Consider the following 576,716-nt stretch of genomic DNA (forward strand, 5'->3'; position numbering starts at 1 on the left):
GTTCGGTTTTGAAACTGAAACTCTGATCCTGCTGTGCCCCACACCGTATATAGTGTGAACCCAGCCTGATTGACAACTGCATCCATATAACATTTTTATATATTTTTTTGAGACAGATATAGCTTTCTTTTAGTGGTATTAAATCACTCCTGGGTTTTTTATTTTTAAAAAAGTAAAAAAGAACAAACATTTTGAAAAAATAAGTTTTCCTTGCAATGATCTGGGCACTAGTAGGTGGCACTTATGGGCACTGATAGGCAGCACTGATTGGTGAAGGGACATGCTAGACAAGTTTGCTGCCATTATGATATATGCTGGGTGTCCAGTGTGCCCCTGTGCCTTTAATGAGGTGTGGCCTCCCTTCAGGCTCACCTGCCCTCTATCTACCTTGTACAAATGACCGAACATGTCCGCTGATACTGGTCCGTCGGACCAGTTTCCGCGGACATGTCTGACCGTGTGTAGGGCCTACTGGACAGTTTCCCGGCCTAGCGGACAGGTTTTCAGTGGACAAAAGTTTCTTAGCATGCTAAGAAACTTGTCCGCTGGAAGCCTGTCAGTCGGACATGTCCAATGGTTAGTACGACTCATCGGACATGTCCGCTGGCCCGAAATCCCGCACATGCGTCGAATTGATTCGACCTTCCGTGTCAGAGAACGTCGGTGTCGTCTACGTCACCGCGTTCTCTGTCCGCGGGGATTTTGGTCTGATATTGTGTACACACATCAGACCAAAACCTCCCAGGAGACGTGTCCGATGAAAACGGTCCGCGGACCGTTTTCATCGGACATGTCTGCTCGTCTGTACAAGGCTATAGAATGAATGTGCTTCTACCATGGAGCCTCTCATTCATTTATAAGAGTTAGGACTGCAGAAATATTGGGGTGCCTTGGAGCAGCTCTGCAGCTTATGCACGTATTTCCAAACTAAACCCTGGTTTTTAATGCAAACTGCTAGACAGGATAATTTGGTTGGGAGCAGACTGTTTGGTGAGTTGAGCTGGGAATTTTCTTTGGTTTTGTTTTGCTTGCACTGATTATCAGTGTAAATGTGCCCTGTAAGAATTGCTGGTTACCGTCTTTTCTCTCCTCACGCTGTGATTGGACACAGCTGATTACATTGTAAAGGGCCGCTGTGATTGGCCCTTTAACACAATCTGTGATCAGCTGTGCCTGAAGAACACAGTAATCACAAAGTGTGCCGGGGGGCACTCTGGGGGTGTAGTTCTGGGAGGACATCCACGGACGCCCTCTAAAAACTGGACGACTGCGCTGTAGCTGTCTATTGGCTATAGCACAATCATAAAGTGGTTAAAAAGTTCTGGGGGAAGATTGGACGATCATATGACTACTGTGATTGGTTTTTACAGTGGTCACATGATTGGAAGTCGGTACCATTGGCTAACAATCATTAATGGGATTTTGATTTGATTTTATTATTTGTAAAGCGCCAAATACAGTTCATGAACTGCGCCTAAGCGCTAGACAGACCAAATACATACTGTATACTGACATTCAAAAATAAGCATAGCAGATATTACATACAGGATAGATTAGTAATAAATAACAGCTGAGATAGCATAAGGAGGATCATCATAAGGAGGAACCAAAAACTGTCCAGCTTCTCAGCTCGAGCCCTGTGCTGAGAACGCACTGTGAGCGCCCTCTTAGCACAGAGAAATACGCAGCCCAGTGACGCATATAATGTGTAGGCGTTAAAGCCACCCTTTTGCCGTCACACATATGTTACACAGACAGCAAGAGGTTAAAGAATATCTAAACCCAAAGAACAGAAATGTAATGTATTGCAGCTTCCAAGTCCTTCGATAAAATGACTGCTTTCGTTTTTAGGCTAGATGAATTTTTCTGCAAGTACAGAAAACATCCAGTTGATCCTGCCAGAAATCCAGCGTCCTTGTAACTTCCTGTGTCCTGAAGAGACATCTCTAACAACATTATCAGCCTTCTCAGTTCTCTTCTATGAAACACAGAACACCTCTTCTTTATTATAAGGAGGAGGGGAGGCGTTCAGTAGTCAAAATCATTAGATCAGTTTAGGTTGACAACATTGTTCCTCTATAGAATACAGTACAGTGAATGGATTGTGTCACTCAAGGACAGGAAGTGTGTTACAGGCTGGCTCATCAGGTGAAAAATAAAGGAAATGAAGAATAAGCAAAAAAAAAAAACGAATGCAGTCATTACATCTAAGACCCCTTTCACACTGAGGAGTTTTTCAGGCGGTACAGCGCTAAAAATAGCGCTGCTATACTGCCTGAAAAACTCCTGCCCAGCAACCTCAATGTGAAAGCCCGAGGGCTTTCACACTGAGGCGATGCACTGGCAGGAAAGAAAAAAAAGCGGTGAGAGGAACGGTATGTATACCGCTCCTTCCCATTTAAAACAATGGGAAACCGTGGCAATACCGCCTGCAATACGCCTCTGCAGAGGCGCATTGCGGGCGGTATAAACCCTTTATCGGCCACTAGCCGCACCGCTAGCGGCCGAATCCTGCGGCAAATCGGATGGTATAGCGCCGCTATTTTTAGCGGCGCTATACCGCCACCGCGGCTCCCGCCCCATTAATAGCATCATGGGCCCCTGGGCAAAGTAGTGCAGGTAAACATAAATCAAGTAGGTAGGAGGTAGGGGATATCTAGTGTGTAGATGGGTCAGAGTGCTGGGGCAATACAGTATGTGGGATGTAGAGGGGCAGCCCGGGCTCAAGGACCAGCTTAGGGGAAAGGGCAGGGGCCTCCCATACAGCTGGGGCCCCTGGGCGTTGCCCAGGTGTGCCCTCTCATTAAGACAGCCCTGCATGCCCCCCTAGGGGACACGTCATCACATAGGCTGAGTTCACCATACTCTAGGACAAAAACTGGCCAGGAACTTATATTTATATATATATATACACATTTCTTTTTTCCATTCAGCCTGCAGGATGAAAGAAAGAAATCTAACAGATTCTTCCATCCATGCAAAACAGCACAGATGGACTAATCTCCTGCTGGGGGCTATTAATTGGATGCAGGCTATGTTTGGCCAAAACTTTTCCATCCAGCTCCTTTGAGCTGGGGGGTGGAGAAGAAGCAGCACACTGAGCTTCCCAATGAATGGCTGTCCGGGGGGGGGGGGGGGTGTCAAGACAAGTCTGATCATTGCGGGCTGGGTGTAACAAGATGTCCACTGCTGCTTTATTGAGGCCGAGTGCAGGGTGTACCAAGATGGGTGTCGCAGAGGCAGCATAGAAAAATAAATCCTCTCCTCAGTCACCTGCCTATAAGTGCCAACCATCAATCAGTGACATCTGTTATTGCCATCCAGCCAGTGCCACTGCCAGCCATCAGTGTGTGCCACCGATCAGTGCCCATCAGTGTGTGCCACCCATTAGTGCCCATCAGTGCATGCCACCCATCAGTGCGTGCCACCTATCGGTGCTGCATAAACGGTGCCACCCATCAGTGCTCATCACTCAGTACCAGCCAATCAGTGCTACCCATCTGTGCCCATCCATCAGTGCGTGCCACCTGTCAGTGCCACCCATCAGTAATGCTTAGTCAGTGCCACCTCTCAGTTCTCATCAGTGCTGCATATCAATGCCACCAGGTTTGAAAACTGTCACATGACATTAAAAATAAGTATCAGTAATTGGTATCGGTGAGTGCTTGAAAAAAAAGTATCGGTACTTGTACTCGGTCTTAAAAAAGTGGTATCGGGACAACCTTAAAAAATACCAAGTAGGGTTTATACCACAGAGGCATACAGGGGATGCCATTAGGAGAATCCTTCAGTGGCAGCACCTTGCTCATACCCGCTCCCTGCAAACTATGCTTTTGTCACTGGATGTGAATAAGGCCTTTGACCCCTTGTCCTGACCTTATCTCATGTCAGTACTCCGCCCCTATTTCTTCTATAGATTTCTATAGATTTCTTCATGTATTTATGATTTACTTTAATATAACCTAATATAGTGTATGTATATTTTTTTATCTATATTATAATTGTATACATTAATATATTTATAATATGCATTTATTTGTAATATACTTTTGTATTCTTATATACCTTAATGTATCATATATATATTTTGTATTATTATATTATGTAAAAAATGTATTTATAATATATTATTTTTAATTATTGTATTAGGTATATATATTTTTTTTATGTGCTATGTAGATTCCCTAATTACATTATGGGGGTAGATCCTCGTACAATGGCGCATTAATGCGCCGGGCGTAGCGCGTCTAAGATACACTACGCCGCTGTAACTTACTTTGTTTTGAATCCTCAACGAATTCGCGCCGTAAGTTACGGCGGCGTAGTGTATCTCTTGCGGCGTAAGGGCGCAGAATTCAAATGGATGTAATGGGGGCGTGTTTTATGTTAATACGTCTTGACCCGACGTAAACAACGTTTTTTTTAACTGCGCATGTGCCGTCCCTGGGGGTATCCCAGTGCGCATGCTTGAAATTTAACCGGAACAAGCCAATGCTTACGACGGTGACGTCATTCTACGCAAATTCCTATTCGCGAACGACTTACTCAAACGACGTAAAAAATTCAAAATTGTACCCGGGAACGACGGCCATACTTAACATTGAGTATGCCTCATAACAACAGCTTTAACTATACGCCGGAAAAAGCCGAACGCAAACAACGGAAAAAAAATGCGCCGGTCCGACGTATGTTCGTGGATCGCCGTAAATAGCTAATTTGCATACTCGACATACTCAGTAGATACGCCGGCGTAATCCTTTTGTGGATCTGCCCCTATGTATTTTTTTTTTTTAGATGTGTTATGCAGGTTTTGTAATTACATTAAGTTTATTTTTTAATTATCATCATATCCTCTGATATAATACATATAGGTTTTTATATTATATATTGTGTGTGATATATATATAACTATAGCAATATATTTATAATATATCCTGATATATTATACATTGTGTGTGTGTATATATAATTATAATTATATATCAATATATAGTGTGTGTGTGTATATATACTGTATAAAGTATATTGTAATTATTTTATTATACAGTATAATTACATTAAAACAAATATTGTAGTGTATAACAACTATATTAGAAACGATTTATCTATCTATATTTTTTAATAAAATATTTACAATACACTTTAATATCGATAGTAAATAAAAATATATATAAATATCTGAATGAATATTTCTCTAAATTCTAGTTTGCTGTGTACAATGTAGGAGTTGATGGATGAGTTGTGATGTTGGCCCCGCCCCCTTGTGACGTAGGTGCTGTGTCTGGGTTGGGCGGTGTGGTGACCCCCGGTGGGAGGTGATTGGCCATTCCCAGGAGCTGACCCTCCGCTGACCTATCACACGGACCGTGACATCTGAATGAACCCGGCCAGCCAAGCTCGTCAAGTTCACTGCTCGTCCCTCCCGAGCCGGGCCGGTAATTAGCGCAGGAAAGGCTTCATTATCTGGGCAGCCATCTATTTCACAGCCGTCAGTCGGGGGACGGTGACATGCGGAGCCATGAAAGGGATCATTAAAGACATCTTGGAAAAGGGTCAGGAGATGAGCGCCCCGCATGAACGGCAACATTCATTGCTGCTAACGAGAGGCTGGCACCGGGAGATGGCATGGGGGAGCCCCCTGCTCTTGGCTGGCACAGGCGAAGTAATGAGTTCACCCTCCCATCACCCATAGGAGGGGTGACAATAGAGACAGTAGCGGGACTGATTACACTCACTTATTGACCTTCCACCCGGGGTCAGGAGGGCACAGGCTCCGGGGTCATGGAGGGGTCACCTCCTCCTCATCCATTCTGTGCAGGAGCAGAGTGCCCCCACAATGGAGGGTGCCAGTCCTATGTCACCCAACACAGGAAGAAAAGGGGAACTCCACACATACAGGGTGATGGGGATCAAGGGTATGTCCACCTTTACAGTCACGTGTAACCACTTACCTACTGGGACATTTACCCCCTACCTGCCCAGGCCAATTTTCAGCTGTCACACTTTGAATGACAATTGCACGGTCATATAACACTGTACCCATAGGAAATGCTATTTTTTTTTTTTTTAGACAGAGAGTTTTCTTCTGGTGGCATTTAATCACCACTGGGGTTCTGTGTTTTTTGTTTTTTTTGCTAAACAAACAAAAAAATACCAACAATTTTGAAAAAAAAAAAAAAAGGTTTTCATAGTTTCTGTTATAACATTTTGGAAATAAGTAATTTTTCTCCTTCACTAATGTGCACTGATGAGGCTGAACTGGTGAGCACTGACTTGCATCACTGATGGGCACTGATTGGCATCACTGATGGGCACGGACTTGCATCACTGATGGGCACGGACTTGCATCACTGATGGGCACGGACTAGCATCACTAGTGGGCACTGACTTGCATCACTAGTGGGCACTGACTTGCATCACTAGTGGGCACTGACTTGCATCACTGATGGGCATGGACTAGCATCACTAGTGGGCACTGACTTGCATCATTGACGACTAGCATCGCTGATGGGCACGGACTAGCATCACTAGTGGGCACTGACTTGCATCACTGACTAGCATCACTGATGGGCACGGACTTGCATCACTGATGGGCACGGACTTGCATCACTGATGGGCAGGGACTTGCATCACTGATGGGCACGGACTTGCATCACTGATGGGCACGGACTAGCATCACTAGTGGGCACGGACTAGCATCACTAGTGGGCACTGACTAGCATCACTAGTGGGCACTGACTAGCATCACTAGTGGGCACTGACTTGCATCACTAGTGGGCACTGACTTGCATCACTAGTGAGCACTGACTAGCATCACTAGTGGGCACTGACTTGCATCACTGACGACTAGCATCACTAGTGGGCACTGACTTGCATCACTGATGGGCATGGACTTGCATCACTGATGGGCACAGACTTGCATCACTGATGGGCACAGACTTGCATCACTGATGGGCACAGACTTGCATCACTGATGGGCACGGACTAGCATCACTAGTGGGCACTGACTAGCATCACTAGTGGGCACTGACTTGCATCACTGACTAGCATCACTGATGGGCACGGACTTGCATCACTGATGGGCACGGACTTGCATCACTGATGGGCACGGACTAGCATCACTAGTGGGCACTGACTAGCATCACTAGTGGGCACTGACTTGCATCACTGACGACTAGCATCACTAGTGGGCACTGACTTGCATCACTGATGGGCATGGACTTGCATCACTGATGGGCACAGACTTGCATCACTGATGGGCATAGACTTGCATCACTGATGGGCACAGACTTGCATCACTAGTGGGCACTGACTAGCATCACTAGTGGGCACTGACTTGCATCACTGACGACTAGCATCACTGATGGGCACGGACTAGCATCACTAGTGGGCACTGACTTGCATCACTGACTAGCATCACTGGTGGGCACTGACTGGCATCACTGATGGGCACTGACTGGCATCACTGATGGGCACTGACTGGCATCACTGATGGGCACTGACTGGCATCACTGATGGGCACTGACTGGCAGCACTGACTAGCATCACTGATGGGCACTGACTGGCAGCACTGATGGGCACTGACTGGCAGCACTATTGGGGCTGCACTGATATTGAGCAATACCCTGATTATGTGTGTAGATCTCCCCTGTGAGGAAATCCCAGTGATCCGCTCTCCTCTCCTCACGCTGTCAGTGCCAGGGCACACCACATGCATTCCAGTGTGTTTTTTTTTCTGCATTAGAAACGCATGGAAAGTACGTTATATGGTTTCCATTGGCATAGTTCACACCAGTGCTTTCCAGTTCCAGAAGAAAAAGTAGAACATGTTGCATTTTTTCTGCACTGGGCTGTACTGAACGCATCAAAAATGCACCGAAACACAGCTCAGCGCGCCAGAACACACATGTCCTTATTTAAAGGGGTTGTAAAGGTACAATTTTCCCCCCTAAATAGCTTCCTTTACCTTAGTGCAGTCCTCCTTCACTTACCTCATCCTTCCATTTTGCTGTTAAATGTCCTTATTTCTTCTGAGAAATCCTCACTTCCTGTTCTTCTGTCTGTAACTCCACACAGTAATGGGAGGCTTTCTCCCTGGTGTGGAGTGTTGTGCTCGCCTCCCCTCCTTGGACTATAGGAGAGTCAGGACGCTCTCTACGTTGCAGATAGAAAAAGGAGCTGTGTGTTAGTGGGCATCCTGACTCTCCTGTAGCCCAAGGGAGGGGGCGAGCACGACACTCCACACCAGGGTGAAAAACTCGCATTACGGTGTATAGTTACAGACAGAAGAACAGGAAGTGAGGATTTCTCAGAAGAAATAAGGACATTTAAAAGCAAAATGGAAGGATGAGGTAAGTGAAGGAGAACTGCACTAAGGTAAAGGAAGATATTTAGGGGAAAAAATATGTACCTTTAGAGCCCTTTCACACTGGAAACGCCTATAGCGGAGCGTTTTTACCGCGATTTTACAGTGTTTTCAATTCATTTCAATGGAGAGGGGCGTTTTTGGAGCGTTTTTTTTCAGTGCTCAAAAGCTGCTCCAAAGATGCTGCTTGCAGGACTTTTCTCAACGCTCCTCCAGCGCAACGCATCAGTGTGAAAGGGTCCATTGAGATGCATGGGGAGCGTTTTAATAGCGCTATTTTTACCGCAAAAACGCACCCGTGTGATAGGGCTCTTAAGGTTAAGAAAAGAGAGGGGGGAAAAATGCCCTGGAACGCATCAAAAAAGCACAAAGACACGCAGAAAAGCATCCGGACTGCGTTTCTATGGTGTGAACTGACGCTCAGTGTGAGGACAGGAATGGCGATAACCAGCATGTCTTTGTTTACGTGTGACCAGCTGTAATTGGACACATAAAGTAACAATATGTCATACTTATCTCCACTGTGCAGCTCGTTTTGCACAGAGTGGCCCCGATCCTCCTTTTCTGGGGTCCCTTGGCGGCCGTCTCGACTCCTCCCCACAAGAGCTAACCCCCTTCATGGGAAGCTCTCTCCAAATGTAGCGCCAAATGTATAACTGGGCGCAGAGTCATTGATTAGATTGACAGCAGCGGAAGCCAATGGCTGCGCTGCTATCAATCTCCAATGAAGAGCAGAGAACAGCCTGAAGACAGGGGCGAGTAGTCAGCGCATTCACGACGCAGGACTTTCGAGGGCTCAGGTAAGTAATCTGGGGGGCCTGTAAGCATCGGCCTTTTTTTCACCGAGGATAGGATGCAAACGCAAAGCTTTACAACTCCTTTAAGCTTTAATTTATTGGTCAAATCCATCGAAATCTTCTAGTACAGCTAACATCCCCCCACGACTGACAATGCTGCTGTCCAAATGTGTTCTTGTTGCTCCTTCATCCAGAGTGGAGACACTCTGATACAGGAACCCAACTCTGCCCCCTACAGGCTGGCTGCAAAACATGACAGTAGAGGCTTGGTACAAGACCACCTTGTACAAGGAAAGACCGGTCTTTATTATAGGATCATCTATGCCCCCCCAAGCAGTATGAATCACCATTTAGAAAATATTGCTGCCAGTGATAGAAAGCAACCGGTTACAGTTAAAGCTAAACTTCCATGTCTGATCTATATTGTATACATGGGTACAGCATGGCACAATGGAAGTATGATGGACCACACACTGATCATAGGCGCTCCCTAGCTTGGCACTACCACCATTTATAGAACCCCTTTTTTTTTTATGAACGCAAGGAAATTTCTGATTGGATGAGGTGGAGATTGTGACTGCACCACCCCTCCACCTCATCCAATCGTAGAATACCTTGTATTCATTCATTATCATGCATTCATTCAAAATTACATTGCGCTACGCTAGACCAATGTAGGGATGCAATGCAAATTATTCCTGGAGTTTTCTCCACCTTAAAGCGGAGTTTCCCCTATTATTTCATCTTTGCTTTAATGACTAGAGTCCCACAAGTTCTGTGTTCCTTGTTGATAGGGTGTCTTCTTTTTTCTTCCTCTTACAGCGCCGCGGCGAGGTACGTCATATCCTACGGCACGTCATATCCTGCGGTGCGTCGTATCCTGCAGCACGTCATATCCTGCAGTGCCACGGCAAGGTACATCATATCCTGCGGCGCGTCATATCCTGCGGCGCGTCATATCCTGCGGCACGTCATATCCTGCGGTGCCACGGCAAGGTACATCATATCCTGCGGCACGTCATATCCTGCGGTGCGTCATATCCTGCGGTGCCACGGCAAGGTACATCATATCCTGCGGCACGTCATATCCTGCGGTGCGTCATATCCTGCGGTGCCACGGCAAGGTACATCATATCCTGCGGCGCGTCATATCCTGCGGCACGTCATATCCTGCAGTGCCACGGCAAGTTACATCATATCCTGCGGCACGTCATATCCTGCGGTGCCACGGCAAGGTACATCATATCCTGCGGCACGTCATATCCTGCGGTGCGTCATATCCTGCGGTGCGTCATATCCTGCAGTGCCACGGCAAGGTACATCATATCCTGTGGCACGTCATATCCTGCGGTGCCACGGCAAGGTACATCATATCCTGCGGCGCGTCATATCCTGCGGCACGTCATATCCTGCAGTGCCACGGCAAGGTACATCATATCCTGCGGCACGTCATATCCTGCGGTGCGTCATATCCTGCGGTGCCACGGCAAGGTACATCATATCCTGCGGTGCCACGGCAAGGTACATCATATCCTGCGGCACGTCATATCCTGCGGTGCGTCATATCCTGCGGTGCCACGGCAAGGTACATCATATCCTGCGGCGCGTCATATCCTGCGGCACGTCATATCCTGCAGTGCCACGGCAAGTTACATCATATCCTGCGGCACGTCATATCCTGCGGTGCCACGGCAAGGTACATCATATCCTGCGGCACGTCATATCCTGCGGTGCGTCATATCCTGCGGTGCGTCATATCCTGCAGTGCCACGGCAAGGTACATCATATCCTGCGGCACGTCATATCCTGCGGTGCGTCATATCCTGCGGTGCGTCATATCCTGCAGTGCCACGGCAAGGTACATCATATCCTGCGGCACGTCATATCCTGCGGTGCGTCATATCCTGCGGTGCCACGGCAAGGTACATCATATCCTGCGGCACGTCATATCCTGCGGTGCGTCATATCCTGCGGTGCCACGGCAAGGTACATCATATCCTGCGACACGTCATATCCTGCAGTGCCAGGGCAAGATACATCATATCCTGTGGCACGTCATATCCTGCGGTGCCACAGCAAGGTACATCATATCCTGCGGTGCTACGGCAAGGTACTTCATATCCTGCGGCACGTCATATCCTGCGGTGCGTCATATCCTGCAGTGCCACGGCAAGGTACATCATATCCTGCGGCACGTCATATCCTGTGGTGCGTCATATCCTGCGGTGCCACGGCAAGGTACATCATATCCTGCGGTGCGTCATATCCTGCGGTGCCACGGCAAGGTACATCGTATCCTGCGACACGTCATATCCTGCAGTGCCACGGCAAGGTACATCATATCCTGCGGCACATCATATCCTGCGGTGCGTTATATCCTGCGGTGCCACGGCAAGGTACATCATATCCTGCGACACCCCCTGGGAGATGTGGGTCATCATTCCCAGGAGTCAGTGGGCATCACCGCCTGTTTGCATTGCGTTATTAAAAAACAGGAAATTACGTGATGCAAGTCGGATCTAAGCGCCATTTTTCAAAAAGGGAAACAAGTTGTTTCTTGCCATTATCAGTTTTTTGTATACAGAAGAGGTGGTGGAGGTGTCTGGAGCGGCGATCTGTGTGCATATTTAGAAGAAGATTACTGCACCTTTACATGTAATTCTCCTTCAGACCATGTCTGATTGAACATTGTAATTACACTGTGTGAGATCGGGAGGTGCAGCCAGCAGCACCTTATTTTGGAAAAGAGTCCTAGTGGGCTTCACATGCCCACAATCAAGATGGAAGCGCTCAGCAAAGAGGAAACAAAGGTTAGAAAAAAATAAATAAAAATGTAATAGAACAGCAGATTTGGTAACAACATCCTTTAGAAAACGTGAATAATACCAGTAGAACAGGTGCTTAAAAAATAAAAATAAAAAAAGGTGGGTGGAACTCCGCTTTAATAATCAGGGCAGGTAAACTGTTCCCTGCTCCTCCCCCTCCCCTCCTATTGGGTTACAGTCACACAGCTCTAAGAATTTAATTGATCATATAGGCAAGGTTTTTCGAGAACAAAAGATCCTGTGTAAATGATCAGTTAAAGGGGATGTAAAAGGTTTTTTTTAGCAACATGTCATACTTACCCCCTAGGTGCAAGGGTTTTGCACAGAGGGGCAACAATCCTCCTCTTCTGGGGTCCCCCAGTGGCGCTCCTGGCTCCTCCTAATCTCAATTGCCCCCACAGAGTCCCTGGAAACACTCATACGGGTGCACTCCCAAGTCCTACTGCTGCGTTCATTGACACAGACAGCAGGACTCGGCCCCGCCCCCGACTCCTGTGTCACTGGCCTTGATGGACAGCATTTGGAGCCAATGATCTTGCTGCTATCAATCCAGCCAATGAGGACCCGAGACAGCAGCTGGAGCTGCTCTGCTCGTCCCTATCACTGGAACGATCGGGCTCACTACAGAAAGGTTTCTCACCTTAATGTATAGAATGCATTAACCGCTTTCCGACTGCCTCGCGCAGATTTACGTCGGCAGAATGGCACGGGCTGGCAAAGCAATGTATTTATACGTTGCTTTGAATCCTGCCCCCTAGCGGGCGCGACAATCGTGGTCACCGTGACCGTGCTCGCAGGACCCGCGGACTCGATGTCCGCTGTTGTCCCGCGATCGGGTCACAGAACGGGGGGATGTCTTTGTAAACAAGGCATCTCCCTGTTCTGCCTGGTGACAGGACACTGATCGTATGCTCCCTCTCATCGGGAGCAGCGATCAGTGATGTGTCACAGTAAGCCACGCCCCCTAACAGTTAGAATCACTTCCTAGGACACACTTAACGCCGACTAGTGGTTAACCCCTTCACTGCCAGTCACATTTATATAGTAATCAGTGCATTTTTATAGCACTGATTGCTGTAATAAATGTGAATGGTCCCAAAATAGTGTCAAAAGTATCCGGTGTCCACCATAATGTCCCAGTCACAATTTTTTTTTTATAAAAATCACAGATCACCGCTATAACAAGTAAAACAATAATAATAAAAATGCCATAAAACTTCCCCCTATTTTGTAGACGCTATAACTTTTGCGCAAAACAATCAATATACGCTTATGGCAATTTTTTTACCAAAAATATGTAGAAGAATACGTATCGGCCTAAACTGAGAAAAAAATTTGCTTTAAAAAAAAAAAAATGGGGATATTTATTATAGCAAACATTACAAAATATTGCTTTTTTTTTCAAACGGACACATAGTTCATTTCCATCTGACTTCCCCATAGGGAACAATGGGTTGTCTCCATTCTGCATAGCGGACCAGAGATGTACCTGTCATCCGCCTGCTCAGCGGTAGGGATGAGCTTTGAGTTCGAGTCGAACTCATGTTCGACTCGAACATTGCCTGTTCGGCGAACAACGAACAATTTGGGGTGTTCGCGGCAAATCCGAAAAGCCGCGGAACACCCTGTTAAAGTCTATGGGAGAAATCTAAAGTGCTAATTTTAAAGGCTAATATGCAAGTTATTGTCCTAAAAAGTGTTTGGGGACCTGGGTCCTGTCCCAGGGGACATGTATCAATGAAAGAAAGTTTTAAAAACTGAATTTTTTTCGGGAGCAGTGAATTTAATAATGCTTAAAGTGAAACAATAAAGATGAAATATTCCTTTACATTTCGTACCTAGTGGGGGTGTAAAGTTAGCATGTGAAATAGCGCATGTTTCCCGTACTTAGAACTGTCTCTGCACAAAGTGTCATTTCTGAAGGAAAAAAAGTCATTTAAAACCGGACTCGCGGCTATAATGAATTGTCGGCTCCCGGCAATTCAGACAGAATTCATTCATATAAAAAAAAAGCGTGGGGGTCCCCCCAAATTCAATTACCAGGCCCTTCAGGTCTGGTGTGGATTTTAAGGGGAACTCCACCCCAAATAAAAAAGGCGTGGAGTTCCCCCCCAAAATCCACACCAGACCTCTTATCTGAGCATGTAACCTGGCCGGCCGCAGAAAAGAGGGGGGGACAGGGAGCGCCCCCCTCTCCTGAACCGTACCAGGCCACATGCCCTCAACATGGGGAGGATGTCCTCATGTTGATGGGGACAAGGGCCTCATCCCCACAACCCTGGTCGGTGGTTGTGGGGGTCTGCGGGTGGGGGGCTTATCAGAATCTGGAAGACCCCTTTAACAAAGGGGACCCCCCAGATCCTGGCCCCCCCTATGTGAATTGGTAATGGGGTACATGGGGTTCCCGTTAATATCCATACCAGACCTAAAGGGCCTGGTAATTGAATTTGGGGGGACCACCACGCTTTTTTTTTTATGAATGAATTCTCTCTGAATTGACGGGAGCCGACAATTCATTATAGCCGCAAGTCCGGTTTAAATGACTTTTTTTCTTTCAGAAATGACACTTTGTGCAGAGACAGTTCTAAGTACGGGAAACAAGCGCTACTTTACAGGCTTACTCCCCCCCCCCCGGTACGAAATTTAAAGGAATATTTCACTTTTATTGTTTCACTTTAAGCATTATTAAATTCACTGCTCCCGAAAAAACTGCAGTTTTTAAAAAAAATAATTCATTGATACATGTCCCCTGGGGCAGGACCCAGGTCCCCAACACTTTTTAGGACAATAACTTGCATATTAGCCTTTAAAATTAGCACTTTAGATTTCAAACGTTCGAGTCCCATAGACTTTAACGGGGTTCTAAAGTTCACACGAACATATGGTGTGTTCGCAGGTTCTGGTGCGAACCAAACAGGGGGGGTGTTCGGCTCATCCCTACTCAGCGGGGGTCAGTGGAGATATCCTCTGCTGAGCAGGTGGATCTGCATAGATGGATTCTGCCCCGTGTGAAAGGGGCCTTCTAGTTCTTTAATAAAGCTTAAATGAATTTGCAAACACATTAATGTAATAATGGTAGATTAGCTGATCAGGAATTTTTAGAACGTTTTTTTTACAAACAAGTGAAGACTATGGCACAATAAAAATATTTACCACCCAGGGCAGATAATTCTTTTTAACACTCACAATTTGTATATGGAAGTTAGTGTAGATGTAACGCCTTACAATCATGGTCAATGGAAAATGACACCCTTGCGTTGGTGGTCAGTGTAGGTGGAAAATCAAATCTCTATTGCCCATTGCCTAATGACCCTCTGGAGGAACCCTAGTTGAGAAAGGCTGTGTTAGATCTTTACAATTACATTAACCCCTTGTTTACCAAGGTACTGTACATGAGTTTTGTATTGATTCTACAGGTCAGTTATAAGGTCTTTCCGATAAAAGTGATCCAAGTGCCTCTAGAGCTGCCTGATCACTTTTATGGGGCTCTGAAGATCCCAGATCCTCCACTGCGACTATTGAACCCAGAAGCGGCATATATGTAACTTAGTGTAAGATTCTTGGAGGTGGAGTGCTCCACACATTTCTGCATGGTGAATGAAGCGTGAACTAGATCAGTGGTTCTCAACCCTGTCCTCAAGTACCCCCAACAGGCCACGTGTTGGGAATTTCTCATATTAAATAGCTGTCCAAAATAACAAGCCATTGACTCTAATTTAAAGCACTTGTGCAAGTTGAAGGAAAAGCTGCAAACATGGCCTGTTGGAGGTTCTTGAGGACAGGTTTGAGAACCACTGAACTAGATGACCCCAGCCATATGGCAATATAGGCAAGTGATTTTTTTTTTCACCCCAGTCTTGCCTCACTCCCCCTCTCCGAGAGTTCGTTAATAAAGCTAAATGTATTTGCAAACACATTTACCATAAATACACAAACAGCAGCCAACCAAGTCTTAAGCCTGTTACCCAACCAGTGTTCTGGGTCTTGTGTTTAGAATAATTTGCTTTTGCTCTTGAGTTTTATGTGTATTATTTACCTCCTATACACATTCATCTGTACTATAATATAGTCATTTCATACAACGCAATGGGCTGAGGTCTACGTATCTAAAAGTCAAGCCCATCCTTGTACAAAAGCAGCTTCGACCTTTCAAACCGGGATGCCGCTGACCTCATTATAGAATCTTGTGAAAGAGCGCCCCTAGAGGCAAGGTCAAAAAGTGTCACATTTCATAAGAACAATGAAACATGCTTTTTTCAAAACAGATCTTTGTAGATAAAGAAATAAAACAAAATGTGTTACTGTCTCTAAGAAATATTCAGAAATAGTGTACATCCTATTAAAACGTCTTTGTTTTGGTCAGAGTGGGAAGGGTTAGAACTCATGGCAAGTGTTTACTATTACAGAGATTTACCTTCACACCTGACAACAGTTTCACCAGACAGGAGGTCAGGGTAAATCTTCAGCAGCAATACAGACAAAAAAAATATTATGACTATTAGTCCTGCATTGCATGCAAGGAGGAAAGCGTGTGACCATGAGCCAGTGAACCTTATGATTGGTACACAGGAGCAGTTTTTTTTCTCCATCCCAGCGGGCTGAACAAAAAAAGAGTTCCCCACCCCCACTAGAACACGCCAGTCAGTGCTCGCAGTCATTGGCTGCCAGCGCTGATCAGAAGCCGATTAGCTGCTGGTATTCCAGCAAGCCTGTTAGAAAGAGGACGGATAGGCTGCTGTACACACTGGCTAAATATTGGCTTGTTTCTGTTGAACCTGCTGATATTCGGGTATTGTATACCAGCCTTTAGGAGGTTGTAAAAAAAATCAGCCCCAAAAAAAGACCCTGCAAGACAATGGCATTATGAAATACTTACTGTAGAACAACGCTGTTGCAGTGGTCCCGGCACACTGCTGTCACAGCCAAGCTTCTTCTGGGTTCCCGGCTCCGGCACTGTGATTGGCTGGTATCACCGTTCACGGCACCAGCTCGGAAAGGAACGGCACTCGTGGGCCATTCCTTCAGGCTTGGTTCACAACTATGCGAATTGAATGCTCGTTTTCCACGCATCGAATTCGCATAGCAGGAGAATGTGACTGGCTCTCTATAGAGCCGGTTCACATATCTTCGCAGTGGGTCTGGTGCGGTGTGCCGTAAAAATGTGTGCCTTTTTGGTGCATTTCAGGTTGAAATTGGACCTGAATCGGTTAACCAGCACGCACCGGACCTGCTGTGTGCCGAATGCAGCGACAGTGTGAACCGAGCGGAGTGCATGCGCCATTGATGTCACTGGCTGCATGCACTGGAAATATCTCCTAAACTGTACAGGTTTAGGAGATATTTTCACTGCCTATAGGTAAGCCTTATTATAAGCTTACCTATAGGTATAAGTTTAATATCTCTTTAAGAGAGGGTTTTTAGGGAGATCAGTCCCAGCAATTGAGGAAGCCCGCCGGAACAAGAAACCAGGTACCGTATATACTCGAGTATAAGCCGACACGAATATAAGCAGAGGCCCTAATTTTACCACAAAAAAATGGGAAAACGTATTGACTCGAGTATAAACCTAGGTTGAGAATGCAGTAGCTACTGTAAGCGGAAAAGAGGGTCAACAATGCCCATTTGCAGCTTCACTATGCCCATTTGCAGCCTCACCGTGCCCATTGCAGCCTCACAGTGCCCATTCTCACTGTGCCCATTGCAGCCTTACTGTGCCCATTGTAGCCTGACTGTGCCCTTTGCAGCCTTACTGTGCCCATTCTCACTGTGCCCATTGCAGCCTCAGTGTACCTGTATTCTTGACAGGCTGCGGGCATCCATTTTTCAAAAGTTGCGGCTTCCTCCTGGTACCGTTCCGTGATAGTCAGTGTACCTGTTGGGTCGTCCAAAAGTCGCGGCTTCCTCCTGGTTCGTGATAGGCATTTGACACTGTGTTCCGCTACTGCCTATAACAGAGGTCCTCTCATCCTTGGACTCAGTTTCCCAGCAGACAGTGTTCCGCCAATCACGGACCTTCTTTCATCCTCGGACAAGAGGACGTCCGTAATAGGTGGACCACTGAACACAGTGGCCTGGATTCAAGAAGCAATTGCGCCTGTGTAACCATAGTTACACAGCGCAATTGCTTACTTGCCCCGGCGTAACGAATGCTCCTGATTCAGGAACCTCGTTACGCCGACTGCAGCCTAAGATATGCTCGGCATAAGGCTCTTATGCCTGCATATCTTAGGCTGCATTCTTGCGATGGCCGCTAGGTGGCGTTCCCGTTGTGCTCAGCGTATAGTATGCAAATTGCATACTAACGCCGATTCACAAGGTTACGCGAGCCCTGCGTACGCAGTTTACGTTGTTTCCGTACGGCGTCTTTCGCGTAAGGCTGCCCCTGCTATTAGCAGGGGCAGCCAATGTTACGTATACCCGTCCTTCCCGCGTCGTTTGCGTAAGTGATTCGTGAATGGCGCTGGACGCCATTCACGTTCACTTTGAAGCAAATGACGTCCTTGCGACGTCATTTGCCGCAATGCACATCGGGAAAGTTTCCCGACGGAGCATGCACTTTACGATCGGTGCGGGAACGCGCCTAATTTAAATGATTCCCGCCCCCTACGGGATCATTTAAATTGCGCGTGCTTACGCCGGGCATTTTGCCGGCGCGCCCACACAATTTACGGAGCTACTGCTCCGTGAATCAAGGGCAGCGCAGTAATTTTGCGGGGGCGCAGGGCAAAAACGTTGCCCTGCGCCTCCGTAAAAAATGCGCAATTGTACTTGAATCTAGCCCAGTGTCTGCTGGGAAAGTCTGAGGATGAGAGGACCTCCGTGATAGGCTGTAGCGGAACACAGTGTCAAACGCCTGTCACAGATCAGGGGGATGCCACGACTTTTGAAAAATGGACGCCCGCGACCCGACAGGTACACTGACTCGAGTATAAGCCGAGGGGGCCATCTTCAGCCCTAAAAAAAGGGCTGAAAAACTTGGCTTATACTTAAGTATTACACCTTATTCCTTTATCCATAGACTTAAAAGGCATTTAACCCTTGCAATGTTGTGTGGGGGGCTACAAAGGTTTTTTCATTCCTGTGCCCTGACCTGGTCTTTAAAGCTTCATCATCACAGAATTTAGCTAAATAACATTCTAAGCCCCCAGGAAGAGCACAGAACAATGGGCACCATCATGATGAAGCTCCAGTAACAGTAAAGTAATTACTTTTGGCCAATGTTCTTGTGACATCCCATAATATCATTGTAGAGCTTCCAGGGAGAAAGCTGTACATGTACTTCTAATCATGTATAATACACAGGCAACATTTTGGATTGGATTTCAGTTTGCCCTTTGCACCTTGGTTACTGTTTTGTGCTTTTGTTTCGCTGGCTTATGTGAATGGGTAATTAGATGTAAAGTAATTAGGATTATAGTACATCGTTTCAAACAGCAATTTCTAAATCCCCTTTTCAATGCACTGTGAGGCCGTTTCCCAGGGTGAAGCCGTTCCTTTCAAATGGACGGGGATTAAAACTTCTCCCCGGGGGAAGGGGCTTCTTAAAATATCGACTACAGCCCTTAAAGTCAAATTGTCTACTGGTGTACCGCAAAGTCCTAAGGAACCGCGAGACCTGCTATCCCGCACTTGTACGGATTATTAATATTAATGCCCAGATGGAGATACATTTCTAAGTTCAAAGGTTTATATCAAGTCCATGGCCCACAATGTCTACACCTGGGCACAAAGTATACATTGGAATCACATTTATCTCAGCACAAACACCATTTAAATCCTGCAGGACATTGACAACCCTTTTGCCGCGTACACAAGACCGTTATTTATGTCATGGAAAAAAACAAGGGGCTAGATTCAGATAGCCCTGCGTAATGTTGTGCGGGCGTAACGTATCTCTGATTCGTTACGCCGCCGTAAATTAGGGCGCAAGTTCCGTATTCTGAAAGAACTTGCGCCCTACAATACGGCGGCGTAACGTATTTGGATGATGTGGGCGTGTTTTAATCTAAATTTAGTGTGACCCCACGTATTTGACTTTTTTACGAACGGCGCATGCGCCGTTCGTAAAAGAATCCCAGTGCGCATGCTCGAAATTCCGACGCAAATCGTCAATGCTTTAGACGTGAACGTAACTTACGTACAGCCCTAATCGCAAACGACTTACGCAAACGACGTAAAAATGTCAAAATTTGACATTGTGTACGCCTCATATAGAAGGAGTAACCTTAAAGCGGGGGTTCACCCTTAGAGGGCACTTTTCCCCCTTAGATTCCTGCTCGTTATTACTAGGGGAATCGGCTATTTATTTAAAAATAGGTGCAGTACTTACCCGTTTACGAGACGCATCCTCTCCGTCGCTTCCGGGTATGGGCTTCGGGAATGGGCGTTCCTTCTTGATTGACAGGTTTCCGAGAGGCTTCCGACGGTCGCATCCATCGCGTCACGATTTTCCGAAAGAAGCCGAACGTCGGTGCGCAGGCGCAGTATAGAGCCGCACCGACGTTCGGCTTCTTTCGGCTACGAGTGACGCGATGGATGCGACCGTCGGAAGCCTCTCGGAAGACTGTCAATCAAGAAGGAACGCCCGCTCCCGAAGACCATACCCGGAAGCGACGGAAGAAGATGCAGCTCGAAAACGGGTAAGTACTGCACCTATTTTAATACAAATAGCCGATTCCCCTAGACCGAACGAGCAGGAATCTAGGGGAAGAAAAAAAAATTTTTTAGAAATGGGTGAACTCCCGCTTTAAGCCGGAAAAAGCCTAACGTAAACAATGTAAAAAAATGCGCCGGACCTACGTACGTTTGAGAATCGGCGTATCTACCTAATTAGCATATTCCTCACGTAAATCGACGGAAGCGCCACCTAGCGGCCAGCGTAAAATTGCAACTAAGATACGACGGCGTAAGAGACTTACGTCGGTCGGATCTTAGTCAAATCTATGCGTAACTGATTCTAAGAATCAGGCGCATAGATACGACGCCGCAACTCAGAGATACGACGGCGTATCTGGAGATACGCCGTCGTATCTCCTTACTGATTCTGCCCCAAAGTTTTTCTCGACGTGATTCCTCTCAAGCCTGCCTTGCATACACACGATCGTAATAAAAAAAATGCTCAAGCCTAAAGCGCGGTGACGTACAACACGTTCGACAGCACTATAAAGGGGAAGTTCCATTCGGATGGCGCCACCCTTTGGGCTGATTATGCAAATTTCCCTTCTCATAACTTGCTTCTGAGCATGCGTGTTTTTTTTTCCCGTTAAAGCGTACACACGACCGTTTTTCACGACGAGAAAAAATAGAGTAGGTTCTAAATTTTTTATGCCCATTTTTCTCGTTGAGGAAAGTGCTCTGGAGCCTACACATGATCGTTTTTCACAACCAATTAAAAAAATTGAATTTTTCTCGTCATGGAAAACAGTCGTGTGTACGCGGCATGTAGCTCTATGGAAGCCTTGTTTTTTTTTTAAATATTGTGATATTTATTAAATAAAAAAAATATTGAGTTTTTTTTTTCAAAATTGCCGCTCTTCTTTTGTTTATAGCACACAAAAAAAAAACGCAGAGGTGATCAAATACCAGCAAACAAAATCTCTATTTGTGGGGAATAAAAATGCCATAAATCTATCCCTTATTTTGTAGACGCTATAACTTTTGCGATTTTTTTTTTTTACCAAAAATATGTAGAAGAATACGTATCGGTCTAAACCAGTGATGGCGAACCTTGGCACCCCAGATGTTTTGGAACTACATTTCCCATGATCCTTATGCACTCTGCAGTGTAGTGGAGCATCATGGGAAATATAGTTCCAAAACATCTGGGGTGCCAAGGTTCGCCATCACTGGTCTAAACTGAGGACATTTTTTTTTTTTTAATTGTGATATTTACTAAAGGGGTTGTAAAGATTTGTTTTTTTTCTTTTCTAAATAGGTTCCTTTAATCTAGTGCATTGTTGATTCACTTACCTTTTCCTTCGATTTCCCTTCTAAATGTTTTTTTTTCTTTGTATAAATCTCTCACTTCCTGTTTCTCCTCAGTAAGCTTGCCCCCATCATCCGAGCACCTCTGGCTGGGGGTTAGTCAGCGTGGTCGCCCCCTCCCTTAGGACTACATCCCTGCAGGGAGACGGTGGGGAGATGCTGTGAACACAGCGTCTCCCCGCAGGGATGTAATCCCAAGGGAGGGGGGGCGAGCACGCTGACTAACCCCCAGCCAGAACTGCTCGGATGATGGGGGCAAGCTTACTGAGGAGAAACAGGAAGTGAGAGATTTAGACAAAGAAAAAAAACATTTAGAAGGGAAATCGAAGGAAAAGTTTAGTGAACCAACAATGCTCTAGCTTAAAGGAACCTATTTAGAAAAAAAAAAAAAACCTTTACAACCCCTTTAACCACTTTATTACTGGGCACTTAAACCCCCCTCCTGCCCCGACCAATTATCATTTTTTTCCCACAAATAGAGCTTTCTTTTGGTGGTATTTGATCATCTCTGCGATTTTTATTTTTTGCGCTATAAACAAAAAAAATTGAAAAAAAAAACACAATATTTTTTACTTTTTGTTATAATAATATCCCATTTTTTTTATATATATTTTTTTCCTCAGTTTAGGCCAATACGTATTCTTTTACATATTTTTGTTAAAAAAAGATTGCAATAAGAGTATATTGATTGGTTTGCGCAAAAGTTATAGTGCCTACAAAATAGGGGATATATTTATGATTTTTTTTTACTAGTTGACACTATTTTGGGACCATTCACATTTATACAGCGATCAGTGCTATAAAAATGCACCAATTACTGTATAAATGTGACTGGCAGTGAAGGAGTTAACCACTAGTCGGCATTAAGTGTGTCCTAGGAAGTGATTCTAACTGTTAGGGGGCGTAGCTTACTGTGACACATCACTGATCGCTGCTCCCGAAGGGGTTAACACCAGGGGGTGAGGAAGGGGTTAAATGTATTCCCTGGGAGCGATTCCTACTGTGGGGGGAGGGGACTGACTGGGGGAGGTGACCGATGCTGTGTCCCTATGTGCAAGGGGCGCAGCATCGGTCTCCTCTCTCCCTGACGGGACGCGGAGCTCTGTGTTTACACACAGAGCTCCACGTCACTGCCGATCGCGGCCGCCAGGCACGCGCATCGGCATCTCAGCGATGCGCCGGGCACAGTTTTTCCCTGCGGCGCGCATGGGGAATGCAAATAAAAGGACGTCCAGGGACGTGCCGGGTGGACGTCCCTGGACGTCCTTTTATTTGCATTCCCCGTGCGCGCCGCAGGGAAAAACTGTGCCCGGCGCATCGCTGAGTGGTTAAATAAAAAAATAAAAAATATTGTGTTTTTTTCAAAATTGTTGCTCTTCTTTTCTTTATAGTGCAAAAAATAAAAACCGCAGAGGTGATCAAATACCACCAAAGGAAAGCTCTATTTGTGGGGAAAAAAACAAAGATTTTATTTGGGTACAGTGTTGCATGACCGCGCAATTGTCATTCAAAGTGCGACAGCGCTGAAAACAAAAAAAAATTGGTCTGGGCAGGAAGGGGGTGAAAATGCCCTGTATTGAAGCAGTTAAAGGATGCAGTGCTAGGACATGCACAGTTATGAGTATGTATGCGTTTTACCGAATGCTATGATTTCATTGAGAATACTACAAAGTATAAGTCTTTCCTGATTCTGCAATGAGTTTTTTCCCTAATACCCTCACAGATATACATTTTATTTCTTTGTATCTTTTCATTTCATACCTCTTATGACTTTGTTTTAGTGTGATTCCTTTGAACCTGATGCTTTCCAACAAGTGTGCAACCAGAATTCAGAAGACTATTACTGAAAGTACATGCTAGGACTTAGCAAACCCAAAACAGTGCCCTGCAACCTGTTACATTGTAATGGGCATGGAAGTCTGACATGCACTGGGCACTCTAGGATTTAAAATTCCATGACAACTTGAAGGCAACTTCATATTTCCTGCCGCTGCGGAAATACAAGTCCCAACATCATGGCAGTCTCCTAATGGCATGGCATGCTTAGACTTGTAGCCGCTAAACATATAGATGAACACAGAGCAGACAAAGTACTGATAGCACTGGTAATTAGAGTGGCAGGAGGAAGATTTATTTAAAACTAGATTTTATCGCACAATTTGGTATTAAAAAATATTTACCGTATTTATCGGCATATAAAGCCGCGTACACACGATCGGTCCATCTGATGAGAACGGACCGATGGACCGTTTTCATCGGTTAACCGATGAAGCTGACTGATGGTCCGTCGTGCCTATGCACCATCGGTTAAAAAAACGATCGTGTCAGAACGCGGTGACGTAAAACACAACGACGTGCTGAAAAAAACGAAGTTCAATGCTTCCAAGCATGCGTCGACCTGATTCTGAGCATGCGTGGATTTTTAACCGATGGTCGTGCCTACTAACGATCCGTTTTGACCTATCGGTTAGGAAACCATCGGTTAAATTTAAAACAAGTTGGCTTTTTTTTAACCGATGGTTAAATAACCTATGGGGCCCACACACTTTCGGTTTTGACCGATGAAAGTGGTCCATCAGACCATTGTCCTCTGGTTAACCTATCGTGTGTACGAGGCCTGACACACACAGGCATATAACACGCACCTTAATTTTAAGAGGGAAGTTTTAGGAAAAAAAATTATAATTTTAAATAGAGACCTTTGAAGCAAAATAAGGGTCAGTGCCCATCAATGCAGCCTGATCAATGCCCATCTACAGCTTCACAATTGCCCATCAATGCAGCTTGATCAATGCCCATCCACAGCCTCACAATTTCCCATCAATGCAGGCTGATCAATGCCCATCTCAGGGATGATAGACAGAACTTCTGGTCCAATGCCGGCCCAGGAGACGGGACTTCTTATTACAGAGGCTGCTGAGTAAACAGGAGCTTCTTGCTGTATGTAATCTGACGACGCTCATCCCGCCCCCCTCTCCGTTCTCTCTAAGGCAGCCCAAATTGCAGTATCGGCATATAACATGCGCACACTATTTGCAACCGATTTGCAGGGTGAAAAAGTGATGCCGCGTACACACGATCATTTTTCAGCATGAAAAAAAAACTTTGTTTTTCAGCATTTCGAAAAAACTATGTTTTCCCAACTTCATCATTAAAACGATGTTGCCCACACACCATCGTTTTAAAAAAAATGCTCTAGCAAAGCGCGGTGACGTACAACACGTACAACGGCACTATAAAGGGGAAGTTCCAATCGCCTTTGGGCTGCTTTAGCCGATTCCTTGTTAGTAAAAGACGATTCACGCTTTTTAGTCTGTTACAGCGTTATGAATGTGCTTACTCAATTATGAACGGTAGTTTTACCAGAACGAGCGCTCCCGTGTCATAACTTGCTTCTGAGCATGCGTGGGTTTTTTACGTCGTTTTAGCCCACACACGATCATTTTTTACAACCCGAAAAACGACATTGTTTAAAACATTGTTAAAAAATGCAGCATGTTCAAATAATTTTTTTTTTGTCGTTTTTCAGAACCTGAAAAATGATGTGAAGTCCACACACGATCATTTTAAATGACATTTTTGAAAAATCGCATGTACGTGGCATGAGTGTTATATGCCAATAAATACAGTACATAAAAAAAAAAAAAAGAAATGGCTGTCTGGATCTAATGAATAGGCCAGGCATGTCCAAAGTCCGGCCCGCAGGCCAAATGCGGCCCGCGTTCCAGTTTAGTATGCCCCCCTGGTGATTTGGATATATATATATATATCTTTTGTGGCCCCCAGGGCCACAAAATATATATACCGTATTTATCGGCGCTGACTTGGAGGGGACAGGGAGGGGGGCAGGACGAGCGCCTTCAGATTATATACATGAGAATCTCCTGTTTACTCAGTGGCATCTGCAATAGGAAGTCCTGTCTCCTGGGCTGCCATTGGACAACTGTTATGTCTATCATAGGAGGCGGGACTTTGTATTAAAGAGGCTGCCGTGTAAACAGTAGATTCTCCTGTATGTAATCTGTTGGCGATCATCCTGCCCCCCTCTCTGTCCCCTCCGAGGCTGCAGATGGGCATCTATCAGGCTGCACTGATGGCAACGGTGGGTCTGCATTCATGGCAACGGTGGGTCTGCATTCATGGCAATGGTGAGGCTGCAGATGGACACTGATTAGGCTGCACTGATGGGCACTGACCGCTAATTTGCTTCACAGTTCTTTATTAAAAAAAATCCTGAAACTTCCATCTTAAAGTGAAGGTGCGTGTTATACGCTGATAAATACGGACTATCCAAATAACACGCTCAAGATCGTCTCTTCACCACACACAGCCACAAAGGCAAGAGAATTCTTGTTGGGCAGTGTATTAGTTGCTCGGACGAACACACTTAGACCAAATTTTAATGGTTCAAAGAATGTCAGGCAAAATGGTCGGCGGCCCTCAACATATTCACTTCATCAAATCTGGCCCTCTTTGAAAAAAGTTTGGACACCTCTGGAATAGGCTTACCCCCCGGTGTCCCCCAAAGAGAATACAATGGGAAAATTAGACCTGGAGGCAAAATGGGAAGGAACATTCCAGAAGAAGTACTGGTTGAAGACGTCTCCTCTTTTATCTCTTTTATCTTCCTTAGTGTAAGGGGTACTTATTGAGACCATGTATGTTGTTAGTTTATATGTTGTTTTTATGTTGTATTTATTGTATTGTCTGGAAAAAAAATAATAAAATAATTTTGATGGAATAGGCTTACCTGTACATTCATGGATCTTTGCTGCTGGCAAATCATCTCAACCCAAGTCAGATCTCGAAATTAAAAAGAGACCGGTGGAATGCGTATGAACTGATCGCCTACTAATTTTCATATGTGGATGGATTTGACCTTTAAATCCAGTGTTTCCTATAGGTAAGGAGAGATAAATGGCCACATGCCTTCAATTGTTCCTGTGCAGGCTCTCCGGGATATCTCAGTCTCCTGTACAGGGGGTCTCTATCATTTTGTCCCATTTGCTTATCTGTCTTCCAGGCAATGAGCAAACACATCAAGTCCATCCTTACATTTTACAGTTTGCTGTGGATTTGCACAGCAATTACTTTAAAGCGATTATGTCACATGTGAGACAAATTGACCCCACTTAGAGGGGGGGGCTGCCAAATACCTCCACAAGGCAGGAATAATACTCGAAGGCCCGTCTTTCCCAGATGTACTCACAATCTTTCCTCTTCAGTCATTTGGAATATTGTAAATAGGTGCCAAAACGTTTCTACTGCCATTTCCACCATTATAGCGATTATTAATATAGTATTCATCACTGTGATAAATACAAATACCAAACAGCTAGAAGGCAAGATGTGAAAGGCTGGTGGGTGGGTGGCGGGGGGTCATTTAAAATGCTTCTTTGGGGTTGTTTTATTAAAAAAGTAGGCTTTTCTCTTTGCAATTTCTATGGTAATTACAAGGTTATCTTGTGTCTGCTATGAAGACCCAACTGTGGAGGAAAACTAATTCAGTTTGAATGGTGAATGGTATCTATTATTTTAGTGAAGCAAACCCATTGGGGTCCTTACAGCCAGTTAGGCTTCATTTCCACTGGCGTTTTTACAGCCACTTTTCTGAGCGTTTTTTACAGCTTAAAAACGCCTGTCCATGTTATTCTATGGCATCATGCCCACATAGACGTTTTTGAGCTGCAAATGGCATAGGCGTTTTTGAGCTGTAAAAAAAACGCAGGACCAGGGCGTTCTGAAGCTCCAGAGTAGAGCTGTAAAAACGCCAGACGTTAAAAAACGCGCAAAAACGCTCAAAACCGCGACCGCGGCATTTTTAAAGCTGCAGCTCACAAAAAATTTTTTTTTTTTTTTTTTTTTTTTTTTTTTTACAAAATAAACATGGACAGGCGTTTTTAAGCTGTAAAAAAGCCTAACAACAGTGGCTGTAAAAACGCCAGTGGAAATGAAGCCTTAGAGGGCGAGTCACGGCTCAAATTTTGGCTGAAAAATGAGACATGGGTGGCCCTAAATTCACTGAGCTGGTTGGAAAATGATGGGCCGAACAGTGACCGCATCCTATCATATGCAGTCACTGTTCAGCAGCAATAGCTGCCGGCTTCCATTCACACAGTTTAGCCTGGATGGGCGACTCATTTGATTTTCTCTCATTCAATCTGAGAACTAAATATGAGAAATTGAGCCTTAAAGTGTAAGTAAACCCCCCCCTATCGTTTTCAGCCAAGGAAGCTGCCATCTTTGCCTCTGTTTAATCTACAACTGCCATGATGCTACAACACATGTGACCAGTTATGACATCAGCCATTGGATGGTTTGACAGTTTGGTTGAAAGCACAACCAGTGGGAGGAGTGTTACTGTCAGGGATGTACTTCCCGCTCTCATAGACGCGCGCCTACGCGCAAGCGCGAACCACGGACCTTGCACGCACCTATGCGCACGCGCGAATCACGGCCTTTGCGCGCTCATGTGTGCGCGTTAGACGCACCTTTGGCGCCCAAACAGCCTATAAAGGACGCTCTAGGAATGCTGCACCTTGCGGCTTGATCTGCGTCTGTTCCTTGTGTTCTTGTTCCTGTATGAAGCATTCTGTTCCAGTGTATGACCCGGCTTCCCGACCTTGCTTCCATCTCCAGTCCTGACTTCGGCTTGTTGACCCTGCTCAGTTCTCTGCTTGATTACCCGTTGCCAAGACCCAGCCTGGGCTCTGACTATTCTCCTGCCTATCGTTTATGCGGTTACCCTGAAGTATATGACCCGGCTTGTCTGACTCCGCTGTCCTGCATCCACGCCTCTGCTGACCTGCATCCGCTAGCTTGCCGACCTGCATCTCCTGCTTCCTGTCCAGCGGTTCCAGCTTCACCAGTAGCAACAACCAAAACAGGCACCCTTACCTCACCGTGCTCTTACCACCACTGTCTCCATTCCAGTGGTCTCCGAGCCGGGGTTGTACGGGAGGTCTCCCTCCACGCATCAGGCTCACACCTAGGTACGTAACAGTTACATTTCCGGCACGTGTTTTATGGATGGGTCTACTTCTGCTTTAAGAAGAAGCTTATTGTCCATCATGTCCAACAGTGTGATCACTAGATGGCAAGTCCACTGTTATCAGGAACAATTTGTCCCCTAATAAATCTATCTAGTAACATTTAAGTATAACTAAAGGCAATTATTTTTTTTTAGTTTTGGATAAAGTGTAGAGGGATTAGACCCATGTCAGGTTTTTATTCCTGTCTGTGTCCCCGGTTCGCACTCTCTCTTTTTGTCCTGTTTTTCCATTATCATTGAAATTGAACGTAAAAGATGATCCCAAATTTTGGGTTGTCCCCAGGAAAGTAATAGAGGGAAAATCTTCCAATGGGCACACCAGTTCTGGTGACCTGGGGGGGCCCTAATGAATTCCCTTAATTTGCAGGAATTTCCTCTCACTTCCTGATTTGGCTGTGGGACAGGAAGTGACAGTAAATCTCCCCAATGGGACGCAGATGGCAAAAATAAAACTGGCAGGGGTTATAACCCTCCCTTACTCTATTCAAAATGAAAAAAAAATAAAGTTTTGCATATAGTTCTACTTTACGTTTCAATATTCTGCTGCATTTTTTCCAATGCGGTCCTAAAGTTTGATTGGTGGAATCATTTTATCAATAACCTTGTGTTTAAGGCCCCATACACAGGACTGAACATGTCTGCTGAAACTGGTCCGCGGACCAGTTTCAGCAGACATGTTCGGTCGTCTGTACAGCCGAGCGGACAGGATTCCAGCGAACATTTGCCCGCCGGGCCTTTTTCCCAGTGGGCAAATATTTCCAAACTTGTTTAGAAACAGCCCGCTGGAATCCTGTCCGTCGGACATGTTCGGTCGTCTGTACAGACCTACCGTACATGTCCGAGCGGCCGCCATTCCTCGCATGCGTCGAATGACTTCGACGCATGCGTGGAAGCATTGAACTGGCAGGGCCGCGCACGTCGCCGCGTCATCGTCACGGCGACAGCGCGGCCTTGTCGCCGCGTATCGAGTACGCGCGGATTTCTGTATGATGGTGTGTACAGCCATCATACAGAAATCTCCGGGCAGACATGTACAGTGAAAACGGTCCGGCGGACCGGTTTCATCGTACATGTTTGCTCGTCTGTACGGGGCCTAAGATGTAGATGTAGAATTTACAACACCAGGAGCAATCACCAAGAGAGCGATATACAAGTAATTGAGTAATGTCTGGATGTCTTTTTTTTTGTTAGAATACGAAGCATTTAGCATGAGTAGCACTTTGTTTTCTCAAATCATTTTTGTTATTTTTTTCTATAAAGATGATCTAAATCAGGGGTGCCCAAACTTTTGAAGGCCGAAGGCCACTTAAGCAACTTGGTAACCAGTCGCGGGCTACAGTGAGTGGAGTGGGCAGATGACAGGTCTGTATCCAGTTTGCATATGCAAAGCCGACACAGCCCAATCTACTCTGTGGGCCCTCCGATCCAATCGGATAGAAGGGGGCAGATCCACTTCTGTTTTTTTTAGATCGGATTGGAGGTAGGCAGGTGTAAACGGACAAAAGTCTGTTTACATCTGCCGCTCCATAGAGGTGAATGGCACATCCGATTGGGTTGGACCGATCATGTGAAAGGGGCCTAAGGCTGCTTTTACACTGATGGTCTGCGGTCTATTGCGGCACAGTGTACCTGTGGTTTTCCCACCGGTTAGCTGCACTTTGCAATAGACGTCTATTATATCCTGCAGGTGTGGTGCACTTTCTGAAAAACACTTGCTTCCTCTACCGCCGGCTTCATTTACAACACTGATGATGTCGGCTGGCAGGTCGGCAACCTGCAATCTGGGCTTGCCAACCAGCCATCCCAGAGCAGGAGGTCGCGGGCCACATCAGAGGGCTCCGCGGGCCACTTGTTGGGCACCCCTGATCTAAATGATCTTTAGTACAGACCTTTCCTACAAAATATTGGTCCTAATTTATCAAGCTGTAATCTAACTTGAAAGATACATTTTCAGGTGTACTAAATAGTACTTAAAGCATGTTAAAATGATATACAATAAAACAGAATAAAAGGCACTTTAGAATACCTTTAGGTACTATGAGGCCTCGTACACACGACCGAACATGTCTGCTGAAACTGGTCCGCGGACCAGTTTCCGCGGACATGTTCGGTCGTCTGTACAGCCGACCGGACAATTTTCCGGCGGATCGGACAGGTTTCCAGCGGACAAATGTTTCTTAGCATGCGGACCGCGGACCGTTTTCATCGGACATGTCCCGTTGTGTGTACGAGGCCTTAGTGCAGTAAAGAGCAACTGAAGTAATTTTTTGTCTTATCTTACTATCCTGGGTAGAGTAAAAAGGTCCAATGCCAATCACTCCAGAAATAACTTGCAAGATTCCTTTTTTCTGTATTGGTGGAGCCATATTTACAGGAACTTTTTCCTGATTTCAAGCTTGTTCTTTGTATTGGGTGATGCTGTGTGCAATGGTAGCCTATAAACAAGCTTTACACCAAGCAAGGAACACGCGCCATGTGATGACCAAAATCTTGAGAGATTGTGGGATTTTCAACCACAGGTAGGAAGAAAAGAAAATTGCTACATTCAGTGTATGCTGTTGGCTGTATTTGAAACAATGAGAAGGGAGAGAGCTGATAAAGCCCCTGTGAAAGTGATTTGAACCCTGCACACTGTGCATAGCACACCCCTAAACTCTGCCCTCTGTATGTAGCGTACTCCTCAACCCTGCATTCTGTACACAACGCACCACTGAACCCTTTACACTGTGCATAGCACACCCCTAAACACTGCACTCTGTGTAGAACGCACCCCTGAACTCTGCACATACCTCACTCATAGTATTTATTGCCCCTTAAAGATCCTCCACTTGTGCAATTTGATCACACCAATCATTTTATGGGGGGGGGGGGGGGGTTGGCCCTGGTTGAGTTCCTGCACCTATTCTCTGAGGAAGAAAAGCCATGAAAACATTTATATGGTCTTACCAACTGGGCCTTCGAGGGCAACCATAATGCTGATGCGGCTCACGATGAAATTGAGTTTGATGCCCCTGGTCTAGGAGAACAGTAAAAGGAGATAAACGTACACCATCCTCTGCTCCTCCCCACAGGTAGACTGGTCCCCACAGCTTCTGCACCCTGTGCACTCTAGCGGTCTAGAGTCCTGATGTTATCAAGACCTGAGCAAGGTCTATAAGCCCTGCTGTGGGCGTGAGGACCCTGGAGGGTAAGTAAAAGCTATTTAAGGTCCCATACACACGAGAGAATTTATCCGCGGATACGGTCCTCTCAAAGATTTCCGCAGATTTCGATGCGATGGAGTGTACACACCATCGCATTGAAATCCGCGCGGAAATCCCCTGGCGATGACGTGTCGCGCCGTCGCCGCGATTATGACGCGGCGACGGCGCGACGCTGTCATATAAGGAATTCCACGCATGCGTCAAATCATTACGACGCGTGCGGGGAATCCCTTTGGACGGATGGATCCGGTAAGTCTGTACAGACGAGCGGATCCATCCGTTGGAATGGATTCCAGCAGATGGATTTGTTGTGCATGTCAGCAAATATCCATCTGCTGGAAATCCATCCCAGGGGAGATTTCTCCGCGGAAACAGATCCGCTGGCGTGTACACACCATAGAATCTATCCGCAGAAACCCATTTGCTGGGATTTATCTGCGGATGGATTCTATCGTGTGTATGGGGCCTTACTCTCCCCTAGAATAAATAGCAGTTAACCCTTTTAGTGCCGTCAAAGCCCCACCGCAAGGGATTTTTTTTCTGCTCAGTGTATGTCTGGGCAAAATAAAATATACATTCTTACATCTTTAATGTACATATAACCGTGGTTTAATCCTTCTGCAAATACAGAAAGGCCTATTGACCTTCCAGGAACCCAGCATGCCCCTAACTTCCTGTTTGAGCTGCTTCTTCTGCACCGAAAGTCCAAGCAAGCGCGGTCAGACCTTCTCGGTTCTCTTTCGCTAGACTACAGATGAACACTCTCTCTCTCTTCGTCTCAATAACATGCAGGTGAGGTGTTCTGAAGTTCTCAGTCAGTGTGCTGGGGGCGCTCAGTGAGCACACATTCAGCACACAATAGTGGTGCACTATGAACACGTATGTCATAGATGTACGCAGGGCACACCTTAGTCCGATACGCTACGCCGCCGTAACTTAGTGAGGCAGGTTCTGTATTCACCAAGAACCTACGCCCTAAGTTACGGCGGCGTAGCGTAAATCTGCCAGCGTAATTGCGCCTAATTCAAATTGTGAAGAGGTGGGCGTGTTTTATGCAAATAAAACATGACCCCACGTAAATGACTTTTTTGACTAATGGCGCATGCGCCGTCCGTGAATGTAACCCAGTGCGTATGCTCCAAATTAACCCACAAAAAGCCAATGCTTTCGACGTGAACGTAAATTACGCAAATCCCTATTAACGAACGACTTACGCAAACTACGTACTGAATCGGCCTATCTACCTAATTTGCATATTCGGCGCGTAAATATACGGAAGCGTCACCTAGCGGCCAGCCTAAAATTGCAACTAAGATACGACGGCGTAAGAGACTTACGCCGGTCGGATCTTAGTCAAATCTATGCATAACTGATTCTATGAATCAGGCGCATAGATACGACGCCGCACACTCAGAGATACGACGGCGTATCTGGAGATACGCCGTCGTATCTCTTACCTGAATCTACCCCTATGTGTAGTGCCGATTCCCCCTAATGCCCTGCCCCCCCTTGTTGGGCCTCCCACCCTGCAGTGCTTCTGGCTTCCCTCCTCTCCTTCCTCCCGGCTGCTGCAAGGGATGTTTCAGGATGGAGAGTAGGGGAAGGGGCTAGTAAATATGTAATTAACCAACCCCTTCCTTTTCTAAATGAACACACTCGCTCACTGTGTCAATTCATAACTGAAGTATAGCAAACTATGTTTACTATGCTCCAGTTTGTGCATGAACAGGAAGTGACTCAGCGCAAAGCATTTGCCATTCATTCATTCACTGCCCCGTGCAGCTGAGGCTGCAGAGAAAGGCATGTGTGTTTGCGCTTTGCAATAGGCTGCGCACACCTATAACATATATGTGCAGGACGTGGACGTTAAGGACCACCCGCCCTGCTGCCACGCGTATGAGTTAAGCTGTCGGCAAGCTATTTAATAGACGTTGGCATGTACTGCATAGATGTAGGCCCGGATTCAGAGACGAGTTACAACGGCGTATCTCCGGATACGCCGTCGTAACTCTAAGGCCCCATACACACCATAGAATCCATCCGCAGATAAATCCCAGCAAATGGGTTTCAGCGGATAGATCCTATGGTGTGTACACGCCAGCGGATCTTTTTCCGCGGATATATCTCCCCTGGGATGGATTCCAGCAGATCGAATATTTGCTGACATGCACAACATATCCATCTGCTGGAATCCATCCCAACGGATGGATCCGCTGGTCTGTACAGACTCACCGAATCCATCCGTCCGAAGGGATCCCCCGCATGCGTCGCAATGATTCAACGCATGCGTGGAATTCCTTATATGACAGCGTCGCGCACGTCGCCGCGTCATAATCGTGGCGACGGTGCGACACGTCATCGCCAGAGCATTTTGGCGCGGATTTCAATGCGATGGTGAGTACACTCCATCGCATTAAAATCTGCTGAAATCCTCGAGAGGATTTATCCGCGGAAACGGTCCGCTGGACCGTATCCGCGGATAAATCCTCCCGTGTGTATGGGGCCTGAGTGTGCGGGGTCATATCTATGCGCCTGATTCGTAGAATCAGTTACGCATAGATTTCCCTAAGATCCGACCGGCGTAGGTCTCTTAGACCGTCGTATCTTAGGCTGCATATTTACGCTGGCCGCTAGGTGGCGCTTCCGTAGATTTTCGTGAGGAATATGCAAATTAGGTAGATACGCCGATTCAGAAACGTACGTCCGCCCGGCGCATTTTTTTACGTCGTTTGCGTAAGGCTTTTTCCGGTGTAAAGTTACCCCCCATATTTTACGTTGTTTACGTAAGTCGTTTGCGAATAGGGCTGTACGTAAGTTACGTTCACGTCTAAAGCATTGACAGTTTGCGGCGTAATTCGGAGCATGCGCACTTGGAAACGTTCACGGACGGCGCATGCGCCGTTTGTAAAAAACGTCAAATACGTGAGGTCACAAGAAATTTATATAAAACACACCCACATCATCCACATTTGAATTAGGCGGGCTTACACCGACACATTTACACTACGCCGCCATAACTTAGGGCGCAAGTTCTTTCTGAATACGGAACTTGCGCCCTAAGTTACGGCGGCGTATTGTATCTGAGATACGTTACGCCCGCCGATAGATACGCAATTGTATCTGAATCCGGGCCGTACTGCTTTTTCCCTGCATATTTTAGGGTTAAATTTACACACTTCATATTTTTAGTTATTTCAAGAAAGATTCATAAAAAGTTGAATGGTTTATTATGGGGCTATTTCCTTATAATGGAAAAGAAAATACACAATCAAAGTATTTTTTTTTCTTTATATAGCTCATCATTACCCATTTCTTTTTTTTAATAGCTAGCTGACATATAAATATTACATTATAAATAATATAATCTCTCTTTAGCTACATTACAGATAGTACAGACACCCTGTTGGGAATCTCCAATAAAATAATTTAAGTGTTAGAAGCATTCCTGGACGTTGGTTGGGTGAAGTGATCATAAACTTTCTGACGCTGTGTTATTGTCACTGGAACGTAAAAATCGAAAGAAGAGCTGAAGTCCGTCTACGGGGTGCACTATAGGAACAGTCTGCATTTTTGGGAAATTTGGGGTGGCCAGCTCCCACTGGGCAGTGCCTACTAGCTCAATGGCAAGAATCTTCAGTATGATTTGTGCCAATTCTTTGCCAATGCAACTTCGTACTCCACCACCAAAGGGAATGTAGTTAAATCTGCTGGCTTTGCTTTCCTCCTTTTCTGCGCTGAAACCATCGGGGTTGAAGGATTCAGCGTTTTGATAAATTGCAGCAGTTTCGTGGGTGTCTCGAATACTATACATGACACTCCAGCCTTTAGGGATCTGGTAGCCCTATGTGGGAGAAAAGAAAGGAAAAAATATAGATTACTCAAAAAACAATAAAAAGTGTGTAAAAACAAAATCGTACCATTATACCAAAAATCTGATATATTAAAATAAAAACACAAGCAAAAATATAACACAACAATAAAAATGTAACATAATAAAAAATTGACAAAAAGTTATATAAAATAATGTATGGTAAAAGCAATATAATAATACAGAATAATATGTAAAATAAAACAAAAAAATAAATTATTTAATTTTGGGGAACGGTCATCCAATCAGTAATACCGAGGCCTTTTTTTTTTTCGAAACAGCAATACACTGATTGCTTCAAATCATTGATGATTGGCTTGTTAAAAGTGCCTGATTCCTGCAAGGTTCTTTAATTTGAAATACATTCTACTTTCTTCCAAAAGGGGGCGACCAAGGAACAGCCTTGTACTCCACAAGGAATTCCTTGAAATGTGAAGAAGACCTCCTGACGGATTATTACAGCAGGAGTCTTAACCTATCTCTGCCTTTGCTGAACTGTGTTTAATCCTTAGACGCAAAAGGCAAGAGACCCACTTTTACAATGCAAATAGGTGGTTAGATGTTGCATATTCTGCTGAAAGTTATAGAATGGAGGCTATTATACAGCAAGTGGGTGAGATAAGTATACTGTATGATGCTAATTAGATAGGATTAGTAACTGGTACAATGAGATCGTTGCTTGCTAGAGCTTACTATTATGCCGCGTACACACGAACGGAAATTTCGACAAGAAAAGTTTGATGTGAGCTTTTGGTCGGAAATTCCGATTGTGTGAAGGCTCCATCTGACTTTTTCTGTCGGAATTTCCGACAGCAAAAATTTGAGAGCTGGTTCTCTATTTTTCCGACGCGCAAAAAAACACGCATGCTCGGAATTAAAGCGGGAGTTCACCCGAATTTTTTTTTTAACATTAGATTGATGCTCATTTTGTCAAGGGGAATCGGGTAGTTTTTTTAAAAACTAAGCAGTACTTACCGTTTTAGAGAGCGATCTTATCTGCCGCTTCCGGGTATGGGTCTTCGGGACTGGGCGTTCCTATTTGATTGACAGGCTTCCGACAGGCTTCCGACGGTCGCGTCTATCGCGTCACGAGTAGCCGAAAGAAGTCGAACGTCGGTGCGGCTCTATACGGCGCCTGCGCACCGACGTTCGGCTACTTTCGGAAAATCGTGACGCGATAGATGCGACCGTCGGAAGCCTGTCAATCAAATAGGAACGCCCAGTCCCGCAGCCCATACCCGGAAGCGGCGGAGAAGATCGCTCTCTAAAACGGTAAGTACTGCATTGTTTTTAAAAAACTACCCGATTCCCCTTGACAAAATGAGCATCAATCTAATGTTAAAAATTTACATTTCCGGGTGAACCTTCACTTTAAGTCGACGCATGTTCGGAATCATCGAACTTAATTTTTCTCGGCTCGTTGTAGTGTTGTACATCACCGCGTTTTTGGCGATCGGAATTTTGTGTGACCGTGTGTATGCAACACAAGTTTGAGCCAACATTCCGTCGGGAAAAAAAAACACGGTTTTCTTGTTGGAATTTCTGATCGTGTGTACGCGGCATTAGAAGTCTTACTCTCATACATGCAAATGCTACTATTACACAACTTTTTATCTCAGACCCCAGACACCTGAGTGATTTGAAGCAAGTTTCAAAAAGTGTTTCAACACTCGAGACCAGATTTCCATGTTATTCCATTGTGCCTATTCACGTCTGAGTGAGTGTTGTCACTCAAATCTACAGCACAGGAGCTTCTTTGGGGCATGACTGCATGTTTTTAGCCCCAATAGACTTGAATTGGAGCGCCTTCTCCTCCTAGTAACTAGCTTACCATTGGCTAAAACTAAACAAAAAAATGACTGAAGACATTGATGGTCAAGTGTGAATGTAACCTCACTCTCAAGGCTTGTACACACGATCAGTCCATCCGATGAGAACGGTCTGAAGGACCGTTGTCATAGGTTAACCGATGAAGCTGACTGATGGTCCGTCACGCCTACACACCATAGGTTAAATAACTGATTGTGTCAGAACGCGGTGACGTAAAACACTGATGTGCTGAAAAAAACGAAGTTCAATGCTTCCAAGCATGCGTCGACTTGATTCTGAGCATGCGTGGATTTTTAACCGATAGTCGCGCCTACTAACGATCGGTTTTGACCTATCGGTTAGGAATCCATAGGTTAGATTAAAGGAAGTTGGCTTTTTTTTAACCTATGGTTAAATAACCTATGGGGCCCACACACGATCGGTTTTGACCGATGAAAACGGTCCATCAGACCGTTGTCCTCTGGTTAACCTATTGTGTGTACGAGGCCTCAGAGGACACTTCAAATTATATGTAGACAAATGTAGCTATGACTAAGCACTAGTTTCAGTGCGAAACGCGTCAGCAGTCAGGTTTTATTTTATTTTGCCGTGACTTGTAGTGCTGTCCTTCTTTTAATAAAAGGCTATAATTTGTTCAGAGTGCGGCTGTCCAGAGACAATCTTTGTTCCTGCTAGAGGAGAAATGGGGCTACATGTGTGCCAAGGTCCAGGTCCAGGGGACCTATGACCGGTCGGTACCGGGTCCCCAAAGTCACCGGAGAAATAACCGTTTAACATGGAAGTCTGTGGAAGGGGTGCCTGGCTTTGAAAAATCAGCGCTCCCTGGCCGTAGGTCCCCCGGACAACAAACTTTGCACACTTGTAGAGGAAAAGTGGGGCTACATGCGTGCCAAGTTTGGGGTCCAGAAAAAAAAAGTGCTGAAAAACTCGGCTTATACTCAAGTATATACGGTATATAAGATTCTTCATCAATGTGCATCATGGACTGACCATCAACAAATGTAAGCATAGTACATACAAGACATGCCCTATATATCTTGGGCTCTTATTCAGCTCTAAAAAGACGTTCTCAACTGAGTTCCAACTCCTAGTCAGCTCATAAAAGATATGTCCATAAAGGTCCATTTTTATTTTATCTATATTATTTGAATCTTTACCACTATGTCCACAGATCTCCAGCTCATACAACATACAATCCATAGACCTCCAGCTCATTCAACATATGCTCCACAGAGCTCCAACTCATAGTCCGCACACACAAGAAATGTTCCATCAAGCTCTATCTTATATTTGAATCTTTAACATGTCCTCAGATCTCCAGCTCACATAACATATGGTCCATAGAGCTCCAGCTCATACATCTGCTTATATTCAGCTCATACAGGGAAGGCTCAGTAGAGCTCCGACTCATATTCAGCTCATCCAAGATGAGCTCCATGATGCCCCATCTCATATTAAAGGGGTTGTATGGCTTAGTTTTAAAAAAAATAAGAAACATGTTATACTTACCTCCACTGTGCAGTTTGTTTTGCACAGAGTGGCCCCGATCCTGGTCTTCTGGGGTCCCTCAGCAGCTGTCTCGGCTCCTCCCCGCAAGTGCTAACCCCCTTCATGGGAAACTCTCTCCCAAGGGGGTAAGCTTTGTGGGCACACTTCCGTGATACAGCCGGCAGCTATAGCTGCGGACTGTATCACTCGGCCCCGGCCACCAGGCGCGCTGCGTCATTGGATGTGATTGACAGCAGCGCAAGCCAATGGCTGCGCTGCTATCAATCTCCAATGACGAGTTGCCTCAGGCAGGGGGAAACCATTGTGGGAACGAGCCCAAGAGTTTCATGGCCTAGCTAAGTAAATTGGGGGAGGGGGGTTGGGGGGCCTGAGAATGCAAAGTGTTTTTTCATCTTCATGCATAGGATGCATGAAGGTGAAAAAACACAAAGCTTTACAACCCCTTTAAGATTATAAGCGACATGTCCACATATCTCTAGCTCATAAGATATGTTTCATAGAGCTTCAGCTAATAAAGACATGCTTCACAGAGCAATCAACTCATATTCAGCTCATACAAGGCAAGCTCAAAAGAGCTCCAACTCATATTCAGCTCATACAAGGCAAGCTCAATAGAGCTCCGACTCATATTCAGCTCATACAAGGCAAGCTCAATAAAGCTCCAACTCATTATGATACAAGGCAAGCTCAATAGAGCTCCAACTCATATTTATCTCATACAAGGCAAGCTCAATAGAGCTCCAACTCATATTTATCTCATACAAGGCAAGCTCAATAGAGCTCCAACTCATATTTATCTCATACAAGGCAAGCTCAATAGAGCTCCAACTCATATTTATCTCATACAAGGCAAGCTCAATAGAGCTCCAACTCATATTTATCTCATACAAGGCAAGCTCAATAGAGCTCCAACTCATATTTATCTCATACAAGGCAAGCTCAATAGAGCTCCAACTCATATTTAGCTCATACAAGGCAAGCTCAATAGAGCTCTAACTCATATTTAGCTCATACAAGGCAAGCTCAATAGAGCTCTAACTCATATTTAGCTCATACAAGGCAAGCTCAATAGAGCTCTAACTCATATTTAGCTCATACAAGGCAAGCTCAATAGAGCTCTAACTCATATTTAGCTCATACAAGGCAAGTTCAATAGAGCTCTAACTCATAGTTAGCTCATACAAGGCAAGCTCAATAGAGCTCCAACCCATAGTTAGCTCATACAAGGCAAGCTCAATTGAGCTCTAACTCATATTTAGCTCATACAAGGCAAGCTCAATAGAGCTCTAACTCATATTCAGCTCATACAGGGAAGGCTCAGTAGAGCTCCGACTCATATTCAGCTCATACAAGGCAAGCTCAATAGAGCTCTAACTCATATTTAGCTCATACAAGATATGCTCCATAAAGCTCTATCTCATATTCACATCATAAACAACATGTCCACAGAACTTGAAGCTCCTGTAATATATAACTCATAGAGCTCCAGCTCATACAAGATATACTTCATAGAGCCCCATATTTAGACATACATCACATTTTCAGTATAGTTTTAGCTCATATTTAGGTCATACAAGGCATGATCCATAGAGGTCCAGCTCATATTTAACTTATATAAGACTTGCTCTATAGAGCCCCATCTCCTATTCAGTCCATACTACAATACATGCTCTATGGCAGTGGTCACCAATCTTTCGGACCTCATGGACCACTAAACTCACAATTTTAAATCCCCCGGACCACTAACTTGAATTTTACATTCCTTATACACACAATGCTCTAGATTTCTGCCCCCCTCCCCCTGGATCACACTGCTGCCTTATACACACAATGTTCTGGTGCCTTCTGGCCCCTGTGAACTCTGAGGAACTACAGAAGAGGCATTGGGTATCCATGCACACTATGGGCCAGATTCTCAAAGGAGATACGATGGCGTATCTCCAGATACGCCGTTGTATCTCTGAGTTCTGCCATCGTATCTATGAGCCTGATTCTTGGAATCAGTTACGCATAGATTGCTATTAGATCCGACCGGCGTAAGTCTCTTACGCCGTCGGATCGTAACTGCATATTTACGCTGGCCGCTAGGGGGATGTACGCTGATTTACACCTAGAAATATGTAAATCAGCTAGATACGCGAATTCACAAACGTACGCCCGGCCGACGCAGTACAGTTACGCCTTTTACATTAGGCTTTTCCCGGCGTAAAGTTACCCCTGCTATATGGTGGCGTACATGCGGCGTTCCAATGTTAAGTATGGACGTCGTTCCCGCATCAAATTTTGAATATTTTACGTAGTTTGCGTAAGTCGTCCGTGAATGGGGCTGGACGTCAATTACGTTCACGTCGAAACCAATACGTCCTTGCAGCGTACTATGAAGCAATGCACACTGGGAAATTCCACGGACGGCGCATGCGCCGTTCATGAAAAACGTCAATCACGTCGGGTCACAAGTTATTTACATAAAACACGCCCCCCTGTTCCAAATTTGAATTAGGCGGGCTTACGCCCACCTATTTGCGCTACGCCGCCGCAACTTACGGAGCAAGTGCTTTGAGAATACAGCACTTGCCCGTCTAAGTTGCAGAGGCGTAACGTAAATAGGTGACGTTACGCCCGCACAAAATTATGCCGAACTATGAGAATCTGGCCCTGACAGTTTTGACAGTGCACATTGAGGACAACACTGGAAACAACATTGGGCAGCACACATCCGCCAATGTTGATTTGCGTCAGAACCCCACCAAACTTTTGTCGTGGACCATGGACCATTGTTTTTTGGCGACTGCTGCCCTATAGAGCTCTAGCTCATACAAGAATTGCTCCATAGACCTCCGGCTCATATTCATCTCATATAACACTTGCTCCACAGAGCTCCAACTTATATATAGCTCAGGTAAGACTTTCTCTATTGAACTCCAGCACTATTAAACTTATACAAGTCATGCCCCATAGAGCTGCAGCTTATATGTAGCTCAGAGAAGACACGCTCTATAGATACTCAGTTGTAAATTCACATTATATTGTGACAAATGGTATGGTAGTTCTGTGGAGCCTTATCTTATATCCAGCTCATACAACACATGCCCCATAGAGTATCAACTCACATAAAACATTCTTGAGTGAACATTATATTTCTATAATAAAAGGTTCGTCTCACAGAGCCAGTAGTGTATTTGGGTTTTGTGCTGCCCAAGGCCTGACTAAACTCGTGCACCCCTAATTTAAATATGACCCACCCCTTCCTGTCAAGGTCACACCCCATTCTGTTTAAGACCCGCCCTGAAATATTGGAGTGGGGACACTAATCCTGAGGGCCTGGGGGGGGGGCATAGTATTCCCTTAATTTGCATAGATTTCCTCTCACTTCCTGTTTGGCTATAGGGCAGAAAGTGAAGGAAAATCTCTGCAATGGGACCGGGATGGTAAAAAAATAAACTGACAGGGGCTATAACCCTCCCTTACTCTATCCAAAAAAGGTGTTGCCTATTGTTCTACTTTAAGCCCAAATTTCTGATAATTTTATGGAGAGGACTAAGAAGATATAACCATGCCAATGGTGCAGCAGAAACATAGCACAGTGAGGAAGGTTTGTGGTCCAGGATGATAGGACAATCAAAATTTGAAGCAGCTTGTGTTACATACACTAAAAGTGTATCGTAAGCCGGTGGGGACTCTTTCTGTGCTGCCCCCCTGCAAAGAGCTGCCGTAGGCCTGGGCCTTGTTGGCCTAGGCCAGGATACAGCGTTGCACAGAGCACCAGCCCAATATTCCACTGCTCATGTAACATTTTTAAGTCACACCGATCATACCTAACCTATGGTATCAGGCTATACATGGATTTAGCCCTCCACTGAGCCCACCCAACCACCAATGAGCTGAACATTACTTACATCCAATTCAAATGTCTGCAGAGCAGTTCTGTAGCCTCCAGACACCGGTGGAAGCAAACGCAGCACCTCTTTCACCACACAGTCCAGGTAGTTGAGTCCCTTTATTTTCTCCAGATTCAGGTTTAGCTGACACGTGCAATCGCTTTTCCATCCCTGACACCCTCCTGGTAATCTGGCAGCACTTGAAAGGTATAGAGATGTGTCCTGCTCGTATGGTGCACCATTACATAAGTACTGGCGATGCACATCGTCTTGGCATCTCCTGGTCACAGAACATGTATGCTCGCTTTCATTCCTCTCCTCCATCGCCCGCTTGTTTTTTTCCCACTGTTCTTTCACTTGGCCATCTGGGTCTGCCAGGGTAGAGGCATGGCACCCTGCGGTTGTACAGTTCTCATCCATGGTATTGTTATTAGGGCTGTCTGGAGAATGAAGACACTGGCACTGTTTGTTTAACCCATGGGATGCCAGTTCCTGTCTCAGTTTCTGTACGGCAGATGGATGTTTGAGTAAGAGCAGGATGAGGGAGGTACTGGCACTGGCAGTCGTGAAGAAGGCAGCGAACATAAGTTCAATAGCAGATTCCTGCGTGACAAGAGACATGATTGATAAACATGTTATTACACATATGTTCACATAAATCCACAGTCATTAAAGCTATTCACTTCCTCTCCAGCTTGAAGGAGGGGAAAATACAGAAACCAACAGAGCTGGGCTAGGAATTACAACCATCCATGGTAAACCATTCTATTTTATTATGTGTGACTAAACCTGGTGAGCCTGGTGGACTAAGTGTGCCAGCTTCGTACCCATAAAGCTGAACTGCAGGTATGTTCTGTGTTGGATCCTGCTTGGCAACATGTAACTCTGGTTATCTTCACACCACAAAAAGTGCACCAGCCACCTTTGATCATAGAACAACTTACCAGAAACTCAGACCCCAACATAAAAGGAGGTCTGACAGCACTCTTATGACGCGTACACGCGATGATTTTTCGGCATGAAAAAAACAAAGTTTTTAAAAACGTCATTTAAAATGATCGTGTGTGGGCTTCACATCGTTCTTCGGCTTCTGAAAAACGAGAAAAAAAAAATTCGAAGATGCTGATTTTTTCACGTCGTTTTTAAAAATGTTTTTCGTGTTGTAAAAAATGATCGTGTGTGGGCTAAAACAACGTTTTAAACCCACGCATGCTCAGAAGCAAGTTATGAGACGGGAGCGCTCGTTCTGGTAAAACTACCGTTCATAATGGAGTAAGCACATTCATCACGCTGTAACAGACAAAAAAGCGCAGATTGTCTTTTACTAACAAGGAATCAGCTAAAAGCAGCCCAAAAGCAAATAGAACTTCCCCTTTAGAGTGCTGTCATACGTGTTATACATCACCGCGCTTTGTTCATCATTTTTCAAAAATGATGGTGTGTGGACAACATCGTTTTTAATGATGAAGTTGGAAAAACTTAGTTTTTTGGACATGCTGAAAAACAACGTTTTTTTTCATGCCGAAAAACGATCGTGTGTACGCGGCATTAGGGACAAATCCCAAATGGATGAATGGATGGTCACCACATTCAATCCCCTATTGTCGGCAGTAGCCTAGCCCTTTCTCTCTACAAAAGGACTCCCCATGTAACCACAGGATGTACCTCATACAAATGGCAAACACCACCAACCACACCAGGGAGGCAACAAGGAGAAGACAATAATAGTGAAGTACCTTTTTACACTGTTTATTTTTTAAAATCAGTATGTACTCACAAAAGACAGAGTCAAGAGCATATCAAGAACGCCCGCCAGCTCTCCAGAAATGCGTAATGATGTCACAGCTAAGCTCCACCCTAAGAGCTTTGTCTAATGGGACGTAATCCAGGGGGCAACAAAGTCATGACTAAGCGCTATATAGCATGAAATGCGTCAAACTTTTTCCCTGCTCCCACAGTGTAATTTTTTGCTGTTTTTGTAGTTTTTCTACACTGACAAAAAGGACATGACATGCGTTATGATGTCACAGCTAAGCTCCACCCTAAGAGCTTTGTCTGATGGGATGTAATCCAGGGGGCAACAAAGTCATGACTAAGCGCTATATAGCATGAAATGCGTCAACCTTTTTCCCTGCTCCCACAGTGTAATTTTTTGCTGTTTTTGTAGTTTTTCTACACTGACAAAAAAGTGGATGATTTATTGGAAGCACAGCTTGTTGGATCCTATTTGTTACTACTGCATATGGCTGGAAAAGCGGAGCTGGTACCCGATGTGTCCCAAGGTGGAGGGGATGTTTTAACAGACCGGCACATACTCTGGTCATCTCAAAATGTGTTTTAAAGGGGAAAGATCTGGCAAAGGGCCTGAGCAGGACCCAGAAGACCATGGCTATCACTGTAGTGATTTTCAGCTTTTCCAGCAGCCCATGAGATATGAGCAATGCATAAACACATTGTATAATTTAAGTATACAATAAAGATAATTTCTGGAGCTTAGCTTTAGTTTTTCCAGTGCAGAATGTGCATATTCTTTTGTGCACTATGTTATATCAAAACCGGTCTGATCAATCTACATGGGCACATAAATCAGCATGTAAAAATTCTTAGACAGCCTGGCAATGGCGAACCGCCATGCTGTTAGTACAACCCTGCTACAGTATTTATGGTGTGTGCTAGTGCCTCCAGTTCATTCACGATTAGGATGTATTGGTTAGTATCTGGTACATACTTATGCTTGGTGCTTCCCATTTTCTGGGGCCTTGTTTTGGGGGACATGTGTCAGTGCCTATTTAGCACAAGTATACAGGTAGTATATTATTCTCTGTGCCCACACAATAATCTAAAGGTTGAGGCTGGCTGGACAGGAGATGATGAGGCACACAAAGGTGGGAGAGACAAAATTAAAACTCTTTTGCAGACAAAACCAGGAATTATGAAATGAGACAAAATGAATTCACTTAGGGTCAGAGGGAAGATTGCCCCTGACATTGGTGGTCAGTGGGAAGCATGCCCCTTTACAGTTGTGTTAAGAATTTAACCCTTACAGACACATAAATAGATCACTGAGTTCATGCCGCTGGCTCTACAAGGTGGTGTTGAGCCTCAAAACTAACCACCATCAAATGGGAGGTCAATCAGCCACAGCTCAAGGAACCTCTAGCAAGCTCTGGGGCAACCCTACTAAAGAAAGGTTGCCCCAAGACATATAAGAGGCCTTGGGGTGAACTCCACCTTGTGAGTCCAACAGGCTCCATCCATAACTAAAATATCACTTTTGATCAAACTGACCTATAGAAGGTCAAATAAGGATCACAAAGGAAACACCTTCTATCTTCTGAAATACAACAATGCTATATTGTGTCTACTTAACTGGGGGGGTTGTTGAATTTTTTTTTTTTTTTTGAGAGAAAAAAGGTTCAATTAAAAAAAAAAACATTCCTATACAATTCCAATTCCATTCCTAATTCATAATGCCCTTAAATATAAGTTTTTAAGACCTTTTTGAAATATATATATATATATATATATATATATATATATATATATATATATATATATATATATATATATCGGGCTAGATTCATAAAGCCCGCCGTAAGTTTGTGTGGGCGTAGCGTATCTGAGATACGCTACGCCGCCGTAACTTAGTGAAGCTGGGGCTGGATTCACAAAGAATCTGCGCCCTAAGTTACGGCGGCGTAGCGTACATCTGCCGGCGTAAGCGCGCCGAATTCAAATTCTGAAGAGGTGGGCGTGTTTTATGTAAATAAAACATGACGCCACGTAAATGACGTCTCTAACGAACGGCGCATTCGCCGTTCGTGAAAGAATCCCAGTGCGCATGCTCGAAATTCTGCCGCAAATCATCAATGCTTTAGACGTGAACGTAATTTACGCAAAGCCCTATTCGCGAACGATTTACGCAAACGACCCAAAATTTGACGCTGGCCCGACGTCCATACTTAACATTGGTTGCTCCTCATATAGCAGGAGCAACGTTACGCCGGAAAAAGCCTTACGCAAACGACGTAAAAAATACAGCCGGGTGCACGTACGTTTCTGAATCGGCGTATCCAGCTCATTTGCATATTCTACTCTGAAATCGATGGAAGCGCCACCTAGCGGCCAGCGTAAATATGCAACTAAGATACGACAGCGTAAGAGACTTACGCCAGTCTGATCTTAGGCAAATTTCGGCTTATCTTGCTTTCTGAATATTATTATACAGGATTTATATAGCGCCAACAGTTTGCGCAGCGCTTTACAACATCAACAGTTACAATACAGGAGGGATCAAAGGGCCCTGCTTGTTAGAGCTTACAATCTAGAACTACAGAAAGAAGATACGCTGGCACAGATTTGAATTTACGCGGCGTATCAATAGATACGCCAGCGTAAATTCTTTATGAATCTAGCCCATAGTATATAAAAAAATTATATAAGCCAACCTTTTCACTGCTTTAATAATTAAGCCATTTTTTATTGCTTTTGTGGTTAATTTAATATTTTTATTTCATTGTACTTTGGGGCACATGTGAATAAAAGAAAGGTGTACTTGAATTCTTGAGAACGGATGAGCTGAGGTTATATCTAAATAATAAATTGCATAGGAGATCTGTCAAGGAGGAGCTGCTCACCGAATGAGCATGTAATGTATTTCTAAGGAGGATTCATTTACTTAAAGAAGAAAGCTGGCCACACACCAGTAGAATTTTTTATTTTAAACGTTCATACGGAAATTAAAAAAATTGTTCGTCAGAGCATTTTCGATCTTGCCATCACTGAGTCCGCTAATTTCATTCAAAAGCCTTTAACATTTTATCCATACCTACTACTTGAATCCAGACAATTTAAATTTGTGTCTAGAAAATGTGCATCACAATATGTATGATTTTTCCCAAATTAAATAAAAAGGTTATTTGTTCGAGAACATTTTTCCATCCCGCGTCTTTGAATTTCCTCAATACAATGGTCTAAAATGGTTGTCAATTTGAACCCTCTAACCATCAGAATATCAAGCAAACCTTTTCAAAATGAAACATTTCAAACAAAATTCTACTGCTAAACGACCCTCTGAACTCGTCCACACTGTATGGCATAGATGGAGGAATACATTTTTTTTTTTCAGCCTGCAGGGTACATGAAAAAAAAAAAACTATAATGTATGGTATGGCCCGGTGCTGTATGAATTAGTCTTCCTATAGGTGTCTTGCATTTAAAAAAAGAGAGATAACTGACTGCAGAAGGGAATCTACAATACCATAGCAAGCATGTAAAAATGCAAATATTACTTTTAATTAAATATTTCACCCCTTGGTATGTGTGCCGTGCACATGGAGGAGCGAGGAAGCCCATGGTGCACTTTATTTAGACTGGATGCTGGAAAGGATCCTCAAAGCAACACCATCCTTTGGGCAGCAGCTACGCCAGTCCTTTGAAACTGCAGCTTAAAGGAGATCTGCTTATGCCAACACTACAACTGCCCTCTGAAGGACGGGTGCAGTGCCAACAATACATACATACATTTGCTCTTCCCTCACATTTAGATCATTGCCAGTGGGTGCACAATCCAGGTATTTCCTCAGCGCTGTCCACTACAGATAAGCTTGGGTTTGGTCCAAATTCATGTTTTGCTGAACCCAGAAGGAAGCTATAAGTACTGGGCCAATCAATTGCTGCCGAGGCATTCCCTGCCCCACAGTTCCACTTACATAAAGCTTGTGACATCATTGACCTAATATGGTCACATGTCACAAGAATTCCTGCCCCTTTGTGTACGTGCGGCTGCAGGGCAGGGAATCCCCCACCCTCAGCTGATTGGCGCGGCACTGACAGCTGCCTCCTTGGTTCAGACCAAACCCAAGCTCATCTCTAGGCACCACCCATTTTAAATGATAAATTGTATTTATAAAACCTAGCAAAGCCAAGACAGGTACAGTAAAACCTTGGATTGCGAGCAGAAACATGCTTGTAATCCAAAGCACTTGTATATCAAAGCCAATTTCCCCATAAGAAATAATGGAAACTCAGATGATTCGTTCCACAACCATTTATTCATAAGTCCTTCAGTTTATAGTCCATAGAAAAAGATCATAGCAATGTGATGGGTTGTGTAACCATAAAATCTCCATCCACAAAGTAAAAATCGAGGGAATTTAGCAATTTTCTTTTCTTCCAGGTTAAGGAAAAGAAAATCGCATAATGTATGGCCCCCCCCTAACTCAGCAAATGTGCTTTAAAGAAAAACATGAAGGTAATAAGTGAAAAGCAGCACTGCAAGGTGCCTACATACACAAAGGCCCGGATTCACAGACAGCGGCGCACATTTATGCCGCCGTAGCGTATCTCCTGTACGCTACACCGACGCAGCGCAGAGAGGCAAGCATGGAATTCAGGAAGCCAGCGCTCTCAACGCTGCGTCGGCGTGGCGTAGATTTCGAAGGCGCAGGCCGGCGTAGGTGGAAGTGGGCTTGCCCCATGCAAAGCCATGCAAATGAGGCGTGACCCCATGCAAATGATGGTTTGAGAGCCAGACAAGTACGTTGAACGAACTGCGCATGCGTCGTGTCGTGGACGCATCCCCGTGCGCATGCTCATAGCCACGTCGGAACAACTACCTAAGATACGCCGGATCACTGCCTGCGCCATGAACGTAATCTACGCCGATCCAGACACACGTCCAACGTAAACTACGTAAAAACCGTCGGCTTCTTACGCGCACCTCTCGTAGTCTGCGTCGGGCGGGCGCAGGTTCGTGAATGGCCGTATTTTCCTCATTTGCATATTTGAATGGCTAATCAATGGCAGCGCCACCATGCGGCCAGCGTTAATGTGCGCCCACCCTACGCCGGCATAGGCAAGTTACGTTGGCGGGATTAAGCCTGTTTTTAGGCGTATCTTAGTTTGTGGGTACGGCGCACAGACACGACGGCGCATATTTGCACTTACGCGGCGTATCTGGAGATACGTCGACGCAAGTGCTTTGGGAGTCTTCTCCTGAGCGCCTTGGTACCCCCAACTCTAGGCTTTCTCAGTAGGTGTTTAGCATCTTTAGCTCCAACCCAGAGCTCTGCCAAGTCCCTCCTTATCTCATAATCCAATATTTGTGCTCATTGGCCTTAAAAAGACATACCTGCCTGTAATTGGGAAGGAATGCAAAAATGCAGCGTTACGTCACTGCTGGCATGCACACTATTGCCTGGTACCTTTAATTCCTGCATATTCAGCTCCTTGCCATTCTCCTTGGCACTGTCTATAAGGTAATCCAGAGCATCTTCACACAGCTCAGGGTCTCTTCTTGTGATTTTATCCTTGATGGCTTCTTCCATGTACTGATGTAATGTCTTACGCGCATTAATTCCCTGTGAAGAATGACTAATTAGTAAACTGCAAAAAACATTAATGTCGTTTCTCAATACACAAATGAGCCAGTTGTTGGGGTAGAAATCTTTCTTATATGCTGATAAGTTACAATATCGTTACTACATGATGATGATGATAAATAGCTATGATAGGTAAAGCTGATCCCGTAAAAAAAGAAGCTAAATACACCATGTAAATACATATATGAATTGTAATTCTGTTCAGCCAGTCTTGTGATCCAGGCAACCCCAATCATCCAGGACCTGATTTATGCAATTTTCTGCTGCTGTTAAAATGGTTCTAATGGCAGACGTTTTTCTTTTAATCTTAATGCATTCTATGCATTAAAGGGGTTGTTTCTTTGTTTTCTGTGTCGGAATTTCTCACTTCCTGTTCCTCCTCAGTAAGCTGTTCTGGCTGACTAACCCCCAGCCAGAACGGCTCGGATGATGGGGGCAAGCTTACTGAGAAGGAACAGGAAGTGAGAAAATCAGACAAAGAAAAAAAACATTTAGAAGGGAAATGGAAGGAAAAGGTAAGTGAACCAACAATGCACTAGCTTAAAGGAACCTTTTTAGAAAATAAAAAACAAACCTTTACAACCCCTTTAATGCATTTTAAAACTGGAACTTCCACTTTAAGTGATGGTGACCCCCTGACATGCCACATGGCATGTCATTTTTATTATGGGGGGGGGGGGTGGCGGATAACTTAAGAGGCATCCACGTCCTAAAACTATCCTCCTGGGGCTCTGCGGCGCAGGAAGGAAGTTCACCTCTCCCCTCTCTCTACTTGCAATCTTCTGGGACACGTCACAGGTCCTAGAAGATTGCCTGGCCAATCACAGTGTGCAGTGCGGCTCTGTGAACTCTCCACAGAGGTGTGGCACTTTTCCACAGGGAGCAAAGGTCTCACTCTACAGCATGCTGGCAGCGGACAGGCTTTTCTACTCTCAGGCTGTACCTGTTTTAGCAAGAAAATGAACATTGAACACCTTTTGTTTTGTGGCACCTGAAATGTATTTATCTGATTTAAAGCGGAACTTCATCCAAAAGGAGATGTTGCGCTTGTTTGCATCCTCCCCCCTCCACCGCCACATTTGGGACTTTTTTTGGAGGGGGGCAGTGGGTACCTGTTTTTCACAGGTACCCAATCCCACTGGTCAGAAGCGGCGCAGCTATCTGAGCCAGAGATCCGGCTCCCCTCCTTCCCCCGCAGCCTTCTGGGACACATCACAGGTCCCAGAAGACTGGGAGACCATTCACAAAGCACAGGGCAACTCGTGCATGCGCAGTAGGAAACCAGCTGGGAAGGCTTCATTGCCGGTTTTCCTTACTTACGATGCAGGTGCCTGAACCCGAAGCCAGCTGAAGAATCGGCTGGGGTGAGGACATCCCTGCATCCCTTGACAGGTAAGTGTCCTTATAATAAAAGGTAGCTGCTCCAGTATTTGTAATTTGTTGGGGGTGCCAGGAGCTTCTCTTTAAGCTTAAAATTTCATTGGCTTTTAAATTATCAGCTGTCGGAAAACACCATACTAATGATCCGAAAATCGTCAGATCATTCGCCGGGTGAATTTTGACTTGCGATTTTCACATCGTGTGTACAGGCCTTCAGCCGAGGTTCTTACTAGTGCATTGCGGGAAGCACCGCGATCTGTGCGCATTTCCTGCATTGCATTCAAATCACACTGCCATTGCGATCCACCGCGATCTGTGCACATTTCCTGCATTGCATTCAAATCACACTGCAATTGCGATTCACCGCGATCTGTGCGCATTTCCTGCATTGCATTCAAATCACACTTCCATTGCGATCCACCGCGATCTGTGCGCATTTCCTGCATTGCATTCAAATCACACTGCCATTGCGATCCACCGCGATCTGTGCGCATTTCCTGCATTGTATTGCATTCAAATCACACTGCCATTGCGATCTGAACGACACCCTAAACCAGTGGTTCTCAACCTTCTAGTGCCGTGACCCCTTGATAAAATTTCCCAAGTTGTGGGGACCCCCAACAATAAAATTATTTTTGTAGCGTGGGTTGTCAGCGCCCAAGGCAAGACAAGTAATTTGCACCCCTAACCCACAGATACTTAGCGCTCCCTCAGTCCCTTCCACTCGTACAATATTAAAACCCCTTATGGTACTCACTGTGTCTCCGTAGCAGTGACACCTATGCCAAAATCAGGAGATAGGGTCTCCTCCAGCCCCTCCCACTTCACATTCCTCAGCCCCTCCCACTTCACATTCCTCACCAGCCAGCTGACATCTAGTCTCTGCCCCCCAACCAATGTCGTGAACTGAATGGGTGGCTGCGAAGGGTGGGCCACCGCAAGCTCCAGGGACAGCCCTGCTTGGTAGCCATGAAAAGGCTGGGAGAGCGGTGCGGGATTTAGAAACAGCCCAGGATTCGGTGACCCCTGGAAAATTGTCATTCGACCGCCAGGTTGAGAACCACTGCCCTAAACAAAGGTTGCAAATGCAGTTTGTTTTCCGGAACCAGATCGCATCTTACAAGAGTACCATGCACTGCAGTTCCAAAATTGCTGTATGAATGAGCTGTAATCGCGCCACACTGATTCGCATGTAGATTGAATAGGAATGCGTTGTGGCTCTTGTGCGATTCTAATCCAGTTCATAGTGTGAACCGAGGCTAAATGGTTATTGATAAGCTGTGGTTAGTGTTTTGCATTCCTCTGGATTAACTTTGAAACTCCTAAATCTGATGGCATAATGCAAACCCCAATGGCGTGTGATGATCCCTGGCGGCCAATCACAAACAAGCTTTAATTAGGCTGGTCATAAGTAACTTGACATTTGCAAGTGATGTGACATATTTCATCAGGTACAGTAATAGGTAGTAGGATCTCTGGTGGGTCCCCAGCTTTGACAATTGGCTGACAGGTCTTCAGAGTGCCAAGCAGGGTGACAAATGCCAGGGAGGGAGTCATTAGGAGTCTGCCTGGAGCAGCTCTTTGTCTATCACTCAGCTGGACTGTCCTCTACAAGACAATGTGGTCCCTATTCTGAGCTCCTCCGTGTGTTTTCTCTCCCAGTGCTGATCCTACTGAACAATTACAGAGCACGCCTGTTTACTAAACGAGCGGCTGGAGAACAGCTAGTAGAGCCTATTCCGGATACTTGACTTACTAGGGGCACTCCGCCTGCCCCATTCAGCCTGTGATTTATAGACCCATGCAGGCTGCTTGCTCCAACCGTGTTTAATGTCCATAAATTATTTTTTTACAATGCAAAGTGCCGGCTAGTACATAGAGCCCATTCATGGGGCATCAGCAGCAGCTTGTGGGCAAATGACATTTATGATAACTTTGTATACAGAGTGTGTGGAGGGTCACCTAGGATGAAGGATGGGCTGTTTACAAGTCATATACAAAGATGCGGAGACGATATACATACACTATACATTTACACAAATACAGACGTGTATTTGTGTAAATGTTTGTATGTATACAGACCCATGTATATGTACATTTATTTCACACGTAGGAATAGCACTGTGTATTTCTTATCATCTAAAACCCCTCATGCCGCGTACACACGACCGTTTTTCAGGTTGTAAAAAATTACTTTTATAGCTAGATTCACAAAGAGTTACGCCGGCGTATCAGTAGATACACTGGGGTAGATTCAGGTAGCTTTGCCCCTTTTTTTACGGAGGCGCAGCGCACCGTTTTGCCGCTGCGCCTCAGTAAATTTCCTGCGCTACGCGCGATTCACGGAGTAGTAGCTCCGTAAATTGCGTGTGCGCTCCGGAAAACTGCCCGGCGTAAGGGCGCGTAATTTAAATGATCCCGTAGGGGGCGTGGATCATTTAAATTAGGCGCGTTCCCGCGCCGAACGTAGTGCGCATGCTCCGTCGGGAAACTTTCCCGACGTGCATTGCGGCAAATGACGTCGCAAGGACGTCATTTGCTTCAAAGTGAACGACGTCCAGCGCCATTCACGATTCACTTACGCAAACAACGTAAAATTTAAACTTCGCGACGCGGGAACGACGGGTATACGCAACATTGGCTGCCCCTGCTATTAGCAGGAGCAGCCTTACGTGAAACCCGACGTACGCAAACGACTCAAACTGCGTACGCAGTGCTCGCGTAGGGTTGTGAATCGGCGTTAGTATGCAATTTGCATACTATACGCTGACCACAACGGGAACGCCCCCCTAGCGGCCAACGTAAGAATGCAGCCTACGATATGACTGGCATAAGAGCCTTATGCTAGTCATATCTTAGGCTGCCGTCGGCGTAACGAGGTTCCTGAATCAGGAGCATTTCGTAACGCCGGCGCAAGTAAGCAATTGCGCTGCGTAACTATGGTTACGCAGGCGCAATTGCTCTTTGAATCTACCCCACTGTCGTAACTCTGAATCTAAGCCGTACATTTAAGTGTATTCTCAAATTGAGATACACTTAAATGTAGCTAAGATACGACAGCCTGCGCCGTCGTATCTTAGCTGTCTAGTTCCGCCGGCCGCTAGGGGCGTGAACACTGATTTACGCCTAGAATGCGTAAATCAGCGAGATACGCCTATTCACGAACGTACGCTTGCCCGTCGCAGTAAAGATATGCCGTTTACGTAAGGCGTTTTCAGGTGTAAAGTTAGTCGAACAAAAATCTGGCCTAGCCAATGTTAAGTATGGACGTCGTTCCCGCGTCGAATTTTGAAAATTTGACGTCGTTTGCGTAAGTCGTCCGTGAATGGGGCTGGACGTAATTTACGTTCACGTCGAAACCAATAAGTCCTTGCGGCGTACTTTGGAGCAATGCACACTGGGATATGTCCACGGATGGCGTCATGGTTTATTTACATAAAACACGCCCACCTCTTCACATTTTGAATTAAGCGCACTTACGCTGGCCCATTTACGCTACGCCGCCGTAACTTAGGAGGCAAGTACTTTGTGAATACAGCACTTGCCTCTCTGACTTACGGCGGCGTAGCGTAAAAACGACACGCCGGCTCAAAAATACGCCGCCCTACCTGAATCCAGCTATTAATGTCATTAAAAACGATCGTGTGTACGCGGCATCAGTTATTTATAGACTAAAATCTGGCTAAGAAAGGAAAATATTATAATATAACATAATGTATAATAAATTATAATATATTATAACAAAATGTATAATAAATTATAATATATTATAACAAAATGTATAATAAATTATAATATATTATAACAGATTATATAATAAATTATAATATATTTTAGTTTTTCTCAACCGGGGTGCTGCGACACCCTGCAGTGCCACCAATAGACCTCAGGGGTGCCACGGCAAAGGATAAAAAACTGCCCCAGCTAAATGAACCCTTCACTGCCGGCTTAAGTCTTTTTTTTTTTTTTTTTAACTGCAGTGTGTTTTAAACTGGCATGAAACCTTCTCTGGGACTCTGTGCTCTGCGGGACGCTCGCATTCCTCCTACCAACAAATGACATCATCGGTTGGTAAGAAGCACGTCAGGAGCCTGCCCACTGTCTTTGGTTTCCCCTCACTTGCCTCCACAGCTGAAAGGGAGGTACAGGTCAATGGGGGTCGGGGAATGTCTGTGGCACTCTCCTCTCCCTGGAGTTTATATGAAATTATCCTCCCGGGGGTGTGGCCACCTTATTTCCTCCTGGTACAGGAGGCTGCTATGGCAGATCCAGCAACTTAAGATGGGGGAGCAGTAATAGAAGCCCTGCAAGTTTCCCTTCTCCGTTAAGGATTTCATGCTTATGCTCACTTATGCTCAGTGGCAGCTGGTGCTCAATATTTTGGGGGCAGGAGAAGGATGGGGTGATCAGTGCCCAATCCCCCCCATGGGAGACGGATGGAGGTGATCAGTGGCCTTACCTTGGGAGGCTGTTCCTCGCTCCTTCCGGCTGTAACAGGCATTGCTTCCTCTTCCGGAAGAAGAAACAGGAAGTTTCTGAACAGGAAGTGGGTCCCGAGACTCCCGAGACTTGGCCAATAGGGTCTCAGGACCTGCTTCCTGATTGGCTGGGAGGAGAAGTAGGAAGACAATAGCGAATATTAATTTGCTATTGTCACACAACTGGGTGTGCTCAGGGCGCAGTGCTCTGCACCCTGAGGCCGCTCTAATCATGTGCTTAAAAAAAAAACCACACAAATGCATGTAGATTACTGGCCAGACGCATTGATTAGAGGGGCGGCGCCCCTGCTCCCCATATGGACGGGCCACCACTGATGGCACTACAAACTGCTCACTGACCACCCTACCACAACATACTGCCAGTACATACTTCTCACTGATTTCTACAGGTATAAGTCTGCGTCACAACCTACTGACCACGGATCCCTGCCTCAAAAACTACAATTTTGGGGCTTGTTCACACCAGGAGTGGTGCATGAACGGAAGCCAAATAGTGCATTTTTCTGCACTGCATAAAAACTGCTGCCTTTTTGCACCAGCACATGGGTGCCATTATTCTTACTGGCACCCCCACACATCTAGCAAATACAAGTGTGTGCATGGCCGCTAAAATGTGTGGCACCACAGTACCATGTCTTTCGGTGCAGTGCAATTTTAAAAATTGTGCTGACATCTTTTTTGCTTGTTTCATGCGCAAAGCACAGCCTATTGAAGAAGATAACAAGCAGAAACGCACAAAAAAAATGTGCGCACGCTCAGACGCACCTTTTGGTGCGCCTTAAAATTGTGCAGAATTCGAAAGCGTGACTTGACTAAAAAAAAGGCTGGGAAACACAGATATATTATAATATACCAGAAAATGTATATAATATAGCACAGCAGCATCATAAAGAATTGTGTGGCTTAATTATAAAGAGTAATTTGCTAAATTAATTAACCCATTGTTATATTTTTTTGCTCCTGCTGTTATTTCTTGAAAGGAGAAATCTGATTGGTTTAGCCATGTTACTGAACTTTTGCACCACACGTGTCCTATTCATTTTCTTTTAAGAGTTTTACACAGTGCAACTCACTCACATGGAATATCTACAAAAGTCTAAAAGATGGATAAATGAAAAGAGCAGACAAGGAATGCCGGATAGGTATTATGGTGTGTGATTGATCAATGAATAAGGAAGCAATATAAAAAATCATGTTTCATATAGAAACCAATCAGTAGTCATTGGCCCAGATTCAGGTAGAATGGAGCAATATTTGCGTGGGCAAAGAGCAAAGATTTTTCTCTGCGCCCACGCAAATATTTCCATTTGCCCAGCGATTCACGGAGCAGTAGCTCCGTAAATTGCGCGGGCGCTATGCTAATTAGCCCTGCGTAAGGGCGCCTAATGTAAATGATCCCGCCGGGGGCGGGAATCATTTAAATTAGGCGCGCTCCCGCGCCGAGCTAACAGCGCATGCTCCGTCGGGAAACTTTCCCGACGTGCATTGCGGCAAATGACGTCGCAAGGACGTCATTTGCTTCTAAGTGAACGTGAATGGCGTCCAGCGCCATTCACGGTTCACTTACGTAAACGACGTGAAATTTAAATTTCACGGGCGGGAGGCGCAGCTATACTTTAGCATTGGCTGCGCCTGCTATTAGCAGGAGCAGCCTTATGCTAAAGGCGCCGTACGGAAACTCCGTACCTTGCGTACGCAGGGCCCGCGCAACTTTTGTGAATCGGTGGTAGTATGCAATTTGCATACTTCACGCCGATCACAAAGGCCGCGCCCCCTAGCGGCCAACGCAAGAATGCAGCCTGGGATGTGAAGGCATAAGGAGGCTTATGTTTGTCACATCCTAGGCTGCATTCGGTGTAACAAGGTTCCTGAATCAGGAGCACTCGTTACACCGGAGCAAGTAAGCACTTGCGCCGCGCAACTATGGTTGCGCGGGCGCAAGTGCTTCTTGAATCTGGGCCATTGTAATTATTTTTGCTTATTCCATTGATAGGTGAAATCTGATTGCTATAGGTCATTGCACTTTGCACATTTTATTGCGCTGTCTACAGGACAGGTATTTATCAAAAGCAAACATTGCAGATGTCTGCAAATTTCTTGTATAATGTTTCTTTAGATTTACCAAAAACCATATAATACGAGGTCAAACCCAAACCCTTTGAACTTGTATCCAATTGGGCAGGCCCTTGCATAGCTATATAGTTGAAGGTAAATCTAAAGGACATTATACAGAAATTGTATAATGTATGGCCAGCCTTAGTAATATTGGAAGAGGGAGAGTTTAGAAAGGATCTACTTACTTGAGGGTATCAACTACTACTCTGATGACAGATGACATCCAATTGGATACTATGGATTGCATCTCACTATTTATTATGAATCCTATTTTACCTTTATAAATAAGCCACTGAGGAGGCGAATATCTGCACAGGAGGCATTCTATCATTGTGAACATCAGCATAAGTAATAGACGGGAGAGTAACACTTACCTTGCGGAGCCCACTGAATGGGATGTCCAGAGGCAGAGAGAAGAGGTTCTCCACCAGCTGCTCGAACACCCTGGCCAGGCCTTTATACTGCTTCTCCCCCAGGGTGAGCCCCAGCAAGATGCGGGCAGCGATCCGGAAAGTGAGTGCTTTAGCAGAGGGGAACATGGAGATGGGGCCGACCTCTCTGCACCAACCCTGGAGCTCCAGGCTCACTGCCTCCTGGATCCGGGGAATGTAGCTCTCCAGCGCCTGGTGGCTGAACACCTTGGCCATAACCTAAGAAGGAAAGTGAGGTACCATTAACTGAGCGATCCTGAGTGCACCCACTGTCAACCTGCCTGGCATCTCATCATTAGGTGACATCTCATCATTAGGCGACTTCTTTCTGGACCTTATTCTGAGGCTAAACATCTCCTGCATAGGCGTGCGCACAGGGTGTCCCGGGTGTGCCCAGGCACACCCTAATCATTCTGCGCAGCACAGATTCCCCCTACTGCCCTGGCTCCCCACTCGTTCCCTCTGTAGCAACAGCCGGCTTCCCTCCTCTCCTTCCGGCTTCCCTCCTCTCCTCCCGGCTGTTGCTACGGAGATGTTTTAGGATGAGCGAGGGAAGGGGCCGGTAAATATGTATTTATTAACCCCTTCCCTTTCCGAATGAACATGGTGAGTAAACGGTAGTGTGTGTTTGAGCTTTGGGGTGCACACCCTAATGCAATAGGCTGCGCACACCTATGATCTCCTGCATGCCCTCAACTGGGAAGAGTTCCACCCAAACACCAAGAAGTTTCTTAAACACCAAGTCCAGAAATCTGCCGGATAGAGGAATTAAACTTCCATGCTCTCTATTCTGTCTACTGAAGTTTATGTCTTAAATTCAGAACCTTTGGATGCAACAAACAGATAGATAGATAGTTAGATAGAAATATAAACAGATAGATAGATAGATAGATAGATAGATAGATAGATAGATAGATAGATAGATAGATAGATAGATAGATAGATAGATAGATAGATAGATAGATAGATAGAAATATAAACAGATATATAGATAGTTAGATAGAAATATAAACAGATAGATAGATAGATAGATAGAAATATAAACAGATAGATAGTTAGATAGAAATATAAACAAATAGATAGATAGATAGATAGATAGATAGATAGATAGATAGATAGATAGATAGATAGATAGATAGATAGAAATATAAACAGATAGATAGAAATATAAACAGATAGATAGAAATATAAACAGATAGATAGATAGATAAACAGATAGATAGATAGATAAACAGATAGATAGATAGATAGATAGATAGATAGATAGATAGATAGATAGATAGATAGATAGATAGAAATATAAACAGATATATAGATAGTTAGATAGAAATATAAACAGATAGATAGATAGTTAGATAGAAATATAAACAAATAGATAGATAGATAGATAGATAGATAGATAGATAGATAGATAGATAGATAGATAGATAGATAGATAGATAGAAATATAAACAGATATATAGATAGTTAGATAGAAATATAAACAGATAGATAGATAGATAGAAATATAAACAGATAGATAGATAGATAGATAGATAGATAGATAGATAGATAGATAGATAGAAATATAAACAGATAGATAGATAGATAGATAGATAGATAGATAGATAGATAGATAGATAGATAGATAGATAGATAGATAGATAGATAGAAATATAAACAGATAGAAATATAAACAGATAGATAGAAATATAAACAGATAGATAGATAGATAGATAGATAGATAAACAGCTTGTGAGAGAGAGATTGATTGCTAAATAGATAAAAAGATAGATATTTAGACAGATCGCTAGACAGACAGAGAAAGAAAGGAGAGAGAGATAGACAGACTTGCAGAGAGAGATAAAGGAGAGAGAAAGAGACAGACAGAGAGAGAAAGGAGAGAGAGATAAAGGAGAGAGAGATAGACAGACTGACAGACAGAGAGAGAAAGGAGAGAGAGAGAGATAGACAGACTGACAGAGAGAGAGAGAAAGGAGAGAGAGAGAGACAGACTGACAGACAGAGAAAGGAGGGATAGATTGACAGACAGAGAAAGGAGGGAGAGATAGACAGACTGACAGACAGAGAAAGGAGGGAGAGATAGACAGACTGACAGACAGAGAGAGAGCATGTGAGATAGGAAGCCAGTGAGAAATGAAAGGGATTTTTAGACGATTGCTTTTTACATATTTTACTTATTAAGATTATTTTATTGGCAATATATTAATAAGATAGCATAATATGTATATTTAATTATATTCATATGCAATTAATTATATCACTATATATAGATCTGGTAAATATATATCAAGTATTTAGAAATGATTAGTTGCATTAGATTCAGAGTTGCCTCCACACCCGGCAATCCCCCCGTAGAGAATAGAAGGTTGTGTAGGGATGGATAGGGGGTGTAACATGCTACAATGGAGCACAAGGCTCCGCACAGAGCCCCCCAGGGTACTCACCTTTCTCTTGTGTCTATGGAGATCCCCAATGGAGTTGACCAGTGTGTTGGAACCTAGGATGATCTGGGTGCTCTGGGGCCACTGGGCGCTCACCAGGTGGTGTTCCCCTAGCAGGATCTTGCGGATATTCTCAGCGCCGGTCACACGGATCAGTGGTTTTCCCAGCAGATGAGTTTTAAAAATGTTGCCATACTTCTCCCTCCTGGAGCTGTGGAAGTCTGATCCCTGCGATGGTGGAGACAATGACACGCAAGTAAGGAGAAGCCCCAACAATCCCCCACCTTCTATGTCACCTTCTATGTCTGGGAGATGACAGATGCTACATCATAGAACTGGAAAAATAACCACTTTACAAATGAAAAGTGTTTGTGGAACTACAGATCCAAGCATGAAAAGTCTCCAGATTGAGTATATTTGATATTTATTTTTTATAGACAATTTAGAAGTCAAGCTGCGTCTCTGAATTCTGATGGTAATAATCAGCATAAAAAGCAAGTTAAGGGAACTTGTGGTTAGGCTGGTCATACATTATACATTTTCATTTAGATTTACCAAAACCTTATGCACTATAATCGTTGACTGTAAGTCTAAAGGACATTAAATAATAAAATTGTATAATGCATGGCCAGTTTTAATCTCCAGAACTCTGATTGCACCACAATGATCAGCATATCAAACAAGCTAGGGGGGCTTGTGGCACATCTCCAGAATTCTGGTGGCACCAAAAGGTCCAGTATAACAAGCAAGCTAATGATACTTGTACTGTACATCTCCAGAACCATGTTGATACCGCAATGATCAGTATAAAAACAAGCTAAGGGGACTTGTGGTACATCTCAAGAACTCTGGTGGCACTGCAATGATCGGCATTAGACACAAGCTAAGGAGACTTGTGGAACATCTCCAGACCTCTGGTGGCACCCAAAGGTTCAGTATAACAAGCAAGCTAATAAAACTTGTACATGCCCAGAACTCTGGTGGCACCACAAGCATCCAAACCAAGGTAAGGGGAATTGTGGTACATCTCCAGAATTCTGGTGGCACCGAAAAGATCAGCATAACAAATAATGTAAGGCGACTTGGATAGTGGCATCACAATGATCAGCATATTAAAACAAGCTAAGGATACGTGTGCTACATCTCCACTCTGGTGGCACCACAAGGATCAGTATAGCAAACAAGCTAGAGGAACTTGTGCTATGTCACCAGAACGCTGGTGGCACCACAAGGGTCAGCATAACAGGCAAACTAAGAAGACTTGTGGTACAGCTCCAGAACTCTGGTGGCACCACAAGGATCAGTATAGCAAACAAGCTAGAGGAACTTGTGCTATGTCACCAGAACGCTGGTGGCACCACAAGGGTCAGCATAACAGGCAAACTAAGAAGACTTGTGGTACAGCTCCAGACCTCTGGTGGCACCACAATGATCACCATAACAGGCAAACTAAGGAGACTTGTGGTACAGCTCCAGACTTCTGATGGCACCACAAGGGTCAGCATAACAAGCAAGCTAAGGAGACTTGTGGTACATCTCCAGAACTCTGGTGGCACCACAATAATCAGTAAAGCTAACAAGCTAAAGGAACTTGTGCTATGTCGCCAGAACTCTGGTGGCACCACAAGGATCACTATAACAGGAAAACTAAGGAGACTTGTGGTACAGCTCCAGAACTCTGGTGGCACCACAATGATCAGTATAGCTAACAAGCTAAAGGAAGTTGTGCTATGTCGCCAGAACTCTGGTGGCACCACAAGGATCAGCACAACAAGCAAGCCATGGAGACTTGTGATTCCTTACTAGCTTGAAGTTGGTTCCTCACTTCAGATAAAACAACACAAAATAAAGATTAAAGAAAGCAGGCACATTGGTTCTCACCTGTACAAGCCAGTGTAGAGTTTCCCCAAAAAATGGCCAGCCCATGGAGCCTTTGGGAAGAGGCAGCTTGTTAGCCCTGTCCCTGGTGCTGTGCCATCTGAAGGACCAGAGCTGGTGGGACACTGCCAGGAGAAGCGCAAAGGACAAGACTGATGTGATCGCAGCTTCCAAGAATGATATGTAATTGAGGTCTGTACTCAGAAACATTTTCTTCCCTCCTGTGAGTTGCTTGAGGATCTTGTGGTGGGATTAGTGTCACCTCCAACTGTACAGTGATTAGTTGTGGAAAGAGCCAGTCACTTGGTGCTTCAATTGACAGTGGGAGGCGGATCTACACTTCGGGATGCTTAACACTTTGATTAGTCTTATGTAGAAATCTAAAGCATGCAAAAGAACACAAACATAACCATAACACAAATATAACACAATATATAAATATAATATAAATATAACACAAATATAACCATAACACAATATATAACTATAAATATAATATAAATATAACACAAATATAACCATGGACAACTCTACCTGCACTTCTTTTCAACAAATGTTAAAAAAATAAAAAATAAAAAAAATGTCCAGTGGGTGATCTATTTAGGTGGCCCCCTCCCAAAATGAGTTATTTTTAGTCTAGGAAGAAATAAATAGTCAGGGCTTAGAACGCAGCTATGATGATTATAAGGGCTAAAATTGCAGCTTTCATGTTTTTATTATATATTATGGCAAGAGATATATTTAGTCTTCTACAAAAAGAAAAAAAAAACTCTTATAAAGGAAGTTTTGACTGATAAGATTTATTCCTGAAAGATAAAGGGGGGTAGCTGCAGGCTATATAGTGCAATTTCCACTTTAATAAACACCCTGCTGTTTCCTTATTACTCCCAGGAAAAAAAAAAAAAAAGACTGAAGGAGTATAGGTAATAATCCATTAAAATAATAAATGACTTTGCATTCCCATTTGGAACTTCCTAAAGTTTCATACCAGGTGTTTTACAAAAAAAATAAAAAAATAAAATAAAATAAGCTTTTTTATTATTATTTGAGGCTGATAGTACTCACCATGCATAGATGTCACCAAGGCTGCTCCAGCACAATGGTTGATGTCTTCAATGGGCTTCCTAGTTGATCACTGCAGAGCTCAGCCTGCTTCTTGGCTAGATTTATATACATATTGGCTTAATATACGTTCCACCTTCAGGGGGTGACGTGCTAGTTCTGCATAGTTAAGTAGCTGGGGAAAGGGCTGGGATTGGGCACTGGGGTAGGTGATGGTATTGATTGAAGGAATGTGAGGACTAGGCAGGGAGCTCACAGGGACATCCAGCATTAGCCACACACACAATGCATATAGGGGGGGGGGGGGGGGGGGTCCTCCAGGTCTGAGGTGACTACAAGTCCCAGCCTGCCTGTCTGTAGCACATGATGTTTTTCTATATGGCTGCTTTATCTTTGTCTATTGAAAAAGTATAGTGAGTGATGATCTAAGGCTTCTGCCTTTAATTGAAGTGGCTGATTACAATTAACGCATAATTATTTTCTACACAGAAGTTTCCTCCATGCGCTGGCAGCGCTATTCATTGTAGGTCATGTCACTTTGTGCAGCTTCTTCTTCTGTAGGGAGCAGATGATCCCTAATATGCCCATGCCCATATCCCAACTTGTCTGTATAGGGAGATAACACGGTGACACCGGGGGGGACATCAGCAGAAAGGCGACCGCCTCCTCTTCTGCAGGAGGGATGCTTAACCCTTCACAGCCCGGGCGCTCATCTACACAGCCGGGCTGGTTCTACAGGAAACACCTGTTGTAGTGGATGAGAGAGTGATCTATGGGATAGAAAATGCCCAGACCAATGATGATCGCCCTTTGCCTGGGGGGACACTGTCCAGACACACATTAGTGGCAGTAATGTCACATTCCTCATAGTAATATGCACCTGACAATGACAACTCCGGATGGAAGGAAACAGATTCCAGAACAACAAAAATGTAATTACTATGCCAGGGTCAGGTATTGTGAGTGTAAGAGAGGCACAGCATGGGGGCATCAGGTAGATTATAGGGTCCAGGATTGGCATATAGGTGAAATCTACATAAAAGGTGCCACAGGAGGACCTGAAGGGTGACAAACTTTTCAGCTGAAACAGATCATAAACCTGAATGACCCAGAGGCATCATCTGCACATAGGTGCATGTTTGGAAGGAAGAAGAATAACTAGAAAAAGTGACAGAGAAGACTAGGGGGATAGATAGATAGATAGATAGATAGATAGATAGATAGATAGATAGATAGATAGATAGATAGATAGATAGATAGATAGATAGATAGATAGATAGATAGATAGATAGGGGCAAGGTGGGCAAGAGAGAGACTTGAATAGAGTGCTTGATTTATATGGAATAGAGAGAAAGACTGAGAGAGACCTGGACAGGGATAGAGAGTAATTTACATGGAATAGATAGGTAGATGAAAAAATAGAGAGAAAGAGGAGAAAGACACAAGATGGACAAAAGAGAGAGAGAGAGAGACCCAGATAGAGAGCTTGATGTATGTGGAAGAGAGAGAGAGAGAGATACATTAATATAGTTTTCTATTGGATAAATAGATAGACAACAGGCATAGAGATAGATATAGACAGATATGAAAAATAGATATCTGCATAGGGAGAAAGTGAGTTTAAGTGATTTACACAGGATAGATAGACAAATGAGAGAGATAAATGGGAGAAGGAGGGGTAGATGGGGGGAGAGAGAGAAAGGAGAGGAGAGAGAGAGGGGAGAGAAAGGAGATGAGATGAGAGAGAGAGAGAGAGAGAGAGAGAGAGAGAGAGAGAGAGAGAGAGAGAGAGAGAAAGTAAGAGGGGGAGAGAGAGGAAAAGAGAGGGGGGGAGAGAGAAAGGAGATGAGAGAGAGGGGGAGACAGGGGGAGAGAGAGAAAGGAGATGAGAGAGAGAGAGAAAGGAGATGAGAGAGAGGGGAAAGAGAGAGAGGGGGAGAGAGAAAGGAGATGAGAGAGAGAAAGGGGGAGAGGGAGAAAGGAGAGATAAAGAGAGAGAGAGAGAGAGAGAGAGAGAAAGAGGGGGAAAGAGAGGAAAAGAGAGGGGGAGAGAGAGAAAGGAGAGAGAGAGAGAGAGAGAGAGAGAGAGAGAGAGAGAGAGAGAGAGAGAGAGAGAGAGAGAGAGAGAGAGAGAGAGAAAGGGGGAGAAGAGAGAGAGAGAGAGAGAAGAGGAGATGAGAGAGAAATATAGATAGAGAGGGGGGATAAAAAGAGAGAGGGAGAGAGGGAGAGAGAGAGAGAGAGAGAGAGAGAGAGAGAGAGAGAGAGAAAGGAGAGAAGAGAGAGGGTAGAGAAAGGAGATGAGATGAGAGAGAGAGAGAGAGAGAGAGAGAGAGAGAGAGAAAGTAAGAGGGGGGAGAGAGAGGAAAAGAGAGGGGGAGAGAGAGAAAGGAGATGAGAGAGAGGGGGAGAGAGAGAAAGGAGATGAGAGAGAGAGAAAGGAGATGAGAGAGAGGGGAGAGAGAAAGGAGATGAGAGAGAGAGAGAGAGAGAGAGAGAGAGAGAGAGAGAAAGGGGGAGAGGGAGAAAGGAGAGAGAGAGAGAGAGAGAGAGAGAGAGAGAGAGAGAGAGAGAGAGAGAGAGAGAGAGAGAGAGAGAGAGAGAAGAGGAGATGAGAGAGAGAAAGGAGATGATAGAGAGGGGGGATAAAAAGAGAGAGGGGGGAGAGAGAGTTTTATATTGGATAGATAGATAGGCAACAGGCATAGAGATAGATATTGACAGATATGAAAGAGAGATACATGCATATGGAGAAAGCAAGTTTGAGTGATTTATATGAGATAGATAGATAGATAGATAGATAGATAGATAGATAGATAGATAGATAGATCAAAGGGATATAGAGCAAAGATATCTGCAGAGAGTTTTATATGGGATAGACAGACAGATACATTTTATGTATGAGATAAATACAAAACACATGGGCATTGCATATTAAACTTGCTATAAGAAATGAGGGGCACAGTGCTGGATTTTGGATGCACAATCATCAGAGAACGATTGGCATCATTAGACAATTCTCCAGCCTCAGTGGACTGGCATCCTACTGCTGATGTAGAATTTCTTACACAATTGTATCAGAACTATCTGTATTGTATGCCTGTCTTTGCATGGGTACTGAAGCAGGGAGGAGGAGAGACAGGAAATAATTGGCTTATTAGAGTATTCCAACTTTTGTATGCAGAGCTGTTATTAAATCCTTTCTAAAATGGAATCTTTTGTATTTTTTAAGCAGAACACTAGCCAGATGTGTCATATATAAGTATTAGAATACTGTCTTTATTTTAGCTTCCTGTAATCTCCTGCACAGCATCACCCAGATTGGGAGGTGCTTCAGCACTCTGTACTATTCAAGACCTTTTTTGTCAGTCTAACACTGGGAACATGGTTACAGGATGGGATAGGGATGATGTCATCAATGTTCTGCTTCTCCTTCATTGTCCAATTAGCAGTCAGGGGTGGATCCTTACCAAGATTGTTTTGCCTAACTGCAAGTCAGGGATCTGGTTGCGCTTTCTAGCAGGAGGCCCACTACACATGACTGGCCAAAGAGAATTACAAATCCTTTCACAGGCAACACAGTTCAGGTCTGCATTTCTATTGTGTATTTAGCAGTTTGGGATCAGCTTTAAAGTTCTTTGGATATACACGTGGATGTGATCAGCTTAATGTAAATCATCTCATTAATGTGTTAGAGAAAAACAGTTACAGAGTCTAGCTTGTAATAAAAGTGAACCCCACATATGAGAAAAGTATATGAAGCGTGTGGGTCAGCGAAAAGTCAGAGGTTTTATCTACATGCTTGTTCTGGGTCAGCGACTCCAAGTACTAAAATCAGAGCCCCCCATGAAGGCCGGGCAACTAGCATCAGTATATGAAGCAATGGAGGTCTCCAAGGTTTACATTAAAGCTGAGCTCCAGGAAATTTTCAAAGAGCAGGGATAAAGTGCTACTCTAAACTTGCATGAGCATGCGGATGTATACCCAATCCCTGAACTTATCTTAAAAAACCCACACTGATGTTCAATAAATATGGTGCATTTCTGTCTCACTGTGCAGATTGAAAATTCAAATAATGCTGCTTTTGTGTCCTTCTGCACCAAGGAATACATGTGGCAATATGTCACGGAACAATAAAAAAAAAAGACAAAAAAATAATTAGGGCTGTGGAAATTAAAGATTAATTTCTCGATTAATCGTTAATTTTTTTGATCTGCACTAGTGGTGCAACGGATCGTAAATGATCTGTGATCCGAACGGGTCACCATATGCGGATCGGCACACCACGTGATCCGCGGAGCTCCGCTGCTGCCTCGGCCATAGGAAAGGCCGTGGCTTCATCCTAGCTTCCGGAGCGGCGGCCATATTGGTCCGCCCGGCGGCGGCCTAGGTGAGCCTAGAGCGGTGCGTTGACGTCATCACCCGGCCTCAACTGCTCATGTTCGGCCGGCTTCTCTGGTAAGGCTAAGCAAGCACTAATCTTCCTATACAGCGGGGGAGATGTCTGTGGATATTACAGTGGGGGAGATGTCTGTGGATATTACAGTGGGGGAGATGTCTGTGGATATTACAGTGGGGGGAGATGTCTGTGTATTTTACAGTGGGGGAGATGTCTGTGTATTTTACAGTGGGGGAGATGTCTGTGGATATTACAGTGGGGGGAAATGTCTGTGGATATTACAGTGGGGGAGATGTCTGTGATATTACAGTGGGGGAGATGCCTGTGATATTACAGTGGGGGAGATGTCTGTGGATATTACAGTGGGGGAGATGTCTGTGGATATTACAGTGGGGGAGATGTCTGTGGATATTACAGTGGGAGGAGATGTCTGTGGATATTACAGTGGGGGAGATGTCTGTGGATATTACAGTGGGGGAGATGTCTGTGGATATTACAGTGGGAGGATATGTCTGTGGATATTACAGTGGGGGAGATGTCTGTGGATATTACAGTGGGGGAGATGTCTGTGGATATTACAGTGGGGGAGATGTCTGTGGATATTACAGTGGGGGAGATGTCTGTGGATATTACAGTGGGGGAGATGTCTGTGGATATTACAGTGGGGGAGATGTCTGTGGATATTACAGTGGGGGGAGATGTCTGTGGATATTACAGTGGGGGGAGATGTCTGTGGATATTACAGTGGAGGAGATGTCTGTGGATATTACAGTGGGGAGATGTCTGTGGATATTACAGTGGGGAGATGTCTGTGGATATTACAGTGGGGGAGATGTCTGTGGATATTACAGTGGGGGGAGATGTCTGTGGATATTACAGTGGGGAGATATCTGTGGATATTACAGTGGGGAGATGTCTGTGGATATTACAGTGGAGGAGAGGTCTGTGGATATTACAGTGGGGGAGATGTCTGTGGATATTACAGTGGGGGAGATGTCTGTGGATATTACAGTGGGGGGAGATGTCTGTGGATTACAGTGGGGGAGATGTCTGTGGATATTACAGTGGGGGAGATGTCTGTGGATATTACAGTGGGGGAGATGTCTGTGGATATTACAGTGGGGGGGTGTCTGTGGATATTACAGTGGGGGGGATGTCTGTGGATATTACAGTGGGGGAGATGTCTGTGGAGATTACAGTGGGGGAGATGTCTATGGATATTACAGTGGGGGGGGGGTGTCTGTGGATATTACAGTGGGGGAGATGTCTGTGGATATTACAGTGGGGGGGTGTCTGTGGATATTACAGTGGGGGGGATGTCTGTGGATATTACAGTGGGGGAGATGTATGTGGATATTACAGTGGGGGAGATGTCTGTGGATATTACAGTGGGGAGATGTCTGTGGATATTACAGTGGGGGAGATGTCTGTGGATATTACAGTGGGGGGAGATGTCTGTGGATATTACAGTGGGGAGATATCTGTGGATATTACAGTGGGGAGATGTCTGTGGATATTACAGTGGAGGAGATGTCTGTGGATATTACAGTGGGGGAGATGTCTGTGGATATTACAGTGGGGGAGATGTCTGTGGATATTACAGTGGGGGGAGATGTCTGTGGATTACAGTGGGGGAGATGTCTGTGGATATTACAGTGGGGGAGATGTCTGTGGATATTACAGTGGGGGAGGGATGTCTGTGGATATTACAGTGGGGGAGATGTCTGTGGAGATTACAGTGGGGGAGATGTCTGTGGATATTACAGTGGGGGGGGTGTCTGTGGATATTACAGTGGGGGAGATGTCTGTGGATATTACAGTGGGGGGGTGTCTGTGGATATTACAGTGGGGGGGATGTCTGTGGATATTACAGTGGGGGAGATGTATGTGGATATTACAGTGGGGGAGATGTCTGTGGATATTACAGTGGGGAGATGTCTGTGGATATTACAGTGGGGGAGATGTCTGTGGATATTACAGTGGGGGAGATGTCTGTGGATATTACAGTGGGGGGGGGATGTCTGTGGATATTACAGTGGGGGAGATGTCTGTGGATATTACAGTGGGGGAGATGTCTGTGGATATTACAGTGGGGAGATATCTGTGGATATTGCAGTGGGGACTATATATGGTGGTGATCTGAAAAATGTATGTGCGTTATAATTAAATGAAATTAGTCGATTAATCGAACACGAAAATTGTAATCAGTAACGGCCTTAAAAAGAATGTAAAAAGAACCACGACTGCTCACTAAGGAATGAAGTGTATGTATAAAATAAAGCAGCAGATCTTCTTTCAACGCTCTGTAAGAACAAGGGAGGTAACATACATGGGGTATTTATTACTAGACTCTGTATTCCAATCATCAGCATATGAAATTGAGTCCAAAAACCTTAAAGAAAATCAAATTTTTATTTTAGGCGTGCTGCTTAGCTCACATATGTTCAGATGCTGGAGCATAAACTCCCCAGTAAACCACGCTTTTGGTATATTCACTGCATGTACACTGTACCTGTGCGCATGTCTCCGCAAGGCATCTACGGACCTTAGTAAAAAACCCTTTCACACTTGTGTGACTTGTCCAGCGACTTGGGACTGCAAAGCCACATGATTTCCATTAAGTACCATTCATATCTGTGCGACTTCAAAGTAGTCCCTGTACTACTTTGGTGTGACTTTGATGCAAGTTACACAGGCATTCCCTGAAATCGCAGCAAAAATCGCACAATTTTGAAGTAGCAGTAGTGTGAAGGAGGACTAAGTATCATGAGGATATGATTTGGCTGCCTATGCAAATCGATGCGCTTTATTAATTCAGGGCTAAAGTGTTTACTGGTCTGGGTGAAAGCAATTCATTTTTGGTTTTACTAAAAGCAAATAGACTGTGAACTTTGCAAGTGCAGCTGCTCCAGAGCTTTGTAAATGAGGGGAAACTCTGCTGACTTCCATCATCCAATCACGTGCAAGTAAAATTGCTCTATTTTATTTTTATTTTCTCTGCATGTGATTGGGTATTATTTGCAAACTGAAGCGTTCCCATTACTAAAGCAGCTGCACTTGCAAAGTGTACACAATTACTAAAACGCTGTTATGTGTGCTGATTAAATGTAATTGAGATGCCCAAAACCCTTTGAAGAAGTCACGTGATCTGTGACGCAACGTGTCGGGAGAGGAGTCAGTGACATCACTTCCGGTGTCTCAGTTAGTAGTAGCGGTGAGGAGGAGAGTCTTCGCATTGTTGATATTATAACCCTGCTATATACAAGATGATTTCTTTGTGAGTGGGCAACTGTTATTTTTAAATAAATTAATTAGTTTTATGCAATTTTGCACAATGGAAGTTTCACTCCAGAGAAGAGTTAGTGTTTTCTAGCTTTAAAGAGACCAAATACAGCAATGCGGTCCTGTCAGGAACATTGAAGATTAATTATCCTAAAGGCACGACTAGACCCAGTGGGGCCGCCCCCTAAGGTGAGCGGGTAATTCGCCTGTTGGTGGAGGTGGTGTCACCTATCACTGAATCATTTATCATGAAGAAGCATATTAAATATTAAGTCTACACAAGGACCATTTATATATGGGACTTTTATTTTAATTACACATCATGTTTGTCACGTGCATTTAATTGTTTGTCACGTGCATTTTTATATGTTGTATATGCATATATGATTAATTGTCACAGCATTGTTTGGAATAAGTGCCCCATTCCCCAAAACTTGCAAAGTGCACTATCTATTTGTCTTTATTAATTCAGCCCCTCTTTCTGTCAATTTATAGTGATGAAGACCATGTTCCCTAGTCTATAGCTGGCCACTTGAAAGATATAGAATTTACATAAATATTCCTGTAAAAGTGGATGTAAAACTTCAGACATGAAAAATGAACAAAGCATATCCCTCAAAAAAACAAGTGTCGGTTCTATCCGCTGTCTCGTTCCTCTGATATAAGGATGAGTGACTTCTGATGAATTTTCCTGACACCAAGAGAATAATGGTGACAGGGAGGGAGCTCCAGCAGATTGACCATCTCAACTCTGTTCCTATGTGATGAGTAAAGGAAGGGGGTGTCCCTTCCCTCCAATCAGCTTTTAGAGCTCTCCTCACTGATGTACCTTTAGCTCTCTGCTCCCTTCTATTTAGAGCGGAGAGATCCTGTGTACTTTATGCACTTTAAATAGATATAGGGGAAAGATGGCTATAGATAAACAGGTACAACATATGCAAGAGGATTTGTTTAATCTCATGTTCATGTACAGGCCCGGACTGGGACAAAAAATAGGCCGGTTAATGATGGGATGTGGGGTTCCAGCACCTTGCACCTCTGGACCCCTTTACATTACACAGCCCCCCACAGTTTGTTACACAGACACCCCCCCCTAACAGTTCTGAACCCCCTGTATGTAACACTGGGGGGGGAGACGTGACATGCGGCCCACCGGGCATATGCCCGGTATGCCCTATGGCCAGTCCGGGCCTGTTCATGCATCACCTGAGGCCAGTCACTTCTCTGGGTATATGTAAGGGTTTACAACCACTTTAACCTCCCTGGCTGTATGATTCTTTCAGAAAAAAGGTGATGAAAGCGGTACCATTATTTGCAAGGAAATTTGGTGATTTGTACTGTAGGCCTGTAATTCTTAGGAATAACTCACTTAAATCTGACCAAACAAGAGTCTAGTAGGCATCCCGGGTATGACATTTTTTAAAAACAGAATTATAAATTATAATATTATAAATAATTATAACAAATAATAATATAATTATAATAAAAATTATTCAATAATGTAATCAACTCAAAATCACTGAAATTTGCTCAGTTGCAGAATTGTCGCTGTCATTTCTTTTTTTTTTTTTATGACGAATTTCCCCACAAATCGCTTTCGCACAATTCTGCAAGTGATTATAATTTATTATCGCTGTTTTCTAGCTGCTTTAAAACCATTTTTGACATAAAGGGACACTTTTGGTTGCTATGGACAATCTACAGTTTGCAGGCAGAAAGAACTGTTTTTATTATATAAAAGTACATGTAGGGCACTGGGCAGACCACTAGGGACAAGGGGGGGTGTATTTCTATAAGATTACAGTATACTGTATGTAATGTGTTTGTTTACGTTTTTGAATTTGGCGCCGTTCTTCGCTCCCGTGGGTCGTAACGTCGCAGGGAACGGAGATCGGCGGCACAGGAGGACGCTGTGTGAATTGAGCGAGGACCCGCTCGCTCACACAGCGCGGTGGCATCGCTGGATCCAGGGACAAGGTAAGTAAACACTGTCTGTGGATCCAGCGAGGCGAGCCCGAGTCTGACTCGGGGTTACCGTTCCTAGCACAAAAATCTAACCCCGAGTCAGACTCGGGAATACCGCCAGGGGGGTTAAGGGCCGCTTTAGGCCCATTGCATTGTGGTACATGTGCCAACATACATTACACAAGCTTCTGCATTGCGATACCATTAGTTCCATATGTCACTCCAACCTACCAAGGCTTTGCACGGCATGCACCATAGCATGTTGCATTGCACATTTCGTGACACATCTGTTTTGACATTTTATTCCATTGGCAGCCTATTATTTTCAATGGGCTGGCTTAGCACAGCACACACTGCAAAAATGTAAATAGCCCCTCAATAAATCGAACGTTTACTCGATAGAAATGCACTATAAAGAGATCCTAGATGTTACTGTGACATTGTTCTAGCCTCCATTGTATGACACTGATGAAAAGAGTTAACTGTCGGCCTCTTATCAGAGGAGAGGAGGCTGGAGGCACGCTGCCCAGGTCCCTGTTCCTGCAGTAAACGTCCTGGACATGGGCATATGAGCTCAATCAATATACATGTCTTCCTACATTCCCAGCATTATTGGTGGCAGCACAAACATGAAATACGCTTGCTAATAATTTATAGCGCCATCAGTATAAATCTCTTTGGAGTTGGAGTCCACTCTCTGATAATTTACGGCTTCAAATGTATCTCCCATGAAGGACAATTCCCCAGATCACAAACTGCAATAAAAGCAGAGTAGCTGGCCCTGCACACAGGAACGTGCGCTCATCTGCCAACTGCCATTTGGAAAGCCACCAAAGCCAATACTGGAGTAACGCTAAGTGATCGGAGCAGGTTTTATAGAGAACAAAAGAGGAGCATTACATCAAAATCCGGCTTGTAAATAAGGCCGAAGCAGTCATTTCTCTAAAGACTCAACAGAAGCCACTTCTAGGCTTGGACTATCTCAGGGCTTCCATGGATTGAGGGACTGCAAGTCTCAGCATGTGTACCAACCTGCGAGCAACTCTTTAAAGAGCCAATACACAGGCCTGTAACTAAGATCCCAATAGGACCATACCACCTCTGGGTCAACATTGAAAAATATACTGTTGAGATTTTTTAAAACAATGTTGAAATTTAGATGATTTAAACAGGTGTGTTAAGATTCTTCGAATTGACTGAAATGCCTAAATTATGCATGGTATTTTATGCAAGTTTAAAGTATGCTTGATTTGCCATAATGCATGAATTACACAGCCGGCCTAAATATAACGCAATTGTGGAAGAGATTGTATCTATACAAATACAATAAACGACTCTAATGTAGTCAAAATGTACAGTACTCTATATAGTCTACAGCACGGTTATACAGGCACAATCTGCACTCTATTCTCTCCCACACTTTAGCTTACAGTATACAGTGTACAATCTTGTTACATTTGAATCTTATTCTCTTTATATAATAATTATCATTTTGATTATAAACTGATTTTTAAGGATACTGGGGTTGATTGATTAAAAAAATGACGACTGTTCACCTAAACCTGTGGGGCCAGATCCACATACATGTAGAACGGCGCAGCGTATCAGAGATACACTACGCCGCCGTACCTTACCTGGCGCATTTTCGAATCCTCAGCGATTTCGCGCCGTAAGTTACGGCGGCGTAGTGTATTTCTGGCGGCGGATTTGAAATTGGGCGGGTTGGGGGCGGGTTTCATTTAAATGAAGCGCATCCCCGCGCCGAATTAACTGCGCATGCGTCGTCCCGAAAGTTCCCGCCGTGCATTGCGCTAAATGACGTCGCTAGGACGTCATTTTTTTAACTTAGACGTGAGTTACGTCCATCCCTATTCACGGATGACTTACGCAAAAAAATAATAATTCAAATTTCGACGTGGGAACGACGGTCATACTTAACATGGCAAGTCTATGTATACGCCGAAAAATACCAGCTTTAACTATACGCCGGAAAAAGCCGACTACAGACGACGTTAGAAAATGCGACGGCCGCGCGTACGTTCGTGGATCGTCGTAAATCGCTAATTTGCATACCCAACACGGAAAACGCCACCCAGCGCACGCCGAAGTATTGCATCTTAGACGTACACCTGTCGGATCTAACCCAGAAGCCGTCGTATCTTGGTTTGAGGATTCAAACTAAAGATACAACGCGGGAAATTTCAAAGTACACTGGCGTATCAGTAGATACGCCGGCGTACTCTCTCTGTGGATCTGGCCCGTGGTCTCCAAACAATGGTCTATTCTTGCCTTTATATGACCCTTGGGGCACTATTTCTCTCACTGATATGAAGCACAATTTCTTCACTGATAAGGCACTCTTCCTCCCACTGACAACAATTGGGCACTCTTCCTCACACTGACACCAACAATTGGGCACTATTCCTCCCACTGACAACAATTGGGCACTCTTCCTCCCAATGACACCAACAATTGAGCACCATTCCTCCCAATGACAACAACAATTGGGCACTATTCCTCCCACTGACACCAACAATTGGGCACTATTCCTCCCACTGATATGAAGCACTATTTCTTCCACTGATAAGGCACTATTCCTCCCACTGACACCAACAATTGGGCACTATTCCTCCCACTGACACCAACAATGGCGCACCATTTCTTCCACTGACATCAACAATTAGGCACGATTCCTCCCACTGACACACACCAATAATGGGGCACCATTTCTTCCACTAACACCAACAATTCGATGCTAATCCTCCCACTGACACCAACAATGAGGCATCATTTCTTCCACCGACACCAACAATTGGGCGCTAATCCTCCCACTGACACCAACAATGAGGCATCATTTCTTCCACCGACACCAACAATTGGGCGCTAATCCTCCCACTGACACCAACAATGAGGCACCATTTCTTCCACTGACACCAACGATTGGGCACTAATCCTCCCACTGGAAATCCATCGGTCAAAAATCCAGAATCAAGTCGACGCATGCTCGGAAGCATTGAACTTAATTTTTCTCAGCACGTCGTAGTGTTTTACGTCACTGCGTTCTGACACAAACGGATTTTTGACTAATGGTGTGTAGGCAAGACTGATGAAAGCCAGCTTCATCGGATATCTGATGAAAAAATCCATCGGATTAGATTCCATCAGATATCCGATCGTGTGTACAGGGCATTAGGCATACTTTGTCCCCACTGATGCCAGGGCATTTTCTACTCCCACTGGCCACAGTCTGGCACCCTAAAAGTGTGAATAACAGTAAACTGGCCCTTTGTTTAGAAAATTTAGAAATGCCTGACTTATGCCGCGTACACACGATCGGTTCGTCTGATGAAAACGATCTGATGGACCGTTTTCATCAGATGAACCGATCGTGTGTGTGCCCCATCGTTTTTTTTCTATTGGTGAAAAAACGTAGAACCTGTTTTAAAATTATCTGATGGTTAAAAAACCGATAGAAAAAAACGATCGTCTGTGGGGAAATCCATCAGTTAAAAATCAACGCATGCTCAGAATCAAGTCGACGCATGCTCGGAAGCATTGAACTTAATTTTTCTCAGCACGTCGTTGTGTTTTACGTCACCGCGTTCTGACATGATCGTTTTTTTAACTGATGGTGTGTAGGCAAGACTGATGAAAGTCAGCTTCATCGGATATCTGATGAAAAAATCCATCGGACCGTTTTCATCGGATGAACCGATCGTGTGTACAGGGCATTAGAGAATCTTCAACTTGCAAAGCAAATAAGGTGAAGCCATGTTCATTATAACTAATCAGTCCTTTGCTAGCAAAAAAAAAAAGTTTCTTTTTAATTTCTCTTAAACCTGGTTGGGGTATTGAAAGGGAGCACAGGTTTACAAACGTTACCTTCCTAAGAATTGGTTCACACTACTGTAATTCGATTTTGACACAATTTGCAGTGCTATTATGTAGTGCAACTTCGAATGTGTTTCGGATATTCTATAAAGCTAAATTGCACTGTAAATTCCCACAAAAGTAGCACAGGGCCCTTTCCCAAAGATGCATCGCAGTTGCATTGATGTGAACAGGCACCATTGGAAGCAGTGTTATATCCATTGTCATGCATCTCAGAAAAATCTCATCAGTGTGAACCATGCCTAAGTGAACAACCTCTACATTATTTCTAATTGAATAGCAGGATCCATCATTTATATTCATAGACTATAAGTAGGGTGAAAAAGCATGTACCATGGGACACTACTCTTCTAGCAGTTAGCCTTTCACTCAATGAAAATGCCATGTGCAGTACTTATTATATTGAACCTAGGAAACTTTAACTGGTCATGTTTCCAGTGTAGGCTATGAGACTTACAAGACTTGCTGACATGTGATCCAAAGGGTCTAGTATAATGGGATACCTTACAAGCAAAAAAAAAAAAGAAAGTGGTCCCTGGTGCCATCTTGCAGACCCTGTGTGATTGGTAAGAGCAGCCACAGCCAAGACTCCATCCAGGCCATACCCTCTATTGCATCTGGTTGCCCACAGAGCTTAATCATGGCCCTGTGGGTGGGCCAAAACGCGTCGGGCGTGACCTGGATGGAGTCTGGGCTGAGGCTGCTCTTACCACTCACACAGGGTCTTGTGAGATGTACGGCATTTGGGACCACTCATTTTCCTTTCTTTACATCTATTGAGCTGAAATGAGCTGCTTCCTTGCCTGCACTCACAGTGGTCGTTAGCGGGTGAGAACTAACATGAGCCTGAAGGGCAACCCTTATTCTTGTAAAGGTTTATAGTGGGATACCTTGGTTGGTCCTGGTTACCTATAGAGCTTTGATTACACCTATAAAGCCATGTTATTTTGGGTTTATTATATTTTTCGTCTTCAAAAATTTCGAAAAATTAAGAATTTAGAAAAAAGAAAATGGCGTGTTTAAATTTAGTGAGATTTTAGTTGCATGTTCATCTTCTGGAATGTAAACATGGAATAAATTAACTCACTTTCTTTTATTTTGAAATTTGTGCTGAAAGAATATAAATTCACTTGTTAAAGTGGAGGTTCACCCAAAAACCTTTTTTTTTTAACATTAGATTGAGGCTCGTTTTGTGAAGGGGAATCAGGTGTTTTTTTTACAATCGAAGCTGTACTTACCGTTTTAGAGATGCATCTTCTCCGCCGCTTCCGGGTATGGGCTGCGGGACTGGGCGTTCCTACTTGATTGACAGGCTTCCGACGGTCGCATACATCGTGTCACGATTTTCCAAAAGTAGCCGAACGTCGGTGCGCAGGCGCCGTATAGAGCCGCTCCGACGTTCGGCTTCTTTCGGCTACTCGTGACGCGATGTATGCGACCGTCGGAAGCCTGTCAATCAAACAGGAACGCCCAGTCCCGAAGACCATACCCGGAAGCGGCGGAGAAGATCGCTCTCTAAAACGGTAAGTACTGCTTCGATTTTAAAAAAACTACCCGATTCCCCTTGACAAAATGAGCATCAATCTAATGTTAAAAAAAAAATTTCGGGTGAACTCCCGCTTTAAGGGCAACATGGTCAGTTTTTCTATCATTTTCTCTCTGAGGCTAAATGCCGGTTCACAAAGGGGCAACACGACTTACAGTGCGACTTTGCAAGGCGACTTCAGCGCAACTTTGAGCGACTTACAACGTGACTTCAAGTCCCCTCCAGGACAGGCGACTTTGGCCAATCACAGAATAATCAGCTCTGTGGGAGGGAGGGGTTTGCCTGGGTAAACTATTTTCTTTTTCTGTAAAGTTGCTTCAGTTAAGATGGAGATCCGACTTCCATTGAAATCTATGGGTACAAGTTGCCTTGAAGTAGTACTGGAACCTTTTCTGAAGTCGGAGCGACTTCAGTAGTGTACATTAAGACGGCTCTCATCCACTATGATGGAATTTCGTATGTCAAGCGACTTGAGGTCTGACAAGTCGGATCCTTGAATTTTGAACCGGCACTAAGCGTACTCTCACAGTTTAAGTGCTTATTACAAAAAACAAACATACAGGGTTTTGTCAACATTCTTTTTTTATTCCCAAAAGAGAATAAAATCCATTATTTACAGGTATAGTTGAAAATCACAACCCTGAGAACCAAGAATATAATAAAAGTGGATAATGGCAGCCACGTGCTCAGATCGGAAGACATGTCCATTTGGAGGCCATTGATCCAAGTCTACAAGATAATGCCACATCGTGTCCGGTACCAATGCTTGCAGACAGTTCATCTCAATGACCAGCTCTGCCTTCGTCATGGCACTGAGGTCACATGACTCTGAAATCCCAGCATGAAACACCCTAGAAAAGTGGCAGCCTTTAGCAGCAATATTTAAAATACAATATTCATGGTCCGCTTTGTATATGTACACTTCAGTGACTTGAATTACCTGGGCAATGCTGAACCACTTCTGTGCAATGTATAAAACATATTCTTAAAACCTAAAAACAGGGTATCGCCCCACCCAAGCTAGCCAGCCTCTGATCTCCCTTCTTTACTCAGCATAACTGTAAAAACAGAAGCAAAGAGATGTGCTGATTGGGATATTTCCATATATACACTGTGCAGGAGAAGGACCATCACTAGGAGTGCTGTGACATCCCATTCACCAAACTTCGAAGCTGCTTTACTACGGTGTCAATTAACTTCTGTCTGTCCCGATCATTCTTCTTGAACTGGGCAAATATATTATTCTTCTTGTTGACGTCCTTCATCCTACAGGGAGTAAAGAAAAAAGTGAAAGCTTTCATTCCATGCCCCACAAGAGACTCTTGGCTGTGGCAGAAATTTCAGCATGCCCTGGTATTCAGTGGCAAGCAGGGAATTGTTATTCCTCCTTAACTGGGAAGATGAATGTTGCTTAAACCTTCCACATGCAATGATCTACAGGGCAGCCATAACTTTGTTGAAGTCTGACCTGTAGGTACAATCCTATGGTCCCAGGCTACAAAAAAGGAGTAAGCCCCGTACACACGGGCCGAATGTCGGAAGAAAACAGCTGGTTCAAGAAAGAAAATGACCTACATTCAGCCGTGTGCGGTCTGTTTGGAAAACCAGCATCTGACGACTCCTGATCACCACTCTCAGCCAATGGCAGAGGGCGCAGATTGGAGTGTTCTGGCGGGGGGAGCTGCCCCCCTGACAGAACACAACAGCTCAGCAGTGGAGATCTCTGAACTAAGAGCTGACAGTTTTTTTCATGTAACCCGCTGGGTTGAACAAAAAAAAGCGAATAGTGTATACCCGGCATACAGGAAGAGAGAGCCACATGTTTTTACAGTGGTTCTAAAGGCAGAAGATTTTCTTATCGTAATGCATTCTATGCATTAAGATAAAAAAACCTTCTGTGTTCAGCAGCCCCCTAATACTTACCTGAGCCCCATCTTGATCCAGAGATGTTGCACGAGAGCAGTGGGTTCCATTGGCTTCCGCTGCTGTTAATCAAAGTCAGTGAGCCAATCAAGACAGGAAGAGGGCGGGGCCGAGCTGCGGCTCCGTCTCTGAATGGACACACAGAACAGGGACTCACCTCGGGTGCCCTCATAGCAAGCTGCTTGCTGTGGGGGTACTTGGCAGGAGAGAGGGACAAGGAGCACCGGCGAGGGACCAAAGAAGAGGAGGATCTGGGCTGTTCTGTGCAAAACCAACTGCACAGAGTGGGTAAGTATAACATGTTTGTTATTTTTAAACTAAAAAAGACAAGACTTTAATATCACTTTAAAAAGTTTAGGATGGATTTTTTTAATCTTGAAAAAAGATCAGTAGGTAAAACTCAAAGCGTTTTGGGGGCTAGCAAATCCTCCTCTCTTCACAGCTAACAGACAAAACAACGTAAAACTATAACAAAATTAGAAGTGGATAATTAGCTAGGTAAGAAATATATATATAAATATATGTACTAAAGCATAAGCAGATCAATCAGTAAGAAAATTATACATACTGTACAGCTTAGAAAGCAAATCAATATTACATGCCCTCAATACAGTAAAACCTTGGTTTGAGAGTAACTTGGTTTGAGAGCGTTTTGCAAGACAAGCAAATATTTTGAATACATTTTGAGTTGATATACAAGCGATGTCTTGATATACAAGTAGGGCTAGATTCACATACATTTAGGCGGGCGTAGCGTATCTCCTATACGCTACGCCGCCACAACTTTGAGAGGCGAGTATGGTATTCTCAAAGATTTTGCGCCCAAAGTTACGGCGGCGTAGCGTATTAGGGCCGGCGTAAGCCCTCCTAATTGAAATGTTGAAGCTGTGGGTGTGTTTTATGTATATTAAGTGTAACCCCACGTAAATGACGTTTCGATCGAACGGCGCATGCGCCGTCCGTGGACGTATCCCAGTGCGCATGCTCCAAATGACATCGGCAAATCGTCAATGCTTTCGACGTGAACGTAAATTACGGCCAGCCCCATTCACGGACGAGTTACGCAAACGACGTAAAACTTGAAAAATTAGACGCGGTTCCGACGTCAATACTTAACATTGGCTGCGCCATCTTTTTGGTGGTTTATCTTTACGCCTGAAAACCCCTTACGTAAACGGCGTATCTTTACTGCGATGGCCGGGCGTACGTTCGTGAATAGGCGTATCTAGCTGATTTACATATTCTAGGTGTAAATCAGCGTACACGCCCCTAGCAGCCAGCGTAAATATGCAGTTAAGATAAGACGGCGTATGAGACTAACGCCGGTCGTATCTTAGCAATATTTAAGCGTATCTCAGTTTGAAAATACGCTTAAATACACGACGGCGGGGATTCGGATTTACGACGGCGTATCTACTGAACTGAGTATAAAAGAGAAAAGAAGCATTGTGTAGCAATATGGTTACATTTAACGAAGGTACAACATTTAACAACATATTGCTACACTGAAGCAATTTTATTTTCAAAATCAGAAAAAAAAATTTTTTTGTCATCCGATGATGCCACCATTGATTTTCGAAATTCGGCCGACCAAGCCTTCATGTTGCTACAGAAAATAATTTTCGTGGCCGGGAATCTTCTTTTCTCTCCGGGAATTTTATTTTCTTTCTTGCACGATTCTGCCATCATTGGTTAGAAAATCGTTAGTTTTTCCTCAAATTTGATTGCTGCACGAAAATTGTCTGTGCGAAATTCGTACGAACATTCTTAGAAACAATTTTCGAAAGACAATTTTTTCGAAATTCGAACCGTGTATGGCCGGCATTAGAGGCGCCTCTCTTCTATACTCTGTGGCTCCTGCTGGATTTTGCTTCTAATCCTCCCCTTGTGGATGGACATTTTATAGTTACACCACCTGGTCACATTGCTATAATCTTTTTATATGGTCTATAAACTGAAGGACTTATGAATAAATGGTCGTGGAACGAATCATTTGAGTTTCCATTATTTCTTATGGGGTAATTCGCTTTGATATACAAGTGCTTTGGATTACAAGCATGTTTCTAGAACAAATTATGCTCGCAATCCAAGGTTTTACTGTAATATAAATGAATACATGTGAAAATAAGAACAGCGAAGGCAACAGTGAACAAATCAACAATTATATACCGTATTGCATGCCGTAAAAAACACAAGTTTTATAACCGGCTAAAAATGTACCGTACTACTTTTAGATCCATCTATTGATAATTTTTTATGTTGTTATGTCTCATAGCCCTAATGAAGCAGGAGTTGGGAATCCCTGAAACACATTGGATTTACCTATTGATCTTGTATCAAGACTAATAAATCTATGGTGTACTTATTCTAAATTTTTGTCATTATCTTTCTTTACACTATTTTTGGGCTGTTCTGGGGACCCATAGGGATACCTTAAAAACTGTTAAAACAAGCCAGCAAATAGATACTTTGAAAATAAAATACAATACAATTTTTATACATAGTTAAAAGGTTTGGCACACAAAAATGATATTTCAGTTCTCTTGTGGATTCTGCTCCATGGTGTAGTCCCTGCCCACCCTACACAAATGTTCTGCTGTGTTCCTATTATGTATATATGATGACGATGGTCAGCAACTTCTTCTTGTGTCAAAAATTACATTTTAAAATGCAAAAAAGGAGGATAAATATAGGAATAGTAGAGGAATCTACATCAAAACAATGCTTTTTTAACACATATATGCACATTGCCAAAACTGAGTGTGACGTTATCGGTTATTTTCCTACCCTTCCTGTGGCAACACATCAGAAATCAACCAGGGGTAGAATGACCCATTAAAGTGGAGCTCCAGGCTCCTTCAGAATTTTTTTAATCAAAGTCAGAGGACTTTTATTGGCATTTACCTGCCCTCAAATCCAGTGGCATCCTCACCCGAGCTGATTTTTTAATTGGCTCTTGGGTGTTGCCGCCGCCATCTCAGCTAAGGATAACCGTCAGTGAAGCCTTGCCGCCTCACAGCCAGTCCCCTACTGTGCATGCACACTGCGCTTTGTAAATGACACGGCTGCAGGGGGAAAGAGGAGGGGGGCAGAACTTCTGGTTGAGTTTGCGGCGGCAAACTCAGGTGGAAGATCCCCATCAAAATGTGCCAAATGTGGCAGCTGAGGGGGGAGGAGGCAGACAAGCAGAGCAAGAGCAGAACTGGGGAATGCCTTTGTAAACAAGCCATTCCCCTATTCTGCCTAGTGATACTGTCACCGCTGACCGTTCCTCTGTGATCGGTGTCACGTGTAGCCACGCCCCCTAACTGTAAGAATCACTCACTAGTACTGACTTAACCCCTGCAGCGCCACTTAGTGATTAACCCTTCACTGCCAGTGTAATTTTTACAGGAACCAGTGCATTTTTATAGCACTGATCGCTGTAAAAATTACAATGGTCCCAAAATGGTGTCAAAAGTGTCCGCCATAATGTCGCAGTCATGATAAAAATCGCTGATCGCCGCCATAACTAGTAAAAACATTATTTTTTTATAAAAATGCCATAAAACAGTCCCCTATTTTGTAGAAGCTATAACTTTTGTGCAAACCAATCAATAAACGCTTATTGCGATTTTTTTACCAAAAATATGTAGAAGAATACGTATCGGACTAAACTATGGAAATTATAATTTTTTATATATTTTCATATATTTTTGGGGATATTTATTATAGCAATTTTTTTTTCAAAATGGTCGCTCTTTTTTGGTTTATTATAGCGCAAAAAATAAAAACTGCAGAGGTGCTCAAATACCACCAAAATAATGCTCTATTTGTGGGGGAAAAAAAGGAGCCAATTTTTTTTGGGAGCCACGTCGTACGGCCGCGCAATTGTCAGTTTAAGCGACGCAGTGCCGAATCGCAAAAAGTGGCCTGGTCTTTGACCACCAAAATGGTCCGGGGCTGAAGCGGTTAAAGAATCTAGGTGTAATATTATACCCATAAACCATAGGCTAAAGACTCATGTTTAGTATTTATGTCACTGGGCTCGTTAATGATGAAATATGAAAGTGTGTAATGCACTAGGGGTAACCCTAATTACATATGAAGAACTTGCATACACACTCTTCACACTGTACAGGACACCAGGGATCAGTCCTGAATGGGAGGTCTATTTTCCCACTATTTGGGTTGTTGTTCTATTAAGGGGGACCAATAGAAGAGTAGTACTCATGGGTTCTTCACTCATGCAGGGTTTTGGGTTAGTCCGGCTGGAGAGGATAGAACTGATTTTCAGTACTCTCTGGATCGTCCGTAGGGAGTGAGGGGTTCCTCCTAAGTGGGGTAGCACTTTAGTTTATTAGTAATATGGTGTATTACTTACCCTATTTCTTGCTTCAGTGCTGTTGTTCTCTTCTGCCCTTAACTGTGGGCTATGAGCGGTCCCTCATGCACAGTACAGGAAGACAAGAGATGAGCTTGCAACCAGGGTCTGAAGCACCTTAGAGAGGTCACTGCACTGGACTGGCTGGAATAAGGTAAGTATTGCGCCTCACCCCTGCACCCCTGGACTAAACAAACAAGGGTAGTTTTTGGCTAGTTCTTGCCGTTCAACTTCAGGAAAGGTCCCTTGATCTTTTTCCCACAGCCCGCTTCCATATTTTTCTTATAATAATCATTGTTTTTCACAACATAACTACTACTGCCATAACATAATGAACTCTTGTATCTGTCCTACCTTTTAATTGTATGCTCATTTAGATGGCACTTCTTGTTTCTGTTGCCTCATATCCAATTTTTTTTTTTTACACAATAATTATTTATTAAACAGTAATTTTGCAATAGCAGTATATAACCAGTACCAGCAAATACGATATATCAGGACCTGTGTAATTACATTGACAGTGTTACACAAGATATTGGAACAATATTTCCCATCAGTTATAATAATATGTACTCCCAGAGCTATATACTCACTTTTCCAGCAGAATTAGTGCAGTACTGGGATTCACCCTTAGGTATTTGGAGTTTGGTTGACCATAATCAGCGAGATAAGTAGACCAATCCCAAATCATGAACAAGTCAAGGAGCTAAAAGACACAAAACATTTGTTTGCATTAGCATAACATACATGCATGAATGGCAACTTTCGTAGAAAGGGATCTACACGGTCCAAGAAAGTTTTATAGTAATTGGAGCAAAACTAAAGCCAGCCAAGGTTCATCTTATCCAAATTAAATCAAACATCTGGTAGATAAGAGCTCTACTTCTGCTCCACTTTTCATAAATTCAGACTAACTGGGAAAGTATGTGCTACCATAGTTACTCCCCAAACTGTGTAGGACAGAGGGTGCGGTACACTGCAATGTGTGTATACACAGTACACAAATATTCATTATACACATGATAGGGGTCCTGGGGGTTCAGCTCAGTTTCTAAATTCTCTTTGTATTACTGTATTTATCTTTGGGTGATCGAATTTTCATCTACAACCCCAAAACTGTACCATACTGATAGTCTATTTGGCTTCTATTGGATATGCACTGTTAACGACAGTAGACCACATACATTTTTCAGGTCATGGGTGTAAATGGCCCATGTGCTTGTAATGCATGGCTAAATCAGCTGATGCTATACAAATAAATAAAATATATATTACCTTTATATGCAATTCTAGAAATTTGAATAGAGATAGGGCTTAAGGGACCCCAAACCCAAAAGACCAACAGCAAAAGCTGAGAAAAGAGGGGGGTAGTAGGACTGTAGCGGTACAGGTTAGGCAGGTAAGCCCAAGAGAAAAATTTATAATCAAAAATATAAATTTATTAACATAATATCAAAAGAATATATAAAACAACAAAAACAACATTAACAATGAATCACAGTACAGACAGTGCGACCAGCCATACAAATCACCAATGTTAGATTATCCCTTGGGGGGAAGATTCCGTGAAGGTAGGGGTCACGTGAGGGGGATCTCAGGATCCCCTCACGTGACCCCTACCTGCACCGTGATCTTCCCCCCAAGGGATAATCTAACATTGGTGATTTGTACAGCTGGTCACGCTGTCTGTACTGTTATTCATTGTTTATGTTGTTTTTCATATTCTTTTGATATTATGTTAATAAATTTATATTTTTGATTATAAATTTCTCTCTTGAGCTTACCTGCCTACCCTGTACCGCTACAGTCCTACTGCCCCCCTCTTTTCTCAGCTTTTGCTGTTAGTCTTTTGGGTTTGGGGTCCCTTAAGCCCTATCTCTATTCAAATTTCTAGAATTGCATATAAAGGTAATATATATTTTATTTATTTGTATAGCATCAGCTGATTTAGCCATGCATTACAAGCACATGGGCCATTTACACCCATGACCCGAAAAATGTATGTGGTCTACTGTCGTTAACAGTGCATATCCAATAGAAGCCAAATAGACTATCAGTATGGTACAGTTTTGGGGTTGTAGATGAAAATTCGCCAAATAGACTATCAGTATGGTACAGTTTTGGGGTTGTAGATGTAGCTCTATTCAAATTGATCTCCAGAATGATGGTACTATTAATTTTTTTATGATCTTTACTAAGAGGCTAACAAATAATTCAACTCTAGAAATTGTATTTTGAAAATCCGAGGTAATAATTTGAGAATTTAATTGCCATGTAGATTAGTGCTCAGAGCACAGCTCAATGAACAATTGTTCAGAAGGTAGGTCTGTCCCTGGACATGAGCCATACATATAGGGCACTGTCGTCATGTTAAGTGCCATGCCATTTGTAATACAGTACTTCCGTTTTCACTGTTACTTTAGCGACAGGGTGGGGTGTGTGGAATTCCAAGCTAATTTAAACCAGATCTTTACCTAGGCCTAATTAAGCACATTAAAACAGTCCCTTTCAGATTATCCTCGGTGGGGAATCCGTGGCTGAGAAGCTCCAAGCTTCAGCAAGACTCCAGGGATTCCCTCCCTCTAAAACAAAATAAAATGATACCCCCTCAGCTCCCATCGTTATTGTAAGATCTGCTACAGTGGTTGTTGGTCAATATACAAGTAATCTTTTAAAAGCTAATGTGTCTGAACTAAAACAGCCAAGCATTTATTAAGCTTTAAATCCGTAATCCCTTTAAGCCATTTTAAACCCACTTCCTATCCCGTTTATAATTGTTTGTAACACTTAAATACCATGCTTACAAACTTACTGGGCTTCGCTACAGATCTCCGGTACTCAGATCATATACACAGGGATCTATACATATGCAATCAATATACAACCAAAATCAGTGCCGGCAGGTGCCCCCTCTATGAAAATCATTATTTGTAAAGAATAAAAAAAATCACAGCTGACCTGTGAATATATCAGTAAGACATATAAGCTTCAATAATAAACAAATGATTATATATATATATATATATATATATATATATATATACACACACACACAGGCAGTTTCTGGGTTATAAACAAGATTGGGTCTGTAGGTTTGTTCTTAAGTTGAATTTGTATGTAAGTCGGAACAGGTACATTTTTTATGTGTAGCTCCAGGCAAAATAATATTTCTTATGTTTTTTTTGGGTAGCCACCCCTGTAACATTTGTTTTGTTGTCTGTGCCCCTGTTCAGAATATTTCACCTTACTTTCTCTCCCTATGACAATTGGATTTTAAAAATATTGGGTTGTTGGGGAAACACCACTGCAGAGCGGGGTAGACACTAGACAGAGAGGAATCTATCTCAGCACGGAAGAGCCATTGTCAAGTGACCCAGAGTGTGCTACACATGGATAAGAAGCCATACTGAGGCTTCAGGTAGCTTCACTCCTCAACCTACAGACATTGTAGACTACAACTTCTTTGTTGCATACGATTCCCTGTGATCATCCGGCAAACAAAAAAGCTTTCTTTATTTGAAATCATTTTACGATATTGGATGTTCTTGGTGGGCACCCATCGACGCCACCGTTGGTAGTACTTCATCTTTTTTTCAAGTTGCATAGTAGAACATTTTGCATGACAAATTATGACTGCACATACTCTTGTCCAATACCCCTGACGAAGGTGCTTGAACCAGAAACGCGCCGAGATATTATCTAAAAACCGGAGAGTATTTTTATACTACTTCATGCTAACCATGTAATATGTCATGTTTTTTGATATGTGTTTTTGATATGTCCTTTTATCGATCATCTCATGCTTGAATGATCGAATAATTTTATGTATAAACAATAAATATATTTTCTAATCTACTCATGTGTGGCAGTTGCCTATAAAGTCCCAATGAAGAGGAGTCCACTTTTTCCTTTATTTATATATATATATATATATATATATATATATATATATATATATATATATATATATATATATATATATATATATATATATTGCATGCATATTTGGACACATTAGAATATACTGTATCTCGTCATTGTTTATTACTATTTTATTTTTCTCCACCTAAAAAAAGGAATGATTCATAATTATATGAAACGCAGTGAATGTGAGATTTTCCCATCAATGGGCAGGCTTATGTTGAGTATGGGCAGCCTTACAGTAGTTGCCTATTTATACTCCCATGACACATTTGCCGACCACTCAGTAAAATCCGGACAGTTCCATCTGGCGCTCCCCTGTGTGACTGGCCATTCCTGAACACAGCGCAATATAAGTGGACATGGCGTATGCTCCAGAGGAAAGGCCAGGAGGGGCAGCCACCTTAAGTGCTGCAAAGTGAGTACTGCATCCATGATCCAGAGCGGCAACTAGCGGACCATGGCTTCTCTATAACTGGGATACGGCTTTCTGTCTGCTCTTACTATATCTGTCGTGCCATCCTGCATCATGCCCACTCTCTTCCCCCCTCAACCCAATTACCCACAGCTGATACAATAGATACACCATGCATGCACAACTGCCCACCCACCCCTAGTAGCTAGAAAGAAATGCTTTTGCAATGCAACCTCCATTCCAACTATGGGTAGCTGGAGCACGGGGTAGTGGAAAATAGATGCGCCAAAGCTAGTTACATAGTTACATAATTAGTCAGGTTGAAAAAAGACACAAGTCCATCCAGTTCAACCATAAAAATAAAAAAATATCATACAATCCCATATACCCAATTCTTTACGCACAGTTGATCCAGAGGAAGGTGAAAAACCCCAGCAGAGCATGATCCAATTTGCTACATCAGGGGAAAAAATTCCTCCCTGATCCCAAAGAGGCAATCGGATTTTCCCTGGATCAACTTTACCTATAAATGTAAGTACCCAGGCTAGTCCTACTTAATGCAGCAGCAGAAAGCGAGGAGGATGGAGTTTAACATCTTCCCTTTAGGTGCTGGACAATCCTATCCCATCACCGCTGAATACAGCAGGCAATTTAGCAACTTTCCATGGACAATAATGAGCAAACACATAAGTACATTAAATATAACGATATGCAGTCTTCTGACATTACTACCTAAAAGTACAATGCCACACTACATAAGTACGAACATTGCATTGCACATACGGACGATGTCCTACCATCTCTGTCTGAAACTGAAGGAACACCTATTAATTCTATTGTTTTGATTAGTTTAAGAAAACTGGGAACCCGTGAGGTCAAAAGAGTAATAAAACTGCCATTTATGGATTTAAGGCAACTGCACAAAATTGAAGTCCTGTGTATTTATATTGTGACCCCAATGTAAATTTTACCGCCTATCTAATTTAGCTGACGTTTAGTGTAAGGGTTATTGCTTCTCCCCTCCCTGTGTTAGGCGCACTGGGATGTAATATGTAACTCTGGAGACAAATTTATTGAAATAAGAAAGCATTCAAAGAGTGCTCGGAGCGAGGGTGGGGGTGCATCTGTCCTGTATAGGTCCTGCTGCAGAAAGACAGATTTGAGTCGACTGAATGGTGAGGCTCCTGCTGTGAGTATGTGATCAATCCTTCCATAGACACAATGGACCCCCTTCTGGTGTTTGCTGCCTTTCTCCATAAAACAGTTAGCTGTCTTTCACTGTCAATCAAACATTACAATTTTATTATTTCCTAAAATCCTTGCCCACACTGATGGCTCTTGTTTAAGAATGAAGTTCTTGCACAAACAATACAAAAAAACACAGTAGCACTGAGGTTGGGAACAGGGTCCCTTCATTTATATAAATGAATGTATATAATTGCCAGCACACCATGGATCTTCAAATATCATCCAAAAGGTTTTATTCAAAGCAGTTACATCACAGCAAAAAAAGTGCAATGTTTCGGGGCGGCACGGGACCCCTTCGTCAGTCATATAAGTGCATACCATAGTGCATCTTCTGCTGTGATGTGACTGCTTTAAATAAAACCATTTGGATGATGTTTGTGTGCTGCCAATAATATTAATTAAGCTGTGAAATTTCTCTTCAGCACCCACTATTCCGATATTATTGCTTCATTTATATAAGGAAACACAACAAAGCCATTAAAAGTCCAAATTCCTGGTTGTGATCACACTGCAGACGTAGCTTTAAAAGAAATCGAATGGTACAGTCTTTCCAAAATATTGGGTAGCTGTATTCATGTAATTCTTGCATTATTTGGAGGGGAATGTTTAAAAAACACAAGTATCAAATGTTTTTTCTTTGAGTTGTATGTGCCAACATTTCATTCTAGTGAGGTGTACCGGGTAATAGATTGGGGGATTTGGGAAGCAAATACTGGCGGGTATGGGATGGCATCTTTGATTAATATCTGTATTAATAAACTTAAAATTAAAGTGGTGAAATCTTGATGTGATAGATGCAAGAATCCCGTCAATAATGGTACCTCAATTCCTTGCTATGAGTGCACAAACCACAGCAAACATGTACTAACTATAGATACCTTTTTCAAAATAAATAATCATGACAAAATCCTTAGCTGTTCTACTTCTAGCCAACCCTATGTAAAGTAAGACCAACCTATGACGTCTTTTAAAGGCGTACCCAAAAGGTACTGGTGATGATGATTTTGACAGTCTGGCGAAGGAGGTATGGTGACATTTTTGGCAATCCTTGCAGGTTAAAATGAGAAGTATGGGAATTAAAAAACAAACAAACATGAATAGTCAACGCTATGCTGTGGCGTGATGCAGCAGCTGTCCCGCGTTGGCTCTAATGCCGAGTACACACACGATCATTTTTCAGCATGTAAAAAATTACGTTTTAAAAAATGTCATTTAAAATGATCGTGTGTGGGCTTCACATCATTTTTCGGTTCTGAAAAACGACAAAAAAAATTCGAACATGCTGCATTTTTTAACGACATTTTAAACTATGTCGTTTTTTCGAGTTGTAAAAAATGATCGTGTGTGGGCTAAAACGACGTTAAAAACCCGTGCATGCTCAGAAGCAAGTTATGAGACGGGAGCGCTCGTTCTGGTAAAACTACCGTTCGTAATGGATTAAGCACATTCATCACGCTGTAACAGACAGGAAAGCGCGAATCGTCTTTTACTAACACAAAATCAGCTAAAGCAGCCCAAAGGGTGGCGTCATCCGAATGGAATTTCCCTTTTATAGTGCTGTCGTACGTGTTGTATGTCACCTCGCTTTGCTAGAGCATTTTTTTTTAACGATCGTGTGTGGGCGACGTCGTTTTAACGATGAAGTTGGAAAAAACGTTGTTTTTTCTAGAGGCTGAAAAACATTGTTTTTTACATGCCGAACAATGATCGTGTGTACGCGGCATAAGACCCCTTTCACACTGGAGCGTATTGCAGGCGCTATAGCGTTAAAAATACTGCAATCCGCCCTTAAACAGCTGTCACATTCACACTGGAGCGTTGCACTAGCAGGACGGTAAAAAAAGTCCTGCTAGTAGCCGCATCTTTGGAGTGGTGAAGGAGCGGTGTGTTTGAAATCAATGGGATAGCGCGGCTATACCGCTGGCAATTCGCTGCTGCAGCAGCAGATTGTGGGCAGTTTTAACCCTTTCTCAGCAGCTAGCGTAGGGGGAAAATCGTCCCGCTAGCAGCCAAAATGCACCACAAATCCGCCCATAGCGTCGGCGGTAAAAATAGCGGAGTTTTACCACCGATGCTATGAGCTGCTCAGTGTGAAAGGGGTCCAAGACCGAGAACTGAGCGATCACATGACTGCTGATTGATCAGTTCTCGATCAAGCGTAGCGAAAGCCAGTGAACATCAGTCACCACTCTCTGCTCTGCCCCTCCAGCGCTCACTAGACCCTCGGGCTGGAGAGGGGACGGGTGCATCTGGCTCTGGCTCTCAGCTGCATGCTGAGAGTCAGAGCAAGCTGTAAATTAGACAGCTGATTTAGAAACCCGGCAATAGAGTGCTACAAGCTGACACTGGGTCACAGTCTGGGTCACTGGGAGTGCAAAAGTAAGTGCATTCCTGTGACCCAGAAGAAAAGCTTTGGCTATACTTCTCTTTTAAGAACCCCTGTTTAAGTGGGAACACAATAGTTTAAGTCTTGGAGCCAAATTGTTCTTTTGTACCCTCTCCATCCAGCCCACTGTTACATTCCCAATGCCACTCAGTATAATCACTCAGTCGCCTAGATGTGTGCCAACTATATTATTAATTTAGTTTTAGGCCAATTATTTTCCAAACAGATGCAAGATAATGAAAGGTCGTTCGAAATTGGTCAACTCATCAGCATAACAGCATGACATGCTGGTTAATAGGCAATTCCATAAGAACAGCTTTAGGCAAGGTGTATAGGGGAGGTTCTGGGGACTGCCTAATCCATTTCTGTCTCTGCTGTTCTCAATCCAAATGGGAGCAAGAGCAGTCCCTTGTTTGCTTCTAGGGTGCACTAAGCTCAAGGAGCAATGCTCCAGAACAGTAGAAAACATTTGGCAAGACTGCATTCATTCAGAATGGTCAAAGTGTACACTGCAGGGACACGGGGTTCGTGGCAGTCAGTAGAATGTACTACACCAGCCTCAGTTGGAGCTACATAAAGGGACTGGTGGGACTCCTCAGAAATACAGTACATGTACTATCACAATAAATTATTTTAAAAACATGCATTGAAGCTGGGTTTTTTTCTGGCAGAAAATTTGCAATGTATTGAACATATGATTTACACCAATACCTGCTGTGCAATATGGCCACCCAACTTTGAGTGACAACATTTTCCCCACCATTGCACAGTGTATACCACGCCTTGGCGCAAGCCTTATTTTAGAACTGCTAGAGAACTTAAGCTGGCTGTACATTAGTAGAATTTTGTTATAAAAATTTTGTTTTAAGAGAGTTTGTTTGATTATTTTAATGGTTAGTGGGGTCAAATTGACGTGTGTTTTCGACCGCGGTGAGGAGAAAGTTCATAAAGCAGTACAGAAATGTTTTCTTGAACGAATGAATTTCAAATGTGGTTTTGGTTGGGCAAAGTTAATTCACTCCATAATCTAAAGTTAAACGCAAACTTTTTTTAACCCCTCTCCACTGCCGCCCCCAGCTTTTTAAGTTAATCAAAATGCATAGAGACAGAGGAGGGCATTCTGATCACATGACTGCTGTGATTGGCTGTTACAGCAGTTACATGGTTGGAAGCTCCTGATTGTAAGTATGCATCGGGAACTTCCTGTGACATTTTAGTTACTGTGCCTGGAGCATTAAAAAAAAATATAAGTATACATATAAGAAAAACAGCCCTTAAATGTTCCATGATAAAAATCAATCACTGATTTGATGAGTGGTGATCTTACAGTATCTCACAAAAGTGAGTACACCCCTCACATTTTTGTATTTTTTTTATATATCTTTTCATGTGACAACACTGAAGAAATTACACTTTGCTACAATGTAAAGTAGTGAGTGTACAGCTTGTATAACAGTGTAAATTTGCTGTCCCCGCAAAATAACTCAACACACAGCCATTAATGTCTAAACTGCTGGCAACAAAAGTGAGTACACCCCTAAGTGAAAATGTTCAAAATTGGTCCAAAGTGTTAATATTTTGTGTGGCCACCATTATTTTCCAGCACTGACTTAACCCTCTTGGGCATGGAGTTCACCAGAGCTTCACAGGTTCCCACTGCAGTCCTCTTCCACTCCTCCATGACGACATCACGGAGCTGGTGGCTGTTAGAGACCCTGTGCTCCTCCACCTTCCGTTTGAGGATGCCCCACAGATGCTCAATAGGGTTTAGGTCTGGAGATATGCTTGGCCAGTCCATCACCTTTACCCTCAGCTTCTTTAGCAAGGCAGTGGTGGTCTTGGAGGTGTGTTTGGGGTCGATATCATGTTGGAATACTGCCCCGTGGCCCAGTCTCTGAAGGGAGGGGATCATGCTCTGCTTTAGTATGTCACAGTACATGTTGGCCTTCATGGTTGTCACAATGAACTGTAGCTCTCCAGTGTCGGCAGAACTTATGCAGCCCCAGACCAGGACACTCCCACCACCATGCTTCACTGTAAAATATAAAAATAAGTTTATCTTGGTCTCATCAGACCACAGGACATGTTTGTGGGCTTTCTTGTGCATCATCTTTAGAAGAGGCTTCCTTCTGGGACTACAGCCATGCAGTGTGTGGCATATGGTCTGAGCACTGACAGCCCCCCCCCCCCCACCCCTTCAACCTCTGCAACAATGCTGGCAACACTCATACTTCTATTTCTCATAGACAACCTCTGAATATGACGCTGAGCACATGCACTTCTTTGGTCGACCATGGCGAGGCCTGCTCTGAGTGAAACCTGTCCTGTTAAAGAGGAAGTAAACCCTCTAGATATTTTCCAAAAAAATAAAAAAACCCTGCAAGAGAAAGGCATAATGAGCTAGTATGCATAGCAATAATAATATGACTTACCTGAGATCGAAGCACCCAAAGCGCTCCTTGTTCCCCTCCTCGGCCCCCGCCGCCATGTCTCCTCCGAGTGCCTTCCAGGTATTGCCGCTCCGGCGATGTGAGTGAGTGAGAAACTTATATAGCGCAGCACATGCAAACTGAATCGCCTCAGGGATGTGACTGGCCGGAGCGGGGATGACGTCACTCCCGCGGGACCGGCAGATTCCCGGCAGATCCCATTCAGGACCCAACACGCTCAGTGCGCTTGCACCGTTGTCTACGGTGCGCATGCGCCGTAGACAGCGGTGCATTTTTTTGGGCAAATATCTCCTAAACCGTGTAGGTTTAGGAGATATTGCAAACACCTACAGGTAAGCCTTAATCTAGGCAGCAGGCAAATTAAAAATGTAAACTCAGGCCTGATGAACCTCAAGACGTGTCAGGCCATTATATGAGAAATAAAATGTCAAGATGCATGAATAAAATGAATGTCCTCTGCATGGTACGTATGCAGCATTTATCATATTGGATGCCTCATAGTTCCCAAATTCAGGACCATGTTCCAAGCAGGAGGCAGGAAAGATGGTGTCTGGTTTATAGAGCAAAACAGCTGGTCTGCACAGACAACATCTTCATTTCAGTCTATGTGTGTGTATCTCAAGCATGCTTTTTTTTTTAGGCCTTCTTTATACATGTGTACTTAAGCGCATATCAGTGAGAAGGGATGTGTTTGCCTGCAAGGGATGCAGAGATATTCTATGCATCCATGTACAGGCAGTCCCATTCATGTCCATTGGGATGCAGCAGCTACATGGACACAGCCGCTGCTCCCAATTTGATAGCTGTGTGGGTACGGGTCCTGAATGCAGACAGTGCCCTTCGAACGTATGTATGCTGAAGTAAGCCCGTGTGAACAAGGCCTTAAAAGAGTTGAAAATCTTCACTCAAATATTGTGCGAATGTTCACTTTAATTATCCACTCATGTGCAAAGCAAATTCTCGTCCACTTTGAATACCCAGCCATGGGCAGATGCTTTTCATATAATTAGATAACTGAAGTGAACAATGATTGTGAACCTCTTTAGTAAACCAGCACACATCTGTGCTTATATGTCCCCTAAAAAGGAATCAGAGGTACGCAACAACCAGACAAAATACATCAATAAAAATGACGTTTATAGTAGAAGTGCATTATTGAACCATATGGGCCAATAATCCAATTACACAAATTTCCTACAAGAAACCATAAATACTGCAACAGTATACTGCAACAGTAATATCAGTATTTTCAGATATAGCAATAAATAGTCTTAACCCTTTCATGCCCAAGCCTTTTTCTAACATTTGTTGCTTACAAGTAAATATCCGTATTTTTGCTTGAAAATTACTTAGAACCCCCAATCATTATTCATATTTTTTTTTGCAGAGACCATAGAGAATAAAATGGTGGTCGTTGCAATATTTTATGTCACACATTATTTGAACGACAGTCTTTCAAAGGCAATTTTGTGGGGAAAAAGACACTTTCATGGACTAAAAAAACAAAACAGTAAAGTTTTGTATAGTGTTATGCTGAGTAAATAGATACCCAACATGTCATGCTTTAAAATTGCGCACACTCGTGGAATAGCAACAAAGCTACGGTACGTAAAGATCTCCATAGGCGATAGTAAAATTACAGTGGAGGTCTTGTGCTAGAATTACAGGTCTCGCTCTAACTATTGCGGCGAAACCTCACATGTGTGGTTTGAACACGGTTTACATTTGCAGTCGCAACTTATGTATGCGTCCGCTTCTACACACAAGCATGAAGGGGTGGGTTGCTTTAAAAAAAATATATATTACATTTTTTTTTTTTACACTGTCCCTTTGAAAAAATTTAATCGGATCACTATTATTGCTGTCAGAAGGAATGTAAACACCCCTTGTGGCAATAATAGGCAGTGATAGGTACTCTTTATGGAGGGATCTGGGGTCTATAAGGCCCCAAATCCCTCCTTTGCACTTAAAAGTATTCAAAACACCAAGTTTGACTGTTTTAAATGCTGTCCTTTTTTTTTAAATTTGGCGCCTTTTGATCTTTTGTAAAACCGAAGTGATGTCATTACATCGCTTCCGGGTTACTAGATCTGAGACCCGTTCAAAGCCGATTCCAGCTTTGTTCGGATCTCACACCAGCTGGCGGACATGACGGCTGGTCGCTTGAGCCTCCTGGTGGAACAGGAGAACCCAGGCGAGCCACGGAAGGTGGCAGGGGTAACGTCCCCTCCTGCTGCTTGGATCGGTTGTTATTCCAAGAAAGCCAACCGCTGGCTCTAAAAAATGGTACCAGGGTGATGCTTGCAGCTGCAGGCATCACCCCATTACAACCCCTTCAAGCCGAGGCTGCATATTTGCATACGGTTGGCGTGAAGGGGTTAAAGTGGTTGTAAAGGCTGAAGGTATAGTGTAATGTAAGGTGGCTCTCTGATGGGGACACTTGATGTAAGGGGACACTGTAATAGGAAAACCTGATGAATGGGGGCACTGTGATTGGGACATCTGATGTAAGGGGGCACTCTGATAGGGATACCCGATGTAAGGGGGCAATGTGATGGGGACATCTGATGTAATTGGGGCACTCTGATAGGGATACCTGATGAAAGTGGGCACTGTGATTTGGACACCTAATGTAAGGGGGCACTCTGATGTTGATACCTGATGTAAGGGAACACTGTGATTGGGACACCTGATGTAGGGTGGCACTATGATGTGGAGACCTGATGTAAAGGGACACTGCGATGGGGAAACGTGATGTAAAGGGACACTGTGATGAGGACACCTGATGTAAAGGGACACTGTACTGAGCACACCTGATGTAAAGGGACACTGTGATGGGGACACCTGATGTAAAGGGACACTGTACTGAGGACACCTGATGTAAAGGGACACTGTGATGGGGACACCTGATGAAAAGGGACACTGTGATGAGGACACCTGATGTAAAGGGACACTGTACTGAGGACATCTGATGTAAAGGGACACTGTACTGAGGACATCTGATGTAAAGGGACACTGTACTAAGGACACCTGATGTTAAGAGACACTGTGATGGGGACACCTGATGTAAAAGGGACACCATGATGGAACCATCTGACGTAAGGGGGCACTGTGACAGAGACGCCTGATTGAAAGGGGCACTGTGATGGGGGTTTATTTTTTGACAGTCATAAAATGACTACATCTAAATAAATCATAGCACAAATAGAGATTCAGACCTCTACTGCAAGAAAAGTTAACTGACTGGTCCTCTTTGAATTTTAATTCAATAACCCTGTACAAGATCAAGGCTACTCTGCAATTCTTTCACTACTGACAATTAGTAATAATTTCAGCCCCTGCCTTTATTTGAATGGAATTAGTCACTGCAACAGAGGTCTGTTGAGCCACAATTGCAGCAACATTTTTGTTCTCCGCATTACTGTGAGTGCAGAATGCCTTGGTGACACACCCTAGGGAGCAGGTCCATGACACCCGGCACTCACAGGAAGTAGGGGGCAGGTCCATGACACCCTGTACTCATAGGAAGTAGGGGGCAGGTCCATGACACCCTGCACTCACAGGACGTAGGGGGCAGGTCCATGACACCCTGCACTCATAGGAAGTAGGGGGCAGGTCCATGACACCCTGCACTCATAGGAAGTAGGGGGCAGGTCCATGACACCCTGCACCCACAGGAAGTAGCGGGCAGGTCCATGACACCCTGCACTCACAGGAAGTAGCGGGCAGGTCCATGACACCCTGCACTCACAGGAAGTAGCGGGCAGGTCCATGACACCCTGCACTCACAGGACGTAGGGGGCAGGTCCATGACACCCTGCACTCACAGGAAGTAGGGGACAGGTCCATGACACCCTGCACTCACAGGAAGTGGGTTAAAAGATGCTGGGTGTTATTTAATCCTGAAGAGGACCAGGGCTGAACTGCAGAGCGGGTGAGTCTGTGGGGAACTGTACTGAAGTGGAGGCGAGTATTGCAACAAGATCTTTATCTCAGTTTCACTGAGCTATTTTAGCAAGCAAATGGTTACAGTCTACTTCTAGAGGCTTGACAACATTACAATACACAGTGGACCCCCCTGGAAGTGAGATTGTTAAATGATAGTCTATTGCCAATGGACATCTTTCTGCAGGGAGCTAATCTGTTCTCTCATTCTCAAAACTGAATGTGATCAATCCATACCTTGCACTACCCCATCTATCTCACTTGAGCAGATATCTTTAGGCTCTTGGCAGTCACAAGCTAGATGATGATCCATTAATGGCCGGGCGATTGTGTTATTTCACTGCGGTGCCTAAAATTCATTACAAGTATTTCTCTTAAATGCTTTGTTTGTTTTGTTGTGAGAATGAGAAAAAGCCTAATGCTTCAGTAGGAGACAGATTTTATCTCAGTTATCCTAAATTGTAGGTAAAGCTGTCTGTTTTTTTAAACCCTATTTAATTTCCATGTTGAAGTTTCCATTTTCTATAAGAACTCCATTTACTGTAGACCCATGTAAAGTGAGAGACAGCTCTTTATACAATAGAAGAATTATGTATCTGCTACAATAAGGCATATATATTAAAAGTAAACCAGGAAAATTCAAGCTAAGCAAATAAAAAAAAAAAATGAAAGCGGAGGCTGCTGTCACTCAATGTTGACCTTTCCTGTAAAATCCTTCTCACCCACTAGACCCTTCCTATTGGGCAATTGGAACATTTATTCCATTAAAAGGCCAAGCTTGACTTCTATAGGAAAAGTCACAATATGCACATAACTTTAGTCTCCTATATGTTTGGATCATCTGATCATTGTGGTGCATACTTTAAATGTAAAGCGACGCAGTGCTGTATCGCAAAAAAAATGCCTGATCATTAAGGGGGCAAATCCTTCCGGGGGGTCACCCCCGGAAGGATTTGCCCCCTTAATGATCAGGCATTTTTTTGCGATACGGCACTGCGTCGCTTTAACTGACAATTGCGCAGTGGTGCAATGTTGTACCCACACAATATTTACGCCATTTTTTCCCACAAATGGAGCTTTATTTTGGTGGTATTTGATCACCTCTGAGGTTTTTATTTTTTGCGCTATAAACAAAGAGCGACAATTTTGAAATATATATATATATTATTTTATTTTTTTTTAGCTTTTTGCTATAATACATAGCCAAAAAATATATATAAAAAAATTATTTATTCAGTTTAGGCCGATATTTTTCTACATATTTTTGGTAAAAAAAAAAAAAAATCACAATAGGCGTATATTGATTGTTTGCACAAAAATAGGGGATAGATTTATGGCATTTTTAATTTTTTTTGTAAATGACTTTTTATTGAAGTTTAAAATACAGGTACATTAAGCCGCGGCAACACAAACAACCAGGTCACATTAGGTTGTAATCAATTCCCAAAAACCAACCCCCCCCCAAACCTGCCCATACAAAGAAAAAAAGAAGGTATGCACTGTCTTTGAGCCCACGAAAGGAGGCAGATGTATGATCCGCTAGGGCAATAGCGCCCCCGTCAACCAGGGGAGATGCTGGATATATTACATTTTCAAACCCTCCACCTCATAAGGAGAAGTAAGGACCCAAACCCTTCAGTAGATTATAGCTTTATAATTTATTTATTTCAAAATCACCCTCCACCTCAGGAACTCAATCCTCCTGTTCTGTGGCTATAAAAAGGACCACCTGCCAAGTTGCCTATGGGTCTAATCAGAAACCGTGTCTGTGGATGCCATCCAACCTCCCCACACCAGTTTGGCCCCAACCCCCCTACTCAAATAAGTAGCCTTGTAAAAAGGAATTGCCTTGTTAATCAGGGACTTCCAAGAAGCCAGTGTTGGGGGAGTCATTTATGGCATTTTTTTTTTTTTTTTTTACTAGTAATGGGGGCAGTCTGCGATTTTTAGCGGGACTGCAACATTGCAGCGGACAGATCGGACACTTTTTTGGGACCATTGACATTTATACAGCGATCAGTGCTATAAATAGCCACTGATTACTGTGTAAATGTCACTGGCAGGGAAGGGGTTAACACTAGGTGATCAAGGGGTTAAATGTGTTCCCTAGGTGTGTTTTAACTGCAGGGGGGTGGGCATACTGGAACATGACAGAGATTACTGTTCCTAATCACTGGGAACCGTAGATCTCTGTCATGCCACCTGTCAGAATGGGGGAATCACCTTGTTTAAAAAGACAGTTGCCCGTTCTGCCTCTGTAATAGGTGATCACGGGTCGCCGGCCAACATCGAGTCCGCCCGACAGGGGTTGCGCGAGCCGCTGTATAGCTATGGTGGTTTGTGCTGGAGAGCCGACCTGCGGCTGTATAACGATGACTGCTGGTCAGCAAGCGGTTAAGACATATCTTTATTATATGCTAAGTTCAATTGTTCAATGTTTCGGACAGGTTTATTTTAAAGAGAATCTGTATTTTGTAAAGGAACGCTGGAATATGCACAAATTGTCAAATCAAAGTAACATTTTCACCAAGTCTCCCAGTGTTTGGATTAATAACAACTCATCTTGGGCTAATTAAATTAAACAATTCTCTGTCTACCTACACCTAATAACAACTGATACTTTTCTTTAAACTAAAAGTGATAAAACCACAGATTTTTCTTGGCCTGCTCTGCCACAACAAGGGACCAAATAGCTGTGTAGCCATATCTTTTGTAAAATGTTTTTTTATGGCTTTTTTTTGTCTTTTACAGTTCATCTTTTTCTAGCCACTTAACAAGCATTGTTCCAAAATTTTACAAAAATGCATCACATTATTAGAAGGTGTACATGAACTTTGGTAACAAACAATTGCCATGGTACATACAGTCCTATGATAGTGGTAACCACAATTACTTGTAATTTTGCTTCTCCCTTTGGCAGGCTTGTTCCAGTTTGGCAGGTCACTATTTTTACCAATTCTTAATGGCACCATGTCTTAACACATAGTTTAACACACAGCTTGCTATGTATTTTTGTAAATGGGCAGACTTTAATTATCATCACAAAGATTTTAAAAGAGAAGTATGGTGCTTAAATATCCATTAATGCCCTTGACCATCACTGAATAAAATAAAAAGAGAAAACAGCAGAAGCTTGAGGGGATGGCCTCCAAAGTCAGAGGTCAGATGGAAGGAGGAGGAGAAAGCTATGATTGGGAGTTTGATGGCCACATGGCCAGCTACCGTTTAACAAACCCAAGGAAGCAATGGGACTTGTGAAGTGGGGAGGAGGGATGCGCAGGAAACACACTGCAAATATATATGGGAAACAGCTATCCTTGTTAGCAAGGACTGGGAAGCAAGAGCCAATGGGTCTAAATAATGCCCAAAATGAGATAGATGAAGCTGTTGGGGCAGGATCAGAGTGAATATGGCAAAAGCAGTGTTCCCAGAGGAGAACTGACAAAATGAATGAAGGGTTGAAAACAGCAGCCCAGAGAAGAGCAAGACCCGGGAGGTAAAGCGCTGCGTAGACTGTTGGCACTATATAAATGTTGTATAATAATAATACTAATAATCAGGACAGTGGGGTGAACAGTACATATCTGAGGGACTGTGGACAGATGGGAACCAAAACATAAAACCATTAGAAAAGTAGTAAGGGTATGAACCCTAAAAATATCTGGTATAGGTGAGCAAAGCTGGGAGATAACTTTTAGCAGTCTGGCTGGGAAATATGTGATGCTGGTGGTGAGATAGGAATGTCTAAGTAAAATATTAACAATGGCAGCAATTTTCTAGCAGTTCTGGACCGCTCTTCTTTCACTGCAAAGATATGGCCCAAGAACCAACCACAACAAATGCACTGGATGTGCAGTGTAGCCAAAGATTCGATCTTTTGTGTTCAGATTGAGAAATGTCCAAATCGATTACCACATTGAGTAGGTCCCCCTTTTGCCACCAAAACAGCCCTGACCTGTTAAGGCACGGACACCACTAGACTTTTAAAGGTTGCCATGTCATCAAGCCATCAGCAGCAGATCCTTTAAGTCCTGTCAGTTGAGATTTGGGGCCTCCATAGATCTGACTTGTTTTTCAAGCATATCCCACAGATACTCAATTGGATTGAGATCTAGAGAATTTGGGGTCATCACGTCAAATTGCTGCTGTGTTCCTCCATACCATACCTACCATTCTTGAACCATTTTTGCAGTGTAGCAGAGTGATTATCCTGCTGCAAAAGAGGCCACTGGCATCAGGGAATATCACTTCCATGAAGGAGTGTACTTGGCCAGGAGCAATGCTTAGATAGGTGGTACATGTCAAGACCCATCCATATAAATGGCAGGACCCAAGGTTTCCCAGGCTTCATCCAGAACTGCATCCTGGTGCCATCTCTACCCCAGGAAAGCGACAGACATACACCCAGCCATCCACATGATATAAAAGAAAATGAGATTATTCCGAGCTGGCAACCTTCTTACATTGCTCAGTGGCCCAGTTCTGATGCTCATGTGCCCCTTGTAGGCGCTTGCGGCTAAGGACGTGGGCCAGCATGGGAGCACCCTGAACAGTCTGCAGTTATGTAGCCCCATACAAAACAAACTGTGATACCCATTTTTTTCTGCTTTCAACATATCATCGTCAGTGATAACATGTTTACTTGATGCCTAATATATCCTACCGACTTTTATATGCCATTTTAATGCGATAATCAATGTAATTCTCTTAACCAAAAAGAAAAAAACATAATAAAGTGTAGCGTACCAGTCCATAGATGTGTTTTCTTTTTTCAGACTTTTGTTTTACCTGGTGATCCTACTAGTAGCACACTTCATTCACTTGTACTATATGTATGGAAGAGCAGTGTTATCACCTTAGAACATAAGGATAAAATAACACCTTCCCCTCTCATCACCCTTATAACAGGGGGTGGGGTGGTCTGTAGTTCATAGAGATTGCTGGGAAGTTACCAGCTCTCAAAATTTCTGGCAGGATCAACAAGTAATTGCATCAAGTCCTTATAAATCATTAATTATTTAAACACAAATAAAACAATGGCTGCTGTTTCATAAGAAGCCTTTTTTTAATGGGCTGAATCAAACTTTCCTTACCTATGAGTAAACCCGTTCAAATGCTAAATATTTATTAAGCCCTAATCAGGCAGTCTTTGATTGTAGATGTAATTACCTTTTTGTAAGGTGCAATTTACTTGATAAACATGTTCGAACACTTGCTGGTGTTCAGTCTGAGCGGATAAATGTCATCGTTCCCCACCCTGGGGGCATCATTATCACAGAAAAAGCAGTTATAAAAACACATAGGAGCTGAATAGGGGTGCAAGAGAAAAAAAATAAAATCCCTTATTGACCTCTGAATAACCCAAGCAAGAGATTAGCCCATTTCCAAGCAAGTATGTTGTCACACTGTTAGGCCAATTGCTGCTATTGACACTTTGCATAAGCACCTTAAACTGGGTGCTTAAAGAGGACCATCATGCCATTAACTCATAATTATTTTTATACGGCCGGATTTAAGAGAATAAAAGAGTGCTGGAAAGTTTCAGCGAGTTGAAAAGGTCACAATGTTTGCGCAACAGGGCATTCAAAGGGCTTGCGGTAAAAAAAACATATTATGACTGTATCTAGGGTTAACGGTGTAGTCTTCAAAATAGGCTTGCTGGACTTCGAGTCTATATACTGTATTATTACGGGTGACAGAGGCGTACAATCTGTTTACTCACTACTAGTAATTGTTTCCTTTTATGAGGATTATACAGCCTGTGAACTCAAACTGATGACTGCAGAGAAAATAACATTTAATGGCTGCAATACATGAATGAGGTATGAGGAAATGCTGTTTAACAATAAGTTAGCAGTTGGTAAAGGGTGATTAAGACCTTCTAGCCCTGATTGCCAGTGGAAACCTAAGCTACAGAGGGCTTTCATATAAGAAGATGGTTTTATCCTCCTAAAATTAAAGTATCATGATGCACTTTTGTGCCTCGTACACACGGTCGGACTCTTGACCATGCAAAAGTCTGCCGTGAGTCCGTCGGAAGTCCGACGGAAAGATAGAGAACAGGTTCTCTATCCAAGGTCCGTCGGACTTCCGTCAAAAAAAGTCAGATTAAGGCTACACACGGCCTGACTTTCCAAAAAAAAAAAGCCGTCTGACTTTTTTCCTCGGAAAGTCTGGCCGTGAGTACGAGGCATTGCTTCCACTAGTTCAAAGAGGTTCTATATATCAGGAGTTAGGGACCCGCAAACCTAGAATAAACCTGTGTGGATACAAAAGCAACTTGAAGCAGTTTAGAACATCTTAAATGAAAATGAAGCACACTGCACTTGATTAGCAATTAAATCCTATGCTTTGTTGCTTTGTGTACATAATCTCTTACATCGGCCTCTGCACTTCCAATACAAAAGATTTTTAATTGCAAAGTTCAGGTCTTGGCACGCTTCTGCCTTATAAGCACCACTCTGAAGATGGACAGAATCATCTTTGGCTCCACATGTGTCAACAGAAACAGCTGGCCAGTTTAAGAGTGATGTGCAGATGGAGGCGTGTTGGAATCACACTTTGCAACTGAAGATCTGTGGATCAGGTGTATGGCAGGAAGCATTAGAATATGTTTTAGAGAAGTCGTATTCTATTTGTCACACACCTTATAGGCTCACCTACAGTTTATGCAGGTTGCTCTACTGAATCGGTGGATTGCATCACCATGTAATCACAGCATAATCAATCGCTGTCCAAATATTATATTGTAGATTTCATCTTCAAAATGCACCTCTTCTTGACCAATTAAACCACGTAGTTACTCCTTCACTTCCCTGTTATCTCTTGCCTTGACTATTGCAACTCCCTACTCATGGGCCCTACTCTACACAGGTTATCATTTCTTTAGTCTATCGTGAATTCTGCTTCCGGACTCATCTACTGTACAAATTGCTTCGTCACTCCTCTCTGCCAATCCCTTCAATGAATTCCAATTGCCCAACAAATAAAATTCAAAACGCTAACATACAAAACCATTTACAACTCAAGCTACATCACCAATCTTGTCTCAATACAGTATCATCACCCCATCCATCCTCAATATTCCTTCCAAGAAAGACCTCCTGCTCTCTAGCTCCCTCGTTACCTCCTCCCATGCTTGCCTCCAGGACTGCTCTGCTCTGGGACTCCTTAACTCAATTTCCCCAGCTATCTCCTACTCTGTCCACCTTTAGGCGATCTCTAAAAACACTTATCTTCAGGGAAGCCTATCCTGCCTCCACCTAAAAACTGAACTTTCAAGCTCATCCTTCTAACAGTTATTACATTTTGTATCATTGTGCCTATTAGATTGAAAGATTTAATGAGCAGAAATAAAGAACAAGATTATAACTATACTAAGGTGTACTCCAGATTTGTACATCTCCGTATTTATCAAAATAAAATTGACTTGTTTTCGGTGTATTAGATTTGATATTGTTTCACACTCAAACGCGAAACATTCATTCCCGAAAAACTAGCCCCACACCTTGTCCTTGACCCTTAATTTCCTAACCTGACTCCATTCCTTATCCTTATGCCTTGTACACACGATCAGAAATTTCGACAGCAAAAGTCCAATGTGAGCTTTTGAACGGAAATTCCGACTGTGTGTATGCTCCATCGGACTTTTGCTGGCGGAATTTCAGCCAGCAAAAGATTGAGAGCTGGTTCTCAAATTTTCAGAGGGAAAAAACTCCTATCGGAAAATCCGATCGTCTATAGCAATTCCGACACGCAAAATTCTGACGCATGCTCGGAAAGAATTTGACGCCTGCTCAGAAGCAGTGTTGTACGTCACTGCGTTCTTGACGGTCGAAAGTTCAGAGAACTTGTGTGACTGTGTGTATGCAAGCCAAGCTTGAGCGGAATTCCGTCGTAATTTTGTAATTCCAACGCATTTCAAATTTCTTCCTCAGGGGAGAGGAGACTCTTGTTTACTGTCTGGAAATGGACCATTTACAAAGTCAGCAATAAAATCATAAAAGTGCTTCAGGATGTTTGGCGTAGTTTGGAGAAGTCCAGGCGTGCTCCAGAATAAAAACGATTCCTCTACCAGTATATATGCCACCGGTGTAAGGCCTGTTTCACACCTATACAGTTTGTGTATGATCCATTTCTGAAGTGCTTTTTGTGGTATGATTTGCATTTTTGCATGCACATTTTTTATTTGTTTTCACACTTTTTTTATGCATTTTGTGTTTTTTTGCTTTTGTTTTGGCCAATTTGTTGTTGGGCAGACTAAAAAACAAAAACGGCCTATGTGCTTTTCTGCAGTGTCTCCATTGAAGTCTATTAACCATTTTAAAAAGTCCCAGATCCTATCCAAAAATTCAGCAGCTGAAAAAAGTATAGGTGTGAACATGTCCCAAATGAAACCATGTTAAATGGACTGTAGTGCGTTTCTGCAAAAAGCACCAAAAAACGCATAGGTGTGAACCTGGTCTAAGGATCCAAGTGGGGACCAAAGTCAAAGAGGATGCTCTGGTGCATATAATGGGCAGCCTTGATGTTTTTATCTAGCAACAAGCAATGCTTTATCTAACCATTACAATAAAACATTTTTGTTTTATATGTCTTTGTGTACGCACATTTGAATGCCTGAAAAGTCCTAGAATTTTTACCACTAAATCATACAACTGAAAAAAAAAAAAATGAAACAAGTATATATAAGATTACAAAATATGAGTGTAATGTGGTATGCAATGATACCCTTCTATTGTACTAACCTAACACTTAAAAGACAAGCTTTCAAGAGTTTTCCTTTCTTCCTCGGCTATTGCTTCAGACCGCAGAATGAGAGGAAAACTCTCAAAAGCTTTTCTTTATAGTTTAAAGCAATTTCAGCAAACACTAGGACTAAACGCACTATTAATACCCAGCATTGGTGTCAGCAGGCGCACTATTAACCCCCAACATTGGTGTCAGCAGGCGCACTATTAACTCCAGTATTGGTGTCAGTAGGCCTACTATTAAACCCCAGCATTGGTGTCAGCGGACACACTATTAACACCCATCATTGGTGTCAGTGGACGCACCATTAACACCCAGCATTGGTGTCAGTGGACGCACCATTAACACCCAGCATTGGTGTCAGTGGATGCACTATTAACACCCAGCATTGGTGTCAGTGGACACACTATTAACACCCAGCATTGGTGTCAGTGGACACACTATTAACCCCCAGTATTGGTGTCAGCAGGCACATTATTAATCCCAGCATTTGTGCCAGTGGATGCACTATTAACCCCCTGTATCGTTGTCAATGGACACACTATTAACCCCCAGCATTGGTGTCAGCAGACGCACTATTAACCTCCACCATTGGTGTCAGCAGACGCACTATTAACCAACAGGATTGGTGTCAGCGGACACACTATTAATCCCCAGCATTACCCCCCACACACTCCACAAATACCCCCCTCCCACATTCCACAAATACACCTTCTTCACAAATTTCAACCCCAGTCACATTGGAAGTGAATTAAAAACAGTCGGAAAAATTTCCAAAAGGCTAAATAGGACCCAGGTCTGAGAAATAGATGAAATAACAACCAGTGGCTGGTAAAGTCTACTTGCCCCCAAAGGAAGATGTCAGGGATAGGTCCTCGGCTGTGGCAGGAAGGCTGTAATGGTGGGACTGTGCTGGGCTCTTCTCAATTGCCAGTAGGCGGACTATGGGCCGTGGTGATGGCCGCCACTCAAGGCACTGTGATGGAAGCTGACCGGAGGAACCTGGAGTTTCCTATTTGGGGACACCAGGTAAGGGAGCAGGGTGACCAGCGATGATGTCACACACCGCGCCAGAACCGGACAGACACGATACACTTGGGAAGTTGGGAACCTAGAATGCAAAACGTAGGAAACTGCAGGTCCATCATAGTGCCGTGAGTGGCGGAAAGTAGGGTCTACCAGCCACTGGTTGTTATTTCATCTGGTTGTTGGACCTAGCAATGCCACTGTTTAATTGGGGGGGCACAATAAAACAGAGTCTGTTATACAGAAGACATGCTACACGCACCCTACTATTGCTTCATAGCTATAATGGGCAAATGAGCTGGTCAAACCTGTAAAACATTAGCACCTTGGGTTTTTAGGGTTCTAGGAAATTTGTACAGGGTATGCAAATACAAACATATCAATCTCTGCAGCTCACTGAGCATTTTAAAATGACCACAGACCTAAGTTTATTGTGAAAAAACTGTCAGACTTTTTTGTATGCAATAACGTATGATTGTGTGTGTATTCACTGCAACTCTAGAAGAGTACAGATCACCCATAACAACCAGGAAAATTATAATAATAGGAGGGCAAAAAGCATAATAATGTGAAAATTAAAAAACATGGGAGAAGAAAGGTAACTTGCTGTAACTGGATTAATGAACAAGACAATTTGATTATTTAATGGGTTGAAGTAGTACATTTTATTGCTACTAGTTATATATGTGTACTAATTACATTTAATATTATAAACATTTACAATAATTGCAATTACAATCCCCCCAAAAAAATTCACGCCGACTGAGCTATACTCGGCTTCAAATCTTTTCTAACGGAGCTGCACAATCCGTAAATAACACCTCCTTGCTTTGATCAATGATGCAAGTCTTTTTTTTTTTTTTTACAAGACTGGATTTAGAGTCCCTGCAGTGGACAGGGTATTGAAGATAATAGACAAATTCCTTAAATCAAGACATTTTGCCTAGATCTTTGCAAGTCACAGGATAATGATCTGAATAGCTCATGACAATGAGATTACAGGGACCCTGTTTTATTAGTATGGTGCTCATGGTCAGATTTCATGAACACGGATTATCGACTAAAGTTGCCAGAGGATGACATTCTTAGACCTAAGACCATTTCGTAGGAATCTGAACGACAAAGAAGTTCTAACATTGGTTGGGCTTACAGTGCAAACAGCAACATCTAAATTTTCCTAATTTGATGGTTATCAGGTAATACCATCCTCACATTACTAATACTTACAAAATTGCTTATACTCTTATTAAAAATGCTGCACTTGTAGACTGTATCTAGCATGATGGACAGGTAAGAGACTTAAATTTAAAGCAGAGGTTGAATCAGCATATTTTTTGCTTTAACTCCCCCCCTCATCAACATGTAAATACATATTTTTTTTAAATTAAACCTGTTTTTGTTACATTTTTTTTTAGACCCAGAGATATCTTCGCTGTGTTTTTCTATGCGATGCAGGCTGATCATGGCTGCAGGGAGGTGCCTCAGTAATCTTCTTAAGAGCCCTCAGACCTGATGCAAGCAGTGGGCTGGGCTCTTGGGATAAATCTTGGTGACAACACCCCCGCTACCTCTTGACTTCTTAACCCAACCACATCTTTTGACTTAAAGTTGTTATAAACCTGATTCATGAAATTTGAGCTGGGCACATATATCTGCAGTATTTTGTTATCTCTTTTCAATGAGCCAAGTCTTATAGCTCTCTTCTGAACGGTTCCTATGGCCTGAGAACTCCGGACATATTTTTTGACTTTTTAGACAAAAGCAGCCAGAATCTTTTGTCAAAGGAGGTTGCTAAAATAGATTAGCAGAGAGCAGCTCCTATTACAAAACAGCTCTGAGAGTCTCTGCCTATGATGAGAGGGGGTGTGTGCCTTTCCTCCAATCAGCAATTTGAGCTATCTTGGCTGTATGAGTGAGTGAGTGAGTGAGTGAGAAACTTGTATAGCGCAACACATGCGAACTGAATCGCCTCTGGGCGCTGTTTCCATTCCAACGGTATGGAAGCCCCCTTGACCTCAGAAGAGATGGGTTTTAATCCTTCTCCTGAAGGCCAAGTGGTCCGACTCCAGTCGGATGGTGGTTGGTAGCGCATTCCACAGCCGAGGTCCCTGGACTGCAAATCTTCGATCTCCTTTTGACTTGTATTTGGCTTTGGGTATTTGGAGTAGGTTTTGATTTGTGGATCGCAGAGTGCGATTGGGGTTGTGGGCTTTTATTTTTTGACATAGATATTGGGGGGGCGTTACCGTATGCCCAGACATCACACTGTGTTAACCAGGAATTGAAAATCTCCTAAAACAATCTCAACTTTCTAAATTGTATATAAATGTGAACACAGCATATACATATAAAACCTATGTAATTGGTTAATATCTGTGTATCATCTGAGGCTGTTCACTTCACTGGGTGGATGGAGGTTTACATCCACTTTAACACAATTGACACACACTGCTACTCATTCCGATGGCAACGCCTCTGATCTTGTATTTGCCTGTATCTGCTCGCTATGGAACCTATTCAACACCCATTTTCCTCTTTCTGATCACAACTTTATCAGTTTCATGATTACCCTGTCTTCCACCTCCTATCCTACTAACTAGTTGGCAGAAGACAAGGCTTGGCAGGAGGGGTACCCATGGTAACAAGAAATCTTATCTTAAAATCTTACTCCTCTCCTTCCCTGACCTGGCCATTATTGTCTACAACATCTCACTCTTCTCTTCTCTGGACATGCTTGCTCCCCACAGAATTAGACTCCGACCGTTACAGCCTTGACAAAGAAATTACACCATAAGTCTCAAAGGATAAAGCCGTGCTCTTGAGGGAGTTCAAAAACTAGATTCTTGCAAGACTTTACCCTGCAAAAAGCTGCCCTTCTAAAATATAGTTCCTCCCTCTCATCCAGTCATTGCCAATTCTTTTCAATCATTCAATTACGTGTGAGCAAATATCCTGTTTTCTATTATTTTTCACGTGCAGAGTTGATGCTGTGCTGGAAAGGAGGAGCCAATTGCTGCACAATTAAATGATATACACATTTTATGAACTTTGAGCCATGTGCCCAGTAGCAAAATGGCTAAAACAGAGGTGTCCGACCTCTTAACATTCCTGGACCACATTGGAAGAAGAGGAATTGTCTTGGGCCACACAAAATACACCAATAATAAGGATACCTGATGAGCAGAAGTCAAGTTAACACTCACTGATAGAGATAATGGACCTGAGTAATAAAACTTCCTTTTTTTGTAATATTTTTTATCATAAAAGTAAAAGAAGGCAACATAAAATTGCGATACTTGACACAGTTTTTGATAAACGAACGCACCAATATCTGGTTGGATGGATGTACAGTGCCTTGAAAAAGTATTCATACTCCTTTTACATAATTTGTCAAGTTACAACCAAAAACGTAAATGTATTTTATTGGGATTTCATGTGATAGACCAACACAAAGTTGGCACATAATTGTGCAGTGGAAGGAAAATGATAAATGGTTTTCCAAATAAATATGTGAAAAGTGTGGTGTACATTTGTATTCAGCCCCTCTGAGTCAATACTTTGTAGAATCACCGTTTGCTACAATTACAGCTGCAAGTCTTTTTGGGGATGTCTCTACCAGCTTTGTACATCTAGAGAGTGAAATTTTTGCCCATTCTTGGCAAAATAGCTTAAAGGAGTTCTCTAAGCTAAAACTTTTAACCCCCGCTGTGCCCGGGCTGTAAAACTATACAAAATAAACTTTCACTTACCTGCCTACGATCCCCCGTTGTTCCGATATCGCCGTCCCGTTCTCCGGTCCCGGTCTGTTCCACTTCCTGCGGGTCGGTGACTCACAGTGCGCTCAGCCTATCAGCGGCCGCAGCAATGTCCCGTCGCGGCCGCTGATAGGCTGAGCGCACTGTGAGTCACCGACCCGCAGGAAGTGGAACAGACCGGGACCGGAGAACGGGACAGCGATATCGGAACAACGGGGGATCGTAGGCAGGTAAGTGAAAGTTTATTTTGTATAGTTTTACAGCCCGGGCACAGCGGGGGTTAAAAGTTTTAGCTTACAGAACTCCTTTAAGCTCTGTCAGATTGGAAGGAGAGCATCTGTGAACAGCAATTTTCAAGTCTTGTCACAGATTCTCAATTGGATTTAGGTCTGGACTTTGACTGGGCCATTCTAACACATGAATATGCTTTGATCTAAACCATTCCATTGTAGCTCTGGCTGTATGTTTAGGGTTGTTGTCCTGCTGGAAAGCGAACCTCTGCCCCAGTCTCAAGTCTTTTGCAGACTCTAACAGGTTTTCTTCTAAGATTGCCCTGTATTTTGCTCCATCCATCTTCCCATCAACTCTGACCAGCTTCCCTGTCCCTGTTGAAGAAAATCATGATGCTTCCATGGTGGGTATGGTGTGTTTGGGGTATGTGCAGTGTTTGTTTTAAACCACACATAGCATTTTGCTTTTAGGCCACAAAGTTCAATTTTGGTCTCATCTGACCAGAGCATCTTCTTCCATGTTTGCTGTGTCCCCCACATAGCTTCTCGCAAGCTGTAGATTTGTGGAGTGCATGACTAATAGTTGTCCTGTGGACAGATTCTCCCACCTGAGCTGTGGATCTCTGCAATTCCTCCAGTTACCATGGGCCTCTTGGCTGCTTCTCTGATTAATGCTATTCTTGCCCAGTCTGTCAGTTTAGGTGGAGGTCCATGTCTTGGTAGGTTTGCAGTTGTGCCATACTCTTGCGATTTTTGGATGATGGATTGAACAGTGCTCTGTGAGATGTTCAAAGCTTGGAATATTTTTTTTATAACCTACCCTGTTTTAAACTTCTCCAAAACTCCATGCCTGACCTGTCTGGTGTGTTCCTTTGCCTTCATGATGCTGTTTGTTCATTAAGGTTCTCTAACAAAGCTCTAAGGTCTTCACAGAACAGCTGAATTTATACTGAGATTAAATTACACACAGGTGGACCCCAATTAATAAGGTGACTTCTGAAGGCGATTGGTTCCACTAGATTTTAGTTAGGTGTATCAGAGTAAAGGGGCTGAATACAAATGCACACCACACTTTTCAGATATTTGTAAAAAAAAAAAAATTGAGAACAATTTATAATTTTCCTTCCGCTTCACAATTATGTGCCACTTATTGTTGGTCTATCACCTAAAATCCCAATAATATACATTTAAGTTTTTGGTTGTAACATGACAAAATGTGGAAAGTTTCAAGGGGTATGAATACTTTTTCAAGGCACTGTAGTAACAATTCTCAATGAATTCTCAAGGTCCGCAACAGAAATTTTGGTTATAATTTTGCCCTTCGTATGCTTCATCCTTGAAAACAGTCGCTCACAAATCTAGGTGCTGCTGAAAACTGATGACATGAATAAGGCGCGTTTGTGAAGAGTGGGATATTCTTCTTTGGGAAGACAAGGCTTATAAAAAGTCCAGTAAAGAAACACTTTCAAATTTCCTTCAGACCACATGTTCTCTAATGCCACGTACACGCGATCGGACATTCCCAAAAGAAACATGGATTTTTCCCCTACGGAATTGCTGGCTCAATCTTGTCTTGCATACACACAGTCACACAAATGTTGTCGGAAATTCCGAACGTCAAGAACGCGGTCACGTACAACACTACGACAAGCCGAGAAAAATGAAGTTCAATGATTCCGAGCATGTGTCAAATTGATTCTGAGCATGCGTAGGATTTTTGTGCATCGGAATTGGCTACAGACTATCGGAACTTCTGACAAGAACTTTTGTTGTCGAAAAAATTGAGAATCAGCTCTCAAACATTTGTTGTCGAAAATTCCGACAGCAAATATTCGATGGAGCATACACACGGTCGGATTTTCCGACAAGCTCACATAAAACATTTGTTGTTGGAAATTCCAACCGTGTTTATGCGGCTTTAAAATGTAAATAGAAAAAAAAAAATCAACATTTTTAAGCAAGTTTACAATTTTGTGTTGGGCTGCATTTACAGCCTTGGGCCGCAGGTTGGACATCCCTGGTCTAAATTGTTTTATTGAATGTGAATCTGAATATTTAGATTCTTTATGATACTATCCTTTGATATCAATCAATGTTCAGTTAAAACTGAACTCCTAATACTAATAGCTAGATTCAGGTAGGAGAGCCTAACGTGAGGCAGGCGTATCGTATCGCATATACGCTACACCGCCGTAAGTTAGAGAGGCAAGTGCTGTATTCACAAAGTACTTGCGTCCTAAGTTACGGCGGCGTAGCATAAATGTGCCGGACTAAGCGCGCCTAATTCAAATTGTGAAGAGGTGGGCGTGTTTTATGCTAATGAATCGTGACCCGATGTGATTGACGTTTTTTAAGGAACGGTGCATGCGCCGTCCGTGGACATATCCCAGTGTGCATGCTCCAAATTACGCCGCAAAGACTTATTGGTTTCGACGTGAACGTAAATTACGCCCAGCCCCATTCACGGACGACTTACGCAAACAACGTAAAAATTCAAAAATTCGGGTTCGATGTCCATACTTAACATTGGCTGGGCCAGCTTTTTGGTGGAATAACTTTAGGCCTGAAAACGCCTTACGTAAACGGTGTATCTTTACTGCGATGGGCAAGCGTATGTTCGTGAATAGGCGTATCTCGCTGATTTACGCATTCTAGGCGTAAATCAGCGTTCACGCCCCTAGCGGCCAGCCTAAATAGAAAGCTAAGATACGACGGCGCAGGCCGTCGTATCTTAGCTAGATTTAAGTGTATCTTAATTTGAGAATACACTTAAATATACGACGGCTTAGATTCAGAGTTACGACGGCGTATCTACTGATACGCCGGCTTAACTCTTTCTGAATCTGGCTATAAAAGTTCACATGTAGGCCTACAGAGAACAATATACTGTAAATTAAATGGGTGGCAAGGGGAGGTACTACCACTATTTGTTATGAAGGGTGTTTTGCAAAAGTGATAATAAGCCTCACCTTGTATGCCGAAGCTCCAAAGCTCCATTCATATTGTGAATAGCTACATTAAGGGGATTATGAAGAGTTTGGTGTTTTGAAGTGTTGAATGACAGCTGAGCTTTCAGACCAAACTGTATCAAAGACTAACCTACTAGCTGACTTAGTAACAGGAAAGGAGTATGGAGTTACACATGACAAGACTGGCCTAAAGCTCAACTCTAGAAAAGTTTTATTTTTCTTTAAGTTTTGGGTGGCATGGATAGGGAAATCCTGTACATTCTAGTTCCCAGCCAAGGCCACAATATGCATTTCTATATCTGCTAAGCTGAAGGCCATATATGAAGTCTCTGGTTGTTTATGATGGGTTTCAGTTAAAAGAGGTCCTTTAAAATAAGTGTGCTTGTCTCAAAGTAGCTTCCACTGTCTCTATGACAGTTCAGTGATCACTAAGAGATTTTACAATATCCCTTCTCACATTAATCATAGCACAAGAAAACATTTCCTAGACATTCATCAGTTCAGATGTCATACAGAGTATATCAGTTATAGATTTACGAGAGAAATCATGAACAAAAACATTTCGTCTACATATGCCACAAATGGCTTCCTGTGGAATCTATTACTGGAGAGGGGGAAAGAATTGGAATTAAACAATTTCTAACCCCTGGGTAGAAAAAGATCTGGAAAACACACTTAAAACCTCACTCAGCAACTTGTGCGAGTTGAAGACCTCACCTGCTGGGCTGGGAATTCACGCGGTGCAGTGATCACCACTGCTCCGTCAGATGAGAGGTTAACCAGGAACAGGTTTGGTTGCCTATTTTCTGGCTTCCCATGATGAGCAAGAATACCACCACTAATAAGAGATGTCTGTCAAATTGCTAGGTTTAAAGAAAACCAAAAAAAAAATCTTGACCATTCAATAAACAGATGGAAGTCATATATCTAGGTGGTATGGATGTTTGGATGAATAGCAGAGTGGAGTATATAACGTACAGCACAGTATTTAGGACCAACTCACATTTGCTCTAGCTGACACATTTTTTTTTAGCAGGCCAAAAAAAAAAAAAAAACATCTCACTTATTTCTTCCAGTGTAGTACTTTACTGCATACATGCAGTGCCATGTGTGTTTTTTTTTTGTGCAATTTTTTTTTTTACATTTCTTCAGTTGGTTTCTGGCCTAGGTCAAAATGATGTCATAAATCCCATGAGTCTTAACCATGTGCCTACTGGGTACTTTTACCCCCTTTGCTGCCCAAGCCAATTTTTAGTTTCAGTGCTGTTGCACTTTGAATGACAATTGCACGATCATGCAACACGGTGACCAAACAAAATTGTTATCATTTTTTTAAGACATATATTGCTTTCTTTTGGGGGTATTTAATGGCCACTGTTTTTTTTTTGGTTAAACAAACTAAAAAATACAGATTTAAAAAAAAAAAATTTTTTTTTTTCGTTTCTGTTATAACATTTTGTAAATAAGTAATTTTTCTCCTTCACTGATGTGCGCAGATGAGGCTGCACTAATGGGGACTGATGGGGCTGCACTGACTGGTAGTACTGTTGGGGCTGCACTGATAATCAGGGTGCTCATAATCAGTGCCCTGAATATCAGTGCAGATGTCCCCTGTGTGGATTTGCTGGTTATTAGCTCTCCTCTCCTCATGCGCTGTCAGCGTGAGGTGAGGAATGCCAACAACTGGTAAATCCTGTTTAAACTGTGATCAGCTGTGATTGGACACAGCTGATCACATGGTAAAGAGCCGCTGTGATTGTCTCTTTACCACAATCTCAAGGCCACACTGATCACAGATGCGCTGCAGGGGGCACAAGAGAAGCGTGATCTCGGGAGGACGTCATGTGACGCCCTCCCGGCAATCTTCGACTGCACTGTAGCCATCATTCAGCTATAGCGCGGTCGTGAAGAGGTTAATGGCCATTTATTTCACCTGAAAGATAGGAGGAGTGGCTTTCTCAGCAAAGCACACCCTCCAAACTGTATGCCTGAACTAAGGGCAGATAGATTCCAGGAAGTAAAACATCTGCCCTTGCCACGGCTAGAAATGCTAAATGGGTGTTTTTGAAAGTGATTTCTCAAAACAATAAAGCATGGAGACATGGTTGGATGGTAGAGGGTGTTTTAAATGTTAAAAATCAATTAAACAACTTTTTTAATTTTGTGGTGCTCAGATACAGTTAAATTCTGCTTTAAAACTGAATTGCAGCACATACACTATAGCACACACAGAGCATGTTGAGGGAACAAATATGCAGCACACCTCACACTAAACTCTATCATGTAGGTGGGGCTACCTCTCTCTCACTTCCTGAGTTTACCTTTCTGTTTCATAAAGTTTTTATTTGAGATTTTAGAACATGTGACAAGATAAAGCATGTACAGAATAAGAGGCGTGTTACAAAGGGAACTTCCATATGGACAATCACAAACCCATGAGCCATTACACATGAAACAGTATTGGCAGACCACACACTTTTATTCCATGGGTGCCTATACCGTAAAATTGTGAGTATTTAGAACTTACAGTTGTGTTCATAAGTTTACATAATTTATGATTTCTTGGCAATTTTGTCAGAGAATATGAATGATCTGTTTGATTGTAATTAGTGCGTGTGTATAAAAGGTCAATGAGTTTCTGGTCTCCTGACATAACCCTTGCATCTTTCATCCAGTGCTGCACTGACGTTTCTGGATTCTGAGTCATGGGGAAAGCAAAAGAATTGTTAAAGGATCTGCGGTAAAAAGTAGTTGAAATGTATAAAACAGGAAAGGGATATAAAAAGATAACCAATGAAGTGAGAATGCCAATCAGCAGTGTTCAAACTCAAGAAGTGGAAAATTATGGGTTCTGTTGAAACCAAACCACGGTGAGGTAGCCCAACTAAAATTTCTGCCAGGAAAATTGTTTAGGATGCAAAGAAAAACCCACAAATAATTTAAGGTGACACAAAGGACTCTCTTAAAATATGTGGTGTGGCTGTTTCAAGATGCACAATAAGGAGGCACTTGAAGAAATATGGCTGCATGGTCGAGTCGCAGAAGAAAGTCATTACTATGCAAATGCTACAAATTATCCCAATTACAATACGCCAAACAGCACAGAGACAACCCTCAAACCCTCTGGCACAAAGTCTTTTGGAGTGGTGACACCAAAACTTAGCATTTTGGCCACAACCATAAACGCTACATTTGGAGAGGAGTCAACAAGGCCTATGAGGAAAGGTACACCATTCCTACTGTGAAACACAGAGGTGGATCGCTAATGTTTTGGGGATGTGTGAGCAACAAAGGCACAGGAAATAGGGTCAAAATTGATGGCAAGATGAATGCAGTATGTTATCAAAAAATACTGGAGGAACATTTGCATTTATCAACCAGGAACCTGCTCATGGGATGTACTTGGACATTCCAACATGACAATAAAGCAAAACACAAGGCCAAGTCGACCAGTCATTGGCTACAGCAGAATAAAGTGAAGGTTCTGGAGTGGCCATCTCAGTCTCCTGACCTCAATATCATTGAGCCACTCCGGGGAGATCTCAAACATGCCGTTCATGCAAGACAGCCCAAGAATTTACAGGAACTGGAGGCTTTTTGCCAAGAGGAATGGGCAGCTTTACCACCTGAGAAGATAAAGAGCCTCATCCACAAATAACGCAAAAGACTTAAAGCTGTCATTGATGTTAAAAGAGGCAATACACGGTATTAAGAACTGGGGTCTGTAAACCCTTTAATCGGGGTCATTTGGGTAGTTTCTGTTGCCATTATGATTTAAAAAGAGTAAAAACAGATGATTAATAATAAATGGCTTCAGAGAAACACTAACCATGAGTGAAAGAAAAGTTTTTCTGTTATCATTCATATTCTCAGAAAAATGGCCAAGAAATCATAAATTCTGCCAGGGTATGTAAATTTATGAGCACAACTGTATATGGTCATTTTCAAGACAAGGTTTGCAGGGGAAAGTAGCTGTGCCCAAGACTGTATATTCATACATAATATGTAAGAATAATTTAAGAAAGAAAACTAGAGTAAGATAGAAGAAGGGAGAGGGTAACATAAAAGGGGGAGTGGGGGAATGGGGTAAAGATGACGGGAGGACTGGCAATAGATCCAAGCTGTATCTCCACTGAAGCCATTGTCTGTGTATGAAACAAAGTAGCATGCCATGTCAGCGTACCATCAGCACAAAATCAAAGTCAGCAGGGAGATAATGGTCCCTCCAGGGAGTCTTGATCTATTCAAATTTAAAAAGTGAGTCCTTAAAGGATAACTAAAGGCATTCTTTTTTCAAATTTTGGATAGAGTGGAGAGGATTTAGAATGTTTTTCATGTTTTTTTTCTGCCGTTACTGATATTCCCCTCTCTATTTGTCCTCTTTACTGGTATCACAGAGAGTGAAAATTAAAGAAAATCCCTAATTATGATTTGTCACCAGGACAGTATTGGAGGGGGATATTTCCAAATGAGACACTAATTCTGAAGACAACCAGGGATTCCCTCACTTTGAATGGATTTCCTCTCACTTCCTGTTTTGGCTGTGGGGCAAAGGGATGTCTCCCTAATGGTTCACAGATATCAAAAAATAATAAAAAAAGACAGGGGTTGTGTTATATAACCCTCAATTAAGCCTTGTACACACAATCTGTATTTCTATATTGTTTCACATTAGCGCTACACTATATTTTCACTATTCACGTTAGACTTTGTTTTTTGAGTGTTAGCTGATTTTTTGTAATTAATTTTACTTTATTCTTGTGTTGGGTTCTAGCGCAGTTTTTGAATTTTTTCACAATTTATCTCTTGAAATTCCTTCTACCTTTTTACCATGGTCTTGTTAAGCATGGTAGGCCTTTAATCCCACAATCACATGTGTGAAACAGAAGCAGACCTAAAGGCAAAACTTTTTTTTTTCATATTGGATAGAGTAAAGCCCCGTACACACGGTCGGACTTTTGTCCGGCCAAAATTACATCGGAATTCCATCGGAGTAAAAGAGAACATGTACTCTATCTAAACTCAGATGGAATTCCTTGGAAAAAATCCAATGGGTATACATTTTTCAAATTTCGACCATGTGTATGCCTCATCGGATTTTTGCCATCGGAAATTCCGAGGAATTCCATCTAAGTTTAGATAGAGAACATGTTCTCTTTTACTCCGATGGAATTCCGATGTGATTTTTGCCGGACTAAAGTCTGACCGTGTGTACGGGGGGTTTACTCTATCCAATATGAAAAAAAAAAAGTTTTGCCTTTAGGTCTACTTCTGTTTCACACATGTGATTGTGGGGTTAAAGGCCTACCATGCTTTACAAGACCATGGTAAACAGGTAGAAGGAATTTCAAGAGATAAATTGTGAAAAAAGGAAAAAACTGCGCTAGAACGAACCCAAATCAAGAATAAAGTAAAATGAGTTACAAAAAATCAGCTAACACTCAAAAAACAAAGTCTAACGTGAATAGTGAAAATATAGTGTAGCGTTAATGTGAAACAATATAGTAGAGTGTAAAAATACACTCAAACAAATAGTAGTGAATAAACAAAAGGTGAATGAACACAACATATACAATAAAGTTCAATCAAGCCAGTGAACTTTGGAATATAATGTAAAAATATAAGTCCATTTAGCAAAAAATTAGTGAAGATAGATTCTTCCCATTCAGGTTACACCAAACAAAAGGTTGGAGCCTATGAGGAGTTACCCAGGTGTATAACAACTCTGACCCATCTGCCTCTGTGGTGTTCATCAATAGAGTAGTGGAGACCCGACATCTTGATCCACCAGACCACCTTTCCCTCACAGCAAGGATTCAGACCATCTATGCTCATAAGGATTCATCCAGCATTATTCCAGATCATCCAGGATTATAAGCTTGTATGACACGTGCGTCCATCCTATCTGGTAAGGGTAGCTTGTATATATATATGTTTGAAGATTAGAGTGACTACAGACAACTTGTCATGCTTTTGTTTGGTGTCACCTGAATGGGAAGAATCTATCTTCACTCATTTTTTGCTATATGGACTTATATTTTTACATTATATTCCAAAGTTCACTGGCTTGATTGAACTTTATTGTATATGTTGTGTTCATTCATCTTTTTTTAATCACTACTATTTGTTTGAGTGTATTTTTACAATCTCCTATATTGTTTCAACTTAGCGCTACAATATATGTTGACTATTTCAAGAGATAAAACTGTTAGGCCCGGATTCACGTAGAGCGGCGTATATTTGTGCGGGCGTAGCGCATCTCATATGCGCTACGCCGACGTAACATTGAGAGGCAAGAACAGTATTCACAAAGCACTCGCTCCCAACGTTGCGCCGGCGTAACGTAAATTGTCCGGCGTAAGCACGCCTAATTCAAAGTAGGAAGGAAGTGGGCGTGATCCATTTAAATGAAGCTTGACCCCATGCAAATGATGGGCTGAACGGCGCATGCGCGCGCATGCTCAGAATCATGTCGAATTTACTCCCTAAGATACAACGGCTCAATGCCTACGACGTGAACGTAACCTACGCCCAGGCCCATTCACGTACGACTTGCGTAAACGACGTAAAATACGACGGCTGTTCCGACGTCCATACCTTTGCATGGGATGCGCCTCCTTATATGTGGAATAACTTTAGGTCGGACGTACGCCTTACGTAAACGGCGTAGATTACTGCGACAGGCACAAGTACGTTCGTGAATCGGCGTACTAGGTCATTTACATATTCAACGCGTAAATAAATTGAAGCGCCCCTTGCGGCCAGCGTAAATATGCGCCCAAGATACGACGGCGTAGGAAACTTACGTCGGTCGGAGGAAGCCAAATTTCAGGCATATCTTACTTGCAGAATCAAACGCAGAGATAGGACGGCGCATCCGTGCACTTACGCAGCGTATCAGTGCATAAGCCGGCGTAAGTCTTTCTGAATCCGGGCCTTAGTTTCTACAAGTTCCTGGTTTTAGGTTTAAACCCTAAACTCTTCTTTAAAGCTTCCTTCTGGCTTTTCAGAATTCTTCTGCCAAGGAGCATATATATACTGGGTCTATCTTTTACTACAACGTTTATTTTACTGGTATTGCTAGCCTAAAATATTTATGTTGATTTGGTTCACGGGCAGGTGGCAACACCCCAGAGGACACATTTTGGGGGCACAAGAATACCCGCTTTAGCAGAGCTTGATTGACAAAAACGTGAATAGGCTAGAAATGAACTGGACCTTTATTGTTATTTTTTGCAGTGTGATTGCAAGCACAGTCCTTATCACAAGCTGGTTTGGATTCTACCCCTGACATTTCTTGGAATGAAGTTGTATTTGGACCTCCTAGCAGTGGTGTGGTGCTTCAATTTCCATTTCTGGTCTTGCTTTAAACTTCTGTGCATGTCGGTAGAGAAGAAGATCTGACCATTAAGTAGCCTGCCCAGTTCCCATCTGCAACTCAGCACGTGCCAGGTAGAGGCCATTATTTTCTATATATAGATCTGACTTCTGCTCATGCCTATGCCGACTTTAAAGCCTGGGCTATGCTGTGAGGTAGACTTTACAGTACAATACTTGCTCTCTGCTACATCACATAACAAAGTGCTTCCAAAAGTCTGAACAGGTAATACACAGATTGCAGCACTTCTTCAGGCAATCGAGCCATGCAAGTGTTAAATACAGTCATTATAAGCACAGCTTTTGTCAGGACCCAGGTCTGAACCTGCAATCTCTGCTGTGTCTGGCTGAACCACCTGGGATGCTGGACAGCAGCCTGGACAATTCCTTGAACACTCTTTGAACTTTGTTTCTCTTAAAGGGACACTAAAGGTACATGTTTTTTTCACCTTAATGCATCCTATGCATTAAGGTGAAAAAACATCCGACAATACCGCCCCCTCAGCCCCCAAAACCCGTTCACCTGCAGCGTTCGCCCCCCGATGTCCTCTTCGCCGCTCAGCCTGGTCGTTGATTGGCTAGAGTGGATGAATTGAAAGCAGCGCAGCCATTGGCTTGCACTGCTGTCAATGACATCCAATGACGCGCCGGGGGGCGGGCCTGAGTGATACAGCGAGCGGCTATAGCTGCTGCCGTTCACATCTTTGCCACCACTCATTACTGACTTTTTGCTTGTTTCTCCACCACGCTTCTGCTTGATCCCAACCTGCAACCACTTGTTACCAACCTGTGGCTCGTTAATGACTACGCTTCTGCTTGATGCCTACCTGCTATACCTGCTACTGGACACCGGGTTTGCTCACCTTTTGGGGGGCATTCCTGAGGACCATAACCTGGTACTAACACACAGGAAAATCCATCTCCACCATCAGGAGCTCTAGTGAACACTGCTTAGTGGTTAGACTCTGCATTTCAGGTGAGCCTTTGTCATCCGCCAGGGTGATCTGCTTCTGTACTTATCCAGCTGGTTGGTCTCGCTACTGCTATAGCTCCTGGCCTCTGCGCCAGACAGCTTTTCAGCGATGGCAGAATATCTCTGCAATAGCCAGTTGTTACTATGCCCACAAGACTGAAAGAAAAAGAGGGAGTGTAAGAAGACACAGGGCCACTCAATGAGATTGGAGAAGAAGCATTTTAACCTTAAAGTGGATTTAAACCTACGATCACCCTGTGTAAACTAAATGCACAGTATTAAGCTGCCCATACGTATAAAGCTGATGCATGTGCAGTCTTACCACCTTTAACTGTTGGAGCCCCGTAAAACTTAGGGCTCAGGGGGTGGAGTCATGGCGTCACATGACTCCCCGCCCACCCCCTAGCCAGGCAGCTTTGCGAGGCCAAACCCTGCGCCTGCACATTGAAAAGTGCACACAGATCATGTCTGCGTGCACAGAACAAGCAGAGCGCTCTCACGAACCCCGATTCAATGTGCGTATGTTTAATATACTCGGAGCTGAGGGAGGATTCCTGGCCACTAGCAGGAAAGGCACCACAACTTCAGCATGCACAATCATGCTGAGGTATGGAGCAGCCAATCCTGGGAGAGATTCAGATATCTTAGTAAAAAAAAGGCAAGAGGATTGCCCAGAGCTGGATTAACTCTTTGTGGCAAGACTGGGCACAGATTACTTGGCATCTGATACTGTACCAAGTATCAAAACATTTTTTCAGGTTTATATCAACTTTAAGCTGCACGATAACAATGTGGAACTCCCTTCCACAATCGGTGGTGTCAGCAGGAAGTATTGATAGTTTTAAAGGGACTCTTGGACGTGCATCTTAGTGAACACAATATACAGGGACATGAGAAATGATTATCGACATAAACACACATACACCAAGTACACAGGTTGGACTGGATGGACTAATGCCTTTATTCAACCTTACCAACTATGAAAATCCAATTCATAGCACTTATGCTGCATTGTGACACCGTGCAATGGTTGTGGGGGAATCCCTCAGCGTGTTCATTTGCGGAAGAACAGACATGTCCCCTTTCACTCACTTTTCGCCCTCTGTAATAGATCTGCCTATTTGAGACCATCATAACAATTCTGCATAACAGAAATATATAGTGCGGATGCTTTGCTGCAAAATGGTCTATACCTTGCTCACCGAGCAGTTCCCATATATTTCTCCAACACTTCTCCTTTCTGCTTTGTTGTTAATTTTATCAGTTTACAAGGAGCTTGTGTTTCATGGTGATTTAATACTGCTCCTCAGCAAGATGATTTATTTCTGAGAGCACACTTTTACTGCTCTCCAGTGGTGTAACATACGCTGCATATTTAATCAGGTCTACCACAATATATATCCCCAGCTACTTACAAGCACACTGCATAGAGCTGACATGTAATTTACTTCTATAGGGTAAAATCCTGTGTTCGGAATACAGTCCTGCACACATCTTTCAAATTGACATAATTGCTTCATTTGTACTCCCAGCAAGAATTTAAATAATTCCCCCACATTGTCCCTGACTGTATCTTTAGTATGTGTAAGAATAGCATTATTCCACTAACGGTTAGCAGCTTGGCTAAGGGCAGGACACCTGTAAGGTGTACAACATTGTCACTTTTCCATCTTACAGACAGAGCAAAAAATATGTCCTAATTTTCTCACATTTAGCTCATCCGCTGAGCTTTCTGGAAATATTTGAATTTTTCACAGTGCCATGTTGGAACTGTAGTAAATGCATACATGCTGTGTCTAACCTATTTAATGCAGACCTAATGCTAAAAACACACTCTCCATTAATCAATAAGGGCATGGGTCAATCTTAACAGATCACAATATTATTTTCAGCCAAAAATTTTTTTTTTTCTTGATGGGACTAAATAACAGTTCCCTTTGGGTGCCCTCATGTGACCTATAGCCTAGGCCAGGGGTCTCAAAACTGCGGCCCGAGGGTCAAATGTGGCCCTTTGCTAGCCTTCATCTGGCCCTTGGGGGACTATTGCTCCCAATGATATGAGGCACTATTCCTCCCAATGACACCAACAATGGGGCACTATTTCTTCCACTAACACCAATGATGGAGCACTATTCCTGCTCCTACTGACCACCAACACTGAGGCCGTGTTTATTCTCACTGATGCTTGGCCCGGGGCATTTTCTGCCCCCACTGGTCGGAATCCGGCCCCCCTGAAGTCTGAAGGACAGTAAACTGGCCCTTTGCTTGAAAAGTTTGGAGACCCCTGGCCTAGGCAAACATCACATTGCCTCTGGCAAACAGGAACATTGTGGGTATTTTACACCATTAGAGAATAGCTACTGTTCTTTGGCAGTTAGACCATGTCTAAGGCCGCGTACACACGATCGGTCAAAACCGATGAAAACGGACTGAAGGACCGTTTTCATCGGTCCAAACCGATCGTGTGTGGGCCCCATCGGTCAGTTAACCTTCGGTCAAAAAAAATGAGAACTTGCTTTAAAATTTAACCGATGGACGCCCAACCGATAGGTCAAAACCGATCGTTAGTATGCAAAAGCATCGGTTAAAAACCAGCGCATGCTCAGAATCAAGTCGACGCATGCTTGGAAGCATTGAACTTCGTTTTTTTCAGCACGTTGTGTTTTACGTCACCGCGCTCTGACACGATCGGTTATTTAACCTATGGTGTGTAGGCACATCAGACAGCTTCATCGGTTAACCGATGACAACGGTCCTTCGGGCCGTTCTCATCGGATGGATTGGTTGTGTGTACTCGACCTAAGAGACCTACAGGGCTTGTTCACACTAGCTTTGGCCTCTGATAAGAGATCTGCATTCAAATCGCTCTTCAGAGAGCATTTGATAGACAGTGGGGAGTTGTTATATCACTTCCTCACTGCCTACTTTAACCCAGTGAACCCTGCACTGGCGCATTGCAACTGTGTACATTGCACACAGTTGTGGGGTGATTGGCCAGAGCAGCCCCATTAACTTGCATGGCTTGCGTTCGGCAGGCGCTACGACACCAAAAGTGACACAGGGCGTAATTCCTGCTGCAAAGCAAAGAATGGTGGCCGCAGCATGTCGCTGCCTCAGAGTTTTGTGCTTAAAAAACAGCCTCCCCCACCTACAGAAAAAAATTGAAGCATGAAAATGCAGCAAAAATGTGAGTAAAAACATGCTACAAAAAGGAAATGGAAAAACGCATAACATGGCAGCACTAGTGAAAACCCAGGTGGAGAAGGATGAAATAAGCAGATAGAAAAATGGTTCTAACAATATTTGAATATCGTGCAAAAGTTCATTTATTTCTCTAATGCAACTTAAAAGGTGAAACTAATATATGAGATAGTTCAAGCCGTGATTTGTCATAATTGTGATGATTATGGCTTACAGCTCATCCACAATCTCAGAAAATTAGAATATTACATGCAATTAATAAAACAAGGATTGTACATAGAACAATATCGGACCTCTGAAAAGTAGAAGCATGCATATGTACTCAGTACTTGGTATGGGCCCCTTTTCAGCAATTACTGCCTCAATGCAGCGTGGCATGGAAACTATCAGCCTGTGGCACTATTAAGATGTTATGGAAGACCAATAGCGGCCTTCAGCTCTTCTGCATTGTTCGGTCTCGTGTCTTCCCTGCTGCTTGTGCACCTTTTTCTTCCACACTTTTCCCTTCCACATAACTTTCTAATAATGTGCTTCATACAGGCCTGTGGGAATGTCCAACTTCTTTTGCAATTACCTTTTGAGGCTTTTCCTCCTTATGGAGAATGTCAATGATGGTTTTCTACACAACTGTCAGATCAGCAGTCTTTCCCATGATTATGATTCCTACTGAACCAGACTGAGAGACCATTTAAATGCTCAGGAACCCTTTGCAGGTGTTATGGCTTAATTAGCTGATTAGAGTGGGACACTTTGGGCCAGATCCACAAAAACCTGACGTAACTTAAAAAATCCAATTTAAGTTACACTGCCTTAAAGTTTCTACCTAAGTGCCTGATCCACAAAGCACTTATCTAGAAATTTCAGGCTGTGTAACTAAAATTCCGCCGGCGCAAGGCATTCCTATTCAAATGGGGAGAGTCCCATTTAAATGAGGCGCGCTCCCGCGCCGGCCGTACTGCGCATGCGCGAAGTTACGTTACGCCGAGTTTTGAGGATCGCGACGGCTTAAAGTTGCGTCGGGGAAAAAAAAAATGACAGCGGCATGCATTCCTGAGGGAGAACTCCATGCCAATTTTCAAAGAAAAAACCGGCATGGGTTCCCCCCCCAGGAGCATACCAGGCCCTTAGGTCTGGCATGGGTTGTAAGGAGACCCCCCCACGCCGAAAAATTGACGTAGGGGGTCCCCCTACAATCCATACCAGACCCGTATCCAAAGCACGCTACCCCCGGCCGGCCAGGAAGGGAGTGGGGACGAGCGAGCGCCCCCCCCCTCCTGAGCCGTGCCAGGCCGCGTGCCCTCAACATGGGGGGGTTGGGTGCTCTGGGGCAGGGGGGCGCACTGCGGGCCCCCCCACCCCAGAGCACCCTGTCCCCATGTTGATGAGGACAGGACCTCTTCCCGACAACCCTTGCCATTGGTTGTCGGGGTCTGCGGGCGGAGGCTTATCGGAATCTGGGAGTCCCCTTTAATAAGGGGGCCCCCAGATACCGGCCCCCCACCCTAAGTGAATGGATATGGGGTACATCGTACCCCTATCCATTCACCTGGAGGCAAAAAGTAAAAGTTAATAAACACACAACACAAGGCTTTTTAAAATATTTTATTATTCTGCTCCGGACGCCCCCCCTGTCTTCGTTATTAGCTCTTTTACCAGGGGGGGCTTCTTCTTCCACTCTCCGGGGGTCTTCCGCTCTCCGGGGGTCTTCTCCGCTCTCCGGGGGGGGTTTCTTCTTCCGCTCTCCGGGGGGGGCTTCTCCGGACTCCGGGGGGCTTCTTCCATCTTCTCCCCTCTTCCGCTGTTGACTCGGCGAACCCCGGTTCTTCTGCAGCTCTCCGGTGCCTTCTTCTTCAGTGCTGGCTGCCTGCTATGTTTGTGTGTTAGCTCGATTTCAAACAGGCAGCCAGCGCGGTCTTCTGTGGCGTCAGGGTCTTCTCTTCCTTTCTTCCGATGTTGCCTCGTCGCCTGTTGTCGCTGTAATGATGGAAGCGCGCCTTGCATCCCATTTATATAGGCATCACCGTCCCATCATGCTCCGGCAGGTACCCACGTGGTGGGTGCACGTGGGTAGGCACCCACCACGTGGGTACCTACCGGAGCATGATGGGACGGTGATGCCTATATAAATGGGATGCAAGGCGCGCTTCCATCATTACAGCGACAACAGGCGACGAGGCAACATTGGAAGAAAGGAAGAGAAGACCCTGACGCCACAGAAGACCGCGCTGGCTGCCTGTTTGAAATCGAGCTAACACACAAACATAGCAGGCAGCCAGCGCTGAAGAAGAAGGCACCGGAGAGCTGCAGAAGAACCGGGGTTCGCCGAGTCAACAGCGGAAGAGGGGAGAAGATGGAAGAAGCCCCCCGGAGTCCGGAGAAGCCCCCCCCGGAGAGCGGAAGAAGAAACCCCCCCCGGAGAGCGGAGAAGACCCCCGGAGAGCGGAAGACCCCCGGAGAGTGGAAGAAGAAGCCCCCCCTGGTAAAAGAGCTAATAACGAAGACAGGGGGGGCGTCCGGAGCAGAATAATAAAATATTTTAAAAAGCCTTGTGTTGTGTGTTTATTAACTTTTACTTTTTGCCTCCAGGTGAATGGATAGGGGTACGATGTACCCCATATCCATTCACTTAGGGTGGGGGGCCGGTATCTGGGGGCCCCCTTATTAAAGGGGACTCCCAGATTCCGATAAGCCCCCGCCCGCAGACCCCGACAACCAATGGCAAGGGTTGTCGGGAAGAGGTCCTGTCCTCATCAACATGGGGACAGGGTGCTCTGGGGTGGGGGGGCCCGCAGTGCGCCCCCCTGCCCCAGAGCACCCAACCCCCCCATGTTGAGGGCACGCGGCCTGGCACGGCTCAGGAGGGGGGGGGGCGCTCGCTCGTCCCCACTCCCTTCCTGGCCGGCCGGGTAGCGTGCTTTGGATACGGGTCTGGTATGGATTGTAGGGGGACCCCCTACGTCAATTTTTCGGCGTGGGGGGGTCTCCTTACAACCCATGCCAGACCTAAGGGCCTGGTATGCTCCTGGGGGGGGAACCCATGCCGGTTTTGTTTTTACAAATTGACGTGGAGTTCTCCCTCGGGAAAGCATACCAAATGCCGTCGCTGGAATGGGCCTTTACAAGGTGTGACTAACTTTACACTTTGTAGAACGAGCCCTAATTTTACACTTGAAAAATAACACTTACGGCGCAAAAAGGAAGCTAGAAAGCTTTGTGGATCGCCTTAAGTGCTAATTTGCATACTAGCAACGGCATTTCGACTCGAAATGCCCCCAGCGGCGGATGCGGTACTGCATCCTAAGATTCGGCAGTGTAATTCAATTACACATGCCGGATCTTCTGTCTAACTTTGGAAAAAGCCTTTTGAGGATCGTTTCCAAAGTTACACACAGACTGAACAGCAGTTAAGTCGGAGTATCTCTTTTGAGGATAACCCCCTTTGAGCCTAGAATATTGCACCTTTTCACAATATTCAAATTTTCTGTAATGAGTCTATCTCATATTAGTTTCACTTTTTAAGTTGCAATACTGAAATAAATGAACTTTTGCATGATATTGAATTTGTATATGTAAAGCGCTGCGTAAATTGATGGCGCTATATAAAGTACCTAAATAATAACAATATTCAAATTTTTCGAGTATCACCTGTATTTCATTAATATTAGATATTTATTGTGTTGTCATTTATGAAGTTGAAGAGTCTTGTTGACGTCTGTAATTTTATTATTTTTATTTGAGTTATTTTGGATTATGTTTTTTTCTTGTTTACTGTTTTTTTTTTTTTCACCTTCATTGGTGTTGACAATCGATTGCCATGCATTGTTATTTTGTCTTGTATTTTTTTTAAAGTTTGCAAATAATAAAAAAAAAAAATAGTTCTAAAGTCAAAGCATTTTTTTTAATTTTAATGCATTCTAAACATTAAGGTAGAAAATGCTCCAATACTAATACTCCCCTTCCCCCGCAATCCCTAACTACTTATCATCCTCAAACCAGTGCTGTCCTATCTGCAGCATTGCCCTCCACTCTTCCTGCTCTCACAGGACACACTGAAAGCAGTGGGAGCCACAGTCAAATCCAGTGAGGAGGAATCAGAAGGTGTGGCTGAGTCTTATAATCTATGAATGCAAACAGCTCGGCTCGGGGCATGCCTGTCCGGGTGCCTTTGGTACATGGCTTGCTGAGGGAGCACCCACAGGAAAGGAGGGCCACACAGTGCTAGTGGGGGACTCCAGAAGAAGCGGTAAGTGACCACTCTGTGCAAGATCTTTGCACAGAACAGGTAAGTATGATTTTTTAAAATATTAAATGGCAAAAAGTGCCTTAACAACTTTTTTTAGAATTTAAAAAATAATTTATAATTAAAACGTGTGTTTTTTTTTTACTTTGCTAATATCTATCATCTTTTTTATTTTCAATTCCCATCATCTGCTGTACTGCGTGTAAAACTTTGAAAAAGGGCTAACCATGGAAATTCCTGGACTGGATATGGAATGCAAGAGCAAGTAAAGTTAAAGCGATTGTAAAGTCTCTTTTTTTTCCCTTTCTTAAAAATAACAAACATGTTATACTTACCTGTTCTGTTGCGGTGGATTTGCACAGAGCAGCCCAAATCCTCTTCTTCTCAGGTCCCTCTTCGGCGCTCCTGGCCCCTCCCTCCTGTTGAGTACTCCCACACCAAACAGCTTGCTATGGGGACACCCGAGCCGAGCAACAGCGCTGTGTGTCCTTTCAGACACAGAGCCATGGCCCGACTCCGTCCCTGTCTCTCCCCATTGGCTGACTGACAGCAGCAGGAGCCAATGACGCCACGCTGCTGTCTCAGCCAATGAGGAGGGGAGTCCCAGGCAGTTGAGACATTCCTGTAACATCGCTGGATCTAGAGGGACCTCAGGTAAGTATTAAAGGGGCTGAGGGGGGCTGCTGCACACAGAATTCTTTTTATCTTAGTCTACTTTCACACCGAGGTGTTTTACAGGTGATTTTGTGCTAAAGATAGCGCCTGAAAAGCACCTGTAAACTGCCTCTTCTGCAGCCCCAGTGTAAAAGCCTCAGTGCTTTCACACTGGGGCAGTGCGCTTGCAGGACAGTAAAAAAAGTCCTGCAAGCAGCATCTTTGGGGTGGTGCAGGACCTAAACCGCCCCATCTATTGAAATCAATGGGCACCGCTGCTGAAGCGCCTGCAAATCGCTTGAGCAGCGGCACTTTGCAGGTGCTTTTAACCCTTTTTCGGCCACTAGCAGGGGTTAAAACACCCCATTAGCGCCCAAAAAGCACCTCTAAAACAATGGTAAACCGCTGCTAAAACTAGCATCGCTTTACCATGAATGTGGCCAGCACCTCAGTGTGAAAGTGGCCTTAATGCATAAAATGTATTAAGATAAAAAACCTTCTGACTTTACTATCACTTTAATGTCACAAACTATTGTCTGCTATGTATATTGTGAATGGTGTTCACCTGGCTGTCTTCATATAGATGTAGATGTTTCAAGTGTATAAAACCTATAATCTGGAATCATGTCTCATTTTACACAGTTTTCTTAAGCAAATATATTTTTGTGAATCTGATGAAGTTTCTGGAGATCCAACCAGTAACAAAACTTCCTGTTTCAGGTTGACAACGCTAAGCAGAAAGACAAACACTCCGGCGCACAAGTGAGAACCAGGTGGACTAAAAGTATGTAATGGATAGTGGCACAGGCCTTGCTACCCTCAAAGATAGGGGTATCCTAACAGTCAACAAAGAAAAAGAGAAAAGTGTACACACCAACCTTGTGCATTATCTTTAAGTATGTTTATTTAAAATAAAGTAAAAAAACTACTCACAGATATATAAACATCGCAATACAGGTGATCTCCACATGACAGCAATTGGTCTAGAGACAGACTGCTGGGCTCTGAGGAAGAAGGTATTACTTTGAAATGCGTAAATCGGCAGTGGCCTTCAAAATCTGGTGGTACCATCTGGAGTTTGCTGTCTCTAGACCAGGGGTCTCCAAACATTCTAAACAAAGGGCCGGTTTATTGTCCTTCAGACTCTTGGAGGGCCGGACTTTGGCCAGTGGGAGGGAAAATTTTCCTGGCATTAGTGGGAGTAAACATCTGGTATTAGGGGGAGGAATAGTGCCCCATTGCTGGTATCTTAGGGAGGAATAGCACCCCATTAGCGGTGTCGGTGGGAGAAATGGTGCTCCATTGTTGGTTTTAGATGGCAGAATAGTGTCTCGTATCATTGGGAGGGATAGTGCTCCAAGGGCCAGATAAAGGCAAGCAAAGGGCCATATCCGGCCCTCGGGCCGCAGTTTGGAGACCACTGCTCTAGACCAACTGCTGTCATCTGGAGATCACCTGTATTGCGATTTTTCTATATCTGTTTGTGAGTAGTTGTTCAACTTTATTTTAAAGAACCATACTTAAAGATAATACACAAGGTTGGTGCGCCCTCTTTTCTTTTGCAATTAATAGCAACATTTTTAGCCTGTCATGTGCACCCTAGGACGAAGCCAAAGAACATGCAGGGCCAAAAGTTTACAAAAAATATGAAAAAAGGACAGGCAAGCAATGACACTGCTCGAACACGAGAAGGATAAGCTATTATTTAGTAGATGTTTATTATGACATTGGAAAAATGGGGAGGCAAGTAGACAGCACAGAGAGTTTAGCCATACAAGGTAGACACCAAAAAAGAGTGTTAACAGTGGCAATTATGACATTTTCTTTTCATTCATTCTTCTCAAACATCAAGAGAATGTAGGTAATTGTACTGTGAATAACCTCAGCAATATGAGACACTTTCTCTTGTCTTATTTTTATTTGGATCTTTAGATGTATGTAGGTTAGATGATAATTTTTTCACATGACCTTCCCTCCCGAAACCACTTAATATCATTAGTAAATGGCCCAGTCTTTTAAGTCTATGACATCAGTTGGAACTTGAAAGAGAGCCGCTATAAGGATCTTGCTAAAGTGACAGTATTAGTAAGAAACAAAGCCAAAAATATTCCATAACCTTTCTGAAGTCACTGACAAATGTCCAGATGTTCCCCGTACAACTGCCCTGAAGATATCATCTCCCTAAGCCACGAAAAGACAGGTCTCCTTGAAGTTGACTGCTTGCTAGTTGTGAAGTGACAACTGTGGGACAGCTCTCCAGTATTACACACCCCATATCAAAGAAACAGTTACATGTTTCAGTTCCTCCAGACTCACTACATGTCAAAAATGTCCAGCAGGAAATCATTAGGCCGTCTGCTCAACCTGTGGAAATGTGATCCCCTCTGTCAAGTGATCACATATAATAAACAAAAGCAGACATTAAAGAAAAAGTATAACACCTCGAACTGCAATATAACACAACCTCAATGTAATTTCAGAAAAATTACAACTCTTTCCTTGGAAAAAAATAACACCTAGGGCCTATTTATAGTGGATTGTTTCATTAACATGCAAGTGTTTTTAGTGCCAATAATTTGCCAAGTTCAATGGAGGCATCAAACCTTTCTTTGTAGAGATTTATTATGGCACATTACATTTTCAGTGTTATAGTATTAACACCACTTCTCTTTAAATATTAGTATTTATTGCTAAAATAATTCACCTGCGGTGAACTAAATGCAAAACGTTTTTCATTTTGGATAGAACAAGGGAGAATTATAACCCTTGTCAGATTTTTTTTTCACCATCTCTGTTCAATTTCGGATTTCCCTTCACTTCCTGTCCCATAGCCAAACAGGAAGTGAGAGAAAATCCCTGCAAATTAAAGTGTAAGTAAACCCCCCTATCATTTTCAGGTAAGGAAGCTGCCATCTTTGCTTCTGTTTACTCTACAATTGCCATGTGATCAGTTATGACACCAGCCATTGGATGGTTTGACAGTTTAGTTGAGAGCACAACCAATGTGAGTATTACATTTCAGGCATGTGACGGAAATGAAACTGTTTTATGAATGGGTTTACTTCTGCTTGGGGACCCCCAGGTCACCAGAACTAGTGTACCCATTGGAAGATTTCCTCTTTATTACTTTTCTGGGGACAACCCAAAATTTGGGAATTTCTTTACTTTCAATGATAATGGTTAACAGGACAAATAGGTGAATAGCGAGGGCACAGACAGCAAAAAAAAAAAAAAAAACTGACAGGTGTTCTAATCCATCTCTACTCTGTTCGAAACTAAACAAAGTTGTGCCTATAGTTATACTTTAAGGGTTAGGCTGAATTTATGGATTTGATTAAGAAGTACGTCCATACATGGGTCGAATTCCGAAATAATCTTTTGAAATCTTTTCTAAGACTTTTCGTTCGAATTTTACACCATTAGTGGGCCGCAACAGATGATTTCCATGGAGCCATCGATTTGAGTAAACGGCATATTGGAAATATTTTGAAAAACAAACGATTTTCTAATCAATGATGGGAGAATTGTGTGAGAAAGATAAATGAAAAAGAAATGCGCATGAGCACAAGAAAAGAGAATTCCCGGAAAGAAAAGAGAATTCCCGGAAAGTAAACAAGATTCCTGGCCACAAAAAAAAAAATTCTGTAGCAACATGAGGTGAAGTTAAAGGCTTGGTTGGTCAAATTTTGAAATCAATGGTGAATAATGTGATCATCAGATCACAAAACACACAAAATTTCCGATTTCCGAAAGAAAGTTCGACCCATGTATGTAGCATTTAGGTTGAAGTTAAGTGTTTAGTTTTTATGGAATAAGTTGAAGTTATTGCATATGTTAAAGTGTACAGTAAGCATATGCACAAAATGCAGGAACCCGGAAAATTCCTGCACATGGCTTCTACATCATGACTAGACACCCAACATTTGGGTGACTTTAATTTGAAAGAGATGACACTTGAAAGGTAGGTTTGAAGGCTAGTCTGGTGTTCTCCCTGGTGTTTTCTGTTGATCTGTTTCTCAGTCTTTCTTGCTCTTGTCTTTTTTTCTCTTTTCGATTTCCTTCACTCCCCGTTTTGATTTATCTATTCCCAGTTATGCTTCTTGCGCTTAGACACTGCCCTGACGGGCCAGGATTTGGCGCACTATAAATCCATTAAATCAATCAATCAATCAACTCCAGCTTTCTATACCTACCTTTTGGCCATTAAGACCACTCACCATAGTGATGGGCCACATAGAGAGCCAGGTATTGGCAGACCAGCCTTTAACACCACCAAGAAGTAGAGATCCTTGCAGATTAGAACGGCCCAGGTTTTGAGAGTCCTGCATAGACTAGAACACCTTTATGTGCAGTGTAATGTGGAGTTCAAATTGTTAATAACTTGAGTGGCAGGTAGCTTTTAACAGTCAGATTAACTTCAAACATATAAATACTCTTTAGTCTATTAATACCCCTCTTTAAAGGATTTTATTTCAGCTACTGAAATTACATGAAATTCAAATTTCTAGGTTCTGCTCACCGGCTGAATGTTGAATTTAGGTTTCCAAAATGATTGTCTGCTGCACATAATGCATGGTATATGTACATTGTGGTGTGTGGCCATTCAATCTGAAGGGCACCAAAGTGCAAATATACAGTGCAGTAAACACAAACACACCTGTAAACACAAACACACCACTACAGTGCAAAGATGGGACTGCTCCATGAATTGTAGTGCTCTTTGTTGTTCAAAAGTAGCACAGATGTATTTTTTAATCAACACACAATGCACATATAGCTGGGAATTGATCCTTAGGGTGTGGTTTACAAAAGGAAAGCTTAGGGTGAATGGCAAGATGTGGTTGCCCGCCAAAAGGGCATGCGGGAGGTGGGGCAGTGGGGGAAATGTGTCCACCCTCATTACATGCAATAGCCGACTCAGTTAGATCACAGATCGAAAACAGTCTTATAAATGTTAATGTAGCCATTAAGCTTATGTTATCCTAGGCAGACTGCCAAGATTAAAGGGTAACTCCACTTTCATGGGAAAAAAAAAGCAAATAATAATAAAAAATAATATAGCATATACAATTGCGACACAAGTCATATTGTAATTGAATGTTATTACACTTTACCTTTTCTTTTCAATCTGCAGCTGTGTCATTTTCTGTAAAATGTAATATGTAATATGGCTACCTGGAAGTGTTCCAACCCCCCCCCCCCCCCCCCCCAGAAACATAATTTTCTGCTTGTGTGATTGGCACACTGATTTTCCCAGACGTCTGCCCTAAGATTTAAGTCAGATATCAGGCACCCCCTGAGATACTCCTAATAGGAAATCACATTTTAAAGAGATGCAAACCCTGCTATTTTCCTCATTAGTGCCCTGCAGGTGAAGCAGCTGATTGATAAACCACTCCCTCCCATTCCACATAGACATAGACAAACACACAGGGATTACTTCAGAATAACAAAAGGTAGGAATCTGCAACAAAGCAGCCTTGGGCCAATATAAGTAGGAATATGCCATACCCGTAGGACCTGTGGAAGTAGAGAGCCACTTTAGTAGTTTTCATTAATACAATGATCGCTGCTGTCTACCAGGTCCCAGAAGACAGTGGTGACTACATGGGGTTACTCGCTTGGCATGGGCATCATTCACAGGATGCCTTGCATTTTTCTTAATGAATGCAAAGTATTCTCTGATTGGACCAGAAAGACATTGTGATGTGACATTAGCCAATCTGAAGACACATTGCATTCATTGAGAAATATGCAAGACTGTGAATAACACTCATGCATTGGGCCTGCAGTTGACATACTTTTGACCTGTAACTGACCTGTTTCAAGAGGGTTTTGGATTCCCCCAGGATGTCTTCAATTTACAAGCCAACCTCAATGCTCTGTCTAATTTGGCGACTATGTGGCAGATGAGGTTTAATGTTGATACATGTAATTTTATGCACTTGGGGGCAAAGAATATGCATGCATCATACCGACTAGGGGGAGTACAACTGGGGGGGCAAAGTCCTTTCTTGTATTAGGAGAGGTATGGACTCCAGAGAGGGAGAGATAATTTCGCCCCTGTACAAATCATTAGTAAGACCTCATCTGGAATATGCAGTTAAATTTTGGGCACCAGTTCTCAAAAAGGATATCGGGGAAAAGGAGAAAGTGCAGAGAAGGCTAACCAAACTGATAAGAGGCATGGAGGAGCTCAGCTATGAGGAAAGATTAGAGGAACTGAATTTATTCTCTCTTGAGAAGATATGATTAAGGCGGAATATATAATCAACATGTACAAATATATAAGGGGTCCATATAGTCAACTTGGTGTTGATTCATTCACTTTACGGTCAACACAAAGGACAAGGGGGCACTCTTTACGTCTAGTGGAAAAGAGATTTAAACTCCAAATACGGAAATGTTTCTTCCCAGTAAGAGCTGTGAAAATGTGGAACAGACTCCCTCCAAAGGTGGTTCTGGCAAGCTCAGTAGATTGCTTTAAGAAAGGCCTGGAGTCTTTCCTAAATGTACATAATATAACTGAGTACTAAGATTTGTAGGTAAAGTTGATCCAGGGAAAATCCGATTGCCTCTCGGGGGATCAGGAAGGAATTTTTCCCCCTGCTGTAGCAAATTGGATCATGCTTTGCTGGGATTTTTCGCCTTCCTCTGGATCAACTGTGGATATAGAATTGGGTATATGGGATTGTATGATATTTTTTATTTATTTTTATGGTTGAACTCAATGGACTTGTGTATTTTTTCAACCTAACTATGTAACTACGTGTCAGAATGCAAAAATCATTTGAAACAAACAAAAGGCTACCAGCATAGGCCCTAAACATTAACTGTATGTAGCATGACCAGCATATTGTACTTCTTATCCTCTACAAGCTTGTGAGATTGGAAAAAGAAATAATTTAAAATAAGAATACATTTCTGATCACATCAAATTAGAAAACTTCTATACAGTTTTTACTCAATTGCCTTCTTTTCTCCCGCAGTTTGTGACCGAAAAAAATAACAACACGGAACAAAAAATAAAAGCAGATAATGGAAGACTTGGCAGAACAGTGTATTTCACTCTCCTGCAATGTCATAATATAACAGCTCACCTCTGCATTATAAAACTAGAGTATTCATCGACAAAGACTGCTCCTGTGTATAATCTAATTTATTGCTCTGCTTTAACTAACTCGCTGCTACGTCAAATTTACGCTAACTGCTTTATTTTATAGTGCACAATGCACAAATGTTCAGAAGGAAATTAGTTTCTGAAATTTGTATTCTTGTCCTCCAAATCAGCAATTAGCTCAGTCCTTATATTACCTATAAAGATTGTTTTTTAAGTAACAAATGACACTTCTGATTAGCAGCCAATTTAGAAAATGCCTGTAAGACCTACAGCAAAGGCAGGCAAGAAAGTTACTAAATTCAAAGCAAATATACTGTATAGTACACTTGGAAAGGATAGAAATTTATTTCTCAACAAAACTGAAGATGTACAAAACTATTGGGGAAAATGCAAAAATGTAGAGTAACGGGATATCAGCAGGGAACGTTTTGGAGAAAGAATATCAAACATCCACTTCTCCTGTGGCCTGCAGAAGATCCTATCTTCCTGCTGAAGGTGGGTGAACAGGAGAACAAACTTGCAATGTGAAGGTGTTGGATAGCAGGCCGGAGATGCCACTGTAGCTAAGAGTGACAGGTGGTCGTTGGGCAAAATAAGCAGATTCAGGCAGTAAGTGACAGGCAGGGGGAGAACATGGTACTCTTTGCCGCTCTAGCAATGCAAGCTAGAGAAGACCTTTGCATGCAAGGCTGTGTTAAGCTGTGTGAGCTTTGTATTGTCACTGTATGAAGGTAGTGGACCGGTAGTGATCTAGTGTGAGGTTGGTGAGCAGGGAAATCTAAGCTGAAAAAGTTGGTGGCCATTGAATCTAAGTTACAGTGTTTGGTGGGGAGTGAACATGAGCTGGAGAATGTGGTGGGCAGTGAATGTGAGTTGAAGAAGTTCATGGGCATTGAATCTAAACTGCATAGATTGGTGGCCATTGAATATGAGCTACAGAGTTTGGTGGGGAGTGAACATGAGCTGGAGAATGTGGAGGGCAGTGAATGTGAGTTGAAAAAGTTCATGGGCATTGAATCTAAACTGCAGAGATTGGTGGGCAGTGAATCTGAACTGCAGAGTTTAGTCAGCAGTGAATTTTAACTGCAAGGTTTGATGGGCAGTGATTCTGAGCTGAAGAACATGGTGGCCAGTGAATCTAAGGTGAAGAAGGTAGTATTTATTTCTTTACTACAGTTATTCATATAGCACTGACATTTTATGCAACCCTTTACACATTTTACATTGACATTAGTCCCTGCCCTCAAGCAGCTAAAATCTAAGGTTCCTATATCACATGAAGATGTACACACACAGCCAGGTCAATTTAGACAATTACCACCTGTGTGCCTTTGGATTGTGGGAGGAAATCAGAGTACCTAGAAGAAACCCAAGGAAGCACAGGATGATCATGCCAACGTAATGCAGGTGTTGTCCTGGCTGGGATTTGAACCAAAGATCCCAGTGCTAACCACTAAGTAGGCAGTGAATTTAAGCTGAAAAGCTGTGGGCAGTGAATCTGAGCTGCAGAAGTTAGTGGGCATTGAATCTTAGCAAAGGAGGGTGGCAGCCAGTGAATTTGAGCTGAAAGATGGGCAGTGAATCTGACCTGAAAAAAATGGTGAACAGTGAGTCTAAACTAAAGAAGCTGTTGGCCATTGAATCTGAGCTGCAAAATGTGGTGGGCATTGAATCTGAGCTAAGGAAGTTGGTGGGCATTAAATATGAGCTGCAAAAGGTGGTGGGCATTAAATCTGAGCTAAGGAAGTTGGTGGGCATTAAATCTGAGCTGCAAAAGGTGGTGGGCATTGAATCTGAGCTAAGGAAGTTGGTGGGCATTAAATATGAGCTAAGGAAGTTGGTGGGGATTAAATCTGAGCTGCAAAAGGTGGTGGGCATTAAATCTGACCTAAAGAAGTTGGTGGGCAGTGGATATGAGCGGCAGAAGATGTTGGGGAGCAAATCGGAGCTGAAAAGGGTGGTTGCCAAGGAATGTGAGCTGAAAAAGGTAGTAGTCTGTAAATTTGAGCTGGAAAAGATGGTGGGTGGTAAATTTGAGCTGCAGAAGATGATGGACGTTGACCAACATTTTTAAAAGATACAGTCAGGTCCATAAATATTGGGACATCGACAATTCAAAGTTCACCTGATTTGGATGTAAATACCCTCAAATTAAAGCTGAAAGTCTGCAGTTAAAGCACATCTTGTTCGTTTCATTTCAAATCCATTGTGGTGGTGTATAGAGCCAAAAAGATTAGAATTGTGTCGATGTCCCAATATTTATGGACCTGACTGTATGCTCTAATATTTGAAATAGTTCAAATAAAAAAAGTTTACTATTATTTTACTTACCATTTTTTATCTGTTAAAGTGTGGCCTATCCTTGACCAGAGTTTGACATGTTTTGTTTAGAGAGCTGTACAAGGTAGAAGATAGGCCTGTGCTACAATAGTAGACAGCTTCCATATTTAATTATTTTTTTAATACACATTGGAAAAAGATATGGACAGCCTTTAGGCTATATTCTGCCAATAGCTATTTACTCTTTGGAGATCTTCAGTTGAGTAGATTTAAATAGTTTCCTACTTTCTTCCAATGTAACTACTGTGTCTATTTATGGTAAAATGGAGGAAGTTCGGGACTTTAAATGAGGCTCGTAAGTAGAACAATAGATTGCATGAAAAAGCAATTTTAATACAATAAACACAAGTTATACAGATATCTTGGCCAGCAGGCTCCACATAAAGATTTAAGTTAACGGCAATTCTTGCAATTTGGATGTCCGGTGTGTGACATCACTCTTGACGCCATTACGCCAGCGTCCTTTCTCCATCTCAAGGCGTGCATGTGGGGAGGTTGACCGCTCATCTATATGATCGGCGTTTGCCACTGGAGACTTGGGTCCCCCCCTTTCCAGTCAAGCCAGCGTGACATTGGGGGCGTGCTCTCGGGATGAGTTTGATCCCTCCATGGCTCCCCGCATGGATTGAGCATCCTCCTTGTCTGCTGCTCACGATAGCCTGGCCCTTCATCACTTCACTAATTTAAGCAACTCATTGGCACACATTGGGTCATTTTCGTCAGGGATTGTTTTCAGCCATTCAACCCTCTACTGATTTCCCTCTTTTCTGTCCTCTTCACATCTCTTTTAATCCCAGCCATTTCATGCGCTTCTCACTCACAACCATCCTCACTCTTCAGTCTCACCCTTCTCTAACCCTTCCTTTTTTTTTTTCTTTTTTTTTTTATCTCCTTCCACAATTTTTAATTTTTTTCCCTCTCACGTTTCTATCTTTTTCTTTCTTTTTTCTCCTTTTTTCTTTCTCACCACTGCAGTTCCATTCCAACTTTAATAAAAAAAAATATTCAAAGAGAAACTGAACATTATAAAAAATAATAATTTTTACCATAGTGTGGCCCAAGAGTCTACAGTCCTTTTAATTAAGATGATAAAGATATCATTTTATTTTATTGAACATAGAATTATAAACCCTACTTCTCTCCAATCTCTCTTCTAGCTTAGTCTTCAATATAAAAAAATGCTCCATTAGGAGGGTAGTTTCGAGAGGTTCAACGTCTACCCTATAGCTTTATAAACAGCAATAAAAACATGACAGTGGTTCTCACATTTCCCCCCTTTACAAAACGTAATTTTTTTTTTTAAGGTTGCTGTTGCACTTGAACATATAACATAAATTATATTTAACTCACCCCTTAACCTCCATACTTAAAGGGGTTGCAAAGGTAATTTTTTTTCTCCATAAATAGCTTCCTTTACCTTAGTGCAGTCCTCGCCCCCTTCCCCCTCAAGAGGCTTTCTCCACACCAGGGAGATCCACCCTAATATGGAACTTCCGCTTTTAAAAATCCTCCCCCCCTCCGGGGTCACATTTGGCACCTTTCAGGAGGAGGGGGGAGCAGATACCAGTATAATGCAGGTGTTTACTCCCACTTCCGGGCATAGATAGCTGCAGTATCCGCAGCTATCTATGCCATATCCGGCCCCTCCTCCACCCCCCTGCTGTCTTCTGGGAGACACACAGGTCCCAGAAGACAGCAGGGACCATTCAGATCGCACACGCGACTCGCGCATGCGCAGTAGGGAACCAAGAAGTAAAGCCGCCGCCATCTTATTTCCCAAAGATGGCGGCGCCAGCACCCGAGAGCCGAGGGACAGATCAGCTTCGGGTGCCGACATCGGGGGCACCCTGGGCAAGTCAGCAGCTGCAGTATTTGTAGCTGTGGACTTAAAAAAATAAAAAAAAATCGACGAAACTCCACTTTAAAGTGGAGTTCCACTCAGGAAAACAACATTTGCCCAAAAATCATAAATAAAATTTAAAAAAAGTTTTTTTGAAAAAAAAAAAAAAATGTATACTCACCCGAAATACCTGTTGCTATGCAGAAGTTCGTAATCTGCCTCTTCCGCAGCCACGGTCTGTCTTTTTCTTCAGCTTCTCCTAGTGAATGGGGCGTGCTGCTTTCTGGGAACTGTGTGTGTTCTCAGAGAGCAGCCGCCCATTCACAAGTCGGCGCGAGACTAGCGCATGCGCAGTAGGAAATGGGCAGTGAAGCCGTAAGGTTTTACTGCCGGTTTCCCCTAGTGTGAATGGCGGCGCGGGACCTGCATCGTTCGTGGGATCGGCATCGAGGGGGCCATCAGCGCGGGCAAGTAGGACAGGTAAGTGTCCTTATTAAAAGTCAGCAGCTACACTGTTAGTAGCTGCTGACTTTAAAAAAAAACATTTGCGGGTGGAATCCCGCTTTAAGGACCGAGCCCATTTTTGACACTTGTCGTTTACAAGTTAAATTAGTATTTTTTGCTAGAAAATTACTTAGAACCCCCAAACATATATATTTTTAGCAAAGACTTTGAAGAATAAATTGGTGCTCGTTGCAATATTTTATGTGACATGGTATTTGCGCAGCAGTCTTTCAAATGCAATTTTTTGGGGAAAAATACTGTTTTCTTATTTATTTTTTTATTAAAAAAAGTGTAACGTTAGCGCAATTTTTTTGTATTTTGTAAAAGATTATGTTACCCCGAGTTAATAGATACCAAACATGTTACGGTTGAAAATTGTGCACACTCAAGGAATGGCGAAAAAATGAAATTATAGGATCAATCTAACTAAGCTTAAACCTGCTCTCATCCCCTACTAACTCCAATACTAGCTACCCTGTAGAAGGAAGATGCTTATACTCGACTATTCTTAGGGCGCTCCGGTTTGGTCACGTGATTAGCTCTCAGCAGCCGGCTTCAGGGGAGAGGAGGGATCAGAGACAACAGATGCCCAATAGTAGGCCTATGGTTGATGTCAATGTTCTGGCAGTCCAGCCATTGTCGCTGGTCTCTCCTCTCCCTGAAGCAGGCCGCTGGGGAGATCGTGTGACCAGACCAGAGTGCCCTAAGAGTAGGTAAACATAAGTATCTTCCTTCTACAGCAGGGGTGTCGAACTCAATTTTATCGTGGGCCACATCAGCATTATGTTTGCCCTCAAAAGGGCCAGTTGTATCGTAAGATTAGATGTCCAGCTCATCCCCGCCCCTTACATTCGATGTCAAGAGCCGCCCCACTCTCCCTTACATAACAGTGCACCCCCCTTTCATTATGCTGCTGGGAAGAAGCTGGATGCATTGCTTAAAAGCAGAAAGTAAGGGTCTGAAGGAGGACTGCACTCGAGAGGTGCGGGGGCCATATGAAATGGCCTGGAGGGCCGGATTCGGCCCACGGGCCTTGTGTTTGACACCTCTGTTCTACAGGGTAGTTGGTATAGGAGTTAGAATAGGAGTAGGAGCAGGTTTAATATTAGGTAGATTGGTTCCAATTTACCTTATTGGCACCCAAAGATAACAGTCCTATGATGAAAAGTACATGCACCCAAATAGCAACCCTGAAAACAAATTATTTGAGCAGTAAATATAATGTACAATAATACTAGAGGAAGTGATGTGCTCCAGTATCAACATTACAAACTGACAAGGGAGACGAGTAAGTGTTCAATCTTTGGTTTACCATGTCGTCTCAGTTTTCCTTGGAAGGTGTTAAGAACTGCCACTAATTGGAAAAAGAATCCAGGTCAAACACTGATCAGCAAACATTCCCGGCAGTCCAGTTCATCCCCAGAGATCAGTTACAAACGTGTTAAGGATTGTTTTTTGACATGTCAAGGTGTTTGTGTGCTATTGTAATGGTTGTTTGCAAAGTGCTGCTACCAATAGTGCATCCAGGAAGAAAAGCCAGCGGCAATCAAAGCAGATGTAGCTTAATTGTTCCTGACAAGTAGACATGCAGAACCCACCTGAAATGCAGTCCCCCCTCCTCTGACATGTTTCATCCAAGGGACTGGGCTTAATCGTAGTATCTATGAATAATCCCAGTCCCCTGGGTTAAACTTGTCCCCAGGCTGGGATTCCATTTCTGTTTTCTCACAACAAAGCTACATCCACTTTAATGGAGTGTGCTAGTTTATTCTTGGATTCACTGGCAGTTCGGGGAATGGGATGAGTTCCTACCTGGCTTATGGCAACCAACTGCTCAGAGGTTGACCCAGTATTATGGGCTTGTGAGTGGCAAATATATATTCTTACTGATAGCTACCAGTTTACGACCATGATAGCACAAAACAGATTGGTTCCTGGACTTTGTTCCCCCCCCCCAAAGAGTGAGCCTGATTGTGAAATTCAGTTTACAATGACATGTGAATGTAGTATAGTGATTTTTTAGCTTAGTGAATGAGGTGAAGCTTTGCGGACGTGCGGAACATGCTCTATCAGTGTAGTAAATCAACCCGGACATGTCCAAGTCACAAATTGCTAATATACAAATCAGAAAGTAGCAATGGGCACCATTTATATGTTCTAGAGCTAAACCATAGAGAATTACAGAGTTGCTGAAACTGTGTGCTGAGGCAAGTAGGATTCAATTCTGACAGTGCAGCTTATGAATGATGTATGTTCAAAGGTTTGCAACACACTTTCTATAATCTTATGTCTGCTTGATGGTTTAAGGTGCGACAACAGATGCAACTGAGGGATTTCCTTTGCATTGTGTCTCTACAGTTTCTGAAATAGTAGGTCTTTTGAAGCCTTACTTACCACCACCCTCCCAGTGATATACAGCCCTCAGTAAATGTTAATTACAAATAGTGCCCAGGGCTGTGTGCAGACTAGATCTGCTCTATAAGAACACCTGACTGGGACAGACTAGTTATTATAAAAGGTCTTTGACCAAACCCATTTGGCTGTGCTTTCTAAGCAAAACATTACTACAATCTTTCTTACTTAGGCCGGCCACACACGGTTCAAATCTCAGCCGGTTCAATAGGAAAGAACCGGCCAAGATTCGAACCATTAATGGGCAGGCTGAATGTACCAAGTTGATCGGACAATCAACTTGGGTACAACCAGCCTACCGGATTGTCTTCTGATTATCACAAGCGGCTTCTATAGCTGCTAGCGATAATCACTGTCTTCTCCTGGTGGGACTGCTTCCCCTGCCTGCCCTCCCTGGAGAAGACAATGGGCCAGATTCACATAGGTTAGCGGATCTTTAGATCCGCGTAACCTATGTGATTTAAGATCCGCCACCGCAAGTTTTTGAGGCAAGTGGGTAATTCACAAAACACTTACCTCAAAACTTGCGGCGGAGTATCGTAAATCCCCCGGCGGAGTTCAAATTCCGCGGCTAGGCGGAGTGTAGTATTCAAATCAGGCGCGTTCCCTCGCCGATCGAATAGCGCATGCGCCGTCCAGAAATTTTCCCAGCGTGCATTGCTCCCAATGACGTCGCTAGGACGTCATTGGTTTCGGCGTGAGCGTAACTTGCGTCCAGCGCTTTTGTGAATCGATGTACGCAAACGACGTAAAAAAAAAAATTAGACGCGGGAATGATGGCCAGACTTAACATTGGCTGCGCCTCATAGAAGCAGGGGTAACTATAAGCCGGAAAAAGCCGAACGCAAACAACGTAAAAGAAAAGCGCCGGGCGGTCGTTCGTTTCGGAATCGGCGTATCTACTCATTTGCATAATCGTCGCGGAAATAAAGCGAACGCCACCTAGCGGCCGGCCTGGAATTGCAGCCTAAGATCCGACGGTGTAATACAGTTAAACCTGTCAGGTCTTAGGCATATCTATGCGTAACTGATTCTATGAATCAGTCGCATAGATACGACCGGCACAACTCAGAGATACGACGGTGTATCAGGATCTGAATCTGCCCCAATGTCTCAACAGGTGGGGTGACTCTACAAAGGAGGAGACGCAGCACACTGATGAAGTCATCACTCCGCTTTCTCCTGTAGTGAACATACTCAAGCTGATGCCTGACAACACGGTTGAAATCCATAAAGCTCCGATTGGCTCAGAATATAACCTCTCTTCTCCCAGTGTGATTACTGCTGTGCATGGGACTTCAGTAGGCCTGTCTCAGCACCATTTCAGATGTTTATCCCACTTCTATGTAAAAATACATTTGACATTTTTTTTAAATACATCATTAGAATAAGAGTCAAATCTTAAAATAGTAATACAGTAAATGTTCACAGTTATTGTTATTAATGCCTTTATAGCAACCTGTTCCTCATTTTCCAGTGTATATACCTACAATTCTAACTGCACACTGTCGCCAGCTCCAAGTTGTATAGCACTATAGTCCCCAAATTTTCAGCAAAGAGTGCACACCCTGAGTATCTCCTGGATCAGGGGTCTCCAAACTGCGGCCCGAAGGCCAGATGTGGCCCTTTGCTAGCCTTTATCCGGCCCTTGGGGCACAATTCCTCCCACTGTAATGAGGCACTATTCCTCCCATTGACACCAACAATGGGGAACTATATTATCCACTGATACCAATGATGGGATACTATTTCTCCTACTAATAGGGGGAATACTCCTCTTCCTATTGACCACCAACCGTGAGGCCATATTTGTTCTCACTGATGCCGGACCCATGACATTTTCCTCCCTTGCTGGCCCCAATCCAGCCCTCCTAAAATCTGAAGGGCAATAAAGTGGCCCTTTGTTTGAAAAGTTTGGAGACCCCTGTCCTAGATAGTTCAGCCAAGACAGCACAGGTGCAGGGAGGAGCAGGGGAATGACTTGCTTCAGGACTGTGCGTTTTTAGTTGATGTACACATCAGCCCTAGTCCCAGCCAGGAGAGCACATGAAGGGCAATTCCATAGAACCCTGCAAGGGAAAGAAGCCACACAAAATCCAGAAAGCAGGTCAGGCACTGAGGGGGCCAGGTATTTATGGGGGAAAGGACCAGTTTAATAAAATTAGGAACTGCATATGCTGTAAGCATATATCTCAGCACTGGGATTTTCTTAAAGTGGAGTTCCGCCTTCCCCTCAACAAAATTAAAAGTCAGCAGCTACACATACTGTAGCTGCTGACTTTTAATATTAGGACACTTACCTGTCCTGGAGTCCAGCGATGTCAGCCCCACAGCTGATGTTAAAATCGACTGTCGAGGCTGCCGCCGCCATTATGGGTAAGGGAACCCGGCCGTGAAGCCTTTCGGCCTCACGGCCGGGCCCCTACTGCGTCTGCACTCTCCTACTGGTCTGACAGTAGAGGAAGGAGAAGGGAGAATGACTTTTGATGTACCTTGCCATGTCGAGGTCTGACAGAAGTGGGGACAGGGTACCTGTCAAAAACAGATACCTGCACCCCCTCCCCCCTGAAAGGTGCCAAATGTGGCACCAGAAAGGGGGGAGACAGATAAGTGGAAGTTCCACTTTTGGGTGGAACTCCGCTTAAAAAAAGGCTTCATTATCAATTAAGGATCACTTTAATTTTATAGAGTGAAATTCCTTTACTCTGTCATATACTTGCAATATCAGTCAGAGACTTCCCATTGATCCAACCACCAAAAAGTTTTTGGACACACGTATGCACACTTCCTACCAGCATAAGTAGGCTGTAAGGCGTGACAACGTGCTGACCTCTGCACTGGTGTTGAAGATTATGGATCAACCAAAAATCTTGTAGCCACCTGATGATTATTTTGGGCAATGCTGGTGTCTTGGGGTCATTGGGTAAAATTGTTCATGCTTCATAAACTGATTGCTGTACAAAGGTGCCAAACAATTGGTTCCTGTGAATGGATAGCATTAAAGCTGCAGTAGATGGTTGTTGAGATAACTGGATTCCATTAACACGTTTTTGATTGGCAGAAACCACACTTTTTTTTTTTTTACAGGTCAAGTCTTCTTTAGAAAAAAGGGCAATCCCGCTGATCTTAGTCTGAGCAGTAGTGTCTGCTTAGGTCCCAAATCCCCAGCTAAGCATCCTGACTAGAGCTCAGTGCCTCCTTAGCAGCAGCTCCTACCTGTCATCGGCTCCTCTCTAAGGCCAGGACACATCAGGACCCTGACCTAAGGGCGCTGTCCGGGTGGGCAGGTAACCCTGTGCTACTGGACCAACTTCCTTATCTTTCATAAGCAAAATCCATGTAAGAGTATCACATTCTACCCAAGAAAACAGAAGCCTGACCTTTCTAAAGCATTTTACAAAAGGAAAAAGGCTCAGTTACTTTCCTGCAAACATCAGAAAAAAAGCTGTCATTCAACATATGAACGTGAGTACGTCACATAAAAACAAACAGAGAGGCTGCAGAGGTGAAACACCATAATGATACTTTGATGGTAATCTTGCCAACTATGTCTTCCCAGGGAGACTTCCATATAACATTCTTCAACACTCACACACATTCTGCATTTCCACAGGGAGCGAACGCTGTTTGGAGCACAATTCTATAGAGAAAATGTATCTAATATCTATACTTAAAGTGAAAATCCTGCTATACACCTAACTAGCCTACAAATTGCCCCCCCCCCTTTCAAAAACCTAGACTAACTAACCTGTGTAAGAAAGATGTACTTACCTACTGTGATCCCGTGATCCGGTTCCCCTGTGTCAGCCAATGTGGCTACAGGGGAGAGAAGGCAGCACCAACAACGTCACCACTCCTGTTTTTAGTACCCATTGCCTGAATGCTCTCTCCTCCCTCCCACAGCCACTGCTGACTGATACAGAGGACCAGACAAGTGCTGGTTGAAAAGAGGTAAAGTTATACTAGTTATGGCCAACTTTAAACCCTGTTTGCACAGGTCCCGTGTCCATGGAACACACCACCCTATCTTGGAGCGCTCTCCTCTTCTCTCTTCTTTCTCTCTCTTTTCTTCTCTTTCCCCGTTTCCTCCCGTCATTCCTGATATAAAGGCTATTAAAATAGATTGCTGTCCTTAAGGGAATAAAGTAATATAGCCTGTGATATTTGCCTAATTGTTAAAAACAGAGTTCCTCCCAAAAGTGGAACTTTGCATATCAGATTTCTTCCCCCCATTTTTTAGAGGTACCCTGTCCCCACTCCCGGAAGACCGGGCCGTGGCAAATTACGTTAGCAGCTCAGCCCCGCGCCTCTTCCCTCCTCCTGCCGGGCCAGTGAGAGAGCGCAGCCTCGCTTTACGCATGCACAGTAGGGACTTGGCCGTGAAGCCGAAAGGCAATTTACCGACTAGTTAGGTGTATAGCCAGAATTCCACTTAAACCAAGTTCTGCTAGTACAAAGTACAAAATATAGCATTTACAACTTTCCAGTACTGTATCTATTTAATATCGATCTACTGTACATCTATCTTTCTATCAGCAGGGATCGGTCCAATTTTAATCAGGTGTGGATGTCCTTGCTTGACTGAAAAACATTTGTCAAAAGGGACATGCTGGAAAATGTATCTCAATCAGCAGCTTCAGCCACAGATCAATGTGTTCTGACAGTGGTAGGGTGGTGGTGGGATAGGGAATCCTCCATCCACCTTATTCCGCCCACCAACTAAACTAATCTTCACCAGTGTATGCCCAGCTTTACTGCCTGGCTATCTATTGTATGTATCTATCTATTGTATCTATCTATCTATCTATCTATCTATCTATCTATCTATCTATCTATCTATCTATCTATCTATCTATCCTGTTCTTTTTTACACTTACTGGCAGGATGCCAAATATGCTCTCACCTCCTAAGTTACTGTAATGGGCTGAAAACGTGAGAATGCAAGTAATGGTGTCAGCCCTACCCAGTTGTCTTTGGCAGTCTCATCTATTCCCCTCATGTCCTGTGTCTTGTTCTCTTTGTCCGTTTTATTTCTTGAAGTCTAATCAGCTGTATTAGTTCTTATCCTGGGCTATAAAACAGGCATCATTCAGATATCCATCTCTTCATCCGGCGATCCTGTGCACCATAAGAACGATCATAGCGGCAGTTCCGCCGCTTGATCATTCTTATAGGTGGCGGGAGGGGACGTCCCCCCCTCCCGCCACCATCCGGTGCGTCTCCAGGCTCTCCCTTGCCATCGGAGACCCGGAGAAACGATCCTCCGGCGTCGGATGGAAAGCATAGAGATGACTGGTGACCAGATGGTCACCAGTCATCTCTATGATCGCCGGAGGCCTGGACGCGATGTTATGACGTCACGCCCGGGTACCGGAATGTAAACACAGCCACAATCGCGGCTAAAAGCATTAGATCTGTGAAGATGGAAGTGGTTAATAATATATTTAAATATATTTAACAGACCAAAATGGAGAAAATAAGATAAGTTTGTTGTGATGGTTTACACTTTTAGTTAGATTCATTTATAGGAGATTGGCTTTACCAGTGGTTGTATGTGTTATCTCAGTTGTTTGCAGTTACACTAGATTTGTAAATGGCATTTTCGTTTTGTTTTCTAGGTTCTTTACATCTAAATTCAGTGGCACTAGAGATAATCATTAGATAATCTGTACAGAAGCTTCATAGAAGTAACAGGAGGAAAAGAAACAATTTATCTAATGACCTCCTTATCATAAATAACCCCACATATCAGAAAAATACACATATGGACAAATGGGATATATTTAGCCTAGAAACATGAAAACCTATTTAGACTTCGTTGTCAACTGTTCTTACTAAGTGATCCATTTAGTCAACTCTAACCTTTCTGCAAGGTTTTCAGCTAAAATAGTTTCTCGTTTCGGACTATAAGGCTCAGGGGAGAAAAATTATTTCACTAGCCCTGACATCAGACCCAATAAAACCCAAGAGGCTCTTAACGATGTAACATAAGTGTTTCCAAAGTTATGTTTTTTTTTCTCCAGGCCCTGGTGTCATTTTCCATCCCTAAAGAAAGATTGTGGGTGACCTTTAAATCCTCGGAATGGTGGAAGAAATAGTGCGATTGCTATGTATAAAGTCAGGGCTCTTTACATTCTTGTATTTTTATGATAAATGACTTGCTAAGCTGTCAACACCCAGATATTTATATTTAATTTTAAGGGAGAAAAAAATTACTTTAAGGACAACTCTACAAAAATAAAAAACCTTTAGTCCAACTATTTATTCATTACAAATAAATTATTAGGTGTAAATTAAATTTAAAAAAAATAGAGTACTTCCTTAGAAACTACTGAGTGGAGCAAACTGATACAATGTGCATCTAAGTCCTATATCAACACCTCTTTGATAGAGGCAAATTACAAGGTATTGATGAGGTGGTATATGGTCCCAGTGCGGGTTGCAACTTTTGTTCCGGGGGCGTCCCCGCGGTGCTTTAGAGGGTGTAGCTCAGATGGTACCATGTATCACATTTGGTGGACATGTCAGAAGGTGAGACGATTCTGGATACGTACATACAATTTTATATACTCTTTAACCCAGGTTAATCTTCTTAACCTGCCTGGCGGTATCCCCGAGCGTGACTCGGGGTGTTTTTTTCATGCTGGGATCGGTATCCCCGAGTCACGCTCGGGGTAAATGTGCAGAGTGTGCAGCGGCGCGGCTTACCTTCGCAGCATCCACAGACAAGTTACTCACCTTGTCCCTGGATCCTGCGATGCATCCCCGCTGTGTGAGCGAGCAGGTCCTCGCTCGATTCACAGTGTCCCCGTGTGCTGCCAAGCTCCGTTCCCTGCGACGTTACGACGCACGGGGGCGGAGAAGGGCGCCAAATTCAAAAAAGTAAACAAACACAATACATACAGTATACTGTAATCTTATAGATTACAGTACTGTATGTAAAAAATACACACCCCCTTGTCCCTAGTGGTCTGCCCAGTGCCCTACATGTTCTTTTGTATAATAAAAACTTTTCTTTCTGCCTGAAAACTGTAGATTGTCCAAAAGTGTCCCTTTATGTCAAAAATGGTTTTAGAGCAGCTAGAAAACAGCGATAATAAATTATAATCACTTGCAGAATTGTGCGATAAAGATTTGTGGGGAAATTCGTCATAAAAAATAAAAGTAATGACAGCGACAATTCTGCAACTGAGCAAATTTCAGTGATTTTGAGTTGATTACATTATTGAATAATTTTTATTATAATTATATTATTATTTGTTATAATTATTTATAATTATTTATTATATTATAATTTATAATTTTGTTTTAAAAAAAAAATCATACCCGGGATGCCTACAAGACTCTTGTTTGGTCAGATTTAAGTGAGTTATTCCTAAAAATTACAGGCCTACAGTATAAAATGCCAAATTTCCTTGCAAAATAATTGTACCGCTTTTGGTACGTAATTCCAGACAGACTCATACCGCCAGGGAGGTTAAATCACCTCTGAATTCACTGCTGGGACGTCCAGTAGAGGGAGCACCAGAGTACGTAAAAAAACTAATAGCCTTTATATTTGTAGCGGCAAGAATATCCATAGCAAAATCTTGGAAGTCTCCTACTATTCCTTTTTATTTACTGAAGACTAAATTGTCCTGGATTATGGTGAATGAGAAGTTGTCGGCTATTTTGGAGGACAAGGTGGCTGGGTTTCATAAAGTATGGGACCCATGGATCAATTATCTCACGACCACGTAATGATCAGGGCCAATATTCAAAATTTGTCTTTTGAGGCAGGAGTGCACCTCCCTTCCCCACCCCCTTTTTTTTCTGCTTGACTATCCCCTTTCTCTTTTCTTTACTTTTTCTCCAAATGTGTTATTGCGTGATGGGTCCCTGAGGCCAGTTGGAAATTTAGCTAGGAGGTCCTGAGATAAATCTGATTTGGATCTTGTTCATTGGTAGTTCTAGTATATGTACCCAAGAGAGTAGGGTATGTATGTTGGTTATGTATTTGCGCTCTCAATCACTCATACTTGTATGTCTACTTTTATGGCAATGACAAATGATGTTCTTGTTTTTATTGTACTCTTTTGAAACTTTAATAAAAATATTGGAAACAAAAATAGAGTACTAAAAGCATTTCTTTCTTTACCATTGCGACCAATCAAAATTTACAGCCGTGGCCGAAAGTTTTGAGAAAGACACAAAAACGTTTTTACAAAGTCTGCTGCTTCAGTGTTTTTAGATCTTTTTGTCAGATGTTACTATGGTATAATGAATTATAATTACAAGCATTTCATAAGTATCAAAGGCTTTTATTGGCAACTACATTAAGTTTATACAAAGAGTCAATATTTGCAGCGTTGCCCCTTTTTTTTCCCAAGACCTTTTCAATTCATCCTGGCATGCTGCCAATCAACTTCTGGGCCACATCCTGACTGATGACAGCCCATTCTTGCATAATCAATGCTTAGTTTGTCAGAACTTGTGTTTTTTTTTGTTCACCCGCCTCTTGAGGATTGACCACAAGTTCTCAATAGGATTACGGTCTGGGGAGTTTCCTGGCCATGGACCCAAAATGTTGATGTTTTGTTCCCCAAGCCTCTTAGTTATCACCTTTATGGCAAGGTGCTCCATCATGCTGGAAAGGGCATTGTTCATCACCAAACTGTTCTTGTATGGTTGGCTGAGAAGCAACCCCAAACATGAACAGTCTCAGGATGCTTTCCTGTTGGCTTGACACAGGACTGATGGTAGCACTCACCTTTTCTTCTCCGGACAAGTTTTTTTACAGATGCCCCAAACAATCGGAAAGAGGATTCATCAGAGAAAATTACTTTACCTCAGTCCCCAGGAGTCCAATCCCTGTACCTTTTGCAGAATATCATTCTGTCCCTGATGTTTTTCCTGGAAAGAAGTTGCTTCTTTGCTGTCCTTCTTGACACCAGGTCACCCTCCAAAAGTCTTTGTCTCACTGTGCGTTAAGATTTGCTCACACCTGTCTGCTGCCATTCCTGAGCAAGCTCTGCACTGGTGGTGCCCCAATCCCGCAGCTGAATCAACTGTAGGAGACGGTACTGGTGCTTGCTGGTCCTTCTTGGGTACCCTGAAGCCTTCTTCACAAATGTAGTGGAAATGTTTTTTGTATGAGATTAAAGCGGAGGTTCACCCTCAAAATGAACTTTTTAGCTAACCTATCTCCAGCCTTAATAAAGGCTTGTAGCGTTGTCATTTTTTTTTAAATGTGTACACTTACCTGTCTTCAGCCTCACTTCCGGGTCTTCTTCCTTGCGGGGAGTGGGCGTGTCGCTCCTTTTCCCCGACAAGGAGCTCTGCGCAATGTCTCCTTGGAGTGAGTGTTGATCCTCCCAGGAGACGCTCTGTGCTCGAGGCATAGAAGATTGACGTGCGGGTAAAGTGCGTCACGCCTTCCGAAAATATCCGAGGGGGACTCGGCTCTTTACGGCGCTATACGGTGCCTGTGCCTGCCGTGTAGAGCTGACTGCGCAGGCGCCGTAAAGTGCAGAGTTCCATCTCGGATATTTTCAGAAGGCGTGACGCGCTTTACCCGCACATCAATCATCTATGCCTCGTTTTAGGAACGCCTACTCCCCGGGGGAGCGAGAACCCGGAAGCCGGGTGAAAAGAACGAAAAAAAACGTAAGTACAGCGAAAAAAAAAAAAAAATCCAGCATACTGTTGATGTCAGCAGTATGCTGGAAGTAACGGTATATATAGATGTTTTAGGGTGAACCCCCCGCTTTAAGTTCATTAACATGACAAAGGGGGACTTTGCAATTAATTGCAACTCATCTGATTACTCCTCATAACAATCAGGAGTATATGCAAATTGTCATCATAAAAACTGAGGCAGCAGACTTTGTAAAAATTTATATTTGAGTCAAAACTTTTGGCACGGCTGTAAATTATGCTACACTTAGTATTCCTTTACATCTATTCCTTCACAGGCACCTTGTAAGATCTACTGTTGTGTTCTGTAGTGTTTACAAAAATGAGCAAAATGAAAAATCTAACAGAATTAGCAAATGCAAGATGACAGCTGCTATTGTATTGTCCTCATAACTCAGGAGCAAGTCACCCATTCTAGTTTCAAGCAATGACTTCATGCCACCAGGCCGTATCTGTGCTAGTGGTTTTAGCAATTCTGGATGCCTAGTTGGCCCCAAGAGCCTAAAGGAAAAATTTGCATAGCTCTACTCTCTATTTCAAAATAAAGACATTCTCTCCTTTCTTGGACTTCTGATGCGATTACCTTCTTTTTCCAAGGTTCTGCTGTGCTTAAGCATGGTTTAGTGGAGGACTATTGGTTCTTTAAAGTAGAATCAAAGGCATTTTTTAGTCTGGATAGAGTAAGGAGGGATATAACCCCTGTAAAATTTTTATATTACATCATTTGGGGAGAATTGCCTTTACTGTCCCATAGCCAAAAAGCGAGAGGAAATCCCTGCAAATTAAGAGAATACATTGGGTCCCCCACTGGTATATTTTCCCTAGAATTGTTACATAATTAAAAATAACTGTTACAATTACCTTGCCCATAAACGATAACACCACCCAGACACTTCTATTTAGCAGAAATAAAAATGTGTAAAATTAAAAGGAAGAAGACACTTGTCTTACTTGTCTGAGGTCAAGGAAAGCCAATTGCAGGGTGTCCTCCTGGAATCCCGGAACAGGATCAGAACTTGCAAACACTGAAAATACAAACATAAACTCACGTTATCCAAAGGACTTTCATCAACTTTAAGAACCGGTCCAAACTGGCAAGGAATACTTAAAATCAGAAGCATTACTTTCTTTTTGTGAGCAGTTTATGAGCAGGCATAGTTTGGTATGTAGGATAAGAAGACTCAGTGGCTTAGTGATTTGGACTAATGTCTGGCATTGACCTCCCAGAGATAGGGCGGCATGCTGTGCCTATCATATAAGAAAGTGCTCTTATAGGTTCATGGAGTTATGAGTGCTCTATATTGCCGATTCACACCACACAGCCTAAGGCAGGGGTAGGCAACCTTAGAGAGATGGAGATCTACTTTAATAACACCCATGAAGTCAAACACACCAGAATGCGATGCCAGAAAGGCATGTTCCATATGTGTTATCTGCACTTGTTAAAAGTGCACTGCCTTTGTGATCTACTGTGGGGGATGATACATTTTTAACCCCAAATGTAGATCGCACATGCAGTGCACACCAAAAAAAAAAAGTATTCCAAGAGAGTGCAGGGTTCGGGAGTGCGTTACGCTCCGAATGCAGGAATCAGGAGTACGTTAAACACCAAATACAGGGATTAGGAGTGTGTTGCATCCGAATACAGGGATCAGGAGTGCCTAACGCTCCGAATGCAGGGATCAGGAGTGGAGGCATGGGGGGCGGGGGAAGAGAGAGGAGGACCAAAGGCGTGGTATGGGAGGCTGAGGGCAGATAGAGAAGGCAGGGGTTGGCGGTCACCTACTCGTGGTCGACAGGTAGCCCGCTATCAACGGGTTGCCGACCCCGGTCCTAAGGTATGACCTGCTGTGGAACAGGAGTGAAAAAGGAAAGGTCCTAGATGTGTCAATCATTCCTCATGTATGGTACTCCCAGTTTAAACACTCATACAATTAAAATGCTGCTGAAATTCTGAAACCATAAACTGATGTTACATTATGTGGTCAGTTAGATAAAACAATGTTAAAATCCAAAGGCTCTAATTTTTTTCCCCCGAATGCAAGGGTTTATAACAGAAAGACCACATCACTGTAAGAGATGCAAAGGTGTCAAGTGGAACCCTGGCAGGGGAGGGTGCCACCTGAAACCACCACCAGGCAAGACGGCACTTTCTAATGGGGAATGAAAGGCCACTGCAGCTCTGGAAAGAAAGGCCCACAACAATGTCCGTAAGTGCTGATGTTTGCATCACTGTATGCATTTTACTTGTGAGGGTTTAATCTCACTTTAATACTACTTATTCAGCTGTAAGTGTCTTTTAGCATGTTAATGGCTGAAACTGCTACACATATTGTATTCTTAACATGTCAGGCATTCAACATTTTGCCCCAATCACAATACCTTTTTAAGAGCTATTCAAAGTTTAAAAACATGTAACACTCTGTACTCATGGAAGAAGCTTATAGATGTCCCAAGGGAAATGATTACTGCAGGGTTCTGAAAGATACTAATTCCTAAGCTGTCAACTTATTTTAAACATCTGCTTTTGTTATAACAGTTGCTCAGTAAAAAGTCTACATGTAGCAAGACAGCAATCAAAGAGAAGCTCTCAGAGGTGGGCGCGAGCTTAGCATGCTCACATTAGGTGTAAGCCTCTAAGTAATGCCTATGAATTCTACTCTTTCTCTATATATATGTCACCAATAAAATGTCTGACGCAAATATACTTTACTAGACTGGGCCTTTCATGTGTTTAGGAAAAACACTTAAATGGGAATTACATTTGCACACTAGTTCAGTGCCTACTAAGAAGGAATGTCTGTTTTTAAAGGGTGGGAGGGTTTTAAATATGGCAATTGTGCATCCGGAGAACCTATTTGTAAAAATTCTATAATTTCCAATGTTCACAGACATCTAGGAAACCCCCATCTTTTTCTAAGTCATACATACACTTTATTGTCAAAAGTATTGTGATGCAAATGTGTTCTATCGGGTTGAGGTCAGGACTCTGCGAAGGCCAGTCAAGTTCCTCCACCCCAAACTCGCTCAGCCTTGTCTTTATGGATCATACTTTGTGCACGGGTCCAAATCATTTGGCGGAGGGAAGAATATGACGTGGGGTTGTTTTTTAGGGGTTGGGCTTGGCCCCTTAGGGCCACATTCACATCGAATGGGGCGAGTCCCATTTAAATTAGGCGCGCTCCCGTGCCGGACGTACTGCGCATGCTCCCGACGCTATTTTCCCGACGTGCTTTGCGCAAAGTTACGTTGCGCCGAGTTTTGTGAATCACAACGGGTAAAAAAGAGATGCGGCGGGGAAAAAAAAAATTTAAAAAAAAATTTGACAGCGACGCGGGAAAGACGGGTACACTTTTACATGGTGTACTAACTTTACACTTTGTAAAAGGTACCCTATCTTTGCGACGACAAACTAACACTTACGGCGACTTAACGAAGGGAAAAAGCTTTGTGGATCTCCGTAAGTGCTAATTTGCATACCCGACGCTGGATTACGACGAGAAATGCCCCAAGCGGCGGCCGCGGTACTGCATCCTAAGATCCGACAGTGTAAGTCCATTACACCTGTCGGATCTTAGGACTAGCTATGCGTAACTGATTCTATGAATCAGCCGCATAGTTAGAAACAGAGATACGACGGCGTATCAGTAGATACGCCGTCGTATCTCTTTTGTGAATCTGGCCCTTAGTTCCAGTGAAGGGAACACTTTTGCTGCGTACACACGACCTTTTTTTCCGTCGGAATAAACACTGATGGGCTTTTCCGACAGAATTCCGCTCAAGCTGTCTTGCATACACATGGACACACCAAATTCTGTTCGTCAAAAATGCGGTGACGTACAACACTATGACGAGCCTAGAAAAATGAAGTTCAATGCTTCTGAGCATGCGTTGAATTGTTTCCGAGCATGCATATTTTTTCCTCCGTTGGAATTCCATACAGACGAACGGAATTTCCGATAGAAATTTTTTCCGTCTGAAAAAAGAGAACATGCTCTCTTTCTAAGTCCGTTGGAATTTCCAATGGGGCATACACACGGTCGGAATATCCGATGAAAAAATTCCGTCTGACTTTTTCCATCGGAAGTTCTAACCGTGTGTATGCGGCGTTAAGGCGTCAGCACACCAAGACATTTTGGACAATTTCATGCTCCCAACTTTGTGGGAACATTTTGGGGATGGCGACTTCCTGTTCCAACATGACTGTGTGGCAGTGCACAAAGCAAGTCCTGACCTTGACCCGAAAGAACACTTTTGGGATAAAAAAGAGCGGAGACTGTGAGCCAGGACTTCTTGTCCACATCAGTGCCTGACATCACAAATGCGCTTCTGGAAGAATGGTCAAACATTCCCATAGACACACTCCTAAACTCTGCGGACAGTCTTCCCAGAAGAGTTGAAGCTGTTATAGCCGCAAAGGGTGGGCCACCTCAATATTGAACCCTACGGACTAAGATTGAGATACCATTAAAGTTTGTGTGCATGTAAAGGCAGATGTCCCAATACTTTTGACACTATAGTGTATTTGTTGCTGGGTGGAAACTGGGCAACAATTTATATCTACTAGACTATGTTACCCTCATAATTTACACTACGGCTTGTATACTTCATGTGAAAAATGTATGTGTGTGCATCAGACATGGAGGAACAATAAACTGCTGCCAACAACTTTAGTTCGGTCAACATGTTTTCTTATCCACATCAGCCCCGGAAGGTTTTACCTCCTTAACCGCTTGCCGACCAGCCGCCGCAGTTTTACAGCGGCAGGTCGGCTCTGCTGGGCGAGATCATGTATATCTACGTCATCTCGCCGAGCAGCCAATAGGGGCGCGTGCACCTGACACCGACGCGTGTGCCCGGCAGTCGCGATCACCGCCGGGCCCCCGCGATCGCTCGTTACAGAGTGAGAACCGGGAGCTGTTTCGTGTAAACACACAGCTCCCGTTTTTGTCAGGGGGAGAAATGCCTGATTGTCTGTTCATACAATGTATGTATGAACAGCGATCAGTCATTTCCCCTAGTCAGTCCACCCCCCTTCAGTTAGAACACACCCAGGGAACATACTTAACCCCTTCCTCGCCCCCTAGTGTTAACCCCTCCCCTGCCAGTGGCATTTTTATAGTAATCAATGCATTTTTATAGCACTGATCGTTATAAAAATGCCAATGGTCCCAAGAATTTGTCAAAAGTATCCAAAATGTACGCCATAATGTCGCAGCATTTTGTAAACGCTATAACTTTTGCGTAAACCGATCAATAAACACTTATTGCGATTTTTTACCAAAATCATGTAGAAGAATACATATCAGCCTAAACTGAGGGAAAAAAATGTTTTTTTATATATTTTTGGGGGAAATGTATTATAGCGAAAAGTAAAACATATTGCATTTTTTTCACAATTGTCGCTCTATTTTTGTTTATAGCGCAAAAAATAAAAACCGCAGAGGTGATCAAATACCACCAAAAGAAAGCTCTATTTGTGGGAAAAAAAGGATGGCAATTTTGTTTGGGAGCCACGTCGCCCGACCGCGCAATTGTCCGTTAAACTGATGCAGTGCTGAATCACAAAAAGTGGCCTGGTCCTTTAGCTACAAAATGGTCCGGGGCTGAAGTGGTTAACTTGTAAACACCAAGATGGAAAAATAGGCTTGGTCCTTAGGTGGTTAAAAAGCCTTGCGGTCAGCCATGACACCTTGTCCTGAGAAACTTCTAAAAAGGTAAGATATATTTTTGAAAAACTATTTTTTTGACATACTCTGTGAATGGGAACACATAACAGACATATATCGCGGTTTTCCTCAAATTTTTACGGTAAAAGTGGAAATGCGCTTTAAAGCCAACTGTGCAGCACATCAACATGTTTTGCAGGTCATAAAGCACTGTTATGGTCTGTACAGAGCTGCAGAGCTGTATGTGGTGCATTCCCATGCTGAAAAGTGATCCTTTGTGACAAGCAGGGCTTATCGCAATAAATACCTCCAAACCATTTCCTACAGATTATACATGGAAAACAACTGGGCATGTAGTAGTTGCCGTGTTCATGATGTAGAGCTGCCAGGACAGCTCTCGCCGGTAATAATAAAACACAGCAGTCGTAAACAGATGAGAAAACATATCTGTAAAACATATTTACAGGACACGGGAAAGACAAAAGTGCATCATATCTGTCTTATAGCCTTCCCTAGGGAGGGACAAGTCATATGATTTCTCCTATACAGATGGCCATGCATAATTTATTCCTTGCATCAAACACACACCTGCCCATATGTACCCCATCCAAACACACCATAAATCATAGAGTCATGTCTGGAATTCCATATCTGCTCTGTGTGCTATGACTCTTAATGTACACACATCTCACACAGACTTTGCTACTAAGCTTGACATATACATCTGCAGGCTTTTGGCAATGCAAAACGCAATGGGCTAGATTCAGATAGCCCGCCATAACTTTGTGTGGAGGTAGCGTATCTGAGATCCGCTATGCCGCCGTAACTTAGTGACGCAGGTTCTGTATTCACAAAGAACCTGCGCCCTAAGTTACGGCAGCCTAGCGTAAATCTGCCGGCGTAAGCGTGCCTAATTCAACTTGTGAGGAGGTGGGCGTGTTTTATGCAAATAAAACATGACCCCACGTAAATGACGTCTCTAACGAACGGCGCATGCGCCGTCCGTGAATGTATCCCAGTGCGCATGCTCCTAATCACATCGCAAAAAGTCAATGCTTTCGTCGTGAACGTAATTTACGCTAAGCCCTATTCTTACTTAACATTGGCTATGCCTCATATAGCAGGAGTAACTTTACGCCGGAAAAAACCTTACGCAAACTACGTAAAAAAATCCGCCGGGTGCACGTACGTTTCTGAAATGGGTGTATCTAGCTCATTTGCATATTCTACGCTGAAATCAACGGAAGCGACACCTAGCGGCCAGTGTAAATATGCACCCTAAAATACAACAGCGTAGGAGACTTACGCCGGTCGTATCTTAGCAACATTTAAGCGTATCTCAATTTGAGCAAACGCTTAAAGTTGCGACGGCGCGGATTCGGACTTACAACGGCGTATCTATTGATACGCCCATCGTAAGTGTTACTGAATCTAGCCCAATTACGGTATTTATTTGCCACTTTCACTTACCACCTGCCAAGCCTATGCCCCAATATCCTTACCATAGTCAACTACACGAAGGCTAGTCAAGTCAAAAGCCATGTAGCCCACCAGTTTGTTTTTGTGGTGTAGGAGGAAAGTAGAAAATCCAGAGGAAACCTATGTAATGTTGGGAAAAGCATGCAATGTTTACTCTCATGATTTATCAGTAGGGATTAATATAAGGACTTCAGTGCTGCAATACAAGCATGCTAACCACTTTCCTGCTGTGCTGCAAATCAGAGCATGTACAGTGCCATAATTCATCTTCACACGAGTAAGGCTGACCATAGGCGTAACACATTTCTTTCCTTCAACCATAGGTGGGGGGCGGTGGAGGCCATCCCCGCCAGGAGAACGCAGTAATTATTACAAGCGGCCATAGCAGCCAATTAAAAGCCAGCAGCTACACATACTGCAGGTAATGCCCGGGTCCCCTGGGCATGATGGGACTGTGACGCCATAAGAGGCCTATATAAATCGGTGCGAGCCGCGTACCCGGTATTACAGCGGGAGGAAGCGTTGCGTAAACATAAGAAGAAAAGAAGAAGGCAGAAGACGGCAAAGAAGAGCGGGCTGTGCCGCCACTAGTAAGAGAGCTAAACAAAAGATAGCGGCGGCCAGCCCCGAAGAAGGCACCGGAGAGAGAGCGGGAGAAGAACTGGGGAGAGACGAGAGCGGAGAGCTCTGAGGCAGGGCACCCCCCCCCGCCTCAGAGCACCCAACCCCCCCATGTTGAGGGCATGCGGCCTTGTATGGCTCAGGAGGGGGGGGGTGCTCGCTCTTCCCCACTCCTTTCCTGACCGGCTGGGCGGCATGATTGGATAGGGGTCTGGTATGGATTGTGGGGGGACCCCCACGCTGTTTTTTTGGCGTAGGGGGTTCCCCTTACAATCCATACCAGACCTAAGGGCCTGGTATGCCCCTGGGGGGGGGAACCCATGCCAGTGTTCTTATTTAAAATTTGCTGTGGAGTTCCCCTTCATGATTCATACCAAAGGCCACGGCTAGAATTGGCGGGAATCCAAGTCGGATCCCCGTCGCTTCTATGACGGCTTTTTCCCATCGCGGCAAGCTGGCTCGGCGCTGGCTCCCGCGACGGGGCTCGTAGGTGGTCAATCTCGCCGAGAAAGGGAGCGAGATTGACAGAATATCGCGGTCACCTACAGTATACACCGCTCCGTGCATATTTTAGACGATGTATAGTTGGGGTTTTGTATAACACACCTGCGTGCTTCACAATAACAACTGGAAATCAATTGAAAACCCTAAGCCTTTAAAAAGGCAGTAGACTAACTAATGTGTCACCGTGCAATGTTGAAAAGATGTTTTCCTACTTTTAAATCCATACCTGTGGTGCTAGAACCAGCTGCAATATCCTTTGTGATTTGTTTGAGCCTTGTTAGCAGACATGTCTATCGACGCACAAATAGGATCAGTGGTCAGCGGATCTCACCATCTTCTCCGCTTGCTGCGTAGACTCATCCCCTTCATCCCGGAAGAAGACACAGCAGTAGTAGTGGGAACACTCATCAACTCCAGACTCAACTACGCAAATTCCCTCTATCTAGGACTACCCAAATACCAGATGTCTCATCTACAAGTCGTCCAGAACACTGCAGCCAGACAGGTAAAAAAACGTGGGAATCTCCCCGGTCTTGAGGTCCCTCCACTGGCTAGCTGTAAAGAATCGGGTGACATTCAAGACCTTCTGCCTCACCCACAAATGTATGCAAGGAATCGCGCCGCAATACTTATGTGAGAAAATAAAACACTACACCCCAAATCGGGCCATATGATCAACTAATCAGAACCTCCTCCACATCCCCAAGTTCCGCTACAAATCTAAAGGAGAACGGAGATTCTCAGTCCAAGGACCACGGCTATGGAACGTTCTACCTACAGACATTCGGATGGAAGTGAATTGGGCCTTCAGAAAAAAACTTAAGACACATCTATTCTGAAGCGTGGCTAGACGACGACATTGGATACAGCGCCTTGAGGCGATTTAGTTTGCATTTGTAGCGTTATACAAGTTACTCACTCACTCATTACTAAGATCTCATACAGAAATATGATGTGTAGGTGCTGCTCAAGTGACTTGTCTGTATATTGAACCCAGGGTTACTCGCTTTGCACCTCTGCCATTCAGTGAAAGTCTTGTATTTTTATTTCAATAAAAACAAGGGGCCAGATTCAGATACAAGATACGACGGCGTATCTCCTGATACGCCGTTGTATCTCTGAGTGCGGGAGGTCGTATCTATGCGCCTGATTCAGAGAATCAGTTACGCATAGATTTCCCTAAGATCCGACCGGCGTAAGTGTCTTACACCGTCGTATCTTAGGCTGCATTTTCAGGCTGGCCGCTAGGTGGCGCTTCCGTATGTTTACGCAAGGAATATGCTAATTAGGTAGATACAGCGATTCAGAAACGTTTTTTACGTCGTTTACGTTAGGCTTTTTTCGGCGTATAGTTACCCCTGCTATATGAGGCGTAGCTAATGTTAAGTATGGCCGTCGTTCCCGCGCCGAGTTTTGAAATTTTTACGTCGTTTGCGTAAGTTGTTCACGAATATGGCTGTATGTCATTTACGTTCACGTCGAATCCAATACGTCCTTGCGGCGTACTTTGGCGCAATGCACACTGGGATATTTTACGGACGGCACATGCGCCATTCGAAAAAAACGTCAAAAAACGCGGGGTCAAGTAAAATTTTAATAAAAAACGCCCCCAACATCCCCATTTGGATTAGGCGGGCTTACGCCGCCGTAACTAAGGCGCAAGCTCTTTCTGAATACAGAACTTGCGCCCAAAGTTACAGCGGCGTAACGTATCGGAGATACGTTACGCCAGGCGGAGAGATACACCATTGTATCTGAATCCAGCCCAAGGTGTTCTTTGATTGGACAAGGTGGATGGTGTCACATTATCCAATCAGAGAACATCTTTTCTAATGTACCTATTTACCCTGACTTAAAGAAACACAGCCAACAGTAGGCAAAATGCTAAAAGTGGCAGTTCTGGAGGCGCACCGGGGGTTGAGCAGACAATTGGAACTGGGCGAACTTAGAAAAGAGTGTCCAGTGACCAGTAATGTCTTTTAAAAAGGTACAGGTAAGTGTTCAAAATCTCTGAATAGATAGACATTGCCAGAAAATATGTTTTAAGTCTGTTTTTTCCAGGTTACATTTAGGACAGGCTGTAAGATATGGAATTGATGATGTTAATTTGGAGGTAATGTGTAATAAGTTTATGTGCATTTCACATAGATTAGTAGTCATCACTATACAGAGTGTTTTTGTTAAAACTGCATCAAAAATGCACCAAGCAGGATTTTTTTTAAACGCGCCATATCTGCAATGCGACAAAACGCATAGGTGTGAAATCATTCTTAAAAACAATATGTATGCACACAGCTTGCATCAAGAACATAATTCCGAGATCATTTACTGCAATTTGTAAACTAGAAAGAAAAAAAAAAAAATAACGATAAAAAAAAAAATAGTTCAGCAGCCATTAAATGCTGCACATTAAAACATAAGATAGTATAGAACACACCTCCCCTTCTGTGTCTGTAAAACAGAGAAAGCCATTTATCAATACAGTAGGAAGCTACCTGCCATTTGTGAGTTATCTGCACACTCTGAGTGCTAATGGAACTGTCACCATTGTAGCCATTAATCCCAAGATGTCAAAGCAGAAAAGCTAGAGGAGGCCGATGGGAACAGTTATAAATCACACAGAGCATAGGGATGCACAGAATGCCTCCGACAGGGCTTGTGAATGAAATCCCTGCAACAAAAGCAGATTTTCTACCCAGATCTTCTTCTATCTGACAAGCAAAAAAAAGAAAAATAATAATAATACTTTTCTTCCTCTGCGAGATTGCATGTGATTCGCACCGAACTGCAGTGCAAATCACATGCAGATGTCCGCGCGATGCGATTTCAGCCATACAGATAGTAAGGCTGATATCGCATTCGGACCAAACTCGCACGGGACTCTTTTTTTTGGTCTGCACCAGAATCGGATTGCATAAGTGTTCACACTTATCCGATCCGATTCCTGTCCGAACTGTAAGTTCGCAGTGCGATATGCGAGTTGAAATGGGGGAGTTTATTTTCAAAGGCTTGGGTCCAGGACCCTTTAAAGCAGAGGTATTCTTGGGAGAATGGGAACCAAATGATCGGGCTTGACCGTTCATAACTATCCCAAATTTAAAAAAACAAATACAAATGTTTTCATCAATTTAGGCCAATACGTATTCTTCTACATATTTTTGGGAAAAAAACTGCAATAAGCGTTAATTGATTGGTTTGCACAAAAGTTAAAGGGGCAGATCCACAGAGAGAGTACGCCGGCGTATCTACTGATACGCTGGCGTACTTTTAAATTTCCCGCGTCGTATCTTTAGTTTGAATCCTCAAACCAAGATACGACGGCATTTGGGTTAGATCCGACAGGCGTACGGCTTCGTACGCCTTCGGATCTTAGATGCAATACTTCGGCGTCCGCTGGGTGGAGTTCTCGTCGTTTTCCGTGTCGGGTATGCAAATTAGCTATTTCCAACGATCCACGAACCTACGCGCGGCCGTCGCATTCTCTTACGTCGTCTCTAGTCGGCTTTTTCCGGCGTATAGTTAAAGCTGGTATTTTGCGGCGTATAGTTAGACTTGCCATGTTAAGTATGGCCGTCGTTCCCGCGTTTAATTTGATTTTTTTTTTTTTTGCGTGAGTCGTCCGTGAATCGGGATGGACGTAATTCACGTCTAATTAAAAAAAAATTACGTCCTAGCGACGTCATTTAGCGCAATGCACGGCGGGAAATTTCGGGACGGCGCATGCGCAGTTCATTTGGCGCGAGGACGCGCTTCATTTAAATGAAACACGCCCCCTAATCGCCGATTTGAATTCCGCCACCAGAGATACACTACGCTGCCGTAACTTACGCCGCAAAATCTTCCTGGATTCGAACTAAAGCCGGGTAAGGTACGGCGGCGTAGCGTATCTCTGATACGCTGCGCGGGTGCAGATCTCTGTGGATCTGTCCCATAGTGTCTACAAAATATATATTTTGTAGACATATTCATGGGATTTTATAAAAATTTTTTTACTAGTAATGGTGGTGATCAATTTTTAGCAGGACTGCGACATTGCGATAAACAAATCGGACACTTTTGACACTTTTTTGGGACCAGAGACATTTACAGTATACACCGATCAGATCTAAAATTATCAACTGATTACTGTATAAATTTCACTGGCAGAGAAGGGGTTAACACCAGGGGGCAATCAAGGGATTAAGTGTGTTCCCTGGGAGTGTTTCTAACTGTATGAGGGCTGGGCTGACTGGAGGAGGAGAGAGATCGCTGTTCCTAATCACTAAGAACAGCAGAACTCTCGCTAACTCCCCTGTCAGAATGTGGATCTGTCTGTTTACATTGACAGATCCCTGTTCTGGCTCTCTTAACCGCAATTGTGGGTGGCCGGTAGACATTGCGGCCGCTGGCCACGCACATTGGCACCCCCCATACAGCATGTGCGCCTGCTACAGCTCCTTAGAGGAGCAGATGTACACCTACGGCGATTTGAGGGTTGCGTGCCGACCTGCCGCCATATAACGACGGCGAATGGTCGGCAAGTGGTTAAAGTAAATAGGAGGTGAAACTTGAAATTCAAATGTCTCTATTTTTAAAGCAAAAGTTCACCCTAAAACTAAAATTTGTAAATCTATCATCCACAATCTTATGCCGCGTACACACGATCGTTTTTTCGGCATGTAAAAAACGACGTTTTAAAAAAATATAATTAAAAACGATCGTGTGTGGGCTTCACATAATTTTTCGGGTTCTGAAAAACGACAAAAAAAAAAATTCGAACATGCTGCATTTTGGCCCAGTGGTTGGGGGGATAGTCAAGATCTGAAACGCCTCTATAACAAAAAGGGGCTCCCAGGTACAGATATAACCCCCCATTCATGTGAATGAGGATGGGTACTTAGTACCCTTCCTCATTCACAAACAAACATATAGTGTTGATTAAAACACACATCGTTTTTGATAAGTCATTTAATAATTAAAAAAACTACCAAGATGTACATCACTTTTTAACCGCTTCAGCCCCGGAAGATTTTACCCTCTTCCTGACCAGAGCACTTTTTACAATTTGGCACTGCGTCGCTTTAACTGACAATTGCGCGGTCGTGCAAAACTGTACCCAAACAAAATTTGAATCCTTTTTTTTTACCACAAATATAGCTTTCTTTTGGTGCTATTTGATCACCTCTGCATTCTTTTTGCGCTATAAACAAAAGACGAGCGACAATTTTTAAAAAAAAAAACATCTTTTACTTTTTGCTATAATAAATATCCCGGGGTAGATCCACAAAGCGAGTACGCCGGCGTATCTACTGATACGCCAGCGTACTTTCAAATTACCCGCGTCGTATATTTAGTTTGAATCCTCAAACCAAGATACAACGGCATCTGGGTTAGATCCGACAGGTGTACGTCCTCGAACGCCTTCGGATCTAAGATGCAATACTTCGGCGTCCGCTGGGTGGCGTTCACGTCGTTTTCCGCGTCGGGTATGCAAATTAGCTATTTCCGACGATCCACGAACGTACATTCTCTTACGTCGTCTTTAGTCGGCTTTTTCCGGCGTATAGTTAAAGCTGGTATTTTGCGGCGTATGGTTAGACTTGCCATGTTAAGTATGGCCGTCGTTCCCGCGTCGAAATTAGAATTTTTTTTAGTGTAAGTCGTCCGTGAATCGGGATTGGACGTAACTCACGTCTAAGTTAAAAAAATGACGTCCTAGCGACGGCATCTAGCGCAATGCACGGCAGGAAATTTCGGGACGACGCATGCGCAGTTCATTCGGCCCGGGGACGCGCTTCATTTAAATGAAACCCGCCCCCTAATCGCCGATTTGAATTTGGCCGCCAGAGATACACTATGCCGCCGTAACTTAAGGCGCAAATTCTTTGAGGATTTGAAATTCCGCCAGGTAAGGTACGGCGGCGTAGCGTAACTCTGATACGCTGCGCCCATCTAATTCTCTGTGGATCTACCCCCCCATGTTTTTTTTTTTCAAAATGTATAAAAATTTAGGCCGATATGTATTCTTCTACCTATTTTTGGTAAAAAAAAATATGCAATAAGCTCATATGGATTTGTTTGCGAAAAAGTTATAGCATCTACAAAATAGGGGTCTCATTTTTATTATTTTTTACTAGTAATAGCAGCGATCTGCGATTTTTATTGGGACTGCCATATTGCGGTGGACAAATAGGACACTTTTGTAACATTTTTGAGACCATTCACATACAGCGATTAGTGCTATAAAAATGCTCTGATTACTGTATAAATGTCACTGGCAGGGAAGGGGTTAACACTAGGGGGCGATCAAGGGGTTAACTGTGTTCCCTCACTGTGTTCTGTAGGGAGGATGGGACTTACTAGGGGAAGAGAGAGATCGGTGTTCATACATTGAATGAAAACACGATCAGTCTCTTTTCTCCTAAGAGAAGGATCTCGCTCTGTCACGAACGATCTCGGGTGCCTAGCGATCATCGTGTCCGCCGGGCACTCGCATCAGCTACAAGGCAAGTAAGCAACGTAGGGAAATGTCGCTTCGTCCAGTCGTGCCATTCTGCCGCAGTAAAACTGTGGCGGATGGTCGGCAAATGGTTAATCACATGAGATCATCCAGCACATTTTCACTGGCAAGTTGTACACTTGAAGCACAAGTTCTCTCTGGCACCAGCAGTTCCTTGTGTCTGTGGACAACACTGAGCTCTATGTGTAATCTGCTGTAGCCCTTTTACAATTACATCCACATCATCCCCTACATACCAGCTGAAAGTTCAAATCAGAAAAACTGGAAATATCCATACCCAACTACCAGCAAGACAGAGGGAAAGTACCTAGAGAAGTTATTTATGCAGCTCTGATAGTGTTATATTACAGGCACTGTTGGCAATTATTGAAGGCTTGCTTTGGGTTTAGACCACACACAGAGTTCAAAAAGAGCTCAGACTGATGTCAGGAGGTGGGGTTTGCTAAAGAAATATTTGAAGATCGGAAAAAAAAAAAAAAGTTAATTATTTGGACAGAAATGAAAATATCTGACATGTAGGAACTCTTTATACAATGTGATAAGACTCAATTCACATTGCTTACATACGAATAAAGATCCTAATTTAAGCCATTGGACTGTACATTTTAAATATCAATACAAATAACTGTCACTTTATTAATACAAAATATATTTTGTATTCAGTCTCTGTATACCGAGCCTAGAGACTGAATTCACAACACTGACACACCAGGTGAAAGGTTTCTTTACTATTGGCTGAATGCCAGAAATCTAAAAAAGAACGTCAGTTACTATTGGCTGAGTGCCAGAAATCTACAAAAAAACGTCAGTTACTATTGGCTGAGTGCCAGAAATCTAAAAAAGAACGTCAGTTACTATTGGCTGAGTGCCAGAAATCTAAAAAAAGAACATCAGTTACTATTGGCTGAGTGCCAGAAATCTACAAAAAAACGTCAGTTACTCTTGGCTGAGTGCCAGAAATCTACAAAAAAACGTCAGTTACTCTTGGCTGAGTGCCAGAGTTATGAAAAAAGAACATCAGTTACTATTGGCTGAGTGCCAGAGTTCTGAAAAAAGAACATCAGTTACTATTGGCTGAGGCCAGAGTTCTAAAAATAGAACATCAGTTACTCCTGGCTGAGGCCAGAGTTCTGAAAAAAGAACATCAGTTACTATTGGCTGAGGCCAGAGTTCTGAAAAAAGAACATCAGTTACTATTGGCTGAGGCCAGAGTACCAGAGGTTATGTGATGTCACAATGAAATCCTCCCTTTATAAGGCAGCTCGCTGGAGGATTTGCCAGTCCCAGAGTGTTTAGCGAACAGTACAGACGTATTGTTTCTTTCTGGCGATTTTTGGATAGCGATTTGATTCTAGTGAATTCACTTGATTGAATTGTATTGTAATTTCATTCTCCTGCGCTTAAAGCGTGTTTAGATTATTCTTCAGAATGAGATTATTTCAGTGTAGAAAGGCTGTTAATCACATTAACACCAAAGATAAACAGACCACTGGAAGACCACCTATGGAAGGAGGTATCATTGAACAGACTGCAGATACCCCAATCAAGCCCACAAAAATGAAGAGGGCTCGAGTTTTTTTGCGCGGCTGCATTAGAGCCGCCGCTGGATGCTTTGGTCTCAGCCGTAAGGTGTATGGTCCACACCAAAAGACAGATTTGACTGGTGAGTATTGAGAATATTGATAGAATTGTTTTCTACGTTTCCCCATTGATGACGGGTGACATTCCCATATGTACATATGTATAGGGATGGCATGGACAGGGCACAGTGACTGGCACACATGGTCCTGGATAGACATGCATTGGAACAAGCAGTGTGGGGAGGAAATCACATTAGAATTGCTGGGTCGTGTCTTGTAAACACCAATCTGCAGATTTTTTAGATCAAGAGAAGCAAATAGTAAATCTTACAAAACACAAGCCTGCAGTGTGATCCCTACAGATCCCTTTCCATTTGGACTGGCTTAGAACTGTTAGCGGCTCTCCGGTCTCCATGGACTGTAGGATGATGTCTCTGTTCATTTCTAACAATTACAGCCTCTTCCACAGATCACCAACTGTCACTGTCAGTGGGGGAGGGGGTGTCAGTTAGGAGTATACAGGGAGCCAAGTCTCATCCCTCCGCTCACCCCCACCTCTCTGCCAACCGACTTTATTTTGCCAACCAGCCACCAGAAACATACAACATGGACATACATACCCCACATACAATGCAATGTTTAAGAATATTTAAAGTGATATTAAGCCCAAAAACAAAAATGTCATATATTGCAGCTTGCCAATCATTAGATGGAGTGGCTGCATTAGTTTTCTTTTTTTAGGCTTTTCTCCCTGTGTTTTCACCTGGAGATCTAGTCAGTAACACACCTCCTGTATTAGACCCCTTTCACACTGAGGCAGTTTTCGGGTGTTTTAGCGCTAGAAATATCGCCTGTAATGTGCCTGAAAACTGCCTCCCATCCACTTCAATGTGTGCTTTCACACTCGGGCGCTGCGCTTGCGGGACATTAGGAAAAGTCCTACAAGCCGCATCTTTGGGGCGGCTTTGGAGCGATATAAATAGCACTCCCAAAACACCTCTGCCCATTGAAATGAATGGCCAGCGCCTTAAAAGTCATTTGAAAGCGCCACAAAACGGATGTTTGTTCCCCTTTTTTTGCACAGTTTTAGCGGCGCTTCAGTGTGAAAGTAGCCTTATGCCGCGTACACACGGTCGTGTTTCGGCATGTTCAAAAAACAAAGTTTTTCCAACTTCATCATTAAAAATTACGTTGCCCACACACCATCGTTTTTGAAAAATGATGAACAAAGCGCGGTGACGTACAACACGTACGACGGCACTATAAAGGGGAAGTTCTATTCGCCTTTGGGCTGCTTTTAGCTGATTCCTTGTTAGTAAAAGACAATTCGCGCTTTTTTGTCTGTTGCAGCGTGATGAATGTGCTTACTCCATTATGAATGGTAGTTTTACCAGAACGGGCGCTCCCGTCTCATAACTTGCTTCTGGGCATGCGCGGGTTTAAAACGTCGTCTTTGCCCACACACGATCATTTTTTACAACACGAAAAACGACATTCAGAAGCCGAAAAACTATTTGAAGCCCACACACAATCATTTTAAATGACGTTATAAAAAATTTTGTTTTTTTTTATGCCGGAAAATGACCGTGTGTACGCGGCATTAGAGTGCCTACACTCTAGATCAGAGAGCACAGCAGGCAGTCAGTCTAGGAAGAAGGGGGTGTTAGAATGACTAGCAGGTTTAGATACACTAACAAATTGAAGCCAAACTCCAGCTAACATTACAGTTGCACAAACAGTAACAACAAAAGTTTTGTACCTTTTAACTGCTTGCCGACCTGCCGCCGTCATTCTACGGCAGCAGGTTGGCTCTCCTGCGCGAGAGCCCGTCATTCTACGTCGGCTCTCTCGCAGGCTACCAGGGCCGCTCGCCCTCGACTCCCGTGCGCGTGCCCGGCGGGCGCAGTCGCCGCCGGGCACACGCGATCGCTCGTTACAGAGCGGGGATCGGGAGCTGTGTGTGTAAACACACAGCTCCCGGTCCTGTCAGGGGGGGAAATGCTGATCCTTTGTTCATACAATGTATGAACAGAAGATCCGTGATTTCCCCTGGTGAGGCCACCCCCCCCCCCCCCACAGTAAGAACACACCCAGGGACATACTTAACCCCTTCCCCGCCCCCTAGTGTTAACCCCTTCACTGCCAGTGGCATTTTTATAGTAATCCAATGCATTTTTATAGCACTGATCGCTATAAAAATGCCAATGGTCCCAAAAATGTGTCAAAAGTGTCCGAAGTGTCCGCCATAATGTCGCAGTACCGAAAAAAATCGCTGATCGCCGCCATTACTAGTAAAAAAAAAATATTAATAAATATGCCATAAAAATACCCCCTATTTTGTAAACGCTATAACTTTTGCACAAACCAATCAATAAACGCTTATTGCGATTTTTTTTTAACGAAAAATATGTAGAAGAATACGTATCGGCCTAAACTGAGGAAAAAAAATCGTTTTTTATATATGTTTTTGGGGGATATTTATTACAGCAAAAAGTAAAAAATATTCATTTTTTTCAAAATTGTCGCTCTATTTTTGTTTATAGCGCAAAAACATAAAAACCGCAGAGGTGATCAAATACCACCAAAAGAAAGCTCTATTTGTGGGGAAAAAAGGACGCCAATTTTGTTTGGGAGCCACGTCGCACGATCGCGCAATTGTCAGTTAAAGCGACGCAGTGCCGAATTCGCAAAAAGTACTCTGGTCTTTGACCAGCAATATGGTCCGGGGGGTAAGTGGTTAATATAAAGGTTTTTACATAACTTAAAGTTTCATATCTACAGCTCAGGGAACATTAGGTCTGATCAGCGAGCTGTAGATATACCAACAATTATTGTAGAAATAGCGTTCCATCAGGATCTCTCAACTGCGGATCCACCACAAATCAATCATTTCTCATGGAACTCCTTTTGAGAAATCCTGCTCTAACTGATACATTTGCAGGACAACTTGTTCTGGTAATAAACAGACTTACTGGCAGGTTCACCAGGTGAAAATAAAGGAAAGTCTAATGAAAGAAAACGAGATCACATCTAAGAATTAGTAATCTGCAATATAATAAATGTTTGCTTTTGGGTAAATAACGCTTTCATATATATTAATAAAAGAGACGTTATGAATATCTAGAAACCAATGATAGGAAAATAATTATTCCTACTACATTAGTCTCTTGTTTTCTCTCTCAGCCAAAACAAACATATCAGCGGAATGTCAGGCCGGTGTAAGACCCCCATAGTGGGTGACCCATCTCCTGTCTGATCTCAGGGATGACATATGACACACTTTCTGAGCATTACTGCCGATTCACAAAACCTTTACTTTGCCTCACCTGCCACAACGCACAGCCAGGCAGGTGACACAGCTACTTCCTGTTGCAGATTCACAACTTCCTGTGACCCACCCACTCATTTTACTATAAAAGTCCATCATTACATCACTGAAAATACTTGTTGCCGGATTCTTGACTCACTGACTTGTAGAAAGCATTACAGCCAGTGGGTCGGGATAAGCGTCAGGTAACCGGCAGTTTTATATATAGGCCAACAATGGCCTTCCCGTGTCCCTGTCATAGCGGGTTTATTTATTGTCCCTGGTACTGGAGTTTTCAACTTTTCTCTCTATAATTTGATGTTCAACAATGAAAAACCTATTAAATGTAAATAAAGATGCTAAATCTGATATTTTTTTTATTGCAGATGTATACAGTACTTACCGAAGAAGCAGCTCACCCGGCAGGCCTGCCCCAGTGAGCGAGACCGAACGTGAAATCCACATCGAGACTCCACCAAGTAGACGCAGCTCACCCGGCAGGCCTTCCCCAGTGAGCGAGACCGAACATGAAATCCACATGGAGACTCCACCAAGTAGACGCAGCTCACCCGGCAGGCCTTCCCCAGTGAGCGAGACCGAACATGAAATCCACATCGAGACTCCACCAAGTAGACGCAGCTCACCCGGCAGGCCTGCCCCAGTGAGCGAGACCGAATGTGAAATCCACATGGAGACTCTACCAAGTAGACGCAGCTCACCCGGCAAGCCTGCCCCAGTGAGCGAGACCGAACGTGAAATCCACATGGAGACTTCACCAAGTAGATGCAGCTCACCCGGCAGGCCTGCCCCAGTGAGCGAGACCGAACGTGAAATCCACATGGAGACTCCACCAAGTAGACGCAGCTCACCCGGCAAGCCTGCCCCAGTGAGCGAGACCGAACATGAAATCCACATCGAGACTCCACCAAGTAGACGCAGCTCACCCGGCAGGCCTGCCCCAGTGAGCGAGACCGAACGTGAAATCCACATGGAGACTCTACCAAGTAGACGCAGCTCACCCGGCAAGCCTGCCCCAGTGAGCGAGACCGAACATGAAATCCACATGGAGACTTCACCAAGTAGTAGCAGCTCACCCGGCAAGCCTGCCCCAGTGAGCGAGACCGAACGTGAAATCCACATGGAGACTCCACCAAGTAGACGCAGCTCACACGGCAGGCCTGCCCCAGTGAGCGAGACCGAACGTGAAATCCACATGGAGACTTCACCAAGTAGATGCAGCTCACCCGGCAGGCCTGCCCCAGTGAGCGAGACCGAACGTGAAATCCACATGGAGACTCCACCAAGTAGACGCAGCTCACCCGGCAAGCCTGCCCCAGTGAGCGAGACCGGACATGAAATCCACATCGAGACTCCACCAAGTAGACGCAGCTCACCCAGGCCTGCCCCAGTGAGCGAGACCGAACGTGAAATCCACATGGAGACTCCACCAAGTAGACGCAGCTCACCCGGCAGGCCTGCCCCAGTGAGCGAGACCGAATGTGAAATCCACATGGAGACTCCACCAAGTAGACGCAGCTCACCCAGGCCTGCCCCAGTGAGCGAGACCGAATGTGAAATCCACATGGAGACTCCACCAAGTAGACGCAGCTCACATGGCAGGCCTGCCCCAGTGAGCGAGACCGAACGTGAAATCCACATGGAGACTCCACCAAGTAGACGCAGCTCACCCAGGCCTGCCCCAGTGAGCGAGACCGAACGTGAAATCCACATCGAGACTCCACCAAGATGTGACCGTCAGTCCCCCAGCACTAAGGAGATCATCCCAATGACATTGGATGGCTTCAGATTACATAAATTTCTCGGAGAGGGGAGCTATGGAAAAGTAAGTGGTCAGATCTTTTCTCTGAATGTTCTCTTTAAAATGTTAATGTAGAGTGGGGGAGGATTTGAACCCCTGTCTGGCCTTATCACTATCCAGGGCTGCATTAGAGAGATTTCCCCTCACTTCCTGTCCTGCCGACAACGGTTTCACCAGACAGGAAGTGATGGAAAATCTGCAACAAGGACACAGACAGAAGTCCCCTCACCCTACTCTATATAAGAAAAGTATTTTTATTTCTGTCTGTGTGGCTGTTACAGAGCCAAATTTACATATGTGTGAATTGGATGTTTTTTAACCGCATCTAATTCACATGACATGTGAATGTAATTGGCTCTCAATGGAGCCGGTTAACACATGTCCGGTGCAGTTTAAAAAAGGGTCCTGTGCGTTTTTGTGCCTAGTTCAAGTGTGAATTCAGGCAAAAATTTGCACCTAAATCACACCCGAACCGAGGAACAGAAACTCACCGGACCCCATATTGCAAACCACAGCTGCATATATGTGAACCCGACCTTCCATTCTATTCAGAAAAATCTGTTCCGGCTGCATTGACACAAAAGGGATCATAATTAATGTTTTATTTAGCAGCTAATACCAAAGTAAAAAGCCTGTCCCTTGCCAGCATGTTATAGAGAGGGGTGCTTGCTCTCTGTTGGGAAGCAGTGATCTCTCTATAGTGGTTTGACGCAACCCCTGATGAGTCAGAGCTACAGCTCTCCAATCAGCAAAGCTCATGTTCCATGCTGATTGGACAGCTCTGGGCTCGGATTCAGAATGGGACGTGTCAAACCTCTTTATGAAGACCATGAATCCATAAATAAAGTATTAAATGTGAATTAACTTCTTTGATTTTCTCTCCCTCTGTTCCCTCTAGGTGGTTTTGGCATCACACCCCTCCACTGATGAACCGCTGGCTCTCAAAATCATGATCAAGGACGAGAAAGACTACAAAGATGCTCTCATCGAGAGCCACATACTGAAGGACATTCGTAGAAGCCCATTCTGCACTCGTGCATTTGGTACCTTCCAGATAAAGGTAAGTGACTCTACCTTCTACTTTTGTGGGAGAGGTCAGTGTTAAATGGTTATCCTCTCAGAATACCACTGTAAGTGACACCTACTTTTCTCACAACTTACCCAAAGCTGCATGAATTGTTGAATCGTTTCTATAACCTAAATCTTTCTTTCCTCTGTACAGGATCTTTTATTTTTCGTCATGGAATACCTGAGTGGTGGAGACCTGTGCAACTTCTTACAGGAAAGGGCACCAGCAGATATGGAGACGACAAGGTAAGGCAATGGGGTACCATGATAATAGGGATGGGGGGTAGAATATAGTACTGTACATAGGTCACATCAACGCATAGGCTTTTCCTAGATAAAAGATGGGTGATACAATAGGGTACCATGATAATTAGGATGGAGGTAGAACATAGTACTGTACATAGATCGTATCACAATGTAGGCTTGTCCTAGATACAAGATGGGTGATACAATAGGGTACCATGATAATTAGGATGGAGGTAGAACGATCGTATCACAATGTAGGCTTGTCCTAGATACGTGATTCTGGCAGGAAGGTCCGACTTTCTGTCCTTCCAAAGCTCTAGCTATACATGTACAATCACACACTGAACAGACATCCCAGGCACTGGACATATCTAAACTTCTACTGAGACTGAATCCAAACAATCTATTTTACCCCGAGAATGATCTATCACAATTTGTCTACAGATGTAGCAGTGGGGGAGATTTACTAAAATCGGTGCACACAGAATCTGGTGAGGATGTGCAGCAAATTCAATGAAGCAATAAAACCTAGAAGCTGATTGGTTACTGCGCACAGCTGCATCAGATTCTGTGTACACCAGTTTTAATAAATTCCAGTGTGTCCATATACATACTGTTATAATCCAATCCAACTATTATTGGCCAGTTTATCATCCAATGGAAGCTTCCAACCCTTCATCTGATTGGGAAATCTCTAACCTAATCTCCTCTCAAATTTATAAGTAATTATATCATATGGGGGACTACCAACAAATCAATTTGATTTATATCTAATGGGTCCTTGTCATTTTTTATAACGTTTGTCTGTAAATGTAAAACTTTTTTGTAGTATTGGATGGAGAGGGGAAGCTTTTTTGTTGCTTTCTGTTTTGGCCTCACATACACTTTAGGAGAGAGTATAAAATGACATTCAATCATATTTGGACATCTTTACTATCACAAAATTTATTTTTTAAGAATTCATAAAGCGTATTTACTACAAATTAATCAACAATTTCAAATATCCATATAAAACACTTCTATGTATATATTGTTCTATGCTCTACCGTTACTGATAATATTATTTTTCAACCTAATATAGTTATTACAATCATACATGATATTGCCCGATAATTGAAGCGTTGGGATAAATTATTTATTATTTTGTGGCTTAGATTACCATACAAAAAGTTTATAGAATATGATAATCTTATGTATAATCTTTTCTATCTCTCCATCAGATTTGTCACTGCCGAGATCCTTTGTGGCCTGCAGTTCCTTCATAACCGAGGGATTGTACACCGGGATCTCAAACCAGACAACATTCTCCTGGATAGCGTCGGACATGTGAGAATCGCTGACTTTGGCCTATCAGCAACGGAGGTGCATGCATCCCAAACCCTGACTTCCCACCTCGGAACTCCACTATACATGGCACCAGAAGTGAGTATTGGATCATTTTGGTTTTCCTGTCGTCTTGTCAGTAAAACAATCAGTACTGACCATTCTACTCTTTTTTATATTTCCACAGATATATTTGGGTCAGCCATATGGATTTGCCGTTGACTATTTCTCTCTGGGAGTTATAGTCTATGAGATGGCGCTTAGAAGTTATCCATTCGACGGCCCAGACAGTGATTCAGACAACGATTCAGGCAATGATTCAGACAACGACCCAGGCAATGATTCAGGCAACGACCCAGGCAATGATTCAGGCAACGACCCAGGCAATGATTTTAAGAATGACCCAGGCAAGATGTATGAATACTTCATCTGCAACCAATGTCCAACTTTCCCTGAGGATTGCAATATGGAACTCGAGGACCTCATTGGGAACAAAGTAAGTAAACACCATTTGTAGCCAGCAAAAAAAAAAAAACATATATTTTATTACGAGTTATAAAAGTAGAATTGCACAGTTTTTGCCTTTGTACCATGGATAACCATTTTTTTTTGTATCTTTTTACAGCTACTATGCAAATGTCAAGAAACGAGAGAGATGCTTGTTAAAGATCTACGGAGCCACCCATTTTTTAAGAGCGTAGACTGGATGAAACTGGAGGCTGGAGAAGTAAGCCCGCCATTTACCATGAGCATGGTAAGTATATGAACCACACATGGGTCCAAGTCAGTGCATTGTCCAATGTTCTGCTTTCTATATTCTCCCAGCACCTGAGTGTGCATAACCATTTCTAATAGAAAGGCCATCCTTGTACATAATATTCAGTAATAATGTTTCTTTTCTTCACAGTGCCCCCCAGACCTGACGACAGTGATGACAATGGAGGAAATCATAGATCCCGCTGAACGGAAGCCTAAATTTAAAGAAAAGTACCAGAAGCTTTTTTGTGGATTCTCTTTCACCGGCAGCAGATGGGGAGAAATTGAAAGGCCACAGGTGTCATCAGCTTCCCCTGCAAACTTTGCAGGGCTGTAAATATTATTTTTAATGCACTACCGAAGGGATGTAAGACATGTGACCAGCCTGAAACCAAGGACATACTGGGGTTTGTTCCCCCCACCCCCTTATCTACACCTGATGCCGATCCAGGCAATAATTCAGATTTTGATCCAGGAAATTATTTTAGATTTTGATCCAGGCAATGATTTAGACAACGATCCAGGCAATGATTTAGACAACGATCCAGGCAATGATTTAGACAACGACCCAGACAATGATTCAGGCAACGACCCAGGCAATCATTCAGGCAACGACCCAGGCAATGATTCAGACAACGACCCAGGCAATGATTCAGGCAACGACCCAGGCAATGATTTTGAGAACGACCCAGGCAATGATTTTGAGAACGACCCAGGCAATGATTTTGAGAACGACTCAGGCATTGATTTTGAGAACGATCCAGGCAATTATTTAGAAGAGATGTATGCATACTGTGGGGTGAAATTACCCCTGAGGAGGGGGGAGCAGGCTGGGATATGTAGAGATCACTGGGACCTGTAATATCTCCATAGAAAAAATCATGCTGGGATATGTAGTCCCACAGCATCTTATTCCAGGCTGGGAGCTGAACCCCCACTACTTACACAGTGCATGCTGGGAGTTGTAGTTCCCCATGCGGACAGAGATTGCTGGGAGATGTCGTTCCTCAGAGCCTGAGCAGAGGCGGCAGATTACACAGACACGTCGTGACCCACCTTTAGTCTGGACAGTGGCTCCTCCCTCTGGAGCTCTGTGTGGGGGATTGTCCCTCCTCCCCCGCTCTCCACACAACGACACCCACATCTCCACTCACCTACCACCGAGGGTGGGGCTCCAATTGCCCGTCCTCCCCCATACACAGGGCTGATCCAGGAAATATTCGATTGCCTCTCGGGGGATCAGGAAGGAATTTTTTCCCCAGCTGGAGCACATTGGATCATGCTTTGCTGGGGTTTATCGCCTTCCTCTGGATCAACTGCCTCACAACCCAATACACCCACTCATCTACCACCAAGAGGGGACGCTACCACCCTGGGTATGGGGTGAGTGTGGCCAGTGGAACTTCCCCCCAAGTTTCATCTGCCCTCACTCCCCCACGCCCAGCATACTGGTAATGCCACCTGCCCTCACCTATATGCACTCATCTACCACCAAGAGGGTACGCTACCACCCTAAGTATAGGGTGAGTGTGGCCAGTGGAACATCCCCCCAAGTTTCATCTGCCCTCACTCCCCCACGCCCAGCATATTGGTAATACCACCTGCCCTTACCTATATGCACTGATCTACCACCAAGAGGTACGCTACCACATTGAGTATAGGGTGAGTGTGGCCAGTGGAACTTCCCCCCAAGTTTCATCTGTCCTCACGCCCCCACGCCCAGCATACTGGTAATACGACCTGCCCTCACCTATATGCACTCATCTACCACCAAGAGGGTATGCTACCACCCTGAGTATAGGGTGAGTGTGGCCAGTGGAACTTCCCCCCAAGTTTCATCTGTCCACACTCCCCCACGCCCAGCGTAATGGTACTACCCCCTGCCCTCACCTATATGCATTCATCTACCACCAAGAGGGTACGCTACCACCCTGAGTATAGGGTGAGTGTGGCCAGTGGAACTTCCCCCCAAGTTTCATCTGTCCACCTTTCCCCACACCCAGCATACTGGTAATACCACCTGCCCTCACCTATATGCACTCATCTACCACCAAGAGGGTACGCTACCACATTAAGTATAGGGTGAGTGTGGCCAGTGGAACTTCCCCCCAAGTTTCATCTGCCCTCACTCCCCCACGCCCGGCATACTGATAATACAACCTGCCCTCACCTATATCCACTCATCTACCACCAAGAGAGTACGCTACCACCCTAAGTATAGGGTGAGTGTGGCCAGTGGAACATCCCCCCAAGTTTCATCTGCCCTCACTCCCCCACGCCCGGCATACTGATAATACAACCTGCCCTTACCTATATGCACTCATCTACCACCAAGAGGTACGCTACCACATTGAGTATAGGGTGAGTGTGGCCAGTGGAACATCCCCCCAAGTTTCATCTGCCCTCACTCCCCCACGCCCGGCATACTGATAATACAACCTGCCCTCACCTATATGCACTCATCTACCACCAAGAGGGTACGCTACCACCCTAAGTATAGGGTGAGTGTGGCCAGTGGAACATCCCCCCAAGTTTCATCTGCCCTCACTCCCCCACGCCCAGCATATTGGTAATACCACCTGCCCTTACCTATATGCACTCATCTACCACCAAGAGGTACGCTACCACATTGAGTATAGGGTGAGTGTGGCCAGTGGAACTTCCCCCCAAGTTTCATCTGTCCTCACTCCCCCACGCCCAGCATACTGGTAATACGACCTGCCCTCACCTATATGCACTCATCGAACACCAAGAGGATACGCTACCACCCTGAGTATAGGGTGAGTGTGGCCAGTGGAACTTCCCCCCAAGTTTCATCTGTCCACACTCCCCCATGCCCAGCGTAATGGTACTACCCCCTGCCCTCACCTATATGCACTCATCTAACACCAAGAGGGTATGCTACCACCCCGAGTATAGGGTGAGTGTGGCCAGTGGAACTTCCCCCCAAGTTTTATCTGTCCACACTCCCCCATGCCCAGCGTAATGGTACTACCCCCTGCCCTCACCTATATGCATTCATCTACCACCAAGAGGATACGCTACCACCCTGAGTATAGGGTGAGTGTGGCCAGTGGAACTTCCCCCCAAGTTTCATCTGTCCACACTCCCCCACGCCCAGCGTAATGGTACTACCCCCTGCCCTCACCTATATGCACTCATCTACCACCAAGAGGGTACGCTACCACATTAAGTATAGGGTGAGTGTGGCCAGTGGAACTTCCCCCCAAGTTTCATCTGTCCACACTCCCCCACGCCCAGCATACTGGTAATACCACCAGCCCTCACCTATATGCACTCATCTACCACCAAGAGGGTATGCTACCACCCTGAGTATAGGGTGAGTGTGGCCAGTGGAACTTCCCCCCAAGTTTCATCTGTCCACACTCCCCCACGCCCAGCGTAATGGTACTACCCCCTGCCGTCAGCTATATGCATTCATCTACCACCAAGAGGGTACGCTACCACCCTGAGTATAGGGTGAGTGTGGCCAGTGGCACTTTCCCCCAAGTTCCATCTGTCCACACTCCCCCACACCCAGCAATACTGGTAAATACCACCTGCCCTCACCTATATGCACTTATCTACCACCAAAAGGGTACGCTACCACATTAAGTATAGGGTGAGTGTGGCCAGTGGAACTTCCCCCCAAGTTTCATCTGTCCACACTCCCCCACGCCCAGCATACTGGTAATACCACCTGCCCTCACCTATATGCACTCATCTACCACCAAGAGGGTACGCTACCACCCTAAGTATAGGGTGAGTGTGGCCAGTGGAACATCCCCCCAAGTTTCATCTGCCCTCACTCCCCCACGCCCAGCATATTGGTAATACCACCTGCCCTTACCTATATGCACTCATCTACCACCAAGAGGTACGCTACCACATTGAGTATAGGGTGAGTGTTGCCAGTGGAACTTCCCCCCAAGTTTCATCTGTCCTCACTCCCCCACGCCCAGCATACTGGTAATACGACCTGCCCTCACCTATATGCACTCATCTAACACCAAGAGGATACGCTACCACCCTGAGTATAGGGTGAGTGTGGCCAGTGGAACTTCCCCCCAAGTTTCATCTGTCCACACTCCCCCATGCCCAGCGTAATGGTACTACCCCCTGCCCTCACCTATATGCATTCATCTACCACCAAGAGGATACGCTACCACCCTGAGTATAGGGTGAGTGTGGCCAGTGGAACTTCCCCCCAAGTTTCATCTGTCCACACTCCCCCACGCCCAGCGTAATGGTACTACCCCCTGCCCTCACCTATATGCACTCATCTACCACCAAGAGGGTACGCTACCACATTAAGTATAGGGTGAGTGTGGCCAGTGGAACTTCCCCCCAAGTTTCATCTGTCCACACTCCCCCACGCCCAGCATACTGGTAATACCACCAGCCCTCACCTATATGCACTCATCTACCACCAAGAGGGTATGCTACCACCCTGAGTATAGGGTGAGTGTGGCCAGTGGAACTTCCCCCCAAGTTTCATCTGTCCACACTCCCCCACGCCCAGCGTAATGGTACTACCCCCTGGCCCCACCTATATGCACTCATCTACCACCAAGAGGTACGCTACCACATTGAGTATAGGGTGGGTGTGGCCAGTGGAACTTCCCCCCAAGTTTCATCTGTCCTCACTCCCCCACGCCCAGCATACTGGTAATACGACCTGCCCTCACCTATATGCACTCATCTAACACCAAGAGGGTATGCTACCACCCTGAGTATAGGGTGAGTGTGGCCAGTGGAACTTCCCCCCAAGTTTCATCTGTCCACACTCCCCCATGCCCAGCGTAATGGTACTACCCCCTGCCCTCACCTATATGCATTCATCTACCACCAAGAGGATACGCTACCACCCTGAGTATAGGGTGAGTGTGGCCAGTGGAACTTCCCCCCAAGTTTCATCTGTCCACACTCCCCCACGCCCAGCGTAATGGTACTACCCCCTGCCCTCACCTATATGCACTCATCTACCACCAAGAGGGTACGCTACCACATTAAGTATAGGGTGAGTGTGGCCAGTGGAACTTCCCCCCAAGTTTCATCTGTCCACACTCCCCCACGCCCAGCATACTGGTAATACCACCTGCCCTCACCTATATGCACTCATCTACCACCAAGAGGGTATGCTACCACCCTGAGTATAGGGTGAGTGTGGCCAGTGGAACTTCCCCCCAAGTTTCATCTGTCCACACTCCCCCACGCCCAGCGTAATGGTACTACCCCCTGCCCTCAGCTATATGCATTCATCTACCACCAAGAGGGTACGCTACCACCCTGAGTATAGGGTGAGTGTGGCCAGTGGCACTTTCCCCCAAGTTTCATCTGTCCACACTCCCCCACACCCAGCATACTGGTAAATACCACCTGCCCTTACCTATATGCACTTATCTACCACCAAAAGGGTACGCTACCACATTAAGTATAGGGTGAGTGTGGCCAGTGGAACTTCCCCCCAAGTTTCATCTGTCCACACTCCCCCACGCCCAGCATACTGGTAATACCACCTGCCCTCACCTATATGCACTCATCTACCACCAAGAGGGCACGCTACCACCCTGAGTATAGGGTGAGTGTGGCCAGTGGAACTTCCCCCCAAGTTTCATCTGTCCACACTCCCCCACGCCCAGCGTAATGGTACTACCCCCTGGCCCCACCTATATGCACTCATCTACCACCAAGATGGTCCAGAGAAAATGGGGTGCCTTGCAGATAAGTTGGGCTACGTGCCCAGGTAAAAATAGGACTAACATTTATTTACTAACACACTGGTCAACATACAATGACTGGCATGAACTGACCTACACTAACAGACGACGTCCAGATGTACATAAACTGACCGCTCCATGCTTTAGATAGATGCACACAGACAGACAACCAAATTAGGAGAGAGTAGATCGCACACACAGGTTATAGGATGAGGCCTACTACAAACATACATCCAACATTAGAAAAAGGATGACTAGCATCCAGTAGGGTAGCTTAGTGTAGGTCCTGCCCTAGAAGAGTCTACCTTGCCGTGGTGGGCAGGCTTGGAATCTCTTGGTCAACAGTGTGCCAGCAAATGGGCGAGAGGATCACTAGATCTTCACTTCTGGCCAATTGATTTTACCAAAGGACTCTTAGTTTAATCAGAGTATATATAGTTGGAAAAGGAAAAAATGTGCATAGGTCCATAATTATAATTTCATAAACACACAATAAAAATTTGGTATATTAACATTTGAATTGCTTCCTCTTATTTATTCCTTTCGTGACCGGGGGTCATGACCACTTGGATGTACAGGCCCACATCTGGAAGGGGCTCTATGGCTGCTTCTTCCACTTCTGGTGTGTGTAGGTATGTATAATAGGTGTTTATGTATTAACATGTGTCCTAACCATGTATATATGTATGTACCGACAAGCCCCTTATGTGACAGTAGTGACAAGGTCCTCTCAATGGAGACATCAGGGGTCTTCTCGCTTCACCCCAAGAAAAGGATATACGATTAAATCTTGTAATGAAACATTCCCCTTTACTAGGAAAAGATAACAAGTTCTCAGGGAATTTTATATTATTTTTTTATCAATTTTATATTCCTACACGTTCCACTCACAAAATATATAGGGAATTCTTTCCTGTTATCCAGGGCTAGAGGATCTGCTCTATTCAGAAAATGTGTTTTTCTGCCCCCTCAATCTATACTTTAGACTTTAGGCAATCTAAGCCTTTCTCTAGTCTCCAAAATAATTGTAAAATTCTCAATTTTAAAAAGTGACCGTGAGGCCCGGTTCACACTTGTGCGATACCAGATATCGCATGTGATTCGCAGCGCACTGCTGTTCACATTACATGCCATGTCTGTGCGATGTGATTTCAGCCATACAGATAGTATGGCTGATATCGCACCGCATTCGGTCCAAACACGCACAGGACACTTTTTTCTGTTCGGACCAGAACCGGATCGCATGGGTGTTCACACATATGTGATCCGATTCATGTCCGAACAGTCAGTCAGTGAGATACGCAAGCTGAAATGGGGGTGTCAACATTTAATGACACTCCTCAGCAGTTCGCATATGGCAGTGTGAACTGTCCTGCAAGTGTCGTGGCAGTGAAGGGGTTAACCACTAGGTGGCGCTAAAGGGGTTAAGTGTGTCCTAGGGAGTGATTCTCACTATAAGGGGGAGGAGCTACTAGTGACACGTCACTGAACACTGTTAGATCAGTGACATGTCACTAGGCAGAACAGGGGAATGCCTTGTTTAGGCCGGATTCACACTAGTGTGGTGCGAATTTCAGCTCTCCTATCTCTGCAGAGAGATAAGAGAACTGTTCAGCAGATCATCTCCATTTTAGCTGTGAATTTGGAGACCTGGGAGAGGGGAGGGGGAGGGGGGAAGTGAATTGAGGTGAATGAGAGAAATCCTGAAGAGAAATGAACATATCTGCGAATCAGATGCGTGCCCATAGACGATAATGAGCCTGAATTCGCACCTGAGCCGCACCGTAATGCCTAGAAAACGCACACGTTTTTTCGGCAGTGCGAATGCATCGCACATATGTGAACCAGCCTCATTGAAATCAATGTATTTTATAATGTTATGCGAATTGGATGCGGTTTAAGCCACAACCAATTCGCATAGGTGTAAACCTGGCCTTACAAAGGCATCCCGCTGTTCTGCCTTTGCCGACCGCAATCGCAGGCCGCCCGAGAACTACAGGCCGCATCGAGTTCCCGGGACCCGCGAGCACACTCACGAGGCACGCTGGGTGGCAAATTTAAAGGGACGTACAGGTACGCCCATTTGCCTGCCCGTGCCATTGTGTCAACATATATGTGTGTGTGGCGGTCGGCAAGTGGTTAAAGCGGGAGTTCACCCATTTAAAAAAAAAAAAAAAATCTCCCCTTAGCTTCCTGCTCGTTCGGTCTAGGGGAATCGGCTATTTATATTAAAATAGGTGCAGTACTTACCCGTTTTCGAGCTGTATCTTCTTCCGTCGCTTCCGGGTATGGGTCTTCGGGAGCGGGCGTTCCTTCTTGATTGACATTCTTCCGAGAGGCTTCCGACGGTCGCATCCATCGCGTCACTCGTAGCCGAAAGAAGCCGAACGTCGGTGCGGCTCTATACTGCGCCTGCGCACCGACGTTCGGCTTCTTTCGGAAAATCGTGACGCGATGGATGCGACCGTCGGAAGCCTCTCGGAAACCTGTCAATCAAGAAGGACCGCCCATTCCCGAAGCCCATACCCGGAAGCGACGGAGAGGATGCGTCTCGTAAACGGGTAAGTACTGCACATATTTTAAAATAAATTGCCGATTCCCCTAGTAATAACGAGCAGGAAGCGAAGGGGGAAAAGTGCCCTCTAAGGGTGAACCCCCGCTTTAAATACATTAACACCCAAAGAAATGTCACTATAGCTGGTTGGGTGCACTGTCTCTTTTAAATTGTTACATGGATATGAAAAGCTTAATTGACAATGACACAATAACAGTGGGACTAGGCCCTGCCCCCAGGCTGTGCTCATAGTTTTTGACTGACAGCAGCTGGAGCCAATGGCTACCAATGCTGTAATCCAAGCCTGTGATAGCGGGGAGAGGGGAGAAGAGGTACTGCGATCTGCATTGCAAAGCATTTAGTGGAACCCAGAGGAGACATTGAGGGTCTTTTAAGAGAACATGTCATCTAAAAATCATCACATGTGATGAAAAATAAAAGTTAACCGATTGAGGACCGCCGCGCGACGATATACGTAGACAAAATGTCACGGCTGGGTACAAGGGCGTACATGTACGTCCCCTTTAAGATCCCAGCTGTGGGTCGCGAGCGTGCCGGTCCTCTTCTCTATGACCGTCCCCACGGGAACAGCGGACCTGATCACCCTGGTGTCCCGCGATCGGGTCACAGAGAGGAAGAACGGGGAGAGGTAAGTGTAAACAAACCTCTTTTCGTTCTGTTCCCTGTCATAGGGAGCGACGATCAGTGACGTCACATGCCCAGCCACGCCCCCCCCCCCACAGTAAGAATCACATATTAGGGCACACTTAACCCCTACAGCGCCCCCTCCTGGTTAACCCCTTCACTGCCAGTATCATTTTTACAGTAACCAGTGCATTTTTTAGCGCTGTTCACTGTAAAAATTACAATGGTCCCAAAATAGTGTCCAAAGTGTCTGATGTGTCCGCCATAATGTCGCAGTCACGATAGAAATCGCTGATCGCCGCCATTACTAGAAAAATAATTATTAATAACAATGCAATAAAACTATCCCCTATTTGGTAGACGCTTTAAATTTTGCGCAAACCAATCAATAAATGCTTATTGCAATTTTTTTTTTTTTTTTAAACAAAAATATGTAGAATACGTATCGGCCTAAACTGAGGGAAACTATTTATTTATATATTTTTGGGCGATATTTATTATAGCAAAATGTAAAAAATATAGAATTTTTTTCAAATTGTCGTTCTATGTTTATAGCGCAAAAAATAAAAACCGATGATCAAATACCACCAAAAGAAAGCTCTATTTGTTTGGGAGCCACGTCGCACGACCGCGCAATTGTTAGTTAAAGCCGAATCGCCCCCGGTGGAAGAGAACCAGACGGCGGTGAAGACTGGGACCCCCCCCCTCCCCCAGCAAAAGACGCCGAAGAAGCCCGGGGGGGCGCTCGTAAAAGAGCTAAGGAAGAAAGCGCCCCCAGTAAAAGAGAACCGGACAACCCCATACTCATCCATCTAGGGTGGGGGGCCGGGATCTGGGGGCCCCCTTACTAAAGGGGGCTCCCGGATTCCGATAAGCTCCCCGCCTGCATACCCTGACAACCAACGGCCAGGGTTGTCGGGAAGAGGCCCTGTCCTCATCAACATGGGGAAAGGGTGCTTTGGGGTGGGGGGGCCGCAGGACTCCCCCCTGCCCCAAAGCACCTACCTCCCCATGTTGAGGGCATGCGGCTTAGTACGGTTAAGGAGGGGGGGGGCGCTCGCTCGTCCTGACCTGCCGGGCTGCGTGCTCGGATACGGGTCTGGTATGGATTTTGGGGGGACCCCCACGCTGTTTTTTCGGCGTACGGGGGTTACCCTTAAAATCCATAGCAGACCCAAGGGCCTGGAATGCTCTTGGAGGGGGAAACCAATGCCGTTTTTTTATTGGAAATTTGGCATGGAGTTCCCTCTCAAGATTCATACCAAACGCAGCCGACACAGTGCACTGCTGTTACCTGCGGTTATGTGCCGATAGCTGCGGTACATCACAGCTGGATGCATTCAAATCTATTTTTTCTATTCGCACAAACCCGCAGGTAACCGTAGTGTGTGAAGGGTGTCATAGGAAAGCATTGTGTGCTTCCAGCTGCGGTAAAATCCGCAGCTGAAAGCACCATTCTATCCTTCCGTGTGAAAGGGGCCTTATGAAGCCTCGGCTGTCCCGGCTCTCTCTCCTCAATGGCTCCCACTGCTGTCTATCACAGCCATTGAGCCAACGTGGGCAGAGCAGAGGGTGGGGCCAAGCTGCGGCTGTCTTATGGATGCACAGAGCAGGGCTCGGGAGTGAGCACGCACCAGTGCCCCCATAGCAAGTGGCTTGGTCAAGGGGGCACTGGGAAAGGGGGAGGAGCCAGGAGCATCATGAGGGGACCCGAGAAGAAGAGGATCGGGGCTGCTCTGTACAAAACCATTGCACAAAGCAAGTAAGCAATGTTTGTTATAAAAAAAAAAGCAACCTTTACAATTACGGTACACCTGTACCTGTACACTTTATTAGGTACACCTGTTCAATTGCTTGGTAATACAAATTGCTAATCAGCCAATGAAATGGCAGCAACTCAATGCATTTGGGCATCTAGACATTGTGAAGACGATTTAAACCGAGCATCAGAATGGAGAAGAAAGGGGATTTAAAGTGATTGTAAATGATCAGATTGTGAAACAACCCATTCAGTTTAAAATAGAAATGAAATGCAAAACAGTTTTGTATAGATTTAAAAAAACTTAAAAAACGTTTTTCCCCATTTACAAGTGATCACATTCCCTCTGTTCTCAGCTGCATAAAAGCTGGGGGAGGAGAAGCAGCACTGAGATCCCCAGTGAATGGCTGTGCAGCGGGGGGGGGGGGGTGTCAGGACAAGTCTGATCATTGGAGGAGAGCATACTGAGTTCTGAGCATAGCAAGAGAACTGACCACGGTGTGCTCTCCTACTTAGTGTGGTCATTTATTAACAGAAAAGCAGAGGGGATTAGCAGGAACACCAGGGATTTCACATAAAGGAGCAATACAAAGAGAACAGAATACTTTCTCATACAAGTACATGGCACAGCAGGCACATACCAGGAATATGAAGAGTTGGGACAACAAACGTTTTACGTGTCTTTGAACGTGGCATGGTTGTTGGTGCCAGACGGGCTGGTCTGAGTATTTCAAAAACGGCTGATCTACTGGGATTTTCACACACAACCATCTCTCGGGTTTACAGAGAATGGTCCAAAAAAGGAGAAAATATCCAGTGAGCTGCAGTTGTTTGTATGGAAATACCTTGTTGAGGTCAGAGGAGAATGGGCACACTGGACGAGATGATAGAAAGGCAATAGTAACTCAAATAACCACTCGTTACAACCAAGGTATGCAGAAAACCATCTCTGAACGCACAACTCATTGAACCTTAAAGCAGATGGGCTACAGCAGCAGAAGACCACACCAGGTGCCACTCCTATCAGCTAAGAACAGGAAACTGAGGCTACAATTCACACATGCTCACCAAAATTGCACAATAGAGGATTGCCTGGTCTGATGAGTCTCGATTTCAGCTGCGACATTCAGATGGGAGGGTCAGAATTTGGCGTAAACAACATGAACGCGTGGATCCATCCTGCCTTGTATCACCGGTTCATCATTGTTAAACTGGATGGAGGGCGGTGTTGGATGGATTGGGGGACAGTGAGATGGATTGGGGGGCAGTGAGATGGATTGGGGGGCAGTGAGATGGATTGGGGGGGGCAGTGAGATGGATTGGGGGGCAGTGAGGTGGATTGAGGGGACAGTGAGATGGATTGGGGGGCAGTGAGATGGATTGGGGGGACAGTGAGATGGATTGGGGGGGGCAGTGAGGTGGATTGGGGGGACAGTGAGATGGATTGGGAGGACAGTGAGATGGATTGGGGGGCAGTGAGATGGATTGGGGGGGGCAGTGAGGTGGATTGGGGGACAGTGAGATGGATTGGGGGGACAGTGAGATGGATTGGGGGACAGTGAGGTGGATTGGGGGGGCAGTGAGGTGGATTGGGTGGACAGTGAGATGGATTGGGGGGGCAGTGAGGTGGATTGGGGGGGCAGTGAGGTGGATTGGGGGGACAGTGAGATGGATTTGGGGGGCAGTGAGGTGGATTGGGGGGACAGTGAGGTGGATTGGGGGGCAGTGAGATGGATTGAGGGACAGTGAGGTGGATTGGGGGGGGGGCAGTGAGATGAATTGGCGGGCAGTGAGATGGATTGGGGGGCAGTAAGATAGATTGGGGAGGCACTGAGATGGATTGAGGGGCAGTGAGATTAATTGGGGGAAAGTGAGATGGATTGGGGCACAGTGAGGTGGATTGGGGGGGGGGCAGCAAGATGGATTGGGAGGCAGTGAGATGAATTGGGGGGCAGTGAGATGAATTGAGGGGCAGTGAGATTGATTGGGGGACAGTGAGATGGATTGGGGGACAGTGAGGTAAATTTGGGGGGGGCAGTGAGGTGGATTGGGGGACAGTGAGGTGGATTGGGGGACAGTGAGATGGATTGGGGGGCAGTGAGATGGATTGGGGGCAGTGAGATGGATTGGGGGGGCAGTGAGGTGGATTGGGGGACAGTGAGATGGATTGGGGGGCAGTGAGATGGATTGGGGGGCAGTGAGGTGGATTGGGGGGACAGTAAGATGGATTGGGGGGCAGTGAGGTGGATTAGGGGGACAGTGAGATGGATTGGGGGGCAGTGAGGTGGATTGGGGGGACAGTGAGATGGATTGGGGGGCAGTGAGATGGATTGGGGGGCAGTGAGGTGGATTAGGGGGGCAGTGAGATGGATTGGGGGGCAGTGAGGTGGATTGGGGGGACAGTGAGATGGATTGGGGGGCAGTGAGATGGATTGGGGGGACAGTGAGATGGATTGGGGGGCAGTGAGGTGGATTGGGGGGACAGTGAGATGGATTGGGGGGACAGTGAGGTGGATTGGGGGGGGCAGTGAGGTGGATTGGGGGACAGTGAGATGGATTGGGGGGCAGTGAGGTGGATTGGGGGGCAGTGAGGTGGATTGGGGGGACAGTGAGATGGATTGGGGGGGGGCAGTGAGGTGGATTGATGGGACAGTGAGGTGGATTGGGGGGACAGTGAGATGGATTTGGGGGCAGTGAGATGGATTGGGGGCAGTGAGATGGATTTGGGGGCAGTGAGATGGATTGGGGGGGCAGTGAGGTGGATTGGGGGGCAGTGAGGTGGATTGGGGGGACAGTGAGATGGATTGGGGGGCAGTGAGGTGGATTGGGGGGCAGTGAGATGGATTGGGGGGCAGTGAGATGGATTGGGGGGCAGTGAGATGGATTGGGGGGCAGTGAGATGGATTGGGCGCAGTGGGGTGGATTGGGGGGCAGTGAGATGGATTGGGGGGCAGTGAGATGGATTGGGGGCAGTGAGATGGATTGGGGGGTAGTGAGATGGATTGGGGGCAGTGAGATGGATTGGGCGCAGTGGGGAGTACAGAGGTTGATCAGTGAGGGATGAATATCTGTCTCATACTGTCCCATGTTGTGACCTCCATTCATGTTTGGTTGCACCCGTTGCCATGACACACACAGGTTAGGGAGATCAGGGGTCCTTCAGCTGAAAGCAGTGTCTTCAGAGGTGCCTGCTGTTTTTCATGCATGGAATGTAAAGGCTTGAGGCACGATTCATTCCTTCCACTGACACCCTTACACCAATGTGCCCCCCCCCCCACCTTACACAGCAAGAGCTGGGGGCGGAGAAAGTCTGAATGAGGGAAGTTCTGTCCTATGAAATCTGGGGGTGGGGTGAGCACATGATGTCATCGGTTGTCCTAGTAACCAAGGCCAGTCTTGGGGTTTCTATTTGTTTTACGCCTGCTCTGTAATAAATCCTTCCTCACAATGGGGCAGATTCTCGTAGAATGGCGCAAAAAATGGGCGGGCGTAACGTATCTCATTTACGTTACGCCGCCGCAAGTTTATTCACAAAGCACTTGCCTGTAAAGCTGCGGCGGCGTAGCGTAAAACACCCGGCGGAATTTAAATTCGGCGGGTAGGAGGCGTGTTTCATTTAAATGAAGCGCGTCCCCGCGCCGAACGAACTGTGCATGCGCCGTCCCTAAAATTTCCCATTGTGCATTGCACTAAATGACGTCACAAGGACGTCATTGGTTTTGGACGTGGACGTAAATGACGTCCAGCACCATTCACGGACGACTTACACAAACAACGTCATTTTATAAATTTTCGCCGCGGGAACGACGACCATACTTAACATTGACTGCGCCTCATAGACCCAGGGGCAACTTTACGCCGGGAAAAGCCTAACGTAAACGTCGTAACTTTACTGCGTCGGCCGCGCGTACGTTCGGAAATTTGCGTGTCTAGCTAATTTGCATACTCGACGCGGAAATCAACGGTAGCGCCACCTAGCGGGGGAAAAGAAAATTGCAGTTACGATCCGACGGTGTAAGAACCTTACGCCTGTCGGATCGAATGGATATCTATGGGTAACTGATTCTGAGAATCAGTCGCATAGATACGACGGCCCAGATTAGGACTTACGACGGCGTACATGGCGCTGCGCCGTCGTAAGCCCTTTGAGAATCTGGGCCAAAGTGTCCAGCCTGCACTTAGTAAACTCCACCAAATATTAAACATGACTATAAAGTGTGGCTCTGCAATGCCAATACACCTCCTAATAGTAACATATACCATAGATCCCAACTGTCCCTGATTTGGAGCAATGTCCCTCTGTCCCTCTTTCCTTCTCATTTGTCCCTCATTTTGGTCTGATCTATATAGTTGTATATAAAATGCACTTTTTATTTATCAAAAAGTGTTTTCCAGCCCTAAATCTTTCATCTGATTTCTATATTGCTGCATTTGTAAATTCCAAAAGTCAATATAAAGGAATAGTAGTGGTAAAAAAAAAAAAAAGCACTTTTGGGTTTAACCAAACTTTTTTTTTTGTACAATTCTCCTTTAAGGGGCTGACAAGTGTCCTATGCCTGCATAATTTTGCTGATAGGTGTCCCTCATAGCTATCTTAAAAAGTTGGGAGGTATAACATATACAGTATATTAATAATCAGTCTATAGTGCAGTGGCGTATCATCATTGGGTGCAGGGTGTTCGCTAACACGGGCCCCAAGGGGGGGGGGGGGGGGGGGGATGCCCACTGTGACCCACACTGCACCCATGGATGATTAGCTCCTGGTTGACAGTGGGGGACGATCGGTGCAGTGGGGGAGGTTCAAGCAATGAGCTCACTGTATAGCTTTCAAGGAAGCAGCTGACATCTGCTTCTCCTCCTTCCGTGGCTTTCAGCTGCTTCACTGAAAGCTATACAGGGAGATCCTAGCTTGTACCTCCCCCCATCGCCACACTGATCATCCCCAAATGTCCCCTGTGTCCTCCCCTGGCCTCCCATATCCTTCTTTCGGCCCCCATGTTCTCCTCTGCCCCCCCGATGTGCTCCTACCCATGTTCGCCTCCAGCCCCCCTGTGTTCTCCTCCAGCCTCCCAATGGCCCCCCTGTGTCCTCCTTCGGCCTCCCCATGTCCTTCGCCGGCCCTCCTCCGTCCCCCCATGTCCTCTTCCGGCCCCCCCCCCTGTGTCCTCCGGCCTCCCCGTGTCCTCCTCTGGCCCCCCTGTGTCCTCTTCCGGCCCCCCTGTGTCCTTTTCTGGGCCCTCCTCCGGCCCCCCATGTCCTCTTCGGACCCCCATGTCCTCCTCTGGCCCCTCTTGTGTCCTCCAGCCTCCCCATGTCTGCCTCTGGTCCCCTGAGTTCTCCTCCGGCCTTCCCATGTCCTCCTCCATCCCCCCATTTCCTCTTCCGGGCACCCTGTGTCCTCCTCTGGCCTTCCTCCGCCCCCCCCCCCCTTGTGTCCTCTTCCGGGCCCTCCTCTGGCCCCCCCATGTCCTCCTCCCCATGTCCTCTTCCGGCCCCCCTGTGCCCTTCTCTGGCCCCCAGGTGTCCTCCCCTGGCCCCCCCATGTCCTTCTCCGGCGCACCCTATGTCCTCCTCCGCCCCCACCCCTCCTTGTCTCCCCACCGTGCTGCCAGCTTCCCTCTTCTCCTCCCCCACTGGTTGCTGTGGGGAACTGTCATGATGGAGAGTGGAGAAAGGGACCAGTAAATATGTCATTTACCGCCCCTTCCTTTTCTGAATTGGACAATTGAATTTCTGAATTCTGATCATTCCTGTGTCATTTGATAACTGAGCATAGTAAACTGTGTTTGCAATGGGGTATCAGAGCTGTCTCCTGTTAATTCATCTTCAGTGCACCTGAGGCTGCAGAAAAAGGGTAATCTCTGACATCAGTCCCTTTCTCTGTCTCAAAGGGGTAATGTCAGGGTTCTGTTTAGACCCCTGATATCTCACCAAAACCCCCCAACAGGGCTGATAAAAAAAAAAGAATTGCAATTAATATTAGAAAATTAAATTGTAAAAAAAACTATAAAAAAAAAATACCGACAAAGCCCTCCACCCCCCTCCAAAAAAAAAAAAATCATTGTGGAAAAAAAAAAAAATCATTGTAAAAAATGTATTTTAAAACATTGTACAAAAAAAAATGAATAAAAATAAAAAACTACTGATACTCTCCACTGCCCTACCGACATTGCCAACAAAAAGCGCGGTGTAAAAAAAATTAAAACAACATTTAGGTTTTGACGGACGGGGCATGCGCAGTTCGTTCGGCGCGGGGACGCGCTTCATTTAAATGAAACACGCCCCCTACTTGCCGCATTTGAATACCACACCCTTATCCAACCATCCAACCTGGCTGGCTAGGAAGGGTGGGAGTAAGCCAGTCTCCTGAACCAAGGGGAAAATATCCTGTTCAGCAGTGTAGATCCATGTCAATCACAATGAACATCCACCAACCTCCAACTCAATATGCTCCAGAAGGACTCTCACCATATTTGGCCAATGACCACGCTCGGGATCCCCCATCCCTTTGTTTTCATTCAACTGCCAGACTGGGAAATGACAGTCTGGTGGTTAGCTTTATTTGTGTTGCCCAGAGATGAGCGTCAAATAGATTTCACATATCAGTCTGTGCAAATGCAACAAGATTAACAAGATTTTACCTCGTAAATGAAGATGCTATATCAGAGCGTTCCATTTTCATAAATAAGGAGCCATACCCTTTTAGGCAAAATGTGCCAGAGTAACATGTGTTATGTGGTAGTAGTAAGTGGACCCCCTGCTTGCACTGTTCAATACCGGAGCAACTGGATGGGGAAGCCAAAGTGTTCAATCCAATATTGGCGATGCACATGGCGGTAAAACCAACGCATGAACAGATTGTGTGCTTATCAACAGCACCCACAGATGGATTAGTATTTCTCCATGATTCCCTCATCATTATAACTTTGGCTATGTTGCTTTAACAGGAACTGCTTGTTCTGTCTGTATACTTCTGGGCATTGTGACATTGACATGTGCAGTTTATGAACTTTGCTCACAGGGCATTCTGGCTTTGGATGCTGGGCTAAATACTTCTGTATATAATACAACAGTACAAGTTCAACAGACAAGTGCCTAGATTCAGGTACGTTGCTGCAACTTTGCGGCGGCGTAGCTTAAGGCATTTAAGCTACGCCGCCGTAAGTTAGCGAGGTAAGTACATGATTCACAATGTACTTGCCTGCCAAGTTACGGCGGCGTAGCCTAAAGCGGGCGGGCGTAAGGGCGCCTAATTCAAATCTGTGTAAGGGGACGTGTTTTATGTTAATGGGGCTTGACCTTAAGTTTTTGATGTTTTTATTTTTACTGTGCATGCGCCGGGCACCTACATTTCCCAGTGTGCATTGCGGCTAAGTACGCCGCACGGGCCTATTGTTTTCGACGTGGACGTAAACTACTTAAATCCCGATTCACTGACGACTTGCGCAAACGACGTAAAAATTTCGAATTTCGACGCGGGAACGGCTGCCATACTTAACATTACTATTCCAACTAGGGCCTAGCTCTAACTTTAGGCTGCCTATCTCTAACGTAAACGGCGTAAAAGTACTGCGTCGGCCGGGCGTGCGTTCGTGAATCGGCGTATCTACTAATTTAAATATTCTACGCCGACCGCAATTGAAGCGCCACCTAGCGGCCATCCGAAATATTGCAACCTAAGATAGGACGGCGCAAGCTGTCGTATCTTAGATATGTTTAAGTGTATCTCTGATTGAGAATACACTTAAACATAAGTCGGCGTAGATTCTGAGTTAGGTTGGCTTATCTACTGATAAGCCGGCTTAACTCTTACTGAATCTACCTAATTGTGTGTCAGTACTCTTATTGAGCCAAACTGCTGTGCCCATGAGAATATACTTATTGCATGTGCAACAAAAATGGAGTACTATTGGTGATACTTTTTTTTGTTGGTATTAACCCCATGAAAGATTGTCTTGAAAATGTAAATGATAGTGTAAATTAAAAAAGTATCGTGACCAGTACCAGTGCCGACTGGTGCTCCATCTTTTGGGGGGCAGCAAACAAACCGCACTAACCCCATCCAGGTCGTGGCTTCCCTGGCTTCTCCTCCCGGCTAATCTGGTCTTAAGATCCTCCTCCTGTCCAGATTGGCCGAGAGGAGAAGCCGGGAGACAATAGCGAATATTGATTCGCTAATGTCACAAGTGGGTGGGTTCAGGGCCCAGTATGGAGACTAGGGGGCGGCGCCCTGGCGCCCTTTATAGACCGGCCATCGCTCGACAGTACTGTTTTTGTTTTAACTTACTTAAAAAATCCCTTTCTCGGGGTACAGTACAGAACACAGAAACTTTAGTCTTACTCAGAAATGGATTTTGTAAATCAAAAATCTTACTATTTGTAGCTAGTTTGTGTTTTTGTGATTTACCATCAAATGTAAAACCAAAATCAATGTAGATCTCACGAGACGCGGGACACTATGACCATGCAGATTTGGATTTGACATGCATGATATGTACTTTTAACATGTGAGTTGTTATAACAGTTTTTGATAAACTGTTTGCCGGTTGCTGCACTTAAGATGGCGCTTTCATGTCTTTCTATACTGGGTTCACACAGGAGCGGTGGGGAAAACAGCATGCAATCCAGACAGGAATCGCACCACATTCCTGTTCAAATCAACTGGATATAAGAATACTGCACTCATATATATTACGAATAAAGAAGGATAATTGCGCTAAACCCAAATGTGCACTTGTATCAAATCAACATGTGACCAAGTATGTGTGCTAACACCTGAATCTATACTGGAAGTATGAAGTATAAATTCATCCGTGGAATCAGGGGGCCGTGGCCGCCTGTTCCTACTGAGCACTGGTGTGTGTAAGCCCAGTAATCAAATAACACTGTGATGTGTCAATCGTGACTACAATGATTGCTATAAAGCAGAGTCAGGGGGCCGTGGCGGCCTGTCCCTACTAAGCAATGATGTGTGTGAGCCCAATATTCAATAACACAAATAATAATAAAACACAAATAATGAATAAACCGTGATAACAGTATTTGCTACAAAATATACCACAAAATTAATATTATTGTGTAAAGTCCATAAAGTCCAAATTGGAAAAATGAAATAAAATAGGTGATAAGTCCATATAGCAATGAAGACACCCGTGAGAATTCCAGGAATGCTGTAACTAGGCACCAGACGTGAATCCACCACCAATCATGCAGCTGCTTACCAGAAATCAGGGTCCTGCCGGACCACTATCAACATATCTCTCAACCAAAGATTTTTAAGGCAGTAGTAGATCCTCCACTTGCACTAGAACCAAGCCGTACTCAGCGATGGATATAGAAAACAACAAGACAGAGCTCCACATGGCATAAAATCCGGGTGATTTATTTAAAACAGCATTAAACAAATATACAACTCACATTTGTAGGTAAAAAAAACAGCAATTGGCCTGTAACGCCGGCCGGACGTATCCAGGAACAACAGCCACTCGTTGGAGAAATGAAGGGGATGGCGTCCACACGTCACTCACTCCACCCGACGCGTTTCGTGACAAGATCACTTCTTCTCGGGGTACGCGTCGAGAAGAAGTGATCTTGTCACGAAACGCGTCGGGTGGAGTGAGTGACGTGTGGACGCCATCCCCTTCATTTCTCCAACGAGTGGCTGTTGTTCCTGGATATGTCCGGCCGGCGTTACAGGCCAATTGCTGTTTTTTTTACCTACAAATGTGAGTTGTATATTTGTTTAATGCTGTTTTAAATAAATCACCCGGATTTTATGCCATGTGGAGCTCTGTCTTGTTGTTTTCTATATCCATCGCTGAGTACGGCTTGGTTCTAGTGCAAGTGGAGGATCTACTACTGCCTTAAAAATCTTTGGTTGAGAGATATGTTGATAGTGGTCCGGCAGGACCCTGATTTCTGGTAAGCAGCTGCATGATTGGTGGTGGATTCACGTCTGGTGCCTAGTTACAGCATTCCTGGAATTCTCACGGGTGTCTTCATTGCTATATGGACTTATCACCTATTTTATTTCATTTTTCCAATTTGGACTTTATGGACTTTACACAATAATATTAATTTTGTGGTATATTTTGTAGCAAATACTGTTATCACGGTTTATTCATTATTTGTGTTTTATTATTATTTGTGTTATTGAATATTGGGCTCACACACATCATTGCTTAGTAGGGACAGGCCGCCACGGCCCCCTGACTCTGCTTTATAGCAATCATTGTAGTCACGATTGACACATCACAGTGTTATTTGATTACTGGGCTTACACACACCAGTGCTCAGTAGGAACAGGCGGCCACGGCCCCCTGATTCCACGGATGAATTTATACTTCATACTTCCAGTATAGATTCAGGTGTTAGCACACATACTTGGTCACATGTTGATTTGATACAAGTGCACATTTGGGTTTAGCGCAATTATCCTTCTTTATTCGTTCTTTATTTTGTTTATACACAATTTAATTGCTGCTTATTAATCCCAACCTATTACCTTAGCGCAGTTGTTCCTAATTTTTTACTCATATATATTAGACTGAGTGTGTCCACCCAGGCACCCATCACCACAAAAAGTTACTAAAAGAAAAAGAAAAAGAAGGGCACAATGCTAGTCACTGACCCAAAAGTCATAACGACACTCTGACCCCCAGCCCAAAGGGGGTAGTAGCAAGAACAGAGGGGAGGGTTTGACTTAACTTCTGTTTTAAGTAAGCTATAGAGACCTAACCACTTGCCTCCCAAGCCAATTCTGACACTTTTCTCCTACGTGTAAAAATCTTTTTTTTTTTTTTTGCTAGAAAATTACTTAGGACCCCCAAACAATATATATATTTTATTAGGAGAGACCCTAGGAAATAAAATAGCTTTCGTTGCAACTTTTAATGTCACATGGTGTTTATGCAGCAATTATTCAAACGCAAGTTTTTTGTGAAAAAAAGCACTGTCATGAATTAAAGAAATAACAAAACACAATATTTAGCCCAATTTTTTTGTATAATGTGAAAAATTATGTTAGGCCGAGTCGAATGGCGCCAAATTTCGGTACTTAAAAATCTCCATAGGCTACGCTTTAACAATTTTTACAGGTTACTAGTTTTTTTAATGTGTGGTTTTGCTGTTGTTTAGATATGCGGGTGTGTGACCTATGTATATGTTCGCTTCTGCGTGCAAGTTCGCGTTGATGGAGGCTCTTTAATTTTTTTTATTGTTTATTTTATTTCCATTTTTTTTTTTTACACATTCCCTTAAATTTCTTCATCACTTTTATTCCTATTACAAGAAATAAATGCTTAGGTGTAGAATATGTTCTGAGTAAGTATCTCAATTGTATGAGTTTGTCCTTAGCAGACATTACAGTATTGGGATATGAGGCATACACCTCATTCCATTAATTTGGAGGGAGGCCCGAGATATCAACCAGCCACCACCTGTCTTGTACTTTAGTTAGCTCGGCGGAAGATCTGTCTAGTAGTAAGGAGTAGTAAGTAGAAATAAGTCGTATGTGATTAGATGAAAGAAGTGCACACTCCAGTTTAAAATTACTTAAACGCACCTCCCGGAGTCCCAGCTGTGCTTCTGCCACGTGGCGTAGTTGTAAGTAACTGAACTGCCACCCCAGGAGGATATGGAGCTCTCTCTCTTCAAGTGTATAAAAGTTTTAAATAAGCCTCCTCTTGATATAAATAATTGATAAAGATAGGTTAAACCATACCTAGCCCAATGCAGACTATCTGGTAGGTTGTAGAAGTGTGACAAACAGGCAAACGGGGATTAAACCATACCGGCTGGTTGGCGGGACAGAGGTGCTTGGCCTCATCTAAAAAAATTAAAGCAGTGGTTATAAATCCACAGAGAGGCCTTTAGAATTACTGTCCCTGTAGTAGCGTTACGTGTTCGTCTGTAAATTAAATTACCCAAAGTCTTAAATGAGGAGACCACCGCCGCTTTAGCCACAGAGGCTGCGTTGCTCTGCTGGGGGGAAAAGCCACCAGTGGATATAAATCAATTGGACGGCATAATAATAAAGAAGCAAATTAGGCAATGCCACTCCCCCTGGAGACAGAAAGCTGCAGAGTCTCCAAAGAAAGTCTGGGTACCTTAGGCCTTGTACACACGAGGAGACATGTCCGCTGAAAACGGTCCGTGGACCGTTTTCATCGGACATGTCTGCTGGGAGCTTTCGGTCTGATGTGTGTACACACCATCAGACCAAAATCCCCAAATCCCCAAAGGGTCGTGTGAATGAAGGTAGCTTAATCCAATGACTAATTTGGGTGTGGAAAGTGGAGATGCAGGGGAGGACATTGTTGTCAACTGGTATATATAATGGTCAATCTGATCTGGTAAGAAGATGGAGTGTGTACTCTTCTTGGGTGCACCAGTCTTCATCGATTTTCCTACAACGGTGTTCACAATTGGAAGTCTGAAGGGTGTGCAGACTCTGTATGGACACTATATGGTGTTAATGTGTCAAAATTGACCAGTGGGTTTATGACTACCACTTATTGTTGGTTTCTTTATGATTTTAACATACACTGCTCAAAAAAATTAAAGAAACACTTTGAAAACATATCAGATCTCAACGGGCAAAAATCTCATGCTGGATATCTATACTGATATGGACTGGGAAATGTGTAAGGAATGAAAGCATGGCACATGATTTGATGAAATGAAAAGTATCCACCTACAGAGAGCTGAATCCATTTTGCTGAAATTTCATTGCAACAACTCAAAATGGTCCTCAGTAGTTTGTATGGCCCCCAAGTGCATGCCTGACAACATCAGGGCATTCTCCTAATGAGACGACGGATGGTGTCCTGGGGTATTTTCTCCCAGATCTGGAACAGAGCATCACTGAGCTCCTGAACAGACTGAGGTGCAACCTGGCGACACTGGATGGACCGAAACATAATGTCCCAGAGGTGTTCTTTTGGATATAGGTCAGGTGAGAGTGGGGGCCATTCAATGGCATCAATTTATTCATCCTCCAGGAACTGGCTGCATACTCTCACCACATGAGGCCGGGCATTGTCGTGCACCAGGAGGAACCCAGGACCCACTGCACCAGCGTAGGGTCTGACAATAGGTCCAAGGATTTCATCCCGATACCTAATGGCAGTCAGGGTGCCATCGTGTAGCCTTTAGAGGTCTGTGCGTCCCTCCATGGATATGCCTTCCCAGACCATCACTGATGCACCACCAAACCGGTCATGCTGAACGATGTTACAGGCAGCATAAAGTTCTCTTCGGCTTCTCCAGACCCTTTCACGTCTGTCACATATGCTCAGGGCGAACCTGCTCTCATCTGTGAAAAGCATGGGGCACCAGTGGCGGACCTACCAATTCTGGTGTTCAATGGAAAATGCCAATCGAGCTCCACAGTGTCCGGCAGTGAGAACAGAGCACACTAGAGGACATTGGGCCCTCAGGCCACCCCCATGAAGTCTGTTTCTGACTGTTTGGTCAGAGACATTTCGCACCAGTGGCCTGCTGGAGGTCATTTTGTAGGGCTCTGCAGTGCTCATCCCGTTCCTCCTTGCACAAAGGAGCAGATACCGGTCCAGCTGATGGGTTAAGGACCTTCTATGGCTCTGTCCAGCTCTCCTAGAGTAACTGCCTGTCTCCTGGAATCTCCTTAATGCTCTTGAGACTGTGCTGGGTGACACATCAAACCTTCTGTCAATGACACATTTTGATGTGCCATCCTGGAGGAGTTGGACTGCCTGTGCAACCTTTATAGGGTCCAAGTATCGCCTCATGCTACCAGTAGTGATCCTGACCCTTGCCAAATGCAAAACTAGTAAAAAAACAGTCAAAAGAGATGAGTAGGGAAAAAAATGTCTGACACCTCTACCTGAAAAACCATTCCTGTTTTGGAGGTCGTCTCATTGTTGCCCATCTAGTGCACCTGTTGTTAATTTCAATTGATTAACAACCCCCTCTGTATACACCCCTCCCCCTCTGCTACTTAACTGACCAGATCAATATCCCAGGAGTTCTGATTCAAAGTGTTCCTTACATTTTTTGAGCAGTGTATATATAATAATGAGTATTTTCTATTTGTTTTATATGATTAAAAGCGGAAGTTCACCCTAAAAACATGTATATAACATTACATTCTGCATACTTCCAACATTTACAGTATGCTGTTTTTTTTTTTTTGCTGTACATACCGAATTATTGCTATTTTCCACCCGGCTTCCGGGTGCTCACTCCCGCGGGAGTAGGCGTTCCTATGCAGAGGCGCAGTGTCATGTGGGACTTCGCCCAGATGATTGACGTCTTGAGATAAACGTTCCCCCCCGGAGGATAAGGCACATCACGAGTTTCCGAAAATAGCCGAACTGCAGGTCGGCTCTATACGGCGCCTGCGCTGTCAGCTCTACACGGCTCCTAGTCGGTGCGCAGGCGCCGTGTAGAGCCGACTCGTAGTTTGGCTATTTTCGGAAACTCGTGACGCGCCTTATCCGCTGGGGAGGAAGTTTTTCTCAAGACGTCAATCATCTGGGCGAAGTCCCACATGACACTGCGCCTCTGCATAGGAACGCCTACTCCCACGGAAGTGAGTACCCGGAGGCCGGGTGGAAAATAGCAATAATACGGTATGTAGAGTAAAAAAACAAACAGCATACTGTAAATGTTGGAAGTATGCAGAATGTAATGTTATATACATGTTTTTAGGGTGAACCTCCGCTTTAAGACTGCGTCGTGTTTATAATATTTAAGTGTTACAAATTTTGTGCTGGCAGCCATTTTTTTAACCTAAGCACCATGATCTATTGGTTTTGTACCAGCAGTATAAAGTTGAGTATACTGAGACTGTAGGGTTCCAAAGTAAAACGTTGCCATTGTTTCCCAGTAGCTAGGAACAAAAAACATGTTGCAATTTTCTGTTAAAAATAAAACCTCTTCAAATTGATCAGATTTGCTAATATTCTGCCAAATACTAAAAAGGTCAGACCCTTCCAACAATGACTCCTGACTGTTTTTACATATATATTATTAAGGGTGATAGGTCTCATATTTCTCTTTGAAGCCGTTATTCGTGACTCTTGCACATTTTCTAAACATAGATGTCTATTCATTAGTTATGAAGCAACAAGGGCCCATATAGGAAAAGAATTCCAAAATGTTCCTTGAATGTTCATTGAATACCTATTCCACCCACTCACAATGGCCTCTAACCCCAGTCACTGACCACAAGGGTCGCCAGTCTGTCTGGAAACACACATATAATGAGGGCATGAAACGTGCTGATGTTATGATGGTTGATGACGCTGCTAAGGAAACCCCTAAGTAGATAAGAGTCTATACTCCCTGAGCTGTGCTACATACTACCCTTACATTTCCTAGGTGGCACAGTTAATTAGTGTGACATCGGTAGCGAGGCTGACATGTGAAAACTTGGTTTTAGGAAAGTGATGACAAGAAGAGAATTCCCTTATTAAGTATGCACGATGGCACTCTGATTCTCTTGGCATCTTAAATTACTACACAAATCACAAAGTGCATTTATAATACAGCTTTGTAGCACACTCCATAAATAATATATAAATATCAGATCCACAATATTGTCATGCTGATCACTAAGATATGACAAGGGTTCCTGGAATGTGCTGCAACTTAATATTACATTGCTTTTAGAGTGGAGATTTTATTATATTATTCTACAGGATTTATATAGCGCTAACAGTTTGCACAGCGCTTTACAATATATTCATATCAACACAAGTTAGAATGTAAATTATGACTGGTTAGGCCATCTGGCTCCACTGGATAAGTGAGGTGAAGCTGATATATTTACGTTTAACACGTCTACGCGCCTATTACAGTGCCTTGAAGAAAAAATATTCATACCTCTTGAAATTTTCCACATTTTGTCATGTTACAACCAAAAACATAAATGTGTTTTATTGGGATTTTATGCGATAGACCTCCAAACTTTTCAAACAAAGGGCCATGTTATTGTCCTTCAGACTTTAGGAGGGCTGGATTGTGGCCAGCCAGGGGCAGAAAGTGTCACGGGTCCAGCATCAGTGAGAATAAATATGGCATCAGGGTTGGTGGTCAATAGCAGGAAGAGTATTCCCCCTATTAGTAGGAGGAATAGTATCCTATCATTGGTATCGGTTGAAGATATAGTGCCCCATTGTTGGTGTCAGTGGGAAAAACAGTGCCTCATATCAGTGGGAGGAATTGTGCCCCAAGGGCCAGATAAAGCTAGCAAAGGGCCACATCTGGCCCTCGGACCGCAGTTTGGACCAACACAAAGTGGCACATAATTGTGAAGTGGAAGGAAAATGATAAATGCTTTTTAACTTTTTTACAAATAAATATGTGAAAAATGTGGTGTGCATTTGCATTCAGCACCCCTGGGGTATGATGTACCCCATACTCATTCACATAGGGTGGGGGGCCGTGATCTGGGGGCCCCCTAATTAAAGGGGGGTGCCGGATTCCGATAAGCCCCCCCGACTACCAACGGCCAGGGTTGTCGGAAAGGGGCCCTTGTCCTCATCAACATGGGGACAGGGTGATTTGGGTTGGGGGCGCAGGGAGGCCACTATGCTCAATGGGACCTTCAATGCTGCAGAAATGTTTCTGTACACTTCACCAGATCTGTGTCTCGATACAATTCTGTCTCTGAGGTCTACAGACAATTCCTTGCACTTCATGGCTTGGTTTGTGCTCTGACATCCACTGTTAACTGTGGGACCTTATATAGACAGGTGTGTGCCTTTCCAAATCATGTCCAATTAACTGAATTTACCACAGGTGGACTCCAATCAAGTTGTAGAAACATCTCAAGGATGATCAGTGGAAACAGGACGTACCTGAGCTAAATTTTGAGTGTCATGGCAAAGGCTGTGACTACTTATTTACATGGGATTTTCTCCTTTTTTATTCTTAACAAACTTGCAAAGAATTCGAACAAACTCCTTTCACGTTGTCATTATGGTGTATTGTTTTTATAATTTTGAGGAAAATAATACATTTTGGAATAAGGCTGTAACATAACAAAATGTGTAAAAAGCAAAGCGCTGTAAATACTTTCCGGGTGCTCTGTACGCTAGATTACTGAAACACACCCAACAGTGGATGGCTATAGTAAGTATCAGACCCTGGACTTACATTCACACTGGATGACATCAAGGTTGAATTGCTGGACGGCGCCCATGCTGATCTGTTTGAGTTCACTGTCCAGGAGCATCTGTGTTAGTGACGTGGAAAGGTGTTTGCAGGCTGACATACAAGCAGTTTGTGCAACTTTTCCCTAGAAAACAAAAATAAATTGACATTGCATTTTTTGATGTTATGAGTAAGATGAATTATAATATCTTTATATCCCTTTTTAATTAATGAAAATAAACAAAAATGACCTAACATGGAAAAATGATGTAAAAATGACATACAGTTTTGGTTATTGCCTAAAGAGTAAGGATTGATCCTCATGCTAGTTTTACGTATTTTCTTTCTCAGAGCCAAGGAAATATATGATTTAACAATATGGAACAATTACAAAGAAATTACATTAAAGTATGCTAATATACTGTTAATAATTCTCTTACAAAATTTTACTTTTTATAAAGTGAAGGCGGAGAACAACAAGCCCACAAGAAATTGATCAAGGCAGCATTATATTGGGTTGGTCCTCACAAAACTGTAGATGCTAGAGAATTAAATGGCTTGACAATTTCCTATATCTTGGGAAATCTGAGATTTGTGCACTTGCGTCTGCACACTTGATGTGCCCATTAAAAAGGGGTTCCACCCATTAAAAAGGGGTCCTGCCCTTCCTGCTGGATATATTAACAACTTGGCATCCTGGCTATTGTACATTGATGGCCACAAGGTGGCTCTACAATGCCGGGAAGACGTCATATGACGTCCTCGGGCCTCCTCGTGCACGTGCCCCCTGCGTCACTCAGGTGCCGATGTGTGTGCCTGTCGGCCGCGATGTCCGCCAGGTGCCCGCGATCGGCAGTTACAGAGCCCAGGGAAGTGGATCCACGTCCTGTGAGGGAGAGGAGACCCATAGTGTGTCCCTTGTATATAGGGACACCGATCTGTCACCTCCCCCAGTCAGTCCCATCACCCCACAGTAAGAATCACTCCCTATGGAACACATTAAAACCTTGATCGCCCCCTAGTGTTAAGCCCCTTCCCTGCAAGTCACATTTATACAGTTATCAGTGCATTTTTATAGCACTGACCGCTGTATAAATGGTCCCAAAATAGCGTCAACAGTGTCCACCATAATGTCGCAGTCACGATAGTAAAAAAAATATATATTACTAAAAATGCCATAAAACTATCCCCTATTTTGTAGACGCTATAACTTTGGTGGAAACCAATCAAACGCTTATTGCGATTTTTTTTTTTTAACCAAAAATATGTAGAAGAATTCGTATCGGCCTAAACTGAGAAAAATATATATTTTTGGGGATATTTATTATAGCAAAAAGTACAAAATATTGTTTTGTTTTTTTATCAAAATTGTCGTTCTATTTTTGTTTATAGCGTAAAAAATAAATCAAATAAATCAAGGTGATCAAATACCACCAAAAGAAAGCTCTATTTGTGAAGAAAAGGGACGTCAATTTTGTTTGGGTACAAGGTCGCACGACTGCGCAATTGTCAGTTAAAGCGACTCAGTGCCGAATCGCAAAAAGTGCTCTGGTCAAGAAGGGGGTACATTTTTCTGGGGCTGAAGTGGTTAACAGATATCCTAACCTGTCATCACACAATCCAAAACGAAACAAGTTTTGTCTGGAGTTCCACTTTAATTGTCACTGACATATTTTGAAACATATCAAAGAAAATCTGCGTTTTTCAAAGTTGTCATAACCTTTATCAGAAGGCCGTGTTACCATTTGTAAATTCCATAGTTGTAACAACTCTTCTGATTAAATAAGCTCTGCTAATCTACCATGAGAGACAATTTTCCAGCTAAAATCACAAGTCTACTGTTCACTGAGAATTTACTAAGGCATTCTGTGACAACAACAACCCAGAAGCAGCAATGGTAATTACATTGTGACACGCTGCACTATTCCACAAACAGGGCCGTATCAATACCAGCAGAGAAAAGAAGAAATCAATGGTCCACAGTTCATTTAATTATAATGTAATATGTTGGAGATACCTAATGGATATGTCATTTTGATTTAATGGAACAACTAGTGCATTTTAGTTTAATGTACTGCTCCATTAAATAAGCTGTGTCTCTTATTTGCTCTGCAATGGTAATGAAATAACTGTACAGGCAGACAAATTGGTTGTCGCAAAGAATTCCAAGGAACAATTCGTTTTTTTTTTCTTCCTTAGATAGCGAAAAAGTTAAAGTCGTTAAAAAAGAATCAGAAACTTTTAGAGAGTTCTTTTGATGCTCTCAGTGGTGCTGTAATATACTGCCCACCTTGGAAGAAGGCAGAGGGCGAAGCTGGCTGTACATTAGGGATGAGCTTCGTATTCGAGTCAAACTCATGTTCGACTCGAACATCGTATGTTCGATTGTTCGTCGAAATACGAACTAAATGGGTCGTTCGCGCCAAATTCGAGTTACGTTTCACAGACCATAATTCACTGCGGGATCACTGGCTGATGAGTGGCCAAGCATGCACTATGACCCGCATGCTTGGCCAATCACAGCTTGCAAAAAACGGAGAGCCATAATTGGCCAAAGCCAGGGTGGCTTTGGCCAATTATGGCTCAGGGGGTTTAGCACACGCCCCACACTATAAAAGGCCGCCTGCAGGTCGCCCTTGTGTAGTGTGTTGCGGTGGTTAAGAGAGGACAGAGACAGACAGAGAGAGAGTGTCATTTTTTGCAGGTAGATAGAGCAGGCAGGCAGGCTAGTCAGTTAATGTTACAGTGTGTAGAGGATATATATACATCCCAGGTGTTGTACATATATTTATACACTGTATAGTTTAGCTAGATCAGTTCTTCCTAATTTACTGGCAGGCATTGTGCTAGCTGCAGTATTCTTACGTGGTTTATTGCCTGTGTCCTCTGTAGTTTGCACCTAAAGCTACTTGGTGTGTACTGCCCGTGTGCTCTGTGCTCCTGAAAAAACGACCGTTTTTAAAACTTTTTTCCATTGATACATGTTCCCTGGGGCAAGACTCGGGTTCTCAAGGACGTTTTCACAGGCATACTGTAGACATCCAGCAGGTACAATATTTAAAGGAATTTTTCATTATTTAAGCATCATTAAAATCACTGCTCCTGAAAAAACGACCGTTTTTAAAACTTTTTTTCCATTGATACATGTTCCCTGGGGCAAGACCTGTGTTCTCAAAGACGTTTTACAACAATAACTTGCATATTAGGCTTTAAAATTAGCACTTTTGAATTCGAACGTTCGAGTCCCATAGACGTCAATGGGGTTCTAAATTTTCGCCCGAACGTTCGGTCCGTTCGAAAGGTTCTGGTGCGAACCGAACAGGGGGGTGTTCGGCTCATCCCTACTGTACATATAGGGATCTGATCACTGCGAAGCAAAGGGATTCCTCCAAAATATAACTTGTTCTGACTATATGCACATTGCCTATTCTGTGAATGTCAAGTGACCCTTTCGTTACTACCAATGGCTTGATTTTCATAGAGATAGAGATAAACAGCTGAATGGAGAATACCAAACTCCCTACTCTTCAATGGTTTGGATTTCCAAGTTAATATAATTTTTGGGCCATGCATTAACCACTTAAGGACCGAGCCTGTTTTTTAGACTCGGTGTTTACAAGTTAAAAACAATTTTTTTTGCTAGAAAATTACTTAGAAACCCCAAACATTATACATTTTTTTTCTAACACCCTAGAGAATAAAATGGCGGTCATTGCAATACTTTTGTCACACCGTATTTGCGCAGCAGTCTTACAAGCGCACTTTTTTTTTGGAAATAATTCACTTTTTTTAATGAAAAAATAAGACAACAGTAAAGTTAGCCCAATTTTTTTTATAATGTAAAAGATAATGTTACGCCGAGTAAATTGACAGTGGGCCGTCCGGAGGTGGTTAATCAAATATTGTACAATCCACACTACTGCAAACTATCTCTGTGGTAATAGTAGCAGAGTCCTTTTTGAGAACTTGAGTTCTTTACATGTGGCAGGGCAGGACACTTTATATTTCCCAGTTGTAGATGAGCTGTAACACTTAAGCCAGCCATAGATGATACGATTTTCTTTACTGCAACGACAGGTCACTCGATCCCCCCATCAATACACTCAGTGCTTTGCCTGCCTTTATCCGCCCCTTGAGGCATTATTCCTTCCACTGACACCAGCAATGGGGCATAATTCTTGCCACTGACACCAACAATGGAGCATTATTCCTTCCACTAACACCAACGGGGCATAATTCTTGCCACTGACACCAATGATGGAGCATTATTCCTTCCACTAACACCAACGGGGCATAATTCTTGCCACTGACACCAATGATGGAGCATTATTCCTTCCACTGACAACAACAATGGGGCATAATTCCCTCCATTGACACCGACAATGGGGCATAATTCCTTTCATTGACACCAACAATGTGGCATTATTCCTGCCAATGACATCAATGATGGAGCATTATTCCTTCCACTGACATCAATGATAGGGCACAATTTATCCCAATGACACCAACAATTTCTCCCTGTAATACCAAAGATCTGGCATTATTTACTCTTGGCGGGCACAGTCAGGCCCCCATAAAGCCTGAAGGACAGTAAACTGGCCCTTTCTTTAGAATGTTTGGAGACCCCTGCTCTAGTACCATGGATGGTATATACTGCAAAAACACAAACAAAAGAGGGCACACAAGCCTAGTGCATTATCTCATATGATATTTATTGATAATTAGTATAAAATATATTCACAAACCATGCAGAATTGACAGCATATCAAGCTACTCTTCCATAGTACTGTGGTACGTCAGACCCAGGTTGCTCCTTTGCCAAGGAGAGCACCGTCCTGGAACCGAGCTGGCTAACACATTTTGAGGGTAAACCCTGTTCTACAGAGCTGAACCCACAGAGGTATTTGCCAGATAAAAAAATCACATCCAGGCATCTAATAAATGGCCACCTGAATTCAAAGGCCATTTTCTCCTATATATAGCACTTAGGCCGCGTACACACGATCGGTCAAAACCGATGAAAACGGACTGAAGGACCTTTTCATCGGTCCAAACCGATCGTGTGTGGGCCCCATCGGTCAGTTAACCTTCGGTCAAAAAATTTAGAACTTGCTTTAAAATTGAACCGATGGACGCCTAACCGATAGGCATCAGTTAAAAATCCACGCATGCTCAGAATCAAGTCAACGCATGCTTGGAAGCATTGAACTTCGTTTTTTTCAGCACGTCGTGTTTTACGTCACCGCGTTCTGACACGATCGGTTTTTAACCTATGGTGTGTAGGCACATCAGACTATCAGTCAGCTTCATCGGTTAACCGATGACAGCGGTCCTTCGGACCGTTCTCATCAGATGGACTGATTGTGTGTACGCGGCCTGAGAAACACTATACAGATAATACCCTTAATGGGATTTAACCCCAGGATTTAATAAGGAAAGAGTGTTAGCCAATAGCCCTCCATGCTATCAATCCATGAATATGCAAAGGTGGCTTTGACATACCATGTAAACCCTCCAAATTCCAGTCTTTACAAATCTCATAAAAAGTACTGACACCAAAGCCATTATACAAAGTCCAACCTGCACTCTAAAATGTTTATAGGCTTGTATTTTGCTCCAAGCTAAACCAGCTTATGGAGTGCTGCTTTGTTTGGACAATCTGCTTTGTAACAATAGTACAGTACGTTTAACCTTTGTGAAATGACCTAACTCAGGATGATAATTGGACAACAATATCCCAAATAAAATGCCTAACAAACACCTGCCCTCAAAGTTGTCTAAATGTCCTGTGGGTTCTCCAGATAATGCTGAAACGTTAGTTCCTGAAGAAAAGAACCCCTTAGAACAGCGTCTTATATTTCAAAGGAACTTGGAAAAGGAAATTTGCTGACATGCTGAATACTTTCTATAGTGGCCAAAAAGCTTTCACTCTTCGGACCATTGTTACCCAGAGACATTAGGCTCCCGGAAAATTCCCAAAAGGTCAGCCACATGCATCCGTCCATGCCACCTTCAAGCTACCGGTCTCCACGCTCCCTGGATTCAGGCTTATAGCCTCAAAAGCTCTTTCATCGTTTGCAAGGGTGTCAGTCAATATGATTTATGGACTGCATTCAGAAAAGTCAAGGCAGATAGATGAGAAATATGACTACAATCTGCTAATTTGTTTTGCATTGAGCTACTTACTGCTCAAAGTCCTAATGTCAGGCTGAAATCGGCAACACAATTAACCAGCCGGTGACAGACTCATCCATCCTCCCTGCCAGACTGTGCCAATCAAGGACAGCATGAGGTGACATTTGGGGAGGTCAGTAAGAAGCCCTATTCTCTGTGTTGTTTTCCTGATTGACAGTTTTGGAATTTAGCTTGTCGAGGTGGGTCATCCTTTACCCACTAGCTTTTTACTACAAGCTGTGAAATAATAATAGAAACTTTAGCTCCTTAGACAAAGGCGGTAGAGTCCTTAGCAAGCAACTTAAATTAGGTTGAACACCCAAACTATGGCTAAGTATCCAAATGGGTTATTCATGTATGTTAGGTATTCTATAGAAGTATGAGTTATTGCTCACATCGATATCTTACAGTATATACATATTACATTCCAACCACAGTGCATGACAACTTGTGTGTTACCGCATGCAAAGAGCTGACTGCAACTGGGAGTAAGGTCAATCAAACTCGTTGCAGAAATGTTTATGTTCTTTCCCAGAGTAGCATATTAGCTACAGTATATCTATAGACAATGCATAACTGTTGCTGAAATGTCCATGGACAAGCAGGTAAAGGTACAAGATTGGTAGTTTACAGATTTCTGTTCATGTGTAACTACTGCCATTTTTCAAAGGGTATTGTTGGAAAGTCATAAGACAGTCTGACACAGAGAGAAATGGAAGGTCCATCTCCCTGGAACACAGTTCTAATGCCGCGTACACACGACCGTTTTTCATGACGTGATTTTTTTTTTTAAATGTCATAAAAAACTATCGTGTGTGGGCTCCAGAGCATTTTTCATGAAGTGAAAAATGGGCATTAAAATATAGAACATGCTTTTTCGCGTCATTTTTCACGTTGTGAAAAACGGTCGTGTGTAGGCTTTAACGATTTAACGACGTGAAAAAAACACGCATGCTAAGAAGCAAGTTATGAGACGGGAGCGCTCGTTCTGGTAAAGCTAGCATTTGTAATGGAGATAGCACATTCGTCACGCTGTAAGGCCTCGTACACACGATAGGTAAACCAGATGGATTAAATTTAACCGATGGATTCCTAACCGATAGGTCAAAACCGATCGTTAGTAGGCACGACCATGGGTTAAAAATCCACGCATGCTCAGAATCAAGTCGACGCATGCTTGGAAGCATTGAACTTCGTTTTTTTTCAGCACGTCGTTGTGTTTTACATCACCGCGTTCTGACACGATCGGTTATTTAACCTATGGTGTGTAGGCGTGACGGACCGTCAGCTTCATCGGTTAACCTATGACAACGGTCCTTCAGACCGTTCTCATCGGATGGACTGATCGTGTGTACGAGGCTTTACAGACTGAAAAGCACGAAGACTGAAAAGCGCAAATCGTCTCTCACCAAACTTTTACTAACACGAAATCAGCAAAAGCAGCCCCAGGGTTGTGCCATCCGAATGGTACTTCCCCTTTATAGTGCCATTGTACGTGTTGTACGTCACCGCGCTTTGCTTGAGCATTTTTTTTTTTCACGAACGTGTGTATGCAAGGCAGGCTTGACAAGAATCAGGTCGGAAAAAAACTTATTTTTTTCTAGACCATTAAAAATGGTCGTGTGTACGCGGCATAAGCTCCAACTGGACAGGCCAATGTAAACTGCTACAGCTTACAAGCACCATATCAATAATTTATAATAATTAAAGTGTAATTAAATAAGTAAACAATTACAAAATGTATATTTTGCTCAGTACAGCCGTTATTCACTAAGCTTTATTTAACTCTTTTCGTTATTCTATCAAATGCTAAATTTGTCATGAAACTGTTCAGTTTACATTTCCAAATATTGCATAGATACCTAAGTAATTAAACTAATATTAAACTAGTGGAAGCATTTCGTTTTCATAACTCGTCATTTATATCTTCTATTTCTACGTCAAGGAGAAGCTAGTGAAATTAAAAAAAAAGAATTATACTTTTAAAACAGTTATCCCTTAAGTGTCACCCCCCACCCGCCCCAAAGTATACTTATAGCGGAACTTCAGTAATTTTTTCAACTTTCCATCTATTAAATCTTCTGCCCTCGTTTAAAGCGGTTGTTAACCCGCATCCAAATTTTTTTTTTTTTTTTTTTCCTGCAAGGCAAAAGTCTAATGAGCTAATATGCACCGCAAAAAAAAAAACAATAGTCCCTTAGCTCCTCCTCAGGAGGGGAGAGATTGAACCAGCGGGTCACTTTTCGAGTGAAGTTCCGCTTTAAGGAGCAAAAATATGTGCAATAATTTAAGAAAATGTATGTTTACATACAAAATACCACAAACATCACTAAGAGAAGAACAAGATGTCAGGGAGTAAATTTAGCTGATTAATCCAATCGAAATCTTTCATATTTCCAATATTGTAAACTCACAAATGATGCAAGAAAATATGCTTTAACCACTTGGCGCCTGCGCTATAGCCGAATGACGGCTACAGCGCGGACCCCAAATGCCGGGAGGATGTCAATAGGCGTCCTGCAGGGCGCTCGCTGTGATCACCCGAGTCACTGAGACCAGCCAATGACAGCTGATTACGTGATGTAAATAAAAGTCGGTAATCGTTTTTTTTTCTCCTCGCGCTGACAACGCGAGGAAAAAAAAAGCCGATCACCGGCTTATTTGTAAGGGACATCTGTCCCGGAGAGGAGTAAGGCAATTCTGCCTCATGTGTGCCCACCAGTAGCACCTGCAAGTGCCCACAGTGCCACCTATCAATGCCCACGAGTGCCACCTATCAATGCCCATCAGTGGTGCCAATCAGTGCCTCATCAGTGCTACCTATCAGAGTAACTTCTCAGTGCCCCTCACTGCCACCTATCAGTGCCCATCACTGCCATCTATCAGTGCCACCTATTAGTGCCACTTTCCAGTGCCCACCAGTGCCACCTATAAATGCCCTTCAATGCCACCCATCAGTGCCCACCAGTGCCACCTTATCGGTGCCCACCAGTGCAGCCTCATCAATGTACATCAATGAAGGATAAAAATTGCCGTTTGCAAAATTTACAAAATGTAAAAAAAATAAAAAAAATTAAATACAGATTTTTTTTATATAACAAAATTTCAAATACCCCCAAAAGAAAGCTCTATTTGTGGGGAAAAAATGATAAAAATTTCATTTGGGTACAGTGTTGTATGCCCACGCAATTGTCATTCAAATTGCATCAGCGCTGAAAGCTGAAAATAGGTCTGGGCAGGAGTGGGGTTTAAGTGCCCAGTAAGCAAGTGGTTAAAGAACTGGCCACTAAAGCCCCTTGACCATGCAATGGAATATACCAATGTACTTTAATATATATATATATACGTTGCTAACTTAGCGCACCCAAAACGCTGAAAAGTTTTCATACTGAAGTAAAACGTAGAGTGAAGATTTATATATATATATATATATATATATACACACACACACAGTAGGTGTACTATATGTAAACTCCTGGTCAGAACTTGATTGACACTTTATTTAACATAACAATGGTGGTATTATTTGATACAGGGAGTTAGCCCAAGGCCAGCTAATCTGCATTTTTCTCAGTAGAGGAACTAAAGTGAGTCCTTAGGGGATGTCCTAGACAGAAAATCCCTCATAGAGAACACCAAGCGGTGATCAGAGCTGAATTTTGACATTATGTTGCCCTCTAGTCATGTGAAAACCAGGGTGCCCTTTGACAGGTCAAAAGTTACAAGCGCCACTTGTCACAATTGAAAAACAAGAATCTACAGTGGAGGCAATCTGCCTTCTGATTTTTATATACAGCTACTTTTCAACTGTATAGCCTACTGAACAAACTAAAGGGGAGGTGAACTCATGTTAGCTGAACTGTAGTGAGCCTTGTGACTCTTCCGAACAGTCTCTGTGCCTTTTTCCACCCCCAGTTCTTCAAAAGGTATTTCCGTTTCAGGTCAGATAAGAAAAATATAGTTTGAGAAGCTGTAAAAAGTTTGTAAAATTTTGTGGATAAGTGTTGCCACCTTGTCCTGCTGTCGGCCCACAAGTAAGCCTAGTAAAAACAGGCCCAGTGGTGTTATTATTTGCCTCAATTGTGACATTTCACTTTAGCCAAATGTCATTTTAGCTAAACACCAAAGCTCTGCCACTATCAACGGACAATCAAGTATGAAATTAGTACAGATACTAGGGCTGACTTACTAAAGGAGTAGAACATGTCCACTTTGCAAAGGGAAACGCGGTAACGATCGTTTCGCAATTCGAGCACTGTATTTAAAAAAAAACGTAACTCGCTTGTCTCGCAAAAAACGAGCACGATTCAGGCCAAAGCAGTGTGCAGTACCGCATTTGGCTGAGGTGGGGGGCGCCTGGAGCCGAGCAGCACCGATCGCAGCCGTATGGAAATGCACGGAAAGCCCCGAGGACAGCTCGGCTGACCTCTGCCAATCTCAGGAACGGAGTCTTTCCGAGGTTTGCCAAGCTGTCCTCGGGCCTTTCCAGCCGTTTCCAAGGCCCTCCGACGCCCCCCTCACATCTGGCCGCATGCGGTATTGTATAGTCTGATTGAAGCCAATGCAGAACAAATTATTTTAGTTTCCATTGACTTCCATGGGGAAACTCGCTTTGATATGCGAGTGCTTTGGATTACGAGCATTCTCCTGAAACGGATTATGTTCGTAATCCGAGGTTCCACTGTATTTGGCTTTAATAAATCGACCCCCCCTGTGTTTTGTAAATCTTCAGACAGACAAATACACTACTGCGCACCTCCAGGTAGGCGATCAGGACAGATGCGTTTACTTTCCTTCATAGCGCTGCTATCTCTGAAAGATTTTTTCAGGATTCACTTCTGGGAGTGTCCGATGCCAGAGTTCCCCATCCAATGTGATGTTACATCTGTATCACTACATACGCCACTGATTATAGTCTGATTCATGTAACACTTATCCTCAAGTTCCTGCACCTTTCATGCATATATCTAGCTGACCCTCATCATATCTCCCATCAAACTCTATTGCATTCAAAGGGTAACTTCACTTATGTAAAAAATAAAAAAAAGATACAAAATAAAAAAAATTATTAGCGGAAAGTTACTTTTTTTTTATTTCAATCCCCAGGACTGTCATTTTCTGTAAAATTCAATTTATAATGGCAACCTGAAGGTGTTCTATACACCAATACCTCCAAGAATGTAATTTCCTGCTTCTGTGATTGGCTCACTGGGGTTCATTTACTAAAAGCAAATAGACTGTTCACCTTTTCAAGTGCAGTTGCACTCTGCAAGTGAATTTGCTCCAGAGCGTAAGAAAATTAGGTAAAGCTTCACTTTGCAAAAATACCCAATCACGTGCAAGGAAAATTCAAGAAAATAAATAAAGTTTTTCTTGCACATGATTGGATGATAAAAGTCAGCAGAGTTTCCCCACATTTAGGTTCTGTAGCAAATTCCCTTGCAGAGTGCAACTGCATTTGCAAAGTGAACAGTCTATTTGCCTTTAGTAAATTAGTAAATCAACTCCAACTCCACAGTCTTCACTAAGGTACAGATTTTAGGCATCTCTGCAACAGAGATTTCATTTTGGGTTAGATATTACCTAATGCCGCGTGCACACGAATTTCCGACAAGAAAAGTTGGATGTAAGCTTTTGCCCGGAAATTCCGACCATGTGTAGGCCCCATCTGACATTTTCTGTCGAAATTTCCGACAGCAAAAATTTGAGAGCTGGTGCTCAAATTTTCCGATGGGAAAAGTTCCAATTGTCTGTATGCAATTCTGCAGGACGCACAAAAAAAGCACACATGCTCGGAATCAAGTCGATGCATGCTCAGAATCATTGAACTTCATTTTTCTTGGCTCGTCGTAGTGTTGTACGTCACCACGTTCTTCACGGTCGGAATTTTGTGTGACCGTGTGTTTGCAACACAAGTTTGAGCCAAAATTAGGGTTAGAGGGTTAGGGGGTTAGGGTTTAGGGGTTAGGGTTTCCCATTGAAGAATATAACTAGGACTCAGGAATTGGAACAGGGACCTCCCCCAAAGGTCAAAAGGCGGGTTCTCAGAGGTCAAAAGTCACAGGGCGTGGCTGACCCACCCCCACCAAAGTGTACCGCCTACCCCAACTAAGTCAGAGAATGAACAAGTCGGGGAATGAACAAGTCGGAATTTCTGATCGTGTGTACGCAGCATAAAGGTAAATATTACTTCTAGAGGGGTAGAGACACTGCAACTTTTCTCATCAGAACATTGAAAGTGCACCAGGTGATTATAATAAACCAGGTACTTACATTAAGAAACAGCCTGCACTGGGCTGCGTCAAACGAACAGCTTTTCTTCAGAGCAGAAACAAGTAGGAATCTGCAATCAAGTTTGTTAAAATCCCTGCAATGCACATAGATCACCCAGAGCCATTAGTTTTTGTCTCAACCAAAGTGGAGTTACTCTTTAACGTGATAATTTCAGTGTATCAGTTTAAACTTGCTGATGCCAGTGGAATATCCCAGTAAATGGGGAGGCTGCTGGAGTGCTGCTGAAAAGGTCACCAACGAATAAAAGACGGCAACAAAAGTAAGGTCAGTATGGACAAAACCTATAGGACAAATGTTGACCAATGTGCTCCAATTCGCTCAAATGTTGAGTTAGCCATTAAAAGTGAGGCCGGTCTTTAATACATAAACCATTTTTTTATGCAGTCAGCAAACAGAGGCATACTGGCTGTCTACAGTTCCCTAAACTGAAATGACAAATAAGGCTTGGTTCACACATCTGCGTCCTGTGGGTAGGCAGCCCATTCATTTCACTGTGCTGCCCTACCCATGCAAAATAGATTTAAAAAAGTCTTGTTTTCAAATCGCACCACACCAAGTCTGACACCATGCGATGTGGCACGTGTGAAACCCCGCTGCGCTTTCAAATGCGTGGGAGTTCCATCAAGAATAAATGCCACCTTCGCTCGTCTGCTAAAGTGCAGGTTCCCAACCCATGCAAGGGTAAACTAGGCTAAGGAGCCAATCCTTTACATGCCCCAGGATCAGGAACTTAGTTTAAAGATAAACTACACTTTGATTAAACATTTGATACAACATACAGTAAATAATAGTGATACGAGCCATTTTGTAATTTAAAGCCCAACTTTTGGCTAAGACCCCTTTCACACTAAGGGGTTTTTCAGGTGTTTTAGCGCTAAAAATACCACCTGAAAAACTCCTGCCCTGCAGTCTCAGTGTGAAAGTCTGAGGGCTTTCACACTGGAGCGGTGCACTAGCAGGACCGCTCCAAAAGTCCTGCTAGCAGCATCTTTGGAGCAGTGAAGGAGCGGTGTGTTTACCGCTCCTCCACATTGAAAGCAATGGGAAACCCCAGTAATAACGCCGGCAATGCGCCATTGCAGAGGAGCATTGCCGGCCGAATACCGCCGCAATTCCGACGGTATAGCGCCGCTATACCGTCAGCACACCTCCCGCCCCAGTGTGAAAGGGGCCTTACTGTCCCCTCTCCCAAATCCTGGAGGCCCCCAGCGTGTCTAACATCTACCTTTCATACCCGGGGTTTGATTTGGCACTTCCCCAGTGCTAGGTGGTCCTTGATGATGAACAGAATGGTGTTGTCATAATGACATCAGTGCCACTGTTTGCATTACTTTCCTGAGTGCAGGGTGACGTGGTGACGCCAATAGGGTCAATATTACCCAGGGTCATTCAACCAGGAAGACCCGGAAGTGACACAGTGCTGGAGAGGAGACGAGTATTGCAGTCAGACCTGGGGTTTTTCTTTTTTCGACATCTAATAACAGTAATTTTTTTCCTGATTTTAACATGACAATAAAGTACCTTTCTAACCTGCACCCAGCTATAGATTTATATGAATATCTAAAACGTGTACATTTATTTTCTTGCAAATTGGGAAACAGTATTCTTTAGGTATAACATGCACCAGACATTTCATTCCCTGCTCATATGACTCATGGCGAAGGCCCTGTACACACGGCCAGGAGTCCCGTCAGGAAAAAAACGTTGGTTTTCCTGACGGGATTCCTGGCAAGCTTTTCTTGCCAAGCCGTGCATACAGTCGGCCATTCAAAAGAACCGCCATTCTTTTAAATGGCAAGAACACAGTGACGTCATCAACTACGACGAGCTAGAGCTCGTCACATTCGATGCCGTCGATCCCATTACTACACCCTACACTATGCCTTGTATACTTCGGACCGGTAAGCATACAGACGACCGGTTTTCTCGTCAGGAAACACTCTGCCGGGAATCCAGACGAGAAAATAGAGAGCAGGTTCTCTATTTTTCCGACAGGATTCGCGGCTGCTTTCCTGACGGGAAAGGTGCTAGGGAGCATACACTCAGCTGGGATTCCCGGCCAAATGCTCTCCTGGCAGTTTTCCTGCCGGGAAAACCGGTCGCGTAGGGTTTTCTTCCGTCCGCAAATGCAGATCTTTGCGGAGGCGGACAAATTACAGGTGTCAGCGGATTGTCATCCGCTGATACCCGTAATCACATAGGGACCCATGTATGTCCCGTTTTCATCCGCAACGGACGGATGAAAATGCAGACATACGGTCCGTACGTACGTGTGAAAGGGCCCTAAGTCTAGCAATATGGTTACATTTAATGAAGGTACAACATTTACCAACTTATTGCTACACTTAGAGGTGCCTCTCTTCTCTTTTATACCCTATAAAAAAAATCTTTGATATACAAGTGCTTTGGATTACAAGCATGTTTCTGGAATGAATTATGCTCGCAAACCAAGGTTTTACTGTAAAGTGGTATTAAAGGTTTGACTTAAAACCCCCCCCAAAAAAAAAAAAAAACAACCATGTCATACTTACCTGCTCTGTGCAGTGGTTTTGCACAAAGAAACTCTGATCCTCTTCTTCTCAGTTCCCCCACCAGCGCTCTGGCTCTTCCCCCTTAACCAGTATCGGAGCACTGATGTGTGCTCGCTCCTGAGTCTTGCTCTATGCGTCTATAAGATACATAGAGCTGCAGCTCGGCTTGGCTCCGCGCTCTCCTCATTGGCTGTGATTGACAACAGTGGGAGCCAATGGCTTCTGCTGCTGTCTCAGCCAATAAGCAAAGGGAGTCCCGGGATAGCCGAGGCTCTTGTGTACATTGCTGGATCGAGAGGGAGCTCAGGTTAGTATTTGTGTGGGGCAGCACACAGAAGTTTTTTTTTTACCTTCATTCATAGAATGCATAAAGGTAAAAAACCTTCAGCCTTTACAATCACTTTAACCTTTGCCTTGCAGGCAAGAGCTCTTTTTTGTAGTTGCCCTGAGTTGGATGTTAAAAAGGACCCCAGACTGCATTGTTTTGCTAGTGACTTTTTTGATGGAGGACTTCTATCACTTGGAAGACTAGCAAATTATTCATATTCAGACTGTTCTTGTTAAATGGAGAGGTTGAGTCACTTGCTACAGGTCGCAACAAGATAAAGAGCAATCAGCATAGAACAACAATATATAGAATTGTTTTTAGAGAGAGGTCGATAGCAATGTGCAATCAGCATGTGTAAATGGTCTGATGACAGTTCATCTATACACAAGCATGGACTTCCTTATCTTCTGTTCTGGCAGAACTTAATACAGAAACACTACACTGAAATCATAGGAGCTTCAAATATAAATCAAATTGGAGACACATGCTGACAAACAGCCTTGCGGTCGGGGGCGACATGAACCCGGGATATGTTGCTCTTGGCAAATCTGCAAGGAGCAGAATACAACGTCATATTTATTCCCACTGATAAGAAGCTATAATGCTTTCCAATATGGGAATACTGGCTGAAGAAAGATTTAACCCTTCATTTAAGGATATGTCATCCCTAAAGCTTTAAATCTTAGATGACCTGGCGGGCAATAACCAAACGTCTGGATAATATTGTTCTCTGCAAATAAAAGATTTGAATTTGGATGGAATATCTTATGTGAGCCTCTGAAAGATTAGACAAACCGCAGAGAGGCAAGTGGAGATTTGCAGTGACAAGATTCCCTGTGCCAGTAATTCATTCCGCTCATGCTTAAAATATGTATGCGTGGCTTTATCACATTCTCATCAGCGCATAATATTAAACCTGAGCCGGAGCACAAGCAAACACCCCACTCTGAGCTTGGCTAGAGAAAGGTCATTGTATTCCACATAATTCATTCTCGACTCTGGTGACATTTACTGTATTCCTGGCAAATTAATCCCATCCCGGAGAAAAGGCTAAGCTTCCATATTCATGTCTGGGGGGAAAAGAGCAGCCTTGAAAAAAAAATCTGTTGTGACTCAGAATTAATAGAAGTCACTAGCTGGTATATGAATGTTGTAAACATAAACATTAGTTATATTTGATGATCCAATATAATAACCTTACTTGAAAGATCTCCTTTCATGTTGTGAGTGGTGCCTGTCTGCTGCCATCTCTTTCCACAACTTCCTGGAATCCCTGCAGGCTTTGCAGCTTCTCCTCTGCTGTTTACTTTCAATTTCTAAGGGCTACATATCCCATGGTATCTTGCTGCCTGCAAGCAGTGATTCCTGTACTGACTCCACCTCCCAAAACTCCTCCTCTGTAGTTTAAAAGGCAGGCTCTGTGAAATATGTGACACAGCATTGTACACCCACAGGGCATAGTGAGAATGTGTCATAGAATTCAAGGAAGTACCGTATTTGCCGGTGTATAAGACGACCCCCTAATTTTCCAGCTAAAATGTTGGTTTTGGGATATACTCACCGTATAAGATGACCCCCTTCCTACTAGTCATGCCTCGCCTCACTGTGCCATTACATGCCTCACTCTGCCATTACATGCCAGACTGTGCCACTACACGCCAGACTGTGCCACCATTACATGCCAGACTGTGCCACTACATGCCTCACTGTGTCATTACATGCCAGACTGTGCCACCATTACATGCCAGACTGTGCCACTACATGCCTCACTGTGCCATTACATGCCAGACTCACTGTGCCCCATTACATGCCTCACTGTGCCACTACATGCCTCACCATGCCATTACATGCCAGACTCACTGTGCCCCATTACATGCCTCACTGTGCCACTACATGCCAGACTCACTGTGCCCCATTACATGCCTTACTGTGTCACTGCATGTCTTGACGATCATCCCTGAGCGCTAGATTGTGAATTATTGATGTCACTATTGTGCTCCTCACTGTTCTTCTTGCTGGAGAGCAAGCGGAGGACCTGCAGTGCAAGGATCTCAATGCATTCTGTGGTTCTGTGTTTTTGCACCTCTCCTGCTGCTGTTTTTTTTACTCCATCAGTCATTAAATCACTTGTTATCAGAGAGGACAACTTGCTGGAGTAAGAAATGTCCTACTTCACTAACAAGATGGCCACCTCAATACAGATACAGTAATAGGCCAATAATAGGGAATTTACCAGCTGAAGGAAGCCTATACTGATGCCTAGTCCCTTGTCCCTTGGACCTCATGTCCTCTTTGAGTGGCCATAAATGGACCAAAAGACTTGGCGATTAGTGGATAAGATCTAATTTGCCAATATTCAGACAGTGTATGTGAAAAGAATGGCATTCCTTCCTTTTACTGTTTATATGAAAACATGAACATGAAATCTCAGCTTTTGTTTTCCGGTTTGCTTGGAGTAGAAGAAGTTTTGTCTTGGATCCATTGAGTTTGGGGGAGCTCTCAGTCATCCAATCATCGATCAATGTAAGGCATTTTTCTAGACCGTTATATTGGTCTTTTTCCCAGTGATGCAAAAGTAGAGTTGAGTGTCGTCAGCATATGAGTGGTAGCACAGGTCCTGTTTACTGATGATTTTGAGGAGTGGGCTGAGGTAGATGTTGAAGAGCACAGGTGACAGGGGTGATCCTTGAGGGACTCCGCAAGAAATTGCGCAAGTTTCAGAGGAGAAGGCTCCTAGTTTTACTGTCTGGGAACGATTTTCTAGGAAGGATGCGAACCATGGTAGATCTGCGTCTGTGACTCCTGCTACTTCTTTAAGGCGAATGAGTAGCGTTTTGTGGTCTACAGTGTCGAAAGCTGCACTGAGATGCAGCAGCACCAGGAGACATGATTCTCCGTCATCTGCTGCTTCCAGGGCATCATCCCATATTTTGAGAAGTGCTGTTTCAGTGCCATGTCCTGGGTGGAAACCTGATTGAAGTGGGTCCAAGAGTTTATGTGTGTCCAAATGGAGTTGTAGCTGTTGTACTACAGCTTTCTCCATAATCTTGGAGATGGTGTTCAGGCTTGTTATGGGTCTTCGTGATTTGGATCTTTAGGGTCGAGGTTAGGTTTCTTTAGGAGGGGCTTGATTATGCCTTGCTTGAGGGAGATTGGAACCATACCTTCTTTGAATGATTGGTTTACGAGATGTGTTATGGTGGGTGCCAAGATATCGGTACATTCTTTCAGGAGTTTTGTCGAAATGGTGTCATTTGGTGATGTAATGTCTCAAAGGCATTTGATGATGTTTTTGGTAGTGTTGATGGTGATCGAGATCAGCACAAAATTTGTCGATAAAAAAATCTGATAGCTCATTACAGAATTCTTGAGTTTCATTTGCTGGAGGTTCTAGGCAGGTGGGGTTCATAGTCTGAGCGACTAATTTGAAGAGTTCGCGGGGACGGTTTATGGCTTTTGATATGGTGTTTGAGAAATATTATTTTTTTGCTTTGAATATTGCTTTATGGTATTTATTAGTGAGTGCTTTGTAGTTTGTGCGGTTTTCCATTCTGGGATTTCTTCCCCATGCTCCTTCAGCTCTTCTGCGTTCTTGCTTCAGTTAAGTAAGCGTGTCATTGAACCAGTCTTAATTGTTTTTCCGGAAGAAATGCCACCAAAAGAAAGACAAATCTTTCCATACTTTTCTGTTAATACACAAAGCAGGTATAGCTCAAATTGGTGCTGGAAAACAATCCTATTAAAAAATTATTTGGTGCCTGCACCACCAGTCTCTACTGGAATGAACAGAAAATGCTGGCTTAAGATCTTGCGAAACTGATGCTTCCAGGAGTGTCGGATGCATGACCCCCACTGTGTTCAATCACTACTGTGTCTAGAACATTTGGTTTGGTGGAAAAGAACCACAGAGCTTAATGGGGAATATAACATTCCCGGAATTGTCAAATTCTGCAAGATCTTCAGCTGTGCTTGCTCCTCGCTCCAGGACAGTTATTAGCAGATTAATTTTTACTGCAGAATTTGCCCTGGTCATAAATGTATGAATTAAAGTGGTTGTAAACTTTCGTGTTTACCTTGCAGTCACCGGGCCCCCCCCCCCCCCATTTTACTTACCTGAGCCCTGAATCTCCGTGGGTGCGATCCCGCATTGCTTTCCCCCAGTCGGCTCTTCATTGGATGATTGATAGCAGCGCAGCCATTGGCTCCCACTGCCGTCAATCACATCCAATGATGCGGCCCCCGGGGGAGGAGCCGAGTCATACACTTGGCGCCCGCAAGTTACCCCCCTTTGGCAGAGCACTTCCCAGTGGGGGTTAGCTCTTGTGGGGAGGAGCCGCAAGAGCTGCCGTGGGACCCCAGAAGAGGATGATCGGGGGCACTCTGTGCAAAACAACCTGCACAGTGGAGGTAAGTACGATATGTTCGTTTGTTTTTTTTTTTTAAATAATCTGCGAACCTTTACAACCCCAATCAAGAATGGATTCCGGAAGATGTGTATAAATTGCACCTGTCGACATGAATAAAATGCTAGCACATTACTTTACATCTTCCACAGCTCATTGGCAATAATGGCCAATTCTTGGATTTGGTCTGTTATAAGATTGTATGGTTCCTAGCTCAACTTCAGGAATTGAGGTCCAAGTACAAATACAGATGTGAAGGGGAAAAGGGAAAACAAAACAACCTAAAGGCTGAATATAGCCATATACCATCAGGTCATCAACCCAAAATAACAACAGTATACAGAAAAAAATAGGGGTGTTCAAGGATAGCCTACTGGTAATAAAAAACATAACTCACAACCATGTTAAAAATACCTTACCTTATAATATTTTTAACTTGGCTGTGAGATATGGTTTAATAAGCATCCTTGAACACCCCTTATATTCTTTTCTGTATATTATTTAAATAAATGGACCCCTCAAGTTTCAAAGATCCAAAGCCTCCTCCTAATTTACTCTCTATTTCAATGGGACGAAGGTACAACTCATAACATCTTTTTTACATACATGGCACTCTTTATAAAGATCCAGATGCAAAGCACATGGCAATGCATGCCGGAACCTCTGCCTTATTAATGGCAACTGTTTAGAAGGCTTGAGCTAATCATAGGTTTACTGTAAAACTCTCAGCCCTTTGAATGATCAACTGCTATTAGGGAGATCAGGTTTTCATGCGCTTGGGTTTCCATTTCGTCCATTGTCTGTAGCAATGCACAGACATCCAAATGTGACTTTCCATACATGTACGATCCGCCGCCAAACAATATAATGAGAGAATGTGCAAGAACAACGTACTGAAAGATTGCTGTACAAAGCTTAGGAGTGATTAAGCTTAATGAAAGGCAAAAGTAATCGGTAAAGAAATTTAATTCTGGCTGATTCGTTTGCCGTAATTGGCTAGTCTTGGCTGCGAAGGGTCTACAGACGGACAAAGAATCCCTGATCCAACCATAAATGTTCCAGGTCAAGGCACTGTGTCTGACACAGTGCCTCGATGTTAGACCTGCAGCTTACCAGGTCCAAGTAAACTAGAGGTGGAGCGCACGCCAGCCTCCCCAGCAAGGACTCATCTCTACTCAACCTAAGCCATATAGCCTCAGTGCCGGGACGTGGGCACCACCCCAAGTAAGGAGCCACTCGGCATTGTGTGTGTTTTTTAAACTTTTATTAATTGATATCATGCTATGGCTGTATTTCTCTTCTTTTACCATGCTCTATGACGCTTAGTTAAGCTGAACCAAAGGAACTCCATGTGTTGCAGTCTGTCCATGGTGACACTAAGCTTTATTTGACCTCTTTTCTAACGAAAAAGGTCAACTACTTCTGGTAAGGTGCCATCCTTATATGCACTATTGTGGTGTCTTCAATTGGTGAAGGTGGAAATCCTTCCTGTCTTTGCACAGTGTGAATTGGAAGAATATTTGAACACTATCAACACAGTTTTTCTTGCATTTATGGACACTTTGCTTAATTACTGTCATATTTTTTCAAACGGACTTATCACTTTGTTTTTTGCACGTGATTATTTTGTTTTATTTTGCGGATTACTGGTAAACCATTCGTTTGGGTGGATGCTAGTTACTGCATTGGTTTGGCATTTATTTTTTGATTATATTTTCACTATATATTATTTGCACTTATGTTAATTAGCGCCCCCTGTTTTTGCTATTTTGTATCCATTCAGTTTACTGAATTTTGGGGAGCAGCTCATAACACCTTAATTAATTATATAAAAATATTTATTGATTTATTATTGGCGCGAGATCCTTACCTACAATATTTATTATAGCAAAAAGTAAAAATTATTGAATTATTTTCAAAATTCTCACTTACTCACACATTTTTGTTTATAGAGCAAAAAAAAAAAACCTCAGAGGTGATCAAATACCACCAAAAGAAAGCTCTATTTGTGGGGGAAAAAAAGGACGTAAATTTTGTTTGGGAGCCACGTCGTACGACCGCGCAATTGTTAAAGCGACGCAGTGCCGAATCCCAAAAAGTGGCAAGGTCCTTTAGCTGCAAAATGGTCCGGGGCTTAAGTGGTTAATAAAGCATCTTGTGTTTTCTGGTGTAGTACTTCTTTAAATAGATGTATAGTCCTATACCACCTGAAAGAACTCTGTACTGCCATCTAATGGTTACACCTGGTACTGAATTATTTTCAAGAAATTACTAGTATCTTTGTGACAACTTTATTGACATAGTGGGATTTTAAATCCACTCCCAGCATTCCAGTGTGTGACTCTCCTGTTAACTGCACAGACCACAGTGTAAGTGTTATGTACATAATAAAGTTTTTTTCTCACACTAATAAGACCCCGAGCCGCCAACAACAAATGCATCCATAACTTTTACATGCTTAGGTTTATTAGTTGCCAATTACTCACCGACATAGCTCCATGGTCATTGTTGTTACTCTGGAGGGAATGCAGCATAGCGGTTAAAAGACAAAAAGAGGGAGATGTTAATTGCAAAGAAAATATTAGTGGCAGACACTAGGGAGAAGTATGTTAGAATTACATGTAGTTAGAAAAGCACAGAAATGATAAATGCATTAGTCAATGAAGTAATTAGCGTGTTGCCCAGCAGGGCATGTTGGGAGTTGCTGTTGCGACAGACAGGCCAGCAGCACCCATTATAATATGAATATGAATATTGAAGGCTAAAGTGGTTTTAAACCCCAAAGCAAAAATGCAATATATTGCAATTTCCAAATTCTTATGCCACGTACACATGACCGTTTTTTTATGACGAGAAAAATTCCATTTTTTAAATTGGTCGTGAAAAACGGTCGTGTGTATGCTCCACAGCATTTTTCTCGTTCTTTTTCACGCTGTTAAAAAACGGTCGTGTGTGCGCTTTAACGAGGGGGAAAAAACGTGCATGCTCAGAAGCAAGTTATGAGACGGGGAAATTAGCAAAAGCAGCCCAAAGGGTGGCGCCGTTCAAATGGAACTTACCCTTTATAGTGCCATCGTACGTGTTGTACGTCACTGCGCTTTGCCCGAGCATTTTTTTCACGAACGTGTGTATGCAAGGCGGGCTTGAGAGGAATCACAACAAATTACGTCGAGAAAAACATAGGCCCAGATTCTCAAAAGAGATACGACGGCGCATCTCCAGATACGCCGTCGTATCTATGCGACCGATTCTTAGAGTCAGTTACGCATAGATATTCATTAGATCCGACAGGCGTAAGTCTCTTACGCCGTCGGATGTTAAATGCAATTTTTTTTTTGCCCGCTAGGTGGCGCTTCCGTCGATTTCCTTGTCGAGTATGCAAATTAGCTAGATACGCAAATTCCCGAACGTACGCGCGGCCGACGCAGTGACGTTTACGTTAGGCTTTTCCCGGCGTAAAGTTGCCCCTGGGTCTATGCAGCCAATGGTAAGTATGGCCGTCGTCACTTTAAGTTTCTGCATAGGATCTACTATACGCCAGCCAGGCTGTTGACTATTTACCCATCGGTGCCGGCTGGGTGCTGGAGGTGCACCTTTGCTCCTGCAGCGGCGGAACATGTGTTTTGGAGCTGCCCTCGGATCAAGCAGTTTTGGTCGGAGGTCACCTCTTGTATCTCAGCAGTTTTGTTGACCCCTGTTCCGATGACGATTACAGTATGTTTACTGGGATTAGTGGAGGAGGTGGTGCCATCCAGGGCTCATCGGACACTGCTAAACATCCTTTTATTTTACGGAAGGAAAGCCATCCTGTTAAAATGGCGCAAACCGGAGGCACCTGAATTGCGCTTTTGGAAGGGCCTGGTTAATTCAATGATGCCGTATTATAAGGCGACTTACCTTTCCAGGGGTTGTGGGAAAAAATTTGACAAGGTGTGGCAGGCTTGGTATAACTCTGACCTGACTGTTGGTTAAGGCCTGATGGCGGATATGGGTCTCCTCATAAATTTCAACATTTCAGATACTGGGTAAAATCGGGTGATGTGGGGTGAAGTGTTTGAATCCTGGAGAGGAGTGGGAGGCGGAACACCTGACAATCTTCCGGTGGTCTCATGGGAGGGAGAGTGGGAGCTGAGCAAAAAAGGTGGTGGGGGGGGGGGGGGTTAGGGTGTTATGTTAACTTAATGGTGGGGTGTGTAAGTAGGCCATGTTGGCCTTTCACCGGCCCAGTGTTGTGCTGGGGCGGCTGCCTTTTTATTTTTTGTTGATGGTTTTTTGTGTTATATAAACTGTCAAAATCAATAAAAAGAATTTTACAAAAAAAAAAAAGTATGGCCGTCGTTCCCGCGACGAAAATTTTAAAATTTACGTCGTTTGCGTAAGTCGTCCGTGAATGGGGCTGGACGTCATTTACGTTCACGACGAAACCAATGACGTCTGTGTGACGTCATTTGGAGCAATGCACACAGGGATATTTTAGGGACGGCGCATGCGCAGTTCATTCGGCGCAGGGACGCGCTTCATTTAAATGAAACACGCCCCCTACCCACCAAATTTAAATTCCGCTGGGTGATTTACGCTACGCCGCCGCAACTTTACAGGCAAGTGCTTTGTGAATAAAGCACTTGCCTGAAAAACCTGCGGCGGCGTAACGTAAATGAGATACGTTACGCCCGCACAGAGATACGCCGATCTCTGTGAATATGCCCCATAGTTTTTTTTGCATGACATGAATAACGGTCATGTGTATGCGACATTAGGTATGGTGGCTGCATTTGTTTTATTTTTTTAGGCCTTTTTTTTTTTCTTCACCTGGTGGTCTGACCAGAAACACACTTCTTGTCTTAAACCTTGTACACACGAATGATCATGCTAATCTCATATCGAAAATAAAAAGATTGCTAAAATTAGGAAAATTCTCGTACGACAGAAAATTCGGAAGTGATGTGTTGTAGCGTATTTGTATTGTATTTTCTGACAAAAAACTGTACTGATTAAATGAAAATCGTACAATCTGTTATCATACGAGAATTTTGTTTTGTGTTTGTCCCTTTGGATAATTTTGGATGAACTGTCATGATCAGCTCTCAAAAGCTGTGTACAGATTATCATACAATCGCTTCGAAAGCAGTGATTTTCGCCCGATTTCATCCAATTTTATGATCATGTGTACTAGCTCTAATGCCGCGTACACACGATAATTTTTCGTCATGAAAAAAAACTTCGTTTTATTAGCATGTCCAAAAAACAAAGTTTTTCCAACTTCATCATTAAAAACGACGTTGCCCACACACCATCGTTTTTAAAAAATGATGAAAAAAGCGCGGTGACGTACGACGGCACTCTAAAGGGGAAGTTCTATTCGCCTTTGGGCTGATTTAGCCGATTCCTTGTTAGTAAAAGACGATTCACGCTTTTCTGTCTGTTACAGCGTGATGAATGTGCTTACTTCATTATGAACGGTAGTTTTACCTGAACGAGCGCTCCCATCTCATAACTTGCTTCTGAGCATGCGCAGGTTTAAAACGTTGTTTTAGCCCACACACGATCATTTTTTACAACCCGAAAAACGACGATAAGAAATGCAAAATGTTCAAATTTTGTTTTGTCGTTTTTCAGAAGCGGAAAAACGATGTGAAGCCCACACACGATCATTTTAAATGACGTTTTTAAAAACGTAGTTTTTTTCATGCCGAAAAATGATCGTGTGTACGCGGCATAAGGCCAAGTTCACACCTATGCGTTTTGCAGTGCGTTGGCAGACTTGCAGAAATGCACTACAGTCCATTTAACATTAGTTCCTATGGGTCACGTCCACATCTATGCAGTTTTCACGGGGGGACTTTTTTTTATGCGCAACATGGTTCCTTTTTGCCTCCATACACTTCAATGGAATCATATATGAAATGCATGTAAATGTGTTTTGCTGCCATTCCCTGCATAGCAACAGATGACTCCTCCTTGGAACATTAACCACTTCAGCCCCGGAGGATTTGGCTGCCCAATGACCAGGCCATTTTTTGTGTCACTTTAACTGACAATTGCGCGGTCATGCCACGTGGCTCCCAAACAAAATTGGTTGTTATTTTTTTGCGCTATAAACAAAAAAAGCAACAATTTTGAAAAAAAAGCAATATTGTTTACTTTTTGCTATAATAAATATGCCCAAAAAAGATATAAAAAAACATTCTCAGTTTAGGCCGATATGTATTCTTCTACATATTTTTGGTAAAAAAAAAAAAACATAATAGGCGTATATTGATTGGTTTTCAAAAAAGTTTTCAAAAAAGTTATAGCGTCTACAAAATAAGGGGTAGTTTTATGGCATTTTTTATATTTTTTTATTAGTAATGGTGGCGATCAGCGATTTTTATCGTGACTGCGACATTAGGGTGGACACATCGGACACTTTTGACGCTATTTTGGGATCATTGTCATTTATACAGCGATCAGTGCTATAAAAATGCACTGATTACTGTGTGAATGACACTGGCAGGGAAGGGGTTAACCACTAGGGGGCGAGGAAAGGGTTAAGTGTGTCCTAGGGAGTGATTCTAACTGTGTGGGGATGGGATACCAGTGACACAACAGTGATCACTGCTCCCGATGACAGGGAGTAGTAGATCAGTGTCCTGTCACAAGGCAGAACAGGGAAATGCCTTGTTTACACAGGCATCTCCCTGTTCTGCAGCTCCGTGACACAACCGCGGGACACCGGCAGACAGAGTGCAGTGTACGTTGCTTTGCGCATCCTTGCCATTCTGCCGACGTATATGTACTGGCGGCGGTCGTCAAGTGGTTAACACATCTCAAAAATGCAAAATGCATCAAAAACATGCATGAAAAATGCAGAACATGCCAGAAAATAGGCCTCAAAAGCGCATTAACTGCAAATGCATAGATGCGAACCTAGCCTTAGGGTATCTCCACTCTGTGGAGGAGCAACGTAGACACCTTTGGACAGCAGCATTGTCAATCTGGGGAGAAGGTAGTGCTGGATGCTTTAGCAGATTTCGATAGACTTAAAGCGGATCTCCCACGCCAAAAACATTTTTTTCTTAATGCCTAAACGGTTAATGCCCCTAATTTGCTGAACTCACGTTTTCTGTCTCCCGCGGCCGCTCCACTGCCATCCTGTGTTAAATATAAACTTATATTCCTCCTTCCGTTTTGGTTCCATTTTAACTGTGGGCATAAGCCCACAGGCCTGCACTACCTTCTTCCGGTGGATGCTGATGTCCCAGCATCCACAGCTCGATCTCGCGCATGCGCACGAGCAACGGGGAGCAGCGGCTTTCGAAATAGCGCGAGATGTGAGAACATGGCTGCGCAGTGAACACAGGGAGCTATAGAGAGAAGAACCCAGAGCGCGCTGCATCTAACAGGAAGTGATGCAATGCCCGGAAAACTCCTGCATACATGCAGACCGGAAGGTACAGTAATGTACAGGTACTGTACACATTTAGCTAAAAAAAATAACCGTTTTTAGCATAATGTTATTAAGCAAATGATGTAATTAGGGTGGAGATCCGCTTTAACAAATTAAATCAGAACGCCATTTAACACTGTATGCTGTTTGCACATTCCAGGTGCATTTTGCATTTTTCAATACACATTTTTGATCCATTGAAGCCTATGGAAGCAAAAACCAGAAAAAAGTCCCTGGCCCTTTCCATAAAATGCATAGATCTGAACTACATCCATAGGAAACCATGTTAAATGGACTGTAGTGTGTTTCTGCAAAACTGAAAACCACTAAAAAATGCATGGGTGTGAACCAGGCCTTAAGCCAGTGGTTCTTAACCTGTCTAGTGCTGTGACCCCTTGATAAATGTCCCAAGTTGTGGGGACCCCTAACAGTAAAATTATTTTCCTATTGTGGGTTGTCGGCAAGACAAGACCTAACCAATGGACATTTAGCGCTCCCTGAGTCCCTTCCACTCAGTATTAAAACCCCTTATAGTACATTTTAGGATGTACCACTCTCTCTCTCTCTCTCCCTTTGTTCCTCTTTTATTTCCCCTTTATCTGTCTCTATCCTAATTTCTTGTTTGTTATCCCCATCCCTCTCTAGATGTCTTTCTTGTTCTTTCTCTTATTCTTTCTCTCCCTTTTTCTTTGTTCCTCCCCTTCTCTTCCTCTCCCTTCCATGTAGTCTCTATTTTTATTCCTTCTCTTACTCCCTGGCGGGGAGTTGGGATCAGTGGCAATGCTGGCGGGAAGTTGGGATTAGTGGCAGTGCTCGCGGGGAGTTGGGATCAGCCAACTTAGGTGCTCTTGATCAAGGTCATCTGCTGATCTGAGAACTGTAGTGGGGACTTTTAAGGGCAACTCTAATCACAGGTAGTGTTACTCAATGTGTCTCCGACTTTGTGGTTTCTCGTAGCAGTGACACCTATGTTGAAATCAGCAGATAGGGTCTCCTCCAGCCCCTCCCACTTCACATTCCTCACCAGTCAGCTGACCTCTAGTCCCTGCCCCCCAGCTATGCTGTGAACTGAAGAGGCGGCTGTGAAGAGGCTGAGTGGGCGGCCGCGGGCTTCAGGAACAGCCCAGGTCCTCATTTGACCCCCAAGAGGGTCCCGACCCCCATGTTGAGAACCACTGCCTTAAGCAGTTATAGCAAAAAAAATATCATATTGGGATAAAGGTTTTATATAAAAGATTAAAAGCTGACCATTGTAACCGCCCCCTTTGCTGGACAGCTTTGTCTGCTAAAGGAAATTGAAATGGAACAGACTTACTAGCCAGATTACTACAGTAAAACCTTGGTTTGAGAGTAACTTGGTTTGAGAGCGTTTTGCAAGACAAGCAAAATGTTTTAATAAATTTTGCCTTGATATACAAGCGATGTCTTGATATAAGAGTAGCGTCATGTCACAACTGAGTATAAAAGAGAAGAGAGGAGCCTCTAAGTGTAGCAATATGGTTACATTTAATGAAGGTACAACATTTAGCAACTTATTGCTACACTTAGAGGTGCTTCTCTTCTCTTTTATACCCTGTAACAAAAATGCTTTGATATACAAGTGCTTTGTAATACAAGCATGTTTCTGGAATGAATTATGCTCGCAAACCAAGGTTTTATTGTGCATGAAAAAAAAGGCTAAAAGAAAAAGAAAACGAATGTAGCTGCCAACCATTAGAATTGGTAAGCTGCAATGTAATACATTTTTGTTTTTTGGGTTTAATACCGCTTTAAACATTTGAACACATTTTCAACACAATACTGTTAAGGCCCGTACACACGATTTGATATTCCGACAACAATCGTCCGATAGATGTGTTTCGTCGGATAATCCGACCGTCTGTATGCTCCAATTGTTGTCTGAATTTCCGACAACAGATGTTGGATAGCCATGTTCTCAAATTGTCCGACAACAAATGTGTTCTGTCAGATTATCCGATCGCGCATGCTCCGAACCAATGTTAACCATCAGACAACATTAGCAGAAGTTTCCCAAAGGGTGGCGCTAAAGAGCAGAAAAAACACATAGTTTTGTGAAGGTTGGCTGACAACACCCTTCGGACAAAAATCCACAGATTTGTCCGATGGAAGTCCGATCGTGTGTACGAGGCTTTAGATTAGCAGCTACTGCATGTGATTATTACTATGGTCCCACAAACCTCTGCCCCAATCCACACACACTGGTAGGTGAACTCGCCTTGGGCAAAGTGCATGGTTGCATACAGGGGCGGACTGACAACTCATGGGGCCCCCGGGCAATAGAAGATTATGGGGCCCCCGGACTTACAGATGGCCACCATGCCAGGAGGCAGTGCAGAGGTTGGGTAGCTAAAATCTCAGTATTTTCATATTAAAAGCATGTCCGTATCGGACATATCAGGGACAGATGTAAAAAACACATACTGTCCCTGGTTTTACTGAGCCTGGCAACCCTGATGGGGCCCCCTAGTGGCATTGGGGCCCTCGGGCAGTGCCCTAATGCTCGAATGGTCAGTCTGCCCCTGGTTGCATAACTTGTTAACGAAATTAGATGGTAAGAACTTCTATTACGCAAGTGCTGATATGAATATATGAACATATGAAAAATCAAACTTATTACTGTAGTCTATGTAAGGTCTTTCAAATCGAATCTATCGTGGAAGGAATGGCGTGATATCTTTTGCTGTCTTTTTCATTCTGCAAATACGGGACTTAATAAGCACTATAATGCCGGCAGAGCCATGTTCTTTACACCAAAATCGTACACATTTCACCGAGTTTACCAAGCTGTGGGGTAATGTAGATCAGAATAGAATTTGTTCATACAAGGTCCACTGTACTAAATAACACATCTCTAGACAGACCTTGTAACAAGGCTTGCTCTGTTCTCTAGGCACTGGGGTACAAATGAATAGTGCCGATGAACTGCCAACTGTCACTGATTTGCAGAGACAGTGCCAATTTTTAATTGTCCCTGGAAATTCTCTCTCTCCGCACTCGCTATTATCTGATTTGTTAAGTTATTGGTCAGCAGTGCAGAATTCATTCTTTTTATTCTGTGTGACGTACTCAGACACAAGCAACGTGATTAACACACTGCAAGGTGTAACATGCAAATTTTCTCTATAAAAACTCACAGAAAAAGAGTGCCCCTCATAGTGTAGTAGGTAAAATAATGTATTCATTTAAAATACAAAGCAAATATTGCACTCACATTTTGTTGTGCCTGTATGCCGGCACCAAGCTTCTCCAGCCGTGTATGCAAATATATGGAAGAAAAAGCGCTTTTCTCCCGGGCCATTCTGCTTCCTGATGACGAAACATAATTTGCGAAACGCATAGAGGCTGCTAATACCCACGGGACAACACGCCAATCATAAGAAAGGCCCGGGGAAATACGAGAGAGGAACGCTTTTTCTTCCATATATTTAATAAATTATTTTACCTACTACACTATGAGGGGCACTCTTTTTCTGTGAGCTTTTATAGAGAAAGAGAGATCATACCATTATATCCGAGACATTTTGACAGTTGTGGTGACGCATAATAGGAGTGGTTATCCTGGGAATGAACCAAAGGCATTTTTTGAATAGGATCCGGTGAGTGGGCATTTTTAACGGTGGTGGGACGATCACGGAAGTGGTGAAATCACGTTGCCTTTGAACACCCCACAGGAGGAATACTTATTGTCTAGGAGCACTTGGCTATCACATTGGGATTCTTATATTAAAGGGAAGAGGATCCATATAGAAATCCTTCCCCACATTCAATTTTTTTTATTTTGTTATTATATACAGTACAGACCAAAAGTTTGGACACCCCTTCTCATTCAAAGAGTTTTCTTTATTTTCAGGACTATGAAAATTGTAGATTCACACTGAAGGCATCAAAACTATGAATTAACACATGTGGAATTATACATAACAAAAAAGTGTGAAACAACTGAAAATATATTTCATATTCTAGGTTCTTCAAAGTAGCCACCTTTTGCTTTTATTACTGCTTGGCACACTCTTGGCATTCTCTTGATGAGCTTCAAGAGGTAGTCACCTGGCGCAGCACCCCATCACTCTCCTTCTTGGTCAAATAGCCCTTACACAGCCTGGAGGTGTGTTTGGGGTCATTGTCCTGTTGAAAAATAAATGATGGTCCAACTAAACGCAAGCCGGATGGAATAGCATGCCGCTGCAAGATGCTGTGGTAGCCATGCTGGTTCAGTATGCCTTCAATTATGCCTTCAATTTTGAATAAATCCCTAACAGTGTCACCAGCAAAGCACCCCCACACCATCACACCTCCTCCTCCATGCTTCACGGTGGGAACCAGGCATGTAGAGTCCATCCGTTCACCTTTTCTGCGTCGCACAAAGACACAGGGGGTTGGAACCAAAGATCTCAAGTTTGGACTCATCAGACCAAAGCACAGATTTCCACTGGTCTAATGTCCATTCCTTGTGTTCTTTAGCCCAAACAAGTCTCTTCTGCTTGTTGCCTTTCTTTAGCAGTGGTTTCCTAGCAGATATTCTACCATGAAGGCCTGATTCACACAGTCTCCTCTTACCAGTTCTAGAGATGCGTCTGCTGCAAAAGGTTGCTACTTTGAAGAACCTAGAATATGAAATATATTTTCAGTTGTTTCACACTTTTATGTATAATTCCACGTGTTCATTCATAGTTTTGATGCCTTCAGTGTGAATCTACAATTTTCATAGTCATGAAAATAAAGAAAACTCTTTGAATGAGAAGGGGTGTCCAAACTTTTGGTCTGTACTGTATATATTTTCTTTGTAGTTCTGTGACACGATATTCTTTGTGAACCAGTAGCAGGGTAGCGCGCGCTTTCATAGATGTAAAGAGCACTATTTGGATATATTAACAGGTGCATGGTATATTTATGATTTTTTTATATAGATTTATGGTGGATTGTCATTTAAAAGTATAACGTGTGGTGGAATAAATAGCACAAGGTGATATTTATAGGTGTCTATAACCGCAATTATTGCACATGATTAGGTGGATGTAGGTCACCCACCAGGGTAGCGCAATCCATATATTATATCAATTACACTTTGGGTGAGCCACCATAGAGTGACTTGCACATTTTTTTGATTGCAACAAACCATCCAACATAGAACACATTTTTTTTTTTTTCCATTTGCGCCAGTAACATCCGTCCCATATAATATGTTTGTTTGTTTTACAATCACTTTAAGCAGAAGGAAACCTCTATTGGGGCAGGGTAATATGAGATGCAGCCTGGGCTCCCAGAACTACATAGTCCCCATAGTGCCCAGTCACTGTAACTTCCTCCCTGCATAATGGCATACATCAATAAACTTTCACACAGAACTATCCAGTAGTTCTATCATGCAAAGAAATGACAAGGCTGGAAGTGGGGCTGTCTTTAATTCTCATTTGTATGGTAAGTCCACTTGGGAAGGGCAAAAATAAACACAGCTGCCCACGTTAAAAGAAGTGGAAAGACTTGAGAGGGCATCAGATGATACTGGTGGGGCAGCATAGGATGGAATGTGCATTGACCCAATGTGGACACATACTGTATTGTGCACAATGATACAGCTCATTTTATTAGCACAAGCCATTTTAAAAATATAAGCTCATCACTGAGGCCTAAGGAATTACATATGTTGTGAATGCACACAACAGTAAATATGCTTTTATTATTTTCCCCCGTTAATACATCAAAGTCAGATTACAAGTAAATACATTGCTGTACAAGCATTAGTGGGCATTATTTTCTGCCCGCCTTTACCTAAAAAAGATTACTGGAAAGAAAACTAATGAACAGTAATCTTTAGCTCAATGTAAAAAATATTCTTATAGAAAGTCATATGCCGTCACTGACCGGATTACCGCTCAGTTATTCTAAGAGGATCTGCATTAACCATTCTCCACCCTGAATGGAGGACATTTTTAAAGTCCATTCATTCTAAATGAAAAACAAAAGTATAAATGAGCTAACTAGGTATTGGGGGGGGGGGGGGGTGTTGGGGGGGTGTTGAGACGACACCAAACAATATAATGGAATTTGAAAAGATAGAAAAAGTTGTAACCAAATGTTTGACAAGCATTTTTTGTGAAGAAATATTATCTATACACTTTATTAATTATGTTAAAATTGCATATATATTATAGGGCTGCAGATTTGGGACATCACAACTATATGAGCATGTTGGGCATCCCATTCCAAAACCATGGAAATGAAGATACAGTTGACCCCCCCCCCCCCCACCCATTCATTTGCAGCCATAACAGCTTTGTCACTTCTGGGACATCTTTCACAATATTTTGGAGTGTTGCCTCGTACACACGACCAGTTTTCCTGCCATGACAGCTTTTGGCCATGTGTATCCTCGATGGCAGTTTTCCCGACAGGTAAAGTAATCCGGGGCCCTGGGGACCTCCGGGCCCTTTAATAAAAAGTAAAAAAACAAATAAAAAAAAATATATATAAAAAAAAAAAATGTTATAAAAAAAAAAGGGGGGGGGGGGGTTGCCATCTGGGACCCTGGGGACCTCTGGGCCCTTTAATAAAAACAAAAAAAAAATATATATATATATATATATATATATAAAATATATATATATATATATATATAAAATATATATATATAATTACTATTTTTTTTTTTTTTAAAGGTGGTTGCTATCCGGGGCCCTCCGGACTCCTTACAGGTGTACAGTCTGTACCTCCCTGATGGCGTAGGTAAAAAAAAGGGGGGGTTGCCATCCAGGCCCCTAGGAACCTCCGGGCCCCTTACAGGTGTACTGCCTGTACCTCCCTGATGGCGTAGGTAAAAAAAAAAGGGGGGTTGCCATCCGGGCCCCTTACAGGTGTACTGCCTGTACCCTCTGATGGCGCCCCTGTACGAGGTGATACTTGGACCCTATAAAGGTTGCACAGTCAGTCCAACTCCTCCAGGATGGCACATCAATACGTGTCATTGCTAGAAGGTTTTCCGTGTCTCCCAGCACAGTCTCAAGAGCATGGAGGAGATTCCAGGAGACAGGCAGTTACTCTAGGAGAGTTGGACAGAGCCGTAGAAGGTCCTTAACCCATCAGCAGGACCGGTATCTGCTCCTTTGTGCAAGGAGGAACAGGATGAGCACTGCCAGAGCCCTACAAAATGACCTCCAGCAGGCCACTGGTGTGAATGTCTCTGACCAAACAATCAGAAACAGACTTAATAGGGGTGGCCTGAGGGCCCGACGTCCTCTAGTGTGCTCTGTGCTCACTGCCGGACACTGTGGAACTCGATTTGAATTTTCTATTGGCAAGTCCGCCACTGGTGCCCCATGATTTTCACAGATGAGAGCAAGTTCACCCTGAGCATATATGACAGACGTGAAAGGGTCTGGAGAAGCAGCAGAGAACTTTATGCTGCCTGTAACATCGTTCAGAATAAACGGTTTGGTGGTGGGTCAGTGATGGTCTGCTGAGGCATATCCATGGAGGGACGCATAGATTTCTACAGGCTACACAATGGCACCCTGACTGCCATTAGGTATCGGGATAAAATCCTTGGACCCATTGCCAGACCCTACGCTGGTGCAGTGGGTCCTGGGTTCCTCCTGGTGCACGACAATGCCCGGCCTCATGTGGCAAAAGCATGCAGGCAGTTCCTTGAGGATGAAGATATTGATACCATTGAATGGCCCCCACGCTCACATGACCTAAATCCAAAAGAACACCTCTGGGACATTATGTTTTGGTCCATCCAGTGCCGCCAGGTTGCACCTCAGTCTGTTCAGGAGCTCAGTGATGCTCTGGTCCAGATCTGGGAGGAAATACCCCAGGACACTATCCGTCGTCTCATTAGGAGCATTCCCTGATGTTGTCAGGCATGCATACAAGCACTTGGGGGCCATACAAACTACTGAGGACCATTTTGAGTTGTTGCAATGAAATTTCAGAATGGACTAGCTTGCTGCATCATTTTTTTACTTTGATTTTCGGGGTGTCTTTGAATTCAGCCCTCTGTAGGTGGATAATTTTCATTTCCATCAAATGATGTGCCATCCTTTCATTCCTAACACATTACCCAGTCCATATCAGTATAGATATCCAGCATGAGATTTTTGCCCGTTGAGATCTGATATGTTTTCCTTTAATTTTTTGAGCGGTGTGTGTATATGAGGGGTGTCCATAAATGCTCCTCATATACATAAAGTTGTTAAACAACTTTAAAAACAAATTGTCCCTGAAAATTGTTAGTATTTAAGCATGATATAAAACTCCAACATAAACAGATGACCTAGAACTTTTAAAATGTTTAGAATGCATTTGTTTTTATATTGCATTTATTTTTTCCACTGCTGCACCTTTTGCGCTGACTTGCTTCAATTGTTTGGTTTTACTTCTCCTTCCCCAAGAGGTGGATAGATACTGGCCTCTCTAAAATGGCAGCCATAGTTTATAGTTTGCAGACATTTTCGGTCCACAAGTGTTCCACCCACGCTATCTCTAGTGTTTTCTTTTCCTCAAAGATGCTCATATGACAATAGGGAGCAACCGATGCCTAAACGTATGGAGAACAGCACTGTACCCTTCCTTAACTAACCTCCTGATCGTGTTTTGTAACCTGTCATATCTCACCCAAAATGTGGAAATCACTGCCTTAACCACTTCCCGCCCAAGGTACGTCATATGACATCCTTGATTTTCAGTGGGAATACCTGAATGATGCGTGCAGCTACAGGCATCATTCAGATATCATCTTTTAGACTGGCGATTCCCTTCACCGTAAGAATCATAATAGCGGCAGTTCAGCCACTGAATCATTCTTACAGGTGACAGGAGGGGACACCCCCCCCCCCCTTCTGCTGCCCTTCAGTGCTTCTCTGGGCTCTCCCATGCAATCGGGGACCCGGAGAAAGAATCCGCCGCCGCCAGATGAAGAGCATAGAGATGGTCACCAGTCAACTGTATGACTGTCGGAGGCCCGGGCGCAACGTTATGACATCTTGTCCGGGCCACGGTTGTAAACAAAGCCACGATCACGGCTGGAAAGTATCGGATCTGTCATTTTGTTTTTTGATCTGATGCTTTCCAGCCTGGAGGAGAGATGTGGGGTCTTATGTGCCTACACACCATCGGTTAATGAACCGATCGTGTCAGAACGCGGTGACGTAAAACACAACGACGTGCTGAAAAAAACGAAGTTCAATGCTTCCAAGAATGCGTCGACTTGATTCTGAGCATGCGTGGGTTTTTAACCGTTGCTTTTGCATACCAACGATCGGTTTTGACCTATAGGTTAGGCGTCCATCGGTTCAATTTTAAAGCAAGTTCCTATTTTTTTCACCGAAGGATAACTAACCGATGGGGCCCACACACGATCGGTTTGGACAGATGAAAACAGTCCTTCAGTCCGTTTTCATTGGTTTTGACCGATTGTGTGTACGCGGCCTTAGACACAAGATGACCCAAAACAAGTGTTTTTTCCACAGATTAGATGATCATTTAAAAAAAAAAAAATGCATGTTGGTGACATTATGTGGGCAGCTTAGATGCAGTACTTAGACGATGTACTTAGCGGCATCGCTCAAATTAATTATTTATCAGTCTACCGAGACTTGCTTGCTCCTCCAAAAGATGGATATAATTATGGAGAATATCTATGAATAAACATCCTATTTATCAAAATGTCTAATTATTCCTTGGGTATTCAGTCTTGGTGGAATTAAAATGTTATTTTCTCCACATGGATAAATAAATCTACTTGACTGTGTTGCCTCTTGATATATGGCCTCCAAAACTGGAATATCAACACTTTGCATACATTAAGATAAAACATTCTTCATGTATTTTTAGACTTATGGACAAGAACAATGGGAATCCTATTATGTCATAGTACAGTAACACTTGTTTTGGTTTAGTGAACATTTTCAAGGTGTAATACCATGTGAAATAACAAAATTAACATAAACATTACTTAAAGTGAAGTTAAAGCATTTTGTATATTAGATGTACACTGAAAAGTGATCAATTTAGTGTAAATATTCTTATGAGTTAGAAGTGAAACTGGACAGCAAAATATAGGTAATACCTTGTATTGGCTAGCTGAATAAATTCTGTAATGTGAGCTTCTGAGGCTTGACATGCCTGACTATATTGAAGGGGTTGGACTACAAAATATATTCAGTTGGTTAGTGAAGGGTATCGCCTATTATTTTACCTTCCTGCTACTATTCATAGCTTAAAGAGGAACTGCAGTCCAGTGTTAATTGTGGCAACTAAAACATTTTAGTCTACTACATGAATACTATTTTAGTCTACTAAAATACGACTAAAACTAAAACAATTACCGTATATACTCGAGTATAAGCCGACCCGAATATAAGCCGAGGCACCTAATTTTACCACAAAAAAATGAGAAAACGTATTGACTCGAGTATAAGCCTAGGGTGTCCATCTGCATGCCTCACTGTGCCTCACTGTGTCCATGTGCATGCCTCACTGTGCTCATGCCTCACTGTGTCTGTGCCTCACTGTGTCCATGCCTCACTGTGCCCATGACTACACTAAAGTTTAACATTGGAGTCTATGGAAGGGGTGCCCGGCTTTGAAAAATCGGTACTCCCCAGCTGTCGGTCCCCCAGACAGCAAACTTTGCACACTTGTAGAGGAGAAATGGAGCTGCATGTGTGCCAAGTTCTTTGATTTCATATACTGTTTTATTAGTTAGTTTAGACGTATTCTTTAATACTGCCCAAAATATGCATACATAATGCATTTGACACTAAAGTAATTATTAATGGAGTACCACCCAAAGAGACTCTGTCGTGAAAAAAAAAAACGGCTGCAGATAGAAGGTGCAGACACCGATTGTAGTAGTGCTGCTTTCAGAAGCATCCAAAATGATGGTGCCCAACCAAAGGCCTGTTGGTATATGACAGGGGTGTCAAACTGGCGGCCCTCCAGCTGTTGCAAAACTACAAGTCCCATGAGGCATTGCAAGGCTAACAGTTACAAGCATGACTCCCACAGGCAGAGGCATGATGGTACTTGTAGTTTCAGAACAGCTGGAGGGCCGCCAGTTTGACACCCCTGGTATATGATGACCCTTAAACCTCGGCAGTCTGTAGTGGGAACATTGATTAAGGTGGATTTCTACCAGCTTCATGTAACATGTTTTGAGTTTCATATTGTCTTCTGCAGCATATTCCCAGCTAAAAATCTAGCATGTACACCCTCTCTGACCCTCATTTCCACTATGAGGTCTGCAGTTTCTCACAGCTCTCTCTAGCATTTCATATATTGAACATTATATGGGGCCCTTTAGTGATGTCAGGGGTCACATTTGAGGCCCCCTTTAGCTCATGTCTTTGACAACCACTGATCTCAAACATTGCTGTTACAGCAAAATATTGGGCGGGTAAAGGTCCAAAACTTTTAGGTAGCATTGGACCAATAAGCCGCACCACTAAAATGAAGGTGAACTGGGCGGGCACGCTTTTGTATTAGGAATGCCATGCTTATCAGAACAGTCAGGGATTCTGAAGTTGTGGTACAGAGGCTGCTGCAGGTACCACTGGGTGCCCACACTTTGTACCGGTAGAAGTTTCTTTATTGGTTTTGCATGGCAATGTCTCTTTAAAGGAATGTTACATCCAAAACGCAAATGCACACTTGTTCAGAATAATTAGCTTACTATTCCAATAAGTACTTCTGATAATACTGTAATTATAATTTTATCATCGCAATGTCCCAGCTAGACCCTAGATATCTGTGGGCACTTGCTCTGTGCTAATTGCGCTGCCACCCACAGTCTAATTCTAAACTTCCATTTAGTCTTCCAAGTGGTGACACGTTCAAGATATGTTTGTGAGGTTCATAGCTATGTTCTGGCTGAATACACCCACTCCCATATGTTCCCATATAATAGTGTCATATGCTACGGCTAGGAAAGCTATAGTGAATATTAGGAGTTTTTTTACTAAGCTTTTTTTATATTTAAAGTGTAAAATAGGTGTACTCTTTAATTTCTTTACACTTGTAAATATAAAATATTTTGTATTAAAGGTCCATATACACGTTGCACTCTCAAAACACAGTCTAGATCAGTGATGGCGAACCTTGGCACTCCAGATGTTTTGGAACTACATTTCCCATGATGCTCATGCACTCTGTAGTGTAGTGGAGTATCATGGGAAACATAGTTCCAAAACATCTGGAGTGCCAAGGTTCGCCATCACTGGTCTAGATTCTCTACCCAATCTCTTAACTTTACTCAACTGAGTCGATGTGCACGCCTATGGCTCTTCAGGTTAAGTTCACACTTGTGGCTAAGCAGTTGCTGTCAGGTATTCAGGAGCTGATCCTGCTGCCATCAGAATACTTTTTAATTTATTGCTTTTGTTCATTTTCAGTGGGCTTAATGCTCCACAAGTGTGAGCCAAGCTTTAGCCTCACAGTTACGGCATAGCTGCATTGACCTGAATGGCCAAGGTTGACAGGCAGGGCTGTCTGTCAACTTGATTTGCTGCAATAAATTTGAAACAATGCCCCTTTTGGCTATATTATAGGTATTGGGTAGATGGATTGAGGGTGCTTAAAACTGCAGCTCATCCTCCTGTTTTTACCACCCCCAGGGCCACCCATGTGAAAGTGTCTTAATGTACAAATCAAAACACAAGTTACTTGGTACTGCATTGTTTTCAATGGGTCTGGTTCAATATATGCAGTGTTGACGTGGAAAACAGTTAGGGCTCATTTACACTTGCTTCAGCTTCAACACACATTAGGGCTATGAATTAAAGTATAGCCTCTAAAGTAAATATACATAAACGCTATAATGAGTAGTACCATCATCCAGGAGTTTTAGTATAGAGAGATTGGCCCGGATTCACAGAGAGTTGGGCGCACATTACGCCGCCGTATCGCAAATGCCGTACACCACGCCGACAGGCAAGCATGGAATTCAGGAAGCCAGTGCTCCCAACGCTGCATCGGCGTGGCGTAGGTTTCCAAGGCGCAGGCCGGCGTAGGTGGAAGTGGGCTTCACCCATGCAAACCCATGCAAATGAGGTGTGACCCCATGCAAATGATGCTTCGAGCGCCAGACAAGTACGTTTACCGAACTGCGCTGTGACGTGAACGCATCCCCATGCTCACAACCACGTCGGAACAACTGCCTAAGATACGCCGGATCACTGCGTACGCCATGAACGTAACCTACGCCCAGCCAGACACACGTCCAACGTAAAATACGCCGGCTTGTGTTCCCTGGTGCAGACCTTTGCATGTCTGCTGCTGGGTTACACCTCCTTTATGGGGCTTAAGTTTACGCCGGACATACAACTTACGCGCACCTCTCGTAGCCTGCGTCGGGCGCATGCAGGTTCGTGAATCGCCGTATTTCCCTCATTTACATATTTGAATTACTAATCAATGGGAGCGGCACCATGCTCCCAGCCTAAATGTGCGCCCACTCTACGCCGGCGTAAGCAAGATACGTCGGCGGGGTGTAGCCTGGTTTTAGGCACATCTCTGTTTGTGGGTCTTGCGCACAGATACGACGGCGCACATTTGCACTTACGTCGGCGTAACTTGTTATACGTCGGTGTAAGTGCTTTGTGAATCCGGGCCTAAGGTCCCCAAACGAAAGAGCCAAAAGTGAGGGGGGCACGATTGGACTATTGTGGTACTGGTGAAATTAAATGTCAAGTGTACAGATGAAAATATAAAATACAAAATAATTTTATTGGATACAGCATCAATAAGACACAATAAAGGAGTACAGGATTAAAATAGTGACGACCATATACAACACCGATATAATAATCCCGGAGGGGGGAAAATTAGTGGGTTGAGGGTCACGACAATCATCTTGATAAGTTTTGCGGCAAAAGCCGCTTCATCAGAAGCATGTCTAAAAAGACCCTGCAGGAGAGGGAGGCGGGGGTCACCAAACAGGGTCCCATGCGGCAACCAGGGGGCACACATATGTGGATGGACCTTGAATACAAGGAGATGAGTGATGCGTGAAGGGGGCCCCGGGAACAGGAGCCCAGCTGGAACATGTGCTGCGAGCACATGTTAACTCAGTGGGAAATATCGATGGTGGTAACAATATGTGAGGGAGAGAGACCGCATTGGATCCCAAGGTGCGTTAGGGTAATGAGGCCAACCAGTGAGACTGTGGACTGGGTAGAGCCACAGCGATCCCGAGGTCCGGCATCCAAAGTGTTTGGTGACCCCCGCCTCCCTCTCCTGCGGAGTCTTTTTAGACATGCTTCTGATAAATCGGCTTTTGCCGCAAAACTAGTCAAGATGATTGTCGTGACCCTCAACCCACTAATTTTCCCACCTCCGGGATTATTATATCGGTGTTGTATATGGTCGTCACTATTTTAATCCTGTACTCCTTTGTTGTTGTCCTGTCTTATTGATGCTGTATTCAAAAAATTATTTTGTATTTTATATTTTCATCTGTACACTTGACATTTAATTTCACCAGTACTGCAATAGTCCAATCGCGCCCCCCCTCTCTTTCGGCTCTTTGGTTTGGGGACCTTAGACTCAATCACACATTAGGACTAGTTTACACTTGTTTCAAAACAAGGCTTCAGACAGGCTTTGTTAAAGCTCTCTGAACGCCAGTCAAAGCCCCTGTCAGGAAATAAAATGGTTAGCTTACAGTCCTGTTTACACCTTGCTTTGGCTTTGCTTCAAAAATATACCCCATGCCGCTTTAGTTGTGCTTCAAAGCGTCTTCAAAGCCTCCATAGAAGTCTATGGCAAAGCTTATCGAAGCTCCACCGAAGCCTCATAGAAAGCCACTGAAGCACCAAACAAAAGCAAGGTGTAAACAGGACTGTAAGCTAACCATTTTATTTAGTGACAGGAGCTTTGACTGGCATTCAGAGAGCTTTAGCAAAGCCTGTTGCAAGCCATGTTTTAATGGTGTCACTTTAGTGGTGCTTTAAAGTGCCTTCAAAGCCTCCATAGAAGTCTGGGGCAAAGCTTGCTTAAAGTACCTGGAGCTTTTGAGAGGCTTTAATTTAGCTTTAGCTTCGCTTTGGACGTATTGCAGGTATAAGATATCAACACACACATGGGGCATCTGCTGAGCTTCATTAAAGCTTTAAAAAAAGCACCACCTAAGCATCATGGAAGCACCACTGAAGCATGACCGAAGCATCAAAAACACATCAAAATAGCTTGTTGAAGCGGTGGGGGCTTACAGTGTGTTCCAGTGGAAGCAAGAGTAAGTAAGCCCTTAGGGAACTTTTTTCATCCCCCAATAGGCACTACAAGGGCCATAGCAGTCAACTGGAGTGCATGAAAATGCACAACACATGTGAAAATTTTCCTACAATCAAAAGCTACACATCCCCTTACATCAAGCTAGCAGTAAACATAGGCAATTCAATCAACTTACAGGCAAGTTAGTGAAAACTTGAAATGTGCTTCGTAAAAAATTAATCAGATCCATTAGGTACCCGCTGGCCCTTCCATCTGGCTCGGCCATTGTCCAGTCATAGTCTGCGAGTTGGATGAATTCGTCAATTTTTTGGTTGAGTTTGGTGTAGATTTCCTCTTCAGCTGCATGCCTTGCATCCTGAACAGAACAGTGCACAGGTTACACAGTGTTATCCATTACAATAAATCAAAACTGGATACCGCATGAAACTCCAGTGCTTCTCCTACATGACAAATAGAAATTTGCTTTTAAATTTAGATCTACCGTCTTGCAGCTCATTAGTAATATATTGAAGATAATCAATCAAAGTGTCATGGTTATAGCAGTAACTCACTTACCGCTGACTTGCCAGTCCATCCTTTACTAGTGAACAAAACGCCCAAATTAGCAAGCCTGCTATAGATCATTTTTAAAAGCTTGTTAATCAGTAATGAAATGTCCTCAATAAGGGAGCCCCGTGGGTATAGAAAACACATTTTCTGTGTGCAGGTACAAACTTTTAATAAATGTCAGATGAAAGTTATAGAAAGCAACATTCTGTTCCCTATATTACAATGTGAAATATTAAAGCTGTATAGGAATTCTAAAATGAAAGAATTTCTGTAAGAAGGGCTAAACTCAACAGATCTCAGTGTGGAAGTGATTAACGTGTATGTCTGTAAATTTCTGCAATACAAGCATGGTTTCCCATGTTTTATCTCCTATAAACTGCTACAACCATGGAAGAATATGTGTTGATCTAACTGAAATCGAGTACGATCTGAGCCTGTTGTTTGACCTGACAATGCAGCCTGCACTGCACTGAAATTTCCACTAGTATTGTCAGCCCTCCCCGATGGACTACAGAACTCCACCTATCCTCCACCCCTCTCTGTCCCTCTCCATATGCATATAATAGGATTGAGTTACAAAAGGCAAATATGATGTGCACTTAGCAAAGAAAATTGCACTTGAACTTACCCTTAGCTTAGGCCAGAAGTGTGCCCAACCAGTGGCCCGGGTACCACATGTGGCCCGCAGAGCCTTCTGATGTGGCCCGCGACCTACTGCTCTGGGATAGCAGGTTGGCAAGCCCAGATTTTGGGTTGCCAACACGCCATCCCAAAGCATCAGTGTTATGAATGAAGCCGGCGGTAGAGAAAGCACGGCTGCGGAGGCAGCAGAGCCGCATATGCAAATGCTTCCTGTATAGTGCCGGCTCCTGTCACAAGCAGAGTGATACCAAATGTACTCCACCTGGGACATTAAGCCTGTTATTAAAGGTAACTTTTAATTACTAAATTCAGTGTATATATGGGCATATCTGTTCTGCAGTGGTTACTGGGCTGCTTCCAAACTGATCCACAGGTGCCGCGCAGTGCACCTTCGGGTTACCTGCACTGAGTCATAGACTTCTGTTATTACCTGCAGGTTTGGTGCGCTTTCAGAAAGTGCACCACACCTGCAGGATATAATAGAAGTCTATGGAAAAGTGCAGCTAACCCACAGGAAAGCCACAGGAGAACTGCGCTGCATTCGCGTTGCAGGTAAACTGCAGCACATCCGTGTGACAGTAGCCATAGGCCCCTTTCACATGGTCGGTCCAACCCAATCAGACCCTCCACTCATCTATATGGAGGGGCAGATGTAAATGGACTTGTGTTTATTTGCACCCACCCACCTCCAATCTGATCCAAAAAAAAAAAAAAACCAGAAGGGGATCCTTCCCCTTCCATCTGTTTGGATCGGATTGGAGGGCCCATAGAGTAAAGTGGGCTGTGTCCATGTGCATTCTGCATATGCAGAGCGGACATGGCTCTGTCATCCATCCGCTTAGCTTATTGTGGCCTTCGACCAGTTACCAAGCCGTTAAAGTGGCTCTCGCTCTTCAAAAGGTTGGGCACCCCTGGCTTAGGCAATAAGATGATGCTCTGCTGGCTACCATCATCCAATCATGTGCAAGCAAAAATACTGTCCTTGCATGTGATTGGGTTTTCTTTGCTAAGTAAGCACATCCACAAAGGGAAATAGGTATGCTGCGCTGCATAAACAAAGTGTACAATATTGTAATACTGTAGAAATAAATGATGTTCACAATCTAATAACACCTGTGCAATAACATATCAATGGTGACAATGATAGATTATAGATGAATCAGTGACAAAAGTGTAATCAAACAATAGTCCATCAAGATTCAAATTCCCATGTGGTTCCACGGTAAATTAAAAAGATGTGCCAAAAGGAGTAGTCCCAGGAAACCGTGTCTGATAGCAAGATAGATGGAAAACCTCCACCTCTTAATAACTATCTGCTTACCGACTCCATTGATCTCTAATGCAGTGTTTCTCAACTCCAGTCCTCGGGGCACACCAACAGGTCATGTTTTCAGGCTTTCCATTATTGTGCACAGGTGATTTTATCAGTTTCACTGCCTTAGTAATTACCACAGCAGTTTGATCTGAGGGAAATCCTGAAAACATGACCTGTTGGTGCGCCCCGAGGACTGGAGTTGAGAAACACTGCTCTAATGAGATCACATGCGCATGTGGCTAAACAGCCCTGCAGTTTCCCAAAGCTTGTTTGTGTGTACTCTCCACCTTTAAATTCTCAGATAGGTCTCCAGCAAGTCTCCCCGCAATAGATGGCTAAAAAGAAAAGAAGGATGCCAACATAGAGTAGTAACGTACATAAAATCGATTTATTAAAAAACAGGTTGCACTCACATTTGAGTAGAATAAAAGTAGCGTGTATAAAGTTGTAGCCGGCCGGCTCTCTCTATCCGCCCATCTTTCCGGATGGCAGCGAGTTGTACAGTGGTGACGTCAGCACGCCGCTTCTCCCAATTGAGGAGCTGACGTCACCACTGTACACCTTGCTGCCATCCGGATAGAGAGAGCCGGCCGGCTACAACTTTATACACGCTACTTTTATTCTACTCAAATGTGAGTGCAACCTGTTTTTTTAATAAATCGATTTTATGTACGTTACTACTCTATGTTGGCATCCTTCTTTTCTTTTTGGCCATCTATTGCGGGGAGACTTGCTGGAGACCTATCTGAGAATTTAAAGGTGGAGAGTACACACAAACAAGCTTTGGGAAACTGCAGGGCTGTTTAGCCAAATGCGCATGTGATCTCATTAGAGATCAATGGAGTCGAACTCTTATCGAGCATGCGCGGGACAGGTAAGCATACAGACGACCGGTTTTCTTGTCAGGAAACACTCTGCTGGGAAACCTGCGAGAAAATAGAGAGCAGGTTCTCTATTTTCCCGACGGGATTTTCGGCTGTTTTCCTGACGGGAAAACTGCTAAGGAGCATACACACGGCCAGGATTCCCGGCCAAATGCTCTCCTGGCAGTTTTCCTGCCGGGAAAACCGGTCGTATATACGAGGCTTCATGCTACTTTGCAGTCCCAAATCATGGGACAAGTCGTACAAGTGTGAAAGGGGCCTAAGTTAGCATTCCCTTGAAAAGAGCAGTCCAAGCTTTCGCAAATCAACCCCAATCTCCTTCTATTTGTAAAAGCAAATTGGATGTACTGTTCTCTTCCTAAATCTGCAATGTTTTATAATCCGTAAAGAATGTAAACGGGTTTCTAAAGCAGGTGCGGTGTTGGCTATCTCCACCTTGAAGAAAGCTATGACATATCAGGCCAAATCATCAGTCACTGGGGCTATGAGTGACCCACCCAGCTCAGGACTTTACCACACTAATAAATATTACTGAAAGGGGAAAATCCCTTTAAAGTGTACAAAGGTTGCCTATTTAGTGAGCATTATGGAACGGCAATTACTTGTGTTACTAGAGCTGGTTGTGTCACCTTTGAAGAAAATAACAATTAAACTCACCTTGAAAGTGGACAGGCCATAAAGTCTTGTGGTGTGAACAGTCTCAGGGGAAATATTTGTAATATTGGTAATAAAATCCTCCAGGTATTTACAGGCTTGCTCCAGGTGTGTGGTGTTTATGATGATCTGCACAAGCTACAAAGCAGGAAAAAAACAACTGATAATAGGAATGTTCCACCTGATTTTATTCTACAGTTACTGTCCTTCCTATAGTGCTGTAATTACTGTATTACAGGATTCAGCCATACTTCATATAGCCCAGAGCTGTGCTCCGAGAACTATACAGGGAGGAACACCCAAACCTTAAGGGTAGGCAAGTTTATGGAAGTATAGTAAATGATTTTAGTACAAACGTAATGACATGATGAAGACCCTGAGCCATGTGACGTGAGTGTCTTATTAAGCGTTTTTCAAACAAAATCATCAAGACCTGTAATTATGCCTCTTATACACCAATCAGCCATAGCATTATGATGACCAACCTAATATTGATTAGCAGTGGCGTCACTAGGGTAGGTGTCACCCGGTGCGGTAAAACATGGTGTCACCCCCCCCTCTGTCTAAGCTGCCCAGCAGGCAGCACACGGGCACGGGGCGCACCCGAAAACCAGCCCCTGTAAATGATAGTATAGGGCAGTATAGTGGCAGGTTAGGGTAGTATAGAGTGGTATAGTGGCAGGTTGGTGTAGTGGAGTGGTATAGGACAGGTTAAGGTGGTATAGGGCATGTTGGGGTGATATAGGGTAGTTTGGGGTGGTATAGGGCAAGTTAGGGTTGCATAGGGCAGGTTGGGGTGGTATAGTGCAAGTTAGGGTGGCATAGGGCAAGTTGGGATGGCATGGGAAATGTTGGGGTGGTACAGGGCAAGTTAGGGTGGCATTGGGCAGGTTGAAGTGGTATAGGGCAAGTTATGGTGGCATAGGGCAGATTGGGGTGGTACAGGGCAAGTTAGGGTGGCACAGGGCAAGTTGGGGTGGCATGGGAAAGTTTGGGTGGTACAGGGCAGGCTGGGGTGGTATAGGGCAGGCTGTGGTGGCACAGGGCAGGCTGGGTGGTACAGGGCAGGCTGGGGTGATACAGGGCAGGCTGGGGTGATACAGGGCAGGCTGGGGTGATACAGGGCAGGCTGGGGTGGTACAGGGCAGGCTGGGGTGGTACAGGGCAGGCTGGGGTGGTACAGGGCAGGCTGGGTGATATAGGGCAGGCTGGGGTGGTACAGGGCAGGCTGGGGTGGCACAGAGCAGGCTGGGATTGCACAGGGCAGGCTGGGATTGCACAGGGCAGGCTGGGATTGCACAGGGCAGGCTGGGCATGTCAGCTAAAAAACAAAAAAAAAACGGTATGGTGTCACCCCTCTAGTGGGGGTCACCCGGTGCGGACCGCACCCCCCTAGCAACGCCTCTGTTGAGTAGGTCCCCCTTTTGCCACCAAAACAACCCTGCCTCGTTCTGCCATAGACACCACTAGACTTCTGAAGGTATGCTGTAGTATCTGGCCCCAAGCTGGCAGTATTAGGGCCAGTTCACACCAGATGCAGTTCTGTGCAGTTTTTTTCTGCACTGAAAATGCATGGCAGGAACAAAGATTGTCTCTGGACAGCCGCACTCTGAACAAATTGTAGCCTTTTATTGAAAGAAGGACAGCACTACAAGTCACAGCAAAATAAAACCTGACCGCTGACGCGTTTCGCACTGAAACTAGTGCTTAGTCATACTTAGGGCACACTTAACCCCTTAGCGCCACCTAGTGGTTAACCCCTTTACTGCCATTGTCATTTGCACAGTAATCAGTGCATTTTTATAGCACTTTTTGCTGTGAAAATGACAATGGTCCCAAAAACGTGTCAAAAGTGTCCGCCATAATATCGCAGTTATAACGAAAAAATCGCTCAACGCCGCCATTAGTAGTAAAAAAAATATATATATATTAATAAAAATGCCATAAAACGCTATAAATTTCACGCAAACCAATCGATAAACGCTTATTGCGATTTTTTTTAACAAAAATAGGTAGAAGAATACGTATCGGCCTAAACTGAGAAATTTTTTTTTTTTTTATATATATTTTTGGGGGATATTTATTATAGCAAAAAGTAAAAAATATTGCATTTTTTTCAAAATTGTCGCTCTATTTTTGTTTATAGCGCAAAAAATAAAAACCGCAGAGGTGATCAAATACCACCAAAAGAAAGCTCTATTTGTGGAAAAAAAAGGACGCCAATTTTGTTTGGGAGCCACGTCGCACGACCGCACAATTGTCGGACGCAGTGCCGAATCGCAAAAAGGGTCAAGGTCCTTAACCGACGGCCCTGGCCATGGGCCATTTCCCATCCTGATGATCTAACTGCTAGTCCTTCACCAATTACAGCAGAGGCTTGAGGATGTTGACAAGTGGGGACAACAACAAGTCAGGTTGGAGGTTTACAGTAGCTTTAGTGAGCCTGTCATTATAACTGGAACCAGCAGAGCAGAAGATCACAGGTTGTGAATTACAGTTAGGCCCCTTGCACACTGGGGCGTTTTTCATGCGGTACAGCGCTAAAAATAGCGCTGCTATACCGCATGAAAAATCATGCCCTGTAGTGTTCAATGTGAAAGCCCGAAGGCTTTCACATTGAAGCGGTGCGCTAGCAGGAGCGCACCAAAAGTCCTGCTAGCCGCATCTTTACCGCGGTATAGGAGCGGTGTGTGTTCACCGCTCCTATACCGCGCCTTCCCATTGAAATCAATGGGAAAGCGCGGTAATACCGCGGTATTAACCCTTTTTCGGCCGCTAGCGGGGGTTAAAACCTCACCGCTAGCGCCCGAATATCGCGGTAAATACGACGGTATAGCCGCGCTACAAATAGCGCGGCTATACCGTCACCGCGGCTGCACGCCTCAATGTGAAAGCAGCCTTACTATTAACGCTCATCAGAACATTTATTTTTAAAAAGTAGCTACCCTGGTTCCCCAAATATAAGACCTACCCTGAAAATAAGACCTAGCATTATTTTCCAGGAGGGCTGCAATATAAGCCCTACCCCGAAAATAAGCCCTAGTTAAAAATGCTTGTAAAATCCTATAATCCACTCTATTACAGTAGTTTATAATGTACAATGTGTGAGTTTATGTAATATAATTGCAGGGAAGAGAGCTCTGGCGGGTAACAGAAGTGCAGAGCGGCACTATAACAAATGTATTTGGCACAATTATATTACAGAAACACACACATCGTACATTATATAATACTGTAATAGAGTGGATTATAAGATTTTTTCAATCATTTTAACTCACACTGGGGATTCCTGACAGGCAGGGAGGGAGAGGGGGAGAGAAGACAACTACATTACATGGTAAGACCTACCCCGAAAATAAGCCCTACTTTGTCTTTTGTTGGCATAATTAAAATAAGACCCGGGCTTATTTTCGGGGAAACACGGTAGTGACTGAAGAGGACCGAGAGGAGTTAAAGTTTTCTATGTTCCTGGAGTTTGCTTTAACAGGTATTTTAAAACATCCTTGTTTCCTTGGCGAAGGTTCAGAAGTGTGAAATGATGGGCAGATCTGGCCTAGACCAGTCAATATGTCCAAGGATGGCGTAGTATGGCTCCATGCCCAAAGGGCACAAGTTTATTCTGCGAGCTTAGAAATGTTGCGGCAGGTACTTACCTCAGTCAGACCTATATGAGGCTTTTTGATAAGGTTTTGCAATCCGCTGTTTAAGGTTCTTGTGAGAAGTAGGTTGGTAGATTTCCTAAGCATATCATCAATTTCTGTCGAGCTGGAAAAAGGTCAGGAAAACATATGTATTAAACAGCACGGAACACCTAGAATACATCCTAAAATATGAATGAGATAAAATGTCCACAGAATGTGCTTTGTCTGCGGCTGCCGGTAACCCCGTCATTTCTGGGTTTCTTTCCACTGCAGGCGCCACCAGTAACAAACCTTTGACTTCTGCTCTCTGACACCTCCTCAACTGGGAATTATTACAAGCCCACAATATGACTGTGTCTTTGTCTGTGGACTTATCTCTGAATCCATCAAACAGCAGAAAACTAAACTAGCTTTCTGCTTTGCAAATGCGCAAGAGAAAAATCTAAAAATAATCCTATTTAGATTAGCTTCTGTCTGTCTTATCCTGAAACAAGCCCCAAATCTGTCCAGTCAAAAAAAAATAAAAAATAGTTGAGATTATTTACATGTGATGGAAATTATATTTTGAAGTATAGCTGTCATCAACACACAGCAGCAGCCACAGAACAAGTCATCTGTCCAATGAAGACTGAAGTTGGCCCGGATTCACAAAGCACTTACGCCGACGTATCTCCAGATACGCCACGTAAGTGTAAATATGCGCCGTCGTATCTATGCGCCGTGCCCACAAACTAAGATACGCCTAAAAACAGGCTTCATCCGACCGACGTAACTTGTCTACGCCAGCGTAGAGTGGGCGCATATTTACGCTGGGCGCATTTGCCGCTCCCATGGATTTTCTATGCACATATGCAAATGAGGGAGACACGCCGATTCACGAACGTACTTGCGCCTGGCGCATAATATACGCGGTTTCCGTAAGTCGTACGTCCGGCGTAAAGTTATTCCCCATATATGAGGCGCAACCCATGCAAAGGTATGGACCAGGGAACACAAGCCGTCGTATTTTACGTTGTTTACGTTGTACGTGAATATGGCTGGGCGTAGGTTACGTTCACGCCGTAGGCAGTGATCCGTCGTATCTTAGGCAGTTGTTCCGACGTGATTCTGAGCATGCGCACTGGGATGCGTCCACGGGACGGCGCATGCGCCATTCATTATACGTAACTGGCTGAGACTCAGCCCATCATTTGCATGGCTCACGCCCACTTCCACAAACGCCGGCTTACGCCTAGGAAACCCAGCATAGATTTGGCAGCACTGGCTTTGTGAATCCAGTGCTTGCCTCTATGCGCTGCGTCGGCGGAGCGTAAAGAAGATACGCTACGGCGGCATAAATATGCGCCGCTGTTTGTGAATCCAGGCCATAGTGATTATTTATTCCCATACATAGATAATATATATATATATATATATATATATATATATATATATATATATATATATATATATATATATATATATTATCTATGTCAAACCAAAAAAAAAAAGGTTCTACACTTTTAACCTCTTACTGACCACATATGCGACGGCACAAAAAGTGGGGCGCTACACATATGCATTCACGGTGGCATGACGTTGTCTGCTAAAAGCTGTGATACCAGCTCTCAGTTAAGACTTCTGATTGGAAATCAGTATGACATGCTCCCGATTAAGTGACCACCGTGAGAGCCAATCACATAGTCACATGATGCCGTGCTTAAGGGGTTACATATAACATTGATAATAATAATAAAAAAAATAAGGAAAGCACTAAAACATTACATAAATGGTCATTATTCATAGGAGCAGTGTAAAGAGCACTAGTCATGGACAGTGGTCATTAACCACTGACAGGAGGACTGTTCAGATGAGGCAGAAGGATCCTGGAGGCTGCTTGGAGAAACTAGTGCCATAGAAGCATACAGGATGCACTAGGAGTCACTAGATGATACAGGATGCTCGGAGGTGCACTGGAGTCACAGGGCACATAGAGATGAACTGGGGTCAACAGAAGACACAGGATATTCTGAGGTGCACTGGAGTCACATGACATATAGGGGCAACACTGGGGTCAATAGAGGTTACAGGATACTCTGAGGTGCACTGGGGTCACACGGCATATAGGAGCAACACTGGGGTCAATAGAAGACACAGGATACTCTGAGGCCGGGTACTAACGAGCAAACATGTACGATGAAACCGGTCCGTCGGACCGTTTTCACCGTACATGTCTGCCAGAGGGCTTCTGTACGATGGCTGTACTAACCATCGTACAGAAGTCCGCGCGTAAACAATACGCGGGGCGTGTCCACGTCGTCGCCACGACAATGACGCGGCGACGTGGGCGGGCCTGCCATTTAAAGGCTTCCACGCATGCGTCGAAGTCATTCGACGCATGCGAGGGACGGCGGGCGCTCGGACATGTACGGTAGGTCTGTACTGACGACCGTACATGTCCGAGCGGGCAGGATTCCAGCGGACGGTTTTAAAACACGTCCAGGAATATTTGTCTGCTGGGAAAAGGCCCGGCGGGCAAATGTTTGCTGGAATTCGGCCCGCTCGCGCCTACACACGACCAAACATGTATGCTGAAACTGGTCCGCGGACCAGTTTCAGCATACATGTTTGGTCGTGTGTACGGGGCCTGAGGTGCACTGGAGTCACACAGCACATACAGGCACAATGGGGTCCAATAGAGAACATAGGATACCCTGAGGTGCACTAGAGTCACGTGCCACATAGGGGCACACTGGGGTCAGACACAGGCTAGTGTGAGGTGCACTAGAGTCACGTGCCACATAGGGGCACACTGGGGTCAGACACAGGCTAGTGTGAGGTGCACTAGAGTCACATGCCATATAGAGGCACACTGGGGTCAGACACAGGATACTCTGAGGTGCACTGGAGTCACATGGCATATAGGGGACTGGGGTCAACAGACGACACAGGATACTCTGAGGTGCAATGGGGTTACATGGCACATAGGGGTACACTGGGGTCAATAGAAGACACAGGATACTCTAAGGTGCACTGGAGTCACACAGCACATAGGGGTCACACTGGGCTCAACAGAGGTCACAGGATACTCTGAGGTGCACTGGGGTCACATAGGGGGACACTGGGGTCAACAGAAGACTCAGGGAACTCAGAGGTGCACTGGAGCCACAAGGCAAATAGGGACACACTGGGGTCAACAGATGACACATCATTGGGCATAATTATCACACTAGAAACCATGGTGTACACAGAGGCTAGCACAAAGGACTGGAGAAGAACAGGGATATAGGTATGGCCAGAAGCAGGGAAGGTTTGGACGGGAACCTGATTTTGGCAGGTACTCTGGGTTTCCACTTTCCATTGCCCTGTGTACCCGCAGCAGCCAGAGGGAGAGGGAAGGCAGCAGCGCCCTGGGGGGAAGGGGGGACAAGGGGGGACTCGAGCATACAGGGGGGAATCAGATGTGGGCAGCACACAGAAGGGGATCGGTGTGGTGGGGGGACAATTACAGAGCAATGCACAGTGTCTGTGTCTCTCCTTCTAGCAACTGAAAGCCGTCGGCAGGGAGAGGGAGAGAAGCCATCTTTCAGCTGCTGGAGGTTAGGACACAGACACTGTGCATCATTCTATAATTGTCCTCCCGTCCCACCGCACCAATCTCCCTGCTATACGTTTTTAATTTATCCAGGCACTAGTAGAATCACCCATTGATATAGGCACCTAATCCCAAATAGAAATGTTGAATTTTGGGAGAAAGAAAAAGAGGGATATTTTACGGTGCAATGGGTAAAGCAGTTAATGATGAGAAAGAACGTGTCTAAAAAAAAATACAAAATCATTTTATTAAATACAAAATATGTATAAAAACATGATCCAATCAAAGATATAATTCATGGTGGTCATTAATGAATACAATTGCCGTTTTAGAGCACACAGAGATCGCATATTCCCAACATGTTTCGCTATTTTCGCTTCTTCAGGGGAAAGCAAAATCCGTTCAGAAGTATTTATAACCACAGACACCTCAGCGGCGGGCGCTTGGTGACTCCCATAGACATGAAAGGATATTCAGACCCTCAGTTGGATCAACGCAAAGTTCCAGAGGCGGTCACAAATAGAAACTATACGAGCCCAGAAAGCAAAGTGGGGATGTGTGTTAGAGGGATTAGAAACAGGACGCCAACATGGCGTCAATGAATCATCCTCTGAATCTTCAATATTTCGTTTGTCTGGATGTGAACTGTATGTTCCCGGCAGCTCACAGCTCCCTGTGTGCCATGGATGTGCATCAGCCAGAGGAGCAAAAAACAGTGAGGAAGGATCCTTTTATGTGTTGGAATGAGTTATGTAAATACCTTCTTTTTTAAAAAGGCTTTACTGTGCTTGGTCCCATGTAAAAATGATCACTAAAGTTGCTCATACATGGTCCAGTTTTTTTTCATTTAACCAGCCGGCTGAATGATAAAAAACTGACCTGATCCCCCCTCTCTGAATCCCCCCTCCCTGTTGTGTCTTTGTATTCTGACAGTGGGGAGCCTATTGACTGCAGCGCTGATGGAACTGAAATTTTCCAGGAGTGCCGTTCCAGAGAAGTCAATCGATAGATCAACTTCTTATGAACGGAATTGCCCATACATGAATCGAAATCCGGGCCGGCTTTATTGAACTATTAAACACACTGATTCCGTCTTTGTTTTATTTGATTTGACACCAGATCACATCACAACAGTGTGACGCTGAGTTGTTGTGGGCACACGTCAGATAATTAGCGCGGTGACACTTTATAATTGCTGTAGTGACCCATTTCTTCACCTCTTGCAAACTGTTTGTCTAATTTTGACAAGCAGTTAGTCGGTGTATATTCTATCTGTGTTTTGTCAGTAAATATTTACAGGTTAGGTCAAAAGGTTACTCGTTACTATGTGTAAATTGTACTCGGGATCAATTAAGGATGTGTGAAGCTCCGCTCATTTACATTCATTAACAGATAAGAAATGAGAGATAAGCTGGAAGGTGGCTTCTGGCTGCTGTGTTTTCAAGCTGAGCTCTCCAATGTTATTCTATCAGATTGAAAGCAGGCCAGGTAGAGAAAGACAATTACAGAGAATGCGTATCACAATAGAACAGGTTAAGCTGCTCAGACTAAACAAACAGCTCATTTGGTCAGTGCTTATATACAGTGTAAAGGACACAGATAATGAGCATTATACGAGATGCTGGATGGATACTTTCATTCTCTTTGCTCGGATGCTACTTTAGTTGGTACATTTTACAGATGGCATTTAAAAGGGTCAACCTTCATTAAGCAGGCATTTTATTATAGGGTAGATACCAGCGGCATGATCCATCTACTGACTTTTTATATCTCCCAAGGTTTCAAGCAGCGAGATCTCTGCACAGAGGGTCCCAGCTTCCCTTACATCAGCATCTGGTAAATGTAGGTACTAAACTAGGCTGACCCTTTAACCTTTCACTCCCACGTGCCAGCTCACATCTCTGATAACGGAGCCTAGTTTTCCCATTTCCAAACCCAAATGTTAAAATGGTACTAGGATTGAAAAAAATATATATTTATAGAACAGTTTTTTGGTGAAAAATACTTTATATGTTGTGGATACTTTAACGGATCACTAAAGAGAATTTTTTTTTTTCAACCCCTTCAATACAGGGCTTTTATACCCACTTCCATGCCAGGCCTATACTGGCACTCCTCTCCTACATGTACAAATCATCATTCTTTTTAGGGTTGTCCCGATACCACTTTTTTAGGACTGAGTACAAGTACTGATACTTTTTTCAAGTACTCGCCGATACCGAATACCGATACTTTTTTTTTAATGTGTCCCCAAATGCAGCCATGTCCCCCCACAGATGCAGCCATGTCCCCCCCACAAATGCAGCCATGTCCCCCCCACAAATGCAGCCATGCCCCCCCACAAATGCAGCCATGTCCCCCCCACAGATGCAGCCATGTCCCCCCCACAGATGCAGCCATGTCCCCCCACAGATGCAGCCATGTCCCCCCACAGATGCAGCCATGTCCCCCCATATCCAGCCATGTCCCCCCACATCCAGCCATGTCCCCCCCATATCCAGCCATGTCCCCCCATATGCAACCATGTCCCCCCCATATCCAGCCATGTCCCCCCCATATCCAGCCATGTCCCCCCCATATGCAGCCATGTCCCCCCCATATGCCGCCATGTCCCCCGCCCAATTATCGGATCTGGCATCGGGGGTATTTGCGGGAGTACAAGTACTCCCGCAAATACTCGGAATCGGTCCCGATACCGATACTAGTATCGGTATCGGGACAACCCTAATTCTTTTGCTAGAAAATTACGCAGAACCCCCAAACATTATATATGTTTTTTTAGCAGACACCCTAGGGAATAAAACGACGGTCATTGCAACGTTTTATCTTGCACGGTATTTGCGCAATCATTTTTCAAACGCCTTTTTTTTGGGGAAAAAAAATGGTTTCATGAATTAAAAAAATAACAAAACAGTAAAGTTAGCCCAATTTTTTTGTAAAATATGAAAGATTATGTTACACCGAGTAAATAGATACCTAACATGTCACGCTTTAAAATTGCGCACACTCATGGAATGGCGTCAAACTTTAGTACTTAAAAATCTCCATAGGCAACGCTTTGAACATTTTTACAGGTTAACAGCTTAGATTTACAGATGAGATCTAGTGAGAGAATTGTTGCTGGCACTCTAACGCACGCAGCGATACCTCACATATGTGGTTTAAACGGCGTTTACATATGTGGGCGGGACTTACGTGTGCGTTCGCTTCTGCACGCAAGCTACCGGGGACAGGAGCGTTTTAATTTTTTTATATCATTTTTTTATTTTATTTTTTTTACTTATTCATTTATTTTTTTACACTTTTTTATTTTTTTTATCACTTTTATTCCTATTACAAGGAATGTAAACATCCCTTGTAATAGGAAATGTGTGCGACAGGTCCTCTTTATGGAGAGAAGCGGGGTCAATAAGACCCCGCATTTCTCTTCTCCAGGCTGGAAATCATGAGATTGTGAAAAAAATTCACTGATCTCATGCTTGGTATCTCTTACGGCACTAACGAATGATATCTGAATGATGCCTCTAGCTGCATCCATCATTCAGATATCGCTGCACAAAGCCCAGGACGTCATATGACGTCCATCCAGGATGGGAGATCCCATCTGTGGACGTCAAATGACTATGGGCCAGTAGTGAAGTGGTTAAATAACAAACATGTTATACTTACCTTCACTGTGCAGCTCGTTTTGCACAGAGTGGCCCCGAACCTGGTCTTCTGGGGTCCCTTGGCAGCTGTTTCAGCTCCCCCCACAAGAACTTTCCACCTTCATGGGAGCTCTCTTGCATGGTGGAAAGTTCTTGCGGGCGTGCTCCTGTGATACAGCCGGCGGCTACAGCCGCTTACTATATGACTCTGCCCCGCCCCCCGGCGTGCGGCGTCATTGTATATGATTGACAGCAGCGCGAGACAATGGCTGCCCTGCTTTCAATCAACCAATGAATGAGTCGAGAAGCCTGAGCGTTTACGGAGCGGGACTTTTGAAGGGTCAGGTGAGTAAATGGGGGCTCGGGGGGCCACTAATGCTGAGATTTTTTTTCACCTTAATGCATAGAATGTACCCTAATTCTTGCTGCTATGATGGTATTTTAGATGGTACATTTTCAAAAAGTGCAATTAAAGGGCCACCCTACCAGTGTTGCCAACCAAACCGGTTTGATATTTACTGACACAACACCCAAAATGTACTGGCACAACCAAGTTTTTACTGGCATTTAAAAAAGTTACAAAATGACAGTATTTAGGCTACAAACAAATACAATGTGCAATTAGCAATGTGATTTAAGATAGATAATAAGGCAAAAAACATATTTCTTATTTTATTTTCGATATAGTAAGTAGCTCAGGACAGGACTCAGAGCTTTCTTTTGGTGGTATTTGATCACCTCTGCGGTTTTTATTTTTTGCGCTATAAACAACAATAGAGCGAAAATTTTGGAAAAAAAAGCAATATTTTGTACTTTTTGCTATAATAAATATCTCCAATTAAAAAAAAAAAAAGCAAATATTTTCTCAGTTTAGGCTGATATGTATTCTTCTACATAAGATTTGGCAAAAAAAAATAAAAAATCGCAATAAGCGTATATTGAGTGGTTTAAGCAAAAAGTATAGGCCCAGATTCACAAAGCACTTACGTCGACGTATCTATACGCCGCGTAAGTGTATATATGCGCCGTCTTATCTATGCGCTGTGCCCATAAACTGAGATACGCCTGAAAATAGGCTTCATCCGACCGACGTAACTTTCCTACGCCGTGGTATCGTGGGCGCATATTTACACTGGCCGCAAGTGGCGCTCCCATTGATTTCTTATTCAAATATGGAAATGAGGGAGATACATCGATTCACGAACGTACTTGCGCCCGTTTGCATTTGCGTAAGTCGTACGTCCAGCGTAAAGTTATTCCCCATATATGAGGCGCAACTCATGCTAAGGTATGGACCAGGGAACACTGCCGTCGTATTTTACATCGTAGGCAGTACGTGAATAGGGCTGGGCGTAGGTAACGTAACGTTGTAGGCAGTGATCGGTCGAATCTTAGGGAGTAGTTCCGACGTGATTCTGAGCATGCGCACTGCAATGCGTCCACAGGAAGGCGCATGCGCCATTCGTTATTTGTATCTTTATGGCGCTCGGCCCATCATTTGCATGGGGTCAAGCCTTATTTTCATTGCTCACGCCCACTTCCACTTACGACAACTTACGCTTTCAAAACCCAGCGTAGATTCGGAAGCAAGTGGGAGCAAGTGCTTTGTGAATACTGTGCTTGCCTCTCTGCGCTGCGTTGGCGTAGCGTATATTCGATACGCTACGCCGGCATAAATATGCGCCGATGTATGTGAATCCGGGCCATAGTGTCTACAAAATAGGGGGTAGTTTTATGGCATTTTTTTATTATTATTTTTTGTTTTACTAGTAATGGCGGCGATCTACGATTTTTAATCAGGACTGCGATATTATGGCAGACAGATTTGACACATTTTTGGGACCATTGACAATTTTACAGTGATCAGTGCTATAAAAATGCATTGATTACTGTAAAAATGTCACTGGCAGGGAAGGGGTTAACACTAAGGGACGATCAAGGGGTTAATTATGTTCCCTCTCTGTGTTCTAACTGAAAGGGGGATGGGACTTACTAGGGGAAATGACAGATCGCTGTTCATACTTTGTATGAACACAAGATCAGTCATTTCTCCCTTGAAAGAACCGGGATCTGACGGGCCGAATTGGGTCTGACCGTGTCTACGCAAGACAAGCTTGGCCGGAATTCCGTCGGGAAAACCATCTGATTGTTTGTACGTGGCATAAGAGTGAATATTTAAAAAACTGAACAGAAAAAGTAACTTATATCCTTCCTAGTGTAATCAAGTTCCCACCATCACTGTATAGTTGAACTACAAAAATGCAGGTTGATAACAACATTCATAGGTAAATTGAGCACACTGATTTAAAAAGCAATGTTTTTTCCTACAGTTGTTCTTTCATTTTCCAAAATTGATGAAATCATTTAATTTCTATTGTAGCCTTAAAGTGAATTTATGAGGCAAAATAAATAGGCAAATGAATAAGGCGAAGAGCAACACGGAATGCGGTAAATTATATCAACCCTTTCAGGCCTTCTGATAGCAGTTAACGCTGAGGCTTTATTAGAGCACTATCATATGTAATATATCACATGTCTATGACTGCCAACCCGCTGTCAGTGATCATTTGTAAATGGGAATAACTTTGCCATTCATGATTTTAGAATACAAGCATGCTTACCTTCGATGAAGTGATTCAGAAAATTTAAGGCTTGCATAAATAAACTCTTTGACTTGCATATATATCTGTGGTACTGACTGAGACATTGGGAGCTTCTTTGGAAAGGATACCTAAAAAAAAAAAAAACATGTTGTTAGCCCTGTGCAGGCATATATAATTGTTAAAAAAATCAGCTACAGGTGCATCTCATTAGACCCCTTTCACACTGAGCCACCCTAGGCATCGGCGGTAAAACGCCACTATTTTTAGCTGCGCTTTACCGCCGTTTTTGTAGCGCTTTTCAGTCGATAGCGGGTGCTTTTGGCCGAAAACAGCAGCGCTTTTCCAGCGGTTCGGCGGCGCTGTCCATTGATTTCAATGGGCAGGGGCGCTTTAGGAGCGGTGAGTTCACCACTCCTAATGCGCTCAAAAGAAGCTGCCGGAAGAACTTTTTCTGACGCCCTGCCAGCACACCGCTCCTCGGGCATTCATGCTGGAGTATATGGAGCCGCTGTTCCAGGACGCTTTGCAGGCGCTATTTTTATCGCTATAGCACCTGCAAACCCCTCAAGTGTGAAAGGGGTCTAAAATTAAAATATCATCAAAAAGAACATTTATGTAATTAATTCAATTCAAAAAGTGAAACTCCCATATCTTATATAGATGCGTTACACACAAGTGACTTGGCACCTGCCCACACTGCCAAAAGTACCAATACCTGGTTAATGATCATGGTATCACTGTGCTTGATTTGATTGGCCAGCAAACTCGCCTGACCTAAACCCCAAAGAGAATCTGTAGGGAATTGTCAAGAGGAAGTGGGAGCAAATTACTGGATTACACAGGTATCTGCATATTTTTGCTCAAACAGCAGCTCTTCGTCCTTTTTTCAGCAGCACTCCACATCTTTTAGTTGAAAAATGTCTGAATTATGATTCTGCCCCAAAAACGCAAAAAAACACAAACAAACTCAAAAACGGCTTAGGTGTGAATGTATACTTAGGAAAAAAACAACAGCCATCAGCGGGGCAAACATTAGAGATACCTTATCTATGCCTAGCTAATTCCCCAATTAAGGTTTTGCCCACACTTCAGTTTAACATAGCTCCCAACACACCTATGTAAGCATTGCTCACCTTTTCACCTTCAGGATCTTGAAAAGGAAATTTGCTGACTACAGCTCTGTACTCTTCTTCATTAGCTACTGGAATTGGGCTGTAGTTGTCGGCCTCGAAAATGTCCCTATGTGCAGAAAAATAAAATGCCATTGCGTGAGTAAAGTCTTTGTAATATTGGCCATGCTCACAACCATTGTGCCTCCATGGTACGTTGAAGAAAGCATATGTAAAAGAGAAAAGCAGTGTCTCCTTATATTATAATGAGCTAAGCAAACTGTTTTTAATTCAAGGTGCCTGTAAAAGACTTATGCCGCGTACACGCGATCAGAAATTCCGACAAGAGAACCGTGGATTTTCTCATGTATCGGTCAGCCAGAGGAATCACAGCTCTGGGGATTAATAGACACTAGATATCAGCAGGCCCGCGGGCCCACAGACCCCCCCCCCCCACAATACAGACCCCCCTACAATACAGACTCCCCCCCCCCCCACAATACAGACCCCCCTTTAGACCCATAATGTACCTCAAAAAGAGAGTATCTCCCCCTGGATGGGATTTTGAAGGCCAAACAAAGTGTTGAGGTAAAAAAATAGATCTTTAATGGGAATTAGTACATATACTGGCACTTGATGATAATGCACACAGCAAGCACCCACGGTGCATGCAAAAACAACAAATATACAAATACAAATACAATAACAATAAAGCAGTACGTGTGCCACAGACAAATGGCAAATAGACAAAGAAGCACTCCCCTAGTGAATGATGTGTGTATGTGTGGGGCATACACACATCATTCACTAGGGGAGTGCTTCTTTGTCTATTTGCCATTTGTCTGTGGCACACGTACTGTTTTATTGTTATTGTTTTTGTATTCATATATTTGTTGTTTTTACATGTACCGTGGGTGCTTGCTGTGTGCATTATTTTCAAGTGCCAGTATATGTACTTATTCCCATTAAAGATCTATTTTTTACCTCAACACTTTGTTTGGCCTTCAAAATCCCATCCAGGGGGAGATACTCTCTTTTTCTTATAAGTTGCCAAGGGATGTGGCCAATACAAATGTTATTGAACCAGTGCGTACCTCTTCCTTTTTTTCCATAATGTACCTTAAATCAGCGCGGGACTGCATGTCGGGCCCCCTCCCCCTGTTTAGACATAAAGGAGGAGGGGGAGGCGGCTTCACTCTGCTCGGCTGTGTGAGACAGACGAGCCGAGACTGATCAGAGCCGCAGCCACCGTGCCAGAGAGAAGGGGATCGTTGCGGGTCCCGGCACCCTGGTGTGCCAACAGGTGTCACTCAAGTGCGGCTCCGAGGCTCGCACGCACCCCAACCCCCACTGCACAGCGCCACTACAGGTCTCAAAGCCATAGTGCCGCTGCCGTCCTGCCCACTGTCTCCGGTTCAGTCGCGGAGGGGGGGCACCGGCCTGAAACCACCCCAGTGTGTGGCACCCGGCGGCGGCCTGCCCCCACTTAGAACACCACTGGCGGAACATCAGAGGCAGGTGTTCGAACACTGGCCCTGCCTTTTAGAACCTGTGGCCGACTCTGCATGTCCCAGACATGCAGCCCAGTGGCCCCCGGCCCACCGGGCAAACACCCGGCCTGCCCTATGGCCAGTCCGGGCCTGGATATCAGACATACCCAAAGGTGTGTTGGATGCAGAAGATTCCTAGCAGCAGTAGCTTTTCAACAGAGTGAAGATTCTTAATGCAAAGATGACAACAGTGTCACTGTAAAATTATATAATGTTTGGGGATCAAAGTAATTTTCTAGCTCAGGTATTTATCCATCTATGTTTATGAATGGTATTGGTAGATCTTCTGCATAGATTGTGTTTTCAGAACCAATAGATACCTGAACATCCCAGCCCATTTTTTCAGTAGAGTTTCATTATACTTGTCTCTGACTTCATATAAAAGATCGAACAACCGACTTACAGGAAATCCATATCCCTGAAAAAGAGAGTACAAAGTCAACATGTGAGTTATGTCTGCCCTCTAAAAACATAAAATCTTATCAGTATACAATATAAGTGAAACTCCTGGTGCAAATTAAGTGAAACGAACCACAGTCATACCACCCCTCCATCACACCTTACACGTGGTTTGAGCTTTGTTTGCTTTGGGACTCAAAAGCAATCAAAACACCAATCATTCTAATTAATTAGAGGGAAAAAAGTGATGAGAGTAGGAAAAAACCAATAACACGGTCTGAAAAAGATCATGTGCGTCGTTGCAGCATTATGCAGAGAACACACCACAGGACATTAGAGGCTCCACAACACACTTTGTATGTTATAAATATAGAGGCCCGGATTCACAAAGCACTTGCGCCAACGTATGTCAAGATACGCCGCGTAAGTGCAAATGTGCGCTGTCGTATCTGTGCGCTGGACCCATAAACAAAGATACGCCTAAAAACAGGCTTCATCCCGCCGACGTAACTTGCCTACGCCGGCGTAGCGTGGGCGCATATTTAGGCTGGACGCATGTGGTGCTCCCATTGATTTTCTATTCAAAAATGCAAATAAGGGAAATACGGCGATTCACGAACGTACGTGCGCCCGACGCAGGCTACATGATGTGCGCATAAGTTGTACATCCGGCGTAAAATTAAGCCCCATAAAGGAGGTGTAACCCAGCAGCAGACATACAAAGGTCTGCACCAGGGAACACAAACCGGCGTATATTTACGGAGTTTACGTTGGACGTGTGTGTGGCTGGGCGTAGGTTACGTTCACGCCGTAGGCAGTGATCCAGCGTATTTTAGGCAGTTGTTCCGACGTGGTTATGAGCATGCGCAGAGGGATGCGTCCTCGTCTCGGCGCATGCGCAGTTGACGATACGTATCTGTCTGGCGCTCAGCCCATCATTTGCATGGGGTCACGCCTCATTTGCATGGCTCAAGCCCACTACCACCTACGCCGACTTACGCCTTCGAAACCCAGCGCAGTTTTGGCAGCACTGGCTTTGAGAATTCCATGCTTGCCTCTCTGCGCTGCGTCGGCGTAGCGTATATTGTTTGCGCTATGGCGTTGTAATGTGCGCCCGCTGTCTGTGAATCTGGGCCATAATACATAGAATGCAGGCACAGTGTGGAATATTTCCAGCTGGCTGTATAGAGAAGGGACATTGCAGATCTTTATAAATAGGCTCCATCAAGTTCATAGGGGCCAGATTCACGAAAATTTGCGGCCGTGTAACGTAACCCGTTTACGTTACACCGCCGCAAGTTTTCAGTGTAAGTGCCTGATCCTCAAAGCACTTTCCTGGAAACTTGCGGCGGTGTAACGTAAAAAGTCGTCCGGCGCAAGCCTGCCCAATTCAAATGGGGCGGGTACCATTTAAATTAGGCGCGCTCCCGCGCCGGACGTTCTGCGCATGCTCCGTTCGCAATTTTCCCGACATGCTTTGCGCGAACTTACGGCAGCCCAACGTGTTTGTGAATCGCGACGTGCGTAATGTACTTACGCCGGGAAAAAAAAAATTCAAAAGCGACGCGGGAACAACGGGCATACTTTAACATGGTGGAGTCATTTTACACCATGTTAAAGCACACCTAACTTTGCGACGGGAAAAAAAGACTTGCGTCGACGTAACGACGGGAAAAACCTTTGTGGATCACCGTAACTGCTAATTTGCATACCCGACGCTGGAATACGATGCAAACTCCCCCCAGCGGCGGCCGAGGTACTGCATCCTAAGATCCGACGGTGTAAATCAATTACACCTGTCGGATCTTAGGGCTATCTATGCGGAACTGACAGGAGATACGCCGTCGTATCTCCTCTGTGAATCTGGCCCATAGTGCCCAACTGGCTACAAAGGAGGGACTAGGAAAAACTTTAATAATTATTATGTCGTCCACTCCTCTTGCTAAGCATGTCATATAACTATAGGTTTAAACCAAGAAAAAAAAGATCTGCTTCCATGATACAACAGGAGATTCCACTTTTCTACAATATAAACTGTGCTGTCATTCAGCATAATGTACTAAAGAAGCTGCCGGCAACATGTGGCTTATCATCCATTGGCATAAAGAATTCAGGGGAAGACTCCTAACAAATTAAATGATTTAGTGCACCTCATGCCATTTGCAAATTGTTATTACCAAATAGGACGAAAGAAGAAAAAGCACTGCATCATGGAAGTACAGGAGTTCTTATTTTTTAGACACAGACCTACTCATTTAAAGGACTACTAAAGTCACATTGAGTATTGATAAAAAAACATTAAATCATTGACTCAAAAGGCAGAATTATCCATGTGCACATAACCAACTCCCCCACTTGATACGCCTTTCCTCCAAAGGGAGTACGAGACCGGGTAGACTCACGAGTGGAGGGATCTCCCGTTTACGTACGGACAATATCTGACTCCTTCCGGGGCCACAGGGAGAAGCCGGACCACGGGAGGGAAAGGGAGGGGAGGGAGGGGGGAGTGGGAGAGAAAGGGGGGGGGGTTTCTGCCTAACCCCACCCCTTGTCTCCCTTTTTCTTTTTTTCTTTCTTTCTCTCTTTCTGCTGTAACAGACCTGTACATTAAGATGACGAAAATAATTCTGACATCGTACAATGTGAAAGGTCTGAATTTACCAGAAAAACGTAGCAAGTTATATTTGGAATCCAGGAGACTTGGATCACATATTATTTTTGTTCAAGAGACACACTTGAAAAAAAAAAAAAAAGTTGGGAAATCATAGATATCCCATTGTGTATCATAGCGCATCGCAGACCTCAAATGCAAAAGGAGTCGCAATTATGATGTCAAGTCAGCTTTCATGGAAAGAAATAAAGACAATCACAGATGAGGAGGGGCGGTTATTGATTGTAAAGGGCTTAATAAATGATCAAAAGTTTACACTGGAAAATATATATCTGACGAGGGTCAAGTAGCAGCGTTAGAGACGTATATGAATGTAGTACACCAAAAAAAGGAGGGAATTTTGTTGATGGGAGAAGATTTAAATATGACACTAGAGCCAACATTAGATGTCTCAAGGGGAACCTCTCACCTGTCGCATATAAAATTACGAAAAGCAAAAAAAATGCTTCAAGAGCAGCAGCTAAGGGATATCTGGAGAACTCTACATGTGCATGATAGAGATTATACCTTTTTCTCAGCAAAACATATTCTAGAATAGACTATGTTTTCGTATCGCAAAGTGCGCTGCAATACATAGGGAGGCTTCCATAAGCTCGATTTCAGACCACGCACCATCCAATTGTGTTATAGAATGGGGGGAACCCACTGCCTGAGAATGGCAGTGGAAGATTAACGAAACCCTCCTGAAAGATCCAGAATGCGAGATACAGTTAGCATAGGAATTAGAATTGTTTTTCTTAACAAACAAATCAGGGGAAGTGTCTCCTTTCAGCATATGGGAAACACATAAATGCTATATAAGAGGCATACTTATATCAGCAGGAGCATGCAGAAAAAGACAACAGGGGGCCCAACTAGAATTATTGCTCGGAGACATCAGGAGGCTAGAAACTTTACATAAGAAATCGCAGACACTCCTGAGAGAGAAGGAACTAACCTGTTTGCGAGAGGAATTAAATGCCCGGTTAACAGATAAAGCAAAAGCAGCAATGACCCGGGGTAGACAAACTTTTTATGAGTTTGAAAGCGACAAGGACACGAAACTACATAGAACGTATTAAAATGCATGGTGACACATTGGTAAATTCATCACAGGCAATTGCTAAGGCGTTCCGAGACTACTATGTTGGCCTATATCAACTAGAGGAGCGAGATCAGGGAGCCAGGATATGTAAATAAGAGGAGGCTAAGGCATATATAGAAGCCTCAGAAATGCCTAGATTGACGGACAAAGAAGCAGAGGACATAGATGGTCCAATCACCATTGAGGAATTCTTGGAGGCCTTGAAAACATTAAAACCTGGTAAAGCACCGGGTCCAGATGGATTTACCCTATTAGTAGATGGCTTTAAGAAAGGCCTGGATACTTTCCTAAATGTACATAAAATAATTGAGTACTAAGATTTGTAGGTAAAGTTGATCCAGGGTAAATCCGATTGCCTCTCGGGGGATCAGGAAGGAATTTTTTCCCCTGCTGTAGCAAATTGGATCATGCTCTGCTGGGGTTTTTTGCCTTCCTCTGGATCAACTGTGGGTATGGAGCTGGGTATATGGGATTGTACTGTGTTTTTTATTTTGTTTGTTTATTTTTTGTGGTTGAACTGGATGGACTTGTGTCTTTTTTCAACCTGACTAACTATGTAACTATACTATAAAACTTTTGCAGATATGTCTCCAAGTAAAGCACAGTGGATGGCAAAAATATCGGAAGTCCAATTAATGGAAAACCTCACTATGAGTATGAACGAGCAGGAAGATAAGTATCGGCAGATCTGGGCTCCATATGTTGCATACAGGGAGCGGGAGGGATGAGGGGAGGAATCAACAGGAAGGGAAGATTTAAGGAAAGAGGGAGAGGGAGGAAGAGGTAATTTTTTTTTTGTTTAACTATTCTAAGATTAAACCAATATTTTCGGGTTATTTCTTTCTTTGGGGGGAGGGGAGTACGTAGTGGAAGGATCAGAGGTATAGTCAAATCACAAAGAAATAATCAAGGATTGTATTAAAATAATAGAAGCGTAAAGATAAAGTAGAAACCTGGGAGAGGAGTAATTAATAGTGTGGAAGAGTATAATAAGTAGAATGTATGTATAAGATGTTATATCTTTAAAAAGATGTATTATGATTATCTGTGTGGAAAAAAAAAAGGAAAATAATATTAAAATAAAGAATTGAAAAAAAAAAAGGCAGAATTATTATTGATTACTTTTTTTTCTTACTTTATAAAATGTGTGCATTTCCTCAGTCCATCCCTGTAGCTGCGGCTGCTGTTATTCATAACAACCGGTAGGGAGAGTGCGATACCTCCATTTACAGCTGACTTCAAAAACTACATCTCCCAAGGATCTTTGCAGTGCCCCCTGTCACTGTACTACTGGTCAGTCTGAGCCACATGGAAATAACATATCCCCAGGCTTTAGATGTGCATGTTTTAGGCAGGGAAGAAGCTGGCTGGTGTAAACTTTAGCTATGCAGAATGCCCATCAGTTTCTGGTTAAAAGGGGTTGTAGAGGTATAATTTTTTTCCTAAATAGCTTCCTTTACCGTAGTGCAGTCCTCCTTCACTTACCTCATCCTTCCATTTTGCTTTTAAATGTCCTTATTTCTTCTGAGAAATCCTCACTTCCTGTTCTTCTGTCTGTAACTACACACAGTAATGCGAGGCTTTCTCCCTGGTGTGGAGTGTCGTGCTCGCCCCCTCCCTTGGACTACAGGAGAGTCAGGACGCCCACTAACACACAGCTCCTATATCTATCTGCAACGTAGAGAGCGTCCTGACTCTCCTGTAGTCCAAGGGAGGGGGCGAGTACGACACTCCACACCAGGGAGAAAGCCTTGCATTACTGTGTGGAGTTACAGACAGAAGAACAGGAAGTGAGGATTTCTCAGAAGAAATAAGGACATTTAAAAGCAAAATGGATGGATGAGGTAAGTGAAGGAGGACTGCACTAAGGTAAAGGAAGCTATTTAGGAAAACAAAATGTACCTTTACAACCCCTTTTAAATTCTATCTCACCTGCTTTTAGAACAGTAATCAAGCAACTCATCAGAACAGCTAAAATCTGCACCATCCCAATGGCTAGCAGGGAGGAACATGCCCCTCCAAAGGGATGATGGGAATGTGTTCTTTCACTCGGGTTTATCACTGAGCATCACTTACACTTGAGGGGCCGGATTCAGAAAGAAGATACGACGGCGTATCTCCTGATACGCCGTCGTATCTCTGAGTCCGGCCGTCGTATCAATGCGCCTGATTCATAGAATCAGGTTACGCATAGATATGCCTAAGATCCGACAGGTGTAAGTGACTTACACCGTCGGATCTTAGGCTGCAATTCCAGGCCGGCCGATAGGTGGCGCTTCCGTATCTTTTACGCGTTGAATATGCAAATGAGCATTTACGCTGATTCAGAAACGAACGACCGCCCGGCGCTTTTTTTTTACGTTGTTTGCGTTCTGCTTTTTCCGGCGGAAAGTTACCCCTGCTATAGGAGGGGTAAGTGCGGCGTATCCTATGTTAAGTATGGCCGTCGTTCCCGCGCCGAGTTTTGAATTTTTCCCGTCGTTTGCGTAAGTCGTTCACGAATACGGCCGGACGGAATTTACGTTAACATCGAAACCAATGACGTCCTTGCGACGTCATTTGGAGCAATACACGCTGGGAAAATTTGCGGACGGCGCATGCGCTGTTCGATCGACGCGGGGACACGCCTGATTTAAATTGTACACGCCCCCTAGCCGCGGAATTTGAATTGCACCGCAACTTTAGAGGCAAGTGCTTTCTGAATAAAGCACTTGCCTCAAAAAAATTGCGGCGGCGTAACGTAAATCAGATAGGTTAGCGGATCTTTAGATCTGCGTAACCTATCTGAATCTAGCCCGAAGTCTCTGCTCCCAGTACACCTGAATGGGTGGCTACTTAGGGAGGTATTGAGAGAGAAAAATGAATGGTGGACACAGGCATAAAGGAAATGAATGTAGATGGGGATCTCTGGAAAAATAGGTATTTAAGAGGACTAAATATACAAAGGATAGAAATAAACCATTGAGAATTGAAACTTGAAGCACATCTGTACATTTTGTTATCTTATTTTAGCTTTGCGATGTACACAGCAGCAAAGTGTATATTTTCTATACATATACAGTGCCTTGAAAAATTATTCATACCCATTTTCCACATTTTGTTACGGCCAAAAAAGTAAACGTATTTTATTGGGATTTTATGTGATAGACCAACACAAAGTGGCACATAATTGTGAAGTGGAAGGAAAATGATAAATGTTTTTTTAAATCTTTTACAAACAAATATGTGAAAAGTGTGGCATGCATTTGTATGGCGCCCCCCCTGAGTCAATACTTTGTAGAACCACCTTTCTCTGCAATTACAGTTGCAAGTCTTTTTGGGGATGTCTCTCCCAGCTTTGCACATCTAGAAAGTGACAGTTTTGCCCATTCTTCTGTGCATAATATCTCAAGCTCTGTCAGATTGGATGAAGAGTGTCTGTGAACAGCAATTCTCAAGTCTTGCCAAAGATTCTCAATTGGATTTAGGTCTGAACTTTGACTGGGCCATTCTAACACATGAATTTGCTTTGATCTAAACTATTCCATGGTACAGCACTGGCTGTATGATTAGGGTTGTTGTCCTGCTGGAAGGTGAAGCTCCGCCCCAGTCTCAAGTCTTTTGTAGACTCTAATGCCGTGTACACATGGCCGGACTTTCAAACTGGAAAAACTCAGTCGGAAGTCCAATGGGTCATACACATGGACAGAATATCCGATGAAAAGCTCCCATCTAACTTTTTCTGCTGGAAATTCCGACCGTGCGTACGCGGCATAACAGGTTTTATTGTAAGATTGCCCTGTTTTTGGCTCCAACTATCTTCCCATCAACTCTGACCAGCTTCCCTGTCCCTGCTGAAGAAAAGCATCTCCACAACATGATGCTGCCACCACCATGTTTCACGGTGGGGATGTTGTGTTCAGGGTGATGTGCAGTGTTAGTTTTCCACCACACATAGCGTTTTGCTTTTAGGCCAAAAAGGTCAATTTTGGTCTCTTCTGACCAGAGCACCTTCTTCCACATGTTTGCTGTGTCCCCTACATGGCTTCTCGCAAACTGCAAATGTGGCTTCTTATGGCTTTCTTCTTGCCACTCTTCCATAAAGGCCAGATTTCAGGAGTGTATGACTAATAGTTGTCCTGTGGAGAGGTTCTCCCACCTGAGCTGTGGACCTCTGCAGCTCCTCTAGTTACCATGGGCCTCTTGGCTGCTTCTCGGATTAATGCTCTCCTTGCCAGCCTATCTGTTTAGGTGGACTTGCCAGCCTATTCGTTTAGGTGGAGGGCCATGTATTGGTAGGTTTGCAGTTATGCCATACTCTTTCCATTTTCGGATGATGGATTGGACAGTGCTCCGTGAGATGTTCAAAGCTTGGGAATTTTTTTTTTAACCTAACCTTGCTTTAAACGTCTCCACAACTTTATTCTTGACCTGTCTGGTGTGTTCCTTGGCCTTCATGATGCTGTTTGCTCACTAAGGTTCCCTAACAAACCCTTGAAGGCTTCACAGAACAGTCGTATTTATACTGAGATTAAATTACACACAGGTGGACTCTATTCACTAATTAGATGACTTCTGAAGGCAATTGGTTCCACTAGATTTTAGTTAGGGGTATCGGAGTAAAGGGAGCTGAATACAAATGCCTGCCACACTTTTCAAATATTTATTTGTAAAAAATGTTGAAAACCATTTATCATTTTCTTTCCACTTCACAATTATGTGCCACTGTTGATCTATCACATACAATCCCAATAAAATACACTTACGTTTTGGGTCATAACATGACAAAATGTGGAAAATTTCAAGGGATAAGAATACATTTTCAAAGGAACTGTATATGGCAGTTGGCGGCATGGGGACACTACAAACTATTTTTTTTCACCTACCGTATTTATCGGGGTATTGCGCGCTCCGGCGTATAGCGTGCACCCCTAAAGTGGACCCGTATTCCTGTAAAAAAAAGATTTTAGTACTTACAGTTTTGGTGTCTTGCGCGGCGTCCATCGGAGGCCTCGTCGGGTCCGGCATTGTCTGCGGCTTTGGTGGTGTCCTCCTCGTCGGGTCCGGCGTCCTTCTGCAGTGTCCTCCCCGCTTCCCGCACTGAGTTTGAACTACTGCGCCGGCATATACCGAGCGCAGTACACTCGTGTATAGTCGGGGAGGCTCGGCTCCTCTCGTGGTCACGTCCTGTACGTCCAGGACGTGACTGCGAGAGAACCCGAGCCTGCCTGACTATACACGAGTGTACTGCGCTCGTTATATGCCGGCGCAGTAGTTCAAACTCGGCGCGGGAAGCGGGTATCAGCTTATATCGCGCACCCACGATTTTGCCCTGAATTTCAGGGCAAAAACGCGCGCAGTATACGCCGATAAATACGGTAAATGATTGTTAATTTTTTACATTTGTATTGGCTTTTATGAAAACAACACTGTTTAGAAGAATCATATAGTATACAGTTAACGTATAAAAAAAAAAAAAATCAGAACACTTTCTTCACAGTACCATTCATTCTCATATCTCAGAGTTTCAATAGGAACAGCCCGAGTTAAACACACTGATTTTTCTGATATTGGCACCTAGAGATATTCTGCAGACAGCAGACAAACTTAAGCTTCAATGTGAGAGAAATCAGATTATACTGACCTGTAGAGTATCAGCGAACACCACGATCAGATTCTTCAGCTCCAAAACCAGATCCGGGTCAGTGCAGAATGACTGTAATTAAATTGAATACGAGTATTACTGATTATGGCACCTTTACAGCAGTATACTGTGTAACAGGGCGAAGAAAGTTGTGGCACTAGATTATGATAACTCTGCACAATTTTTTAAGCCTAAATTCAATAAACTTAAAAAAAAATAATAGTCGTGTTGGAAGCAGCCTCCCTTGGTTCATATAAGGGCCCTTCGCCATCTTCCATACAGAGGCTTGACTCCCTCCCATCCTATGAAGGCAGTGGTTAGAGCTTGGCTATTGACTAATCCAAAATGGAAGGATGCTTGCTGGTCCCCCGTTACTCCAATATGGCTTAACCCCCTGTTATCTGAATTTCCAACTGTGCCAGACCCCTTCATTTGGGCTGTTAGGGGTATCGAAACTCTAGAGGACATTTTGTGATTAGACCACTTTAACCTCTTGCCGACCGTGTCACACAGATATACTGTGGAACAATGGCTCTCCTGAGCAAAATCCTGTACGGGTACGTCCACCCGTTTTTGGCCACCGCCGAAGGCATGTGCGCTCGCCCGCTACATGGCGGAGGACCCGATGCACGTGGTTGGCGGGCACAATCGCCACCGGCCACAAGCGTTTGCATGCACGAGTGCCAGCATGGGGATTTGTGAGTGTAAACACACAAATCCCTGTGCTGTCAGAGGAGAGAAGCCATATTGTTTCCTCCTACGAAGTAGGAAAAATTATATGGCTTCTCTACTAGTCACTCACATCCCCACACAGTTAGAACATGCTGAGGGAACACACATTTAACCCCTTGATCGTCCCATAGTATTAACCCCTTCCCTATCAGTGACATTTACACAGTAATCAGTGCATTTTTATAGCACTGATCGCTGTATGAATGCCAATGGTCCCAAAAAAGTGTCAAAAGTCTTCAATCTGTCCGTTGCAATGTCATAGTACTGCTAAAAATCGCAGATCACCGCCTTTACTAGTAAAAAAAAATAAAATAATAATAAAAATTCCCCAAATATTTCCCATAGTTTGCAGACGCTATAACTTTTGCGCAAACCAATCAATATATGCTTATTGCGATTTTTTTGACCAAAAATATGTAGAAGAATATATATTGGCCTAAACTGATGCAGAAATTTGTTGTTTAAAAAACGTTTGGGGATATTTATTATAGCAAAAAGTAAAATTATATATATATATATATATATATATATATATATATATATATATATATTTTTTTTTTTTTTTTAAAAATGTTGTTTATAGTGAAAAAATTCAAAACCGCAGAGGTGATCAAATACCACCCCAAAAAAAAGCTCTATTTGTGGGGGAAAAAAAGAACGAAAATTTTGTTTGGGTACAGCGTCAAAGACCACACAATTGTCAGTTAAAACTACACAGTGCCAAATCGGAAAAAGTGCTCTGGTCAGGAAGGGGGTAAAATCTTCCGGGGCTGAATCGGTTAAAAAGCTTTGAACGCCTGAAAGTACAGTTTTTACCTTCCCAACTCTCATCTGTTTAGGTACTTGCAGTTCCGCCATGCCTATTCTCAGCAGTTTGGGACCTCTCCAATGACCCTGCTCTCCTCCCCTTTAGAGGAGCTGCTGAGAGATCCTGATCTCATCAAACCACTCTCTAATATCTACCATCCTCTCCAGGCTTCTGTCCCCGCAAACTAAATGGCAGTGGTAGGTGTCGGACTTGGAGGATGATGACTGGGAGGTGTAGGAATACCCTTTCCTTCTAGTATTGGCAAGGGATCGACTGATTCAGTTCAAGATTTTACATAGAATATAATTCACGCCCCTGAAGCTTCATAGAACTTATCCGAGGGTCTCCCCTACCTGTTGGCCATGTGGGAGTGAGTCGGCTGATTATATACATACAGTATGCTTTGGGAGTGTCCTCATCTTTGCCAATATTGGACTACTGTGGTACATTTTATTACTCGCCTTACCCCTATTCCTGTTCCATTACAATCTTGAGTTTGCCTATTCGATTTGTTAGAAGCACTAGCCAATTCCAAGGCTACCAGAACCCTACTGGGCCTCCTCTTGTTCTATGCAAGAAAGGCGATTATCATGTGGAAAGTGTCAATGGCACTATCCATAAATTACTGGTGTTTTCTAGTCAACTCTGTGATACCTTTAGGCAACATATTTATGTTAGGGCTGCCCAAAGAAATCTAATAATGTGCAAGATCTCTGGATTAATTCTGCTGATACTATTGACTCCTATACTTTGACGTACCCTCACCATACGTCATTGCTGTTCTTTTTGCTTATCGTATGTTGCTCTGTTCATTGCCCTGGTTGGTTTTCTTCACAACTTTGCACTGGGTAGTTTACATGCCTTGAAGGGCTTTCTTCTGTTTGTGTCCCCCTGACACAAACCTTGTCAAGCTTTCAAAGAGTGATAAGCTGTTGCTGTTCTTTTAGTTTTAGCCATCTCTTTGTGTAACTATGAACTCTTCTGGACTGGGAATTCCCAATAGGCCACGTTATAAAAAAAAAAAACTAAGTCAGGAATTGACGAAACGCGTCAAGAAGTGACTCGCAGTCAACTACTGGAAGTGACGTTTGCGCTCCAAAGACCAGGAACTACGCGAGTACACTGGTAACACAGATGGTGTTCTTCTCTAGCATGGCTGAGCGCATGCAATTAATTATTTACATTGCATGAAAACTTGTTCTTTTAGGTACGCACATATGTATAAAGGGGTACTGGTGGGGTTAGAATGAATTTTTAAACGGTACTGCTCTATGTGGAATTTTTTTTTTCTTATATGTGATTTCGGACCTTGCATCAAGCAAGTCTGATTGGTGGAGAGTGCAATATGTAAAGTAGATGGTCAATGTTGATTTATGCTCATTGGATCCTTAACTTAAAGTATAACTAAAGGCAAAACTTGTTTTTGTTTTGGATAGAGTGCAGAGATATTAGAATGCTTGTCAGTTTTTATTACTGTCTTTGCCCCTGTTAAGGAGATTCTCCCTCTCTATTGGTCCTGTTTGACATTATCAGTGAAAGTAAGAGAAAATCCCAAATTTTGTGTTGTCCTCTGAAAAGCAATTGGGGGGAATCTTCCAATGGGGACACTAGTTCTGGTGACCTGGGGGTCCCCAAGAAATTCTCTTAATTTGAACAGTTTTACTTTAACTTCCCGTTTGGCTATAAGACAGGAATTGAAGTGAAATCTCCACAATGGGACACAGATGGTGAAAAAAACAGGGGTTATAACCCTCCCTTAGGCCCCGTACACACAAGAGGATCCATCCGCTGGATTTGATCCGCGGACCGGCTCCAGCTGATAGATCCCCTGGTGTGTACAATCCAGCGGATCTGTTTCCGCGGATTTTTATCCCCTGGGATGGATTTCAAGCGGATAAAAATTTGAAGACATGCTTTCAAATCTATCCGCTTGAATCCATCCCAACGGATTGATCCGCTGGTCTGTACAGACTCACCGGATCAATCCGTCCGAATAGATCCCCCGCATGCGTCGTAATGATTCGACGCATGCGTGGAATTCATTATATGACAGTGTCGCGCACGTCGCCGCGTCATCATCGCGGCAACGGCGCGACACGTCATCGCAATGGGATTTCGGCGCGGATTTCGATCCTATGGTGAGTACACTCCATCGGATCCAAATCCGCGGAAATCCTCGAGAGGATTTATCCGCGGAAACGGTCCGTTGGACCGTATCCGTGGATAAATCCTCTTGTGTGTACTAGGCCTTACACTATCCTATACACTATAAATGAAAAAAATATAAGTTGCCTATAGTTGTACTTGAATGAATCCCACGTCTTGCTGATTGCTCCTTGCATATGCCGTTTCACAATATGAATAGAGCTTTTATAAACACACCACCTGATGTTATAATGGGAAATGATCCAAAAGCTAGCATTCGGATTAGAAAGGGAGACATTTTATTTTCACCGTGTTATGTGGTTAAATAAAAATACTGTATTTGCTGGCGTATAAGACTACCTTTTACAAAAAAGCAGGGGTCGTCTTATACGCCGGGTCAGCTCCTCGGATGCCTGCTGGATGTGCAGTAATTCTGTATGTAGCTTCGGCTACATACAGTATATACCGCTTAGCCAATCCCGGTGACCCAAGTATTCAAATGAATACAGAGCCTGCTCGGATTGGAGTAACAACATCTGCCAATCCGAGCAGGCTACATACAGTAGCCTGCTCAGATTGGCTTTGAGAGTCAGAGGCGTGGTCTGATGTTACAGTCTCTGCCAATCCAAGCAGGCTTTGTATTCATTAATAGAATACATCGCTCACTGTGATTGGCTCCAGCAAGAATGAAGAAGAATATGCTCCAGAAGGAAGAAATATGAAGCCTTGGAGGGGGGGGGGGGGGGGTCGTCTTATACTGTGAGTACAGGCAAAAAATCTTAAAAAAAACTGTAAAATTAGGGGGTCGACTTATACACCCGGTCGCCTTATACACCGGTAAATACGGTACTTAGGATGATTTGGAAAGAGACAGCACTAGCGAGGCTAACGGTCACAGGCAGAAATAGGAAGGGAGGAATTAAGGATCTGTTTGTACATCTATGATCAGCGTAAGCAATGGCTGCACTTGAAGTGTTTGGAGGAAGTCAAAAAAATAAGAAGTACGAAAAAGGATTTTCTAGTATGAATTATGCAGCAGAGGCTTATCTCTCCTGTTTCAGACACTTTATTGCTTGGCCCAGCTCCATCTTCTTCAAAGTGGTGTGAAAGACCTTGGCATGGGGTTGCAACTGAACAATAACGACTACCAAGTTCTCTAAACTGTCCTGAAGACTGGAACTTTCACAGTAAAAAAGAAGCACTCTATGTTGTAATTCTAATTATATACAACTCTGGGCCAAGATAAACCATACTTTGTAGTCTATCTGAATTAAACAAATGTTAGTAGAAGCTGTCAAGACCTACGCAGTACTGACTTTTAAGCAAACTTGTCATTAGAGGGAAAAAAGAAAAGTAAAAAAAATCAATGTGGCCAAATAACTGTAGACAGCATAAGGGGAAAAGACATACCTTGCATTTTTCACAACCATCTCTCCAGCATGCCCCTGATGGCCCAAGCATCCTATGTAAATACTGACTTTCTGAAGGTCAGAGCATAGGCACGTTGCCTTATATCGCATATAACAGTACCTAAGCCTTTCAACAAGTCACTTAAGAGACTAGTCTGGGGGGCCTGTCAATGCTCCAAATAAAAAGTCAAATCAAAATTTACAAATGAAGTTCAGGGGGCTCCAAGGCAAGATCTGACCCCTCAAAACTTTTTAACAGACTAGTGAATGTATACAGTATATATACACCGTGTATATCTATATACACAGACACACACTATATATCAGTGATACACTACAAATAATATTATTCCAGTAGGCTAACTGTGAAACGAATTTTCCGTCCTATGACGTTGTCCCAGAATGAGAGCCGCACCACTCCTCCATCATTTGACAGTGGGTGGGTGGCAAGTGGTTAAGCAGATGGTCCGCAAGGATGTTGACTCCAATTATGACACACAGATAACAACTGTCAAAGCTGTGCATGAAACACCATCATGACAATATGATATAGCAAGCTTAAATCATGCACAGATAATAAACTACAGCAGTCTAAGGCCAATTGGCATCAGTGCAGTGAGACTCATGAATTAAATGGCCCTACTGCATTCATGTACTCCACCCTAAAGTGCATGTTCCCTTTTTTCAGCATCTCCTACCTACAGGATACCTTCTTGAAATGTATCATACATTTTATGTGTCTTCACAAAATTGTGTACTTTGGCCTTGTCCATTATTTAGATTCTGCTCACTACTACGGGCCAAAGCCTTTTTATACTCAAAGAAAACAGACCTAACAAACCATACCTGAGGGTAAACAAGTTATGGTAGGTGTAGGATGGTACAACTTAAAGTGGAGTTCCACTCAAAAGTTATACTTCCACTTATCCGTTTCCTCCCCCCCTCCAGTGCCACATTTGGCACCTTTCGGGGGAGGGGGAACAGGTAACCGTTTTTGACAGGTACCGTTCCCCACTTCCAGGAGACAGGGCTGCGGTGCCATCTCTCAGATGTTCGGCCCCTCCTCCTTCCTCTGCCGCTGGACCAATTAGAAAGTGCAGCACGCTTCATGCAGTAGGGAACTGGCTGTGAAGTCGAAAGGCTTCACTGCCAGATTCCCTTACCAGGAATGGCAGCGGCTACACCCGACAGCTACATTTCTCCCCCTGACAGGACACACAGTAAACACACAGCTCCCGGTTCTCACTCTGTAACGATCGCTGGGCACGCGCGACGGCAACAGGGGCGAGTGGGGGGCGCGTGTGCGCGCGCCCCTATTGGCTACTCGGCGAGATGACGCATAGCTACGTGATCTTACCCAGCAGAGCTGTCCTGCCGCTGTATAACTGCGGCGGCTGGTCGGCAAGCAGTTAAATAAATTAATAATTTTTTTAATGAATTTCTTTTAGAATTGCATGCAGTTTATTTTGTAGCCATTGTATGTAAAGTCATATTTTCTTATACAAACATGCTAATTTATGTATGTCAGTAAAATTATGTTAAATTAGAGAAAATTCATATAAAAGCACATGAACTCAAATAGCAAACAACAAGGTCAAAGGGGTTGTAAAGGTACAATTTTTTTTTTCCCTAAAGAGCTTCCTTTACCTTTACCTAGTGTAGTCCTCCTTCACTTACCTCATCTTTCGATTTTGCTTTTAAATCTCCTTATTTCTTCTGAGAAATCCTCACTTCTTGTTCTCCTGTCCATAACTCCACACAGTAATGCAAGGCTTTCTCCCTGGTTTGGAGTTTCGTGCGCCCCCTCTTGGACTACTGGAGAGTCAGGATGCTCTCTACGTTGCAGATAGAGAAAGGAGCTGTGTGTTAGTGGGCGTCCTGACTCTCCTGCTTGTCCCCTCCCCCCTCAAGAGAGGGGGCGAGCACGACACTCCACACCAGGGAGAAAGCCTTGTATTACTGTGTGGAGTTACAGGCAGAAGAACAGGAAGTGAGGATTTCTCAGAAGAAATAAGGACATTTAAAAGCAAAATGGAAGGATGAGGTAAGTGAAGGAGGACTGCACTAAGGTAAAGGAAGCTATTTAGGGAAAACATTTTTTACCTTTACAACCTCTTTAAATCGCTCATTTTCGGTTAAAAGAAAAAGAAAAAAAGGTTAACTCGCTATCATCAGTCCTATTAGGTACCAATACGACTTCTAAGATGTCAATAACTTGGTTATATCTCACACATGGATAGTTAAAAATAGAAGAGCTGGAAATATAGAAAATCATAAGAATTTCATTAATAATCTCTAATAAACAAGCTAGCTTCAACTAGTGAGTTTTTTGCTGTTGTTTTTGTGCAATAAAAACATGGAATCAAGGTACCAATGGGGTAGATTCAGAGAGCAATTGTCTCCATAGATACGCAGCGTAATTGCTAAGTAGCGCCGGCGTATCTACTTTCTGTATTCAGAAAGCTAGATACGCCGACTGTAGCGACACCCTAAGATACGACTGGTATAATTGTCTCTTATGCCGTCGTATCTTAGGGTGCATTCTGACGCTGGCCGCTAGGTGGCGCACCCGTAGTTGTCAGCGTAGAGCAGTGTTTCTCAACTCCAGTCCTCGAGGCGCCCCAACAGGTCATGTTTTCAGGATTTCCCTCAGATGAAATGGCTGTGGTAATTACCAAGGCAGTGAAACTGATCAAATCACCTGTGCAAAATAATGGAAAGCCTGAAAACATGACCTGTTGGGGCGCCTTGATGACTGGAGTTGAGAAACACTGGCGTAGAGTATGCAAATTGCATACTTACGCCGATTCACAAACGTACGTGCGGCCGGCGCTCGTTTTTTACGTCGTTTGCGTACGTCGTTTTCGCCGTAAGGCTGCTCCTGCCATTAGGAGGCGCAGCCAATGTTAAGTATGGACGTCGTTCCCGCGTCGCGATTTCAAAATTTTACGTCGTTTGCATAAGTCGTCCGTGAATTTTAAGGGACGGCGCATGCGCAGTACGTTCGGTGCAGGGCGCGCCTTATTTAAATGATCCACGCCCCCTACGGGATCATTTGAATTACGCGCGCTTACGCCGGCCCCTTTTACGCTACGCCGCCGCAACTTTACAGGCAAGTGCTTTGTAAATCAAGCACTTGCCTGTAAAACTTGCGGCCGCGTAACGTAAATGTCATACGTTACGCTGCCGCAGTTTTGCGCGCCCCTACCTGAATCTGGCCCATTATTGATAACGTTGCTTGCAAGTCATCCGACACAAAGTTAATTTCAGGTTCAATAAAGCAAAGAATTTTATTTTATTTTTTTATTATTTTATTTTATTTACAGCCCCAAACAATATCATTTGGTTCACCTACCCCCAATTTGCCTTTTGGGTAGAGATACTCATCATAGTTGTCTGTCCCTTTACAAACATGAGATGTCTTGCAACAAAGTCAGGCACTTTAAGACCCAAGTATGACCCCAAAGTCAAGCTCTGCAACGTGATGACATGTTATAAAGCTTTGCTGGCTGAGCCTATCTTGAGGCCTAGCTATTTGGGATGATAATTAGGAACTATTTCCTGGTGGTGCTCCCAGAACTGAACTATTCAGTCTGTTCTAATGAAGAGGTCAGTTGAGACTAATGAGGACAGATTGCAATAATAACAGCAGATTAACTCTGCATATTCTAAAGTACAGGACTCAGAGTGAGTTTTGAGGGCCCAGTCAGTTGTAAATCAGAGAAGGATTATGCAAATAGCCCATGGCTGTGGCTCACACTGGGAAAAAACAAAAGCCTGGCAGGTCTCCTCTTAAATCTGAGCAACATCTAATTACAAAAAAAGCACCATGATGGAAGGGCAATTTCTCACTTTGACATCACTCTTCTTTTCAACGTACAGAAGACTCTTCTTCATAAAAGAAACCCACGGTCGGTATCACTTACGGAATGTGTGCGTAGGGCAGCTATGATCTTTGACTGCGCCATGGTCCACAGCTCTGTGGTATAGGTCCCTGTTACCAGACCTTGAGTCACGTGCAAAATATGATCTTCCACAACAAAAAACCTGCAATCAGAGTAATGGAAAAACATGACATATTTTGCATATATTCTAGAGCCCACATACACTTGATCCAATTGTTGGCCAACCGAGCGTCAGATTTTTGTCTTACAGCGTGTGCCTGGATCTTGTCTTGCATACTAACGGTACACAATTTTCGTGCAACAAACACAAACGTACTACAAGGAATTTCAGCTCTTGAGTGCCACCCTTTGGGCCCCTTCTGCCAATTTTGTGTTTGGTGAGCATTGATTCCAAGCATGCGTGTTTGTACTTTCAACTTTTGTGTGACCGACTTGTTAACTGACCAATAGAAAATCTGGCGTTGTCCGCGGAAAATTTACCAGCATGTCATCCAATATTTGTTGGCAGAAAGTTGGACAACAATTGTCAAAAGGAGCATACTAACAGTCAGATTTTAGGACAACAGTCTGTCAACAGACAATCCCCTGCCAACAATTGGATCGTGTGTACAAGGCTTTACTCTGGCCATACAACCAACTTCACCCAAGATTTGCTAAGAGTGAGACACAGTGGGGTTGATTTACTAAAACTGGAAAGTGCAAAATCTGGTGCAGCTCTGCATAGAAACCTATCAAGTTCCAGTTTTTTTTTTTGTCAAAGCTTAAATTGAACAAGCTGAAGTTCAAAGCTGATCGGCTACCATGCATAGCTTAACCACATTCTACACTCTCCAGTTTTAGGAAATCAACCCCAGTAAGATCTTTCTCAAGAGCAAAGGATCACCACAACTCCCGACCAGCCGAGGTGGATAAACAATAACGTGCGACCTCAGCCTATATGTCTCCTCCACATCAAGGGCTGAGGTTGCTCCTTATCGTTTATTCACCTTGGCTGGTCGGGAGTAGCACAACTCCCAGGATTCGGCGCTACTCCCAATCGACCCAGCTGAATAAAACGATAAGAAGCGACCTCAGCCTACATGACCCCCCATGCCAATGGCTGAGGTCGCTCCTTATAATTTATTCACCTGGGCTGGTCGGGAGTAGCAGCGATCCTTTCCTCTTTACACTTAATAGCCCTCTGGACTGGTATCAGGCTAAGCCTGCGCCTCATGTTCTGGGACAGAGGGCTATGCCTTCACCTCTACTTTGAGCAGCGCAAAAATATATACAATATAACAGGTCACCTTTGTCAAGTTTCTAGTGCTGTCTGTGAATCCATTGAGAAGAATTCCTCTCACAGTTGTAAAACCTGGTTCCAGTGAAGTCCTGTACTTTTTCTCTCTTCCCCCCTCTTTCTTTAAAAATTCCTTTTTGGTATTATTTAATTTATTTTTCCCTTATTTTCTGAAGAGTAATAAAGTATTATTCTACTTAACAGTTTTAATAGTTCTGGTCCAAGCTATTACCTCATACGGTAGCATAATTTCCACCGAAGTCAGTTATCTCACGTTTTATTAACTAATGTACTTTTTCTATAGTAGTTAAATAACCTACTTATCGGTAGTTTACTGTTGGACCTTAGAGAGTTTTACCATTTCTGTTAAACACGTATGGCTTGTTGTAGTATTTAATACAACTGTATTGTAATTTACTTGCTTATTCAATCAATAAAATACTTTGACAAGGAAAACCTGGTTCCAACTCTTCCCCACATTAATAAAGAAGTGTTTTTATTGCTGTCTGTGCCTTCAGTAAAAAGATTCATCGGTTCCTTTGCCATTGAGACATAGGTAATGATAAACACATGAAAAAGCCTCTAAGCTTTCCCTACCCCAAAGTTTAAAAAAGAGTTGGCCTAAGCTAGGCTTTAAAGTGTATTAGCTAGATTCATAAAGACTTACGACGACGTATCAGTGGATACGCCGTCGTAAGTCCGAATCTGCGCCGTCGTATATTTAAGCGGTATGCTCAAATTTAGATACGCTTCTCTGTTGCTAAGATACGACCGGCGTAAGTCTCCTACGCTGTCGTATCTTAGCTGCATATTTACGCTGGCCGCTAGGGGCGTGTACGTCGATTTACGCCGAGAATATGCAAATGATCAAGATACGCCTATTCACAAACGTACTCACGGCCATCGCATGTAAGATACGCCGTTTATGTAAGGCGTTCTCAGGCGTAGAGATAAAGCACAAAAAAGATGGCGCAGCCAATGTTAAGTATGGACGTCGGACAGCCGTCAAATTTTACTTTGTTTACGTTGTTTGCGTAAGCCGATTCAGAATGGGGCTGGGCGTAGGTTACGTTCAAGTCGAAAGCAAGGAGTATTTGCGACGTGATACTGAGCATGCGCGCGCATGCGCCGTATGATCGGCGCTTCATTTACATGTATGGTAATGAATCGTGAATTCATTACCATACAACACGCCCCCTACCTGCCTATTTTGAATTAGGCAGGGTTACGCCGGGCCATTTGCGCTACGCCGACGTAACTTAGGAGGCAAGGGCCAGATTCACAAAAGAGATACGACAGCGTATCTCCTGATACGCCGTTGTATGTCTGAGATACGATTGTCGTATCTATGCGTCTGATTCATAGAATCAGTTACGCATAGATAGCCCTAAGATCTGACAGGTGTAATTGACTTACACTGTCGGATCTTAGGCTGCAATTCTAGGCTGGCCGCTAGGTGGCGATTCCATTGCGGTCGGCGTAGAATATGCAAATGACTAGTTACGCCGATTCACAAACGTCCGCTTTGCCCGTCGCTCTAAATTTACGTTGTTTCCGTAGAGATGCATCGCGTAAAACTAAGGTTGCCCTCTAGGTGGACTAACCAATGTTAAGTATGGCCGTCGTTCCCGCGTCAAATTTTTAAATTTCACGTCGTTTGCGTAAGTCGTCCGTGAATGACGCTGAACGCCATTTACGTTAACGTCGAAACCAATGACGTCCTTGCGACGTCCTTTAGTGCAATGCACGTTGGGAATCTTTAGGGACGGAGCATGCGCAGTACGTTCGGCGCGGGAACGTGCCTAATTTAAATGGTCCCCGCCCCATTTGAATTAGGCGGGCTTGCGCTGGGCGGATTTATGCTACGCCGCCGCAAGTTTACAGGTAAGTGCTTTGTGAATCAGGCACTTACGCTGTAAACTTGCGGCGGTGTAACGTAAATGGGATATGTTACGCCGCCGCAGCGTAACGTAGTTCTATGTGAATCTGGCCCCAAGTGCTTTGTGAATACATTACTTGCCTCACTATGTTACGTCGGTGTAGTGCAAATGGGATGCGCTACGCCGACCTAAAGATAGGCGGCTGTACCTGAATCTAGCTATATGTCTTGGTAAAAATATAATGCAGTACATATCTGCAATACTTGAGTGGTGTCAGCCCTGCTAATTGTATTTTGCCGAACTAATCAGACCCATCCCGAGTCTATTCTACATAGTCCTAAGATATGGACTGGGTGGGCTCCTTGAGAGAACACAAGAAGTGCACACAGGATGGCGCTGAAATTCTGACAAGACCAGAGGACAAGACAACAGGTATATTTGTACACTTATCAAACAGATATAACAAAATGCTTTCAATAGTATATTTAACAGACCAAAATGGAGAAAATAAAAGAAGATCATTGTAAGAGTTTCCATACACTTTAACGTAGTCTCTAGACATTTTAATGACCACATTAATTATAGCAGATGTGGATGACCACAGTGTTTCTCATTAGGATCAAGAACCTGTTATTAAGGGGGCACTAAACATAAATCACATCATGTTAAAAAAAGTTGTTTAGATGAAGGGATTTTTATATTATCATCCTGTGTATGGTAAATACTAATCAGTAAGGAGAAGGGGGTCAGATTTTCTAACACTGACGATTTCCTGTTTTAATAAGAAAAACTGTCTATTAGCCTAATGTGAAGAAAAATTTGCGAAAGTCTAACCACAAATATATTCGTTTTGAAAATGGGATGAGTATATTTACATATATTAATGTAATAATATCCATGAAAGGATTATGCAGCTTTCCCTCTTTTTTTTGTGTATGTATATGTTAAATACAGTAGATGCTTCACTGTTGAAAGAACAAAGGAACTGATTCTATAGAACTAACATGTTCCAACTAACATCCTTCTGATCACTTAAATCAAACTGTGTTCTTTTAGCTATCCTATTTAATATTACCTGCGGATAGAGGCTGTTGTAAGCTATGTTTAACTCCCTTTTGCCTGTCACAGCTATCCAGCAATCCCTAGATAGCAGCTGTGAAAACTCAGACTGGAAATTAGACTTTGTAAGAACCAACTGTGCCTTCAGATTTTTATGCATACAACCACCTCTTTCCTTATTGGCTGGAAATAGGTCCAACAACAGAAATTCAGCCAATGGGCAAAGGGGGGATAAAGGAAGCTAAAGAGCAAGTTGAAGTAAGTCAAGTGCATTTTACAGTGTTTCACAGCAGCTATCCAGGAAATGCTAAAGAGATGTCACAACTGCCTCTATGCGGGCTGTCTTAATGAGAGGGCACTCCTGGGCACTGCCCAGGGGCCCCAGCTGCATGGGGGCCCCAGCACTTTCCCCAAAGCAGCACTGTCTTCATTGTAGGAGCCTCAGAGCATTACTTTGCCCAGGGGCCCATGATGCTATTAACCTCCCTGGCGGTATGATTCTTTCAGAAAAAAGGTGCTGAAAGCGGTACAATTATTTGCAAGGGAATTTGGAGTTTTATACTGTAGGCCTGTAATTCTTAGGCCCCTTTCAGACTGGGGCGGGAGCTGCGGTGGCGGTATAACGCCGCTAAAAATAGTGGCGCTATACCGCCGGAATTGCCGCGGGTATCAGCCGCTAGCGGTGCGGTATTAACCCCCGCTAGCGGCCGATAAAGAGTTAATATCGCCCGCAATGCGCCTCTATAGAGGCGCATTGCGGGCGGTATTGCCGCGGTTCCCATTGTTTTCAATGGGAAGGAGCGGTGAAGGAGCGGTATACATGCCGCTCCTCTCACCGCTCCAAAAATGCTGCTGACAGGAGATTTTTTTGTCTCCCGCCAGCGCATCGCCTCAGTGTGAAAGCCCTCGGGCTTTCACATTGAGTCTGCAGTGCAGGATTTTTTCAGGCGGGATAGCAGCGCTATTTCTAGCGCTTTACCGCCTGAAAAACTCCTCAATGTGAAAGGGGCCTTAGGAATAACTCACTTAAATCTGACCAAACAAGAGTCTAGTTAGGCATCCCGGGTATGACATTTTTTTAAAAACAAAATTATAAATTATAATATAATAAATAATTATAACAAATAATAATATAATTATAATAAAAATTATTCAATAATGTAATCAACTCAAAATCACTGAAACTTGCTCAGTTGCAGAATTGTCGCTGTCATTACTTTTATTTTTTTATGACAAATTTCCCCACAAATCGCTATCGCACAATTCTGCAAGTGATTATAATTTATTATCGCTGTTTTCTAGCTGCTCTAAAACCATTTTTGACATAAAGGGACACTTTTGGTTGCTATGGACAATCTACAGTTTGCAGGGAGAAAGAACAGTTTTTATTATATAAAAGAACATGTAGGGCACTGGGCAGACCACTAGGGACAAGGGAGGGGTGTATTTTTTACATACAGTACTGTAATCTATAAGATTACAGTATACTGTATGTAAGGTGTTTGTTTACCTTTTTGAATTTGGCGCCGTTCTCCGCTCCCGTGCATCGTAACGTCGCAGGAGATCGGCGGCACACAGAGGCACTGTGTGAATCGAGCGAGGTCCCGCTCGCTCACATAGCGCGGTGGCATCGCTGGATCCAGGGACAAGGTAAGTAAACCAAGCCTGTGGCTGCAGCGGGGCTAGCCTGAGTCTGACTCGGGGTTACCGATCGTAGCACAAAAATCCCACCCCGAGTCAGACTCGGGAATACTGCCAGGGGGGTTAAGATGGCCCTGCCTTTATGTACAGGTATTGTACGGGCTCATGCACACTGCATTTCAAAGAAGCTCAACAAAGCTGCTCATACAGGCTTTTGAGCTCTCATTTTATTTTGCCTGGAAACTCCCATCCATGTTAGCCAATGTGTCCATTCATACAGTGCATTGAAAAAGTATTACAGCCCTGTGAATTTTTACACATTTTGTCATGTTACAACCAAAAACGTAAACATATATTATTGGGATTTTATATGATACACCAACACAAAGTGGCACAAAAAATTGCTGTTCACAGACGCTCTCCATCCAATCTGACAGAGCTTGAGCCATTTTGCAAAGAAGAATGGGCAAAAATGTCACTCTCTATATGTGCAAAGCTGGTAGAGAAATCCCCAAAAAGAAAGGTGGTTCTACAAAGTATTGACTTAGGGGGGCTGAATACAAATGCATGCCATACTTTTTACATATTTATTTGTAAAAAAAATTGAAAACCATGTATCATTTTACTGGATGGGAGTTTCCAGGCATCGGTCCGCTTTCATCCGATGGACTGATCATGTATACGTGGCTTTCGATGTGTTAGCTAGTGGAACAGCATGGTTTGTTTAACCGGAATCTTGAACTGTTAAATAGCTACTAGTGACTTGATAAGTTACCCTCTCGGAAACAATAGAATAGTCCACAAAATGGGAGCCTCCACACTATACATCATTAGTATAAGCCAAAGTGTGACAAAGTCATAATCTCTCAGTAACATTTTATTGTACATTACATAGAATACAGTACATGTAGTAGAACTTCATGGTGGGCGTGGGCACATTCAGGATCTCCAGTGGGGTATCAACCTCTGGAGATACTGAAAAAGTAGCCAGTAACTGATTCATCTCACTCACACCCAGATATGTTTGTGATTGATTGGTGTGGATTGGCCTTTTCTCATTATTTATAAAAAAAATTCAGATGCCATATACATATAAATCTTCCCAGCTACATTATACTTACCCCACAATCTGGCTGAAATACCTTCTGTATCCCTCAACCGTCTCGTGCTATAGTGAAAAAAGAAAACACAGTTATAAATTCTGCATCTAACCATTTTCAGAAACGTTCCCAAAACAGTCTTCAAATGATGAGATATACCATGTTTGACTGGGGCTGAAGAACTAATCGAGCTTGTTTTTTTCTTTGCTTTCTGTAGTAGTTCTCAAATACTTCTTTATCGCCCTAGAATGGTAACCAAAGACAGAGGTTAGAATTATATTTTCCAAAATTCCCTTTTGGATTTAGCAAAAAAATAAATAAAATGTCATTGCAAAATTCCGGTCCTCGGTTACATCCTTTTCACATATGCAGTTTCTGTAATTATTTTTATTTCCCCGCACATGATAACTTAATTATTATTACAAGATTGGGAGCTGGCCCACATTGTGGGAGTGAAGGAGAGCACTACTACATTTTTATAGCTGACTGGAGTTCAGCTTTAAAAACATGGGTCTTCAAACTATGGCCCCTCCAGGTGTTCAGGAACTACAAATCCCATCATGCCTAGTCATGTCTGTGAACGTCAGAGTTTTAAATGCCTCATGGGATGTGTAGTTCCACAACAGCTGGAGGGTCGTCGTTTGAGGATCCCTGTTTAAAACAAACATTCGCTGATCTCTGTAGCTGCAGACACTGTGAAGCAATCCATCCTCAAAGAAGAAGCATTGATGCCTTAATGTAAAAATCACAAAACTTTGCTCTCCACCACCTTCCTGTGTACCTGTTGTGAGTGACTGTGTCCATTTAAATCTTAACATATTATTACCAAACAGCAAATAAGCTTTTGATTAGGCCAACACTGATCTCTGTAGATGCAGGCATTGTGGTGTAACTTCATCCTCAAAATTCACAGCCAAGCACAATTTCATTTTAGCAGCATAGCTATTATTCTGCTCTGCTTCCAGCAGTGACTTGGCAACCCCCTCAGCCTTCTTATTACTAGTTCAACTTTTTTTGTTATACATTTTTTAACAGACAGGTGTATGTGACACCATTATTTTTTTATTTTTATTTTTTAATTCAGACACCATTATTTTAAGACCTGTGGCAAGAGCAATGTCTTAAAGAGCTAAACATAAAGTCTAGTTATTAAACCACTTGCCTACAGGGCACTTTCACCCCCCCCCCCTTCCTGCCCAAGCCATTTTTCAGCTTTCAGCGCTATCACACTTTGAATGACAATTGCGCGGTCATGCAACACTGTACCCAGATGACATTTTTATTATTTTTTCCCCACAAATAGAGCTTTCTTTTGGCCACCTCTGCGGTTTTTATTTATTGCGCTATAAACAAAAGAAGAGGGACAAGTTTGAAAAAAAAAAAAAACACAATATTTTTTACTTTTTGCTATAATAAATATCCATTTTTTTTTTTTATAACATTTTTTTCTCAGTTTAGGCCGATACGTATTCTTCTACATATTTTTGGTAAGAAAAAAATCGCAATAAGCGTATATTGATTGGTTTGCGCAAAAGTTATAGGGTCTACAAAATAGGGGATAGATTTATAGCATTTTTATTTATTTTTTATTAGGGTTAATGTATTCCCTAAGGAGTGATTCTTACTGTGGGGGGAGGGGAGTGACTGGGGGAGGTGACCGATGGTTGTCCCTATGTACAAGGGACACACCATCGGTCCCCTCTCCCTGACAGGACGTGGATCTGTGTGTTTACACACACAGATCCAGTCCCCAGTCCCCAGTGACGCGGCGGGCGCGCGCACCCCCCTAGTGTCTTAAAAGGGCTCGACGCCATATGACGTCCACCCAGAACAATAGGGTCTGCCTCCCGCCGTCATTTGACGGCGAGCGGTGGACAAGTGGTTAAAGCATAATGTCACCTTTTGTATGAAGTTGAAAGAAAGTGTGCATTTATAATTGTTTTTACTCTGCAGCCTTTAAAGCAGATTGTAGGTGTAATGCCAGGATCTTGAAGACTCTAAGTACACTGTCTGTCTATACAGGCAGGCAGTTATCAAATGGCAGGAAGATCAATAAACTACGTGAGCGCTCACCAGCGCCCTCGCAGTTCTTTGAGAACTACAAGTCGTAATGCCTGGATTGCCTGACAGTATTTGTAGTCCAATTCATTCAGAGGTAAGGCGGAACCCTGCATGGCCATGTTGTTATGAAATTGTGACAGTGGGTGCATGGAGAAGATCCCCTGCCTGCTGTCACAAAGCAGGGAGCACTGTTGGTGAGAGCTTGCTGCAGTGTGTAAACAAGGCAAATGGTGATCTGTCGGGAAGGGAAAGAGATCTTGTGATTCAGCTAAGCTAAATCAGGGATCTCTCTTTTCCTTCAGTGTGACGCTGCCCCACACAGTTACTAAGCACCTCCCTAAAGAACATTTAACCTTTTGATCGCCCCTAGTGTTAACCCCTTCCTGGCTGTCAGTGTAATTTATACAGTAATCAGTGCATTTTTATAGCACTGATCACTGTATTGGTGTCACTGATCCCCAAAAAGTGTCAATCAGTGTCAAATTTGTCCACCACAATATCACAGTCCCGCTAAAAATCGCAGATCACCACCATTACCAGTAAAAAAAATTAAAGTCCCTATCCCATAGTTCGTAGGTGATATAACTTTTGCGCAAACCAATCAATATACGCTTATTGGATTTTTTTTGAACCAAAAGTATGTAGAAGAATACATATTGACCTGAACTTGATAATCCATAGTTTTCATATTATATTTTATATATATATATATATATATATATATATATATATATATATATATATATATATATATATATATATATACACACACACACACACACATATATATATATAGATATATTCATAGATATATATACAGTATATAAATATACCGTATATACTCAAGTATAAGCCGATCCGAATATAAGCCGAGGCATTTAATTTTACCACAAAAAAACTGGGAAAACGTATTGACTCGAGTATAAGCCTATAGTGTCCATCTGTATGCCTCACTATCCCTCACTATGTCCATGTGCATGCCTCACTGTGTCCATGCTTCACTGTGCCCATGCCTCACTGTGCCTCAATGTGTCCATGCCTCACTGTGCCCATGCCTCACTGTGCCCATGACTAGACTTACGTTTAACATGGGAGTATATAGAAGGGGTGCCCGGGTTTGAAAAATCGGTGCTCCCCGGCTGTAGGTCCCCCAGACTGCAAACTTTGCACACTTATAGAGGAGAAGTAGTGTGTGCCAGGTTTCGGGTCCATGGAACCTATGGCCGGCCGGTCCCGGGTCCTCAAAGTTATCAGAGAAATTATCGTTTAACATGGAAGTCTATAGAAGGGGTGCCCGACTTTGAAAAAATTGGTGCTCCCCAGCCGTAGGTCCCCCGGACAACAAACTTTGCACACTTGTAGAGGAAGAGTGGGGCTATATGTGTGCCAGTTTGGGGTCCAGGGGAGCTACGGCCGGCCGGTACCAGGTCCCCAAAATCCGAGAGATCAGGCGCAAAAAGGTGACTCGAGTCTAAGCTGAGGGGGGCATTTTCAGCACAAAAAAAGTGCTGAAAAATTAGGCTTAGAATCGAGTATATACGGTATATATATATATATATATAAATATACACACAATATATATATACACACACACATATATAGTGGGTATGAATATTGATTTGATTTAGATCTTTCTTCTGTTCATTTACTGGCTATTTGTAAATTGATAAAAAATAAACGCTGTAAAAATAAGTATGCTTTCAGAAATATATATTTAATATATATTTTAATTGTTTATTTTTTATCAATTTACAAAATGCCAGTAAATGAACAGAAGAAAGATCTAAATCAAATCAAATCAATATTTGGCCTGACTACCCTTTAGCTTCAAACCAGCATCAATTCTTCTAGGTACACACGGCATTAAACAAAAAAGGTGCTCTGTTTCCCAAATTTCCTAGAAAAACCAACTGTGCAAAATATGACTGAATAAAAAAATTGCATATACAACATGATTCACAAATATAAGCTGATCCATTATTTGAGCCTAGATCAGTGTTTCTCAACTCCAGTCCTCAAGGCGTCACAACAGGTCATGTTTTCAGGCTTTCCATTATTTTGCACAGGTGATTTGAAGGGAAATTCTGAAAACACGACCTGTTGGGGCACCTTCAGGACTGGAGTGGAGAAACACTGGCCTAGATAATCATAACAACATATGAAATTCATTTAGTTGTAGAAAAGTAAAAAAAAAAAAATCATAATAAATGTGCAAAAAGTAAAGTCCATTAACCACTTAAGGACCGTTGCACGACGATATACGTCGGCAGAATGGCACGGCTGGGCACATCAACGTATATGTACATTGCCCTTTAAGCCCAGCCGTAAGCTCCGTGACCGTGACCGCGGGACCTGCGGACCCGATCGCCGCTGGAGTCCCGCGATCGGTCCCCGGAGCTGAAGAACGGGGAGAGCTGTATGTAAACACAGCTTCCCCGTTCTTCACTGTGGCGCCGTCATTGATCGTGTGATCCCTTTTATAGGGGGACACAATCGATGACGTCACACCTACAGCCACACCCCCCTACAGTTGTAAACACACTTCAGGTCACACTTAACCCCATCAGCGCCCCCTGTGGTTAACTCCCAAACTGCAACTGTCATTTCCACAGTAAACAATGCATGTTTGGGAGCCACGTAGCACGACCGCACAATTGTCAGTTAAAGCGACACAGTCCCGATTTGCAAAAAGGGGCCTGGTCCTTTAGCTGCATTTTGGTCCGGGGCTTAAGTGGTTAAAGTAAAGCGCTGAGAAAAAGTGTTGTTGTGCTTTGCTGTAAACAATCAAAGGTGCTACAAAAGCACCTGTGAGTTAAAGAAGTTGTAAATAAAAAAAAATGTTTTTGCTGAAATGACTGTTTACAGGGTATAGAGACATAATAGTTAACTGATTCCTTTTAAAAACGATTAAAAATAGATAAAAATCAATCATATAATGTACCTGTAGTTTCTGGTTTCGTTTTGCATGTTGTTTCCTGCCTCTGTGCTGTACAGAGCCACAGAGCCAATACAGGGCAGTTTGGAAAACAAAACTGATTGGTGCTGAGGGGTTTTAGACACACAGTAATCGCACCTCCTTGATTAGTGACCACAGAGAGAAAGCTCCCAGTACTGTGGTTATCAGGAAACAGACAACCAGGAAGTGTGGAGATCAGAGAAGAATTACAGCAACTTGAGAGCAAAAACTAACAATGAGGACATGAAAACAACACTGCATTAAGGTAAAGGAAGCTATTAAGATAAAAAAAATTCCTTTACAAACCCTTTAATGCAGCCTCCTACCTGACTAAAATGATCTCAGATTATAGAGACCATAAGAGAGATAAAAAGTGAGAGAGAGAGCGCGAGAGATCATGGGAGAGAGAGCGAAAGAGAGAGAGAAAAGGTTGGCATCACATCCAAAGACATGAAAAGAGCAAAAATAGGAAAAAAAACATTTTCAAGGTTTCCTTTCTTAAAGGGGTGGTTCCCCTAAAAATAAAGTTTTGACATTGTATTAGGTATAATAATTACAGTTAGAATCGGCTGGTTATATGTAAATAATACCTCTGTACGTAGCGTTTGTATTATTCGTTCCCACCTCCACTTCCGGGTACGATGCTGGCGGTGGGCGTTCCTTATTGATGGACAGGCATCCGACCGACGCATCCATCGCGTCACGAGATGCTGAAAGAAGCCGAACGTCGTTGCTCATGCGCCGTATAGAGCCGCACCGACGTTCGGCTTCTTTCGGCATCTCGTGACGCGATGGATGCGTCGGTCGGATGCCTGTCCATCAATAAGGAACGCCCACCGCCAGCATCGTACCCGGAAGTGGCGGTGGGAACGAATAATACAAACGCTACGTACGGAGGTATTATTTACATATAACCAGCCGATTCTAACTGTAATTATTATACCAAATGCAATGTCAAAACTTTATTTTTAGGGGAACCACCGCTTTAACCCCAAGAAAGTCAGTACTCTGAAGTTAAAATACAAAGATACTTTTAGAAGACTGGCACCATGAAAATACTTTTTTCCCTATTTTTGCTCTTTTCATATGTCTATGAATGTGGTCCGATGTCAGTAAACTGTGCTTCATGTTTTTTATATATATATATATATATATATATATATATATATATATATATATATATATATATATATATATATATATATATATATATATATATATATATATATATATATATACCGTATTTATTCGAGTATAACGCGCACCCGTGTATAACGCGCACCCCTAATTTTCAATTAAAAATCGGTATAAAATCATTGTAATTGCCAAAAATCATTTATGTCCAGCCATGCCCCCTGTATGTCCAGCCATGCCCCCTGTATGTCCAGCCATGCCCCCTGTATGTCCAGCCATGCCCCCGTATGTCCAGCCATGTCCCCTTACCTTTAATCACGCGGCGCGCGGGAACATTACAGACAGCGTTCGTTTGAACAGCTGTTTTCCCTGCCACGCATAGACACTCCCCCTTGCTCGCGATTGGACAGATCCGTCCAAGGGGGAGTGTCTACGCGCGGCAGGGAAAACAGCTATTCAAACTAAAGCTGTCTAATGTTCCCCCGCGCCGCGTGATTAACGTTGTAGCGGCGTTGGTGGCTTCGGTGGCGGCGGCGGTAGCAGCGGCGTGTGCGGCGGCGGTAGCAGCGGCGTGTGCGGCGGCGGTAGCGGCGGGGGGGACAAAGTCCTCGAGTATAACGCGCACCCAAACTTTGATCTTTTTTTTGGGTATAAAATTTTGCGCGTTATACTCGAATAAATACGGTATATATATATATATATATATATATATATATATATATATATATATAAAACAGTGATGTCAAATCCAAAGCCTGTGTACTTTTTACAAAGTCCACCAAGTAAAGTACACGGTCCCATGTTGTGTGTACCTTCTACAACAGCCAAGGAAGGTCCATGGCAATAAAGTTGCTAACCATGTATATCACCATTAGATTCTTGTAGCCTACTACTGTTAGAGAACCATTTACGCTTCGAAAATTGTACCCGTCATTTCATACCAGTCTGCATTTTGTCTTTAATTTGTAAACACATTCTCATTCTATTCTTAATTCGGGTCATGCTTTGACTCCTTTGTAAGGACCTTGAGTGAAATCCTGGTGATCTCATTAAGGAGAACCTTTCAGAAAGAACCATCTGTGCGTTTGAAACCAGTGCACCACGAGCGCCTCATCTACCTACTGAATACAACATCATTTGTATGCAAGAAGAATAAAGCAGCTTAGCATTTTGATTTTTTTTAGGGGCACGAGGTTATCGCTGGGTCACAGTTACTTAACATTCCATTACTTGATACCAACACTCCCCCCTTCTGAGTTAGGAGCACAGCTAGAGGCACGCAACAGAGGCAAAGGAGGACACAGAACAAACCAAACAACAGGCTTCACCACTGAGCTAAACACCCCATAGATTAGCCAATATAACAAAGGTTCACAAGCACAGCTGAACAACAAAATTTATGGGATAGCAATAAATTGCTTAAATTGCTTAAAGACGACAAGCCAATGCCACTGAAGTACATGGCAGAAATCCTACCTAGACACCAGGAAAACATTGGGTAAAACACAACATTTTCTGATAAAATTAGAGAAAAACTCTACTCTACTTTTTGTTTATAGAGGCAGAGTTTGAAAAAAAACTAAGTTTTGCAGCAGGAAACAAAGAGCTATCCTGCCTTTATGACTTGTGGACACCAACTACTGTAGTTCAGGATAAAAAAAAAAAAAGAAACCAAAATAAGACACAAAAAAAGGCTAACAAATTGATATCATAGGACGGCAACAAATTGCATTTAATGAACCAATTTAAATAACCACTTTATCCTATTTTGCCACAAGATATTTCTCCAATTTAAAGAAATTGTACACGTAAACTTGGAAGTAGCCATGAAAAAAATAATTGAAAACCAGACTAGTGAATAAAGTGGTGAAACCCCACTGCACCAATTGTGGCAACTTTGAATAAAATTATTCTCCAGTTTCTCTCCATTAAAAATAATAATAATAATTTTTAAGCGTGGCACAAAACATTGTGGCCCAGATTCTCAAAGGAGATACGACGGCGTATCTCCAGATACGCCGTCGTATCCGAGTGTGAGCCGTCGTATCTATGCGCCTGATTCTTAGAATCAGTTCCGCATAGATTTGTATTAGATCCGACCGGCGTAAGTCTCTTACGCCGTCAGATCTTAACTGCATATTTACGCTGTCCGCTAGGGGCGTTTACGCTGATTTACGCCTAGAAATATGTAAATCAGCTAGATACGCGAATTCACGAACGTACGCCCGGCCGATGCAGTACAGATACGCCGTTTACGTTAGGCTTTTCCGGCGTAAAGTTACCCCTGCTATATGAGGTGTACATGCGGCGTACCAATGTTAAGTATGGACGTCGTTCCCGCGTCGAATTTTAAAAAATTTACGTTGTTTGCGTAAGTCGTTCGCGAATAGGGCTGGGCGTCATTTACCTTCACGTCGAAAGCATTGGCTTCTTGCGGGTTAATTTGGAGCATGTGCACTGGGATACTTTTACGGACGGCGCATGCGGGGTCACATAAAATTTACATAACACACGGCCACATCTACCACATTTGAATTAGGCGGGCTTACGCCGGCCTATTTACGCTACGCCGCTGCAACTTTCTTTTGAGAATACGGCACTTGCCTGTAAAAGTTGCGGAGGCGTAACGTAAATAAGATACGTTACGCCCGCACAAAGATATGCGCATCTACGTGAATCCGGGCCTAAACATTTTGGAGGTGAAAGCAGGGTAAGTAATCTTGTTAATTATTAATAGGTGTTATCCATTAGAAAAAATTATTTTACCAAGATAATAATGTATAAAAAATAAAAAAAAAACATGCGACATACTAATGAAATGGTTTATTAAAGACATCACAAAAAAGTGAAATAATTCAAATCATTCCTAAGTTAAATGTAAAAGCAAATAAAATGTTGAAGTTCTTTCGAACAACATTCGTCAAGTCACCAATGTACTGAGGGTTTTCGTATTAATTTGTTTGTTCAAAAATCTACTAGTGGTGAAAGGTCTGGGGATTAAACATATCGAGAGCGACTTCAGGAACATAATATGTACAGTCTGGAGGAAAGAAGGGAAAAGAGAGACATGATTAAAACCTACATTAATACACCAAGGGGGGTGAATAAGGTTCAGCAGGGCAGTTTTCTCAATATGAAACCAAAATCAAGAACTTGTGGACATGACCTAAAACCAACTCGTGGAACGTTCAAAACTAACCTTGGAAAGTATTATTTTACTGAAAGGGTAAGCTTGGAATAAACTTTCAGCAGAGCCAGTCAACTGTAAATGGCTTCAAACATGCTTAGGACAAACATACACTATATTATCTAAAGTATTGAGACGCCTGGCTCACAGTCTCCGCTCAAATTCATCCCAAAGGTATTCTATTGGGTTGAGGTCAGAATGCTTTGCGCACTGGTGCACAGTCATGTTGGAACAGGAGGGGGCCATACCCAAACTGTTCCCACAAAGTTTGGAGCATAAAATTGTCCAAAATGTCTTGGTAGGCTGATGCCTTAAAGCGGGGGTTCACCCTAAAAAAAAATCTAACATTACATTGAGCTGACTTCTGACACTGACAGTATGCCGATCTTTTTTTTATTTTCCGTACATACCGTTTTATCGCTATTTTTCACCCCGGCTTCCCGATAGTGAATCCCGCGTGAGTGGGCGTTCCTATTCACAGGCTAAGTGATTGACGTGATGAGAAAAGCTTCCCACAGGCGCATACGGCTGCATCACGAGTTGCCGAAAGAAGCCGGACTGCGAGTCGGCGCTATACGGTGCCTGTGCCCCGACGTTCGGCTTCTTTCGGCAACTCGTGACGCGGCCGTATGCGCCGGAGGGAAGCTTTTCTCATTACGTCAATCACTTAGCCTGTGAATAGGAACGCCCACTCCCGCGGGATTCAATACCCGGAAGCCGGGGTGAAAAATAGCGATAAAACGGTATGTACGAAAAAAAAAAAAATAGATCAGCATACTGTCAGTGTCAGAAGTCAGCTCAATGTAATGTTAGAATTTTTTTTTTTGGGTGAACCCTCGCTTTAACAGTTCCCTCCACTAGAACTAAGGGGCCAAGCTCAACCCATGAAAAACAACCCCACACCATAATCCCCTCTCCACCAAATGATTTGGACCAGTGCACAAGGTCCATAAAGACATGGATGAGTGGGTTTGGGGTGGAGGAACTTGACTGGTCTGTACAGAGTCCTGACCTCAACCCAATAGAACACCTTTGGGATGAATTAGAGCGGAGACTGCAAGCCAGGCCTTCTCGTCAACATTAGTGCCTGACCTAACAAATGTACTTCTGGAAAAATGGTCAAATATTCTCATAGACACATTCCTAAACCTTGTGGACAGGCTTCCCAGAAGAGTTGAAGCTGTTATAGCTGCAAAGGGTGGGCCAACTCAATATTAAACCATTCCGACTAAGACTGGAATGCAATTGAAGTTCATGTGCGTGTAAAGGCAGGCATCTCAATACTTTTGGTAATATAGTGTAGATCTGTACTCAAAAAAGTACACAAAAAAGTTAACAAAAAGAAAATACAAAAAAATTGGCAGATTTGATAGACTACTCAGTCTTTTTTCTGCTGTTACTTTTCTGTTTCTATGTTTCTAGTGTATGACCAGTATAACAATTGTTACTGTATATACTTGAGTATATTCTGAGATTTTAAGCACTTTTTTTGTGCTGAAAATGCCCCCCTCAGCTTATACTCGAGTCTGTGTCCATCTGCAGCTTTGTGTGTGATCTGATCTCCCATCATTGTAATGTCAGTCTAGTCGACGGCCGTGCAGCGCAAGAAAAAAAAACCTGCCTCGTCCTCGTCTGATAGGCAGAACACTGAACACTGACTCACTGCTGGGAAACTGAGTGTTCCCTCTATCACGGACGAGGAGGACAAGGGGCTTTGTTACACTGGACGGCCGGCAACTGACTGCATGACAGGTATGCAGATCGGCACAGTGAGACATGCAATGGGCACAGCAAAACATGCAATGGGCACTGTGAGGCTGAAAATGGCCACAGTGAGACATGCAATGGGCACAGTAAAACATGCAATGGGCACTGTGAGACTGAAAATGGCCACAGTGAGGCATGCAGTGGGCACAGTGAGACATGCAATGGGCACAGTGAGGCTGCAAATAGCCACAGTGAGGCATGCAATGGGCACAGTGAGGCATGCAATGGTGGGCACATTAAGGCATGAAATTGGGCACAGTAAGGCTGCAAATGGGCATTTTTGACTCTCTTTTCCACTTACAGTAGCTGCTGAATTTCCTACTCTAGGCTTATACTCAAGTTAATATGTTTTCCCAGTTTTTTTGTGGTAAAATTAGGTGCCTCGGCATATATTCGGGTCGGCTTATACTCGAGTATATACAGTAATTAATTTTACTTTAGGATAGAATAGAGAAGGCTTATAGAATCTAACAGTTTGTTTTACTAATGTATGTCCTGAAAGGGGAGATTTCTCTGTTCCTTTCCTGATGACCAGTGTATCTGTACATGAAGTGAGAGGAAATCTCTTTGGCACGTTTGAGGGGCTTTTATTGTTGCCTTTGTCAATCTTTACCCACTCTACTGAAAAGCCGTGTTATTGCTGTATATTCCCCCACTGGAGAGATTTTGTTTCATCCTATGTCTCAACCCCTTAGGCCTTGTACACACGATCAGTCCAAACTGAAGGTCCGTTTCATCGGTTAACCGATGAAGCTGACTGATGGTCTGATGTGCCTACACACCATCAGTTCAAAAACCGATCGAGTGCAATGTGGTGATGTAAAACACAACGACGTGCAGAGAAACATGAAGTTCAATGCTTCCAAGCATGCGTCAACTTGATTCTGAGCATGTGCGGGTTTGGAACCGATGCTCTTGCGTACTAACCATCGGTTTTGACCGATCGGTTAGGCGTCCATCGGTCAAATTTTAAAGCAAGTTCTATTTTTTTTGACTGAAGGATAACTAACCGATGGCGCCCACACACGGTCGGTTTGGACCGATGAAACGGACCTTCACCTTTGATCGTGTGTACAGAGCCTAAATTTACGTAAAACAAAATACATTTTGGCTGGATACCTACTTTAAGGGACAATGCACACTCGGGCTTCAAAAACTTTGCTTCTACATGAGTTTTTTCTCCTGCCTGTAGAAGCGTCTGAATGTTATCCTATGTGTCCATGCACATTAGGGTGTTTAGAGGCATATTTCAAGAGGAGAGTTTAGAAATCCATTACAAGTGTCTTTTAGAGAGGAATTTTTAGGCAGGAAAAAACATTAAACATTCATAAACGCACCTAAACGTGGCGTTTAGGAGCAATCAGCATTTAGTGTATATAGATTACAATGAATAATAAGCAGAGGGGAACATTTTGGGAAAAAATCTCCTGTAAAAGAAAATACCCATAAACTCTCCTAAACTAGTTCTCTTCCACGCCACTTCAAGGCCCATAGGCAAATATAAACGCTCACTTGTTCCACACCTCCTTAACGCAGCTAAAGCTATTATCCCTTATCTCTGTGGACAACCCACAACCATCAAATCATGGTTACAAAAGGTTTCTGAGGTTAGTCTCATGGAAGAACTCACCCACATTGCAAGAGACACTAGTAAACAATATTCCATAACCTGGGCCCCCTGGTCCTCATTTACTTTGACCCATTGCTATAAAGATATAACCCCCCCCCCCCCCCCCCCCCCAATATCTTTCTCTGCGTCTCTCTCTTCTACCTCCCTTCTTTTTCTAATTCTTACCTACCTCCTTTTCTTTTATTTTTCTTTATTCTTTTTATTCCTTTTTATAGACTTGAGTTACATGTGTTGTTTATATTGTAACGTTGGTTGTATTTATCAGTACACTGACCCACTGCGGTACTTTTCTAGTATTTTACTTATTGTTATATTTGAATACTCTTTTTTCAATACAAATATATTAAACAAAAAAAATTAACTCTCCTAAACTCTTGTGCAATACGAAATACTATGAGCATTTTCTCTGCCACTTTTTCTGCAAGAGGTTTCTTGTTTTTTTGTTCTGCTCCTAGTGTGCATGGACCCTAATGAGCCTTATTTACTAAAGCATGATTTCATTAAACGTCAAACGTCCAATGTGCAGAAGAATTAAAAAAATAAATAAAAAAATCTTTCACACGATCGGATGTTTGGTGCAAAAACACAGGTTCACGTCACACTTTAGTAAATCACCCTCGGTATTGGACTTCTCTATGCTATATTTCTTCCTTTAGAAAAAGACAAGACAGCACAAGATTTACACTGTGTACATCTTCACCGAGACAGACGTGATTTGTACAATATCACGGCACAATGTTCCCTTGCCTTGGCCCCGATACAGTATATCAAACCAGGCAAAGTTGCAGGCTCTGCATTAGAAATTTGCTTTTCTCTACTAAACTTGGACTTCTTCATCATTATGACACAACTATAAAAATTTTATTACCAGAAAACAGGTCTAAGAAGATTTACTGCACTTGGGAAGATCCTGGACTAATCAGAGGAGTCTGAACTGAGAAGCAAAGGGAGACTATTAACAGAGGAAGGTGAAGTAATAAAGCCCAATAAAAAAACAGCTAAAGGTCAGTTTTGCTTTTTTACAGCGGGACAGAAGCAAAAAACAAGTGATTAAATTCAAATAAGTCAATTAGAGAAGTGCCAGAAACAATTTGGCAGCTATAGATGGTCATCACACTGCAAGAGCAGCAAATGTTCATACAGGGTAAGGTAAATATGGAGAGCGAGTGGAATGTGACCAGGATTAGTGGGGTAAAGATAAAAAGTCCAATAGTCCAACAAGTGTCCTAAGGAGCAAAGTCCATAGGCTACTGAAGCCAGACCTATGCCGACCGGTATAGTTACATAGTTAGTCAGGTTGAAAAAAGACAGTCTATCCAGTTCAACCATTAAAAATATATATATATATCATACAATCCCATATACCCAATTCTATACCCACAGTTGATCCAGAGGAAGGCGAAAACCCCAGAAGAGCATGATCCAATTTGCTACAGCAGGGAAAAAAATTCCTTCCTGATCCCACGAGAGGCAATCGGATTTATATTATGTACATTTAGGAAAGTATCCAGGCCTTTCTTAAAGCAATCTACTGAGCTGGCCAGAACCACCTCTGGAGGGAGTCTATTCCACATGTTTACCGCTCTTACTCTGAAGAAACCTTTCCGTATTTGGAGATGAAATCTCTTTTCCTCTAGACGTAAAGAGTGCCCCCTTGTCTTTTGTGTTTGCCGTAAAGTGAATAACTCAACACCAAGTTCACTATATGTGCCCCTTATATATTTGTACATGTTGATCATATCTACTAGGGTTGTCCCGATACCACTTTTTTAGGACCGAGTACAAGTACCGATACTTTTTTTCATGTACTCGCCAATACCGATTACTGATACTTTCTTTAAAATGTGTCCATGTGTCCCCAAATGCAGCCATGTATCCCCAAATGCAGCCTTATCCACAAATGCAGCCATGTATCCCCAGGGCTGGACTGGGACACAAATTTGGCCCTGGACTTCATCCAGACTGGCCCACTTTGACAGGTCTCTCCCATGGCGGCCGGACAACTCCCGCTCCTCTGGTCCTCCCCCTGCTTCTTTGTCCTCCCAGGTGAGCGCTGTGGGGAGGGAGAGGAGGTGAGCGCTGCGGGAAGGGAGAGACAGAGGGGCGGAGGGGGGCAGCGGTCCGCTGTTACTGAAGCCGGACCACTGAGCCATCGGCCCACAGGGAAACTCCATGTAGTCCCAATGGCCAGTCCATCCCCGTGTATCCCCAAATGCAGCCTTATCCCCAAATGCAGCCTTGACCCAAATGCAGCCATGTCCCCAAAGAGAAAGTCATGCCTTCCCCGCCCCCCCCCTCCGCAGCCTAGTTGATCAGCGTGGGGAACATAACAGCTTTCATTTGAATAGCTGTGTGTTCCCCGCCGCGCCTCGTCATATATAGCCACTCCCCCTTGTCCGGGCACTTTGATAGACACATCACCCGTCAAATCCTGGGATGGGTGATCTGTCTATCAAAGTGCCCAGACAAGGGGGAGGGGCTATATATGACGAGGTGCGGCGGGGAACACACAGCTATTCAAATGAAAGCTGTTATGTTCCCCACGCTGATCAACTAGGCGGCGGCAGGGGGGGGGGCTTGGCTTTCTCTTTAGGGACTAGACGGCAGCAGCGGCAGCAGCTCTCCTCCATTATTGACATACCCGAGGACTTCTCTGCTCCGCTCTCCGCCGGCTCTCCGCCCCCTCTCCACCAGCTCTCCACCCGCTCTCTGAAAAAAAAGTATTGGTGAAGCATCGGGAGCATTTGCGCGAGTACAAGACGCGTATAACACTGTGTACTCGGCTAGGTTCGGCTCCGCTCGCAGTCATTCCCAGTCCCGCCATTGGACCTGTGTTATTGTCCATCATAGGAGCCTGGCCAAGGGGCGGGACTGCGAGAGGAGCCGAGAGGAGCCAAGTACACGGGACATCCGGCTCTGTCTATCTCGGCGGCTGTAATTTTAAACGATAATGTTGCAAAGGACACTGGGCAAGGCTGCAAAGGACACTGGGCAAGGCTGCAAAGGACACTGGGCAAGGCTGCAAATGACACTGGGCAAGGCTGCAAATGACACTGGGCAAGGCTGCAAATGACACTGTGCAAGGCTGCAAATGACAATGGGCAAGGCTGCAAATGACAATGGGCAAGGCTGCAGATGGACACTGATCATTCTGCAATGATGGACAAGGCTGCAGATGGACACTGATAAGGCTGCATTGATGGGCATTTAAATGTAATTTTTTCCCCTAAACTTCCCTTCTAAAAAAAAATTCCTTGGGTTGCGTGTTATACGCCGGCGCGTGTTATACGCCAATAAATACGTTACATTTATTTCACCCAATCCAGAGGCCTGGCCATCATCCTGGGTGCTTAGTTAATGTGCTGAACTTGGATCCAGAAGTGGTTACATACAATGATGGTATACACTGAAGGGTAAACTTAACCACTTATGGAGCAACCCACGCATATATACTGAGGCTACCTCTACGTGATTTTGTGCACTGCGTCTGGGAGGCGCGCATGCCACCGGCGACCCATTCCTTCTGTAATTGGACACAGATAGAGCCTATTAGTGGGTTTGGCAGGCCCAATGTCCACTGGGACTAGCCAATCGTTTTCAGGAGAGGCAGAACAGCGGTCTGCATATATAAACTCTGAGAGGAGAAGATGGAGATCTTCTGTTTCTGCTAAGCACGGATCGCTACCTTCCCACAGTCAAAGCATAATTTACCTATCTGAGTAATAAAATTTCATTTTTTTTTTTTATATTTTTTATTATAAAAATAAAAGAGGGCAATATAAAACTAGTGCACATAAATATCTGGTTTGAGGGATGTAGTAGCAATTCTCAATGAATTCTCAAGGTGCTCATCAGATAATGTGCTCCATCCTTGAATATAGTTGCTCACAAAAAAAGCTGCTGCTGTCATGAATAAGGCGTGATTGTGAAGAGTGGGAGATTTTTCTTTAGGAAGATAAAACTTTTAAAAGTCCAGTAAAGAGACACTGTAGATTTTTTCTTCGGCCACCTATGTCGCCAAGAGTAACTGAATTTTTACAAAAAATTCCCCTTAAAAAAATTGAACTAAACAGTGGCTTATTTATTTGTTTCAGGACATGAAAATTTAAGTTTGTAAAGCAGATTCAATTGTTTCTCTAATCCTTGGTGTTGAAGTGTTTCAAATAATTGACAAGTTACTTACTAAAACGGAATAGATGTGAAGACATCGATACACAGGTGTGAAGTCAACCAAATCCTGGACACTCAGGACCTGCTGAAAATAAAAAAGACGTATACTATGTATTGAAGAACAGTAGAGAATTTATTCACTTGCAATTTCTTCTGCTTTATTTTGTATGCATTGCACACAGTTGTATTAACTAATGGCTACTTTCTACTTAGCACAAGTATACCCAAGAATGTGACACCATAAATACCATTCAAGCAGCCCTGATGTGTTGGCTTTGTTTATAAGTAAAGAAAGTAGAGCAGTGCCAAAGTTTCATAGGAAAGCAGAGTCCTATAAATAACACAAACAGCCAGAAATATCCATATAACTACTTATCTGGTAAAACAGGGGTCCCCCAACCCCCGGGACGCAGATCAGTGCTGGTCCGCTGACTGTTTCCAGCCAGGCCGCGAAGGCTGCACTGTCAAACGCAGAAAGATAATCTCTCACCGCCCCCGCCTGCATCACTACTGTTCTGTCCTCACAGCTACAATGTCAGAGGTGTGGCGGGCGGGTGATCAGAGGGATGACAAACTCTCACCTCCAGCCCTGCATCACCGCTGCTCCGCCCTGACTAAAAACCCACCACTGCACTGAGGCACTCCTCTGTGCTCCATGGACCAATGCCCCCATTTGTGTTGCCACTAATGCAGTGATAATTTGCATCTGGTGTGTGGGTGGCAATGTGGCAAGGTTCAATCTGCATCTGGTGGCAGGTGACAATCTGCATCTGGTGGGTAGCAGGCAATGTGGCAAGTGACAATCCATATCTGGTGGCAGGTGACATGGCATGTGACAAACCGCATCTGGTGGGTGGCAGGTGACGTGGCAATTGACAATTCGCATCTGGTGGCAGGTGACGTGAAAAGTGACAATCAGCATCTGGTGGCAGGTGACGTGACAAGTGACAATCCACATCTGGTGGCAGGTGACGTGACAAGTGACAATTCGCATCTGGTGGCAGGTGACGTGACAAGTGACAATTCGCATCTGGTGGCAGGTGACGTGGCAAGTGACGAGCTGGATCTAAAGGCAGGCGGCTTAGCAAGCGACAAACTGCATCTGGTGGCAGGCGACTGTGGCAAGTGACAAGCTCAGGGCTCCCACTGATTCTGCATTATGATGATCTGAACTATTTAATTTTATATTACAATGTAATAATAGAAATAATGCCCTTCAATCATCCTGACACCATATCAACCATGGTGCTGTAATGATTGAATCGCTAACACCAGATGCAGTTTACCTCTACAAATTTCCCGCAAAATATTGCATACCCCTGTGACTTGCAGAGCTCTTGCTGTACACTCACCACTGCAACTTTGCTTTTCTAGAGACTTGCCACGCAAATTTGCTACACATTGGAAAAGTAGAACTTGTGCTTCAAGTGCTCTGCAATTGTACAACTTGCCAGTGAAAATGTGCAGCAAGATTGTGTTACTAAACTCACAACAGTAAAACCAGCCTGTATATGCATGCTTGTTATACTCACTGTGGAACCTAATGGGTTAATCCTTTGCATTGTGTAAAAAGCCTGTTTGATCCTGTCTTCTCTGATCCTCCTCTTCTTCCACTGACCCCAATCCATCTCCTGATATTACAGAAGCTAGGGGGCACTCTGCACATGCTCAGTTTGGTGTATTGCTAGAAAGTCGCTTTTTTTTGTTTTTTTTTAGGGGAAAGCATGTGATCAGCACAGGGCCAATCAGCACTGCCCAGACAGAGTGTCAGGGGTCCTGCAGCCTAATAGGACAGTCAGAGGACAATGAGAAATCCTCCTACAAGCTTTAACCAGGCACTGATAGAAGTCACAAGACTGCTATATACTGCTGATTGAAAAAAGGTATTGAGCAGTTTCTACTTACTAAAATAATTGCATTTCCATGATCTGTGTACTGTGGGAGATCAGATATAGGGTCCTGTGTTTAGTAACACTTCAACAAAATTTACAATTCAAAACTGCCACAAATTTTTGGTAAGTTATTCTTGCTGTCTGAGCATGCCTGGTAAATTGAAAAAATGGCTGCGCTACCAACCGGCAAAAAGAATTAGTCAGTGTAATGCCTCGTACACATGACTGGTTTTCCCGTCTGGAAAACAGCCATGACAGCTTTTGGCTGGGAAAACCGGCCGTGTGTATGCTCCATCGCAGTTTTCTTGACAGGAAAACCATCCCGGCGGGAAAAAATAGAACATGTTCTCTTTTTTCCTGCCGGTTTTTAAGCCGGCAGTTTCCCTATGGCAAACACTGCGGTGGAGCATACACACGGCCGGGTTTTCCCGACCAAAGCTCTCATGGCAGTTTTCCTGTCCGGAAAACTGGCCGTGTGTAGGGGAAAAAGCTACTGAGCAGGTTCTCAGTTTTCCCCTCGGTTTTCCCGGCTGACTTTTTACCGCCGGGAAAACTGATCGTGTGTACTAGGCATAAGTATTTAGCCACCAACTACTCCTCTTCAAGCCAGTTTTACCATTATCAGAGAAAAAAATATATATATATACCTCTTCTTCTGTTTCCTCATCTTCCAGCATTGGGCTTTTTGATTTCAGTTCATTTTCATCTTCAGAACCATGGCCATTTATGATGTACATGGGCTTTCTATAGGAGACATTGGTTTGCCTGTGTAGGGCGGCATGGAATGTTTTCTGCTGTTGTGCCTGGATTTAACAGAAAAAGTGGCAAACTAAATAAATAGAGAAAACAAAAATTCTCACAAATGTTAACACAGAAAAATTGAGAAGACTTGGAAGATAAAAAACATACACTGGCTGTTACAGTTTTACCAACAGGCAGCGTAGAATATTTATTTTACTTATTTCAGGTACTTCTATAGTGCAGCGCTTTACATGAATAATAGCTAGTAGTTGTTAGAAACTTCCAGCCAGACTTGTTCTGCAGTGTTAAAGACATTTCTCAATCCTAATGATTGTCATCAAAACTTAAGATATACTACAGCAATCGGAAAACTGTTAGACCGTGTTAACTTAGCATAAGTTGTTCAATGGTGTGAGGTAACTACTGTCATGGCCTGCCATAGTTAAAAAGGGGAGAGAGGAGAAAAAAAGGGGGGGAGGGTGGGAGATAGTTTATATTTCAGCTGGCTTAATTAACTACTTGCTGACCCGCTGCACGACGATATACGTTGGCAGAATGGCACGGCTGGGCATATTAACGTATGGGTACGTCGCCTTTAAGACGCGGCATTGTGGGTGCGTGCCCGCCGCGAGCTCCGTGAGTGTGACCGCGGGTCCTGCGGACTTGATGACTGCCGGGAGTCCCGCGATCGTCTCACGGACAGGAAGAACGGTGAAATGCTGATGTAAACAGCAGTGATCAGTGTTGTGTCACACGTAGCCCAGCCCCCACAGTTAGAACACATCCCTAGGACACACTTAACCCCTTCAGCGCCCCCTACTTGTTAACCCCTTCACTGCCAGTGTCATTTACACAGTAATCAGTGCATTTTTATAGCACTGATCGCTGTATAAATGACAATGGTCCCAAAATGGCGTCAAAAGTGTCTGATGTGTCCGCCATAATGTCGCAGTCATGATAAAAATCTCTGATCGCTGCCATTACTAGTAAAACAATAATTAATAAAAAAATGCCATGAAACTATCCCCTATTTTGTAGATGCTATAACTTTTGTGCAAACCAATCAATAAACGCTTATTGCGATTGTTTTTACCAAAAATATGTAGAAGAATTAGCATCGGCCTAAACTGAGGAAAAACTATTTTTTTATATATATTGTGAGGGGGTTAGCCCGTCAGCGGGTGTGTGTGTGACCCCCTGGACGGGTTCAGCACACAAAAACAATTAGGCACAGCAGACGATGGTAGGAGGAAAACAAAAAGGTGCGGATTTTATTTGAACTATATACAAAACAAATGTGACAGAAACAAAAGAAATACAAAAATAAATCCTGGTCACTTGACCGCTTACTAAACACATCGGTGTCCCTAACTAACGCCTGGGTACAGCCTAGTGTTGCCCCAGTCCCTAACTCCCTGCTGGTTAGAGTTTTGGTAATAGTAGCCACACAGGCTTTGGCTCACCGCACAAAGATCACTCCCCAGACTATTCACACAGGTCTGGTTCCAGGTTGGAGCATCTCTCTTAGCATGCTGGGAGCTTTTGTAGAGGATCCAACGATCCCACCTGATACAGCTGGGCTCATCAAGTCCTCCCAGAACTCCAACTAGAGGTACAAACTGGCATAAAGCCTGAACCTAGGAGGAATATATACAGCATCTTGGATGCAACCAGGGGGATTTAACCTGCCTACTGTCACAATATTTTTGGGGGCTATTTATTATAGCAAAAAGTAAAAAATATATATTTTTTCAATATTGTCGCTCTTTTTTTTGTTTATAGCGCAAACAATAAAAACTGCAGAGGTGATCAAATATCACCAAAAGAAAGCTATATTTATGGGGAAAAAAGGACGTCAATTTTGTTTGGGAGCCACGTCGCACGACCACGCAATTGTGAGTTAAAGCGACGCAGTGCCGAATCCCAAAAAGTACTCTGGTCTTTGGGCAGCCAAATGGTCCGGGCTGAAGTGGTTAAAGGGACAACAGGTCTTGGTTAAAGCCCACCAGAAGCAAGATGCCCAAGGTCACCAGATGGCTTAGAACCCCTTATCTTTTACTCCGTGAGCTTCACCTGGATCTTTTCGTATAAGAGAACATTATTAATTCTTAATTTGGCTTCACTGAAGGATAGGGTAGGCAATTGCCTTTGCAACTGTTTGTTTTGCTGCTGTGAAAATATGTAGCAGCAGTTTAAAAGTGTTTTTGTTTACTCCTGGTGGGCTTAACAGTGTGTACTGGGCTACAAAAGGGATGGTCATTTCAGATCTGGTCTGAGATCATCCGGTATATAGCAGTTCAAAAGTGGTTTAAAACAGAACACGACCACCAGGTGTGGAGAAAAGAGCCAACCTGTGCAATGGGAAGAGCACCCTGGATTGTGGCAAGCCACTCTAGGGGGACAAGATACCTGCAATGTATTTTTTTATAAGTTTTTATTTTCAGGTGAATGGAGTTTTCTTTGATATGCATGTCATGTCAGTCAAAGTAGCTTGGCAAAATTTTCAATCAATTCTGTACCTTTCAAAACTCTAAATTGGCCCTTAATTTTAATCAGCTTTAAATAACTTTTTCCTTTTCTCCAAATGTATTAGGTTTCTGCCTTTTTCATTTACATTTTTAATTTCTTTATTTATATTTAAACTTTTTTTTCACATTTTGTTTGCTTCTTTTCATTATAAAGTGTAAATTGTATTCTATTGTTCGTACTAATCATAATGACCATACAATTACATATAGAGGGCCAGATCCTCATAGCGAGTACGCCGGAGTATCTACTGATACGCCGGCGTACTTTCAAATTACCCGCGTCGTATCTTTAGTTTGAATCCTCAAACCAAGATACGACGGCATCTGGGTTTGATCCGACAGGCATAAGGCTTCGTACGCCTTCGGATCTTAGATGCAATACTTTGGCGTCCGCTGGGTGAAGTTTGCGTCGTTTTCCGCGTCGGTTATGCAAATTAGCTTTTTCCAACGATCCACGAACGTACGCGCGGCCGTCGCATTCTCTTACGTCGTCTCTAGTCGGCTTTTTCCGGCGTATAGTTAAAGCTGCTATTTTGTGTCGTATAGATAGACTTGCCATGTTAAGCATGGCCGTCGTTCCCGCGTCTAAATTTGAATTTTTTTTGCGTAAGTCGTCCGTGAATAGGGATGGACGTAAGTCACGTCTAAGTTAAAAAAATGACGTTGTTGCGACGTCATTTCGCGCAAAGCACGGCGGGAAATTTCGAAACGGAGCATGCGCAGTTCAATCGGCGCGGGGACGCGCTTCATTTAAATGAATCACGTCCCCTAATCGCCGATTTGAATTCCGCCGCCAGAAATACACTACACCGCCGTAACTTTTGGCGCGCAATCTTTCAGGATTCGAACCAAAGCCGAAAAAGTTACGGCGGCGTAGCGTATCTCTGATACGCTGCGCCGATCCATTTCTATGTGGATCTGGCCCATAGAGTCTGGCACGTTCATTTACTTTGTTTTTATCTACAGGAACATTAATTGTTTTAAAACACTGGTCAAATTAGAGAAAACCTTGTACTGTTTTTTAAAGATATGGTAAAATATATGTCCCATAAAAAAAACATGTATAGGTAATACTTTGTTTTGTTAAGTAATGACAAGCTATTGCCAAATTAATAGGCTAATTCAAAAACTGCTCTAGTCCACAAGGAGTATAGTGGTGCATCAGTTTAAAGAGATTAAATCTGCTTGCTGTCTCTGGATCAATTGCTTTTCTCTGCACACAGTATATCAGTGATTAAGAAAAAATGTTTTAAGCATCACAATAGGGAGTGGTTATGGGTAAGGCTTAAGGCACCAGATTATCTTGGAAATCCAGCCCTTTAACCCTGCATTTATAGCAGCAGTCGCCTTAATCCATCCTGTGTGTCATTTATTATGTGAAAGCAGATGCTGATTGTCCAGGAAGATGGTGGAAGGTGTGAAGGTTTATTCTATTTTAATAATCGAATTACCATGATATCATAATATATAAGGCAGGTATTAAATGTTGAACTTGCACAGCTAAAGTAGTGAATTGTCATCCAATTTTCAAGGTACAGGTGTACTGAAAAAAAATTATATGTGGGTTAAAGATGGTGCTGATGGTTCCCTGTTTAGGGAAGGTTGTTCCAGTTTGACACAGGTGGCCTCTTTCACACGTCTTGCAAACCAGTTGTTCTCTCTGTTCAAAATGAGAACTTCACTGTTCTTGAACGAACTTCCTTGTGAAAGGATAAGTTCACTTTTACAAAAAAAAAATCTACACATTTTTTTACAGGTATACAAATATGCATTTATTATTTTTGTTAAGGACCTGTAAAAGCATTGAGCCCATGATCAGGAGATTGTCGGCGTAATGCCACGGTCCTGCAGGCTACCTACGATATGGGCAGGCAGCTCAATAAACTACCCAGACGGATCAACAACGCTCTGGTAGTTCATTGAGAACTACAAGCCGAGAGCCGCAAAAAGGTTGTCGGGACTTGTAGTTTTTCCACGCACAGAACACTATGAATGAATGAGGTAGGCTTTTTTTTTTGTGACAGCGAGCATTGGGAGAAGATTCCCCGGCTAGGTGTCAAAACAGGGACTCGAGGTGGGGGGTTTGGAGGCCGGTACATTTGTAACATGTTACATGTTACACATGGTGAACTTATCCATTAAGGTGTAGGGCCTGTTGGTCGATGCATTTGTTAGTGTTTTTTTTTTGTGTACTCAATGTACTTCCAGTTTATTTTCCACGTTTCCTCTGTTTTTGCTTGTCCATATGGCTGTTCTAATGAAAGCCCAGTCTAGGTAGTAATAAGCCCCTGAGATGCTCTTTGACGTTTTACTCGGTTTGTTGTTAACGTCTTAGCTGGTGGTCACAATAGTACTTTGAAATTTTGGGCTACAATGGTAACGACAAACACAGCCTAAAACAATACATTTCAACACAAAACATCTTCAACATTATAGAGAAAGTCTAGTTGATTGTAACAACTGGTACCATGACCTGGATCAACAAGAACCTTTACAGAAAGCGTCAAATATTATTATTAAAAACTAAAAAAGCTGCACATAGTGGAAAGATGATTTTTGCCATATGTATAGGAAGACATTGTTGAAGGTAAAGGCGGCCATACACAGTTCGATTTTCGAAAGAATTTTCTTTCGAAAATCGTATGAAAGAATTTTCGTTCGTATTTCGCACCGTTAGTGGGCTGCCGATTTTCGTGCGGCAAGCAAATTTGAGAAATCCGACAAGTTGGAAATTTTTAGAAAAACAAAAGATTTTCTGATCAATGATGGGAGAATCGTGTGAGAAATGTAATAGAAAAAAAACCGCAAGAAAAGAATATTCCCGGAGAGGAAAGAATATTCCCGGAGATAAACGAATATTCCCGGCAACATGAATATTTTGTCGGACAAATTTCGAAAATCAATGGTGGCATCATCGGATCACAAAAAAAAAAAACTTTCTGATTTTGAAAAGAAATTTTGTTCGAAATTCAACCGTGTATGGCCTGCTTAAGAGTTCATTAAGGGATGAGTCACTCCTCGGACTCATTCACTTGTGTGTATATATTTCAGCAGAGCGGGGTACACATTATGAGAAAATCGTAAGAAAAATTCTGTACGAGGTCAACATCCAATTCAGACTTTCCAAACAAAAATTTACGAGGGGAGAAACTCCAAAAATGCTCTTGTACGTTACCAGAACTAATGATTTTCATTTAATGTGCACTGTTTTCATAAAAGATACGAAAGACTGCGCATGATCAGAAACAATAAACAAGTCAAGCAAAACCAAAAGCCTATGTCGGACAAGACTTTTCGTACAATTAGTACCATCCTCGGTTTCGACTTGTGTGAAACATTGAGGTAAACTGAAGGATCATTTGCCCGATTTTCTTATAGAGTGTACCCAGCAGAAGGTTATTTAAACAGTAGGCTTTCTTTGAACACAAGCCCCGTGATAGAGCAGCGGACACAAAACTCGTACTTGCTTCATGGCGGTCTCTCCTATTTTGTCAGAGTGTTTCCTGATACTCTCTAGGAAGTCTTTCAGGCCAGACATGGAGATGTCCTTGATCTCTTCTCGTAACTTAGGGAGGTTCTCAGCCATAATCTGGCAGAAACGATACTGGGAGACTTTGGGGAGGTAAACGTGTTCTAGTTGGTTCATTGTCTTTAGAGCAGAGTAATACCTGTGAGTAGAAAATTACATTATGGATCAGTAAGACTGTAAACACACATTATATGGCCTTTTTAATGCAACAAACAGACAACAGAGACAGCCGTTTTGCTACAGGTGACAAAACTCTAAAAATGTGAACAAGGTGCATTAAAATGAATGGTGCTTGTTGAGTGTTGCGGAGCATCGAGCTTTGAGCTGAAAAACGCTCAGGCCCCGTACACACGTCCGAGGAACTCGACGTGCCAAACACATCGAGTTCCTCGTTGAGTTCAGTGTTGAAGCCGCCGAGGATCTCGGCGGGCCGACTTTCCTCATTGAACAACGAGCAAATAGAGAACATGTTCTCTATTTGGCCCGACGAGTTCCTCGTCGGCATCCTCGCTGAAAAGTGTACACACAACCGAGTTTCTCGGCAGAATCCAGCTCCGATCGAGTTTCTGGCTGAATTCTGCCGAGAAACTCGGTCGTGTGTACGGGGCCTCAAGTGTGAATGGGGTCGTAAAAGCTGAACTGTGGGGAAAGTAAAATTGCAATTGGGCTACCCCTACACCACAAGGGTTAAAATCTTGTTTATCTAGGGGCCTGGGAAAAGTAGTTTTACTTACCTGATCCCAGCTCCTGCAGCTTTCTCTGTGCTGCAACACCGGTCCCTGAAGCTTCCTTCTTCCTTATTCTCCGATAGATGTATGTCCTTTGACATCTTCATGACCAATGCAGAACCCAAAGCCCTACATTGGACGTGAGGACGCAGAGGTGCAGTACCCTGCCGGAGTATAGGAAGTGTCATCAGCCAGGGGAGTGGAGAATTAGGTAATTGCTTTAAATTAATACTTAACCCTTGTAGTGCAGGGACAGCCCCACTGCAAGGGAGGATTTTTACTTTTCCCGAAGGTGGACTACAGCAGAAAATAAAGTGCTGGAACTATATAACACAGAACGGCAAGTTTTCTGCCTTAAAATGTGCATCTCTCTGCACTAGTACTATGACAAGAGACTATACAACAGCTGCACATAATGCGGTTGATTTACTAAAAGCAAACAAGTGCAGTTCCAACTCTGCAAGAGCTTATTAAATGAGAAGCTCTGCCGATTTCCATCATCTAATCATGTGCAAGCAAAAATGCTGTTTTATTTTGCTTGCATGTGATTGCACATTCTTTGCAAAGTGAAGCTTTACCTCATTTACTAAGCTCTGGTCCAACTGCACTTGCAAAGTGCACAGTCTGTTATCCTTCAGTAAATCCATCCCAATGCCTTCAGCAAGGTGCACACAAGTGAGGTTATAGCATAATGGGGGTAATCCACAAAAGAGATACGACGGCGTATCTACTGATACGCCGTCGTATCCCTGTTTCTATCTTTGGAACTGATCCACAGAATCAGTTTCCAAGAGATAGACAGAAGATCCGGCATGTGTAGTTGAATTACACTGTCGGATCTTAAGGATGCAATTCTAGGCCGGCCGCTAGGTGGGGAGGCCATTGCGGCCAGCCTAGAATATGCAAATGAACACTTACGGCGATCCACGAATGTTCCGACGGGCCCGTCGTGCTAATTCTACGTCGTTTACGTCGAGTTACGCCGTGTAAAAATAGGGCTGAGTCCTATTTGACTAAGCCCTATTAAGTATGGCCGTCGTTCCCGCGTCAAAAATTCAAACTCTACGTCGTTTGCGTAAGACGTCCGTGAATGGCGCTGGACGCCATTTACGTTACCGTCTAAGCAAATGACGTCGGAGCGACGTCTGTTAGCGCAATGCACGTCGGGTAATTTACCCAACGGAGCATGCGCAGTACGTCCGGCGCGGGAGCGCGCCTAATTTAAATGGGACTCGCCCATTTGACTTGGCCCGCCTTGCGCCGGACGGATTTAAGTTACACCGCCGCAAATTTCCAGGTAAGTGCTTTGTGGATCGGCACCTAACTTGGCAACTTTGCGGCAGTGTAACTTAAATGGAAAAATTTACGTTGCGCTGGCTGGCTGTGGATCTGGCCCAATGTTCGTAGCAGGATCAGGGAAACAAGTGACAGCAAAAGTAGCAGGCAACGGTAACTCAAGGTAAGTTGAGTAAAGTATTCTACCAATTATAGAATCTCCCATAATTTTCAGAAAATTGGGCACTTTGAAAAAACTAATCGGGAAGTATCTAAAATGAGCAAAACGGACTTTACAACTTAAAACAGAAGATATGTTTTTCCCTTTACCAGTTGTCCTCATATTACTTTTTTGCACCGTACTAGAAATTCCCGGCATGCAAATTGCAATGTTTGTTGTTTTGCTCGGCACAGAGCTGTGGCTGCGGTTAATAGGATCACACTGGCAAGACATTAAAATAAATAACGTGGTCAGCGAAGAAGTGAATTGTGTAGGATGGCGTAAGCTGTAAATTAGAATGCTACAGATGAGTTTCAGGACTTCTTTCATCCAATCCAATTTCTAAAAGAGCAGCTTCACATGGCGTGACCTCTCGGGAGATAATTCCATAACGGCATTAAAATCATATAAACGGTTTTATTCAAATTATATAAATCAGCTTATCGCAACACTGTTGGTTCATCTGGAAGGTTTTTCCAATGCAGTTACTGAAATCAGAATTAGCATAATCCAACTTAAACCCATTCTTGAGCCCCTTGCTAATTATATATATCTCCAGCTCAAGGCCTTGCCCTTTCAACATCTGCTCCGATGGGAGCTTTGAGACTTTTTTAATTTGTAGGTCATTTGCAGGTCAGGATTTATGTTGTATTGCTTGCATTTGGCATTTTATAGACAGAAAATTGTCATGTAGTACTCAGCCTTAGAATAATGCATCTACAATGGATATGAAAAAGCATCTGATCTCATGGAAGGGAACGGAAGAAGGTGTGCCAATATTAACGAGACAACATCATATTAACATGCAAAAACATTTGGGGCCAGATTCTTGTAGAACGGCGTATCTTTGCAACGGCGTAACGTATCCGATTTACCTCACGCCTCCGCAACTTAGACGGGCAAGTGCTGTATTCTCAAAGCACTTGCTCCGTAAGTTGCGGCGGCGTAGCGTAATTCGGCCGGCGTAAGCCCGCCTAATTCAAATTTGGATCAGGGGGGCGTGTTTTATGCAAAACTACTGTGACCCGACGTGCGTGGAATTTCCCAGTGTGCATTGCTCCAAAGTACGCCGCAAGGACGTCATTGGTTTCGATGTGAACGTAAATGACGTCCAGCCCCATTCACGGACGACTTACACAAACGACGTAACTTTTTCAAATTTCGACGCGGGAACGGCGGCCATACTTAACATTGTTGCGCCGCACTTATGCCACCATATAGCAGGGGCAACATTACGCCGGGAAAAGCCTAACGTAAACGTCGCAACTTTACTGCGTCGGCCGCACGTACGTTCGGGAATTCGCGTATCTAGCTAATTTGCATACTCGACGCAGAATTCGACGGAAGCGCCACCTAGTGGTCAAAAAAAATATGCAGTTTAGATCCGACGGCGTAAGAGACTTACGCCTGTCGGATCTAATGGATATCTATGCATAACTGATTCTAAGAATCAGTCGCATAGATACGACGGGTCAGATTAGGACTTACGATGGTGTACATGGCGCTGCGCCGTCGTAAGTCCTTTGAGAATCTGGGCCTATGTGTATAGTTAAGGACTACATGGAAGAATATAGTTATGGTTTAGAAGGGAGAACATGGCATAGATTTCCGAAACTCAGTGTACAAGGTTTGTGTTGAGCCAAATAATTCTCTACAGATAAGAGGCATTGGCTTCACTCCATCAATGAATGAAGGCTAGAGGGTCATGCATGGCTCACTTCTGTGAACAATTCTTGCAAACAAAGAGCATCAAGCACTGGTGAAACTTAACCACTTAAGACCCCGGACCATTATGCAGGTAAAGGACCTGACCCCTTTTTGCGATTCGGCACTGCTTTGCTTTAACTGACAATTGCACAGTCGTGCGACGTGGCTCCCAAACAAAATTGGCTTCCTTTTTTCCCCACATATAAAGCTTTCTTTTGGTGGTATTCGATCACCTCTGCGGTTTTTATTGTTTGCGCTATAAACAAAAATAGAACGACAATTTAAAAAGAATGCAATATTTTTTACTTTTTGCTATAATAAATATCTCCAAAAAATATATAAAAAAAAAATGTTTTCCTCAGTTTAGGCTGATCCGTATTCTTCTACCTATTTTTGGTAAAACAAAAAAACAATAAGCGTTTATTGATTGGTTTGCCAAAAGTTATAGCCTTTACAAAATAGGGCATAGTTTTATTGCATTTTTATTAATATTTTTTTTTTTTACTAGTAATGTCGGAGATCAGCGATTTTTTTCCTCACTGCGACATTATGGCAGACACATCGGACACTTTTGACATTTTCACAGCGAAAAGTGCTATAAAAATGCACTGATAACTTTGAAAATGACAATGGCAGTGAAGGGGTTACCCACTAGGGGGCGCTAAGGGGTTAAGTGTGCCCTAAGGGAGTGATTCCTACTGTAGGGGGGCATGGCTGGATGTCACTGATCGTCGTTCCCTATAACAGGGAACAGACGATCAGTGACACTGCCACACAGAAGAATGGGAAAGGTGTGTTTACACTCACCTCTCCCCGTTCTTCAGCTCCTGTGAGCTTCAGACCGGGTCGCACATGCGACCCACGGCTGGTCTCTTAAAAGCGACGTACAGGTAAGTGCCTGTGCCCAGCCGTGCCATTCTGCCGACGTATATGTGCAGGAGGCGGTCCTTAAGTGGTTAACCTACCAGCATGTCTTTGGAGTGTGGGAGGAAACCGGAGTACCTGGAGGAAACCCACGCAGACACAGGGAGAACATGCAAATTCCAGGCAGATGGTGTCATGGTCGGGATTCGAAACCAGCGACCCTTTTGCTGCTAGGTGATGTACAAGTCATAATTTTTTTGCTTGAAAATTACTCAGAACCCCCAAACATCATATATGTTTTTTAGCAGAGACCATAGAGAATAAAATGGCAGTCGTTGCAAAGTAACATAGTATTGGCGCAGCAATTTTTCAAACGTGTTTTTTTTGAGGGGGGGGATAAAAAAAAAACTAAAGTTAGCCCAGTTTTTTGTAAAACTGTAAAAGATGATGTTACACTAAGTAAATAGATACCCAACATGTCGCACTTTAAAATTGCGCACACACGTGGAATAGCGCCCAGCCTCTGTACTTAAAAATCTCCATAGGCAACGCTTTAACATTTTTTACAGGTCATCAGTTTAGAGTTACAGTTACAGGTCTTGGAAGAGAATTGTTGCTCTCGCCCTAACGTTCACAGCAATATTGCACATGTGTGGTTTGAACGGCGTTTACATATGTGGGCGCAATATACGTGTGCAAGCACGTGGGGACGGGAGCGCTTTAATTGTTTTTTTGTTTTTTTTTATTTCTTTTACATTTTCCCCTTTACATTTTTTTTGGATCACTTTTACATTCCTATTACAAGGAATGTAAACATCCCTTGTAATGGACTAGGGCAGGCCCTCTTTATGGAGAGATGTGGGGTCTATAACTCTCCAAATCTCTCCTCTAGGCAGGAAAGACTGAAATCATAAAAAAAATGACCTCGGCCTTTCAAGTCGAGTAAACAGCAGTGTTGATACTTGACGTCATACTGTTGCACCGGGCCTTCGAAGGTCATAAAGACTGCCGGGGATGATCTGGTCCTCCGTATTCTCTATGGTAAACTTCTCTATGGTAAACTTCCGCCGCCGGCGGATTCCTTCTCCAGCTCACAGATTCCATGGGCGAGCCGGTAGCACAGCCGCTATGATTGTTCTTACAGTGCAGGGAATCGCCAGCAGAAAAGAATGACATCTGATGCCTGATAACTCCACTCAAAGTCCAAGATGTCATATGACGGCCTTGGGCGGTAAGAAGTTAAGATTTATTGTTATTGAACAGGGAAGAAAGCAACATGAATGACACAGACTGTGTGGGGGAAACACAGATTAGCCAATTGCTGACCGCAATATGCATATATATATACCTTGCGGCTTGCAGGTGGTTTACCAGAGTTGAAGCTATCAGTCATAAACCCATTTTTTTTTTTCAGCCAGTGACTGGCTTTCTCATGAAAGCGGTCTGAGCGGCTAATTGGATCGCTTATAGAAGCAGCAAGAGAAGTTGCACCCCAATCCCCCTTCTCTGCCCCCCAGCGGTGTTTCTCAGGATAACCATTTTTACCGGCATCCCCGTAAACGATCAAACGGGTCGCGTGGCTGGCCATAGTGGTTACCAGAGACCAGATCGTCTCTGAATACCTCTATGGTCTAAAATAAAAAAAATACGAAAAAATAAAAAAATACGCACCACACACGTTCCACGAACGTTAGAGCGAGAGTAATAATTCTACCGCTACACTTCTAAAACTCGAAACAAGTAACCTGTAAAAGTTTTGAGAGCGTCACCTATAGAGATTTTTAAGTATTGAAGTTTGTCATTCCACGAGCGTGCACAGTTTTAAAGTGCGACATGTTAGGTAGCTATTTACTCGACGTAACATTATCTTTTATATTTTAGAAAAAAAATTGGGTTATGTATTGTGTTTTCTTGCATTAGACTTCAAAAGTGTATTTTTTACAAAAAATTGTGTTTAAAAAACGTTGCGCAAATACTGTGTGATATGAAAAAAAATTGCAACGATTGCCATTTTAATTCTCTAGGATCTCTGTAAAAAAATAAATAAAATTATATATATTATATATATATATATATATATATATATATTATTTGGGGGATTTTCTAGCAAAAAAGGTGACATGACAAACTCTGCTGTCAGGGAAACACAGAAGGGCTAAATTTCTTTGGACAGTGTCTTATTTTCCCTGATATTTTCTACTTTCTCCCTCATCAACAGCCTGTGAACTTCAGCACTGTCTGTCAGCCTTCCTCTTTTATAACTGAGCCAAGACATAGAAGGAACACTCAGAATGTACATATTTTAGTTAAATAAAGTGAAATACTGTTTTTGAGACCAAGGAGAGGGGAAGGAGATTCCAATAAAGAATGGACTTCTCTGGGCTTCAGAAAAATGTCAGCCTCCAGAAAGAAGAAACAGGAGCAATGCTGGAGGTAATTTACAGCACACTCATTTTGGTAGCATAATTATTAACCAGTTCCCAACCATGTCACGCAGATATACTGCGGCAGAATGGCTCCCCTGGGCGAAATCCCGTACAGGTACATCATACCCTTTTGCACGGCGGGGGACCGGATGCGTGTGGCCAGCAGGCACGATCACGCCGGCTATGCGCGATCGAGTGCACGAGCGCCAGCATGGGGATTTGTGTGTGTAAACACACAAATCCCTGTGCGGTCAGAGGAGAGGAGCCACATTGTTTGTTCCTACTGAGTAGAAAATACGATATGTCTCTTCTCCTAATCAATCCTATCCCCATACAGTTAGAACACACAATTAACCCCTTGGTCGCCTCCTAGTGTTAACCCCTTCCCTGCCAGTGACATTTACACAGTAATCAGTGCATTTTTATAGCACTGATCGCTGTATAGATACCAATGGTCCCAAAAAAATGTCAAAAGTCTCTGATCTGTCCGTCGCAATAAAATCGCAGATCATCGCCATTACTAGTAAAATAAAATAATAAAAATCCCATAAATCTGTCCCATAGTTTGCAGACTCTATAACTTTTGTGTAAACCAATCAATATACGCTTATTGCGATTTATTACCAAAAATATGTAGAAAAATATATATTGGCCTAAATTGATGAAGAAATTCTTTTTTTTTTTTGTTTTTTTAATCGGGATATTTATTATAGCAAAAAGTAAAAAATATTGTTTTTTTTTTTCAAAATCGTTTTTTCTTTATAGCACGAGAGCGGTCGTTCTGGGCGGCCGTCATATGACGTCCACCCAGAACGAGAGCCGCACCGCCCAGCCGTCATTTAAAGGTGGGCGGACAGCAAGTGGTTAAGAAACCTAAATTGCCATCAAACTGTAATGGGTAAAGTTCTGCGTTAATTTGTAAATTTATACAATATCCTAGCTAAAACATCTTAAAAATTTTTAACTGCGAGTTCCAAAAAATTGTCAACAGATTTATTTTAAAACATTGACTAGCTAGATTACTGGAAAAGAAGGAGGACTTTATTTGAGATGTTAGTAAAAAAAATAAAAACCAGGATTGGTAAACAGTTATTCACACTAGGATTGACAGCTGTTTGGTATACCTATATTTTTCCAGGTGGTTGACATACATAATTAAGAGAAAAAAAAATGCAAATACCCGAATTACACATTTAGTATGCAATACCAATGAGAAATGTGCATTTTTTTCCGTTTGATACAGTTTTTTAATGAATTTCAACAAATTCATTCATTCGGAAATATCCAAAGTAACGAAAACTCGCTTAACAAATTTGAATATTCGTAAATTCTAAAATCTGGATATTCGAAAACAATTTAAATTCCAAAAATCTGAAAACTCAAAAATACAAAAAAAATTAACTAATAATAACTTAACTATTACTAAATATTAAATTATAGGTATTGGAATTTCCTTTTAAATTTGGCTGTTAGTGAACGTAACAAATAAGAATTTATTCAAAGTTATGAATTATCCAAAATAACTAATGATGTATCTAAACAAATGGAACGTAACAAATTAATAATAATAAATAACAATAAAAACATTATTACTATTATTATTATTAATTCATTCCATTTGTTTAGATGTGGCATTCGTTATTTTGGATAATTTGTAACTTCAGATAAATTTGTATTCGTTACGTTCACTAACAGTCAGATTCAAAAGGAAATTCCAATACCTATAATTTAATAGTTAATATTAGTTACTATTTCAAATTTTCGTTCTTTTGAATTTTCGGATTCTCTTTCTTATTTTTGGATTTCTGAATAGTTGCCACCCAAAAATCAACTGCCCAGGGTAAAAACAATAATTTCCCTGGGGGTTGTAGTTATATATATACAGGTTCATTTGATACGGCCGACCTGAAAGTTTACTGAACAACTTTGGGTATTAGAGCACTGCCAAAAAGTTTGTTCATCTTTGTTTCTTTTTTTTCCCATTTTTCGGGTCAATTAGAAACAATAACTAATATTAACTATTAAATTATAGGTATTGGAATTTCATTTCAAATTTGACTGTTAATACAAATTTATCTGAAGTTCCAAATTATCCAAAATAACGAATGCCACATCTAAACAAATGGAATAAATTAATAATAATAATAAAGCTTTTATTGTTATTTATTATTATTAATTTGTTACGTTCCATTTGGATCATTTTGGATAATTTGTAACTTTGAACAAATTCGTATTTGTTACGTTCACGAACAGTCAAATTTGAAAGGAAATTCCAATACCTATAATTTAATAGTTAATGTTAGTTATTATTTCAAATTTTCGTTCTTTTGAATTTTCAGATTTTCTTTCTTATTTTTGGATTTCGGAATTTACAGGTTTAAGGATTTCGATCAAAACAAATGATCCGAAAACTGAAAAAAAAAAAAAAAAAAAAACAAAGATGAACAAACTTTTTGGCAGTGCTCTAATACCCATAGTTGTTCAGTAAACTTTCAGGTCATCCGTATCAAAGGAACCTGTTATAACTACAACCCCCTGTGAAATGGTTGTTTTTACCCTGGGCAGTTGATTTTTGGGTGGCAAGAAGGTATGCGCAACTATGAAGACGCCATTAAATAGTTAAATAATTGGGCAGATTGTGTTGTTCCAGCCTTAACCTGCCAGTAACTCTAGTCGCTAGATATCTGGTTAGATATTAATCTACAAGGTTCATGATAGCATGATGAACGCCTATATGCATTTCTCTGATACCTGTAGGGCAGTATTATGCCCAGCACATTCCATCTGGGAAATAATCAGATTTCACTAGTCAGGCCTCCCAATATATTCATGTGAATGGGCAAATTAATGCTTGTTATAAAAAAAATATTCAGCATACTGAAAAACTGTTATTCAGAAGCCCAGGGCACTGAAGTGTATCTATGCAGAAACTTTTTTTTTGCCCGTGATTTAAAAAATAAATAAATACTATGGGGCAGATCCACATAGATCTGCACCCGCGCAGCATATCAGAGATACGCTACGCCGCCGTACCTTACCTGGCGTTCTTTCAAATCCTCAAAGATTTTGCGCCGTAAGTTACGGCGGCGTAGTGTATTTCTGGCGGCGGAATTCAAATCAGCGATTAGGGGGCGTGTTTCATTTAAATGAAGCGCTTCCCCGTGCCAAATGAACTGCGCATGCTCCGTTTCGAAATTTCCCGCCGTGCATTGCGCGAAATGACGTCGCAAGGACGTCATTTTTTAAACTTAGACGTGACTTACGTCCATCCCAATAACGGACGACTTACGCAAAAAAAAGAAAAAATTCAAATTTCAACGCGGGAACGACGGCAATACTTAACATGGCAAGTCTATCTATACGCCGCAAAAAAGCAGCTTTAACTATACGCCAGAAAAAGCCGACTAGAGACGACGTAAGAGAATGCAACGGCCGTGCGTACGTTCGTGGATCGTCGGAAATAGCTAATTTGCATACCCAACGCGGAAAACAATGCAAACTCCACCCAGCGGACGCCGAAGTATTGCATCTACGATCCGAAGGCGTACGAAGCCATACGCCTGTCGGATCAAACCCAGATGCCGTCGTATCTTGGTTTGAGGATTCAAACTAAAGATACGAAGCGGGAAATTTGAAAGAACGCCGGTGTATCAGTAGATACGCCGGCATACTCTCACTGTGGATCTGGCCCAAAAAAGCCATCACTGAAGTACTTGTGTGTGAACAGGAAATGGCTGCAAAGAGGCTGTAGGAGATCCACAGCACTAAGATGTAACAGAGGATGAAAAATGGGTGAAAACTAGTATTTTAGAAATGGCAATTATTTATGATACACAATCTAAATGTTGTTCAGCAAAAATCATGGACTATGTAATGCACCTATAATCCCTTTCTTTACCTCTGGAGTTATTTAGGGAAGATGTAGAGAATCCCGATTGTCATATTTTGGAATATTGATGGAAGAGCACTCCCAAACAAGACGTTTTTGACCTTGGCCTTAACTTATGACAATAAAAATAAACATCTTCTGCCTCGTCTATAATGATGAGAACAACTGCATGTAAATTTGATTTAGCTAAAGAGCTTTAAAAGTGGTTGTAAATCTTAGACATGAAATATGACCAAAGCATATCACTCTATAGTGTGTACTTGTCTCAGTTAAGAGCACCAAGTGCTGCTTCGATTCTCTGCTATCAGCCTGAATCATTTCTCAAAAGTTTTCATGACACCAAGAGAAAAATTGTGACAGAGGAGGGATCTCCGGCTGATTGACAGCCTCAGCTCTGTTCCTGTGAGCTGTGTGAAGGGGGAGGAGGGGTCTCTTCCCTCCAATCAGCTCTTAGAGTTCACCTCACTGAGCTCTGCAGAGTGTAATTTCAGCCCCCCCCCCCCTTATTTTTCCAGGCAAGCTGTACAAATTCAGCACTTTGAACGGATGTAGAGAAGAGAAGACTGCAGATAGAAAGGTACAACTTAAGTAGGAGGATGTATTTCATCTCTGTGTATCACCTGAGGCCAGTAACTTCACTTGGTATATGTAAGTGGTTGTGAAGGCTGATTTTTTACTTACTATATAGCTTATGTGTGCGTCACATGCTCCTGTGTCATCAAACAGCCTGGGAGAAGAAGTGGGCAGGAAAGTAAAAACATTTCCCTTAAGAATCTCCTAAACAAAAATAAAGAGGAGGGCTCCCCCATGTGGTCAACTTGCAAAGCACATAAGCAAGTCATGAATATAGGAGAAATAACACCCACACAATATTGACCATTGAAGTGGTTGTAAACCCTAAAAAAAAAAAAAAACTGCAAGACAAAGGCATAGTGAGCTAGTATAGATAGCATACTAGCTCATTATGTATTACTTGCCTCAGATCGAAGCCTCCGCAGTTGTCTTTGACCCACCCCCCTCCAGCTGCGAACATCTCTCCCGGAGCTTACTTCCAGGTATCGCGGCTCCGGGGCTGTGATTGGCCGGAGCCGCGATAGCGTCACTCCCGCACATGTGCACGGTAGGCGCTGGTAACGGCATGTCTAACTGAAGCAACAGCACAACGTGCCATTGCTCCAGAGCGCATGTGCCGATTACTTTGGCACATGCAGACACAGGGGGGATATCTCCTAAACCGTGCAGGTTTAGGATAAATCCCGAAGAACACAAAACACACAACATAAATAGATAGTTAAAAAAATAATTACCGTATTTATCGGCGTATACCGCGCACTTTTTTGCCCTGAAAATCAGGGCAAAATCGTGGGTGCGCGGTATACGCCGATACCCACTTTCCCGCGCCGAGTTTGAATACTGCGCCGACATATACCGAGCGCAGTACACTCGGGTATATAAAAAAGCCGCGCCCAAAATTAAACAAATTGTTTTGTAACATTAAAAAAGTCTATAAATGATGAGAGGAGTGGTGAATTCCGAGCGGCATCAGACAGATAATTCAGGTGAAAGGATCAAAGGCTGATCTGCACGTAGGGACAATAGCTGGTCAAATTTTCAATGCACCTGGTGACATGCATGCAATCTGTGTTATCCCACCACCAGAGACATAAAGCAGCTTACCAGATGGCAAGCCTTTGATGCAATTGGCTATAGCCCAGCCACGGCCTTTTAATCCCCTGGACTAGGACACTCCGAGGTTATCAACCGGATCACAGCCTCAATGGAAAATAATAAGTGATTGCGGTTTAGGACGCAAACACAACCCGTCAGCAGAGCAGCGGTAATTAGGCGGTCCAATTTGCATGTAGCGGGAAACAGAGAGGGACGCAATAGCGTGATACCGTAAGGTATAACAAATTTATTAAAACAATAATGTACTTACACTTAAGAAGATAAAAACAGCGTGTAACAAACAGATAAAAGCCGGCCGGCTTGAGGAGCCCTCCTCCTAGGCGTGGTGACGTCACCGACGCTGCCTCCAGACGCGTTTCGTCCTATTGGACCACCCCCATTGATAATGTCCAATAGGACGAAACGCGTCTGGAGGCAGCGTCAGTGACGTCACCACGCCTAGGAGGAGGGCTCCTCAAGCCGGCCGGCTTTTATCTGTTTGTTACACGCTGTTTTTATCTTCTTAAGTGTAAGTACATTATGGAGTGTGGCACTCCCCGAGTTCCCTCCACTCATACAGTATTTAAACCTCATATGGTAAGTTTTAGGATGTACCACTCTCTTTGTTCTCTTTTCTTTCCCTTGTATCTCCCTCTATCCCAATATATTTTGTTCACCCATGCTGAAATTAGGTCTCCTCTAGCCCCTCCCACCTCACATCCCTCACCAGTCAACTTACCTCTAGTCTCTGCCCCCCAGCCATGCCGTGAACTGAATGTGCAGCAGTGAAGATGCTGAGTGGGTGGCAATGGGCTCCAGGAACAGCCCAGCTGGGCGGCCACAGGCTCCAGGGACAGCCCTGCTGGGCAGCCACAAAAAAGTTGGGAGAGTGGTGCGGGAACAGCCCAGGATTCGGTGACCCCTGGCAAATCATCATTTGACCCCCGAGGGGGTCCCGACCCCCAGGTTGAGAACCACTGATTTAGTTAATGAGACAGATTTACTTTACAAAGAACTTTAGATTTCCTCTAAGCCATAGAATTGTACAGATGTACGGGGTGCTCAAACTTTTAAATGTTTATGTCACATCTTCATGAACAAACCTATAAAAGCCCAATTAGCATCAGTTTGAGATGAATGTCTCATATAATGAAAGAAATGACACTAATAACTAGAAAAATTCGGTACTACTAGTGAACGGCTAGCCCAGAGCTGTATGAAGAACAGTCAAGGTCAATCGTCCTGCTGTTTAAACTGTAAATTCATTTATGATGTGTGATGATAGATTAAGTAGATATTAATGAACTAGGAAGAGATCATTATTCCTCTGTTCCAACTGTGCTCTCCAAGGATCTCATTTATTGCTGCTTCTTAAATTGTTTTAGATGGTGTAAAATATTAAGGGATAATATTCAGTCTCCCATGATTCTGTTTTCATTACATTTCATGCTGTTTAACTAAAAAAATGTTTTTATTTTTTTTGAACCCTTCATTACACTTTTGACAAATTGCTCCATTTATATGCAACATCTGGCTGTTGTCAAAACTAGATATATGAGTGAAGAGTTTAAACTTACTTTTTTCTGAGAGTTTGCCATGCAGGCCCCTTATTTAAAATGACTAATTCCATGTTACAATCTCTTCTACCTACCAGAGCAAGCCACACTATTAATACCTAATGGGTGGGTACATCTCTATAAAATCACTATTCTGTAATCTATTTATTGGCTTATAACAGACACCCTTATTTTAAGAGGGAAGTTTCAGGAAGGAAAAAAAAATTCCACGGACCCCTGAACAGCACTGCACAGCACAGCACACGGACCCTTGCACAGCACAGCACAGCACACGGACCCCTGCACAGCACAGCACATGGACCCCTGCACAGCACAGCACACGGACCCCTGCACAGCACACGGACCCCTGCACAGCACACGGACCCCTGCACAGCACACGGACCCCTGAACAGCACTGCACAGCACACGGACCCCTGCACAGCACACGAACCCCTGAACAGCACACGGACCCCTGAACAGCACTGCACAACACATGGACCCCAGCAAAGCACACAGGCCCCCCTGCAGAGCACACAGACCCCTGAACAGCACTGCACAACACACGGACCCCCCCCCCCACCGCAGAGCACCCGGACCCCTGAACAGCACTGCACAACACACGGACCCACTGCACAGCACACAGACCCCCGCACAGCGCTGCACAACACACGGGCCCCTGCATAGCACACGGACCTCCCGCACAGCACTGCACAACATACAGACCCCCCGCACAACACACGGATCCCTGCATAGCACTGTACAACACACGGACCCCCCACACAACACACTGACCCCCCACACAACACACTGGCCCCTGCATAGCACTGCACAACACACGGACCCCCTGCACAGCAGACGGACTCCCCGCACAGCACACGACCCCTGAACAGCACTGCACAACACGCAGACCCCCCGCACAGCACACAGACCCCCTGTACAGCACACAGACCCCCCTGTATAGCATACAGACCCCTGCACAGCATGATACATAGCCCCCTTTCATTATAAAGTCCCCCCCCTGCACTCCCAGGAGACCACCCGATCCCCCCCCCCCCTCCCCCTGTTGGTAAAAAAATATATATATCGGCGTATAACACTCAGGCACAGTTTACCCTCGATTTTCAGGGTAAAAATGTACACGTTATACGCCGATAAATACGGTATGTTGTTCTTGACAATGAGTCAGAAGTAAGCTTTCAACATGTGAACAATGGGACTCCCGCGCTGTCGGTAACCTAAACTAAGGGGCACTGCTGCAGACACCTGATAATCTGTCCTAACCAGAAAAAAATAGCAATGAAATAAGTAATGATATCTGCGCTGTGTGACTCAAAGGGTAAATGAACAGTGCGACTAAAACAACACTGAATGTCACGTGATGACGATATGCGTTGGGATTGGAGCACTAGATCCAGCATTATCTGACGGCAGGAGACGAGCTCACCGCTTGTGGATATTGTAAGCCGCAGATTTGACATTTATGTGAGTTCTATACTTTATTTTATCAATAAATTGCATTCCATTTGGTAGGGTTATGCGATATGTCTTTTCTTTTCTTCCGCTACCACCATCTGAGCCATACATCTGAGGCCATTGGAGGGCAGGGAGAAATAAGAAGAGGCACACAGGAGGAGACTCTTTTTACGAACTCGGCGTTCGTTGGAGACACGCCCACTATCATCTGTCTCTGAGTGAGTGCATTGCTGTGTGACTTTTCTATCACAGTACTGTCCCTCACAGAGTTACGCTATTATCTATTTCATTGTCTTTCCATATGTAAACATCTGGTGATGAGTCCTTCAGCTATATATTGGCCTACTCCATCATCCACCCAGTATATATTTGAAGATTGTTTTTGGGCTGTCCGTGCTACAGCCGGGAGGTGAGCTGCTAGGGAGCACAAGAGGTGTTTTGCGCTGAAGTTTCTCTTCCTTCAACACGTGTGTTTGGCTTTGGGATCACCATACAGAGACTTTTTTCATCTAGTGTGTTTGTTGCCATATCTTTGGCTCATATATTTACCACACCAGTTATTATTATTTTTTTTTCTTTATGATTCACATTTTGATTTATTATATATTTATCTTACACAAGTTGATATCATTCAGATTGCATTTAGATCTGTTGATGTTTTTTGGATTTACTATTGCTACACACTGCATTTTTAGAGTTTTAGTGTCTTTCACCCATTAAAGTGGAGGTTCACCCGGAAATTAACATTTTTAAGATTAGATTCATGCTCATTTTGTCTAGGGGAATCGGGTAGTTTTTTTTAAATTGAAGCTGTACTTACCGTTTTCGAGATAGATCTTCTCCGCCGCTTCCGGGTATGGGCTGCGGGACTGGGCGTTCCTTCTTGATTGACAGGCTTCCGACGGTCGCATCTATCACGTCACGATTTTCCGAAAGTAGCCGAACGTCGGTGCGCAGGCGCCGTATAGAGCCGCACCGACGTTCGGCTTCTTTCGGCTACTCGTGACGCGATAGATGCGACTGTCGGAAGACTGTCAATCAAGAAGGAACGCCCAGTCCCGAAGACCATACCCGGAAGCGGCGGAGAAGATCGCTCTCTAAAACGGTAAGTACTGCTTCGTTTAAAAAAACTACCCGATTCCCCTTGACAAAATGAGCATGAATCTAATCTTAATTTTTTTTTTTAGGGTGAACTCCCGCTTTAAGCTTTCAACATGAAATCAATATGAATCCCCAGAGAGCTTAGGACAGTGTCCCTGTCCTAAGTGCTGATCTGGAGCCGGTCAGGAAACCTTTTATGGGCATTCCCAATTGACAGAAGATGGCTGAAGTACACATGGGCCAAATGTCGGCCGGTTTCTAATAAACTAGCCGATGCCATCCAACATTCAGCCTGCGTGTACTAGGCTAAAGTAAGGATTTGGGGGCAAAGATGTGATGGCAAAAAGCATTTGGATCTTGATCAGTCTGAATTTTGCAAGTAGGATGTAGGTGGGTTCAGCATCTACTTCCAAAAAAAAACAAAAAAAATGGAATAGCTTCTCTAAAGCACAGGGATATAAATGAAAGCAGGAATAAGTTTTCCAAAATCTTCCAATGCTTAGATGGGCCAGCCCTCTGTACTATTGTCGTCATGGTCACAGAGTAATTGGGGAGAAGTGGATCCTGGTTAGTTGTAAATAGTAGGTAGAAAGGCTGATAAAGCACCTCAAGGTCCAAAGTGGTTGTAAAACCCTGGCATATAATCAGTGACTGGCCTCAGATGAAACAAATCTTCCTACATAAGTTATATTCGTCTATCTGCAGTCTTCTCTTCATCTGTTCAAAGTGCTGAGTTTTAAAGCTTGTCTAAGCGTTAAAAAAAAGGGGGCGGAGAGATGAAGTTACACTCTGCAGAGCTCAGTGAGGAGAGCTCTGACAGCTGATTGGTGAGAAGGGACACACCTTCTCCACAGAGAACACAGGAACAGAGCTGAGGCTGTCAATCAGCTGGAAGTCCCTGCCCTGTCACCATGTTTCTCTTGGTGTCAGTAAAACTGATAAGAAGCAAATTATGCTGATAGCAGAGGAATGTTGCAGCAGACAAAGTGACACTTAGCGCTCTTAACTAAGACAGGTACCACACTATAGAGCAGGCATGTCCAAAGTCCGGGGATTTGGATACATATATTGTTTGTGGCCCCCAGGGCCACAAAAGATGTATACCGTATTTATCGGCGCTGCCAGGGAGGGGGCAGGACGAGCGCCATCAGATTATATGAAGAGAATCTCCTGTTTACTCAGCGGTGTCTATAATAGAAGACCAGTCTCCTGGGATGCCATTGGATGACTGTTCTGTCTATCATAGGTGGCAAGACTTTATATTAAAAAGGTAACCGAGATTCTCCTGTTTGTAATCTATCGGCACCCCCCCCCCCCCCCGTCCCCTCCGAGGCTGCAGATGGGCATCAATCAGGCTGCACTGATGGCAATGGTAAGGCTGCATTCATGGCACATGTGAGGCTACATTCATGACACATGTGAGGCTGCATTGGTTGCATTAGTAAGGCTGCATTGGTTGCGATAGTAAGGCTGTATTCATGGCACATGCAAGGCTGCATTCATGGCACATGTGAGGCTGCATTGTTTGCAATGGTATGGTTGCATTGGTTGCAATGGTAAGGCTGCATTGATTGCAATGGTAATGCTGCATTCATGGCACATGTAAGACTGGTTTCATGGCAATGGTAAGGCTGCTTTCATGGCAATGGTGAGGCTGCTTTCATGGCAATGGTAAGGCTGCATTCATGGCAATGGTAAGGCTGCATTCATGGCAATGGTAAGCCTGTGCGTGTTATACACTGATAAATATGGTATATACAAATAACACACCCAAGCTCACCCTTAGTCCTGAGCAGCGCTTGGGGATTCGTTGGGGCCACAAAAGAGATATATATAGTGTATCCAAATAACACGCCTGAGCTCATCTCTTCACCACACACAGCTACAAAGGCAAGATAATTATTGTTGAGCAGTGTATTAGTGATTGGACGAACACACTTAGACCGAATTTTAATGGTTCAAAGAATGTCAAGCAAAATGGTCGGCCCTCACGCATGTTCACTTCATCAAATCTGGCCCTCTTTGAAAAAAGTTTGGACACCCCTGCTATAGGGGAGTATGGTTTGTTCATATTTCTCAGTCTGAGGCTTACAATGTGTTTAGGTTTGATCGCAAATGGTATGGTTTTGGTAAATCTAAGGCTCCATTCACACTTGTATAACTCCAAAGTTGCACCTTGGGTGCAACTTGGAATACGACTTTGGCTTTGACCAGTGATGATGGAAAACTCTTGCACACAAGCTGCATTGTATAACATTCAGGTACGATTTTCATGCAACTTCCGAGAGTTAACATTGAATTCTATGGCCCTCAAGTTGCATGAAAGTTGGACCAAAGTAGTACATTAATGTAACAGCTCTGGTGAAAGGAGTGAACCTCAACTGCGGTTAGCAAGGATTTTAATGCACCTCTCTATGTGAGAATTCAGTATTGGACCCCAGGCATCACTCCACACAAACAGGAGTTTGGTGGTTCTCTACATCATCTCTCTCTCACATAAGGAAGGCGTTGAGCTACTAAGCTTGGACATATTACAACATGCGACCAAAGCTTAGCGTTTAAAATTATAGCATACAGATCAAGATTCCAATGCACTTCTATATGCAAGTGACCATCAGTAAGGGACCCCAGGCGTCAATCCATGCAAACAGGAATTTGGGAGTTCTCCACATCATATCACTTAACCACTTCCCGCCCGGCCTATGGCCGATTTACGTCCGGGAAGTGGTTATGAAATCCTGACAGGACGTTCTAGAACGTCCTGCAGGATTTCATGCCGCGCGCGCCCGTGGGGGCGCGCATCGCGGCGATCGGTGATGCGGGGTGTCAGTCTGACACCCTGCATCTCCGATCTCGGTAAAGAGCCTCCGGCGGAGACTCTTTACCACGTGATCAGCCGTGTCCAACCACGGCTGATCACGATGTAAACAGGAAGAGCCGCCGATGGCTCTTCCTTACTCGCGTCTGACAGACGCGAGTAGAGGATAGCCGATCGGCGGCTCTCCTGACAGGGGGGGTTCGCGCTGATTGTTTATCAGCGCAGCCCCCCCTCGGATCGCCACACTGGACCACCAGGGATGCCCACCCTGGAGCACCAGGGTGGGCAAAAAAAAAAAAAAAAAGCCAGAAAAAAAAAAAAAGTCTAATAAATAAATAAAAAAAAAAACAAAGAAAAAAGATGCCAGTCAGTGCCCACAAATGGGCACTGACTGGCAACAATCAGTGCTGCCACCCCAGTGTCCATCAGCGCCACCCCAGTGTCCATCAGCGCCACCCCAGTGTCCATCAGCGCCACCCCAGTGTCCATCAGTGCCACCCCACAGTGCCCATCCATGCCCAGTGCCCACCTAGCAGTGCCCATCTGTGCCACCCATAAGTATCCATCAGTGCCGCCCATGAGTGCCCATCTGTGCCGCCTATGAGTGCCCAGTGCCGCCTATGTGTGCCCATCAGTGCCGCCTATGTGTGCCCATCAGTGCCGCCTATGTGTGCCCATCAGTGCCGCCTATGTGTGCCCATCAGTGTCGCATACCAGCGCCGCCAATCAGTGCCACCTCATCTGTGCCCGTCAGTACTACCTCATCGATGTCCATCAGTGCCATCTCATCGGTGCCCATTAGTGCCGCCATATCAGTGCCCGTAATTGAAAGAGAAAACGTATTTACAAAAAAATTAACAGAAAAAAATAAAAACGTAATTTTTTTTCCAAATTTTCAGCCTTTTTTTAGTTGTTGCGCAAAAAAAAAAAAAATCGCAGAGGTGATCAAATACCACCAAAAGAAAGCTCTATTTGTGGGGAAAAAAGGACGCCAATTTTGTTTGGGTACAGTGTAGCATGACCGCGCAATTGCCATTCAAAGTGCGACAGTGCTGAAAGCTGAAAATTGGCTTGGGCGGGAAGCTGCGTAAGTACCTGGTATGGAAGTGGTTAAACAAAAAGAAATGCATTAGGTCACTAAGGGAGTTGGTATGAAATGCCTTCAACCCTTAGCATAGAAAAATTAAAGCGAACATGTTCAGCAACTTAGGGCAAGGGCCCATAAACAAATAACACTTATGTCAAGCACGTAGAAAATATGAATACTGGTAGCAATTAGTAGTTGCATGGGAGAGGCATATATAGCTCAGCTTAATTGAAAGTATATGTTCCTTTAAGATGTTTCTACAGCAAACAGCCAAGACACAACAGTCAGTCCCAAGTAATATGAAGATGGTTAACAAGCCAACGTTAAGTACACCATTTGTTTAGCAGCAATAAGTGTACACAATTAACTACTTTGAAGTTGCTGAAACTTTAAGTCGTGCATATACAAATGGTTAAAGAAAAAAACTGCGCTGGTATAACAACTAAAAAACTAATAAAAGCTACAAATTAGAAACAAAAACAAGCTGTGCTAATAGTGAATAAACTAGACAGATGAGTGTGATCTAGTGAACAAGTAAACCCAATAATTAGGTTGACAAATAAAATATTAACTAATAAAAGGTGATCAATTAAACACATGTGATTAAGGACAGTGAAACAAGTGACTCCTGTAAAGTGGAAAAAGGTGCAACCTATTGAATGAAACAAAAGCAACCAATTCTAGCTGTCAGAGCTTATGGCCAATACCCAGACAGGGCCTTTAAACCCCCCGATATCTCCAGTGGCTAGCGAGCCGGGCGTTCCTGAAGACTTGATGTATACCCAGCAATCAAGCAAGCGGCCACGAACATATCCTCAGTGAGTGAGGTAAGCTTCTTCACTTCTGGTATCCAGGTCTTTTCACCTTCTCTGGGAAACTCTGGCCTAGTTCAGCCTAAGTATAGAAGAGCTATCCGCTTCCTCACCATCATCCTCCTCTCCCAAACTCAACAAGGGACACTCCTCTCCCCCTCCTCTCCTCGGCACCTCCATTGGAACTGTGGGCACCCGGCCGTGACAGCTTGTGGCTTCACGGCCGGGCGCGCACTGCGCATGCGCGAGTCGTGTTGCGCTCTTGGAGTGGATAGGCGATCGTCTGGGACCTGTCACGTGTCCCAGGAGATCACCTAGAGGGAGGGGCCGCCTAGAGAGAGAGGAGGAGTCGCGACAGGAAGTCCCCTTCAAAACAAAGAACCCACTCCTTCCCCAAAAAAATGACATGCTCAATGTGGCATGTAAGGGAGCACTTAAAGTGGAAGTTCCACTTTTGGGTGGAACTCCGCTTAAATTTTTTTTACATCGCAGAAACCTGACATTTTAACAGGGGTGTGCAAACTTTTTATATCCACTGTATTTAAGTGAAAAAACATTATTTTAAGCATTTCGGGGCAGATCCACAGAGAAATAGATCAGAGAAATAGATCGGCGCAGAGATACACTACGCCGCCGTACCTTACCTGGCGTAATTTCGAATCCTTAAAGATTTTGCGCCGTAAGTTACGGCGGCGTAGTGTATCTCTGGCGGCGGAATTCAAATCGGCGATTAGGGGGTGTGTTTCATCTAAATGAAGCGCGTCCCCGCGCCGAATGAACTGCGCATGCTCCGTTTCTAAATTTGCCGCCGTGCATTGCGCGAAATGACGTCGCAAGGACGTAATTTTTTAAACTTAGACGTGACTTACGTTCATCCCGATTCACGGACGACTTACACAAAAAAAAAAAAAAATTCAAATTTCGACGCGGGAACGACGGCCATACTTAACATGGCAAATCTAACTATACGCCGCAAAAAAGCATCTTTAACTATACGCCGGAAAAAGCCGACTAGAGACGACGTAAGAGAATGCGACGGCCGCGCGTATGTTCATGGATCGTCGGAAATAGCTAATTTGCATACCCGACGTGGAAAACTACGCGAACGCCACCCAGCAGACGCCGGAGAATTGCATCTTAGATCCGAAGGTGTACACCTGTCGGATCTAACCCAGAAGCCATCATATCTTGTTTTAAGGATTTAAAACAACGATACGACGCGGGAAATTTGAAAGTACGCCGGCGTATCAGTAGATACGCTGGCGTACTCTGTCTGTGGATCTGCCCCTTTGCCTTAACATGACAGGCAGGCTGGCTGAGCTATATCTGATGCACATACAAACTGACAGAAACCTTGAATTTTGCAAAGTTAGGCACCCTTTTAAAATGTTCCTATAAATATCTGCTCAAAAATACTAAGGAGAGTTCCCCTTTAAAACAATGAATTCAGTAAGAAGAATAATGTAAAGTCTATGGCATAGAAGGCAACACAAGTCATCTCATTCTTCAAAAAGTACCTGTCAATATTGCAGTAACACTCACCTTTTTCCACTCATCTGTTCCTTTAGCTTACTGTACATTTCTAAGGCTAAAACAGACATAAAAAATTAACAAATAAAACAATGACACAATCAATATCATTTTCTTCTTGCATTTAAAAAAAAAAAAAAAAAAAAAAATCTAAACCATAGTCCATTAACCACTTTGCCACCCTTATAATGTTAGGCCAGATCCACACTGTACGTCTCAGTACGCCGTCGGATCTTAGGTGCATATTTACGCTGGCCGCTAGGTGGCGCTTCCGTCGATTTCCGCGTTGAGTATGCAAATTAGCTAGATACGCCAATCCACAAACGTACGTCCGCCGCTTTTTTTTACGTAGTTTACGTAAGGCTTTTTTCGGCGTAACGTTACCCCTGCTCTATGAGGCGTACGCAATGTTAAGTATGGACGTCGGGCCAGCGTCGAATTTTCCGTCGTGTACGTCGTTTGCGTAAAGCGTTCGCGAATAGGGCTTTGCGTAGAAATACATTCACGTCGAAAGCATTGGCTTGTTGCGGGTTAATTTCGAGCATGCGCACTAGGATACCCCCACGGACGGCGCATGCGGCGTTCAAAAAAAACGTTGATTACGTGGGGTCAATAGGAATTACCATAAAACACGGCGCCATCTCATCCATTTGAATTGCACGCCCTGATACCTAGATTATTCAAAACTCTAAGGGCCAGATCCACGTACCTTGGTGCATCTATACGTCCGGCGTAGCGTATCTCAGATACACTACGCCGCCGTAACTTACGGCGCAAATTCTTTGAGGATACGGAAAATACGTTGTAAGTTACGGCGGCGTAGTGTATCTGAGATACGCTACGCCGGACGTATAGATGCGCCAAGGTACGTGGATCTGGCCCTTAGAGTTTTGAATAATCTAGGTATCAGGACTTTTGTATGTCCTTATACCTATAGCAGTGGGGAATGGAAACACAACCAACATTGGGTTCCTCTCGTTATAATGTGACCTAGTTTTCCCCAAATAACTCAACACTGGCTAGCCCAGGAAACATTTTACAAAGTCATGAAGCTATAGCAAGGGTAATACCAAGCTCTAATATTTTCACCTCAGATAATTGAAGGCAGTGGGACCCTAGCCACACAAACTGAGAGGCGCCTGACGCTCCTTCTAACAAAGCGTAGACTGTTACTTTTTCTTCCCTAATTAACACATGCCTTTTCTGGGCCTCTGAAGCACAATGCAAGCTTTCCTCCCGGGGGTACCAAGCTAACGCAAGAACTGGTCATCAGTGCTAAAAGTTCATCGGTACTTTTTATTACCGAATATCAACAAATTAACTATTTACAATATTAAACCATGTAAACATCTACTGTTCACAGCAGCAACCCTTGGCAATAGCATTCTTTTTGTCTGTGCAAGCATAAAGAGCTGACTCCTAATACAATTCCACTAAACACCATCTGCTCCTAAAATGACTGCGTTTCCCAATGTAATTTACAGAAAATCGACATCCCTTTCTTTGAAAAAAAATGATTTCTGTACTTACTATAAAATCCATTTCTAATGCCTCGTACACACAACCGGTTTTCCCGACGAAAAACTGCCATTTTTTAGATTGATCTGGAAAACCGGTCATGTGTATGCTCCAGTTTTCCCGAAGAGAAAACTGCCCACAAAAAAAAAAACGAACCTGCTCTATTTTTTCCCGTCAATCTTTTTCTCGTCGCGAAAACCGCTCATGTGTATGCTTTTCCGAGGGAAAAAAAAACATGCATGCTCAGAATCAAGTATGAGACGGGAGCGCTCGTTCTGGTAAAACTAGTGTTCGTAATGAAGATAGCACATTTGTCACGCTGTAACGGACTGTAAAGCACGAAGACTGAAAAGCGCGTATCGTCTCTCACCTTTACTAACGAGGATCTGCAAAAGCGGCCCAAAGGGTGGCTCCATTTGAATGGAATGTCCCATTTATAGTGCTGTCATACGTATTGGATGTCACCGCGCTTTGGTCTAGTGTTATTTTTGACTGAACGTGCGTATGCAAGGCAGGCTTGAGAGGAATCACGTCGGGAAAAAAGTTGGGTTTTGGAGTGTCAGGAAAACCGGTCGTGTGTACAGGGCATTAGAGTTCATTGAGGGACCTGAGATTTAGAGACAATTGGGTTGCACTGCCAACTACCCTCACCCTCCCCACTCCGGACATGCCTCAGTATTACAGCAAAGCAAGATCACAGACCTCGAGGGGTTGAACAAAAATATGGAAATACTACATGATTTGCACATGTGAAATTGACTAAATGGTTCATGTTGAAAGCGTAAGTGATGTAGCATGGACTCCAAATATACAAAAAAAAACAGGCACACCAAACGGCGGCCTTGTTTATTGGTTTTTACAAATATAAATATTAACAATTCACTAAAACTTTAATCAATAAATACTTTAAAACTGTAAACAAAATCAGCAAGTAACCCTTCTGGTGACTGGCAAAGGCCCCCCTTAGCCTCCTGCTTAATCAGGGGTTGACCATGTGCCCCCCATGGTGCAGACACTGTATCCCCGAAGACAGCACCGTTAACCAAGACTATAATGCTCCGATTCACACAGCTGGCGTTGTCAAATTGTGGTTGGACGAGCATGCAGACGAAGTCTCGCACTTTTCCTGGGCCCCACAGTCACCAGATCTCAATATCAAAAAGCCATTACGGTAAAGTTTGTGAAACATGGTTCGGACTCATGGTTCCAGCTCCAGCATCGCTGCAAGACTGGAACGATTTTTGCATGAAGAATGGTATCAGATTACATTATCCACCATTCAAGACTTATATTTGTCAATCCCCAAGAGAATTCAAGATGTCTTGGATGCCAAAGGCGGTCCAACACCATATTAGGCAATGATTGTGTTCTTTTACCTGGCGTTTTCATATTTTTGTACAAACCCCTGTATGTTCCTCAGTGAACTCCAAGAAATGGATTTTAAGAGAAGTACAAAAATCCAATTATTTTTTTGGTTTGTTCAGTGACACAAGATTCAGAGATTGGGACATCCAAAGGCAGTTGAACCGAGGGGTGGGCAATGGTAACAAAACACTAACAAGCCAATATATACAAGAAAAATTATCTAGGGATGCCTGTAGATCACATAGCTGCCTGAAAGTCCTTATGCCTTAGCTAGCATCAGATAAGACCTGAATATCTTCCTGGTAGAACATAGAGACCCTGTTAACAGAGGACCAGGTGGACGCCTTGCAAATTGGGGAAACAGTGACCTGATGCCGAAAAGCCAAAGAGGCACTGACAGATCTAGTAAATGTGTAAGTCTTCAGAGACTGGGTTTACAATAGAGGTTGTGCCATGGCTCTGGACCTGGAAGCTATTGCCAGACACAGTTTTTTTTTCCTTTCGTGTCCAAATCCTATAGGCAGCATCATAACCCAATTGTCTCTGCCTCATGTGTCCTTCAGTGAACAAAAAAAAAATGTGTTTACCATTTATCAGGTCTCCATGCCTCTGAGGCTTCTTCCACACGGCGGGATCTGTCTGCTGATATCCCTGCTGAGAAGACAGGTGGTAGGTCCATTCTGCTTATGCAGAGCCGACACATAGCCCACCCTCCTCTATGGGCAGTCCAATGTAAATGGACCACCGGTCCGTTTACCCCCAACTGCCATCCGATCCGCTATATGGATGGCAAACAGATCCCAATCTGTCTGTTTTTAGTGAATGGATCTTATCAGAAGTCAGTGGGTGTAAAAAGACATAAGTCCAAATTACATTTGTTAAGTGTTCTTATCAGTAAAAGTGAACAGCTGTTTTTTATACAGAGATTCGCCAACTTTTTAGACAGTATTTTCCCAATCATGCAATAAATCTGGATTTACACAATTATTTCTTTAATGACTTCAAACATCCATTATTGAGTCATCCATACTTATCTTCTCTACAAGCTAATTGCTGACTTCTTAGCTAATTTATAATACTCAGTAAAAAAAAATCATGGGACCCGTCCAATAATGTTACAAACATACAGTAATATAGTAGTACAGAATACTACTTACCCGGAAGGCACAACTGCAGCCTATCAACCACAGTTGCAATATTTCTCTGCTGTATTCTGCATCTAATGATATCTTCTGTCTTGGCAATGACCTGGTATATATAAAGAAAACGTTATAATAAAAGACATTCAGCCTTTAGTGCTGCCATGCAGAGCTTGGATCCAGACATGAATCAGCACACATTTTATGCACCTGTTTGACTGCTGAAAGTACATTAGATGAGTGATCAATTAAACAGATTCCCAGGAAGAAAATAAGAGAAAAGTGGCAAGTAAAAAAGATTTTTTACTTAATATAACATTTTTTTCATGGAGTTCATTGAGGACAGGATTGTATAGTAGTCTACAGAATGCTAAGCCAACCCCCTCATAACCCTGTCTTTAACCACTTCAGCCCCGGACAATTTGGCTGCCCAAAGCACTTTTTGTGATTCGGCACTGTGTCGCTTTAACTGACAATTGTGCGGTCGTGCGACGTGGCTCCCCAACAAAATTGACATAATTTTTTCACCAGAAATAGAGCTTTCTTTTGGTGGTATTTGATCACCTCTGCGGTTTTTATTTTTTGCGCTATAAACAAAAATAGAGCTTTAATTTTGAAAAAAAACTATATTTTTTATTTGTTGCTATAATAAATATCCCCCCAAAATATATAAAAAATTTATTTTTCCTCAGTTTAGGCCGATACGTATTCTTCAAAGTATTTTTGGTAAAAAAAATATCGCAATAAGCGTTTATTGATTGGTTTGCGCAAAAGTTATAGGGGTAGAATTAGGTAGAATGGCCCTTCTTTGTGCGGGCGTAAGGTATCCTATTAACGTTACGCCGCCGCAACTTTTACAGACAAGTGCCGTATTCTTAAAAGAAAGTTGCGGTGGCATAGCGTAAATAGCCTGGCGTAAGCCCGCCTAATTCAAATTCTGAAGAGGTGGGCGTGTGTTATTTAAATCAGGCTTGACCTGACGTGATTGACGTTTTTCCCGAACGGCGCATGCGCCGTCCGTGGAATTTCCCAGTGTGCATTGCACCGCAAGGACGTCATTGAATTCGACGTGAACTCAAATGACGTCCAGCCCCATTCACTGACGACTTACGCAAACAACGTAACTTTTTAAAATTCGACGTGGGAACGATGGCCATACTTAACATAGGATACGCCTCATATAGCAGGGGTAACTATACGCCGGGAAAAGCCTTACGAAAACGTCATAAATGTACTGCGTCGGCCGGGCGTACGTTCGTGAATTCGCGTATCTAGCTGATTTACATATTCTAAGCGTAAATCAGCGTACACGCCCCTAGAGGCCAGCGTAAATATGCAGTTAGATCCGACGGCGTAAGAGACTTACGTCGGTCGGATCTTAGTCAAATCTAGGCGTATCTGATTCTATGAATCAGGCGCATAGATACGACCGGCCGGACTCAAAGATACGACAGCGTATCAGGAGATACGCCGTCGTATCTTCTCTCTGAATCTACCCCATAGTGTCTACAAAATACAAAAATACTTTTTACTAGTAATGGTGGTGATCAGCGATTTTTATCGTGACTGCGATATTATGGCGGACACATGGGACACTTTTGGGGCTATTTTGGAACCATTCACATTTATACAGCGATCAGTGCTATAAAAATGCACTGATAACTGTATAAATGTGACTGGCATGGAAGAGGTTAACCACTAGGGGGCGAGGAAGGGGTTAAGTGTGTCCTAGGGAGTGATTCTAACTGTGTGGGGGCAGGGCTTACTGTGACACATCACTGATCGCTGATCCCGATGAGAGAGAGCAGACGATCAGTGTCAGTGTCACTAGGCAGAACAGGGAGATGCTTGTTTACACAGGCATCCCCCGTTCTGCAGAACCGTGACACACGATCGCGGGACACCGGCAGACATCAAGTCCACGGGGCCTGTGGGCGCGATCACGGACCTCGTGGCAGGAGCACACGTGCCCACACAGCGTCAAATTTAAACTGCTGTATATTTATGTCGATTTGCCTGTCCGTGCCATTCTGCCGATGTAAATATACAGGGGCCGGTCCTTAAAGCGGAGTTCCACCCTAAGGTGGAACTTCCGCTCATCTTATTCCTCCCCCCTTCAGTGCCACAATTGGCACTTTTTGGGGGGGAGGGGGGCAGGATACCTGTCTTCGACAAGTGAAGCTTAAAATAACACTTCACCATACAATAAATCCTTCATAATGAAATGGCAAGGGCACTGCCTACCTTGGGCCAGATTCAGCATTAAATTACGCCGGCATATCTATAGATACGCCGCGTAAATTCAAAGCTGCGCCGGCGTATCTTTTTTCTGTATTCAGAAAGCAAGATACGCCGACATTAGCCTAAGATCCGACTGGCGTAAGTCTCTTACACCGTCGTATCTTAGGGTGCATATTTACGCTGGCAGCTAGGTGGCGCTTCCGTCGTTTTCGGCGTAGAATATGCAAATGACCTAGATACGCCGATTCACAAATTTACGTACGCCCGGCGCTATTTTTTTACGTCGTTTACGTTAGGCTTTTTCGGCGTAAGGTTACTCCTGCTATTAGGAGGTGCACGCAATGTTAAGTATGGCCGTCGTTCCCGCGTCGAAATTTGAAAAATTTACGTCGTTTGCGTAACTCGTCCGTGAATGGGGCTGGACGTAATTTCCGTTCACGTCGAAACCAATGACGTCCTTGCGGCGTACTTTGGAGCAATGCACACTGGGAAATTCCACGGACGGCGTCGGGTCACCAAGAATTAACATAAAACACGCCCCTCATCTGAATTACGCGCGCTTACGCCGGCCCCATTTATGCTATGCCGCCGTAACTTAGGAGGCAAGTGCTTTGTGAATACAGCACTTGCCTCTCTAACTTACTAAATACGATACGCTGCGCCGCCGTAACAATGCGTGCCCCTACCTGAATCTAGCCCCTTGCCTTTTGGCTGAGAAAATGACAGACGCACTTTCATCGCATGCAGATAAAACTATGGGCGTATTTAAAATGGTCACACAAATTTGGGGTCAAGGAGACCTAAAAGATGCTTGGGTGGGAGAACCTAAGTGAAATCAGGCCTATTTTTGGGTCCAGAGCTACGAAACATATCAATCCTTTATGAAGAAGTAATAAATAACAAGTGCACGTCTTACCTCCTTCCCAGCTTCCTGAAATCCTCGGTTGGTATCAGTAACCTGGACCTTTAAAAAAAAGATTTTGCCTTGGTTAGAGAAATAAGCACACAGTGCTCTAATGTAACTGCTCACCCTTGTAATCAGATCATGATTCATGAGGAACTTAGAACAAAGCAGGGCAAATTCAAATTAACTCTACAGTTTGAACTTGAACTTTTAACCACAAAGGCCTTTTGTTGCCTTTAATTACTTCTGACAGTTCGGACTAACAGATTCCGTGGCAAACTTCTCAAATTTACTTGGGATTTTTGAACTCTTCTTGTTCCTGTGGGTCTGTCAAACAATTCAAATCATTGACCCAATTGGCCACTGGTCCCTTTTTGATAACCTCAATGAGGTCTATGCTCCATTCATTGTCCGCGAAAGATGGCGATGGCATTTTTCTTGTAATTAAACATTCATACTTTGCTGAATGCAAACATTGGGTGGCTGATTCACATCAAAAGTGAAAATCTACAAACCCCAGCAAGATTTTTTTTCATGCTGCAGGTGCAGCCAGAGCGCGACCTCATATTTTCCCACATATTGAGTGACCCATTAGGTCATCGTAATAAGGAAGCGCATTCGGATGGATTCAAAATCTCATTAATTTCAGAACAATGATGTTCAATGACCTCATTGACGCTGCGTTTTGTCCCCTGTTATCTGAATATCATTTAGATAATGCTTTGCCAATCACAGGCTCTGCTGAACTGCGCTCGACTTGTCTGCTGCCCACATTTGTGTTCTTCAGAAGTGTAAAAAGAGCTAAAAGGGTTGGGTACGGTGTGACCTCTGCTCAAGTTCCTAACACTTCTCTGGAAGACGAAGCGTAATCTTTCTAAAAAGCTAAAACACTAAAGCACAATTACCAGCGGTATCCCACACGTAATTGAAAATCCTAGCTGGCTCCCAATGGGTACAAATGTAATTTGGCAGGGCCTGCTGGAAGGAAATGAAAAGAGGAAAAAATGTTTTGTGTGTTTTGCTAAAACTTGACAGCGACATTGACGCACCTGCAGAACAAATGTTCTTCTTGATAAAAACGGGGGCTCAAGACTATTGATGTGCAGGTGTTGACCTACACAAGGGACCGTCCATGTACGTGCAAAAAAACATTGCTTGGATTGGAACAATGGAAAAGATAGTGAGCTAATGAGGATTTTATTATTACTGGGCAAGGCTAGGAAAAAGAGGGGTTCTACTTGTTCCCATATACATCAGTGCCATGCAGTCAGCAGGTAATTGGCCACACAGAGATTTCTAAGGACATCAAATTTTTTGAAACCATTAAAGATTCTATTCATGATCCAAAATTTGTTCATTAAAGAGTGTTCTCACACTAGGGTGTACATACCGTACCCAAGCACATTTGAACCTCAAGGACCAGGTTCCCAGGACAATTTGTCATTAAAAAAGGGGGGGGGGTCTATTTGGTGGTTCATTCAGCTAATGCCGCGTACACACGACCGTTTTTCCTGACGTTCAAAAACCTGTCATTTTTCACAACGTGATTCCTCTCCAGCCTGACTTGCATACACACGTTCATGCAAAAAAACGTCCAACCAAAGCGCGGTGACATACAACAAGTACGACGGGACTATAAAGTTCCTTTCAAATGGCGCCACCCTTTGGGCTGCTTTTGCTGATCCTTGTGTTAGTAAAAGTTTGGTGAGAGACGATTCGCGCTTTTCTTTTTTCAATTTCTTTATTTTTCCAAAAATGTTTCCTTCATTTATACAGAACATAAGGAATGACATTCATCTTAACACAAGAGATCAGTATAAAATCAATTATCTAAACATAACCTCTCTTTTCATTAATCTCAACAACAGAAGAAAAAGAAAGAAAGCTAAACAGAGGTATTCCTACCATTGAGATCCATACTTCCCCCCCCCCCCATTAACTCCCACCCTCCCCTCTTTCTCTTCAGAGTCGAGAGTGGGGCAATGGGCCATTGGTTTCCAACATCAACTTGTGGCAAAGGGGGGAACCCCATGGAGGGGGCCTTTGATCCACTCAAAACAACCTCATATTTCCTAATGTCCGGTCATGGGGTGACGCTCTCCCATGGCCTTACATATTATCTTTGACCCCCTCCGCTCCCCCTCCAGCCTCAGTGCTTATAATTCCTTATCTTCATTCCCCTGTTCCCCCACCCCTTCCACAATACCAAACAAAACAAAACCAAACCCCCCCCCCCCAAAAAAAGGGGAGGGGGAACCCCCAGAAGGGTATCTCCTCCCCTTAACTCCCTCCCCCCCCCCCTAGTCCCGATTCGCGCTTTTCAGCCTTGTGCTTTTCAGTCCGTTACTGCATGACGAATGTGCTATCTCCATTACGAACGCTAGTTTTACCAGAACGAGTGCTCCCGTCTCATACGTGATTCTGAGAATGCGTGTTTTTTTTCCCCTCGGAAAAGCATACACACGACCGTTTTTCATGACGAGAAAAAGACTGACGTGAAACAAGACAAGAAAAAAAGAGAGCTGGTTTCAATTTCATCAAGAAAACTGATAGGGTGCATACACACCACCGGTTTTCTCGACCAATATAAAAAATGGCGGTTTTCTCGTCGTGAAAAACGGTCGTGTGTATGAGGTAGAAGACTCTGTAACACTAGGGCTAAAATCTACTACACTATACAGAAATCGGCCGGTTCAGCAGAAACTGGAACAAATTAGATGTAGATGGCCACCCACTCCATAAGGTTGCCAATACGGTTATGAGTAGGCATTATATTTTGCATGAAACACGTTAACATTCATCTCCTTGTGCTCGTAGTGCTGTCATGATTTCATTTTTCTATTTTTGATATGTATCAATAAAGTGTAGAAGTGTGTGGCCACCTACCTCTTCTTTGTTCCTGCTGATCTCGGAGATGAGCTGGATGGGCCCCTCTGTTTTGATATTAGACAAGGCTTTATACAACTTACTTGATGTTTACTCATAGTTCAACGTCAGCAGGAACTGGTCGACTTTTGGCCCATGTGCACAGCGGTCTGTTCTACAGAATCCAATCTCACGACTGGCTTCTGACGAATGGGCATGCTGGAAAACCAGAATCCGATCTGCATCTGATCAGTGTGTTCTTTGGGGGGCAGTCCCCCTGTCACAGGCACAGCATTGGTACTGTAGAACAGAGAAAGGGACAGAGGACAGAGATTTCCTTTCTCTGCCGCCTCAGCTGCACAGGACAGTGAATGAATGGGGAGCATTCTGCGTGCCGGGTGAATCCCAGATGGGTGGCAACCCTAACACACATTCAAATGCCCATTTTCCAAGCCATGAACAAGGGGAGAGAAGAAAGGAATTCAAGGTGCCAATCATTCTATATGTTGCCATTGAACAACAGTCAAACTTAACTAGTAGAAATTTTGCCTGAATGCTTTTATCTACAGATGGTGGAAGAGTGAGTGTCACATAGATGAAACAAGTCTTTTCCAAACCTGTTCTTAAAGCGTAAGACCCCTTTCACACTGAGGCGCTTTGCAGGCGCCCTAAATGCTAAAAAATAGCGCCTGCAAAGCGCCCTGAAAGAGCCGCTCCTCACACTCCAGTGAGGGCTTACACACTAGAGCGGTGCGCTGGCAGGAAGGTAAAAAAAGTTCTGCAAGCAGCATCTTTGGAGCGGTGAAGGAGCAGTGTGTATACCACTCCTCCACCACTCCTGCCCATTGAAATGAATGGGCAGCGTGGCTATACCACCGGCAAAGCGCCACTTTGCAGGAGGTTTTAACCCTTTTTCGTCCGCTAGCGAGGGTTAAAAGCACCCCGCTAGCAGGCGAATAGCTCCGCGAAATTGACGGTAAAGCGCTGCCGAAAAAATAGCGGCGCTTTCCCGCCGACGTACCCATCGCCCCAGTGTGAAAGGGGCCTAACTGCACTTTTGTTGAGAAAAAAAACATTCTATGTACATTGCCAGGATTATCACAACCTTTGTTACAGATTCCTACCTTTTGTTACTCTGAAGAAATCCCTGTATGTACCTCTGTAATGAGTGGGTCTAATGGGAGTGGTTTCATAATTATCTATCAACTGTGCACCTGCAGAGCACTAATGGGGAAATCTGCTGGGCCTGCATCCCTTTACACATGTTCCTTCAGGGAGAGTCTCACCAAAAACAACATTTTTGTTGCAGGGGATGCCTGAAATCTGACTTGTATCTTAGGCAGACTTGTGGGAAAAATGAGTGAGCCAATCACACAAGCAGGAAAATGTGTTTCTGGGGGGTGGTCAGTACAGACTGAGTACAGAACAAATCCAAGTAGCCATATTGGATTGCATTTACAGAAAATTGCAGTGGCTGCGGATTAAAAAGGAAAGGTAATTTTTAATAAATTTCAATTACAATATGACTTGTGTCGGAATTGTATACGCCATATTATTCTTTTCTTTATTTGCTATTTATTTTTTCCACGAAAGTGGAGTTACCCTTTAAGTTCCACCAACTGTGCAAAGTCTGCAGCCAACTTAAAGCGGAGTTCCACCCAAAAGTGGAACTTCAGCTTTTAAGGACTTCTAACCCCCTGACATGCAACATTTGGCATGTCATTTTTTTGTGTGGGTGGGGGGGGGGGTACCTAAATTTAAATTCTGCTCGCGAGGCCTAAGCGACTCCTTCTCTCCCCCTCCCTCCCTGCAATCTTCTCGGATACATCACAGGTCCCAAAAGATTGCGCAGCCATTCAGGGCGCGAGCACTGGGCTGTGAAGCCGCAAGCTGTCACAGCTGGGTGCCCACACTAGTGATGCCGGCGCCGGGGTGAGGCGGGGGAGAGAGTGGGGGCTTGGGGTGGCTGCATCGCTGGACCCTGAGACAGGGGAGTGTGTTTATTAAAAGTCAGAAGCTACACTTTTTGCAGCTGCTGACAGTGAAAAACTAGTGGAACTCCGCTTTAACATGTGCAAAGACTGAGTAATTCATGTTAACTACTTGTGCAGCTATTCACAATTCATTGATTTTTGGTAGCAGTTGAGGATACGTTTGGGATACAAAACAGCTCTGCAGCAGTTAACAAGGGTGTTTGCATGCTTTTAATCCGATGATGACCAGGCGCCAATGAAGCCTAGATGCCACATTTAGCTGCATCAGGTTTTGATAATTAACTTGCTTCTAACTATGATTAACTTGCCCAAAAAAATTATTACATTGCTTTAAGGCAGGTATGTCCAAAGTCCAGCCCGGGGGCCAATTGCGGCCCCCGTTCCAGTTGAATGTGGCCCCCCTGGTAATTTGGATATACACTGTATTTATCGGCGCTGCCTCAGAGGGGACAGGGAGGAGGGGAACGAGTGCTGTCAAATTACATACAAGAGAATCTCCTGTTTACGCTGTAATAGGAAGTCTCGTCTCCTTGGCTGCCATTGGAGGACTCCTCTGTCTATCATCGGAGGCGGGACATTGTATTAAAGAGGCTGCTGTGTAAACAGCCGAAGCTGCAGATGGGCAATGGCGAGGCTGCATTCATGGCAATGGCGAGGCTGCATTCATGGCAATGGCGAGGCTGCAGATGGGCACTGATTGGGCTGCATTGATGGTCAATGACCCTTATTTTGCTTCACAGTTCTTTATTTACATTTTTTTTTCCTGAAACTTCCCTCATAACGTGAAGGTGCGTGTTATACGCTGATAAATATGGTGGCCCAGATCCACAAAGAAGTTACGTCGGCGTATCTATTGATACGTCGCCTAACTTCTAGGATGCTCCGGCGTATCTTTGTTTTGTATCCACAAAACAAGATACGCCTGAAGCTGGGCTAGATCCGACTGACGTACGTCTTAGTACGCCGTCGGATCTAAGGTGCATATTTACGCTGGCCGCCAGGTGGCGCTTCCGTTGATTTCCGCGTCGAGTATGCAAATTAGCTAGATACGCCAATTCACAAACGTACGTCCGGCCAGCGAATATTTTACGTCGGTTACGTAAGGCTTTTTTCGGCGGAACGTTACCCCTGCTCTATGAGGCGTATGCAATGTTAAGTATGGACGTCGGGCCAGCGTTAAATTTTCCGTCGTGTACGTCGTTTGTGTAAAACGTTCGTGAATAGGGATTTGCATAAATTACGTTCACGTCAAAAGCATTGACTATTTGCGGCGTGATTTCGAGCATGCGCACTGGGATACCCCTACGGACGGCGCATGCGCCGTTCAAAAAATACGTCATTTACTTGGGGTCATGTAGAATTAACATAAAACACGCCCACATCTTTATCATTTGAATTCCGCGCCCTTACGCCGGCAGATTTACGCCACGCCGCCGTAACTTTAGAGGCAAGTGCTTTGTGAATACAGCACTTGCCTCTCAAAGTTGCGGTGGCGTAGCGTTACTACGATACGCCTGCCTAAAATTACGCCGCGCTACGTGGATCTGGCCCGGTATATCCAAATAACACGCCCAAGCTCATCTCTTTACCACACACAGCCACAAAGGCAGGAGAATTCTTGTTGGGCCGTGTATTGGTGCTCGGAGGAACACACTTAGACCGAATTTTAATGGTTCAAAGAATCTCAGGCAAAATGGTCGGCTCTTGCGCATGTTCACTTCATCAAATCTGGCCCTCTTTGAAAAAAGTTTGGACACCCCTGCTTTAAGGACATATTCAGCTATTATATTGTATGCTTTTTTAACGAAAAACCATTCTTTATATACTATAGACTGACAAAAAAAAGTACATTTTATTAAAAAAGTTTATCGTTATTTTATTTACTTAATATTGTTATTTCAATTCATCTATTATTGTTTTTTTATGCTGTAATTGTATGTGATAAATTTACAGTGGCTTAGCAGTTAGTACTTCTGCCCTCCCCCATTAGGGGCATTGCTTTTAATCCCAACCAAGATGCCACCTGCATAGAGTTTGAATGTTCACCCTTTCCTCTGGGTACTCCGGTTTCCTCCCACGCTCAGAAGCCATGCTGGTAGGATAATTGGCTTCTTGCGTAAATTGGAACTAGTATATGTATATTTGTATGTGAGGGAGAGACCTTAGATTGGAAGCTCCTTAAGGGCAGGGGTCGATGTGCATGTACAATATTTAAAGCGCTGCGTAACATTTCAGCTCTATAGAAATGCTGTAAATAAATAAAATACATTTAATAGGGTCACACTGCCATCTGCAGGTTACAGTGGCAACTGAAGGCTGTTAGATATTACATAGCGTACATCTAGATTTTTGGGCTACAATGAGGATACCAGCAACTTAATAAAATAACTTAATTATTAATATTTGTCTAAAAACATCCACAAAATATAAACAATAGGCTTGATTATCATGTTTCCATCACCGCCATCTGATTTCTCCTGTATAGAATTGTATTGTGTAACTGTACTGTCTGCCCCCATGTTGTAAAGCGCTGGCAAACTGTTGGCACTATATAGATCCTGTATAATAATAATTATAATAATAATCACAGACAACAACAAAATGACGAAAACACAATCTTCGGCTGCTGAAATTTCGGTGCATCTTATGCCCCGTACACACGATCGGATTTTCTGATGGCCTAAAATCCGATGGAATTTTTCGTCGGAATTCCGTTGAAGCTGTCTTGCATAACCAAATTCCGACCGTCCAAAATGCGGTGACGTAAAACACCACGACGACGAGCCGAGAAAAATTAAGTTCAATGCTTCTGAGTAAGGTTGTCCCGATACCGATACTAGTATCGGGAACCGATACTGAGCATTTGCGCGAGTACTTGTACTCGTGCAAATGTTCCCGATGCTTCGCCCGATACTTTTTTTTTTCCTGACAGAGAGCGGGCAGAGAGGGGCGGCAGAGAGCGGAGCAGAGCAGTCCTCAAAGATAAAGCCAAGACCTCCCCCCCGCCGCCGCCGCAGTCTAGTTGATAAGCGCGGGGAACAATACAGCTTTCATTTGAATAGCGGTGTGTTCCCCCGCCGCGCCTAGTCATATATAGCCCCTCCCCCGTTGAGCAGCACCATACACAGTGCGTCTTTCTTGCTTGACTCCGCCTATGCATGGACTGCGCTGCGATTGGCGAAGAGCTGTGTCTATCTAAGCAGACAGGCTTGTTATTGGCTGAGCCTATAGCCAGCTGTAGATTGTTGGGTGAGGCCAGCATGCTAAGAGAGCTGAGCGGGTGAGTGTGTGTTTACATTGCGGTGTCAGTGCTGGAAGAGGGTGGAGGGGGGATGAAGCTGTATATACCACAAGTGTAGAAGAATGGGATTAAAGTGACCCTGTTACCAAGATAACACGTCACAATGCAAAGGGGGAGGGGCAGGGCTTATGCACAACATGGACATTGAATTATATTGATCAGTGGAGGCTTCACTGCACCCCAAGTATAGATTTTATTGTATAGCCACATGGCTGCATTTGTGGGGGACATTGCTGCATTTGGGGACACATTTAAAAAAAAAACATTGGTATTCGGTATCGGCGGGTACATGAAAAAAGTATCGGTAATTGTACTCGGTTATATAAAAAAGTGGTATCGGGACAACCCTACTTCTGAGCATGTGCGACTTGATTCTGAGCATGCGTGGGTTTTTTCTTCGTCGGAGTTGCACACAGACGATAGGAATTTCCTATCGTTTTTTTTTTTCCCCATCGGAAAAAAATAAAACATGTTCTATTTCTAAACACGGATGGGAAAAAGTCCTATGGGGCCCACACAGGGTCGGAATGGACTTTTTTAATCGGAAATTCCGATCGTGTTTTTACCTTTCTTTAGTTACTTCCTATTTTTCAGGCCTAGGCAAATGATGTCATACATCCCAGGAGTCTTTGGGAGAGAAGGAGGGTTTTATCTCAGCTAAGCACCCCTTCCTGCATGCATGCCTGAGCTAAGGGAATATAGATTCTAAGAAGTAATTGCTACATCAACCATTTGTCCTTACTCATGCTCGCCCCCTCCCTTGGACTACTGGAGAGTCAGGACGCCCACTAACACACAGCTCCTTTCTCTATCTGCAACGTTGAGAGTGTCCTGACTCTCCTGTAGTCTAAGGGAGGGGGCGAGCACAACACTCCACACCAGGGAGAAAGCCTTGCATTACTGTGTGGAGTTACAGACAGAAGAACAGGAAGTGAGGATTTCTCAGAAGAAATAAGGACATTTAAAAGCAAAATGGAAGGATGAGGAAAGTGAAGGAGGACTGCACTAAGCTAAAGGAAGCTATTAAAGGGGGAATTTTTTTTTACCTTTACAACCCCTTTAGCAGAGAGGGGAAAATAGAAGAATCCTCACCTTAAGCTTTTCAGCATCAGCCCTCACTTTTAGGAGTTCGTTAATTGCATCCACAAATCCCTGATGGTGAAAATTGCACATTTTTTCAATTTCCCGGTCATGATTACGAATCCGGGTGTCCAGCTTTTCCATAAATCTTTGGTGGGCATTTGGCTGGTCATCATAGACAGAGCTGTGGAGACATAAGACGTATGTGGTTACTGACACGGTAAAAGTCACTTTGATGCCTGGATATTCTCTGCGCCATAAACTTTAGTGACGGAGCTGATGGCATCACAAGGATAGAAAACCCAAATTAATAACAAGGCATTCATTGTAAAAAAAAATATTTATTGTACATTGGGAAGGGGAGATGAGGGTTCAAAGTGGTCAGAATCTTGGCGTTCAGTTCAGCGGTCAATCATACATTACCAGATGAGATGTGGCTTTTTTATTTATTTTTTTAACAATTAAAAAATATGGGGCAGATTCACAGAGTAAATACACCGGAGTATCTACTGATTCTCCGGCGTATTTTCAAATTTGCCGCGTCGTATCTTTATTTGTAATTCACAAAAAAGATACGACGGCTTTTGGCTAAGATCCGACAGGCGTACGGCTTCGTACGCCTTCGGATCCTAGGTGTAATTTTCCGGCGGCCGCTGGGTGGAGTTTGCGTCGTTTTCCAGCGTCGGGTATGCAAATTAGCTGATTACAGTGATCCATAAAGATACGCGCGTTCGTCGCAATCTCTTACGTCGTCGCTAGTCGTTTTTTCCCGTCGCAAACTTAGGCCTGCTTTTTCATGGCTTACATTTAGAACAGCCATGTTAAAGTATGGCAGTCGTTCCCGCGTCGAATTTCAAATTTGTTTTTTGCGTAAGACGTCCGGGAATACGAAACAACGTAACGCACATCGCCGTTCAAAAAATACGTTGGGGCGCCTTAAATTCGCGCAAAGCACGTCGGGAAATTTCCTAATGGAGCACGCGCAGAACGCTCGGCGCCGGAACGCGCCCAATTTAAATGGTGCCCGCCCCATTTGAATTAGGCGGGCTTGCGCAGAGCGGATTTACGTTACACCGCCGCAAGTTTACAGGTAAGAGCTTTGTGAATCAGGCACTTACGCTGTAAACCTGCGGCGGTGTAACGTAAATGGGATACGTTACGCCGCCGCAGCGTAACGTATTTGTACCTGAATCTGGCCCTATGTATTTTGTTCATACTGTGGGGTTGATTTAATATAACTGGAGAGTGCAAAATCTGGTGCAGCTCCGCATAGAGACCAATCAGCTTCCAGGTTTTATTGTCAAAGCTTAACCACTTCAATACCAGGCACTTACCCCCCTTCCTGCCCAAGCCAATTTTTCAGCTTTCTGTGCCATCGCTGTTTGAATGACAATTGCGCAGTCATGCTACACTGTACCCAAACAGGATTTTTATCATTTTGTTCCCACAAATAGCTTTCTTTTGGTGGTATTTGATCACCTCTGCAGTTTTCATTTTTTGCTAAACAAATAAAAAAAAAGACAGAAAAAAAAAAGTTTTATTTTTGTTTCTGTTATAAAATGTTGTAAATAAGTAAGTTTTCTCCTTCACCAATAGGCACTATTAAGGCGGCACCGATGAGGTGGCACCAATGAGCGGGCACTGATGGGCACCGATGATGGGCACTGATATGCAGCACTGATGGGCACTGGTAGATGGCGCTGATTGGCATTGATAGGCGGCACTGATGGGCACTTATGGGTGGCACTGGTAGGCTACAAAGATGGGTACTTACTGCTGGGCACTGATACGTGGCACCGATGGGCACTGATACACAGCACTGATATGCGGCACTGGCAGTGGTAGGCATTGTGAGTGGGCACTGACGGGCACTTATGGGTGGCACTGGTGGGCACTGAAAGGCTACAAAGATGGGTACTTACTGCTGGGCACTGATACGTGGCACTGATACGCAGCACTGATATGCGGCACTGGCAGTGGTAGGCATTGATCGGCAGTGCCTGGGTATTGATTGGCAGCTGCCTGGGCACAGATTTGTATTTCCCTGGTGGTCCAGTGTGTATGGGGCATACTTGGTGGTCTAGTGTGGATGGCCATACTGGTGGTCCCGGGTGGGATCCGAGGAGGGGCTGCGCTGATAAACAATCAGCACAGACCCCCCTGTCAGGACAGCAGCTGATCTGCTCTCCCCTACTTCCATCTGTCAGATGCGAGTGAGGAAAAGCCGATCAACGGCTCTTCCTGTTTACATCGTGATCAGCCGTGATTGGACATGGCTGATCACGTGGTAAAGAGCCTCCATCGGACGCTCTTTACCGAGATCGGTGTAGTGGTGTGTCAGACTGACACACTGCACCACCGATCGTCGCGATGCGTGCCCCCACGGTTATCCTGCTGGACGTCATATGACGCCCAGTCAGGATAACACAACCACCGTCTGGCCGCCATTTTGCTATAGGCCGGGCGGAAAGTGGTTAAATGAACAAGCTGGTGTTAGAAGTTGATTGGCTACAATGCACAGCTGCTCCAGTATTAGTAAATCTCCCCCCTGTATACATCTACATTTCCTGTAAAATAAATGAATGCCACATTTTGTCATCACAATACATCGGCGTTGATTTACTAAAACTAGAGCATGCATGGTAGCCAATCAGCTTCTTACTTCAGCTTACTCAGCTAAGCTTTAATAATAAAACCTGGAAGATGATTGGCTGCCATGTACAACTGCACTAGATTTTGTCCTCTTCAGTTCCCATTGTTCACCCATTCTGAGGATTGCCTGGGGGGGGGGGGGGGGGGGGATTGGTCAAGGTGTGTCTGATGGACCATCTGAGGTGGGCAGAGCGTCACGTCGTCACTCAGGTATGTCCATCATGCTTGTCAGATTGTGTCTGCCTGTTAAAGGACCTGTCCTACATTTACATAAATCTCCAGTCATCTGTCACCATAGTCCTCGGTGTCTGTCACCTTCTCTGTCCCTCATTGTCTGTCAGTCTGTACTCATCCATCTTCATCTGTGTCTGCCAATATCCATCAGTCTGTGTCCATCCATCATCATCACCTGTGTATGGCTGAATTTCCTCCAATCCATAAATCCAAGTCATAGGTGACCCTACAAGCACCGCCCAGTGCAGCAAAAGCCAGGTAGAAAATGATCGGCCGAACAGCAACTGCATTCTATCACATTCATTCTAGAAGATGCAGTCGCTGTCTTGCAGCACCTCTGTATTGGATCAGTCAGGGGAACACAACAGTCAGCAATGTAGAGACCTTCATCCACTCTCAGCACAGATGGGGGAATCAACCGATTGTCAAGCCGTGTATGACGAGCTCCATGTCTCCCAGTCTGTGAAGGTGTCCTAGTGTATTATTGGGAATAACGACCCCCCTGCAGGAGAGGATTGTTTTTTATTTCCATTATCATTAGAAATGCATGCCCACCTTGAATATGTAAGGGACACTGCTTTCCTTGCCGATCTCTAATATTCCTATCATTTTTATTATCCCTGCATGAAGAATGAATTCATTACCATGCCAAGTGCAAAGGGGTGCATGGTGTGGTGTGCTGAGTGTATTGGGGTAAATGATAAGGTGTGCTATACATGGCATATGCCACACTGCCCCATTCTGTACACTGTGCTATACATGGCATATGCCACACTGCCCCATTCTGTACACTGTGCTATACATGGCATATGCCACACTGCCCCATTCTGTACACTGTGTGCCATGTATACATGGTATACCCCACACTACTCCATTCTATACACTGTGCTATACATGGCATACTCCACACTACCCTATTATGTACACTGTGCTATACATGGCATACCCCACACTACCCCATTCTATACGCTGTGCTATACATGGCATACCCCACACTGCCCCATTCTGTACACTGTGCTATACATGGCATACTCCACACTACCCCATTCTATACACTGTGCTATACATGGCATACCCCACACTACCCCATTCTATATACTGTGCTATACATGGTATACCCCACACTACCCTATTCTGTACACTGTGCTTTACATGGTGTACTTCAAACTGCCCTATTCTGTACACTGTGCTATACAGACTGTAGTAACGTAGTCACCCTCTGTTGCTCGCAAGGCCGCCATCAGGAATTATGGGGCCCCTTACACAGCTTCCGGCATGGGGCCCTGGAGCAGAGAACCCGGGGGGGGGGGGGGGTGCTGCCGTGAACTGAGAAGCGGTTGGGCCCTTTACTAAAAAAAGGAGAAATAAAGAAAAATATATATAAAAATTGTAAAAAAAGGGGGGTCATATGGGCCCCTGGGGACCTCCGGACAACACCTTAAAAAAAAATTGGCCCCTTAATAAAAAATAAAATAAAAATATATTAATAAAAAATCTATATATATTTTTTAAAGGGGGTTGCCATCCGGGCCCCTTACAGGTGTACTGCCTTACCCCCCTGATGGCGGCCCTGGTTGCTCGCTCCCAAGAAGGAACATGGACTATGAGATTTGTAGTAGGTATAAAGCAAAGAATATGGCTGAGCACAGGGAAAAAACACATCTCCAACAGCCAATGAAAGGACCGGGCTCAGTAAGGACATCAATATACTTCCCAATGGTATATAAATATAAATAATGCAAACAGAAAAATGACAAATCGGCTCATTCTTTTTATAACTGGAGAAAGCTGTACATAGGAGATCACAAAATACACAACACTCTATGGAAGGGGCAAAAAGGACACAATAAAAAACATTTTTCTAAAAAACAGAACAAGCAATGAAGTTTAGTTGGGCTTTTTAATAAATATCAGTAATTAACATCACATAAAATAATCCATAAACTGAACTGATAAAAGTCATATAGTCTTTGTGCAAACTTATCAATGGATAGCCAGAGGGCGCCATCTTCTGGTAAAATGGGTGAAGTGCAATATTTTATAACAATTGAGAATGTTATAGAAATCACAAGGTGAATTAAACCTGTAGAATATTTAAAAGACATTTTTTTTTATTTTTCTATCGTTTTTATGGATGGTAATAAAAAAATATAAAAAAATAAAAATAAAGAACAACCAACAATCCAGAGAGCGACCATGTGACACAAAATGACAGTGTTATCTTGAATAGATAAACAATATATCAGTTTATGTTGCATCGAACATTAGCTTAGAAATCTTATATGAGCTTTAATATTAAAAATATCAATAAAATAATTTTTTTATAAGCTTATAATTTTAACCACTTAAGCCCCGGACCAAAATGCAGGTAAAGGACCAGGCCCCTTTTTGCGATTCGGCACTGGGTCGCTTTAACCGACAATTGCGCGGTCGTGCGACGTGGCTCCCAAACAAAACTATCGTCCTTTTGTCCCCACAAATAGAGCTTTCTTTTGGTGGTATTTGATCACCTCTGCGGTTTTTATTTTTTGCGCTATAAACAAAAATAGAGCAACAATTTTGAAAAAAAATCAATATTTTTTACTTTTTGCTATAATAAATATCCCCCCAAAAATATATAAAAAAAAATATTTTTTCTTCAGTTTAGGCCGATACGTATTCTACCTATTTTTGTTAAAAAAAAAAAAATCGCAATAAGCATTTATCGATTGGTTTGCGCAAAATTTAGAGCGTTTACAAAATAGGGGATAGTTTTATTGCATTTTTATTAATTTTTTTTTTTCACTTCTTATGGTGGCGATCAGCGATTTTTTTCGTGACTGCGACATTATGGCGGACACTTCAGACAATTTTGACACATTTTTGGGACCATTGTCATTTTCACAGCAAAAAATGCATTTAAAATGCATTGTTTATTGTGGAAATGACAGTTGCAGTTTGGGAGTTAACCACAGGGGGCGCTGATGGGGTTATGTGTGACCTGAAGTGTGTTTACAACTGTAGGGGGGTGTGGCTGTAGGAGTGACGTCATCAATTGTGTCTCCCTTTAAAAAGGGATGACACGATCGATGCAGCCGCCACAGTGAAGCACGGGGAAGCCGTGTTTACACACGGCTCTCCCCGTTCTTTAGTTCCGGGGACCGATCGTGGGACCCCAGCGGCAATCGGGTCTGCGGGTCCCGGAGCTTCGGACTGGGTCGCGGGCGCGCGACCCACGGCTGGGTAGATGTACAGGACGTGCCGGTACGTCCATCTGCCCAGCCGTGCCATTCTGCCGACTTATATTTACAGGCGGCGGTCCTTAAGTGGTTAAAATGATTGTAAACACTAAGACCCCTTTCACTCTGGGGCGTTTTTTAGGCGCTTTTTGGCTAAAAATAGCGTCTGTAAAGTGCCTGAAAAATACCCCATATGCAGCCCCAGTGTGAGAGCCTGGGACAGGGCGCTTGCAGGATGTTAGAAAAAGTCCTGCAAGCAGCATCTTTGGGGCGGTTTGCGAACGATGTATGCTCCTCCACCGCACCGCCTGCCATTGGAATGCATGGGCAGGGCTGCTGAAATGCCTGCAAACCGCTTCAGCAGCCGCGCTACATGGGCACTTTTAACCCCTTTGTAACCCCTTCTAGGGGGTTAAAAGCGCCCGGCTCCCACCCGAATAACAGCGGCGCTTTACTGCTGCTGCCCCCACCACCCCAGTGTGATAGAGCTCTTACATATACCCAGCAAAGTGATTGGCCTTAGGTGATACACAGAGATAGACGAATCCTCCTACATAAGTTGTACCCGTTTACCTGCTATCTTGTCGTCTCTACAGCCATTCAAAGCCCAACATTTATAAAGCTTGTCTGACAGGTCAGAAAAATAGGGGCGGAGAGCTGAAGTTACACTGCAGAGCTCAGTGGTGGGGAGTTCTGAGAGCTAATTGGAGGGAAGGGACACACTTCACACAGCACATAGAAACAGAGCTGAGGCTGTCAATCATAGGCTGTGTGCTGGAGATCCCTCCCCTGTCACCTTTTTTCTCTTGGGGTCAGAAAAACTCATCAGAGGTGACTCATATCAATAGCAGCACAGTGGCTTAATGGTTCGTGTTTCTTCCCTCTCCAGCACTGGGGTCCTTGGTTCTACCTACATGGAGTTTGTCCTGTGATTGTGTGGGTTTCCTCCGGGTATTGCGATTTCCTCCCACAATCCAACGACGTGCTGGTAGGTCAATTGCCTCAACTAAGTGTGCTCAAGATGGTTGCCTCCCCCCCTAAGCACTGTGAGGCTATTAGGGTTGTCCCGATACCACTTTTTTTAGGACCGAGTACAAGTACCGATACTTTTTTTCAAGTACTTGCCGATACCGAATACCGATACTTTTTTTAAATGTGTCCCCAAATGCAGCCATGTCCCCCCAAAAATGCAGCCATGTCCGCCCACAGATGCACCCATGTCCCCCCCAAATGCACCCCCCAAATGCAGCCATGCCCCCCCCCATATCCAGCCATGTCCTCCCCCCATATCCAGCCATGTCCCCCCCAGATGCAGCCATGTCCCCCCCATTATCCAGCCATGTCCCCCCATTATCCAGCCATGTCCCCCCATTATCCAGCCATGTCCCCCCCATATGCAGCCATGTCCCCCCCATATGCAGCCATGTCCCCCCATATGCAGCCATGTCCTCCCCCATATGCAGCCATGTCCCCCCATATGCAGCCATGTCTCACCCCATATGCAGCCATGTCCCCCCACAAATGCAGCCATGTCCCCCCACAGATGCAGCCATGTCCCCCCCATATGCAGCCATGTCCCCCCCATATGCAGCCATGTCCTCCCCCATATGCAGCCATGTCCCCCCATATGCAGCCATGTCTCTCCCCATATGCAGCCATGTCCCCCCACAAATGCAGCCATGTCCCCCCACAGATGCAGCCATGTCCCCCCCATATGCAGCCATGTCCCCCCCATATGCAGCCATGTCCTCCCCCATATGCAGCCATGTCCCCCCATATGCAGCCATGTCTCTCCCCATATGCAGCCATGTCCCCCCACAAATGCAGCCATGTCCCCCCACAGATGCAGCCATGTCCCCCCACAGATGCAGCCATGTCCCCCCACAGATGCAGCCATGTCCCCCCACAGATGCAGCCATGTCCCCCCCCCATATCCAGCCATGTCCCCCCCCATATCCAGCCATGTCCCCCCATATGCAGCCATGTCCCCCCCATATGCAGCCATGTCCCCCCCATATGCAGCCATGTCTCCCCCCATATCCAGCCATGTCCCCCCATATCCAGTATCGGTATCGGGACAACCCTAGAAGCTATAGAAATAAAAAATGAGATGTAGAAATCATCCTGAGTGAGAACACAGCCTGCTATGTACCATCGGAAAACAAATCTGTCCTAAGCAATAAAATTGCCCATTCCACGTTCTATTCATTAGCGCAGGAAGTTTTCATCCTGTGACAATAAACAATAGATGATCCAGCTCATATTTTTCAATGACAGAACGCCAGTAGATGGGTCATTGGGTAAACAGCGGGGCATGTTGTAGATGTTGTATGCGATGAACACACACACCTGACACGGCCTAATCACTATAGACGGCCATGGAGGGCGGTCTGTCCATATTATTAAAGCAATAAACCTTTCATACAATTTAATTAAATACATAATCCAAAGATAAGGCTTCAATAAACTGCACAATATCAAAGTGTCATAAAAGTCACAAAACAATAATAAAATGGTCATGTTACCAGCCTGGAGTATAAAACACACACACACAAAAAATAGATGTTTCCAAAGAGGACCTGTCACCTACATCCAATAGATCCACAATGGTGCACACTAGGCTAAGAACTATGGCACAGATTCACAACCAAGATACGCCGTCGTATCTCTGCGTTGCGCCGTCGTATCTATGCGACTGATTCTTAGAATCAGTTACGCATAGATATCCATTAGATCCGACAGGCGTAAGTCGGATCCGTCGGATCTAAACTGCATTTTTTTTTTTGACCGCTAGGTGGCGCTTCCGTCGAATTCCGCGTTGAGTATGCAAATTAGCTAGATACGCGAATTCCCGAACGTACGCGCGGCCGACGCAGTAAAGTTATGACGTTTACGTTAGGCTTTTCCCGGCGTATAGTTACCCCTGCTATATGAGGCGCAGTCAATGTTAAGTATGGCCGTCGTTCCCGCATCGAAATTTGAAAAAGTTACGTCCTTTGCGCAAGTCGTCCGTGAATGGGGCTGGACGTCATTTACGTTCACGACGAAACCAATGACGTCCTTGCGGCGTACTTTGGAGCAATGCACACTGGGAAATTCCACGGACGGCGCATTCGCCGTTCCGCAAAAACGTCAAAAACTTCAATCACGTCGGGTCACAGTAGTTTTGCATAAAACACGCCCCCCGATCCAAATTTGAATTAGGCGGGCTTACGCCGGCCGATTTACGCTACGCCGACGCAACTTACGGAGCAAGTGCTTTGAGAATACAGTACTTGCCCGTGTAAGTTGCGGAAGCGTAATGTAAATCAGATACATTAACAATTTTACGCGGCTCTACGTGAATCCGGGCCAAAATGCAACAGTATATGTCAATGGGGTTGATTTGTTAACAGAGTAAAGTATGTTCACTTTGCATTGGAATTTTCCCTTATCTTAGTGAATGGGGTGAGAATTCTCTGCAAACCAATACACGATCTCATGCAAGGAAAAAGCATGACCGCGCAATTGTCATTCAAAGTGCGACAGCGCTGAAAGCTGAAAATTGGCTTGGGCAGGAAGGTGCGTAAGTGCCTGGTATGGAAGTGGTTAAGAAAAATATAAATTTATTAATGACATGGTTAAAAATATTCATGAATTTACATAGACCATAAGAACAGTTGAAACTTAAAGCTATATTGCTCAGTCAGCCAACATGTTTCACACAGTTGTTGTGCTTCATCAGGGCTTTGCACGTGGGACTAGGAGACCATATGGCTTTCTGTTTCTGAAAATCATCCAATTACCTTTTACATATTGTGTCTTAGATACTTCTTTGTCAAGATCTTCACTATCACTGAGATCTGGGTTCTCGCACATCACATGGTACACATTCCAGAGACAGGCGCCTCTCATTACTGTAATGACAAGCATTGACCAACTATCCTGACATCCCCAAGTGGACCTTGGATTGGGCTCCCCAGAACCTTGAGAGCGACCATCAATCTCTCCACAAACGCATTATCCAGTATACACTCCACCACCTCCATATGCTCGCTGCCAACCTTGTCAATGAAAATCTAAACTTTCTATTTTTTATTTTGCCCAATTACTACACCACAAGGGGCCAGATTCAGATAGGAGATACGACGGCGTATCTCCTGATACGCCGCCGTATCACAGTCCGTATCACAGTCCGGCCGTTATATCTATGCGCCTGATTCATAGAATCAGGTTACGCATAGATATGCCTAAGATCCGACAGGTGTAAGTGACTTACACCGTCGGATCTTAGGCTGCAATTCCAGGCCGGCCACTAGGTGGCGCTTCTGTGTCTTTTACGCGTCGAATATGCTAATGAGCATTTACGCCGATTCAGAAACGAACGACCGCCCGGTGTTTTTTTCTAACTTCGTTTGCGTTCGGCTTTTTCCGGCGGAAAGTTCCAGGGGTAAGTGCGGCGTATCCTATGTTAAGTATGGCCGTCGTTCCCGCGCCAAGTTTTGAATTTTTTACGTTGTTTGCGTAAGTCGTTCGCGAATACGGCCGGACGTAATTTACGTAAACGTCGAAACCAATGACGTCCTTGCGACGTCATTTGGAGCAATGCACGCTGGGAAATTTTACGGACGGCGCATGCGCTGTTCGATCGGCGCGGGGACGCGCCTGATTTGAATAGTACATTCCCCCTAGCCGCGGAATTTGAATTCCGCCGGGGGATTTACGATACGCCGCCGCAAGTTTTGAGGTAAGTGCTTTCTGAATTAAGCACTCGCCTCAAAAACTTGCGGCGGCGGATCGTAAATCAGATAGGTTAGCGGATCTTTAGATCTAAATCCGGCCCAAGGGTTTCTGCTTCAACATTAATAAATAAAACCTGTATGTTTATTCTGTTCACTGACCCACAAAGAAGATCATCTGTGCTGTTCTGTCCACAATGAAAAGCATCGACATCCCACCATATATTTATGTTGGCAAGCTTTTTGTTTTTCACAATGGGCTGTTTTTCTAAAAGAGAACTGAGATAGCATCAGATGCAAACAGAGCTTACAGCAAGAATGCGGACAACAAACCAACCACTAGATGGCGCTCTCACCCTGTGAATTACACACAGTAAGCCATAGAAATAAGGGAAAAGAAGCAGGATTTTCAATGCAGAAGAGACATGCTTTGTCTGCATAAAAAAATGACCTACCTGCCTGCCCACCCTTGCACAGCACATGCAGCTCACTGTAGAAATTTGGCAATGCAGAAGCCGCCGGAACTCCAGTGGATGCGTTGGAGCCTCACCCAGCCAATGAAAGCAGACAGCATTCGATATCACTAAGCAAGCCATTCAAAGAGGTCAGCGGGGAGCTCCAGGACGTTGTATTTCTTATAAACACACAGAGCGGGGCTCAGGAGCGAGCACACACGAGGGCGCTTGCTATGTGGGGGCACACGGCAGGAGAGAGGAGCACCAGCAGGGGATCCGAGAAGAGGAGGATCGGGGCTGCTCTGTGCAAAACCACTGCACAGAGCAAGCAAGTATAACATGCTTGTTATTAACCACTTGACCTCCAGACGATTTACCCCCCTTCATGACCAGGCCATTTTTTGCAATACTGTTCTGTGTTACTTTAACCACTGAAGCCCCGGACCTTTAGGCAGGTAAAGGACCTGGCCAGTTTTTGCGATTCGGCACTGCGTCGCTTTAACTGACAATTGCGCGGTCGTGCGACGTGGCTCCCAAACAAAATTGGCGTCCTTTTTTTCCCACAAATAGAGATTTATTTTGGTGGTATTTGATCACCTCTGCGGTTTTTATTTTTTGCGCTATAAACAAAAATAGAGCGACAATTTTGAAAAAAATGCAATATTTTTTACTTTTTGCTATAATAAATATCCCCCAAAAATATATATAAAAAAAAATTCCTCAGTTTAGGCCGATACGTATTCTTCTACATATTTTTGGTAAAAAAAAAAAAAAAAAAACGCAATAAGCGTTTGTCGATTGGTTTGCGCAAAATTTATAGCGTTTACAAAATAGGGGATAGTTTTATTGCATTTTTATAATTTTTTATTTTTTTTACTACTAATGGCGGCGATCAGCGATTTTTTTCGTGACTGCGACATTATGGCAGGCACATCGGACAATTTTGACACATTTTTGGGACCATTGTCATTTTCACAGCAAAAAATGCATTAAAAATGAATTGTTTACTGTGAAAATGCCAATTGCAGTTTGGGAGTTAACCACTAGGGGGCGCTGAAGGGGTTAAGTGTGACCTCATTTTCTAACTGTAGGGGGGGGTGGCTGTAGGTGTGACGTCATTGATTGTGTTTCCCTATAAAAGGGAACACACGATCAATGACGGCGCCACAGTGAAGAACGGGGAAGCTGTGTTTTTTACACAGCTCTCCCCGTTCTTCAGCTCCGGGGACCGATCGCGGTACTCCAGCGGCGATCGGGTCCGCTGGTCCCGCGGCCGCGGTCACGGAGCTTCGGATTGGGTACGTGCTTGTGCCCAGCCGTGCCATTCTGCCGACGTATATCTGCAGGAGGCAGTCCTTAAGTGGTTAACTGACAATTGCATGGTCATGTGACGCTGTACCACAAATAGAACTTTCTTTTATTTGGTGGTATTTGAGATCACCTCTGTGCTTTTTATTTTTTGCGCTATAATCAATTTTGAAAAAAAATAAAAAAACATTTTTTTACCTTCTGCTAAAAACATATCCAATGAAAAAATAGAAAAACAAATCGAATTTCTTCAATATGTATTTTGTTACATGTTTTTGGTAAAAAAAAAAATCCCAATAAGCGTATATTGATTGGTTTGCGCGAAAGTTATAACGTCTACAAACGGAGATATTTTTGTTATTTTATTTTCTACTAGTAATGTCAGCGATCAGCAAATTTTAGTTGGACTGCGATATTGCGGTGGCCAAATCGGACACTAACTGACACTTTTTGGGGACCAGCGACACTAATACAGTGATCAGTGCTGAAAATATGCACTGTCACTGTACTGAGCACGCTTGCTGGGAAAGGGTTAACATCAGGAGCGATCAAAGGGTTAATGTGTTCCTAGCCAATGCTTGGGTACTGTAGAGGAGGTGCTTTTACTAAGGGAAGGCATAGATCCATGTCCCTGTGTTGCAGGAACACAGGCTCCATGCCTTCCCTACTGACAGAACGGTAATCTGCCTTGTTTACATAGGCAGATCGCCGTTCTGCCTGTGTACTGTAAAGTCGACAGGTGCCGGCAGACATACAGTGCACTGTACCTGCCGCTAGGTTCCTGCTGTGTGTGAATACAGTGGGAGCGGGTCTCCGGCAGCGAGCACGCTCCCCAGACGTGGAAGTGCCAGATCATGTACTAGGTAGGCATGTGATCTGGCACAGAGCAGCCGCATCACATAGCATTGCATTGTATTGTAGCATTGGTCAATGTGCATTTCCTTTGTGTGTGGACATATATTTTGATGTGATGCATTTTCAATGCATTTCTTAATCTGAGTGGACAGGATTAACAGCCACTTATTAACTACTTGCCGACCAGCCGCCGTCATTTTACAGTGGCAGGTCGGCTCCCCTGCGCAAGAGCCCGTAGCTCTACGTCGGCTCTCGCGCAGGCCACTAGGGGCGCGTGCGCGCCGCTCGCCCCGGACCCCCGTGCGCATGCCCGTTGGGCGCGATCGTCGCCGTGCACACACGATCACTCGTTACAGAGCTCCCAGTCCTGTCAGGGAGAGAAATGCTGATCTTCTGTTCATACAATGTATGAACAGCGATCAGTCATTTCCCCATGTCAGTCCACCCCCCCTTCAGTTAGAACACACCCAGGGAACATAATTAACCCCTTCCCCACCCCTAGTGTTAACCCCTTCACTGCCAGTGGCACTTTTCTAGAAATCCAATGCATTTTTATAGCACTGATCGCTATAAAAATGCCAATGGTCCCAAAAATGTGTCAAAAGTGTCCGCCATAATGTCGCAGTACCGAAAAAAAATCGCTGATCGCCGCCATTACTAGTAAAAAAAAAATATTTATAAAAATGCCATAAAAATACCCCCTATTTTGTAAACGCTATAACTTTTGTGCAAACCAATCAATAAACGCTTATTGTGAATTTTTTTTAACGAAAAATATGTAGAAGAATACGTATCGGCCTAAACTATATATTTTTGGGGGATATTTATTATAGCAAAAAGTAAAAAATATTCATTTGTTTTCAAAATTGTCGCTCTATTTTTGTTTATAGCGCAAAAACTAAAAACCGCAGAGGTGATCAAATACCACCAAAAGAAAGCTCTATTTGTGGGGGAAAAGGACGCCAATTTTGTTTGGGAGCCACGTCGCACGACCGCGTAATTGTCAGTTAAAGCGACGCAGTGCTATACTGATATGGACTGGGTAATGTGTTAGGAATGAAAGGATGGCACATCATTTGATGGAAATGAAAATTATCCACCTACAGGGGGCTGAATTCAAAGACACCCCGAAAATCAAAGTGAAAAAATGATGCAGCAAGCCAGTCCATTTTCCCGAAGTACACTCGTGTATCGTCGGCCAGTCTCAGGTCCTCTCGCGCTGACGTCCTGGACGTACAGGACGTCAGCGCGAGAGTTGCCGAGCCTGCCCGACAATACACGAGTGTACTGCGCTCTGTATATGTCGGCGCAGTATTCAAACTCGGTGCGGGAAATGAGCGGGGAGGACGCGAGGACGCCGCAGAAGGACGCCGGACCCGACGAAGAGGACACCCGAAGCCGCAGACGGACGCCACGCAAGACACCAAAACTAAGTACAAAAAATCTTTTTTCCACAGGAATTGGGGCAACTTTAGGGGTGCGCGCTATACCCCGATAAATACGGTAATTTACCTGCAGTTTAGTTTCGTTTTTGCTGTTGTTTGCTGGTTCTCTGATGTACAGAGACAAAGAGCCAATAGAGGGCAGTGATGCTTTGTAAAACGAAACTGGATTGGTGCTGACACACAGTAATCACACCTCCTTGGTTAGTCACCACAGTGAGAAATCTCCCAGTACTGTGGTGATCAGGAAACAGACAACCAGGAAGTGTGGAGATCAGAGAGGAATTACAGCAACATCAGAGCAAAAACGAACAATGAGGACATGAAACCAGCACTGCAGTAAGGTAAAGGAAGCTATTTAGCTAAAAAAAAAAAAAAAAAAAATCCTTTAGTGACCCTTTAATTTAAGAATTTTTGGACAGCGAACTGGAAATGTACACACTGATCCCCTGTGATTAAGGTGGACTTTAATTTAGGGTGAACCTCCGCTTTAAGGAACAGAGCATCATGAAATGTGCAGTAACCCCCGGCAACAAGTAAGAATTCAATAATGTGATTTCAGTAATCTGATTGGCTGATTTGGGACAGGGCTCTCTGCCTACCTAATATATAGTGAATACATCATAGAGTGTTATAGAAAAGTCATTTTATGTTCCATTAAAACACACACATGAAGTCACGCTGTGCAGGGTCATCTCACAAAGTGGAAGCATGGCCTATTTCTTTTTCCTAAACTATGGAGTAGATGTTTGCGCAGATGTGCTATGAAATCCAGTCTCCATTCTCCGCGGCCGTTTTTTTCTTTTCGGCCCATGCCCAGGTGCTTCCTGTGATTGAGCTGCATATTCTCCAGCAAACACCATTGTTAATAATATAGAACAGCAGTGCAGACATTGCCCAGCCAGCAGGAGACACTAGAATCTGCCACTATGGAAAATGAGTCACGGAGGAAAAATGTTCATCACAAGTCTGGGTCACAATAATACCAAAGTTCCACCTACTAGGTAATCGGATCAGGAAAACTTTGCAACAGGTAATGGTAACACAGCTAGTGATTTACACGCAGAAATTCTACAAACCGCAACTATCAGAAGGGAGCGTGCCGCAAGCTTTTAGGACAAAGTCACTTCATGCTGAGTTTAACCACTTCAGCCCCGGAGGATTTGGCTGCCCAATGACCGGGCCATTTTTTGCGATACGGCACTGCGTCGCTTTAACTGACAATTGCGCAGTCGTGCAACGTTCCACCCAAACAAAATTGACTTATTTTTCTCCCCACAAATAGAGCTTTCTTTTGGTGGTATTTGATCACCTCTGCGGTTTTTATTTTTTGCGCTATAAACAAAAAAAAGAGCGAAAATTTGGAAAAAAATTCAATTTTTTTTTTACGTTTTGCTATAATAAATATTAGAGGTCGACCGATATGGGTTCTTCTCCGGCCGATGCAGATATTTGAAAATCGGGGCGGCCGATGGCCGATATGTGTTGCCGATTTTTGCGGCCTATATTTTAGGCATATTTTTTTTTCCCCTCATCTCAAAAAACCTAGGGTGGAGAGGTGGGGAGGAAATAATTGTTTAGGGTGGAGAGGTGGGGTGCAGCCTGTCAGTGCCACATCAGTGCCCACCAGTGCAGCCCATCGGTGCCACCTCATTAGTGCCCACCAGTGCAGCCTATCAGTGTCCATCACGAGTAGCTACGACTAAGCATTGATATCCAAATGCAAAACGCGTCAGCTGTTTTTCCCACTGTGTGCTGATACCTGTAGTGCATTTTTCCTTTACCCAATAAAGGGCACGTCTTTTTAAGAAATTGGAGTGCGACTGTCCATATCTTTCCTCTTTTGCATATCAGTGCCACCTCATCAGTGCCCACCAGTGCAGCCCATCAGTGCCACCTCATCAATGCCCACCAATGCACCAGTGCATCCCATCATTGCCCACCAGCGCATATCACCAGTGCATCACATCAGTGCCAACCAGTGCATCACATTAGTGCCAACCAGTGCATCACATTAGTGCCAACCAGTGTATCACATTAGTGCCAACCAGCGCATATCACCAGTGCATCACATTAGTGCCAACCAGTGCATCACATTAGTGCCAACCAGTGCATCACATTAGTGCATCACCTCAGTGCCAACCAGTGCATCACCTCATCAGTGCCAACCAGTGCATCACCTCATCAGTGCCAACCAGTGCCCACCAGTACAGCCCAATGTCATTCACTCATCAATGCCCACCAGCCCACGTATCTGTATCCGATAGGATTCTGTATCTGATAGGATTCTGTGTAGAGCCGACTGCGCAGGCGCCGTAAAGTGCCGAGTCCCACTCGGATATTTTCGGAAGGCGATGACGCGCACGTCAATCATCTATGCAGAGCTTAGGAACGCCTACTCCCCAGGGGAGTGAGAACCCGGAAGCCGGGTGAAAACGACAGAAAACCGTAAGTACAGACCGAAAAAAAAAAAATCCAGCATACTGTTGATGTCAGCAGTATGCTGGATATAACAGTGTATATTTTTTTAGGGTGAACCCCCGCTTTAAAAAAAAACTAGCCAGTAAAGTTAGCCCATTTTTTTTTTTTTTTTGTATAAATGTAAAAGATTTTACGCCGTGAGAATCGTGATCTTCATTCTAAGCAAAAATCGTAATTCTCATTTTGGCCAGAATCGTGCAGCTCTACTCAGGACTTGAAATTTTGAGCCATATATATATATATATATATATATATATATATATATATATATATATATATATATATATATATATATATATATATATACACACACTGTATAATCTCTGATGTATTTGCTCTTCTTATCTTGAACCTTCTTATTAAGTTTGGTTTTTAATTCACTAGATCAGTGATGGCGAACCTTGGCACCCCAGATGTTTCGGAACTACATTTCCCATGATGCTCATGCACTCTGCAGTGTAGTTGAGCATCGTGGGAAATGTAGTTCCAAAACATCTGGGGTGCCAAGGTTCGCCATCACTGCACTAGATGAAGTGGTCCCATCTTATTTTTAAGATCCACAACTTGTTTGTCCAGTCATTTCATTTCCCTTTGTTTTCTTTTCAACAGGAAATCTAGGAGTTCAAGAGCTTTCTTCTGAAAAAAGTCTCCCCATTCCTGCCCTGATTTGTCATCAATTAGTTGGAAGATCTCCGGGGAACTCATTTACAATTCTACTCATCAAAGGACGCAATGTCCCACCAAGCTTTCATTTTCTTTTCCAATACATAACCCAACTTCTTAAAAACAAACTGAAAAAAACTTTTTCTGGGACTTGTGGTTCCTCAGTTCCTGCACTCATTTCTATGTAACCACTTGCTTACTCATCACATATACCCCCTTCCTGCCCAGGCAAAATTTCAGCTTCCGGCACTGCGTCGTTTTAACTGACAATTGCGCGGTCGTGCGACGTGGATCGCAAACAAAATGGACGTCCTTTTTTTCCCACAAATAGAGCTTTCTTTTGGTGGTATTTGATCGCCTGTGCGGTGTTTATTGTTTGTGCTAAAACAAAAAAAGAGCTTACATTTTGAAAAAAACACAATATTTTTTTACTTTTTGCTATAATAAATATCCCATTTAAAAAAAAAAAAAAAAAGTTTTTTTCTCAGTTTAGGCCGATACGTATTCTTTTGGTAAAAAAAAAAAAAAAAAAATCGCAATAAGCGTATAGTGACTGGTTTGCGCAAAAGTTATAGCGCCTGCAAAATAGGGGACATAATTATGATTTTTTATGATTTTTTTTTTACTAGTAATTGCGACGATCTGCGATTTTTTTTATTGGGACTGCAACATTATGGCGGACACATCGGCTTTAAAAGACTTTAAAAGAAGAGGACGTCATATGACGTCCTGTCAGAACAACTGAGCTACTATGGTAGATAAGTGGTTAATATGCAATATTTATCACCAGGGTTTGGTTGGTGGCACCACATGTGGTATTTGTCAGAAACAGTCTGGGGGTTTGCTAAGGAGAGGGCCAAGAAGCGGGTTCCCAGCTGAATGTAAAAAAAAAAACATGCCAGCAACTAAAAATTATAATAAAATAAAAAAAATGCATGCATACTAGGCCCTTAGGGTTTGGGGGGGGGGGGGGGGGACACCACACCAAAAAAAAAAACAGCGTGGGGTCCCCCCCAAAACCATACCCTTATCCGAGCATGCAGCCCAGCAGATCAGAATGGGGGGGGGACGAGCAAGGACCACCCCCCCTCAATTATATTTGGGGGTGGAAGTGTACACCATTTTGCGTTTGGATGTGATTTAGAACACCTTTCTGACTTCGTATATATCCCCGTTGGATGAATTTCTTTGGCTTGGGACTGATTATGAACTTTTTATGAGAAAACTATTATTGATTTATTGCGCTGCATTTTAAGATTGGACATGAAGAGAAGACTGCAGATAAACAGGTACAACTTAAGTAAAAGGATTTGTCTTATCTCTGTAGCCGAGAACCCGGCAGGAAAACTGCCAGGGAGCTTTGGCTGGGAATCCCGGCCGGGTGTATGCTCCATCGGCACTGCTTCGCAGTCTTTCCCATAGGTAAGTAGTAGATCTGGCGGGGGAAAAAAACGCTGGGAATCCCGACGGGAAAATAGAGAGCAGGTTCTGTATTTTCCCAACGGGATTCCCAGCTGTTTTCCTGACGGGAAAACTGCGAGGAAGCATACACACGTCTGGTTTTCCCGGCCAAAAGCTCTCCTGGCAGTTTTCCTGCCGGGAAAAGCGATCGTGTGTACGAGGCTTGTGTATCACTGGAGACCAGTCACTTCACTGGGTGTATGTGAGGGTTTACAACCACTTCAAGATTTTATTTTGCTTTATTTAAAGTGTTTGTTAACTCACAGGGTTAACTTTACGTTATCCTCTTTGTTGATTCATCTAATGCCCCCCTGTGACTGTGCTTTATTAAAAATGCAGCTATATAGTGAGCGCAGATCGGCGATCACGTGACATGCCACCTCTCTCTTCTCTCGCATGACAGCTGCAGCGAGCAGGCCACCTCTCACCTCCTCCCCTCCTGAATGACATCAGCGGGGGATCCGAGGCCTCACCCACTGAATCTGTCAGGCCGAGAGAAGAATGGCAAGTCATGTCAGGGCTTAATGAAATCCGGGCGCCAGGTCGCAATTGCGACTAAAATTAGTGACCTGGCGCCTGGGGAAGGAAGCATAGGCCTGTAGAAGGCCGCAAAGCCGCGGCCTCAATTACCGGTCTGCGTGGCCCGACGTGATAGCGCGGATGGGGAGGTGGGGGCGCACGGAGACCCCATCCTGTGTCTCCGTGCGCCACCTCCCCCGCCGGCGCGGTCACGTCGGCCCGCGACCGGCCGGTAATTGAGGCCGCGGCTTAGCGGCCTTCTGCAGGTCTATGCTTCCTTCTGTGATCTGGCGCCATCTTGTGGTGGCCATTGGCATGAAAAGATTAATGGAGCTTCCCCTGTGTTTAGGGCTAACCCTAATTTGGGCAGGTAGACGGGAGGGGGCGGCGCGGACACAGAGCAGACAGTCAGAGAGGGGAGGAGGGGGAGAGGACGGAGGAGACACAGAGACACAGGGCTGTGGCTGAGGGAGGCACGTACTCTGACCACGGTGTCAGGGCTCAGCAGTCCTGATATATCGTGGTCAGTGTACAGAGGGGAGGGCAGAAACTGTCAGGATCAGCCAGGTATTTCAGATTATATGGGGGTCAAATTACACAGCACAAGCACTGTGCTGTATATAATGCTTTAAAGGAACAGGATCTTTATTTTATTTTTTGGGGTTAGCAAACACTTTAAGCAATGCTCTGTATTATTTGCCCTATATAAAGCAATTACACCTTCTAATTTTAGCACAGCGGCAGGATTTTCTGGATTGCTTTAGCAGTTCATCTACTGTTATCTGAGACAGCTCTGCATATATACATCCACTGGATTATAATTAAGGGCTGTGGCTGATGGAGGCATGTACTCTGACAACGGTGCCAGGGCTCAGCAGCCCTGATATATCGTGGTCAGTGTACAGAAGGGAGGGCAGAAACTGGCAGGATCAGCCAGGTATTTCAGATTATATGGAGGGCCAAAATTCACAGCACAAGCACTGTGCTGTATATAATGCTTTAAAGGAACAGGATCTTTATTTTTATTTTTTGGAGTTAGCAAACACTTTAAGCAATGCTCTGTATTATGTGCCCTATATAAAGCAATTACCCCTTCTAATTTTAGCACAGCTGCAGTATTTCCTGGATTGCTTTAGCAGTTCATATACTGTTATCCGAGACTGCTCTGCATATATACATCCCAGGGGTAAACTGACAACTCATGGGGCCCCCGGGCAATAGAAGATTATGGGGCCCCCGGGCTTACAGATGGCCACCACGCCAGGAGGCAGGGCAGCTAAAATCTCAAGATTTTCACATCAAAAGCATATCAGGGACAGATGTAAAGAAAACACAGATTTTTACATACTGTCCCTGGTTTTATTGAGCCTGGCAACCCTGATGGGGCCCCCTAGTGGCATGGGGCCCTCGGGCAGTGCCTGAGAGTCCCAACGGTCAGTCCGCCCCTGATACATCCACTGGGTTATAATTAAGCATTATCATTGTTTGTGAAACACCTTAAAGTCATTTTGCTTTCCTCCAATCCTGGAAAAGAGCTACATTTTAAAGCAGAGATGGAGATAAAGCGCGTGTAATGAGAAATATGGATAGCCCTGTAAAAACAACAAACATGCTGGCTGGTGACCGTGCCGCATGAAAAATGTCTGTTATTCTTTTTGCAACGTGAGCTTTGAAATCTCCTGGCCCAGTTCCCCTTAATGTATGTTTTTTTTTTCCCCTAATAGCATCCTGTTGATGTGAGCAGGAAGGGCTAGAGCACAGTTAGCCCGTTACCATTGCTTCCTATAGCCAGGGTCAGAGCTCTGGAGCATCTCTAGCAGAGGAGTCATTGTTTAGGAGGGTGAAGTAGATGGCCAGCAATGAATGCCTGCCAACGGACATGCTCGGCTCAAAGCTTACAGCTGATAATCTATAGCTCCAGATTTGTAATTGACTTCCTTTTTCCTGTGCATTGTGCCGGCTCGAGATATGCACCTTTCCTTTATCTTTTGCAGTTAGCTGTTGAAATAACATAACAATAAAATAAATGCTGTTTGCTTTTCTCCGCTTTGGTTTATTTAGAAAAAAAAAAAAAACGGGACCAATAATGTAATTTGCACATGAGCATTTTCCTGTGAAAAAAAAAACGTAAAAAAAAAAAACCGTAAAAAAAAAAAAACAACGACACATATGTCTGTGGTCACTACGTTACATCGGGCCGGATTTAACAACAATTCCTGGAATTACTGCCCATAATAATGTGATTCTTTCCAATTTTCCAAAGAATGGTAGAGAAAGAGAAAGTGTGCATCATTCTCTGTGCTGATGTTCACGAATCAGCCTTGCAATGTATTGCTCTGATATGCGTGGAGGTAAAATAAACGAATATGATACAAGTATATATATCTTGCACTGTTGTTTGTGGCAGTCACATATCCACAAGCTCAAACAATACCCCAACCCCATATTTAACACAAAAAAAATAAAAACATTTTTTATTTAGCTTGTGCCTATTAAGTCTTGTGTTTTTTTTCAATTGTCAAATTTGAATGGAAAATACTGCATTTGGCCACTAGATGGAGCAAAGTATTATTTAATACTTCACCCCATCTAGTGGCCAAATGTTGTATTTTCTGTTTAAAATCAGTGATTCACAATCGAACAGCACAGAATATAGACTATCAATATGTTTTTTTGCCCCCTTTACACACAACAAATGTACACGCACTTTCATTAGTCAAATAGCTATGCAAATTCTTTATATTCTCATTATTCGTATAATCTTTCTAAAAATGTCCTCGTAAATACCTTAAAGTGGTTGTAAACCCCCCTGACCTATTTTTACATATAGGTAAGCCTATAATAATGCCTAGTACTGAAAATATCTCCTAAACGTGCGCCGTAGTGTGCCGATGATGATGCAGTGAAGGAACGGCCCTCTGTACCGTTTCTTCCCCAATGTGTGCCGTGACTGGCGGCTCCCAAACGTATGCGGGTGAGTGACGTCACGCAGCTCCAGCCAGACACAGAGCCAGAGTCCGCAGCCCCGGAAAGGAAGAGGGGTAAAAATGGATACTTCCACCAGCGTTTGCAGGTTAATGTCACATAATGGGCTAGTATGCAATGCTTTTACTGAGATTTTTAAATGGACTTTTGTTGAGCCGAGTGGTGCAAGCAATGCAGGAAACAGACAAAATGGAACCTGTGCATGGCCAGCTTTAAGCGGAGTGCCGCCCAAAAATGGAACTTCCGCCTTTCGGAAACCCCCCCCCCCCCCCCCTCCGGTGTCATATTTGGCACCTTTCAGGGGGGAGGTGCAGATATCTGTCTAAGACAGGAATTTGCACCCACTTCCGGGCATAGACTCCAGTAGGAGTCACACCCCTTCCCCCCGCTGTCTTTCTGAGAAACACACTATTCCCAGGAGAGAGCGGGGACCAGTTACGATGCGCCCCGCGAATCGTGCATGTGCAGAAGGGAACCGGGCAGTGAAGCCGCAACGCTTCACTTCCCAAATCCTTCACCGAGGATGGCGGCGGTGGCATCCGAGGGACAAGCGATTGCCCGGCCTCGACTGCCGACATTGTGGGTGCGCTGGACAGGTAAGTGTCCATTTTTTGGTCAGCAGCTGCACTATTAAATATCTGGGTGCACCTCCGCTTTAAGAACATCACAAAGGACCTTGCATTATGATCAAGTACAAGGCGATTCACATGTTAAAATAAAACAAAGCCAAGGAGATCCAGATCACAATCATACTATGGAAATAGTAAACTGAAGTGCTAAAAATAAACACGCCGTTCTGAGGGCTGTGGGAAATAAACAGTATAAATATCCTTCCCATGAATAGAAGACAGCTATATACTAGTGATTCACGGTTTGCAGTTAGATGTTTCTTCCAGTAGATTCGAGTCTCTATAGCTACCCATGCACTGACATTTTTTTTCTCCATCAGCCTGAAAAAAATGCAGATGCCTCCATCCACACTATACAGAGCAGATGGATGCATCTGCAGTGCCATCTATTGTAATCTGACAGCCGACGCTGGTAGCTGTCAGAAAACGAAACAGTGGCTGCATCAGCTGCCAATTTTCTGCGCGGCTCATTTGATCTTTCAACGAAACGATGTTGGGCAGGAGGTGTAGACAGGGCCACCCACTAAGCAAAATTCACATGGTTTATGGCCATCCTAACCACTTTAGTACCGTGCTGTAGCTGTCTTTTGGCTATAGCGTAGTATTTTAGTTCTGAGTGGGCATCATAGACATCCTCCCAAAACCCCACCCTTCCTCAGCGTGCATCGGGTGCCCTCAGTGACCTATCTGTCCTTCTGAAACACAGATCAGGGTAAAGGGACAATCACAGCGGCCCTTTACCATGTGATCAGCTGTGTCCAATCACAGCTGATCACATATAAACAGACTTTCCGGTTAACGGCAGTCTTTTCCTTACGCTCTGTGTCTGCGTGAAGAAAGGACTGCCAATAACCGGCAAGCCTGTCAGCACACGGTTTACACTGATTAACCAGGGCACTGATCATTAGTTTCCTGAATACCAGTGCAGCCCCATCAGTGGCAACCAGTGCGACCTATCAGTGCAACCTCATCAGTGCAGCCCCATCAGTGCCAATCAGTGTGGCCTATCAGTTTAACCTCATCAGTGCGGCCTATCAGTGCAACCTCATCAGTGCAGCCCCATCAGTGCCAATCAGTGTGGCCTATCAGTGCAACCTTATCAGTGCAGCCCCATCAGTGCGGCCTATCAGTGCAACCTCATCAGTGCAGCCCCATCAGTGCGGCCTATAAGTGCAACCTCATCAGTGCAGCCCCATCAATGCCCATTAGTGCAGCCTCATCGAAACCCATCAGTGCAGACTCATCAGCGCCCATCAGTGAAGATTAAAAATTACTTGTATTAGAACAGAAATCTAAAAAAAAAAAAAAAAATTATATCAAAATTCAGATCTTTTTTTGTTTGTTTAGAAGTGGTGATTAAATACCACCAAAATAAAGCTCTAAAAAAAATCATAAAAATTTCATATGGGTACACAGTGTTGCATGACCAAGCAATTGTCATTCTAAATGCAACAGCAATGAAAGCTGAAAATTGGCCTGGGCAGGAACGGGTTGAAAGTCCCCAATATTGAAGTGGTTAACAGTCCAACGTTGTACATAATACTAGCCATCACATTTTGAACTGTTGATATTGCTTGGTGGTTCACATATACCTAGTGGTCATGGGCATCCGCAGAATTTTTTTCAGAGGGTGGCGCTTCGGCAGTGGCGAAACACAGTCGCATTTTACCCTTTGTTTGACCGCTAGCGGGGGTTAAAAGCGCCCCCCCACGTTAAAATGTAAAAACACCCCATTGTGTCCCCTGCATCTTTCAATATCTCTTTGTCACTACTGTGTACCCCCTCTCCACAACTGCACCTCTGGACCCCTTTAAATTACACAGTACTCTGCATCACTGGACCCCTTTACATTACACAGCACCTCTTTCCCTTGACTGAAACACTACACTATATGGACAGTATATTTATTGCAGGTCTAAAAGAGGAACCTTTCGGAATGAGGGACAAATGTATTTGATTCCAGAAGAGGGACAGGCACTCTTAATAAGGGACAACTAGAGGGGAGAGGAGTGCTGCAGTCACCGCTTAAATAGTCCCCAGGGCCAGTTCAGCCCTGCTCCTGGCAATTTCAGGGGGGGGCAAACGACCCCCCTTGCCCTATGGAGCGGACGTCCATTCTAGTGGTAGTGAATATTTCCAATGTTGATGGTTTCAGCTTTTCCATTTTGGTGTTTCTTTACAACTCAAAGACACACCTGAATCAGTTTCATATAAAGGTCCCCGAACAATGATGATATTTCAGTTCTGGGTAGGCGCTCGATAGTTGCTGGGTTCCTATATCTCTGACACTTATATGCAGGGTATGGAAGGGTCACTCTCTTGCAGATATACCCCCAAATATTTGTTTCTTCCACATTACAGAGGTTCCAAGGGCGATGTATGCCATTGTCATTAAACACTGTGCCACAACCAGATTCTCATGGGCTATAGGAAGCCAGCGTGTGATTCAACTTGCCCACAACCACTGAAATCTTGAATCTTCAGTTTAGCACAGAGTTTACTTTTTCTTAAAGTGGAGGTTCACCCGAAAAGTTAATTTTTAACATTAGATTGATGCTCATTTTGTCTAGGGGAATCGGGTATTTTTTTTTAAATCGAAGCCGTACTTACCGTTTTAGAGAGCGATCTTCTCCGCCGCTTCCAGGTATGGGCTGCGGGACTGGGCGTTCCTATTTGATTGACAGGCTTCCGACACGCTTCCAACGGTCGCATACATCGCGTCACGATTTTCCGAAAGTAGTCGAACGTCGGTGCGCAGGTGCCGTATAGAGCCGCACCGACGTTCGGCTTCTTTCGGCTACTCGTGACGCGATAGATGCGACCATCGGAAGCCTGTCGGAAGTCTGTCAATCAAATAGGAACGCCCAGTCCCGAAGACCCATACCCGGAAGCGGTGGAGAAGATTGCTCTCTAAAACGGTAAGTACTGCTTCGATTTTAAAAAAACTACCCGATTCCCCTAGACAAAATGAGCATCAATCTAATGTTAAAAAAAAAAATTTCGGGTGAACTCTCGCTTTAAAGCCCAACCCTGCAGTGATCCCTTGCAGTGGGGCTGTGCCTACACTGCATGGGTTAATATTTTTTTTACATCATGCGAGCATAGGAAAGAAGATTTACTCGCCTGCTCCTCCGCTACTCCTTTTTTGCTAGACTGGGCCCCCGCAGCAACTTCTCCCCCATGCTCCAGCAGTCCAAGGTACCGATATCATCAAAACCAATGTGGGGTCCATAGCCTACAATGTGGGGAGACGCTGTGTACACAGCATCTCCCCGCAGGGATGTAGTCCCAAGGGAGGGGGTGAGCACGCTGACTAACCCACAGTCAGAACGGCTCGGATGATGGGGGCAAGCTTACGGAGGCGGAACAGGAAGTGAGAAATTCAGACAAAGAAGAAGAAAAACATTTAGAAGGGAAACCGAAGGAAAAGGTAAGTAAACTAACAATGCACTAGCTTAAAGGAACCTATTTAGAAAATAAAAAAATAACCTTTATAACCCCTTTAACTGTTTAAGACCCGGACCTAAACTGAGGAAATTTTAATTTTTTTTTATATATTTTTTGGGGATATTTATTATAGCAAAAATTAAAAAATCGTGTTTTGTTTTTAAATTGTCGCTCTATTTTTGTTTATAGCGCAAAAAATAAAAACCTTTAGAGGTGATCAAATACCACCAAAAGAAAGCTCTATTTGTGGGGAAAAAAGGACGCCAATTTTGTTCTGCCTCAGTAAGCTTGCCCCCATTAAGGACCTGGCCCCTTTTTGCGCTTCGGCACTGCGTCGCTTAAACTGACAATTGCACGGTTGTGCGACGTGGCTCCCAAACAAAATTGGCGTAATTTTTTCCGCACAAATAGAGCTTTCTTTTGGTGGTATTTGATCACCTCTAAAGGTTTTATAAACAAAAATAGAGCGACAATTTAAAAAAAAAAATTAAATATTTTTTACTTTTTGCTATAATAAATATCCCCAAATAAAATATAAAAAAAATTAAAATTTCCTCAGTTTAGGCCGATACGTATTCTTCTACTTATTGTTTGGTAAAAAAAAAAAAAAAAAAGCGTTTATTGATTGGTTTGCACAAAAGTTTTAGCGTTTACAAAATAGGGGATAGTTTCATGGCAAATTTATTAATAACTTTTTTTTACTAGTAATGACAACGATCAGCGATTTTTTTCGTGACTGCGACATTATGGCAGACACATCGGACACTTTTGACACATTTTTGGGACCATTGTCATTTTCATAGCGAAAAGTGCTATAAAAATACACTGATTACTGTGAAAATGACAATGGCAGTGAATGGGGTTAACCACTAGGGGGCGCTAAAGGGGTTAAGTGTGTCCTATTATATGTTTCTTACTGTAGGGGGGCATGGCTGAACGTGTGACGTCACTGATCATCGTTCCCTATGACAGGGAACAGACGATCAGTGACAAGCCACAGAGAAGAACAGGAAAGGTTTGTTTACACTCACCTCTCCCCGTTCTTCAGCTCTTGTGACCCGATCGCGGGACACCAGCGGCAAAACGGTCCGCGGGTACTGTCACGGAGCTTCGGACAGGGCGCTCGCGACCAACGGCTGGGTTCTTAAAGGGGACGTACATCGTATATCGTTGTGCGGCGGTCCTTAAGTGGGTAAAGTAGAACTATAGAGCAAGAGAGGGTAATAACCAATGTGAGATTTTTTTGCGCCATTGTCCCATTGCACTTCCTGTCTCATAGCCAAACAGGAAGTGAGAGGAAATCCCTGCAAATTAAAGGGGTGTTCCAGTCATTTTTTATGTTTATTAAAAGTCAGCAGCTACAAAAAGTGTAGCTGCTGGCTTTTAATAAGCATACTCACCTGCTCCACGTTCCAGTGACGCGCCGGCCGGGGCTCAGCCCCCCCCCCCCTCTCCGGCCGGCATCTTCATTCCAAGTGTGGGCACCCGGCTGTGACAGCTTTCGGCTTCATGGCCGGGCACCCACTGCGCATGCGCGAGCGGCGCTGCACCATCTAATTGGACAGGCGGTCGCCTGGGACCTGTCACGTGTCCCAGGCGATCGCCTACAGGGAGGGGCTGCAGAAAGGCGAATAGTCTAATCGCCTTAGCAGCCCCTCGGCGGAAGGAGGAAGTGGGACAGGAAGTCCCACTCCTCCTGAGGCCCCCACTCCCCCCCCCCAAAAAAAAATTACATGCCAAATGTGGCATGTAAGGGGGCGAGGAGTGGATTAAGCGGAAGTTCCACTTTTGGGTGGAACTCCGCTTTAAGTAAATTCTTTGGGCACACCAGAACTAGTGTCCCCATTGGAATATTTCCCCTTTATTACTTTTCTGGGGACAACCCAAAATGTGGGATTTTCTTTTACTTTCACTTTCAAATATAATAGTAAACAGGACAAACAGAGAGGGTGAATTATCCTAACCAGGGCACAGACAGCAATAAAACCCCGACAAGATTTCTAATCCCTCTGCACTCTATCCAAAACGTAAAACGCTTTCTATTATTTTGCACAGGGGATTTTGCCTTTATTTTAGTTAGGGGTAGATGTACTGGTGCACTGATTTACCTTCAGCACCATAGACAAGTTCAGCTATAGTCTTAATAGTCCTAATCAAGCAATTCAATGGAGCAGCAGATATTAAAAAGGTACCTGAACTGGTCTTATGACTTTATTGGAGCACCCCAAGAACCCCAAAGCCTGGGAACATTGCTATGTTAGCTAGGAAACCGGTGTTTTGGTACCTTCCATACCCAAGGATAAGCAGACTCCATGGAGTTGGAAGTGTGTTATTGCAAGGTAGTGGTAGCTTATCAATTCTGATATCGCTATAAGTACATTTTGAAAAAGAATTAGAAACAGAAGTTGAAAACCCTTCTTGAATCCCCCGGGAGTCCCACTGCACATAGCACATGGTCATGTTCCCATCTATGCAGTGGTTTCTAAATAAAAAAACATTTCTTTCACATTTGCTCTACACTGTAGGTCCATCCCAAACTGAAGCCCAATTTATGGGTGCACCAATTGGAGAGCTACAGCCAGCATGGAAGCCACCTCCCCTTCTTCCTTCTGCAGCTCTGCTTTATAATCTTCCAGCTCTGTGTCTCTTCTGCTCTATGTCTCTGTTTGTACATGGAGGAATGAATGAGCTCAGACCTGCCCCACCAGCTATTCTGAGGAGAGAGACTAGAGCAGCAGCTTTATGGTTTGTATTGTTGTGAATGATGGTGTGCCGTCACTCACAAAAACACAAGTCCCGAACAACACTCACCAGCTACTACTCTATTTACTCTCTATTAACACAGAATGGCGGGTGGATCTAGGCTCAGTAGCCTTCCCTCCAAACATCAGAGGAGGCACTGGGCTATAAGCTGTGCTGTGGTCTGCTGGGTACAAGCCAAGCTTTGTTTTAGCTGGCTTGCCCCCCTCCTCCTGCATATCTAGTGAAGGTTGTCTTAAAGTGGTTGTAAACCCTTTACAACCACTTTATGCTACAGGTAAGCTATATTAAGGCTTACCTGTAGCTACCCAGGATATCTCCTGCATGGTTTAGGAGATATCCCCTGTCCCCTGCATGTGCCGATGTCATCAGCACATGCGCACTGGGGCCAATTGAAGCAATAGCATGTGTTGCTTCAGTCCGTGTGCTGTTATCGGCGGCTCCCACGCGAATGCACAGGAGTGACATCATCGTGGCTCTGGCCAATCACAGCGCCGGAGCCGTGATACCCGGAAATAAGCCCCAGGAGAGATGTCGGCGGCCGGAGGGGGTTGTATGCTATGCATACTAGCTCATTATGCCTTTTTCTTGCAGTTTTTTTATTTATTTTTTATTTTTTTAGGGTTTACAACCACTTTAAGCAAGTGCTTAGAGCCACAGACAAGCACCTTCAATCAACACTCATTTACAACGTATTAAACATGCAAGATTTCTTCTTAAATATGGAACCTGCAGCCAGGATCACCAAGTTTAATTTTTACCTTAAACTGTGGCCAAATTTTTCAATGATCCACACAATGACTGCCTACTACATTGACAGACTGCAAAGAAAAGGGTAAAAGTCAAACTCTGTAGTAAATGATTACGCTGCTGTTTAGTAGATAGACACTCCAGGTCCAACATCCATTCAATATACGTAGTTGTAAGACACATTATTAAGTAACTAAATGACATAGCAGAGACAGTTTTGCTTGTGCATTTATGAAGATATAAAACACATTTAAGATATAGAGTAACTGAAGTATATTTTTGGAGACCATGTGGCTGATTTATTAAAAACGTTTTTATAATTTTTTTTCTTTGGAATTTTCATTTACCTTAGTAAGTGTAATGAAAATTAAATTTTGCAAAAAAATACCAACTCACTTGCAAGGAAAATAGAAAAACAAAATGTTTTGCTTGCATATCTACCCCTTATACACTAAGTGGAAATTCCCTTGAAAATGTACAAAAATTCACTTTGAAAGTGGATATGCTTTACCCTTGCCGCTCATAAACGCAGCCACATGATTTCACGTAAAGCTTCTACATACCATCTTGTCTGTACACTCTACACCAATGTTTCTCAACTCCAGTCCTCAAGGCGCCCCAACAGGTCATGTTTTAATGCTTTCTATTATTTTGCACAGGGGATTTGATCAGTTTCACTGCGTTAGTAATTACCACATCTGTTTGATCTGAGGGAAATCCTGAAAACATGACCTGTTGGGGCACCTTGAGGACTGGAGTTGAGAAACACTGGTCTACAACACAAAGCAAATGTATTTTATCGGACCTGGTACTTTTTAGAACCCATTCCAGGAACATGTGCGACATGGACTATTATCTATTGGTTGCTGGGACACAGGCGGCTTCTGATACCTAGCATCTCAGGCTGTCAGGATAAGGGAGGCCCCTTCCGCCCAGTGCCCATGGTTGCTAGGATTCAGGGGGCTCCTGCCACCCTAGCATTCTAGGTTGCTAGAATGCAGACAGTCCCCACCACTTAGAACCCTATGTTGCCAGGGCACAGACGGCTTCTGATACCTAGCATCTCAGGCTGTCAGGATAAGGGAGGCCCCTTCCGCCCAGTGCCCATGGTTGCTAGGATGCAGGGGGCTCCTGCCACCCTAGCATTCTAGGTTGCTAGAATGCAGGCAGTCCCCACCACTTAGAACCCTATGTTGCTAGGGCACAGGCGGCTTCTGATACCTAGCATCTCAGGCTGTCAGGATAAGGGAGGCCCCTTCCGCCCAGTGCCCATGGTTGCTAGGATGCAGGGGGCTCCTGCCACCCTAGCATTCTAGGTTGCTGGAATGCAGGCAGTCCCCACCACTTAGAACCCTATGTTTCTAGGGCACAGGTGGCTCCTGATGTCTAGCGTCCTTTGTTGTTAGAAGCCGGGTGGTTATTCAAGGCCAACGTGTCCTGTTGGTCCTGAGCAGGCCAGTAGAGTTCATTTGCACTTTATGCATGTATACATTAGCACAAACTAGAGCTGCACGATTCTGGATAAAATGAGAATCACATTTTTTTGCTTAGAATAAAGATCATAATTGCGTTTGAAAGACCGCTGCGCAAATACAGTGTGACATAAAATATTGCAATGACCACCCTTTTATTCTCTGGGGTCTCTGCTAAAAAAAACGATGTATAATGTTTAGGGGTTCCGAGTAATCTTCTAGCAAAAAATACGGAACAAATGTCAGAAAAAGGCTTATGCCCTGTACACACAAACGGAATTTCCATCGTAAAGAATTTGGATGGTTTTTCCGACGGAATTCCGCTCAAGCTTGGCTTACATACACATGGTCACACAAAGGTTCATAGAAATCCGAACCTTAAGAACGCAGTGACATACAACACTACGATGAGGCGAGAAAAATAAGTTCAATGCTTCCGAGCATGCGTGTTTTTTTCCCCGTAAGAATTCCAAATAGAGACGAATGGATTTTTCGATAGGAACCTGCTCTCAAACTTCAGCTGGCGAAAATTCCGCCAGCAAAAGTCTGATGAAGCCTACACATGGTCAGAATTTACGATGAAAAGCTCACATCAGACTTTTGCTGGCGGAAACTTTGGGACGACTTCAGGGCGACTTGCATTGACTTCAATACAGAAGTAATTTTGCAAGTCGCCTCTGAAGTCGTGTGCAGATCGCCTTGACGAGTCGCTCGGCAAGTCGTGCTGCCCCTGTGTTAGCCGGCTTTCAGCTTTGAGCAATGCTGTGATAAACTTTGATGGCTGCTCTTTTTTTTTTTTTTTTTTGACAGCTCTGAACAGAGAACGGCTCTGAACTGTTTACATGAATCGTGGAAATGCTGGATTAAGATCGTGAGGTGGTCTGAAGCAATGTTTTTTAACGATTAATCATGCAGCTTTAGCACAAACGTTCACAGGACTGTGGATGTACATTTTCTATTTTGATTTTATAGATCTGAAGGCAATGCGACTTTTCTAACCATTACCTAGCCCTGTGTATGGGCCCATAGAAAACAATTCACCTCATATTATGAGATCTATAATATAAAACAAAAAATCTGTAATGATAGAAATGCTGAGCCCTTAGTAAATCAGCCAATGTACATTTAGTTATGCTTTCTTAACCTAAATAAAGGCTGGTATTTGACATCCTCCTACTTTTAACAGAAACCTATTTTACTTTCAGTTGTAACATCAGCCGGGTCAAAGTCCAACCTGTCCCGTTAGTAAGTTGTAAGGTTTTACTGCTCAATGAAATACAAAAAAATAAGATTTGTTAATGAGCACAGCGAAAAGGGAAAGTAATGCTATAATACCGTATATACTCAAGTATAAGCCGAGTTTTTCAGCCCTTTTTTAGGGCTGAAAATAGCCCCCTCGGCTTATACTCGAGTCAGTGTATCTGTCGGGTCGCGGGCATCCATTTTTCAAAAGTTGCGGCTTCCCCCTGGTCCGTGACAGGCGTTTGACACGGTGTTCCACTACCACCTATCACGGAGGTCCTCTCATCCTCAGACTTTCCCAGCAGACACTGTGTTCAGTGTTCCGCCTATCATGGACGTCCTCTTGTCCGAGGATGAAAGAAGGTCCGTGATTGGCGGAACACTGAACACAGTGTCAGTCCGAGGATGAGAGGACCTCCGTGATAGGCGGTAGCCGAACACAGTGTCAAACGCCTATCACAGACCAGGAGGAAGCTGCGACTTTTGAAAAATGGACACCCACGGACCTGAAAAGTACACTGACTATCACGGAACGAATGGGACCAGGAGGAACCCGCGACTTTTGAAAAATGAGTGCCCCGCAGCCTGTCAAGAATACAGGTACACTGAGGCTGCAATGGGCACAGTGAGAATGGGCACAGTAAGGCTGCAATGGGCACAGTAAGGCTGCAATGGGCACAGTAAGGCTGTAATGGGCACATTGATAATGGGCACAGTAAGGCTGCAATGGGCACAGTAAGGCTACAATGGGCACAGTCAGAATGGGCACAGTAAGGCTGCAAATGGGCACAATGAAACTGCAAATGGGCATTGGTTGACCCTCATTTCCGCTTACAGTAGCTGCTGAATTCTCACCCTAGGCTTATACTCTTCACAATTGAAAGGAACAAGATCAGGATGGTAGATTGATCCCGCAATTTGATCACTGCTGGTTTCTGGTCAGAAGTTTTAAAATAACACAAAATCTGGACTCTACTTTACAATGGTTTATATGCAGTTTTGTTAATAAATGTTCCACAATGCAATCCTTTACAAACTTTTCCTTTTCATGTATTTTTTTTTCAATGCCAGTCCAATAAATGCCAATTGCTACAGTATGGCACAGAAAGACAATCTAGTTTGAATAACAGGAACCTCCTACAGTGGACCTGTGGGTAGTGGTGGGACCAGCCACCCAGTGCGTAGGGCGAGTGGTCTCCACCATAGGAAGTTTCTCCCACAAATTACTTTCCAGTCCTGCTATGGAGAGATTTTTCTACTGAGTGACAGCGTTTCCTTTTAAAAGAATTTGCAATTTGGGTAAGTGGATACTGCAACATATATATATTTCAGGTATTTGCCCAGAGTTCTGCTTTAACACTACACTTTAAAAAGATTTATGCGTGACCAAAAATGAAAATATTCTGACTGGTGAGGGGCAACGTATCCAAAGTTCCCTCTGCCAAACATATGCAGATAAGGACGTTTCTCTGACCTCATCTGATTTGCATACTTGGACAGGGACAGTGAGTCAGAAAGTATTGATCTGGATATGAGGTACTTGATATTAGATATTACAGTCTAATATTGTTTAACTGCTTCTTGATGTTGGAGCTCAAAGGCAATGGTTGGACAGTTTACATTACCATGGTTCTCGCAGGACTCTCTGGAAGGAGAACCATGGTGATAACATATTAAGAGGGCCAGACAATTAATATTAATTCCCCCACCCAATGGCAAGGGAATAAAAGAGTCCTACATTTTTTTGGCTGACAGGAATATGCCTTTTGCTTAACCCGTGATCATGATGCGGGAGGCCAATAGGAGGGGCTTCGGCACATTTGTTCACTGTGATAGGTGGAAAATGTACAACATCATTGTGCAGCCAGTCTCGGTCAATTTCTTGCCATCAAAAATATTTATTGAGGTTTTGCACGTAGTACAGGTCAAGTTAAAAGAATACATTGGCCCAGATTCAGGTACATTTGCGCGATATTTGCGGGGGGAGCAGGGCAACGATTTTGCCTTGCGCCCCCGCAAATATTTTGCGCTGCCCTCGATTCACGGAGCAGTAGCTCCGTAAATTGCGAGGGCGCGCCGGCAAAATTGCCCAGCGTAAGCACGCGCAATGTAAATGATCCCGCCGGGGGCGGGAATCATTTAAATTAGGCGCGCTCCCGCGCCGAGCGTACAGCGCATGCTCCGTCGGGAAACTTTCCCGACGTGCATTGCGGCAAATGACGTCGCAAGGACGTCATTTGCTTCAAAGTGAACGTGAATGGCGTCCAGTGCCATTCACGAATCACTTACGCAAACAACGTGAAATTCAAATTTCACGTCGCGGGAGCGGCGGCTATACTTTAGCATTGGCTGCCCCTACTATTAGAAGGGGCAGCCTTGCGCTAAAGTTGCCGTACGGAAACTCTGCACCTGGCTTGCGCAGGGCCCGCGCAAGTTTGTGAATCAGTGGTAGTATGCAATTTGCATACTACACGCTGATCACAATGGGAGCGCCCCCTAGCGGCCCACGCAAGAATGCAGCCTAAAATCTGCGTGGCATAAGAGCCTTATGCCGCACAGATTTTAGGCTGCAGTCGGTGTAACGAGGTTCCTGAATCAGGAGCATTCGTTACACCGGCGCAAGTAAGCAATTGCGCCGTGTAACCTATGGTTACACGGGCGCAATTGCTTCTTGAATCTGGGCCACTGTCAATACCAGTCTGCCCTTTAACTAGTTCATGGCAGACCCTCTTCTTTTTGATCTCTTCTCTTTTTTTTCCCTTTTTCTTTCCTTGTTTGTTCTTTGGCAACTCAAATATTGTGGTTTTATTCTCAGGAATTTGACTAGTTCCCTATAATCTCCTATCCAAGGTCCCTCTCCCTCCCCTCCTTTCCCTTCGTACTACCCCCCTATTGTGAAATGGCTATTTACAATGTATGCCCCACAGCACGTTATATGTTTTGATGCTACTTTGGTTCAATATGGATCTAGTTTGTGTTTGCCAACTTCTGCATTATGACTGTTCACTGTTCTTATAGATTAGGGTGCTTATCAGAGGGCTCTCTGGTATTAAGTGATCTATAGTTGATGATTTTTTAGATCATTCTTCCAAGCATCATTAATGTACCAGTGTTCTAAATTGCTATGTAGACCTGAGAAATGTATGTGTCCATCTATGTGAGATTTACTACCGTTTGTATCTTCTTACTTTCAATAAAAAAACATTAAAATAGCAAAAGTTAATTTATTTCACTAATGCAACTTAAAACTAATATATGAGAGAGACTCATTACATGCAAGGCAAGATAGTTCAAGCCGCGATTTGTCATAGTTCTGATGATTATGGCTTACAGCTCATGAAAACCCCAAATCCACAATCTTAGAAAATTAGAATATTGTTAAAAGGTGCATCATTCTAGGCTCAAAGTGTCACACTCTAATCAGCTAATTAAGCCATAACACCTGCAAAGGGTTCCTGAGCCTTTAAATGGTCTCTCAGTCTGGTTCAGTAGGAATCACAATCATGGGTAAGACTGCTGACCTGACAGTTGTGCAGAAAACCATCATTGACACCCTCCATAAGGAGTTGGATGTTCCCAAAGTGCTGTATCAAAGCACATGAATAGAAAGTTATGTGGAAGGGAAAAGTCTGGAAGAAAAAGGTGCACAAGCAGCAGGGATGACCTCAGCCTGGCGAGGATTGTCAGGAAAAGTCCATTCAAAAGTGTTAGGGAATTTCACAAGGAGTGGACTGAAGCTGGAGTCAGTGCATCAAGAGCACCACACACAGACAGATCCGGGACATGGGCTTTAAATATCGTCTTCCTCTTTCAAGCCTCCTGAACAACAAACAACGTCAGAAGTGTCTTACCTGGGATAAAGAAAAACACACCTGGTCTGGTCCTCTTTTCTGATGAGAGCAAATTTTGCATCTCATTTGGAAACCAAGGAGGCGGAGTATGGAGGAAGAATGGAGAAGCACACACTGCAAGATGCTTGAAGTCCAGTGTGAAGTTTCCACCGTCTGTGTTAAATGGGGAGCCGTGTGACCTGCTGGTGTTGGTCCACTGTGCTTCATTAAGTCCAGGGTCACCGCAGCTGTCTACCAGGAGATTTTGGAGCACTTCATGCTTCCTTCGGCAGATGAGCTCTATGGGGATGCTGACTTCATTTTCAGCAGGACACACTGCCAAAAGAATCAAAACCTGGTTCAATGACCGTGGGATTACTGTGCTCGATTGGCCAGCAAACTCACATGACCTGAACCCCATAGAGAATCTATGGGGCATTGCCAAGAGAAAGATGAGAGACATGAGACCAAACAATGCAGAAGAGCTGAAGGCCACTATTGAAGCATCCTGGTCTTCCATAACACCTCGGCAGTGCCTCAGGCTGATAGCTTCCATGCCACGCCGCATTGAGGCAGTAATTGCTGCAAAAGGGGCCCCATGCTTATACTTTTCAAAGGTCCGATATTGTTCTATGTAAAATACTTGTTTTATTGATTGCATGTAATATTCTAATTTTCTGAGATTGTGGATTTGGGGTTTTCATGAGCTGTAAAAGCCATAATCATCACAATTATGACAAATCACGGCTTGAACGATCTTGCTTTGCATGTAATAAATCTATCTCATATACTAGTTTCACCTTTTAACCACTTAAGACCCGGACCAAAATACAGCTAAAGGTCCTTGCCCATTTTTGCGATTCGGCACTGCGTCGCTTCAACTGACAATTGCGCGGTCGTGCGACGTGGCTCCCAAACAAAATTGGCGTCCTTTTTTTCCCACTTCGGACAATTTTGACACATTTTTGTGACCATTGTCATTTTCACAGCAAAAAATACATTTAAAATGCATTGTATACTGTGGAAATGACAGTTGCAGTTTGGGAGTTAACCACAGGGGGCGCTGAAGGAGTTATGTTTCACCTAGTGTGTGTTTACAACTGTAGGGGGGTGTGGCTGTAGGAGTGACGTCATTGATTGTGTCCCCCTATATTAGGGATGACACGGTCGATACAGCCGCCACAGTGAAGAACGTGGAAGCCGTGTTTACACGCGGCTCCCCCCGTTCTTCAGCTCCGGGAAGCGATCGCGGGACCCCATCGGCGATCGGGTCCGCGGGTCCCGCGGTCCCGGAGGCCATAAACAAATTCAACAAGTTCAGTGAAAATGACACCTAGTCCTACAAATATTATGTTAGACAGAAGGTCTGCAATGGCAACTGCCATGAATACTCCTAAAAAGAGTATCCATGTGGAAGATTTTTGGTTAATATATGAACAGTCATTCGGCCGTAAGCCTCTACTAATTCCACTGAGTGCTATTCCTTGAGGCACTGGAATACCTCATTAAAACAATAGCAAAACCACATTCTGGCAATATGATTTACGAAGTGTTAAATAAAGGAACATATAAGGCCTTTGTAAGTTATTGAGCAGCTCTAGTCTAGATGACTAAACGGTGTTGATTCTCTAGGGTGGGAAACAGGTGTTTCCAGATGCTGAAAGTGAAAGCTTTATTAGTAGCCAGGCTGAAGGACATTGTGCCAAAATCTGAAAATCTATCCCACATCCAACATATTACCAGAAGGATTAAATGACTAATCATTATGAATCCTGTATAATTATTATTACAAGCTGCTAAAGTACTTTGATAGCCCAAAAGATTTTAAGGGTGATAATACACCGGAGAACAGGTGGAAATCTAACACACTGCCATATGATTGTTATCGCAGTTTAATGCAGATGACATGTAATGAACAAGAAACAAATTTTTCACATGGTGATAAACAATGCATGGATATCAAAATATGGCCCTTTAACCACCTAAGCCCCGGACCTTTAGGCAGCTAAATGCCCAGGCCAGGTTTTGCGACTCGGCACTGCGTCGCTTTAACAGACAATTGCGCGGTCGTGCGACGTGGCTCCCAAACAAAATTGGCGTCCTTTTTTCCCCACAAATAGAGCTTTCTTTTGGTGGTATTTGATCACCTCTGCGGTTTTTATTTTTTGCGCTATAAACAAAAATAGAGCGACAATTTTGAAAAAAATGCAATATTTTTTACTTTTTGTTATAATAAATATCGCCCAAAAACATATCTAAAAAAAATGTTTCCCTCACTTTAGGCCGATACGTATTCTTCGACCTATTTTTAGTAAAAAAAAAAAATCGCAATAAGCGTTTATCGATTGGTTTGCGCAAAATTTATAGCGTTTACAAAATAGGGGAGTTTTATTGCATTTTTATTAATTTTTTTTTTTTTTACTACTAATGGCGCGATCAACTATTTTTTTCGTGACTGCGACATTATGGCGGACACTTCGGACAATTTTGACACATTTTTGGGACCATTGTCATTTTCACAGCAAAAAATGCATTTAAATTGCATTGTTGATTGTGAAAAAGACAGTTTTTAGGACCGAGTACAAGTACCGATACTTTTTTTCCAAGTACTCGCCGATACCGAATACCGATACTTTTTTTTTAAATGTGTCCCCAAATGCAGCCATGTCCCCCCACAAATGCAGCCATGTCCCCCCCATATATGCAGCCATGTCCCCCCCATATGCAGCCATGTCCCCCCCATATGCAGCCATGTCCCCCCCATATCCAGCCATGTCCCCCCCATATCCAGCCATGTCCCCCCCATATCCAGCCATGTCCCCCCCATATCCAGCCATGCCCCCCCATATCCAGACATGCCCCCCCCATATCCAGACATGTCCCCCCCATATCCAGACATGTCCCCCCCCCCCATATCCAGACATGTCCCCCCCCCCATATCCAGACATGTCCCCCCCCCCATATCCAGCCATGTCCCCCCCCCCATATCCAGCCATGTCCCCCCCATATCCAGCCATGTCCCCCCCATATATGCAGCCATGTCCCCCCCATATATGCAGCCATGTCCCCCTTACCTACATGCTGCCGCGCCGCTTGGTTAATACGGGCGGGGAACATTACAGCTTTCATTTGAATAGCTGTAGTGTTTCGCGCTGCGTATAGACACCCCCCCTTGCTCGAGATTGGACAGTTCACCCGAGCAAGGGGGAGTGTCTATACGCGGTGCGGCGGGAAACACTACAGCTATTCAAATGAAAGCTGTAATGTTCCCCGCCCGTATTAACCAAGCGGCGGCGGCGTAGCGGCGGTGGGGGGGGGGGGGGGCGAGTATCGGATGAGGCATCGGAGGCATTTGCGGGATTACAAGTACTCCCGCAAATACTCTGAATCGGTCCCGATACCGATACTAGTATCGGTATCGGGACAACCCTAGTAAAAAGGATGAGAAAGGCTGATGTAGACAATATTTACTTATCCCAGAATTCAGCTTTTAAAGTGGTTGTACATCCTGTACAACCACTTTTACCTACAGGTGAGCCTAGATTAGGAGATATTTGCAATAAAGCAAATATGGTTTAGGAGATATTTACAATAAAGATGTGCACCTATGTCTACGGCGCGTGCACCGTAGACAACAGCGCAGGCGCACTTTAGAAACGGCGATCGTGACGTTTCTAAAAGCGGTCATGCTGTGACTGGTGGCTCCCACGGCTCCGGCCAAACACAGTGCCAGAGCCGCGATACCCAGAAGTAACTCCAGGACAACATGTCCCCGGCCGGGGCTGTGTCGGCCACCGCAGCAGGGGCTTCGATCCCAGGTGAGTATTACATAATGCATACTAGCTCATTATGCCTTTGTCTTGGAAGGTGTTAGTTTCTTTTTTTTTTGGGGGGGGGGGGGTTACAACCACTTTAATATATTGCTTTTATGGCCATACATCTTTTTTCCATGAATCTTTAATAAGAGATATAGCAGTATAATTATTAGCTTTTAAGAATTTTCTTCGGTTGATCGTGAGAGGCAGAAGTAGGAAGATAGTAGATTGACAGATAATTACATACCGATATATATACATAAACAGGCACACTTTGGCAGTCAATGATTGGCTTATAGTGTTGGTTGTACAGTGTTATCGCTGGTAGAATGTACTCGGCCGCGTCCTGTGGTTTGTGCACCTTACAAAACCTTATGATGGGGGTAATCACTTCACTGTTATAATCTGAGGCAACATCATTTCCTTAGAAAGTATTTTGTAACATTGCTAAGTGTTGTCCTATCTTCAACTGACTTCCTAAGTAAGATCTAATCTCCCTGCAAATTGCTTGTGCTGTAACAGTAACAGACATAGTATGTGTCTTGTCAATAAAAAAAGATTACATATATATGCTTGCGTATATAGATAATATCGAAGCCAGCTCAAGCCCTGTGAGAAGATCTAGATCTGGTGCTCTGCTGCACTATTAGGAAGGGCGTTGGGAATCAGTCAGTGGTCAAACAGAGCTCGTTAAGATAGAAGCAGGAAATCCCTCCCGACAAATTCTACTTACTTCTCACTTTCTTTTCTAAGCTGTGTGCACCAACAACCACTGAATTGTGTGAGCAGCTCAACTAGACCGGAAGATTTCTCACCGGGCCTCATGTATCACAGGGTCAGTAATAAGAAATGTTAGTTTTCTATAGTCACCAGTGGGATTCAATTCCAGCTGCCACATTCCACAGTTGATTTCAGTCCTCCACCGCGTCGCCCATTTCAGTCCTCCACCGCGTCGCCCATTTCAGCCCTCCACAGCGTCGCCGATTTCAGTCCTCCACAGCGTCGCCGATTTCAGTCCTCCACCTCGTCGCCGATTTCAGTCCTCCACCGCGTCGCCGATTTCAGTCCTCCACAGCGTCGCCGATTTCAGTCCTCCACAGCGTCGCCGATTTCAGTCCTCCACAGCGTCGCCGATTTCAGTCCTCCACAGCGTCGCCGATTTCAGTCCTCCACAGCGTCGCCGATTTCAGTCCTCCACAGCGTCGCCGATTTCAATCCTCCACAGCGTCGCCGATTTAATCCTCCACAGCGTCGCCGATTTCAATCCTCCACAGCGTCGCCGATTTCAATCCTCCACAGCATCGTCGATTTCAATCCTCCACAGCGTCGTCGATTTCAATCCTCCACAGCGTCGTCGATTTCAATCCTCCACAGCGTCGTCGATTTCAATCCTCCACAGCGTCGATTTTAATCATCCACAGCGTCGATTTTAATCATCCACAGCGTCATGGACAACAGACTGAAGGTTCTGTCTCACCCCAAACTCTTTGGAACCTTCAAGCTCCTGGCACCGATCCAGAACTACTATAATGGAGAAAACATAGAACACCATTTTCTCGGTTCATAGTAAGGCCTCATGCACACAAGACATGTTCTACAACTTCAGGAAATTCAGAAATAGAAGTGTTTAACCACTTAAGGACCCCTTCACGCCGATATACGTCGGCAGAATGGCACGGCTGGGCACATCAAGGTACCTGTACGTTGCCCTTTAAGCCCGGTCGCGGGCGCGTGCACACGACCCGGTCCGAAGCTGTGGCCGCGGGACTCCAGCGGCGATCGGGTCCGCGAGTCCCGCGGCCACGGAGCTTTGGACCGGGTCGCGTGCACGCGCCCGCGACCGGGCTTAAAGGGCAACGTACAGGTACCTTGATGTGCCCAGCCGTGCCATTCTGCCGATGTATATCGGTGTGAAGGGGTCCTTAAGTGCTGAAGAACGGGGAGAGCTGTGTGTAAACACAGCTTCCCCGTTCTTCACTGTGGCGCCGTCATCGATCGTGTGTTCCCTTTTATAGGGAATCACAATCGATGACGTCACACCTACAGCCACACCCCCCTACAGTTAGAAACACAGATGAGGTCATACATAACTCCATCAGCGCCCCTTTGTGGTTAACTCCCAAACTGCAATTGTCATTTTCACAGTAAACAATGCATTTTAAATGCATTTTTTGCTGTGAAAATGACAATGGTCCCAAAAATGTGTCAAAATTGTCCGAAGTGTCCGCCATAATGTCGCAGTCACGAAAAAAAAACGCTGATCGCCGCCATTAGTAGTAAAAAAAAAAAAATAATAATAATAAAAATGCAATAAAACTATCCCCTATTTTGTAAACGCTATAAATTTTGCGCAAACCAACCGATAAATGCTTATTGCGATTTTTTTTACCATAAATAGGTAGAAGAATACGTATCAGCCGAAACTGAGGAAAAACATTTTTTTATATATATTTTTGGGGGATATTTATTATAGCAAAAAGTAAAAAATATTGCATTTTTTTTAAAATTGACGCTCTATTTTTGTCTATAGCGCAAAAAATAAAAAACTGCAGAGGTGATCAAATACCACTAAAAGAAAGCTCTATTTGTGGGAAAAAAAGGACGCCAATTTTGTTTGGGAGCCACGTCGCACAACCGCGCAATTGTCAGTTAAAGCGACGCAGTGCCAAATCGCAAAAACTTTCCGGGTCCTTTAGCTGCCTAAAGGTCCAGGTCTTAAAACGGGAGTTCACCCGAAAAATAAATTTTTAACATTAGATCGAGGCTCATTTTGTCTAGGGGAATCGGGTGTTTTTTTTTTAAATCGAAGCAGTACTTACCGTTTTAGAGATAGATCTTCTCCGCCGCTTCCGGGTATGGTCTTCAGGACTGGGCGTTCCTATTTGATTGACAGGCTTCCGACGGTCGTATACATCGCGTCACGAGTAGCCCAAAGAAGCCGAACGTCGGTGCGGCTCTATACGGCGCCTGCACACCGACGTTCGGCTACTTTTGGAAAATCGTGACGCGATGTATGCGATTAAGATTTTGGGTGAACCTCCACTTTAAGTGGTTAATGATACATTTTTATTCATTAACAAAATGAGTAAAAAAAGTAAATGATCGGAAAAGAAATCCAAATCAAATCAATATTTGGTGTGGCCACCCTTTGCCTTCAAAACAGCATAGATTCTTCTAGGAACACTTGCACAGTTTCATAGAGCGTGCTGATATCAGGAACAGTCCATTTTCAAGACCACTGGATCAAGGGGGGGGGGGATCATCAGGACAGGTTAGGTAAGTACAGTATATATATATACACACACACACATACATACACACACAGGATGCTGTGCATGCGTCCACGTCACGGCGCATGCGCAGTTCCTGATACGTACCTGTCTGGCGTGACCCCATCATTTGCATGGGGTCACGCCCACTTCCACCTACGCTGGCGTGCGCCTTCGAAACCCACGCCACGCTGGCGCAGCGCTGGGAGCACTGGCTTGCTGAATGCAATGCTTGCCTCTCCGCGCTACGTTGGCGTGCCGTACGGTGTGTGCTCTACGGCGGCGTAATGTGCGCCTTGCTCTCTGTGAATCTGGGCCAATGGCTTCATGAGAGGGATTGCTCCATCAACACTGACTGTGTTGATGGGGGAATCAAGCAATTTCCCTTCCTCCAACTTGTGGTTGCAGGAAATAAATCAGTCTATGATCGACATGAACACACATACACCAAGTACACAGGTTGAATTCTTGTATCCTCTTCATAATCTACTAACCAAATTTGGGGCTTTATTGGACTAAAATTCTTAAAGTGACCAATAGCAGCAAAGAACATGTAAGAAGACGGTACACAGCCAAAGAAAATAGTTTAGGTCGTTTATGGTCATGATGAATATGCAATTAAGACTCCAATAATTACACAACGGAAGACAAGCACTGAACGCCAGCTCTAAACGTTCTGTACACAGACATGTTCCTGGGCTTACTCCAATAGCATAATGCTTTGATATGTTCTTCTACATCCACCGCAACATTATGATGTACTAAAAACAAATAGATGGTGCACTTTACAAGTGCAGTTGCTCCAGAGCTTAGTAAATGAGGGGAATCGATCATGCAGTTACGTGCAAGAAAAAATGCTGTTTTTGTTATTGTTTTTATTTCCTTGCATGTGATTGGGTATTTTTTTTTTGTAAAGTGAAGCTTCATCTCATTTACTAAGCTCTGCTACAACTGCACATTAAACAATCAACCTGACTGAGGGGGATTTAAAAAAAAAAGCCCCCCCTAATACTTACCTGAGCCCATTTTGATCCAGCGATGTTGCACGAGTGCCTCAGCCGTCCGGGACTCTCACTCCTGATTGGCTAAGACACAGCTGTGGCACCAGTGGCCCCTGCTGCTGTCAATCAAAGTCAGTTAGCCAATCAAGAGAGGGAGAGGGGCGGGACCAAACTGCAACTCCGTGTCTGAATGAACACACAGAGCAGCGGCTCAGCTCGGGTGTCCCCATAGCAAGCTGCTTGATGTGGGGGCACTCAACAGGAGGGAGGGTTCAAAAGAGCCAACGAGGGACCCGAGAAGAGGAGGGTCTGGGCTGCTCTGTGCAAGACCATTACACAGAACAGGCAAGTATATCATGTTTGTTATTTAACACGTTCCCTACCGAGTCATTGTAAAATGACGTCGGCGGGAAGCCACCCTCCCTCAAAGTGGACGTCATATGACGTCCTTGCATTCCCGAGCGGCTAGGGGGCGCGCACGCCCCCGCCGCATTGCTCAGGACCCAGTGCGCGTGCCCGGCGGCCGCGATGTCCGCCGGGCAACCGCGATTGCCCGCAATCACGGGCAGGACCATGGATCTGTGTGTGTAAACACACAGATCCATGTCCTGTCAGCGGTGAGGAGACAGATGTGTGTTCCCAGTACAGAGGAACACACATCGATCTCCTCCCTTTGCGAGTCCCCCTCCCCCTACAGTTAGAACACACTTTAGGGAACATATTAACCCCTTCCTCGCCCCTTAGTGTTAACCCCTTCCCTGCCAGTCACATTTACACAGTAATCAGTGCAGTTTTATAGCACTAATCGCTGTTTAAATGTTAATGGTCCCAAAAATGTGTCAAAAGTGTCTGATATGTCCGCCGCAATGTCACGGTCACAATAAAAAAAACAAACGCAGATCGCCGCCATTACTAGTAAAAAATAAATAAATAAATAAAAATGCCATAATTCTATTCCCTATTTTGTAGATGCTAGAACTGGATCAACTGTGGGTATAGAATGGAGTATATGTGATTGTACGATACTATTATTATTTTATTTCTTATGGTTGAACTTGATGGACTTGTGTCTTTTTTCAACCTGACTAACTATGTAACTATGTTTTGCGCAAACCGATCCAATACGCTTATTGCGATTTTCTTTACCAAAAATATGTAGAAGAATACTTATCGGTCTAAACTGAGGGAAAAAAAAAAAAAATCGCTGTTTTTTTTTTAAAATATGGATATTTATTAAATCAAAAAGTAAAAGATTTTTTTTTTTTTTTTTTTTAATTGTCGCTCTTTTGTTTATAGCGCAAAAAATTAAAACCGCAGAGGTGATCAAATACCACCAAAAGAAAGCTCTATTTGTGGGGAAAAAAGGGCGTCAATTTTGTTTGGGAGCCACGTCGCACGACCGCGCAATTGTCATTCAAAGTGCGATAGCGCTGAAAACTAAAAATTGGTCTGGGCAGGAAGGGGGTGAAAATGTTCAGTATTAAAGTGGTTAAAAAATTTTTTTTTTTAAAAAGAGAGAATTTAGCATCACTTTAATGGCATGCCAGTCTTAGTCTGTAGGGTTCAACATTGAGTTGGCCCACCCTTTGCCGCTATAGCAGCTTCAACTCTTCTGGGAAGGCTGTCCACAAGGTTTAGGAGTGTGTCTATGGGAATGTTTGACCGTTCTTCCAGAAGCGCATTTGTGAGGTCAGGCACTCATGTTGGATGAGAAGACCTGCTTTACAATCTCCGCTCTAATTCATCCCAAATGTGTTCTATCTGGTTGAGGTCAGGACTCTGTGCAGGCCAGTCAAGTTCCTCCACCCCAAACTCACTCATCCTTGTCTTTATGGACCTTGCTTTGTGCACTGGTGCGCAGTCATGTTGGAACATCATTTATAGTTATACAGAATGACCTTTAAAACACTAGTTTGTGTCACATGTTATTAAGTAAAATGATTCAGGCCACCATAATCTAATGTACTTTCACTAATTACATGGTATATATTATGAAAGAACACATAACATTTTAATAATGGGTATTACATGTGAACATGTCAGAACGATCTCTACTTCTCCACCCAACCACACACTGCATCACAAAGCAACAGATGTAGGCCACATACACCAACGTACAATCATTACAGATATGGATATAGGAACTCTTTCTGCATGGGCTTGGAAGCTGAACTCCAGGGATGGTTTACTTTCCATACTTACACTGGGCCAGCTTGCTACAATATACAGTAGGCCCCGGATTCACAAAGACTTACGCCAACGTATCTACTGATACGCCGTCGTAAGTCCAAATGTGCACCGTCGTATCTATGCGCTGATTCTTTAGATGAGATACGCCTAAATTTTGCCAAGATACGACCGACGTAAGTCTCCTACGCCGTCATATCTTGGGTGCATATTTACGCTGGCCGCTAGGGGCGCTTCCATTGATTTACGTGTTGAATATGTAAATGAGCTAGATACCCCGATTCACGAACGTAGTTGCGCCCGGCGCATGAGTATACGCCGTTTACGTAAGGCGTACGTCCGGCGTAAAGATAAACCACCTCTATAGGCGGCGCAGCCAATGCAAATGTATGGACGACGGAACAGCCGTCAGATTTTACGTAGTTTACGCAAGTCGTACGTGAATGGGGCTGGGCGTAGGTTACGTTCACGTCGTTGCCATTGAGCCGTCGTATCTTACGGCGTAAATTCGTCGCGATTCTGAACATGCGCCGTTCGATCGGCGCTTCATTTACATGGGGTGACGATTCATTTAAATACAACACGCCCACTACCTGCCTACTTTGAATAAGGCGGGCTTACGCCGGCCCATTTACGCTACGCCGACGTAACTTAGGGAGCAAGTGCTTTGTGAATACTGGCCTTGCCTCTCTATTTTACGTCGGCATAGCGCATATGAGCCGCCTAACAATACGTCGCTCTACCTTAAATTACGTACACTTGTGGAATGGCGACAAACTTTTACCATTTAAAATCTCCATAGGCGACGTTTAAAAAAGTCTACAGGTTGCATGTTTTGAGTTAGAGGAGGTCTAAGGCTATAATTTTTGTTCTTGCTCTACCAATCGCGGCGATACCTTGCATGTGTGGTTTAAACACCGTTTCCATATTCCGGCGCTACTCACGTATGTTCGCTTCTGCGCATGAGCTCGGGCGGGACGAGGGGTGTTCCTGGCTCCCAACTTTTTTAGCTGGCTCCTAGATTCAAAGAAAATTTGTCAAGCCCTGTGTTAAAGCGCAACTCCACCCTAAAGTGGAACTCCCGCTGATCGGAACCCTCCCCCTTCCGGTGTCACATTTGACACCTTTCAGGGGGAAGGGGGGTGCAGATACCCATCTAAAGACAGGTATTTGCACCCACTTCCGGCCACACAGTCTGCGGGTAGACTGCGGGCAGAATGTCAGTCCCCCCCCCCTCCCGTTGTGTTCTGGGAACACTCGGCTCCCAGAACACAGCGGGAGCCAGTCAGACGACGCAGTGTGACTCGCGCATGCGCGGTAGGGAACCGGGAAGTGAAGCCGGAGCGCTTCACTTCCCGGTTCCCTCACCGAGGATGGCGGGGGGGGCAGCAGAGTGACGATCGCTCGGCCTCTGGTGCGGACGGCGCTGGACTCCAGGACAGGTATGTGTGCTGATATTAAAAGTCAGCAGCTGCAGTATTTGTAGCTGCTGGCTTTTAATATTTTTTTTTTTTTCAGCGGACATCCGCTTTAAGGTGAAAAACGTTTAGGCTTTAGAACCACTTCCCGCCCGGCCTATAGCAAAATGACGGCCGGGCGTTGGTTCAGTTATCCTGACTGGACATCATATGACATCCAGCAAGATAACAGCCGCTGCCGCGCGCCCATGTGGGCCCTCATTGCAGGGATGGAGGCTCTTTACCACGTGATCAGCCATGTCCAATCACGGCTGATCAAGATGTAAACAGGAAAAGCCATTGATGGGAGAGCCGATCGGCGGCTCTCCTGACAGGGGGGGTCTGTGCTGATTGTTTATCAGCGCAGGCCCCCCCCCCGCAGATGCCCACACTGGACCACCAGGGAAGCCCCCAACATGTGGATGGCCAGGTACGTCCCCCATGGCCATCCACATATGCCAATATATGCCAATCAGTGCCACAAATGGGCACTAACTGGCATCCTTATGGAACAAATCAAATCAGTGATGCCCAACAATGCCACCCATCAGTGTCACCAATCAGTGACCATCAGTGCCACCCATAAGTACACATCAGTACCACCTATGAGTGCCCATCAGTGCCGCCTATGAGTGCCACCTATCAGTGCCCATCAGTGCCACCTCATTGGTGCTGCCTTATCAGTGCCCATCATTGAAGAAGAAAACTTACTTATATACAAAAAAAATTAACAGAAACGTTTTTTTTTCAAAATTTTCGATCTTTTTTTTTTGTATTTGTTGCGTAAAAAATAAAAATCGCAGAGGTGATCAAATACCTCTAAAAGAAAGCTCTATTTGTGGGAAAAAAATGATAAAAAAAATTGTTTGGGTACAGTGTAGCATGACCGCACAATTGTCATTCGACATCCTCTCATCCAATGCAGGGGTAAGGGCCCTGCACTGGCCTGGATGACATCAGACACTGGCCTGGATGACATCAGACACTGGCCTGGATGACATCAGAGGATCTTAGACCTCTGAAGTGTAGGGGAGAAGAAGCTATAGCTAGAAGCGTGGAGGAAGCTTATGAGAACAGAGGATTAGGTAAGTAAGTTAATGAACGTTTAACCCTTGCAATTCACAAGAAGCTCCACTTGTTCTACATCAGTCGTTCCCCATACACAAGGATAAGGCTCTAGAGCACGTTCCTCCAAAAGACCTGTATGTCTATGCCAAGAGATTCCCAATCCCTGTATGATTCTGGAGGCTATTTATAAAAAAAAATTATAAAATGTGAAAATCAAATGCCAAGTTATGGTTCAAAGTAACCAATCAGAATCTTTATTTTCATGTTCCCAGGGGGGCCTGACTGGGTACCATGGCTAACAATTCTTATTTTGTTCCCATGTTCTCTTATCTAGTTTTTTATAAATAGTTACTGCTCTAAACTGATGACAGCTGCAGTCCACCGGGTTGTTGAGTTACTGTACTTGGACTTGTCTAACACAATGATGTTTAATGTTGATATAGGGGCTTCTGATATCACCAAAGAGCCGCACTTAAATTTCACTAAATGTGATGCTAAAAAAAAAAAAAAATCAGAGACTACAGACATGCTACAAGAGATGGTCAGAGACTACAGGCATGCTACAAGAGATGGTCAGAGACTACAGGCATGCTACAAGAGATGGTCAGAGACTACAGGCATGCTACAAGAGATGGTCAGTGTGACGGTATTGGTATGATATCCCCGTCAAAGATTCCCTTCTTCCATAAGAACATCACCCAATATTCCACTAGGAGGAATATTCCTGAGATCGCCCATTAAGCCACACATGAATCCAGGCTTACTGCTAGAACAAGACAGACTTTAATGTTATAACACAGAGCTTATATGTAATTTCCAAAACTGTTACAATGACAAATCTCCGCCCCCTCACACTGGGGCTTCCATACAGATGATTAGGCAGACACGACGGAGCCGATTCTGAAAACACATTTTCTTTAGACAATGACAGGCATGCAATAAAGAAAAAACTGCGCTAATATAAAAATAAGTGCCAAGCTGCTACATACAAACAAACAAAGCCAGCAAGATAATAAACAAAAATGTAGCGCTAACAAACTCAAAATTATATAGTACCAAGTGAGGTAACAACTCTCATAATGTAAGAGCATAAATATAAACAATTGGCATAGATAAAAGTGACTAAAACAATGCTCAATGTAAAACAAAAAATATAAACGTATCAAAGTCTATATTATAAAGATGAGTGAACATCAGATGGAATGATTGATGCAGGAAAACAGGTGAGCTGCAATCCAGTGATTAACCACTTACCCCCCGGACCATATTGCTGCCCAAAGACCAGAGTACTTTTTGCGATTCGGGACTGCGTCGCTTTAACAGACAATTGCGCGGTCGTGCGACGTGGCTCCCAAACAAAATTGGCGTCCTTTTTTTCCCACAAATAGAGCTTTCTTTTGGTGGTATTTGATCACCTCTGCGTTTTTTATTTTTTGCGCTATAAACAAAAATAGAACGACAATTTTGAAAAAAATGAATATTTTTTACTTTTTGCTGTAATAAATATCCCCCAAAAATATATAAAAAAAAATTTTTTTCCTCAGTTTAGGCCGATACGTATTCTTCTACATATTTTTCGTAAAAAAAAAATCGCAATAAGCGTTTATTGATTGGTTTGCGCAAAAGTTATAGCGTTTACAAAATAGGGGGTATTTTTATGGCATTTTTATTAATATTTTTTTTTACTAGTAATGGCGGCGATCAGCGATTTTTTTTTCGGTATTGCGACATTATGGCGGACACTTCGGACATTTTTGACACATTTTTGGCACCATTGGCATTTTTATAGCGATCAGTGCTATAAAAATGCATTAGATTACTATAAAAATGCCACTGGCAGTGAAGGGGTTAACACTAGGGGGCGGGGAAGGGGTTAAGTATGCCTGGGTGTGTTCTTACTGTGGGGGGGGGTGGCCTCACTAGGGGAAACACTGATCTTCTGTTCATACAGTGTATGAACAGAAAATCAGCATTTCCCCTGCTGACAGGAACGAGAGCTGTGTGTTTACACACACAGCTCCCGTTCCCCGCTCTGTACCGAGCGATCGCGTGTGCCCGGCGGCGATCGCGCCCGCCGGGCACACGCACGGGAGTCGGGGGCGAGCGGGGGGCGCACGCGCGCGCCTCCGGCGGCGCACGTGCGCCCCTAGTGGCGGCTAAAAGGCAGGACGTCCATTTACGTGGTCTCGCCTAGGAGAGCCACCTTGTGGACGTATAATGACGGTGCGGCGACGGCAAGTGGTTAAGATGCAACAGGTGTACAAGTTGTCTGTAGAACCCCGTGAAGATCACAATCACATCAAAGTATGAAATGGGTAAAACACGCTTACCAGATGGTGTTGGACTCTACTACCTTACAGCAAAGAGTCAGCTAGACATTGTGGTCTTTGGAAGCCGGGACCACTAGAAACCGGACTTGGACTCCGGTTTCTAGTGGTCCCGGCTTCCAAAGACCACAATGTCTAGCTGACTCTTTGCTGTAAGGTAGTAGAGTCCAACACCATCTGGTAAGCGTGTTTTACCCATTTCATACTTTGATGTGATTGTGATCTTCACGGGGTTCTACAGACAACTTGTACACCTGTTGCATCTTAATCACTGGATTGCAGCTCACCTGTTTTCCTGCATCAATCATTCCATCTGATGTTCACTCATCTTTATAATATAGACTTTGATACGTTTATATTTTTTGTTTTACATTGAGCATTGTTTTAGTCACTTTTATCTATGCCAATTGTTTATATTTATGCTCTTACATTATGAGAGTTGTTACCTCACTTGGTACTATATAATTTTGAGTTTGTTAGCGCTACATTTTTGTTTATTATTAATGACAGGCATGCTACAAGTGATGGTCAGAGACTACAGGCATACTGCAGAGATGGTCAGATTTCACAGGCATACTGCAGAGATGGTCAGAGACTGCAGGCATACAGCAGTAGATGGTCAGAGATTGCAGACATACAGCAGTAGATGGTCAGAGATTGCAGACATACAGCAGTAGATGGTCAGAGACTGTAGGCATACTGCAACAGATGGTCTGTGACGTAGACATACTGCAAGAGAATACCAGAGCCTACACATACTGCAAGGGATGGTCAGAAACTGCAGATATGCTGTAGGAGTTGTTGTAAGAGATGGCAGAACCGTGGACCAAGACAAAAAGCTTCAGACTGGCTGGCATGGATAACCAGGATACTAGCCTGAGGTCAGGGCAGACAACAGAAAGAGACAGTCAGGATATAAGCCACAGATCAGGGCAGGCAGCGCAGCAGACAAGACAGTCAGGATACAGCTAAAGGTCAGGGCAGGCAGCAGACAAGATAGTCATGATACAAGCAAAAGGTCAGAGCAGGCAGTGGACAGGATACAAGCTAAAGGCCAAGGCAGGCAGGCAGCAGACAGGATAGTCTGGATACAAGGTAAAAGGTCAGAGCAGGCAGCAGACAGGATAGTCAGGACACAAGGTAAAAGGTCAGGGCAGGCAGAAGACAGTATATGCATGATACAAGGCAAAAGGTCAGAGCAGGCAGTGGACCGGATAGTCAGGATACAAGGAAAAAAAGGTCAGAGCAGGCAGAAGACAGGATAGTCAGGATACAAGGTAAAAGGTCAGAGCAGGCAGCAGACAGGATAGTCAGGACACAAGGTAAAAGGTCAGGGCAGGCAGAAGACAGGATACAAGGCAAAAGGTCAGAGCAGGCAGCGGACAGGATAGTCAGGATACAAGGAAAAAAAGGTCAGAGCAGGCAGAAGACAGGATAGTCAGGATACAAGGTAAAAGGTCAGAGCAGGCAGAAGACAGGATAGTCAGGATACAAGGTAAAAGGTCAGAGCAGGCAGCAGACAGGATAGTCAGGACACAAGGTAAAAGGTCAGGGCAGGCAGAAGACAGAATAGTCAGGATACAAGCCAATGGTCAGTATTGAAGAGCCTACACTATGCAGATTGGATACAGTAGAAAATCTCACCTGGGACTTCACAGCTAGCTGGTAACAAGCATTGTTTGGGCAGGGAGCTGCGCCAAGTTTAAATAAGATAGGCAAGAAAAGAAAGTCAACCTGATTGGTTGCGGCCAGCCTCACAATGGCGCTGTTCTGGTTGGCTGTGGCCTTTCAGGGGGAGGGCACTGGTCTGACTGGACACAACCTGAACACTCTGAGTAAAACCTGGAAGTGTATGTGGCTGCACACCATATAAGCAAAGGTGGGAAGAGATTGTGGAAGGAAAATAGCGCTGACACTAGATAAGGAAAAATAAATTACCATCCGCAGAGGACCTGATGGGCCGTGCAGTAAGTGCCAAAGGGCTACATGTGGCCCCAAGCTGCAGGTTGGGCAACAGGGACCTAAGGGTATAGATAGGAAAATGCTGAAAGGTTTCAGCTTGCATCTATGTCATTTCATTGCTCAGGTTCCTAATAAGAGATCTTTAACTTGCATAACATCCGCAGGTCAGCACTTTTCACTGGAATGCCAATTAGTCAAGTACATTAAATCAGCAAACTAATGACATTACATAACAACATTATGCACTCTATACGCAGTCTTCGATAATTACTGTAACATCATTAACATAAGAGAGATATCTGTATGGGGGGGGGGGGGCAAAAAAAATTACCAAGACACATACACATGTTATATAATCACTTTGTTATACCAATAATTCAATGACTGTAAGAGATTAGAAATAAATAGACTGTCCCGCCTGCCATCATCCTAATATACAATCAGGGCAAAATCGTGGGTGCGCGGTATACGCCGATACCCGCGCCAAGTTTTGAATACTGCGCCGACAAATACCGAGCGCAGTACACTCATGTATAGTCGGGCAGTCTCGGCTCCTTCCGCACTCACTTCCTGGACGTACAGGACGTCAGCGCGGGTAGCCGAGCATTGCCGACAATACACGAGTGTACTGCGCTCTGTATATGTTGGCGCAGTATTCAAGCTCGGCGCGGGAAACGAGCGGGGAGGACGCGAGGACGCCGCAGAAGGACGCCGGAACCGCCGAAGAGGACATCGGACCCGCCGAAGAGGACACCGGACCCACCGCAGAAGGACACCCGAAGCCGCAGAAGGACACCCGAAGCCGCAGAAGGACGCCGGACCCGCCGAAGAGGACACGCGAAGCCGCAGAAGGACGCCGGACCCGACGAGGCCGCCGCGCAAGACACCAAAACTGTAAGTACAAAAAAAACTTTTTTTCCACAGGATTGGGGGCAACTTTAGGGGTGCGCGGTATACGCGGGAGCGCGTTATACCGCGATAAATACGGTAGTCCCCAATTGTGCAAGTTCTCCCACTTAGAAAGATGAGAGAGGCCTGTAACTGTCATCATAGGTAGACCTCAACTATGAGAGACAAAATGTGGAAACACATCCAATCACATTGTCCGATTTGGAAAGGATTTATTCGCAAATTATGGTGGAAAGTAAGTATTTGGTCTCCACTACAAACAAGCAAGATTTCTGGCTTTCACCGACCCGTATCTTCTTCTTTAACCACTTCAGACCCGGACCAAAATGCAGCTAAAGGACCTTTCCCCTTATTGCGATTCGGCACTGCGTCGCTTTAACGTGCGACGTGGCTCCCAAACAAAATTGACGTCCTTTTTTTCCCACAAATAGAGCTTTCTTTTGGTGGTATTTGATCACTTTTATTTTTTGTGCTATAAACAAAAATAGAGCGTCAATTTTGAAAAAAAACACAATGGCCCGGATTCACAGACATCGGCGCATATTTATGCTGCCGTAGCGTATCTTTTGTACGCTACGCCGACGCAGAGCAGAGAGGCAAGCACCGAATTCACAAAGCACTTGCTCCCAAATCTGCGCTGGGTTTCTAAGGCGTAAGCCCGCGTAGGTGGAAGTGGGCGTGAGACATGCAAATGAGGCGTGACCCCATGCAAATGATGGGCCGAGTGCCAGACAGATACAAATAACGAACGGCGCATGCGCCGTCCCGTGGCCGCATCCCAGTGCGCATGCTCATAATCACGTCGAAACAACTGCCTAAGATACGTCGAATCACTGCCTACGGCGAGAACGTAACCTACGCCCAGCCATATTCACGTCCAACGTAAACGACGTAAAATACGACGGCTTGTGTTCCCTGGTCCATACCTTTGCATGGGTTGCGCCTCATATATGGGGAATAACTTAACGCCGGACGTACGACTTACGCAAACCGCGTATATAATGCGCCGGGCGCAAGTACGTTTGTGAATCGCCGTATTTCCCTCATTTGCATATTTGAATCGAAAATCAATGGGAGCGCCACATGCATCCAGCGTAAATATGCACCTACGATGCGCACATTTGTACTTACGACGGCGTATCTGGAGATACGTCGGCGTAAGTGCTTTGTGAATCCGGGCCATGATTTTTTACTTTTTGCTATAATAAATATCCCAAATTAAAAAAAAAAAATTCTCAGTTTAGGCCGATACGGATTCTTCTACATATTTTTGGTAAAAAATAAATAAATAAATCGCAATAAGCGTATAGTGACTGGTTTGCGCAAAACATAATAGGAGACATAATTATGATTTTTTTTATTGATTTTTTTTACTAGTAATGGCGGCGATCTGCAAATTTTATTGGGACTGCGACATTATGGCGGACACATCGGACACATTTTTGGGACCATTCACATTTATACAGCGATCAGTGCTATAAATATGCACTGATTACTGTATAAATGTGACTGGCAGGGTAGGGGTTAACACTAGGGGGCGAGGAAGGGGTTAAATGTGTTCCCTACTAGTGATTCTAACTGTGGGGGAAGGGGACTGACTGGGGGAGGTGACCGATCTGTGTCCCTATGTACAAGAGACACAGCATCGGTCTCCTCTCTCCCTGACAGGACGTGGGTCTCTGTGTTTACACAAAGAGTTTCACAGGCCTGCTCAGTTACTGGGCAATCGCGGGTGCCTGGCGGCCATTGCAGCCGCCGGGCACGCGCATCGTGTTCCCAGTAACGTGGCGGGTGCGCCCCCTAGTTGCTCTGCAAGACGAGGACGTCATATGACGTCCTCTCAGAACAACAGAGCTATCGTGCCGCCATTAATTGACGGTGGCCGGTAGTAAGGCGGTTAAAAGAAGTATGGGAATTGTTTTTTTGTATTTTAGAATCATTTATCTAGGTGGATGCAGCATCGGTCCAATGCTGCATCTGTCCCCCACCGGCTTTGGAGTCTTTAAGATCCCAAGATCTCTCCATAAAGAGTACCTGTCACATGCCTAATGCTGTCAAAGCAATTTTTTTTTTAAAAAAGCAACAGTGTAAACATAAGAAAATTAAATAAAAATAAAATAAATAATAAAAAAAATAAAAAATTTTAAGTGCCTCCGTCCCCCGTACTCACGCACGTGTCGTTCCTGAACGCACGCCGAAAGCAATCATCCCACACACGTGAGGTATCACCGCGGACATCAAATCATGGGCAGTAATTCTAGCACTAGACCTCCTCTGTAAATCTAAATTGGTAACATGTGGGCCCTGGTTCACACTGGGTACGATTTGGAACGATTTGAGATGCGATTTGACATGTCAAATCGCATCTCAAATCGGCGGCAATTGTCGGCAATGGCACTGTCCTAATCAGTGCGACGCCGCATCTGCGATTTCAAAAAGTAGTTCCTGTACTACTTTTTGCAATTTCGGGCCGCGATTTACATTAAATTGCGGCCGAAATCGCGGCAAAATCGCGGTAAAATCGCGCATTTTACCGCGATTTTTAATTCGCAGCAGTGTGAACCTAGGCTAAAGGCTTTAAAAACATTGCCTATGGATAGTAAAATGTATGTAGTTTTAAAGTGTGACATGTTTGGTATCCATTTACTCAGCGTACCATCATCTTTCACATTATACAAAAAAATTGGGCTAACTAGTTTTTTTTTTTTAATTAATTACATTTTTTATTTTACCGAAAAATAGGGTTATGTATTGTGTTTTTTGCATGAAAATGTAAAAAAAAATATTGCATTTGAAAAAGCGCTGCACAAATAAAAATGTAACATAAAAAAAAATTGCAAAAGCCACCAATTAATTCTCTAGGGCACAGGTGTCAAACACAAGGCCCGCGGGCCGAATCCGGCCCTCCAGGCCATTTCATGTGGCCCTCGCACCTCTCCTGCAGCTGCAGCCCTCCTCCAGACCCCTACTTTCTGCTTTCCAGCTTCTTCCCAGCAGCAGCATAAGGAACGGGGGGTGCACTGTGATGTAAGGGAGGGTGGGGGACTTACCTTCTGACGGTGGGGTGGCTCCTGACATCTAATGTAAGGGAGGGGATCTAATCTTACAGATACAACCGGCCCTTTTGAGGACAATCATGATGCTGATGCGGCCCACGATAAAATTGAGTTTGACACCCCTGCTCTAGGGCCTCTGCTTAAAATATATAAATGTTTGAGTGTTCTAAGAAGTTTTCTAGCAAAAAATACTGATTGTTACAAAAAGTGCCAGAAAAGGCCTTGAGGGTTAAGGGGTTAAATCTGGTCATAGAGGAGTTGTTTTTAATCAGATTCCCCCGGGCACACAAGTGAGGTAGATGGGGGATCCTCCCCGCCAGGCTATTGTATTCTGAAGGCAGGGAATCCTCCGCTGTCAGAATACACTGATCAGTGCTGCAGTCGGTTGGCTGCAGAGCTGATCAAACAAAAATGTACCAATAGTCCCGTTTGAGAGAAGAGGATCGTTAGATTGACTCTTCCCACAAACGGGCCGGGCCATAGATGGATCCAAATATCGGCCAGTCCCTGCTGAATCCGCTGAATTCTGATCTATGGCCAACCGCAGCTCCATACACACTAATAGATTTTCTGCAGATTTTTGTCTTCAGATTTACCAAATCCATGTAGTGTAAGGGCCTGCCTGATTGCATAGAAATTGAAACACTTAAAGCGGTAGTTCACCCTCTCGTACTTGATGTTACCATCGAGACAGGCATTGTAGCGCGAGCTACAGTATGCCTGTGCCGATTTTTTTAACCCCGTACTCACCTCGTAGTCGTCCATCGTAGATTTCGACTCCCCGCGGGGAATGGGCGTGCCTATGGAGAGGGAGGATGATTGACGGCCGGCCCTGGCACGTCACTCTCCCCGAAGACAGCCGGAGTAGGTCTCGGCTCTTCACGGCGCGTGCGCACAGGCTATGCGCACGCGTCGTGAAGACCAAGCCTATTTCGGCTATTTCCGGAGAAGCGTGACGCGCCAGAGCCGGCCGTCAATCATCCTCCGTCTCCAGAGGCACGCCCATTCCCCGGTATCTTCGATGGACGACTACAAGGTGAGTATGGGGGGAAAAAATTCGGGACAGGCATACTGTAGCTCGCGCTACAATGCCTGATTTAAAGGTAAAAGAAAAAAAATTATTTTTTTTCCCGTCGATAGGGTGAACCCCCGCTTTAAGGTTTGACCTCATATTATATGGATTTGGTAAATCTGAAGAAAATGTAATAGTGTGTATGGGGTCTAAGACTAAATTGGCAATTTTACTAGATTTAGGAGATTTCCTCTAACTTCCTGTTGTGCCTTTGGGACAGGAAGTGAAGGAGAATTTTCCAAATGGAAGACAGAGAGCAAAAAAATAATAATAATAACCTGGCAAGAATAATGTAACCCTTCCCTGCTCTAACCAAACCTACAAAAAAGAAAAATAAGCAGCTTTGGTTATCCATACATAGTGTAGAGCACAAATGTAGATGGCAAGCTCTTCTGAATTACAGGACTCGGTAGGCCTTGAAAAAAAAAAAAAAAAATGCACATAGTAACAAATCAAATGTCTGGGCAGCCCGAGAGCCCGCTACCCCCTGGACAGCCGGTGTGGCCACCTATCAGCGTAGCCTCATCAGTGTAGCCTAATCAGCACAGCCTTGTCAGTGCCATATCAGCGCAGCCTCATCAGTGCTGCCATATCAGCGCAGCCTCATCAGTGCTGCCATATCAGCGCAGCCTCATCAGTGCTGCCATATCAGCGCAGCCTCATCAGTGCTGCCATATCAGCGCAGCCTCATCAGTGCTGCCATATCAGCGCAGCCTCATCAGCGCTGCCATATCAGCGCAGCCTCATCAGCGCAGCCTCATCAGCGCTGCCATATCAGCGCAGCCTCATCAGCGCTGCCATATCAGCGCAGTCTCATCAGCGCTGCCATATCAGCGCAGCCTCATCAGCGCTGCCATATCAGCGCAGTCTCATCAGTGCGATATCACCGCAGCCTCATCAGTGCCATATCAACGCAGCCTCGTCAGTGCTGCCATATCAGTGCTGCCATATCAGTGCTGCCTCATCAGTGCCATATTATCAGCGCAGCCTTATTAGTGCCCATCAATGCTGCCTATCAATGCCGTCTTATCATTGCAGCCTCATCAGTCCCCATCAATGCTGCCTTATCAGTAGAGCTTCATCAGTCCCCATCAATGCCTCCTTATCATTGCAGCCCCATCAGTCCCCATCAATGCAGCCTTATCAGTGCCCATCAATGCTGCCTTATCAGTGCCCAACAATAGTGCCTTATCAGTGCCCAACAATAGTGCCTTATCAGTCCCCATCAATGCTGCCTTATCAGTGCCCAACAATGCTGCCTTATCACTGCTGCCTATCAGTGTTTAACAATGCTGCCTTATCAGTACAGCTTCATCAGTCCCCATCAATGCGACCTTATTAGTGCCCATCAATGCTGCCTTATTAGTGCCACCTATCAGTCCCCATCAATACTGCTTTATCAATGCCGCCTATCAATGCCCATCAGTGCAGGCTTGTCACCGCACATAAGTGAAGAAGAAAAATTACTTATTTGCAAGATTTTATAACAAATAAAGAAGGGTTTTAAAAAAATAATAATCAGTCTCTTTTCATGTATTTAGCAAAAAAAATGAAAAAAAACACCATACGTGTGCCCCTGGAATAAGATACAGACACATACGTGTGCCCCTGGAATAAGATACAGACACATACGTGTGCCCCTGGAATAAGATACAGACACATACGTGTGCCCCTGGAATAAGATACAGACACATACGTGTGCCCCTGGAATAAGATACAGACACATACGTGTGCCCCTGGAATAAGATACAGACACATACGTGTGCCCCTGGTATAAGCAGCTACAGACACATACGTGTGCCCCTGGAATAAGATACAGACACATATGTGTGCACCTGGAATAAGATACAGACACATACGTGTGCCCCTGGTATAAGATACAGACACATACGTGTGCCCCTGGAATAAGATACAGACACATACGTGTGCCCCTGGTATAAGATACAGACACATACGTGTGCCCCTGGAATAAGATACAGACACATACGTGTGCACCTGGAATAAGATACAGACACATACGTGTGCCCCTGGAATAAGATACAGACACATACGTGTGCCCCTGGTATAAGCTACAGACACATACGTGTGCCCCTGGAATAAGATACAGACACATATGTGTGCACCTGGAATAAGATACAGACACATACGTGTGCCCCTGGTATAAGATACAGACACATACGTGTGCCCCTGGAATAAGATACAGACACATACGTGTGCCCCTGGTATAAGATACAGACACATACGTGTGCCCCTGGAATAAGATACAGACACATACGTGTGCACCTGGAATAAGATACAGACACATACGTGTGCCCCTGGTATAAGATACAGACACATACGTGTGCCCCTGGAATAAGATACAGACACATACGTGTGCCCCTGGTATAAGATACAGACACATACGTGTGCCCCTGGAATAAGATACAGACACATACGTGTGCCCCTGGAATAAGATACAGACACATACGTGTGACCCTGGTATAAGATACACACACATACGTGTGCCCCTGGAATAAGATACAGACACATACGTGTGCCCCTGGTATGAGATACAGACACATACGTGTGCCCCTGGAATAAGATGCACACACATACGTGTGCCCCTGGTATGAGATACAGACACATACGTGTGCCCCTGGAATAAGATACAGACACATACGTGTGCCCCTGGTATGAGATACAGACACATACGTGTGCCCCTGGAATAAGATACAGACACATACGTGTGACCCTGGTATAAGATACAGACACATACGTGTGCCCCTGGAATAAGATACAGACACATACGCGTGACCCTGGTATAAGATACACACACATACGTGTGCCCCTGGTATGAGATACAGACACATACGTGTGCCCCTGGAATAAGATACGGACACATACATGTGCCCCTGGAATAAGATACAGACACATAAGTTTGACCCTGGTATAAGATACAGACACATACGTGTGCCCCTGGTATGAGATACAGACACATACGTGTGCCCCTGGAATAAGATGCACACACATACGTGTGCCCCTGGTATGAGATACAGACACATACGTGTGCCCCTGGAATAAGATACAGACACATACGTGTGCCCCTGGTATGAGATACAGACACATACGTGTGCCCCTGGAATAAGATACAGACACATACGTGCGACCCTGGTATAAGATACAGACACATACGTGTGCCCCTGGAATAAGATACAGACACATACGTGTGACCCTGGTATAAGATACACACACATACGTGTGCCCCTGGAATAAGATACAGACACATACATGTGCCCCTGGAATAAGATACAGACACATACGTGTGCCCCTGGAATAAGATACAGACACATACGTGTGACCCTGGTATAAGATACACACACATACGTGTGCCCCTGGAATAAGATACAGACACATACGTGTGCCCCTGGTATGAGATACAGACACATACGTGTGCCCCTGGAATAAGATGCACACACATACGTGTGCCCCTGGTATGAGATACAGACACATACGTGTGCCCCTGGAATAAGATACAGACACATACGTGTGCCCCTGGTATGAGATACAGACACATACGTGTGCCCCTGGAATAAGATACAGACACATACGTGTGACCCTGGTATAAGATACAGACACATACGTGTGCCCCTGGAATAAGATACAGACACATACGCGTGACCCTGGTATAAGATACACACACATACGTGTGCCCCTGGTATGAGATACAGACACATACGTGTGCCCCTGGAATAAGATACGGACACATACATGTGCCCCTGGAATAAGATACAGACACATAAGTTTGACCCTGGTATAAGATACAGACACATACGTGTGCCCCTGGTATGAGATACAGACACATACGTGTGCCCCTGGAATAAGATGCACACACATACGTGTGCCCCTGGTATGAGATACAGACACATACGTGTGCCCCTGGAATAAGATACAGACACATACGTGTGCCCCTGGTATGAGATACAGACACATACGTGTGCCCCTGGAATAAGATACAGACACATACGTGCGACCCTGGTATAAGATACAGACACATACGTGTGCCCCTGGAATAAGATACAGACACATACGTGTGACCCTGGTATAAGATACACACACATACGTGTGCCCCTGGAATAAGATACAGACACATACATGTGCCCCTGGAATAAGATACAGACACATACGTGTGCCCCTGGAATAAGATACAGACACATACGTGTGCCCCTGGAATAAGATACAGACACATACATGTGCCCCTGGTATAAGATACAGACACATACGTGTGCCCCTGGAATAAGATACAGACACATACGTGTGACCCTGGTATAAGATACACACACACATACGTGTGCCCCTGGAATAAGATACAGACACATACATGTGCCCCTGGTATAAGATACAGACACATACGTGTGCCCCTGGTATAAGATACAGACACATACGTGTGCCCCTGGAATAAGATACAGACACATACGTGTGACCCTGGTATAAGATACAGACGTGTGCCCCTGGAATAAGATACAGACGTGTGCCCCTGGAATAAGATACAGACACATACGTGTGCCCCTGGAATAAGATACAGACACATACGTGTGCCCCTGGAATAAGATACAGACGTGTGCCCCTGGAATAAGATACAGACACATACGTGTGCCCCTGGTATAAGATACAGACACATACGTGTGCCCCTGGTAAGAGATACAGACACATACGTGTGCCCCTGGAATAAGATACAGACACATACGTGTGCCCCTGGTATAAGATACAGACACATACGTGTGCCCCTGGAATAAGATACAGACACATACGTGTGACCCTGGTATAAGATACACACACATACGTGTGCCCCTGGTATGAGATACAGACACATACGTGTGCCCCTGGAATAAGATACGGACACATACATGTGCCCCTGGAATAAGATACAGACACATACGTGTGCCCCTGGTATGAGATACAGACACATACGTGTGCCCCTGGAATAAGATACAGACACATACATGTGCCCCTGGAATAAGATACAGACACATACGTGTGACCCTGGTATAAGATACAGACACATACGTGTGCCCCTGGAATAAGATACAGACACATACGTGTGACCCTGGTATAAGATACACACACATACGTGTGCCCCTGGAATAAGATACAGACACATACGTGTGACCCTGGTATAAGATACACACACATACGTGTGCCCCTGGAATAAGATACAGACACATACGTGTGACCCTGGAATAAGATACAGACACATACGTGTGCCCCTGGTATAAGATACAGACACATACGTGTGCCCCTGGTATAAGATACACACACATACGTGTGCCCCTGGAATAAGATACAGACACATACGTGTGCCCCTGGTATAAGATACAGACACATACGTGTGCCCCTGGAATAAGATACAGACACATACGTTTGACCCTGGAATAAGATACAGACACATACGTTTTCCCCTGGTATAAGATACAGACACATACGTGTGCCCCTGGAATAAGATACAGACACATACGTTTGACCCTGGTATGAGATACAGACACATACGTGTGCCCCTGGAATAAGATACAGACACATACGTGTGCCCCTGGTATAAGATACAGACACATACGTGTGCCCCTGGAATAAGATGCACACACATACGTGTGCCCCTGGTATGAGATACAGACACATACGTGTGCCCCTGGAATAAGATGCACACACATACGTGTGCCCCTGGTATGAGATACAGACACATACGTGTGCCCCTGGTATGAGATACAGACACATACGTGTGCCCCTGGAATAAGATACAGACACATACATGTGCCCCTGGAATAAGATACAGACACATACGTGTGACCCTGGTATAAGATACAGACACATACGTGTGCCCCTGGAATAAGATACAGACACATACGTGTGACCCTGGTATAAGATACACACACATACGTGTGCCCCTGGAATAAGATACAGACACATACGTGTGCCCCTGGAATAAGATACAGACACATACGTGTGACCCTGGAATAAGATACAGACACATACGTGTGCCCCTGGTATAAGATACAGACACATACGTGTGCCCCTGGAATAAGATACAGACACATACGTGTGACCCTGGAATAAGATACAGACACATACGTGTGCCCCTGGAATAAGATACAGACACATACGTGTGCCCCTGGAATAAGATACAGACACATACGTGTGCCCCTGGAATAAGATACAGACACATACGTTTTCCCCTGGTATAAGATACAGACACATACGTGTGCCCCTGGAATAAGATACAGACACATACGTTTGACCCTGGTATGAGATACAGACACATACGTGTGCCCCTGGAATAAGATACACACACATACGTGTGCCCCTGGAATAAGATACAGACACATACGTGTGCCCCTGGTATAAGATACAGACACATACGTGGAATAAGATGCACATACATACTATGTGTCGGGCGGCGTGATGCGTTGTTTACTTTTTAACTTTATTGAAATGTTACAAATGACACAATGTCCTTCCTGTGTATGCGGTGAGTTGTATCGGGCAGATTCACACCAGAATGTGGTCCAGGAATGTGCGTTTCCACGTATTTCCCACACAGGAACGCGCTGCCCTTGCCTGACACACGTCATTAGTTGCTGACAGGAAACATGGCATGTGTGGCACTGCAGTATGGGGTATTAGTACCACCTGCGCTGTTTGTGTGTTCCCCTGCGTTGGGCATCCTATTGAAATGAATGGGAGAACCACATGTGTCCTCCTGGGGTGAGCCGCCCTAAAAATCACACACACCTCTTCTATTACATTGATATGAGGGGGTGTGGTCCTGGGTCCTGTCTAGGATGTCAGTCCTGCAATGCCTTCTGGGACTTGTAGTTCTCCAACACCTGGGTGATGAGGCTCCACCCCTGTATGGAGGATGGGCGGACTCCTCTGAAAGAATAAATAAACAGCCAGTGACGTTTACAATGACAGGTGGACCACAGAGCTTACAATCTAATAGCACAGCACCGGGACGTCCAATCATAGTAATGATGGGAGAAGCCCGTCGTGTCCTCCGTACACCATCATCACCCGGAGTCTGAGGGACTACAAGTCCCAGCAATCATCACACTATCTCCCCGGCCTACCGCCCAATGATAGCAGGAGAGGACACCGAGCACCGGACACCCCCTCCCCCACCACCGATCTACAACAACCGGGAACACCGGAGACATCAGATCCATGGGGGGACAAAGGAGGAAATCAGCACCTGTCACCCCGCCCCTCCCCCGACATCTTACCGCAGGGTGGGCCCCACACAGGCCGTGTCCGTGCTCTCTATCTCCTGCAGGATCCTCTCGTGCTCGGTGACGCTCTCACCCTCCGCCATCTTGCTGGGATCCGGGCGGCCCGGGCCGGGGACAGACTGCTGGTACAGCGGGGAAATGAGAGCGATACCGGCCACGGGACGCTAGAGGGCGCTCCGGGGACATCCTCCTATTCCCAGTGCAGGAAACACACATACAGGTGATAGACCGGGAGAGGGAGACAGGAGACCCAGAGAGAGAGAGAGTCATCATCACTCATCCACCTCACTTTTAATCATCATCACCTACCTACCTCACTCATCATCATCACCTACCTCGCTCTTCTTCATTATCACTCACCTCACTCATCATCCTTCCCACACATCACTCCTCATCACCCCCTCATCAAAACCTACCTCACTCCTCTCATCATCACTCACCTCACTCATCATCTTCTCTCCTACCTCAGCTCATTCCTTATCATCATCCATCACCTCACCCTCTCCTCATCTCTCACTTCATTCCCCATCTTATCTTATCTCTATCCTCATCCCCCGCTTCCTGTCATCTCATCCCCCGCTTCCTCGCTTCCTGTCATCTCATCCCTCGCTTCCTGTCATCCTATCCTCATCCCTTGCTTCCTGTCATCTCATCCCCCGCTTCCTGTCATCTCATCCCTCGCTTCCTGTCATCTCATCCCTCGCTTCCTGTCATCTCATCCCTCGCTTCCTGTCATCCTATCCTCATCCCTCGCTTCCTGTCATCTCATCCCTCGCTTCCTGTCATCCTATCCTCATCCCTTGCTTCCTGTCATCTCATCCCCCGCTTCCTGTCATCTCATCCCTCGCTTCCTGTCATCTCATCCCTCGCTTCCTGTCATCTCATCCCTCGCTTCCTGTCATCCTATCCTCATCCCTCGCTTCCTGTCATCTCATCCCTCGCTTCCTGTCATCCTATCCTCATCCCCCGCTTCCTGTCATCTCATCCCCCCGCTTCCTGTCATCCTATCCTCATCCCTCGCTTCCTGTCATCCTATCCTCATCCCCCGCTTCCTGTCATCTCATCCCCCCGCTTCCTGTCATCCTATCCTCATCCCTCGCTTCCTGTCATCTCATCCCCCCGCTTCCTGTCATCCTATCCTCATCCCCCGCTTCCTGTCATCTCATCCCTCGCTTCCTGTCATCCTATCCTCATCCCTCGCTTCCTGTCATCTCATCCCCCGCTTCCTGTCATCTCATCCCCCGCTTCCTGTCATCTCATCCCTCGCTTCCTGTCATCTCATCCCTCGCTTCCTGTCATCTCATCCCTCGCTTCCTGTCATCCTATCCTCATCCCTCGCTTCCTGTCATCTCATCCCTCGCTTCCTGTCATCCTATCCTCATCCCTTGCTTCCTGTCATCTCATCCCTCACTTCCTGTCATCTCATCCCTCGCTTCCTATCCTCATCCCCCGCTTCCTGTCATCTCATCCCTCACTTCCTGTCATCTCATCCCTCACTTCCTGTCATCTCATCCCTCACTTCCTGTCATCTCATCCCCTGCTTCCTGTCATCTCATCCCCTGCTTCCTGTCATCTCATCCCCTGCTTCCTGTCATCTCATCCCTCGCTTCCTATCCTCATCCCTTACTTCCTGTCATCCCATCCCTCACTTCCTGTCATCTCATCCCTCACTTCCTGTCATCTCATCCCTCACTTCCTGTCATCTCATCCCTCGCTTCCTGTCATCTCATCTCATCCCTCGCTTCCTGTCATCTCATCTCATCCCTCGCTTCCTGTCATCTCATCCCTCGCTTCCTGTCATCTCATCCCCTGCTTCCTGTCATCTCATCCCCTGCTTCCTGTCATCTCATCCCCTGCTTCCTGTCATCTCATCCCCTGCTTCCTGTCATCTCATCCCCTGCTTCCTGTCATCTCATCCCTCGCTTCCTGTCATCTCATCCCTCGCTTCCTGTCATCTCATCCCTCGCTTCCTGTCATCTCATCTCATCCCTCGCTTCCTGTCATCTCATCCCTCGCTTCCTGTCATCTCATCCCTCGCTTCCTGTCATCTCATCCCTCGCTTCCTGTCATCTCATCCCTCGCTTCCTGTCATCTCATCCCCTGCTTCCTGTCATCTCATCCCCTGCTTCCTGTCATCTCATCCCCTGCTTCCTGTCATCTCATCCCTCGCTTCCTGTCATCTCATCCCTCGCTTCCTGTCATCTCATCCCTCGCTTCCTGTCATCTCATCCCTCGCTTCCTGTCATCTCATCTCATCCCTCGCTTCCTGTCATCTCATCCCTCGCTTTCTGTCATCTCATCCCTCGCTTTCTGTCATCTCATCCCTCGCTTCCTGTCATCTCATCCCTCGCTTCCTGTCATTCCTATCCTCATCCCTCGCTTCCTGTCATTCCTATCCTCATCCCTCGCTTCCTGTCATCTCATCCTCCTCCCTCACTTGCTATCGTCTCATCCTCCTCCCTCACTTGCTATCGTCTCATCCTCCTCCCTCACTTGCTATCGTCTCATCCTCAGCCCTGTGCACAAAACAACACACATCTAGATGTCACTTTTATTTTTATACAGTTGACCTTAAAAGTTTGCATACCCTGGCAGAATCTGTGAAAATTTGGCATTAATATTGAAAATATGACTGATCATGGCAAAATACTGTTCTTTATTTAAGGATAGAGATCACATGAAGCCATTTATTATAACATAGTTTTTTGGATTTTTTTTTAAATCACAATGATAACAGAAATCACCCAAATGGCCCTGATCCCTGGAATGTTTGGCCTTGGTACAGACACAGAAGATGGCACACACAGGTTAAAATGGCAATTAAAGGTTAATTTCCAACTTTATTTCAAAATTAATGTCTGTGTATAAATAAGTCAATGAGTTTGTTAGCTCCCACATGGATGCCCTAAGCAGGCTAGACACAGAGCCATGAGGAGGTAGAAAAGAACAGTCAAAAGACCTGTGTAACAAGGTAATGAAACCTTACAAAAATGGAAAATGATATAAAAAGATATCAAAAGCATTGAATATGCCAGTCAGTGCTGTTCAAAGTGGAGTTCCTACTAAAATAAAAATATTAAAAGTCAGCAGCTACAAATACTGCAGCTGCTGACTATTAATAATCGGACACTTACCTGTCCCAGGGTCCACCGATGCGAGGGAATGAAGCCCCACTGGTCTACCCCCTCCTCTCCGTGGCACCGGCATTACTATGGATATTTTTAAGTACCAAAGTTTGGCGCCATTCCACGAGTGTGCGCAATTTTAAAGCGTGACGTGTTAGGTATTTATTTACTCGGCGTAACATCATCTTTCACATTATACAAACAAATTGGGCTAACTAGTGTTTTTTTTTTTAATTATTATTAATTAATTAAACAGTTCAACCCCCCCCCAAAAAAAAGAATTTTAAAAACGACCGCAATTTTTCCCCCCCTAGGGTCTCTAAAAATACAAATATAATGTTTGGGGGTTATGAGTAATTTTTGAGCAAAAAAATAAACAAAAATTATGATTTTTACATGTAGGAGAGGAGTATCAGAATGGGCCCGCTATGGAAGTGGTTAAAACATTTTCTCTCCATTACTTTTCTGGAGACAATCCAAAATTTGGGATTTTTTTTTTATTTCATTATTAACCACCTCAATACTGGGCACTTTCACCCCCTTCCTGCCCAGGCTATTTTTGTGTAAATGTGACGGCAGGGGAGGGGTTAACACTAGGGGCGATCAAGGGGTTAAATGTGTTCCCTATTGAGTGATTCTAACTGTAGGGGGAGGGGACTGACTGGTGGAGGTGGCCGATCATTGTCCCTATGAACAAGGGACACACCCTTGGCCTCTCCCTGGCAAGACGTGGATCTGTGTGTTTACACACACAGATCCACAGTCCTGCTCAGTTACTGGGCAATCGCGGGTTCCCGGCGGGTACGCGCATCAGCTCCCCAGTGATGCGTCGGGTGCGTGCGCCCCCTAGTGGCTCGGGAAGGCGAAGACGTTGACGGCGGCCGGTAGGCTAGTGGTTAATGATAAGGTAAACAGCAAAAATATAATAGAGGGTGAATCTGCCTAAGAGGGACAGAGGTAGCAATAAACACCTGACGGGTAATCTAATGAATGGTCCTAAGCCGCAACAAAAATGTCCACTCATAATATTAAAAAACACATACCGTATATACTCGAGTATAAACCAAGTTTTTTCAGCACATTTTTTTGTGCTGAAAATGCCCCCTCGGCTTATAGTCGAGTCAGCTTTTTGCGCCTGATCTTCCGGACTTTGGGGACTTGGTACCGGCTGGCCGTAGGTCCCCTGGACCCCAAGCTTGGCACACATATAGCCCAACTCTTCCTCTACAAGTGTGCCAAGTTTGTTTTCTGGGGGACCTACCATATGGCTGAGAGTGCTGACCAGAGTGTTCTGGCGGGGGGCTGTCCCTCTATCAGAACACAAAAGAACAGCAGAAGAGATCGCTGCACTAATGTTGGACAAAAAACTAGTGCTGTATACTAGGCTTTAGGCTCGGTTTCCACTATAGTGACCTTAAAGTAGTTGTAAACCCGTTTTTTAACTTTTTGCTACAGGGAAGCCTATATTCAGGCTTACCTGTAGCTAGCCTGGATATCTCCTAATCCTGCATGGTTTAGGAGATATCCCCCTGTGTCTGCATGTGCCAAAGTGATCGGTACATGCGCACTGAAGCAATGGCACGTCGTGCCGCTGCTTCAGTTAGCTGTGTCGTTAACGGCGGCTCCCACGCGCATGCGCGGGAGTGACAACATCGTGGCTCCGGCCAATCACATCGCTGGAGCCTCGATATCCGGAAGCAAGCTCCGGGAGAGATGTCCGCGGCCAGAGGGGGGGTCAAGGATGGCTGCGGGGGCTTCGATCTAAGGTAAGTAATACATAATGAGCTAGTATGCTATGCATACTAGCTTATTATGCCTTTGTCTTGCAGGTTTTAAAAAGATAAAAAAAATTACGGGGTTTACAACCACTTTAAAGTCGTGCAATTTTTTGGCGTGATTTTTGCCGCAATTTTGACCCAACTTGAAACAATGCCTGTGTGTTCTTGAGGTCTATAAACCTCAAGTCGCATCAAAGTGGGACCAAAGTAGTGCAGGGACTACTTTAAAGTCACACAGAGATGAATGGTAGAAAACAAATTCTCCTGCGCACGAGAGGATAATCCAAAAGTCAATTGCCCATAAGGATGATACCAACAACGGTGCCACTGGCCTTGCTGCCCTTCATGGATGGGGATATCCTAGTGGCAAACAAGAGAAAAGAAAACAAAGGCGCACCAGCCTAGTGTATTACCGTTAAAAGATTTTAATAAAATTAAGATATATATACAAGGTCTACTCACAAGTGTAGTAGAAAGAATCGCAGTAAAGCTTAATCGACATAAGCTGCAGTAAGAAGACCTCGAACCACACTCCGATCAGTCATGGAGAAAGTGAAGGAGGTCACCGCTGGATGACACGTTTCGAAGCTCTAAGCCTCTTCATCAGAGCCCAGCAGCAGTTTATTCAAATCTTTTATCGGTAATACACTAGGCTGGTGCGCCTTTGTTTTCTTTTCTCAGAAATGAATGGTACTCATTGGAAATCATGGGGTGCGACTTGTCATGCGACTTTGCAGTTCCAAGTCACATAACAAGTCGCACTATTGGAAATCGAGCCTTACTGTCCCTTGCCTGCCCCTTTCATTCATTGAATTTCAGTTCTTTCAATCGTGGAAGCTCTGCATTATTTTGTGCCATATAATCTTTACTTTAGAAAGAAACACATATTTCCTACCATAGAATGCATTAAGGTTAAAAAAAAAAAACTTACAGCTTAAAGTAATATTAAAGGCTCGGGTTTAACAAAAAATGAATAATACTAATACTTACCTGGTCTGTGCAGGTAATGGAATTGCACAGAGCATCCCCGATCCTCCTCTTCTAGGGTCCATCGCCAGCGCTCCTGGCCCCTTCCCTCTGCCGAGTGCCCCCAGAGCAAGCCACTTGCTCTGGGGGCACTCATGTATGCTTTGCTCCCGTGCCCCGCTCTATGTGTCTATAAGGCACAAAGGGCCAGATTCACAGTGAGAGTACGCCGGCGTATCTACTGATACACCGGCGTACTTTCAAATTTGCCGCGTCGTATCTTTAGTTTGAATCCTGAAAACAAGATACGACGGCTTCTGGCTTCGATCCGACAGGCGTACGGCTTCGTACGCCTTCGGATCGTAGGTGCAATACTTCGGCGCCCGCTGGGTGGAGTTTGCGTCGTTTTCCGCAGATTTTTTTCGGGTATGCTAATTAGCTTTTTCCGTCGATCCACGAAGGTACGTGCGGCCGTCGCATTCTCTTACGTCGTCGCTAGTCGGCTTTTCCCGGCGTATAGTTAAAGCTGCTATTTCGTGGCGTATAGATAGACTTGCCATGTTAAAGTATGGTCGTCGTTCCCGCGTCGAATTTTGAATTTTTTTTTCTTTTGCGTAAGTCGTCCGTAATTAGGAAAGGACGTAACTCGCGTCTACGCTCAAAAAATGAGGTTGGTGCAACGTCATTTCGTGCAAAGCACGGCGGGAAATTTCGAAACGGAGCATGCGCATGGGGCAGCACAGTGGTGCAGTGAGTAGCACTTTCGCCTAGCAGCAAAAGGGTCGCTGGTTCGAATCCCGACCACGACACCATCTGCTTGGAGTTTGCATGTTCTCCCTGTGCATGCGTGGGTTTCCTCCGGGTGCTCCGGTTCACTCCCACACTCCAAAGACATGCTGGTAGGTAAATTGGATCTTGTCCAAATTGGCCCAGTATATATATGTATATCTGTGTGTATGACTGTGTGTCCCAAGCATGTCACGATCCTATGGGGTAAATTGACCGCACCAGCCAAGCAGACTCTGGCTGGAAAAAGCGCCCAGAGGCGATTCAGTTCGCATGAGTTGCGCTATACAAGTCATTCATTCATTCAGTCGGCGCGGGGACACGCTTCATTTAAATGAATCACGCCCCCTACCCGCCCAATTTGAAATACGCGCCGAGAAATACACTACGCCGCCGTAACTTACGGCGCGAAATCTTCCTGGATTCGAAATTCCGCCAGGTAAGATACGGCGGCGTAGCGTATCTCAGATACGCTGCGCCAGGGCAATTCTTTGTGAATCTGGCCCAAAGAGCGTAACTCAGCCCTGCCGCCCGCTCGCTCCGCACTGGCTGTGATTGACAGCAGTGGAAGCCAATGTCTCAGCCAATGAGGAAAAAGCGACCGGGGAGAGCTGAGAATCTTGTTCACAGCGCTGGATTGGGATCATATTGCCTAAACACTCGCTTGGTTGCAGCCACAATAATTGCTAATGCTGTTCCAATGCCATTGTGTTTTATGATTGATGTTCAGTGTTGCAGAAAATTGAAATACTTTCTCAATATGATTATTATTATTATAGATAGGACAAAAACCTGGACAAAGATCAGCAGACATTGTGACACTGGCTGGGTGAGTCACACCTGGGAAAGGCCATGTACAGAAGACATGGCACGCCCAGTAAGACAATAACAGGACATTATAACAGAAAGTAAAGCTAGAGTCTTCCCTTTATTCTGTAACCTGCACTAGAATTATAGAAGGGGCCTATTGATTGCTATAAGCAGCATACGTGGTTCTTTCCAGGACTTTCAAGAGGCTCACTAAACAGGGCATACACATTCACTGCATGGTGTAGAATGAACCACTTCAGCCCCGGCAGAATTTCCCCCCTTCCTGACCAGAGCACATTTTTTTTTACGATTTGGCACTGCGTTGTTTTCACTGACAATTGCGCGGTCGTGCAACGTGGCTCCCAAACAAAATTGATCAACTTTTTCCCCCACAAATAGAGCTTTCTTTTGGTGGTATTTGATCACCTCTGTGGTTTTTATTTTTTGCGCTAAAAAAAAAAAAATAGAGCAACAATTTTGAAAAAAAAGCTATATTTTTTTAATTTTTGCTATAATAAATATCCCCCAAAAATATATAAAAAACATTTTTTTCCTCAGTTTAGGTCGATACGTATTCTTCTACATATTTTTGGTAAAAAGCGTTTATTGATTGGTTTGCGCACAAGTTATAGCGTCTACAATATAAGGGTAGTTTTATGGCATTTTTATTAATAATTTTTTTTTTTACTAGTAATGGCGTCAGTCAGCGATTTTTTTTTTATCGTAACTGCGACATTACGGCAGACACATCGGACACTTTTGCTGCTATTTTAGGACCATTCACATTTACACAGCGATCCGTGCTATAAAAATGCACTTATTACTGTGTAATTGTGACGGGCAGTGAAGGGGTTAACCTGGAGGGGGCGCTGAAGGGGTTAAAGGGGTTGTAAAGACAAAAATATTTCCCTCTTAAATTAAAGTCTGACAGTAGCTGATAAAGTAAAAAGTAATGTTTAGCATTATAACTAGTTTGATACCTGTTGAAATTGAGCTGTTTTATTCACCTCCGTCACTCCTGAATCATTATTCTCACTGACTTCCTGGTTTGCGGTGCGCATTCATTCTTGCTACATCACGGCCTAATGGGAACTACAGTTCCCATTAGGCTTAGCCTCCATGCCTGTGAGGGATAAGAGAGCATCTTCACGCAGGGCTGTAGTCATAGGGAGGGGGTGAGCACATTCTGCTTTCCACCATGCAGAACGGCTCAGATGCTGGTGGAAAGCAAGAAGAGGAGAGACAGGAAATGGCATTTTCAAACCTGGATTACTGTATTTTGGAGGTCAAAAGGAAAAACGAGGTAAGTGATATTTAAATGCTCTAGCTTACAGCAATCAATTGATCTAATAAAAAACGAACCTTTAGTGTTCCATTAAGTGTGTCCTAGGGATGTGTTCTAACTGTAGGGGGCGTGGCTATGTGTGTCAGGACACTGATCACTGCTCCCGATTACATGAAGCTGTGATCAGTGTCCTGTTACTAGGAAGACGGGTAAAATTACTTGTTTACATCGGCATTTCCCCGTTCTTCCTCTCTGTGAGACGTTCACCGGTATCCCCGTGGACCCGCGATCACACTCACGGAGCTTGCGGCGGGTGGGTGCGCCCTCAATGCCACGTCTTAAAGGCGACGTACAGGTACATTGATATGCCTGTACGTGCCATTCTGGCAACATATATCGGCGTGAGCCGGTCGGCATGTGGTTAAATTCCTTGCCATACTCGCAAGCATTCACAACTTTCTTTCTGAGGAACTTAGAGAGCTTGTTTGATCTTGGCATGATGATGCCACACACATCAATAGAAAAGAGAACACCAGACCCTAGATATCAGTTTTAAACAAGACAGGAACGGGATATATAATCATTGGAAGTCCCGATTCTAATGCCCCCATTTGGTTCTGAGAGGACATTGATTGCACAGTGCACTCACCTGGAGCTGCAGTTCCCCCTCTCTAGCCAATGATCATCCTCCTTATATCACCGGCTTCCTGTTCTGTCCATTTATAAATTTGCAACCATGTTTCTGAATAGTCTTGTATACTCGCCAACTATGCCCTTACTGATAGTAGAGTATTGTCTGCATTTATCTGTTACTTATTACGTGTACTTTGAATTGTAACATTTCAATAAAAACGTATTGAAATTAAAAATGAATACACCATGGTAATTTACTGTGACATTTTTTTCAAGTATATCACCTTTATCTGTAGGCACTGTTTGGATGAAAATCGAATATTTTATCTGTTTAAAGTGGAAGTAAACCCTCCTATCGTTTTCAGCCAAGGAAGCGGCCATCTTGACCTCTGTTTAATCTGCAACTGCCATGATGCTGTACATGTGACCTGTTATGAAACCAGCCATTGGATGGCTTGGCAGTTTGGTTGAGAGCACAAACAATGTGACAGCTAGCATTTCCGGCATGCCGGGAATGTTAACTGTTTTTGTAACTTTCAAATTGAAGGGTTTACTTCCACTTTAAATATTTAAAATAACATTTTTCATGGGGTGTACTTAGTTTTTTTTTCACATGACTATGTAGCACACCTAGGGTTGCCACCTCATCCCTTTAAAACAGAACACATATGAATTACACAGGTTCTGAGGCTAATTTAATTTAGATAAGGCTCCACTTGTGTTCAATTACCACCTTAATCAGCCACAGAACCTGTGTAATTCATATGTGTTCTGTTTTAAAGGGATGAGGTGGCAACCCTAAGCACACCCCACGTAGGAGCTGCAAATGAACATGGATGCCCCCCCACTTCTATATATACACAGACTCCTCTTCAACCTTCCTCTTGCACACTCTTGGCCTCTCTCTTGCTCAGCCTCTGTTGCCTTACGTCTGGGGGGGACTTGACAGACTCCTTGTCAGTTTAGTAGCGGCCCATTACAGACAGGAACTCACAGTCCCTTAACAGTAGCACATGTGGAGTGACACAGCATGTAACTTTCCCTTCTTCCTTTTTGTCACCGATCCCAACACCGCCTCGTCAGGCAATACCAGCCCACCTGGCAGTAGCTGCTTCTCTACACCAGTCCACCCGACTGACTCTTCACCAGCCCACCCGGCTGACTCTGTGAAGATCTCTCAGGGGAAAGGCAGAAGACATATGCTGTGTAAACACAATCGGAAACAATTCCGACAAGTAAAAGTCCGATGTGAGCTTTTGGTCGGAAATTCCAACCGTGTTTTTGCTCCATCTGACTTTTTCTGTCGGAATTTCCGCCAAGAAAAATGTGAGAGCTGGTTCTCAAATTTTCCAACAAGAAAAGTTTTTGGAGGAAATTCCGATCGTCTGTATGCAATTCCGACGCACCAAAGACCACGCATGCTCGGAATCAAGTCGACACATGCTCGGAAGCATTGAACTTAATTTTTCTCGGCTCGTCGTAGTGCTGTACGTCACCGTGTTCTGAATGGTCAGAAATTGGTGTGACCGTGTGTACGCAAGACAAGTTTGAACCAAGATTCCGTCAGAAAAAAATCCATGGTTTTCTTGTCGGATTTTCTGATCGTCTGTACGTGGCATTAAGCCCACTGCTGTCTTCGTGGGGGACTGGCTACATCTGTGTGGCAGTCTCCCCCCTTTGTTCCCAACAGTGTTGAATCACTCTGTCCTCTTTCTTGCTCCTGTGCCTCCAGGAAAGATTCCTCCCCTGTGTCTTTGACAGGATCCTTTCAGCACCTGAGCCCCATCCCATGGCAGGACAACCCCCCCAGCCTGGGGGGCACCCCTCAGGGCTACAGACAGCCTCCTCCACTCTACATCTCCATCTTCCACTTGACTGCCCCTGCTTGCATGTCCCATGTCTATTTATGGGGTAATCTCTGCCAGTGCGCTTCTGCAGATTGGCCAAGGCCCCGCAAATATTCATGGCAGCCCCTCCTAACCCCCACCCTCTAGTTCTAGAAGGCTCTCTAATAACCCTGGCGGTTCGTCCATAAAGGGCGCTGGAGCGCCGCCCCCTCTGGCTCTCACCGCCACTGAGTCTAATAACATAGATTCATGTATTGCACAAGTCTATGTTATTGTCGCCGCTGCGCTGTTCTATTCAGATGGCCGGACATGAGGCGCCGACCATCTGAATAACGGCAGCTGGTTGGCTGTACGGAAGTGCCAGCGGCTCTGATAGGCTTTACGAGTACAGCCCTCGGGTCCCCGGAAGCTTATCCTCAGAACGCATGGGGGGTGCGTTCCTTGGATAAGACTGACAGGCGTCTCAAATATAAGGTTGGCCGGTTCTGGCTACCGGTAACCTGATTGGCTGAAGCGTCATCGAGGGCAGGAAAAGACATCGAGGGTCGAGGACGTGGATGGCTGACTCCAGTAAAGGTAAGTGCCGGGCGGGGGGGGAAGGGGCACAGCAGCGACGAAGGGCACAGTGACATCAATGGGCACAGTGGCGACAATAGGCACAGTGGGGACAATAGGCACAGCGGCATAAATGGGCACAGTGGCGACAATTAAAGGGCACAGTGACATCAATGGGCACAGTGGCGACAATAGGCACAGTGGGGACAATGGGCACAGTGGGGACAATTGGCATAGCAGCATGAATGGGCACAGTGGCGGCAATTGATGGCACAGTGGCTGTGTTTGATGGCATGGCACAGTGGCTGCGTTTGATGGCACAGTGGCTGCGTTTGATGGCATGGCACAGTGGCTGTGTTTAATGGTATGGCACAGTGGTGCGAATTGATGGCACAGTGGCTGCGTTTGATGGCATGGCATAGTGACTGCATTTGATGGCATGGAACAGTGGTGCAAATTGATTTCTCAGTGGCTGCGTTTGATGGCATGGCACAGTGGTGACAATTGATGGCACAGTGGCTGCATTTGATGGGCACAGTGAGGCTGCAATTTTTTTCCCGTTTGCGCCCCCCCAAAAACTTTGAGCACCAGCCGCCACTGCCCCTGACCCAATTTAGTGGCTCAGGTTATTCCTGGCCAGAATATACCTTAGCTACTCTATCAATACTAGTAGCACACACTAGAGGGTGCTACAACTATACTGCACCTTACCCTGCATAGGGACTCTTTAAGTGATTTAGCTGAGATGTTCTAAGATCAGTCTTACCATCTTAATTGGAGATCTCAGTGGTATACACAGGACCCGTTTTCAAATACCATCTTGTAGAGTGATGCATGGTGCTCGACAAGTGGAAATAATGATGTGTGGATGGTGTGTATGGTCCTTTCCAACACGTGTATCCAATGACCTACTGTATGCTGTAAAGCCAACACTTAGTTGAATATTGTCCAGCAAATTGCTAGAAGCACTGCATCATTTCTCACACTGATTGCTTTGTCATTGTGCAGGCTATTACATTGAAACCAAGCATGAAATGACAGTGCTCAAGTCATTAAAACTAAAGAACATTACTTTTAAACCCATTTATGTGTCTGTAGTGTAATGGACACAAAACTGCCTTGTAACTCCCTATAAAGGTATGCAGCAATCTCTAGCCTGGAACATTCCTCCCCTCCATCAATTTTGTCTCACTAAGGGTAATCCTTCCTGCCGATCAATTGACCGGCGTCCGTCTGTAGCCTTGTGGGTGTCCGTCTGTGGCTTCCTTGCGCGGGGTCCGACTGCGGCTTTGGAGGTGTCCGTCTGCGGCCTCCATCCAGGTGTCCGTCTCATCCAGCGTGTCCGTCTGCGGCCTCCATCCAGGTGTCCGTCTCGTCCAGCGTGTCCGTTTGCGGCCTCCATCCAGGTGTCCGTCTCATCCAGCGTGTCCGTCTGCGGCCTCCATCCAGGTGTCCGTCTCATCCAGCGTGTCCGTCTGCGGCCTCCATCCAGGTGTCCGTCTCATCCAGCGTGTCCGTCTGCGGCCTCCATCCAGGTGTCCGTCTCATCCAGCGTGTCCGTCTGCGGCCTCCATCCAGGTGTCCGTCTCATCCAGCGTGTCCGTCTGCGGCCTCCATCCAGGTGTCCGTCTCATCCAGCGTGTCCTTCTGCGGCCTCCATCCAGGTGTCCGTCTCATCCAGCATGTCCGTCTGCGGCCTCCATCCAGGTGTTGCAAAACGCAGTGTGATCGCCAGGATTCCGGGTGGGGGGAAAAGAAGGGTCTTGCACTATTTTGGTGCGGATGCGATTAGAGCCATACAGAGAGAGGCGTTGCTAGGGGGGTGCGGGGGGTGCGGTCCGCACTGGGTGACACCCGCTAGACATGCCCAGCCTGCCCTGTCCAATCCCAGCCTGCCCTGTACCACCCCAGCCTGCTCTGTGCCACCCCAGCCTGCCCTGTATCACCCAGCCTGCCCTGTACCACCCCAGCCTGCCCTGTACCACCCCAAACAGCCCTATACCACCCCAGCCTGCCCTGTACCCCCCCAAACAGCCCTGTACCACCCCAGCCTGCCCTGTACCACCCCAACCTGCCCTGTACCACCCGGCCTGCCCTGTGCCACTACAGCCTGCCCTGTACCACCCCAGCCTGCCCTGTATCACCCAGCCTGTCCTGTACCACCCCAGCTTGCCCTGTACCACCCCAGCCTGCCCTGTACAACCCCAAACAGCCCTATACCACCCCAGCCTGCCCTGTACGCCCCCGAACAGCGCTTTACCACCCCAGCCTGCCCTGTACCACCCAGCCTGCCCGGTGCCACCACAGCCTGCCCTGTACCACCCCAAACTTTCCCATGCCACCCCAACTTGCCCTGTGCCACCCTAACTTGCCCTGTACCACCCCAATCTGCCCTCTGCCACCATAACTTGCCCTATACCACCCCAACCTGCCCAATGCCGCCCTAACTTGCCCTGTACCACCCCAACCTTTCCCATGCCACCCCAACTTGCCCTATGCCACCCTAACTTCCACTATACCACCCCAACCTGCCCTGTACCACCCTAACTTGCCCTATACCACCCCAACCTGCCCTATGCAACCCTAACTTGCCCTATACCACCCCAAACTACCCTATATCACCCCAACATGCCCTATACCACCTTAACCTGTCCTATACCACCCCACTACACCAACCTGCCACTATACCACTCTATACTACCCTAACCTGCCACTATACTGCCCTATACTATCATTTACAGGGCCTGGTTTGGGGTGCGCCCCATGCCCGTGCGCTGCCTGCTTGGTGCTGGGCAGCCTAGACAGAGGGTGGGGGTGACACCATGTTTTACCGCACCGTGTGACACCAACCCTAGTGACGCCACTGCATACAGACACTGCATCTGATGTGCACAGGAATGCGGTGCAATTCCTGTGATCGAATCACATCTGGTGTTCTGCATGCACCAGTGTGAACCCAGGCTGACCCTTTCCAAAAATGCAGCAACTGAAAAAAGCATAGATGTGAACGTTTCCCATTTGAAACCATATTAAATGGACTGTAGTGCGTTTCTGCAAAAAGCAAAAAAAGCACTAAAAACCGCAAAGGTATGAACCAGGCCTGGGAAGTCAGATTACCCCAACAGAAATAAAGGGAATTAGGAGATTTGGAGGAGGCTGAGAGCAATAGAAGGGGGTTGTAAAGGTACAATTTTTTCCCCCCCTAAATAGCTTCCTTTACCTTAGTGCAGTCCTCCTTCACTTACCTCATCCTTCCATTTTGCTTTTAAATGTCCTTATTTCTTCTGAGAAATCCTCACTTCCTGTTCTTCTGTCTGTAACTCCACACAGTAATGCGAGGCTTTCTCCCTGGTGTGGAGTGTTGTGCTCGCCCCCTCCCTTGGACTACAGGAGAGTCAGGACGCCCACTAACACACAGCTCCTTTATCTATCTGCAACGTAGAGAGCATCCTGACTCTCCAGTAGTCCAAGGGAGGGGGCGAGCACGACACTCCACACCAGGGAGAAAGTGTCGCATTACTGTGTGGAGTTACAGACAGAAGAACAGGAAGTGAGGATTTCTCAGAAGAAATAAGGACATTTAAAAGCAAAATCGAAGGATGAGGTAAGTGAAGGAGGAAGCTATTTAGGAAAAAAAAATGTACCTTTACAGCCCCTTCAAATTAACAATACATACTTGAAAAGAATATACATTTTTAAACCAGAGTTTAGTGTCACTTTAAATACTTAACCAGTTCCCGACCCCCGCATGTACATATACGTCCACAATATGGCACGTACAGGCACATGGGCGTACATGTACGTCCTTGCCTATTAGCGGGTGGGGGGTCCGATCGGGACCCCCCCCCGCTACATGCGGAGGTCGGGTCCGCTCGGGGAGCGATCCGGGACCACGGCGCGGCTATTTGTTTATAGCCGCTCCGTCGCAATCGCTCCCCGGAGCTGAAGAACGGGGAGAGCCGTATGTAAACACGGCTTCCCCGTGCTTCACTATGGCGGCGCATCGATCGCGTCATTCCCTTTATAGGGAAGACACGATCGATGACGTCATTCCTACAGCCACACCCCCCTACAGTTGTAAACACACACTAGGTGCACCCTAACTCCTACAGCGCCACCTGTGGTTAACTCCCAAACTGCAACTGTCATTTTCACAATAAAGAATGCAATTTAAATGCATTTTTTGCTGTGAAAATGACAATGGTCCCAAAAATGTGTCAAAATTGTCCGAAGTGTCCGCCATAATGTCGCAGTCACGAAAAAAATTGCTGATCGCCGCCATTAGTAGTAAAAAAAAAAAAATAATAAAAATGCAATAAAACTATCCCCTATTTTGTAAATGCTATAAATTTTGCGCAAACCAATCGATAAACGCTTATTGCGATTTTTTTTACTAAAAATAGGTAGAAGAATACGTATCGGCCTAAACTGAGGAAAAAAAATGTTTTTATATATGTTTTTGGGGGATATTTATTACAGCAAAAAGTAAAAAATATTGCATTTTTTTCAAAATTGTCGCTCTATTTTTGTTTATAGCACAAAAACTAAAAACCGCAGATGTGATCAAATACCACCAAAATAAAGCTCTATTTGTGGGGGGAAAAAGGACGCCAATTTTGTTTGGGAGCCACGTCGCACGACCGCGCAATTGTCTGTTAAAGCGACGCAGTCCCGAACTGTAAAAACACCTTGGGTCTTTAGGCTGCATATTGGTCCGGGGCTTAACTGGTTAATGCAAAAACATGTTAGATATCAGAAATTATATAAAAAAAAAGTGCTTATGTTTAATGTACCCTGTAATGGCACCCACTTTTTATTTCCTGACACTTGATCACTTTTTAATATATCATCGTTAGATGAAATTAATACATTTACATGTAGACTGTTTAATTAGATGTTCCCTGCATGGGGGGACTCATGGCCCACAGTACCGTACAATCAACACATAGATACCCTGTAAGTAAGTTATGGGGTATCCCCCTTGTCATTCTTAATATTTGTGAATATATTAGATCAATTAGGAATTTATATATGTCATTACAGAGACACATTACATGCTTGCTCCTGATGAGTGACGTCAAATCACGAAACGCGTCGAGCCAACAGATGTCATGTTCCAACATTAATCATGTGTTTTTTCATTTTTTTTTGCTTTACTGTGGATTCCATTCATTAATTATGGATTTACTATTTCAATCTGAGCTATTAGATGTCGGATTTCAATATCAATCATGTGTTACTAAATTTCTTATGAACTGTTTATGAACTATGTATTTATAATTAAAGTTTATATCTAGTACATTTCATCCTTCTTTAATGTTAACGATTAGAGGAACCTTAGATTAGCCCGTACCTAATTTTGTACATGAATTCTATTGAATAATAAATTAATAATACTGTATGTGATACTGTGGTATGGATTACCAGAATATATTCTAGATATGTTAACTACAATATTTCAACACACTATTTTGACCCACCGTGTACTTCATTTAAACCACTTCCCACCCGCCGGCCGTCATATGACGTCCTTGACTTTGAGAAGGGATATCTGAATAATGCCTGCAGTTACAGACATCATTCAGATATCGTCTTTTAGAGCCGGTGATTCCCTACACCATAAGAATGATCATAGCGGCTGGTCAGCTGCTTTATTGATCTTACGGGCGGCGAGAGGGGACATCCCCCCAACTCACCTCTGCCATCGGTGAGAGGATCCCCCTCCCCGATAGCTGACCATAGAGATTTCCGGCAGACCAGATGGTCCCTGGAGTCTCTATGATTGGTCGGAGGCCAGGTGCGATGTTATGACGTCACGCCCGGCCTCTGCATTCAAACAAATGGCGACGTCTTGGATGGGAAGGTGAGATGTTGGGTCTTGTTGACCCCATATCTCACTGTAAAGAGGACCCATCATGCTCATTCCTATTACAAGGGATGTTTAAAAGTGATCAAAAAAAAAGTGTGAAAATAGAAAAATAAAAGTAAAATTTATAATTTTTTTTTTAAATTAAAAATGTAAAGCGCCAGTGTCCCCGTGTGCTCGTACTCAGAAGCAAACACATACGTAAGTCCCGCCCAAATATGAAAACGGGGTTCAATCCACACATGTGAGGTATCGCCGCGAACGTTAGAGCGATAGCAATAATTCTAGCCATAGACTTCCTCTGTAACTCAAAACATGTAACCAGTAAAAAAAAAAAAAATTGTTGCCTATGGGTATTTTTAAGTATTTGGCGCCATTCCACGAGCGTGTGCAATTTTAAAGCGTGACATGTTAGGTATCTATTTACTTGGCGTAACATCATCTTTCACATTATGCAAAAAAATTGGGCTAACTTTACTGTTTTTTTCTTTGTTTTTTTTAAGCATGCGCAAATATCGTGCAAGATAAAAGCGACCGCCATTGTATTCTCTAGCGTGTCTGCTAAAAAAACATATATACTGTTTGATGGTTCTATGTAAATTTCTAGCAAGAAAATATGATTTTTACATGTAGGAGAGAAATGTCAGAATTGGCCTGGGTGGCAAGTGGTAAGTCTTACCCTTTTGTCTTTTCTCTGTTTAAATTATTCTAATTTTTTCCTTCTTTTAAGTTATGTGTTATTGTGACTCCTTGTGTGTCCTCCTGGCTATGTCCAATATGTGTCCCCAGGGCCACTGATAGGAGGAACCACCAGTCCTCCTGTAGGGCTTCCAGGCACACAGGGGAGCCCAAACAGCAGGAGGAATGGGTGTGGTCGGGCAGAGGTGCAATCACAGAAAGATGCCCTGTGCAGCTCTCTGCAGCTGCTGAAAGTCGGTTTCTCTCCATCCCGCTGGCTTTCAGCTGCTGCATGAAGAGACACAGACACAGGGAATCGTTCCTGTAATTGCTTCCTCCGCACCGACCCCGCTCCTTGTTCTGCCTACTTCTGATCCCCCCCATGTGCACCCCCCTGTCACTGTGCTGCACCCCCTCCCCTCCCGTGGCACTGTTGGGTTCCCTGTCCTGTTAAAAAATGTATTGATTTTTTTTTTTTAATTATACATTTTTAACCACTTCCCGACGGCCGTACGAATATGTGCGGCCGCAGGGTGGTTCTAAATCTCTGACAGGACGCATATATGCGTTCTCCGCTCTTCCAGGCCACTAGAGGGCGCGCGAGCGCCTCCGGCGGCGCACGCGTGCCCGCCGCATTCCTGAGATACCGATGCGCGTGCCTGGCGGCCGCGATGTCCGCCAGGCACTCGCAATCGGCGGTTACAGGGGCAAGGACATGGATCTCTATGTGTAAACACAGAGATCCATGTCCTGTCAGGGGAGAGAGGAGACCGATCTGTGTCCCTTGTACATAGGGACACAGCATCGGTCACCTCCCCCAGTCACCCCCCTCCCCCCACAGTTAGAACACACCCAGGGAATACATTTAACCCCTTCCTTGCCCCCCTAGTGTTAACCCCTTCACTGCCAGTCACATTTATACAGTAATCGGTGCATTTTTATAGCGCCGATCGCAGTATAAATGTGAATGGCGCCAAAAATGTGTCAAAAGTGTCCCATACGTCCGCCATAACGTCGCAGTCCCAATAAAAATCGCAGATCGCCGCCATTACTAGTAAAAAAAATTAATAATAAAAATGTATAATAATTCTGTCCCCTATTTTGTAAGCGCTATAACTTTTGCGCTTATTGCGATTTTTTTTTTTTTTACCAAAAATATGTAGAAGAATACGTATCGGCCTAGACTGAGAAAAAAAATGTTTTTCTTTTTTAAAAAAAATGGGCTATTTATTATAGTAACAAGTAAAAAATATTGACTTTTTTTCAAAATTGTCGCTCTTTTTTTGTTTATGGTGCAAAAAATAAAAACCGCAGAGGTGATCAAATACCACCAAAAGAAAGCTCTATTTGTGGGGAAAAAACAACGCCAATTTTGTTTGGGAGCCATGTCGCACGACCGTGCAATTGTCAGTTAAAGCGACGCAGTGCCAGAAGCTGAAATTTCACCTGGTCAGGAAGGGGTATACGTGCCCAGTAAGGAAGTGGTTAAAATAAAAAAATATATAAAAAAGGGTTAATTCACACAGGTTCTCTATTATGTTTGTGTCCGCTAATAATGATTTTTATGTATTTTTTGTGACAATCTTGTTTTGATATATTGGTGGGGGCCCGGCCAGGTAGGCTGTACGGGGCCCCGTGATTTCTAGCAGCAGCCCTGTGTGTCCCCGTTAGTTGCGGAGGTGTCCCCATGTGCCGGATTGGTTTTACCTTAGCGTAGATCCCAGAGGCAGCTCCAGTGTCTCTATCTCTGCACACACCTTCTCATATATCTTCTCCCCATTACTCTCCTCTAAGAACATTTCCGACACAACGGGGTAGCTGGCTTCAGCCATGGCTCTGGATCATAAACTGCCTTACAGTGGAAGTTTACATTTTGTTTTTATCCCAAAAATTACATGTAGTCAGCATACAAAGGCAGAAAAGTATCTTGCCCTAGCCTGACCTTGGAAATGCTGAATAGGAGTTTAATGGAACAAACAAAGGAAACAAGTCGGCAGATAGCTAAATATGAGTGCGACTCGGTACATGAACAGTGGTGATGCTCATTGTTGTCTAATATAACACACCAGCTTAGCAGAGATTTAACTAAAAGCCACAGAAACCTGGTAAAAACAAATGTAAAGAGAACACCTTCATATCTAAATCATTATTAAACGAATAATTATAAATACATAGAGGTGCATTTATTTAAACCAAAAAAAAAAAATCATATAGATGTTCATCCATCAAAATTGCATGTAGATTCATTCTGTGCAAATGGGGCCGAATCGAATGTTCTCCAGCTATATTTTCTGCAATTTGAATGTGTTAATGTGGAAAATATGGCATTATGGCCACTAGATGGTGCTGACTTATATAAGTAATAAGTATGCTCGTCAGCAACATCCACAGGCCACAACGCAGTATTTTCCACATTCGCACATACAAATTATTATTAGGGCTTTGGAAATTAAAGATGAATTCCTCCATTAATCTGTAATTTTTTTGATCGATCAAAATTCTTTTGATTGGTACTAGTGGTGCAACGGATCGTAAATGATCTGTGATCCGAACGGGTCACCATATGAGGATCGGCACACCACGTGATCCGCGGAGCTCCGCTGCTGCCTCGGCCATAGGAAAGGCCACGGCTTCGGCCTAGCTCCCGGAGCTTCTTTGGTAAGACTAAGCCAGCACTAATCTTCCTATACAGTGGGGGAGATGTCTGTGGATATTACACTGGGGAGATGTGTGTGGATTACAGTGGGGGAGATGTGTGTGGATTACAGTGGGGGAGATGTGTGTGGATATTACAGTGGGGAAGATGTCAGTGGATATTACAGTGGGGGGAGATGTCTGTGGATATTACAGTGGGGGAGATGTCTGTGGATATTACAGTGGGGGAGATGTCTGTGGATATTACAGTGGGGGGAGATGTCTGTGGATATTACAGTGGGGGAGATGTCTGTGGATATTACAGTGGGGGGAGATGTCTGTGGATATTACAGTGGGGGGAGATGTCTGTGGATATTACAGTGGGGGAGATGTGTGTGGATATTACAGTGGGGAGATGTCTGTGGATATTACAGTGGGGGAGATGTCTGTGGATATTACAGTGGGGAAGATGTCTGTGGATATTACAGTGGGGGAGATGTCTGTGGATATTACAGTGGGGAGATGTCTGTGGATATTACAGTGGGGGAGATGTCTGTGGATATTACAGTGGGGGAGATGTCTGTGGATATTACAGTGGGGGAGATGTCTGTGGATATTACAGTGGGGAGATGTCTGTGGATATTACAGTGGGGGAGATGTCTGTGGATATTACAGTGGGGAGATGTCTGTGGATATTACAGTGGGGGGGATGTCTGTGGATATTACAGTGGGGGGAGATGTCTGTGGATATTACAGTTGGGGAGATGTGTGTGGATATTACAGTGGGGGGGATGTCTGTGGATATAACAGTGGGGGAGATGTGTGTGGATATTACAGTTGGGGAGATGTCTGTGGATATTACAGTGGAGGGAGATGTCTGTGGATATTACAGTGGGGGAGATGTCTGTGGATATTTCAGTGGGGGAGATGTGTGTGGATATTACAGTTGGGGAGATGTCTGTGGATATTACAGTGGAGAGATGTCTGTGGATATTACAGTGGGGGGGGATGTCTGTGGATATTACAGTGGGGGAGATGTCTGTGGATATTACAGTGGGGGAGATGTGTGTGGATATTAAAGTGGGGGAGATGTATGTGGATATTACAGTGGGGGGGATGTCTGTGGATATTACAGTGGGGGAGATGTCTTTGGAAATTACAGTGGGGGAGATTGTGGATATTACAGTGGGGGAGATTGTGGATATTACAGTGGGGGAGATGTCTGTGGATATTACAGTGGGGGAGATGTCTGTGGATATTACAGTGGGGAGATGTCTGTGGATATTACAGTGGGGAGATGTATGTGCATATTACAGTGGGGGAGATTGTGGATATTACAGTGGGGGAAATTGTGGATATTACAGTGGAGAAATACCTCTAGATATTACAGTGGAGGAGATGTCTGTGGATATTACAGTGGGGAAATGTCTGTGGATTACAGTGGGGAGATGTCTGTGGATATTACAGTGGGGAGATGTCTGTGGATATTACAGTGGGGAGATGTTTGTGGATATTACAGTGGGGAGATGTCTGTGGATATTACAGTGGGGGAGATGTCTGTGGATATTACAGTGGGGGGGAGATGTCTGTGGATATTACAGTGGAGGAGATGTCTGTGGATTACAGTGGGGGAGATGTCTGTGGATATTACAGTGGGGAGATGTCTGCGGATATTACAGTGGGGAGATGTCTGTGGATATTACAGTGGGGGAGATGTCTGTGGATATTACAGTGGGGGGAGATGTCTGTGGATATTACAGTGGGGGAGATGTCTGTGGATTACAGTGGGGGAGATGTCTGTGGATATTACAGTGGGGAGATGTCTGTGGATATTACAGTGGGGGGGGATGTCTGTGGATATTACAGTGGGGGCGATGTCTGTGGATATTACAGTGGGGGAGATGTCTGTGGATATTACAGTGGGGGAGATGTCTGTGGATATTACAGTGGGGACTATATATGGTGGTGATCCAAAAAATGTATGTGCATTAAAGTTAATCGAAATTAGTCGATTAATTGATAAAAAAAAGCGATTAATCGAACACAAAAATTGTAATCAGTAACAGCCCTAATTATTATTATTATATCCAGAGACGTTCAGTTTTGCCCCATGCACACAGAACATATTTACATGCAGTTTCAATAGATAAACAGCTATTCCAATATTTTTTTTAAATAAATACACCCCTTTTATATATTTATATTCATTTAAATAAATGTATTTATGTTTTATTTTAAACTGAAACCCAAGCAATATGATGATACTGCAGTTACTGTAGCTCTGTAAGCATTACTTACGTGGTGGGTGCCTACCCACGTGCACCCACCACGTGGGTACCTACCGGAGCATGATGGGACGGTGATGCCTATATAAATGGGATGCAAGGCGCGCTTCCATCATTGCAGCGACAAGAGGCGACGAGGCAACATCGGAAGAAAGGAAGAGAAGACCCTGACGCCACAGAAGACCGCGCCGGCTGCCTGTTTGAAATCGAGCTAACACACAAACATAGCAGGCAGCCAGCGCTGAAGAAGAAGGCACCGGAGAGCTGCAGAAGAACCGGGGTTCGCCGAGTCAAGAGCGGAAGAGGGGAGAAGATGGAAGAAGCCCCCCGGAGTCCGGAGAAGCCCCCCCCCGGAGAGCGGAGAAGAAACCCCCCCCGGAGAGCGGAGAAGACCCCCGGAGAGCGGAAGAAGAAGCCCCCCCTGGTAATTGAGCTAATAACGAAGACAGGGGGGGCGTCCGGAGCAGAATAATAAAATATTTTAAAAAGCCTTGTGTTGTGTGTTTACTAAATTTTACTTTTTGCCTCCAGGTGAATGGATATGGGGTACATCGTACCCCTACCCATTCACTTAGGGTGGGGGGCCGGTATCTGGGGGCCCCCTTATTAAAGGGGACTCCCAGATTCCGATAAGCCTCCGCCCGCAGACCCCGACAACCAATGGCAAGGGTTGTCGGGAAGAGGTCCTGTCCTCATCAACATGGGGACAGGGTGCTCTGGGGTGGGGGGGCCCGCAGTGCGCCCCCCTGCCCCAGAGCACCCAACCCCCCCATGTTGAGGGCACGCGGCCTGGCACGGCTCAGGAGGGGGGGGGGCGCTCGCTCGTCCCCACTCCCTTCCTGGCCGGCCGGGTAGCGTGCTTTGGATACGGGTCTGGTATGGATTGTAGGGGGACCCCCTACGTCAATTTTTCGGCGTGGGGGGGTCTCCTTACAACCCATGCCAGACCTAAGGGCCTGGTATGCTCCTGGGGGGGGAACCCATGCCGTTTTTTTCTTTGAAAATGGGCATGGAGTTCTCCCTCAGGAATGCATGCCGCTGTCATTTTTTTTATCCCCGACGCAACTTTAAGCCGTCGCGATCCTCAAAACTCGGCGTAACGTAACTTCGCGCATGCGCAGTACGGCCGGCGTGCATGCGCAGTACGGCCGGCGCGGGAGCGCGCCTCATTTAAATGGGACTCGCCCCATTTGAATAGGAACGCCTTGCGCCGGCGGAATTTTAGTTACACAGCCTGAAATTTCTAGATAAGTGCTTTGTGGATCAGGCACTTAGGTAGAAACTTTAAGGCAGTGTAACTTAAATTGGATTTTTTAAGTTACGTCAGGTTTTTGTGGATCTGGCCCATAGTGTCTACAAAATAGGGCATAGTTTTATGGCATTTTTTTTTTATTAGTAATGGCGGCGATCAGCAATTTTTATTGTGACTGCGACATTATGGCGGACACATTGGACACTTTTGATGCTATTTTGGGACCATTCACACTTATACAGCGATCAGTCCTATACAAATGCACTGATTACTGTATAAATGTGACTGGCAGTGAAGGGGTTAACCACTAGGGGGCTAGGAAGGGGTTAAGTGTGTCCTAAGGAGTGATTCTAACTGTAGGGGGGCTGGGCTACATGTGACACGACACTGATCACTGCTCCCGATGAGAGGGAGCAGAAGATCAGTGTCCTGTCACTAGGCAGAACAGGGAGATGCCTTGTTTACACATTATAGATTGATTACAATTGCCACTTGGTGGTAATCAACACCTTAAATAGCAATTGTGCCACGTCCTAGTAATGAGTAAATTCTTTCCACAATTGTTCGCAATTTACACCTTGTTTACACAGGATCCCCCCTGTTCTGCCGCTCCATAACACGATCGCGAGACACAGGCGGACATCGAGTCCGCGGGTCCCACGAGCACAGTCACGGAGCTTACGGCAAGTGGTTAATGAATGATTTATAGATGTCAGCTGTTTATCCTGTTTCTGTAAGTAGCAATGAATATTTTTATTTATTTATTTTTAAAGCGCGAACGCAGTCCCCCACTACCACAAATTATGCAGTCGAGTTTCCCGCATTTGGGGAAATCGCAGGGGTCAGCACAGCCGGAGTGCAATGGCCGAGCCTTGCCCTGGGAGAACCACCTTTATGATTATGGTGTCTCCCCTGCCAGGTAAGACATATTTTATATAATTATTGATGATACAATAAAAAGAACAAATCTAAAAATAGTGCAGAGCTTTTATTATCCATGGGTCTGTCTCCATTGGGTACCCATGATCTTTAATTGGTGGCACTTTTTAACATACTGTCTCCATTGCGGACTTTTCTTTGTCCTGATCTGTTGCCCTTTTCCAATTCATCCCTTTGGCTTGCAATCAGCATATCAGACTAGAACTTTGTTCCAAGTTTTCTAGGAACTATTACTTAAATATTCACTTCTACTAATCTGAAATAAAATGTTATCAGATGTTTAATTTCAAGGAACACAGGGGATATTTGTAGCATAATTGTTTTTAAACAGTTAGGGGTTATTGGATTATGGATTTGAATTAACCACATTTAAATTGAATGCATGGTGTTTTGTACATATTTCTGTTTTAGTTATGTTCAGGAATCAGGACTAATGCCGCGTACACACGACAATTTTTCGGCATTAAGAAAACTTTGTTTTTCAAAAACGTCATTTAAAATGTATGGGCTTCACATCATTTTTCAGGTTCTGAAAAACGACAAAAAAAAAATTCGAACATGCTGCATTTTTAAACGTCGTTTTAAACTATGTCGTTTTTCGGGTTGTAAAAAATGATCGTGTGTGGACTAAAACAACGTAAAATACCCGCGCATGCTCAGAAGCAAGTTATGAGACGGGAGCGCTCGTTCAGGTAAAACTACTGTTGATAATGGAGTAAGCACATTCATCACGCTGTAACAGACAAAAAAGCGCGAATCGTCTTTTACTAACACGGAATCAGCTAAAGCAGCCCAAAGGCGAATGGAACTTCCCCTTTATAGTGCCGTCGTACGTGTTGTACGTCACCACGCTTTGCTAGATCATTTTTGAAAAACGATGGTGTGTAGGCAATGTCGTTTTAATGATGAAGTTGGGACATGCTGAAAAACAACGTTAAGGGTCTGCTCACACTGGTCCACACAGTTAAACAGAAGTGTTAGTTCCCACTGTGCCTCCATTTTACATAACGTTCATAAAATCCTTTGTAAAGCCCCTATCATATGACTTATGCCGCATACACATGGTCGGAATTTACGACAACAAATGTTCGATGTGAGATTGTTGTCGGAAAATCCGACCGTGTGTATGCTCCATCGGACATTTGCTGTCGGAATTTCTGGCAACAAATGTTTGAGAGCAGGTTCTCAATTTTTCCGACAATAAAATTTCTTGTCGGAAATTCAGAATGTCTGTAGCCAATTCCGACGCACAAAAATCCTGCGCATGCTCGGAATCAATTAGGCGCATGCTCAGAATCATTGAACTTAATTTTTCTCGGCTCGTCGTAGTGTTTTATGTGACCGCGTTCTTGACGTTCGGGAATTTACGACAACATTTGTGTTTCCGTGTGTATGACAAGTTTGAGCGAACAATCCGTCGGGAAAAAATCCACGGTTTTGATGTCGGAATATGTCCGATCGTGTGTATGCGACATTTTACTTCCCCCCCCCCCGCCCATTAATTCAAATGAATGGGAATTATCTCATGTCAGAGCTTTGAGTCTCCAATGCACTCTAAGCAATAAAGACATAGTCCATCCTTCATACCATGATGCATTTTACACCCATATTTAAGGTGTAACGTGAAACATGGTTACATTCCCCACCCCCCACAGCCTCAAACCACATCACACCCACACTTACCTTACCGTGGGATGTTTCTTCCTGTAGAATTGCTTCACCCACACAGCCGCATCATACATTCATGGATCTGTGAATGGAAAGACTACAAGTCCCATCTGCCACCATGGCAGAGGGACCCACAGATTGTGCCCCCAACCTTCTAGTTAATTGTTTTCTTCTTCCAACCTTATAACTGGGGGCTGGGAGTAGACAATGCATGATCCTGTGCATTGCACCCATGATGCACTGATAAACGATTGCAATATTCTGAAGACCTGAATGCAATTTAATACATTTATTTTTTCAAATGCCTTTTTATAGTACAATACTGTGCTTTCTAATTGCGCTTAAAAGAAAAAAAACAGCAGTATGGCTGCAGGCAGGTTATAAAAATGGACCTCAGCCTCAGTTGCCCCTCTTTTTGGTCTGATGGGCACACCTCTATACAAAATATATTATTTTATCATCAGAAGGATTATGCTGCACTAAATGTTGTATTCAACCTCTATATTACATTTGTTATGTTGAAAAGCAAATATCAAAGAAAAAATAGAGGTCAAAAAGCACTTGTGTGGTTTAGCCAATGATTTTCTGCATATTTTTAAAAAGTTAATGGAAAGTGTGTGTGTTTTTTCTTTTGTATGTAGAACATTTAATAACGAATGGGACTTTTCAGGCACTATTCACAACAAAATATTTTATACAATTTTTTTTTTTTTTTTCAGATTAGAACAAGTGTCTTTGAATTGTTCATAGATGCGGAAAACATCATTATATTGTATATTTTGTTTGTAGAACACTTGTTATTCCAGCCCCTGATTAAAATCCCTTGAAACGCGTCGGTCTTGTCTAACATGAGCAGTTATTGCATCAAAACGTTGATATAACAACAGCAGTGTGGACTTTGAAGAATGTATACACATTTGGAGATCATGTGCAATACTGCGTCAGCCATGTTTTTTTATATGAACATTGTTTTAATGCGATGTACAAGTATAAAATATTTTGTTTATATTCTTTGGATAAAGTTTGGATGTTTGAGATGAACATAGTTTCACTTCATTTTACTTCATCATGAGTAAATCACTCCCGGGAAATGCTCCTTTACAGGAAATCTGTACTGAGAGGAAATATGTATTGCAACAAAAGGTGTTCCGCACCAAGGACTTCAAAAAGTGCTTTGTATAAAAGTAACTTTTATTTTGTCATCAAAAAAGCTGTAAACAGCATAAAATATCTGATAAATGTGGCGACTTTCGAGCCCACGCTAGCTCTTTTATTTTTGGTCTTTTATTCTGTTTGCTGCTTTTGTTATACAGTGAAAAAGTGTTATTTTTCACTGTATATAGAATCAGTTACGCATAGATATCCCTAAGATCCGACAGGTGTAGTTGTTTTACACTGTCGGATCTTAGGATGCAGTACCGCGGCCGCCGCTGGGGGGAGTTTGCGTCGTAAACCAGCGTTGGGTATGCAAATTAGGAGTTACGGCGATTCACAATGGATTTTCGCATTCGCTACGTCGCCGCTAGTCTAGTTTCCCGTCGCAAAGTTAGTCGTCGTTTTTGGTGCCTTAACTTTACGCAGCAAACATATTGCTGTATAAAGTATGGCCGTCGTTCCCGCGTTGAAATTTAAAAAATAACGTTGTTTGCGTAAGCCGTCCGGGAATACGGAATTACGCTACACGCGTCGCCGTTCGAAAAAATGACGTCGCGGCGCGCAAAGCACGGCGGGAGTTACGAAACGGAGCATGCGCAGTAGGTCCGGCGCGGGAGCGCGCCTAATTTAAATGGAACACGCCCATTTTAATTATGCGGGCTTACGCCAGAGGCCGCCGGCGTAGTTTTCATCGCAAGTGCTTTCTGAATCAGGCACTTGCGATGAAAACTTGCGGCGGTGTAACGTATCTACGATACGTTACGCCGCCGCACTTCTACCAGAATCTGGCCCTCTGTCTTCTAAGCCAAGGTCTTAACTCTCCCACAGAGGCTCAGATCAGATCCTCTCACACACTTGAAAACTATACCCAACTTCCCTCTACACTACACTACACCAACATTGTAGGTGCCAACTCCACTCCATCTACACAACCATTACCTCCCACCAATGTGGAGACCTTGCCCCTCACTAGCAGGCTTTACATGTACCACATTCTTATTGACGTTGAATGGACCTGCCTAAAACAATGCCATTTTCTATCCTATTTACCGATCTTAGCCCACAATCATTATTACAGAGCCAACCTCTTCAGGAATTTCTCAGAACTATACCACACACATCTGTTAGCTTGAAATATTATTTTATCAGATGTTGTATTTCAAAAGAACATGCACAGTACATTGAGCATAATTGTTCTAGTGCAGGCAGCTGTGTATTATTGAATTATAAACGATTTAGACACATTAAGAAAATTGTGGCCTATAGATCTTTATGCCTAGGGAGAGGAAAGCAATTGTAGCTAATTCCAAATAACAGAGTATATACCGTACATCAAATTTGTTTTGTTCCATTGATTTTGCCTACAAAGCACGAGGATTCCTCAAGTACTAAAAGGCGTCCTTATATAGTAGAAGAAATTAGTATTACTACGCATCAAACCATAAGACTTATTTTTCCATTAATTGTAGTTCACTTCCATCACATATGACTGGTTAACTCTTAATGTGCAAGAGATGGTTTGCCCAGGAATGCATGCCAACGCCATAGATTAAGATGTATGAAACAGAAACTTTAGACAAGTACGTAGCTGAAATACATATATTTGAACTGTTTTCTTGATAAAAAAAAATATGTTCTTGTGTACTTTTTTAAGTACAGTTCAATGTGATCAACATAAGAAAGTAAATTTTATTTTAATATCTAATAATATTTTTATTTTAATATCTTAAAAATGGTTTCTTAATATTTATAGCTTGTAATGATATGCAATGACCCTGATTTACTAAAGGAGCAGATCATATGCAAGGAAAATTTCCAAAAAGCATTTTTTTGTTCATGATTAAGAATTTAAAGTCAAAACAATCTCACCTCATTCACTAAGCTAAGTATAAATTCCCTTTGCAAAGAGAAAATTAACTTTGCTTAGTGAATGAGGTGACGTGGTACGGAGGTTAAAGAGGAACTACAGTCTGCTCACATAATTTGTAATAAAAACATCTTTGCCATTCTGAAGTTTCCCTCCAACCACTTTGCATATTATTTTATATAGACTATGATTCTGTACTTGCTATGCTGCAGAAATCTCCCTCCACTAAGTTTGGCTACAGCCATTTTAACTGTGGGCAGCTGAAACTGCTACATGTTCACTTCCTGGATTTACACAGACACACACAGGCACACATAAACATATACAGCATCTCACAAAAGTGAGTACACTCCTCACATTTTTGTAAATATTGTATTATATCTTTTCCTGTGACAACACTGAAGAAATTACACTTTACTACAATGTACACTTACACTTAGTTGCGATGCAAAGTAGTGAGTGTACAGCTTGTATAACAGTGTAAACTTGCTGTCCCCTCAAAATAACGCAACACACAGCCCTTAATATCTAAACCGCTGGCAACAAAAGTGAGTACACCCCTAAGTGAAAATGTCCAAATTGGGCCCAATTTGGCGTTATTGCTCTCACTCTCTCATACTGGTCACTGGAAGTTCAACATGGCACCTCATGGCAATCTGAAAAGGATCTGAAAAAAAAAATTGTTGCTCTACATAAAGATGGCATAGACTATAAGACAATTGCCAAGACCCTGAAACTGAGCTGCAGCATGGTGGCTAAGACCATACGGTGGTTTAACAGGACAGGTTTCACTCAGAACAGGTCTCGCCATGGTCGACCAAAGAAGTTGAGTGCACGTGCTCAGCGTCATATCCAGAGGTTGTCTTTGGGACGTATGAGTGCTGCCAGCATTGCTGCAGAGGTTGAAGGGGTGGGGGGTCAGCCTGCCAGTGCTCAGACCGTACGCCGCACACTGCATCAAATTGGTCTGCATGGCTGTCATCCCAGAAGGAAGCCTCTTCTAAAGATGATGCACAAAAAAGCCTGTTGAAAGTTTGCTGAAGACAAGCAGACTAAGGACAAGGATTACTGGAACCATGGTGATCTGTGGTCTGATGAGACCAAGATAAACTTATTTGGTTCTGATTGTGTAAAGCGGGTGTTGCGGCAACCAGGTGAGAAGTACAAAGACAAGTTGGACCAATGTAACTGTGCAATAAAATCCATACCAGGAGTTCAGTTTTAACATCAGAAAAGAGGATAAAAACATTTCAGCATAAAGTATAAAAATACATGTAAAAATGTAAAGCCAGATTTATATTTTTTTCAGCTTAAATAAAATTGTTGTTTTTTAATTGTTATGACTGAGGACAACCACAAGAGGGAGTGAGTGCACAAAGAACGTGTAGTGTGCTCAGTTGTGTCAGGGTGAAGGGACATGTGATAATAATGTATTTCATGCTCACTGATTACATAAAAAGATAATGAAACTTTGTGGTCACATAAACTCTGTACATAGCTGTGTATATGAAATGATCTGCTGTTGATCAGATAATGGGTGGTTGTCTTCACACAGTTTGCTAACATTGCTTGATTTATGACCTGTAATTAAAAATGTTTGGAGAATTAAGAAAAGTAGCAATAAAATAATACTTCCCTTCTGTATCTACCACACGATACAAGCTCATGTGCGCCTGTGACCATATCTATAGGAAAGCAAAAATCTGGAAGAACTCTTTATCAAAAAACCTAAATTACTGTATTTAAATGCAATAATATCCACAGTAAACAAAAGAAAAAGTTATTCTAGTAAAAAAAAAGAAAAAAAAAGAAAGTATTTTTCTGTCATTTGTGATCATAGAGGCAAATATAGGGAAGCCAATAAACGATTAATGGTGTAAACACTTGGAGCTAGATTCATATAGCCCACCGTAAGTTTGTGCGGGCGTAGCGTATCTCAGATACGCTACGCCGCCGTAACTTAGTGAGGCTGGGGCTGGATTCACAAAGAACCTGCGCCCTAAGTTACGCGGCGTAGCGTACATCTGCCGGCGTAAGCGCGCCAAATTCAAATTGTCAAGAGGTGGGCGTGTTTGATGTAAATCAAACATGACCCCACGTAAATAACGTCTCGCATGCGCCGTCCATGAACGTATCCCAGTGCGCATGCTCCTAATCACGTCGCAAATAGTCAACGCTTTCAACATGAACGTAATTTACGCAAAGCCCTATTCGCGAACGACTTACGCAAACGACGTAAAATTTTCAAAATTCGACGCGTGAATGACGTCCATACTTAACATTGGCTATGCCTCATATAGCAGGAGTAACGTTACGCCGGAAAAAGCCTTACGCAAACGACGTAAAAAAATCCGCCGGGCGCACGTACGTTATCTGAATCGGTGTATCCAGCTCATTTGCATATTCTAGGCTGAAATCGACGGAAGCGCCACCTAGCAGCCAGCGTAAATATGCACCCTAAGATACTACGGCGTAGGAGACTTACGCCGCTCGTATCTTAGCTTAATTTAAGCGTATCTGGTTTCCAGAATACGCTTAAATTTACGACGGCGTAGATTCAGAGTTAGGACGGCGTATCTACTGATACGCCGGCGTAACTCTACGTGAATCTAGCCCTTGGTGCATGGAATACTGATGTATGGAATGTGGGTTGAAGGGTTTAAACAGGTGGATGCAACTAGAAAAGTCATATATCGCATGATCTGCAGCAAATAAATAATTTAAATAAATAATTTTCCACTGTGTCAATATTTGGCGTAACAGAGGTGTACAGTGTTGCCCAAAGAGGATAATGGTGCAAGACAGTAAAGATCACGGTTTCCTAATAAACCATATGCATCATGACATAATAGTTTATGTGAGTTGCAAAGCCCATGTGACACTTTGCATTGCTCTACATAGTTTACCAGGCCCAAGAACTTTATATCAACACGTGATTGGATGCTTGAAGCTTACACACGTTTGTTCATCTTACATCAGTTCAGTCTACACCACATAAGTCATCTCCCACCAACCCCATCCCTGGACTGCATGCAGACTTCTGCTAATGCCACGTACACACGATTGGATTTTTCGTCGGAAAAACCTTGGATGTGTTTTCCAACGGAATTCCGCTCAAGCTTGGCTTGCATACACACAGTCACACAAAAGTTCTCTGAACTTTCCTCCGTTAAGAACGCGGTGACGTACAACACTACGACGAGCCGAAAAATAAGTTCAATGCTTCCGAGTATGCGTCGAATGATTCCGAGCATGCGTCGGAATTTTGCGTGTCGGAATTGCTACAGATGATCAGATTTTCTGATAGGAATTTTTTCCGTCTGAAAATTTGAGAAGCAGCTCTCAATCTTTTGTTGGCGGAAATTCCGACAGCAAAAGTCCGATGAAGCATACACACGGTCGGAATTTACGTTCAAAAGCTCACATCGGACTTTTGCTGTCGGAATTTCCGATCGTGTGTACGGGGCATTAGGAGTAATCTTCAAAGGCATCTCTTATTTGACATTATGGTGGTGTATATCAATAGACTGGTTTTAAAGGGAAACTGTAGAGGAAACTCTTCCTGCCCATCGATCAGGGCAGGACTTAGGGTGGTGGGGGCCCCTGGGCTTAATAATCGAAGGGGCCCCCTCGATCAGAGAAGCGGGGGGGATGGGTTGTTACCGCCGACCGATCATAGTTGTTGAGGGGGTGGGGGTTGCAGGATCCGCCAACCGACCTATTGAAGTTGTTGAGTGGGTGTGCCGACCGATCATACTTATTGAGCGGGGGGGGTGCCGCTGGACGCTCTTCTTACCTCTTCCCAGGGCCGCCTTCAGTAATTTTCGGGGCCTCTTACACAGCTGCAGTGAAGGGGGCCCCTGGTGCCAAGAATTATATCCATCTGCCAAAGTTGTTGAGCGGGGGGGTGCCGGGGTTGCCGAGAAATTGTGGGAGGGGGTTACCGCGATTGCCGCAAAATAACAGGAGGGGATTGCCGCGAACGGGGTATTGCCTCAAACTTGCGGGAGGGGATTGCCGCAAAATTGCGGGAGGGGATTGCCGCGAACGGGGTTTGCTGCGATTGGGCCAGGGGCCCTATTGGGCGGGGCCCATGGGCTTGAGCTCAGTCAAGCCCAATGGTAAGTCCGGCCCTGCCATCGATCCTAGTCCCAGGCTGCCCATGGAGCTCCGACTTCCTACCAAGTTAAGATTAAGCCGTGACCTTCCTGGACCCAAAGCTGGCAATAGTTGACTACAATTTCTGCCAAATCCTGCTGAAATAGCCATAATTTGAATGGTAAGTGGCCTTGCAACCTACACCCGACTCAACAAAAGTCGATTTAAAAATTATTGTGCAGGTCTGCAGGTTGAATGAGAGGAAATTGAGTGGTGTAAAGCTACCTTAACCACGTGACCTTCAGAAGGTTTTACCCCCTTCATAACTAGGCCATTTTTTGCTATTCAGCATTATGCTATTTTAACCGGAAATTGCTTGGTCATGGGACATTACCCAAATTAAATTTAGATATTTTTTTCACACAAATAGACCTTTCTTTTAGTGGTATTTAAGGACCACTGGCTTTTTTTTTTTATTGTTTATTATATAAATTTCATATTTTTGACATATTTTGACACAAGTTTTTTTTAAATGGCAAAAAATATATGTTTTTTTTTTTACACAAAGTTGTCAATTTAATGAGTTTATTTCCTACACAAGCCATGGGTATATGTGGAATTGCACCCTAAAACTCATTCTACTACTTCTCCCGAGTATATGATTACCACATGTGAGAGGCTTTTTGGCAGCCTAGCTGCATAGAGGAACCCAAAATCCAATGAGCACCTTCAGTCTTTCAAGGGATGTTAAAGGGTCTCAGCCACTCCCAGCCCACACAGATCAAAACAAACAGGCCTAGCTTCCAGCTAGTTCTGCCCAAATTCACCTGTAAGGAATAAGCTTTTTTGAGTGACCTATATAATATAATAATGTTCAGCAAAGAGAAAGGAAAAGGTGCTACTGCCCCAAATTTTCCAAAAGTCCTCTGCTGTACCTATTTGTCTTTTATGGAGTATCAATAAATTGAGAGATATTTAAAAGCAGGTATGGGGTTGCAGATCATTTTCTACCAGTTACATTATAATGTACACGTAAACTGTGAATAAATTACATTATGTTTGCTGATGCATATCAGCAATGCTGATCTCCTGCAACAATGCTTCACTTCATTTATCAGGGCGGGTTTCCTGATGACAAGGGTGGAACATGCTTGTGCAATTTTTGTCACAGCCACTTAAAGATGCCAGTATGTGACAGGTGACAATGCAGGGGAACAATTTGTTTTCACAGTATTGCAGCTAGGTGAGAGCGTTATATCCGGCACCCCATCCCTAATAAGTATATATGGAAAAGCAGTTATTAGTGGGATTATAGTGGTGACAAAAACAATAGGAAGCACTTAAATATAAAACATATGAAGTTTATTTAACAAATATTTAAAACCAAACCAATATTTTTTTTTTATACATGCCAATTCTATGGTCATAGAGTTACACTACACAGGTGGTCGTGATGTAGTGTCTGATCCCAACATGTTTCACTGAGGCTGGCTTCTTCAGGGAATTTACGGACCAGCACTAGTCAGCAGACTAAAATAAAGCCAAAATCATACATACAAGCAGAATAGTCAATTAATAAAAAATATACAAATATACAGATGCACCAATATACATTTTTAATTACTCATTCACTCTGTCTACTCTGTCTAATCTAGTCCATGCTTACCCAATCAGCCACCAACGAGGGCCACTATGACCATCCGCACCACTACGGGAGGGGGTCGCTGTGTGGTCAAAGGGGGCGCATAGAGATCGGGTTAAAATGAATGAATGAATGAATAAATGAAAATAATCAATGTGTGAACCTTCAATAAAAAAATAAAAATAAATCAGGGGAACAATACCAGGAATTGACTCCACAAGGACTTTCATGGCAGGATATCCATATATTTTTTTTCAAATTAAATCTACAGTTTTAAAAATATTGATGATTCCTTTTACAAGATAAGTAAATGTTTTTTTACCATATTTAGGCTGTAACATGCAATATGGTCAGATACTATAGCCCCCCCATCCTCAAATTGTACAACCTCCCCACTTAAAAAAAAATCTATGGGTTCTTCTGCCTGCTGGTCCTTGTTATTGGAATTTGAAGTATGTGAATGAAAAAACTACTACCACAGTAGAGGGACTGTCTAATGCAGGGGTGCCCAACCAGTGGCCCGGACTGATCACAGTCTGGCAAGCAATGTTCTAAATTTGCAAGTAGCCTAGCTCAAAATGACATACCAATATATACTTCTAACTGAAGTAATACCACCAATTCTACATTGTTTCCCTTGCTGATAAGACAATGAATCACTTGGTGTAGATAGGGTATTACTATTTTACTCTTTGCATTGGAGGACTCTACAGATGGCGGGTAACAAGCAGGTTTGTATAGATAAGATGCTTGTTACATTGTATTGCCCAGCAGTAACAATCAGTCCCATTTGCAGGGTTTGCTGATTCATTACACAGGAAGTGCTCTGTTGAGAGAGATTGCCAGGAAAGCAACAATCAACAGTGTTTCATATGAAATAAAGGCCAATTACTTCACTGTTCTCACAGCATTTGATAATGAACATTTTCCTGTTTTGTGAAAATAATAAATCACAATTGCTTTGTGGCTCAAAACACGTCCGAGTGCATAAACTGAAGTATAAGAGAAAGGATTTTTTTCTATTTGGGGTCCAATCCGTGACTTTTTTTTAACTGAGTATGGCAGTTGATTGACCATAATAGTTATGATGAATTATATTAGTACAGGAGCTAATACTCCCATGTTAAACTACCATAACCAAGATGAGCTTTGCTTCAAGGTTAGTAACAATAAACCCTGACATTGGTGTTAGTGGACACAATAATAAGTCCCAACAGTGGTGTCAGTGGATGTAATAATAGTCCCAACATTGGTGTCAGTGGATGTAATAATAGCTCTTGACATTGGTGCCAGTGAATGCAATAAAAAAAAAAAAAACTGAATTAGTATCAGTAGACACAATAATTGCTGTTGACATAGGTGTCAGTTGACACACTAATATTTCTTAACATTGGTGTCAGTGCATGTATTAATAACCCCCGACACTGGTGTCAGTAGACACAATAATTCACCAAAAGACAATAAAAATTGAGCAGTACTATTGTCAAAATCAATATTTTCAAACCGATTAATGTGCATATACAGTATCTCACAAAACTGAGTACACCCCTAAAGGAATTACACAAAAAAAAAGTGAGTACACCCCTCACATTTTTGTAAATATTTTATTACTGTATTTTCCAGCGTATAAGACAACCTTTTGTACTTAAAAACTTGCCTCAAAACTTGGGGGTTGTCCTATCCGCCAGTACCTGTCTCAGTCAGACTGCGGGCATCCATTATTCAAAAGCCACGCCTCCTCCTCCTGCTGTTAAGTGATAGGCGGAACACTCAGTTTCCCAGCAGAGCCTCTGTTCAGTGTTCCGCCTATCACGGATTTCTACTCATTCTTGGCCTCGGACGAGAACACCAAACACAGGCTCTGCTGGGAAACGAAGTGTTCCGCTTATCGCGGAACAGCGCGAGGAGGAGGCGCGGCTTTTGAATTACGGACGCCCGCAGTCTGACTGATACAGGGATAAGGTATGGGATCGTCGAGGTATGCAATGGCACAGTGAGATATGCAATGGCACAGTGAGGTATGCAATGAGCACAGTGTGGTATGCAATGGCACAGTGAGATTCCTGTCAGCGGTTGTTCCTGTCAGCGGTTGTTTCCGGCTACCCCTCAGCTTTCAGACAGACTAGTAGGAAGGGGGTTGTCTTATATGGTGAGTATATCCCAAAACCAAAATTTTAGCTGGAAAATTAGGGGGTCGTCTTATACGCCCAGTCGCCTTATACGCCGGCAAATACGGTATATCTTTTCATGTGACAACACTGAAGAAATGAAAAGTAGTGAGTATACAGCTTGTATAAAAGTGTAAATGTGCTGTCCCCTCAAAGTAACTCAACACACAGCCATTAATGAAAACAAAATATAAATTGTGCTTGGTATAAAAAAAATATATATATAAAGCTGCAACAATTAAGTGAAATATTATCACAAAACAAAATAAGTAAATAGGTATGTTTTGCTAAATGAAATAAACAATAAATAAATAATATAAAACAAGTGAGTCCAGTGACAAAAAGTAAAAGTTTGACTGTTGTGTCACCATCTTCCTCCACCTTGAGAGACCACCACCAAAAAACAGGATTTGCCCTTACCAAAGAGCGTTGACCACCTATTAATGGGGGTCAACATAGGCCCGCTCAGCAAAAATTCCAAACCACCACCAGGCAAAGCATCAGGTTCTTTCACTCCAACTGTGACATCAGGTCATATACCCCAAATGAGAGACAAATGCCACAATAGTGTAAAACCTTTACAACCAGGATTTAATGAAGATAATGCACTTACATTAAAAATTGTTAAAAACAGCATGTACTGGACACAGTGGTTTCAACGGTGTATCCTCCAATCGTGATGACAGAAAATTATACTATTGCCCGACCAGTTTCGTCACTAAACTGACTTCTTCTGGGGCATAAGCATTTATCCCCACCATCGCTATAAGTGTCCTCTCTGTAGGTCAAAGCCTTGTTACCGCCCCTCCGTGTGGTTCTTCCTGTGTGACCAAGCCTCTCACTTGACACAGAGTCCTTCTGCGGTTCAATACAGACAACCAAGCCTCATTGTGGCCAGTCATGACATCAGCCATAAGAGCGGGGATTCACCATACAGACCTATCGCAAAAGACACCGGTCCCATGATCTGAAAAGCAGGAAGCGCTGACACCGTGGCTCCCTACCAACGATATCAGTCATATCCTGTACAAGATTAGTGAAACCACACAGGCAAAAGGTGGATCCGAGCCCGTAAACAATATAGTATAAAAACATATTACAATAATAGTACGATAGAATAAATAAATAAAATACTTACTAAACTCAGATAATCTAAAAATAAAATGTTGATAAAAGACGAAAAAATATTAAGAATTATCCAAGAAACAGTTGATGAGCCAATGAACATTTAACCCAATGCGGAACGTAACTCTTAAGAAGAAAGATCCATTTGGTTTCTATTTTTGACAGCTCCCTCACTTTAATGCTACCCCTCCAGTGGGAAGTGAAACTGTCTATGCCCATAAACAATGTTCCAGCTGGATCCCTACCGTGTGTTATATCGTAGTGCTTGCATACACTGTGGTTTTTATACCCTTTACAGATATTTGCTATGTGTTCATTTAATATTATATTGATTGCCGGGTGGTCCGACCCACGTATTGCAAACCACATGGGCACTGAAGCCAATTTACCACATGGGTAGTTTTGCAAGTGATGAGAGACCTAATTGTGTATTTCTTAGAAGTCGCTCCAGAAGAGAATTCTAAAATGTTTATGCTTTTGCATTGATTAAGACTACACACCTGACAGCCACCACATCTAAAATATGCAGCGAGGCTATGGAAAAGATGATAAGAGCTCAAAAGAGGGTCTAAAACACTATGTACTAGCCTATTTCTTACCTGTGATGACAACTGTCCCTTGAGATGTAGGCATTGCAATCCATAGACTTAAAAAAAGATGAAGTAATCAGACCCCCACAACTTTAATGATGAGGCCTAAAAATGGATCTCAATTTGACTCATCTCGAAATTCAGTTCAATGCCTATGTTATTCTGATTAAGAGTATTCAGAAAAGCAGTAAGTAAAAAGGAATCACCCTTCCATAGGAGGAGGATGTCATCTATATATCTAGCCCACAGAGCAAGATTAGTCTCCTGCTGAACATAGATGACATCCTCCTCCCATTTGGCCATCAATAGATTGGCCACGCTTGGGGCATGTGTAGCTCCCATTGCAACACCCCTGTTTTGGAGGAAGTATTCCCCCCCCCCCCCAACCAGAAGTAGTTGTGGAATGCTGCAAACTTGAGAGGGTCTAGGATGAAATTCTTTTGTGTGGAAACCAAATCCGAGTCCTTATCCAGATAATATGATACTGCGGATACACCTAAATCACGAGAAAATATAGTGTATAAAGAGGCAACGTCCGCCTTACAAGCCACCACCCTTCCTAAAATGAACAATCCCCAACCAAATGAATGACTGATCGCCTGTCCTTAATGTAAGAATTTTTTTAACCAATGGTGGAAGGTAAGTGTCAATATATTTGCCCATCCGGGACATCACAGAATCAATGCCACTAATAATAGGGCATCCAGGGGGGCAATTAGGATTCTTATGAATTTTGGGCAAGTAGTAAAACACAGGTGTAGAGGGAAAAAGAAAGAAAGATTATTTATTGTTTAAAATACCCTGGGCAAATGCTCTAGAGACCAGATTATATAACTCTTTTTTATAAGAATTAACAGTGTCCCTTCCTAATGGAACATAGGTTTCTCTATCGCTTAAAATATTCTCTATTTCAGTTACATAAGCACTTTTGTCCAACATAACAAGACCCCCATCTTTGTCCGCAGGTCTAATAACTAGATCCTTACAGTCACATAATTGTTGCAATTCTTGTTCCAGGTTAGCTTGCATTTTAATATTCTTGACTTGAACCCTGTCTAAATCTCTAAGGACAACGTCCCTAAATACTCTTACAGAAGATGCCATTCCACCTGGGCATTCGACAAATTAGAACTTTGAATCTCTGTTGATGGCAATCTCCTTTCCTTAATGGATTAGAGAGGAAATAGCATTTAATACTCACTTTTCTGATATATTTATGGATATCTATAAAGGTCTGAAATTTATTTAAACCCTTAGGCCCCGTACACACGAGAGGATCGATCCGCTGAAATTGATCCGCGGATCGGTTTCAGCGGATAGATCCGCTGGTGTGTACGATCCAGCGGATATTTATCCGCGTATATATTTCGGGCCGACCGATTTCCAGCGGATAAAAATTTCTTAGCATGCTAAGAAATCTATCTGCTGGAATCGGCTCCAGCGGATCGATCCGGTGGTCTGTACAGACTCACCGGATCGATCCGTCCGAACCCATCCCTCGCATGCGTCGTAATGATTCGACGCATGCGTGGATATCCTTATATGACAGCGTCGCGCACGTCGCCGCGTCATCATCGCGGCGACGGCGCGACACGTCACCGCGGACGGAATTCCGCGGGGATTTTGATCTCCTGGTTAGTACAACCAGGAGATCAAAATCCGCCAGAGGATTTATCCGCGGATATGGTCCGGAGGACCGTTTCCGCGGATAAATCCTCTCGTGTGTACCCGGCATCAGGTGGAGCAAACTTCAAACCCCTATCCAGGATGGCTTTTTCATCATTAGTAAAAACCTGAGTACTCAAATTAAAAATACCCTCACCAAATAATTCCCTTTTTTTTCTCTTGTATTTTCCTCCCCCCTCTGGTCCCTCTCTTTGGCCTGCCACCCCCTGTTGTTTTGTCCCTGTTGGGGAAAATTCCCATATTGAGATTGTCCTGCTTGCGGTCTCTGAATGCCTGAAGGCCTGAATCCATTAAAATTTTCATAGAGCGTTCCTTATATTCCTCACTATCTTTGAAAGAGAGTGTTTTTTTCTTTAATCTCTTTAATTTCTGTATTTAAACCTTTAGAAATTGTTAAAAGCCCAGACTAGCCTCATTAAAATACTTGAACCATTCGTCCAATTGCATTTTCCCCTTTTGAGGACTAATCACCCATCGGATACTCCTCGGTACCATGTTGTCTGAGAGATATTGTTCAAAGAACACAATATCCCATTGCGTGTGTATCTCTGAGACAGTTAAGTTCTTTAATCTCATAAATAAACCTCCCAGGTCACTGTCACCCCCCTTATCCACTCAGATAATATATATATTTTTTAAAATATTGGTAAAAGAAGAAAAAATCATTAAGAATTATAGAAGAATCAGATGATGTCCCAATCAACATTTAACCCATGCGGAACGTAACTCTTAAGAAGAAAGTGACGAAATCGGTCAGGAGATAGCATCATTTTCTGTCATCGTGATTGGAGGATACACCTTTGAAACCACTGTGTCCAGTACATGCTGTTTTTAACTGTTTTTCATGTAAGTGCCTTACCTTCATTAAACAATGGTTGTAAAGGTTTTACATTATTCTTTGTCTCTCATTTGGGGTAAATGACCTGATGTCAAAGTTGGAGTGAAAGAAACCTGATGCTTTCCCCGGTTGTGGCTTGGAGTTTTTGCTGAGCAAACCTCTCTACAGACGTGGAGCACATCCTGTTTTTTGGTGGTGGTCTCACAAGGTGGAGGAAGTTGGTGACACAACAGTCAAACTTTCACTTTTTGTCACGTTTGTGACTTCTGGACTTGTTTTATATTATTTATTTAATTTCGCACAACATCCCTATTTACGTATTTTATTATGTGATAATATTTCACTTAATTGCTGCAGCTTTATATTTTGTTGTTTTTTTATCAGAATCAAAGTTTATTTTTTGTTTTCACCATTGTATGATATTACCTTCACTGCAGCTGTGATTTGTTCACTTATTCAATTAGTTGTTCACAATAAATGTGTTTGACAACAGAGCCTCGCGGAAAGTTAATCCTGAAGGGATCTGTCATTTCCAAGGGGATGACAGTGACCTGGGAGGTTTATTTATGAGGTTAAAAAATTTTAACTGTCTCAGAGATACACGCGCAATGGGATATTGCGTTCTTTGAACAATATCTCTCAGACAACATGGTACTGAGGAGTCTCTGATGGGAGATTAGTCCTCAAAAGAGGGAAATGCAATTGGACGAATTGTTCAAGTATTTTAATGTGGCCAGTTTGGGCTCTTTTGACATTTTTAAAGGATAGGAAAATGCAAAAATGATCCAATTTAGATACAGAAATGAAAGAGATTAAATAAAAATTACTCTCTTTCAAAGATAGTAAGGAATATAAGGAACGGTCTATGAATTTAAAAAAGGCTCAAGAAAAAGAAGGAAATTAACAAAAGATTAAAAAGAAGAAAAATATAAAAGGGACATGGAGGATTATCAGACTGGGATGGTGTTTCGAGTGGCAAAATTAATTAGCATTAGAACTCCAAGCAGGAAATAATCCCTTACCAGGGCGAGATCCTAATAGAAGTGTCAACACACTGGAGCAGGTTAGAGCACTCCTGATGCAAGAGCTGGAGTCCCAGAGAACCCCAATAACTGGGAATGATTCTAATCCCCGTTTCTCCTATTCACATCCTAGTAATAGGAGGTTGCAGTCTAGGAGTTCCTCACCCAGATCCCCGTTCACCCTACATATAGGGAAGAGGGAAATAGATGGTACAATGTTCCCATTGAAAATTGGTACGACCCCCATGGAAGATGGGAACTACGGACATACCATGCATCAAGGGGGAACCCAATATAGACCACATGGAAGCCTGCGGAGACACCAAGGAGGGGTTAGACCATGGGGCCACACCAATGATCAACAATACACCAAGGACCCTACAGACAGGGGAACCGTTATCAGTCTAATAATGACCATTTCCCGTATAGAGACCCCGGAGAGCAAGGTTATGGGTATCACCCCCGCCCTAAACCACAGGGGAGACTGACTAACCAACCCTACACACAGGGCAATGGTTTCAGGCCTTCAGGCATGCAGGGACCACAAGTAGGTTAGACATATGGTTCCCCCTCCAAGACCATACTAGACGCTTCAGTCTGGTATAGATTTTAAGGGGAACCCCCATGCCAATAAAAAATTCATGCCGGGTCCTTATCAGAGCACGCAGCCTGGCAGGTCAGGAAAGGGGGTGGGGGGAGCGAGCGCCCCCCCTCCTGAACCATACCAGGCCACATGCTCTCAACATGGGTGGGGTGGGTGCTTTGGGACAGGGGGGCCCCACCCCAAAGCACCTTGTCCCTATGTTGGAGGGGACAAGGGCCTCTTCCCAACAAACCTGGCCAGTAGTTGTCGGGGTCTGCGGGGTACTTATCAGAATCTGGAAGCTCCCTTTAACAAGGGGGCCCGCAGATCCCAGCCCCCCACCCTATGTGAATGAGTATGGGCTACATTGTACCCCAACTCATTCACCTAAAAAAAGTGTCAAAAATAAAAACAGCACAGGTTTTTGACAAAGCCATTTATTAAAGCAGCTCCGGCGTCTCTTCTCTTTCCGATTTCTTCTCCCTCCGGTTCTGCTCTTTCCGCTAATGTCTTCTTCTGCTGCCATTTCTCCTCTCTCCATTGTCTTCTCCCCCTGTCTGGATCTCCTCTCTCTACTGTCTTCTCCCTCTGGCTGGTTCTCCTCTCTACGCTGTCTTCTTCCTCTGTCGGGTCTCCTCTCTCCACTGTCTTCTCCCTGTGTTCTCCCTCTGTTCTTTCTCCAATGTTCTCTCAATGCTTGCTCCCGCTGTAATGGTCCGCCTTATGCTATTACTTATATAACCATGGGGCGTGGCCACCCAGTGACGTTATCCGGTCCCACTCCTTTGTGGTGTCATCATGTCCCAGGCATTGACCCCAAAGCACCCTCCCCATGTTAAGGGCATGGGGCCTGGTATGGTTCAGGAGGGGGGCTCTCATGTCCCCCCTTTTCCTGTGGCCTGCCATGTTGCATACTTGGATAAGGGCCTGGTATGGATTTGGGGTGGAACCCCACGCCATTTTTTTTTATTTGGTGTGGGGTTCCCCTTAAAACCCATACCAGACCTGAAGGGCCTGGAATGGATTTTAAGGGGGGCCCACGCCATTTTGTTTTTAAAAAATGTTGGCTTTTTCAATGATTTTATATGTATATTGCTGGGATCCGACAACACAATGCAATTTTAAATGACATTTTTTCCTTTAGAAATGTAATTTTGCTGCGGTACTGTTATAAACATGGGAAAGAGGCACTACTTTATAGACAGACTAAGGGGACCCCCCAGGCATTTAAAGAAATATTTAATTTTTATTGTTTCACTTTATGCATTATTAAAATCACGAATTCTGAAAAAACTTTAGTTTTAAAAACTTTTTTTTGCATTGATACATGTCCTCCGGGGCAGTACCTGGTCCCCAAACACTTTTTATGGCAATAACTTGCATATAAGGCCTCGTACAGACGACCGGATCTATCCGCTGGGATTGATCCGCGGATCAGTTCCAGCAGATAGATCCGGTCGTCTGTACGTCCGAGCGGACATTTCCCGGCGGATAAAAATCCAGCCGACGGATTCCCAGCGGATAAAAATTTTGTAGCATGCTACAAAATCTATCCGCTGGGATCCAGCCCAGCGGACTGATCCGGTCGTCTGTACAGACTCACCGGATCAGTCCGTCCGCTCCCATCCCTCGCATGCGTCGTAATGATTCGACGCATGCGTGGAAGTGTTTACCTTCCAGCGTCGCGCACGTCGCCGCGTCATCGTCGATGATGACGCGGCAACGGCACGACACGTGACCGCGGATGTTTTCCGCGTGGATTTTGATCCGATGGTGTGTACAAGCCATCGGATCAAAATCCAGGGGAGGAATGTCCGCTGGAAACGGTCCGGCGGACCGTTTCCAGCGAATAACCCCTCGTCTGTACGAGGCCTTAGCCTTTAAAATGAACAGTTTCGACTTTTCACGTTTGTGTCCCATAGACTCCATTTGTCTGTTTGCATGTTCTGGTGCAAATCCACTTGCGGGGGGGGGATTGGGGGGTGGTGTTCAACTCATCTCTACTCACCACTGCAATTTTGCTTTTGCTAGAGACTTGCCACACAAACTTGCTACAAATTGGAAAGTGTCAACTAGAACTTGTGCTTCAAGTGCTCTGTAAGTGTACAACTTGTCAGTGAAAGTGTGCAGCAAGTTAACAAGACTTAAAAATTCACAAATCTGTGGAAAGTTATCCACTTCCGGACCGTCTCACGCTGATATACGTTGGCACTTTGAAGAGGAATATCGCAGCTAGCTGCCATAACCTCAGTATCCTCTTCTTCAGTGAGCGGTCTGTTTTCAGATAAAAGTGGTCTCTGCTGCAAATTCGCTGCAAGCTCACTTTTATTGGTGGCGGGAGAGGGCCTCCCACCACTCTCTGGTGCCCTCAGTCGCTTACTGGAGCCGCCAGCGCAGGTGATCGGGTCCTTTTCCGTGTGTGGTATGGAGCAGAGTGAGGAAAAATAGCCCCCACCCAGCTCCATACCATTGCAGGACGGAAGCCTCCCATAGCTCTTAAAGGGAATTTTTTTTTTTTTTTTTTGTGTAAATATGGGATCTGAGTTCTTTTTAACCCCAGATCTCATATTTAAGAGGTCCTGTAATGCGTTTTTTCTGTTAAAAGGGCTGTTTGCATTCCTTGTAATAGGAATAAAAGTGACTAAATTTTTTTTCAAAAAGTACTGTGTTAAAAAAGTTCAATAAATAAGAAAAATATAATTTCCGCGCCCCATCCTGCCGAGCTTGTGTGCAGAAACAAACACATACGCGAGTAGCGCCTGCATATGAAAACAGTGTTCAAACCACACATGTGAGGTATCACCATGATCGTTAGAGCGAAAGCAATAATTATAGCCCTAGACCTCCTGTGTAACTTAAAACATGCAACCTGTAGAATTTTTTAAACATCGCCTATGGAGATTTTTAAGGGCAAATGTTTGTCGCCATTCCACGAGCATCCCCCCGTTCTGCTGCTCCATGACACGATCGCGGGACACTGGCGGACATTACGCATGCCTACACGGCAGCAAATTTAAAGGGACATACCTGTACGCCCATTTGCCTGTCCATGGCACTCTGCCAACTTAAAAGTGTGTGCGCTGGTCGGCAAGTGGTTAATGATGTATTAACGATTACAGAGCTGACTTAATTTGTGTCTTTTATATCTGATAAGAGGTCAGCTTTAAAACCTTTCAGAAGTTATAACCCTTCTATACCATGTAAAAAAAGGAAGTTTTTTGGTTGACTTTTCCGTTAATTCATGCGGTGACAGACTCAACAGAAACATGTTATCCCATGTAGTGAACTACTGCTTGTCCAAGTATGCTGGTTTCGATGACTGATTTCCTTAAAATCCCTGGCCTGATACAAAGACACATATTCCTTTACTAAAACATCACATAATCTTCCACAGGGGAACAATCCAGAGGCATCTAATGAGAAATGGCTTTATGGATGTGTGGCTTTTACCGATAGATTTTAGTCATTTCCGTCTTTTCATTTTCCAAGTCTGAAAGATTAAGGAAAATGAACAATCCTCGCCGAGTGTAATCACAGCACAGCCAGGGTTCAGCAGTTCACCTGTATGTTTCCTTTTTTAAAGAATACATTTTTAACTTCTTTGTTATTCAGGAAGTAATCAGGATGTCACTATGGAAATATATGAATGCAAAGGAAATGTAACAAGGGGAATAATCTAGCCAGAAAATTCAGCTGCATTCATTTTTATTTTATACAATAACAACATCCTAAATTAATCAGGAAAAAATATAATACGGGAAGGCGCTGTCATTACGTAAGTGATTGAAGTTAGAAAAACATGGATAAGTTTTATTGTGAACGTTCTGTAATGCTGAATGGTAGCATATTAATTGTTCTTCTCTTATATCACTTTCTAAATCTGGCCACTAGTAGATTTTCAAATATTGGTCCAACATTTATATGAAAATTCTCATCGGTACGTTCAATGACATGAAGAATGTTGTTCAAGAATACTTTAGAAAAGAATTGCTATTAACATCCCATTTTGGACAGAACAAAAAAACATATTCACTGCTAGAAATTTGTTGGTTTGAGAAAAAATGTCCATCCTTCTTCAATTTTTCCCAACACTGTGGTCTAAAACGACCCCACTTATGGTTATAAAATCAAACAAACTTTCCAAAAAAGAAAAAATTCGAACAAAATTTTACCAGTGTATGGTCAGCTTAAAGAAGTTTTAAAGGTTTATTTTATTTTTTTTAAATAACAAACATGTCATACTTACCTCCACTGTGCAGCTCGTTTTGCACACAGTGGCCCCGATCCTCGTCTTCTGGGATCCCTCTGCGGCTGTCTCGGCTCTTCCCCGCAAGAGCTAACCCCCCACTGGGAAGTGCTCTCCCAAGGGGGTTAGCTTGCTGGCATGCTCCCGCAAAACATGCCATTGCCGCCGACTGTATCACTCGGCCCTGCCCCCGGCGCGCCTCGTCATTGATTTGATTGACAGAAGCGGAAGCCATTGGCTGCGCTGATATCAATCAACCAATGAAGAGAAGAGCCGAGAAGCCCATGCCGAGAAGCCAGTGCGTTCACAACGCGGGACTTTTGAGGGGCTGGGGGGGGCTGTAAGCATCAGATGTTTAAGCTTGCTTAAAATTGTACACATTTTATAAAAGTTGATTTTGTTAGCTATGAGAATAGACACAATGGGGCATATCCTCATACAATTGCATGGGCGCAGCGTATATGAGATACGCTACGCCGCTGTAACTTACTTTTTTAATCTTTGGAATCCACAAAGAATTCCCGCCGTAAGTTACGGCGGCGTAGTGTATCTCTCCCGGTGTAACGGCGCGTAATTCAAATCGGCGAGTAGGGGGCGTGTTTCATTTAAATGAAGCGAGTTCCCACGCCGAACGAACTGCGCATGCGCCGTCCCTAAATTTCCCGCCGTGCATTGCGCTAAATGACGTCGCAAGGAACGACGTAGACGTAAATTGCGTGGACGTAAATTACGTCCGGCCCGATTCACGGACGACTTACGCAAACGAAATAAAAAAAATTAAAATTCAACGCGGGAACGACGGCCATACTTAACGTTGCGTACGCCACCAAATAGCAGCTTTAACTATACGCCGAAAAAAGCCGAACGGAAACGACGTAAAAGAATGCGACGGCCACTCGTACGTTCGTGGATCGTCGGAAATAGCTAATTTGCATACTCAACGCGGATTACGTCGGGAACGCCACCCAACGGACGCCAAAGAATTGCATCTAAGATCCAAAGGCGTACGAAGACGTAAGCCTATCGGATCTAACCCAGATGACGTCGTATCTTGTTTTGAGGATTCAAAACAAAGATACGACGCGGGAAATTTGAAAGTACGCCGGCGTATCACTAGATACGCCGGCGTACTTCCTTTGTGGATCTGCCCCAATATGTTTTATTAAATGTTATCATTATGGTTTTTTTTTCTTAGCCATGAAGGGGGAGGGTTGTTGCCCCAAAAATGCGCTGTTTTTATGTGATTGATTTACAAATAATTAAAAGAACATGTCTTTCACTTCCTTGTTCTATCAGTCTGCTTCTTTTCACCCTATGTGCTGCTTCTTTCTCCCTCGTTCCAACTCTGCTGTACAAGGACTGCAAGATGCTGATACCAAGTCAAATTCTGGTATTTACACTGCTTGTATTTAAAAAAGTAAATGGAATGTAGTATCAGTGATTAAAGAGCTGAATTAGTGTGTGTCTTTCACTGTATATCTGCCTAGAGTTTAGCTTGAGGCCGGGTTCACACAGTGAATGTGAATGACTCTCTATGGAGCTGGTTCACATATCTCCGATGCGGCTCCAGTGCAAATTTGCACAGGAGCCCTGTGCGTCTTTTGGTCTGTTTTAGGTCCGAATTCAGGCAAATATTCGGGCTGAAATCGGACCTGAAACGGTGAACGGAGACGCACAGGACCCCACAGGAGCCACATCGGAATTAGGTGTGAGCGGAGCCTTAAATTGTTTTTTTAAGACAAAAATCTATTTTAAGAATTTATCTATACAGTACATTTGATTTTATTTAGATTGAATGATGGCTGAATTGTCTATATGGACACCTTCAGAAAAGTAAGCCAAGCAAACAAAGTTGGGCTACCGTGACTTGAGTCGTTCATAAAAATCGCATGCAAAATTGTAAGGATATTTCCAGACAAAAGCGGGTGTGCTGATAGTAATGATGTGAAAGTTGTCCATGTCATAAAAAAACATTTTAGGAAATGAACATGTAAATTGACGAAAAGATTTAGGGAAAAATATTTCTTCGGTGGTCTGATTGTAAGTTCACATCCAGATATATTTTCCGAAGTATGATTAACCACAGATGGATATAGATAAAGTGCATTCATAAAGTTTTCAGACCCCCTTCACTTTTTTTAGTTTTGCTATGTAGCAGCCTGATACTACAGTTGTTTAACCTCTTGGCACCCGCACTATAAACAAAAGACGTCTACAGTGCAGCGCTCAATTGCCGGGAGGACATCCCTGGCTGTCCTCCTGTTTACTAGTTCCCTGTGCGCCGCCGAGGGTGCGCATCTGGGAAAATCCGTGCCCGCCGCATCACGCGGGTGCCGATGCGCTTTCCTGGCGGCCGCGATGTCCGCCGAGTACCCGCGATTGGAATTTACAGAGTCCTGTCAGGGAGAGGAGACCGATGGTGTGTCCCTTGTACATAGGGATCGGTCCCCTCCCCCAGTCAGTCCCCTCCCCCCACAGTAAGAATCACTCCCAGGGAACACATTTAACCACTTGATCGCCTCCTAGTGTTAACCCCTTCCCTGACAGTCACATTCATACAGTAATCAGTGCATATTTTATAGCACTGTTCGCTGTATAAATGTGAATGGTCCCAAAATAGTGTCAAAAGTCTCCGATCTGTTTGCCGCAACATCGCAGTCCTGAAAAAAATCGCAGATAACCGTCATTATTAGTAAAAAAAAAAAAAAGTCAAAAATCGATCCCCTATTTTGTGGGCGCTATAATTTTTGCGCAAACTAATCAATGTACGCTTATTGCGATTTTTTTTACCAAAAATATGTGGAAGGATACATATCAGCCTAAACTGGGGACATTTTTTTTTTTTTTTTAAATTGTGATATTTATTATAGCAAAAAGTAAAAAATATTGTGTTTTTTTCAAAATTTTCATTTTTTTTTTGTTTATAGCGCAGAAAATTTAAACCACAGAGGTAATCAAATCCACCAATATAAAGCTCTATTTATGGGGGGAAAAAATACGTCAATTTTGTTTGGGAGCCACGTTGCACGACCGCGCAATTGTCATTTAAAGCGTGACAGTGCTGAAAGCTGAAAATTGGCCTGGGCAGGAAGGGGGTGAAAATGCTTGGTAATGAAGTGGTTAAATGCATTTTTTCCTCATTACTCTACACTCGATACCCCATATTGATGAACTGAAAACAGAATTTTAGAAAGATCTGTGAATTTATTAAAAAAAAGAAACGAAAATATCACATTGGCATATGTTTTCAGAAAATTCCAACAAGGAGCCAAGCGCAGAAAGCAAACCAAGGAGGCAAAGTAATTATAAAAGTCACACTGGACCGCTGCTACCGCACTCTGATGATCAAATGAGATACAGTTGTTTTTGTCTGTTTCGCATATGTTTTCAGACCTTTTCTCAGGTGCCTCCCATTTCTCTTGATTGTTGCTGAGCTGTTTCTACACTTGACTGGAGCCCACCTGTGGTAAATTAAATTGATTGGACATTAATTGGGATGGCAGTGCACTAGACATGTGCACACTGAAATATTTTGTTTTGGAATTCCGTTTTCGTCGTTACTCCCGAAATTGTTTTTATTTATTTTGTTTCGTTAAAAAATGCATTCGTCCGAAAATCTAACTTAATTAAGGTCAAATCTGTCATTGAAGGTTTATGGTGTCTGTCGAATGTTCTAAGAAGATTCGACGGAGCAGCTAAACTGTACGACCCCGCAATTGTACATTTCCGGTCGAATGTTCCGCCTACAAGCTATAGAAGAATTCTAATGTTGTATGACACTGGTAATAATTATATTTATAAATTATTAGTACTAGTCAACCAACATTCAAATTCTTCTATAGCCCATAGGGCTGAGCATTTGACCGGAAATGTAAGATCGCCGCATTGTACAGTTTAGCTGCTCCGTCGAATCTTCCTAGAACTTTCGACAGACACCATAAGCCTTCAATGACAGATTCAACGTTTGTATGTTTTTCGCTGCTTCATCGAATCTTCGTCGTTCATGTCGACAGGTCTATCCCAACACGGTCTCTATAATGTCGAATCTTTTCTCTCTATGTCGAATCTTTTCTTTCTATGTATAATAATCTTGGACTAATAGAGTTAAGGTTAGGCACATTCGACCACAGGTTGCTATTGTCAGCGTCATGTCAAATCTTCTATCTATATCGAAATATTGTAGAAACAAAAATAAAAAGAAAGCATTTTTTTATGTCAGATCTTTCGTATTTCGGATTCTGCGCGTTCGTTTTCGTTTGTTGGAACTGCCAGCAGAGCTCTGAATACTTTATGAATGTACATACTGATCTTGCCAATTGGCTCTGTGGGTCAGTTTCAATGGCTTTCAAAAGAAAGAAATATGGATAGTTTTTTTTAATTATCTAAATTGACATATTGATCTAGTAGTTTCTAGTATTTTATTTGCAACTGAATCATTACATCACTGGGGGTCAATTTACTAAAACTGGAAAGTGCAAAATCTGGTGCAGCTTTGCATGGTATCTATCAAATCAGCTTCTAACATCAGCGTAATTAATTAAGCTTTGACCAAAAAAAGAAAAAAAAAACAGAAAGTTGATTGGTTGCAATACAGACCTGCATATCATTTTGCACTTTCCAGTTTTAGTAAATCAACCCATCACCACAGCATATATGCAAAATTGTTGCACTATCTATGTGGACCTAACTAATGTATGCATGGAAGAAGACTACCCTTGTGATAAATACTAGACATATCTTAGTCACAGTCTAGGGACACTTTAGATTTCACCCATGATTGTGATCTGACTGTGGAAATTTCAATTAGCTGGATAAGATTATGCTAGTTCCATTATCATCTCTATCACCCTACTAATTGACATAACATAAGATTTTTTTGTTAAACTAATGAATATCATGGTGATCTTTGACCTACAAATGTTTGTGAAGAGCGGCTGGAGGAAAACTGAACTAATATCACGTCTAGGAATAATCAGCCCATTCACAAGAAGGGCTCAGAACATAATGTGACAGCACAGATGACCCTTCTTTAATCTGAGGCATGGTGCCATGGTCTGTTATAGAATAGATAGCCAGTCTAGGTCAATGTGTCCCAATTCAGTCCAATGATTACCCTTTGTGATAAGTATTCAGTGCTGTAGTCTATTACATTTTATGTACATCATTTCTATTGCTGTTAATATGTCATTTGCACGCCTACTTTGCTTTATTTACAGTTCATTTCTAGGCAAAGTTTTTAAAGTTTTGGATAGAGTGGGGAAGAATTTACCCTCTGTCAAGTTTTTTATTGCATGTTTTGCTGTATGTGTCCTCATTGGGAATATTTACCCCTCTATTTATACAGGTAACCATTGTCACCAAGAAACAAAGTGAGGGGAAAAATTGTATAATTGTCCCTAAATCAAGAGGTGAGGAGAAATCTTTGGGGCACTGTGGAGGGCTGGAGTGGCACTCTAGGTGGTTGGGGGGCACTATGATGGCTGAGGGCTCTTAGGCCCTGTGCACACGGTCGGACAAAACCGATGAGAATGGTCCGACGGACCGTTTTCATCGGTTCACCGTTGAAGTGGCCTGATGGTCTGATGTGTGTACACACCATCAGTTCAAAATCCGATCGGGTCAGAACGCGGTGACGTAAAACACACGACGTGCTGAAAAAAACGAAGTTCAATGCTTCCAAGCATGCGTCGACTTGATTCTGAGCATGCGCGGGTTTTGAACCAACGCTTTTCTGTACTAACCATCGGTTTGGTCCGATCGGGCAGCGGTCCATCGGTTCGGTTTTGAAGCATGTTTTAAAATTTTGGACCGAAGGAAAACAGACCGATGGCCTATACACACGGTCGGTTTGGTCCGATGAAACTGAACTTCGGTCCATTCTCATCGGTTCTGTCCGACCGTGTGTGGGGGCCTTAGGGGGCCTGGAGGCTACTGTGGGAGGTTGAGGGAACTATGGAACCTGGGAGGTATAAGGGTATTTCCACACTTGTTAAGAAAAAACATTCCAAGGATGTCCTATGTACATTGCAAGGATTTTAACAAACTTTGTTGCAGAGTCCTACCTTTTGTTATTCTGAAAAATTACCTGTTTTTTCCTCTATGGCCTCTGAATGGTTTCATAATTTTCAACCAGCTGTTCACCCGCAGGCCTCTAATGAGGAAAATTGCTGAGCCTGCATCCCTTTAGCCATGATTTCCTATTGAAAGTATCTCACCAAAAATTACATTTTTGTTGCAGGGGATGCCTGAAATCGGACTTGTATCTCAGTGCAGACTTCTGGGAAAATTGGTGAACCAATCACACAAAGCAGGAAATTATGTTTCTGGGGAATGTTCTGTACACATTATGTGTACAAAACAGCTCCAGGTAGCCATATTGCATTGCATTTTCAGAAAATTACAGAGCTGCAGATTGAAAGGGGAAGGTCATTTTTAATAACATTCCAATTTTTTATTTTTTTTATTGATTTTTTTTTCATGAAGGACATTTTACATTAAACAAGTTTCTCTTCTCAACCCAGACCCCCCCCCCCCATCCCAACCCCCACCCCCCTGTCCTAGAACCTCCAGGTCATTTTCTTTTCATTTTCTTTTCTCGCACCGAGTTGATCATGAAATATGCTTTCTTATGGTCCCATCATTTCTGCTTGTAGAATTTCATTGTCTGCTTGTAGTCTACCCATTGCTTCCATTTCTCACTCCTCTAAGCCCTCTGTGTCACTGAACCTTAAATATTCTAGATTTTGTATTCATTTATTTTATTAAACCAATTCCCCACAGAAGGGCTTTCCCTTTCAAGCCAATGTCTTGGTATTAAGCTCTTGGCGGAATTTAACAGCTGTGGGAGTAGTGTTTTCGAGTATCGCTTAGATGGGATTCTAATCCCATGATGTAAACAAAACCATGGGTCATCTGGCACTTTGATGTTAGTTATTTCTGTTATTAGATATCTGATCTTACTCCAGTATTTTTTTTTTTCGGGCATGTCCAACATATATGTGCCATAGTCCCTATTTCTCTGCACCCTCGCCAGCAGAATTCTGATGTTTCCTTATGGCATTTATGTGCCTTATCAGGTGTTATGTGCCCTCTTCATTAATTGCTTTACCTCTGTTTCATTCAATTGTGATCCTTGTTCCTCCTCCCACTTCCTATTGTATGGCGGTATGTCCGACCCTTTCACATCCTTCAATATTTGATAAATCTTGGAGGTCACTCCCCTCCCTCCTTTTTCTCCACAGAGTTTCTCCAGGGGCCGTAAATTCTCTACCGATCTGGTAGGCTGAGGTAACGCCTAAAATAAGTGTTTTAACTGGGCATACCACCATTCATCTATCACTACCAATTCCTTTTTATTTTTTAATTCCTGATATGTACTCAGTTTATCAAGCATCATTACGTCTTTCAGTTGTGCATTCTCTTGTGTAATCCATTTTCCAAAAATGCTATCTATTCCCGGTGTAAAGTATTTTGTATCCGTTAGTGGTATCAGCGGGGAGTTAAAATCCCATTTTTCCCTATTATGTACCTTATTCCAAATTTTTATTGCATTCTATGTGTGTCTCTACTTAGTTCTCTGTATTGTGCTGGGATCCATATTATCTTCCTCTGTGTGGCTTTTTGCTAATTCGATATTCCATGTTTACCCATCTCTTTTATTTATTATTTTTAACCCATTCTATTATTCGTGTAAGAATAATCGCATTATAGTAATTTCTAATATCTGGTGCTCCCCACCCCCCTTGTGCCTTTTTCTTTGTCAGTGTTGCCCAACTAATACATGCTTTTTTCCCTCGCCAGATTGATTTTAAAAGCATAGTTTGTAAAGTTTTAAAGTAAGCATGTGCTAATGGAATTGGGAGCATCTGCATTTTGTACATAATTTTGGGTAGGATTACCATTTTAAAAATATTTATTCTTCCACCCCATGATAGTTGGCCTAGAACCAGTCTGTTTAGTTCTGCTTTAATATCATTTAATAAAGGCACAACATTTGCTTTGTATAGAGTCTCTATAGTTGTTGTTATCTTAACTCCTAAGTACTTTAGTTATTTTTTACCCCAGATGAACGAGAATTATCTTTGATAGGTGTTGCGATCTATTTTTGGTGTATTCATGCTTAAAACTTCAGACTTAGTCGGGTTAATTTTGAAATTGGGTATCTCTCCGTATTCTTTTAAAGATCTCATTAGGTTTGGGAGCTTTATTCTGGGACTGGTTATAAAAAATAAAATATCGTCCGCGTAGGCCGCTAATTTGTGTTCTTCCTCTCCTACCTTTATACCCCTTATATCCGCGTTCCGCCTTATCCCCCTTAACAGAGGTTCCAGTGCCAGCACGAACAGCAGGGGAGATAGGGGACACATTCAAATACAATATGACTTGTGTCGCAATTGTATATGTAATATTATTATTTTTTATTTGCTATTTTTTTCCCACAAAAGTGGAGTTACCCTTTAAGGGATTTGTAGCTGGCTGGAGGCACAAGAGATAGGAGGCTGTGACCCAGCAGTGGGTCACATCCTAGTGGTTGAGAATCACTACTATAGATAACTTCTCCCTATTTTGTAAAGCACCTCACTTGTTGTTTATGAAATAAATATCCAGTACATTTAAACTGAACTAGGCAGTGGTTTATATATGTTTATTTTCTCCAAAATTATTTCAGAAAAAAAGAGATATTAAGCAAACACAAACTAATCCCAGTGTTCGCATTCTGGTAGCAATGGAGATAAGAGAGATACTTGGCGTAACCTATGAAAAGTTACTTGAGGGCTACTCTACCTCTTGAGTTTTTTGAGAGGATTAAGTTCAGAGTTCATTGTTTTGCCTGTCATTCTGGAGATTAAATAGTTTAGTTAGGCTCCTACTGGCCATGTAAGTGACTCTCTATTTATTGACCGTCTAGGACAATTATCAAAGCCTGCAAACGCAATCGACACCCTGCAAACAAAAAGCCCATTATATTTGTAGTTTTGATAAGACTTACATGGAACTTCTATCTTTGTTATGATTGATTAAGCAGATAAATGGTTTAGTTGTACACTGTAAAGCATTATGATCTTTGGGAAGCATTCATTAAACAAAACCATCATTTGCATTGATTTAGATACAGAGCACAATTGTGGATGTATAAATTACTGTTAATTAGGCTTAATGAGGAAATCATTATAGTGATTGAATGTTACAGATACAGCAAACAAACATATATATATATATATATTCCAGGGTTTCTTTTCACTACTGAGCTTGATTTAGCTTGTAGGTGACTAACCTTCTTTTTAATTATTGGCCATAGAGATTCAACCTAGAAACACAAAAGAGCGATGGCAGAGAAAAGACCAAGTGGTCCTTTGAGTGTACCCCAAACCAAGGGGAAGTAGCCCAATACCAGAGTAGTAAAAAGGACACAAGTTTTACATTTTTAGTTTTAAGTGATGAACAGAAGAATGGATAGCACCCATGAGACCTCCTACAGGAGATAATTGAAATGTTCTTGTTATGACTTAACAAATTAATTCTAACGTAAGATCTTATCCACAAATGTGAAAAATTTGTTTTTTAAAGTACATTTACTGAACTTTATGTAAAACACGCCAAAAATGCTGCATAAGACATTTTAGGAATACAAATCATGTGATTAACCTCCCTGGCGGTATGATTCTGTCTGGAATTACGTACCAAAAGCGGTACAATTATTTTGCAAGGAAATTTGGCGTTTTATACTGTAGGCCTGTAATTTTTAGAAATAACTCACTTAAATCTGACCAAACCAGAGTCTTGTAGGCATCCCGGGTATGATTTTTTTTTTAAAACAAAATTATAAATTATAATATAATAAATAATTATAAATAATTATAACAAATAATAATATAATTATAATAAAAATTATTCAATAATGTAATCAACTCAAAATCACTGAAATTTGCTCAGTTGCAGAATTGTCGCTGTCATTTTTTTTTTATTATGACGAATTTCCCCACAAATCGCTATCGCACATTTCTGCAAGTGATTATAATTTATTATCGCTGTTTTCTAGCTGATCTAAAACCATTTTTGACATAAAGGGACACTTTTGGACAATCTACAGTTTGCAGGGAGAAAGAACACTTTTTATTATATAAAATAACATGTAGGGCACTGGGCAGACCACTAGGGACAAGGGGGGTGTGTATTTTTTACATACAGTACTGTAATCTATAAGATTACAGTATACTGTATGTAAAGTGTTTGTTTACTTTTTTGAATTTGGCGCCGTTCTCCGCTCCCGTGCGTCGTAACGTCGCAGGGAACGAAGATCGGCGGCACACGGGGAGACTGTGAATCGAGCGAGGAGGTCCCGCTCGCTCACACAGCGGGGTGGCATCGCTGGATCCAGGGACAAGGTAAGTAACTTGCCTGTGGATCCAGCGAGAAGGTAAGCCGCGCCGCTGCACACTCTGCCTGTCCACCCCGAGCGTGACTCGGGGATACCGATCCTAGCATTGGAAACCCACCCCGAGTCACGCTCGGGGATACCGCTAAGGGGGTTAAACAGATTTGAACAGAGCATTTGAATAAAACGGTCCAGTCCTGTCCAGTTCCTATACACTCTTATCATGTAGTTTCTTCTGTTGGCAAAAACTGCTCAGATAAGAGCAAGCCTTAGCACCTGCAAAACATAAAAACACCAGGCCAGATCCAGAGAGAGAGTACGCTGGCGTATCTACTGATACGCCGGCGTACTTTCAAATTTCCCGCGTCGTATCTTTAGTTTGAATCCTTAAACCAAGATACGACGGCATCTGGGTTCGATCCGACAGGCGTACGGCTTTGTACGCCTTCGGAACATAGATGCAATACTTCGGCGTCCGCTGGGTGGAGTTTGCGTCGTTTTCCGCGTCGGGTATGCAAATGAGCTTTTTCCGACGATCCACGAACGTACGTGCGGCCGTCCCATTCTCTTACGTCGTCTCTAGTCGGCTTTTTCCGGCATATAGTTAAAGCTGGTATTTTGCGCTGTAAAGATAGACTTGCCATGTTAAGTATGGCCGTCGTTCCCGTGTCAAAATTTTTATTTTTTTTATTTTTTGCGTAAGTCGTCCGTGAATAGGGATGGACGTAAGTCACGTCAAAGTTCAAAAAATGACATCGTTGCGACGTCATTTTGCACAAAGCACGGTGGGAAATTTCGAAACGGAGCATGCGCAGTTCAATCGGCGCGGAGATGCGCTTTATTTAAATGAATCACGCCCCCTAATGGCCGATTTGAATTCCGTCGCCAGAAATACATGCTGCCGTAACTTTCGGCGCGAAATCTTTCAGGATTCGAACCAAAGCCGGAAAAGTTACGGCGGCGTAGCGTATCTCTGATACGCTGCGCCGATCCATTTCTATGTGGATCTGGCCCACCACCTTTACATGTAGGTTTTCTGGTTATCTGGTTATCTGTCATAGTGTTAAAGATGAAATTATAACTTTTTGCCACAGTCTTCTCTTTTCCCCTAGTAACTGTTTTTTTTATCAGTGCTACGGGCTTTCACTAGGATGGTAATGCACCCAAACTTTTTTAAAAGATGAGCCTACTTCAAGCATCTTTTTTATACCTTTAACTAAATTTGTGAGTAACAAGGTTCACCATAAGGGTTTGTCTTTCAAGGATTTTTAAACACTCTGAAAAATCTCTTTCAGTGTTTTGGTCTCTTTTCTCTTCAGGAATGGGAGTAATCCTTTTAATGTTTTTAGTAATCCTTTTAGTTCAAAGATGCCCAAGGTAAAAAACAGTCATGGTGGATCAGGAAGTGTGGCAATATTAGCAGTGATGGCAATATTGAATTAATGTTAATCACAACCATGGGTTCTATTAGAGGTTTCTAGGGGTTCATTACGCAATGAGCAACTTCTAACACTCAGATCAGTCACCACTGATCCCAAAACCCAAGGAGGCATTCTTCCCTCTGTCCAAAAATGTAAGGAGCGATCTTTCCAGTGACCATCAAGCCAGTGTACCCTGAGCTGTAGATATTAGCATGGGTTCCCTAAGACCCAACAATAATTTCAAAGGTTCCTTCATGTAAAAATGGTTGAGAAAATCTGTTGTAGATAATACACAAAAAAAATGATCCAAGTCAGACATGGTGAATACCATTAACTCCTCCAGGAACTTCCTGTTGTTTTCACATGTTCTATACTGCTGACCAATTTTTATGGTGGCAATCTGATAAACAATATGTTTAAAGTACAACTATATAAAAATGTAGGATATACACTCACTTAAAGTGTCTCTAAACCCGATTCATGAAATTTGACCTAAACACATATATCTGTGTTTCTGCTGTTTCGTTGCTCTGTTATCAGCATGATAACTTCTGACAAGTTCTACGTCAACCAAGATAAAACAAGGCTGAAATTTGAGTTGAGGGAGGTTGCTATAAATAGATTAGCAGAGAGCTTGACTTGTCACTGCACAGCTCTGCAAGTCTCTATGTTGAGAGGGGGTTGTGCCTTTCCTCCAATCAGCTGTCTTGGCTGTATGCCAAGAATCCACTCCCAGTGCTGAACAGGGAGAGAAAATCTCTAACACAATGTGCACTTTCAAAAGAATATATAAAGTTGAAGACAGCACATATACATGTAAAACTTATGTAGGGAGATTTATTTAATCTCTGTGTATTATCTGAGGCTGTTCACTTCACTGGGTATAGTAGAGGGCTTACTTCCACTTTAAAGTACTTGATGTACTCACCTAAAGATCAGGCATCCTGCATGAAATAAATGCTTAATAAATACTGTATTTTACTGAGGGGGAGATGCTGGCAGGAAAATACATCCAAGTAGAGAGAAAACTTATTGGCCATCTACTGTAGTTCCAAAATAAATATTTCAGGTTGTTATTGTTTTATTGTTTCTGGCAAACTGTGTCTCGTGCTAGTTTCATTCAACTCTGAAGTTCTCCTTGTTTGTTATCAAGCCCATAGTCCTATGAGGGACGTTGAAAATTAATAAACAATCTGACTATACTGAAGCACCAAGGTGTCATTTTTGCTTGGCTGCCCATTCCTGCCAATGTCAATGTTGGAGAGATAAGCAGCAATGGTAGAGGCTGCTGGTCCTAGTTATCTCAATGGGTAACAGTAGCATGATAACTTCCCCCAGGGCCATGCAAATGCCTTTTAACAATTGTTAAGTGTTACAATTCTTAAAAGATATATTCAAATCTACCATATGAAGGAGATACCATAATAGTGGAAGTAGGCAAGTGTTTAGAGCAGCAGTAGGTGCAGTTACAAGGAATTGAAAGGCTTTACAAAAAAACTCGGAATTTAACTTATAAGAGAGAATGGAAGCGGGCATTATAAACAGAAAGGTAAGAAAAATACACAAAGGAATTGTTTTGATGGCATTAGTATGAGACACTTCTGAGATCAATTAGAATTTATTGACAAGTGCATGCAACCTGCAGTTGACCTTCTACTGAGCAGCATCTAGCCTACTCCTAGCTAGTTTTTCATTACCACAGACTTGCACTGATATGCAAAACTCTTTGACTGACTGATTGTCTCTCAAATTTTGAAATTTCAAGGAATTGATTGTCTAAATTGGACCTGACCATTTACTGCTGTTTTTAAATGAGACAAGTCAGGATCTCCTCCTACTCTCCCCTTCTAATATATAAACATACATGCAAGAAAGGTTTTTCAACAGTCACATCAGACCTATAAGTCCAATTGCTTTCTAATGTTTACAGAGTGGTTATGATGATGAGGATGAATTGGTGGCTTCCTATGGAAACAAAAAATTAAAATAACTATATAAAGCAATATGACAAGGAGGAACGTTTACCCTCATGAACTAACTTCAAAAATCACAGCGAATGGGTTTCAGCGGATAGATCCTATGGTGTGTACACTCCAGCGGATCTGTTTCCGCGGATATTTATCCCCTGGGATGGATTTCCAGCAGATAAATATTTGCTGACATGCTAAACAAATCTATCCGCTGGAATCCATCCCAACGGATGGATCCGCTGGTCTGTATAGACTCACCGGATCCATCCGTCCGAAGGGATCCCCCGCATGCGTCGTAATGATTCGACGCATGCGTGGTATTCCTTATATGACAGCGTCGCGCACGTCGCCGCGTCATAATCGCGGGGACGGCGCGACACGTCATCGCCAGAGGATTTCGGCGTGGATTTCAATGTGATGGTGAGTACACTCCATCGCATGGAAATCCGCGGAAATCCTCGAGAGGATTTATCCGCGGAAACGGTCCGCTGGACCTTATTCGTGGATAAATCCTCTCGTGTGTATGGGGTCTAAGACTAAAGTCTTGTACACACAATCGGATTTTCGGCAGGGAATTGTGTGATGACAGACTGTTGGCCTAAAATTCGACTGTTAGTACACTCCATCAGACAATTGTTGTCCAACTATTTACACTACGCCGGCGCAACGTACCGCGCCAGATCTTTGTGAATACTGGTCTGGGCACCCTATTTTACATCAGCGTAGCGCATATGAGATGCGCTACGCCGGCCAAAATATACACCGAGCTACGTGTATCTAGCTCTTTGTTTTTCATGATGAGATTCTTGGCAAGATTCTCTTGCCGGCCGAGTGTACACACACTGCATTCAAAAGAACCGCCATTCTTTCGAATGGCACGAACGCAGTGACGTCATCGACTACGACGAGCTTGCGCTCGTCATATTTGATGCCGTCACCGACATCTTACTACACCCCACCTATGCCTTGGAAGCTACCGCACATGCGTCAAAGTCATTTCGAGCATGCGCGGGTTTCCACGGCGACAGGTAAGTATACAGACGCTCGGGTTTCCCAGCAGGAAAACACTGCCAAGAATCACGACGAGAAAATAGAGAGCAGGTTCTCTATTTTTCTCGTCTAGATTCTGGGCAGTTTTCTTGACGAGAAACCTCAAAGCCTCGTACCCAGGCTTGGTTTATTCTGCCAGCATTTTTCTTGCTGGTTCTTGCCGAGAAAACCGTGCGTGTGTACGAGGCTTTACGATCAGTTTTACCACATTCACCGATACTCATCACTAGTGCTTTTCACAGTCCTATGAAAATAAGTTATTCCATAGTTAGAGTTTATTCTCACAACCACTTCTTTTTTTTTATAGCTGGTGCGCCAAATGTACCCAAAACTAGCATACTTGTAAACTGATTGAAAACTATACAATACATTATGATACACTGATAAATTGCCAACAACCGAGGGATAACGAGAAGTGTAGTTATTGTTTTATAAATCCTTCTTGATTTAGACCTACTCACTTGTTCAGTATACATCCCCACTAATAAACACAACAAATAGCCATAAAAAAACATTAAGCACATAGGTTTCTAAAACCCCTTCACTCAAATGTGCCCTTATTTAGGAGCACACGTGTATTTCCGGGATAAAGCTAACTAATCATAAAAATGCAACATTTCCCCTCATAACACCTACTCTAACTACCCTGTGTAGGAAAGAGCTGTATACTTACCTGTTTTAAGGCCACTCTTGTTGCATTTATTTCACAATTTTTGATTGTAAGAAAATTTGTTAATTTTTCTAATCATTAGTGGGGGTTAAATTGATGTTCATTTTTAACTGCAGCAACAAGAAAATTTGAAGGAGCAGGATGGAACATTTTTCTAAAAGAAAGACCAGTGTATGTGGTTTTCATTCTGTAAAGTCCAATTATTCCAAAATCGAATGTTAAAAGCAAATGACATTTACATTTTCTAAAATTTTTTGCACAAATTTTCTTACACATTTTAATTTGAAATTATACTAGTGTATACCAAGCTTCACTTAAGAAACCATATGCATATTCACTTTAATTATCCAGTAGGGTAAAAAAGCTGATCACTTTGACTACCCAGCCATTTTCACGTGATTGTACAACTGAAGTAAATATTAATTTGGTATACTCAATGAAGATTCTCAACTTGTTTGATAAATTAGCCTCCAGGTGTAACAGTACCACTCATTTACCTGTCAAAACTCTCACTGCTCACCCTTAAACTAAAAATTGGGTTTCAACTGCCAGGCAGAAATTTTACATCTGGTGTCACAAAGCCCCTAGTCTATCACATCTCTTAAGCCGCGTACACACGATCGGTTTGTCCGCCGAAAACAGACCGATGGACTGTTTTCATCGGACAAACCGATCGTGTGTGGGCCCCATCGGCTTTATTTCCATCGGTGTAAAAAAATAGAAAATGTTTTAAATTTTTCCTATGGATAGAAAAGCGATAGAAAAATCCGATCATCTGTGCGGAACTCCATCGGTCAAAAATCCAAGCATGCTCAGAATCAAGTCGACGCATGCTTGGAAGCATTAAACTTAATTTTTTTCGGCTCCTCGTAGTGTTGTATGTCACCACTTTTTTGCACGATTTGATTTTTGACTGATGGTGTGTAGGCAAGACTGATGAAAGTCAGCTTCATCGTATATACGACGAAAAAATCCATCGGATTAGATTCCATCAGATATCCGATCGTGTGTACAGGGCTTTATTCTCCACCATTAAAGTAAACCCAAGGTCCTAAAATAAAACAGGGCCACTTGTCTACCTTTCTGTGCATTATGAGCCCATATGTGTGCTCATTTATTGATTTCATATAGATTTAATGGGGATGCTCATGACCAAGCTGTCTTTGCTAATGCAGCTTATAACCTGACAAATCTATGAATCTCAACAGGCCTCCCATCTCCACTCAATAAAAGTATTAACAGCACAAGTATGGCTCCTCACAACATAAAGAACTTAATGGAGCCTCACCTTTACCATGCACATAAAAGCAATAATAAGAGCACTTCAATCACATTTATGTATTCAGTGAACCAATTTACTGAGGCCCACATAGCTCTTATTATAGAGAAATGCTTTTCTTTCCAATGTTAGAAAAAGATTAGGACAACAAGCTTTTAGAAATACAATCAGACAAATTCCGTCTTTTTAATTAGTCTGTTAAACATGAGAGCTACCAACACAAATATTTAACAATGGTTTTTACCTTGGCCATCAAAAGAAAGTTTATAGGCGGCTTAAATGTCCCTTTCCAATGAATTTCTCGGGTTATGGACTACAATTGTGGTTTATTGCCAATTGCTCTACATCTGACAGAAATGAGATTGAAGAGATTAACTCAATGTCCCAGTAAAGTTGTTTAATCTACGCTTCGGCTCACTAAGAGAGAAACCCAGTCTCTGGAGGCTGAAAGACTTACCTATAAACAAGGTTAGCTATTTTTACACAAACTCATGAATCACTGGGCTTAAAACACACTTTGGGTTGCTGCCAAGCTTTGTCACTGTTGGTTAATTTTTGGAGAAATGTTATCACAGCATGCACTGAACAATTGAAGCACAAAAACCCCTCACAGTTTAGTAGTCTAAAGAGGAAGGATGTAATCATCTAAACAGAGATAGATTGGTGTGACATGGAATTAAACAGGATGGCAACGGTGCACGATTGCTTGATATGTACATTCTTTGTTACAAAATTGCACTGCTGATATGTTGGTTAGAAGACTACACTGGATTGTGCATTGAGGTTCTTACTACTGTAAGTGCTTCAAATGGCTATCTCTTTATGGCTATGCTTTTAAAATATATTGAAGCAAGTTCAACTAAAACCAACTTTTTACAAATTGGATGTAAATTAAAACTTGTTTCAAATCGGATGTAAATCTACCGATATCTTGGATCACTTGTCTAAACAAGCTGAACATAGTAAATAGGGTCATCTAATCAAAATAAAAATGTATGAGAACATCACGCACTCCAGCTATTTTACCATCACATTTTGAAATCCAACTTTTGCAATCCTTCTATTCTTTAAAGTGGGTAAATTTTTTTTGGAACAAGTCATTTTCTAGTAGGAAGCAGTGACGATTCGTCCATAGAGGGCGCCGGAGCGCGGCCCCCTCTGGCTCTTGCACCACCACTGAAATACATAGATTCATGCAGATTCATGCATTGCATGAATCTATGTATTTTCGCCTCTGTCGCCCACTATTCAGATGGCCAGATGGTGAGCGCCGGCCACCTGAATAACGGCAGCTGGTTGGCTGTGTGGAAGTGCCTAGGGGGCATTTTACAGGGCACAGCGGTGACAATGGGCACAGTGGCGACAATGGGCACAGTGGCATCAATGGGCACAGTGGCGACAATTAAAGGGCACAGTGGCATCAATGGGCAGCACAGTGACGACAATGGGCACAGTGGTGACAATTAAAGGGCACAGTGGCATCAATTGGCAACAATTAAAGGGCACAGTGGTGACAATCAAAGGGCACAGTGGCGACAATTAAGGGCACAGTGGCATCAATTGGTACAGTGGCGACAATAAAAGGGCACAGTGGTGACAATTAAGGGGCACAGTGGCGACAATTGGCACAGTGGCGACAATTGATGGGCACAGTGGCTGCATTTGATGGCATGGCACAGTGGTGACAATTGATGGCACAGTGGCTGTGTTTGATGGCATGGCACAGTGACTGCGTTTGATGGCATGGCACAGTGGTGACAATTGATGGCACAGTGGCTGCGTTTGATGGAATGGCACAGTGGCTGCCACACATCATGGCCCGGGTGGTGACTTCATAAGGGGTGGGGCATCCTGGTGATGTCACACGGTGACCCAGCCCCATGCCAATATAAGTAGAGGCACACCCCGCATCGGGCATTAGAGCGGGAGAGAGCATCGTGTCAACATCGGATGAAGAGAAGAGGGAAGAAGACCGGGCAAGAAAGAGCAAAAGAGCGGGAAAAAGAGTAGAAGATAGCAGAGGAGACCCGGCGAAAGACACTGGACAGAGGTAGAAGGATCGGAGAGAGAGCGGAGAAGAGCCGGAGAGGGCAGAAGAAATCGGAAGAGACCCCCGGAGCTGCCTAAATTACTTTAAAACCCTGTGTAGTGTGTTTTATTTTTGACACTTTTCCAGGTGAATGGGTAGGGGTACAATGTACCCAACATTCATTCACAGGCTGGGATCTGGGGGTCCCCTTATGAAAGGGGGCTCCCAGATTCTGATGAGCCCCCCGCCCGCAGACCCTGACAACCAACAGCCAGGGTTGTTGGGAAAAGGCCCTTTTCCTCATCAACATGGGGAAAAGGTGCCCCCTGCCCCAAAGTAGCCAGCTCCTTCATGTTGAGGGCATGTGACCTGGTACGGTTCAGGAGGGGTGCACTCGCTCATCCCCACCCCCTTTCCTGACCGTCCGGGCTGCGTGCTCGGATAAGGATCTAGTATGGATTTTGGGGGGAACCCCACATCATTTTTTTGGCGTAGGGGGTTCCCCAAAAATCCATACCAGACCGAACGGCCTGGTATGCTCTTAGAGGGGAAACCCATGCCGTTTTTTTTTTATTTAGCGTAGAGTTCTTCCTAAACATTTATACCAGACACAGTGCCTGGTATTGTCGGGGATCAAAGATTCATGTTCATTGAAGTCGGGCGCATGTCGGATTTCAAGTCGCAGGGCAAAGACCGATCTAAAGTAGTACGACTGTTGTGTCCTGCCAGTGTGAACCTTGCCTGAAGGATGCAGTATTGCTATAAGGTGTTTCAATATATGGACTGAGTCACCTTCTGTTTCAGCGCTGCTAGTGTTTATTTTCCTTGGGCATTAAACACCCTATTTATATTCATCATTTATTATCAATCTTTTATAATTGCAAATAGCCTGCAAATATTTGGAAAAAATACAATGTGGTCCTCATACTAAAAAGATTGGAGACCCTTGTGCTATAGTATTTCAGTTTTATACATATTCAGCGCATTAAAATGCAGAATATTGGATGGTAAAGGCTGTATGTAAATAGACTGATTTAGAGACATTCTGGATAGACAGAGAAATCTACAGTTAGAAGTACTTTACATGGAATGAGGTTTTCAACTGCTGGCGCTTGCAGACAAGGGGAAAAAATAAATCATACAGAGATGTTATTAATAATGCTGGTTAATATATATGGCTAGACTTTAGTTTGAGGGTCTTTCTACTGTAGATATAAAACACTTGTGTCTTTACCCTTCCATATCTACCTAGTTCTGGGTAAAAAAAAATAATATTAAAACAGTATACTGTATAATTTAGATATGCACAAAATTAAATGTAGCCATCTTGTATCACATCTGGAAAATTAAAAGCAAAACTCTAAAATTCTTCTAACACGTGAGAAGTTAAAATGGCCATCATGGCCAGCCTTATCTTTGGACAGCTCACTTTCAAATCTTACTGACAAACCCAGTTTAAATATTAGCACAGTCAAATGACTAATTATCTTCTAAGAGTAAACTTTATCTGACTTTCATACCATGAAGCGGATCAATATACCTCTCTGTGACAGTTGTAGGTGAACAATATGACTGTCTGCAGGCTATAATTTTGTAAATTAATTGCCAAGAATTGTCTGCTGTACATGCAAATTAGTAAACAACAGTGACTTTGTCAGCATTAATTTATTAGGATCTCCAGGCCTACTAGCTGTTAATGGGTAGTACATTCTTCCCTACTTGGAGGAGCTCTACTTAACATTTGTCAAATTTAGCACAGATAGATTTGCTACACTGATTGTAGCTGGCTAGACACAACGGGCCTGATTTAATAACACAAGTGTGTACACCAATGGGCTGTTGTGTGTAAACAACACATCCTCATCATATTTATTATGCGCTCTCATGAAGTTTGCTACCATTAAACCTTCATATTTAAAATGCCGTAGTCTGGTTTAGGACACCCTGTTTACTCTCTATGTAATTTTTATCATCTCCTCCTTTTTTTTTATGTTGGTGTCTCGCCATTATTCCTCTCTTACGAGAATTCATTGCAGTCACTCCAGGGAAGCTCGGTGTCCACCTTTTTTTTTTGCTTTTCTCCATCTTTATTACTTTTTCTTCTCATCCTTTTTCCCTCTCGTAATTGTTTCCTTGATTGGGTTCTCAATTGGGTTGGGTTCCCCATTGTCACTTCAGCCCCTCATGAGCTTTTAGTTTTGTGTCAATCACTCGGGTTATCAGTTTGCCCTTTACCGCAGCTTTGAGGTTTCTACTACACCTTAGGCCTCGTACACACGACCGAATTTCTCGGCAAAAACCAGCAAGAACCTTGCTGGGAGATATTTTTTTGCCGAGGAAACCGGTCGTGTGTACATTTTCGTTGAGGAAACTGTCGAGAACCTCGACGAGCCAAAAAGAGAGCAAGTTCTCTATTTTCTCAACGGGAGTCTGATTTGGCTCGTCAAGTTTCTGGTCGGGCTGGTTTTCAACGAGAAACTCGGACGTCTGTATGCTAAGAAACCCTCGCTTGCTCAGATTAAAGTATGAGACGGGAGTAAAAGTAACATTTGTAATGGAGATAACACATTTTTAAAGCTGTAACAGACTGAAAAGTGCAAATGTCTCTTACCAAACTTTTATTTAACACGCAAACACATGAAATTAGCAAAAGCAACCCCAAGAGTTTAGCCAGTGGAATCGAACTTCCCCTGCCGTTGTATGTGTTGTATGTCACCGCGTTTGAGAACGAGGAGATTTTGGCTTGACTGTGTGTACGCAAAGCAAGCTCGACGAGGAACTTGATGTGTTTCGCCCGTCGAGTTTCTCGGTCGTGTGTATGAGGCCTAAGAATGATACTGTACACTTTTTAGATTATTCGCTGGTCAATATGGATATATATGGAGTCTCATTTCTGTGATTTAGCTCAGGTTCACACTGGGCTGCGGGAATGAAGCTGTGCAAGTTCACCCTGGTTCACATTGATGCTACTTTGAAATCGCACTACTTCACTTGAAGTAGCGTAATTTCAAATTAGCAAGGTCAGCGCAATTTCAGCTGCTACTTGATAGACATCTCTGTGGCTTCATGAACAGATGTCTATTGAAATCGCACCTGAAATCAGTGCAGTGCCGCAGATGCGGACGTGCCATTGCCGGAAAATGCCACCGATTTGACTTTTTAAATCGTGTGTCAAATCGCACCAAAGTGAACCAGGGCTTGGAGTTATCTTTATTCTCCTTTTTTTTGCCTTATAATGTCAATAATCCTAAAAACATATTCAACCTCACATTTCTTAGTGAACCAAGTGTGTGTGTATGTGTGTGCGTGGTGTGGTGGTGGAAGGATATTGTACCATTTGTTTATATCGGGCCTTCTGGAAAAAAACGTAAGACCCATCTCTTCTGAAGACACAGGACGACACTGGATGCAAAAAGCGCCTTAATGCGATTTAGTTCGCATTTGTAGCGCTATACAAGTTACTCACTCACTTTATGTGCACATGCAAATAACTTTACACACCAGGTGCAGTGGCGTCACTAGGGTTGGTGTCACCTGGTGCCGTAAAACATGTTGTCACCCCCCAATACGTTTTTGCCCATATAACACTGCATATATGACGTCCTCCCAGAACAATAGGGTTCCTGTCCCATCCATCATTTTACAATGACGTTGGCAGGAAAGTAGTTATACTATACTACAGAGTGCTAATTTTATTCATACTTTTGAGCCCTACAGCCTATCTAATCAATTCCAGTGATTGTTCAATCTCAGTGCCAGACCTACTGTCATTGGGACTGATTCACTAAAATATTTTTATATATTTAGTAAACTATAATATATTATGGCTACATATTCATCATATATTATTAAAGTGCACAGAATATTTTCATACCTCCATCTTTTGGGATGGTCCCATTCCACAGGGAAAGTATGAAAACATGTTGTGCACTGTGAAATTGAATAATGTACAATAAATGTGTAGCCATTATTTATTATTTATATTATTTTACTGTAATCAATCCCAGTGGCAGTGTCTGTCTAGACCTGTTATTGAGATAGATTAGACAGGTTCTTGTCTGGGACCTCTCTTTCCACAGTAATCCATCCCCTGATCTATACTCCATGATATAGGTGCCCTTCATGTCATATTTATTATAGGGGTCCTCCATGTCTTTCCATCCATGGCAGCCATTGATAATAGACGGGACAGGACAGAGGAGGTGTTGGTCACTCAGTCGTGAGCAGATCCCACATGTCCGGACAGATCCTGGTCAGGGAAGTGGAGGGCTCACCATGGGGGACTGGACTGGAGCTGTTGTGAGGGAGGGATCAGAGTGAGATGAGGAGATGGTCCATACTTTGCATTGTCTGCTGTCTTCAGGGACAGATCTGATCCAGAAATACTGCATGGGGATCTCTGAATCAGATCTGTCCCCAAGGACAGCAGACAATGGCATCATTGGCATTCATGATTGATTCTGCTGACAATGGTGTTTTGCTTGCTGAAATCGGCATCTGGATGGCCGCAGGGGAAGATGGCTAGATGCTGTGGATCACTGCCAGCAATCGCAGCTGGCAACCCGGCGGCAACATGACTGGATGGATCCCCCCATTGCCCCCCCCCATCACACCATCTCAGCTTCACCTGGGAGGCGGGCGGGGAGGATTCATTGCAACCACTCCGCCCGGAAGGTTACTTTCTCTGTCACTCTGTGCTTCTGTATTTGAAGGGACAGCCACAGTGAGAGGAGAAAAAACACAGGGTGGCGCCGGAGGTGGCAGAACTCTGTTCCGACATGATCCAGCTGAAAAAACCCTGCCTCTGGAACCCAGGACCCTCACCGCCTGGTATCCGTCTGGAAGGCATCCCCCGGATGTGGTCCAAATCCCCACACCCAGGGGCGGACTGACCATTCGGGCACTCGGACACTGCCCGAGTTCTCCATGCCACTGGGGGCCCCCATCAGGGTTGCCAGCCTCAGTAAAACCAGGGACAGTATGTAAAAATCTTTGTTTTTTTAAAAATCCCAAGATTATAGCTGCCCGCGTGGCCCCATAATCTATTGCCCGGGGGCCCCATAATCTCCTATTGCCTGGGAGCCCCATAATCTTCTATTGCCCGGGAGCCCCATAATCTCCTATTGCCCGGGGGCCCCATAATCTCCTATTGTCCAGGGGCCCCATGATTTGTCAGTCCGCCCCTGCCCACACCCCCCTAGCGATGCTACTGACCAGGTTCAGTAAAAGATTTCATATGCTGGTGACATCATATTCCATGATCCCAGGAGATCTCCCTCACCTCTGGTGCTTCCATGACAGCCGTGGTGCTTTTGTGATTTTACACTCCTGGTCCTCTGGTGCCTCACCTATATGTTACTTCATTGAAACCACGGCTAAGCTGCTGGCACATTTTGTTACCAGACCTAAAAAAACAGAAGGCCTCCTCACAGCAGAGCGAGGGAGGGATATCATTTCACCAGAGTCTTCACACTTCACCATGTCTTCATGCCTTAACCCATTCTAAACAAAATCAAAAGGAATTGTGTTGGGTAGAATTTCTCTTTAACCACTTCCCGCCCGGTCAATAGACAATTGACGACCGGGAAGTGATTGTGTAATCCTGACTGGACGTCTATTGATGTCCAGCAGGATAACATGCCGGGACGCAACCCGTGGGGGCGCGCACCGCGTTGATCGGTGATGCTGGGTGTCATTCTGACACCCTGCATCTCTGATCTCAGTAAAGAGCCTCCGGCAGGGGCTCTTTACCACGTGATCAGCCGTGTCCAATCACGGCCGATAACGATGTAAACAAGAAAAGCCGTTGATCGGCTCTTCCTCACTCGCGTCTGATAGACGCAAGTAGAGGAGAGCCGTTCAGCGGCTCTCCTGACAGCCCACCCTTGGATGCCCACACTAGACCACAGGGAAGCCGCCAGGACCACCAGGGAAGGGGGGAAAATGTGGATGGCCAGTACATCCCCCATGGCCATCCACATGTAAAAAAATAGGCACAATAGATGCCAATCAGTGCCCACAAATGGGCACTGACTGGCAACATGGGCACTTATTGGCAAAATAGTAAATAAACAAGTGCCACCCCTCAGTGTCCATCAGTGCCACCCCTCAGTGTCCATCGGTGCCACCCTCAGTGTCCATCAGTGCCACCTCTCAGTGCCACCTCTCAGTGCCCATCCATGCCCAGTGCCCACCTATCAGTGCCCATCTGTGCCACCCATCAGTGCCACCCATATGTACCCATCAGTGCCACCCATATGTACCCATCAGTGCCACCCATAAGTACCCATCAGTGCCGCCTATTCGTGCCCATCAGTGCCGACTATCAGTGTCCATCAGTGCCGCCTATCAGTGCCCATCAGTGCCACCTCATTGGTGCCCATCAGTGCCACCTCATCGGTGCCCGTAATTGAAAAAGAATACGTACTTATTTACAAAAAAATGAACAGAAAAAAATAAAAACTATATTTTTTTCAAAATTTTCAGTCTTTTTTTAGTTGTTGCACAAAAAAAATCGCAGAGGTGATCAAATACCACCAAAAGATATCTCTAATTGTGGGAACAAAATGATAAAAAAAAAGTTGTTTGGGTACAGTGTAGCATGACCGCGCAATTGTCATTCAAAGTGCGACAGGGCTGAAAGCTGAAAATTGGCTTGGGCAGGAAGGTGTGTAAGTCCCTGGTATGGAAGTAGTTAAACTAAAAATATAATCAGTATGAATGAACACTTAAAAAACATATATTTGAAAGGTGTATTTGGACGGTTTCCAGAACAGCCAAGATACTCCAGTCCTTAGATTATTAAAAGAAAAGAAAAAAGGAAAAACTGAGCAGGCAGTTGCTTACTCAGTATAGAATAGGACTTTGTGGAGAAAGTATGTCTGTTTATAGGTGAGCATATAGAACACAAATTTGTTTAACCTGCCTGGCGGTATTCCCGAGTCTGACTCGGGGTTAGATTTCTGTGCTGCGATCGGTAACCCCGAGTCAGACTCTGGCTTGCCTCGCTGGATCCACAGGCAGTGTTTACTTACCTTGTCCCTGGATCCAGCGATGCCACCGCGCTGTGTGAGCGAGCGGGACCTCGCTCGATTCACACAGCGTCCTCCTGTGCCGCCGATCTCTGTTCATTGCGACGTTACGACGCACGGGAGCGGAGAACGGTGCCAAATTCAAAAACGTAAACAAACACAATACATACAGTATACTGTAATCTTATAGATTACAGTACTGTATGTAAAAATTACCCCCCCCCCCCTTGTCACTAGTGGTCTGTCCAGTGTCCTACATGTACTTTTATATAATAAAAAACTGTTCTTTCTGCCTGCAAACTGTAGATTGTCTATAGCAACCAAAAGTGTCTTTTTATGTCAAAAATGGTTTTAGAGCAGCTAGAAAACAGCGATAATAAATTATAATCACTTGCAGAATTGTGCGATAGCGATTTGTGGGGAAATTCGTCATAAAAAAATAAAAGTAATGACAGCGACAATTCTGCAACTGAGCAAATTTCAGTGATTTTGAGTTGATTACATTATTGAATAATTTTTATTATAATTATATTATTATTTGTTATAATTATTTATAATTATTTATTATATTATAATTCATAATTTTGTTTTTAAAAAAATTTCATACCCGGGATGCCTACAAGACTCTTGTTTGGTCAGTTGTAAGTGAGTTATTCCTAAAAATTACAGGCCTACAGTATAAAACGCCAAATTTCCTTGCAAATAATGGTACCGCTTTCAGCACCTTTTTTCTGAAAGAATCATACCGCCAGGGAGGTTAAGAAAATACAAAATGTATTCATATAAATACAATAAAAAATGACATAAAACCACTTAGGCCATTGACGAATGCTGATTACAAGATGACTAGATGATAGTAATGCTGAAAACCAACATGTTTTGCAATTGTGCGTCGTCAGGGCGCCGCATCCATCTATCTTTGTATCTAATCACATAAAACAAAGTATATATCATTAGTATCAATCTACATTCATGTTTATTCAATTCATTATATTTATAACAGTCAGTATTATAAGTTTGTGCTCACCCAATCTATGAAGTTCTAGGGAGACCAAGAGTATGTTTAAAAAAATATGTTTTTATGTCTTTAAGGCTGCAAAAACATGTTCTTTTAACAAGTAACAAGAAGTGGACAGTGGATAACCACTGGTGTGAAAGGTTGGCGCTGTATGCTTCCTTTATTCGTAATACTGTGGCACAGAACAGGTCACAAAGTCAACAGGAAAAGTCTGTCACTGTCTACAAGCAGGGCTTCAACTCCGAAGATACTCCGTAAATGTATAGACTCAGGAAGCCTGGGGCACATGAAAGACATTACCAAAGAAAATTTCATAACCAGACACAATCTGTCTCTAACCATCATACACCAGCTGTGTAATATATTACTTAAAGAGAAAACATTAAATTGAATTTGAAAAAGCCGTTAATGTATATGTGTCATAATTTATAATCATATTCATCATATTATGCTGACATTTGCTATGTAAATGCAGTAAATAACATTTCCTACAGTAAGGCATGAGTAAATCTTTATAACAGTTGGTCTGGACAGTTAAATACAGTGGTTTCCAGAGACAACTATTTTATTCTATTTATTCTATTCTGAGATCATTTGAGAACTCCAAATTCTCAACAGTGTGCAAATAAAGCAAATAAATAAAGTACAGAAAATCTCATAAAACAATTCATCAAATACAATAATTCTAAGATAGCCCTACTGGGTAGTGAATCCAAATCACCAATGCTGCAAGAACACACAATTGTGCAAATATATAAAGAAACAAACTAATTCCATATAAGAATCAATAAAAAAGCATCCAAAAAACATGGCTATGAATGAACATTTTATTAATTATATAAAATTAGTTTGTTTATTTATATATTTGTACAATTGTGTTTTTTTTCAGCACTGCTGATTTGAATTCACTGAGACATTGGGATCAGAGAGACAGGGGAGCTGAGGGAAAGGGGGAGGAGGGGAGGCTGAGAGATGACGAGAGAGACTGCTAGCTCTACCTTTCATGGCAGTGTGTCTCTTTTGATCCTTCCAGCAGCTCCCTGGCAGCATGCCCGTCCTCTGGGTCCCCAGTCAGCCTGTTCCCCGGGCCTCATTTCACTGCAATAAGGAAGTTAGAGCAATCCATGCTCTGGAGGCACGGGAGATGCTGCGCCCGTTGCTTCTCACCTCTTGGGGGAGGCGGGGTCAAGGAGGAGTCTGCCGTGGTTGAACTATTCTCCCGACTTCCAGGCTCTCAGGCCTATCTGTCCTCGGCTCGGCCCCTCGCTAATTACCGCCATGAGAGAGATCCCCCTGCTGACGGGGGCCTGCACGGGCCACATGACAAGGCCTGGCGGGCCGGATTCCGGCCGCGGGGCTTGTGTTTGCCACCCCTGTCCTAGGTGGTTGAACTTCCTGTCCTAAGACCCGATTGCCTCCTGGGAAATGATGACACTCATTTCCCTGGAGTCTCTGGGCATTACTGTGCCTAAATATCACCCAGCATGCACCTCTTCCTGAAAACCAGGAAGAAGAAGGAACTGGGCTTCACATGCCCACGCATATGATGGATACGGCCACAACATGAGCTGGAGGATATAAGGCAAGTGTTTGCAATGATTTCTGGAATGATTGGGGAGCTATTAATATGTTTTAGGGACTATTTAATGTAATTAATTTTAGCTTGCAAAAAAAAATAAAAAATTATGCCCGGAAACACAGCTTTAAAGTTGCCTCCAGGACAGGCGACTTTGGCTGTGGCCAATCACAAAATAATCAGCTCTGTGGGAGGGAGGGGTTTGCCTGAGTAAACTATATTATTTTCCTGTAAAGTTGCTTCAATTAAGACAGTGATCCGACTTTGGAGGCAACTTCCATTGAAATCAATGGGTACAAGTTGCCTACAAGTTGCCTAGAAGTCGCCTTGAAGTAGTACAGGGACCTTCTCTGAAGTCGGAGCGACTTCAGTAGTGTGCATTAAGACGGCTCTCATTCACTTCAATGGAATTTATCATGTCGGGTGACTTGGGGTGACTTGGGGCAACACAAGTCGGATCCCAAGTCGCTGTAGTGTTAACCGGCACTAAAAGTAGTGTTTTAGCGGCGCCTTTGCGTAAATTTCTGGGCGATAGCTAGCCCTTTTTTTAAGGTCACAATGAATGGGAGGAGGTCTTCAAGCACTTTTCAGAGACTATTTCAAGCGCTGAAACGCCTGAAAACTGCCTCAGTATAAAAGTGGCCTAAAAAATAAAAGATGCTTGAAAGCAAAGAAGGCCAATCATTTAAAGCTCTATGTCAGTGGTCAGTTGAAGCTCGTGACTGGTGGTCGCGATGACCGATGACTGTGAATGATTGCGGGCACGAGAGGCAGAACAGGGACGTGTGTGTGTAAACACACAAATCTCTGTTCTGTTCTGTGAGGAGAGACAGATCGTGAGTTCCTACTAACTAAGAACCACAATCTGTCATTTCCTCTAGGTCAGCCCCCTCCCCCCACAGTTAGAAACACACCTAGGGAACACAATTGACCTCTTGATCGCCCCCTAGTGTTAACCCCTTCCTTGCCATTGACATTTTTACAGTAATCTGTGCATTATTATAGCACTGATCGCTGTATAAATGCCAATGGTCCCAAAAATGTGTCAAGTGTCTGATGTGTCCGCCATAATGTTGCAGTCCCGATAAAAAATCGCAGATCGCTTCCATTACTAGTAAAAAAAACAATAAAAATAAATAAATGACATAAATCTATCCCCTATTTTGTAGACGCTATAACTTTTGCGCAAACCAATCAATATACGCGTATTTCGATTTTTATTATCAAAAATATGTAGAAAATGCATATCAGCCTAAACTGAGAAAAAATGGGGATATTTATTATTGCAAAACGTACAAAATATTGTGTTTTTTTCAAAATTGTCGCTCTTTTTTGTTTATAGTGCAAAAAATAAAAATCGCAGGGATGATCAAATTTGTTTGGGTACAGTGCCACTCGTGTCAGTTAAAGCGTCGCAGCGCCGAATCACAAAAAATGGCCCGGTCATTGAACAGCCAATTCTAAAGAGGTTAAAGTCTTCCTTGTGTAGACATTCAAAAGTCCTGAGACTTCTGCCGTAATTTCAGCAGCCTCAGCAGACCCAGAGCGGTCATTGAAGGACACTTTATGGCTGCCTTTCTCAACCTTTTTAACACAGAGGAACCCTTGAAATAACTTTCCAGGCTCCGGGAACCTCTGCCAATAATTAATATATCTACAGTTTACTGTACATTAGTGCAATGATCACCGTAACGAATGCCCCTATCAGTGGCATAGCTAGCACATCTGGCACTCAAGGACTGGTAATTTTTTTGCCCCCCCCCCCAAGAAAATTAGCACATAGCAATATAGCAGTGCCGCCCCAAAACTGTGAGTGCATCAACAGTGGGAGGAGCTTAAATGGCCATATGCTTCAATGACTGTACCACAAGCGAGTATGTAACAGACAGTAAAAACCTCAGTATACTAATTTTAATCAAATAAAACTGTTCTATTGGATATCCTTTACTACACAGAGCTAACCTTAAAGTGATATTAAAGTCTTGTTTTTGGTTTAAATAACAAATATGTTATACTTATCTGCTCTGTGTAATGGTTTTACACAGAGCAGCCTGGATCCTCCTCTTCTCAGGTCCCTCGCTGGTGCCCCTGACCCCCTCCCTTCTTCCGGGTGCCCCCACAGCAAGCAGCTTGCTATGGGGGCATCCAAGCAGGCCCACTCTCGCCGCCCACTCAGTCTCCCGAGTGGCTCACTGGATGTGATTGACAGCAGCGGGAGCCAATGGCTCCTGCTGCTACCAAAAGCCAATCAGGAGTGTGAGTCCCTGGAGAGCCAAGGCTCTCGTGGACATTGCTGGATTGAGAGGGGTCTCAGGTAAGTATTAGATGGGGCTGCGGGGACTGCTGCACACAGAAGGTTTTTTACCTTCATGCATAGTATACATGAAGGTAAAAAACCTTGTGCCTTTACAACCACAAAAGAATGTGCTGTACTTAGAATGAAGTAGTCAAGAGTAAAAAATATAAAATACATTGAGGGAAATTTATCAAAACCGGTGCAGTCAGAATCTGGAGCAGCTTTGCATGGCAACCAATCAGCTTCTATCTTTTTCAGCTTTGAAAACAAACGCTATGAGCCGATTGGTTGCCATTCAGAGCTACTCCAGATTCTGTCTGCTCTACCTGTATGCTTAGCCATTTTTTGGTGCATCTGCATCCACCAGAGAGCTTCACCTATAGAAGTGGGTGCACAGATCCAAATGATCCGTGTAGACACTGTGCATCCCTTCCTGTCTGCATATCAGATTTTGACATTTGATATGCAGCTGCTGCGTCCCAATTTACTTTGACTGGACTGCTTGTACAGGGCCTCCTCCGCACCCCCCCAATCCAGGGCCTCCTCTCCCCGCCCCCCAAGTCCAGGGCCTTTTCTGCACCCCCCAGGCCCCCCAATCCTTTGCCATACTAACCCCAACATCCTAATCCAGGGCCTTCTGCACACAAACCCCTCTCCTTGTCCAAATAAATGTCTTCCAGTTCCACTCTCCCATGCTGAAGCGTCGCACTGGAATACTACCTGCTGGTGGGGAGGGAAAAGTAGAGTGATTCAGCGTTGGTGGGCCTGTGCAGTCTCCCTCCTATTTTTACGCCTAGAAAGTGTAAATCAGCGAGATACGCCTATTCACGAATGTACACTTGCCCGTCGTAGTAAAGATACGCCGTTTACGTAAGGCGTTTTCAGGCCTAAAGATATTCCACCAAAAAGATGGCGAAGCCAATGTTAAGTATGGACGTCGGAACCGCGTCAAATTTTAAATTTTTTACGTCGTTTGCATAAGTCGTCCGTGAATGGGGCTGGCCGTAATTTACGTACACGTCGAAAAAAATGAGTCTTTGCGGCGTAAGTTGGAGCATGCGCACTGGGTTACGTCCACGGATGGCGCATGCGCCGCTCGTTAAAAACGTCATTTACGTAGGGTCATGCTTTATTTACATAAAACATGCCCACCTCTTCACAATTTGAATTAGGGGCGCTTACGCCGGCACATTTACGCTACGCCGCCGTAACTTAGGACACAAGTGCTTTGTGATTACAGCACTTGCCTCTCTAACTTACGGCGGCGTAGCGTATATGAGATACGCTATGCCTGCCTAACGTTAGGCACGTCTACGTGAATCCAGCTATACATTTTTTGTACTCTACATTAGACTTCTGGCCCCTGTATTCTAAAAGCAATGCTATACCATTGATATGTCTACTCTATTACTATGTTCCATGTATCATACTCCCTACCCGTTCATTCTTTGCATTGTATTGTTGTTTGGACAGCTTTACTCTTTAGGCTGTGCTGTACATTGTATAGTCTTGACCAGAAGTTCCCAGTTGCCAAGTAGTCCCCTACTGTTTTAAGGAGGTTCTTCTTTAAAGGAAAAGTGCACTTTAAGACAAAATTCACTTATGACTTGCCCCTTTTCTCTTACTTAATCTAAAACCTTGTACACACGACCGAGAAACTCGACGGGCGAAACATATCGTTTTGCTCGTCGAGTTCCTTGTTAGGCTGTCAAGGATCTCGGCTAGCCAAATTTCCTCATTCCCGTCAAGGAAAAAGAAGACATGCTCTCTTTTTGGCTCGACGAGATCCTCGACAGTTTCCTCGTCGAAAAGTGTACACACGACCGGTTTCCTCGGCAAAAAAAAAATACCAGCAAGTTTCTTGCTGGTTTTTGCCGAGAAACTCAGTCGTGTGTACGAGGCCTGACTCATCCTCCCCCTCCATAGATCCATACCAGCAGAGAAAAAACTGATTCCAAGTGTGGCTCTGCTGGGTAATCCAGCCCTCATATACAGTATGTATTTCAAGAGTGTATCTAGCTGTTTGCCTGAATTCTAAGCTTACTTTGTAATGCCATATTTCCCTCCACCCAAGATTTCACAAAAGTAAAGGGAAGGATAAGTGAATAGCCCTTAATAACAACTATCATACAGCTGTCCTGAGGAGTTTCGAAATGCTTGCAACAAGAAAATCAAAAAGCTTATTTGTCAACCACAAGCAGTTCCCTTTTAATGTTCTACAAACCATCATGTGCCCTTTTTCCAGGCTGTGGAAAGTGTTATCTTAAGCAGCTTTTTTTCAGGCAGGAAGTTATGTTTATCACTTCCCCTCAGTCACAGTCCTCTACAACTTCAACACAAGAGTTCAGATTGCATCAAAACACTAAGTTCTTGTGTATTTAATGCATCAAAGGAGTGGACTCCAAGGAGTTCATATCACTTCACTGCATGTGCAGTCATGTAATAAAACAAAGGCTATCTTAAGAGTGCAAGGATTCTAGTGGTTTACCCTTTCAGACCTGAAAATGACATCTATATATATATATAAATAAATCTTGTATGTGTGTGTGTGTGTGTGTGTGTGTGTGTGTGTATATACATTAGATATATAATTTACAAGCACTCACACATATACTGTATATAGACACAGACAGACAGACCTTGTAACATATGCGTATCTGTTTTAAACATTGTGGCCCGGATTCTCAAACGAGTTACGCCGGCGTATCTCCAGATACGCCGTCGTAACTCTGAGTCCGAGCCGTCGTATCTATGCGCCTGATTCTTAGAATCAGTTACGCATAGATTTGTATTAGATCCGACCGGCGTAAGTCTCTTACGCCGTCGTATCTTAACTGCATATTTACGCTGGCCGCTAGGGGCGTGTACGCTGATTTACGCCTAAAATATGTAAATCAGCTAGATATGCGAATTCACAAACGTACGCCCGGCCGACGCAGTACAGATACGCCATTTACGTTAGGCTTTTCACGGCGTAAAGTTACCCCTGCTATATGAGGCGTACATGCGGCGTACCAATGTTAAGTATGGACGTCGAAACCAATACGTCCTTGCGGCGTACTTTGGAGCAATGCGCACTGGGATGTGTCCACGGACGGCGCATGCGCCGTTCGTAAAAAGCAGCATTTACGTGGGGTCACATAACATTTACATAACACACGCCCACATCTTCCACATTTAAATTAGGCGGGCTTACGCTGGCCTATTTACGCTACGCCGCCGCAACTTACGGAGCAAGTGCTTTAAGAATACTGCACTTGCCCGTCTATGTTGCGGAGGCGTAACGTAAATAGGATACGTTACGCCCGCTCAAAGATATGCCGCTGTACGTGAATCCGGGCCTGTGTATGTAGTACAGTTAATAAAAGTACATATATTTCATTTACCTATTAAACACAAACAATATACATTTGAATGGACTCTAGATAAGTAGCTCTTATTTTTATCCTGATTGGGTTAAAGTGTATCTTAAATGATAAGTTACCTTTTGTGACATTATACATGTTACACCCATATTCAGGGTGTAGAATGTAACATGTTGCTATTGCAGCAGACCCTGCACCCTCCCAATCCCCCATTGTAATAGCGAACTGGGGATCCCCTCCCGCACCCACGGTCACAATCTTAAAAAAATGCAGCTGTGCAGGGCTCCGCCCACCTGACAATGTCATTCATTCAATTAGAGAACTACAAATACCGACAGCCTTTGTGGCATTGATGAGCGCTCTAAATAGTTCATTGTTGCTTCCTGCCATTGTGTAACTGCCTGCCGACACGAGGTATGAGCAAACAGCTTACACTGACAGTCTGTGAGTGCCTGGCATTGCACCCACGATTTGCATGCTCTTTAGAAGAAAAAAAATCAATAAATGCATATTTCTTTTAACTGCAAAAAGATGTGCATTTTTTTTTTTTACAAAGTTGAACCTATCCTTTAACCCAAAAAACAAAAATTTAATAAATTGTAATGTACCAGTCCTTTGTGTTGCCTGCAGTCTTTTTATTTGCTTTTTTTCATTTGGTAATATGGGAATAACATACTTCCTGTCCTTTTGTGGCTACACTCACTCATTCACTGTATCTAAGGACAAAGCCATGGTTGTCACACAGGATGGACTCCAAAGAATGTCTGAATTTTTTCATCTCCATTACATGGTTGATTAATATTTATAAAAGAAAGATGAAGTTGTCTGTGCCTTCAAGCTCACACAGGAAGTTACAAGGATTCTACATTTCTGGAAAGATTAAGGCCCCTTTCACACTGGGGCGGGAGCCGCGGTGGCGGTATAGCGCCGCTAAAAATAGCGGCGCTATACCGTCAGATTTGCCACGGCATTTGGCCGCTAGCGGGGCGGTATTAACCCCCGCTAGCGGCCGATGAAGAGTTAATACCGCCCGCAATGCGCCTCTGCAGAGGCGCATTGTGGGCGGTATTGCCGCGATTTCCCATTGTTTTAAATGGGAAGGAGCGGTGAAGGAGCAGTATACATACCGCTCCTCTCACCGCTCCAAAAATGCTGCTGACAGGAGATTTTTTTCTCTCCTGCCAGCGCATCGCCTCAGTGTGAAAGCTTTCCAGCTTTCACATTGAGGTTGCTGTGCAGGAGTTTTTCAGGCGGTATAGCAGCACTATTTTTTAGCGCTGTACCGCCTGAAAAACTCCTCAGTGTGAAAGAGGTCTTACAGATATTTTCTGTACTTTCTAAAAGTGTTTTTAGTCTGAATATGGAAAACGAATATAGTCAGCATGACTAAAGACTGGTAAGCTACAATATGTTAATTTTTTGTTCTTGGGTTTAGTTATCTTCTGAGCTAAAATGTGAAACCCTCATATTACATAGGTTACCTTTAAATAAAACCAAATGTCAAAGTGATCAGTAAGTAGGTCCAGAGATATAGTTAGCTCATGGTAAGTTTCCTTATGACACTGGAGGACTAATAGGGAGTATCAGGAAACTAGAGAAAGTGGAACCAAGCTCAGCATTTACAGGAAAGATTAGATTTGCATTGGACTTTATCTGCCTATATCTCTGGATCTACTAATTATTTTGACTTGTGGATTTCACCGAAGGCATCTCTGCTTATGCTAAGTTTGCATTGCCCAAGTCTAAGGCAAATTTACTTTTTCAGCTTCGAAAAGGAGCTTTAGCATTATATAAAGTATACTCATCGACAATATGTAAAGTTTCCCTTTAAATGTTGATTTTTGCCTTTATAACTCTGGAGGGTTTCACTTCTTGTTTCCTCTACAATTTACTGTTTTTAGATGTTACGGTTTGTATACTTATTGCAGATTAAAATAGAAAAACAAAGCTTGCAAAAAAATAATAAAAAGTATTGTATTTATTGAAGCTTGCAGTGGTTATTGACTGTAAGAGAACCTCTAGAGCCCATCAGGCACTGAAAACCTTAATAGAAACCATGACCTTGGTGCTCGACTTACTTGTATAGCCGGGTTTTTGTTCTCTTAAAACTATTAAATAATCTCTTACACTTTTTAATTATGTCATGAGATGACAGTTCTCCAATCTGACTAATTCTGCCATCAGTCCCAGACCCCCCTGACCAGGGGATAATGGGGAAAATAATTGGATTTATGAGTCATTGGAGTTATGAGAACCAGTCTCTATACCTACCAGATGGAAAGCTTCACGACATTAAATACCACGTAGATTGTAAGACAATAGGAATTGTCTATATAATGTTCTGCAAATACAGAGCATTCTACGTGGGTAAGACCAAGTGCCAATTTTGGCGTGGAATAAAAGACCTATTACGTTAAAAGTAATCTGCTATTGACACCTATAGTCAGCTACATTGGTCTGTATCATAAAAACAACACTGAAGTGGTCAGATTTGCAGCATTGAAGAGTATCATGGAGAACCCCAGAGGGGGGAGTTTGACTAAATTATTTTACAACAAGAAGCACGCTGGATATTTACCGTAAAAGCAACTGAACCCCTGTGCCTCAATGAGGCACTTAGTTATAAACCTTGCCTTGAACCACCTGGCCTCTTAGTTATAATGCTCTGACTTGGTATGCGTACCTTTGGTAGTCACCCATAACCTCATTTGCTTCCCCATGTTTCTCTCACTATGCAATTTTAGTTAGTACTTACTGAGTTTTCACAAAGAATTCCAGCCACATGATTTGTATATATTAGACAGTCCCCCATATATGTGCCTAGATATACTGTACTCCGTCTTGATACATTAGGTTATTTTTGTTAGTCTTTATGTTTTGGAAAAATACCAACATGTATGATATGCAGGGCTCAAAATTTCAAGTCCTGAGCTACTAGCCAGGCCTCAAGAGTTACTCGCCACCAGTTGCCCCACCTAATTCATACACTGCCCTGCGCCTAATTGCACCCCTAAACACGCCCTCGTAGATTTTCTCATGGAATTACAATGTTTTATGCATTATCAAGTTACAAAATTAAATATTACCAACAACAACTTTAACAAAATGGGACAGGGCACTGGGGGCAGACCAGAGGGACAGGGCACTGGGGGGCAAACCAGAGGGACAGGGCACTGGGGGCAGATCAGAGGGACAGGGCACTGGGGGCAGACCAGAGGGACAGGGCACTGGGGGCAGACCAGAGGGACAGGGCACTAGAACTGGGTCTCTTCCCCATTCTCTTGCTGTCTCCTCTGCAACTCACATCCATCCTCTCTCTCTCTCCCATTCATCTCATCATCAGGAGCCTGTGTGTGCGGCTCCACGCTTTCATGTCCCCACTTCCCCCTTTTATTCAGGCTGGCAGAGAGGAGAGGAGCTGCAGCACAGCGGGAGGGAGTACAATCCAGCACTGAGATCCACACAACTGCACAGCCATTGACACCATAGCACAGCGCACACTGACAGCGCACACTGACAGCGCACAGCACACATTGAGACCAGTCTGTTCACAGTGCTCAGGCTAAACTGTTGGACACTTACATAGAGCACAAGGAGAAGAAAACTGCACAAACTAGAAGGCTGCCGCTCTCATGTCAGGGCAGCTTTCAGTGAGCGCTGCACCGGAGTGGTAATTTTGGCAATCCTCCACCTCACTCATTACTTTTTGCTCTCCAGATACATTGGTTGGGCCCGGGGGAGGTGGGCAGGCTCAGAGAGGTCATACTGTTGGGTCCCATGGCTTAATGAGAATTGTAAGTAGGGCACCTGTGTACTGCTCTGCCTGTGCGCGGCTCACCAGACTACTTTTCCCGAGCATGCACCTTTCCTCTTCGGCCGCCAATCTCATCGGGACTCTAAGTGTAGGCACAGATTGGAGGGAGATTGGTCATGTAGCCCTGTCATCACTCGCCCCCAGCTTAAATCCACTCGCCAAATGCTAGTAGGCGAGTGGAAATTTTGAGGGCTGTGATATGTATATATATATATATATGTATATATATGTATATATATATATATATATATATATATATATATATATATATATATATATATATATATATAAAAAATGTGATGTATTTGGCTAGTGGTCAACAATGGTCCTGTTTTTTTGTGTAGCGGACACATGTGACACACTCCCACACACCTTGAAAGTGTGTTTATGTGGTGGCCTTACTCCTATTCCCCAGCCCATATACACCCCTTTGGCTGTATTAACAGACAGCTGTGACCAGGACATGTATGCATGCCCCAGGTCATTGCTGTTCTGGAGGGCTTTAGGACCGAGCCACCGCATTCATTGGGCATGGCACTGGATGTGTTTGTGCCCTTATTGGAATGCACACCATGCCACTATGTCCTAAGGCTGTGACGCGCCGCTGTGTGATGTCATCGGCTGACGCCGTTCCTTGGCACGACTGATGCTGATAGGCGCGGTGGGGGTATATATTTAGCCACCTGGAGGGAGGACACACAGCGACTTTCCATGTAAAAGGAGTCCCAGGTAAAGAAAATCTTAGGTGATTGATGCAGTGGGCAGCATATTATATCATACTCCTTACAATTGGATATCTGTTTACAGGAGTGTATACCAATATATCTCTGGCCTCTGGTCTATCTCACCAGGTCATCTCTCTAGTTCAAATTTTAAAGGTTGAGATTATTTTGATACCTTTGTAGTGTAATGCCTTTATTGTTTGGGGTACAAGTATTTACTGATACACAATTGTGTGGCTCCCTATTTACATTTCTGCTTCTTAGTTGCTTCTTCGTGGGTATTGCCCTTTTATTCCCATATTGGATATCAATTTTGGGAGGGCATCAGGATATAAATCTATATCAGTATTAGCCAAGTAAGTTCCATGCTCAATATTGTGTGGTACACAAGCTTTTTGGTTCACATACATATGTAAACTTATTTGTCTATGGAATCATACATTTCCTCTAAAGATTTAATGCCATTGACATCAGCCGATTTATCTGACCACCTTGGCCTGCGACATCCAGTAATACCTCTGCATAATTGATGCTGACTCCTAACCTATCGGAGCGAATGAGTATATGCTAATCTTCAGTCATTCTGAATAAGTTGCTTTCTTTAAATACCTAATAGTATACCCTTGATGTCTGATGGAACACTAGATACATTCACTTTAATATTTTCTACATTAGAACCCCTTTTTGCCCTCATGTGTCTTTCCTTGGGTTGGCTAACTTGAGCCCCTGTGTCCGCCCCCTAGACTGTGATACCAGGAAAGTACCGCCAATGTAAGCAATATGGATCATGCCACATGATTATGTAGATGTATTTATGTGAAATGATTTGTACATGTTTCTAATAAATATTTGTTTGCTTTAAGATAACTTTGCTTGTGCCCTACAACCCAAAGATCCTGAAGAAGCAAATACTTAATGAAACGCGTTGACCACCTATTGGACAAAAGTATTTGGAGTTATGTATCAATATATTGTGTGTTTATTGTCACTCTTGTCTATATTTGAGCTAAGGGTACACATACATACCCACAAGGGACTCCTTGCTTATCTGGCTCTGTTTCTAAAGCCTATATTTTATCTATATGTTTTTAATTATTTGTTTAATAAATTACATTTTTATATAAAATCATTTGTGTATATGTCTCATGTTGTGCCCTCAAAGTCCACCTGTACTCACAAGGGTTCCCACGTGAGATAACCTTTTCTCATGTCTATTAGAAAGCTGATTTATCTATATATCCAGGGTAATCAACACACACATTTTTGAGCTTTCTTGTACCCTCTCTTTGTCCTAAAATAAGGAAAGGCATGAGACTTGAGACATTTAATATTCTTGTGTATTGCAAAAAAAATTCCTTTAGGAGGTTTTCTTTTTCAGAATAATTTATTTATTGGTATTGTAAAATTATTAATCTTATAATTAAGAAAAATAGTGGACTATTTGGGCACAGCTTGGAAAGGATTTATGGTTAAAATTCAAAAGAATGTAAAAAACGAGAAGGGAAATATTTTTATGGAAATCTTTTATGTAAAAATAAAAAAAAAGCTTAGAGAGAAAATCCAGCCTACATTGGCATATTACGTATTTTGAGCGCTATAGGGATGAAAATTTGAACCCTCAAGGATTATGGATCCAAACAGAGATAAAGGTGATATGAGAGGAGTAATCTTAAAACTTGTCCCAAGAAAATGATAGAAATACTACTGGATCAATATCAGAAAGAAATGTCCAAAGTTAAAGCGGGGTTCCGGGCATAATTTTTTTTTTTGCAATATAAAATTAATTACACTGAATATTCCCTACAACATATTGTTAAATGCCTAATCGTTACTGAAAGCAGTGCAAATACTTACCTGATTTTCTCTCGGCGATCCTATGGCCATTTCCATCATATCTGTGGGCATGTGAAGCCCAGTTCCTGTGTTTTCCTGCACCTCTCGATCTTGTAGGAGACTTACGCCTGTCGGATCTAATGGATATCTATGCGTAACTGATTCTAAGAATCAGTCGCATAGATACGATGGGTCAGATTAGGACTTACGACGACGTACATGGCGATGCGCCGTCGTAAGTCCTTTGAGAATCTGGGCCCAATTGTTTAAAGTGAGGGACCTTCAAGCTTTTCGACATCTTATGGATCTCTTAGAGGAGAATGAAATACATGAAGAAAATACCCAACAGCCCTTATCACCTAGGGAGCCTACACCGAATATCCATGGTAAGAAAATACTCTAACTAAAAAGAAATCTGACAAAATTCCCATCATTACAGACTAACCCCAACAGCTCAGCTTGTGTGACTCAGGTATCTAAGCAAATTAAACAAATACAGATCCAGAGATATAAAAAGGGCTATTTATCGAGACATCAAATACAAGCCCTACGAGCATTAGGTAACAATGACAATATCATCATTATACCCTCAGATAAGGGGGGGGTGGTCCTCATGGATATACACCAATATAGAGAGATGTGTCTCAAAATTCAAAAAAATGAGGATTGGTATAAGGAAATCCCCAAAGATGTAATTATAAAGTTTCAGGATGAATTTATACATTTACTCGCAAAGGCATACCACCAAGGAGTTATAGATAAAGACAATTATGAGTTAGTTCTGGTTAAAACCCCATAACCCTCACATACCAACATTCTACGCAACACCAAAAAAACTATAAAAATCTGAAACAACCTCCGGGGAGACCCATAGTGTTTGTAATAGGCTCTGACACAGAACCAATGAGTCGTCTAATTGACACATATCTACACCCTCATGTAACATCTCTACCTACGTATATCCAGGACACTCCCAACCTGCTTAAATGGTTGGAAGGGATACAAGTTCCTCCCAACACCAAACTTGTGGCAATTGAAAAGAGGCGCTGTACAGCAGTATACCCCATTCAAAAGGCTTATCAGTAGTTAAAGAATTTCTTAGTGAGAGACCTCGGGAGTGTCAGAGTTACAATTTATTTTGGCTGCGTTGGAACACATTCTAACCAGAAATGTATTCACATTTGATAACCCCCATTACCTCCAGGTGCAGAGGGTAGCGAAGGGGATGCCCCATCATACACTAACCTGTACCTGGGGGTTGGGAGCGTATGCTATTTTCTGATGACAAATTTTGTAAGTTTTGGCCCAATATTCTCATCTGGCTCTGATACATAGATGACGTGATGATGCTATGGTCAGGGTCTGTAGAAGAACTTTCAGAGTTTATTTCAGCCTTGGGAAAGAACAGTTTACTGTACAACCTAATGAAACGTTATTAAATTTTTAGATATTCAGGTTTTGATACAAGAGGAAGGGAGGATTGAAACAACTCTATATTGGAAACCCACCGCTGGGAACACCTTGTTACAAGCCAATAGTTTCCATCCAAGACCCCTAGTTCATAGTTTACCGTACTTTCAATATCTAAGACTCTGGTGAATTTTCTCCAATAAGGAGTAATTCAAACATGAGGCAAACCTTTTATGGGATAGACTAATCACTAGAGGAAACTCACGCACAATTTTGCAGAAAGCATATAACAAGGCATGTAAACATAAAAGAGAGGAGGTTTTGTTTCAGCCCCAAAAACACTCAAAAACAGAGACGGTTCATCTCATAACTCCACACATGGGACAACATGCACAAATAAGGAATATACTTCAGCAACATTTGGTACTTACTTACGAATGACACAATCCTGAGAAAATATATTAAGGATTTCCCCGAAATCACGTTTAAGAGGGAATACTCTGTAAAAGATAGAGTCACTAGGAGTAATTTTGAAGCAGAGAAATATGAGAATAATCCTGAACCGAATGGTACTTGGAAATGTAGGATACGCAATCTTTGTCATTGGATCTATACCTACCTGATGGAAATTTACACACCATCAAATACCACGTAGATTGCCAGATAATAGAATTGTCTATATAATGTTCTTTGAATGCGGAGCATTCTACGTGGGTAAAACCAAAGCCAATTTTGGTGTAGAATAAAAAACATGTATATTATGCTAAAAGTAACCTGCTACCAACAACTATAGGCAGGCACATTGGTCTGTGGCTGTAACCATTGGTCATGGCACTGGATGCGTCTGCGCCCTTATTGGAATGCAAATCACGCCACTATGTCCTAAGGCGGTAATGTGCCACTGTGTGACGTTATCAGTCGACGCCGTTCCTTAGTGTGGTTAAAGCTGATAGGCGCAGTGGGGCTATATAGTTACCCACCTGGAGGGAGGACACACACAACAGCTTTCCATGTGAGAAGAGTCTCTGTCCCAGGTAAAGAAAATCTTATGTGGATGATGCAGTGGGTGGCATATTTTATCATACTCCTTACAATTGGATATCTGTTTACTAGAGTATATACCAATATATCTCTGGCCTCCGGTCTAGCTCACCAGGTCATCTCTCTATTTCAGCTTTTAAAGGGTGATATCATTTTTATACATTTGTTGTGTAATGCCTTTATTGTTTGGGGTACAAATATATACTGATACACAATGGTCCTTTTTCCTGGGTATTGCCATTTCAGTCGCATATTGGATATCAATTTTGGAGGCATGACATCAGGATATAAATCTATATCAGTATTAGCCAAGTAAGTTCCATATTGTTTGGTACACAAGCTTTTTGGTTCACATACATATGTAAACATGGGGATTACCAGAGCATTCTAATTTGTCTATGGAATCATACATTTTCTCTAAAGATTTAATGCCATTGACATCAGCCCATTCATCTGACCACCTTGGCCTGGGACATGAAGGAATACCTCTGCATGATTGATGCTGACTCCTAATCTAGTACTTAAATGCGGTAAAGCTTCACTTTGCAAAGAATACCCAATCACATGCTAAGAAAAAAAACAGCATTTTTGCTTGCACATGATTGGATGATGGAAGTCAGCAGAGCTCTCCCTTATTTACTAAGCTCTGGAGCAACTGCCCCTGCAGAGTGCAACTGCACAGTCCATTTGTCTTTAGTAAAGCAACCCTTTAGTGGCTGAGAAGTTCCCAAATGTAAAATTACTGTCTTCTTCCGGCACCCATTCACAAGTGACTGGCTGTACATGGCCTTACTTATGTAAATGCCAATGCATACTCAGTTAATGCATAAGAGCATTGGTGTTTGGTGATGTACAGCCAATCACTTGGCATGGCTTTTTGCACTAACAGACAATTTCTTAACTTGGGATACTTGAGCACTTTTGAGCCTCTAAAAATCCATGTGCATGAGACCTAAGTTGGGTAGCATTGGAAGTTTATAGCCATTACTGAGCATGCGCACACTTACAGAAGTACTATGGTGCTTAATGTCAGATATAGACTTTTCCAAAGAGGCAAAAACAGCATGGATCAGAAAATAACTTTTCATTCCTCAAATGCTATTATATTTCTAGCCATCATTCTAAACCTCTGGTTTAATACTTTGAGTCATTGACCTAGATCATGTATGAAGATAAGAACTATTGACATTACTCTGGCTTTTTTGGATCTGCATATTTGTTCTGAGTTAATGACTCAGAAAGTACTGAAAACAAAGCTAACCTTTCAGGAAAGGATTTCTTTAAAACAGAAAGGATTTCTTTAAAACAGTGAGAGAATTTTTGAATTTATGCTAGCTACAATTTTCTAATTCCAATGTGCAGAATAGAAAAATCATCTGCAATTTGCTTAGTTCCCCGCTATGGGCTTTCAAAGCCAGTTAGCCAATCAGGAGAGAGGGGGGGGGGGCAAGGCAGAACCGTAGCTCCATGTCTGAATGGATACACAGAGCTGCAGCTCAGCTCGGATGCCCCCATAGCAAGCTGCTTGTTGTGGGAGAACTTAACAGGAGGGAGGGGCCAGGAGCACAGAAGAGGGACCCAAAAAGAGGAGGATTGGGCTGCTCTGTGCAAACTATAGCACAGAACAGGTAAGTATATCATGTAGACATGTGCACAACAAAAAATGTTGTTTAGTTTCGTCTCGTTTCCGTAGATTAGTAAAGATTCGTAATTTCGTAAGATGCAAGTTTTCATATTCGGACTCGTTCTTATTTTCGTAACAGTTTTATTTTTATTGATACTGAATGATTCGTAATTCTGCCTAATTTATTTTCTTTGATTCAAAATTCGTAATTGTGTTAGTTGATAATTTTCTTTTATTCAGTACACTACTCGTAATTTAGTAATTGTTACTTTTGTTAGATTGCCTTTTCCGTTGATTCGTAACATTGTTTTGTTTTCGTTGATTCGTGTCTACTACTGTGCTTCGAATGTATTGGCACTTTCGTAAATACATTGCGGTCATTCGTAATGTATTTTAGTTTTGCTTTTAACATGCGGCTATAGCCTCTGCCCCTGTACGCCATTTTGAGAGGGTGTATCTTGCTTAATTCATACTGAGTCCTGTACTTACTCCCAGTCCACTCCCTCAGTCACGGGACCTGACTCCTCCTCCTCAGCTGAATCTAAAAAGATTTAGGAATGCATTGTGACTCAGACACAACAGAGATAAGCTGATTGGCTAAGATATCAAGTAAGATGCATCACTCACTACACTGCCCATTCAAAAGAACGATTCGAGAACACTAAATTACGAACAGACAAAGAAACAAATTTACGAGCATACAAATGAACATATTAAGATACACTTTCTTACACTGTCCATTCAAAAGAACGATTCGAGAACACGAACAAATGAAATTATAAACATACAAAGAAACTAAATTACGAACACATGAATGAAATACGGACATATAAAATTACGAACAGACAAAGGATCGAAAATACGGAATGCAAATAATTCGTTATAGATGTCAGTTTCATTCTTTTTCTGTTTCAGTGTTTCTTATTTTCATAAGTTTTTCCATTTGTAAGTTCGTATTTTCGCATGTTCGTTATTTTGCTTATTCATAATTTCGTAATTTTCGTATTTTGGTACTTTCAGCTATTCGGATGTTCGAATTGATCCGAATGTACGAATACTAACATATTCCTACGAATATCCATTCGTTACGAACCGAATCACACATGTCTAAAATCATGTTTGGAGTTTTTATAAGAAAAAAACTAGACTTTTACAATCACTTTATGCATAAGGTCAGGGTCACTAGCTGAAGCACCACAAGCAGCAGCAAGTGTAATGAAATACTAACAAAAATAGTTAAAAAGTTTGATGCGGACAAGAAAGGACCTGAATGGCAAGTTGGAACAGTTCAGGCTACTCCTCTTGTTTGCACGCCTACAGATCTACTAGGTCACAGCTTTGATTATCCTCTGAGGAAAGGGCCATTCCAGAGTTTTTCAAGATGCTGCTAATAGTTAGGTAGAATGCCTCATCAACAGTTTGAGTGTGTCCTAGCAGGAACATGTATTCACTCTGTCAATTAACTGCCAAATGGACTAGCAGGAGCAGTAAAGCATTGATTTCCTCAGCAGAACTCACAACAGAATGCTCAAAACCCGCTGAAAGCTGAGTGCAGCACTTAGGTTATAAATACTTGACTTTGGCTTTTTTTTTCTGCAGTACCGAAAAAGCTTCCAAGTTTCGGCATCGATAGGAAAGGTATAAAAGCTGTTCAGGATTCATCAATCTTTTCATACTAATGCACAGGCTAAAATCACACATTTTACTATCTGCGTTCCCTATTGGCATTATTCATCATCAGCCTCAATAATATACTTTCGGATAAGGATGTTAAATAAGGGGCAATCCTCATAATCTAGCTTTAGCACTGTCAACATTTCCTTCTGATAACATTTATACATTGCTGTAGGCCATTCTTATCACCTTCCACCTACTCCTATGCAGCCTCCTCAATATAGGTCATGGAAAGGAACATATCAGTCTTGCACCCTAAAACATTTTGTTAGTGTCTAATGGCCTGAGACACTGCAAAAATATATTTTTATTTATAGCAGCTCTATTTGTATGCAATACAAAGCTTTAAGATTAGAAAATGATCAGCGCTACAGTATATGTGAAAAAACACAATAAAAATATGTAAATGGCTTAGGAGCCAACACTCAGTGAGCTGTGTAGTATTCAGATGGGCTACAGCAGCAAAAACTTCCAAAAAGTGACCTATCGGATGGGCTACAGTAGCCAAATCATAAAGGTGATTTCCTCAACCGAGAAAATCTGAGGAACAGTGTATCAATAAACAATAAATACTCGATAATATCAAATTATAAAAAAAAAAATTATTGTGCATTAAAATGACACAGATAACTGCAGAGTCTATAGGGATGCTCAGACGGAGTGGGTGGGATGTATGAATTTTCTAAATCAGGTGTATCATTCCAATAGCAGTCTCACATTGCCCTTACCTTCATCCGATGATTAATACGCATAGGGGGAAAGTGATTTCCTCTTCTATTGGTTCAGCACCACTGATCCTGATACCGAATGGGTTCCAATGATGTCCTAAGAGAGTAAGCAGTCCTCGGATAGGTGGTCCTCGGGTCCGTTCGTCTCATGTATAGGAGCCAAAATGGAAGGAATGATGCCACAATGGTGAAGCACGTTCAGGTAAAAATATGTGATTTTAATGGTAAAAGGGTTCGATACAGTTTAAAAAATCGCGCTCAGCATCGGACGCGGCGTTGTAGTAAGCCGGCTTACATCTGCTGGCCTCCGGTTGGTTGCCTGTATCACATGGTTGTTGTCCTACGTCGTTACGTCGCGGTCTCGTGACTTCTTCAGGGATACTGATTGGCTGTTGGGCCGGACCTTTTATTACAGGAAACCGGAAGTAAACACAGCGCCATTTTCTTGGAGTCCTAGCTTGGGGACTTGTAATGCGCGCTGGACAGAGCCATATACTCGGGGTACAAATGAAAATAGAAATACAATAAAATAGGAGTAAAATTATAAAGAATACGAGCATACCAATAACGAATCCTATTGGGATTCTAGGTAGTGCAGTGGTATAGAAGGTATCCTATCTAGAAATGGCTAATGCAGTTAAAATAGTGGTTAAAAATAGTTAGACCTTAATGCTATAGGACCAGCCTAATACAATATAGGGATTAAGGGCCAAATCCTCAGCCAGCGGGCGTAACGTAATTTTTCCTATTTAAGTTACACCGCCGCAAAATTTCTACCTAAGTGCCCGATCCACAAAGCACTTACCTAGAAATTTTGAGCGGTGTAACTTAAATCCGGCCGGCGCAAGGCGTTCCTCTTCTCCAGGGGGCGATTCCCATTTAAATGAGGCGCGCTCCCGCGCCGGCCGTACTGCGCATGCTCGTGATGTCATTTTCCCGACGTGCATAGCGCGAAATTACGTTACATCGGGCTTTGTGGATTGCGACCGGACAATAAAGTTGCGTCGGTAAAAAAAAGATACGGCGCCAAAAAAATGTTTTTAAAAATTGCGTCGCTAGCAAGAAAGGTCTGTTTTTACAAGGTGTAAACAGTTTACACCTTGTAAAAGCAGCCCTAATTTTGCGTTTGCAAAATAAAACTTACGGAGAAAAAAGGAAGCTGAAAAGCTTTGTGGATCTCCGTAAGTCCTAATTTGCATACCCGAGGCGGCATTTCGACGCGAAATGCCCCCAGCGGCGGATGCGGTACTGCATCCTAAGATCCGACAGTGTAATTCAATTACACATGTCGGATCTTCGTCCTAACTATGGGAAACTGATTCTGTGGATCAGTTCCATAGTTAGGACCAGGGATACGACGGAGTAACAGCAGTTACTCCGTCGTATCTCTTTTGAGGATTAGGCCCTAAATTCTCAATAGCAGTATCTGCCAGCGGGATATTTCTGGGTGTCTAAATGTCATCTATGACTATAGAGCAGACCTGGGCAAACTACGGCCCGCGGGCCGTATACAGCCCGGCGGACCTTTTAATCCGGCCCCCCCGCCATCGCCGCCGCCGCAGTTGCCACGTTAATCACCGCGGCGGGGAACATTACAGACAGCGTTCGTTTGAACAGCTGTTTTCCCCGTCGTGCATAGACACTCCCCCTTGGACGGATCTGTCCAATCGCGAGCAAGGGGGAGTCACATAGACAGTAGGCAGGGCCGGTACAAGGCAGGGGCGGGAGGGGCGAGTGCTCCGGGCCAGAGCCGGCCCGTCCATGGGACCCAATGGGACCAGGCGGCACTTAGGAGGGAGCGGCAAATTCCGGCGGCAGAAAGTTATAATACTAGCGCTGCGCATACTAGCGCTGCGGCGGAGAGCAGAGCGGTGCCGACCGCGGCGACCGGCACCTAGCAAGCAGAGTGATCAGGACATCAGGAGGAGGAGCCGAGGACGCCGCGGCCGCCCCAGCATTCACAGCGCGCCTCCGCGCCAAATTGCAAATTGCGTCCGCCCATCTCGAGTCCACAGCGTGAGGGAACTCAGGGAAGTGTGGGGTTGAGGGCTGAGGAGTGGACAAGGAGGTGAGAGAGCTGCAGTGCTGACTGTGCTGAGTGTGGCCGACCACCGACCTGACTGAGTCTGACTGACAGTGTGAGCCAGCCTCTCAGACACTGAAAGAAAAGTAAGTATAGCTGTGGCATGTGTGCTGGGGGCCTGGGGCCTGGGCAGCTTTTACTTCCTCATGGTACTGTGCACTGTCTGTCTGCATTAGTTTGTCCAGTGGCCTGCGGCTGGTGCTCAAATTTTTTTTTTGGGGGGGGGGGGGGGCAAACGAAAAAACAAACAAAAAAATTGAAGCCTCACTAGGCCCATCATATGCAGGCAGGCACTGGGCCCATCAATTGTCACCACTATGACATGCCATCAAACGCAGCCACTGTGCAATCAAACACAGCCACTGTGCCATGCCATCAAACGCAGCCACTGTGCCATCAATTGTCGCCACTGTGCCCATCAAACGCAACCACTGTGCCATCTCACGCAGCCACTGTGCCATCACACGCAGCCACTGTGCCATCACATGCAGCCACTGTTTAATCAATTGTTATTGATTAAACAGTGGCTGACTGTCCCCAGCGTCTGTCCCCCTCCTGTGTCATGTCCCCAGGGTCTGTCCCCCTCCTGTGTCATGTCCCCAGCAGCTGTCCCCCTCCTGTGTCATGTCCCCAGCCTCTGTCCCCCTCCTGTGCCATGTCCCCAGCCTCTGTCCCCCTCCTGTGCCATGTCCCCAGCCTCTGTCCCCCTCCTGTGCCATGTCCCCAGCCTCTGTCCCCCTCCTGTGCCATGTCCCCAGCCTCTGTCCCCCTCCTGTGCCATGTCCCCAGCCTCTGTCCCCCTCCTGTGCCATGTCCCCAGCCTCTGTCCCCCTCCTGTGCCATGTCTATAACAAGTACTCGTACCAGTTGTCTAACAATGATATTTACTGCTTTTTATAAAGAAATACAATTGATTTTATGCAGTATTGAGTTTAGCCTTTTGGCCCGGCCCTCCAAAATATTTTTAGTTTCTCATGTGGCCCCATCGAAAAAATAATTGCCCACCCCTGCTATAGAGGTTACTCAGACTGGTATCCCACTGGGATATGGATTGGTCTATGTACTATAGTAAGGTACAGGTAAAAATGGAGGTCTCATGATAAACGACTAGCCATAATGGTGATGTCGCATCCAACCAGAGGCCTACAGATAACAAATAGCAATCATGAATGGTCATGACAATACATTACATAGATTATCTATAGGTGTCAGATAAACATAATTGCTAACCATAAAAGAGTGTCCCTAGTGGACCAGATGGGTATAGGACAATGAAACCATAAATACGCCATGAGATTTCTGGATATCATTTGAACTTGAAATAAAATTAGAATAAAATTAAAATTAAAAGTTATTCAAGAAACAATTGAGGTCAAAGTCCACGTTCAGGCCTGTGGGGGTTAGTGTGTTTAATGTATGAATTCACCGTGATTCAATTTGACTAATAACCCTCACCATGTGGCTGCCTCTCCAGGATGCTTTATATTTCTCAATTCCCCAGAATTGTAGTGTGCTGGGGTCATTGTTGTGAAACTGTGCAAAATGTCGCGATACATTGTGCTTTGGGTGACCTTTTCTTATATTACGTACGTGTTGACACACCTATAGACATAGGATTGTCTGATCCTTGTCTACGTTGTGTGATGATCTCATATCTATGAGACCTGAAAATGATTACCATGCCATGATAGTCTGGAGGACCAATCGATCAGTATTGTTCATCCTGCTGATGAGCCAGCCTTACTTATAGCTCCCTTTCTATTTACAGTATTTTTAACCTCAGTTATGCTGGGCGTAGAGATATATAGAGTCTTACATTTTCCACAGAATCTCCTAATAGTCTTTGTTGTGTTTTCCAGGATTTGCTGTGATGTTAGGAGTGTGTCTACACTACTATAGAATGTATATGTAGCGTCCTGCTCCTGTTAAACATGCGCTGCTCTAAATTTAGAGGGGGTCTGAGTCGTTATTTGGCTCAGACAAGTGTAATTATGGGCAATTTAGCCTTGGTTCCAGCCATGGCTGTGCTGGGAGTAACCACCATTGTTTGTCTGGGGTATTATTACCCTCCCAGGCCAAGGGTGGCAGCAGCAGGGTGTGTTAGGTGTCCCCCTCGGCAGCGAAGCAGTGGGAGTGATCGTTCCACTGTGCATTCCGGGGAGGGGTACTGAAGGAGCAGACGCCATTGGCGTGGGGGTCCGTTGTACGTGCCTCGTGGCCCGCCTGGCCTGGGGTGCATGTTCCTGAGTCTTGGCTCTGGGACCATGCTGGTCCGGGGTTGTGGTGTAGCTTAGTAGGCCCAGTAATCAGACTGGGTCTGCACTTTCAAGGTGATCCTGTGCTGTCCATCCTGAGGGAGGAAGCTGCTTAAAGAAGGGAGCCAGGGGAGGACTTATCCTGAAGAGGACCATGCAAGATGCTGGTATCTTGGGAGAAGGCCTGGAAACTTCATTGGAGGATGCACCATACACCGAGAGGCTTAAAGGTGATCGCCTGTCGGGTCTAAGTTCTACCAGAGTTAATTTGGAGAGATCCGGGTGCTGAATCCTGTGTCAGGGGATTTTGGACCGAAAGTGTCTCCTTGTAAAGGAAGGTCTGTGGCAGACACTGAACTTTATTCCGTGCACTGTTCCGGCTGCTGGGCCAGTGAGGGGGAGATATCCGGGTGAGAATACCCACTCTAGCTAGAGTGGCGACGAGAACTGTTTGCTGGAGTGTTTCCTACTTGATATCATACACCTGAACCTACCTATCTATTTACCCTTCCACTCCTCCAACTTCTTTTCTACTAAGTTTAGAAAAAAAATCTTAGAAAAAAAAGTGTACAGTGTGGACATTGGACTTTTAAAGGTAACATGCCACCCAAAATACTCAGTAGCTCATTCGGGGGTTAGTGCTACATATATTAAATGTCAAACTACAACAAAATAAATGAAAGCAATAACATTTTTACATGGTGTAAAATAGTGAAGTTATTTTTTTAGATAACTTTGTAAAAGTTATCTTTAGTAACAAAAGTCATCCCAACATGGGTGTAACATAACGATTCTAAAGTTAGCACCAAACTATTTTGCATGTGCAATCATAACAGGAAATATCCAGAGGCTTGATGAAAATAAAGATTGTGGTGGGTCGGATGTTGATCACTAAAGTAGTTTTCATCCTGACACTCATTGTAGGATGAGTTTATGTTCCCAGAAAGGGCAGTACTGGGAGGAAGGGAGCCAAGTGGAAAGCTAAAGCTGGCCATACACAGTTAGTTCGTTTTTTTCGTTCAGCCAGTGGACTGGCCAAAAAAACATAACTGATAACACAAATAAGGTGGATGGAGGAATTACCCCCTCCGGGATACTGTATTCTGACAATACTGGATCAGAATACACTGATCAATGGCTGCAGCTACTTGGCTGCGACTGCTAAGTGATGAAAATGTTTCCAACATGTCCTTTTAACAGAAGTCATATAAACAATCATCCTTTGTTGAGTGAGTCGGCCCAAACACTGATCGAAATTAGGCCAGTTGCTGCTGGACCAGCCAAATTTTGAATAGTGTATGGAGATCTTAAGGAATAGGGATGGAAATAGGGCGAGGAGTAACATGTTAGGTTTTGTAATAGTGTCGTAGTTTGAAGAGAAAAGCCACCGAATGGTTGTAGGGGAATGGTGGAATGAGAGATGTTCGGCCAATTGGCCTAGACATTTATTGGGCCTTATGGCATTAAAGATTGAGATCCTCCTATCAAGGTAAAATTCTTTGGCACCCCTTAAAAAAAACTACCAAGCTAAGGCCTAAGTATGTGGATTTGCTCTTGGTGCCCCACCATCTTTTGCCAAGTTTCTACAAGAACTTCAGGATTTCAAACTAACCCCAGGTGAGTTCTGTCTTTGTTGGCGTCACCTGCTGGATGTTTATACTTTGTGTGGTTGGCTGAGCTGGACCAAAAAAAACGTCCAGCTTATACAGGAAATCTGTTTCCGTATCCTGATGTTCAATGTCCTCTCCTGTCTTTGACTGCTCTCATAGATGGCTTCAGTACTATTTGAAAAAAAAATCTGTTATTATATTAGTTTGGCCTAAAAATGTTTAACACACCCCAGATGTACAAAGTGTTAGCTTACCTATGCATTTCCAGGATAGAAATTAGGAATCCTAATTCATAGGCATGCATGCATCCGCAATAACGGTTGAAGTTGTATTTTATGTTGCACCATTGGGTCTTTAATGCATCCACTGAAAAAATAAATATATAGATTCTGTGAAATTTGTAGGTGTTTTTCACAGCTACTGGCCCATCATTTTCCGATCTATGCTGCATATTACAACTTCCTGGTTGGCATGCGGCATTGTCTATCATACATGCCATCTGGGATGTACTCAGTAAGATAGTGATAAAGGAGCAAACTGTGGGAAAAATGGAGCAACCATCTGCACCCCATGCTGTGTCTATAGTGACAGCAGCTTGTGTCCTCCATAATTATAAATTAAATAAATAAATTATAATAATTTAAAAAAGAACTATTGCCAACCAGAAAGGTAAGCAGGAGCGAGGCAACCAACAGCGACAATGTTACTCAATCCCCTGCAGGGCAGCTTACCTTTCAGCTTGAAAGTATATAGCTGTTATTATGCAAATGTTGTTTGTGACATATGCTTTGTTCTTCTCACAAAATACATTTATTTGAAAAACAATAAAAGTCAACTTTTTAATTTCCTGTGCTATAAAATGTGGCGTGGCTACCATAGATCCATGTCTAATTTGCCAAAGTAGTTTAGAATCCTAAATCAACCAATTGTGTAAATATCCTCTTCAATTATACAATCTTGTGAAAATGATCTGCACCAGTGGTGTATTTAGGTTTTGTGCTGCCCTAGGCCTGACTAAACTCGTGCACCCCTAATTTAAATATGACCCATCCCTTCCTGTCAAGGCCACACCTCTTTATGTTTAAGACCCACTGAAATTTTCGAGTGGGGACACTAGTTCTGAGAGCCTGGGGGGGGGGGGGGTGGATTCCCTTAACCCTTAATTTCTTAGATTTCCTCTCACTTCCTGTTTGGCTATGGGGCAGGAAGTGAAGGGAAATCTCTGTAATGGGACAGGGATGGCAAAAAATAAACTGTCGGGGCCATAACCCTCGCTTACTCTATCCAAAATGAAAAAAAAAAAGTGTTGCCTATAGTTCTACTTTAAGCACAAATTTCTGATAATTTTATGGAGAGGACTAAGAAGATATAACGATGCCAATGGTGCAGCAGAAAACATAGCACAGTGAGGAAGGTTTGTGGTCCAGGATGATAGGACAGTCAACATTAGAAGCAGCACCCCCCTCCCCACAGTTGCGGAATGCCGGCCACCCGCATACCGGAAGCAGTGTGGCCGCTTTATGGAGGCGCTAGACTAAGTCCGCCCCATAAGACTGGCGCCACACTAACAGTGTAGCGCAAGCCGGTGGGGACTCTTTCCGTGCTGCCCCCCTGCAAAGTGCTGCCCTAGGCCTGGGCCTTGTTGGCCTGGACTAGGATACAGCGTTGATCTGCACATGACTGGGTATTTTAAGTTGAAAGGAATTTGCTGTTCACATTATTGGATAATTAAAGTGAATATTTAGAACTCCATATGGTAAAAGTAGCGCTATTGAATTGGAAACAGTTTAAACATCTAAGGGGACTTATTACTGTATGCATCCCATTAGTTAGGTTTCCCTGTAATTCCTTTCCCCACAGACACAATATGAACTTAGGCCCAGATTCTCAAAGGAGATACGACGGCGTATCTCCAGATACGCCGTCGTATCTCTGAGTCTGAGCGGTCGTATCTATGCACCTGATTCTTAGAATCAGTTACGCATAGATTTCTATTAGATCCAACCGGCATAAGTCTCTTACGCCGTCGGATCTTAACTGCATATTTACGCTGGCCGCTAGGGGCGTGTACGCTGATTTACGCCTAGAAATATGTAAATCAGCTAGATACGCAAATTCACGACTGTATGCCCGGCCGACGCAGTACAGATACGCCGTTTACGTTAGGCTTTTCCCGGCGTAAAGTTACCCCTGCTATATGGTGGCGTACATGCGGCGTACCAATGTTAAGTATGGACGTCGTTCCTGCATCAAATTTTGAAAAATTTACGTCGTTTGCATAAGTGAATGGGGCTGGACGTGAATGGGGCTGGACGTCATTTACATTCACGTCGAAACCAATACATCCTTGCGGCGTACTTTGGAGCAATGCACACTGGGATATTCCACAGACGGCGCATGCGCCGTTCGTGAAAAACGTCAATCACGTCGGGTCACATAACATTTACATAAAACACGCCCCCCTGTTCCACATTTGAATTAGGCGGGCTTACGCCGGCCTATTTACGCTACGCCGCCACAACTTACGGAGCAAGTGCTTTGAGAATACAGCACTTGCCCGTCTAAGTTGCGGAGGCGTAGCGTAAATAGGATACGCTATGCCGGAACAAAGATACGCCGATTTACGAGAATCTGGCCCATAGTGGACATAGTCCATTACTGTCTATGGTATATACATTAATATCAACCTGGTATGTGTTTTTTGTAGAGGCCCAGGCACATGTGATCTTGTATGTTAATGAAAAGCTTAGTGCATATCTAAGATACGTTACACACTAATAACTTTCTTCATTGCCAATCCAAAAAGAGCAAGATTGAAGATATCATATTGCAAAGTACAGCATGTCACTGCACATTTGATGCATGCCATGGCATAGGTTTAAGAATGAGGCTGCTTTGTGAGAAGCAGGTAGCTCAACATTTGCAATTATCTAAGCTACTGACTTACATTTCATAGCTGTGTTAATACTTTGAAAAGGGTATGCGTTGTGTAAGCAGTAAAATCACAATAAATTGCATTACAAAAAATCGTTTTTTTGTTAACATTGCAGAAGCACTAAGGGTTGGCCAAGTGTGGTGGAAAATGCTCCCAAGTTCATCCTGCTCTCATCTTTTCTGTTTGTTTTTATTGTAATATTTGTGGTTGGGATCAAAGGGCTCCATACCTCAGATATGTCATTCATTGAGGAGGCATGTTATCTATTGCCTGTCAGCCAAACTTTTTCTAGGGCACATATCATGAGAACACAGGACAGGCCTAGTTAATATGCAGAATCAATGCACCACAATGCATGCCAATAAATGTAACACACCATTGACTATTTAGCATTGCCTGCAGAGGAGCAGTTCTGTGATTTTCTTGCACACCTGAAGATGACATGCCTTCCTCACCTAGCACTTAATGACGCACCTTAAAGTGGATGTAAACCCACTCTCGTCCTTTCTAAACTACTGCCATAGTGCTGATCTATAAGGATATACACGCCTCCTGCATGTATCCTTACCTGTCAAATGTTTCCCCTCTGTCTGTTATAAGAACTGAAAAATTGCAGATTCTGTGGGTGGATCTGTTGTCTGGAGCTCTGTGGGTGGAGTCGTGATGTCAATAGACTCCCCGCCCTCCTCTACTCTCCCCTTGTCAACATGCATTTTTTCCTATGTATTCCTTATACTAAATTCTGGTATGATCACTAACATCCAGTCAAAATCCAGAAAAGTAACCACATAACTTCAGAAAAGGAGTGGGGGTGGGAATTAAAAAAAATAATGCTTGTCTCCAGGCTAGTGCGTGAAATATGTAAATAACTTGTCACTCACAGCAAGGGGGCGGAACGGACTAAGGTTTTTCTCTGTAAGTCTGTTTTATTTCACTGAACAATAAAAGAGGATTGCTCAGAGCTGGATTAACTCTGTGTGGCAAGAATGGGCACATATGATAGGAAATCTTATACTGTACATTGTGACATAAAAAAAAATCAGGGTTTACATCCACTTTAAGGTATTTCAAAGAATTTATTAGGCCAATTATAGCCTAAAACAAGAGAGGATTAGCAAGTGTTCTTATATAAACAATCAATAAGACAATAACGTTTCTCTGAGAGATATGGTAAACACCTGCAGTTTTCTGACTAATCGTAATTAACAGAACTGAAGTGCATTTACCTAGCAACAGTATATAAAGACAGTCCTAGCTTGTTATAACAGTCCCAGTTTTATCTCATTGGCTAGTGGTTGATAAAAAAACAATGCTGGCCAGAAAAGTTGGGGCCCTTGAAGAAAGCACAACAGTTCCCAACCGACAACAGGTACAGTTGTACAATGTTAGTCTCTTATCAGACCCAGGGTGTCCTCCTCTGAGTCTCTGCACACATGCTCTAGTTCATTTCAAGTCCTTAGACATGGATAAGAACTGCTGTGATGTCTCTCTTTCAATCCTGCTGAGACAGCCCCTCCTTTCCTTCCTCATAAGTGGTAGGAATGCTCTCCAGTACATTCTGATTTCACCAGGCACCCAAATCATACCTCACACCCTCCCAGGGAGAAATTTTCCAAGCTCTGAGGCAAGATGAGTCTAGTCTCTTTGCCTCTCCCGATTGTGGTAAGCTATGGCAGGGATCTGTTCAGCAACATCAGCCCAGTCTTTTTCCCACACACCTGCTTCCTTCCCGACAGCCCCCTCCTCTTTCCTCCCCAGCTTGTTTACCCATTTCTCCTTGCTCTGTTGCATCAGACAACCCCCGTCTTCCCAAATTGAATCAGACCCAGCCAAGATGGCTGCCCCCTGCACTGGAGACACCCCATAAACAAGCATTGAAAAGTAGTTTACTTAAAGATGGTACAATATCACAACGCAAAAAAAAACAGAGCCATAGAAATTAATTAAAGATTAGAAAACGTGTTGTGGTGGGTTACGAGTGCATTGTAACACATAAATGTGAATGGGCCCTCAAAGATTTATAAATCCTTGCCTCATGTGAATCTGACCAGTAAGATTTCAGACTTGAAAATTGAGAACGAGTTTGTTTAGAGACTACTGTAGGAAATTTCTGGTACACAATTAAAATGGAATTGCTGCAATGACTTTTGTTTACAAAATGGTGTATGATATCTCTTAAAGCGGAGGTTCACCCTAAAAACATGTATTTAACATTCCATTCAGCATAATTCCAACATTTACACTATGCCGTTTTTTTTTTGCTGTACATACCGTCTTATTGTTATTTTACACCCGGCTTCTGGGTTCTCACTCCCACGGGAGTAGGCGTTCCTATGCAGAGGCTAGATGATTGACGCCTTGTGAAAAACTTCCCCCCGGCGCATAAGGCGCGTCACCAGTTTTCCGAAAGTAGCCAGCTCTATACGGCGCCTGCGCAGTCAGCTCTACACGGCAGGCGCCGTATAGCGCCGTATAGAGCCGACTAGCAGTTCGGCTACTTTCGGAAAACTGGTGACACACCTTATGCGCCGGGGGGAAGTTTTTCACAAGGCGTCAATCATCTAGCCTCTGCATAGGAACGCCTACTCCCGCAGGAGTGAGAACCCGGAAGCCGGGTGGAAAATAACAATAAGACGGTATGTACATCAAAAAATAGAAATAAAAACGGCATAGTGTAAATGTTGAAATTATGCTGAATGGAATGTTAAATACATGTTTTTAGGGTGAACCTTCGCTTTAACTATTCATTGGCGGTAAGGGAACAAGCTACCAAAACAGTTTTTTAATCACTTAGAAAACTGAAAGAATTACTTTTTTGAAGAGTGGAATATACAGGAAAATCGAAGTATTAAAACAAGTTATGGCTCTGAGGTCAGGATGTACGTCTAACAGTAATTTGCAGCAAACTTAACAATGAATTGTTGCATGACAAACCATAAGGTATGGATAGTAAACACGATGACTCATAGGGGATTTTTTACTGTGAATTTTGCACATTACATTAAACCAAAAAAATAATAATGAAGTTAAGACATTCATTCCAAAACTAACTGTCAAACATACATGCATATATATCTATAGATACATACTATAGTTACAGAATTCACTGACATCTTGTTAAATCCAATCTTATTTAGTAAACATGTCTCCTCTCGGGAACTGTATTTACACCGAGCTGAGAGTTCAAATTGACATTATTAGTAGTGCAGCGAGCAACTGTTGCCTGTCTTGCAGAGCACAATTTGTACCTGTAATACCAGGGGCTAGATTCAGGTAGTGGCGCGCATTGTTACGGCGGCGCAGCGTATCGTATTTACGCTACGCCGCCGTAAGTTAGAGAGGCAAGTGCTGTATTCACAAAGCACTTGCCTCCTAAGTTACGGCGGCATAGCGTAAATGGGGCCGGCGTAAGCGCGCGTAATTCAAATGAGGATGAGGGGGCGTGTTTTATGTTAATTCTTGGTGACCCGACGTGATTGACGATTTTCCCGAACGCCGCATGCGCCGTCCGTGGAATTTCCCAGTGTGCATTGCTCCAAAGTACGCCGCAAGGACGTCATTGGTTTTGACGTGAACGTAAATTACGTCCAGCCCCATTCACGGACGAGTTACGCAAACGACGTGAATTTTTCAAATTTCGACGCGGCAACGACGGCCATACTTAACATTGCGTGTGCCTCCTAATAGCAGGAGTAACCTTACGCCAAAAAAGCCTAACATAAACGACCGGGCGCCTACGTAAATTTGTGAATCGGCGTATCTAGGTCATTTGCATATTCTACGCCGAAAACTACGGAAACGCCACCTAGCGGCCAGTGTAAATATGCACCCTAAGATACGTCGGTGTAAGAGACTTACGCCAGTCGGATCTTAGGCTAATGTCGGCGTATCTTGCTTTCTGAATACAGAAAAAAGATACGCCGGCGCAGCTTTGAATTTACGCGGCGTATCTATAGATACGCCGGCGTAAATCAATGCTGAATCTAGCCCCAGGTTTTCTAAATGCTTAACCACTTGCCTACTGGGCACTTTTACCCCCTTCCTGCCATGGGCAATTTTCAGCTTTCAGCGCTGTCGCACTTTGAATGACAATTGCGTGGTCATGCAACACTATACCCAAAATACATTTTTATCTTTTTTTTCTCTTGGTGGTATTTAGTCACCACTAAGTTTTTTTTATTTCTTGCTTAAAAAACAAATAATACCGAAAATGTAAATAAAAATAAAAAAGGTTTTCATCGTTTATTATAACATTTTGCAAACAAGTAATTTTTCTCCTTCACTGATGAGCACTGATAGGCTGCACTGATGAAACGAAAAATTGGAGCTGGCGCCAATAAATCCAAAGGTAAATATGTATCTCTGTGTTTTAGTGCAGCTCCAAAAATGAGTAATAACTAATAAACATAATAGTAAAAAGTGGAGGAGTGCAGCAAGAATATGAGCGATATCCAAAGAATTAGTTAATTAAAAATTAATATAAAATTAATATAAAGTACATAGGGCCAGATTCACATAGAAGAGCGGCGGCGTAACGTATCGTAGATACGTTACACCGCCGCAATTTTTCATCGCAAGTGCCTGATTCACCAAGCACTTGCGATGAAAACCTACGCCGGCGGCCTCCGGCGCAAGGCGGGCCAATTCAAATGGGCGTGTGCCATTTAAATTAGGCGCGCTCCCGCGCCGGACCTACCACGCATGCTCCGTTTCCGAACTCCCGCCGTGCTTTGTGCGAAGTGACGTCATTTTTTCGAACGGCAACGCACGTAGCGTAATTCCGTATTCCCGGACGGCTTGCGACGGGAAACTAGACTAGCGGCGACGTAGCGAACGCGAAAAACCGTCGGGAATCGCCGTAACTCCTAATTTGCATACCCGACGCTGGTTTACGACGCGAACTCCCCCCAGCAGCGGCCGCGGTATTGCATCTTAAGATCCGACAGTGTAAAACAATTACACCTGTCGGATCTTATGATTATCTATGCGTAACTGATTCTATGAATCAGTCGCATAGATAGAACAACAGATACGACGGCGTATCAGGAGATACACCGTCGTATCTGCTCTGTGAATCTGGCCCATAGTGTCAACAAATGATCAAATGTCTATATGGATAATATGTAAACAGTATAATAATTTGTGTCTTCTAATACTCCAACACCATGCTTCCTATAAAGTGCAATGTGCTTCAATGAAAGTGCTTCACCCAAAGTGCCATATAATTGTGCTCACCAGATGTCCAAGGCCATAGAATGACCACCAGGCATATAAAGGAAAAATTTCCTCCGTAGGTTTTTCCTCCTTCAGGCCTCACACTATAATCACGGCCTGGATTCAAGAAGCAATTGCGCCTGTGTAACCATAGTTACACAGCGCAATTGCTTACTTGCCCCGGCATAACGAATGCTCCTGATTCAGGAACCTCGTTACACCGACTGCAGCCTAAGATATGCGCGGCATAAGGCTCTTATGCCCGCATATCTTAGGCTGCATTCTTGCGATGGCCGCTAGGTGGCGTTCCCGTTGTGCTCAGCGTATAGTATGCAAATTGCATACTAACGCCGATTCACAACGTTACGCAAGCCCTGCGTACGCAGTTTACGTCGTTTCCGTACAGCGTTTTTCGCGTAAGGCTGCCCCTGCTATTAGCAGGGGCAGCCAATGTTACGTATACCCGTCGTTCCCGCGTCGCGAAATTTCAAATTTACGTAGTTTGCGTAAGTGATTCGTGAATGGTGCTGGACGCCATTCACGTTCACTTTGAAGCAAATGACGTCCTTGCGACGTCATTTGCCGCAATGTACGTCGGGAAAGTTTCCCGACGGAGCATGCGCTCTACGATCGGCGCGGGAACGCGCCTAATTTAAATGATTCACGCCCCCTACGGGATAATTTAAATTGCGCGCGCTTAGGCCGGGCATTTTGCCGGCGCGACCACGCAATTTACGGAGCTACTGCTCCGTGAATCAAGGGCTGCGCAGTAAATTTGCGGGGGCGCAGGGCAAAATCGTTGCCCTGCGCCTCCGTAAAATATGCGCAATTCTACCTGAATCCAGCCCACTGTTTTCTTCAATCAATTATAGTCTGAGAATAAATTATTCAATCAGCATAACCATATACATCCGTGGCCCCCTTTCCATTCAATCTGCAAGGATTTGGCTCCAGCAAAAATGAGCCACAGAGAGGCAAAAATAGTGTAATACAGTCTTTTTAATCAGTTAAAATTACTTACAAGACTTATAACTTGTGTCAGGTACAGAAGGTTTGCAGCGCAGTTTGAGGAAAGGCAGAGGCCGTTCCGTCACAGGCGTGTGATACAAACGACGCAGCGTGCGCCTCAGCTGTATCAATGGGGCAGAGAGCTCCTAGTATCATGCGTGCCAAGCCTCACTCTCAATGCATTTCACGCTCATGTGCGCATCATCAGTAAAATGGGACGCGCGCACGCGCGTGAAATGCATTGAGAGTGAGGCTTGGCACACATGATACCCCCATTGATACAGCTGAGAAGGCATTTTCGTCCACACAAGTGCGGCTCACTGGATATTTTATATTATACCCTAGAGATGGTTGTGCTTGAAAATCCCAGTAGATCAGCAGTTTTTGAAATACTCAGATCAGCCCGTCTGGCACCAACAAACCAAGTTCAAAGTCACTTAAATCTCATTTCTTCCCCATTCTGATGCTTGGTTTGAAATTCAGCAAGTCGTCTTTTACCACATCTAGATGCCTAAATGCATTGAGTTGCTGCCATGTGATTGGCTGATTAGCAATTTGTGTATTACTAAGCAATTGAACAGATGTGCCTAATAAAGTAGCCAGTGATTGTAAAGCCTTTCTTTACCCAAAACATTCACTTTAGTACTATCACCTGAGGGCTTTATTATTGAATGCCCTCAGCATTGAAGCATATTCACTCTAGGTAAACATCTACAAACATTGTTGCACTGTCTGAGTGAAACATAAATAAACATACATGGTGTACATAAAAATAAAAAAATTGCATAAAGTTGTAAAATCCAGTGTTGCGAAACAATAAATTGAAGTCCACAAAATTAATCCTAAAACCGCATTAATGGATCCAATCCACAATGCTCACAAAATAGTGTCCATCATAAGTAAATGTGACAACAACAAATTGTGATCAGTGAGCCCACCACCTGTGTAGCTCCAGCCTCTTACCAAAAAGACAGATCCCAAGTTATATGAAGGTCTCACATGGCATGAAGATGTAAAACAATGGGTCATCCGAACAAAGGACATCAAATGGCACCTCACAGCTGGATTAGTAGTCCTCCTCCTGTTTCTCTAAGCTGGCTCAATCAAGAAGAGAAACCTCCGATAGTGTATTACCATTTAAAATTTTATTAACCACTTAAGCCCTGGACCATTTTGTTGCTAAATGCCCAGGCCAGGTTTTGCGATTTGGCACTGCGTCGCTTTAACTGACAATTGCGCGGTCGTGCGACATGGCTCCCAAACAAATTTGGTGTCTTTTTCCCCACAAATAGAGCTTTCTTTTGGTGGTATTTGATCACCTCTGCGGTTTTTATTTTTTGCGCTATAAACAAAAATAGAGCGACAATTTTGAAAAAAATTCAATATTTTTTACTTTTTGCTATAATAAATATCCCCCCAAAAACATATATACAATTTTTTTTTTCTCAGTTTAGGCCGATACGTATTCTTCTACCTATTTTTGGTAAAAAAAATCGCAATAAGCGTTTATCGATTGGTTTGCGCAAAATTTATAGTGTTTACAAAATAGGGGATAGTTTTATTGCAGTTTTATTAATTTATGATTTTTTTCGTGACTGCGACATTATGGTGGACACTTCGGACAATTTTGTCACATTTTTGGGACCATTGTCATTTTCACAGCAAAAAATGCATTTAAATTGCATTGTTTATTGTGAAAATGACAGTTGCAGTTTGGGAGTTAACCACAGGGGGCGCTGTAGGAGTTAGGGTTCACCTAGTGTGTGTTTACAACTGATGGGGGGTGTGGCTGTAGGACTGACGTCATCGATCGAGTCTCCCTATAAAAGGGATCACCCGATCGATGCGCCGCCACAGTGAAGCACGGGGAAGCCGTGTTTACATACGGCTCTCCCCGTTCTTCAGTTCCAGGGAGCGATCGCGACGGAGCGGCTATAAATGAATAGCCACGCCGTCGTCCTGAATCGCTCCCCGCGGGTTACCGACCGCTGCATGTACCGGGGGGGGGTCCCGATCGTACCCCCGACCCGCGGAAAGGCGGGGACATACATGTACGCCCATATGCCTGTACGTGCCATTCTGTGGACGTACATATACATGCGGCGGGCGTTAACCAGTTAAATAAAGGTTAAAAACTACTTACAAAATGCTATCTTGTGATTATACAATGCATAGGACACGCTGCTGGTGCCTTCTCCAACAAGCATGGGTGCCATCAGTACAAGCAGCGTGTCCTATGCATTGTATGATCACAAGATAGCATTTTGCAAGTATTTTTTAACCTTTATTTAATCAAATTTGAAACTGTAATACACTATCAGAGGTTTTTCTTCTTGATTGAGTCATCTTAAGCCTCATACACACGATCGGACTTCCATCTGACTTTTTCATGGATTTTGGTCCAAAGGGGCGTTGGCCGTGAACTTGTTCTCCATACACACGGCAGAACTTTTTCAGCCAACATTCACCAAATCACGTGGTTATTCAGCTCTTTACTGCCACCCTTTGAGCAACTTCTGCTATTGTTGTCTGATGCTTATTATTGATTTGGAGCATTCGTGTTTGTACTTTGGATTTTAGTTCGATGGACTTGTGTACACAGGATCGGATGATCCGATGGAGCATACAGACGGTCGGATTCAATTAGTGGACTTTAATTTATTGTTTCACAACACCCGACTTCACAACTTTATTTATGCAATTTAAAAAAAATTATGTACACAATGTTTGTTTATTTATGTTTTACTCACACAGAGCAACTATGGGCCAGATTCACAGAGCAGATACGACGGCGTATCTCCTGATACGCCGTCGTATCTGTTGTTCTATCTATGCGACTGATTCATAGAATCAGTTACGCATAGATAGCCATAAGATCCGACAGTTGTAATTGTTTTACACTGCCGGATCTTAAGATGCAATACCGCGGCCGCCGCTGGGGGGAGTTTGCGTCGTAAACCAGCGTCGGGTATGCAAATTAGCAGTTACGGCGATCCACAACGGTTTTTCGCGTTCGCTACGTCACCGCTACTCTAGTTTCCCGTCGCAATTTTAGTCGTCGTTTGATCTGTCCTAACTTTACACAGCAATCGTATTGCTGTATAAAGTATGGCCGTCGTTCCCGCGTCAAAATTTAAAAATTAACGTCGTTTGCGTAACACGTCCGGGAATACAGAAGTACGCTACGCGCGTCGCCGTTCGAAAACATGACGTCACTTCGCGCAAAGCACGGCGGGAGTTACGAAACGGAGCATGCGCAGTAGGTCCAGTGCGGGAGCGCGCCTAATTTAAATGGCACACGCCCATTTAAATGACGCGGGCTTATGCCGGAGGCCGCCGGCGTAGTTTTCATCGCAAGTGCTTTGTGAATCAGGCACTTGCGATGAAAACTTGCGGTGGTGTAACGTATCTACGATACGTTACGCCGCCGCTAGTCTACGTGAATCTGGCCCTATGTTTGTATATGTTTACCTAGCAGTTTGGTATTTTATGTGATAGAGTGCAGCTGTAGCGATTATTGATTGGTATTATCGCTGCATTTAATTTGAGGCACTGAACGCATTTTTTTTTTTTAAATCTTTTTTATTTTTATAAACACATAGACAATAGAAACGTAAAACAACACAGCCAACATCTGGCTTACAACATGGGCGGGACCCGCGCAGGGGTCACAAGGTAGCAATACAGAACCAAGATATGTTAGAGCATTTGCGACTACCATAATAAACCATCATCAATGAGGTGGCCTGGCTCAAGCTCCAGGGGTAGGATGATAGTTAACTAGCTCACCTAAGTTGCTGTGCTAGCAAGGGTCGGTTCAACAAGACTTCAAGGGATGTTATCAGAATTCAGAGAAGCCTCCTAATCTGCTGCCGCAGTGGAGGGTTCTGCCAACCACTTAGACCAGAGGTCTTGAAACTTGTCAAACCAAGGGCCAGTTTATTGTCCTTCAGACTTTAGGAGGGCCAGATTGTGGCCAGTGGGGGCAGAAAATGCCCTGGGTCCAGCATCAGTGAGAATAAATATGGCCTTAAGGCTGGTGGTCAGTAGGAGGAGTAGTAGTGCCCCTATTAGTAATAGGAATAGTATCCCATAATTGGTAATAGTGTCACCTTTTTGGTGTCAGTGGAAGGAATAGTGTCCGAAGGGCCGGATAAAGGCTAGCAAAGGGCCACATCTGGCCCCCGGGCCGCAGTTTGGAGACACCTGACTTAGACCATACTCTGTCATATTTTTTTCGGACAGCCTCTATGTATATAGGTATCTTTGTATAAGGGTATCACATTATTGACAAGTGTTTTCTGCTTCCAGCATAGGACGATGGACTTCCTGGCATAGAACAGCAAGAGACCCAACAGGGTTACCCAACCACCCTGGGCACCAGGTCCTCCAACGGGCATATTCTTGGGGATCGAACAATAGAGATACTTAACAATTCATTCACCTCCAGAAAGATTTGTGACCAAAAAACTGTAATTACCGGGCAGGACCAGAATATATGAATGTAGTCCCCCGCAGCATGGTCACAACGCCAGCACTCCGGGGAGAGGGAAGACCTCATCCTGTGCACCCGGGCGGGAGTGAGATATGCTCTATGGACAATCTTGTACTGAATGAGGCTATCTCTCAGGGAGACCAGTATCTTAAATGGGAAGTCCTATACATCCACCCAGTCCTCAGGAATGCAGTCTTTTTTTACATTTTGTTTATATTCACTCTAGGGACAATTTGTTGGCTAGTTTATATAACAACATGTTACACATGGAGGCTAGAAAAGCCAGTGCTTGGTCATGTAAACCCAGGGGCAACACATTTTCAAAGAGTCCCAGTGGGACCACCATCTGCATTCAAATTCGTAGTGGTTAAGGTAGCATGTATACAGATTTTTTTTTTTTTTTTGAGAACATCTTATGTGATTGACATCATATATTTACCTTGATACATCACTGCTTTCATAGAATATCAAGTTCCTCAAAGCACTTACACATCACTTATACGTTCCATCTGAGCTCCAGGGAGCTCCAAATCCTTGGGCAATCTGGTATCCAAACATGCACTAGCATTTCTGGTCCACATTGTGGCCCTACCCATTTGCCTCACTATTTGCTGGTGTGGCTGTGATATGTCATTAGCGAGGCAAAGAATGCAGGGAAGAAAGGGCCAGGACGCCCACTACAAGAGTTGATCAAAATCTGTATACTAGAGCACCCCAGGATTCAACGTTCTGAAGCCACGTACACACGACCATTTTTAATGTCCTAGAAAAAACAACGTTTTTCTCGACGTGATTCTTGTCAAGCCTGCCTTGCATACACACGATTGTGAAAAAAAAATGGGGCAAAGCGCGGTGACGCACAACACGTACGATGGCACTATAAAGGGGAAGTTCCATTCGGATGGCGCCACCCTTTGGGCTGCTTTTGCTAATTTCGTGTTAGTAAAAGTTTGGTGAGAGATGGTTTTCAGTTTTCAGTCTTCGTGCTTTTCAGTCTGTTACAGCGTGACGAATGTGCTATCTACATTACAAACGCTAGTTTTACCGAAACGAGTGCTCCCGTCTAATAACTTGTTCTGAGCATGCGCGTTTTTTTCCCATCGTTAAAGTCTACACACGACTGTTTTTCACGACGTGAAAAACGTTTTTAATGGCCATTTTTCACATCAAGAAAAATTATAGTTTTTAATGACCAATGTCGTGTGTACGCGGCATTAGGGTTTTCCTGCTACCTGGATATGTCTGCTATTCCATGACAGCAGAGCTTTAGACAGATACATTTACATTTGGGTCACTTAAATTAGATGACAAAATAAATTCTGCTTTTCTAGTGTAAAGGAAAAGTAGGATACTGTTTAAAATAATAGATCTCTTGACATGCTTAATTAAAACTATCACCTTCAACTGTATTTCTGGCACGGGAACCCCAATTTGCAGTCCACCGATTGCAATTTTAGTCTGCACCCAGCCTCTCCATACATGTACTGGATATACCACAGGCTATATATCACAGGTTGCATTGGGGATCAGAATCAGGTTGCATTTGGGATCAGAATCAGGGAAGCTCTCATTGCATCATGGGAGGAGAATTTTTCCTGATTTAGACTTCTTCGGATCTGCTATGACGGCTTTGGACTTTTCTCCTAGAGAGGGTGGGAGTTATATTATGTGGTTAATTTATATATAAACAATTCTTGGTAATATGCTTACATTTTGGAATTAAAGCTGACCTATCATTTCTAGAACTTGTTGTTTCTCAATCAAAACAGTTATCGCCTGTTTAGCACATGATAGATTAATTATAGCATCCTGCAACATGCCCTCGTTCTTCCTCTTTACTGCACAGGCCTCCGTGTGCCTTCTTTGCATCTATAAAGGCTAAAAGTTCATGCTTTACAAAAATAATAATAATGACACAAAATATTTGCTTAAAATAAAATGTGTACAGTGAAACCTCGGATTGTGAGTAACACGGTTAACGAGCGTTTCGCAATACGAGTGTCAGAGAACCAACCGTGGAAGAACTGGCAGAACTGTCTTGCACGGCGTCAGTGCCCTATTTAAAGCTTGTTGCAGCAGTCACCAACTGCTGCATGATCTTCAGCCCGTGGTGTGATCCTGAATCCTTGTTCCTGTTCTCCTTGTATTCCTGTTGACGACCCGGCTTGCTTGACCAGACTTCTCCGTGTATGACCCCTGGCTTGTCTCTCGGCTTATCCTTGTCCTGCTCCTGTCTGCTGGATCCAGTGTATGACCTCGGCTTGCCTTCTGACCTGCTGCAGTGACTTCCTGCTTCCTGTGTATGACTACCGCCTGTGTATGACTACGGCTCCTGACTCCGCCCCTGGGTTTCCTGCCAGTCCACCGAATCTACTACTTCCTTGGTACCCCTGCCTGACTGCGTATCCTGGTCTACAGCTGATCTCCAACATCTACTCAGCAAGTCGCAGCTGGCAACTCCTGCATCTCTGGGCATAGCTCCCCCTGTGTCACCTCCAGGGGACGTTCTGCACTTAGTCGCAAGGGAAGCCGTCTCAGCACTTTGGCCTCTGGTAAGGTACGTGACAACGAGCACTGTTTTTTTTTGTTAATTCTGACTCGGTTTGAGAGTGTTGTCTCGCAAAACAAGCAGAATTTAAGCCACAGCGTGCAGTACCCCCTTTGGCCTAAGGTGGGGGGGCACGGGAGCCAAGCGGAGCCAAACAGAGGCTATTGAAGCCGTTCGTAAATGCTCGGAAAAACTCAGAAATACTCCATTCTCAAGTCTTTCCGAGTTCAGCCGAGCTGTGCCTTTCCGAGTGTTTTTGAGGCTCTCCGGTGCCCCCCACCACTGGCCACATGCGGCACTGCATGCCATTGAAGTCAATGCAGAACAAATCATTTTTGTTACCATTGACTTCTATGGGGAAACTCGCATTGATATGCGAGTGCTTCGGATTACGAGCATTCTCCTTGAACGGATTATGCTCGTAATCCAAGATTCCACTGTATTTATTATTTTTTTGGCAAATTGGCCTACAATTGTGATCAGTGAATTGTGTATGCAACACACAGGCTGCTGCAGACTCTTCCTGCAGCTCCATGTCTGTACAGTGGTGCCATGTTACGTGTTACACCCTTAGGGCTTGTTCACAGCCCTTGCCACCCTTCTGAAAGGCGTTCAAGGGTGAATCGCTTTTCAGAGGTGTTTGACAGGCGGTGAGGAGGTGACATGTTGCCTTCTTACTGTTTGATTTAACACTGTACATGCTGCATCACCAACTGTAATCGCATGCAATTGCAGTTCCAGGGCGGTTGCCGCGCCACCCCATAGACCTCTGGCACAGGTGCAGCATGTGTACAGCCCTGAGCAGCTGTATTCCCTCATTCAGGCTGGTAGTCGAGCAGTTGGTTGTAAAACCACAGTTCAACGGCCTGGTTTTACTGCTCCCTGACTGCACGTGAATGAAGCCTCATATGGGTGTAACACATAATATGGTCCAACAGGTGGCTTTGGCTTTTAAAAGGGCACCATAAAAACAAAATCAAATCTTGTTTGGCTACCTTTACCTCATCTTCCTTTCTCAGCGACAATAATCACCGGGACAGGAAGCGAGGAGAAATCTCCCAATTAGAAACACAGTGGTAGTACCTACAGCAAAGGGTAGTACCCAGATAGCAAAGATAACTTACCACAAATTTGTGTCAGTGTTGAATTGTAAGTCTGTTGACTTGCTGCACATTTTTACTGGCAAGCTGTACACCAAGCACTTGAAGCACAAGTTCTAGTTGACACTTTTCCAATTTTAGCAAATTTACCTGGCAAGTCTCTAGCAAGAGCAAAGTTGCAGTGTTGAGTCTACAGCAAGAGCTCTGCAAGTCTACAGCATGAAAATTCAGCCACAGTGCCCCCTGTGGTGGGATGACTATAGCACAACATAACTAAACCAGAATTTGCAGCAGACTTGCAGAATGATTGCAAAGAAAGTTGATCTGGAGTCATGCAATGCAGATTTGCTGCAACTGTGCAACAAAAGTTGTGAAAACTGGTAAGTCTAGAAATAGATTAGCAAGTCATTTTCAAACTTGCAGCACAATTGCTTGCTATCTGGGTTCCTACCAAAACATCATAGAGATTTGTTCTGTGTGACACTCCAGTCTGTAATCAATACATTGGAATATCCTGGTGTTTATATTATTGGGCCAGCATCAGATCTTACCTTATCTATGCATGTTATAGTTGATGTAGCAAATTTATTGTGTATATATTACCAGTGTTACTAAACCCAGGACCCTGAATTCAATATATCTGGTCTCCCACAGCACACAGAACATGGAAATACAATTATTTTTGTAAATATAAACTGTTAAATACCCTTTCTCATCAGCAGTATATAGCAGTGCTGTGACTTATATCAGTGTCTGGTAAAGCTTGTAAGAGGCGTTTTCATTCTTCTCTGACTATCCTATGAGGCTGCGGGACACCTGTCCCTCTGTCTGGACAGTGCTGATTGGCCCTGTGCTGATCACATGTATCCTCCCAAGAAAAAATCTTTAAAGGAGTTGTAAAGGAAACTTTTTTTTTTTTTTTTAAATAACAAACATGTTATACATACCTCCACTGTGCAGTTTGTTTTGCACACAGTGGCCCCGATCCTGGTCTTCTGGGGTCCCTCTGCAACTGTCACGGCTTCTCCCCGCAACAACTACACACAGACATACGAGCGAGCGAGCATTATGTGTAGCTGTTGCGGGCGCACTTCCGTGATACAGCGGCAGCCATAGCCACCGCTACCGCTGTATCAATCGGCCCCACCCCCCGGCTCACCACGTCATTGGATGTGATTGACAGCAGCACCAGCCAATGGCTTCGCTGCTTTCAATCCATTCACTACAGCCAATCAACGGCCAGGCTTTGGCTCGAGGAGGATGACGGGAGTGAGCGCGGGACTTTCGAAGGGTCAGGTAAGTAAAACGGGGGCTCGGGGGGGGGCGTCATCATCTGATGTTTTTTCACCTTAATGCATAGAATGCATTAAGGTGAAAAAAAAATTACCTTTACAACCCCTTTAACAATGCACACCAAACTGAGCATGTGCAGAGTGACTCCAAAGGCTCTGTACTATCAGGAGATGGATTGGGGACAGTGCAAAAAGGGGAGAATCAGAGAAGACTGGATCAAACAGCCTTTTTACACAATGCAGAGGATTAACTCCTTAGGTTCCACAGTGAGTATAACAAGCATACTTTATTGCATATACAGACTGATTTTACTCTTGTGGGTTTAGTAACACTTTAACTCTACAGTACCAGGGCTCAAGTCCTGCGGGAACGCGTGGGAACGGAGTTCCTGCACTTTTTTCACAGCAGGAACGCAGTTCCCTTTGCAGGACTAGAGCAGCCGAGCCGCCCGAGCCTATCCTTCACTAAGCGGCGATGCCCAGCTCGAGTCACTGTCAGGGGCAGGCGAACCTTAGTAATCCTTTATGTTACTGGCCGCCTCCTGTATATGGATTCATCGGGTAGTGTGCGGGTATTCCGTCACTTCCTGGATGCCGCAATGTCTCCTGGGAGCTTTTGTCATTGTTCCCAGGAGACATTGCGGAGGTCTGCCGCAAGTTATCGTGGGATTTAGAAAAAAAAACATGTGGTTTAGTAATTATGCATATGAGCGCATCATTTTTTTTTTTTGGTGGGGGAGTGGATCTTGGGTGGGAGTTCCCACACTTTTTTCCCCAGGACTTGACCCCTGTACAGTACATTTTTAAAGCTTGTTTCTGAACTAATGTATGTTTTTATAAGATGTACAGTATGTCTTTGCACCTTTAAAGTCCCAATTTTGTAGTTTTTAGTGTGATTTAATTACACACCTGTAGAACCAACTACTGTATACTAGGTGGAGTACTGGTTTAAATACAAGGTACAGTCTACATTACATTTGTATTATTTCAGAATAACTATTGTAACACTTTGCTGCATGAGCAGTAATGCAGAATAGGGATGTTATGGGTTCCGAATTTCTGTTCATATTGTGTGCAATGTAAGCACATATAATGAAACTAAAAGGGAATCGATGGACCTTACATGGAAACTCCATGCTCTAATAAAGACAGAACAACCTTAATCATATATTGGTCTTATTTTTAATTTCTGTTCCTGGTAGCCATTGAAGCATTTTAAAGAACAATTCCAGTTAACAAATGAAAGCAATCACAGAGCTACTCAGTGCAGCAAACACTGCAACGGTGCCAAAATCAGAACTTTTTATCTTTTTCCCTGTAGGACAGCACAGCACGGCAGCTTAGTGGTTAGTACTTCTGTCTTGCAAAACTGGGGGCTCGGCCTGGAGTCACTAGCTTGGTAGAGTGCCACACTCCAAAGACAGGTTGGTTGGTTTATTAGCTCTTGTCTAATTGGCTCTAGTAAAATATTCTACTGATCGTGCCTAAGGTCGTCGTCTCACCATCTGCCCCAACAACAGCTAAAAGAGATTTGGCAGCCCCAGGGAGAAAAGAGCTATAATAATTCTTGTTTTTTACCCTGATCTGTGCTTTCTGAGAACATTACTTTATGCAGCCTGGACCCACAATCGTGCATAAATCAGTGCCTACATGTCATAATATGAGCGCCACTCGATGCAACAGAGCACCACTCATCACCGACAGTGATAAGAATGAAAAACGTTCGTTTTTTTTAATAACAAACACAGAGTGGCCCCGATTGTCCTCTTCTAGGGTCCCACTATGGCTGTCTCAGCTCCTCCACGCAAGAGCTAAACCCCTCTGGGAAGCTCTCGTCCAAGGGGGTTACTTGCAGGCACACTCAGCTGCCAAGTGTATGACTCGGCCCCACCCCCCGGTGGCCACGTCATTGGATTTGATTGCCAGCAGCGGGAGCCAATGGCTGTGCTGCTATCAATCTATCCAATGAGGAGCCGATCAGCCATGGAGAGAACGATGCGGGATCAAGCCCTCAGAAATTCGGGGCTCAGATAAATAAAACGGGGGGTTGGGGAGGCAGGACACAGCAAGGTGTTTTTTCACCTTAATGCATAGGATGCATTAAGGTGAAAAAATACCAAGGTTTACAATCTCTTTAAGGTGTTCCTAATCTTGAAGTACAAAAATAATTAAAATTGTCCCCCTTCATGAAGCATGGTTTTTGTCTAGAGGATGGACTAATGCCAATACTCACCTTAAATGGTCCTGTGATCTTTCTCCTATCCTTTACCTCTTGTGATGGCTGATGCTTTGAAGCCACTCTTTTTACCACTCTTCGACCAGTCTTGTCACCAATCCTCTTGTTGATGTAATCACATACAGTGCAGGACGTGTGATCACGTCATCACGATAGAACACGGCTACTGGTAGGAGTGACAGCCCACATTTTGGGTCTGGAAAACAGAAAACAAAACCACTAGCTGATGTAAAACTTCAAGTTAAAGTAGGTATTAGTGTGTGTCCAGTCATTTCACAAAACGAGCACTAGAAACATCACATGTATGCCTGAGGAACCCCCCTCTACACCTGGGTTGTCATCTACACGGTCGACTCAGGAGTGTCTTCACACTTTGGTATCTCTGTTACACTTTCAGGGGCAGATCCACATACATACGCTGCACCCGGCGCAGATGTCAGATACGCTACACCGCTGTAACTTACTTTGACTTGGTTTGAATCCTCAACGAATTTGCGCCACAAGTTATGGCGGCATAGTGTATCTCTTGCGGCTTAAGGGCGCGGAATTCAAATTGGGCGGGTAGGGGGCGTGTTTCATTTAAATGAAGCGCGTCCCCGCGCCGAACGAACTGCGCATGCCCCGTCCGTCAAAACTCCCAGGGTGCATTGCTCCAAATGACGTCGCAAGGACGTCATTGTTTTCGACGTGAACGTAAATGGCGTCCAGCCCCATTCACGGACGACTTACGCAAACGACGTAAAATTTTCAAAATTATACGCGGGAATGACGGCCATACTTAACATTGAGTATGCCACCATATAGAAGCTTTAACTATACGCCGGAAAAAGCCGAACGAAAACGACGTAAAAAAATGCGACGGCCGCTCGTACGTTCGTGGATCGTCGGAAAGAGCTAATTTGCATACTCGATGCGGATTACGACGGGAACGCCACCTAGCGGACATCTAAGATCCAAAGGCGTACGAAGACGTACGCCTGTCGGATCTAACCCAGATGCCGTCGTATCTTGTTTTGAGGATTCAAAACAAAGATACGACGCGGGAATTTTGAAATTACGCTGGCGTATCAATAGATACGCCGGCGTAATTTCTTTGTGGATCTACCCCTCAATGTTGCTACCTATCCAAATATAGTCTTACTTATTTGCTGTTGCTTTAAGCGATGTTGTTCTTAACTGGATATATCCGTACATGGGTTGAACATATACTACTTCATCTGATTGTATGTTTTTTACCGTTTTAATGGATCTGTCCCATTCCATTAAATAAAGAATAAAAAAATTAATACGCACTAGATTTGTGAGTGGGGTTGAACCGTTTTAATTATTTTTGCATTTTAAATTTATTTTAACAGGGAAGAAGAATATTTAAAGTGTGCAAAGGGTGTTAAGGTCTGCTTAAAGGTGTGCCTAAGTTGCATCATGCAATTAGCAAAGGATCAGTAAGCCAATTCCTCCTTAAGGCTGGGTTCACACTACTACACTACTTTCATCCTACTTTGCTCTGTGTTCAATGTTTCCCTATGAGAGCGTCTTGTAGCGTCCTACACAAGTCGGTCCGACTTTGAAAATGCTCCCTGTACTACTTTTGGTCCTACATTGATCCTACTTCAGGCCCATTGAATATCATTGAAGTCGGACCAAAGTAGTATCCTGTTCATGAAAGTAGGATGGATGTAGGACCAATGTAGGATAAATGTAGGACCAATGTAGCAGAGCAAAGTAGGATGAAAGTAGTGTAGTAGTGTGAACCCAGCCTCAATGCAGAGAGACTCATTAGAAGCCCAGCTGAAAGCATCCAAATGTGTCCCCACGCCAGATCCAACAATCAAGCTATACAAGAATGAAAATCACTGCAATTTATAATTATGTTTTAAAGTAAGGGGCACATGAAAGGCCATTGCACAATACAAACAAACAGAAAATTTCCCAGCACACTTATCAGCTAGCCTGCAAAAAAACGAATTGCTACTAAAGCCCTGTACACACGATCGGTCCATCCGATGAAAACAGTCTGATGGACTGCTTTCATCGGTTAACCGATGAAGCTGACTGATGAGCAGTCGTGCCTACACACCATCGGTTAAAAAAAACGATCGTGTCAGAACGCGGTGACGTAAAACACAACGACGTGCTGAAAAAAACAAAGTTCAATGCTTCCAAGCATGCGTCGACTTGATTCTGAGCATGCGTGGATTTTTAACCGATGGACGTGCCTACAAACGATTGTTTTTTTTCTATCGGTTAGGTATCCATCGGTTAAATTTAAAACAAGATTGCTTTTTTTTAACCTATGGATAAATAACCGATGGGGCCCACACACGATCAGTTTGGTCCGATGAAAACGGTCCATCAGACCATTCTCATCAGTTTGACCGATCGTGGGCATAACAATTTACGTTAAAAACAGGGGTTTTAGTTTCACACATTTGCATATACCGGTATATGTAGAAGCCGCACTGCCTCACCAAGGCCAAGATCATTTGTTATCCAATCGGCCACTGAAACTTCACTGTTTTTTTTTTTTGTTTTGTTTTTTAAGCCATGCAAAAAAAACTCAGATGAAGATTTGTCAAAATCAATCCTTTCAGCTGTAGCTGTGATCAAATCTGAAAACACAGCAGGTAAATGAGAACCTGAAAGAAAATACTTCCAAATATGAATGCATGGCATGAAGGAATAAATAATTCTGTAGAACTGATGAATGTGGCCAGCAAGTCCTGCGGTCCAGGAGTACAACTGAGAAATCATTCAAAGAATAATACCGCTCTCTTCAAAGTGCATTCTCAATACGGTGGTATCATTTGTGATTGAATTTGCATCATTCTCACTGATATCTAGCAATTTTAATTTTCTTGCTTAGAGTAGGGAAAAGTAAGGGCCTCTGCCAGGTAATCATTTTTGCGTGCGTCTTTGTTGAACATTACCCCTTAATTTTCTCTTAGTAGCCACATCAGGAAAAGGAGAATCTCCCCAAAGGGAACAGCAACATTAAATAGAGTCTGAAAGAGCTTAAAAACGTTTCACACTCAACTAAAACTCACTGCACCACCTTTTCCCAAGATACCCCTAGGAGATCAGTGTCCTATGTTGTACCTCAATTAGCATTTGACCTCAAGGTCCAGATACTGAGGTCCTTTCTGGTCTGGTCTTCAAGGCAGTGGTCAGTTCTGTAGTCTACTGAAACCTATATGCGTGGCATTCTTTTGGGAACGTGGATCTTCATAATCTGAGCCTTTTTTAATGCCAGTGGTCAATCGGAACTGATTTTTGCTCCTTACCTACTGTATATCCAATCTATTGTATGCATTAGGTGCTTTCATGCATACAATAATGTATAGTATCTTTTAGACAGGTGTGTCCATAATGATAATTTTAACAAATAAAACTTCCCCCTGAAATACCAGTGCCTGAACCTGCAGTTTCTCATTGGCTAACCAAATACTTTTGATCTTACCTACACCTACATACCTACAAGATTTATTAGGTACAGGATTATCTGACTCCTCTATGACCCCCAGCTTTCATCCCACTGGGAAATAAACTTCACGTTAAAACCAAATAATCTGGCACATAATACACAACCCCAAACTGCTTACACACCAAGGTAGGAAGTAAGAAAATCCCCCCCAGTGTTATCCTACGCAGTATTAAAACATTTTTTACTAAAGGAGAGAGGGGTAGGATTACCATTACCATCATATTTCTACTTCAGTCTGTGTCCCTGCTGAGGGGATATCCTCATACCATGTTGTCACCAGGACAAGAAGAAGGCACAATTAGGTAGATTCACAAAGAGTTAGGCCGGCTTATCAGTAGATAAGCCGACCTAACTCAGAATCTACGTCGACCTAAGTTTAAGCGTATGCTTAAACCTATCTTAGATTGCGCCGTCCTATCTTAGATTGCAATATTTTGGATGGCCGCTAGGTGGCGCTTCCATTGAGGTCGGCGTAGAATATGTAAATGAGGGGATACGCCGATTCACGAACGTACGCCAGGCCAACGCAGTACTTTTACGCCGTTTACATAAGAGATAGGCCGCGTAAAGTTAGAGCTAGGCTCTAGTGGAATAGTAATGTCAAGTATGGCCGCCGTTCCCGCCGCGAAATTCGAAATTTTTACATTGTTTGCGTAAGTCGTCCGCGAATCGGGATTTACGTTGTTTACATCCACGTCGAAATCAATAGGCCCGTACGGCGTACTTATCCGCAATGCGCACTGGGAAATGTAGGCGCCCGGCGCATGCGCAGTAGCCAAAAAACTTCAAAAACGTGAGGTCAAGCCTCATTGCCATTAAACACGCCCCCCTCCAACCCATTTGAATTAGGCGCCCTTACGCCCGCCGCGTTTACACTACGCCACCCTAAGTAAGGAGGTAAGTGCCTTGAGAATCATGTACTTGCCTCTCTTACTTAAGGCGGCATAGTGTAAACACGCTAGGCTACGCCGTCTTAAAATTGCGCGCCCGTACCTGAATCTACCCATTTCTCTCCAACAGGGACACAGACAACAATAAAAACCCAAATGTCATAACCCTTCCGCATTCCAGCTAAAATTACAAGTATCTGATGTTATACTGGCCCAAACCTAAGCATGCTAGATCCTGCTTCACACACATTGATGGTCTCTAGAACCTTACCAAAATAATAGACCCTTTTCATAAATTTGTAATTTATAGCTGTGTTATTTCCTGTAGATATTTCTTTATAGAGCGTTTCCTTTAGGCTTTGTGCATCAAGCTATTCAGGTAGCTATTAAGGGCGTCAGCCTCCTTTTTCATCTTTGTTATTTCAGACTTGGGCACTGGTGGAAAGGAAACAGAAGAGAATAGCTGTATTTCTAATGCCCTCTCTCTACTGATAATTTGCCTGTGGAAATATTCAGAAAAGAATAACTTCCTGAAATATTTTAATGAAATGTTTGAAAGCATGTTAAGAGAAAATCTCCAGACACTTTTAAGTTCAAAAGCATCTCCTTTTTTTCTTTATTGCAAAAGGTTTGGAAACAGACATTCTCCCAAAAGCTATGCAGAGTGTCTCTAAAATTACAGTAAAACCTTGGTTTGAGAGTAACTTGGTTTGAGAGAGTTTTGCAAGACAAGCAAAATGTTTTAATACAAGTTTGACTTGATATACAAGCGATGTTTTGATATAAGAGTAGCGCCATGTCACAACTGAGTATAAAAAGGAGAGAGGAGCCTCTAAGTGTAGCAATATGGTTACATTTAATGAAGGTACAACATTTAGCAACTTATTGCTACACTTAGAGGTGCCTCTCTTCTCTTTTATACCCTGTAACAAAAATGCATTGATATACAAGTGCTTTGGATTACAAGCATGTTTCTGGAACGAATTATGCTCGCAAACCAAGGTTTTACTGTTTATAAAAAACTTTTAAATATCTCATTCAGCACTTTGAAACTGACACCAAATCAGCTCCAATGCTGGCATCTAACTTGATGGGACCAACTCCATCAACTAGTCATATTAAGAAACTTTATACTGCTAGTGTGCATCTGACATTTCCAGGTGAATATCAACCGAATGCCTGTCAGTGCCTTAATAAAAGTCTCATGTCAGTCCTCACTTGTGTTCTGTAATCTATTCTATTAAAAAAAAAACAGGGGTTCTCAAACTTTTTATTATGGGGACCCAAATAAGAAAATTTCACGACACTGGAACCCAAGAAGATAATTCTTACCAAAATGGTAATACACAGAACTTTGGCAATTGGAACCCTTTGTAGGCACTCTTCTACATTTATGTAAGCTTTAGTAAAGCCAAGAGAAATAAAATACAATGCTGTAGTTTTTGTACGCTCTTTTAGAATAATGTGTTAAAAGACATTTCTAAGTACTCTAGGCCTGTAGAATAGTGATGTATTTAGGGTGTGGTGCCCTAGGCCTGATTAAACTTGTGCACCCCCTAATTGAAATATGACCCACCCCTTCCTGTCGAGGCCACACCCCTTGTTGTTTAAGACCCGCCCTGAAATTTTTGAGTGGGGAAACTAGTTCTGAGGGCCTGGGGGGCAATGGATTCCCCTAATTTGCATAGATTTCCTCTCACTTCCTGTTTGGCTTTGGTGGAGGAAGGGAAGGGAAATCTCTGCAATGGGACAGGGATGGTAAAAAATAAACTGACAGGGGCTATAACCCTCCCTTACTCTATCCAAAATGAAAAAAAAAAGTGTTGCCTATAGTTCTACTTTAAGCACAAATTTCTGATATTTTTATGGAGAGGACTAAGAAGATATAACCATGCCAATGGTGCAGCTGAAAACATAGAACAGTGAGGAAGGTTTGTGGTCCAGGATGATAGGACAGTCAAAAAAAGAATCCCCCCCCCTCACAGTTGTGGAATGCCGGGTGGCGGCATACTGGAAGCAGTGCGGTTACTTTATTGGGGCGCTAGACTAATTTGCCTAACAGTGTAGTGCAAGCCGGCGGGGGCTCTTTTCTTTTTTTTTTGTTTACAAACGATTTTATTGTAGAAAAGGTCAAGGTACAAAAAAAATAACAATGATGGTACAGGAATGTATACAAGTATCATTGATAATTAACATTGTATAGGAAGAAAGGGTTATGGTTAGTGATAGTTAATCTTGAACCAGGAGTGTGGTGTTCCAGAGAGACCATTTTTTTTGATACCGGGGCATAGAATCATATAGCGTATGGTGAATTCTCTCTGAGAGTTTGATGTTTGTCATACGTTGAGAATCTGTGGTCAGGGTACCAAAGTGGAGCGACAATTAAAGGCTATGGCCCAATGAATGGAGGTGAGAAATGTGTGGATAAGCCTTGTGCTAGATGTTGGAATATCCTGAATAGGGAAGAATAAGAGGCAGATTAGGGGTGTAAGAGGGATCCCACGGCCGGAAATCTTGTCAATCACAATGCTGGCCTTGTGCCAAGTGTCCTTTAAATGGGGACAGTCCCAAAATATATGCAATAGCGTACCATGGTCGGGACATCCCCTAAAGCAGAGTGGAGACAGTGAAGGATAGATCTTTTCGTGCTGCCCCCCTGCAAAATTGTGTATTGTAAGTGCATTTCTTTTGAGATTAAACATAGTATCTGACATATTACACTTAAGTGGTGCTTCCTTTTTTTGTTTCCTTGTCTAAAGTCCATCTGCCCTAACTTGTGCTGTTACTGGTGATTGCCTGACAATTCAACACTTTCCTTCAGTTGTCAGCTCATCATCTGCCACTGGTGGAGCCAACCTGAGCCTTATTATATCAGAAGTAAAGCCATGTCTTTCGTATGACAAGGCCTGGGCCCTAGGGTTTCCACCTCATTCCTTTAAACCTGAACAAATATGAGTTACACAGGTTCTGAAGCTAATTTAATGCAGATAATGCACCAAGTGAGTTTATGAATGAAAGCCTCTTGGGTAGGATATGTAAATACTATAGTAAAAGGTACCATCATCCTTGAGATTAATTAAGTGAGTTTAATTACCAGTCTTAATCAGCCACAGAACCTGTGTAATTAAAATGTGTTTGGGTTTAAAGGGATAAGGTGGCAACCCTACTGGACCCTTATGATTGGTTATTACTTATTTGCCACACATGGTATTGTGGGATGAAGTAAGAGGATAGGATTTTTCATAACTACAGGACCTGAAGAAACTTCAGGTGAACTCTGAGTGGTACTAGAAAGACAAAATTTCCAATAGAAAAATAGTTACCCAACTACAATTGCTACTTTGATGTGATAGTAAGCAGCTTCCCTGGATATTAAAAGTGACTGCTGAGTTTGTAGCCAGCTGAAAACACTGTCAAAGAGGAAATGATCAATGACTGAGCAAAAAAATGCAAAATTATTGTGAAACAATTCCATCCACTTCATTTTTTTATTTATTTTTTTTGCAAGAAGCAATACACTAGTCCAGGGGTCTCCAAACTTTTCAAACAAAGGGCCAGTTTATTGTTCTTCAGCCTTTAGGAGGGCCGGATTGAGGCCAACGGGGGCAGAAAAACCCCCGGGCCCAGCATTAGTGAGAGTAAATATGGCCTCATAGTTTGCGATCAGTAGGATAATGAGTAGTGCTCCTATTAGTAGGAGTAATTGTATCTCATCATTGGTATCAGTGGAAGAAAAAGTGCCCCCTTGTTGGAGTCAGTGGAAGGAATAGTGCCTCATATCAGTGGGAGGAATAAAGCCCTGAGGGCCGAATAAAGGCTAGCAAAGGGCCGTATCTGGCCCTCGGGCCGCAGTTTGGAGACCCCTGCACTAGTCTATAAAAATGCAAATTGCTGCCCATCTGACATGGCTCAAAGGACATAGATGACTGCTTTGGCTATACACTAGTAGAATTTTGTTTGAAAATGTTTCAGAATGTTTATTTAATTTCTTAATCATGGGGGTTAACTTAACAATCGTTTTCGACTGTAGTGATTAGAAAATCCAAAGTCACAGGATCAAAAAAAATTCATGGGAGAACATTTGGGAAATTCTTTTCAGTCCAAAGTCGAACGTGAAATGCAAACAAAATTTTGAAGTACTTTTTAAAATAACATTTGTCAAGTCTCAGTAGGTCGCAAATGTACCTACAAGATTTTTCATATCAAGGTTTATAAGAAAATCTACCTGTTTAGTAGCAGCTTTAGGCTGCATTCACACCTTGGCGTACCTAATCGCTGCGTTTTGTCCCGCGAATTGCGGCGACAAATTGCGGCGTTTTGTACCGCGATGTACCGCGATGTACCGCGATTACTTCCAGGTCCACATCTCCTATGCCGAACGCCGAAGCCGCCTGAGAAAAAGGGTCCGGGACTTGTTTTGAGCTTCAGGCGTACGGCGTTTCGGCGTTCGGCGTGAAGATGTGAACCATCTCCATAGAGGGCAATGTAAAATCACCCCTCCAGCGTATTAGGGGCTGCTGCGGCGTCGCGCTTCAGGCGTATGTACGCCTAGGTGTGAATGGAGCCTTAAAGTAGTGGTACTATCCATTCTGTTTAAGAAATTACCGCAACAGTGATATGAGCTAGGGTTGTTGAAAGTTTATGACTGACAGATACAACTGTTTTTCTTAACACAATTTTTGATTATCCTCTTTTATAGCCTCATTTCAGCTACTGTCATAAAATGTACCTATATACAATGCAGAATTACTTATGGCAATGCAACATTGGCTGTAACAACTGACTGCAACTGACACCTTTCCTGATGGCTGCTGAAACTCCCTTGTTAGTAAAAAGAGCAGTGACAGATACAAATTGGCCCGGATTCAGGTAGATTTGACCCTTATTTACGGAGGTGCAGGGCAGCGTTTTTGCCCTGCGCCCCTGCAAATTTACTGCGCTACCCGCGATTCATGGAGCAGTAGCTCCGTAAATTGCATGTGCGCTGTGTAAACTTACCCTGCGTAAGGGCGCCTAATGTAAATGATCCCGTAGGGGGCGGGAATCATTTAAATTAGGCGCGCTCCCGCGCCGAGCGTAGAGCGCATGCTCCGTCGGGAAACTTTCCGACGTGCATTGCGGCAAATGACGTCGCAAGGACGTCATTTGCTTCAAAGTGAACGTGAATGGCGTCCAGCTCATTCACGAATCACTTACGCAAATTACATAAAATTCGAACGTCGCGACGCGGGAACGACGGGTATACTTTAGCATTGGCTGCCCCTGCTATTAGAAGGAGCAGCCTTACGCTAAACACGCCGTACGGAAACAACATAAATTGCATTGTGAATCGGTGTTAGTATGCAAAAATGTTTACTATAAACATTGTGAATCGGTGTTAGTATGCAATTTGCATACTATACGCTGACCACAATGAGAATGCCCCCTAGCGGTCATCGCAAGAATGCAGCCTAGATATGCGTGGCATAAGAGCCTTATGCCACGCAGATTTTAGGCTGCAGTCGGCGTTACGATGTTCCTGAATCAGGGGCATTCGTAACGCCGGGGCAAGTAAGCAATTGCGCTGTGTAACACAGGCACAATTGCTACTTGAATCTGGGCCAATGTCTTGGCCAGTGAGGCCCTGACAACATAGGATAAGGTAAATCATCCTGCCACTGGCAAGTTGTTGCTAGTGTGACTAGCGGTCTAATGGGATACCTAAGGACCTTGATCGTTTAGGAGGTGTAAACGTCAAATAACCCTTTCAAAATATGCTAAAACTATTTAAAAAAAGGGCCAGTACCATTTTTTGTGCCCCCTGTCTTGTGTATTTTTTTAAAAAAAATTAGTGTCCTTTCAGCAGAAAACAGGCATTTATGAATTGTGGAAAGTTAGTAAATGATACAATTATTATGACTTTATCCCCCTGATAATCATCTGCTTTCTCTAAGTTCATTACTTCTGCCCCAGAATGACAAGATGGTTGTGAATGGCATTAACAAAAAGAATTAAGTGTCTTATATGCAAAATCAGTTCCTCATCAGCTCACTGCAATGACTGAAATATGCTGTTTTCCACAATCTAATACAATGCCAGTTAAAAAAGAAAAAGGAACACATTACTGCTGACCAAGTGCTTTGTGCCCTAAATATTTGTTAAAATCTTGGCTGTCTAAAACGCAATGTCTAGAATAAGCATTGTGTGGTGGGTACTTCACTGATTGTGAAACAAAAGGGGAATTATTAACCTCTAACAATCTAAATTACTCAATGTCAAACAGACAGACAAGTACAATGTATGCATCTCTCTGTCAGACCCTTCATTATTACAGATTTAGCCCTAGTTCACACTGATGCGATGTGGGAAATGCACCAAATTCACTGCGTTTCCCCGTATTGCATCTCACTGCATAGCAATCACAAGGCGTCCATGAGATCTGGTGCAGACGCTTTCCTGGTGCCAATATTATGGCACCCATCTTTATATGCCCTAAAATTGTCTTCATTATGATTCTCTCTGCCACCCATGTATAGACAGGTGCTTAGGTAAGATTAGGTAAGTTTAGTTCTGGCTCACTGTTGTCAGTAGCGCTGCATTTAATTGTTTTGATCTATTCTGTGTTTTTAGTGGATTCAGGATTAACTGCTCCCCCCGTCTGTCTGCAAATGTTCTGGAAGATAGTGGGCAGGAAAAGTCATATCAGCAGCTGCATATCTTTGCAGCCCTGGCCAATCTCAGGGGAGAGTTTCCCAGATGGTGGCTGGGAGGGTGTATAAATACTCTAGTGCCGCGTACACATGTTCGGAATTTCCGACAACAAATGTTCGATGGGAGTTTTTGGTCGAATGTTCCGACCGCGTGTAGGCCCCATCGGACTCTTTCTGTAGGAATTCCCGACAACATAAATTTGAGAGCTGGTTCTCAAATTTTCCGACAACAAAATCCATTCTCGTAAATTCCGATCGTCTGTAGACAATTCCGATGTACAAAATTCCATGCATGCTCTGAATCAAGTACGATACGGAAGCGCTTGGTCTGGTAAAACTAGCGTTCGTAATGGAGATAGCACATTCGCCATGCTGTAACGGTGTCACGATCAGGCGTCAGGCTTGAAGACCAATTGCAATAGCAGTGGCAGGACAGGCATACAGGCAGTCACTTCTGGCAGATGACACAGGCTCCCCTGAGGTGCGGAGTCTAAGTACTAGCTGGTTTTCCCCAGAGCTCCTGATGGTGGAGATGGATTTAGCTGCAAGCTAGTACCAGGTCGCGGTCCTCAAGTTTTCCCCACCAGGGTGTGAGCAAGCCGGGGTCCAATATCGGATAAACAGACAAGGATGAAACAGCAGCGTGGTCAGTAAACAAGCCAAGGGATCAATCACAAGTGGCTGCAGATTGGGATCAAGCAGTAGAGTAGTCAAAGAACAGGCCGAGGGTCAAACACGGGTGGTTGCAGATTGGGATCAGGCAGTAGAGTAGTTCAGGAACAGGCCAAGGGTTGAACACGGGTGGTTGCAGGTACAGCTGGCAGCAGGAAAGCCAACAGTAAGGCACTGACAGGGAAGGCACAATAACCTGGCAAAGAGGAAGTGCTGAGACAAGGCTTTTATAGGAAGTTCATGGGAGGAGCAAGGGGTTCAAGGTTCAACAGCAATCAAGACACCAAGCAGAGTAGTCTAATGTATAAGATAGTTTTATCCAGCAGATCAGGCAAGGAACTGTCCAGCAACCCAGATAGCTCAGTGGGAAGAGTCAATGCCAGAAACAGAAGAGGTCCCAGGTTCAAACCCAGGTCCTGACAAACAGACTGAAAAGCATGAGGCTGAAAAGCGCAAATCATCTCTCACCAAACTTCTACTAACACGACTGATATTGAACTTCCCTTTAATAGTGTTGTAAGTGACGCGTTCTTGGCGATTGGAATTTCCGATTTGTGCGACCGTGTGTATGCAAGACAAGTTTGAGCCACCATCCGTCGAAAAAAATCCACGGTTTTGTTATCGGAATGTCCAACCGTCTGTACGCGGCATAAGACTTAGAGCAGAGCTGTTTTGTCCATGAGGAGGAGATCACAGCCTGGAGGGCTGCTTACCCCCCAGGCAAGATAGCCATGTGTATGCAGTTTATCAGAGAACCAGTTAGACTAGCTGGTACCTATTCTACTGAGCGTTGCTTAAGCTGACTGAGGGGCTTTTCGTCTGAGGATCTAGTCTGGTATTAGTAGGAGAAAGTGTCTGAAAGATATTGGAAGATGCAACCAACTATATAAGGAGTACAGACTGATATGAGAGATCCTAGAGACCAGTGCTGCTGATAGAAATCATGGGGCCCCGTACAGCCTACCTGACAGGGCCCCCTTCAGCTCCACCCCTGATCCTGCCCCTGGTCCCTCCTTCAGTCCCACCCCTGGTCCCTCGCCAGACCCCGCCTTGAAACAAAGTGCAGATTTGCAAACGTATGCGTTTGCTTCTGCGCGCAAGCTTGGCGGGACGGGGCGCGTTTCTGGCTCCTAACTTAGGTTAAAAGGAAAAGGTTGGGGTCACATGACTGGTCTGATCACGTCCGCCTGTCTATTTTTCAGGCAGACCTGATTTGATCCTTCAGTCACTACTATAGAGGGAAGGATCTAAACAGACTTGTGTCCATTTACACCCACCTACCTTCAATCTGATCCGCCAAATAAAAACAGAAAGGGATCTGTTCCCCTCCATCTACTGGATTGGAGGGCAATCGGGTGTGAACGGATAGCCGGTTTGTTTACACCAGCCACCCTTAGAGCAGAGCAGGCTGTGTCCGAGTCCGCTCTGCATAAGCTGAGTGGACACGGACCTGTCATTTGCCCACTCCGCTCAGTGGGGGATCAGCGGACAGATCCCCTGCTGAACAAGCAGATTCCACCCCATGTGAAAGAAGCCTTGATAACAAACAGCAACACAGGCAGGCCACTTGCCCTCTGGATAATTTACCCCCTTTATGACCAGGCCATTTTTTGCGATACAGCACTGCATTATTTTAACTGACAATTGTTTGGTTGTGCAACATTGTACCCAAATAAAATGTATGTAATTTTTCCCCCACAAATAGAGCTGTCTTTTAAATAAATAAATAAAAAAATGGAAAAAAATAACTATGGGCCAAATTCTCAAAAACTCTGTGTAACTTAAATTTCAGCAGTTAAGTTACACTGACTTAAAATTTCTACCTAAGTGCCTGATCGTCAAAGCACTTAGGTAGAAATTACACGCTGTGTAACTTAAGTGCCGCCGTCGTAAGGCGGTCCTCCTCTCCTGGGGGCGTTTAAAATTTAAATGAGGCGCGCTCCCGCGCCGGCCGTACTGCGCATGCGTGTGACGTCATTTTCCCGACGTGCAGCGCGCGAACGTAATTAACGCCGGTCGGCTTTGAGAATTTCGACGGGACACTAAAGTTGCGACGGGTGAAAAAAAAAGACGCGCCGGGAAAACAAATAATTATAAAAAAAAATGACAGCGTCGCTCAGCATGCATTCCTGAGAGGGAGAACTCCATGCCAATTTTCAAAGAAAAAAACGGCATGGGTTCCCCCCCCAGGAGCATACCAGGCCCTTAGGTCTGGTATGGGTTGTAAGGAGACCCCCCCACGCCGAAAAATTGACGTAGGGGGTCCCCCTACAATCCATACCAGACCCGTATCCAAAGCACGCTACCCGGCCGGCCAGGAATGGGAGTGGGGACGAGCGAGCGCCCCCCCCCCCCTCCTGAGCCATGCCAGGCCGCATGCCCTCAACATGGGGGGGTTGGGTGCTCTGGGGCAGGGGGGCGCACTGCGGGCCCCCCCACCCCAGAGCACCCTGTCCCCATGTCGATGAGGACAGGACCTCTTCCCGACAACCCATGCCATTGGTTGTCGGGGTCTGCGGGCGGAGGCTTATCGGAATCTGGGAGTCCCCTCAAATAAGGGGGCCCCCAGATACCGGCCCCCCACCCTAAGTGAATGGATATGGGGTACATCGTACCCCTATCCATTCACCTGGAGGCAAAAAGTAAAATGTAGCAAACACACAACACAAGGCTTTTTAAAATATTTTATTATTCTGCTCCGGATGCCCCCCCTGTCTTCGTTATTAGCTCAATTACCAGGGGGGGCTTCTTCTTCCACTCTCCGGGGGTCTTCTCCGCTCTCCGGGGGTCTTCTCCGCTCTCCGGGGGTCTTCTCCGCTCTCCGGGGGGGCTTCTCCGGACTCCGGGGGGCTTCTTCCATCTTCTCCCCTCTTCCGCTCTTGACTCGGCGAACCCCGGTTCTTCTGCAGCTCTCCGGTGCCTTCTTCTTCAGCGCTGGCTGCCTGCTATGTTTGTGTGTTAGCTCGATTTCAAACAGGCAGCCGGCGCGGTCTTCTGTGACGCCAGGGTCTTCTGGTCTTCTGTTCTTCCGATGTTGCCTCGTCGCCTGTTGTCGCTGTAATGATGGAAGCGCGCCTTGCATCACATTTATATAGGCATCACCGTCCCATCATGCTCCGGTAGGTACCCACGTGGTGGGTGCCTACCCACGTGCACCCACCACGTGGGTACCTACCGGAGCATGATGGGACGGTGATGCCTATATAAATGTGATGCAAGGCGCGCTTCCATCATTACAGCGACAACAGGCGACGAGGCAACATCGGAAGAACAGAAGACCAGAAGACCCTGGCGTCACAGAAGACCGCGCCGGCTGCCTGTTTGAAATCGAGCTAACACACAAACATAGCAGGCAGCCAGCGCTGAAGAAGAAGGCACCGGAGAGCTGCAGAAGAACCGGGGTTCGCCGAGTCAAGAGCGGAAGAGGGGAGAAGATGGAAGAAGCCCCCCGGAGTCCGGAGAAGCCCCCCCGGAGAGCGGAGAAGACCCCCGGAGAGCGGAGAAGACCCCCGGAGAGCGGAGAAGACCCCCGGAGAGTGGAAGAAGAAGCCCCCCCTGGTAATTGAGCTAATAACGAAGACAGGGGGGGCATCCGGAGCAGAATAATAAAATATTTTAAAAAGCCTTGTGTTGTGTGTTTGCTACATTTTACTTTTTGCCTCCAGGTGAATGGATAGGGGTACGATGTACCCCATATCCATTCACTTAGGGTGGGGGGCCGGTATCTGGGGGCCCCCTTATTTGAGGGGACTCCCAGATTCCGATAAGCCTCCGCCCGCAGACCCCGACAACCAATGGCAAGGGTTGTCGGGAAGAGGTCCTGTCCTCATCGACATGGGGACAGGGTGCTCTGGGGTGGGGGGGCCCGCAGTGCGCCCCCCTGCCCCAGAGCACCCAACCCCCCCATGTTGAGGGCATGCGGCCTGGCACGGCTCAGGAGGGGGGGGGGCCGCACGTCTGCACTCCCATTCCTGGCCGGCCGGGTAGCGTGCTTTGGATACGGGTCTGGTATGGATTGTAGGGGGACCCCCTACGTCAATTTTTCGGCGTGGGGGGGTCTCCTTACAACCCATACCAGACCTAAGGGCCTGGTATGCTCCTGGGGGGGAACCCATGCCGGTTTTGAATTTAAAAATTGCCGTGGAGTTCTCCCTCAGGAATGCATACCAAATGCCGTCGCTGGAATGGGCCTTTACAAGGTTTGGCTAACTTTCCACATTGTAAAACCAGCCCTAATTTTGCGCCGGCAAATTCGGAACTTAGGCAGAAATCAAAGTGCTGAAATGCTTTGAAAATCTGCTTAAGTCCTCATTTGCATACGCAAAGCTGGATTTCAATGAGAAATGCCCCCAGTGGCGGATGCGGTACTGCATCCTAAAATCTGACATGTGTAAGACACTTACACGGTCAGATTTTCTGCCTAACTTTGGAAAAAGCCTTTTGAGAATCGTTTCCAAAGTTAGGCACAGGGATACGCAGGCTGAACAGCAGTTAAGTCTGCGTATCTCTTTTGAGAATTTGGCCCTATATTTTTTGCTTTCTGCAATAAAACATATCCAATAAAAAAATGTAACAAATCGAATTTCTTCAATAGTTTAGGCCAGTATGTATTCTGCAACATCTTTTTTTTTTTATCCCAAAAAACGTTTATTGCTTGGTTTGCGCAAAAGTTATAGCATATACAAACTATGTGATGTATTTATGTATTTTTTATTTATTTTTACTAGTAATGGTGGCGATCAGCAACTTGACAGCGGGACATGCTAATGCCATAATGTACTGCAGACAGTGCCACCCTTGCCATGCCGCCAGTGCCATATTGTGCTGCAGACAGTGGGTGGCACTGTCCCTGCAGGCAGAAAATGCGTTATGGGCCATAACACATGTGCTACCTGCAGACAGTGTCACCCATGCGGCCAATGCTATATTGTGCTGCAGAAAGTGCCACCCATGACGCTAATGCCATAACGCAATATGGCATTAGCCGCATGGGTGGCACTGTCAGCAGGTAGCACATGCGTTATGGCATTAGCGTCATGGGTGGCACTGTCTGCAGCACAATATGGCATTGGCATTGGCCATTTTTTTTTTACGGCAGCCAAAAAAAAATGTAGAAAGCAAGGCAGGGGGGGGGGGGGGGCAGGTGGTTGGTTTGGACGGATGACTAACGGTCAGGCCTGTGGAGGTTTTTTTTAAATAACATTAATTAGTTCTCTGAGGAGGTTGCCCGGGCCCCCCTGCTGGCCGCGCCAGGTACAACGGGCCAGTTGTACTGGCCTATCAGCGGCCCTGCTAGAGACTGTGTGCTTATGCCATCCCTCTGGTGTTATATCAGCTGTGTTCAAAAAGGACATTGTGTCTGGTGTCCTGAAGAGCTCAGAAGGGTTTAATTTCTGAAAGGACTCTGCTCAAATCTCTAAGAGGAAGATTTATATCCTCAAGTTGCTACTACGAAACACAGTCCATCATTTACTTGTGCAAGGACTTAGCTCATAGTTCTAAAGAACAAAAGTTTAGTGTCCTCAAATTGCTACTAAAGGTTACTGGAGTATCCCACAATTACCCTATTCCTATCCAAGTTCAAGTTCTAATAATAAAGCACCAACAAGTATACCCCTAGACTGTTCATTGAGCCAAAAGAGTGACTGTGACCATTGTTCTCTATGGAGCGGTGGATATCGGCAGACATGTGTCCGATGACACTCGTCATCATACGATCCGATACAGTCGACTGAAAACAGATGGATGGGGCTCCCCATCTGTCTGGCGGATTGGATCAGATGACAGTTGGGTGGAAATGGACAGGCAGTATGTTTCTATCCCCTAGAGCAACGTTTCTCAACCAGTGTGCCGCGGCACACTGGTGTGCCGTGAAGAGTCCCCAGGTGTGCCGCGGCAAAATGACCCCAAATATTGTAACATTACTGCTGGGCATTTGTCTTTACAGCGGTGCCGGTCCGCTGTGTAAAACTCACTTCCCGGCACTCGGGAAGCTGTGCGGGCCTCCCGACCGCGTCTTGCCAACCGATTAAGTCATCGGTTGCTATGGGAGGGTCGGATGCACGCACTGCTTCTGTGACGTGAGAGCCTGAACTCTGCCTGGCGTGCTTTTCCCTGAGGGGGAAGAAGAAAGAGTAGAGCCACCGTGACCGAGACTGCTCCCCTGCCCGCAGACATGGCCACCCGCTCAGAGAGGGAAAAGGCCCTGAAGCTGAATGAGCAGCACCAGGCCATCCTGTCTCGTATGCTGAGGGAGGAGGACAACAAGTACTGCACTGACTGCGAGGCCAAGGGTAAGGTGGTGAGGAGGGGCTCTGCTATGAATAACCAGCCGTCACAGTCACTGACACCCCACATCCTCCATTCATGGCTACAGCACTCTGGATCTGATTGGTTGTTGTGCAGCTCTGACAGTTCTTCGTTCAGTGTATGTGTGCATGTGTACACATGTCTGTTAGTGTGTGTGTGACAAAAGTAGTTCTGATGGTACCATCAGAACTACTTTTGTAGGGCTTGTTCAAGATAGCAGCAAGGACTGCTTCTCCTCTGAAAAGCAATTTGTGTTCATATCGCTTTTCAGGGGAATTTGTCAGCCAGTAAAGAGGCATATCTTGCCTCCTCACCACCTGTTTTAAGCCCGTAAATGCAATGCACACAGTTGTGGGGTAGTTGCACTGCAGCCCCAATCACCCTGGGTATACCTCCAGCTGCAGCCACAGCATGTTTACACCCCCAGCTGTTGCCTCTGCAGCTAAAGGGGCAAAAGTTGGGGGTGGTAAAAACAGCTCAACTATGTGGTCAAAAAAGGGAGAGTATTGCCTCAATTAAGCTAATAATACAAACAATTTAAATATGTCAGCTCAACCATGTGGTTTTACTGCCCCTCCAGCCTGACATGTGAACAAGCTCTTGGTTCTGTATGGATGCGTGCTGCGTGTAGGGCAGCCCATTCATTTCCCTACCCGCACTAATGCAGGGAAAGAAGTCCCCGACCCTTTTTTTTTTAATTGTGCCACAACAAAAGCAACCCATGTTTGCCAATGGATGGGGCACCATTAAGAATTAATGGCACCCCTAAAGAGCAGAGCATTTTTGTCTGTGTGTCAAGAACGAGCGCGATTTTGTGCGTGTTCCGCAACACACAGCGACGTGAACCAAGTCTTGGACAGGGGTGCCTCAAGACTGAAAATATTTTTCAAGGGCGCCCCGACTGGAAAAAGGTTGAGAAACACTGCCCTAGAAAACAGCTGTGTCTGCATAGCGGAGTGGATATGGACCTGTCATCCACCTGCTCAGCGGGGATCAAGGGAGAGAGTTTCCCCACTGAGCAGGCGGATCCACTTATTGGAGTCTGCACCATCTGAAAGGGGCATTAGAGGTATTTTAGGCAATTCCTGTATACAAGCCTGTTTTACGTCATGTTTATTCTTCCAAAATGTTTCTCATAAATTTTTGACCTAATGAACCATGTTAGTGTCTGTTTTTTTCAAGTCAAAATAACTCTGCCGTAGCTCTCAGTTCCTGCCCACCTACCAGTTATTAGAGTTATTATTCTGTCCAACTCTTCCAATTCCTCCTGTTGCATAAGGCATAATAAAAATAAAAAATTCATAAGGGAAAGTGGGATCTAGAATAATGACTTAAAGGAGTTGTAAAGGAAAACCTTTTTTTTGCCAAAAATGAATGTCTGCAAGGTAGACAGACAGGATAGTGATAATGATTTCTGTTAAAAAACAAGTAAATTCCTTCATCTATATCACCTCCGGCATTCTAGTTTCTGTTCTCTCATTCACTTCCTGGTTTGCGGCGCTCATTCATGTAAGAACTAAATTTCCCAGTATGAATTGCGGCACGCCCAGTAATTCACACCTCCTTGAAGTCTCTAACACGTAGAGAGCGTCCTGCCACACAGATGTAGTTCCCAGGAGGGGTTGAGCACGTTACTGACCACCGCAATAAAGCCTACCTTCACGGTGTCAGTAAAATCAGACAAGCGGGAAGTGAACAGAACAGAGAAGAAATATAGCAACTTCTGAGCAAAAACGAACAATGAGGAAGTGAAAAGAGGAATGCCTGCAGGTAAAGGATGCTTATTATGAAAAAAAAAAATTCCTTTACAACCCCTTTAAACATATGAAGGACAAGAAACTCCTGCACAAAGATCTTGGTACTGGAGCCCCCAAGAGATAAGGGAAACTATTAGGTTATTTTATTCTTCATCACTTTAAAAAAACTAAAGTATCGGTTTTAGTTCTACTATTCTTTCAAAGCAGATCTTCCCCCCACCCTTTAATAAAAATTTGCATCAGCATGCAGCTCTGCATGTTGATGTGAAATTATCTATCAGTCATTTCTTAAAAATATATATATATATTTTCTTGCTTTTACTTATCTTTGTATTCTCCCTGTTTCTGGTTCCTCTTGGGCACTGTTGATGTAACCAGGGACTCACAGATATCCACTGGGGAGGCTGATGTCCCTAGTGCCTTCCTGGGAGCTCTCATTCCTAAACTATGAGATCTCAGGGGAATTTTTTTTTTTTTTTTTTTTTTTACGTGTATTTATGTACTACACATGCACAAGATGAGGTTTTTGACATCACAAGAAGAAGGTAGAAGAAGCCAGCAACTGATGATGTTATTTTTCAAAATGGCGGCATGGGAGAGAGGCCTCGGCAAAACTGTTTCAGTGGGAATCGTTTCAGTGTTTGAAAATTAAGACACCTTGATATAGGTAAGTGTATCTGCTTTCCTAAATATTTAAGAATTCTTTGGCATTTTTTTTTAAGAGAAGGGGGAGAGGTCCAAGTTGAGAGCCTGAGAGAGCTCCTGGGGCTGCTCTCCTCTTCTCTTTTCTTTCTCTCTCTTTTCTCCTCTTCCTCTGTTTCCTCCTTTTCTCCCTTCATTCCTGATATGAAAGCTATCAAACATTACAGATTGCTGTGCTCCAGGGGACAGAATATTATAGCCTGTGATATCTGCCTAATACCTAACTTGGTCCTCTATGGTCCTGGTAACAGTTTTTTGTTATGTTACGCATTACACGTTCATACGCTGTCTCTTCACATGCCTGCCCGATGTTGCCCCTGCGTGGACAAACCATGGCTTGCTATGATTATTGAAACTTTAATAAAAAAATTGAAACAGAAAAGCCTGAGAGGGCAAGACAGCATTTTGCCATTATCCCGAAAGTGAATCGAAATCCTAAAAAATTTACACATTGCAGCCTACCAATCCTTAGATGAAGCACGTACATCATTGTTCCAGGCTATATAACTTTATTTTCTTCTGCTGATCCTGTCAATAATACACTTCCTGTCCTAGAATGACAATAAGTATGTATATAAAGGAATTTGTGACTTTGAATGAGGTTCAAGACAACGTGGGAATAGGTTAAAGAAAACATGTTTAATGGTATAAAACAAAGTGTGATACAGTGTCTGCTAGATTGAGGCTATACATAGTATAACACAGCTATAATACACTTCGACAGCACATATTAGTGACAACTTGGAAACTCCTGGCACATGGCGAATACATGTGAAACATGGACATCAAGGGTACATAATAGTATCGGTCAGCAATGCATAACAGTAGGGAAATGGATGAACAGCTCCCATTGAAAAAATACACACACACAATAGAATCCTTGAACAGGCATGGTACAATTGGGATCACATAGGGTGAGGGATGGGTGACACGTAATTGCTTGTGAGTCAATGTGTGGATCCATAATTTGATATAGGAATACATTGGCATCCGGTAATGCCCGACGCGTTTCGTGTGAGACACTCATCAGGGGCGGATGCTCCCATATCTGAAAGAGTAAAAATGTGTATAAAATGGTGATGTCACTAAGCATAGAGGAGGACAAATCAATAAGTCAATCCTGCACTTACGTGTCCAAAATGCTTGGTGTGCATGATGGAGATGGTATAGGACAAGGTGGGCAACAGGGTGTCAGTCCCAGAAGATGAGGCGATCAGACCACTTTCCGCGGGGGCGCAGGCATGGACTGTCACAAAGGACAGATAGCAAACAGGTGGTGAGTGGCTCCTCAACAGGGTGATGAAATGATGGGATACGCCATAGGGTCTGTATTAGAAAGTAAAGTAAATAAATATTGTAAGGGTATAAGGCAACCTAGCTGGAAGGTATGCAGAGGTAACACAGAGTATGGACCTTACCTAGATGCAAGATGGTGTAGGGCAACTGTTCCCATGTGTGTATGGCGTGTTCCCATGGAAGTGGCGGGGAGCTAAGTGGAGGCAGCCTATATATGCCCCCTAACCGCTGCGCACGGCCGTTGGTTGGCTGATACCAACATCACGTGGGCTGAAGCATAAGCCAGGAGGGGTTCCGTACAGGGCGGGAGGCCCCGCACACGAAAGAGAGCTAACCTCCATAGGCTGCATGTAGCTGGGATGGTGAACACGCGACCCGCATCCTGGCGCCAATGAATGACATCAGACGCGAGTCACGTGAGCGTGACGTCGATGCGCTGTGGGCGCCACCCCCTTCTCCACGAACTCCTGCGTCCCAGAATGACAATAATCACTCGCTGTACTGTAACTAAGGAGAAACAGTAGAAGGAGAAATGACTAAGCACATGTAAAGTGGTGCGAAGCGCGTCAATTGTGCTTTTATCTCCATTGTTGTATGGACTGTTTTTCAATAAAGGAATATATTTTGGGTGTGGCCGTCCGGACTTTCTTTTTGCTCTTTTCGCTTACAATTAAGGGAGAAACAGTACTGTCATACTTGGACAGGAACTACGTTAAAGTGGTTCTAAAGGCAGAAGTTTTTTTTTATCTTAATGCATTCTATGCATTAAGATAAAAAACCTTCAGTGTCCAACAGCCCTGCTGAGCCCCATCTCGATCCTGCAGCGAGAACCTTGGCTGCCTAGGACTCTTCCCCCTGATTGGCTGAGACAGCGGGCGCAATTGGCACATGTGGAAATGTGATAACATGCTCGTGGAGACGTTTGTTCTCACATACTGTACCAAGGTTGTCACCAACGGCACAATACATTAGTAGAAGAGTAAAAAAAAAATGTTTGTAGCTTAAAGGGGTTGTAAAGGTAAAAAAAAATTGCTTCCTTAGTGCAGTCCTCCTTCACTTACCTCATCATTCGATTTTGCTTTTAAATGTCCTTATTTCTTATGAGAAAACCTCACTTCCTGTTCTTCTGTCTGTAACTCCACACAGTAATGCGAGGCTTTCTCCCTGGTGTGGAGTGTCATGCTCGCCCCCTCCCTTAGACTACAGGAGAGTCAGGATGCTCTCTACGTTACAGATAGAGAAAGGAGCTGTGTGTTAGTGGGCGTCCTGACTCTCCTGTACTCCATGGGAGGGGACGAGCATGACACTCCACACCAGGGAGAAAGTGTCGCATTACTGTGTGTAGTTACAGACAGAAGAACAGGAAGTGAGGATTTCTCAGAAGAAATAAGGAAATTTAAAAGCAAAATGGAAGGATGAGGTAAGTGAAGGAGGACTGCACTAAGGTAAAGGAAGCCATTTAGGGAAAAAAAATTGTACCTTGTCCCAGCTAATGTTTAGATGATTTTAGAGAGTAGAGAAAATATACAGTTCTCTTCATTTTTTTTATTTATGTCTGTTACCTTACTGGGTAGATTTCTTTCCCTTTCCTGTCCATGTGATGCATTTACAAGAATTTTGTATCTGTCAATGAAACAGAACATGTAGCAATTAAATCTTTCACAGTGCCTCTAACCCTTCCTCTACTAAATACAGTTGTATGTCCATGTCCATTTAGGAGTGATTTTCATTACGTTGTGACCTGAATCTCCACAGTTATGTAAGGCCCCGTACACACGGTCGGACAAAACCCGATGAGAATGGACCGAGGTTCCGTTTCATCGGTCCAAACCGACCGCGTGTATAGCCCATCGGTCTGTTTTCCTTCGGTCCAAAATTTTAAAACATACTTCAAAACCGAACCGATGGACCGCTGCTCGATCGGTCCAAACCGATGGTTAGTACAGAAAATCATTGGTTCAAAACCCGCGCATGTTCAGAATCAAGTCGACACATGCTTGGAAGCATTGAACTTCGTTTTACTCAGCACGTCGTGTGTTTGACGTCACCGCGTTCTGACCTGATCGGTTTTTGGAACGATGGTGTGTACGCACATCAGACCATCAGGCCACTTCAGCGGTGAACCGATGAAAACAGTCCGTCGGACCATTCTCATCGGTTTTGTCCGACCGTGTGTACAAGGCCTAACAGAGAGCAATAAAAGCCTAAGGCCATCCCTAAAGGTGTCCTAAATAGATGGATAGTTTTGGCTAGAGATGGCCTTCAAACGTACGTTTTTATTAAAGAAATTTAATTCTTTTTTGTATGAGACTGTGTGCAATAAAACCTATATAAAATGGTTTCTACATATATTACTATTCACCTTACAGATGATGAGTTTGCTTCAGCTACATTGCAGCGTGTACTTTTACGGCACACAATGCACACAAACGTATACTTCATCATTGGACAATTGCAAACAATGAAAATTGGTGTAGTTTTGAGATGTGGAAAGTCACACCAAAAGCACATACATGAACATATCACTCTAGCCCATTTTAAGTCCTTGTCACTCCATCTAGCCAAGCTTCCGGGGCTTGTTTATTGCTGTCTCACTTGCTGCTGAGTCATCACTCTGTGCAGACTGGTTCTGGTTGCCTTTTTACCACCGTCACCTAGATCTTCAACCTACACCTGCTAAAGATGTCATTCATGTCTTCCATTTTAAGAAAAAGTGTGTAGTGCCAAAAGTAAATGAACAGCAATGCAATGTGAATACTGTGTTATAAATGGACAGCATTGAAATAAAGTCCAAAAAAATGTTAAAGTGAAAAAAATGCTAAAGGGAAAAAATATATATATAAGTCCAATCTTAAGTGAAAATCAACAATGAAAAACCAATATAGTGAAAAATATAAATTTAGATGCCCAGTCCAATGATAGAGTCAGTAATACAGTTAAACCTTGGATTGAGAGCATAATTCGTTCAAAGCACTTGAATATCAAAGCACATTTTTCCATAGGAAATAATGGAAACTCAAATGATTCGTTCCACAACCATTTTTGTCCTTCAGTCCATATAAAAAGATTATAGCAATGTGACAAGTTGTGTAACCATAAAATGTCCATCTACAAATGGAAGCCTCCCCAAGGAAATTAGA

General features: G+C 43.8%; 2 protein-coding genes and 1 non-coding gene across 8 annotated transcripts; all 3 read right to left on the minus strand.

Moving 5' to 3' along the window:
• Window positions 1-35,435: 35,435 nt before the first annotated feature.
• On the minus strand, window positions 35,436-64,773 carry LOC120946940 (cytochrome P450 26C1). The gene is made up of 7 exons (XM_040361787.1): window positions 64,505-64,773; window positions 63,443-63,819; window positions 61,565-61,789; window positions 59,061-59,336; window positions 50,516-50,671; window positions 43,329-43,913; window positions 35,436-36,066 (listed from the first exon to the last, which is right to left on the minus strand). The coding sequence occupies exons 2-7, from the start codon at window positions 63,647-63,649 to the stop codon at window positions 35,695-35,697; spliced, it is 1,821 nt and encodes a 606-aa protein (XP_040217721.1). The 5' UTR covers window positions 63,650-63,819; window positions 64,505-64,773; the 3' UTR covers window positions 35,436-35,694.
• Window positions 64,774-80,148: 15,375 nt separating this feature from the next.
• EXOC6 (exocyst complex component 6) lies at window positions 80,149-450,137 on the minus strand. 6 transcript variants are annotated; one of them, XM_040361789.1, is made up of 23 exons: window positions 449,988-450,137; window positions 363,464-363,635; window positions 354,224-354,271; window positions 351,085-351,175; window positions 347,057-347,102; window positions 323,825-324,029; window positions 317,740-317,895; window positions 315,214-315,282; window positions 298,455-298,538; window positions 298,317-298,363; window positions 291,361-291,481; window positions 282,341-282,412; window positions 272,884-272,981; window positions 271,038-271,143; window positions 269,923-270,032; window positions 260,093-260,204; window positions 256,443-256,577; window positions 252,571-252,750; window positions 232,207-232,236; window positions 209,994-210,135; window positions 158,254-158,327; window positions 86,464-86,576; window positions 80,149-80,850 (listed from the first exon to the last, which is right to left on the minus strand). In XM_040361789.1, exons 1-23 carry the CDS (start codon window positions 450,110-450,112, stop codon window positions 80,718-80,720), a joined length of 2,469 nt encoding a protein of 822 aa, XP_040217723.1. In that variant the 5' UTR covers window positions 450,113-450,137; the 3' UTR covers window positions 80,149-80,717. The 6 variants fall into 6 exon arrangements, with proteins under 6 accessions (XP_040217723.1, XP_040217722.1, XP_040217726.1 ...); XM_040361788.1 differs by having other exon boundaries at window positions 315,214-315,285; XM_040361792.1 differs by lacking the exon at window positions 449,988-450,137 and adding an exon at window positions 429,946-430,152 and having other exon boundaries at window positions 315,214-315,285.
• A 5,082-nt stretch (window positions 450,138-455,219) lies between these two features.
• Window positions 455,220-455,378, minus strand: LOC120912461. The gene has a single exon (XR_005743066.1). It is a non-coding gene; the product is annotated as a U1 spliceosomal RNA (small nuclear RNA).
• Window positions 455,379-576,716: the final 121,338 nt, after the last annotated feature.

The sequence above is a fragment of the Rana temporaria genome, chromosome 8 (assembly GCF_905171775.1).
Source record: "Rana temporaria chromosome 8, aRanTem1.1, whole genome shotgun sequence".
Lineage (NCBI taxonomy): Eukaryota > Metazoa > Chordata > Amphibia > Anura > Ranidae > Rana > Rana temporaria.

Coding starts and splice junctions, on each gene's coding strand:
- LOC120946940 (XM_040361787.1), bottom strand. CDS start 63,649: ATGTTTCTGAGTACAGACCTCAATTACATATCATTCTTGGAAGCTGCG. Junction 61,790..63,442: donor CTCTACACTGGCTTGTACAG/GTGAGAACCAAT, acceptor CCACCATCGCAG/GGATCAGACTTCCACAGCTC. Junction 50,672..59,060: donor CATTCAGTGGGCTCCGCAAG/GTAAGTGTTACT, acceptor CATTCTTCACAG/GGAATTAATGCGCGTAAGAC.
- EXOC6 (XM_040361788.1), bottom strand. CDS start 450,112: ATGGCTGAAGCCAGCTACCCCGTTGTGTCGGAAATGTTCTTAGAGGAG. Junction 351,176..354,223: donor TTCAGGAAGCTGGGAAGGAG/GTAAGACGTGCA, acceptor TATATATACCAG/GTCATTGCCAAGACAGAAGA. Junction 271,144..272,883: donor AAATGGGCTGGGATGTTCAG/GTATCTATTGGT, acceptor TTCTGCACATAG/GGACATTTTCGAGGCCGACA.